This window comes from Schistocerca nitens, chromosome 3, assembly GCF_023898315.1.
Source record: "Schistocerca nitens isolate TAMUIC-IGC-003100 chromosome 3, iqSchNite1.1, whole genome shotgun sequence".
Lineage (NCBI taxonomy): Eukaryota > Metazoa > Arthropoda > Insecta > Orthoptera > Acrididae > Schistocerca > Schistocerca nitens.
In genome coordinates this window covers 493,653,911-494,230,626 of record NC_064616.1, presented here as the reverse complement: position 1 = coordinate 494,230,626, position 576,716 = coordinate 493,653,911, and the positions used below count along the sequence as shown (strand labels likewise).

Sequence of the window (576,716 nt, the reverse complement as noted above, 5' to 3'; positions counted from 1 at the left end):
GGAGCTCCATCGCAGTCTTTAACACTGGTAGCATACCGCGACAGCGTGGACGTGAACCGTATGTGCAGTTGACGGACTTTGAGCGAGGGCGTATAGTGGGCATGCGGGAGGCCGGGTGGACGCACCGCCGAATTGCTCAACACGTGGGGCGTGAGGTCTCCACAGTACATCGATGTTGTCGCCAGTGGTCGGCGGAAGGTGCACGTGCCCGTCGACCTGGGACCGGACCGCAGCGACGCACGGATGCACGCCAAGACCGTAGGATCCTACGCAGTGCCGTAGGGGACCGCACCGCCACTTCCCAGCAAATTAGGGACACTGTTGCTCCTGGGGTATCGGCGAGGACCATTCGCAACCGTCTCCATGAAGCTGGGCTACGGTCCCGCACACCGTTAGGCCGTCTTCCGCTCACGCCCCAACATCGTGCAGCCCGCCTCCAGTGGTGTCGCGACAGGCGTGAATGGAGGGACGAATGGAGACGTGTCGTCTTCAGCGATGAGAGTCGCTTCTGCCTTGGTGCCAATGATGGTCGTATGCGTGTTTGGCGCCGTGCAGGTGAGCGCCACAATCAGGACTGCATACGACCGAGGCACACAGGGCCAACACCCGGTATCATGGTGTGGGGAGCGATCTCCTACATTGGCCGTACACCACTGGTGATCGTCGAGGGGACACTGAATAGTGCACGGTACATCCAAACCGTCATCGAACCCATCGTTCTACCATTCCTAGACCGGCAAGGGAACTTGCTGTTCCAACAGGACAATGCACGTCCGCATGTATCCCGTGCCACCCAACGTGCTCTAGAAGGTGTAAGTCAACTACCCTGGCCAGCAAGATCTCCGGATCTGTCCCCCATTGAGCATGTTTGGGACTGGATGAAGCGTCGTCTCACGCGGTCTGCACGTCCAGCACGAACGCTGGTCCAACTGAGGCGCCAGGTGGAAATGGCATGGCAAGCCGTTCCACAGGACTACATCCAGCATCTCTACGATCGTCTCCATGGGAGAATAGCAGCCTGCATTGCTGCGAAAGGTGGATATACACTGTACTAGTGCCGACATTGTGCATGCTCTGTTGCCTGTGTGTATGTGCCTGTGGTTCTGTCAGTGTGATCATGTGATGTATCTGACCCCAGGAATGTGTCAATAAAGTTTCCCCTTCCTGGGACAATGAATTCACGGTGTTCTTATTTCAATTGCCAGGAGTGTAGTTGGTGGCTGAGAGTCATTTCAAATAAGTACCCCACTCACACAATTATAGTTGGTGGTGACTTCCATTTACCCTAGATGTGTTGGCGAAACAACATGTATAAAGTCGGTGGCAGGCATTAAACGTCATCCGAAATCGTACTGAATGTCTTCTCATAACATTATTTTGAATAAATGGTTCAGGAGCCCACACGAAGTGTAAATGGCTGCGAAAACATATTTGACATCTTAGCAACAAACAATCCTGACCAAATAGGAAGCTTCATGGCAGATTCAGGGATAAGTGACTACAAAGTTGTTGTAGCTAGACGGAATACCGTAACATCCAGGTTTTTGGTGGCAAAAACAAACGCAAAATACTTCTATATAGAAAGCAGATAAAGATCCTCATAACACCTTCCTAATAGACCGTATCCGTTCCTTCCAGTCTGAGCATAGAGTCGTAGATTACATGAGGTCTAAATTCAAATAAATAGTATCGACGGTAATTCAGAGATAAATATCCAATAATAAGAGATGGTACTGATTACCCATGGTACAGAACACGGGTCAGAACACTATTGAAGAGGAAACGAAAAATCATGCCAAATTTAAAAGAACGCAAAATTCCCAAGATTGGCGAAGTTTTACAGATGCTCGGAATTTAGTGTGAACGTCAATGCGAGATTCTTTTAATAGTTTCTACAACGACACTCTGTCTTAAAATCTGGCAGAAAACCCAAAGAGATTCTGATCGTATGTAAAGTACATCAGCAGCAATACGCAATCAATATCTTCACTGCTCGATAACAATGGTTATGTTGTTGATGACAACTTAACTAAATCCGAGTAACTAAAAACGGTTTTCCGAAATTCTTTCACGAAAGAAGGTGATGTAAATGCTCCAGAATTCGAAAGGAGAATAACTACCAACATGAGTAACTTAGAAGTAGATGTTCTCGGTGTAGGGAAGCGGCTTAAAACACTTAAGAAAGGCAACGCATCCAGTCTAGGTTGTGTACCAGCCAGGTTCCTTTCAGAATATGCTGAAACAGTAGCTCCATACTTAACAATCATATACAACCGCTTCCTCGTAGATGGATCTGTACCCAAGATTGGAAAGTTGCACAAGTCACACTAATATCCAAAAAAAGGAAAAAAGGAAAAAGGAAAAAAGGAAAAAAAGTAATCCTCTCAAATACAGACCCATATCACTAACGTCGATTTGCAGTGGGATTTTGGAGATTGTACTGTGCTCAGACATTATGAATCGCCTCAAAGAAAATGGTTTATTGAAAAATAGAGAACACTGATTCAGAAAATATCGTTCTTTTGAAACACAACTACCTCTTTATTCTCACGAAAAACTGAGATATCGACAGGGGACGTCAAATTGAGTCCGTATTTTAGATTTCCAGAAGGCTTTTGACACCGTTCCTCACAAGCGACTTCTAATTTAACTGCCTATCTATAGAATATCGTTTCAGTTGTGTGACTGAATTCGTGATATCCTTTCAGAAAGGTTAGAGTACGTAATAACTGTCATCGAGTAAAAAAGAAATAATATCTGTCGTTCCCCAAAGAAGTGTTAAAGGCCCTCTGTTGCTCCTGATCTACATGAACGATTTAGGAGACAGTCTGAGCAGCACTCTGAGATTGTTTGCAGATCATGCTGTAATTTATCACCATCTAATGTCTTTAAATGATAAAAATGAATTTTAAAATGATTTAGGCAAAAAGTGGATACTGACTCTGAATCATGAAAAATGTGAAGTCATCCACATCAGCACTGGAAAGAATCCGCTAAATTTCAGTTACAGGTCTACTAAAGAGACTGCTTACTCTCTGCATGTCCATCCTCTTTTGGAGTACTGCTGCGTGGTGTGAGATCCGCCTCAGATAGGATTGACGGAGGACATCGACAAATTTCAAAGGGGGACAGCTCGTTTTGTATTGTCGTGAAATGAGGGAGAGGGTGCCACGGACATGATACACAAATTAGGGTGGCAGTCACTAAAACAAAGGCATTTTTCACTGCGGCAGGACCTACTCCTGAAATTTCAATTACCAACTTTCTCCTCAGAATGTGAAAACTCTTTGTTGGCACCCACCTATATACGGAGAAATAATCATCATAATAAAATAAGAGAAATCAGAGCTCGCACAGAAAGATTTAAGTTTTCGTTTTCCCAGCGTGCTGATAGAGAATGGATAGGTAGGGAAGTAGCTTAAAGGTAGTTCGATGAACCATCTGCCAGGCACTTAATTATTAACTGCAGAATAAGCAAGTAGCTGTAGTTGTATATGTAGACTCTGCCATTATTATCCATGATGCTCTGAGTATGTTTGACGGCTTTCATCAAACCTTCAGACGTTACGTTCGTGACTACTTGACTTGTGATTTCTTCCATTCCAGAAAGAGTAAATTTATTGTTATTCGTACCAAAGTAACCTTTAATTTGGGATCAAATTAACTCTGTTGGGTTGAAATGACAGTGGTACGGAAGTAGCGTAACGACTGAATCCCCATGTTTTTTTGCCACTTCGTCAATTTTGCATTGGGGTAACCGTGACTCATGGAGAGATATTGTTTCATCAATTCCACCTTATTAAGGTCATCACCTACCTCGACATCATGACGCTGGAACCAATCAACCATTTCGTCTCTTCGGTTCGCCACGGTTGGTGGCTATTCAACAACAACTAAATACATTACTGGCCATTAAAATTGCTACACCAAGAAGAAATGCAGATGATAAACGGATATTCTTTGGACAAATACATTATACTAGAACTGACATGTGATTGCATTTTTACGCAATTTACGTGCATAGATCCTGAGAAATCAGTACCCAGAACAACCACCTGTGGCCGTAATAACGGCCTTGATACGCCTGGCCATTGAGTCAAACATAGCTTGGATGGCGTGTACAGGTACAGCTGCCCATACAGCTTTAACACGATACCACAGTTCATCAAGAGTAGTGACTGGCGTATTTTGACGAGCCACCATTGACCAGATGTTTTCAATTGGTGAGAGATCAGGAGAATGTGCTCGCCAGGGCAGCAGTCGAACATTTTCTGTATCCAGAAAGGCCCGTACAGGACCTGCAACATGCGGTTGTGCATTATCCTGGAAATGTAGGGCTTCGCAGGGATCGAATGACGGGTAGAGCCACGGGTCGTAACACATCTGAAATGTAGCGTCCACTGTTCAAAGTGCCGTCAATGCCAACAAAATGTGACCGAGACGTGTAACCAGTGGCACCCCATACCATCACGCCGGGTGATACGCCAGTATGGCGATGACGAATACACGCTTCCAATGTGCGTTCAGCTCGATGTCACCAAACACGGATGCGACCATGATGTTGGTGTAAACAGAACCTATATTGATCCGAAAAAAGATTTTGCCATTCGCGCACTCAGGTTCGTCGTTGAGTACACTATCGCAGGCGCTCCTGTCTGTGATGCAGCGTCAAGGGTAACCGCAGCCATGGTCACTGTGCTGATAGTCCATGCTGCTGCAAACGTCGTCGAACTGTTCGTGCAGATGGTTGTTGTCTTGCAAACGTCCCCATCTGTTGACTCAGGGATCGAGACGTTGCTGCACGATCCGTTACAACCATGTGGATAAGATGTTTGTCATCTCGACTGCTAGTGATACGAGGCCGTTGGGATCCAGCACGGCGTTCCGTATTACCCTCCTGAACCCACCGATTCCATATTCTGCAAACAGTCATTGAATCTCGACCAATACGAGCAGCAATGTCACGATACGATAAACCGCAATCGCGATAGGCTACAATCCGACATTTATCAAAGTCGGAAACGTGATGGTACGCATTTCTCCTCCTTACGCGGAGCATCACAAGAACGTTTCACCAGGCAACGCCGGTCAACTGCTGTTTGTGTATGAGAAATCGGTTGGAAACTTTCCTCATGTCAGCCCGTTGTAGTTGTCGCCACCGGCGCCAACCTTGTGTGAATGCTCTAAAAAGCTAATCATTTGCATATCACAGCATCTTCTTCCTGTCGGTTAAATTTCACGTCAGTAGCACGTCATCTTCGTGGTGTAGCAATTGTAATGGCCAGTAGTGTAGTAAGGAGTGTTATCTAGAACAAATGTTGACGGTTTTTCGGAATTTGGTATTAGTGAATCTTCAAACTACTTTGTAAATGTAACGTGATCCATTTCTTCGTGATAATCTGTTTTTCTTGATTGAAACAGCAGGAGACTGTCTGGGAGAAAACCTTGTGAGGTGCCTGCATGAAGAAGAATAAGCCTACCTTCTTTCCAGAATGCACTGCCATTGCTCCTTTAGCTGTATTATCTGTCCAGCCTTGATTAACAACGTGACCAGAATTGACCCAGTTTTCGTCAAACCACACCTCTTCGTCAATATTTATGCTACGGATATCCCTTAAAAATCGGTGTCTCCATGCAGCTATATCCTCCGTCTCCATCAACAATTCACGGCAACAGAAATTTCCCTAGTGAAAGCCTAGATTGTGTAAAACTATGGACATAGATATGCGACTGCATCGAAAAATGGATGGACGTTTACGGGTGAGGAGACAACCTCATGAATCCATGGACCCTGCATGTTAGCAGGGGACTATTCAAGCTTCTGGAGGCTCTGTAAAGGTGTGGGCGTGTGCAGTTGGATTGATACGTGACCCCTTGTACGTAAGCATCCTGTATGATCACCTGCATCCATTCATGTCCATTGTGCATTCCGAAGGACTTTGGAAATTCCAGCCAGACAATTCGACACACCACACGTCCAGAACTCCTGCAGAGTGGCTCCATTAACACTCCTCTGAGTTTAAACACTTCCGCTGGCCACCAAACTCTCCCGACACGAACATCATTGAGCATATCTGGGATACCTTGCAACGTGCTGTCCAGAAGAGATCCCCACCCCCTAGTACTCTTACGGATTTAGGGACAGCCCTGCAGGATTCATTGTGTGTATTCTCTCCAGCACTACTTCAGACGTTAATCGAGTCCATGCCACAATGTGTTGCGGCACTTCTTTGTGCTTGCGGGGCCCCTAAAGGTATTAGGCAAGTGTTCCAGTTTCTTTGGCTCTTCAGTGTGTATCTGACATGTGCATTCACTGGCAAAGCCACGGGTTGAAAGCTCATCCGAAATCTGTGGAATTATTTCAACCACATTTCCTACACATAATAGTTACATTCTGGAAAGAAATTCAGTTAGGGCAAGAACCAGCAGCCTTCTATTGTGGTGCGGATGATAACATGGAGAAAGCAGGGGGTAGAAACAGATGGACATACAGAGAGGGGAAAAGAGAAGAGGCACACATATGAGAGGAATGAGAAGATGGACAGAAAGAGAGGAGGCGGGAGTGGGAAGAGGAGGGGAACAGAGGGAGATGGACAGAGAGAGGGAGAGGAGGAGATGGGCAGGGAAATTAAAGAGGAGTACATGGACAGTGAGAGGAGGGAGAAGGAGATGAACAGCGAGAGGGGGAGGAGGAGGTAGACGGATAGGGGGAGAAGGTGATGGACAAGGAGAAGGGCAGGAAGAGACGTGAGTAGAGTGAGAGAGGAGGAGATGGACAATGAACAGAGGGAGGAAGAGCAGATGGACTGAGGAGGTGCAGGAACAGATGGACAGAGGAAGGGGCGGTAGAGGAAGTGGACAGAGTGACAGAGAGGTAGAGGGGCTTGGAGGCTATGGACAGAGACACAGGTTAAAAATATGATGACTGAAAATAATATTTAGTCACGCAAAGGTAGACGCGTGGAGTGGCAATTGCGCAGCTACCCAAAGACTAGAGACGAAAACGGCAAGCAATTAAACATTATTAGTACTACTTTTGTAATAAAATATCAAGGAAATTTTCAATATTTTTTGGCTTGTCAATTCTAGTTGTTCATTAAAAATGAAATTTGGATCCTTAGGATCATGTGAAAAACTTTTATCTATTCCATGAGTTCCTCGCATCTAGCTTTCCCTGCTTTACATGGAATCGTAACACTAGTTTGAGTTTTGGTTCTACATGCTTTTCATCCCTTAAATTCACAGCAACTGTCGATTGATTACTTTCATCTGTGCTACAATGTTCGTCACATCGTGCCCATATTTTTCTACAGGGTTGTCCAATGTAATACTTATTGCAATCGTTGTACTGTACTTTATATATGGCAGATCGGTGGTAATAGGATATCGCGTCAGATCTGTGTCCTACATCGGATTGCATTTTATTTCCAGTACTAAACCTAATGTCTACGTCGTATTACCGAATTATAATAACAACAACAATAACTAAACATAAATATGTCCCGTTACTGTTGAGGTATGCGCCTAATGCAATATAAATTTGTTCGCTTATGGCGACGAGCTCGTTCAAGTTTGTGTCAATTATAACACGTTCTGTGGTTGTGGATGTATGTATTAATTATAGCTGCCCAAGTTTGTATACAGAAACCAAACAAGTGTGTACTAAATTAATGTGTGTACTTACACCAATGGTATGACGTGCCACTGGGTACACGAAACGATTGTATCTGCTTCGCATATGTGGTATTTAGGATAGTAGGTGAGATGCTTCAGATGTATTTAGGTCGATGTTGTGTCCTGTATTCGAGTTCTCCATTATGAGATCTTTCAACAAGATAGTGCAAGACATCATGTTGTTTGCACTGTCCTAACCCACGTCGATTCAGAGCGTGTTTGACTGTTGCCTTCGCCATCACATTCTCCAGGTTCTTCACCAGCTGAAAATATTTGGTCATGGGTAACCGAGAGACTGGAAGGCCACAGTAGGGGATCAAAGAAATAGCGGGGTCAAATGTTGCTGACATATCTATCAGCATTCCCAGAACTGATGGCATCAGCATTTTCGGTACCAACAGCTTTATCATTCAGTGTTCCGGCAATTGTACTTGTTAAATTTCACTGGCGTCAGCATCAGAATTCCCAGAATCGATGACATCATTTCATCTGGACAATTGCATCAAGGAAATGACATCTTCATGTCGCTACCCTGTGAAGCCCGTCCAGCACACTCTCTAGTTGTGAGAGTGCTCGTTGACGTCTTTATGCGATCTGTCAGTGGTATGCAAGTTCAGCCTCCCACTCCTCTATATGAACGGAACTTTATAAACGGATGCCGGCCGCGGTGGTCTAGCGGTTCTGGCGCTGCAGTCCGGAACCGCGGGACTGCTACGGTCGCAGGTTCGAATCCTGCCTCGGGCATGGGTGTGTGTGATGTCCTTAGGTTAGTTAGGTTTAAGTAGTTCTAAGTTCTAGGGGACTTATGACCTAAGATGTTGAGTCCCATAGTGCTCAGAGCCATTTGAACCATTTTTATAAACGGATGTTTCTTGCTTGCCTTACTGCCGTGAACGATCATGATTCCGACATTTTCAACCAATACTTCAACCTATGGCTGCTTACCATTGATATTTACTGTAAATACTAATATCTTATATTTCCCACTATTGCCCTGTATTCTCCATACCCTGTGTTTAAAGCAACATGTAATAAATGAAGCTCCAGAACACTGTTAAATACTACACAGTAGCTGTTCTGTAAGTTATTCGTTAACTGATACTACAAGGAAGTGATCTCCACAGAGAACAGTAGAGCAAGTTCTGAATACTGTTAGTTGGTCTTTGGACAGATTCATACACACGATCCGTTCTATGAGATTGTATTTTTGGCGTAAACTTGTAGACATCCAATCGTTTTATATGACTACAGTTTTAATTATTTTAATGCTGCAATCGATCACACAAACTACGAAAACATCGATAACGACAGTTGTATTCTAGACAGTCTCTTGACGGGATTCTATGTTGTTCTGCTGGCTAACTGTCTATTCGTCGTAAGCAAATTTTATATCAAATTCACTATGGGATGTATATGTTGTAAAAGACGGTCGGTATTTTAACGAAGCATTTGTTAATGGCTGGAGCGAGTTGATGTCTGGCTATTCGCTGTGGAACTTCCGTGTACAACTTCACGTGGAAATCTATTTGCCAGCTACTGGGGTAGAATACATGCTATAGAGCCAGGACAGGGTATTATGATGATAACTGGAAACACGTTTATAATTTGCGGTTACTCTGATTGGTAAAATCATCTCCTTTACAGAGGTTTTGTTGGCAGGTATTAAGAATAGGGATAAAATCGAGCAAGAAGAGAGCGAAGAACAGTTATACATCTAAAGAGGTCTGACTGTTTTACTACCTAAAGGATTCATTGTCTTGGGCAGACTTAACGCGTTACCTGTTAAGGACTTACAAGCTGGTCACATGACCATGATGTTGCTTTTGGATGTATCAGCTTAGTGGTCCAATGCTACAGCAGACAACATTGTATGTGTAAATGTATTATAGTTTGACCACATTACGCTAATGTTGTTACGCAATTGTAAAATATCCGACGTTATCCCTCATACCTTGGGAACTCAGAGTAGAATTCATGGAGAGATGGCAGCGTTCATTATGTGGAATATTGTTGAGAAAACTTAGAGAACTGGCATTTGAAGCCGAACTATCATCTGTCGCCAACGTACATTTCGTGTAAGGACCACAAAGATAAGATATGAGAAATTAGGGCTTCTACGGAAGTATACAGAAAATCGTTTATCCCTCTTTCTATTTAGGAGTGGAACAGGAAACAAAATGGATAGTGATGGTACAACGTAACCTCCATCATGTACCATACTGGTTAGCGGAGCATGTATGTAGATCCAGATGTCATTTTCGATCCATAATTATTTATGTCCTGCATAACACGTTTTGGACTTTCGTGGTGCTTTATGTATAAAATATGGGATTAGTTCGTGAGGCTGGGACAATTACCAGATTGGATAAATAGGAGTGGAGTATAATTATCACGAGAAAATATGACGTAATCCTAGCTTTTTACTGCAGAGATAGTAAACCAGCCCAGTGTTTAAACATATGGATGTACAAACAACTATCAGACTGAAACACTAGCTAATTCTCAGCACATATCGCAGATTCTTTGTGTTTTATACAGATTGTGATGCAGCGCCATCATAACAGTTTACTAGTAACTACTATTCTGCACTTCACGTTAAGTAGTGCTGTTTATTGACTACTAGGCATATGTAGAATATCATGAAAAATGCTTGCTAGCCGAGCTGGCAGGCTGAGTAATTATGAACCCGGACTTACTTTAGAGCCTTACACTGGATGTACTATATTATAACTCATATCCTTAGTTACCTGTGCTCTGCGTACTGAAAGAATTAACGTACGAAATGGCTCTGAGCACTATGGGACTTAACAGCTATGGTTATCAGTCCCCTAGAACTTAGAACTACTTAAACCGAACTAACCTAGCACACAACACCCAGTCATCACGAGGCAGAGAAAATCCCTGACCCCGCCGGGAATCGAACCCGGGAACCCGGGCGATGGAAGCGAGAACGCTACCGCACGATCACGAGCTGCGGACATTAACGTACATTTACCCGCATTGGCTACATCAGTATTATACGCCTCGGTTCCCCTAATCTCGTCATTTATTTCAACCTCTTTACAATTTACATAATTACGGATCAAGATCACTGTGACACCTTAACCGTCCTCTCTATCAGCTTTTTCAATCTGATACCCTCGGAAGTTGAAGTTTTTATCTGGGGCTAGCCATGTTTCGCTAATGGCATATAATTTAATGGCATTACTTTGCACCAGGTTTAGTAGAACCGTTGCACTACTTCTTATGTACCTAGCGTTCAACAGCAATATATTCAGTACAATTTTGTTGTCTGTAGGTATCTCATTATCCCCGTCCGACAATCCACATTTTGGCTTCCGTGATTTTCCTAAATCGCTTAAGGCAAATGCTAGGATAGTTCCTTTGAAGGGGCACGGCCGACTTCCTTCCCCAATACGAAATTGTGCTGCGTCTGCAATGACCTCGCTGACGACGGGACGTTAAACACTAATCTTTCTTCCTTCGGTTCCATTATACTGCTGCAGGGTTTTTCTTCCTCGAGCAGCTCCCGGACGCTTATTGAATCAGTACAATCATCTATTCAATTTGCCCCACTATTTGTGTTCTACTAGTGCTTCTACAAAATTATTTGTTTTCTCGTTGCTATTGATTTTTGTTTTCTGACGACGGTTCAAGTTGACTCCAAATGCGCTACCGAGTAGCCCCCTCAGACCGAGCAAGTGTTCGTGTAGTGCGTTGTAATCAATTGAGTTGTGACTTAGCATAGGTTTCAATGTCACACATTGTGCACTGCCGCACGTGGCACCTGAGCGGTGTAATATGCGGCATTCCATCTGCATGAATGACGCGATGCGCTTATTTGCGCCTGCCCTAATGACTCGTCCACCGTCATCTGCATGTTGACAATGGGTTTCTTTTCCTGTGGCAGGGGAGGAAATTCTTTCTGAGTTACATCCGGGACAACGTACGACGTGTTTTTCAGTATTGGTGAGCAGTTCTGCTGACGTGTAATGATTACGGGGTAAGATGGTTTTTCAGTATCTCCAGCGCTTCCTTAAATAAAATGTTACTTCGTGCACCAAGTTCATGGTTTTTTTTCGTTCGATACACATACGGCATTCCTTGTCTGTTGCATGATGTGCACCGTTACAGCTGGCGCAAGTGACCCTTTCCAATTCGCAGTCTGACTTTCTGTGTTAAGCAACACATTCTCATAGGTCAGTCGTCACTTTGCTACGGCATTTTTTTTCGTGAGTGTCCAGAACGTAAACATTAATAGCATATATGCATGGGCAGCAGGTTTCCAGTGAACATCGATTCCCGTAAACGTACGATCGACAAAATAAAACTGTTCGTATGGAAAATGGCTAAATCCCACATCAGGCATTCCCGGCGTGTGCAGTCATGTCACAGATTGTGGCAACACTTTCACCTCGTGAATGCCCACGGTGTGTTACAGCGGCAAGTTATTATAACGCCAGCGAGACTTACTATACTCTACATTGGGAATTAATACCAACAAAACACTGTACACTGAAATATAGGATGGCGACAGCGATCGTGAAATATGTAGTGATTTTATCGGCGGCGCTACGTGCGGTCCTCACCAGGTTTCAGCGTCGGAGCGCAAGTAGCTCGCGGTCGAAGTGCCTGCTCCTAACTGTTTGAATCAGAATTCGGTTCAGCAACTTGACCAATATTTTTTGTGTCCTCATTGTGGTAGGTTTCAATGGCTTCGCTATTCTTGACGAGTACGGCGCTGGTGCATATTATGTGTAGTGTATAAGAGAACTATTAAAGCAACAACTAACAACAACTGTATCACAAAACATACAAAATTTCATACAGAATTCATCCAAATTATTTTAAGGGCATTTTCCTTATACAAGTGAGATAATATTATTATTATTCTGAAGAGTAAGTAATTTTAAAAATGGTTGAAATGGCTCTGAGAACTATGGAACTGAACATCTGAGGTCAGTAGTCCCCTAGAACTTAGAACTACTTAAACCTAACTAACCTAAGGACATTAGACACATCCGTGCCCGAGGCAGGATTCGAACCTGCGACCGTAGCGATCGCGCGGTTCCAGACTGAAGCGCCTAGAAACTTGTATTTCAAAGGTAGGAGAGAGTAATTGATCAAATAATTATTTAAATTTTTGACAGGAATGAAACTGACGATGATACACTTTTTATTCCAAATTAATCACTCAAATGTAAACGCCAAGATCAACAGCAATCCTATTGCCCTTTTGTTCGAGGACACTAAAATTTACTATCACTGGCAATACTGAAAACAGTGAAGTCCAAATTAAGATTACGAATAGAATGTTTTGTCTTTATGCATTAAACTATTCATAGAAGTAGCTGACAGAAGGGGAAAGCAGACGCAACAAAAAAAACTTTAAAATAAAATTGAGTAAGAAAGAATAAATGGTTAACGGTGAGCTCATAAATGGATACGGTTCGCGTATTGGTTGATATTAAGTGTTTCCTCGGACTCTCTCGTAGTAGGACACCATTTCTATTTCGATTCGTACAGACGTCGTTGTGCTTTTTCTAAATTTACATGTATTGAGTATTAAGTACCCCGAATTCAGTAAATGAAATTTAGAGTATAAAGATTTCCCGTAGATTCACAATTAACAGAGATACAGTTACATCAATTGTAATACACCGAAGAGTCAAAGAAACTGGTACACCTGCCTAATGTCATGTAGGGCCCCGCGAGAACGCAGAAGTACCGCAACACAACGTGGCATGGACTCGTCTAATGTCTGTAGTAGTGGCTATCCATAAATCCGTAAGAGCACGAGGGGGTGAAGATCTCCTCTGAACAGCACGTTCCACGGCATCCCAGATATGCTCAATAATGTTCATGTCTGTGGAGTCTGGTGGGCAGCGGAAGTGTTTAAACTCAGAAGAGTGTTCCTGTAGCCACTTTGTAGCAATTCTGGACGTACGGGGTGTCGCATTGTCCCGCTGGAATTGCCCAAGTCCGTCGAAATACACAATGGACAAATATGAAGGTAGTATCTGTTCCCGAAAGAGCAGATACCATTGATGACAGTACAGCTTCTCTAGAATGAAATGATAATTAAATCGACACCCTAGCTGCAAACAGGCGTTGATATACGTCGTTGGGTACATGTTGAAAATGTGTGCCCAGACCGGGACACGAGCCTCATAATAACCAACATATTTAATCATGTATTCTTACCCTATCCTATGAGAAAAATGTGTAAAAGTTCGTTATCTCTTATCCCTGTTGGTGTTGCAGTTACAGTGGCCAGCATCATTCCACTGAGTAACTCAGCCCCCTCCAGAGGAGGTGTCTTAGTCTCGCTACTGATGTTAAATACAGATGCTCAGACAGTTCCCCTACACATGCATCACACAGCCCACGTCTCTCCAGTGTTGTAGGCTAAATAGAACACTGAAAAGTTTAGCGAAGTCCAGTCCAAGTCCAAAGCCATAAATTGTCAACAGCCGAGATAGCATCAAGACATGAACACCTAGTAGAATAACCACCGGGCATGCATCAATCACCACTGGCGCTTCTGCGGCTTCGTACTCGGTATTGGATCATCGAAATGCAAGAAATAACTCATTACCAGGTGCACATAGTCTTACTTCCTTTGCTCTAATGTCTGTGCCAACGTTATCATAGCATTGCGTTGACAAGAAACACTAAATTTACGACACACAACTACGTCAAATTACTGTGATTTGTCAACGTCGCCCTCCAAATTTAATACAAATTTCTTTTTTCCTATTGATTGATGTAGGTTAGAGACATAATACCACTGCTCAATTCTGCTCACTATACTTCTGAACGACGGTTATAGACAAAGAGTACCATTAATCCTTAGAGTCACAACAAAATGAAACAAAATATGCAATTTTAAAATTTTCCACTAAATTAACCATTATTGTAACAGTAAGCAACGAATACAAGAATAAACTGGCAAAAACTAAACACTAAATTGTTTTAAGGAGGTGATTTCACTTCGGAATATAATTTCAAACTTTTTTCACAAAGTTATCCTTTACTATCAAAGTAAGCAATGAATACAGGAAGAAATTGGGAAAAAGTAAGCAATGAACTGTTTGAAGCTGGTGGTTTCACAGTGGAACCACTAAGAAATACAGTTTTTAACAACCCATCATGTCATGAGTAATATTTAAAAGAAAATTCTCTTTTTTCCTAGACACAACCCCACACCTCGAAACTTCCACGGACTCATAATGCCTAAAATTAATTATAGTTCTAAGCCAAAGCAAAACTGGGTCCACAATTTTATGAATTTTATATCAAAGCTACATACTGTCCCAGTGCTTTCATTGCGAAACAGCTCATAAAATTGCTTTCATTTCGAAACCGCTCTTAAAATCGGTAGTATAAGCTCAAATTTACTTTACAATAACATTAGATATACTTACTTCCACTGTCAATGATCTCCTCAACACATGTAGAAAACCAACGGCAACTACTTCACACTCTATTCTTATTTCATTGGCCAGAGAACAGGCACCAGCGTCAATGACGTGCATGAGGCCTGCTGAGATATTTCTACAGTCAGTTCCCAAGTAGGAATAAACCCTTAGATCAGCAACCAAAAGAAATTTCCAATATCCATGGGTAATCACTTTGTTCAATATAATGCAACTAATAAACCGACTGTATACACTCGGGACAAGTGGTGGGGTGGCTGACGAACAATCACACAATCACAATTAAATTTAGACAGTGGAAATTAGGAAAATCCAACATACTTTCAGGTTTTCAATCAGCACATCGTGATTCGTGATCTACACTTCAGGCAAGACGTTTAAGCTCTGTTGGAATCAAGGAGAGGGGGCACACACACCTAGATAGGGTGAAACCACATTCGCTGTCTCGAAGGAAACCATGCATAAGTGTTCGTCTGACTCTACCCATTTTAATTTCCCATTTGAACAATACAGAATTACTATAGCATCATATGAGGAGTCAAAAGGCAGACTGAGGACCAATTTTGCTCTGTCTCCAAGAAAATATAGAAATGTAAAACAGATAGGAATTTCTATTACGTGTTGTTATTTATTTGACTGTACACATTATAACCTTCCATTTGAACAGCACAGCACGTTTTTACTCTAGCAACCGAGATACCAATTGTAATAACTAGATAATGATTATTAGGTTTCGCAATGCAGTTTTTAATTGTAAATTACCTACAGTCTCACTTAATAAATTTAAATTCCACCATCGTCTCCTCACCACAGAATTTTCATATTTTCTGATTATGTGTGTCGCCGCATTGCACAGAGCAGAACACAGTTTCTTAAAAGTTGAAACATGATATCTTGAACTGCACTGCGCAAGATCTCTTCTTTCCTGTTCAGTTTGTTTGCTGTTGCGTTGCATTTTTTTGCACACCGCTCCGAACAGTAATCATCAATCAAGCTGCAGTTAGATTATTCAGAGTCAGCTTTGCTTTTTCAGAATTCATTACCGGTTCAGTTTAGGGAAAATTCAGTTCAGATTTCATTTCATATGCTGGCAATTTTATTTTTTACAGTGCTGTGTTACATTCGCGTGTGTACTATTATACTATTCAGTATTTGGAAATTTATTCAGTTATACTGCATACCTAAATTCACAGGGGATTTTAAATAAATATTTTGGTGATCCATTCTTTCCAAATTCAATTAGCAATTTTATGTAGCATTTTAATTCTGTTAGCTTGCATGTTGGAGTTGGAAGTCACGCATTGTGACGCCACGCATTATAGCACTGATCATTGTAGCGCGTTTTATGCGTGTTCACATACCTCTGTATTTGAATACGCATACCTACACCAGTTTCTTTGCTGGTTCAGTGCAGTTTCAGACAGTTTTGGTGACTCATTTTATCATATGGTGTTTCCACAGTTACACCACTTAACACAGATACCCGAGTATAAAGAACAGCAGTCCAGTCCAGGTTCAGTTCACAAGATTTCTTAAACATAGAAAAGTCACAGACAAGCAAAACTAGTGTGGCTAGTGTCATGAAACAGTCAACAAAATTCTCCACCTACTCGTTGAGGTTGAACTGTGTTGATGGTTTGTGGTCAGCATACTTCAGTTCTCTTCGTAGCCTACAGATGGGTGTGGTGGAGATTGGCCATACGGTGGTGTGTCGTGCACGCGAGTGTACTGCACAGGGCCTCAAGGATGGACGCCACGAACACACGTTCATTGTAACTGTTGTGACGTAACACTACGCCACACTGAGAAGGAAGCCGAAAGGCACGCGTACACACACGCCGACTGGCGTCAAGTCTGGAGCAGGATACGTTATGACTGCTATAAAGAAAATACGTATCTTTGGAATATACTTAACTTTTAATCAATCCTTGTGATACATCTCTCTTGACTATACAAATGAGACTCGAAAGATACATGCACTGTGACAATTGGCGCCTTGCTAAGTCGTAGCCATTAACTTAGCTGAAGGCTATTCTAACTGTCTCTCGGCAAATGAGAGCAAAGGCTTCGTCAGTATAGTCGCTAGCAACGTCGTCGTACAACTGGGGCGAGTTCTCGTATGTCTCTCGAGACCTGCCGTGTGGTGGCGCTCGGTCTGCGATCACACAGTGGCGACATGCGGGTCCGACATGTACTAATGGACCGCGGCCGATTTAAGCTACCACCTAGCAAGCGTGGTGTCTGGCAGTGACACCACAGTAACTTACTAGTTGTCCCTTGTCCTCTAAGAGGTCGTCTGCCACGTTTTTCCCTCGTTGTCCAAAACCGCCTTGTAAAGAGATTAACAAGTCTATACTATGAGTCCTCTTACCGTCAGCGCCAAAATCTCCAGGCAAGAGCAGGTAAATATCGGGAGTAAAAGAGACTCTCTTACGCAAAGGTCCAGTTGTACTCGACGTATGGTTTCTCTATCTCCCCTAACATTTTATCCCATTGTTGTGGTGAACTCTCTCGGCTATATATTTTATCGTTATTAAAATGGTTCAATGGCTCAAATCACTATGGGACTTAACATCTGAGGTCATCAGTCCCCTATACTTAGAACTACTTAAACCTAACTAACCTAAGGACATCACACACATCCATGCCGAGGCAGGATTCGAACCTGCGACCGTAGCAGCAGCGCGGTTCCGGACTGAAGCGCCTAGAACCGCTCGTCCACAAGGGCCGGCTATCGTTATTAGTAAATCACATCCGTTAATATGAAATTGCATCCAGCATCACTTACAGTAGCAACCGTTGCCACTAGTCACGTACAGGGTGTAGTCAATGAAGAAATCTGCAGGCTGCGCTTTGAGAATTTCCTCAACTGGACTCTTGCTAATAGACTGCGCAAGATATCGGCAAGGTTTTGTTCAGTCTATGAGCTGTTATAGTGACAGTCACGTCGAATCAAGACAATTTAGCGGCCGTCGGCCGCATGTACGGCGTGTGTTTAAGCTCGCAACAGGCAGTGCGTGGTAGCCGCGCGGTCTAGGGCGCCTTGTCACGGTTCGTGCGGCTTCCACCAGTTGGAGGTGCGAGTCCTCCCTTGTGTTGTCCTTAGCGTAAGTTAGTTTAAGTTGGATTAAGTAGTGTGTAAGCTTAGGGACCTATGAACTCAGCAGTTTGGTTCCATAGGATCTTACTGCAAATTTTCAAAAAAGCTAGCAAGAAAACGCCCAAAAGAAGTGCAGCTTGCTAAGTATAACTATTAAAAAGAAGAAACTTGGTAGGTGTGTTCTACATTTTAAAGATGACGTCTATTCAAATTTCGCACCAGTCGCATAAGAATGGCAATGAAAGCGCCACTCCCAGGAGGAAAATCAGCTTAGGTTGAGCGTTATTTAGCTTTGAGAATGGACGTGGTGAGTTTATGTCAGTCAAGAATGCCTTCAAGGGACAAAGTTTGGAAGCGGTTGTGTAATAGGACTCTGACGAGCTGGATGTTCCTTCTGCGACATTGCTGAAAGACTTGGCTAGACTGTAGCCACAGTACATGGTTGCTGGCAGCGATTTTCACAAGAATGTGCGGTCGCAATAAGTCCGGGCTCCGGATGGCCAAGTGGCACTATAGAGAGAGAAGACGATTTTGTTCGGCGTATGGCTTTGGCGCATCGTACTGCATCTGCAGCAGCAATTTGAGCAGATTTTGACACCAAAGTGACACAATGAACCGTTACAAATCGGTTATTTCAACGACAGCTCCGAACCGTAAGCCCTGTAGCGTACATTCCACTGACCCCAAGCTACAGCCATTTATGACTTCAGTGGTGTCCAGTGAGAGCTCATTGGAGGGCAGGGTGGTGGTCTGTTGTGTTTTCTGACGAAAGCTGATTCTGCCTCGGAGCAGCGATGGCCGTGTGTTAGTTAGGAGGACAGTTGAGGGCCAGCAAGCAACTTGTCTGCGTGCTAGACACAACTGGAGCTACGGTCTGGGGTGCGATTTCGTATGACAGCAGGAGCACTCTCACGGTTACCCACGTATGCTGACGGCAAATTTGTATGTCAGTCTGGTGATTCGAACCGCTGAGTTGCCATTCATAAGCAGCTTCCACAGTGCGTTTTCAAACAAGATAACGCTAGCCCATATACCGCTGTTATAACCCAACATGCTCTACAGAGTGTCGACACGTTGTCTTGGCCTGCTCGATCACCAGACCTGTCTGCAATTGAGCACATATGGGACATCATCGCACTCAGTTTCACCTTCGTCCACAACCAGCATTAACCGGCGATGTGCTGACCGACGAAGTAGAACAGGCATGGAACTACATCCCACAAACTGACATCCGGCACCGGTATAATACAATGCATACATGTTTGCATGCTTGCATTCAACATACTGGTGGTTGCACACGTTATTAATGTACAAGCATTTCATATTTGCAATGGCGTGTCTTGCACTTACGTTAACCTGTGATCTTCTAATCTTAATCATTTAAATATGTTACCTATACAAATGTATTCCAGAAATTGCAATTCTCCGCATTATTTATTTTCTGCTGTTGCGATTTTTTCCCCTCAGTATAGCTGAGGATAAAGGACAGTAATCTTTAACAGGTAACTGTACTCCCTGCTTTTATTACAAATATAGGTGTGGTTACGACGGTAATTCTTTCATCTCGTTAATTAGTAGCAAATAAAACTCTATATAAAGAACAAAGAATAAATGAGAGACAAATAAAAGGTTGCCTTAACAACTCGAAGTGTCAAAATGTTATATGGTGTACGCTGTCAGAAGATGCTCATGACTTGAATGAGTTCACGTTTTTTCCTCCCTTTCTCTGTCTTTAACCTACTGGCCTTTAAAAATTTGCACAAAACGTTAAAACTGACGAGAGCAAACGGCGGGTTTGGTCTTCATAGTCGCGCCCCGCTGACAAGTAGCAAAAATTTTCCTTGCTACTCTTTTATGGGCCGCAGGGCTTCCTCACAGGTGTCGAGGAAATCCTCGATTTTTGGACTGTAGAGCCCCAGCGTGAGGCTGGGCGGCTGTATGTGTGTAGCGACCTTTACTTAGCGCAAGTGCCCCTGAAGACGAGGCTCTGCGGTGACGTCAAAACACGGTGAGTCCCCGCTTCCTCTTAGCGGCTAACTGCCCGCGCAGGCTCGCTCTCAGCTCTCCTTGTTTGCTGTCGCTGTAGCAAGCGCGTTCACGTCATGCCTCGGACTAATGCTGTTACTGAGACTGATGTACTTGTTTTCCATAGATTTCGAGGTTCGTCAGCTGAAGGACTGTCACGGCCGGAACACCTGCCAAAAATTGGCAGCGATGGAGAAGGAATCCTTATGCAACGAGCGAAACCGCTTATGGAAGTCACGAAGAAAGAAAACATGGAACTGTTGAAAAAGGAGTGGCCGAGCGGTTCTAGGCGCTTCAGTCTGGAACCGCGCGACCGCTACGGTCGCAGGTTCGAATCCTGCCTCGGGCATGGATGTGTGTGTCGTTCTTAGGTTAGTTAGGTTTAAGTAGTTCTAAGTTCTAGGGGACTGATGACCTAAGATGTTAAGTCCCATAGTGCTCAGAGCCATTTGAACCATTTTTTTGAACTGTTGAAAAACAGGTCTCTCAGAATACCAGTATGAAAGACTAATGCCGTTAAACTTGAATTCCGAAATACAGGTCTTCAATGAGCAGCAACCTCTCGCCTTGTGTCTAGTTATGTATGTGCGAGCACGAGATCGTGCCTCCGAATGTGGATTGATGGGTCTACCGACTGTAATCCTAACAGAGTGAATTACTTTCCTGTTATAGGTGTTTGTGGTCTAAGCATTAATACTTAGTTATGTCCCTCTTACATTAACGTCTAAACGTCAAGCGTTATCAAGAAATGAGAAAATGGTTCCTTAACAAGATATCGGAAGTATTGCAGAAAAAGATTAAATTTCACCACAAGACATTTACCATTGAACAGTGTTCAATACAAGTAATTAGAACGGTTATAAAAGAGGACATATAATCTTTAGGGTTCTGTACCTCAACTCGTAAAAAAAAACCCTTACAGGATCACTTTGTTGCAAATCGATCTGTCTGTCCAGCTCTTAAGACACCTTTTTCTCAGGAACGGGTAGAGGTGTCGAGTTGAAATTTATGTCAGATACTAAGTCCACTGTCCGTTGACGGTGTGAAGCACATACGCTTCTATGAGGGTTGAATGAAAAGTAATGCCTCCACCTTCGTTAATTGGGTTTGGATGGGAATATATTAATAAATCAAACGCAGATATAATCCTTAGAATGTGATCTTTAATTACCAGTATTCACTCTTCCACATAATCACCAGCCAGGTGGATACATTTCTGCCAACGATGAACAAGTTTTCTGAAGCAGTCACGGAGGAAGTCGACACTCCTTTTCCGCAACTACAGTCCCACAGTTCTCTCAACGTCTTTATGAGAAGCATAATGATGTCCCCGCAAATCGTCTTTCATAATCGGGAACAGATGGAAGTCAGACGGTGCTAAATCTGGACTGTATGGAGGACGCCGTACGGTGGTGAGATTCAGTTCTGCTGTGGTGGCACATGAAGAGTGTGGTTTGGTATTGTCATTCTCCAGGAAAACACTTCCATTTTCCTTTCGGACCCTTGTTAGCCGTCGTTTCAGAGTTCGTAGCGTTGTGATGCAACGCTCTGAATTTATTATTGTTCCACGATCAAGGAAATCAACATGGATAACACCATCTGTGTCCCAGAACACTGTGGCCATGATTTTTCCAGCTGAGGGCTGCGTCTTGAATTTCTTTATCTGGGGCGAGTCTTTGTGTCGATACTCCATAGACTGACGTTTCGTCCCCGGGTCGTAATGGTGTACCCACGTTTCGTCTCCTGTCACAATTGAATGGAGAAAGGCGTCGCCTTCATTGTCGTAACGGATTGACCGACCGTCTGCGCAGGGTTGCATGCTTCAGACTGTAACAACACAACCGTCCATTGGTAAGTCTTCCCGCTAACTACAGCTGTAGAGAAGAGGCTACGGAATAGTCCAGTACCTGCCGCATACCAATGCTGCCAACTGTTGAAGAGTTACGAAGCTGGAGACATTACTTTTCATTCAACCCTTGTAATTCAATGCAGTCCAAACATACGTCCATTTACTTTCCATATTTATATACTCGTAACTCAGTCTTCAGAACCTATAGATGAACTATCTACATACGTAATACGCAACACTCAGAGCACGAGTCCTGCTCGTACACATAGGATATTTTTTTATTTTCTTAAGGAGTACCTAATCTGGAAAATCACTTCTACAACAATAGCATAGTTAATAAAGATATGTTACTCCTAGTTGCAAGTTATTCTCGGCAAGGCACGCTCTCAGTAAGGATGTTGAAGAGCTATCATGGCTGAAGATTCTATTCTCTTGAAAGTCTAGTGGTGATTATTGGAAGATAGAGTGAAAATCGTTTTCCAATGCATCCCTGACTTGCTCCACTAGACACAGAAGCGTAGAGATCGCCTGACAGTCCACATGATGGAAAACATCCCCTACGAGAAATTCATCTACCAGAACAGCTGATTACGGGCGGGCATTATTGTCCGTGGAGTAGCAGACAAGACCACTGCACCTCTGGAAAATTTCGCGAATAGCTGCAGTACTTCATCTCTGCATCTCCGAAAGTTAAAAGTATGTTTCCAGCTACCACCAAGATAAAATCCACCCTACACCCTTGAATATTATACCTATGCACACAAGAAAATCACCAAACGAAACTGGTCTCTTTCCACGACGTTCCTCTGACTACATTGGACTCTTCTTTACCTGGAGAAGAATCTGCGACCAGAAGCACGTCACTGCTCAGTGTTTGACATAGAAATCGATTGCTTGGAGTACCCGATGCACGGTTTGTCGGAAAATTATAACTTCTGAAGCGGGTAAAAATGATATATATAACACTCTCGCAGATGTTGTTGTATTATGTTGTACTGTTGAGCGAGAAATATCGTATGATTTTAAAGTCTCAATACAGCAAATACCGAATTCAAGAAAAGCGGTTAAGCACAACTTCAACAATGTAGGAAGACAATCCTGTTGAACGCCAAGCAGTTCTGTTGTTAAACCTCAGCAGTTTTCCTGTCTACAGTCCGTATAGACAGCTACACTATCTGATGAAAAGTATCCGGACACCTATTAGTGAACATTAATATGGGGTGTGTCCTCCCTTCACTTTTTCTCGGCTTGAACTCTTCTGGGACACTTTCAACGAGGTTTCTAAATGTCTGTGGATAAGTGGCAGTCCATTCTACCTCAAGAGCCGAAAAGAGGGAGGGTAGTGATGTTAGACACTAGGGTCTGGAGCAAGTCGAAGTTCCAACTCATCCCAAAAGTGTTCCATTGAGTTCACGTCGGGACCCTGGGCGGGATAATCCTTTTCAGGAATGTTATTGTCCACAAACCATTGCCTCATAGAGGCTGCTTTATGACAAAGTGAATTTTCATGTTCTAACAAACAATCATCGTCTCCGAACTGGTTCTCTACTATACGCAGTAGACAGTGCAGCAATATGTGTTCATGTCGTTCAGACCAGGGCTTCACACATACTCGTTTCCAGATATCCACCGTCCAGTGGCGTCTCTCTTTACACCATCTCAAGTGTCGCCTAGCACTCACTGCGGAAATAAGTGTCTCATGAGGAGCTGTTCACTATTGTACTTCATTTATTTTAGCTTCCCACCCACAGTCATTGTGCTAGCTTGACTTCTAGTAGTGGTTTGGAATTCACGAGTGGTTCCTTCCGCCGGTTTCATGCAATTTTTTGCAACCACCCTCTGCAATGCTCGACGGCCCCTGTCCAAAAGTACATGAGGTCTGCTTGGTCTTGGTTCATCTGTTGCTGTTTCTTCTCGTTTCCACTTCACAGTCACAATACCAACAGCCGACTTGATGGATGTGTTGCATCCAATGGCTAGCCTACATTCTCTTGACCGACTCAGTAAGCTGTTACTGCTTCTTTCCTGACAACAGCAACAGATTACTTTGTGTGTGTTAGTGTGTGTGTGTGTGGGGGGGGGGTATGTTTTCGCGGTTTATGGGGCTCGACAGTGAGGTTGTTCTGTATTCATTTATTTAACCCGATCTCGTTAGGTCCATCTGTCCCTCTCTCACATGGAACCAGGGCTTCACACATACGGTACCTTTCTTACATCATAGTTACCTAAGAAATATAATTTTAATAGGGCAAATAATATTAAAATGATTTGAGTGTCTATAGCGACAATGTGAGTAAGAAATACTGACTATGAACTAATATAGTTAATATTGGCGGTAGAAGTACTACTGCTGCTGTCACTAATAGTGATAATAATAATAATAATAATAATAATAACAATAACAATAACAATAATCCCTTATCATTTAGCTACAATATAGCAGGTCAGCAACTGGAAGCAGTTAATTTCATAAATTATCTGGGAGTACGCATTAGGAGTGATTTAAAATGGAATGATCATATAAAGTTGATCGTCGGTAAAGCACATGCCAGACTGAGATTCATTGGCAGAATCCTAAGGAAATGCAATCCGAAAACAAAGGAAGTAGGTTACAGTACACTTGTTCGCCTACTGCTTGAATACTGCTCACCAGTATGGGATCCGTACCAGATAGGGTTGATAGAAGAGAGAGAGAAGATCCAACGGAGAGCAGCGCGCTTCGTTACAGGATCATTTAGTAATCGCGCAAGCGCTACGTAGATGATAGATTAACTCCAGTGGTAGACTCTGCAGGAGAGACGCTCAGTAGCTCGGTACGGGCTTTTATTGAAGTTTCGAGAACATACCTTCACCGACGAGTCAAGCAGTATATCGCTCCCTCCTACGTATATCTCACGAATAGACCATGAGAATAAAATCAGAGAGATTAGAAACCACACAGAGGCATACCGACAATCCTTCTTTCCACGAACAATACGAGACTGGAATAGAAGGGAGAACCGATAGAGGTACCCTCCGGCACACGCCGTCAGGTGGCTTGCGGAGTATGGATGTAGATGTAGATATAGATGTAGATGTAGACAATAATAATGACGATTATAACAATAATTGTAGTGGTAGATATAAAAATATTTTATAGGTGTACAAAATAGATGTTTTCCGATATAGGGAGCTCTGGTTATCAGTGCACGTACGAAAATTAGTACTGTAAGGGTGCGCCTAGCACAATGACAGCCATTCTCTCCCAACCAAACTCACAGTCACCCTTATAATCACACTGACATCCCTTAAGATAACGTAAATCAGTGAAATGTTCTAAATTGGCAATTAAAAACGGTTAACATAAGAGGAAAGCTAAAATAATTCCCCAGGAAAATGTGACTGACTAATTACTTACAAAAGCATGTATAAGCCAGTCACCCTGTCAACACATCAAAAACTTCACCCAAAAATTTTAGGGTATAAGTCAGACATTTTCCAAAACCTTAAAAGTCGTACCAAATTCCTTTTGTAAGTAGGCTGTTTTTGTGTGTTTAGCTGATGTTGTTATGTTGTAGAATTTTTCTAATACCATGTTATTTACCTCGTAAATATGCTTAGACATTATTTATTCTGTTTTGTTTTAATGCTCATGTGTGAAGTTGTTGTTTCAAAATTTATTCTGATCTTTTATGTATCTACTTATCTCATAATTCCTGTAACATTGATGTATATGTTTATTTCTATTCTGTTGTAAAACCTGTACTACAAATGTTATCTGTATTGCTATGTTTTTAATGATGTTTTCTGTATCTTTGTAATTGTATTCTCATGTTATAAAATTGTAATTGACACCAGTTCATCATATTATTAACTTGTAAGTTACATTTCACTGCACACGTTTCTGTTGGTCATAGTATATGGACAATATGTGAGAAGTAGGGACTGTTAGTGTTTGCATGTGTGTTAATAATTCAGCAAGGGACTGGATAACAGCATTGCTGGTTCTAAGGACAATTAAAAAACTTTGTGAGTGCACAAGTGGTGGTTTATGGACTTGCTATATTGTCCGCAAGACTCTTCGATGGTGATTGTGCACCTTCACATTTGCAACAGATGGCTGCTGGCCATCTCTACAAGGACTACAGTGGGTCTGCGTCTTTGCTGACTCACCAGTACCATTATTTCTACAAGGACTGCAGTGGGTCTGCGCCTCTGGTGGCCCACCAATACCGTAATCTCTGCCAGGACTACAGTGGGTCTGCTCTGTGATGACCTACCAAACGATATTCTTCAAAACTTCGATTGACTCCGCTGTGGGTTTGCTCTGTTGTGGCCCATTACCTGTCAGCATGTCAAGAGTCAGCACTGTCTTTCCATTGGAAGGACAACACTACTTCTTCAAGAGTGCATGGAAATCCACTACTTGTGTGTGCAATTTCTTTTACAAATGAGACTTGAGTCAGCACTGTTTTTCCATTGGAAGGACAACACTACTTCTTCAAGACTGCATGGGAATCCACTACTTCTGTGTGCAATTTCTTTTACTAATGAGACTTTGTGAAAAAAAACTGTAATTACTATTATGATGAATGATCAGGACTATCTTTATGGACTGTGAGAAAATTTTAGCTTTTGACCAACATTGTATCAATAAGTGTGTGCATTTGATTTCTTTGTTATTGTAATTACGATTATGAAAAATTTTAACAAATATGTATTGCCCAGTGCCCAAAACAATTTGTAAATTTTTTTTTTGTGGGGAGCATGGGGGCTATGTAAGTAGGCTGTTTAGGTTTTTTTATTGGTAACGCCACCTCTGTATGAAAATCACTGGCTGTGCTGTGTGCAGTCTGTGGCTGCTTTGCATTGTTGTAATACTCGCCATTGTAGTGTTAGGCAGCTGGCTGTGGACAGCGCGTAGCGTTGCGCTGTTGGAGGTGAGCCGCCAGCAGAGGTGGATGTGGGGAGAGAGATGGCGGAGTTTTGAAATTTGTCATGAACTGCTATATATATTATGACTATTGAGGTAAATACATTGGTTGTTCTCTATCAAAATCTTTCATTTGCTAACTATGCCTATCAGTAGTTAGTGCCTTCAGTACTTTGAATCTTTTATTTAGCTGGCAGTAGTGGAGCTCGCTGTATTGCAGTAGTTTGAGTAGCGAAGATTTTTGTGAGGTAAGTGATTTGTGAAAGGTATAGTTTAATGTTAGTCAGGGCCCATTCTTTTGTAGGGATTTTTGAAAGTCAGATTGCGTTGCGCTAAAAAAATACTGTGTGTCAGTTTAAGCACAGTCGTGTATAAAATTTTCTAAAGGGGACGTTTCACTTTGATTATGAGTTGAAACAGAGAGCAAAGGAATCCTGCCCTCTTGTATGAATACAAAACACAGTCTACTAAAATCTAGAGCACCCTGATCTGTACCCCAGAAGCACCACACACTGGAGGGTCCTTTTGTCGGAACAAGAAGCCATGCGTTATAGGACTGTTTCCTATGTGAAGACAAATGTAATTAGCCTCATCCAGCCTGTGAAGCTGAGAGGTGGTACGTGGTGGCCGAGTTGTTGACTTTACCAGACGCAGTTTACTCTCTGCCACGTTCATCGACTTTTCTTCCCATCGATGCACGACTCTGTAACTTAACAACGAGGTCAAAGCGTATAAGGATGGCACACTGAACTATCTGAGTATCGCGCACGCCTCCTTAACTAGTACATCCGCCATTTCGTTTCTCCTAATACCCATGTAAACTAGCATCCAGGAAAAAGGTACCTCACTCCCCAGGTTTCGTAGATGGAAAAGGGAGTCCTGGATATCCTGTACTAATTTATCTGCTGGATACATATGTTGTAGAGAGTGAAGGACACTCAAGGAGTCGGATCAGACGAGAAATTTAGCCGCTGACATACAACTCATCTATTCCAGTACCGCACGATCGCATGCAATTCCGCATGTAGAATAGTGAACTCTTGAGGCAACTGACTCGAGAACACGATAAGGGATAACAACAGAGTAACCAATGGAGTCCCCCTGTTTAGATCCATCCACAAGTACAGCTATGCAGTTGTGGTGCACATTTAAAGTGTCATAAATATTGTATTAAATTAAATACACGATTGAAGCCTCTCTTGTTCTGCACTAAACCTAAAATTACTCTGGGTCTCAGCAGTAAGCAATGAAGCAGTTAGTTAAAAACCTGAATTTGGATTTGTACTTGCCCAATACCAAATGACTCCAGTATATTCTTCAGGCGGATCCCAAATGACCGAGATGCTAGTGGACGATTAGAGAGAAGGCTTTCGAAAGGTGCACGACTAACAGTATGGTATGCTGGTGAATTGGGAGCAGTGAGAAACTTATATGCCAGCAGCCTTGCCACAGCGGTAGTACTGGTTCCGGTCAGATCATCGAAGCTTTGCGCTGTAGCATTTGCCTAGCACTTGGATGGGGGACCGTTCAGATCTGCTGATCGCTGTTGGTGAGCGGGCGGCAATCAGCTCTTGTGAGGCCAGTTGAGGAGCCACTTGTTTGAGAAGTAATGCCTCTGGTTAGGAGAGCTGACAGTGGCCAGGAGAGCAGTGTGCTGGCCACATACACTCCATATCTGCATCCAGTGATAGCTAACAACTGAGGATGGGGCCTTCCCAAACCTGTTCTGATGGAGTATCGTTTTAGTTTAGAAGAACTTATATGCCTTATCCTCCATGAAGATTTGCTGCCAGATGATGAGTGGTGATGCCCCAGTCCCAAAGTAGAGACTCAGGATTGGGCAGGTCATGTAATCACCAATGGTCAACCTGATCCCTTATAGTGGATAGCGTCAATGATCTTCAGGTACGAAGGTCTCGCTAATCCGTGCAGCCTGCTCTCATAGTCTAGACATGGTCTCATGGAAAACCCTGTACAACTGGAGCAGACGCACCCTGTTTGCACAGGTTGAACTCTCCTGGGACACTTTCAGCGACGTTTCTAAATGTCTGTGGAAGAGTACCAGTCCATTCCACCTCAAGAGACGAAACAAGAGGAGGTAATGATGTTAGACGCAAGGGACTTGAGCAAGTCGACGTTCCAACTGATCCCAAAGGTGTTCCATTGGGTTCAGGTCGATACTCAGTGCAGGCTAGTACTTTTCATTCCCTCAAGAACGCTGCTTGGCAGTTAAGGCACGTTAAGATATTAAGCGTTCCTGGGTCCTTGCCTTCAGGTTCTTTAGTTGTGATAACCACGACAGTTTGGAACAAAAAATTAGGCCCATAATCCTCAGTGAGTCCTTAAAATGTAGAATGAATGTATGTATGTATTGAACTGGGGACCTAGAAACGACGGAGAGGCTTCGTCCCCACCGTATCACTCAGTGGTATACAACCTCACAACCGGCTACAGCAATTCACTCAACCCACCGCCACCCCACACCGAACCCAGGGTAATCGTGCGGTTCGGCCCCCAGTGGAACCCTCACCCCCTCCCCCTTCCCCCCCCCTCCCCTGGAATGTCTCATTCCAGACGAGTGCAACCCCAATGTTTGCGTGGTAGATTAATTATGGTGTACGCGTACGTGGAGGCAGTGTTTGCGCAGCACTCGCTGACATAGTGTAACTGAGGCGGAATAAGGGGAACCAGCCCGTATTCACCGAGGCAGATGGAAAACCGCCTTCAAAACCATCCACAGGCTGGCCGGCACACCAGACCTCAGCATTAATCCACCGGGCGGATTCGTGCCGGGGACCGGAACGCCCTCACGCTCGCGAAGCAGTGCGTCAGACCGCACGGCTGGCCGGGCAGGCCTAAAATGTAGAATGGTGTCCCTCATATGCAAGTCAGGGTAATTAAAAATAAGACAAGAACGATTAAAATTAACATGCATACAATTTTGTGCTTAAATTGCGATGCCTGTCTTTGCAGCTCATTCCTCCATCCTCTTCACTGTGAGCTGCAACTGACGAGTAGCAGCTACAGTGCTGAACAAAAAAAACTGATAAATCGTCCACAGATGGAACTTCTTCCCACAGACATTATACTGTTTGTGTTTGTGGCTAAAACGGTAACACCTAAAACACTTCCCTGTTGAATAAAATTCTCCTTGAAATATGTACGTGTCTTATTTAAGAACTTCTGTTTCTATTCCTGATTCTTTTTCATGTTTGATTTCTTATTATTCGGATCACGGTTTTTAACGTATGACATGGATTTTTGGAGATAACTATGATCCTTACTAGCAGTAGCCAAAGCCTTTCGATATACTAGTTCCACCGTGTGCTGTGTTATGTGAAGTTTCTATGAAAGTCTACGGATATTTAACCCAATGAATTATCTGAATTATTGAGACTTACAAGTAATGATCCAGGTCATTCGTTCGATTAAAAATTCATTATTCATACCTCAGACAGGACACTTTCCTTCAGTGATTCCAGATGGGATGCATGAAAACTTACGTAATGCACATGTGGGGAGGTGGATGGGGGAGGGGGGTTCGGGGAGTGAAGAGTGAATTATATTCCATGAAACAAACATTTCTTACCGAGTCAGAACTTGCCTCCCGACTCACACGTTGCATACCAAGGAACAACTGTACTTTAGGAGCGTGAGTGGATTTCTCCTAAGCATTCTTTACATTTAATGTCAGCAAGGGATTCTGCTTCAAAGGTAATAGTAGATAGATAGTCTAGGGAGCCCAGTGAGCTCTCAATAACGCAAAACACTACACTTGAAGCGCGTAAAAATATACACCAAACGAACGGTGTACTCGGCTTATTAGCAGCAGGAATTCGAAGTGCTCTCTCACTAACGGTCTACAGAGCTACACTAACGAAAACAAACAAAAGCCTGTACGATCCGAAGGTCGATAATAGGGTCGATAGCAACGGCGGTACGGTACGCTACACTGTTATTAAAATAAAAGCTTGTGCCTAGTAGGCGCGTCTCCCTCCCACACATTGACACTCTAACGTTTAGTTCCTCCTGACTTCCCTTGTAACATTTGCCCCTTCTTAGAGAGCCAATCCTAGCCTAGCCTCTTACGAGCAGTCATCCAATCACAAAAGACAATTCTCGTGGAGCATTCAGCCACTTTTCAGTAATTCTCCATAACTACTACGTCAGCCTTGGCTGACCCACGAAATACCCGCATTTTTAATTCCAGGGACCTACAGCTAAAGAAAGGGATGTTGTTTAAATTGCTCAGTGAATGGGCGTAACATTGTCCTTGCTTCTTGGTGAGGAGAAGTCCGTCACCATTGCTGTCGTTCCCAATTGCATCTCATCCATTAGTGACAGCTGACGTGGGCGTACTCAAGGCTCATTACTAAGGAGTCAGGTTCTCAGTATGACGTAGCATTAGCATACACATACGTTTTCTTCCTCTACTGACTTGCAGTACTATGGCTTAGTACATCCTGCATGTACTAGTGAACAACGTAGTTGTACAAAAAATTCATAAGGATAAGGTGCAGGAAAATACCTACGACATGTGCTATTGGAATGGGCTAACCGGATATGTTGTTTTATCCCGTAGTTCACGGTATGGCACGAAGCAATAGATTGACAGTGATTTTGGATTATGGATTATCGTAACTCCATCTCATGTGATGCAAGCTCATTTCGTTGCTTGACTGCTTGACTGCCTTTGAAAACCTTTATACTATATGACATCTGATATATCGTCAATGGTTATTTTCTTCCCATCTTATTCCTCCTTTTCGCTCTTACGTCAATGGCGTCATATTCATGTACCTAAGAAAATAAATTCAATAAAACATAACTTATCCTTTGTTTAAATTGGTTTACGTATATTTATAGCATAATCCACATTGTAGAGCCACTGTTTCTAGATGTCGTTGACATTACACATCTTCCGGCGTCCATGTGCTCCTAAACAAATATATAAAAAAGTTCCCAACTCCTTTTCTCCGGAATTCTTTTTTTTTATGCAGGACAGAAGCACTTTGGCCCATACTACGTGACTCTTCTTTCCTTTCCCATTTATATTCCGGTGCAAATGCTCCTCGGTGTCCCCATCTTAGTCTTTCCACTCTATTAATCTGTGTCCAAACGCAGCCTTGGCGTAGATCTTAATACCACAAACATCAATACTACATCCCTCCATTCTAAGAACTGCGGGGTCAGGGATTTTCTCTGCCTCGTGATGGCTGGGTGTTGTGTGATGTCCTTAGGTTAGTTAGGTTTAAGTAGTTCTAAGTTCTAGGGGACTGATGACCATAGATGTTAAGTCCCATAGTGCTCAGAGCCATTTGAACCATTTTCTAAGAACTGCCCTATATCATCAACCCCATAGTTTCTTTTAGTACTTTGAGTAGCAGAAACCTTTACCATGTTATATTCAATTATAGCAAAAATACCCCAGTCTTTCCCCTTTCTATTGCCCCTTACTTCCCTCTTCCTCACATTCATTGCGAAAACCCCATTTCTCTTTCACAAATAATAACATATTACTGACTTCATGCAGTAACGGTTCGCTTCTTTTACAATGCCTCGACACTTTTTACAATCTCACCATTCTTTTTAGTGGCAGTAACTACTTTAATTACTGCATGAACAGCAGCTACGATAGAAGAAAACATCACAAAAGTCTTAGTTAACAATCACTACTGTTCTGAATTACTAATCTGTCCTTTGACTCCGAAATAATTTATCCAACCAAATGTTTTCCACACCGGCTAAATGATACTAACAAAAGAAAATGTGGCATTGAATTTTGCTCCATTATGCAAGGCCAATTACGAGTACATCCAGCTTGCATTTAGATTTCGCATTTCTTTTTTTTTTTTTTTTTTTTTTTTTTTTTTTCACGCACAAACTCTTTATTCGGTGAAGAGCTTGACGTTGCTGACGTGGTGGACACCAATTGATTTTCCTGCTTTCATCCTATGCTCGCTTGATACTTTTGTGGGTTCACATCTTTGATCGAAATTTATTTATTTCCCACCTCTTCTGCTCTGACAGAGGTTTTTTCACTACCCTTTGTCCAGCCTGTGTTTCCGAATTCATCATACTCAAAATTTTCTTACTAGAGTCCTAAATATTATCCTCCATCTACGTCTTGTCCATCGTCTGGAATTTGCTCTCAATCTTTGTCATTCTCTACTCCCTCATTTTCCTCCGTCTCTAAACCAAGACTTGTAAATGCTTATTCTCTGATCCTCATACTATTTACAACTAATTCCTCTTCATTACTGCTCATATTGCGCATCTCTCCCATCATTTTCGTCTCTCCTTTGCTGCTCCCCCTCTGACATATTTACAGAATCTACAGCATCGTCCTGGTCTGCTCTGAGCTGTTCTGTGGATGTTCTAATGAGCGATCCTGCTTGTGACATTTGTCATTGTTGATTCTAATTTGCTGCATGACCTCTGTCGCGAGCATCTGGTGGCCTACGCTCTGTGATTTTTCGCTTGCTGCACACTTTTATTAGTCTGTGGCTATGTTGCTATAAATTGGAGGTGATTATTCGGTTGGAAATAGCTTCCTACCCCTCTGTTTAATGGGGACTTCTGGAATAGCCCACCTGTGTCTGGCAGTCTGTTCCTGTTGTTACCGAGCGAGGTGGCGCAGTGGTTAGCACACTGGACTCGCATTCGGGAGGACGACGGTTCAATCCCGTCTCCAGCCATCCTGATTTAGGTTTTCCGTGATTTCCCTAAATCGTTTCAGGCAAATGCCGGGATGGTTCCTTTGAAAGGTCACGGCCGATTTCCTTCCCAATCCTTCCCTAACCCGAGCTTGCGCTCCGTCTCTAATGACCTCGTTGTCGACGGGACGTTAAACACTAACCACCACCACCACCACCACCACCACCTGTTGTTTCTTCCGTTATTCTCCTATCGCGGCAGTCCACGAAAACTGCTAGAATTGTTCCTGTTGTTCTCCACTTCCTTCCGTCTTTCCTTCGCCTGATTCTCGTTGAAAGCAAACTAACTCCTGTAATATGTTTTTGAATGCTTCTGTGTTACCGCCACATCTGCCGGACAATGCTTGCTGATACCTGATAGGTAATTTCATGTAACGAAATCGTATGATTTCGCTCGCGCTATATGCCGTGTCCAAGAGCTGGTTGTTGCATAAAAGAATGCCAAAGAACTTCACTGGATTGCTCTCTTCTGATGATTCTAAATCTTTGTGCATTGCAGTTACTTGCTTAATGTGCTCTTAGGTTCCCTTTGACCAATATATCGCAAGTAAAACGTCTTTGAAGTCCTGATATGAGCTACACATATGTGTGATCTCACTTTAGGATTGCCTGATATCCTTCTAAACGTGCACACAAAAGTCTAGCTTATGTTACAATGGCCATGGTGGTGGTAATGGTAAACTGAACTAAGATAGCCACACGTTGGGATGAATAGATTCGTCTTAGTCCATATACGTTAGGAATTTCCGTACAGAACGGAAGTGCTTAAAATCAAATGCTTCTTCCTACCGAGCATACGTCCTATCAGCTGTTTGTGTTTCTGTGTAGCCGACCGGAGTGGCCGTGAGGTTTTAGGCGCTACAGTCTGGAGCCGAGCGACCGCTACGGTTGCAGGTTCGAATCCTGCCTCGGGCATGGATGTGAGTGATGTCCTTAGGTTAGTTAGGTTTAATTAGTTCTAAGTTCTAGGCGACTGATGACCTCAGAAGTTAAGTCGCATAGTGCTCAGAGCCATTTGAACCATTTTTTGTTTTTTGTTTCTGTGTATCCTGCTACAGGTCCACCGTAGATTGTTGGTTCACTACTTCTACATTCCATTGCGACAAATTCGTTCATGTCCGTTGTATGTGTCCTCATGAGTGTAACACAGTTATTTTATGGGTTGTCATCAATCTCTAGACGTAAACGTCGTGTGATCGGTTCACGAAAACCATTCTCGTTATTAATTCTTCTCTCCCGTGCTGTACTCGACTGGGCCAATGACGGATTTTCCTCATTTTCCCTTCTTGAAGGTTCTTTTCGAAATTTCCAGGATCCTCACGTCTCTTCTGTAATTCGTGTGAGAATTATTTCCCCTTTTGTGATTCTGGCAGTACTGTGACTAATGTAACTTCCTGTCATGAGCGCCGGCCGTTGGTGGCCGAGCGGTTCTAGGCGCTTCGGTCTGGAACCGCGCGACCGCTACGATTGCAGGTTCGAATCCTACCTCGGGCATGGATGTGTGTGATGTCCTTAGGTTAGTTAGGTTTAAGTAGTTCTAAGTTCTAGGGGACTGATGACCTGAGATGTTAAGTCCCATAGTGCTCAGAGCTATTTGAACCATTTTCAACCTGTCATGAGCATCAGTATTATCCAGTGTACTTGTGATTTCTACCATGCGTGTTTCTCGTTATTTCTGCCTGCTTTGTCCAGTTCCTTTTCCTGGACTGGAAGTAATAGTAATTCCGTATTTATTCCTTCCTGTGTTTTCTCTATGTCTTATGCCAACTGTTTAGCTGACTGCGCAACCTTCTTGACTTCCTTAGCGTCACCCTTTGCATACAGGTACATAAAACATTATTAAATCCATCCGAAATAATTTCGACGCTGTACCAACGCTGACAGATCAACAGGATTTGGAGCAACATTGACGAAAACCAGAGAAAGCTGGAATATCACATGTTGTTGTTGTTGTGGTCTTCAGTACTGAGACTGGTTTGATGCAGCTCTCCATGCTACTCTATCCTGTGCAAGCTTCTTCATAATCATACAGTAAAGCTGCATGCCCTCGGGAAAATTACAGCTGTAGTTTCCCGTTGCTTTCAGCCGTTCGCAGTACCAGAACAGCAAGGCCATTTTGGTTAGTGTTACAAGGCCAGATCAGTCAATCATCCAGACTGTTGCCCCTGCAACTACTGAAAAGGCTGCTGCCCTTCTTCAGGAACCACACGTTTGTCTGGCCTCTCAACAGATACCCCTCCGTTGTGGTTGCACCTACGGTACGGCTATCTGTATCGTCGAGGCACGCAAGCCTCCCCACCAACGGCAAGGTCCATGTTTCATGTGGGGGGGGGGGGGGCATATTTAATTCACGCCAGCAGAAGTTCTATGGTTAACGCAGATTTATGTCTCTAGAAATGTGATAACAAACCAATATAATTTTTACTGTCCAAAATTTTACTTCTCTCTTTGCTGTATAACAAATACTTTAGGCAAAATCTTTTAAAAATTTCCTGAAAATTTAAAGTTCAAGTTTTTATTCCTGACTACATCACAAAGCCTCCAACCATTGTCGCGATCCTGGCAGAATACACCAAAACTGATTAGCCTACCACCTACGCGTTTAGGTAATTATGTATATCGGTATTTAGATGCCCAATGAAGACTGTAAACTCATTTGTTGCGCAAGGACTTTTTATTAAAGCTAAATTATGGCCCAACAGACTTCAAAGGATGATGGAATAGTTACACTGTAGTTTAATTTTGTGACCAGGTGAAATACGAGTGCAATGAAAGTCAAAGTTAACGGAAGTTCTTTTGTTTATTATAAATCCTCACACAAAACGAGTGCAGTAGTTTAATGACACCCTGTTCACTGACGAATTATCCCAAGAACGTGAAACAATTAAAACGACTAAGGCTGGCGGAGATTCTAGACAAGGAACTTATAGGTAGGTTACTAGATATTAGCACACTGACCCGTTTCCGCGATCTGACGACTGTGATTGCCACATTTTGAGTTCGTAAAATTATGCAAGCCAGAAGGGCGTCTCCCTCCTACACATTAACACTCCAATGTTTACTGAGTTCATTGCGACCGATATGTGCCAAACCCAATAGTAGATCTAACCATTTCTTTTAACAGCATTGTTGCGTTGTCCGCCAGTGCTGCTCTTGGCGGCCACTGTGTAGGATGACTGCTGTGAAATCCAGAAAGTTATCTAATGCAAACTTTACATCATGTTAGTAGTAGGGCAATGGCGTCGTGGGCCCACTCCGCATTGTTGCCAAATTTATTCAAGATGGTGGAGCCTAGACGGTGGCCATAGATGTGACAATGTCACAGTGATGCCATGACTGAAAGTTGAAATTTTGGCAGGAAAGTAGGTCAATTAGGCTACCTCCACTAGCCTATCTCCAGCCCCCCTCCTCACTCCACCACTCCACCCCTTCCCTCCCCCTCTTTTCCTCCTTCCCCTCCTCCCACCGTCCTCTTCCCTCCTCAATCTGGGAATTGGTGTGAAAAGGACTCAGTCTCTACTGGCCTGTCACATACAGTGGACATAAATCTTTAGTTTTTATGCATTGTTTATTTACACAGTTTGAGTTGTCATAGGCAGTAGAACCATCCAGGGTGTGCACCATGAGGTCAGGAGTCCAAATAACCTAGTTCACAACACCACCACCAGATCTCACTGTCGGCCCACCCCCTCACACTTCCCATGATGTAATCAAAGATGGCAGTCTGGGGAAAAATGGTGGGAAAAGGACTCAAACTGTACTGGAGAAGAAGTAGTTTAATACATATATTAGCTGGAACCATGCAGCTGAGGACTGTGTCATAGCTACAGTCATGATGTTTGAAAAGCAATGATATTTGGTGAAGACTAACACATTTCATCATTAATGAAGATGCAGCAGGATGGGGCTAAGTTACACTTTGCAACCCATGCTGATAAATGTGTGTGCTGTAACTGTAGATCATTCGATAAAAGTCCACTCAGTCTTCCGACGCACAAGAGGCAAGGCTTTCGCCGCAGAGTCTCTGTGCTCAACTGGTAGAGAGGCCACAGGCCAGGCTCACAGCACCACCATGCGGTAGCTACTGGGGCGGCTGCATATTTCCTGTCACGTGGGGAATACCTACAGCCTTCCTCCTTCCCATCCCTAGCGCATGGATACCCTTTGTGACTGAATACAAACTGCTTCAGGAGTTATTAAATGTGGTGTTTAAGCAATGTGTGGAGTACTGTCACATACATAACTTGAAGATGTCTCAGGAACTAAATGTACCACTGTACAAAGATAGAGACAGAGAGAATTTTGCAGATGGTTCAAGAACATTTAAACAATTTGCAAGGTAAATACACATTTATTCCAAGCAATACCACCACCATCACACTTGAACACGCGCTCTAAAATAAAGATCGTAGCACACTTGTGAAACCACCCCTGATTAGTTTGCGTCAGTTTGGCGATGTATGCAGCCCCACGCTAACATGGACTCTAAGAAGATCGATGAACACTTGTGAAACCTCCCTAAGAAACTTCACACACTTTTGTGGGAAACAGATCCTGAAAGCGGTATCAGCTGCAGTATCGCCAAAACGATGGTATTTGGAAGTCGAGATAAATATCTCTGTACATCTAAACAAGACTTTTCGAGTTTTATCTGCTTGTTTGGAAACACTGCCAGAGTGAGAAAAATTTCTGAGTCTTACAGCTGCTGTGGTGTTCATCACTTTTCATCACTTTTCTGAAATGGTGGGTGGGATTAATATGTATTTGCTGCTGCTGAAGTCAGGGAGATTATTTTTTTCCCTTCCCGAAGCACACACTGATGCCTAAGCACAGATCGGAACATCAGAACAAATACACAAACGGAATTCGAAGCACTGTCCAGATGAGAAAAAAAATGGCTGGAAGTTTCGATGAATTTTCCATGTCCTTCAGCTCCTGGTCTGGAAATGCTCTAAAGCCACGATGGCGGATGAGGAAGATCAGACTGCCTGACAGAACCACAGGAAGATGATCTGCTTGGACTTCCTTCTGAACACTAACAAATAATAAATCACGTGACCCTCAGGCATCACAAAAATTTCCGTAGATACCTTGCATGTGTCTTGTTCGAACATGTATGTAGAGGCTCCTATGCCTTGCACAAAGGATGTCTTGCGACTCTCTGATGTCATGGAACTTCTTGTGAATGGAGCATTCTGATTGGTTCTTATTGAATTTACCTGCCAAACTGCTGCTGCTGCTGCAGGTGGTGGTGTGGGAGCACTGTCTGTCATTCTCTGCAGACGGACCAATTACGAGACTTTCAGCAGCAAAAGTATTTCGTACAGATCGAAAAAAACATACAGCAGTCATATTGCAGTGACAGTTAAACGCTGGAAAAGTGGTCTAGACGACAAGAAATATGGAAAAAAAGCCTAAAACATACTGAGTGTTAGTTCGCTATTTTGCCGCCTAGATGACATACTTAGGTCTGCTACATTCCTGTACCCCAGCCGGCCTCTAGTTCGTATGGCTCCTATAACAAGCCAGAAATGTCAATCGTTCCAGCCACAGGCCACTGCCGCCACGCACTCCGTACCCCAGCAGAATCGTTCTAGGAAACCAAACACACTTATTTGTTACATAGTTTAATTCTTAATTTTTTGCGTGTTTTTGGGTATTTGCATTGTTTAATTCATAAATTTCGGGCGTATCATAGTATTTGAGAGTTGCAACATCGCGTTTTAGTACCTGAATAGTATAAAATCGCGTAGTCTCCTTCTGCCGCCGAGCAGTGTGTCAGCAGTGCGCAAGTAGCAGCGTTACTGAATTTACTAGGCAATCTTGTATTTTAATAACCGTTTAAATTTTGTGTCGAATTGTTTGTGCTCGCTGTAGATTAGTTCAGACGTTCTTTGCACAACAGTATTTAGCATGCATAGGGACTGCGACTGTTGTGTTCGGATGTGGGCTGAGTTGGCATCCCTTCGCTCCATCTTCAGGCAGTGTTGGCTTCAGTCACATAGCTTGAGGATGTTGCCTGTGGGCATCACTGTGGGGTTCCAGATGGGGGTTTGCCGGGGACGGCCAGCTCGTCTCACGCATCCCCCGATCGGACTACGGCTGTGGCTGCCCGGGATACTGCCCACATTCAGGCTAACCCCTCACTGGTGGTACAGTGGTAGGTCGTCTCGAGGTGTGGCAGGGGGCGAAAGGCATTCCGGAGGGCTGAACGGAAGGCCTCTCCAGTTTGTCTGACGAACCGGTTTCAGGCTCTGTCTCCAGCTGATACTGATCTTCAGCCGGACATGGCTGCTTGACCTGTTCCAGAGGTTGCCCCTCAGTCTGCAAGATCCGGGCGGTCCCAGAGCGTGGACTTACTGGTAGTTGGGAGCTCCAACGTCAGGCGCGTAATGGGGCCCCTTAGGGATATGGCAGCAAGAGAGGGGAAGAAAACCAATGTGCACTCCCTGTGCATACCGAGTGGAGTCATTCCAGATGTGGAAAGGGTCCTTCCAGATGCCATGAAGGGTACATGGTGCACCCATCTGCAGGTGGTCGCTCATGTCAGCACCAATGATGTGTGTCGCTATGGATCAGAGGAAATCCTCTGCAGCATCGTCGACAGAACTGACTGCGAACCTTTGGTACAGAGCCGAGTGGAATGTCTGAATCAGAGGCTGAGACGGTTCTGCAACCGTGTGGGCTGCAGATTCCTCGACTTGCGCCATAGGGTGGTGGGGTTTCGGGTTCCGCTGGATAGGTCAGGAGTCAACTACACACAGCAGGCGGTTACACGGGTAGCAGGGGTTGTGTGGCGCTGACTGGGCAGTTTTTTTAAATTAGATGGCCTCGGGCAAGTACAGAAAGGGCAACAGCCTCAAAGGGTGCGGGGTAAAGTCAGGGCATGCGGGGACCAAGCAGCAATCGGTATTGTAATTGTAAACTGTTGAAGCTGCGTTGGTAAAGTACCGGAACTTCAAGCGCTGATAGAAAGCACCGCAGCTGAAATCCTTATAGGTACGGGAAGCTGGCTGAAGCCAGAGATGAATTCTGCCGAAATTTTTACGAAGGCACAGACGGTGTTTAGAAAGGATAGATTCCATGCAACCGTTGATGGCGTATTTGTCGCTGTTAGTAGTAGTTTATCAGGTAGTGAACTAGAAGAGGAAGGTTCCTGTGATTTATTATTGGTGGAGGTTACACTCAACAACCGAGCTAGGTTAGTAATTGGCTCCTTTTACCGACCTCCTGACTCAGCAGCATTAGTGGCAGAACAAATGAGAGGAAATCTGGAATACATTTCACATGAATTTTCTCAGCGTGTTATAGTCGTAGGTGGAGATTTCAATTTACCAGATATAGACTAGGACATTCGGATGTTTAGGGCGGATGTTAGGGACAGAGCATCGAGTGACATTATACTGAGTGCACTATCCGAAAATTACCTTGAGCAATTAAACAGAGAACCGACTCGTGGAGATAACATCTTGGATATACTGATAACAAACAGACCCGAACTTTCCGACTCTGTAAGTGCTGAACAGGGAATCAGTGATCATAAGGCCGTTGCAGCATACCTGAATATGGAAGTAAATAGGAATATAAAAAAAAGGGATGAAGGTTTATCTGTTTAGCAAGGGTAATAGAAGGCAGATTTCAGACTACCTAACAGATCAAAACGAAAATTTCTGTTCCGACACTGACAATGTTGAGTGTTTAGGGAAAAAGTTCAAGGCAATCGTAAATTGCGTTTTAGACAGGTACGTGCCGAGTAAAACTGTGAGGGACGGGAAAAACCCACCTTGGTTCAACAAGAAAGTTAGGAAACTACTGCGAAAGCAAAGAGAGCTTCACTACAAGTTTAAATGCAGCCAAAACCTCTCAGACAAACAGAAGCCAAACGATGTTAAAGTTAGCGTAAGGAGGGCTATGCGTGAAGCATTCAGTGAATTCGAAAGTAAAATTCTATTTACCGACTTGACAGAAAATCCTAGGAAGTTCTGGTCTTGCGTTAAATCAGTAAGTGGCTCGAAACAGCATATCCAGACACTCTGGGATGATGATGGCATTGAAACAGAGAATGACACGCGTAAAGTTGAAATACTAAACACTTTTTTCCAAAGCTGTTTCACAGAGGAAGACCGCACTGCAGTTCCTTCTCTAAATCCTCGCACAAACGAAAAAATGGCTGACATCGAAATAAGTGTCCAAGGAATAGAAAAACAACTGAAATCACTCAACAGAGGAAGGTCCACTGGACCTGACGGGATACCAATTCGATCCTACACAGAGTACGCGAATGAACTTGCCCCCCTTCTAACAGCCGTGTACCACAAGTCTCTAGAGGAACGGAAGGTTCCAAATGATTGGAAAAGAGCACAGGTAGTCCCAGTAGTCACGAAGGGTCGTCGAGCAGATGCGCAAAATTATACTTATATCTCTGACATCGATCTGTTGTAGAATTTTAGAACATGTTTTTTGCTTGCGTATCATGTCATTTCTGGAAACCCAGAATCTATTCTGTAGGAATCATCATGGATTACGAAAACAGCGATCGTGTGAGACCCAACTCGCTTTATTTGTTCATGAGACCTAGAAAATATTAGATACAGGCTCCCAGGTAGATGCCAATTTCCTTGACTTCCGGAAGGCGTTCGATACAGTTCCGCACTGTCGCCTGATAAACAAAGTAAGAGCTTACGGAATATCAGACCAGCTGTGTGGCTGGATTGAAGAGTTTTTAGCAAACAGAACACACCATGTTGTTCTCAATGGAGAGACGTCTACAGACGTTAAAGTAACCTCTGGCGCGCCACAGGGGAGTGTTATGGGATCATTACTTTTCACAGTATATGTGAATGACCTAGTAGATAGTGTCGGAAGTTCCATGCGGATTTCGCGGTTGATGCTGTAGTATACAGAGAAGTTGCAGCATTAGAAAATTGCAGCGAAATGCAGGAAGATCAGCAGCGGATACGCACTTGGTGCATGGAGTGGAAACTGACCCTTAACATAGACAAATCTAATGTATTGCGAATACATAGAATGAAGGATCCTTTATTGTATGATTATATGATAGCGGAACAAACACTGGTAGCAGTTACTTCTGTAAAATATCTGGGAGTATGCGCGCGGAACGATTTGAAGTGGAATGATCATATAAAATTAATTATTGGTAAGGTGGGTGCCAGGTTGAAATTCATTGGGAGAGTCCTTAGAAAATGTAGTCCATCAATAAAGGAGGTGGCTTACAAAACAGTCGTTCGACCTATACTTGAGTATTGCTCATCAGTGTGGGATCCGTACCAGGTCGGGTTGACAGAGGAGAGAGAGAAGATCCAAAGAGGAGCGGCGCGTTTCGTCACAGGGTTATTTGGTAAGCGTGATAGCGTTACGGAGATGTTTAGCAAACTCAAGTGGCAGACTCTGCAAGAGAGGCGCTCTGCACCGCTGTGTAGCTTGCTGTCCAGGTTTCGTGAGGGTGCGTTTCTGGATGAGGTACCGAATACGAGGGGCGTTCAGAAAGTAAGCTCCGATCGGTCGCGTAATGGAAACGACTATGAAAATCCGATAAAGCTTTGCACAGATGTGTTGGGTAGTGTCTCTAGTATAACCCCAGTTAGCATCACGTCGCTCGTCTCATTTCTGAGCTCGCAGTGAGTGCGTAAAGATGTCTAGAAAATAGTGTCTGCCGCCAAGTACGAGGGCCTGGTGAGAAATTTCGCCTGAAGCTATGCAGCTAACATTACATAACTGTCGTGCTGTTTCTTCTTCAAGACAATTCTCAGCCGCATTCTGCAGGGGCAATGAATATGCTCCTGCATCATTTTCAAATGTAATGTGAGATTACCCACAATACAGTCCGCAATTGTCTCCCCCTGAGTTTCATCTCTGGTCACATGAACCGCTGTTTTTGAAGACAACATTTTGACACAGACAACGAGGTGTAGGCCAGCGTGGAGAATTGGCGGAAAGCACTAGCGGCTGCCTTCTATGATGAGGCTATTGAAAAGTTGGTACAACGCTATGACAAAAGTCTAAGTCAGAACGGCGACTACGTAGAGAAGTAGCTGAAAGGTGTAGCTAATTGTTACAAGTAAAACATTTCTGATGTTCACTGTGGTTTCAATTTGGCAATCAATCGGAGCTTACTTTCTGAACAGGCCTCGTATATTGCTCCCTCTTACTTATAGCCGGCCGGAGTGGCCGTGCGGTGCTGGGCGCTACAGTCGACCGCTACGGTCGCAGGTTCGAATCCTGCCTCGGGCATGGATGTGTGTGATGTCCTTAGGTTAGTTAGGTTTAATTAGTTCTAAGTTCTAGGCGACTGATGACCTCAGAAGTTAAGTCGCATTTTTTTTTTTTTTTTTTTTTTGAACCTCCTACTTATACCTGCCGAGGAGATCACGAATGTATAACTAGAGAGATTCGAGCGCGCATGGAGGCTTTCCGGCGGTCGTTCTTCCCGCGAACCATACGCGACTGGAAGAGGAAAGGGAGGTAATGACAGTGGCACGTAAAGTGCCCTCCGCCACACACCGTTGGGTGGCTTGCGGAGTATAAATGCAGATGTAGATGTATCCCTGTACTCACAATTAAATATACCCCCCCCCCCTAACGACTGTGGTTCTGGAAATATGAAAATGTATATCCTCCTTATTGTAGGGTGTGTAATGAAGGCTATTCTATCTGCTCGGCAAATGAGCGAAAGGCTTCGTCAGTGTAGTCGCTAGCAAAGTCGTCGTACAACTGGGGCGAGTGCTAGTCAGTCTCTCGAGACCTGCCTTGTGGTGGCGCTCGGTCTGCGATCCTGACAGTGGCGACACGCGGGTCCGACATGTACTAATGGACCGCGGCCGATTTAAGCTACCACCTAGCAAGTGTGGTGTCTAGCGGTGACACCACATGTAATAATTACATTTATTAATTATGTTTTGTTTATGGTTGTTCAAAGCTGATATCTAGCAGAAAAAAAACATAAAGACATATTATAAGTTAAGTGAACGTTTTAGACACTTTGACCTATTGAGCCACGATATTCGGAAACGGTAGCAGTCGAACAAGGAAGGCCAGCATGTGTGTCGACATTGGTCACGTTTGTGCCCAATGTGAGAAGGCCGATCACCTGCGGAGTTTGCGCAGCGGCACTCAGCACTTCGACAGATCAACAACCGAGCAGACGGGCAATGCTTCCAAGGAGAACGACTAGCACAGTTCGCACATCAGCAGTCAATGCTCCAGGATCTGTCAGCTTACTGAACTCATGTGTGTGACATATCTGGCGATGCGGAGGAAGACGAAAGGACAATGCCCGACCACACCAGCATAGAAGTAAAACAATGGAAAGCCGACATGTGTGTCAAAATTGGTCAAGTTTCTGCCCAACTTGAGAAGCATAGATCAAGGTCCGAAGAGTCAGTCGAAGGGAGAAAGAAGACACGAAGAAATATCACCTGGATGGATGGACTGATGGTTAGTCAGCAGATGTCATACTTCGCTACAACGACTTAGCCACTACACTGCTCGACAGAAGATCTACATCTATATCGACATCCAGACTGTCGGTGTACCTCTGTGTGGGCTCTGATCTCTCTGATTTTATCCTCATCGTCTCTTCGCGAGATATACGTAGGAAGGAGCAATATACTGCTTGACTCCTCAGTGAAGGTATGTTCTCGAAACTTCAACAAAATGCCGTACCGAGCTACTGAGCGTCTCTCTTGCAGAGTCTTCCACTGGAGTTTATCTATCATCTCCGTAACGCTTTCGCGATTACTAAATGATCCTGTAACGAAGCGCGCTGCTCTCCGTTGGATCTTCTCTATCTCTTTTATCAACCCTATCTGGCACGGATCCCACACCGGTGAGCAGTATTCAAGCAGTGGGCGAACAAGTGTACTGTAACCTACTTCCTTTGTTTTCGGACTGCATTTCCTTAGGATTCTTCCAATGAATCTCAGTCTGGCATCTGCTTTACCGACGATTAATTTTATATGGTCATTCCATTTTAAATCACTCCTAATGCGTACTCCCAGATAATTTATGAAATTAACTGCTTCCAGTTGCTGACCTGCTATATTGTAGCTAAATGATAAAGGATCTTTCTTTCTATGTATTCGCAGCGCATTACACTTGTCTACATTGAGATTCAATTGCCATTCCCTGCACCATGAGTCAATTCGCTGCAAATCTTCCTGCATTTCAGTACAATTTTCCATTGTTACAACCTCTCGATACACCACAGCATCATCTGCAAAAAGCCTCAGTGAACTTCCGATGTCATCCACCAGGTCATTTATGTATATTGTGAATAGCAACGGTCCTATGACACTCCCCTGCGGCACACCTGAAATCACTCTTACTTCGGAAGACTTCTCTCCATTGAGAATGACATACTGCTTTCTGTTATCTAGGAACTCTTAAATCCAGTCACACAATTGGTCTGATAGTCCATATACTCTTACTTTGTTCATTAAACGACTGTGAGGAACTGTATCAAACGCCTTGAGGAAGTCAAGAAACACGGCATCTACCTGGGAACCCGTGTCTATGGCCCTCTGAGTCTCGTGGGCGAATAGCGTGAGCTGAGTTTCACACGATCGTCTTTTTCGAAACCCAAGCTGATTCCTACAGAGTAGATTTCTAGTCCCCAGAAAAGTCATTATACTCGAACATAATACGTGTTCCAAAATTCTACAACTGATCGACGTTAGAGATATAGGTCTATAGTTCTGCACATCTGTTCGACGTCCCTGAAAACGGGGATGACCAGTGTCCTTTTCCAATCTTTTGGAACGCTAGTTCTTCTAGAGACCTACGTACACCGCTGCAAGAAAGGGGCAAATTCCTATTCGTACTCTGTGTAAAATCGAACTGGTATCCCATTAGGTCCACCGGCCTTTCCTCTTTTGAGCGATTTTAATTGTTTTTCTATCCCTCTGTCATCTGTTTCGATATCTACGATTTTGTCATCTGTGCGACAGTCTAGAGAAGGAACTACAGTGCAGTCTTCCTCTGTGAAACTCGGTTGTTGCGCCACGGTGGCTATTTTCCATCTCTTACGATCTAGCTTGGCACATACACATCTAATGCATATTGTACGATGGTTCTGAAGTTTGTCCACTGATCCTCAACACTATCTGTACTCTGAAATCTGCTTTTTGTCACTTTTGCTAAACAGAAAAATCTTCCTACCTTTTTTAATATCTCTATTTACAGCTGAAATCACCGATGCTGTAACGGCTTCATGATCGCTGATTCCCTGTTCTGCGTTAACTGTTTCAAATAGTTCGGATCTGTTTGTGACCAGAAGGTCTAATATGGTATCGCTGCGTGTCGGTTCTCTGTTTAACTGCTCAAGGTGGTTTTCAGATAATGCACTTTAAAAAAATTCAGTGGATGCTTTGTCTCTGCCACCCGTTATGAACGTTTCAGTCTTCCAGTCTACATCGGGTAAATTAAAATCTCCACCCAAAACTATGACATGGTCGGGAAATCTACTCGAAATGTTTTCCAGATTTTCCTTCAGGTGTTCTGCCACTACAGCTACTGAGCCAGGGGGCGTATAGAGACATCCAATTACCCTGTCTGAGCCTGCTTTAACAGTGACCTTCACCCAAATTATTGCACATTTCGGATCTCCGTCAGTTTCCTTCGATACTATTTCACTTTTTATCGCTATAAACACGCCTCCTCCTTCACTGTCCAGCCTGTCTCTGCGGTATACATTACAATCTGAGTTTAGAATTTCATTACTGTTCACATCTGTTTTCAGCCAACTTTCCGTCCCTAGTATTATGAGGGCATTGTGACCGTTTATTAATGAGAGCAGTTCTGGGACCTTTCTATAGAAGCTCCTGCAGTTTACTATTACCATATTAATATTGTCATTCTCTGTTGCGTTTTGCCTATTGCTACCTTGTCGCATCTCAGGAGGCGTCTTGTCGGGCCTAGGGAGGGAATTCTCTAACCTAAAAAACCCACATGTTCACTCCACACGTACTCCGCTATCCTTGATGTCGGTACTGCGCCAATACATCAATGCAGAAGATGTCATCCCAGATGTTACCAGAAAGAAGTTCGTATGGTACTTACCCCGGTGGCTGGTGAGGACAAAGCGACTGTGACCTTACCAAATGGGTCACCTGTGAACCTAGAGGTTGATGAACTCAACCAGAAGACGCGAAACCTTAGGATTGCTGGTTCGATTACCGGACAGAACTCTCCATGAAATGCCGTAGCCGATTGTTAATTATGCAACAACCGATTTCTGAAGAAGGAAACGGTACCACCGTCACACTCTGTCAAGGGTACAATACTGAATGGAAGAATACACTCTGCTGCAACAAGAGCCGTCGCCGCAACAGCGTTCACTGGAACCTGCACGCTACAGTTCAGACACTCCGCTGCCATGAGAATTGCGCGAACTGAAACACATAGCATTACTCTGTTTGTTTAAAGAGTCCTATGTCCCAATAAATGGCTGTTAGTGGAACCACCAGTGTTCCTCTCACACCTCACCCACTGAGCGAAGGACAGAGCCCATTCCACCATCCACAAAGTGTCGCTTTCCTTTATGCCATCCCTAAAAAAATAATGACCTTTGCTCTACTCTGTCACCGACGCTTAATATCTGGTGTCAGTAAACCTCGACCCGCTACGTTATGACTGGACATAATTTTCCAGGTAAAAAAAGTGTTTCAATCCCCTTACAGCTATCATAGTTGTCTACATCAAATCCATACCTTCCTTATGACAGGGCAAAGCCATATTCTTTGCACATGTTGGATTGCTCACCACAGCACACATACTTTGTAAGACTTCTGATCATAACGAATCAAACACATATCCCCTAACAATTACTGAATGCATTATTGAGTGAAAGTCCACAATGGATAGACATGCATCATTAGTTTCTCTTGCAAGTGGTACCAGTGTGTCTTAGGAAGAGAGACATAATCGCCTCATAAGCTGCCAGCTATTAAAAAACATTGCAACTGCTGTGCTACTGTCACCCTGCATAAAAAATCTGTCTTGCTTCTACCAGCGCACATAAATACCATTAACAATATCCATGTTATGAACTATACAAGTTTATCAATCGAGATATGGTACTGCCTCCAAATGAAGTGGTCTTCTAGACAATACTGCAACTGAATACAAATGATTCATAGGGTGTGTATTGACAGACTGAAAGTGCGGGTCCTCGTCGTCAGCGATGTAAGCACGTAATAAAATCGCCGAATTTAGAAAGTTATTTGGCTAAGGAACGTGGTATTAAGCCAGTATTTGCAGCTTCCTCATGCCGCTGCTAGTTATTTCTCCAGTATTTGTAATGTATTGTATCTCCAACCCCTGTCACAGATTCAGCGATAAATCCACTGGGTTATAGGTGAGGGAGGATGATGGCTCTGCATCCTGTAACTGTTCCTCAGTCTCCCCCACTCATCCATTCAGCTTTGTACATGTGATCGTCGCAATTTGAGTCATAACTGAGCAGAAGTCAGAGAGCACAATATCTACCACCTTCTGCAAACCATGCAGAAAGAGGATGAGCTGAGTTAATGTGACAGGACCATGTTTTGACCATTTGGTGGTTAAAGGGAACATGTGGTCCTAGGTCTGCCAGTTGTGTACGATTTGTGAGGCCCAACAAAAAGCCCGGGTTCCCGGGTTCGATTCCCGGCGGGGTCAGGGATTTTCTCTGCCTCGTGATGGCTGGGTGTTGTGTGTTGTCCTTAGGTTAGTTAGGTTTAAGTAGTTCTAAGTTCTAGGGGACTTATGACCACAGCAGTTGAGTCCCATAGTGCTCAGAGCCATTTTGAACCCAACAAAAAATGCAGCTTTCCCCTGCAACAACATGAGGTGGTAGAGAAGACAGTACATGCAGTTACGGGAACTGGGAGAGTGACAAGGATTTTGCTACTGCATTGCAATGCGTTTCCAAATTACCTATAGATACTGCAGTCCAAAGGTTATCTGCGTCCCTCAGGATGCATTCAACGGAACCGCGCGACTGCTACCGTCGCAGGTTCGAATTCTGCCTCGGGCATGGATGTGTGTGATGTCCTTAGGTTAGTTAGGTTTAAGTAGTTCTAAGTTCTAGGGGACTGATGACCTCAGATGTTGAGTCCCATGGTGCTCAGAACCATTTGAAACATTTTGATGCATTCAAGTCTGTCATCCAAACATTCTCTCTACCATCGTTATTTTGTACCATCCAAGAGAGAAGAAAACTACAAACTATAAAAGCTTTGTTAAGAACTATATAAGAAACAAATATGGTTTGTGTGCTGGTATTGAGCATATATGGTGACCCTATTAAATATTCAGGTATTGATCCATTGGAGAAGGTGGCCATTGATCGAAGTCCCTGCACAAAGCAGTGTAAAGTTTCATCGCCTGTACTGTGGGCGGACCATATCAAAACTATCAGTCGCAAGAGAGGTCCCTGTTTTGTTGTTTGATACTTTCTTTTCTACTGTAACACGTTCGAACAGTGTATGACTACAGCTTTGTACAATGCCATTCATTTTGTTTTATTTTTTCACTATGACTTCAAGGTCTGTGTTAGGTTCTAAACTGCCATTAAAATATTTCGATCCTTTGGCTCTCACAGAAAACTGGACATCGTTCTGTTCCTTTACAAGAATTTATAGCATAGTTGATTTACATAAATGCTTCAAACTCCGTCCATCTGGAGCTCCATCATGCGTAAAAACCACACATTTCTTCGTCTTCTTCTTCTCCTTCTTCTTAACCATCTGTTATCACAACACTTTCATATCTACTATCTACTGATACGGGGTGCTATGCTCCTCAACATGTGCGCATCTGGAAAAATCTTGTGCCCTTGGATGGGTGCTGTGAGTAAGTTTGGTGCAGAATAGCAGATACAGACTCGGCTCACTCTGCTCCTTTACAAGACGTTGAATGCAGTGGTCTACTTCTGGTCAGCTGCAGATTAAATCTGTGACAGTGTTGCAGGGTTGGTCAAACACCATGCAAGGAGATCTTTCAATCTCTAACTTTATCCCAAGAATGTGAGAATGGTCTATGACTCCCATCTGTATAGGGCAAGATGGGCAATCATAAACGTAGATTATGCACTACGATCGAAGTGCTAGAAATATGTAGATCACTCTCGGCTATACTTTGGTATATATGTTACAGCACTAACAATGAAAGGACCTACCGCAGAGTCATCTATCTACATTGGCAATGGTAATAGCAAAGTAGTGGAAGGGTGGTTTAGCGATGATATGGAAACTGGGAAGCATGTTGCCATGAGACTGATCGACGCCGGAATTACGGAAAATAAACTGGTAAAATTGCTAAAATTGATCTTACTATCGACTGTGACATTTTTCCCATCCCATCTATCCACTGGTACACTGTTGATTACCACATGATGATTGACTGACATCACTTGTTTGAGATGGAGAAAGAGTCTCGGTGGAGGTGCAGCACCTTCCGAGGATGGCTAACACAGAAACGGTGATTGCATATATGACCGCAACATGAGGAATCAGTTTAAATGGAATACTAAGCCATCTGCTACCCTGTCGCTGTGAAGGATGAGTTTAAATGCAGAGATCATCGATCACCTTTGGACAACTGTTTGGAAGCACTCTACAATGCCACAAAAATATTCCAGTTTCCATATGTTGTGATGTCTTCCGCATTTTTGTCAGTAATAAACTTCGCCTATGTCTTTTAATCAATCATATTGTGTGTGTTGCGGGAGCTGCAGCGTAATTTATACTTTGCAAAGTCCAGTTTTCTGTGAGAGCCAATGGATCGAGACGTGTTAATGTCAGTTAAGAACCTAACACAGAAACTGAAGTCATGGTGAAAAAAAAAAATGAATAAGTAAATGCGTCTCATCCATGATATTTGCAGAGTATTGTCAAGGGATAGGAAAATAGCGGAACAGGAATGGAAGATTAGAGCCCTTAAGACCGAACTGGATAGTTCTAGGGGGAAACTGATGAGGTTAAGGGGGAGAAGGGTGAAGACAGGTGGGAAGTATTAGCAAAGAACAGGGCCACAGAAGAGAACAGTATCTGACAGTTTCATCACTGGCACAAACAACAGATTTGGCTTGCTACCCCATTCAACTAAGGAAGAGGCTAAAGTAGATATAAGCGTAGTCAGCACACAACAGACTTTCACTGGGAAACCAACTGTTTCAAGAAAAGTAGAAAGTAGGAGGAAAGGTCTGTTGTTAGGTAGGAGCCATTGAAGAGGTGTGGGCCAGCTTTTTCAGAAAAAAATTATGTGTCAGGTACCAGGTCACAATTATTTTCAAGCCCAGTGCATATTTTAGCCAAGTGATTGAGGATGTAGGATCATTGTACGAGGGATTTACAAAGCAGGATCATGTTGTGATAGTGGGTGGAGAGGGAAACAGTATTCATAGGGATCAGGGCTACAATATTGAGTGCGACCTGCTAAAAACAGCATCTGCAACGAACCATACAAATGATGGCTTGGTTCCTTGTTTCATGCCGTATGATCGGCCCTAGTTGAACAACTCTGTCAGCTGCTTCGGGCGGCTACTTTGCCAGGCATAGGTTTGGTTCCTGTAGATGGTATTAGTACGTGGGACATGACAAGACATGGCCTGCACCTCAGTAGGAATGTAAACTGGCTGGGATGACAGATAAATATTTAAAGGTTGGGGGGGGGGGGGGGGCTGAGACTCACGCGAGTACTTATTTTTTATTCTACGATCAGTGTCCAGTCATCCAACACCGACTGAAATTAATCTTAGTGAGAAGCTCAGACAGTCAGGTACTAGAGATCTTAAAATATCACAAGAGTCTCATAACAGTACAGTGAAAAATAATGTTAGTATATTGCATCAGAATATCAGGGGCTTAAAAAACAAAGTAGATGAGCTTCTTGTTTGTTTAGACGATTTAGAAGCTGAGGGGGGAACAGATGTACTATGCCTGTCTGAACATCATATAGGTGCAAGTACAGAAATGGTAAATGTAGGTGAACATAAGCTTTCAGCACATGTAGGTAGAGACACTATGGAGAGAGGAGGAGTTGTAATATGTGTTAAATTATACCATAGTGTGAAAAATTCAGAAAATAAAATTTTTTGTGTAGAAGCATGTGCATGTGTGCTTAAACTAAATAAAGACATTTTTATAATTGTAGCCGTGTATAGGTTCCAACTGGGAAATTTTCAACTATTTTTGAAAAACTTGGATCCTTTGTTGTGCTAACTTCCAGACAGAGGAAAGCAAATTATTGTTTGTGGGGATTTCAATGGAGATTTTCTGAAAGAATCCGATAGAAAGCTTAACTTTGAAGTATTACTTGGTTCTTTCAATTAGACGTCAGTTATTTATTTTCCTACTCGGGTGATACAGGAAAGCAGCACACTGATAGATAATGTTTTCACAGACCAAGATTAATTTAATCCAATAAAAATTTTTCCTGATAACAATGGTCTGTCTGATCATGATGCACAGCTAATTACACTATATGACATAGCTCCATACGGTAATGCAAAACAGGCCTCAAAAATAGTGCATTCAATTAACGATTTAACAACTGAAAATTTTAAGGAAAGTTTTCAACAGTTAAAGTGAGATGAGGTGTACAGGGAACATGATGCTAGTTTAAAATGTAACCTATTTCATGATACCTTTGCGAATATATTTGAAAACAGTTTCCCAAAGGAAACAGTGAAATATAATTGTAAGAAACCATGCAAAAAGCCATGGCTTACTAAAGGGATAAAAATATCTTGTAAACAGAAAAGGGAAATGTATCTTACAGGTAGGAGGAATAATGATCCGTAAACAGTGAAACATTAAAAATGCTACTGCACTGTATTAAGAAAAGTTATTAAAAAGTCCAGAAATCCGTGCACTGTGTCTGAGGTTAGCACATCTGATAATAAAATTAAAACAATTTGGAATATTGTCAAAATAGAAACAGGGCAACTGAAGACTGTATTTCTATCAAACTCAATGAAAAGTTTGTTAACACGAAGTCAGAAGCAGAAAACATCTTTAATAATGATATTTTAAGTGTTGTAGAGAAAATAGAATCCAGTTATTCATTAGAAAATGCAAGGCAGTATATGGAAGAGGCAATACCTATGCAATTTGATAAAACTGAAGTTCAACCCATCTCTCCTACTGAAATTAGGAAAAGAATACATTCACTCAAAAGTAAAAGAGCACATGGAATGGATGGCATTTCCAATGGAGTACTAAAAGCTTGTTCCCAACAAGTAAGTAGGATTTTCCGTCAAATATGTAGTAGATCACTGAAACAGGACTTTTTCCAGATAGACTGAAATACGCTATTGTTAAACCATTGCATAAAAAGGGGATAGTTCTGATGCTAACAACTACTGCCCAATCTCATTTCTGACAGCTTTATCAAAAATTCTTGATAAAGTAATGTATTCAGGAGTAGCAGAACATATTTGTAAAAATGAAGTACTAACAAAATGTCAGTTTAGTTTTCAGAAAGGCTTTTCAACAGAAAATGCTATATATGCTTTCACTGATCAAATATTAAATCCACTGAATAACCAAACATCACCCATTGGGGTATTTTGTGATATCTCAAATGCTTTTGATTGTGTGAATCATGAAATCCTTCTACATAAGCTTAAGTATTGTGGTATGACTGGAACAGTGCACAAATGGTTTAATTCATGTTTAAGTGTAAGACTGCAGAAGGTTGAAATTAAAAGTACAGATAGTTTGTAAAAATAAGCAGAGTCCTCTAACTGGAGAGGTATCAAGAATGGTGTCCCACAGGGTTCAGTCTTGGGTCCCTTATTGTCCTCAATGTACATTAATGACTGGTCACTTTATATTCGAGAAGATGCAAGGCTCGTTCTCTTTGCTGACGATACAAATATAATAATCACACTCAAAAAACAAGAATCAGCTGAGGAAATGGTAAATAATGTCTTTCAGAAAATTATTGTTTTCTGCAAAGGGACTCTCACTAAATTTTGAGAAAACACAGTTTATACAATTCTGCACAGTAAATGGCTTAACACCATTGATAAATATAGATTATGAACAGAAGTTTGTTGCTAAGTCCGAGTATTCGAAATTTCTACGTGTGTGTATGTTGATGAGAAAATGAATTGGAAGAAACGCATCGATGATCTGCTGAAACGGTTAGGTTCAGCTACTTATGCTATTATGGTTATTGGTAATTTTGGTGATAAACATAGCAGTAAATTAACCTGCTATGTCTATTTTCATTCAGTGCTTTCAAATGGCATCATATTCTGACACAACTCGTCATTAACAGAGAAAGTATTCATTGCACAAAAGCGTGTAATCAGAATAATAGCTGGAGCCCACCCAAGATCAACTTGTAGACACGTATTTAACGAACTCGGCATATTCACAGTACATTTTCAATACATTCATTCACTTATGAAATTTGTTATTAATAAGCTATCCCAGCTCAGAAATAACAGCGAAGTCCATTGCTACAACACCAGAAGAAAGGATGATCTTCACTATTCTGGATTAAATCTCACTTTGACACAGAAGGGGCTGAATTATGCTGCCACAGAAGTCTTTGGTCATTTGCCAAATAGCATTAAAGGTCTGACAGATAGCCAACCAACATTTAAAAGCAAATTCAAAGAATTTCTGAATGAAAACTCCTTCTACTCGATAGATAAATTTTTGCAAATGAAGTAGTAACTGTAAAAAATATTAATTACTTTGCGTAAAGAAAACCTAAGTTAAGGTAACACGTTCTGCATCATTAAGAAATGTCGTATTCATGATCTATGGAACAGGTATTAATGTATTATGTATTATTGGCCCCTGGTTTCTTGACGCAGAGGTGACATTTGGAAGCCTGCTGGATATGTTTCATTTCGTTCAGATCAACCAAATTTAGCGGCCAAGTGATAATCGTGAGTTTACTATCGTGCACCATACACATCTACATCCACATGTACATAGATACTCCTCAGGCCTCTGTAAGGCATGTGCCGGAGGGTATCCCGTACCACTGCTAGCCGTTTCCTTTCCTTTTCCACTCGCAAATATAGTAGCATGATTCTGGTCTTATGACAAGGACAATTATTCTGATGGAAGATTCCATCGACGTCTGGGAAGCGATCAAGTATGATGGGGTGCTGTTGGTCTATAATGATGTTCATCTAGTCTGCAGCTGTCATGATACTTCCGTTTAGTACCACAGGTCCCATGGGAGTGAATGTGAATCTCAACCACAATGTATGACTGCCTCTACCAGCCTTCTCCTGTGGCACAGTGTACCATTCCCGTCGTGTTCGCCTGGATGTTGGCATATCCGGACACAACTATCACCCTGGTGTAACAAGATACGGGATTCGTGCTACCAGGTGACACGCTGTCATTCTTCCACGGCCCAGTATCGATGTTCCTGTGACCACTACAATCGTAACTGATTCTGTCGTCGTGTCAACATTGGAACATGTAGGGGTCGTCTGTTACGCAAGGCCATATTCCACAATAAACGGTAAGCACGTGTGGCGGAGCCAGTCTTGTACTCTGGAGTCAGATAGGCCGCAGATCGTCGCCTATCCTTCTTTACAGAGGGGGTAAGCCTACGACCTCCAGATCATTCGACGAGGCGTGGACGTCCTACAGCTTGTCACTTGCTCGTGGTTCGCCCTCCCCAGAACATTTTCTATGTGCTCTTCCCAATTTAAGTTGTTTGTAATCGTAATTCCTAGGTACTTAGTTGAGTTTACAGCCTTTAGATTCGACTGAGTTATCGTATAACCAAAATTTAATGGATTACTTTCAGCACTTAAGCGGATGACCCCACACTTTGCATTATTTACGATCAACTGCCAATTTTAGCACCGTAAAGATATCGTTTCTAAACAGTTTTGCAATTGGCTTTGATTTGCTGATGACTTTACTAGTCGGAAAACGACAGCATCAACTGCAAACAAGCTAAGACGGCTGCTCAGATTGTCTCCTAAACCGTTTATGTAGATAAGGAACAGCAGAGGACCTATAAGACTTCCTTGGGGAACAAAAGAAATCACTTCTGTTTTACTCGGTGACTTTCAGTCAATTACTTATAACTGTGACCGCCCTGACAGCCAATCACGAATCTAGTCACATAACAGACGATATTCCATACGCACGATATTTGAGTACAAGCCGTTTGTGGGATACAGTGTGAAAATCCTTCTGGAAATCTACAAATAACAAATCGATTTGAAATCCGTCGTCAAGAACACACAACACTTCGTGTGAGTAAATAGCTATTAGTGTTTCACAAGAACGATGTTTTGAGATGCTAGTGCCTAGCAGCCAGGCCTAAACAATCTGCCTTTTGTCAAAGTCGCATTTCCCATTTACTGCCGGTATCGTCACTAGAATGATTCCCTATTCGTTTCTTCTCCGGTTACAGACTTTCCTTGCCGAGCCACATACTCGCAACGCCAACAGGCGGCATTTAATGTCGCGATGGACAGTGGTTACAATGTTTTGGGTAGTAAATGTGCATTTTACGTTATTGTAAGCTACTAAACTCACTGTATGTGGTAGATCGATGTGGGTTCAGCGAAACATGGACTCTTCCATTTCTGATTAGATTAGACTGGGTGTACTTTTCATTCCAATTGGTGCATAGTGAGGAGATCCTGCGGGATGTGGAATATTGTAGCCACGCATCATCAAATAAAAAAATAAAAAGAAATTACAGCACTTATTTATAATGATCGCATTTCTGTACAAAATTTTTACAGAAGTCAGATTGTACCCAACATTCGCATTATGTGAGATTATTGATAGCACACACGCATCAGTCGGTTCTGCTAAGAAATGCATCAGTGGAGTAGAAGGGGCTAACCACCAATAAATCCTTTAGACTCTTCTCAAAGTGAACTTTATTATTAGTTAAGCTTTTTGTGACTACTGTTATGTTATTAAAAATGTCTATTGCTGAATTGTCGACACCTATCAGAACCAAAGTAAAAGTTATTCTTACCTCTAGTACTGATTCCGTGAATTGAGCTGTTGGTTTGAAAAAAGATATATTTTTAACGGGAAATTTCGTTGGGAAACAGTAGTTAGTATCCCCAGTTCATGAAACAGTCCTCAGCAGGACGTTCTTGACGTCACACCACAAATAATTTGTATTGCATGTTATTGCGCACGGAAAACTTTAGCTTGGATTGATAATTTACCCAAGAAAATAATGCAGTACGAAATTCTGGAATTAAAGTATGTGTAGTACGCTAGCTTTTTTATTTTTATATCACATCTGTCTGACAACATTCGCACAGCAAATGAAGATCTGTGTAGGCGCTTCAGCAGTACTGTGATATGCTGCTCCTAGTAAAATTTATTATCAAACTGTTATCCCCAGAATTTAACACTATCAACTTCTTCCACCAGCTTGTCGTCATACGAAAGGTCACTAGTTGCTCTGATTATAAACATTGGATGAATATAGCATGGGTCATCTGCACTTCATTATAATCAAAAGCAAGTTTCTCACACATCTCAACGTTTATGACGTCATATTCCCGGAACTCTATGTTGTACAATGGTATTACTTTGCTGGCACATTCAGTGACATACTAGATACTGTCTGTAAATTGTGTTGTGAATAGCGCTATCAAAAGAATAGTAATAAATTAAAACGCCTTGCCTGATGTCGAAATTTCACTGCACGCTATTACAAGCAGAAGCTAGTTTTTCACGCTTTTAAATGTCTATGATGTCGTAGCTCCTTAACGATGTATCGTACAGTAACATAATTTTGCAGATACGCTCAGTGATGTATGTGGATACTGTGTGTTAACTGTGTTGCGAAGAGTATGGTAGTAAACAAGCAATAAATTAAAACGTCGGGTCTGACGCAGAAGTTTTACTGGGTCGACAGCGAAAATTTAGTAAGCGAAAAACTTTTTCCTCTTCATCATTTTGTGAACGATGTCAGCGACGAGATGTTTCGTGAACGTTTGAAATTGTCTTATTGCGTTGAACTTATAACATAAGGTCATACATTTTAATGACCAGATCTGATATGGTCAATAATTACAGGAATTATTGAAAATAAATTTTTGTAGCACCTGTAAGCCGTAAGATAGGCAACCTGAAACTGGTCCCGAGTTCCATTAAGTTCGCTTAGTAACGTACGACGGAGCACTGGAAAGTGATCCCTCCGTATTTCTTATGTGAAAATTTTTAACCTCTTTAAATAAAACAAATGTTATTAATATTTTACATCTTTATTCTTCACATCTACATATTTATAGCCTTCTGCTGCTAGAGGGCTCCGAATGTCAGACCACACACAAACGCTGCGACGTCTGTAACAGACTGACGCCTTGGGTTCACTGTCATCGCTCATGCTCTATACCCCGAATTAGCCCCATCAAATTGTCATCTGTTTCCATTATGTAAGGAACACCTTCAAGAACTTCTTCTTGATAATGATGAAGCGGTCCAAGCAGAGGTGAAGTTTTGACTCCGTCAACGAATTCAAACCTCCTACGGTGACAGTATTAACAAACTGTGAGGCCTTTATATAGCTCCTGTCTGGAGCCTGTGTATGCGTGCACGGTAACAGATGGTCTAAGGGGGGTTCAGTCGAGTACGTAGTTCTAGTTTTAATCCACCAGAATACAATAGCGGAGAGAGACATTCAAGAAACAGGTCAAGAGAATGTTTTTGTGAATTGTTCTGTTTATTTCTTGAAGAATTTTTTGTTTATTTATGTCTGTACCGTTTTGTATATGTTTTTAGTATTGTGAATGATGCGTGAATGTGGTCTAAAGTAAACATGTAGATCATTGTTATATTGACCAACGCTGTACGAACGAGCGTGAGAAATTTTTAAGACAGTGTGAATGCAGACGACGTGGAATTTTGTATCATAGTATGTTAAATAAGTTTATGGCAAAAGAAAAGCTAATTCGAGTGCAAATGAAAATAGTAACGTGAAGTATAAATAAAATATCAGAATGTTAAATATTTATTTTGGGAGAAAGTACAATTCGAAAGGGTGTTATTTGTTGATTGGTTCGTCATGAAAAGCGGGGACTATGGCGTGATAATAATATTTTTCTATTGTCCTTAAAGAATGGTTCAAATGGCTCTGAGCACTATGCGACTTAACTTCTGAGGTCATCAGTCGCCTAGAACTTAGAACTAATTAAACCTAACTAACCTAAGGACATCACACACATCCATGCCCGAGGCAGGATTCGAACCTGCGACCGGAGCGGTCTCTCGGTTCCAGACTGTAGCGCCTAGAACCGCAAGGCCACTCCGGCCGGCGACCTTAAAGAAAACTGACCAATCAGAACGGATTATTCTTCGCGAGTCTTTCCTCTTGGAAATATAGAATGCTTACAGCAGTCAAAGTAGTCGGAGCCAGCCTTTCAATGGCACGGTCGTGTGTATTATGAGCCTCGAAGGAAGTTACAGTTTGCCGGTTTTATTTTGCTACAGAGATTTTCCCGAGTTTTAGAAAAGTTACGTTGTACGCAGCCTGATGCGAGTAACAGTACGGTAGGTTTACACTCGGCTTTCCTACCGGCGATCAGCTGCGACGAGTTCACAGGTAGGCGCCGGTTTGAACCCAGAAAGGAACCTGTTCGCCGCAACTGGTCTCTCATTGGGAGAAATATGTTCATGGGCAGGATGACTATGTTCAGAAATAAGTATGAAAACATGAAGAATAAAGACGTAGGCTATAATGTTAATAACATCTGTTTCATTTAAAAACCGGTGAATGTTTTCACCAAAAAAAAATCGGATGCATTACTTTTCAACACACCCTCGTATATATGAGCACCGTGTTAGTGATACTTCCGCACTACGTCTACACCTGCATCTACATTTACATGGCTACTCTGCGAATCACACTTAAGTGCCTGGAAGAGGGTTCATTTGACCCACTTTTACAATAATTCTCTGTTATTCCACTCTCGAACACCGCAGGGATAAAACGAATGCCTATACCTTTCCGTGCGAGCCCTGATTTCCTTTCTTTTATTATCATGACTGTTTCTCCCTAGGTAGATCGGTAACAGCATAATACTTTCACAATCGGAGGAGAAAGTTAGTGATTAAAATTTCGTGAGAAGATCCCACCACAACGAGAAACGCATTTGTTACAATGATGTCCACACAAAATCCTGTATCATGTACGTGACATTCTCTCCACTATCTCCCGATAATACCAAACGTGCTGCCCTTCTTTGCACTTTACCGATGTACTCCGTTAATCCTATCTGGTAAAGATCCCACACTGTGCAGCTGTACTCCCAAAGACAACGGACAGCCGTAGAGTAGACAGTTTCTTTAGTAGATCTGTTGCATCTTCTAAGTGTCCTGCCAATAAAGCGCAGTCTTTGGTTCGCCTACCCCACAACATTTTCTGTGTGTTTTTCCAAATTTAAGTTGTTCGTAATTGTAATTCCTAGGTGTTTAGTTGAATTTATGACCTTTAGATTTAATTGACTTGCCAAAAAACCGAAGTTTAACGGATTCCTTTTACCACTCATGTGGATGAACTCCGACTTTTCATTATTTAGGGTCAAGTGCCAGTTTTCGCACCACACATATTTTTTCTAAATTAATTTATGATCTTCTGATGACTTTAATTGACGATAAACGGCAGCATCGTCTACAGACAAGCTAAGACGGCTGCTCAGATTGTTCCCTAAATCGTTTATGTACGAAATATTACCGTAAGAACGTGCAAAAATTTAACAGTACATTGAGGATGCTTCACTGAACAATTTGAAATGGGGACCTGGGGTCGGAGAAACCAGATTAAGATATCCCCATAGGTAATAATAAAGGGGATTCAGGGCAGGTGACCATGCAGGCCACGGAATAGGACCTCCAGTTCCTATCCAGCGACCAGGAAATACAGCAGTTGGATGATTTCCGACATCCGCACTGAAGTGAGGCGGTTCACCGTCATGTATCCACATCCCTTCACGAACAACCATGGGTACGTTCTTCAAAAACTCAAGTAGAACCCTTCACATGAACCACAAGTAGAGGTGGCTATCAGACGGCCAGGTAGACCTCCTAGTAAGCAGGCTTGTCCTCCTTGTTTACTTGCAGCAGATAAAGAATATACAAGTACGAGGGTATTTCGGAAAGTAAAGGTACACCGTACGCCAGAGGAACAGAAGTGTTTTGCCGAGCAAGTTGGCAACACTGGTGTTAACCTTGAACCGTTAGCTTTCTCCTCGCGGTCGTTCGGCAGTTGAACGTTGCTTCTGGTTGGAGTAGATCGTGTTTAAAATGGCTGCGCCGATTCCGAATCCCCTACAAATGCGACCTCATACGTTTTCTTCATGCAAAAGGTCAGCGACCAACGGATATTCACAAAGAAATTGTTTCTCTTTATGGGAACATTATGAATCGACAAAATGTAACGAAATGGTGTCGTCATTTCTCTGAAGGTAGGACCGATGTTCATGACAAACAAAGAACAGGTCGGCCATCTGTGATCTTTGATGCCCTTCTTCGGAGAACAGAGGAAGCAATTCTTGCGAATAGACGTCTCACATTGAAAGAATTGCATCACATCATACCAGACGTGTCAATGACAACTCTTTATGACGTTGTGACTGTCAAGTTAGGGTACAAGAAATTGTGTGCGCGCTGGGTTCCAAAACTGTTAACGGAAGAACACAAAAAGAAAAGGATGGGCTTTGCTTTGCACTCGACTTCCTCACACGCTATGCTGAAGCAGGTGATGAGTTCCTTGATCACATTGTGACAGGTGACGAGACGTGGGTTTATCACCATACATATGAATCCAAGCAACAATCAATGCAAAGGCGCCATTCGAATTCACCAAAAGCCAAGAAATGCAACACGTCGATTTCAGCGAAGAAAATCATGGCTTCTGTGTTTTGGGACAGACAAGGCATTCTTCGGTTGGAATTTATGCCTCCTGGAACGACAATTAATGCTGCTGCATATTGCCAGACTTTAAAACGTCTTCGAAGGGCAATTCAAAACAATCGCAGGGGAATGCTGACAAGTGGAGTCCGCTTACTTCATGACAACGCTCGGCCTCACACAGCGCTCGTAACCAAAGCACTACCCCAACAATTCAAATGGGACGTATTGGACCATCCGCCATACAGCCCGGACCTTGCGCCCACCGACTTCCATGTCTTCCGTTACCTGAAGTCACATCTTGGTGGAAAATCATTCCACGACGATGAAGAGATCAAAGATGAAGTTGAAATGTGGTTCCGACAACAGGCGGCAACCTTCTGTGACTGTGGGATACAAAAGCTTGTGCACCGACTTAACAAATGTTTGGATAACGGGGGTGATTATGTCGAAAAATAACAAATAATCCAGTTAATAAGATGTAACTGACGTTTTCTAAATAAGTATTCTATTTAAGGACTGCGAGCCACTGTATCTTTACTTCTCGAAATGCCCTCGTAAATAAACAGCACGTGTAAGCTTGTATGCATGTTTGTAGTAAATAAGCTGGAAAACAGTATGCTAGACAAAGCGGTAGACAAATTTACTTCCATACCTCCTTAAGCTGGCTTCTCTGACCCCAGGTTCCCTACATAAAATTGTTCAGTGGAGCATTCCCTATGTCCCGTTACATTTTTACACGCTCTTACGGAAACACCCCGTAGGTAAGGAACAGTAGAAGACCTATACCAGTACCTTGCGGAACGCCATAAATCACTTCAATTTTACTCGACGAATGTCTGTCAGCTACTGCGAACAGTGACCTCTCTGACAGGAAATCACGAATCTATCCACATAACTGAGATGTTATCCCATACGCAAGCAATTTGATTACAAGCGGCTTGTGAGGTAGAATAACAAAAGCCTTCTGGATGTCTAGCAATACGCAATCAATTTGAAATCCCTTGTCGATAGCACTCAACACTTCGTGTGAGTAAAGAGCTAGCTGTGTTTCACATGAACGATGTTTTCTGAACACGTGTTGAGTGTGTGTCAATAGACCGTCCATTTCGAGGTATTTCATAATGTTCGAATACAATATACATTCCAAAATCCTGCTGCATATCTACGTTAATTTAGTGAATTACTCCTATTGTCCTATTGCCTTTCTTGAATTTGGTGGGACTTGCGCAGCTTTCCAGTCTTTGGGTACGGATCTTTAGTCGAGCGAGAGGCTGTATATGATTGTTAAGTATGGAGCTATTGCATCAGCATACTCTGAAAGGAATCGGGACCGGTAGACTAGCTTTGATTAAGTGATTTAATTTGCTTCACTACTCCGAGGATGGTCAAAAAGGTTTCGGGTTTGCAGCCGGTCGTCGTAAACTTCATTGCACGATATTTCGGCTAGACAACTTGACCAGTTGATTCGCCGGGAAAATTTCAAATTTTACATACTCCGAGGATATCTATTTCTAAGTTACTCATATTGGCAGCTGTTCTCGATTCGAGTTCTGGAATATCTACTTCGTCTTCTTTGGTGAACTAATTCTGAAAGGCTGTGTTCAGTAACTGTGCTTTGGCAGCAACATCAGCGACAGTATTTCCATTGCTGTCGTGCAGGGATGGTATTGACTTGTCTTACCGCTAGCATACTTGACGTAAGACCAGAACGTCTTTGAATTTTCTGCCATGTTTCAAGACAAAATTTCATTTTGGAAACTACTAAAATCATCCTACATTGAAGTTCGCGCTAAATTTCGATCGTCTATAAAGATCGCCGATGTTAGAGGTTTAGCGTTCGTTTAAATTTGGCATGCTTTTTTCGTTCTTTCTTCAGCAGTGTTTTGACGTGTTTTGTGTACCATGGGGGCTAAGCTCCGTTGTTCGTTAATTTTTTTGTTATAAATCTCTCAGTTTCTGTCGATACTACTTCTTTGAATTCAAGCTTCATCTGGTCTGCACTTACATTGTTAATTTGGAAGGAGTTGAGGTTGTCTCTCATGAAGGCGTCATGTGGAATTTTATTTGCTTTTTTTGAATAGGTACATGTTTCGTTTATTTTTGGGGGATTTAGGAGTTGCGGTATTCAGTCTCTTAGCGACGACCCTGTGTTCAGTAATCCTTGTATCCGTTTTGATGCTCGTTATTAACTCAGGATTATTTGTTACTAAGAGTTCAAGTGTATTTTCACAGACTTTTACTATTCGAGTGGGTTCATGAACTAATTATTCGAAATAATTTTTAGAGACTGTGTTTAGCACAATTTCGCATGGTGATTTACGCCTACCTCCGGATTTAAGCATGTATTTTCGCAAATATATCGAGGGTAAACTGAAGTCACCACGAACTGTAAATTTATGCGTCGAGTACGTGTTTGAAAGTCTCAAGTTTTCTTTGAATCTTTCAGCAATTTTATCATCTGAGTTGGGCAGTCGGTAAAACGATCCAATTATTACGTTATTCGGGTTTCCCAGAATGACCTCTACCCATACTATCTCACAGGAACTATCTACTTCAATTTCGCTACAAGGTAAACTACTTCTAATAGTAATCACTACGGTTATTCATATATATGAAAGCGTGTGACAATATTTTAAAACTGTGGTAGCACATTTATGACCTTTAGATTTAATTGAATTGCCGGAAAACCGAAGTTTAACGGATTCCTTTTAGCACTCATGTGGATGAACTCCAACTTTTCATTATTTAGGGTCAAGAACCAGTTTTCGATCGGTGGTTTATTGCGAGAATTTCCAATGCTCCCTCAACGTTCAGTCATTAACGCGAAGAAAAAATGTCTCTGAGGTCGCATTTGTTTCCTGTTGTACTTTGTCTCAAACGGAAAATAACGTATGAGCAGTGAGTGAACTGTGGGGTCGCTAGACACGGTATACGCACGATGTAATTGGCCTCTGTAAGAAGGTCGCGCGTGTCGGTGCCAACACTTATAAATATTCAGTCGTCTGACAGGAAGAGAGGAAATCGCTGCTCTGAATGCCATAGATTTCCATCCGAAATGGCGGAAAGAACAATGCAGACCTCATCGGAAACAAGCCTGCGAAGAGGGAATGACATCTGCTAAGCGAATACACGTATCGCTGGAGTAACTGAGTGCAAATGAATTAACATCACCTCAACAAAAAATTATCACCAAGCAAGTAGAGACTTAATAGAGATAGTAAAACGTAAACAACGAAGTAGGCTGATATTGTAGTACGTCGTCGCTTGATGAGGCCCATTAGGCAATCAGAAGTCACGAGTGTCAGTCGTCAGTCCAGACAGGAGGCGAACTCTGTTACAAGTACACGTGAGGTGCCATACCACCAGTACTGATAGTGAGCACACGTAAAGACCACTACTCGGAGCACCTGAAAATAACTGTCTCAATCGTCATACCGCGCACAACATGCAACCGTCAACTCAACTGCAGATTCGAAAACATACCACCACTTCTGATACGATTTTAGAATTATTCCTCCCTCGCAACCTTGTTATTAAGTTTCCTTTGTGCACTATGGTCCAAACGTAACGTCCAGATCGAACAGTAATATTATCGTCAAGGTGGACAACATCCCACATCAAATGTTGCTACTGCTAGAGATGTCACCAATTCAATTTCTCCTCTCCTTATTGAATTCAGTTGCTGATACAGTTGTGTTGTTTAAAATATTCGCATGCAATAAATTTCGAGGTATTTGCATTCCATCCTCAGGCCCCTCCTACAAGCTGTCGATAATTTAACTCTCATGCACAGTACCAGTCAGGATCCCAGGGTTTCATGGATCACACCACCGTAGAACCATCTCCCTGACGCCGACCAACTTGTGAACTGCCCTAAATAGTAGGCTTTTGGTAGGTGGCTTTCACGGTCTCGTTTATTTTACTTCCATGATCTCTCACATCCTTCCATCACACACTTTTAGAATGATAGTTCCTCTCTGTGTGAGCTTAAACATACCAGACATTGGCGTAGTGATACATTTGGAGCAGCAGTGTCACGCAGCACCAAGGTGTATTTGGTTCATCTTTTTAGTGTGCTCACCAAATACTCGATCAATGATTCATTCTCTTCTGTTTCCTGGTAATTAAAATATTGTCCAACGTACAGAGTCATTGGGTCTGCTGAGCTAGTTAGTATCACGCAGAATACTAAGCTACTCTCTTCTGTAATTGGTTTCCAGTAGTCTCTGTCGGTCTGCAAAAAATGTATTCATTCGCACCGTAACATTACTCGAATGTAGGAGAGCTAATTGGCCACCTAGAATTTGTGCGAGATGAGGTGAGGTATGGTAGGGTAAGGTGAATTTGTTTGGGAAGGTATACCTGCAAAGCAATCAATACAGGCCATTCAGGTACTCAGAAATGGGGGAAATCTCGGTAGGGGGAATTTGAAAGACGGCTGGACGTTTAAGAGGGCAGGCAACGCACCATAAACGGTGGAGTGCCAGACAAGCTGAAACATGTCTTCTCACAGAGCTTAGAAATTCGTCAATAATTCACAGTCAAATAATAAAGCAAATCTAAATACATCGGCGATCTTACAAAAACAAGGCACACCCAATGACAACAGTATTTTCAATATCTTTAAAATAACAAAAGTTAATAATTTACAGTGACTAAATGTTTTCACAATGAACACCTGGATTCAAAAATTCTAAAAGCTTCACACAGCTTCAACAAACGATGTCTCAGATGACGACATTGCACTACAGCTATCGTCCTTGAAAGCTACATAACTGTATCTCTTCCATTTATAGATTTATTACGTTTTTTATACAATTTTCTTACGCAAATATTTGTCAGAACATCGTATTCTGCACTATAATACAGCAAAATTTCATTTGAAATGAATGTTGCATGAATACCTCAGCCGGCTGGAGTGGCCGTGCGGTTCTAGGCGCTACAGTCTGGAACCACGAGACCGCTGCGGTCGCAGGTTCGAATCCTGCCTCGGGCATGGATGTGTGTGATGTCCTTAGGTTAGTTAGGTTTAATGTCACAAAGCACAAATGCCGCTCCTACCAACACGCCAATACCCGCACAAGCGGCCGCTAACTCCACAACAGCACCTCAGGCTGCCACACACAACACCAACACACCACCTGGGGGATACTGGAAACACTATTCCCCCGACACACGACCGTTCAAATCCTTACCAAGGTGCTGTCGGCCGTCGCTACACTCATCACCCAGCTCATGAGCGCCGAACCCGGGCAATACTGGGCTGTCATACACACTGCCATCACAACAGTCTTTCACACTCTTACATGAATAATATGCCACACCCGGCCCATAACGCAGACCCGCACACACTATCACAGATCCTGTTCTGGAATGCAGACTCGATCCACAACAAAAGGGCAGAATTTGCCGCGTTCATGGAGCGCAAGGGAATCCTTGTCGCGCTACTGAGCGAGACTAAACTTAAACCGCACAAACAATTAAACTTTCCTGGCTATTGTGTCTATCGTACCGACCGACCAGGCGACGCCGTGGCAGGTGGAACTGCAATCGTCATACACAAAGACATTGAGCACACAAACATAGAGCTCCCTGAACTGGAAAAAATCGAGGCTACGGCCGTCAGGGTCAAGTTCAACGGAGCCTACACCACACTGATATCGGTATACAACAGCCCTGTAGGCATCTCAACACGCGATATCAGTACATTACTCAACATTTCACCGCGAGTAATAGTCGCTGGAGATCTGAACGCAAAACACCCAGAGTGGAATTCACGCATACGAAATCCCAACGGCAAAAAACTGTACGAACATTCGCTAGGCAGAAACTACATTATACTAGCGCCGACTGAACCGACGCACATTCCCTATCAGAGGGGACACAGGCCAGACGTGATAGACATGGCCCTCATCAAGGGCGTTACAGCGACACTCAACGTCGCCGTTGAAAACGATCTGCCCTCAAACCACCAACTATACATTGAGGAAACACTGCAGCACACGGAACAACGCAAGATGTTGGACTACGGGCGTGCGAATTGGACATTGTTCAAGCAAACGCTTGATAGCCACATCCCACCTATACACGAAATTAACGAAACAGCACAAATTGACGAGGCAGTAGAAACCCTCACCAACGCCGTCCAGGACGCAATGGCAGGCACCATACCTGATCGCACCTCACAACAACGCAGTGCGGCCCTGCCCCAGGAAATCCTGGGCCTAATCTCAATGAGGAGTCGCCTCAGGAGACAATGGCAGCGCACCAGGCGCCCGTAATTCAAACGGCACATTAACAGACTACAGGGCATCATACACGATAAAATACAAACACACAGAACACAACAGTGGAACCAAAAACTCGAAGGGCTGGACACCACACGACCTGGCGTGTGGCAACTAGCCCGACACTTCACCAGGGAGAAAATATACACCCCAACGCTTCAAGGGCCTGACGGACCTGCATACTCAGCGGAAGAGAAAGCAGAACTAATGGCCCGAACACTCGCAGCGTCATTCACACCGAACCTGGTACCATCAGATCCAGCGTTCACACTTGCTACTGACCAAGAGGTTACACGCATTCTAGCCCAACCATCGCGCGACGACATTCGACATGCTAGCACAGCCGAAGTCTCCTGGGCTATAATGCATTCCGCTGCTAGGAAAGCCCCTGGTCATGATGGCATTCAAAACCGTGTCCTCCAGGAGTTCACGGATAAAGCAACTGAGTACCTAACACACATAACGAATGCCATACTAAAACACCAACACTTCCCCGCCTTTTGGAAGACGGCCAAGGTCCTGATGTTCAGGAAGCCGGGGAAAGACCACAGCCTCCCACAAAATTACCGACCCATCAGCCTTCTTAGCTCGCTCAGTAAGGTTGTTGAGAAGGTGATTCTCAAACGCATCACTAGGCACTGCATAACAAATGACATCCTGAGACCGGAGCAATTCAGCTTCAGGAATCACCACTCCACAACACAACAACTCCTACGGGTCGTTGAACATATAACACATGGCTTCAACATAAACAAAGCTACAGGGGCAGTGTTCCTGGACATCGAAAAGGCTTTCGACCGTCTATGGCACAACGGCCTCATCCGCAAACTCAGCGACGCGGGGTTCCCCGACGGGCTGCTGCGTCTAATACACTCATACCTCACAGACAGGAGCTTCAACACTGACGTGCAGGGAAAACAATCAACACGACACGGTATACATGCGGGAGTACCCCAGGGAAGCATCCTAGGGCCCCTTCTGTTTAACCTCTACATAAACGATCTCCCAACCACACACAACACAATGATGGCAATCTACGCGGATGACACCGCCATCCTCGCGCAAGATTGGAAACCATCAAACATTACGTCACGCCTACAGACTGCACTCAGAGTGGCCGAGCCTTGGTTGGAGAAATGGCGTGTTAGAGTAAACGTCGACAAGTGCGAAGCCGTTCTGTTCACTAAAAGACCGAAGCAACTGCGCAAACACCGCTACTGCAGACCAATAACTCTACATGCACGTCCAATACGTTTCCGCGAGAAAGTCAAATACCTCGGTGTCTGGCTGGACCGGAAATTACTCTGGGGGGGACCACATACAACACATGACCAACCGAGCTAGCGCGAGGCTCAAACAGCTCTATCCTATGCTCAACAAGCGTAGCACACTGAACAGAAGGGTGTCGAGGTCCATGTACTTGACACTTATCCGACCCCTGATGACGTACGCAGCTCCCGTCTGGGGATACGCTGCGCCTACACGCCTGCGCCGTCTGCAGCTCATACAAAACAGAGTACTCAAAATCATAAGCAATGCTCCACGATACACACGCATCGCGGACCTTCACCGGGAATACCGACTTGAGACTCTCACGGAGGTAATCCACAAACTCACCACAAGACTATACAGAAACTCCAGACATTCGCAGAACCCGTTTATTCTGAATCTGGGGAACTACGACCACAACCATAGATGGAAACATAAAAGACCAAAAGACATACTTGCAAGGACATAACATCTATGGGCAAGCATACGCAAACATAACGGCACAGGCGAACTCCTGTTAATCAGACGCATTTACTGGATATCCAGCTGAAATACACTGCCGAATAACTGGCACCACACAGGGAAGCCGTACCGTACACTGCATGCAAACAAACTCCACACATCCCCCGCACAGTGAGATGATCTATGGCCGATCTCCCACTACTGTATAACGATCTTGATTGTTCCAGGAATGTAGCAGCTGCAGCAACTGGGACACATCGCCATCGCTTGTCACGGTAATGATGCATGATACCTATACTAACAAATCCAACCTTGCATGAGCTATCGCAGCTAGTAAGCCACTACTGCTCTTACTACCCATCCCACTGTCGCAGAGGTTTTTTTTCCTACGGCACGAGCCATGGCACTTTTTTCCCTCTGCTCTTCAAATCGCTACCCTCACCCGCGTTTCGTCCACTTTTTTTTCCTACGGCACGAGCCATGGCACTTTTTTCCCTCTGCTCTTCAAATCGCTACCCTCACTCGCGTTTCGTCCACTATCTATCACCTGATGGACCGTGTTAATGCGTAGCCTTACCCAGACGCACGAACAACATCACATCCCAGCATCCTGTGATCCACCTACTAGAAAACTAACATGTTTACGGAGGTGACAGTAGAACTTTTGGTTTGGTCACCACGTTGGTGCGGGCGTGGAGGGGCCCCATCTCTTTTTTTTTTTTTTTTTTAGTTCTAAGTTCTAGGGGACCGATGACCTCAGAAGTTGAGTCCCATAGTGCTCAGAGCCATTTGAACCATTTTGAATACCTCATATCTGTTCATACTTGTGAATTCATTTTATGAATTTTTACTGTTTTGCCAGTAACTTTATTTAAATATTAATTACATCTGCTAGTACAAAACCATTGTAATTAAAGAAGTGATCCCTCGCTTGCGTTGTCTGACACTGCTATTAAAAAAGAGTGCCAAAAGACGCTTCTGTCAAGCAAGTATACACAATTGTTTAAACAATATTTAACAACAATTCGTCATCATTTAACGCATTCGTAAGAATACTAGCTTATTTAATTGTGACAATCATTTACTTTTAGTTTATTGTAAATTATCTGAATGTGACTGCTTATAACTTTGCTTTCATTTAAATATTGTTGCAATATATTATTTTTATATTAAGACATATATTTGGCTCAAATATTATGAACTACCTCTAAGAGAACTATCTACTGACACACGGTCAATACGATTTAGACAACATAGTTAGCTCTTTACTCATTTTTAATGTTGAATGCTTTTAACAAGGGATTTCAAATTGGTTCCGTATGTCTAGATTTTTAAAAAGGCTTCTGATCCCTTACCTCAGAAGCAGCTTATAATCAAATTGCGTATGGAATATTTCGTGGTTGATGGGACTGGATTTGTGATATCCTCTCCGAGAGATCACAGTTCGTAGTTACTGACAAAGTCATCAAGTAAAACTGAAGTGATTTATGGAGTTCCCTGAGGTACTGGTACAGGCCCTCTTAAAAATGGCTCTAAGCACTATGGGACTTAACAGCTATGGTCATCAGTCCCCCAGAACTTAGAACTACTTAAATCTAACTAACCTAAGGGCATCACACAACACCCAGCCATCACGAGGCAGAGAAAATCCCTGACCTCGCCGGGAATCGAACCCGGGAACCCGGGCGTGGAAAGCGAGAACGCTACCGCACGACCACGAGATGCGGGCACAGGCCCTATGCGGTTCCTTATTTACAAAGGTTGCCCAGCAGGTAATGCACCACATTTCCTTCAACAATTTTTTGTTGAACATAATTAGAACAACGCACACGAAAGAATAGTGTTTTATCTACACATTCCATTTTTCCACGTAATCTCCATCCCGTTCTATGATCCTGCAGCGCGAAAAAAGGGCGTGTATGCCCTGTCGGTACCATTCCTTGTCCTGGTGGCGGAGCTAGAGCTTCACTGTGTGAATCACCAACTTATGGCCCTTAAAATGTCTTCCACGAATGTCCTCTTATTAAGTCCCAAACAAGGGGGAGAACAGGTATGATGGGCTATGTGAGGGCTGTCAGGTGTGACAGCCATGGATGGTCACCCCAACCGCTCCAAATAGTGGAGTTCCGCCGAACCGCCTTCTGATAACCTCACCCTCCAGCGACTACCTCTACTTCTGTCGACAGCAGATGCTTCATAGACTTTACACAAGGGTTTATGAATATTCCCCACAGTTTCCTTCTCTGCAGTGAGAAATACAATGACGACACGTTGCTTCTAACATACACTACTGGCCATTAAAATTGCTACACCAAGAAGAAATGCAGATGGTAAACGGGTATTCATTGGACAAATATATTATACTAGAACTGACATGGGATTACATTTTCACGCAGTTTGGGTGCATAGATCCTGAGAAATAAGTACCCAGAACAACCACCTCTGGCCGTAATAACGGCCTTGATACGCCTGGGCATTGAATCAAACACAGCTTGGATGGCGTGTACAGGTACAGCTGCCCATGCAGCTTCAACACGATACCACAGTTAATCAAGAATAGTGACTGGCGTATTGTGACGAGCCAGTTGCTCAGCCACCATTGACCAGACGTTTTCAATTTGTGAGAGCTGGATAATATGCTGGCCAGGGCAGCAATCGAACATTTTCTGTATCCAGAACGGCCCGTACAGGACCTGCAACATGCGGTCGTGCATTATCCTGCTGAAATGTAGGGTTTCGCAGGGATCGAATGAGGGGTAGAGCCACGGGTCGTCGTAACACATCTGAAATGTAACGTCCACTGTTCAAACCGCCGTCCATGCGAACGAGAGGTGACCCCGACGTGTAACCAATGGCACTCCATACCATCACGCCGGGTGATACGCCAGTATGGCGATGACGAATACACGCTTCCAATGTGCGTTCACCCCGATGTCACCAAACACGGATGCAACCATCATGATGCTGTAAAGAGAATCTGGATTCATCCGAAAAAATGACGTTTTGCCATTCGTGCACCCAGGTTCGTCGTTGAGTACACCATCGCAGGAGCTCCTGTCTGTGGTGCAGCGTCAAGGGTAACCGCAGCCATGGTCTCTGAGTTGATAGTCCATGCTGTTGCAAACGTCGTCGAACTGTTCGTGCAGATGGTTGTTGTCTTGCAAACGTCCCCATCTGTTGACTCAGGGATCGAGACGTGGCTGCACGATCCGTTACAGCCATGGGTATAAGATGGCTGTCATCTCGACTGCTAGTGATACGAGGCCGTTGGGATCCAGCACTCCGTTCCGTATTACCCTCCTTAACCCACCGATTCAATATTCTGCTAACAGTCGTTGGATCTCGACCAACGCGAGCAGCAATGTCGCGATACGATAAACCGCAATCGCGATAGGCTACAATCCGACCTTTATCAAAGTCGGAAATATGATGGTACGCATTTCTCCTCCTCACACGAGGCATCACAACAACGTTTCACCAGGCAACGCCGGTCAACTGCTGTTTGTGTATGAGAAATCGGTTGGAAACTTTCCTCATGTCAGCACGTTGTAAGTGTCGCCACCGGCGCCAACCTTGTGTGAATGCTCTGAAAAGCTAATCATTTACATATCACAGCATATTCTTCCTGTCGATTAAATTTCGCGTCTGTAGCACGTCATCTTTGTGGTTTAGCAATTTTAATGGCCAGTAGTGTACATCACCTACAGAAGCCATTTTGAAACTGCCCTGCAGCTATGCTATCTGTCAGAAGTGACGGAAGCTTGGAGCGCTCACTCAGGAGGCTTCAAACAATACACACGTAACGTTTCGTATTCGTAGCATTGTTTTCGGCTGAAAAAAGAAATGCGGTGCATTACTTTCTGGGCAACCCTGGTATATAAACGATTTAGAAGACAATCTGAGCAGACGCCTTACGTTGTTTGCGGATGATGCTGTTGTTTATCGTCTAGTAAAGTCATCAGAGGATCAAAATCAATTGCAAAACGATTTGGAAAATCTGTATGGTGGGAAAAATCGTAGTTGATTGCAAATAAGGAAAAGTGAGAGTTCATCTACATCAGTATTAAAAGGAATCCATGATACTATGGTTACACGATAAATCAAATCTAAAGGTCATAAATTCAACTAAACATCTAGGAATTACAATTACGAACAACTTAAATTTGAAAAAACGCATAGAAAATGTTGTATGCATTTTATTGACAGATCACTTAGAAGATGCAAGAGATGGACTAAAGAGACTGACTACATAACACTTGTCCCTCTTCTTGTGGAGTAGGCCTATTGTTGTACTGTTTGGGATCTTTATTTGATAGGATTGACAGCGTACATCGAGAAATTTCAAAGAAGGACAGCACGTTCTGTGTTATCGAGAACTAGGGGAAAGGGTGTCATGGATATGATACGGGACTTGAAGTGGACATCATTAAGACAAACGTTTTTTCGTTGTGGCGCCATCTTCTCCTCCAAATGCGAAAATATTTGGTTAACGCCATCATTTATAGGGGGAAACGGTCACGATAATAAAATAAGGGAAATCAGAGCTTGCACAGAAATATATAGGTGTTCGTTTCTCTTGCACGCTGTTCGAGAGTGAAGTAATAGAGAAACATTGTGAAGGTAGTTTGATAAACCCTCTGCCACGTGCTAAAGTGTGATTTGCAGGATATTCATATGGATTTATTCTGGGAAGTGCTCATGTTGTGCCACATAGTGTCTGTAGAGCTTAACCGCAATGTAGTTTTGGTGGGAGCAGCATTCAAACAATGGAAAAACAGACAGTAGAAACACAATGGGTATCAAGTGCAGGCTAAGACTTTACGAGGGAAGTGCTCAATGGAGCGATTCTGTACACTTTACGTTTCGTTCTGGTGGAGAGGAATTTATATTTCAAGAGGTATCAGAGTACTGTAGTGTAGGACTCTATCGTTTTCCACGTGCATTATCCAGCTGGGAACAGAGTATCATCTAGCAAGTGTTCATTTCGAAATCCTTGTGTTAAACTCTGAACTATTTTGAGCTGGTCAATGTTTCGTGTGTAGTGATCACGAAGTGGACTTAGTTTCTCGTATCTTCGATGACAATTAAGTTTGGGAATATCACTACCACTATCATAACACTCGATACGCAACATCACTGGGTGTTTTGCGTCTGTATTTTAACCGGATATCATAGAACAGTCTCCGTTTATTTGAGATGCCTTTTCTTGAATAAATAATATTCAACATAATCCTCGTTCCTCTACACCAGTTACACACGTTAGAATAGAACCGTTTTTATTAAGTTCATCTACCTTTTGTTTTATATTTCTATGTATTTTACTAATTCGCAATTCTAGCCAATGCAATAGACTATTTGACTGCAAGAGCATAGCTAGAGTTTATTAACTGCAGTGAGTTAGATGCTGGGCGTAAAAGCTGACGTCGGAAGCTCGACCCTATGACTTCAACGAGCTTCCCTTTTTTAAATATAGCCGTGCGTAGTCCAGTTACCTAAGGTACAAGCATCATCATGTAAAGTTACAAGTGGTTGGTTATTATGGACTGCTGGTTAGAGAGAGAAACTACTCAACAGAAATCCGTTGGATAATATCACAATACGATCTTGAATCTTCAAATGGTAATCGTAAACTAGGTGGATGGTGGATGGAGGGATGGAGAAAGAGAGAGAGAGAGAGAGAGAGAGAGAGAGAGAGAGAGACTGGGAGGGGGAGGGGGAGGAGACAGACTGACATACTGGGTGGGGGAGAGATAGACTGGGTGCGGGAGAGACAGACTGGGTGGAAGAGACAGGGGGAGTGTATGTAAAAAGTCTTGCAGTTTCTCGTCATTTCAGAAAAATTTTTATTTCAAAAATGGCTCTGAGCACTATGGGACTTAACATCTGTGGTCATCAGTCCTCTAGAACTTACAAGGGAACCTCCCCATCGCACCCCCCTCAGATTTAGTTATAAGTTGGCACAGTGGATAGGCCTTGAAAAACTGAACACAGATCAATCGAGAAAACCTGAAGAAGTTGTGTGGAACTATGAAAAAAATTAGTAAAATATACAAACTGAGTAGTCCATGCGAAGATAGGCAACATCAAGGACAATGGCTGTCACGGAGCGGCGTGGTCCCGTGGTTAGCGAGAGCAGCTATCGAACAAGAGGTCCTAGGTTCAAGTCTTCCCTCGAGCGAAAAGTTTAAATTTTTATTTTCACTTTATGTGACAAACTCTTATGTTTTCATAACTTTTTTCAGAGTGATTATCACATCCACAAGAAAACCTAAATCGGGCAAGGTAGAAGAATCTTTTTACCCATTCGCTAAGTGTACAAGTTAGGTGGGTCGACAACATATTCCTGTCATGTGACGCACATGCCGTCACCAGTGTCGTATAGAATATATCAGATGTTTTACTGTGGAGGAATCGGTTGAACTATGACCTTGCGATCAAATGTTTTCGGTTCCCATTGGAGAGGCACGTCCTTTCGTGTACTAATCGCACGGTTTTGCGGTGCGGTCGCAAAACACAGACACTAAACTTCTTACAGTGAACAGAGACGTCAATGAACGAACGGACAGATCATAACTTTGCGAAAATAAAGAAAGTAAAATTTTCAGTTGAGGCAAGACTTGAACCAAGGACCTCTCATTCCGCAGCTACTCACGCTAACCACGGGACCACGGCGCTCCTTTTGCTACTATCTCCTTGATGTTGCATATTTTGCGCATGGACTACTCAGTTTGTATATTTTACTAATTTTTTTCGTAGTTCCACACAACTTCTTTCTGTTTTCTCGATTGATCTGTGTCCAGTTTTTCAAGGCCTATCCACTGGGCCAACTTATAACTAAATCTGAGGGGGGTGCGATGGGGAGGTTCCCTTGTTAGAACTACTTAAACCTAACTAACCTAAGGACATCACACACATCCATGCCCGAGGCAGGATTCGAACCTGCGAGCGTAGCGGTCACGCGGTTCCAGACTGAAGCGCCTAGAACAGGACGGCCACACCGGCCGGCAATTTTTATTTCTTGTACTTTGACTTCACTTCAATAGTCATGCTGGGATTGATCTAGCCCCTTTTAATTATAAATTATATCATATTAGATTTCTTTTAGTGAAATGATGAAAATAATTGCCGGCCGCGGTGGTCCAGCGGTTATAGGCGCTCGGTCCGGAACCGCGCGACTGCTGCGGTCGCAGGTTCGAATCCTGCCTCGGGGATGGATGTGTGTGATGTCCTTAGGTTAGTTAGGTTTAACTAGTTCTAAGTTCTAGCGGACTGATGACCACAGATGTTAAGTCCCATAGTGCTCATAGCCATTTGAACTATTTGAAAATAATTGTCCTGAAACTAGCGACTTTGGCCAGCGGTGACCATCTTCAGATACGTTTGAAACATAACGTAATATAATGCAACCTGAGTTATATCGTCAAGTTATACAAACCAATTCAGACAGACCTCGTCCAACATAACGAAAAATAGGCCACTGCACACCACCATTTTAACGGGGCTGCTTTTCCCGAAAAGATTCATGTTGTTGTGAACAGTAGTCCCATTTACAGAAGACTGATGGCACTGCAATCTAGTTCAGACAATATTTTTAGTTATGTTCGATGAAGCCTACCTGATTTTGTTTGCAAATTTTGACGATTTGTCGAAGCTACTCTGGTTTTATTATGCTAGGAAATCTTTTAAACAGATATGAAGATTGTCACCACTAACTGAAGGTCACAGTCTTAGGACAAGTCTTTCCATCATAGGCTGTACTGCACCGTCCACTAATTCTTAGGTGCACTAGCTAACTGGATAATGTAAATGTAAAACTGAAGTACTGAACTGAACTGAACAAACGTCACTTGAAAATCAATGAGTAATAGATCATAGAAATAGTCCTGAGCCCCAGTGATACAATGCCATTTATCTGTTTATTAAAGTTTTAGTACCGCCGCATTTGCCCAAGTCATTCAACAGAACGGAGGCACGAATTTCCGTAATAAAGTTCGCAACTCACAAGGGTCTGAGGTTTATGAAATTGTTAGGTTTATTTTCCTCGTGACCCACAGCAACAAGTTGAATCAACTTCCATGGATGAATGCGAGAATGTAAATGACCAGGCAGTATCTCAGCTAGGTCCACACTCACGTCAAAGCCTCGAAAAATTCGAAGTCCAACTTGCATCAGTTTGAAGTTAAAGTTCTCAGACTAATTGGCAGAAATTACAAGTCCGAATCCACAGTCTTCATCGGCGGTAAAATTTCAGAGTTCCGAATCGTCCGCTGACGAAAAAATACTCTTATGTCCACAGCTCGAAAATATTACTAAATGTTCATTGGCTACACACGCGAAAATTTGTTAAGGCCACAACTTGGCATTTAGAAAACTCTCAATACTGTCAAGACATGACCAACTCACCGCCCATCCAACGCACACACACAGAGACTGCTGATGAGTACTGCCCAAAACAGCCTGCCTCTGCCAAGATGGCGTCCGAGTATTTATACTCTCGCTTAGGTCACAAGTGTCAAATCAAGTATATTTGCTTTCTGATCATGTAAAAATATAAATCTTTTGATATATATATATATATATATATATATATATATATATATATGTGTGTGTGTGTGTGTGTGTGTGTGTATTATATGTGAAATCAATTCTAAATTTTACCAGATTTTCAATGCTGAAGTTAAATTTTTTGTACACACACTGGTTTCCGCATAAATTACATTTTTAATGTGAAAAACGTTACTTTTGGTGATATTATTGTTAACAAATACAAATAATTTATTATGAACCAGTTTCTACATTCCTAACTATTATTTTTTAAGGCTGCCGCTACTTTTACGATATAAATTATTCTCGAGGCTAATTTGCCGATATTTCAGCATGGAATAAACATTCCAGCTACAGTTAAAAAATATTAATTTTTATTACAATATTAGTTTAATTCTCTGATAGTTCTCACTGAACTACAGATTTTTAAATTTCATACAGTTTATAAGTTCTTTAACACAGAACGACTTGAGAGATATTTATCGCACCGGAGGTGCAAATATGCCCTAGTAACTGCTGTCACTTTCCCTTTATTTCTATAGCACTGGCTTTCCATTATCTTCCTAGGTTCACATTTTATTAGAACTTACCAACTTCTTATCGTTAACAAGATCCTTTAGCTTGTCAAGGCGCTCCTTTCCACAATTTTTCTCCCCAGCGGCTTTCGAGCCCTGGAACTACCGGCCACATGCTTTCATTGTGAGTTAGCCGTCAACTAGCATCTTAATTTTCATACATAGGATCCGCTCCAATACCAGAACTGAAAGAGGGTCGACATCTAGCGGACGAACTAAAAAACTTGTTACCGCTGTGGCCGGCCACTAACAACCACCACGTGCCTTGCTACCAACTCCTTTTATCCGTCAAACTTAAGCTCGCGTGCCGGCAACTGTCGCACAGAGCATAACAAGCTCCGCGTTCTTGGCTGTGTCCTCTCCCAAAGTTTATAAGGTGCCGTCTTGGGGGCTGTATCGTCACAATAGACGGGAAAAAAGAAACAAATTTTACACTTTCTGCATCTCTCTCTTTATTCATGACTACGTCGCGGTTTGTGATAACTTTGCTCTGTGTAGTTTTTGAGTCAATAACTATATGACTGGATATTAAAAGGGTCAACAGATGGTACCATTCAGTTCTCAAATAGTGCATATGCACACTCAATTAAAAATATGGTCCATGCAAAAGCAAAAAAATGGAATTTACATGAATAGCCTTAGTATCACACGTGCCCTCTATTATGTCATGAGCTTTCCTGTCTCAAAGAAAAATGTATGAGAATGTGGATTGACCTATGATAGATGTTTTACAACCGTTCCTAGAAAAATGATAAAACTGTTGCGACTAGTACAAACTACCTTTGTCTGGCCACAACTGTGGGTTCTTTGATTGTTTAGGGGAGATGGCTTATCAATCTAGAACACATGAAATATTAGTCCACTTTATTACATAAACGAATAGACGATTTTCTTAACTTTGACAGTTCTCTGCTACAGGAGTAATGGATAATTTACAACTGTCATTGACAGGCAAAGCATCATTTGATGCAAGGCCGTAGCCAAAGCCCTACCCCCCCCCCCCCCCCCCTTTGGCTAAGGCCTTGCATCAAATGCAGAGGTCCGAACTCTCGTATAACCTAAATGAAATTACACACGACGTAGTGCCGTGTCCTGAAATTGAAACATACGAGGGCAGTTCAATAAGTAATGCAACACATTTTTTTCTGAAACAGGGGTTGTTTTATTCAGCATTGAAATACACCAGGTTATTCCCCAATCTTTTAGCTACACAACACTATTTTTCAACGTAATCTCCATTCAATGCTACGGCCTTACGCCAACTTGAAATGAGGGCCTGTATGCCTGCACGGTACCATTCCACTGGTCGATGTCGGAGCCAACGTCGTACTGCATCAATAACTTCTTCATCATCCGCGTAGTGCCTCCCACGGATTGCGTCCTTCATTGGGCCAAACATATGGAAATCCGACGGTGCGAGATCGGGGCTGTAGGGTGCATGAGGAAGAACAGTCCACTGAAGTTTTGTGAGCTCCTCTCGGGTGCGAAGACTTGTGTGAGGTCTTGCGTTGTCATGAAGAAGGAGAAGTTCTTTCAGTTTTTTGTGCCTAGGAACACGCTGAAGTCGTTTCTTCAATTTCTGAAGAGTAGCACAATACACTTCAGAGCTGATCGTTTGACCATGGGGAAGGACATCAAACAGAATAACCCCTTCAGCGTCCCAGAAGACTGTAACCATGACTTTACCGGCTGAGGGTATGGCTTTAAACTTTTTCTTGGTAGGGGAGTGGGTGTGACGCCACTCCATTGATTGCCGTTTTGTTTCAGGTTCGAAGTGATGAACCCATGTTTCATCGCCTGTAACAATCTTTGAAAAGAAATTGTCACCCTCAGCCACATGACGAGCAAGCAATTCCGCACAGATGGTTCTCCTTCGCTCTTTATGGTGTTCGGTTAGACAACGAGGGACCCAGCGGGAACAAACCTTTGAATATCCCAACTGGTGAACAATTGTGACAGCACTACCAACAGAGATGTCAAGTTGAGCACTGAGTTGTTTGATGGTGATCCGTCGATCATCTCGAACGAGTGTGTTCGCACGCTCCGCCATTGCAGGAGTCACAGCTGTGCACGGCCGGCCCGCACGCGGGAGATCAGACAGTCTTGCTTGACCTTGCGGCGAAGATGACACATGCTTTGCCCAACGACTCACCGTGCTTTTGTCCACTGCCAGATCACCGTAGACATTCTGCAAGCGCCTATGAATATCTGAGATGCCCTGGTTTTCCGCCAAAAGAAACTCGATCACTGCCCGTTGCTTGCAACGCACATCCGTTACAGACGCCATTTTAACAGCTCCGTACAGCGCTGCCACCTGTCGGAAGTCAATGAAACTATACGAGACGAAGCGGGAATGTTTGAAAATATTCCACAAGAAATTTCCGGTTTTTTCAACCAAAATTGGCCGAGAAAAAAAATGTGTTGCATTTCTTATTGAACTGCCCTCGTATTTTGATTGTGCCGAAAAAGGGATATGCACATCGATAGTCAGCGAGGCCAACGATAGATTTAACCTATCTGTATGTTCATAGTACTACCCATCCCTATTTTAGCTAAGACCAATTCTTGGCCTTGCTTGAGCTCAATCGGGGTTTTGTTAATCAGTTCAGTTCTTACTTCGAGTTCAATTTAATGCAAGTGCTACCATTAATTGTTTTTGTGCTGTGTGCTGTTGTGATAGTTTCTAATTATAGATAATTTTGTAACCAAAAAGCAACAGGAAACTCGATTTTGAGTCATCCACAAGCGTCATGGTATGTTAAAATATGTACGCACTATTATAAAAGCCAAATTACCTATCTATAACAGTTCAATGTTAGCACAGGATTCGTTATTTGGAAGCTTTTAGAGCCTTGGGTTTGCAATATTTGAATATTTCACAAGGCAGTGGACCGATAAATATCATTAAAAATAACATTAAATTAAAATCAGTGCATAAAAATACTTTTGGGTTTGTCTGTGTCGTTCAAAAATCACGTTGATCAACAAAAATATCGCCCAAACGGCGATGATTGCATTTAAAAAAAAAAATCCTACGTTAGTAGTCCAAATGGCAAAATATCGCTCAATGTGGTCACCTGGGCAGTTCTGAGTTATGAAAACTAATTCTGATAAGGAACTATGGGAAGGGGTTTGCGGAGAGCAGAAGGGGTACGGGATGACAGCACATTCCAAAATTAATTCGTTTCTAAAAGGTTTTTTCAGTATGTTGCTTGAATTCGTCCGAGCCTACTACGCTCTGCATCCCTCCCTCCCCCTTTCGTCCAAAATCTATTTGCGTTCTTGTAATACTATAATAAATGAACACAGCAATTTCGTGCACAGTTAAATTTTAAAATTTGATCAGATGAACAACCATCCACAATTAAAGGAAAAACGAGCAATGTCAGAATTCAGTCATTGTTGTGATGCATTTTATTTCATTTTATAACAATGTACAACAACCAGTTTTGCCATATTCTCAACAGACCTAGGGTGTCTCTGCCTGTTGGGCCGCTGAGCTAGCAACTCCTGTATTGGGCAGGCGAGGTGATTTGAATCCATCCGCCAGAAACATAAATGGTTTTCTATGGTTTCCCATTTTCAATTTAGGCAAATGTCATAGCTGACCACTTACTATATACCACAACCAATTCCTTCCGAATATCTGTCTTTCCCTGAAAGATTCCAATCCCCTTAAAGATGCAGCCCCTCTGCTGACATGAAAAGAGCTGTGTCGAAGGCGAGCCGAGCCTTCCTTTGGAGAATCATAGCACTAAAAGCCATATCATTAGTAAATCCTATTTCTCCTCTTTCAGCCTCATGTACTTATCTGCTAGGATATTCTTTAATGCAAACAGTGATTTTTCGTACATTGCAAGAAGTGAGAGATGCGTACTTAAATGAGAAAAGTTGGGGAAATTGTCAGGCTGAATAACTCCGAATACTTTGTATTTCCGCTACCACAGATTGTTCTAGTTTCTCTGTCGACCAGAGATCACTTTACTCGAAAAGCCTTGTCGCTAATAATCACGGTGACTCAAAAATTAGCACTCCTCCGTTCCTGATAACTTTCTCAGCTCAAATCCAGACTGAAAGAAGAAGAGTGTAAAATGACCTTGGAAGGTAAAGGGAGGATGGAGCATGTCTGCTTCTTAGTTGTTTTGCCAAAATACAGCATTACTAAGTAACAGGGTTATCTCTCCGTTTCGTGAAATCTAAGAGATCATAGTCGAATAATATGGCTCATTGTTCTTCATGGGAATTTTAAGAACAAATTAAAAACATAAGTCTTTTTAAGGTCCTCTTTAATAAATCGGACCTCTCCTTCCTCCTCCACCAATTGACAAAATCCTGGGTACGTCCTTTCTTGATGCACTACTTAACAAACTGTTTTCTTGGGATACATTGCTCAACATTAACAGCACTACAAGTTCATCTGTAATTTTAACTAGTTGTTCGTCCTAGACGACGATGTTGACTGGTGTAGCTGAGGTCTCGAAATAGGCCAGAGTTCTTGGATGCTCAGCACAATATTTTCCTTAGTGCGAGGGTACTGCTATTGCTGAGAGGTGTACCTCCCATACGTTGATGTAGATTGTAGTGAACCTTTGCTAATGTCTGAGGTATCGATTCGGGTTGCCAACTTTGATGTCGCTCCACGACCTCTGGATGATGCCGTAAAAAACTGCCTCTGTGGTCTTTTGCAAAATCTTGAAACTTGTACACTTTCAGTGTCAACTAAACATGGTGTCATTTAAAAAAAAATGAGTTACAGAACATAATCATAAAAAAAATTCATTAAGAAACGAAATTTTTTAGTACATCTTTGCTAGTGACTGACGGCATATAACTGTAAAATTTTATTGTCTAGTGAAACTAAACACATGAAAAGCATCTATAGAAAGAATCATTTACATTTTGCCGATATGGAAATGACTTTATTTTAAACTTAAGCTGTTGTAATCGATGCACTTAATGACTTTGTGTATCATCGTAACTTTACTTTTATAATGAATACATATGAAATTTTTTTTTTTAATTCTCATACTTTGTGATCTAAGCACCTTTGGAACAAAAACCAGAAACAGTTAATTGTTTTTCAAAGTTTTTGATTTTATACTTAAATTTTACACTAATTCACACATGTCTCATTCCCAATGTTTTGTATCTTACAGAAGACTGCATGCTTTCTTTCACGTCACACTCATACCATGTCCTTTGTTTCAATACTACCAAAATACTCAATAGATTCCTCTATAAGTGTATTCAAATAAAATTAACTTTACACCCTTGATTCTTTTCTTTTTCAATTGGATTATAGAAAACAAGGTGCCTTCAGTCACAGATAGGTAAAAAAATACAAAGCATTTATTCGATTCTCTTTTGACCAGTTCAAAAAAATGGTTCAAATGGCTCTGAGCACTATGGCACTTAACATCTATGGTCATCAGCCCCTAGAACTTAGAACTACTTAAACCTAACTAACCTAAGGACATCACACAACACCCAGTCATCACGAGGCAGAGAAAATCCCTGACCCCGCCGGGAATCGAACCCGGGAACCCGGGCGCGGGAAGCGAGAACGCTACCGCACGACCACGAGCTGCGGACTTTTGACCAGTCATTCCTGACCTATTTATTCGCTGTGTTAACTTTCGTAGTGTTCATCCATTGTCACCACTCCCTGAGCGTCATATATAACGTCCCATTAACGGCAGACATTTATTGTACAGGCCAACCTCCAATGAAACATTATAGTCTGAAACAACATACACTTCTAACAAACTAACTTTTATTCCTCTCAGTGTTCCTATTTATATCACTCTGCCGGATTCATAAACTTTGATTACGGACATATAGAATCTAATTTCTTTATAAACATTAACACTAAACCAGTTCCTACATATTTGATTCTACATATTTTTTAAACTGACTTCAAAATACACTGCCGACAAAAAATTGAAGCACCTATAAAACATGGCTGGATGACAGTGTGACTTCGCACAATTACATGTGATCGGCGGTTTGTAAATGAATAGCGTTATAGTTCTGCGTGACAGCTAGAACAACCACCAGAGTGGATTAGTATGGCTCATATTCAGTGTTGCTACAAGGCCTAGTAGGGTATATAAGCGGCGTGAACAGCATCAGAGGTTGAATAATACCTGTGAAGTAACAGAAATGCTACATACTGAGACAGTGTTATCACCAGCTGATAGAAAGAGACCTGCCTCAATGTGGTTCTGCATTTTGCTGGGTGCTCGAATGACTCTGTACCCAGGTTTCTGTGGTATTTGGTTGTGATAGTGGACCAATGTTGTACTGCATGGGAATGTGAGGGCAGGCATACTCGTCGTCAATTTTCCTGTCGGCCACATCTGAAAATCACAATGGAGGATCGCTATATTGAGCAACAAACACATTGTAATTCCTTCTCATTTTCGCCTGCCATCCTAGAACTAGTAACGGGCTACCCTCTACAGTCTTTGCCATACCATACAATCGGTGAGAGACTGACAGCCACCAGCTAGGGAATGTGTAGGCAGCAAATAGCTCCATAATACAAACGGGTGCGTTCGGAGTGGTACCATGATCGAGAAGCATGGACTGCTGATGAATGGTGTCTCAGAAATGAATCATAGTTCTGAACTATCTTAGATGACTATTGTCAGTGAGTATGGTGGTGATATGGGCAGTTATCTGTTTCTTCCAATGTTTTGGAGGGATACATTGGTGTTACTCCTAGCATCATAATGTGAATAGCAAAAAATGGTTCAAATGGTTCTGAGCACTATGGGACTTAACATCTGTGGTCATCAGTCCCCTAGAACTTAGAACTACTTAAACCTAACTAACCTAGGGACATCACACACATCCATGCCCGAGGCAGGATTCGAACCTGCGACCGTAGCAGTCGCGCGGTTCCGGACTGCGCGCCTAGAACCGCTAGACCACCGCGGCCGGCAATGTGAGTAGCAATCAGATATGATTTCAGGTTGTGGCTGGTAATGACAGAGGGTACTCTGATGGCACAATGGTATGCCACGTACACACTGTTTCACCATGTGTTACCTCTCACGTGAAAATATCATGATGCCTATGTCAACAAGACGATACTCGTCTACACATGGCACGTGTCTCTATGAACTGTCTGCATGATGTTGAGGTACTCCTGTGGCTAGCTAAATTGAGATGTATAAGGGGGCGACGCAGAGACAGTAATGGCGACATCAAGGCCAGTTACAACAGATGTAGGTCATATCGCCCCAGGAGAGGATATAACAGGTTTATGACATCCTTCCCAACTCGTTCAGTGCATCCATCCAGGCCAGAAGAGGTCAGAAACATATTGATAAGTGGGCTTATATTGCCAAGTTCTTTGAAAATTTGATCTGATTTTGTAGTCACTAGAATAATCACATACACTCTCAGTCATTAAAAGTGAATTTCATTTCCTGCTACTCTTCTCAACAGGGTCAGTGCGTGTGTCCAGGCCATAAGAAGTCAAAATCATATTGATAGTGGGCTCACGCTGCCAAGTTCTTTGTCAATTTGGCTTCACTTTGTAATCACTGACATAACACCACATACATTGTCGATCTGTGAAGTTGAATTTCATTTCCTCCTCACCTTCTGGGTGCATCGCCTTTTCTGTCAGGCAGTGTACGTTTGTATTAACTTATTCATTCAATATCACACCTACTCTAATTCACAAATTTCATTTTAAAATAGGAAATTAAGGTAGGAGACATGCAAATACAATTATCATAATTTGTGCTTATTTAAAAAGACTAAACTTATCTTAATCAAAAGTCCTCCTCTGATTAGGCGTCGGCCGCTGTGGCCGAGCGGTTCTAGGCGCTTCAGTGCGGAACCTCGCTACTGCTACGGTCGCAGCTTAGAATCCTGCCTCGGGCATCGATGTGTGTGGTGTCCTTAGTTTAGTTCTGTTTAAGTAGTTCTAAGTCTAGGGGATTGATGACCTCAGATGTTATGTCCGATAGTGCTTAGAGCCATTTGAACCATTTTTTGATTAGACTCTAAGTAAAAATCTTGCTCGTTTCTTGGGTATCATCTTTTATTTTTATCTTTTTCATTTGTGTGTGTATTTACTACATTTACTCTCTTTACTGTTTGTACTCTTGATATTGGCTTTAAGGCCACCACATTCCTCTGTCCATATTTCTTTTTAGGAACACAAGGGAAGACACATTTGAGTTTGGAGCATCTGTCACCTCAAAGAGTCCCTCATAAACATTAAAGAATTTAAAAATCTAAGAACGTATCTCCTTATATTTTCCATTCGTTTAACTAAGGCTAATGTCCCAATGTTCATTCTTGTATTTTAAATTTTTTGATAATGTCTTGTTTTCCTAGCTAAAACACACTTTAGCCACACTTCCCTTAGTTGTTCTAATTTACCTTACAGTTTCTTGCCAGTGTTTGGAGCGTAAGATATAACTTCCCGCATAAATTCTGAGGTCTCTGACCTATCATAATCTCATATAGGATAAACGTAGCGGTCTTAAGCTTATCACTGTTATGTAAATGTTCTACATTTTGTACAAAGTTTATCCCACAGGCTGTGAATCTTATCACAATAAATTCTGCATCAGTGTCTTAATTCATACATATACTTCACAAAGGAATTATTGGCCAGGCGATAAGGTGCAATATATATCAGTTTTACCCCAAGTGTTGGCATGTCTTCCTTCCAAGCGTCAAATACAAACTTTATCAGATAATATACTCTTTGGTTTCCATTTGTCTGCTCCACAAAATAATCACCCCTATTTTTTTGCAAATATTGCTCCATCAGTTGCTTTTTGCAATGACTATATCCTCACATACTGTGTGACAACCTAAGGCAGCTCAAATACAGAACAAAAATTTCTTTGAGATTTTCTCAAAAGCACATAAAGAAACACAGATGGTAACTGCACCACCTTGTTTTTAAATTCTAGTAATGCTACCTGCACCCCTTCTTTCAGCCTGTGCTGTCTACTTTTGTGTCCAGATCCATTTTTAAATCATAAATGCTTTGTTTGACTTTCTTCCAAGCCTTCCCATTTTTGTAGGATTCCATTTTAATGAAGTTTGTCCTGTTGTTGTATGCAGTCAAGCTGTTACCCGGTCTGGTTGAGGCCCGAATGCTCACCATTACGTAATCACACAATAAGACACAAAAATGGCAAAAATTTATCTCATCGAAAATAAGGCACACAAAACACATACAACGAAATCAAACAAAGTTCATAGGACACTTTCCACAAAATTGTGATTTAAATAACTACAGGTGTGTAACGCTGGTCCATAACGCCGGTTTACTTACAACACAGCAATATCACAGCCAATAAAAAGGCAGTAGTACTACAAAAAGAACAGAAACACATTCACTTTTACATTCGTGGCAGCACAACCACACTGAATTCACGTGTTCGCAGCTATACTAGATTGATTATAAATAATTGGAATAATACCATCTACGTAAGTGGAGGATAGTGGGAAAAAAATAATTCGACTGTAAGAGTTACCATGTGGGAGGCATGGGAGGCAACATAACTTTCCTTTATATAATTTTTGATATAGTAACTGTGAATGTGTTTCGATTAATTCAAGTGGTTAAATACTGACATAACAATGGTCCATGGTTCTGATTACAGTTCAGGATAGAGGACTCGTATTTTAGTCTGGGATAAATTATTCCATATAGACAAAAGGATAGCTAGGGTTTATTTAAAACTTTATAGTCTCAATTGCAATATCTGTTAAGTAAGTGGTGACAATCTACGAAATTAAGTGGGGACTCACTGAGGTACAGCCGCTCTTCAACATGTTACCGCAGCTGTTGACAAGTAGAAAGATGTTTCCAGCGCCTCCAGCTTCGCCTACATCTACAAGGCGTATAATAATCTATGGCGTAAACGCATGCAGATGAAAGCACACGATACTAGAAGCAAAAAATTCCAGAGTGCATTGTTTAAAATCCATGCTTTATGAGCTATGAGCACTCGTTCAGTAGAGGAGATGTTTAACAGAAGCAAAGATGAACAGGTGGTCATAGCTCTTAAGGTATGCACTTTAGAGCCCATTTTTATTGGACATATTTTTCTTCTTTTAGTCCATACTACCGCCTCTCAACATTTGGAAAACAAACATCTTTCAGAACAAGACATTCGCTTCACAGTGTCAAAGATGAAGTCGTACCTGTTACTCTTACGTTATGGAATTTAGGATCCATGTTTACCGGACGTTTTTCTTCTAGTATCGTATAATTCAACTGTAAGCTTTTATGGAATTAATTATAATAGACGCTGTGAATCTACATGACTACTCAGCAATCTACACTCACGTGCTTCTCAAGGGTTCATAGAAGCACTTTCCCACTATTTTTTGACCGTTCCACTGTCGAACAGAAAATGAACAAAATGAATATTTACATCTCACTGTGCGAGCTCTGATTTCACTTACTATATTACGATGGTCATCTCACCCTAGGTAGATGGGAGTCTGCTTAATAGGAGGACGTGCTGAAAAGTTCTGATATTTTTGTGTGAAAACTGTCAAACGTTTTTAATATTCTACATCTTTATTCTTTAAGTGTGCATATTTGCAGTCGACTGACGCTACAGGGCTCCGAATTTTAACGTGTATCATGCCAGTGTGTAACATAATACTGTATGTCGATGCGTGAGAAACAGCATGCTGTAATCGTTTTTCGAATTCGAAGATTTCGTCAACGTATGGAGCACATTCTCCTTCAGCACGACAAGACCAGATCACACACAGGCGCCGCGACATCTGTAACAATGCGACGCCTTGGGTTCGCATTGATCGATCATCCTCTGTTCATTCCCTACTTGGCCCCATCCAATTTTCAAGTTTCCAGAACTTAAAGAACACCTTTGAGGACATCACTTTGATAGTGGTGAAGCGGTGCAAGCAGAGGAGGTTGTAGCACTCTCATTTTTGCCATTACATACAATATATTTCCATCATGAGTGGGGTTCATAACTACCTGTTCTTGGTATATTTCAGAGAAGGCAACAATAATGATTGCCAGGATGTCTTATCATGCCAACCACTATCAGAATTGTAATTTTCTCAATTCATTATAGGATGATTAAATTCTCTGACAATGATTAAAGCGTGACTGGGGAACTTATGTCCGAGCGAACTGAGGTTTTCTCTAAGGTTTTCCGTTGTATCAGGAGATGAGTGTAGTGGACGGCAGAAGGATCCCATTACCGTCTTATGCGCCTCCCTGATACTAAGTCTTGCCTAAATAGCCTCACATGCAGATTTAATTTCTATTCCAGTGGATACATCACCTCCATTTCCCATTAGCCTATCCTTTCGATGCACACTTAAATTTTCCCCAAAAACGTCACTGCTATCAGTTTCATGTTCAACCAGCTTTCTGCACTTTGTATTATTAGAGCTTCACTGCTATCCAGGAGCATTTTGAACTCTGTCACTTTGTTACGAATCTTTCGACAATTAACCAGCAGAATTTTAAAACTCTCACCTGTAGAGATTGCATGCCCTGCAATTATAAATACTATGGTGAAAGATGTTTGTAATACACACACACTGTCATGCGCGAGCTAGGGTGGGCTCCGTTGTGTAGCGCTAGTTTTGGAAACTCACTCTGTGACTTTAACATTTGTCCGTGGTATCCTGGAATCAGAATTTGGATTGCTCTATACATTATGTATTTGTTCACTTACGGCGTTACTAGTCGAATTTGGTGTAATATTGAACCATCTTTGCCCACACTAAAACACTCGCAAGAAACAATTTATGGTCTTCTTTGCGGAAATAAGTTGTTTTGCTGAAAATAATTCACTTTGTGTCACCAGAAGTGCATTCTGCAACGACCCTGAATTTTGATAATTTTAATTACAGCCTAGGTAGCTAACGGGACCCATTTCAGGAATATGTGACGCCGATGTATAGTCACCCCTTGAAATTCAGAGAGCCATAGCTGATCACTGTGACCAAACACTGCTGCACTGACCTCTTATCAAGCTTCTCTTTTTTATTGTGCATTTGTCCTGCATCGGTGTAAGATCGGCATGGTCATTAACTGATTTGGTATGGTTAATGTAAGGGGTGGCCGAATGCCTTTCCTATCGCCATCCCATTACCACCCGGGGTGGAATATACGTACCCCAACCGTCTGCGTGTAGTGTTGTTCTTGTGAATGTGAGCAGCGACATTTTTTAAATGTTTGCAGATCGTGTAACAGAGGCGAGACTTGGGCACTAGCCCGGTATTCACGTAGTGGGGTGTGGAAAATCGCTTATAAACCACATTCAGGCTGGCCGGCACACCAAACCTCATCGTTAATCAGCCAGGTTGATTCGATCAGATTCCGGCGCACGTCGCCCGTCCCGGAAGCGGCGTTTCAACATGTATGCCTATCCAGACTGTTTACCTTTCAGCATTGTCTCAGACAGTTCGTTGTATTACAGTGCATACCATAGTATTAGCCGTCAAAACTGGAACACTAGCACAGGCCAAATCCAGTCTTCTTTTCATTTGTTTAAATATAACATTACAGAGACACCAGAGGTGAGTCATCAACTGATGGTAACGTCTGCTGTCCAAATTACCGGCTGCGCGAACCAGAAATGATCGTGTTGTGTACACAATTGCAGCCTCTGGGCCGGTACGACGATGAATATAATGCTAACACGTTCATTCCCCTTGTAGTCTCCACACACCGACACGTCCTTCGTGATACTGCACGCCAAACCGGGACTCGTCTGAAAAGTCGACGTGGTGCAAGTCTTGTGTCCAGTGTTGTTGTTGGGCACACCACTGACGGCGCATCTCTCTCTCTCTCTCTCTCCAGACGCCTCCAGAGAAGCCACAACGTTGGCCTCGGTGCTGACAATTCAACGTGCTCTTGGCGATGTCGCAGTGCCCTCGTGGGCACTCGTCTTGCTGGCAATGAGCCTGTTTCCTGACTCAAGGAAAATGAAGCGACTTTAAAATTATAAATAACCGAGAGTACAATACATCTGTTATCAGAGGTGGTAGTTGCCGGGGTCTGTCGAGATCCTGCACGGCGTTGAGTGTGGCGCTCCTCATCCTATCGATCCATACTCGCATGACAGTCCAACTCGAGCAGAAATATCGCGGAACAATATTCCGACAAGTGCTCGTAGACGTTTCTCTTTCTTACATGGGGCGTAACAACTTCTACTCACAAACAACCAACGTTCAAATGCGATTTCTGAGTAATAAAACCATAGCCTAATCTTCACATACGTACAGAAAGGCGACGGCGTTACTCCAACGTACTTTGCGCTGTTGCGCTGAAACGCTGCTCATTTGAATATCTAAGCACATTGCACACAACATGGTAGTCTGAAATTTTTTTACAAGCTGCTTTCATGGTGACGCAATTTTAACGGCCAGCAGCGTTTGCGTACCGTCGGTTGGCACCTCGAAAGTACCTACTTCAGTCTGTAGCGTAAAGGCGTTTACCGGTGCCAATATGCCTTAGGTAGTAGAGCCTCCGTCGAATCTTGTTGGCGGAGACAATTTACTGCTAATAATGTGGTCCACACCTGATTTGCAGTTCATACACTTTAATTGCCTCTAGATGTTGTTTAAACCACTGTTTATGGCCATATAGAGTTTCGTCTATTGAAATTTGTGCAATTTGCAGTTCATACACTTTAAATGCCTCTAGATGTTGTTTAAACCACTGTTTATGGCCAGATCGAGTTTCGTCTATTGTAATTTATGCACAGATAAACAGTAAGGCACATATTCGGTTGATATCCTGTAACGTGTTTGTTCAAGTGCAGTAACACAACAGTTTGCGTGTGACGGATATATAGTTAACAGAGTCACAGATTAAAGTTCTTAACATACTGACCTTCAGATCTAACAGTCAAATCAGTACGCACAACGATGTGCACGCTAAGTATAATTTGGAAATAACAAAGGTGACAGTCCTTTACTATTGTCACTGTGAATATTTTTTATACAATCCATAATAATAATTACATATTCACTGTCCAGTTAAACACTGAAAACAGTCGCTGAATTACATAATGATCTCCCAGATGTGAAATTTAAATAAAACTCGGCACATTTTATCTTTTGTAGTTTGTGCTAACTCTCCTGTGGTACACTTCCCCTTATCGGCGGACATAGATTTTATACATTCCAAAAACTTGCTTAGTTATTCGCTGGATTTTCAGAAATTACAATTAGAGAATTACATTTCTGAGCAAATGAATAGTAAATGAAGATTCTTCTAATGCGGTCTTTTAGATACAACAATAATCTCTATTGAATTGCACCGTCTAGTTTGCCAAAATATGGTATTCTAGTTCACTAACAATTTTTAGTTAAGATTGCTAATAACTCTTAAATCAAAAGTTGCTAACATATTTCCAACGTTGGCTCTAGGGATATAATAGTTATTTCAATATCTTTTTGATCTACTCAGTCAGGAAGTTAGTACTCAGGTGTACGTTTATATATGAACAATGGTAACGAAGTTTTATATTATTGGTATTTAAATGAAACAATAAGTTCACTGTTACCAGTCACCGTTTTATTTATTTCCACGACGCGTTTCGAAGGTTTAAACCTCCATCATCGGGTGGATTTACATTAGTAAGTATTACATTTGTGTGTGTGTTGTGTTACGATTTTTGGAGGAACTTGTGGCACTGCCTAGTAGAGAAACGAGACACTATTTTAGAATATGGTTTAGGATAACTTTTGACGAAAAATTAAACTGATATCTAATGGTAAACATTAAATAAGTAAACTACAGTACCTTCAGTGATCACAGGTTCCTTTTGCTGTCGTAACACATCACATGTATACTGCCACATTTGTAAACAAATATGGCGTCTGGAATCAGCTGGGTGCAAAGTTCGTATAACAGAAGTGAAGACATAATCGCAAAGTGCAAAGAATATACATCATAACAATATTATTACAGAATAATTGCTTTAGCAATTATTCTGTAATAATATTGTTATGATGTATATTCTTTGCACTTTGCGATTATGTCTTCACTTCTGTTATACGAACTTTGCACCCAGCTGATTCCAGACGCCATATTTGTTTACAAATGTGGCAGTATACATGTGATGTGTTACGACAGCAAAAGGAACCTGTGATCACTGAAGGTACTGTAGTTTACTTATTTAATGTTTACCATTAGATATCAGTTTAATTTTTCGTCAAAAGCTATCCTAAACCATATTCTGAAATAGTGTCTCGTTTCTCTACTAGGCAGTGCCACAAGTTCCTCCAAAAATCGTAACACAACACACACACAAATGTAATACTTACTAATGTAAATCCACCCGATGATGGAGGTTTAAACCTTCGAAACGCGTCGTGGAAATAAATAAAACGGTGACTGGTAACAGTGAACTTATTGTTTCATTTAATGTCAGTAACAGTCACGGTAAAGCCTAACCTAAAAATGTTCGCATTTAAAGTTATTGGTATTTGTAATAAGCATAGTTTTTAGGTAAATTACTCACACCAATGGATTCTAATTAACCAAATGAAGATAATAGATACTAATGTTAATTTGGATAGCCGGCCGCGGTGGTCTCGCGGTTAAGGCGCTCAGTCCGGAACCGCGCGACTGCTACGGTCGCAGGTTCGAATCCTGCCTTGGGCATGGATGTGTGTGATGTCCTTAGGTTTGTTAGGTTTAAGTAGTTCTGAGTTCTAGGGGACTGATGACCACAGATGTTAAGTCCCATAGTGCTCGGAGCCATTTGAACCATTTTTTTAAAATTTGGATAAGTCATGAATCAAAATTTGAGATTTTTGGTACTGTAAATATGCCATAAAAATGATCATATCGACGACATTTGTAAAAAAAAAAAGTTACGTTCAAAACATTTCCTGCATCCATGGAAAATGTGAGTCGAGGTCATGATTTGCAACTTTGTCCAATAAAATAAAATTAAAATTTCTTAACTACTGCAAGACGTCGCTCGGTCTAAGCGGACAGTCATCAGTCTGGATGACAGATTCGAACCAAAGTAAGGTTGGAGTGAAACGTCTCGTTAAGGAGGAGGACGTTAGAGATAGAGACGAAGAAGCGGTCGCTGCATCCCAGAACTCGGCTGAAGCGATTATGGAAACCACGGTAAACTTAAACCAAGGTTGTTGGACAGATATTCGAACCATGCTCGTTCGTAATTCGAGATCAGTGCTTTAACTGGTACCCTACCATGTTCTGCAGCTAATTCTGCTTGCAACCAAACGCGTTGCTCAGTCGGCAAATTTTATGTTCCTTGTGATTGACTCAAGAGAAATCGTTCGTTCCTTACTTGGCTCTCTTCGCATCCACTCAACGAGGCGGTACAGTGGCTAACATACTAATATGCGTTCGTGTGTAAGTCGGTTCAAAAACCCTACCGACCATCCTTAAACAAATGGCGTCGTGCACTACCGGAAAACCAGTTAGTTCACCCTTTTAGAGGTTTCAAATTCACTCAAGACGTATTGTTACAACAGTGCATATGGAGTACATGAAAAAAAATGGTTCAAATGGCTCTAAGCACTATGGGACTTAACAGCTGAGGTCATCAGTCCCCTAAACTTAGAACTACTTAAACCTAACTAACCTATGGACATCACACACATCCACGCCCGAGGCAGGATTCGAACCTGCGACCGTAGCAGCCGCATGGTTCCGGACTGAAGCGCCTAGAACCGCTTGGTCACCGCGGCCGGCGAGTACATGAAATGATTACATTTACAGATCAACAGCACAAGTGATTTTGAGGTACCAGGTATCGACCCATGCTGAAATGCCCATATAAGTACGTATTGTAGCCACCACGGGCGGAAATGCTGGCGCTGACACTGGCATCCAGTCAATCGCACAGACGGCGAAAACCGTCCTGTGATACGTTATGCCACGCATGCTCGACCTGTTCACGTAGTTCTATAAGGGCTGTTGGTTGACGAGTCGCAGGAGTCACTCCTCGTCTCATCACATCCCACGCATGCTCGATTCGAGACAAATCCTAGAGACCGTGCTGGCCAGGGAAGTTGCTGCACGTATTGCAGAGCACGTTGCTTTTCACGGGCAGGAGTGGAGAAGCATTCTCCTATTCGAACAAGAACTCACCTTACTGTCGCAATAACAGCAAAAGAACGGGTCTGACAACATTCTGCACGTACAGAGTGCTAGTTAGCATCTCCTCCAGAAACACCTGTGGTGAACGACAGCTGTGCCTTATCGCAGCCCAGACCATAGGGCCAGACGAGAGGCCAATGTGTCTCGTACGAGTGCACTCTACGAAACACCACTCAACAGATCTTCGTCGTATGTGCAAAAAACCTTCATTTGCATGCAGGCATAATCTGCTTTCATTGCTGAAGGCCACCGCGCTCCATTCCATCTTCTAAGTGATCTGACGACACCAGTCGAGCTGTGCACGTCGATGCTATTATGACATGAATGGAAGATGGGCTACAGATGTGCGTACCCGTAGTCCCACTGCTACTAACCGGTTCGGAACAGTTCGTGTTGACACGCCTAGGCTCACAAGCCCTCTTACCTGTGCTGTGCTAGCTATACGATATGCCACTGCTGCCCTTAAAATGCAACGATCCTGGCGGGCGTCTGTGCTGCGTGGACGTCCAGAACCTCGTCTGTGGGTGTGAGAACGTTCACGAGACCACTGATACCAGCATCGTTGCACAAGTGTCGCAGCACGTCCAACCTGTGCGGCAGTTTTGCGAAAGAATCATCTTGCCACCCGGAAGACCACAATTTGAGCCCTTTCAAGCTCGTCAGTTGGCTGTGGGAAGCTCGAGTGCGTCTCCGTGGCATGGCTGCTGCTTGCTTCACACGTTTGCAGCACACTGAGCCTTCTGGCTGTGAGCATTCCCTATTGAAGGGTAGACACAGATGGCGCTCTGGTAGCTATACTACAACGCTATCTGTTGGCAGACTACTTTGAAACAATTATCACTACATATACTACCCCCAGTTGACATATGCCGTCATCGGATCAATATCGACGTCGTCTTTGAAGATACAAAAAGTCTTGTAAATGTAGAGCAACACCACAATTTTTACACTGCCATGCGCTTTCACTTCGTTTTCCTTTCGAGCAGAACACAGCGCACCAGTTTGTGGCATTTTCCCACTCAGTTGTGTTTAACTGCATCCGGAAATGAGTCCATGTTTTTGGCTGAAGTCTCATAGGGGTGACACTCGCTGAAAGTTGCTCCTAAAGGCGATGTAGCAGGTTTTACTTGCACCCATCGAACTTGTTATACCAGTGCCTTCATACAGTGATCTACATCTACATCTACATTTATACTTCGCAAGCCAACCAACGGTGTGTGGCGGAGGGCACTTTACGTGCCACTGTCATTACCTCCCTTTCCTGTTCCAGTCGCGTATGGTTCGCGGGAAGAACGACTGTCTGAAAGCCTCAGTGCGCGCTCGAATCTCTCTAATTTTACATTCGTGATCTCCTCGGGAGGTATAAGTAGGGGGAAGCAATATATTCGATACCTCATCCAGAAACGCACCCTCTCGAAACCTGGCGAGCAAGCTACACCGCGATGCAGAGCGCCTCTCTTGCAGAGTCTGCCACCTGAGTTTATTAAACATCTCCGTAACGCTATCACGGTTACCAAATAACCCTGTGACGAAACGCGCCGATCTTCTTTGGATCTTCTCTACCTCCTCCGTCAACCCGATCTGGTACGGGTCCCACACTGATGAGCAATACTCAAGTATAGGTCGAACGAGTGTTTTGTAAGCCACCTCCTTTGATGATGGACTACATTTTCTAAGCACTCTCCCAATGAATCTCAACCTGGTACCCGCCTTACCAACAATTAATTTTATATGATCATTCCACTTCAAATCGTTCCGCACGCATGTGTCCTGTTGTGAGTTGAACTCATGATAGGATTTAAATGCTATGACAACTTGGTGCGACTACAGCTTGTCATTTGATGCGATAGGTTTACATCGGTTTCGATAGCTGGCTGGATGGTTCCTTTGGAACTGACACGTCCAAATATCTTCCACACACTTCCCCAATCCGAAATTTTGCCCTGTCTTAGACGACCTCATAGTTGACAGGTCGTTGAACTCTAACCTCCCTTCCCTCCCTGCGTCTGTTTACGTCGACAGTTGCAGCTGCAGGACGGCATGCTACGGGTGTTTGCAAAAGAGTGGTAACTTACTCCCGTTTCGATCTTTCGTAAGGTAATTATAACTTTTATACGAGAAGCTGTCTCATAATGATCTCTGGGTACTTGAGCTTCAGCAGTTAGAAATTATAAGCCTCCTTTCTTGGTATTTACATTTGTCAAGATATCAAAAAAATGTTCAAATGTGTGTGAAATCTTATGGGACTTAACTGCTAAGGTCATCAGTCCCTAAGCTTACACACTACTTAACCTAAATTATCCTACGGACAAAAACACACACCCATGCCCCAGGGAGGACTCGAACCTTTGCCGGGACCAACCGCACAGTCCTTGACTGCAGCGCCTCAGACCGCTCGGCTAATCCCGCGCGGCGTCAAGATATACAAATGATTCAAGGTCATTACATCCGATTGCAGTTAACATCGATGTGTGTGGGAACAGTGACTAGGAAAATTGAGACGATTTTTAAGCGATGCTAATGTTTGGCATCTACTTGACTCCCTGCATCAACCACACCGTGACGTTCCGTGACTCTACGTTATGGTCGTTTTACCGTCCTGTTCAACATATGAAGCGCTCCGTAGGTACAACCAGTACATCTACACCGATGAACCAAAACATTATGACCACCTGTTTGGTAGAGTGTTGTTAAAACACAGTGCAACAGAGATTCTGCTTGGAATGGGTTCTACAAGCCCTTCACAGGATTCCAGAAGTATGTGATACTATACCCCCGCCGGCGAAACATTGCACTTGACAGCTCGCTTTTTGTCTAGTTAGGTTGGCTATACTGTAATAGCGATGTTGCAACAGCAGCCTCTATACACACAGCAGACGATACAGTTTTCCGTCCCGTCTCGTAAATGCAAGCAATTGAGCAATTACAGTGTATATAAAAACTCGTTTTTAGTTGTACTACAATGACAGGAAGTAAACAACCGTATAATAATGCATGTAAAAGCATAACAATGCGCACCCTTTCGATAACGGAGCAAATAAATACAAAAAACAAGCATCTGACGACTGGTACTTTAAAATCAATAACGTACGTAGTTTACAAAATAAATAATAACCAAGATTGCAATAAATAACCAATATTAGTAACTTTTCACTCACCAATTTACAGCGATAATGGCGCAATTCCATCCAGCTCGCCATCGTCACTGTTGTCCGACTCATCGCCAAAACCGTCTTCATCGTCGTCATCAGCAAGACAAATCATTAATTGTTCATGGCCACTGATAATGCCTTCTATTGTCTGTTCTGCTCGTATAAGCTTCTCGACGTGCTCTACTTTTTTTCTCCATGAGGCTGCGTCCACAGTCACAAGAGCTTCACGCAACAGCTTTTCCACCTCTGTTATTGTAAAGGACTTGTTGTTGTTCCTTACATACATTTTTACATCACGCCATATTAACTCAATACGGTTGAAATGGCAGTGATATGGTGGCAGCCTTATTACAGTATGACCCTGCTCCTTGGCAATTTCGTCTACTACATATGTAGGTGCCGTAGGCTTATTTTCTTTAACAAGAGAATGTAACAGAACCTTTGTCATACTCATATCCGCTGCAATATTTCGAGCCTGTAACCACTGCACCATAACTTCATCCCGATCATTTGTGGTTGGGGATTTGTTCTGTATCACCGAATGATATGGAGCATTGTCCATTACAATTGTTGTAGGGACAGGAAATTGTTTTAAAAGGTTCCTGAACCACTCAACAAATCGTGTGTGATCCATATCTTCATGGTAATCACCAGTCTTTTTTGATCTAAAAACTAAAAGTGCGTCAGGGACGAAACCACTGGAGGAGCCTGCGTGGACCACAATTAATCTAGCTCCTCTTCCCGTCGGCTGATGGCCGCTACTGCTGGGTGTGTTATCCGTCCAACATTTACTGACAGCTTCCCCGGCATTAACCCACGTTTCGTCTAGCCAAATTATGGAATGAATGTCTCTGCCCACAAATTTGTGCAAGAAAATGCTACGAGCGGTAACAATATGTATCCTCTCTAACAGTACTTTGCGTCCGTCTAGCGTTTTGTAACGGAAACCCATATTTTTAGCACAAATTTTAGTGTTGTTTTACCACCCCTGAAGAGTTCACTTTCTTTTAAAGAGATTAATAACTTAGCTACAATCGGATACTCTTTTCTGCTGTAGTAAGCACAAACATGCCTACGAATTGCATCAGTCTGGAAAGAATCTGAATCTGTAATAGGACTAGGCCGCTTTTCCTTCTTTCCCGGGGTTGATAAAAATGTATTATTTGATCCAGACAGCTCGGAATCATTACGGCTCACTTCAGTATCTTCCAAGTTTTGTAGTAATACTCCCTTACTTACTACGGTTCTTGCGCTAATACCAAGAGTTTTCGACGTACGTTCCACCACTTTGTCGGCAGGAATTGATGGCTGCCCATGAATGCTTACGTGGTTTTTCTCCTGCTCGTAAAACTCACGAGTTCTGCGTAGTAACTCCAGTGCCTGGCTGTTTAACGGCACCCCTCGACGCAAAGGATTGTCACTAGGTGAACGAAGTCTTTTCGGTGGCATTTTCCAAGTATGTACACTCACAACGTAACAAAAGTCACAACGATATAGCACACAGTACAACGAAAACACGCGGTAAACAACATACAATTCACGTTGTATACACATTCACTAAATGAAGCCGGCAACGCGGGAACTTTGACGTCACAGCACGTGAGTAACAGCAGTTCTCACTGCGCTGTGATTGGCTGGCGCCCCACGCTGAACGCCTAGCGCCTAACGTTCTTCACTTGTTACTCTGTTACGCTGCCAACTTCATACGCAAACGTCAAGTGTAATGTTTCAGCGGCCCGGGTATAGATGTCTAAGCAGAGGACAAGCAATTCCCGCAAAATGCGGGATGGTGGCTTATGGGTACGTAGCTGGCGCCCGATATGTGTTCCAGTGGGTACAGATCATGCACATATGCTGCCCAAGACATAAATGTGAGTTTCCACTGTAGCACGATCCTGACCTTGCAATACGGACAATTGTCCTGCTAGAAGAGATTATCGTCGTACGGGGAGACTTCAAGCATGAAGCGTTGCAGGATGCCCGCAGTGATGTTCATGGAGTTCACTGCTGTCATGGTGCCTTCGACTGACACCACAGATCCCACGGAAGCCCAGCTCAATGCACCCCACAGCGTAAGTCTGCCCTCACCAGCCTGCATCCGTGGTGCGGTGGATGTTTCGCGCAGCCGTCCGCCTGGATGACGTGTAAGGGCGCAACCATCGACCTGGTGCAACAAGAAATACGATTCATTCGACAGGCGACACGTTTTTATTGATCCCCGGTGAAAACTCAGTGACGCTGTGCCACTGCGATAATAACTGATGATGTCGTTGGGTCAACGCAGGGACACATAGGGCTTGTTTGATGTGGAGCTCCGTGTTCAACATTGCCCTTTGAACGGTGTGTTCCGAAACCCTTGTTCCTGCACCATCATTGTACTCTGTCAACAGATTTGCCATGGATCGCTGCCTACATAGTGGGGGATCCTCCGACCTCTACCTCTTGTGATGAGACGTGGTCATCCAATACCATACGGCCTACTCGTTATTTCACCAGCCTTCAACCACTTTCCATAGGTACTCACGACAGTAGTACGCCAACAGGCGACAAGCTTCGCCGTTTCAGAGATTCTCCTTTCCAGCAGCAACTTCACAACAACGTGCCCCTTGTCAAACCCGCTTGTATCATTGGATTTCGAATTTGCGGCCCGTACCTTCGCTATAGTAACTGCCCATGCGTCTCTCTTCCGCTTACGTTCTTTCCTTACTGCGTCGCGTTCCCGCAACACCACCAGGAGGCATTCAAACGTACGACGGACAGTGATCATAATTTTATGGCTCATCAGTGTACCTTATGCTGATTCTTAATGTGGTGCACAACTAATCATCATACCAAACCCAATCTGAAGACGTTTTGACGCCAACATTCACAAATTTGAACGCCCCACAGCACCCGAAATTCAAACTGTCGAACAAGGGTTTACCCTTGGAAAATGACCAGTTTACCAGTTTGCCATCCCGTATAACACAGACCCTACGGGCATCTTCATTGACATTTGATACATATAACTGGTATATCAGCCATATGAAGCGTATGACGATTTAAGCAGCGTATAAAAAATACTGACGTCAGTTTTATCCAACTACAGCATCCTGTTATTGTATCGACCATCTAAGTCAATCATCGAAGCTGTAGAATACGTCATATAACATTTTGTTCGCACACGCATGAAGTTACTGATCATGCAGTAACAACTCAAGATGAATTCAACGCGTCAGTAATTAATGGGATGAAGCAAGCAATTAATAATGCCAATGATGAAGGAATTTATGTAAAATGATATAATACAAGTTTTTATAAAGATACTTCGGAACAGATTCTCAGATAAATGATTCAATAGCATAATATCCATGGCATCTAGGCAACAAACAACTCCAAAAGCTTCGAGTCTCTTAGTGAAAAGGGTGAATTAAGAGACCAAAAGGCTGGTGTAGCAACAGTGATATAAATGCTGAGCAGGGACGATTGCTGGATACATGTGTGTCCTGCAGCTAAAGCAATAAAAATATCAGGAACGGATAGCTCGAACTTTTTGTAGGACATGTGATGGATACGTCTGAGCCAGAGTTTCTTTCTTGTCCTACTTACGTTGGACCCAGTCCACCGGTGGAAGTTGACTGCAAGGCAAACTCCTGTAAAGCAATCGGGTTAAATAAGCGACAACGTCATATCCTTTTATTTAATTTTAAACATGTAAAAAGTAGTAATTCCTTGCAAGGAAACTCATATGCAGTAGGTGTGGCAAGGTGTTGTACGAATTACCTGAAATGCATTATACCTATAAGGAATAGCAAAGTTCTGTCACCGGACGTCTGTATTTGTTATGTTTTTTACATGCATTGTCTTATATTTATTGACATGTAATGAGAGTGTACATACATTAGGCCAAAAAAAATTCTATGCAATCCTTCCTGAAGTTTCTTACATTCGTCCAACGATGAAACTTTCCTGTAGACATCGTTAGCGAGCAATATGAAAGTAATTGTAACCGTATCTAATAAACAGATTATGCAAATTGGGAACATTGGTAGGTCAATTATGCTTCCGCAAGTACATCCAGTTTTCCTTTAGCTTTCTTAATTCACCATCCTGTGTAATGTACTGGATTCTTTTAGCCAAACATTCTTCGAGCGAGTCACACATCCGTGAAGATTCTTCGTTTCGTCCATTCTACGTAATTTGTCAGGCAGCCGCAGCCATCCGAGACAGACGCAGCCGTCAGAGATAGACGCAGCAACAGGGAAGTAACCAATTTTGTGACTTTTATGAGTGCCTAATCAGGAGTGAATCGTATAATTTTATCTATGTGCTTTGATAGTTTAGTTTTTTTAGTTTCTGCGTGTTAATTTAACATCTAATAGCCGTTGTTTTCGCTTGCACCGGAAAGTAAATCGATTTTGTGACATACTACTAGTTCCTAGTCAGGGGCTATTTATTTAGTTTCACCTGAGTGCTTCGGTAGTTATGTTTTCGAATCTCTGCTTATTAATCTAATTTATTAGACACAGTTCCTGCATTTTCGTCAGTGTCTACAGTACAGTTCCACAGCATGTGCTGATAGTCCGTTATCTTCGTAGTATGGTTTTCCACGGTCTTTAGTATGTATAGGGACTGTCACTGTTGCGTGCGGATGCGAGCCAAGTTGGTGACACTTCGCTCTCAGCTCCAGGCTGTGATGGCTTCGGTTACACAGCTTGAGGCTGCAGTGGATGGGCACCACAGTTGTTGGCTAGCTGTAAGGATCCAACGGCCGTCCAGCACGTCAGAGCCCTCCGAGCGGTCCTGACTGGTGGCCAGCCCAGCTACTGGTCGCATTCAGGCTGACCCCTCATCTGTGGCCGAGTGGGAGGTCGCTCCAGGGCGCAGCAGGTGTCGAAAGTCTTCCCAGGGAGCAGCATGTAAGGCCTCCCTGGTTAGTCTGACAAATAAGTTTCTAGGTGCTGTCTGTGTCTGACACTGTCACTCAGCCAGATGCCATCGTCTGCCCTGTTTCAGAGGAAATCTCTCAGCCTGCAAGATCCGGACAATCACAGAATGTGGGATTATTGATAGTTGGGAGCTCCAACGTAAGGTGTTTTGTGGGGCCCCTTAGGGACATGACCGCCAAGAAGGGCAAGAAAGCCAATGTGCACTCTGTGTGCGTACCGGGTGGAGTCATTCCAGATGTGGACTGGGTCCTTCCGGATGCCGTGAAGAGTACTGGGTACAGCCAACTGCAGTTGGTGCCTCACGTCGGTATCAATGATGTGTGTCAATTTGGATCGGAGGAGATTCTCTCTGGTTTCGAATGGCGAACAGAAGTGGTAAAGGCTGCCAGTCTTGCTTGCGAGATGAAAGCAGAGCTCATCATTTGCAGCATAGTCGACAGGAATGATTGCGGACCTCTGGTACGGAACCGAGTGGAGGGTCTGAATCAGAGGCTCAGACGTTCCTGCGACCGTGTAGGCTGCAGATTCCTCGAATTGCGCCATGGGGTGGTTGGGTTTTGGACTCCGCTGAATAGGAGTCCACTACACGCAGGAGGCGGCTGCACTGGTAGCAGGGGCTGTGTGGCGTAGACTGGGTGGTTTTATAGATCAGAGGGTCTCGGGAAAACAGAAAAAGGGCTTCAGTCACAAAGGGGGCAGGTAGAACACAGGAAGAACGATATAACAGTTATAAATTGTCGTAGCTTTGTTAGGAAAGTACCATAGCTCCAAGCGCTAATAGAAAGCAATGATGCTCAAATCGTTATAGGCACTGAAAGCTGGCTAAAGCCGGAGATAAGCTCAGCCGAAATTTTTGGGAAGAACCTAACGGTGTTCCGAAATGATAAGCTAAACACAGTTGGCGGTAGCGTGTTTGTTGCTGTTACAAGTAGTTGATCTTGTCCTGAAATTGAAGTAGATAGTTCCTGTGAGTTAGTATGGGCAGAGGCAACCGGAATAAAATAATAATTGGAGCCTTTTATCGACCTCCCAATTCAGATGATACAATTGCTGAAAGGTTCAAAGAAAACTTGACGTTATATTAAACACGTACCCGACTCATACAATTGTAGCTGTTAGTACTTTACCCTTGTTGTGCATGAATTTCACTGCAGTGGACAACTTATAATGTAATGGTCAATTCTCTGGCGTTTTCAATCTGTCATGAGGCTGCAAATGCATGCAGGACACAACACCAATAGGGAGTGCCCACTGCAGTGAACTGCGTGCATTTGCAGCCTCAGGACTGATTGAAAATGCCAAAGAAGCGTCCATTAAGAGCTGTCCACTGTAGTGGACGCTATGCGCTACAGGGTTAATTTACCCTCGATGTGTTGACGAAAATACATGTTTAATTGCGGAGATACGCATAAAACATCATCCGAAATTGTGGTAAACGCATTCTCTGAAAGTTATTTCGAGCAGTTAGTTCACGATTCCACGCGAATAGTAAACGGTTGTGAAAACACACTGGACCTCTTAGCAAGAAGTATCCTGTGTATATAATAAAGAGCATCAATACGGATACAGGGATTAGTGAACACAGGGTTGTCCTAGCGAGATTAAATATTGTAGCCCCCAAATCCTCCAAACGAAAAAAAAATATACCTATTCAAAAAAGCAGACAAAAATTCACTGGACGCCTCCCTGAGGGACAATCTCCACTCCTTCCAAATTGACAATGTAAGTGCAGACCAGATGTGACTTGAATTCAAAGAAGTAGTATCGGTAGAAATTGACGGATTTATACCAAATAAGTTAAGCTGATCCTCCTTGGTACACAAAACTGGTCAGAACACTGTTATAGAAACAATGGAAAACATGCCATATTTAAACAGACGCAATATCTCCAAGATTGTCATTTTTTACAGAAGCTCGAAATTTAGCGCGGACTTCAATGCGAGATGCTTATAACAATGTTCACAACGAAACTTTGTCTCGAAACCTGTCAGAAAATCCAAAGACGTTCAGGTCGTATGTGACGTATGCTAGCGGCAAGACACAATCAATGCCTTCTCTGCGCGATAGCAATGGAGATATTATCGAAGACAGTGCTGCCAAAACAAAGTTACTAAACACAGCCTTCCGGAATGCCTTCACAAAAGAATATGAAGCAAATATTCCAGAATTCGAATCACGAACAGCTGCCACGTGAGTAACGTAGAAGTAGATATCCTCGGAGTAGTGAAGCAACTTAAATCACTTAACAAAAGCATGTCTTCTGGTCCAGACTGTATACCATTAGGTTCCTTACAGAGTATACTGATGTAATAGCTCCATACTTAACAATATACACTCCTGGAAATTGAAATAAGAACACCGTGAATTCATTGTCCCAGGAAGGGGAAACTTTATTGACACATTCCTGGGGTCACATACATCACATGATCACACTGACAGAACCACAGGCACATAGACACAGGCAACAGAGCATGCACAATGTCGGCACTAGTACAGTGTATATCCACCTTTCGCAGCAATGCAGGCTGCTATTCTCCCATGGAGACGATCGTAGAGATGCTGGATGTAGTCCTGCGAAACGGCTTGCCATGCCATTTCCACCTGGCGCCTCAGTTGGACCAGCGTTCGTGCTGGACGTGCAGACCGCGTGAGACGACGCTTCATTCAGTCCCAAACATGCTCAATGGGGGACAGATCCGGAGATCTTGCTGGCCAGGGTAGTTGACTTACACCTTCTAGAGCACGTTGGGTGGCACGGGATACATGTGGACGTGCATTGTCCTGTTGGAACAGCAAGTTCCCTTGCCGGTCTAGGAATGGTAGAACGATGGGTTCGATGACGGTTTGGATGTACCGTGCACTATTCAGTGTCCCCTCGACGATCACCAGTGGTGTACGGCCAGTGTAGGAGATCGCTCCCCACACCATGATGCCGGGTGTTGGCCCTGTGTGCCTCGGTCGTATGCAGTGCTGATTGTGGCGCTCACCTGCACGGCGCCAAACACGCATACGACCATCATTGGCACCAAGGCAGAAGCGACTCTCATCGCTGAAGACGACACGTCTCCATTCGTCCCTCCATTCACGCCTGTCGCGACACCACTGGAGGCGGGCTGCACGATGTTGGGGCGTGAGCGGAAGACGGCCTAACGGTGTGTGGGACCGTAGCCCAGCTTCATGGAGACGGTTGCGAATGGTCCTCGCCGATACCCCAGGAGCAACAGTGTCCCTAATTTGCTGGGAAGTGGCGGTGCGGTCCCCTACGGCACTGCGTAGGATCCTACGGTCTTGGCGTGCATCCGTGCGTCGCTGCGGTCCGGTCCCAGGTCGACGGGCACGTGCACCTTCCGCCGACCACTGGCGACAACATCGATGTACTGTGGAGACCTCACGCCCCACGTGTTGAGCAATTCGGCGGTACGTCCACCCGGCCTCCCGCATGCCCACTATACGCCCTAGCTCAAAGTCCGTCAACTGCACATACGGTTCACGTCCACGCTGTCGCGGCATGCTACCAGTGTTAAAGACTGCGATGGAGCTCCGTATGCCACGGCAAACTGGCTGACACTGACGGCGGCGGTGCACAAATGCTGCGCAGCTAGCGCCATTCGACGGCCAACACCGCGGTTCCTGGTGTGTCCGCTGTGCCGTGCGTGTGATCATTGCTTGTACAGCCCTCTCGCAGTGTCCGGAGCAAGTATGGTGGGTCTGACACACCGGTGTCAATGTGTTCTTTTTTCCATTTCCAGGAGTGTATAAAACAATTCAAGAAATATAGTAGGAGTAAGCCACTAAATTACAGCCCCATATCATTAACATCGATATGCTGCAGGATTTTGAAATATATATTGTGTTCGAACACACAATATTACTTCGAAGAAAACGGTCTATTGACGCACAGTCAATAAGGATTTAGAAAACATCGTTCTTGTGAAGCGCAACTAGCTCTCTACTCGCACGAAATGTTGAGAGTCATCAACAAGGGACTGCAAATTGATTCCGTATTTCAGGATTTCCGGAAGGTTTTTGACACTGTACCACACAAGCGGCTTGTAGTGAAAGTGCGTGCCTGTTGAATACCGTCTCACTTATGTGACTGGATTCGTGCTTTCCTGTCACAGAGGTCACAGTTCGTAGTAACTGACGGAAAGTCATCGAGTAAAGCAGAAGTGATTTCTGGCATTCCCCAAGGTAGTGTTGCAGGCCCTTTGCTGTTCCTTATCTATATAAACGATTTGGGAGACAATTTGAGCCTGGAACTGCGCGAGCGCTACGGTCGCAGGTTCGAATCCTGCCTCCGGCATGGATGTGTGTGATGTCCTTAGGTTAGTTAGGTTTAAGTAGTTCTATTTTCTAGGGGACTCATGACCTTAGAAGTTATGTCTCATAGTGCTCAGAGCAATTTGAACCATTTCAAAAATTTGAGCAGCCGTCTTCGGTTGTTTGCAGATGACGGTGTCGATTATCGGCTAGTAAAGTAATCATAAGAGCAAAACAATTGCAAAAGATTTAGACATTTTTACATATGTGCTGCGAAAATTGGCAGTTGACCCTAAATAACGAAAAGTGTGAGGTTATCCACATGAGTGCTAAAAGGAATCAGCTAAGCTTCGTTTACACAATAAATCAGTCAAATCTAAAGGCCGTAAATTCAACTACATACCTAGGAATTACAACTACAAACAACTTGTATTGGGAGGAACACATAGAAAATGTTGTGGGGAAGGATAACCAAAGACAGTATTTTATTGTCAGGACACATAGGAAACGTAACAGATCTACTAAGGAAACTGCGTACACTACGCTTGTATGTCCTCTTTTAGAATACTGCTGCGCAGTGTGGGATCCTTACCAGCTAGGACTAACGGAGTACATCGAAAAAGTTGAAAGAAGGGCATCATGTTTCGTGTTATTGCGAAATAGGGGAGAGAGTGTCACTGAAATGATGCGGGATTTTGGATGGACATCATTAAAACAAAGGCGTTTTTCGTTGCGGAGGAATCTTCTCACGCAGTTACAATCACCAGCTTTCTCCTCCGAATGCGGAAATATAATATTTTACCGACCTATATAGGGAGAAATGATCACCATGATAAAATAAGGAAAATCAGAGATCGTACGGAACGATATAAGTGTTCGTTCTTTCCACGCGCTAGACGAGATTGGAATTATAAAGAATTGTGAAAGTGGTTCGATGAACCCTCTGCCAGGCACTTAAATGTGATTTGCAGAGTATCCATGTAGATGTAGTCTTTGTGGTGCTGTTCTAACGCATTTGTGAAATTCATTAAGACGGGATACCTTTTCACTTTCCTATGATAATTACAGCATATCGTGTGGGAGTAGAGAAATCTGTGTTGTATGGTATATATAAATTACCATCTCCGCTGGTCTTAATAAATACTTCATCTGTTTCTACCAGATATGTTCATCGGCCATCGTCAGGTGACCTGATTACCACGTCATTGAGACGTTCGCTAAGATTTGTAGCTATCGCTCTAAAATAAAATATTTGAAAATATTTCTTTACATTTGACTACACAGTTGTCTCAGAGACTACACTCTATCTGAAAGACTATAGTTTCAGTGAACATGTATCTCTATATATAGCCTCATTACGGAATACAGTCAAACACAAATACCATTGTAACATAATAATGAAAAGCCACATTGAAGAGCGCCGCCTAATTTACGCATATGTGTACAAGCAACCGACCAGGTTCATCTCGTTTACTCAACACACGTGTTCACATCTAGTATACGCACCGTGTGTGTACATAAGCAACCGATCAAGGGCACCTCATACTCATTGTACAAGGTCATTCGGAAAGTAAAGTCAGATCGGTCACGAAATCGACACCACGGTGAAAATCAATTATTTTTTATTTGCAACAATTAGCTACACCTTTCAGCTACTTCTCCATGTAGTCGCCGCTTCGACATAGACATGTGTCCTAACATTGTATCAACTTTCCTCGTCATAGAAGACACCTGCCTATGTTTTCCGCCACTTCTCTACGTTGGTCTACAGCTCGCTGTCTGTGCCAAAATGTTGTCTTCATAGCCAGCAGTTCATGTGAGCAGAGATGAAACTCAGGGGGCGCCATTTACGGCTGTATTGTGGGCGATCAAACACTTCCCATCGAAACGCTGCACGAGCATCTTCACTGCTTCTGCAGAGTGCGGCCGAGAATTGTCATGAAGAAGGAAATGCTTGGCAGTTTACACTATGTGGGCTGTTTAAAAATAGGCGAAATCTCTCAGCAGGCACTCATACTTGGTGAGAGAAACTGTTCTCTAGGCATGTTTACGTGCTAACTGTGCACTCAGAACTGAAAAGAGCGAGGTGACATGATCAACGGGCGTACTAGAGACACTGCCCAACACATTTGTACAAAGCCCCATCGAATTTCTACCGTGCTTTCCATTTAGCGCCCGGATCGGACCCTACTTCCAGAATTGCCCCCGTACAAGTACGTAACCAGTCGATTAATTGTTCCCCATATACTCATCGCAGATGTACACAAGCAGTTGATTGGCATGTGTGACTATGTAGCATCATACCCACTGATCTCACAGATAATTGTCTGTAGTGTAAAGACTACGGATCAAATGATAATGAGATGAACTCAGGACAACTGTCCGGCAAGAAGAGTAGCTGAAGAATTTACAGTAGGACTACACCACGAAAAGACTGTATGATTGTTCGACTGGCTCTGACGAATAGGCAGATAACAAGAGCTGAAATTCGGAGAGAAGAATACATTGTTCGAATCTGGCCTGGGATCTCGAATTACCACACATTGTTTTCCGCTGACACCACAAATTAGAGTGTTTAGACAGTATATAATTGTATGCGCAGGACCACAGCCAATTGGGACACTGTGTGGCATTCTGTGCTGTTTATTGATAAGTCTCCTCTCTGTCGGTGGTGGACAAACCAGCACCAATGCGTCCGTAGATGATCTAGTGAAAGTTCGCAAAAAGTAACTATTCTCAAGACCCACACACGTCACAGTCCTGAAATCATGGTATGGAGAACTATGGAATATGCCACCAGGACGTATTTGGTAATTGTTGAAAGGTGGCTGAATTTCTGCCAGTTTGTGGCGAGAATGGTGAACACTGACGTCATACCCTCCATGATGAGGGCACCAAATGGCATATTCCAAAAGGATATTGCAAAATCCTACACTGAATTTTACACTACAAACGCCTTGAAATACGTAAGGGTTCCTTACTGCGTCCTCGCTCTCTTGATTTGTCACCCATATATCATGTCTGGAATGCGATGGGAGGACGTATATTTCCATACCAACCTCCGATCAACAATCTTCATCAGATTACACAGAATGTGTTTCACGGAGAGCAAGAAATTCCTCACGATAACATTTGGAAGCTACAAGTGTGAATTCGTGCCTTTGGAGGTCATACATCATACTCATGCTGACCATGGATATCAGTCCCGAATGGAATGAAACTTTAATCATTTAATATAATTTATTCTGTGTACATAAATGATCTGGTGGATAGGTTAAGCAACAGTCTGCGACTGTTTCCCGATGTTGCTGTGATGTATTGAAAGGTGTCGTCGTTGAGTGACTGTAGGATGATACAAAATGACTTAGACAACATTTCTAGTTGGTGTGATGAATGACAGCTAGCCCTAAACGTAAAAAAATGTAAGTTCATGTAGATGAGTTGGAGAAACAAACCCATAATGTTCAAATACAGTGTTAGTAGTGTGCTGCTTGACACAGTCACATTGAGTAAATATCTAGAAGTAACGTTGCAAAGCAGTATTAAATTGAATGACCATGTGATGATTGTGGTAGAAATAGCGAATGATCGACTTCGGTTTATTGGGAGAATTTTAGGAAAGAGTGATTCACATGTAAAGTTTATCGCATGTAGGACACTAGTGTGACCCATTGTTGAGTACTGTTCGAATGTTTGGGATTCACTCCAGGTTGGATTAAAGGAAGACATCGAAGCAATTCAGAGGCGGCCTGCTAGATTTGTTACCGGTAGGTTCTAACAACACGCAAGTATTACGAAGGCGCTTCATGAACTCAAATGCGTATCACTACAGGGAAGACGAGGAGCTCTACTGAGAAAATTTAGAGAAGCGGTATTTAATGCTGACTGCCGAACGATTCTACCGCCGCCAACGTACATTTTGCGTAAGGACCATGAAGATAAGGTTAGAGAAATTACTGCTTGTATGTAGACACATAGACAGCCGTTTTTCGCTCACTCTATTTTCGAGTGGGACAGAAAAGGAAGTAACTAGTAGTGGTACAGTGTACCTACCCTCTGCCACACACCATGCCGTGGCTTGTAGAGTATGTACGCAGATATAGATGTAATATCTATTATGTCCTGAATAACTGCACGAAGTTTGATCATTATTGGAACAGTGCTTCATGGTGTGGCACTTTCAATTTCCCGTAGTGTAGCTACAAGAGTTGAATCATAGTCATTGTATATTGCACTGTTCATAGTTATTCTTCATTCTTTACGAATGCTTTTAATAACTCCTATTAATTTAGAGTACGTACTGATTAAAGAGAAAACCCTATATCAAACTACCTCTGGCAGTGCCTTTCACATTGACCATTAACGGACGAGGAGAGAGTGCGGCAGAGGCGTTGGGCGTGCAGGCCGCTGACTCACTCGGCCTTGACCCCGCTGACTTCATTCACAGCACCCGCCTACCCGCCACTACGCTGCTTCTGCTCGTATACGGAAAACGTGTCGTTGCTCGCGGCGGGGAGTCGCGTCAGCTTGTCTCAGCTCTGTGTATGTCTCCTGTATACATCAGTAGTACTGAAATCGTGCCATAGACGAAAGGGTGAGCTTTCCTGTCCTTTCTTTGGCGTCTTTATGTACACAGAATAAATTATATTAAATGATTAAAGTTTCATTCCATGCGGGACTGATATCCATGGTCAGCACGAATTCACACTTTTAGCTTCCAAATGTTATCGTGAGGAATTTCTTGCTCTCCGTGAAACACATTCTATGTAAGCTGATGAAGATTGTTGGTCAGAGGTTGGTATGGGAATATACGTCCTCCCATCGCAATCCAGACATGATATATGGGTCACAAATCAAGTATTGCTCATCAGTGTGGGATCCGTACCAGACCGGGTTGACGGAGGAGATAGAGAAGATCCAAAGAAGAGCGGCGCGTTTCGTCACAGGGTTATTTGGTAACCGTGATAGCGTTATGGAGATGTTTAGCAAACTCAAGTGGCAGACTCTGCAAGAGAGGCGCTCTGCATCGCGGTGTAGCTTGCTGTCCAGGTTTCGAGAGGGTGCATTTGTGGGTGAGGTATCGAATATATTGCTTCCCCCTACTTATACCTCTCGAGGAGATCACGAATGTAAAAGTAGAGAGATTCGAGCGCGCACGGAGGCTTTCAGACAGTCGTTCATCACGCGAACCATACGCGACTGGAACAGAAAAGGGAGGTAATGACAGTGGCACGTAAAGTGCCCTCCGCCACACACCGTTGGGTGGCTTGCGGAGTATAAATGTAGATGTAGATGTCTATCATCATTATTACAGGAAGCGATTCGAAGCGCTCTTCGTTGATTAGTGTGCACCCGGGAACTGAAGAGCGTTTAAGGTGTTGCAGTATGCTTACGGTATTTGCGTATACTTAGTGGACAAAATATGTGTAATGTTAAATAGAAAACAGTTCCCAGTGTTCCGCAAAATTATATTTATTTGTTCACAAACAGCCATTCGGCTTCTTAAGTCATCTTGATGTGACAACTGAATTTCGCAAACAAAGCTACAATGACGTGCGACTTACACAAAATATCACTTACACATAAAATACAAAATGATATGTATAGCGTTTCCACAGGAAAGTATAACATTTCCTGTCACGAAGAAATAATTATATTCTCGAAAACAGGAAACAAAGTTTTTGTAGAGGTACATGTAACAACTGATGAAAAATAATTTTGAATTTACGATTTCAGTTCATTGGTTGTAACTAAAACTTAACTTGAAAGAAGGGCAAGAGGTAATAGGGTTTGATCATTTAATACAGGGTGGTCTACTGAATGCATGGATTTGAGATGCGTAATAGAACCGGAATGGAGCGGTTAGTCACCCACAAGTGCTGTTATTCTGTAGATTAGAGCGTCCAGTTTCAGCAAAAATGGCGCAGTGGACCATTCAGCATAATGTTTTCACTGTTGAACATTATTTCAAAAGTAATGAATCTGCTGTCACCGCTCAACTTTTTGCTTTTCCGTTCACACTTTAGTGTTGAGCGTAATGATTCGATACCTGATAGTAACATAGTACTTCAATGGATTAACTCTTTTTGCGTAACTGAATCAGTTATGAGGGAAAAGTTGACTAGTCGTTCTCATACGCCGTGAACTACAGAAAATGTCGACAGAGTAAGAGCGTCTGTTCATTAAAATCCTCGCTGCTACACTAAAATAGGGGGCGTGCTCCGAGTTTGGCCATTTCTCGTCGCTCGCTACAGCGCATCCTGAACTGTGAGCCGGCCGCTGTGGCCAAGCGGTTCTAGGCGCTGCAGTCCGGAAACGCGCTGCTGCTACGGTCGCAGGTTCGAATCCAGCCTCGGGCATGGATGTGTGTGATGTCCTTAGGTTAGTTAGGTTTAAGTAGTTCTAAGTCTAGGGGACTGATGACCTCAAATTTTAAGTCCCATAGTGCTCAGAGCCAATTGAACCATTTTTTTCTGAACTGTTAGTTACAGATCCATTCGCATAAAATCACAACCGTACAGAACCTTGAGAAACGTGATTTTGACGAACGGTGACTGTTTTGTTAGAGACTGTTTGATGTTCTTCTACTGATGAGCGATGAAGCTCACTTTCACCTGGACGGTTTTGTAATAAGCAAAACTCTCTCTACTGGGCAGCAGATTAGCCAAAAGAACTGCATCGTAAACCAATGCAAGGTGCTAAAGTGACCGAGTAGTGTGGTGCTTCCAAAGTGGAGATCGTTAAGCCTTATTTTTCTATAGAAGGCGCCGCTAGTGTAACAGTAAATTCCGAACGTTACGTTGCAATGCTACACTGTCTTTTGCGGTCACAACTTGGGGCTTTGGGGACCATCATGGCATAAATGTGGTTCCAACAAGATAGAACCACAGCCCACATGGCTAAGTTATGCACGGCAGTTGTTCGATAAATGTTTCGTCAAAACTTGATCTTACGTTTCGTTGATCTCCACTGATATGCAAGCTCACCGATCTGTCGGTCTGTGACGCCTTCTTATGGGCTCATTTGGTATAAATACATTTTATACGTGGTCAATAAAAACCTAATCATGACAGTTTGAAATTCATCCGTTATTTTTGCTCCACCGTGTACTAAGTTAGCCTTCTGTGTCATATTTTTTTGATATCCAGTATTTCCAGCACGGTCATCTTTCTTCGCAGAATGCAAATTTTCAAATTTTACATCATATGAGTGGTTTCCTGTTACAAGATTATCGACAACGACTGAATATTCCTTTCTTGATCTCCAACTTCTTACAGGTTCCGATAAGCTAACTGCCACAGATCTACATGAGAAACCAATACATTGCTTGAATGTGATTTTATTTACACCACTCAGTTCTGAGGTTTGCAGTTCGTCCTTACTACTGAATAAAAATTTTGATATACTGTTGTCATTATGAAATGCTAGTTTTTGTTGCGATACTTCAACCTTTTATCGAGCTAATGTGAAATTTGCCCAGTAAATGTGATGATGCACACGTTTTTGTAACTACTAACTGGTAGCTGTTGGCTGACATACAGAAGTGATGTAATTTTACAGATTTTCTTTTTTGTGGTATATTTTCGATAGAGCTGTAGCCATTACTTGAAGCGATACGTACAATAATTTGTAGTTCTGTTTGAAAGGCAGCTTCAGATAATGGAACAGATATGAGGGGATACAGTATTGAATGGGGAGCTGCATGTTTGTGGTTGTGTGGGTGCTGGCAGCTTGCAGAGATTACTGCATCTGTAGCTATGGTATTTTTGTAAGTGGTAAATAAGTGTTTCTTTATTCTAATATCTATATGAAGATTGAATACATTTATAGAAAAGTCTCTCCAGGTGCATTGTGAACTGAATTTTGTTATATTCGGATTTTAAGCGTTGTAGTAATTTATTTAATTTTCTACTGGTGCCAGCCCACATACACATCACATCATCCATATTTCTTAATCAATACTTAATTTAGCAATTCTCTCTGTAGGAAATTTCGTTCGCAATTGTACATGAAATTTTCAGAAAATATAGGAAGATAATATAGACTTTAGCACAAAGAAACACTTGTTTAACACTTACAGAAAAACCATCGCTGCACATACAATAATCCCTGCAAGCTCCCAGCATCCCCACAGCTACAAAATTGCAGCTTTCCATTCAATGCTGCATCGCTTCATATTTCTTTCATTATCTGAATCTGTCTTTCAAATAGAACTACTAACCATCCAACGTATCGCTTCAAGTAATGGCTACAACGTGGCCCTTATTGATAATACACTACGAAAAAAAAATCCGTAAAATTACACCATCTGTGTATGTTAACCAACATAAACCACTCTACAGTTACAAATACTGGTGCACCATCCCACATACCCGCAGAATTTCAGATAATGTCGGTAGAAAGTTGAAGTTTCACAATTATATACCTGCGTTTTATAATATTCTATTTTCATGTTCATTTCTTTTGCTTCTGTCCCACATCGGCTAAGTAAGCATGGTTATTAACGGATTTGCATGGTTAGTTGCAAAGATGGCTGAATGCACTTCCTGTCTCGCCCTGTTACCCTTTGGGACGGAATATGTGTACAACAACTGCCTACGTGCAGTGTTAATCATGTGCAAGTGGGCGAAATTTTCTGCAGTTTGCGAATCATGTAACTAAAGTGGAACTTTGTAATATCCCGGTATTCGCTTAATGGAATGTGAGAAATCGCCTAAAAACCATATCCAGGCTGGCCAATACACCGACCCTCGTCCTTAATCCGCAGGGCGGATTCGATCCAGAGTCGACGCAGCCTCCTATTCCGGGAACGGCACTTTAACACATACAGCTGTCCAGGCGGGTAGACCCACATTTTTAATGCAACAGAATATCAAAATTTTTATCGTGTAGTAATAACGAACTACAAACCTTTGCTCTAAGTGGTGAACATAAAATCACATGTGAGCACTGTGGGAAAGCATATATTGTTATTCAGGCAGAGCTGTGACAATCAGCTTATCCAAACATGAGAAAAGCTGGAGACTAGGACAGAAAGATTCAACCTTTGCTGACAACCTTTCTTAACAGATTACTGTTCATATGTTGTAGAATGTGCAATTTCTGGAAAGAAAATTAGAAAGATGACCCTGCTGGAAACACTCGAAATAAACAGGCATTTGACACAGAATGCCATATTAGTATTGAGTGATCAAATTAAATTCCATTTTTCCCTTCTTTTAAATTATGTTTTAGTTACAAATAACAGATTTAAAATGTAAAATCAGATTTTCAAAATCACTTTGTTTCCTTTTTCAGTTAATGTAATTGTTTCTGCACGACAAAAATTTGTAATAATTTCCCCATGAATACACTCTAAATGTCATCATTTTTTTATCTTCTGTGTAAATGATATCTGTGTAAGTCGCTCGACATTGCATCTGTGTTTACGACATTCAGTTGACACCTGAGGATGGCCTAAGAAGCTGAAAGGTGGTTTGTGAATCAAATAAATATAATTTAGCAGAACATCAGAAAGTGTTTACTTTTTAATATTATAATCATGTCCTGCCACTTGAAAATAAGTGTAATCTCTGACGAAGATTAAATAAGACAAAGAAAGCATTGACGTAATGGCTGGGCATTAACGTCTTAAAAAATTTCTAAGATAAAATTTTCAGATTTCCATTTCACCACGTGACTGAGTTTTCAGACGATTTTATACATAAAGGAAACAAGTTCTTCCCATTCATAACGAGAGGTGATTTTAGACATTCCCTCTACTTGGATTAGCCACGTTGAACAAATTATAAACAAAACTGAAACGTTGAATAGCTGGTATGTGGTGGGGAACACATCTCACCACTCTTTTAAATTACGACTTGTTCCCGTATGAAAGTAGAAACAGACACTCAAAACCAGATGGATATCTATCACTATCTCTGTAAGTATGTCTCATAGCAACGCTTTTCGCCCCTGCAAACACCTGCTTAACAGAAGCGAATGATAAAGTACTATGGAATAGTAGACACACTAGTTTAAGGTTTTTATCGTGTCTGCAAGACAGAAAGAAGAGTGTATCAGTTTCATGTCCATCACATACCAATAAGTGCTCCGTATTTTAAGCGACAGGTGTCCGAAGGGGTATTTTCGTTCCGATGTATATAAATCTTCCACTTACATTGTCAGAACACATAACGTCTGTACTTTTTGGATATTTCACAATTTCAGGAAGAAAATAGTATCAGCACTCTTACTGAAAAGGAAACTAATGAAATGCCGGCCGGAGTGGCCGAGCGGTTCTAGGCGCTACAGTCTGGAACCGCGCGACCGCTACTGTCGCAGGTTCGAATCCTGCCTCGGGCATGGATGTGTGTGATGTTCTTAGGTTAGTTAGGTTTAAGTAGTTTTAAGTTCTAGGGGACTTATGACCTCAGAAGTTAAGTCCCATATGACTCAGAGTCATTTGAACCATTTGAAACTAATGAAATCATCAGCAGCTGGTTTTATGAAACGGATTATCATCAAATATTAGGTAACTTAGTACAGATAATGCAGAATTTATCACAGAAATCCACATTCTTTGAACAAATAGCACACAAGAAGTTGCTTGCGTTGAATAAAGGAGACTTTAACAAGTCTATTTGATGTAATCATCCATCAGAGAAAGGTATTCACAGCTATGTGTATCAAGAATGAAACACATGATAATGGAGAAGCATATGACTGCAAACAAGAGCATTAATATAATAGCAATGCAACAAAATAGCGAGAAGATGTATTACCTTATTGCATCTGCCAACATAGTGTACTGTATTTGCAAGAATTGTATGCCCTTGTTAAAATGTCTGTGCAGTTTCCTGCCACACTAGAAGTTGTTGATAGTTGTACTGAAAACATCTGTCTTTTTACTTCATTATTATTATTATTATTATTATTTGTGTTTGCTGTTATACTTAGGATTTTGTTATTACTACAGCGCTAACAGAACTACTGTTACCTGAAAGACCACAGCTGCAACAGTCTATGGTGTAATGGGCAACATGCATATGTTAACAGCAGCAGCCTTCTACATCGAGTTTATTTGAACTTCCAAGCAACCAGGAGAAGTATAGCATGAGAACGATTGGCTATAATTTTCGATTATAAACTGATGATGTATATGTAAATGAATATACCCTATAAAATTGTTTAATTTTCCTTTTTCAAACCTGTCAATCAATAACAGCACACACACATGCACGCACGTGCACACACACACACACACAAACACACACACACACACACACACACACACACACACATGCATTTTGTAAAGTGGTAGCTTTAATAGCTAGTTGATATCACTGCAGCAACTGTTTCACATTAATACAGGATATGTCCATTGTCGTACATATCAAGAACACAGACAGTAAGGTAAATGGACAGAATACACAAGCAATCGTTGCTGTCTCAATGAAATTGATATAAGAAACCTAGGCTGGTTAGAAGGGAGTAATTGTTATAACTGATTATTTTTTGTTATTATTCCAATTATGCGATGCTATAGTAAGGTTCAAATGGTTCAAATGGCTCTGAGCACTATGGGACTTAACATCTGTGGTCATTAGTCCCCTATAACTTAGAACTACTTAAACCTAACTAACCTAAGGACATCACACACATCCATGCCCGAGGCAGGATTCGAACCTGCGACCGTAGCAGTCGCGCGGTTTCGGACTGAGCGCCTAGAACCGCTAGACCACCGCGGCCGGCTGCTATAGTAAGAAGCAGAGTTAAAAACTTATGAGCTAAGATACTTTTACAGTATAAAATAATTATGTAATTCCGTAGCCTCCAAAATGTTTGTAACCGACACCAAATCCGGATATTGGTAAAACTGGTTGTATAACTGACGAACTGGTAGGATGCCAAACCCAGAAATTTTTTAAATTGGCTGTAAAATTTGCAAACTGGTAGGATTCCTGCTCTAGAAATTGAATAAGTTGGCTATAAAATTGGCAAATTGGTAGGACATAAATTGGTAACATTGGTAAGATAGACCGAAATGTAGATGTCCCAGCCAAAAGAGAATTGGTGGATTGTATATTCATCCACTCTGACAGATACACATTTACATTAAAATATTCGCGGGCCATACATTAATAACAGAGTGCACACACACACACACACACACACACACACACACACACATGCACACATGCATTTTGTACATTGGACTCACAGTAGCAGCTGCATCATGTCAATACAGGCTGTGTCCACCCTCATACATGTTAAATACACAAACAAAGCCATGATTTTGAAGTTTGTAAGGTAAGTGGACAGAATACACAAAAAATCGTTGCTGTTGCTACAGGTAGACCGAACAATTGGCATCCATATGTTGACTTTGTAAGATATTTGTTCTACACACATGTCAATTAGGCAGCTCTCATTTTTGTAAGTCACACACGCACACACACGCACACACACACACACACACACACACACGCACACACACACACACACACACACACACACACTGAGTCAGTGATTGCAAAAAGTACTAAGTACTTTTGCAGGACTCAGCTTGTCAGCACTTATTACAGATGAACATTCTTTCTAGTGCTGTTTGTGACCCAGTGCCTATGCCACTGCGAATGTGTTATTTTAAATCAGCAGCCGGAACACATTCTTTTTGCACGACCATACCATCAAACAAGGATATTACCAAAAATTATATTAATATATTCACATCATCCTCGTCAAGTGTGACCAGCCATAAATTGTGAGGAGTGTCTTTAACATGATTAGGGGCACTGCCTCCATTAGGAAGAAAGACAAACTTTTACTACTTACCAAAGAATCGATATGATGTACCAGTCCAATGCGAAACAGTACTATGTGAGTACTGAGAGTGCTTGATGTTCATGCATAAGAATACTGTAGCTGCTCTGGCCAGTTTAGTTTTGAACAGTGAGTGCTCATACAGCCAGAATATGTACACATGAACGGCGGCTTTTTACGCATAGTTTCAAAAGCATCACTATATCACACTGAATCTGTACAACACACTCCTGTAGCCCATCTACACTCTTCTGGCAGATTAATCGTGATTCAGCACTGAAAAACAGCTATCATGTGGTGTTTCTCATTAATTGACACACTTCTCGCTAGTAAACACAGCTTTGCCCCCTGCGAGATGTGAAGTGCGAAATCAGCACCACTTCACAGCACGCAAAAGCCACCGAGAATACTCTTAGACCGATAGAATGGAATGATTTCCTAAAAAATATTTAAGTACTTGAGCATACACTGGTGCCATGAATTAATGTAAGCATACACTCTGAATATTAAAAATGAGCACCGTATTTAGTATCAAAGATAATAACACCATTCATTATTCCTAAACCTATATTTTTATAGTTATCAATAAACTGTTCAATCAGTTCTGTGAGAACTCTCAAACAGTAAATGTTCGGAAATGAATAGTTGCAAGACTTGCAAATATTAGTACCAATGATGAATACAAGATGTTTTTGGTAAGATATAATTTTCTTAACTAATAATTTGTTGTTCTTTTTCCGCACAGACGAGACGCCGCCATTGCAGTAGCAGCAGTCGCCTAACGCAGAAATAATATTATATAAATATACCTATAGTTTAAACAAATGAGGTTGAGAGGTGGCATGAGCCCCCTCTCATATTTCTATCTTACGATTCTCCTCTCTAGTTGCATGCGGTGGAGGGTTGCTTTTCCTTAACACGCGTACTTCCCACGCAGCGTCTCTCGTCACCCGGGTGGGCCGGTGACAGGCAGGCTCTGTGGAACTGGAGAGAGTTAAGCCGACGTGTGTGAGGCAGTCGAGTGAATGCTTTTCAGACGCCGACATTGTCAAGAGACACGCCCGCTGGGGTGTGAAGTAGCGGCTGGGCTAGAGGTTCCGTTACTTCAGAGAAACTTTGCGAAAACACTTTCTGGCGGGCTACCAGCGAGGCGTGGGAATGACTTGTGTACCCACGCAGTTGTGGCGGGAAAATTCCCGCACTTTCTGCAAAATCAGCACAGAAATTGGCGCCAAGAATCTCCATTGGTGGAATGGTAGTGCTCCGGCAATGGAGTGGAATTTCCGCCGGTTTTCGAGTTGCTGATTGGAACGTAACCACGGCCACTGTCGTGGGGGCGGGAATGTTCGGTGTTCGGCCTGTGCGGGTGCTCTGGGTAGTCGGCAGTCGCCTTTCGGTCGAGGACGTCGGAGCAACCAGCCCTCGCCTGCGGTACGCCAGATCGTGTTCTGGGAGATAAGAAGACTGTTGGTAATGTACGTCCGCAGCACCGGCAGATAGGGATTTTCCTAGGTGATAATCAGAGCTCAGCAGAGCGCGCCTGTTCATCCTTTTCTAACTTTGTTCAGTTTCGAGTAGTAGCAATTACTATTGGGTTAGCTGTGTGTCTCTCTTGAGATTTGAGTGGAAAGGAATTGGCTCCACATACCACTTCGTCTTAAACCTCACGATCTAAGTTAGGGACAACTTCACCTTTACTGTGTTTGTATGAATCTCCAATTTTAGCCAATTTGATGTTTTATATTTCCTGTGTCTCTTTTACTATTCTGCGTTTAATCTTAATAAATCATATTGTTATTTTGGACAGAACTTTCTTTCTGTTAATCAATAGAGCAACCCTATCATTCCTCACTATGCTAATGAAACCTTTGTTTATTTAACTTATTTATCAAATTAAATTATTGCAGGTGCCAAACTCTCTTCTACTCCACTAGCAGGGTTGATTAGAGTCAGTTCGCGTATTTGTTTTATCCTTGTGCAACAGCAAAAGTCGGAGTTAGAATAGGGGGGGCTTAGAGCATGATTTACACATGTGGATTCTAGTAGAATTTAGTGATAAATACACTACTAGCCCCGGCACCTCGCATAATATGGCGACCCTTGGCCTCGGATCTTTCCTGTGAATCTCTGATAAACAAACAGGATTCTTAGTAGGAACATTCAATTTTTTTTCTCTCTATTTTTTTTAATGATTAATACCCAAGTTTTTTTTGGTAGTTCCGCGTTTAGTTTTAAGTAGCGGCGCATGACTACAGTTTTTGTTTTCAGTGTATATATTTTTTGTTCATTGTTTTTTTTGTGTTTCGCTGATGTGGTGTCTGTACCGCATCGCACTTTGTCGGATTTGTGTGCGGTTTCTGTACCACATCAAATTGTGTTTGTGATTACAGCGTTGGAACAGCGTTGTTGAAATTTTATGTTTATGTGTAAAAAATATATGGAGTAGATTAATTTTATTGTGCATTTTAGATGAATTTGTTTTTATGAATGATAACGAGAAGTAAGGCACGACTATTATCGGGCGAAGCTAAAACAAAAGAGGATAGCATAATGGATAAGGGGCAGTTTACTGACGGGAATAGGTTCGGAGATGAGATGGGCACATTTTTAGCAGGACAGGACGCCAGGGGCATTGATGAGGAAGGTGATTTGGACGCGATCTCAGAGCTGCGTTGCGGCCGTGATTATGATAGTGAAGTAGAGGATGAAACAGAGACAGGCACACAGGTCGAGACGGTAGCAGAAGTTTATAGTCAAACGAACGAGTGCAGACAGAGGCCAGCTCGGTCACGTCAGAGCTCTAGCGCCCAGGTGTCCAGAGTTACATCGCCCATGTTTGAAGAGGATCAAGAAGATGACGTAAACCCAATACTGAGCTTCCTACGATCAATGAAAGAAGAAGCTGACGAACAGCGTAAGAAGCAGGAAGAAGCTGACGAACAGCGTAAGAGGGAGAAGGAAGAAGAGGAGAAACAACGTAAGAAGGAGAAGGAAGAAGCTGACGAACAGCGTAAGAGGGAGAAGGAAGAAGAGGAGAAACAACGTAAGAAGGAGAAGGAAGAAGCTGACGAACAGCGTAAGAAGGAGAAGGAAGAAGAGGAGAAACAACGTAAGAAGGAGAAGGAAGAAGAGGAGAAACAACGTAAGAAGGAGAAGGAAGAAGCTGACGAACAGCGTAAGAAGGACACGGAGGCAATAATTTCGCATAGGGGAAATTCGTGGGGAATTATTAACAATAAAGAAAGAATGTGGAGAAGCAAAACAAATGTCAACGGTAGCACAAAAAGTAGCAGGCCTTGCCAAAACTGCAGCAACAGGGGCAATGAAAGTCGCGGAAGCAACTTCTAAACTCGCAGGGCGCTTGCGACGTACAACACAATCCCACTCAAAATCCCTAGCATTCTTAAAAACTCAAGGTAATATCGCGGTTGCGAACTCCACGAAACGAATGGAAGAAGTAGAGAGTCGGATAGCAAAACTAGAGCAAAACGGGCACACGAGCACTGCGCGTTCGGATACCCATGATGGAGTACACAGAATTGTGTCTCCGAGGAAAAGCCCGCCGTGCTCTAGCCCAGTGACAGAGTGCGGAACTAACAATGCACACGCAGAAACAGCAAGTAATAGCTCCAATAATTATAGCCCACTTAGGAGAGTGAATTCTGAGTGCCACTTCAACTGTGATACAGAGGTTGCACATCACAGTTATCAGCAAGATAGAACAGGACACTCAGCAGACGTGCAAGTATCGGAAACGAGTGACAACACCAGTGCGAGGATCAGACAGGATTTTGATCACAATCACTTCCTGTCGATACTGAAATTCCAGAAGTTCAAAGAAAATGGAGGGTCGATGCATCCGAAGAGCTGGGTGATGCAGTTTACAAATTCATTACCGGCATCATGGCCAACCCAGGCAAAATTAGAATTCATGTGTGGACACATCGAAGGCCAAGCCGCGGAAAAGATGCGGGGTGTGGCAGTGACGTGTCGGACTTATCAGGAATTTGTTGGTGCATTCCTGCGGACCTACTGGTCAAAGGAAACGCAAGATAGGATTAAAGAGGAAATAATATTTTGTCCTGAACTGGAAGTGTCCGGGCATAGGAGCGCAACCAAATTTCTTGATGATTTACTCAAGAAGAATCAATTTTTAGATAGTCCATATAGTAACGGAGAAATCATTAAATTTTGCTTTTCCAAATTGCCAGTTAGGTACCAACAGACACTTGTCGGCAAGTGTGGAGCTGACATAGAAGCATTCAAGATTCTATTGCGCGAACTCGAAGTAGTCTTTGATAAACAAGACGCAAAGGACAGGAAGAAGGGGCAAAGTAACAAATACCACCGGCCAGGAACAGAAGACGACAGCAGATTGCATAATCGCACTGGTCAGTTAGGAAACCAGGGTTACGGAAGTCAAGGTTACGCTATTCAAGGTTATGGAAACCAAAGACACGGAAACCAGAACGTCAGGGAGCAGGGTCAATCTAGACAAGGAATCTGGGATAGAAGGAATAACGAACGGCAAAGCGACCGTAATTGGAGAGAGCGAAACCAAGGACAACGGTGGAACCAGGAGATTGAAACCAGACCCGCAAATCCTAATGCACGTCAGAGGAGGGGGAGCCTAACTAGGGATTGACGCCAGACTAGTGCGAACACAGGCCGCCGGAATTTCGCACGTAATCTCGGACCTGGCCAACTACGGATGATACATTACGAAGATTTATCAGAAATCCTGCTCGAGGAACATAAAGCAACTCCTCGACATGATCGGCAGCCTCTTATCACAGTAGCAATAGCTGAAAAGAGTCTGAATGCGATAATAGATAGTGGAAGCTACATAACAGCAATATCTGAGGCAGCATACAAGAGGTGCTCTCAGGAGATGGACTGGCCTGTCCTATCGGTTAAGAAAACCAAAATAAAAGGGGCATTAGCGGGTAAATGTACGGAGGTCACCCAACAAACAAGACTGGAATTCTCCTGCCAAGGACACAAAATAGAGTCTAACTTCTGGATCGTGCCAAATCTGGCGATCGACATGATAATAGGAACGGACTTCCTAAATGAACATGAAGCGATAGTTGATCTAGGACGAGGTGAAGTGGTTTTGAGGAAAGGGAATCCCGTCCACATTAAGTTCGACGATCAGCTGATCCCAGCTCAACTACCGTCTAACTGTGTTCGGATAAACTATGCGTGTCTGAAAGACAGAAAGGAAGAACAGGACGACGTTGCGGATAGGGGAGAGGACACGGATGAGAATGAAGTCGGAATAATGGGAGAAATAAAGGAGAAAATAGGAGAAAAAGTGGAAGCAATAAAGAATATAAGGGGCGAACACCGCAAAGAACTTCATAAATTACTAGTAGAACATGCGGAGGTCTTCCTTCCCAAGACAGGATCAATAAAGAACTTCCAATATGAATTTCGTGTACGTCCGCACAACCAGTTTCGTGTGCCACCCTATCCAATCCCCTTGGCATATCGACAGAAAGTAGCAGCTGAAATTACGCGAATGCTGAGTGAAGGAATAATAGAACCTACGGCTTCAGCCTATAATAACCCGTTAAGAGTAGTCGAGAAGGCAGATGGTAGTATTCGTTTAGTCTTGGACTCGCGACAAATTAATACCATAATAGAACCCGAAACAGACAGACCGGAACGATTAGAGGAACTCTTACAAAACTTCCATGGAATATCAATCTTCTCATCAGTTGATCTAAAATCGAGTTTCTGGCAGATCGAGCTCCATCCAAATTGCAGACAGTACACAGCCTTTTTAGCATTTGGAAGATGTTACCGGTTTCGTCGTCTACCATTTGGTTTGAACGTTTCATCTGCCGCATTCATTCGGGGGCTGGACGGCATACTAAGCGATAATTTGAAACGTCATGTCACCAGCTATGTGGACGATTTGCTGATCGCGGAGAAATCTTGGGGAGAGCACAATGCGGTCCTCGGTGAACTCCTAGCGACATTCAAGGAATACGGTGTGACTATCAATATCGAAAAATCGAATTTTGGGACGTCCTCTGTGAAATTTCTAGGACATATCATCACGGGTGAGGGCATTGCGCCAAATCCCGAAAAGATCGAAGCGATTGAAAAGTTCCCCATTCCTACGACAAAGAAGCAGTTAAGGGGGTTCTTGGGGATCATAAATTTTTACAACCGCTTTATACATGTCAAAACTCAGAGCAGTCCTCGGTTGCATCAACTTACAGGAAAGAAGATTCCTTGGGAATGGGATGAGGCGGCCGAATCCGAATGGAAAACATTAAAATTCGCATTATTACAAGCACCCATCCTATCACACCCTAATTTAGCTGAAGAGCTTTGCATAGTAACGGACAGTTCATACTCCGGTCTGGGTGTCATGGTGTTCCAAGACTATGTACATGAAGGAAACAGGGTGTGGAAGACAATTGCGTTTGCTAGCAGAGTACTAGCCAAGAGCGAGAGGAATTACTCAGTAACCGAGTTAGAGGCGCTGGCTATTGTATGGGCGTTTGAAAAATTCAGATACCTTCTGTTTGGTCGCCAGACGAAAGTCTACACAGACCACAAGGCACTCGAGTTCTTGATGACTGCAAAGCTTAATCACAGGCGGCTCATTAGGTGGGCATCATATCTACAGCAGTACAACTTTTCGATAGAATATATCCCCGGCAGTCAGAACATTATTGCAGACGCCTTATCACGGTCACCGATCGGATTTGAGCACAACATGGAAGAAGATCTAGAGGAAAATCACTACTGCCTTTACTATATGCAGAAAGTAGCCTTTGAGAATTTTATTACCTGTAGTATGCAGGACATCAAGAAGGAGCAAGACAAGGACCCTGCCCTAGTGTTATTGAAGCAGAAATGGATAGACAGAAGACACGCCACCATCAGGCAGTTCTACCTCTTGCGTAAAGGCATAATTTTCCACCGAAATTATACCAATGACACTGAATGGGGGGTATGCATCCCTGAACACCTAATAAACAAGGTTATATGGCATACTCACCTTAGCTATGGACACTTCGGACCACGCAAGTGCAATCTCAAGCTAAGGACCATGTGTTACTTTCGAAACATGGAGCGTCGAATTCGGAGGGTACTGTCGGTGTGTAAAGACTGCCAAAAGGCGAAGCACACCACTGTGAGCATGCAGGCACCATTATACCCAATCGTACCGACCAAATTAAGACAATTAGCAGCAACAGATTTGATGGGACCTTTGCCAAGAACAAGAAGAGGATATACTTACGTATTAGTGTTTGTTGAACTAACGTCCAAATACGTTACCTTTACGCCACTGAAGAGGGCGACAGGACGAACTGTATCACGAGCCCTCATCCGGGATTTCCTACCACAGGTTGGTCATGTGAGTAGAATCATTTCTGATAACGGGCCACAGTTTAAGTCAAAAACATGGAAGGAGACGTTGCGTCGATGTAAAATTGATCCCATTTTTATATCTTCACACCATCCGAGCTCGAATGCTGCAGAACGGGTTATTAAAGAACTCGGAAACTTGTGCCGGTTGTACTGTAACAAACAGCACACGACATGGGACGTTTTCCTTAAAGACTTCCAGGAGGTGATCAATGAGGCACCCCATGGGATAACAAAATTGGCACCCATTACAGTACTAAAAAACTGGATTCCTAAGGACTTGATAACCAAGGTCGTAAACTTCCCACCAAGGGCGCGAACGCAGCACCAAGCCATAGTGGATTTGGCTCTCAAGAGGATACGGGCTGCAGCAGAGGTCAGGAAGAGACGTGCCGACAGGGGAGCTCGTCTACGACACTTCCAAGTTGGACAAAAGGTGCTCGTTAAGTCTTTCCGACTTTCGAACAAACAAAAAATGAAATGCCAAAAATTCTATTCTGTTTACAACGGCCCGTACCGTATAAGGAGAGCAGCTCACCACAATGCTTATGAATTGGAGACGCTGAAAGGAAAGAAGTCCATAGGACTCCACCACATATCTCACATAAAGGAGTTCGTAGAATAGTAGTAGTGTAAGAAATGTACATAGTAGAATAGGCAAATATATGAACCTTTGTTCGGGGAACAATAATCGTTACATTAATAGATTAAGATTGCTAAAGTATTAACACGCTGCGTTGTCTTGCATAAGAATTTACTGCTGCTATCCTCTTTTTGTTTATGTTTGCGATCTCCAATGTCGATGGAGTAGGAGACACTACCTTTTCATGAGCAATGTTTTTGTCCTTTCCTATCTGGTGTCCATGTTAAGGGATAAGGATGAGTGACGAGACGTCGCACAAACGGGCGCATACAAGAACGTGCTCTTAGAAGCGTTCTGAGAGGTCGTGATACGCTCCATAGCGGCCACAACCAGTTCGTGAGACGTTCATACCAATGCTTGCAGGCACGCGTCAGTGCACTGCACGATTGTGGTATATTGCGCGATTTCGAGGGTGAATATGGGCAGTATAGTTTTTGCAGAGCTGCGCCGGTATCGTTGTCTTGCAAGTCGGGGTGAACCTGTGAGCATTTGACTCTAATGGTGCCCTAGACGAGAGAAATGAGGGCATAAAAGCCTACCATGCTAATGTGCTGGTTGGGGATTTAGCGTGCTGCTCGTTTTTGTCACAGATGAATCACCAAGGAATTGTACTTGGATATTCGTGACATACTGTGTAGCTGGCGTGTGTTGGGTGTCTGAATCCTCAACAGGAACCAGTCCTGGCTTGGTCATATTACATTGCTTCTGGAAAGGTGTACTTCGATCGCGAAAACCGCTTCACATAGAGAAGGAAGTTGCAACTATAAATTTATTGTCGTGTATAGCCATGGCTAACCCAGTCTCTGGAGTTTCAGTGAGGCGTAATGAAAACTCGGAGGTCATGTCGTACGGCGCGCACATCACTGTCGTCAATAGCGGCGAGCAGCAAGACATCTCAGCGTAACAGGAACTATGTAAGGGTATTGTATAAGGTAAATAAAAAAAAATAAATAAATAAATAAATAAATAAACAAATAAAATAAAATAAATAAATAAATAAATAAAAGGGAAAGTACGATACTAGGATAAGTTAAACTGTAGGATTTAACAATAACTAGATTAATATTGTGGGGGTTTTCTACCACAAGTGTGGCGCGCGCCTGTTGAGTTGCTATTTTTCAGGTCACCAAACCACAGACCCGAGATGGAGGGACGACGGGCGAGCGAAAGTAGCGTAGTTGCATGTTCTTTATAGCACAGTAAAACTTAGACCTGCATAACAACATAATTTAATTAAAAAACGTAGAATGTAGATCGTTGGGATATGGTAGTTAATTCTTGAAGCATGTCTACTGTCGATCTATATAATTAATAGTAATATTAGTGCGGGCCCGCACATTTAGTTGTTCATCCATTACAAAGCATCAGTTATCACACACCATGTACTTACTGAGATCGGTCTCTACACGTATATCAAAATAAATTATTTCCATGTCTAGATTAGATGTTATAATGATTGCCATAGATTAATAACTATAAAAGTAAAATAAGAGTGTCTGAAATGACAGACCATCAATGTTTCATTAGGTAAATTTATTATAACATAGAAGGTCATGGGAAAAAGTTAGGCATAAGACTTTTGTAAGAATTGTACAGATGACGAGGAACGTGGCAATGCAGAGGCCAGCCAGCGCAAAAACAAGAGGTCTTCGGCTACCTGCTAGAGGGCGAGCGTCCCGTCCTACACGCTGACAGTCACCCGGCTGCCTACCTGAGGGATTACACGGGACCCTTGCCCCGCCACAAGCGAAAGTGGGGCTGGCCGTTGACCCTGACACGCGACAGCCTGCTAGCTCTCCGGACGCGGCAGCCGCTTGGAGGGATTCCCTGCGGCAGACCACGTTGTCGTGAGTACACGAAGAAGATCACATATCGTGTCAGAACCTGCGCCTCATGTGCCTCAGGACAGAAAGGGACGCTCTATACTCACCTGTTTGGGTTTTTACAACTCACTAGCATTGGCCGATCTGCATACACAAAGCAGTATCGTGCCACACTAACAAATGTATGGTCTCATGTCTTACTTCTCCTCTCTATTAGAGAGCAGTTTTTAACAATAGTCGCTCCTAGTTCGATCCTGTATGGATGACCTCACACACTTGTGGAGTCACTCCACGTGCCATCATCCCTCGTCGAACTGCAATATTGGGAAACATAAAGTTCTGTCCAGCGAGAGAAGAGACCTAGACTAGTGATGTATCCCAACGAGTAGACCTCAGAGACAATTAATCGACGTGAGGAGAGCCTATCACTGTGTCTTCCTACCGTACTGCCGTGATCATATGCGTGGGTCTGACTACAATCTCAACAGCGTACTGCAGACACTCCAGAACTCCCTATTGCTGTTGCCACAACGTAGCAACAACACCCGACGTTTAGCCTTATGTGATGTCAGTACTGTAGAATTTGTGAAGTGCTACGGATATTTCAAACAATGTGATTTAGTGCCTCATTCTCAGCACAGTCGTGAACTTTGTGCAATGTGCACGCACAATTTGATGCCCCATGAACCTTGTTTTTTTTGTTTTTCTTAAATTTCTTTCTCTTATGTTGTTTCTGTAATGTATGTTATACCTGGTATGCGTTTGTGTTTTACACTGTAATTCTTATTACAGATTACTGTATTGTTCTCCACATCATGTTTTTTTTGTATTTTGTGTTTATTGTTGTGTGTATGCTAACAGTGTGCCTGAAGTCCCCATAAACTGAAGCAGATACCACCACTGTCATTGTGAATGGACCATCAGTTCAGGGAACATTTTGTAAAGGTTATTCTTGCTGCAGGGAGACAGAATGAATCGGAGGTTGTAACTAGATTCTGAAAACTCACAAAGAGATTGTTAACTTAAATATTATCATGTGTGAGTGAGGTCAGGTTAGTTTAATGATTAAAATTGTTGTAACATCTTGGGCATTTAATTGCGGAGCACTCCAACTCTGATTGTAAAGAATAAACTGCTCCATATTTGGCTCAGATGCCCGGGCCATGTTTAGAGCGTGAATGTCTGCGTGAATCGGTGTTTGGAAGGGGCTCCCTGGGTATGGATGTGTGATGTGAGTGTTAGTGTTCCATATTAAGAAGGTGAAGTTGGCTACATCATAAATAATCCTCCCTCTATGAGCTGCATTTTTCAGTTGCAGTGATTTTCTTTATAGAGTGCGGCATGTGGAGTCACTTTGTAAGATTGTTCTTGGGCGATTGACTCACTACCTTGCTCCTAAGTGAGCCAACCGCTCACCAATTACAATCTAAAATGGCGTAGGGGCAATGAGAGGTGGCATGAGCCCCCTCTCATATTTCTATCTTACGATTCTCCTCTCTAGTTGCATGCGGTGGAGGGTTGCTTTTCCTTAACACGCGTACTTCCCACGCAGCGTCTCTCGTCACCCGGGTGGGCCGGTGACAGGCGGGCTCTGTGGAACTGGAGAGAGTTAAGCCGACGTGTGTGAGGCAGTCGAGTGAATGCTTTTCAGACGCCGACATTGTCAAGAGACACGCCCGCTGGGGTGTGAAGTAGCGGCTGGGCTAGAGGTTCCGTTACTTCAGAGAAACTTTGCGAAAACACTTTCTGGCGGGCTACCAGCGAGGCGTGGGAATGACTTGTGTACCCACGCAGTTGTGGCGGGAAAATTCCCGCACTTTCTGCAAAATCAGCACAGAAATTGGCGCCAAGAATCTCCATTGGTGGAATGGTAGTGCTCCGGCAATGGAGTGGAATTTCCGCCGGTTTTCGAGTTGCTGATTGGAACGTAACCACGGCCACTGTCGTGGGGGCGGGAATGTTCGGTGTTCGGCCTGTGCGGGTGCTCTGGGTAGTCGGCAGTCGCCTTTCGGTCGAGGACGTCGGAGCAACCAGCCCTCGCCTGCGGTACGCCAGATCGTGTTCTGGGAGATAAGAAGACTGTTGGTAATGTACGTCCGCAGCACCGGCAGATAGGGATTTTCCTAGGTGATAATCAGAGCTCAGCAGAGCGCGCCTGTTCATCCTTTTCTAACTTTGTTCAGTTTCGAGTAGTAGCAATTACTATTGGGTTAGCTGTGTGTCTCTCTTGAGATTTGAGTGGAAAGGAATTGGCTCCACATACCACTTCGTCTTAAACCTCACGATCTAAGTTAGGGACAACTTCACCTTTACTGTGTTTGTATGAATCTCCAATTTTAGCCAATTTGATGTTTTATATTTCCTGTGTCTCTTTTACTATTCTGCGTTTAATCTTAATAAATCATATTGTTATTTTGGACAGAACTTTCTTTCTGTTAATCAATAGAGCAACCCTATCATTCCTCACTATGCTAATGAAACCTTTGTTTATTTAACTTATTTATCAAATTAAATTATTGCAGGTGCCAAACTCTCTTCTACTCCACTAGCAGGGTTGATTAGAGTCAGTTCGCGTATTTGTTTTATCCTTGTGCAACAGCAAAAGTCGGAGTTAGAATAGGGGGGGCTTAGAGCATGATTTACACATGTGGATTCTAGTAGAATTTAGTGATAAATACACTACTAGCCCCGGCACCTCGCAAGGTACTAAATGTATCAGTGTGGGTACGAAGTTGGATCGTGAATTCTAAAAGGTGGTGATTTACGTCTGCCTCAATACTCCACCAGCCACCTGAAGGTGTTTGTCGAAGAATACTTCGGTTACCACTAACTGACCCCCCTCCTCTGTTCCACTCACGGATGGCGCTTGAGAAGAAAGATGTTGGTAAGCCTCTGCATTAGCTCTAATTGCTGGAATTTTCTCATAGTAGTATTGGAAAACTCATGACTTAATGATGACAAAATAAAATTATACCTGGATTGGTGGAATTGTCTATGTGGTGCTTCAATGTAGATTTCTGCTTTCTTACATGGAAATGCACACTCACCCTAAATGATGCTGGGCAAACATTCGGTTTCTTCAGGGGCTTCCTGCAAACAGTAAAAATATTTAATGACAGGTAGAGCACACATCTACAAGGTGGTTTTTAGGCGGTTTTCCACATCCCGCTAGGTGAATACCGGGCTGGTCCCCACGTTCCGCCTCAGTTACACGCGTCGCAGACATTTGAAACACGTTCGCACTATCTCACGATTTACACTAGATGCAGACAGCTAGGGTACACTGATTTCATCCCTGGGGGTACGGGGTGGCGGCAGGAAGGGCATCCGGCCATCCCTAAAACTAACCTTGCCAAATCTGTTCTAAGCACGCCAACCCTGCGGGACTCTGGCTTAAGCGAAAGACAGAAAGAAAGAAAGTGCACACCTCTACAGGAACACATGTTTAAAAATCCAATACTTCCAACTTACGCAGTAGAGCATGAGCTATACAGTGGACAAAGCTGGCAACTTGTTCTACAAGAAACTGTGCAGTGATCTGTTGCAAATGACATGCAAAACTGTTCGATGATCAGGAAGCACCATCGTTTAATGCTAAAATTCATACTGAGCATCGATTCAAGCGGAAATGTATGAGCAGCTGTTCCAGGATAGTCACAGATCTACAGTCTTACTTCAGTATTTTCATACAATTGGTTCAAATGGCTCTGAGCACTATGGGACTTAACTTCTGAGGTCATCAGTCCCATAGAACTTAGAAGTACTTAAACCTAACTAACCTAAGGACATCACACACATCCATGCCCGAGGCAGGATTCGAACCTGCGACTGTAGTGGTCGCGCGGTTCCAGACTGTAGGGTCTAGAATCGCTCGGCCATCTCGGCCGGCTATTTTCATTCACTCTGCTATATGTAAAACTTTATGAAATTTATACATGCTCTGACTGTCAGGCCATGTGCTTATGTTCTGTCACTATTAACACATCATAAGATGATTCGCTTGACACATATATATATATATATTGTGAAAAACCGAATTTCAACACTGACGTAACGGCACAAACACCAACAGCATAGACTGAAACCCAGCAACAAAAACCAGGCTGCGTTTATCGGCCAATGCCCAGTCAGCTCAGCAGCATCAGCAGAAATGGCTTCTGCAGCCAGTGCTTTTGCTTGAGGAATGTCACGTGGACCCCTGTCACATCATTGACCGATCTTCTGATTACGCCACACCAGGCCATCCACCTCACTCCAAATTTTTCGACACAGCGTCAATACAGGAGGCCTTCTGCAACCGTCAGCACGTGGAACGTCGTCCCACTGTCGCACTGCTAGCCTACAGCCTTCAGCCGCCATCCACCAGCATGCTGTGGTAGCTGAGCCACCGCTACCGTCCATGGGGCACGCCAGCCTTGGCATGCCCTTACCTCTGTGCTGGGACCTAAGGATCACCTCTCATCGTCTGCAGTCTGTCTATTTAAGATATCCTGAACCATGTATATTCACCAGTGAAGTGTTCTATCAACTGATTGGCTGACTTATTCACTTGCTCCAATTTCCCACTTCCAGCAGACATCCACTCGCCCACTCTTACTCTGCAGAAAAGTCCTGCTACACTAATATCAACTATTGCATGAAATTTTGCACAGCATTGGAAGAGTAATCTACCAGATAGTGTGCGGAAACAGTGACATCCCACCACTTGAGAAAGCAAAACTAAGCAGCGTATTCTTATTTGATAACATTGTAGTGGAAAACCGGGATCCAATAAGCTTATATTTTTGTTTTCGTCATCATATGAAAGCTAATGTCTTTCATTTGAGACAGACATATTACAGGATTCCAAAGCAGTTTGTAAGAGAATAATGCGAACCCTGTTATTTCATTCAAACAGCCGACAAATCAGGGACGAACTGTTGTACATGATTATGGACTTCTAAATTCAGTATTCAGTCATATTAAAATACAGCCGTCAGAAATTTTATGTAGTTGAAATTTAATGTAGTCGATTTGGTGCATGTTTAAAAAAGCAAAACAGCATTTGAAGGAGTACTACTTAACAAATTGGTGAACGGAGATATTCAGTTTCCGAATGCAATGTACAAACCTGAGAACTTACATCATACAGGACAGTGAAGGTGAAGAAACTGTCGTAACTTTTCACACAGAGGAATTACAGAAAATCTCAGAACCTCACATGTTTATTGTAGAGTGTTATAAAACATCGAGGGAATAAGCTTTTAGTTACATGGCTTGGCTACTCATGAAAGAACAACATCTGAATGAGCGTTCACAGTGTGGTATGTATACAGGACGCATCGACCTTAAGCTACGCAGTAGCGTGACATGAGTGCTAGTAGCTGGTGATATTCTTGACAAATTACCAGCTGAAATGCATATGCCTGAATGCAACTTGTGCACCTGGAACGATACTGAAAAAGCGTCAAGCTTGTGGCGATAAGGGAATTAATACACTAGATGACACTTGTGAGCAGCATGAAATTGTTTGCACTATAAGTAAATATCATCATGCTGTAGAGCGGATATTTGCTTATAAAGCCAAAGACACAGGCGAAAGAAAGGAAAAGGCAGATGACAACATATTACAGCAATTGTAGTTGATAAAGTAATGCTTGCCGAACTTAAATTAGGTGCTAGAATAAATTTCAAGCAAATTATAAAGGCAGCTCGTCATACAAGAAGGAAAAAACCAGTAGGATTTTTTAAAGAAACTGGATCCAGTCAGCGGTGTCAGTTGCTAAAAGTGCTTTGAAGGACAAAAAATAGGTAATAGTGTTAAATTGCTAAGGGTTTTACCAATACTTAAGATTTCTGGTCTCATCATTCCACTTATAATTCAAGCACTAGCCAGATTGTCACTGGCCAGAGTATTGGATCTTATAGCCTGAACAGTAAAGAACATATAAAATTCAGAGGAGCAACTACAGTAATATAAAAGGCCGTTGCTGTCAGTATAGGGTTACATTTAAAACCACGCAAGAAACGACTTGGACTGTTCACAGATAGAAGTCCTGTAAGTATAGTAATGGAGACGCCACTTACCAATACAGATTTGCTATAATTCGTCTAGAAACTCAAAATCCAACGATTTCGTGGAGCGTTTATGCACAACACACTGCCAAAGACGATGTGGGAATGCAAGGAATTTGGGATTGTTAGTTTAAATGTTGCAGGAGGACATGGCACTCACTGGGCTACGTATGTTTAAGAAAATCAAATATCTGCTGTTTAGAATCATGTCGTGAGTTGGGACCATCTCAAGAATCGTTCCCATACTTTACAGACCATAATCAGGTATTCTACAATTTTAGACGCTACCAAGGCTTCAATTCATATCTCTGGAGTCATCTATGTCTAATGTTTCTCCTGAAAAATGCATCGAAACAAGCAATATGCACATTACTACATCAGCTGACATTTAAATGTGATCTCATATTCGCGTACTTTAAAAGACCACTCGTTGATATTAAGAGTGAACTTCTCTTCCCCAATAGACCCAAGGAAGGGAGAATGGTGTATTCCATTGATCGGTCTGAAAATATGTAAAAAGATACTTAACATCACCGAGGTGAACAATAAACTACATTATAAAGTGATAGAGTTGTGGGAATACTCCTGGCTCATATGATATAATGATTTGAGTACATGTATAAAGGGATTTTTACAAGACTTTGAGCTACGTGCAAATGTTAATATGCTTAAAGCAGATATAAAAAATCTACGAAACAGAAAATAGACTTTAGGCAAATAGATTCAGTAGGATCATCAGTAGGGTTCTCGAGGAACCAAGTATTTCGGGATAATATTGATGAAATTTTCAAGTCGAATCAAGTGGCACTCTACCTGTTAGTCCGATCTGTGCTGAATACTGCAGTTTTTATTTGCAGAAAAATCACAGGAAAAGGATTAGGAAGTGGAAAGGGAAGTGGAATCTACAGCCTTTCTCCCATACGTGGGTAATGTTTCTTCTAAAATCGCTAGAATCTTGAAGAAACATAAAGTGGATGTGATATTCCACCCACCAGCTAAAACTGCAGCCTTGTTGGGATCCGTTAAGGATGATCTGCTCTTGCGAAAGGCTGGAGTTTATGAAATACCTTGTGAGTGTGGCAAACGTTACATAGGGCAAACCACGCGGACTGTACAGGAACGATGCGTCAAACACCAGCGTTACACACGTCTTCTTCAGTCCAACAAATCAGCAGTTGCCGAACATTGCATTTCTACTGGCCATGCCATGGATTATAAAGATGTTAAGATTTTAACTACTGCTTCATCTTTCTGGGACTCAGTTGTTAAGGAAGCTGTAGAAATACAACTAGCCGACAACCTGCTAAACCGTGACGAAGGATTTCATCTTGACAATGCTTGGAAACCGCTTATTTCACACCTTCGTTCGGAAAGAATTTCTGCATCTTCACTTCCGACAGATGTTACCATTTTTAAAGATTAATTATTTATTTACAAGCACGGTGGATTCGCAGCAGCACTATTTTGTTTGCACTCTGCGCTTATATGTTTATCTTGGCTATATACATCTTATCTATGACTAGCGCAGTAGTGGCGACTTTGATATCTTTGACGCATGCGCTTTCAATCCTCAGCAGCTTTGTATCACGTGACTCTCCGTATAAATAGGCACGTGCAAACGCTATGAACTCAGTCTCTGACTCGCCTTGAAGATGGCTGGGAGGTTTCTAGCCGAAATATCGCAAGAAGAATTGTCGCTGTCCCGAGTGCACGCCCGAAAGATGATGAAAATCTTCGGATTTTTTCTACCTTGTGCCCAGATTAAAGAATTGTGGAGTTGCCTAGCAATCTAATATACTAACCTGTGACTGTTCAGAGATTAGACCATCTCGAGCTGAGTATCATAAATCAGAACGGGAACCTAGTAGACATTTACAGTGAGAAAATTGTAGTACATCTTCATATAAGGCAGCAGAGTGGGTATTAAGTATAAATGTGACGCACATATCCATAAGAAGGCTACTTCATAGCGGAAGAAGAACGCGATAACACTTCAGTATGCGGACGATTTCTCAGGACGAATTCTCCCACAAACCTTTTGCTTCGAAGACTCTTATTACTGATCATGATATAAGATTTCTCATTTAACATCAGGATGCGTTAACACTTCCAAGCAACATTTACCAACATTTTTAAGGAAGATTTGTGACTACAAAGAAAACTGGAAGAACTCCCCCAACAACAACATTGTGGCATACACATAATACATTCGCCTTTCTCTTTCAAGGAATAAGTATAGAGCTTGACTGCAAAAGAAATGTTGAAATCATATAGACTCTCAAAACATACGTTAGACCTGAATGCCTTAGAAAATGCAGGATGCTTCACAGATGGATTGACAGATGGCTACTTTAGAGTCTTCATCCCGCTCAAAATGTTAATGGATTCCTTAGAGGACAACAAAGCCGTCGTTACGAATGCGAAACAGGAACTGATTCTAGTTCGGTACGCAACAGGTAATAATTCACACATTCTGAGTGGTGCTGGCTCGGCCTTCTACCGATTTCGGCCCTCGTTGACGATCTTTCTCTAGATAACTTTGAAGGTACGCTGGTGGGGCCATCGGTAGGAACAGAAGTCACGAAGCAGGATGGTTTTATGTACTGAGTATCATGTGAGCAGCGAGTCGGCCGGGGGCGCGACAGTACTGGATGGTATACGAGAGATCTAATCGGCTACTATGATGGCACCGAGCTTTGTTTTAGCTGTGGGTCATTACCTACCCTGCGAAGCGGTTTCCGTGGAAAACACACCAGCGCCTTCGAGTTTATTTGGCAGACTCGACGCTAGTGAAGGCGGTCTGGTATCTTGCAGGCTTAGGGCGTCGAAGGACAACAGCCATCCAGTCCAGGTTAAGTAAATTTCGTGTATGTCCTTACCTCTCACTCTCCCCCCCCCCCCCGCCCCCCTCACTTCCACTGATGGGTTAAGCAACCACCACTCAAAATTAATAACAGATGTTTAAAAATCATTTGCTTCTTATTCATTGACTGCTAATTGTTTTAAAAATTCTGTACTTTGTATGTGTAATGAATGAAAGTGGGTTCATAATGTATGGCATATGTTTATAAGTCTGTGGTATCAACGTTCGATACCACACTTGCTAGGGGTTGCAGTTATCGACCGCGATCCGTACTAGTATCGCTGGACCCGCGAGTCGAGACCAGCGCCGCTCCGCTGCTTGCAACCAGTCTCTAGCGTGCGCTCGGCCACTGTTGCTCGGGACGTCAAGTAGGAAAGTAGTATAGCCTTAAGCTGACAGGAAGCAATCTGTAACAAGGCGCTTAGTTAAAGTATGGCCTATGTGATTTATCTATAGCTCTTTGTTTGTAATTATATTCCTCCTGACTATGAAGACTCCTGTACCACCAGTTAAGTACAATATGTTATTTTTTACCAACGACTTCTATTTATTTTAGTCGTTGTAGACCCAGACCATGCAGCCAGCTGCTTACTGACTTCACTGACAAACCTGCTGTATATGCAAAGAAGAGATTTGTATGTTCCTATTTAGCACTGGCCACCACTCATTCACATTGGCGACGATTCATTCGTCGTCATCATAACAAAGTCATTTGCTTAAAATCTAATTAATGAATTTTGGCTAACTGTAGAAGCTTATTCAGTGACTGCTATCTACTTTTAAAATTCTGAATTTTGCTGTCTACTGAATGACAGTGGCTTCATAATTAGCAACAGCTGTATAAAAATCATTTGCTTAAAATATAAGGAAATTTTGGTTCATTGTAGGTAACTACTCAGTGACTGTTAATTGTTTTTAAAACTCTGTACCTTTGCTGTCTACTGACAAGGGAACCTCCCCATCGCACCCCCCTCAGATTTAGTTATAAGTTGGCACACTGGATAGGCCTTGAAAAACTGAACACAGATCAATCGAGAAAACAGGAAGAAGTTGTGTGGAACTATGAAAAAAAAAGCAAAATATACAAACTGAGTAGTCCATGTGCAAGATATGCAACATCAACGTTAGTGTGAGCTCAGGAGCGCCGTGGTCCCGTGGTTAGCGTGAGCAACTACGGAACGAGGGGTCCTAGGTTCAAGTCTGCCCTCAAGTGAGAAGTATACTTTTTTATTTTCGATAAGTTCTGTCCGTTCGTTCATTGACGTCTCTGTTCACTGAGATAAGTTTAGTGTCTGTGTTTTGCGACCGCACCGCAAAACCGTACGATTAGTAGACGAAAGGACGTGCCTCTCCAATGGGAACCGAAAAAATTTGATCGCAAGGTCATAGGTCAACCGATTCCTCCACAAGAAAACACGTCCGATATATTCTATACGAACTGGTGACGGCGTGTGCGTCACATGACAGGAATATGTTGTCGACCCACCTAACTTGTACACTTGACGAATGGGTAAAAACATTCTTCTACCTTGCCCGATTTAGGATTTCTTGTGGATGTGATAATCACTCCCAAAAAAGTGATGAAAACATAAGAGTTTGTCACATAAACTGAAAATAAAAAGTTAAACTTTTCACTCGAGGGAAGACGTGAACCAAGGACCTCTCGTTCCGCAGCTGCTCACACTAACCACGGGACCACGGTGCTCATGAGCACGCATTATCCTTGATGTTGCCTATATCGCACATGGACTACTCTGTTTGTATATTTTGCTTATTTTTTTGATAGTTCCACACAACTTCTTCCTGTTTTCTCGATTGATCTGTGTTCAGTTTTTCAAGGACTATCCACTGTGCCAACTTATAACTAAATCTGATGGGGGTGCGATGGGGAGGTTCCCTTGAGTGACAGTGGGTTCACAATTAATGGCAGCTGTTTAAAACTGCTCAGTTTCTTGTTTCTAAAATTCTGTACCTTTGAGATATAGTTAATGTTTTGCTTCTCATAATTTGCAGCACCTGTTTATAAGTAATTTTTCTTACGTCTGCTGAGTTAATGTTACTGTTTATTGTCTTTAAAACTCGTTTGAGTTTAATAAAGACAAATTATGTATTAAAGCTGATGAACGCTGAAGCAGTGATGTGGGGACCCGAGTCGTTTCATTACGGTGATCCAACCTCAAATCTTCTCACCCGAATTCCTAGTTATCAACTGGTAACCCAGACCGTGGTTATTTTCCTTTTGCCGGAAAGACAAAGACCCGGGGGGGGGGGGGGGAGTGGTCATTCAATCCGTTCTTGCAACAGCATTCTCAGTTATTACCTTACTCGTGTTAACTGTAAACTGTATTTGGTTAATTACGTACTGTTTTCCAGGTAGCATCTGTCATCGTGGAAGCCAGGCCGTGGCCAGTGATAGGCTACCTCAAGAAAAAACACCTTTTGTAAAATGTTACTAAATAGGCAGCAATAAGGATATAGTGCAGTGCCTGAATTGGCTCCTCGTTTGCGTGGCGCCGTGGGGAAAGCCTTCGACCTCGGCCTCGGCTCCATTGGTGAGGTAGGTGCTGTGCTCTGTGATGATTCACCGGCTCTGGCATGACAGCAGCAAAATGTGAACTACTTACGTGACAGACAGCCTATCCGCAAACGTGTGTATAGGATTCAGATGGAGGACACACATTGGGTTAATTGTCTTGGTGATTTAAAGCAGGCATCTCTGAGGTCCGACGAAAGTTCTGCTGTTCATAGAGTAATTAGTCAATTTATGGAGCTACAGGCAGAACTGAGTCTTCTCACGTTAGATGACCTAACTAGTGCAGGCAGGAGGGACAGTGTAGGTGATTGTGGTGTCACCGCCAGACACCACACTTGCTAGGTGGTAGCTTAAATCGGCCGCGGTCCATTAGTACATGTCGGACCCGCGTGTCGCCACTGTGTGATCGTAGACCGAGCGCCACCACACGACAGGTCGCGAGAGACGTATTAGGACTCGCCCCAGTTGTACGACGACGTTGCTAGGGACTACACTGACGAAGCCTTTCTCTCATTTGCCGAGAGACAGTTAGAATAGCCTTCAGCTAAGTTAATGGCTACGACCTAGCAAGGCGCCATTTGTACCATTGCATGTATCTCAAGATAGTCTCACTTCTATCATCAAGAATGCTGTATACCAAAGGACGATATAAAAGTTAGTAGCTACGTTCTTTTCTTTATCACATTCATTACGAATCCTGTTCCAGACTTCGCGCCAGTCGGCGTGTGTGTACGTGTGCCCTTTCGGCTACCCGTCTCTGTGGACTGGCTGCCTTGTCAGTCCACTACAGTGATAATGTGAGTGGGCAGGAAACTAAGGGACCAGTGTATTTGATCTCCTCTAATGCTTTTGCTAAGATGGCTAACCCCACTTTGCATTTTCTACAAGGGATTAACGAGCTTTCTATCGAACAGGTTGAACATGTCGACTTTGTGTTATGGTTAACGGTTTGGCTTGAATTTCATCCTGATCCATTGTGCAGGCCACATGCCATTGTTCTTCAGCTTTTTTATCCATTAACCCGGGGGGTTTCAAGCAAAATTTTCCCTGAAATTATGCAAAGTGAAGGAGCCCTTCCTGATTTGAAACAGCACGTTATTCAACTGAAATTGTCACCCTGGATCAGGCCTGAGCTGGAGTGCAAGTACTTTTGGAGTGTGAAATGCCAGCACGAGACCTTGCCTAAATACACTGATGAGATCTGCACTGCTTTGTTAGCTCAGGGGTTGCAAGTAGTTGAAGGTGATGTGGTTAAGACTAAATAAGAAGGCATGACCCTGAGGACTTGTTACATGCAGCTTTTTATAGGAAACCTGCCATCTTCATGGAATGAGATACCTCGGTTTCTGAAATGAAAGAGTTAAGATTTGCTGATAAGAAATGGGAGGCAGGTAGTTGCATGGCCGCGGGATTTGTGCCCGGTAAGGTTAAACCCAAGCTCTGTTTCAGGTGTGGTAGTAGTAGACATTTTGTGAAGTCATGTCTAGTGAAGTGGGTCCGGTGTCCAAACATCTGACGCCATAGGATACTGGTGGGAAGAGATACCTGTCTTCCTGTTAAGAACTGCTCCCACATTAGAGCAGTTGATGCTTCCTTATGTGTGTGCCCACTTGAATAATGAGGCTGTATGTACTGTTTGGATTCTAGGATCTTTGTTTCACTACTTGATTATAATTCGTACCTAGAATTTGGGAATTTATGTAGAATGCCTCCTCTGTGCTCCACATGTCAAACATGACGTGTGGTTAATGGACAAGAGTTGCCTCTGATACTCGAGTTTTGGGCAAGTTAGGCATACTGGATTTTATATGCCCTGTCAACTTTGTCGTTCCTAAGAATTTCAGTTAACTTGGTACTGGGCTGTGATTTCAGTCAGCATACCGGTCTAGTTCTTACTTATCAAGCTCGCCCCTTCTATTTCAAATTTCGCCCTACTGAAATGATAGCATTGTGTTCGCGTCGGCGCTCTCAACCGATTAGTAATGTGCAGCCAGGATCGTCTGAGTTTGCCACTGATCATTTGGAACCTGGCGAGGATAGGCCACTGCTGAACTTGTTATCCCGATTTCCCAATGTCCTCACTAATAAATTAGGTGTCACTAGGAAGATCCAATTCAATATTTGCTTGGTTGACGATATCCCCACCGAAGATGAAGCTTTTATGTGGAATAATTGGAAACATGCTCTGGGATGGTGCGATTAGACCTTAGAATTATCACTCTGATTCACTTATTTTTCTTGTTCCACAAAGACAGTGGCGATTATCAGCCTGTCCTCGATTATATTGCACTCACACAGAAAGTCGTCTTGGAATCAGTTCCGTTGTCCGACCTTCACAATTGCTTCACCTACTAGTTGGTTCTCTGCACTGGACCTCAATCACGCTTACCATCAGATACCCCTGACGAATGATTCAAAACCAGTTACTTGTCTTTTGCACTGATTGGAACGTTTACAAGTTTAAATGGATTCATTCCGGACTGTCTACTGGCCCAGCCGTATTGTCTCGTCTTTTGGACCATTTGCGAGATATGAAGTTCAGATCCGCTTATAACTGTCTTGATGATGCGATGGTTTACAGTGCCACTTTCGCGGAGCATTTGGACCTCCTCGAAGAGTTTTTGTTATTTCTTAGAGAGATCAGACTTACTGTCAAGCCTTCCAAGATTACGCTAGCTCGCCCTCATCCTTTATCTCCTAAGGTGTCAGCATTGACGCACTCATTCCTTGCGTGACTTACTCTGACAACCCCCTCCCCCCTCCCAAGAGCAAGAAAGTAGTCATCAAGTTTCCTTTGAGACAATTAAAGCCGCCGTTAGCAACGCTCCTGTGTTAGTTATCCTGGATTTCAGCAAGCCCTTTATTATGTAGACTAACATATCCAGTTCTGGAGTAATGGCGGTATTCCTGCACGAACATCAGGGGGAGTGGCGCTCTGACGTCTATGCATCGTGCTCCTTATCTCCCTCTGAATTAAAATATTCAGTGTTTGAGTGGGAAGCTTTAGCAGTTCTCTCCGCCTTAGAGAAGCTTAAGTTCTACCTAGAGCATAGGGAATTTGTGTTTGAGACTGATAATCGGGCTCTGAGTTTGGTATTGGCCTGCCCCAGAAAAACTGGTCGGGTTGTTCGTTGGGCAGTCCGCATTTAATTTTAAATTCATCATTCAGGGGTCCTGACAACAGCATGGCTGACACTTTACGTCGCATGTATGAAAATTGCGACTCCCCACAATATGCAGAGGGCGGAGGCCAACTTTCTTTGGGCGACTCTACGTTGACTAAAGTTCCTCAACTCTTTTTCGATCTCAAGGGGAGACAGGAAGAAGATACACCTATTTTCTAAATAAAAAATGGCTTTTAAATAGCGAGCACATAGACGGGTATGTTCTTAACAAAGGTATTTGTCAAAAAGTGAAATGTGATCTCACATTCACAATTTGTTTGCCTCAGGTATTAGTTACCAATGCTTTTAAGTATTTTCATAGCTCTGCGGTGGATAGTCATCTAGGTTTTCATAAGACCTTGGCGAAAATTAGACATTATGTTTGGCCGTCTGTATGTAAGGATATACTCCAGGTAGTTGGGAGCGTCAGTTATGCAAACAAGGGAAACCAAATTCTAATTCACACAAGGGTCTTCTCTAGTCTACTCGTGAGAGCAGACCCATGCACCATCTCGTCATGGACTATATAGGACTGATTCCACGTACATGGGGGGAGAGGGGGGGGGGAGAGGGAGTGGGACCAATACATCTTGGTGGTGGTGGTGGTGGATGGTTTTCCCATTTTAACTCGTTAATACCGATCTTTGGAGCCACTAGTGACGAATCTGGACAGTATCTTAACAATATCTTTCTGTCTTTAGGCCACCAATCACCCACGTTAGTGGTAATGCTTGGGCTATTATGTCTAGGGAATTCTGGAGATTTTGTTTTGGTCATGGTGTCAGATTAAAACTGTGTACCGGACCGAGACTCGAACTCGGGACCTTTGCCTTTCGCGGGCAAGTGCTCTACCAAATCAGCTACCCAAGCACGACTCACGCCCCGTCCTCACAGCTTTACTTCCACCAGTATCTCGTCTCCTACCTTCCAAACTTCACAGAAGCTCTCCTGCACACAGTTGTAATATGCCAGCAAGTTTCACATCAGCACACACTCCGCAGAGAGTGAAAATCTCATTCTGGAAACATCACCAAGGCTGTGGCTAAGCCATGTATCCGCAATATCCTTTCTTCCAGGAGTGCTTGTTATGCTAGGTTCGCAGGAGAGCTGTGAAGTTTTGAAGGTAGGAGACGAGGTACTGGTGGAAGTAAAGCTGTGAAGATGGAGCGTGAATCGTGCTTGGGTAGCTCGGATGGTAGAGCACTCGCCCGCGAAAGGCAAAAGTCCCGAGTTCGAGTCTAGGTCCGCCACACTGTTTTAATCTGCCAGCAAGTTTCATATCAGAGCACACTCCGCTGCAGAGTGAATATCTCATTCAGGAACGTCTTTATTTATTATTCTAGTGCTGCAAACAGACAGGAAAGGGAATGCAAAAGTGTATTCAAGTGTATTTGACAACTGGGTATTTTCTATTTGATAACATGCGGCCATACTGGGGCAATAATAATAATGTTTGTTTACTGTATAATATGAACATGAGGTTTCACTCTTCTTACTAGGAGAGCAATGAATTTAGCTGTATAGTCATTTCTAAGAAATTGAAAGGTTTAGCACCCAATAGAGGTGACTGACTGCTCAAAGCGAAGTGAAGCCACCAAAACCAGAACTGTAGTTGCACTTGCTGAATTTGAATCATCACAAAACTTGTGTACAGGCACCACGTATGCATTACTGCCACCTGATTGTATCATAAATTACTCACCTTTCACAGGAATCATACAATGTGTAGTTTAAATGCAGAGGTATTGCGCCACATGCACCTTATCTCAGTGACGTCTCAGAGTGCAAACATTATTGGCGATATAGATGTGTGTGGACAATTTGTCCTGAACGGACACGCAGTACTACTTCCATACATCTGTCAATAATGAATACACTGCAGAAACGCATATGCTGTCTCAGTATCATGAATGCCCTGAACGGATTCAGCTTCCAAAAATTATGCGTGTGTGTACCAGTGGCCAGCTGGTCTCTTCCGTACTGCGAAAAATGCCAAAAGCACATGTATTCATATTTCTCGCAGGACCAGCCTGTCAATACGTGCTTCCTAATACTCACGTCATGGTCCTGTATATATACCAAAACTTGAACGTTCACCTAGCTGTTAACCTTTCATGGCTTGCCGAGACACTTACGAAAAGCCATGATTCTTCAATGTCTTATAACACACTCTACAAGAGACAAGCGTGGTTCAGAGCTGTTCCACAATTCCTCTGTGTAAGAAGTTCTGACGACTTATTCACCTTCACTATCCTGTAAGATACCGTTCCCAACTGCTTGGACAACCTCCTCCCGACCATCTCGGCGAGAAGAGGTCCTTCTGACCAGGTTGCGGATTGGGCATTGCCGGTTTAGCCACCGCTACCTGCTCTCCGGTGACCCAGCCCCGCAGTGCCCTTGTGGTCATGCATTAACAGTGCGCCATGTTTTATTGTCGTGTCCCCGCTTTAGTCAATCTCGTGTTGTCCTGTCTCTGCCATCTACTTTACAGGATATTTTAGCTGACGACGCTCGAGCAGTTGCTCGTGTTCTTCGTTTCATTACTTTGACTGGCTTGTCCAAAGACATCTAACTCCTTCACTTATTTTATCTGCATATTTGTAAGAACTTTCTGGTGTCCCCCCCCCCCCCCCCCCCGCCCTTGAGTTTCACTAGATTCTATGTGCTCTAACAATTGTGACTGGGCGCTAATGACCTCAGTAGTTGAGCGCCCTTAAACCCAAAAAAAAAAAAAAAATAATAATAATAATAATAATATCCTGTAAGATGTAAGTTCTTGTGTTTGAGTATTGTACTTTGGAAACTGAATATCTCCGTTGACCATTTCAGCAGGTAAGACTTCTCTACGGTAGTTTCGTATTTTGAAACATTCACCAGATCCAAAACATTTAATTTCTAGCTGCAGGGGTCCACTATCGTACTACATCCGTGAACTGTATTTGGAACCCATTATCATATACATCAATGGGTATTTTTTAACCATACGATCCCTACTTCAACTTTACTGCTCAGCTATTTGTGGGAAAAAATCTAATCGTTGTATGACTCTCGACGATTAAATTTCATCCACATAAAGTTTTCTAATGTCCTCTTCATGTGTTCCATAATACTCGCTTTCACGAGGGAGAATGTGAAGTGGTGGTTTACTCCATAAAGTTCCACGACCAACATGAAGTATCTGTTGTAAAATCAATCTCCATACTCAGGCTGAAGATAGACAGGGCAATGATACGGCCCTATCTTCAAGGACTGCTTAAAGACCTTCACAACATTCTTCCCTGTCTTTGCACAGCTAAGGCTCAGGTGAAATTCGAATACATATGTGTGGCCATCAAAATATATTTGAAGCCTTCATTCAAACGTGAATACTGATTCATACCTACAGCGATACTTCTAAGTGGGAATGAAATATTAGTCCTGCAGGAAAAATAGAAAGGTAATTTAATACAGTTAGATTTTGTAGTGGGATACATCTTCGTTGTAGGCCACATTTATCCACTTATTCAAGAAAAACGTACGAAAATGACCTTCAAATGCGCCTCTAATCCCACACTCATCCCTCTCCAGTCAGGATCTGTAGTTTGTAATTAGTGACACTGTCTCATAACACTGTACAAAAATGTCCGAGCAAACAAACTACTCCTGATATTGGAGCTTTTTTGGTCTCTATTGATTGGGCTACTATGTAACCAGCATAATCGGTTATTTCGTTCATATTATTAATTTAACCATGCCCATTAGAGTAATGAAAGAAAAATGACTTTTGTAAATATTACAATATAACTAATTACACTGACAATTAGATCCAGACTTAACCTTTACAAGCATGGTACATCCGTAGTCCGAAGGTCTGAGAAACACAATGACGAAATTGTTTATTTTATGCTGTGAAATTCACAAAATTGTTAGGTAAAGTATACACACACATCAATTTTACATTTGCACAAAAGTCAGTTTTTCAGTCCGTAAGTGTTCGACTTGCCAATGGTGTAATAAGTCAATAGATGATAATTGCCTACCCGGTCAACACAAGGTGGGGCGATTGGCAGTTTTCCAACAGCTGAAAACTGCCAACCCGGCCCCCACAAGGCGTATATGTTCCTTACTGTACTCCGCTTTCCAGAATTCGAGTTCGCTTCCGGTGTTTTCGTCAGTTTTCTTGTATTCTACGGGAAAAATTTCACGTCGCCTTGGTTGCACAGATAGATATCCTGGATATGCTCACTAGAAACGACAGTGGGTGTGAATTATCTGATGATGCTAGCAGCGATGAATCTTCTATACAATCTCGAAGCTGTAGTCCTCAGCCCATTACATCAGAGGGGAGAGAAAGAATTAGTTTGCAGTTCTTCTGAATCCGAGGAATCAGAAAGTGACAGAGAAACGTTTCGCAAAAGAATGAGCTTAAGTGACACGTCTGACTGGAAAGAAACAGATTTCCAGCCATTAAACCATTACTTTGAAAACTCGACTTCACGACACAAATGTCAACTACATATTAGTAGTGGGGCAACCTATGTGTCACCCTACTCTCCATTGTTCCCAAATTTATTCAAGTTGGTGGCGATGACGTCATCCAAGATGGCGGCAGGTAGACTTGACAACAGCGCATGACGACATCCAAGAAGGCTGCTTTTGGCGGGAAAATAGGTCAATTGTGCTATGTCCACTAACCTAACCTACAGAAAAAATGGCAGGAAGTTTGAATTTTGGCGGTAAAATAGACCAATTGTGCTACGTCCACTAACCTAAGCCTAGAGAAGAAAAAATGGCGGGAACTTTGAATTCCAACAGGATCATGCATGCAAAACCGTACTTGTCATTATTATTATTCATTATTATTAATTATCATTTATTAACATTCATTTTCATTTATTATCATTTATTATTATTTATTATTATTGGCCTGCCTCCACTAGAAAATTCCCTCCAAATTCAAATTCCTACACGATAATGGCTGCAAAACTTTACTTTTGTTTATTATTATTCATTGTTATTAATTATCATTTATTAACACTCATTATCATTCATTGTTATTTATTATCATTCATCATCATTTATTATCATTTATTATTATAGGCCTACCTCCACTAGAAAATTGCGCCAAATTCAAATTTCAACACGATAATGTCTCGAAAACTGTACTTCTATTTATTATTATCATTTATTATTTACTCAAGATGTCCTATTTTCTCGGCGAGAAAGCCATGTTCCTTACATCCATAACAAAAATCTATCACAAGTTCAAATCCCTACACCATAATCGATCACACGTACCAACTCTCTCCGTCACTTATCTTTTTTCACTGGTAACCTATCAGAATTGCGTCAAATTATAAACTGCACTTATAGTAACCTTAGTCAAGTCCTTTGATTTTGCAGGGGGGAAGGGACTGAAGACTTTATTTCAAGCAGTACAGTCATCACTTGTTCTCCAACACAATCAGCACAGATCTTTGATATGGCAGTGCAGTCGCCACGACGTCCGCGCTCCAACTGAATTAGTACAAATCCTCGCCAACCCGTGGCCCCGCCGGCGAGCTCGCGGAGCCACTGCAGACGCCTGCCATGTGAGGCGGCCGCTCGCGGTGGACTGCCGGTACGCTGGCGTCGAGCCCAGTGATCGCTCCCACGTCGTAAACATCTTTTCGCTGGACACACTGGAACTTGCCGAGTTTGACGTCACAGCGGTCCCTTGTCCACTCACCATGTGTATTCCTCGCCTCTGTATGTTTCCCACCAAAATTGTTTGCCTTGAGGCTGAATCACACAACGGTCGACCATTCACTGCCACACTTTTGGTGCCAAAATTGCTTCCCTGGGCACGTTCAAACCTGTCGATGCTGACCGCTCACCATCCACCATGAGTCCTTGTGCGAGTGAGAACGCAGTGTTACACTGTTGGTGGCACAGTTTGCTCGACAGTGAAATCCGCCATAACTGTATAACAGTGCGTTTGGTCTGCACTAGAAAGCTCGCTAATTGACTCTCTCTCGCGCACGCGTTATAACTGGACAATCGCTGCGCCGCCACCCCACTTACATCAAACACCCTCCATACACGCGACGGACATAGTCTTCTGTAAATATGCTAACTCCCACATCGCTCATCTAACCTATCAATTACCTAAGTACTTAATTCCATTTCAGTTTTAATCATATTAAATAATTCAATTTACAATTTCATAAATGTATGCAAAGGTGTTCAACTACGTAGTTTCAACTAATTTTCGAGGACCAGACAGCCACCTCTTCCTAGGAACCAGCGCCGAGTTTGATTTCTGGCAGTAAAGAAAGGTCACTTCCGCTTTCTCTACCAACCTAACAAAATTGTTGGAAAGAAAGGGCACTTGTACTAACCTCAGCCACCCGACCGCCACTTCCTCCTAGGAACCAGCGCCAAGTTTGAAATCTGCCAGTAAACAAAGCTCACTTGCCCTTCCGCCACCAACCTAAGACAATTGTTGCAAACGAAGCTCATCACCACTAAACTAAGCCACCAGCACTCAACCTCTTCCTACACATTTCGGGTAAAAGGACTCACCCTGCACTAGGCCCATGGATGGAGGAACCAATTTACTTTATTTAGGAATGCAGTATATGTATCACACTAACATGTTCCACACCATACAGACCTGCAAAACACTCCCACATAACTAATTTATAATGCTCTAGACACACGCTTGCTAATTGTAAACAGTTAAAAATAACTCATAGCACAGCCTACAGACATGCGAACCACTCGTAAATAATGCAAAACATTTACGTCCAAATAGCCAAACAACTCCTAATTTTCGGAAATAATTTCAGTCCATAGGCTGATGGAAGGAGGAAGGAGTGTACTTTATTTATTTGGGACATATCTTTTTGAAACTTTTGCATCTCATAGGTTTCGATACGTAAGGCTGACATAAGCCAGGTTCTGAACTCCAGTAGTGCGCTACACGTGGCAACACAACCACACCCATCAAGATATTCATTCCAATCCAGACCTCTAACTCCTCTACAGATAAATATGTCCAGTTATTTGTTGACTCACTCACAGTCTGACCAGATTGCAGTTTTTGCGCAAAAACCGCTGACTGCGCTGTGCTGCTCGGGGAAGTAAGGAAGGACTGCACTCTATTTATTTGGAGCCCTTTTATTTAATCGAGGAGTATATTTGTCACAAAACACCCGCACTGATCCGACTGTGGTCATCTGACACAGGCCACAAACACATAAACAACTCCTAATTTCACCGCCCAATACCAAACAGCTCTTAAATAATGCAGTACACAATATCAGCAGACGAGCTCTGTACTCTTAAGCTCTCCAAATAAAGCACAGCACAGTGCACAGACATGCTCGCAAAATAGTGCAACAGACACGCCCAAACACCCCCAGCTGCCAAACCGACCAGAAGTCTCTGATTGGTCTCCCCCAAACATGACCTCAACACAGTTGCATTCGCGCCTAACACCGGAGAAATTGATATCGCCTATGCGCCTTAGATTACGCTCCAAGGCAGGCCGCGCACCCGTGCGGTCGGCGGGAGAGAGGGTTCCAGAGCCTCCACACAAATTCAGCTTCCGAGCGCTCGTGACTGCCGACAAGAAAGGGCACTCTCCTCTGACACCTGTTAAAGCTGCATTGTTCTTCTCATGTATACCGCCGGCGTCTCAGGTCTGGACCTGCCTTCACGTCGATTGTCAGAATAGCCCATAGCTCATTGAAACACACAATTAACGCGGCCGGGAAAACATTTACTACTCGAATGGAACCGAGATGGTGACGGAAAACCAATCACTCTGATTTGCACTGCAGGTGCGTGTAATGATTGAGAACACTATTTTTTCAAATAACTTATTTAACCATACAGTGTATCTATCACACTATCACAAAACACCCACTTAGATGTACCCTGGGCCATGTTGCACAGCCCACAGACACGCACCCTATCATAATTTCAGTACACACAATAGCAAACTGCTACTAAATAATTCTTCACACAGATGTGTAGATACGCTCAGTACTCGTAAACTATCCAAATGACACATAGCAGAGCCTGCAGATCCACTCGCAAAATACACTCCTGGAAATGGAAAAAAGAACACATTGACACCGGTGTGTCAGACCGACCATACTTGCTCCGGACACTGCGAGAGGGCTGTACAAGCAATGATCACACGCACGGCACAGCGGACACACCAGGAACCGCGGTGTTGGCCGTCGAATGGCGCTAGCTGCGCAGCATTTGTGCACCGCCGCCGTCAGTGTCAGCCAGTTTGCCGTGGCATACGGAGCTCCATCGCAGTCTTTAACACTGGTAGCATGCCGCGACAGCGTGGACGTGAACCGTATGTGCAGTTGACGGACTTTGAGCGAGGGCGTATAGTGGGCACGCGGGAGGCCGGGTGGACGTACCGCCGAATTGCTCAACACGTGGGGCGTGAGGTCTCCACAGTACATCGATGTTGTCGCCAGTGGTCGGCGGAAGGTGCACGTGCCCGTCGACCTGGGACCGGACCGCAGCGACGCACGGATGCACGCCAAGACCGTAGGATCCTACGCAGTGCCGTAGGGGACCGCACCGCCACTTCCCAGCAAATTAGGGACACTGTTGCTCCTGGGGTATCGGCGAGGACCATTCGCAACCGTCCCCATGAAGCTGGGCTACGGTCCCGCACACCGTTAGGCCGTCTTCCGCTCACGCCCCAACATCGTGCAGCCCGCCTCCAGTGGGGTCGCGACAGGCGTGAATGGAGGGACGAATGGAGACGTGTCGTCTTCAGCGATGAGAGTCGCTTCTGCCTTGGTGCCAATGATGGCCGTATGCGTGTTTGGCGCCGTGCAGGTGAGCGCCACAATCAGGACTGCATACGACCGAGGCACACAGGGCCAACACCCGGCATCATGGTGTGGGGAGCGATCTCCTACACTGGCCGTACACCACTGGTGATCGTCGAGGGGACACTGAATAGTGCACGGTACATCCAAACCGTCATCGAACCCATCGTTCTACCATTCCTAGACCGGCAAGGGAACTTGCTGTTCCAATAGGACAATGCACGTCCGCATGTATCCCGTGCCACCCAGCGTGCTCTAGAAGGTGTAAGTCAACTACCCTGGCCAGCAAGATCTCCGGATCTGTCCCCCATTGAGCATGTTTGGGACTGGATGAAGCGTCGTCTCACGCGGTCTGCAAGTCCAGCACGAACGCTGGTCCAACTGAGGCGCCAGGTGGAAATGGCATGGCAAGCCGTTCCACAGGACTACATCCAGCATCTCTACGATCGTCTCCATGGGAGAATAGCAGCCTGCATTGCTGCGAAAGGTGGATATACACTGTACTAGTGCCGACATTGTGCATGCTCTGTTGCCTGTGTCTATGTGCCTGTGGTTCTGTCAGTGTGATCATGTGATGTATCTGACCCCAGGAATGTGTCAATAAAGTTTCCCCTTCCTGGGACAATGAATTCACGGTGTTCTTATTTCAATTTCTAGGAGTGTAACTCAGCAGATGTGTGCAGGTATCCCCCTCCGCACCCTGTCCACAGGATCGTGAAGTCACGCATCCACCTGATATCAGACCTCGCACAGCCCCTGCTCGGCTTCCGCAGGCGTGGGTTGGCACGGTCGACGCGCTAGTCAGCTGTCAAAGCACACACAGACGTCCGTCCAGGACCGCGATCCGTCACAACCCCGAGCCACGGCCACCGAACGCGGGTGAAAGTCAACTTTATATCAACGTATCATAATTCCAAAGCGCAGCCTCCATACGCTACACACATCATAGCAGCACATGTCTTTACCTCCTATGACACAATAGCACACTGCGCATTGCTCCTGTCATGACATTACATGTCCCTTTAACTAAACATAACTACACATCCCTGCTCTCGCCTCATCACATGACCAGCCATCTAAAACCTTCTCAATATTATTACTTTACAACATTTTTTTAAAAATAAGATCTAATTTACTCTTCCCACCGCACCTAACCTCACACCCATCCCACCATCAACATACGCAAACGTCCTCAACCCTATCTTGACGCTCATATATCACCTAACACACTATGCCCATCAATCAATTTACCATTCTCATCCCCTCTTACAAACGTAGCCTCTGTCTAAACACCAATCAACTCATCTTTCTCGCACTTTCAACGGTAAAATTAATTTTATACACACCCTGAAATACCAAACGCAATTAAAGATTCAACCTTTTATACAGAGCATGAAGCACATACGACACTGACACCAATATTCAAAGCCTGGTCGATATTTACCACCTCCACATTGAATTAAATAGTATTACTATTTCTGCAACATTCTGCCAGCGCTCGATTTGGACCTTTTGTCCGCTCTTAACTGTTGTCACTAGTGGTTGAATATCACTATCTATAGATTGCATAAATTTCCACACAAAAAAATCTCGCGCCGCCATTTAGAGACTCCTATATCCGAACACATAGCATCATTCAACAACTATCACTTGCTCTTATCTAATAACTCATCCATCAGGTCTGGGGGCAAGGTCAAACCTTTCTTTCTTTCAGCCGTAGAGAGCAATTTTTTACAGTGGTAGCTAAATTACGACATCACTTAACATCAGCAATCGCGAAACATATCTGCAAATACGTAAACACTCTTAGTCAATTACACAGCGTTTCCGCTGAGGACATGACCTTCAATATTACAGTTCTTAATCCAATAACCACCAAAACAGGTACTAAATGCTCAAACTAATCCCACAGCACCTTACAAAGCGAGCGTCCGAGCGCCACCGGCGGCATGTCAAAGCCACATCTGTCCATCTAAACAGCCATCCACACAGCCCCAGGACCAGCATGCTGAAGTGGGCTCTCTCTGTACCTGCTATTGTCTAACGACATACAGTGCACAAATGGATTCCTGAATAGCGCAGATCTCTATCTGCCCCTTGCGTGTCCTAAAGGACATGTAAACAGTGTCTCCCCAAGCCAGCGAACCCGACGTCATTCACCCTTCGATGACAATTTCGACTCACAAATCTTAAACACTCGCATATATAAAACCATATTCACTCCTGCTAAAACTCACTTAATAATAAAAAAGCATTCTCCCTTTCTAAGTATAGATGAGTATGCATTTATCTTCACCCATCTGATCTCTGCAATTTAAGTCGGAGAAAGACATATCTATTACCTTCTGCAACCTGACTATAAACAGAACGATCTCAGTTACTACAACAGGATCTTGTTTTGACCATACGCCGGAAATGCGCGCAATGTTGTACACTCCAAACTAGTTACAAGTACAACAGATCCTCAACACCCTATCATCTTTGTCCTCTACCATCAAACAGTGAAAAAAAATTACCAGCTATAAAAGCGCATCATATTTACAAGTCACGAAGCCACCAATGCGATCCACCTCCAGCGTGGACAAACGGAATTCACAATACTCTCCCCGAATAACTCAGAGTGCGACCATCGAAGAATTCCTAACAGCTCGCAAAGTCAGACACCTCAAACTGCAGATGCCTATATGAACAAGGTCATATTAAATACACACACGCTGCAGAGACCACTTTAAAGTTTGATCACCCATACTCTAAGCGAATGAGAAGCTACCTCTCACCCTTGTTCAAACAGTGTTTTCCAACACGTTTTTGCACACTGCCAAACGTTTCGTCTTTCTGCTGCGACTTCGAAGTCCGTGTCTGATTCTAAACATACATTAACACGGACTGATGCGCGGCCTCTCACAGGAAACTATGCCTTGTACCTTGTAGATCATATTCTTACAGTCGATAGCATAAAATTTAATGATTTTAAATACAGGACACCAGATAGCATAAAATTCAATGATTTTAAATACAGGACACCCGCAACACAAGGAAACTAGAAGAGCCTGGTGGCGTTGTGGTGACTTCCCTCGAAAGTGATTGACCACCTCTACATTTAAACTCATATGTCGCCGTGACCGAATAGTTTATAACTGTGTTCCATTTCTAGTGTTTGGTCAATTTTGCATAGAAGTACGGGATCACCGTTTTCGGTGCTAGCAACCCCGGAAGTTGCGGCCCGTCAACCAAAATTTGTCCCCCAACTCAAACACGCATTGTCAGTCAATCATTATGTCGTACCCAATGCACAGATGAGATGGATAAGACACCACCGATCTATTGTAATATTATCCATCACAGCTGATATCGCGAAAAATTTTAGAGTAATTCCAACACTGACCAATCATGTGACAGCTTGTTTTCCTAATTTCAGTATCATAGCTAAACCATACTTCCTCTACTTTGCAAGTATCATTGCGAACATTCATAGATGACTGCTCAGCACGTCCACTCACACTTAATTCTCGAACACATAAAAACGATCAAAGTATACCACACAACGCTATACATATTTCTAAGACCTCGCGCAGTACTCGATCAATCTCTCTGCGTATGGCGGTCACAGAGCAATCTCGCCCTCTTACGTTAAAAGACCATCCTCACCTCGGCATTGACTAACCTACGTCGCAACATCGCTACCCAATTATTCCTCAACCGAGCAGACGAATACAGCTACACTCCACCTCTCTTGACTGAATAGAGCTTTCCTAGTCCTAATCCCTCCAAGTGCACCACATTTCTCGAAATGTAACCAAGTCTTAGAGCTTAGCACACCATATCGATCTATAGTAATAGATCCCAAAGTGCCTTAATTTAATAGCATGCAGTTAAGAAGAACAAGAACGGACCGATATTTATACACAACGTAGTTCGACAAATTTTTACGTAAATCATCCAATCTATCATATGTAAAGTATTGTTCTAAAGTCTAGGGTCGGTGCATCGAAGGTTCCGGTAAGAGAGAGAGAGAGAGAGAGAGAGAGAGAGAGAGAGAGAGAGAGAGAGAGAGAAACATAAACACATACACACTCCTAAGACTAGAACGTTGAGCACTTAAAAACGGGCGATAATCTTAGATCGCCTACTTTTCTGTCCTGTCAGACATACATCCCTATCGCCGGTTCCCCTACGCAGAGCTATCTCTCCCCCAATCGTAAAACTGTTTCTTTCTATGATACGAGCCCAATAGCCCTGTGGACACGTCTAGTGCCCACTGATCACATCCTTTTTTTTTTTTTTTTTTTTTTTTTATATAGAGTTGGAGCCCCTCCACGCCCACACCGGCATGATGGCCAACACAAAAGGTCTACTGCCATCTCTGCATAAGGGTTAGTATTCACTAAAGTGAGGTGTCGCAGGATGTGGGTACTGCGATGTTTGCGTACGTCTGGTTAAGATTAACCATTAATACGCGCTCATCTGGAGATAGATTGGTCGAAATCTGACGAAGGGTAGCGGTTTTAAGGGCAGAGGAAAAAAAGTGCCAAGGCAAGAGCCAAGGGAAAAAAACCTCTGCGATAGTTAGGTCGGGTGGTAAGAGCAGTAGCGTTTGTCTTGCTGCCTGCGATAGGTTGTGCAAGGATAGGCTTTGTTAGTAGTGGGTATCATGCATGTCGATACTTTGACGTTGTGCGTTTGTGCTGCTCGGCGGCTGGCGCTGGGTGCTGGTACAGAGTCCTCGTTCAGCGTCAGCAACCTGCAACAGTTAGGTTTGTTATCGATCTTGTGTCCGATAGGTCATATACCGGAAGCACAGTGTGAGGGAATGTTGGCAGATTGTTCGTGCGTCTGTGGGCGAGCTCGTCGGTGTCCCTGCTGTGGCCTGTTGGTCGGCTCTAATAGCAGCTGGTAGTTGCCAGTCAGTGTTGCTGATATGCAGGGGCTTACCGACGTTTGTCGCTGTTTGCGTATGTTAGTTTACCATAGGTGGCTATGCCCTAGCTAGCAGTGTCTTTGGCCGCTTGTGCTTCCACCTATGGTTGTGATCACATCCGATCACGAGTCAAATTATACTATTACTCCATATTACTCTATATAAAAATGATAGTAGCAGCCAATACTCCCGACAAGCAAACATATACGCATAACAGCAGCGTCCAACATGTGAAAATTACAAGTCATACCGTCACCAACTCTGTAACCACCCATCTGTCGGGTAAGTGTGTACACAATGATTACAGCCCTTCACAAATACCCACAGCTAACTTAGGTATGACGCTGAAGTCTCGATTTTACACCAAGCATGCGACAGGGTGGGGATCGCGTAAATCAAAGTGCGTTCAGAGGATTGTGTCAAGTTTCATCACACATGAGATGGAAGTCCTCTGATGACCGACGGGTTCACCGCTAACGAGCGCAGGTAGACAGAGCTTTAAACCACATACGGAACAAATGGTTCAAATGGCTCTGAGCACTATGGGAATTAACATCTATGGTCATCAGTCCCCTAGAACTTAGAACTACTTAAACCTAACTAACCTAAGGGAAGCACACAACACCCAGTCATCACGAGGCAGAGAAAATCCCTGACCCCGCCGGGAATCGAACCCGGGAACCCGGGCGTGGGAAGCGAGAACGCTACCGCACGACCACGAGCTGCGGACAGCTGCGTACAACTAGAACGCAGGCTATATAACGTGACTAAAGGATCCAAATAGAAAACTGGAAAAAAATCCACCTTCAGCGAATTTTTCTTCTCTAGAATAAATGAGTCAACGTTTAAATCGTACCTAGTTACAGCTCTGTCTCAATCGATCATCCCGTACACTCTGTCGGCCGCTAGTGGCCGAGCGGTTCTGGCGCTACAGTCTGGAACCGCGCGACCGCTACGGCCGCAGGTTCGAATCCTGCCTCGGGCATGGATGCGTGTGTTGTCCTTAGGTTAGTTAGGTTTAAGTAGTTCTAAGTTCTAGGGGACTTATGACCTCAGCAGTTAAGTCCCATAGTACTCAGAGCCATTTGAACCATTTTTGAACCTTATTCCGCTCGCTTCGATGTCATTGTTTTCCCACATTCCTCTTGTTGCAGCATATTTTACTCCATGTACAAATTCCTCCCTGAGAACCAGAAGGTAAGAAAGTATGTCCTCATTTTCACCGCTTTTCGGTGTATATTAAGTTAGTTTATACCGATGCGCTAATCAGTTTTCGCATTTCATTCAATTTTATGACACATTTATCCATGCGACCGCGACATAACCTATCGTTCTGTGTTCTAAAATTACCTGTTAATGTACCCCAGGCGTATCTAGTCACCTCCGCATTCGGAGAGCGCTTGCTCTTTTTTTTATGTCTGTGTACATGCTCGCCTCGCGGAAGGCACCCAGGACCGGCCGAGCAGAGACTTTTGGTCGGTTTGGCAGCTGGGGGTGTTTGGGCGTGTCTGTTGCACTATTTTGCGAGCATGTCTGTGCACTGTGCTGTGCTTTATTTGGAGAGCTTAAGAGTACAGAGCTCGTCTGCTGATATTGTGTACTGCATTATTTAAGAGCTGTTTGGTATTGGGCGGTGAAATTAGGAGTTGTTTATGTGTTTGTGGCCTGTGTCAGATGACCACAGTCGGATCAGTGCGGGTGTTTTGTGACAAATATACTCCTCGATTAAATAAAAGGGCTCCAAATAAATAGAGTGCAGTCCTTCCTTACTTCCCCGAGCAGCACAGCGCAGTCAGCGGTTTTTGCGCAAAAACTGCAATCTGGTCAGACTGTGAGTGAGTCAACAAATAACTGGACATATTTATCTGTAGAGGAGTTAGAGGTCTGGATTGGAATGAATATCTTGATGGGTGTGGTTGTGTTGCCACGTGTAGCGCACTACTGGAGTTCAGAACCTGGCTTATGTCAGCCTTACGTATCGAAACCTATGAGATGCAAAAGTTTCAAAAAGATATGTCCCAAATAAATAAAGTACACTCCTTCCTCCTTCCATCAGCCTATGGACTGAAATTATTTCCGAAAATTAGGAGTTGTTTGGCTATTTGGACGTAAATGTTTTGCATTATTTACGAGTGGTTCGCATGTCTGTAGGCTGTGCTATGAGTTATTTTTAACTGTTTACAATTAGCAAGCGTGTGTCTAGAGCATTATAAATTAGTTATGTGGGAGTGTTTTGCAGGTCTGTATGGTGTGGAACATGTTAGTGTGATACATATACTGCATTCCTAAATAAAGTAAATTGGTTCCTCCATCCATGGGCCTAGTGCAGGGTGAGTCCTTTTACCCGAAATGTGTAGGAAGAGGTTGAGTGCTGGTGGCTTAGTTTAGTGGTGATGAGCTTCGTTTGCAACAATTGTCTTAGGTTGGTGGCGGAAGGGCAAGTGAGCTTTGTTTACTGGCAGATTTCAAACTTGGCGCTGGTTCCTAGGAGGAAGTGGCGGTCGGGTGGCTGAGGTTAGTACAAGTGCCCTTTCTTTCCAACAATTTTGTTAGGTTGGTAGAGAAAGCGGAAGTGACCTTTCTTTACTGCCAGAAATCAAACTCGGCGCTGGTTCCTAGGAAGAGGTGGCTGTCTGGTCCTCGAAAATTAGTTGAAACTACGTAGTTGAACACCTTTGCATACATTTATGAAATTGTAAATTGAATTATTTAATATGATTAAAACTGAAATGGAATTAAGTACTTAGGTAATTGATAGGTTAGATGAGCGATGTGGGAGTTAGCATATTTACAGAAGACTATGTCCGTCGCGTGTATGGAGGGTGTTTGATGTAAGTGGGGTGGCGGCGCAGCGATTGTCCAGTTATAACGCGTGCGCGAGAGAGAGTCAATTAGCGAGCTTTCTAGTGCAGACCAAACGCACTGTTATACAGTTATGGCGGATTTCACTGTCGAGCAAACTGTGCCACCAACAGTGTAACACTGCGTTCTCACTCGCACAAGGACTCATGGTGGATGGTGAGCGGTCAGCATCGACAGGTTTGAACGTGCCCAGGGAAGCAATTTTGGCACCAAAAGTGTGGCAGTGAATGGTCGACCGTTGTGTGATTCAGCCTCAAGGCAAACAATTTTGGTGGGAAACATACAGAGGCGAGGAATACACATGGTGAGTGGACAAGGGACCGCTGTGACGTCAAACTCGGCAAGTTCCAGTGTGTCCAGCGAAAAGATGTTTACGACGTGGGAGCGATCACTGGGCTCGACGCCAGCGTACCGGCAGTCCACCGCGAGCTGCCGCCTCACATGGCAGGCGTCTGCAGTGGCTCCGCGAGCTCGCCGGCGGGGCCACGGGTTGGCGAGGATTTGTACTAATTCAGTTGAGCGCGGACGTCGTGGCGACTGCACTGCCATATCAAAGATCTGTGCTGATTGTGTTGGAGAACAAGTGATGACTGTACTGCTTGAAATAGTCTTCAGTCCCTTCCCCCCTGCAAAATCAAAGGACTTGACTAAGGTTACTATAAGTGCAGTTTATAATTTGACGCAATTCTGATAGGTTACCAGTGAAAAAAGATAAGTGACGGAGAGAGTTGGTACGTGTGATCGATTATGGTGTAGGGATTTGAACTTGTGATAGATTTTTGTTATGGATGTAAGGAACATGGCTTTCTCGCCGAGAAAATAGGACATCTTGAGTAAATAATAAATGATAATAATAAATAGAAGTACAGTTTTCGAGACATTATCGTGTTGAAATTTGAATTTGGCGCAATTTTCTAGTGGAGGTAGGCCTATAATAATAAATGATAATAAATGATGATGAATGATAATAAATAACAATGAATGATAATGAGTGTTAATAAATGATAATTAATAACAATGAATAATAATAAACAAAAGTAAGGTTTTGCAGCCATTATCGTGTAGGAATTTGAATTTGGAGGGAATTTTCTAGTGGAGGCAGGCCAATAATAATAAATAATAATAAATGATAATAAATGAAAATGAATGTTAATAAATGATAATTAATAATAATGAATAATAATAATGACAAGTACGGTTTTGCATGCATGATCCTGTTGGAATTCAAAGTTCCCGCCATTTTTTCTTCTGGAGTCTTAGGTAAGTGGACATAGCACAATTGGCCTATTTTCCCGCCAAAAGCCGCCATCTTGGATGTCATGCGCTGTTGCCAACTCTACATGCCACCATCTTGGATGAGTGGGGTGACACATAGGTTGCCCACTACTGATATTGACTCAAGAATTCTCTCAGTTTTTGTGATATTTATGTCTAAAGAACTGTTGCAATTTATTATAGATGGAACAAATCGTTTTTACGTTTACACCAGAGAAAATGCTACAGAATCTGTGAATTCTCAACTGTCAAAACGGAAAGACATTGGATTTGAGTAATTGTATTAGATTTATTAGATTTAAAAAATGAAAAACTAGATATTTTAGTGTTTATAACTTTTAGTTTAAAAATTCTGTACAATGAAACTCATTATGTTTATATCTTTTATTCCTTTACATTTTGGTTTCATATTTCCTTCAAAATAATTAAAATCATGTTCATTCATTCATTTACTATTTCAGCATGTTAAATCCATTAGTAAGCTACATTCAAATTTTTTCATCACATCTAATATTTACACTACTGACCATTAAAATTGCTACACCAAGAAGAAATGCAGATGATAAACGGGTAGTCATTGGACACATAAATTATACTAGAACAGACATGTGATTACATTTTCACACAATTTGGGTGCATAGATCCTGAGAAATTACTACCCAGAACAACCACCTCTGGCCGTAATAACGGCCTTGATACGCCTGGGCATTGATTCAAACAGAGCTTGGAAGGCGTTTACAGGTACAGCTACCCATGCAGCTTCAACACGATACCACAGTTCATCAAGAGTAATGACTGCCGTATTGTGACGAGCCAGTTGCTCGGCCAGCATTGACCAGACGTTTTCAATTGGTGAGAGATCTGGAGAATGTGCTGGCTAGGGCAGCAGTCAAACATTTTCTGTATCCAGAAAGGCCCTTACAGGACCTGTAACATGCGGCCGTGCATTATCCTGCTGAAATGTAGGGTTTCGCAGGGATCGAATGAAGGGTAGAGCCACGGGTCGTAACACATCTGAAATGTAACGTCCATTGTTCACAGTGCCGTCAATGGAACAATAGGTGACCCCGACGTGTAACCATTGGCACCCCATACCATCATGCCAGGTGATACACCAGTATGGTGATGACGAATACACGCTTCCAAAGTGCGTTCACCGGGATGTCGCCAAACACGGATGCGACCATCATGATGCTGTAAACAGAACCTGGATTCATCCGAAAGAATGCCGTTTTAGCATTCGTGCACCCAGGTTCATCGTTGAGTACACCATTGCAGGCGCTCTTGTCTGTGATGCAGCATCAAGGGTAACCCCAGCCATGGTCTCCGAGCTGATAGTATATGCTGCTGCAAACGTCTTCAAACTGTTCGTGCAGATGGTTGTTGTCTGCAAACGTCCCCATCTGTTGACTCAAGGATCGAGACGTGGCTGCACGATCCGTTACAGCCATGAGGATAAGATGCCTGTCATCTCGACTGCTAGTGATACGAGGCCGTTCGGATCCAGCACGGCGTTCCGTATTACCCTCCTGAACCCACCGATTCCATATTCTGCTAACAGTCATTGGATCTCGACCAACGCGAGCAGCAATGTCGCAATACGATAAACCGCAATCGCGATAGGCTACAATCCGACCTTTGGTTCAAATGGCTCTGAGCACTATGGGACTTAACATCTGAGGTCATCAGTCCCCTAGAACTTAGAACTACTTAAACCTAACTAACCTAAAGACATAACACACATCCATGCTCGAGGCAGGATTCAAACCTGCGACCGTAGCAGTCGCGTGGTTCCAGACTGTAGCGCCTAGAACCGCTCGGTCACCGCGGCCGGCTAATCAAACCTTTATCAAAGTCGGAAACGTGATGGTACGCAATTCTCCTCCTTACACGAGGCATCACAACAACGTTTCACCAGGCAACGCCGGTCAACTGCTGTTTGTGCATGAGAAATCGGTTGGAAACTTTCCTAGTGTCAGAATGTTGTAGGTGTCACCACCGGCGCCAACCTTGTGTAAATTCTCTGAAAAGATAATCATTTGCATATCACAGCATCTTCCTCCTGTCGGTTAAATATCGCGTCTGTAGCACGTCTTCTTCGTGGTATAGCAAATTTAATGGCCAGTAGTGTAAATATTCACAACCTGTGACTATATTAAAAAATCTAATTCTTACTCATTGATATTATCGAAATAATTACTGAGCCTCTGAAGAAATGAATCCATGTATATATGAAGAAATTTTTAAATATTTTCATCCCATTATTCTCAAAATTTTAAATCTTTTTGTACACTTGATTTTTTATTCAGTGAAAAATTTATATTTAACTGATTTTTCTATTATTGTCTTGTTTGGTTTAAAAATTTACACAAACTTATTATATTTGATTAAATTTGTAATCCTCCCAGTTTTTTATTTATCCCCTTAAGGCCAGTCAAGACGAACAAAGATCGAAAGTGTGAAGTAATTCATGCAGTCGTAGATTTTTGTGCAGTAGTAGGAGGGAGTGCCATGAGCAACATACTAGAAATCCTGACCAGTACATGCTGAGTGTGGGAATAAGTGTGAGGTTGAAGGTCACTATTAGACATCACGCGAAAACGCATCTGGAAAAAAATTTAACTACAGAAATTTCCTCTGCAGGACTAACAGTCTGTTTGTAGTGAGAGAGAATATGAAAATTTTGTGCATGATTTTTGAAGGCCAGATATAACATTGGGGCTGCATAAAATGGCAGCAGTAGTGGCAGCTGAATATGCATGTATACAGTCCACAGTATATGGTTACGAGAATTGTAATAAGATTTGGTACTTAACAAAGATTGCTGTGTAGCTCAGTCATTCAAGCTGCTCCTAATCAATAAGAGCCTGTTGACAGTAATGGATACCATAAAAATCATTGTCACACCATAAGCAACTCGTCGCAAAATATGGTCAAGTCAGTTATTTTCAAGTTGTGTACAAGGCTTTCAAGTGTAGTAGTTAATTTTTTTGAACATTAAAGTGTTTTTTAAACAAATCACAATCTTACAGACTCAAACAAATTCACCCAAGTGATTAACCATCAGCAGGGTCACATCCTTTCACCAAAACGTCCGAGAAAGTCACTAGTGTAAGCAATAATTAAGATACCTCCAATTACTTTTACAATTAACTTTTAAAATAATTATTCAAATCAGTGACAATAGTAACTACAGTTACTTATACAGTGTTGAAGTACTACTGCAGACAATCAGTCAAACCAAAAGTTATTCAAAATTAATTTCTAGTTCAGTGACACAGTTATGTTGTTGGTGCTGTAGCAAAAGTAATTTTGTGGTTTATACTGTGCTTTATAAATAATTTCGTGTGTTCACCTCCTCATAACATTGGCACTGCCAAATGGTTGATGCTATAAGTAAAACAATTTACAACCTTAATCGGACAAGTTTCCATTAAGAAACACTAATTATTTTTTTATGTTTTTGTTAATTTTGCAGAGAGCCATACCAAAAGTTATGTAATTCAGCACAGTTTCCTTAAAGTGTTGGTGGTCATTACCTACTATTGGTGTTCATAACTACACATAATGTCAGTGTATTGAAAATTAACATCATTCTGTACATGTTACACGTCTTTAATATCTAAGCTCATGAGAATGCATTTTGTTCAGTTGTTACATTATTATTCAGTCCCAGTTATTTATGTGATTTCAAAGTCACATCATGTTGTTGTTGTTGTGTTCTTCAGTCCTGAGACTAGTTTGATGCAGCTCTCCATGTTAATCTATCCTGTGCAAGCTCCTTCATCTCCTAGTACCTACTGCAACCTACTTCCTTCTGAATCTGCTTAGTGTATTCCTCTTGGTCTCCCTCTGCGATTTTTACCCTTCACGCTGCCCTCCAATGCTAAATTTGTGATCCCTTGATGCCTCAGAACATGTCCTACCAAACAGTCCCTTCTTCTAGTCAAGTTGTGCCACAAACTTCTCTTCTCCCCAATCCTATTCAATATCTCTTCATTGGTTACGTGATCTACCCACCTAATCTTCAACATTCTTCTGTAGCACCACATTTCGAAAGCTTCTATTCTCTTCTTGCCTAAACTATACTCCTGGAAATGGAAAAAGAACACATTGACACCGGTGTGTCAGACCCACCATACTTGCTCCGGACACTGCGAGAGGGCTGTACAAGTAATGATCACACGCACGGCACAGCGGACACACCAGGAACCGCGGTGTTGGCCGTCGAATGGCGCTAGCTGCGCAGCATTTGTGCACCGCCGCCGTCAGTGTCAGCCAGTTTGCCGTGGCATACGGAGCTCCATCGCAGTCTTTAACACTGGTAGCATGCCGCGACAGCGTGGACGTGAACCGTATGTGCAGTTGACGGACTTTGAGCGAGGGCGTATAGTGGGCATGCGGGAGGCCGGGTGGACGTACCGCCGAATTGCTCAACACGTGGGGCGTGAGGTCTCCACAGTACATCGATGTTGTCGCCAGTGGTCGGCGGAAGGTGCACGTGCCCGTCGACCTGGGACCGGACCGCAGCGACGCACGGATGCACGCCAAGACCGTAGGATCCTACGCAGTGCCGTAGGGGACCGCACCGCCACTTCCCAGCAAATTAGGGACACTGTTGCTCCTGGGGTATCGGCGAGGACCATTCGCAACCGTCTCCATGAAGCTGGGCTACGGTCCCGCACACCGTTAGGCCGTCTTCCGCTCACGCCCCAACATCGTGCAGCCCGCCTCCAGTGGTGTCGCGACAGGCGTGAATGGAGGACGAATGGAGACGTGTCGTCTTCAGCGATGAGAGTCTCTTCTGCCTTGGTGCCAATGATGGTCGTATGCGTGTTTGGCGCCGTGCAGGTGAGCGCCACAATCAGGACTGCATACGACCGAGGCACACAGGGCCAACACCCGGCATCATGGTGTGGGGAGCGATCTCCTACACTGGCCGTACACCACTGGTGATCGTCGAGGGGACACTGAATAGTGCACGGTACATCCAAACCGTCATCGAACCCATCGTTCTACCATTCCTAGACCGGCAAGGGAACTTGCTGTTCCAACAGGACAATGCACGTCCGCATGTATCCCGTGCCACCCAACGTGCTCTAGAAGGTGTAAGTCAACTACCCTGGCCAGCAAGATCTCCGGATCTGTCCCCCATTGAGCATGTTTGGGACTGGATGAAGCGTCGTCTCACGCGGTCTGCACGTCCAGCACGAACGCTGGTCCAACTGAGGCGCCAGGTGGAAATGGCATGGCAAGCCGTTCCACAGGACTACATCCAGCATCTCTACGATCGTCTCCATGGGAGAATAGCAGCCTGCATTGCTGCGAAAGGTGGATATACACTGTACTAGTGCCGACATTGTGCATGCTCTGTTGCCTGTGTCTATGTGCCTGTGGTTCTGTCAGTGTGATCATGTGATGTATCTGACCCCAGGAATGTGTCAATAAAGTTTCCCCTTCCTGGGACAATGAATTCACGGTGTTCTTATTTCAATTTCCAGGAGTGTATTTATTGTCCATGTTTCACTTCCATACATGGCTACACTCCATACAAATACACTTCTGGAAATGGAAAAAAGAACACATTGACACCGGTGTGTCAGACCCACCATACTTGCTCCGGACACTGCGAGAGGGCTGTACAAGCAATGATCACACGCACGGCACAGCGGACACACCAGGAACCGCAGTGTTGGCCGTCGAATGGCGCTAGCTGCACAGCATTTGTGCACCGCCGCCGTCAGTGTCAGCCAGTTTGCCGTGGCATACGGAGCTCCATCGCAGTCTTTAACACTGGTAGCATGCCACGACAGCGTGGACGTGAACCGTATGTGCAGTTGACGGACTTTGAGCGAGGGCGTATAGTGGGCATGCGGGAGGCCGGGTGGACGTACCGCCGAATTGCTCAACACGTGGGGCGTGAGGTCTCCACAGTACATCGATGTTGTCGCCAGTGGTCGGCGGAAGGTGCACGTGCCCGTCGACCTGGGACCGGACCGCAGCGACGCACGGATGCACGCCAAGACCGTAGGATCCTACGCAGTGCCGTAGGGGACCGCACCGCCACTTCCCAGCAAATTAGGGACACTGTTGCTCCTGGGGTATCGGCGAGGACCATTCGCAACCGTCTCCACGAAGCTGGGCTACGGTCCCGCACACCGTTAGGCCGTCTTCCGCTCACGCCCCAACATCGTGCAGCCCGCCTCCAGTGGTGTCGCGACAGGCGTGAATGGAGGGACGAATGGAGACGTGTCGTCTTCAGCGATGAGAGTCGCTTCTGCCTTGGTGCCAATGATGGTCGTATGCGTGTTTGGCGCCGTGCAGGTGAGCGCCACAATCAGGACTGCATACGACCGAGGCACACAGGGCCAACACCCGGCATCATGGTGTGGGGAGCGATCTCCTACACTGGCCGTACACCACTGGTGATCGTCGAGGGGACACTGAATAGTGCACGGTACATCCAAACCGTCATCGAACCCATCGTTCTACCATTCCTAGACCGGCAAGGGAACTTGCTGTTCCAACAGGACAATGCACGTCCGCATGTATCCCGTGCCACCCAACGTGCTCTAGAAGGTGTAAGTCAACTACCCTGGCCAGCAAGATCTCCGGATCTGTCCCCCATTGAGCATGTTTGGGACTGGATGAAGCGTCGTCTCACGCGGTCTGCACGTCCAGCACGAACGCTGGTCCAACTGAGGCGCCAGGTGGAAATGGCATGGCAAGCCGTTCCACAGGACTACATCCAGCATCTCTACAATCGTCTCCGTGGGAGAATAGCAGCCTGCATTGCTGCGAAAGGTGGATATACACTGTACTAGTGCCGACATTGTGCATGCTCTGTTGCCTGTGTCTATGTGCCTGTGGTTCTGTTAGTGTGATCATGTGATGGATCTGACCCCAGGAATGTGTCAATAAAGTTTCCCCTTCCTGGGACAATGAATTCAAGGTGTTCTTATTTCAATTTCCAGGAGTGTACTTTCAGAAACGACTTCCTCACACTTAAATCTATACTCGATGTTAACAAATTACTCTTCTTCAGAAACGCTTTCCTTCCCATTGCCAGTCTACATTTTATACCCTCTCTACTTCGACCATCATCAGTTATTTTGCTCCCTAAATAGCAAAACTTCTTTACTACTTTAAGTGTCTCATTTCCTAATCTAATTCCCTCAGCATCACCCGACTTAATTCGACTACATTCCATTATCCTTGTTTTGCTTTTGTTGATGTTCATCTTATATCCTCCTTTCAAGACACTGTCCATTCCATTCAACTGTTCTTCCAAGTCCTTTGCTGTCTCTGACAGAATTACAGTGTCATCGGCGAACCTTAAAGTTTTTGTTTCTTCTCGCTGGATTTTAATACCTACTCCAAATTTTTCTTTTGTTTCCTTTACTGCTTGCTCAATAATCAGATTGAATAACATCGGGGAGAGGCTACAACCCTGTCTCACTCCCTTCCCAACCACTGCTTCCCTTTCACGTCCCTCAACTCTTATAACTGCCATCTGGTTTCTGTAAAAATTGTAAATAGCCATTCGCTCCCTGTATTTTACCCCTGCCACCTTTAGAATTTGAAAGAGAGTATTCCAGTTAACATTGTCAAAAGCTTTCTCTAAGTCTACAAATGCTAGAAACGTAGGTTTGCCTTTCCTTAATCTTTCTTCTAAGATAAGTCGTAAGGTCAGTATTGCCTCACGTGTTCCAACATTTCTACGGAATCCAAACTGATCTTCCCCGAGGTCGTCTTCTACCAGTTTTTCCATTCGTCTGTAAATAATTCGTGTTAGTATTTTGCAGCTGTGACTTATTAAACTGATAGTTCGGTAATTTTCACATGTCAACACCTGCGTTCTTTGGGATTGGAATTATATTCTTCTTGAAGTCTAACGGTATTTCGCCTGTCTCATACATGTTACTCACCAGATGGTAGAGTTTTGTCAGGGCTGGCTCTCCCAAGGCTATAAGTAGTTCTACTAATGGAATATTGTCTACTCCCGGGGCCTTGTTTCGACTTCGGTCTTTCAGTGCTCTGTCAAGCTCTTCGCGCAATATCGTATCTCCCATTTCATCTTCATCTACATCATCTTCCATTTCCAAAATATTGTCCTCAAGTACATCGCCCTTGTATAGACCCTCTATATACTCCTTCCACCTTTCTGCTTTCCCATCTTTGCTTAGAACTGGGTTTCCATCTGAACTCTTGATATTCATACAAGTGGCTCTCTTTTCTCCAAAGGTCTCTTTAACTTTCCTGTAGGCTGTATCTATCTTACCCCTAGTGAGATAAGCCTCTACATCCTTACATTTGCCTTCTAGCCATCTCTGCTTAGCCATTTTGCATTTCCTGTCTATCTCATTTTTGAGATGTTTGTATTCCTTTTTGCCTGCTTCATTTACTGCATTTTTATATTTTCTCCTTTCATCAATTAAATTCAATATTTCTTCTGTTACCCAAGGATTTCTACTAGCCCTCGTCTTTTTACATACTTGATCCTCTGCTGCCTTCACTACTTCATCCCTCAGAGCTACCCATTCGTCTTCTACTGTATTTCTTTCCCCGATTCCTGTCAATTGTTCCCTTATGCTCTCCCTGAAACTCTGTACAACCTCTGGTTTAGTCAGTTTATCCAGGTCCCATGTCCTTAAATTCCCACCTTTTTGCAATTTCTTCAGTTTTAATCTACAAGTCACATCAGTCATTAACTAAATTAATTTTTTGCTTTTGACCTGACAATTGCAATTATTCTGCAGTGTAAATCAATTCAATTATTTTTCTATTCAAAATTATTGTTATCCACCGGGAATCAGTAACTTATTATCATTTCTAAATTTCGATCATGGTTGTGCTTAACAAAACAAGATCTGGTAGCTGTCAGAAAATAGATATCTTTATTCTTTGGTTAAATGTAATTCTTTGAAATGGATGCTTTGTTTCCAGCAACTCTGGAACATTAAGTACTTGAGTCACAAAACTTTTTACAGACTGGAGAATACAGGTACGTTATAAGTTAGTGAGATACACTGCATGTATACCACACACCACTGCTCAGTGCTTACTAGCAATGTGCCTCTGTCCATGACTGGTGGGCTACTGGGAGATGTTGTGTGACTTCCACATGGGACTGCAGTGACCCATTTGTGATTCTAAATAAAAGTCAATCAATTATGCTAATGTAATCTGGTTATAAGAGGACCTCCTCCTCAAAACTAGGCTGGCCAGTGCAGCCACAGTATCCTTACACACAAACATCCATTCTTAAAACACACATGGTGGTTGTCATGCATGTGGGAGGCTCATCATCCCGGTTCTTTGGTGAGTAGTAAGAGTTTGTCTTTCTTTCTAGTGGAGGTTGTGCCCCTAATTGTGTTAAAGGCGGCCACGACATTTACAGCTGATCACACTTGACAACTATGACATGTGGACATTCTAATGTCATTTTCGATAATTTCCTCATTTGACAATATAGTGGTGAAAAACTATGGTTCTCCTTCTGTTTTAAAATAACACCCCCGTAGTGTCACAGTCGCTGTTTTACACATGGCAGTAGACAAAGTGTATGTCTGCAACAAGTTCTCACAAGCTGAGGCTTACAAATGTACTCAATCAATACTTTTAGCAATCAGTGACTTAGTAGAAATTCGTTTGTGTTAGAAAGGGTCCAAGACTTCCAAAACTACATCAAAAGACCTTACAAAGTCAAACTCTAACATATGAGCACAAGTGGTTCAGTCTGTCTGTAACAACCATTAATGCAATAAAGTACTTGAACATTTTAAAGTAAATGCACATTGGCAAGAATGGATGGACTGACATATTTGGTAATTCTTTTTTTGGCTGGTACATCAGCATTTCGATCTACCTTACCAATTTTGTAAGCTTCAGATTTGGCGTCCTATCATCCTGCCAATTTTTCACAGCCAATTTTACCAATTTCCAGAACTAGAATGCTACCAGTTTATCAACTATACAACGAATCTGCCAATTTCCAGATTAGGTGTCCTATCAATTTGAAAATTTTGCAGCTGATTTTACCAGTTTACAAAAATAAAATGGTTCCACTCACCAATCATCTTGCAGACTATGCTATGTCATCATATTTTACATCATATTTTTTTAAACTCTGCTTCTCACTACAGCGGCACTTAACTGCAATGATAAGAAAAATTTCATACAAAACTACATGCACCCCAACCATCTGATGTTTCAGATTTTAATTTCATTAACACAGCAATGACTGTGTGTTTATTCTGTCCATTTACCTTACAATGTTCAAACTCATGGTGCCATATGTGTACTTGATTTGTATGTGGTGGACACATCTTATATTAACGTAGTACAGCTGCCAGTTACAAGACTCTGCTGTTGCACGTTCAGCTACCTATTACTGCGAAGTCTTTGTATGGTGGAAGCTTGCATGAATGTTAATTTCGCACCTTACAAGAGATTTTGTACGTCGTAACAAGTAGACAGTTATGTCGCCTGACATACTTCAGTGATAGTGAGCAAATTTGCCTATCAAAATGTACAGTAGGTAACGCCAAAAGGATTACACTTAATTCGATGGTATTAACACACCATGTCAATGAGCAAAATGTGAAAAAAGCTGCTGGAAGAAACGCTTTAGTTTGGGGACAGACGTAAGTTCAATCACGGCCTGCATGCAACAGGTGTCAGTGACCCGCAGCGAAAGTGACAATGAACGTGCCGGGCGATACATTAAGGGGAGCAGGTAGTGGCACAGCGCTGCCTGTGACAGAAATTTTTTAGAAAACTGCGTTACGGACTTTCCAGATGGATACAAACAGGCCAGAGATGCAGTTAAAAAGAGAGGTGCATTTACTGATCAGGTGAAAGGTCCGTGGTGCTCTCGTGATGTAAATGTGTAACTTTTTAGCGGTCAGGAATGGGCACAAAATGTCCGATTGGCTGAAATAAACTCGAAGGAGTAGAAGTGGCGATATTTCCACACAATTGAAGGTAAGCCTTTTGCGATTGCCAGGGGTAGTTTCCGCGAGGTGGAAGGAACGCTCCCATTGATTTGAAAACGCCGTGACGTGAAGGACACAGGTGGGGGACAGTTTACTACGTAAGACAGGATATCGTAGACTTCGAGGACTCTCCTCTCATCCAGCATCAAGTGTAGAACAGGGCGCATCATGCTCTGTATGACAACAAAAGAGGAATTTTGTATGAACACTGCGTTCACTTTGGATGACATTCAGCTGGAAATTAGCTGAAGAGCCGTTCAACTCCGACAGTGGAGAAACGAAACAGCTGATTAGCTTTTTATAGGATTTTCAGAAGGCGAGAGCAGCCATGCAGCCCACAACACATCGCAGCTAAAGGTAAAAGCAGTTGGCAGAGGTGTAAAATTGTTGGATCACTAGCTTGCATCCACTGTGAACATGAACAACATTGAGTAATCTTTCGCACATCTTGGCACAGAAACTAAACATCCTCCATAGACTAGATTGTTATCCTAAATAGTACTGAACTTAGAACAGGAATCGGATGATTTGACGTAATATTGGCCAACTCAGACAGTGCTTCACTGTCTAGATGTAATACGAATCTTGTAAACAACCTTCTATTTAAATTTGATATTGTTGTGTCCAGAGCTATTTCTGCTAATCAGGACATAATATATTATCTTGGCAACTGTCCGGAAATTCTCATGTCACAATCTATGTAAACCAGTTTGCTTCTTTGACAACAATATAGAAATTAAACAACTTTTGTACAGCTAAACACCGATGTGCTCTGTCGTAGAACAGGGGTCCACCCCTAAAACCAGTAAATTATCATAGTGATGCTAACGCATTAACAGGTTTTTTTTTTTTTTTTTCTGATATATGACGAAAGTGAAAAGGAATGGAGTTTCAGAACATTATACACTCCAAGTGTATGTGTGCTTTTATTGATTGATAAGGTTGAAAATGAATATAAAAGAGATTTTATTGGATATATATATATTTACATATACATCAGCAGTTTATGACTAATAGTTATTGAAATAATAGACAATCTTTCTCATGCTTCATTCCTCCTGATTGCTTGGCAGTCCAAAAAAACGTGATGTAGAAGACTGTTGCTCTGAATACCTCCGTGTTGCCCACTGTGCTGTCGACTATGGCCCGCTACATTCCCCAACTTTTTTGCTCAATGCAAGCATCTCATCAGTTGAGGACATGAAACCTACGGCTATATAAAGACAGCGAAACAAATAATGGCGCACACGCAATGCAATTATAAAAATTGACATTGCTCAAGGGTTGGGGCTGAGATTGTGCATTACCGCCCAGAACGTTAGTACTCCAGGACTCTCTGCAGTGATTGGCTGATAACATGATGACATTGCTTAATGCTACTAGCCATGGGTTGGTGGGAGAGGGGGATAGGAGGAAATCCCCAGAAATAGGAGTGGGAGACGATTCTGGGAGTGTCGATGTTGATATCAGCTATGTCAGCAATTCTGATGTTGACAGTAACTATTTGAGGCAGATCTGACAGTGTTACAGTACCCTAAGGATCTCAGTAATTCTGAGTTATGCCTTCTGTTCCAGAGGCCTTGAATCCAATACAGTTTTCCATCGATCTGTCAAATCCTTTTCGCCGTACCTCCCATTTCATCTTCATTTACTCCCCTTCACTTTCTATAATAGTCCCTTAAGTTTAATTTCCGTTCCACCTTTCAGCATATTCTTCTTTTCTTAGGACTGGTGGGCCATTTGAGCTCCTGATATTCATACTGGTACTTCTCTTTACCCTAAATACCCCTTCTCTTTTCCTATAAGCGACATCTACTTTCTACTTGTCAAGAATGTTTCTACAGTCTTGCACTAGTACCACCGCTACTTATCCATCTTGCGTTTGCTGTGAGCTTCATTTTTAGACATCTGTACTCCTGTTCACCTGCTTCTTTTACGGCATTTTTATATATTCTCCTTTCGCCAATTAAATTCGATATCTCTTCTGTTTTCCAAAGATACCTTCTAGGTCTTGTCTTTTATCTATTCGATCTTCTGCTTCCTACACTATCTCATCTCACACAGCGACTCATATGTTTCCTGTTATACAAGTATTTCTTTCTCCTCGTTCCATGAATCAGTACATAATGTTCCAAATAAAACTCTCAACAAATTCTGGTTCCTTCAATTTAGCCAGTTCCCATCTGCTTAGTTTCTCATCTTTTTGCCATTTTTTAAGTTTTAATGTGCCATCATAATCTATTAATTACTGCCAAAGACCTCATACTCTCCTGGACATGCCTTATGATTAAAAATCTGATATCAAAATCCCTACCTTACCAATACACTGAGGATACAAGAAAAGTACAGGTAGCGATATGATCGTAGTGTCGCGTACAAAAGGTATAAAAGGGCAGTGAACTGGCAAGGCTGTTATTTGTACTCTAATGATTCTTCTGAAAAGATGTCGGACGAGATTTTGGCCACACCACGGAAATTAACAGATTTTGAACGCGAAACAGTAGTTGGAGCTAGATGCATGGGTCATTCCGGTTCGGAAATCGTAAGTGCATTCAATATTCCTAAATCCACAGCGTCAAGAGTGTGTCGAGAATACGATACTTCAGGCACTACCTCTCATCACGGATAATGCAGTGGCTGATGACGACCTTCAGTTAACGACCGAGATCAGCAACAGAAATCAGTGACAGCAGATGACAGACGAGAGTGCCTTTGCTAACAACACGACATCGCGTGCAGCACCTCTCCTGGGGATCGCGACATCATCGGTTGGACCCTAGGCGACTGGAAACCCGTGATCTGTTCAGATGAGTCCACATTTCAGTTAGTAAGAGCTGATGGTAGGGTTCGGCTGTGGCGCAGATCCAACGAGGTCAGGGACTCAAGTTGTCAACAGGGCACTGTGGAAGCTAGTGGTGCCTCCATAATGATGTGGGCTGTGTTTAGATGGAGTGGACTGGGTACTGGTTATGTCCGGCTACTTGGAGACTATTTCCAGCCATTGATGGACTTCATGTGCCCAAATAACGATGAATTTTTTATGGATGAAAATGCCCCATCTCACTGCGCCATAATTGTTCGCGACTGGTTTGAAGAACATTCTGGAGCAAGTGATTTGATTTGCCCACACAGATCACCGTACATGAATCCCATCGAACATTTGTGAGGCATTTTTCATTTAATTTTATTTGTGTCTTTACTGTCACGTATTATCCAGCAGTAATACATTTAACAGGTTGTTGTAAAGAATGAAAGAATATCACAATTTAATGTGTATCTATGCTCCACAATGTAGGTTAGTAATGAATGATTTCTGAAACAATGTACTATATCTTTACACTATAATAATATTCGGTTGGTTTGTGTTATTGGTTCGTGTTCTGTGAGAAAAAATAAGTTAAAATGTATATCTATGACGAACCGCAGGGTTCTCTGTACTGGAACAGATTGTAAGTAACTCTGTCGCCGTTTAAGGTTTATAATCTTAGTGCCATATTACTCCAACAAGTGCCTGTTGTACGTATCTGTAGCAAAATGAGACCATGACGGACAACTGACTGCAGCGAGCTAGCAAGTATATATACAATATCATTGCTCCACCTGAAGATGAGAGTATAAACTAGCGAAACACGTCATGGGATGAAATAAAAACAGTGAATGCCGCAGATATTTGTTTTATTTGAACTTGTATAACTTGTATCGTCACAAACAGTCGCAGTTCCTTGCGACAATCCGACATGGACGATAAAAGGCAAAGTTAATGGTCATGTAGTATCGTATATTTCAAGATATTTAATCTTTATACTGTATTACACTTAAATCAAATGTAAATCTTTATCCTCTTCCTACATCCTGTAGGCTTCTCTAGGTGGAAGTGTTGGCATATGACTTACAAATTCATAGTTATTACAAAAATCCTAGTTACAGCACATACTAATCTGGGCAAGGGAATGATATGTTCGAGAAGAACCAGGACACTTTGACCTGCATGATGAACTTCGGCAAGAACACCGCGCAACAAAATTAAAGGAACACTTTCTCGAAGCACCGTAGCTGTATCCACGCCGACGGCCTTGCCGCATTGGTAACACCGGCTCCCGTCATATCACCGAAGTTAAGCACTGTCGGACTGGGGTAGCACTTGGATGGGTGACCATCCGGTCTGCCGAGCGCTGTTGGCAAGCTGGGTACAGTCAGCCCTTGGAGGAAACGTGAGGAGCTACTTGATTGAGAAGTAGCGGCTCCGGTCTCGGAAACTGACAAAGGGCCGGGAGAGCGGTGTGCTGACCCCACACCCCACCATATCCGCATCCGGTGACGCCTGTTGCTGAGGATGACACGGCGGCCGGTCGGAACCGTTGGGCCTTCATGACCTGTACGGGCGCAGTTTAGTTTTAGTAACTGTCTCCCATTGTGACGCATTAGTTTGAAATTTGGCTCAAGGGGGCAAACAACCTTTCTCAGTAATTGTTTAAAAGCGTGGCCTCCTGCGACGTCATCCTCGGGTTCGGCGACGCTTGAAACAGTGAGGTGTCGACACATTCGAAGAAAAGGTCACAGCTCAGTAGTTCATGCGGGATTTAGGCTGTATTAATGATGTCACACTGGCACCAAATTTCTCCATAATTCTACCCAACGCCATCGTGGACGTGTCACATGACGAGAAGTTCGTCACACCCTCTCTTACCCACACTTCACCCCTTCTTTTGACGCCACTGCAATGGAGTAAAGAACCGCGAGGACCAGCGTTTTAGTATCGATTGCAGAGTTTTCTTATCAGTGACCGAAGAAAATATTTCAGGCACACCGACGCTCGGAAACGACGCGAAAGGCTCCCAGGAGGTAACATAAGGGTGTCAATGAAACCATCCCTTCCCTTGGGGCGTTCATTTCCATACATTTCGCTATGGAAGACGACAGTTAGCAGTGCGATAAGCAACAGGACGACATACTTGACAATTTCAGACGCTGCTGACATCCCCCCTCCCCCCCTTATGATTCAGTCCTACTGTAAGAGCATAGTGGGGCTGCAGCGCCATTGAACGTAGCCTGCTATCTTTGGAGTGTAGTGCGACCGCAGTTTTTGTTCTGGCATACAGGGTGTAACCACTAGGGAGCGTTCAGAACCGTTCGGCGTGTCGCGGAGACCGAGGGTGACATCACAAGGCTCAATGCTTTTGCACCATTACAGAGTCGGTTTGAAGGCAACTTTGAGCCAGATTTCAGACTTATACATCGCAATGGAAGACAGTTATGGGGTTTCGAAAAAGTGATCCTTTAATTGTGTTGCGTAGTGTGTTTGCTGTACGTCTGAACTGTCACACATGGCTGGCCGCTGTGGCCGAGCGGTTCTAGGCGCTTCAGTCCGGAACCGCGCTGCTGCTACGGTCGCAGGTTCGAATCCTGTCTCGGGCATGGATGTGTGTGATGTCCTTAGGTTAGTTAGGTTTAAGTAGTTCTATGTCTAGGGGACTGATGACCTCAGATGTTAAGTCCCATAGTGCTTAGAGCCATCTGAACCATTTTGTCACACATATTTTCTGTAGAATGATCCGTGCTCTGAGACCCTCATCATGGTTTCCGAGCATATTACGATGCTAAACAGTCACTACTGATTCTTGGGAGCGTTACTATGCAGACTTCACTAACAGACTTCGTTCACAACGAAAGTGTAAACGTGACTGAGATGATATGTGTCTCATGAACTACTTTCCATCGTTTGGGTTCAAGCGACTCTTTGATGTAGGGAGCACTACATTCCTATGTGCTCAGCAGAAGTTTAGTTTGTAGGACTATCTAGACAGTTATTTACAATGGTTGTTAACTTTATTCTGTTTCCATTTTCTTTTTATTGATTAAGCTGAATTCTGGTCAGCAACGTGCATTAACAATTTGGTCAGATGTACTTACGTGATCACATTAGTAATCCAGGGACTGTTTTCGAAAGAAGGAACAAATTAATTACAGAACCGTATGGCTTCGTTAAGTGGGAACCTGTGTAGGTTTCGTTACGGCATACTTGCAGCTACTCACCTTGCGCAAACTGCCGCCTTTCATTTTCCATATATGAGTCAGTTGCCCTTAATATATTCCCCTGTTACTTTGATTTTTATGATCATACACTCTCACCAACAGATGACAAGAAATCTTGTTAACACAGTGATATTTTATAATTGCTTATATTACAGAATCTGAAGTACTTAAAGCTTAATATCAAGTTATTCAGAAACTTCTGAAATTAATAAGTGTGGGAATTTGTAAATCAGTTCTATGTTGATGTGAGGACTACTGGGAGACTATAAATAGATCATGATGGTACTTAGGTGTAGAGGTATTTTGCCCTGATTTTCGTGAGTCATTACGTAATTGCTGAAAAGTTACTAATTACCGCCAATACGGCGATCTCCATGTAAAAAAGTCCTTGAACGAACTTGGAACACTTTCATGCGCATGGATATACTTGCAAGGTGAAGTTGGCCGTTAGGAGAAGCCAGAGCCTAGTAACTTAACATTCCAAATTGATCCTTCCAGAACTGCTGCAAACACAGGTTCGCTATCAAAAGTAGTGCCATCTCTAACTATCGATCGTTTCTTCTGGCAGGCTTTCAATACTACCCAAAGTCAGCTTCGTCTCTCACTTTTTGGAGCACCGTGAAGAAATCAACACTCATTTCCGTGATAAATCCACTCACCTCCGCCGGCCGGTGTGGCCGTGCGGTTCTGGGCGCTTCAGTCTGGAACCGCGTGACCGCTACGGTCGCAGGTTCGAATCCTGCCTCGGGCATGGATGTGTGTGATGTCCTTAGGTTAGTTAGGTTTAAGTAGTTCTAAGTTCTAGGGGACTGAGGACCACAGATGTTAAGTCCCATAGTGCTCAGAGCCAGCCTCTCACCTCCAGGCTACATGGAGCAAAGTTACAGGTTCCACAGTGTTGTAGCAGTGATCTTGAGTGCTGAAGAGGTTATCGATGAGCAAACTTCATAAGCACGTTCTTGCTCACATCCGTTGCGACAGTGAAAGCACGAATGTACGAATGCAGCCGAGCCGTGGAGTCATCGATGCTGCCATTCAGGCACCGCTAGACATTCTACACTCATCGTGGTACCATTTGAGGGAACATTTCCCTGCACCCGTTACATTTTCTTGTGTATTTCTGTAATTAATGTGTGTAATTCTCTTCTGTTGACCGAACTGTGACAGTCAGTCATTTGGAAAAAGACTGAACAGTTTAAGCACACTTGTCCACTTATTGAAGTTCTATCGCATTAATTGATTGGCAAGCTTCTTGTATTTATATTCGAGAGTTTAGTTGAATATATCTCTTCAATTAAGCCAACCAATAACTATTATTCGTGTAGAGTTGCAATTTATCAACTTGCCCTTCATTTTTATGATTAGCTTGATCAGAATCACGGCATTTAAGCTACAAACCAAGGTTAATTACGCTATCATGTACGCCAGGAAGCTGATGCCTAGCTCATAGTCATAGCAGGATGTTGCAAGGCAGCTGCTCAATTAGCAAGAGGAAGCAGCGCCGGAGGAATATCCATAGTAACATATTCAAGTCACACGCTATTCTTTTCACAACTGCGCATGACGATTTTATCATCATCTACTTAAACAAAACTGTCTGGGTAACAATATAACTAAGGGGTTTTTGGCGCGCGATTTATAAACTTACAAGGGACTTTATGGTCTCGGAAATTCATTTCGGGATGAGACTTCACAGATTAGTAGTATACCTCCAGGGTGTCCCCTCACAAAGTTGTAATGCGCATTAGCCAGACGATTCTGAGAAAAAAAGCTCTAAGTTTTACGCTCAGCTCATCTACCGATAAATTTATACGCTCTGGCAGCAAAGCGTAATGTTTGCGCGAATGCTTCGATCCTAACTTTGGGTAACTTTTATTTTGCTTTTTTTTTGTTTTAAAAATTACAACTTTTAAATAAAGTTAGTGACCTATATTGTACGTTAAATCATAGTTATTATTTTATTCATTAAATGACTGCTACAGCTATTGAATGTGAATTGTAACTACCATTTTCTTTTTAAAATGTCGAATAATTTCAAATGCTTTCTTAATGGAGGTAAATTAAAGCTTTAATTACTGTTGTTATTAAACTGTTATTACAATTGGACGATATCATAAGCTATGGGAGAGGTTAAAATTACTTGTAAATCCGAGGAACCAGTTTCTACATAGAGAAGTAGAGTATAGCTATTGTCCTATCGTATATACAACTATGAAGATGGTTAGGAATTCTCAAGACCCTCGAGGAACTAATAGACCAATGTTCCTCACCTGCTGAAGTATATATACAATTATACCCACCCTTAATCCTCTAGAAACTCGAATTAACGTGGCAGTTTATTCTTGACTTCCGCAGAGATTGTAGCGTTCTGTACGTTTTGAAAACAGAAAAGAAAAAATATTAAGTTTATTGCATAGAAAAGAAGCAAAGACCAGAATGTACAAGCTACTCCTGCTGTACATAATATCATGACTTTGTTATCTCGTAAATTGTAATTGTGTATAAAAAAATCCCAATTTTGGAACGAAAACATCGAAGAGGAAGTGGGAGGTGTCGCTTGTTTTGAGAGTATCTGTTTTCCAAGTTTCACGTTTATCGAAACTCGACAGACAGCCGAAGTAAATTCACGGCTGAAAGCAATGTTGCAGAGTAGGACGGCACTGAGGAAGAAGTCGGTTCCCACTGAGGCAGAGATAGCAATCAAATCATGCAGTATGGTACGATGAGGAATGAGAAGAGTGGAAACGGGAACGCGAGCCTCGAGAACGGATCTTGTTCGACAGGAAAGATGCAGGGTTCTGGTGAGAAGCGCGGATTTTACTTTATTAAATATTAATGATTAAGTCACCTATTGGCATAACTCGTACTAGGAGAATCCTACAGGTCAACAGTGCTTCACTACAACAATAACGATGTGCAGTGAACCCGTAAATTCAAGTAGCAAATTAATATTGTTAACTTACCGAAAACATACGAAGGGCTACGAAGTGTTATGATGGAAGCAGGAGATTTCGGCCGCGCGCCAAGTTCACCAGTCGGTGATAGGACGTACTCTGAGCCCCTTCATATATGATAGTCAGTGATAGAATGTATCTGGGTACCGTTCATATATAATATTTAACTTTAACATGTTCTCGGGAATTACCGACCTTATGAAACGAATAGTTGTTGCTGTTTTACGGTGTTTGTAAGTAAACGCAACGTAATTACATCCCGGACGTATTTCATAGAACTAGCTATCCGCCCCACTGATTCGTATCACAGGTCGCTTGCTTGCATCTTCTGAAAAATCCAGTTCTCTACCAGATCTGCTTTTGGGGACACTTTCTATGGGAGCTTCACAGAGTACAGGTAAGATGACACCCTATGTACCGATTTACTAAGGTAATCCAAGAAAGGATAATAATCTTTACTAGTGCAGTTTCCAGTGAGAAGGTTGGACCATTATACCGCGTGTCACCGGAAAAAGCCTTCGACGGAATCGTGACTGAGCTGAGAAAGTTGTGTAGAGATTCAAATACGCGAATGGAGTTTGCAACCGTTTCGGAAGATCCGGCCCAAGTTACAACAGCCGAGGCATCAAATGTTGGGTCACATGTACTTCCAGCAGTGGGCAATACCTCAGATCTGTTTTAAGGTGTATCTGTGCGGTCGGTATTCAGCTTCACCTTCCTTGCAGAGATTCGTGACCCCCGCCACTGTTCGCATTCACAGTCAGATGAGTATCGACTGGCCAGGACGAACGAATCGAAATGTGCCGCGACGTCACTAGAAATACCAAAGTATTCTTCTCAGATGCGGTCAAAGTGAGACCGGGACAGTACAGCCACTCACACTTCCGCGAAGGTCCCTGGCGCCACTCACAAGGGCGAGATACATAACCAGACGCTGTCATCCCTTGCGGGTATTCCGTCAGTGTTCCACGCCAGATTCGCCTCTCGCGAGCAGCTGTGAAGCATCTAAGACCTAAGTGGTACGCATCGCTGAGCAAACTGCTGGTGTCAGCATTCCTGGGCGCAGATGTCGCAGGGTACCGGTCGCCAGCTGGTCGCGCCCAACGTTCCGTCCTCACCATATGCTGAAGAAGGGCACGGCTGCTGCATCGCTACAAGCGTAGTTAATGAGTTTTAATAAAATATTTTACTTTTGATTCTGTTTATCTGGGATACCACAGGCCTACACCCACGCCATGACCCACCACTGCAACAAAACCCTGAACACAAATGACGCTCCACTCCAGATACACTTCACTATGCTCGTCTTCACCAAACGGAATGTAGCACTAAAGTTATGTAGTCGCTAGATGGAATCTAAGTATAGCTGCTCTGCAGCTTCTACTTATTACTGAACATTAATGTCAAATTACACAAGGAAAATGCACTAAAAATCTCACTAAGACAGCAATAAAGGAATTTTAAGCTTTTTCCTTATTTCCTGATAGTACTGAGAGGCATGCACTCGTAACTTCCTGTTGTCTGATTTAATTGACTCATCAGATTACACTGTACTGATATAATTATTTTATTAGCTGAGCACCCAACGTTGCCTGCATATACAATTATTTCAATCTTCTGTTAGTTTAGCTCCTCCTCTGCTCTCACTTTCTGCCCATCTCCTCCTTCTCGCACTGTACGTTTCTTCCTCTGTACACTATCTCTGTCCAATTCCTCCTTCCCCTTCCCTCTGTCCATTTCAACTACCCTCTTCTCTGACCATATCCTCCTCTCTACATCTCTTCCACCCCTCTCTCTCTACATCTCCTTCTGCAACCTCCCTCTGATCATTTCTTTCTCCCACGTCTTCCTCACCCCTCTCTCAGTCGATCACACACTGCCCTCTCTGTGTCCATGTCCTACACCTCCCTCTCTATGTGCATATCCTCATGCTCCTGTCTCAGCACATTTCATCGTTCCTCATTTCTCTGTCCATCTTCTCCACCCCATCTCTCTCTCAGTGGCCTCCTCCTACCACCCTCTGTCCATGTCCTCATCCCCCTCTTTCTGACCATCTGCTCCACCCCATATATCTCTTCATTTCCTCCTCCCCCTCTCCCTGTCCGCCTCCTCCATTTAGTCTACCTTTCAACATCTTTAGCCCCCACCCTCCATACACATTCTCCTACCCTGCTGTCAGTCAATGCCTTCCGCCTCTCTCTCTGTCCTCCTCCTCCTCCCCACCTCTCTATCCATCCCTCCTACCACTCTCTCTGTACATCTCTATCTCCCTCCTACTCTGGCTATCTCCTCCCTCTCTCCCTCTCTGTCTATACTGTCCTCCCACCTACATCTATCACCTTCTGACCCATCAGTTTCTGTCTATCTCCTCCTCCTCTCCCTCTCCCTGTCCGTCTCCTACTCCCACTTCCATCTTTGCATATCCTCCTCCCCATTTCACTGTCCATCTCCTCCCCCCACTGTCTCTGTATATCTCCTCCTCACCCTCTCCTTCAGTCCATCTCCCGCTTCCAGCTCTATCTGTCCATCATCTCATATCTCTGTCCATCTCCTCCAACTCTCTTCATACATCTCCTCTTCCCCCGTGCTCCGTTCATATCATTCTCCTCCCATTCCCTGCCCCTGTCCTTCACCCTCCTCCCTCTCTCTACGTTCTCTCCCACTCTCTGCCACCGTCTCCTCCCATAGCTCTCTCTCCATGTCTTCCTCCCCATTTCACATCCTATTTCCTCCTCTCACTCTCTCTATATACCTGCTCTGCCCCCTCTCTTTCTATCCATCTCCTACTCTCATCTCTAACAGTGTATCTTCTTCTCAACCCTCTCTCTGCCCATCTCATTCTTCCCTCTCTGTCTGACCACACGGCTGCTACAGTCGCAGGTTCGAATCCTGCCTCGGGCATGGATGTGTGTGGTCCTTAGGTTAGTTAGGTTTAACTAGGGGACTGATGACTTCAGATGTTAAGTCCCATAGTGCTTAGAGCCATTTGAACCCCTCTGTCTGCTCATTTCCTTCTCACATATCTCTCAGTCCATGTCCTCCTGCCCTCTCTCTGTCAATGTCCTCCTCCTCCTCCCAGTCTACCACCTTCTCCCCATCTACCTGGGCATGTCCTGCAGCTACTTCTCTTTGTGTGTATCTCATTTCCATCCCTCTCTCCATCTACTTCTTTGCTCTTCTTTGTCTATCCCCCTTTCTCTCTACTCATTAACTTCTCGCATCTCCCTCTGGCCATGTCTTTCTCCCACATTCTCTGTCCTTCTCCTCCTCATCCCTTTGACTGTCATCTGATCCTCCTCCATTCACTATCCATCTCATCCACCCCTTCTCTCTGTCCAAGTCCTTCTCCCTCTCTCTTTGTGTGTTTCCTACTCCCACTTCTACCTGCCCATCTTCTCCTCATCTTGCCTCTGCCTATCTTCTCCTCACTCCTCTATGTCTGCTGATCGCCTCCTCTCTCCTCTCATTGTCGATCTCCTCCTACCTTCTGTACCTCTCTCCAGCTCCTCCTCTGCACACTCTGACTTCATGTATCTTCACTTCCCCTGTCTTTTTGACCATCTCCTCCTCTGAGTCTCTCTCTCTGTGTCTATGTCCTCCTGCACCATTTCCCCTGTCCATCTCCTCCTCCTCCCTCTATCTCAATGTCCTCCTCCCTCTTCCATTTTTCCACTTTCTGCTCCTACCTCTATCTGTTCATCTTCTCCTCTTCTGGATTTGTTTTTCCACCTAAACCTCCCACATCTCTTTGCACATTTCCAACCACCTCTATCTGTTCATCTTCTCCTCTTCTGGATTTGTTTGTCCATTTAAACCTCCCACATCTCTTTCCACATTTCCAACTCCCAGGTCATCTGTCGATATCCCACATCCCATTTCAATATCCATCTCCTCCTCCATCTTTCTGGCGATGCCTCCACACCACTCTCTCTGTCCATCTACTCTTCCCCACTCTTTCTGCCAATCTCTGCGTCCCCACTCTCTCTGTCCTTCTTCTTCATCTCCCTAACTCTATCTCCTGATACCATTTCTCTCCCTCTGTACTTCTCCTCCTCAGCTTCAGTGTCTGTCCATGTCCTCCACCCTCTTCTTTCTCCTCATCTCCCCTCCCCTTTTACTTATTCATGGCATTGTTTGTCTCTCTCTGACCACATTCTGGTCCCTCTCTGTCCAACACTTCCTCCCCCTCTGCCCATGTCCCCCTCTACTTACCCCCTTCTCTCCTTCTCTCTGGCCATCCTCGCCTCTCCCTCTCTCTGTACATTTTCTCATACGTTTCTCTTTGTCCACCCCATTCTACCCCTCTTGGTGACCATGAAATCTGCCCCCAATCTCTGTCCATGTCATCCTCCACCTATCACTGTCATTCTCCACCTACCACTCTGTCTGTCCATCTCCTCCACACCCTATGTCTGTCCATCGTTTCCTCACCTCACCCTCTCTCAGTACATCCTTTCCTCCCCATGTTCCTGTCCATTCCTTCCTTCCCCTCTCTCTGATCGTCTCCTCCTACTTCTCTCTATGGACATCCCCTTCTCCCCCTCTATTTGTACATCTCCACCTCCCTGTCTGTCTGTCCTCTCCTCCTACCTCCTCTCTCTCATAATCCATAATCTCTGAAACCATCTCCTTCCCCTTTCTCATTCTGTTCCTTCACACTGTCTCTCAGCCCATTTAATCTTCCCTTCTTTGTCCACATTGTCCTCTCCCTCTCTTTCTCTGTCCATCTCATCCTCCTACCTCTGTCTGTCCAGCCCATCATCACCTCTCTCTCTCTTTCCATCTCCTTGTCATGCATTTTGTAGTGCACTTCATCTTCACACTGCTCGCTAACCATCCCCTCTTCCTCATTTTCTCCGCTCAGCCATGTCCATTTTCACATACACCCCTGGAAGACGTTCTGATACTAACTGCACAATACACCAGTCATGTAGGGCTGCCTAGATGTCAGGGTTTACTAAAACATTTCATTCCCATTTCTATCCTTATGGGAGCTAGTTGGTTACTATCCCTGTAGTACCTCATCCCATATAATAAGCAGTATGTGTAGCACACTTGGTAGAAAGCGATCGAGTGATTTAGGAGGAGATGTTGAGCGCAACATTTATGTGGCTTTACATAATTTCTTTGAGAACATTCTGTCCCATCACCAGATGTGACTAGAACCACAAGTGGCTTAATCATAAATAACGTCCTGGTAGCATTTAAGACAGCACCATATCAAAACTCTGATGTACTCTTTGAATGCTGCCCAGACCTATAGACAGATTTCCATGGCAAACATACTGTATTTTCAACTTGTCTGTATAAACTGTCGGACATATAATGCGAAAGCATGTCCTAAAATCAATAATTTTAAGTAAGATAATGAAATCAATATAGTGTAAGCTGAGCATTCAATTACTTCACATAACAGCTCAATACGAAGCTAATTTCTTCCTGTTGGTAACGTCAATAACCCATTTTCCCCGTCCCCCAATTTCCTCACACTTCGTGTATGAGTGAAGTGAAATACTCTCACCCTCCTCCTTCAATCTAAGCCATAGCTCACCAACTGAGTCCATCCTATCAGCAGCATTGTCGATGCAAACGATATATCCTCAAGTCATCACCACTTATATGAAAGTATTTCGAAGCCTACAGTAATTACATTTGATGTGGTGCTTTTACACAATGGATACGTTTAAAATTACTAAATATTGGCTACCTGACCCAGAGAAAGATGTGTAACAGCGATAGAGAAAAGAGTGAGGAAAAAAGACGTAGACACAGAAAGAACATTGCTGTGGCTTAGTCTGAAGAACATTGAGCTATCCATTTAGAGAGACACTTTCTCTTGAAACCAATACTTCATTTTCGAATTGCGTAATACATAGATTTTATGTTTAACTGTCACAGGCGTGTTGAGCCACATCCCAAGACGTTGACCGTCTCAGTGCCAAAATACATTAGTTTAATTCTTGTCAGACGGTTTCTTTTTCTTCTTTTGATTCTTCGCTTGTTTCTGCTGGTTATACAGGGCCAGTAAAAAGCAACTTCCTCAATGACAAAGTCATTTTATTGACAAGTGACTGGACAGGTGGTTCATCATTGTACGAGTATACGAATTCAAACCAAATACACAGTATATCCTCCTCTGGTGGCAACACACGCATCTATTCTCACATGCAAATAATGATAAAAAGTGCCGATGGCGTCCTGTGATAGATGGCCCTAAGCAATTTGCACCTTTTGTTGCAATTCGGCGATGGTTATTGGAGGCTCTGAAGAACGAGTAAGTTCCCGCTTCATCATGTCCCATACGTTTTCAATTGACTGTGTATCTGATGATCTTACTGGCCAGGGCAGTTGCTTTAGACCAATAAGAGCACGCTGAGTCGCAGCAGTCGTACGTGGACATGCATTGTCCAGTTGAACGTCACCGCGAGATGTAACCGACGCGCCCCCCCCCCCCCGCCCCCCGCCCCCCTTATATCACAAAGCCTGGAATGGGACCTGTGTGTCATGGGCGAGTGCATTTCAGAATAGGGAGCTCACAAGGTGTACGCCATACACGTTTATGTCCGTCACTCGCAAACGGACAGAACCTACTCTCATCACTGAAAATAACAAAGTGCCGTTTCACTCTCCAGTCAACTCTGTCACGACATCAGAGTATACGTGACTGGCAGTGTAGTTGTGTCAGTGCTAGCCTGGCCGGAGTCACACGTAATCTTAATAATCCTGCTGGAAGCAGACGATTCCCATTGGTCCCTGATGACACCGTAGGTGCAACATGTGTCCGGATTTTGTCCCTGGACGATGTTTGGTCGACCACCGTTGTTTGCACAAAGCGTCAATCTTTACGTTCGTCTGTACTACGCGGAGGTCCATAGCCTAGTCTCCAGCGGTGGGAATGTTCCACAGACCACTGGTGAAAGTAGCGGCACACCACTGATATGTTACACCCGACAACTGCAGCAATCCGTCGATACGTCCATCCAGCTTCCTACAAGCTCACAACAAGACCTCTATTAAACGGCTCAAGCTGTTTGACAGGATTGTGTACTTCCTGGTGGGTAATGATGGTACCCTAGGTGAATGTTGCAAATACTGTTCACCTCTAAACTCAGCACAGTTACCGCCTCCAGAGTCAAAGCAGAGGGCGAACAGACAGGCCTCCTGAGCCCCAGCTGATCGCCTAAGACCGTGACAAAAGAATCACTAACATTGCGAACCGTCAGTATGTACGCATTTTCCCAGTGCCACCGGACACAGTCCTAGAGGTCTTTCATTTTCTTTGTGCCAGTGTATCTTAATTTCCCTGCCACTCGGTAACAAAGGGAATGTCGCATCCGCTGGTTTTTAAATGTTGTCATTTTAAATTACTGGAAACACATAATGAAATCATGAATACTCTGATGCATTGGAAATGCAGATAAACTGTCAATACGACGTCTTCGTACAAGACTTGAGGTTTATAATTACTACCTTCTTAATGCTTTAGAAACGTGGGTGTGAGAAGTGGACATTTTTGAGGTCTCGCAACCAGTATAGAGAGAGATACAACCTTTCCTGACAATTGTTGTGTGTCCATAATGTTGTCTTGGGTTTCATTTCAAGTGTTACTAATTGTGTTGAATAATGTGCGTTCTTAGAAAACCTTGCAGTGGATCCTCTGGACGTAGGTGTGAATCGTGCGAGAAAGTTTTAGGATAGTCTAGTGTCCCGTTGCAGCTCGGACACCGACTTCGCAGTGAACTTCTGAAAGATAATGAGGAACGTAAGGCTGTAAAATTAGACAGCTTTTGGGCAATCCAAATACGGCTTAATATTCGTGATTTGTGTTTTAGTTTTGACATTGCTGTATTTTTTTCTTTTTTTTTTTTTGTCAACTTGCGATGACTGAGATGTTCTTCTTAACACATTTAGCGTTGACTGCCTTGCAGAAATATCTCTACGATGTGTGTCAGTTTATAACGGAAATAGTGATATAGACAGCACTGGATCCCGCTACCACAAGTGACCGCTCAGCGAGGACCTGAATTTAAAATGTGTCATATCTCACGACAACAACTTGTAACAATCACAATTTCTCGTTGGAAATTTCATGAACATACACATATGTGGAAAGGAGATATTGCATTATAACAATGGCAATTAATACTCTGCTCTAAACCTATTTGCCGTTTACGAAACAGGCCCGACTTCAGATTTACAGAATGGTATTCACTTGACGACATTTCCCGGTCGCTTACACTCATCAGCCACAATATTATGGCCACCGACCTGCTATATAAACTCGTCCAGGCGATAGTCGCGTCACCTGGCGAGGAATGACTCCTAGTCAGAGGCACGCACGGTGCATGTAATATCAGTGAGCGTGCTGTCCGTGCGTGGAATACGCCAGGCACGCGATCTATATAAATTTGACCGAGGGCAGCTTGTGATGGACCGGTGGGTCGGCACGAGCATTTCGGAAATTGCACGACTTGTTGGATGTTCGAGGAGTGCGGTGGTAAGTGTTATATCCTAACCAGTAATGCCAACCGAGCCCGCTGCCAAAAAGGTTGGCAGCATCAAGTCCGGACGCCGTCCGCATAAGCAGCGCCAGCGATACAGGAAATCGCCGCAAGTCTGCGCGCGCCACCGCTGGCTTCTGGCTTCTTAAGCGCTGGAGTCGCGAGCGCTAGGACAGTTCTGGATTCGCCGCTCAGTTGTAGACTCGCCACCGAATTGTGTACCAGCTAGTCAGTTGTGTGTTCATCGCAGCAGAGTTGTTGTTTGTCGTCAGCCGACGCTGACCTAGCCGCACCGACTCGAACTAGACAGATTTCTGTAGACCATGTTCACCACTGTGTTCTGTATCGTCGTTAATAAAGATAAGTACCGACTTTCATTTAATCCGAGTGTTTGGGTTTTCATCTTTCTGTTCACTGTTCCAGCGGACCGGTCGGCCCGCTATTAAAAGTGTGGTGGTGACTTCGTAGGCCGTTTCTACAGCGAAGTGTTGTCGCTACGAAGGCCGCCACAAAACTGGCGACGAGGACTTCCGAACTCGTGTGCAGGGCTGGTTTACCTTGTTTCTTGAGATAGAATTTTGGGGGCTGGTTTAATTTGTGTTCACTATGTCTGCCGAATTACAACAGTTGATCTTGTTACAGAGTCAGCAAATACAAAGTCTGGTGGAAGCAATCGCCAAACAAGCGGCTAATCCACCACCACAAAAGGAACAAGCACAGGCAGCACCGCCTTTTCGTGCTTTTGAGGCATCACGAGAAGAATGGCAAGAATATTTCGCGCAGTTGCAGGCGCACATGTCAGTCTACAAAATCACAGGTAATGAGCGGCAGCTTTATTTCATTTCCACTGCAGGCGTGGAAGTCTATAGACTACTTTGTAAGTTGTTCCCGGAATCCAAGCCAGAAGCTTTAGACTATGACGTTGTTGTTAACAAGCTTGCTGAGTATTTCGAGTCGCGAGTTCATGTGGCAGCGGCCAGATTCAAGTTCTTCAGATTAAAGAAACTGCCACATCAATCTAATAAACAGTGGTTAACAGATTTACGGGGCCTCACCCGTCAGTGCCGATTTAATTGTGTGTGTGGAGCTTCCTACAGTGATGTCATGTTACGAGACGCTATTACTCAAAACATTGCAGATTCTCGTATTCGTGCTGCTATCTTAAAGTTGCCTGACCCGTCATTAGAGACTGTGATGAACATTATTGAAGCCCAAGATACTTTTGACTATGCTGAGTGTGAGTTAGATCGGCCATGTATTTCTCAAATTGCCTGTGCTAAGCAAGTTATGTCACGCCCGCGGCCCCACCGGCAGAGTCAGACTGTAAACACTAGCCGGCCGCGTCATGTTAAACACATTCGTCGGCCGCGTGTGCAAAATGATAGGCTTAAGTCTTGCCCTAAGTGTGTTCTTGCTCATCCTCGTGAACGTTGCCCGTTACGAAACGCGGTTTGTCACTTTTGTCAAAGGAAAGGACACATCCAGACTGTTTGTTTGCGTAAACGCAAGAACAATTCTAGTGCTGCCCAGCCCATGGATATTCATATTCTTCAAAGCCAGCCCGCCCAGAAGGTCGCGTTTAAAGACTCTTCCACGGTTCGTGTGGGTAATAAACTTGTTCGCAATAAGCCACCCACCCAGCCCTCTGCTATGCGACCCAAGCGTAATTCAAACGCTGTAAAAAGTAATGTACAGACTGCAAGTGAAGCGGGAGTTGTTGTTCCACCCGCCCAACCCACGAGTTGTCGCAAGCAGCGAACACGCGCTAACCGCGCTGATTTTGTGTCTTCCGCCTCCGCTGCACCGATCCAGAGACAGTGTAATAAACTATTTGTGAAGCTACGCATCCAGGATAAGACCTTCAATTTTCAATTAGACACTGGTGCGTCTGTGACTCTCATAAATAGTGCTACGTATGCGGCTATCGGCCGCCCTAAACTTTCAGCGGCAAAACATTCTTTGGCTACTTATAGTGGCGAACAAATTCCTGTGTTAGGTGTATGTAGCGTGCCAGCCACATTCCGTGGCAATACAAAAACAGTTTCCTTCACAGTGCTCCGCGCTACAGACAGTGTAAACATTTTCGTATTAGACTGTTTTGACTTATTTGGCCTGTCTATCCAAGACAATGTGTTGCAACTTAATTCTGTTGTTGTTCCTCAAGACAGCATAACCGATTTGTGTAACCGATACAGTGACATATTTAAAGACGAACTCGGTTGTGCTGCGAACTTTGCCGCTCATATTACGTTAAAAGATAATGCTCAGCCTCGATTTTTTCGTGCTCGTCCAGTGCCTCACGCCCTCCGGGCACCTGTAGAAGATGAACTTCGTCGTTGGCAAAACAACGGTGTTATTCAACCCGTTTCAGCGAGCCAGTGGGCTTCTCCCTTAGTTATTATAAAGAAACCGTCTGGCAAGTTACGTTTGTGTGCTGATTTTAAGTCGACAGTTAATCCTCAGACTGTCATTGATTCTTTTCCTTTACCTAGACCGGACGAGCTGATGGATAAGTTAGGGGAAGCTCGTTTCTTTTCCAAAATTGATCTCCGTGAAGCATATTTGCAATTGCCCCTCGACGAGCAATCACAACAGTATTTTGTCATAAACACGTCGTTGGGGTTGTTCCGTTTTCTGCGTTTGCCTTTTGGTTGTGCGTCAGCTCCAGCTGTTTTTCAGCGTTTTTTGTCCCAACTTTTGGCTAATGTTCCATCGTGTTGCAACTATTTAGACGATATTGTTGTGTCCGGTCGGACGCCTGCTGAACATTTCCGTAATTTGGAGTGTTTGTTTACAGTGTTGTCTCAGGCAGGCCTACGTTGCAACATCGATAAATGTTCATTTTTCCTTACGGAGTTGGAGTATCTGGGACATGTTATTAATGCTCAAGGCATTCATCCCTCCCAGTCACATTTAGCAGCTATTCGTGATTTGCCCGCCCCTCGCAATCTGCATGAATTGCAAGCAGTTCTTGGCAAATTGACATATTATATTAGGTTTATACCTAATGCATCACAGATTGCTGCACCGTTGCATCGTCTCCGCCGTAAGAATGTTCCGTTTGTGTGGTCAGCTGATTGCCAATCAGCCTTTCAGCAGCTAAAAGAGGCTTTATTGAATGATCGTTGTCTGGTCCATTACGACCCTAACAAGCCTCTGGTGTTAGCTTGTGATGCTTCTTCTTTCGGCCTCGGTGCTGTGTTGTCTCACCGAGTCGGTAACACCGAACGTCCTATTGCGTTCGCATCTAAATTGCTAAACAAAGCTCAGTGTAATTATAGCCAATTGGACAAGGAAGCGTTGGCTATTGTGTTCGGTGTCACAAAATTCCATCACTACCTCTATGGTAGACCATTCTATTTAGTCACAGATCACAAGCCCCTGACGTCGCTGTTTCATCCGTCTAAACCAGTTCCTCAGCGGACAGCTCAGAGACTACAACGTTGGGCTCTTTTGTTATCACAATACCAGTATGAGATACTGTATAGCCCTACAGCTCAGCATGCAAACGCTGACGCGCTTTCTAGATTGCCGATTGCTGCGGATGAGGTCTTCGATTCCTCTGACGACTCTTGCCATCAGATTGACGCCGATGAGCATCAATCCCTCTGGGATTTTCCGATTGATTATCGTCAGGTGGCACGTGAGACAGCTACGGATCCTCATCTGAGTTTACTATTACGTTTTGTTCAACGTGGTTGGCCGTCCAAGGCAAAGGACATATCGGATCCTGTGGTTCGTCGCTATTATCCGCAACGTCATCTGTTGTCTGTTTCGCACGGAGTTTTGCTGTTACGCACCGAGAATGACCAGCTTCGTGTAGTGGTTCCCCAAGTGCTCCAATCCAAGGTCCTCGACTTGTTGCATCAAGGTCATTGGGGAGTGGTCCGCACCAAGCAGCTTGCCCGCCGTCATTGTACATGGATCGGCATTGATCAGCAGATTGCGCAGATGTCTACAGATTGTTCGACGTGTGCCGAACACCAAGCTGCTCCGCCTCACCGCTATTTTGAGTGGGCACGCCCTGCCGGTCCCTGGCAGCGAGTACATATTGATTTCGCTGGTCCATATTGGAATTCTCGTTGGCTCATCGTGTTAGATGCATTTAGTAATTTTCCGTTTGTTGTGGCCATGCAGTCTACAACGTCTGCACAAACTATACAGGCGTTGACTTCAATTTTTTGTATTGAGGGTCTTCCAGAAGTTTTAGTGTCTGACAATGGTCCACAATTTACCTCTGCTGAATTTGAAGGTTTTTGTTCTGCCAATGGCATTCGCCATGTTCTTACTCCGCCGTTCCACCCTCAATCGAATGGTGCAGCGGAACGTTTTGTCCGCACATTCAAGGATCATATGGACCGCCTTCGTGCTACGCACTCTCGTCAGCAGGCCCTCATCACCTTCCTGTCGTCGTACGGGACCACGCCACGCGACGGCCCTTCGCCTGCGGAGCTTCTCCACGGCCGTCGTCATCGCACCCTACTACGGTTGTTGCACCCCCCGGATCGACCCGCCGCTTCTGAGCATCGCACGCGTTTTCAGCGCAACGACGCCGTTTTTTTCAGAGTTTATCACGGTCGCCGTCGTTGGGAACGTGGTACCGTGATAAGTGTCCAGGGTCGCGGTTTTTATACTGTTCAAGGTGCTACTGGGGTGCACAGGAGGCATCAGAACCAGTTGCGCCGCGCTGGCCGCCTGGATTCTGCCGCTCGTTCTTTGTCCACAGATTTGGTCCGCGGCGGGTTCCAGACGCGCCTTCCGACTTCGCTGCCGCCCCCAGGGCAGCAGCAGCAGCCGTCGCCGCTACCACGCCGACAGCCCGTCCCGTTGATGCCTCCCGCGCAGCTTCATCCGGGAGCGCCCTAGGTGGTCGCTCCGGCGCCTGCGGTCCCTCTTCAGTCGCCACCGCCTTCGGAGCTGATGGACGTCGACCCCTCAGCCGGGCCGCCTTCCCAAGCGGTGGCTGTGCAGCCTGTACTGCAGCCGCTTTCCTTGGGCACCCCCAAGGAGTCTGACACCGCAGCGCCTTGTCCGGCGCCCACTCAGCAGCCGTCGACGCAGCGTCAGGAGACGCTGCCTCTCTTCGTGGGTCCCGACGCCCCGTCGCGTCCAGTACCAGAAGCTGCGCCCGTGGTCACAGGCGTGCACCCTGACCTCGGTTTTCAGTCGGTGTTTCCCGAGGCCCCGCGCAGCCAATGCTGGGGTGCGGACCGGGGACTGCCACCGACAACAGTCTCCGCCCCGGTCTCTTCTGCTACGCCTGCGGCCAGACCCCTCCCCCGCCGTCGACGCTCGCCACGTCATTATTCAACGACGGTGCGGCGATTTGGGGGGGAGGAGTGTTATATCCTAGCCAGTAATGCCAACCGAGCCCGCTGCCAAAAAGGTTGGCAGCATCAAGTGCGGACGCCGTCCGCATAAGCAGCGCCAGCGATACAGGAAATCGCCGCAAGTCTGCGCGCGCCACCGCTGGCTTCTGGCTTCTTAAGCGCTGGAGTCGCGAGTGCTAGGACAGTTCTGGATTCGCCGCTCAGTTGTAGACTCGCCACCGAATTGTGTACCTGCTAGTCAGTTGTGTGTTCATCGCAGCAGAGTTGTTGTTTGTCGTCAGCCGACGCTGACCTAGCCGCACCGACTCGAACTAGACAGATTTCTGTAGACCATGTTCACCACTGTGTTCTGTATCGTCGTTAATAAAGATAAGTACCGACTTTCATTTAATCCGAGTGTTTGGGTTTTCATCTTTCTGTTCACTGTTCCAGCGGACCGGTCGGCCCGCTATTAAAAGTGTGGCGGTGACTTCGTAGGCCGTTTCTACAGCGAAGTGTTGTCGCTACGAAGGCCGCCACAAAAGTAAGTGTGTTGAATATGTGGCGGAACCAAGGTGAAACTTCGTCCAGACGTCATTGGGTTGAGCGGCGACCACTTATTATAGATGTCGGACGTCGTAGGCTGGAGAAACTGGTAAAACAGGACACGCAGCAAACTGTGGCAGAACTAACATCAGACTTTAACGCTGTGCAGAATACAAGTGTGTCTGAACACACAGTGTAACAAACACTGTTAACGATGGACCTCCGCAGCCGACGACCTACACTTGTGCCAATGTTACTGGTACAACTTTAAAAATAAAGTGCAGGGAGAAAATAAAATTAACTTTTGTTAAACTATAGCAGCTCCTGTACTTTTTTTACGGAAGTGAGGCCTGGACGGTTACTAAGCGACTGAGAAATTAGATTCAAGCATCTGAATAGAGATTACAAAGAGATGTAAAATGACACACAAAATTAGATAGAATCAAATGTGTACGTGTTATAAAAGACTTAAAAGCTGAAGCAATAGATGATGTGCTAGATGAATATAGAGTTAAGTGGAAGGGCCACGTAAGCAGATTGCCAGGGCACCGATTACCGGTACAAGACATGGAATATGTACTACATAGGAGAAGAAGTTTTGGAAGACCCAAGAGGAGATGGCATGAATAAAGCTGACCCACGAAGACAGAATAAGCTTCGCACCTAATTCCTAAAACTGAAGCTGATTGTGATCAAATAAGCAACTGGCTACAGCATTGTTAGTGGTGGAAGCTACTCGACCTTGTACGAAAATAGATGATAGATATTACTCTTGTTTATAATAACGCAGCCGTTCCCAACGGGCAGACGTAACAATTCACTTTCAGCCGGTTACGCGGGGTAGATAGGTGTCTTATCCACAAGGGAGTGATTCTTTGCTCTTGTAATTCGATAAATGTTCTAGATAATATTTAAGTGTTGTTAATCATTTCACTGGTAGTAGATGAAATCTCGACATAGTATGCTATTTTTGTCAACAGAGTTTCCACGTCCGTAACTGAGGAGTCTGTGTGGCTGGATGCCATCGAATTGGCCCGGGTTAGATTACCGGCCGAGTCTGGAGATTTTCTTTTCGGGCAGTAGGTATTGTGTTGTCCTCAGTGCTGTTTCTCTGGGAGAACGCTGGGAGATGCGTACCCCTGAACTGTTATGTCGACAAAGTAATTTTTTTTACGATGTTGAGAACTTGTAAGAGTGCCAAAGATTTATTTCACGGACATAATTTTTTTATTTCATTTTCTCGTGTTGGTAATTACAATGCGAACGATACCGGTGCAGTTTTTGGTGGGAAAAGCGATGTCATTGACTGTTTCAAGCATTTCGAATCTGGGGGAACCGTTCTCAACAACCGAATGGCTGGCAGCCAGTTCGACAAGCATGTAGTGCCCTCGCCCGTTAATACTGGGCGATGGTAATGCTAAACGGATATGCGTACGCTGTAACGCCAAGCTACCGATAGATGTCTCTATGATCCCGCTACCATAATCCTTCGCGATTCATTGCCATCTTTGTTTTGTTGTTCTTTATTCGTTTGCGTTTGCTGTTCCAGTTTTGTTGGTTGTGCGAAATTTTACAGTGTGTCCTGTCTTTCGTTGGAGGCGAGAGATGAGCAGAAAACTAACAAACTATTTTACTTGTTCTCCTGCATCTAAAAAACCAAAAACTGTCAATAATTTTGTGTGCGAGTGAAAAGCCAGGAATTTCAACATCAGTGGATGACGAAAGTGAAACTGTAAACCTGAGCACTTAACCTACGTTTGAAAATGCAGTGAACGAACATGTGCATGATAGAAAATTAAATGATCGTCCAGAATGTTTGACTTTGGAACAAGAAATCGCATTTTGTGAGAAAAATGACTGGTTGATCGTTTCAAACAAAAAACTTGGCTACATAATTTGCAAAGAAGTAGGAAGTTTAGGCATAGAAAGAAATAAACAAGGCATGAACATTGCACAGCCTTGAGCTACAGTATCTGTGTCATCTTCAGGTGGTTCCAGAAAAGAAAAAATTGTTTCTTTGCGTAAAAAAATATTTAAACATAAAGAAAGGTCCACTCATCAAGCTGCTGCCCAAATAATACTTCGTTCCAAACAGAAGACTATGGAAAATGACGTCATGGCTAAAAGCAGATGGGTTGTATCCCACGCTTCAGTTGTAATTTTCACTGCATTACATCCAATGTCGGAGTACCCTCAAACCTTTTTTTTTTAGAAAAAAAGCACTGGTTGTTCTCATTGTCATATCGTCATCACCGACCTGCAAATCCCCTAAATGACGTCAAGTAAAAAGACACACACCCAGTGGTGGAGGGCCGCCACACGGATAAAAAAAAAGAGTCAGTATTGTTTTAGCGTCACGACGTGTGAGATCGACTTTGAATGGCTGATACAGTTCTGTTCCACTGAATCCCTAAGTACGTTGATTCTGCACACGTGAGTAATGAGTATCGAATGTGATGTAAGTAAGATAATGGTGTATGTGTCACTCCACGTTTACGTAACTGATCTTATCGGGTGTGATGCTTTCCAATAACTGTTGATGAAGTATTTATCTTCTCAGAATCCAAGTTAGCCAATCGATATCATGTCATTGAAGAGCAGCAATATTTCACAAAAGGATTTTCTTTCAGAGCTAGGCTTAGCTCCGACTTCAATCTCACAAAAAAATTAGAAACATCAATATACATTTTCTTTCTTTCCTTTTCTTGCAGTTATCCCGTCCTGTACATGTCCGGTTTTTCTGGATTAGGCAAATTTTGTAACATTACTAGCTGAGAAACCCAATGTTCCATGAGTATTTATTTATTCCAGTCTTCTATTAATCCATTTCTTCCTCCCTCCCCTCTCGTCCATCTCGTCGCCCCTTTCTGTGTCCTCCTCTTCCTCCCACTCTCTCTGTCCATCTCCTTCCCCCCTCTCTCTGTACATTTTCTTCTCCCTTCTATCTGTTCATCTCGTTCCGCCCCTGAAAGTACAGAAATAAACGTATTACAGAAGATTCATCTCCTCCCTCCCCATTTCTGACAATCTCCCCATCCCCCCCCCCTCTTTCTCCACCTCCTCCTACCTCTTTCTCAGTCGCTCGTCACGCTTTCATCCCCATCCCCACCTTAATAGGTGGTTGACGGTTTTTCCTATATATTAAGTATCATGTGTACCAAGTTTGGATGAAATACATCCAGGGTCATAAGAGATGAAATTGAACGTATGAGTATGTGACATAGTATCTAAGAAAAAAAAAAAGAAGACGCACCACGAAGGAATTGTTGGAATGGGCCAGAAATCGGTAGGTGTAATTTACACATACAGATGTACAAACAAATGATTACAAAAAAAATGGTTCAAATGGATCTGAGCACTATGGGACTTAACTTCTGAGGTCATCAGTCCCCTAGAGCTTAGAACTACTTAAACCTAATTAACCTAAGGACATCACACACATCCATGCCCGAGGCAGGATTCGAACCTGCGACAGTAGCGGTCGCGCGGTTTCAGACTGTAGCGCCTAGAACCGCTCGGCCACTCTGGCCGGCCAAATGATTACAGCTTCACAAACATTCGATGATTTAGTCAAGAGAAAGCGCTTCACAAACTGAGGAAGTCAGTAACGCGTTGGTACACATGTGGTTCTTGTGCAAGCAGTTATTCAGCTTGGCATTGATTGACAGAGTTGTTGGATGTCCTCCTGAAGGATATTGTGCCAATTTTTGTCCAACTGGCGCATTAGACGGGCAAAATCCCGAAATGGTTGGAGGGCCTTGCCCAAAATGTTCGAAACGTTTGGTTTGGGGAGAAATCCGGCGACCTTGCTGACCAAAGTACGGTTTGGCAAGCACGAAAACAAGCAGTAGAAACTCTCACAGTGTGCAGGTGGGGATTATTTTGCTGAAATATACACCCAGGACAGCTTTCCATGAAAGGCGTGAAAGGCAACAAAACAGGGCGTCTACATACCGTTGTGCTGTAATTGTGCTGCGGATGACAACCAAAGGGGTCCTGCTGTGAAATGAAATGGCACCCAAGACCATTTCTCCTGGCTGTCAGGCGGTATCGCAGTCACTCTGGTATCGCACGGCTGTACAGAACGTCTTAAAACACGCCTTCGAAGTGGAATCCCATTGAATGATGAGTTCCACTTCGATCTGAGCCCCGATAACCAGCGATGACCAACCTGACTGCCGCCTGCCAAAAGGCCTGACAGTCAGAAGTAATTGTCTCCGGTGTCATTTCATTCTACAGCAGGCCCCCTTTATTTGTTATCCGAGCCACCCTTACAGCATTGCGGTACGTCGAAGATATTCTACTCCCTGTTCTGTTGCCCTTCTTAGTCTTGGGATTACATTTGAGCAAGATAATACGCACCCATACAAGGAGAGAATTTCTACAACTTTTCTTCGTGATTACCAAGCCCTGTCTTGGCCAACAAGGTCCCTGAAACTCTCCCCAACTGAGAACGCTTGGACCTTTGTGGACAGGGCCCTCCAACCATTTCGGAGCTGTGACGATCTAAAGCGCCAATTGAACAGAAAGTGGCACGATATCCCTCAGGAGAACATCCAACAACTCTCTCGATCAATGCCAAGCCGAATAACTGCTTGTATAAGGGTCACACGTGGACCAACGCGTTATTGACTTGTTCAACTTGTGAATCTATTACTCTTGAATACCTCATCCAATTTTTCTGAAACTGTAACTCTTTGGTTCTCTGTACATGTACAGCACTTCCGATTTCCGTCTTACTCCGATAATTCCTTTGTGGTGCCTTCGTTTATTCATTCTCGCGATCTGGGTGACAGCACAAATGAAGAAGAAATTGCGCTTCACACGTTTAAAAGTATTCTACGTCAACGAAATACATGAATGTTTTCGAACGTTTTTAGGTTACCTCTTCTTATCCAACCCCCCACCCTGGTGATAGTGGAGAATCTTAATCCTACAGTATAAGTCATGTACCTATCAGATTTGGTTGAAAATTCTCCAAATGTTACTGAGCTATTCTTCAATGTCACCCCCTTTTCACTGCGACCCCAACGGCAAGCATATGGTTCATTACTCCACAGTACTTCTCTCCAAATGGTAAGTAACCAGGAAAGCTCCGATTTTTTAAATATTTTAACTCCCGTGATTAAAACAGCTTAACAGTTCTGATTACTTTACAAATGAGTTAATGTTAAATATTTGACGTTCAGCATTAAGACAGAAAAGTTTTGAAAAAGTTTTAACTTATGATTCAGGTTTGTTGGAAGTCGCTAACTTCTCTCATTATCAAACGCTGAATGAATATACTCTTGGTGATTGCGCGTGATTGGTAACGCTTCTATTTCTCTCCCGTCCCAACCTTTTAGAGGTAGGTGATTCTTAATCCCACAATGCTTCTTTTCATATAGTAACTGATATTTATTCTAAGTTTGGTTGAAATGGATCCTGTGGTTTAGATGCAGATGTAAAAAATTCGTACATATTTCTAACATACAGAGACAACGATACAACTTAATGGCCGGATGTCTTTCTGACACCACAGTCGTCAAGGTAACCTAAGAGTTGGAAGTCGTGTGCGCCATCGTTCTGTTAATCGCGTCAGCTTTGTTGCGTATAGTACATTTTAACTGTATGTGTGTCGTATTCAACAAGGCTAAATGTGGGGACAAGCCGTGCATTTACCTGAACCTGGCTGGCCGCTATATCAGCCAAAGGTCGTAAATCCGGCGCACGGATTCGATCCGGGCTTGACTGACCTCCGTGACATGTAAGCTACCGTGCTACACCTTAGGTTATACGAGCAGGTCAAACGTGAAGTATTCACTCATGAACCAAAACATTATGACCACATGCTTAATAGCAGGTCTACCTTTTGAACGTAATTCAGCAGCGATTCTGTGTAGCACGTCTTCGACAAGGTCTTGGTAGGTTTCCGGAGACGCGTGGCACCAGACATCCACGCACAGGTAACGTAACCCATAAGTTACGGGCCGTTGCTATTTGGGCGCGGAGCAGGCTCCGGATAGCATCCGAGTTGAGTTCCATCGAGTACATATCAGACGAATTTGGTGGCCAAGACATCAACGTGAGTACACTATCATACGCCTCAAAGCGCCGAAGTAGGATTCTGGTCTTGTAATAGGGACAGAACTTCTGCTGGAAGGTGTCATCGCCGTCAGTGAAGACATCAAGAATGAAGGCAGACAGTAAATTTCACGTAGCCCATAGCTGTCATAATCCCTTCGATTACTACCGTAGGTCCTTGGAAGCACAGGAGAATATCACGTATGGGATAGTCCGCAACACGTGTCCATTTCACCACGGCCCAGTCTAGATGATGCCGTGCCCACTGCAGTTGTAACAGACGATGTCGTAAGATCAACATACGAAAACGTACGGGTCACGTGCTGCAGAGCTTCATGTTCAGCAATGAGCCGTGAACTTTGTGCTCCTCATCACTTGTGATTGCATCTGCCTTGTACTCTGTCTTCAAATCAGCCACACAGACCATCGCCTATAGCCGGCAAGCCTCCAAGCTGCAGGTTCTGTGATGAGGCACGAATGTCCATCATCTTCTCGCCTACTCGTGGTTCCGCCGTTCTTCAACCACTTTCCATTTAATTCTCGCGACAGCTGCATGCGAACAGCCGACTAGCCTTGCCGTTTCCGTTGAGCGTGTTCCCAGGCGTTGGGTGATATAAATCTGCCCTTGCCAAAGTTACTTGTGTTAGTGGCTTTTTCCATTGGCGGCTTGTATCGTGTCTAGGATAATTCTCCTGCTCTGTTTATATGCTGTTCTTGGTGCGTCAGGTTCCCTAACGCTTTAACGAGCCGCTACGGGGATTCAGGGAGACGAGCTCACTTCAGTTCGAATTCCCACATCCAGCTAGGTGAATACACACGTTAAGAAGGCATTTAGAAAACGCTATCGCACTTGAACGTGAGATTTACTCTAGATACAGACAGAAGAGATACATTAATTCCGTTTCGGTATAGTGGTGACATCAGGAAGGGCGTCCGGCCATCAATTGTCACCATCATTAACAAAAGCTATATAACAACGCCGATCCCGTAGGGGAAGAGGAAAAGACAAAGAAGAAGAAGAAGATGACTGTGTCACACGCCCGCAACGCCACCAAACGGCATTCAATCTCGTGAAGGGCAGCTGTCATTATCACAGTTACAACGTAGTTTCAGTCACCTTTCAGAATGCAAAACTACCAAAACTGACACGCTTAGAACGAGCAAGCCACCATCAGAATTGCTCTATAAGAATTTATAAAAGCCATAAAGATAAGAATAGGAATAAAAATATTAAAAATTCGTGGTCAACCACTTGCAACTGTATCTTCCTAAAACGTGTTTCACCGTCATTCGTCCAATCGGTAAACTGAACTAACATGAATAGGCGCATGCAGTCCGTTAACATAGGCTGTCACAGCACCTGTAAAACATCACTACCAAAGCGGAAACGTTACGGTGTTCAGTCATGAATCCTACAACAGCGGATATTTTGATACATAGTAACTCTTGTAATCCAATTAGCTGAACACCATCCGTCATTTGCTGTCTGGTAGGTAGAACGTTTGAAGCCCCTACGAGTGAACAGAATAGAATGACTAAGCTGAATATTATAAGACAGCTAGCCAAAGCTAAAGGATACCAAGAAAATACAGCGAATAAATTAATAAATAGGAAAAACCGCACGATGGGAAATGAGAGTGCCACGCCGAATACCACGATTCCGTATTTCGGCAATTTATCTCAGAAAGAAGCTAACATTTTCAAGCCGTTCAAAATCAATAACATGCTAAGATGTAGATTAAGAAATAATTTAAAACTGGAGGTTTACGGTTTGATAAAGCTGGTATCTATAAAATTCTTCGTAACAGTTGTAATGCGAGCTATAGCGGTCACACTGGTAGGTCATTCAACTTGAGATACAACGAACACAGGAGCGCTTTTGAGCTTAGTAACTTCGAAAAATCGGTCGTAGCCATACACATACATGACACTGGCAACCCTTTATTGGGAATTTTAAGAATTACTCACAAAATCGAAGAAATTGGATGATGGTGGAAATTGGATCTACTTGAACAGTTTGAGACTAAGATCAATAATGAGAAAAGTGATAGTACAGAAACAAACATCTACGGAAGATGCAAACAACTTTTCTAAGAATATCGGTGTGTGGTTAACTACCTTATTTACAGCAACACTGCTCATATTTAAGTGTGCGACGAGACTCGAACTCCTGGGCATATCCGTAGAGGTGTGCATTATCTTTGATTATTGGTGAATGAAAGGTTCATTTATTATGCATACGAAGTTCTCAGTCGAACAACTGACATTCTTTGTATTCGGATGTGTCTCTCCTGAAGCTATGCGTGCCGTACACAGGAATAGCAGATGCTGTGACACAGCTTATATTCACGGACTGCGTACACCGGTTCATATTGGTTTATCTTACCTACTGAACGAATGATGTTGAAGCATTTTTTAGGAAGACACGGTTGCAAGGGAAGTGGCCATGAATTTTTAATATTCTTATTTCTATTTTTATCTTTATCACTTTTATAAGACACCTATAGAATAAATTGGATTATGGAAGACTGCCCATTCCAGACGTGTCAGTTTTAGTGCTTTTGCATTGCGAAAAGTGTTGAGCCTATACTTTAACATGACCTCGAATCCATCATGAATAAAATTAAAGTGGTCGTAACGTTTTGGCTCATAAGTGTACCGCCCTAAACCTATTTTTGGTGGTAACATTTCGAAATCACTGACTACTGATTGCAGTCGGTTTTGTAGATACAGACGTCATTAAATACAGATGTCTTTACAAAATCATTCATAGTCTTTGCCAAAAAACGAAGAGCCAGTGCAGAGGAAATATTCGAAGATTTTTAATACGCTCAGTGACGTTTCTGAATGTGAAATTTCCGCCTACGTTACTTTTGGTGATTTCTGTTGTGTCCTTTCTCTTTCTGATTGCATTTGGAAGGATTTTGTTCGACAACAACAATTGCTGAACACGAATTTATAAAAATAAAAGGAAAAATAATAGTGTGTGTCAACTGGTTCGTGGTGGATGGAGGTGGGTGATTAGCAAGTTTTTCAGAGTTACCTTGAAAAATCGAAGTAAGGATTATGATACATGTACAGGATGATTATAATTAAAGTTTCAGTTTCAGAACGCTGTAAAGATTTTAAAAATACGTCAAATTTGAACGGAATATTATCGATGAAAATTTATTGGAGAAAAAGAACGAAATTTTTACCACTATATGGCACATAAGCGGCACGGTGTAGTTAGGTTCGGCTACAAATGACGGACGAATCGCAGTACGACGGCTGTGATATGAGTTGCACATTAAACCAACCATACTGTGCAATGTGCATTACAGCACAAGTTCTGCATTCAACAGTTGTGGCACTATTGGGTAAGCTCATCCGTTACAGCAAGTACTACATCGGATGGGAAAAATCGCTTAAAAGCCAACAATTAAATGTTTTTAAATGTTTTTTAAATGTCGTGAGGCTAGTACAAGACATGTTCAGTATGTTGTCCACCGCTTTTTACCACGAACTGAAACTGAGAAACAGCATGTTCGGAAAAAGATCGGAGTGTTTCAAAAGTCACGTTCAGAATGCATAGCGCAGTGCGTGCCTTCCATTGAGCTACGTTTGTAATCGGAGCACTGAATACAGTATCTTCCAGATAACACCGCAGTGATAAATCATATGGATTAAGATCAGGTGATATAAGCTGCAAGGCTGTAGGGAATTGACAGTTGATAATACTAGCATTTCCAAAAGGCCTCTGCAACAGCTGTTTCACAGGCTGTGTAATGTACAGGGGAGAGCCATCTTGCATAAAAATTCTCATAGCGATTAGCAATAACAGTACAGGCAATAGGATCCACACACTTGAGCATTTAGACATTGCTCAAAAGTACCTGAACACTCTTTCTTGTGCCGCATTTACAAGTTTATATGAAGTAGAAAATGGAGAAAGAAATTAAACGGATGGCTGTAAATTGGTGACTTCCAGCCGCATAGGGCACTGCGGTAATGTAATGGAGAAAGCTAAAAATTTTAGCCAAACCGGGCCACAAACACCGAAATACCACTTCTCAAGAGTGGTTTCTTTAACCGATTTGGCCACCCGGACACAGTCGCTAAGATAGTTAAATTTTCAACTTATTGCATACTGCAAAGCGATCTCCCTGGTCCATTGCCGCCTACTCGCAAATTACTGCTTCCCGTAAGAGTCAGAAGAAGTGTCTGCTGATATATATATTGGAGAGTTGTCTGTTTTGTCATGTCTGTCAGAATAGGCACCACTTGTGATGACATGGGTGGCGCATACACATACATGGGGAAAGAAAGGGACGGAATGGAATGGGTGGGAATTCGAGACTTCAAGCTACACAGGGCATTATGGTAATGGAATGGCGAAAGTTAAAAATTTGTCCAGGATTGAGACTCGAACCCGGCTTTATCGCTTCTCAGGAGCAGTTGCTTTGATGAATTCATTTTTCTGTACCAATGCCTACGGTTTTTTAATAATTATCTTTCTTTTCTTTAATTTTTTTAAGGAAACAGAGCAGTCATCTTCAGGCCGGTGGAGGCAGGGTGGGCAGGGGTCGAAACCCAAGGCCTGGCCACAATGCCCCTCCTTCCTGTCCCTGAACTGGGCCAAAGAACACATAAACTGATGGTAACTGACTAGGGCGTATAGTGCGGCCCGGTGAGCCAAGATATTGCCTTTAAGTGGCCATATCAGGCGTTTAACCCTCACTGTGTGGAGGACGTCGTCTAGGCCGGAGATGGTTCTCAGTTGTTTTTGGAGGGTTTTTCGTACCATAACTCGGGCCACTCCTCAGGTTACCGTGAACGTGAACCAGGATATTTATTTCAACATTCTCTGCCGCCAAGCGTTACATTTGCATGACGAGTATGTTGTGGACACAGTACTCTTCCAGGACGACAAAAGTCATAATTCCAGTGGTTTATGCATAATTTGCTGGTTTTATGAACACTCGGACGCCCTATAGCACCTCGGATGGGCCACTAAATCACCAGAGCTTCAAGCCTCGATGTATGGGACAATTTCGATCAATGGTTGATACTCAGTATTCCGCTGCCGGCCGGTGTAGCCGAGGGGTTCTAGGCGCTTCAGTCTGGAACCGCGCTACCGCTGCGGTAACAGGTTCAAATCCTGCCTCGGGCATGGATGTGTGTGGTTTTCTTAGGTTAGTTAGGTTTAAGTAGTTCTAAGTTCTAGGGGACTGATGACCTCCGATGTTAAGTCGCATAGTGCTCAGAGCCATTTGAACCATTTGAACCTAGGAACTTTGCATCGTAATTCAGGATAACACAGGCACTGCAGTATCGTATTTGTCAGTGACTGGCTTCAGCTGGATATGGCATACCTGGATAAACGTGTAGGCACTCTTCCTCCCACAGCTGAGACGGTGTTAAACAGTAATGTTTCAGGGGGAAGGGGGCACCTATTATTTGTCCGCTGAGCTTATGCAATTCAACACTCACAAGGAGCACTATAGATTCCAGGACCACAGGGACAAATACAGCTGTTATCTGGACACAGTATTTCTTTTAACTTCATGGGTCGTAGGAAAACTTGTCTTCTGTATTGTCTGTCCACGATCCTATGTATTTTACTGGATGTAGCACCATAGGAAGCAAACATCGTAATAGGCCCATCATCTCGTGACCGTTGAACATTTTCACATTTTTGTTGCTTGAAGAGCATTAACTTTATCGCCTGCTCTCCAAAACTGTTCTCGGAACCAGCGCTTTAGATTTTTAATTTCTAAATCCAAGAGTTCCTTCACGAAAACAGTCGTCTCTCTTTTTTCTAATTAAAATCGCTTTTCCTGCGCTGGGTGATGGATGATCTGTGTGCCCAGTGAGATACACGGTCCAGTCACGTTAATGTAACAAACGCCTATCTTCGACGTCAACGTACAATAACCACTCACAGACAGCAGGTGACAGCCCTAGCAGTGGAGGGCACGCAAAGCGTGCTGGGGGGCCGCAGAAAAGAGTGTAGCCGTTGTCCTAGTGTGGAAACGGAGCGATTTATCTGACGTCCAAAAGAGAATTATCGTTGGCTTTCTGGCCAAGAGCAGAAATATTTCCGAAACTGTTAGGTTTCTAAACTGTTCGCGTGCCGCAGTGGTTGAAGGCCAGCGTGCATGGTAAAATGACGCCATCCGAAAACGGCGCAGAGGCAACTGTGGTGCACCCCGGGGCACGGATGACAGGTGTGAACGACGGCTGTGGAGATGTGTACGGGCGAATAGATGTGCAAATTTAGAGCAACCGACCGCCCAGATGAACCAAGGGGCTGCCAACAGTCTCTCCTCAACGACCGTTCAGCGAACGTTACAGCGTACGGGCCTCCACAGCAGGAACCTGATTCATGTACCCATGCTGACTGCCATTCATCGGTGACAAAGACTGGAATTTGCACGCCAGTAGCACAACTGGACGTCCACTAAGTGGCAACAGATAGTCTTCTCAAATGAATCGCGTTTAATGCTCCATCGGACAGACGGACGTGGGAGTGTGTGGCGTCTGAAGACAAACATACTGTAACCAGGAGGGAACGTTATGGTCTAGGGAATGTTTTCGTGGCATTAACTGGATAATCTGGTCATTTTGGAAGCCACAGTTGCTTAACAAAAGTACGGATCTATCATTTGGGACTATGTCCACCGCTACATGCAGTTTGCTTTTCCTTGACACGAAGGCATCTACCAGAAGGACAGCGCAACGTGCCACACTTCTCACAGTGTACGTGTGTGGTTCTGATAGCACCAGGATGAGCTTATCGTACTCTACTGGTCACCAGACTCGCCAGATTTAAGCCCAATCTCGATCGAGCTGTTCGCATCATGGGTCCTTAGTCGAGAGAGCTAGCGCAGCTGGCCACGGTATCGCAGTCGACATGGCTCCACAGCGCTGTCGGTACATTCCACATCCTCAATGATTGTTTTCCAGCACGTCTCGCCCTGCGAAAGGCGGTTATTCAGGCTTTTGGCAGGTGGTCACATAAATGTGACTGACAGTGTCTAAATCAATGTGCGTCATCTAGCGGTATACAGAATACCTGAGCTATTCATCAAATTGACGTTGTTGTAATATCTTTTACTGCCTCCCACTCTCGATAGAGAACAAATAATTAGGGTGCATGGTACTCAGACGACCGAGAAACCGCTGAAGTGCTTAGACACCAACTAGAAATATCATAAACACGTCATTTACGTAACAATGGAGCGATGACGGATCGGAGAGACAACGATAGCTTTAGAGCGCTTTCCTTCGTCTCATTTTGACGAAAACCCAACTATGACGAAAAGACCATTACTTCCCTTCTGTACTCAATATTGACCAGCTTCGTGATAAAATCTCTTAAGTCTTGCGAAAAGACTTGCTATTTAAACTCATGTGTTATCACATCTTCGTTGATAACTCACTCTTGTGACACAGGCAAGAATTTCCTGGAATTGGTGCGACGTTATCACGGTGTCAAAAAATGAGGAAGTTTGCTCTTGCCAGCCTAAACCCATGCGGTTGATCGTATTAGGAATTCTCCAACATCTGGGATGTAGGTGGAATGCTAAACTCGACACTGAAAGCAAATTAGGACAAGCCCACAGAAAAACAGCTGCAGTGCCGAGTTTTTTCTGTTGTTCGGTGCAACTTTGCACACAGGGTATGAGAAATATCTTGCCCCCCCTTGTAGCAGTAGTTTCTCGTAGGTCGATGCAAACATGAAGTGCTCAGAGCGATTGAAAAATCGCCGTCTTCAAGGATCGAAGTCGAACACATGAACGTAGCCTACGTCGCTCACGTCAATCTGCTACAGAGTTAATGTACAAGTTTTACGCTCGCGTATTGTGGCCATTTTGCGGCCGGCCGAAGTGGCCGCGCGGTTCTGGCGCTGCAGTCTGGAACCACGAGACCGCTACGGTCGCAGGTTCGAATCCTGCCTCGGACATGGATGTGTGTGATGTCCTTAGGTTAGTTAGGTTTAACTAGTTCTAAGTTCTAGGGGACTAATGACCTCAGCAGTTGAGTCCCATAGAGCTCAGAGCCATTTGAACCATTTTTGGCCATTTTGCAGATCTAGTATGCAGAAATCAACAGTGATATTTTGAAATAAGGTTCGCTCTGATCGACCACAAACTCCAGACAGTAGTGTATAGTGGCATCTAGTGATCCTTAACTCCAGAAGGCGTTAGATGCTGTTCCGTACTGTCACCTAATGGACAAAATATATGTTTGTCGAATATCAGGAAATGTTTGTGAATGGATTCAAGAATTCCTAACAAACAGAATTGTTGCCTTGTAAAAAAAATACGAGCTTTTGGTATGTCGGAGAAGTCTGAGATTTGACTGAAGAATTCCTAGCAAATTAGAATTTACAGGTCGTTCTTAATGGGGAGAAATTGTCAGATATACCATAATGGAGTGTTATACACCAGTACTGTACCCATAACTGATCAGGTGGATAACCCCAGAAGGCCGGCCGGTGTGGCCGAGCGGTTTCAGGCGCTTCAGTCTGGAACCGCGCGACCGGTACGTTCGCAGGTTCGAATCCTGTCTCGGGCATGGATGTGTGTGATGTCCTTAGGTTAGATAGATTTAAGTAGTTCTAAGTTCTAGGGAACTGATGACCTCAGATGTTAAGTCTCATAGTGCTCAGAGCCATTTGAACAATTTTTTTGATAACCCCAGAAGCTCCATGAGGCTGTTTCCGGATGTTAATATTGTTTACACTTATATCGGGTCACCAGAAAATTGTAGTGCTGCACAGCAAGTCCTGCATAAGACGTTAAATTTAAGGCAGTCACTGCTAGTTGACCATCAAGTTAATCAAATGTGGCGTATTGAGTGCAAAAGTTGTCACGTCCACTGTTGTTCCATTACACAATTGGCGAACAATCACAACAAGGTTTGAAAACTATTAAGTAGCTAGGAGGTGTAGCTGAAAGTGGAGCGTCAATGTAAAACAACATGTAAGGTGCGTATTCTTTCTATGGCCATGTTCCTGATACGCTGAGCCTCCCATTGTGCATTAGCTAACCAAAACATCCGCTACATGGAATTAGTATCCAGTGAAAAGAGAAGGGGTTCCTAGTGTGTCAAGTGATCATGTCCTAAGTAGTCAGGTTGAGTGACTGGGCGTTGTATCCTGCTTTGTTCTTTCCTTGCAATCCCTTCTAGTTTTTGTCTGGTAAGTCTCCTTCGCTATGAATTTTTGTAAGATTTTTCCAAATGAAACATATCGCACTCTATTTAGTTTTTAATTCTCTTTCGAGTGATGCTGTCATGAATAGCGTATCGTTTACGGTTTTAAACTTGATACGATGTCTCTTTGGGGAAAATCTGCCATCAATGGTTCTACAACAAACTTTATTGTCCATCTAAGCTGCATATATTTTTAAGCTTTTTAACTGGTTTTAGCTGCATGAAACCGTCTTACGTCATAAAAAAGTAGCATGGAAATCTTTACAATAATTAGTTTACGATTGCACATTTCGTACATGTATCCACTAATAACGTATGAAAAAGTGCTGTTCTTGTAGTCCCTTTGGTGACATTACGTACCACGTAAGACCGTAAATGTAAAATTTTGTTATTCAAATCTACCTTCCAAGTAAGTTAATATACTTTCGATTTATGTTTTCTGTTGCTTAAGATCATAGAGTGATTTATGTAGTATGGCACATTGCCTCCATCCGAACTGCTCATACACTGGATATCCGTTAAACAACTTACCGTATTCAGTTGAGTTAATGAAAAACCTATCCAGTTGCTACTATTGTAAAAACATTACTGAGGACTTACTGAAGTTCATATCAGCAACTAAAGCGCTTTCACTTAACTGAACATTCAGTTTCGAAATCAGTACCCTCCAAACATAGAGAAACTAATACTCAATTTAAACAGGCTTATCTATAATCATTTTTAATCGTACATTGGATTTTCTGTAAAAGAGAAGGCGTTAACTTCTCAGCAGATGCAAAAATTCGATTGGTGTATTATTATTTATAAGGAAAAGAAATTCATTTGTGTCAAACCATGCATGCGATGACCCCAAGGTCTCGAGGCTGTCGCTCCAATCTAAGTGCCGGACAAACCGTCGGCTAACAAGTGATAACGAAGCTCTCTCTTGTGTTAGAAAGAAACAGTGTGTCAAATTTCATCTTGGGTCTAATGGAGAACCAATTTTTTTGCAAATTGTGTAGATAAGTATCTCCTTACTCATTTGCCCGAATGCGCCATTTATGTCTCAGCAGTGGCACGTTATGTCATTTCCGAAGCCACTCTTTTTCTATCGAACCTCAGAATTAACTGCTACCAACATATCACACTACATGGAATTTCCTAGACGCGTTGTCCTTCACCTCAAACTTCTGATCCTATGTGTGTCAATCTTGTTTGTTAATTTTGAAATATAGTGTTGCTTCATAGCGATGCATCGAATGATAAGTTCCTAACACAGTCGCCTAATAGACGAGCCTGAGCTTGGAGGGACAGCACCGTTAATGCTTTGTATTGCTACTTGTCCAATGCAAGTACCTTTGAATTCAGTGCCGTCTGTAATGACCTCGATGTCTACAGGACGTTAAACCCTAGTCTGCCTTATTTTGAATGGAATGATTGTATTGATCGTCTATTTGGAGCCAGGTTTCCGAACTTTCAGGTGTATTAGTTAATATGTCATGCCACGCAAACGACAGTAAAAACAGTTAATCTCTGTTCCAAGTAATACATACCCCCTCTCATGCGCAGAAAGGTAAATGAAAAAGAAATAAGAGTTAGTGAGACCTCTGACTACACCATAACATTGTTAACTAACTTCACGGAGATTAGAAAGAGTTGGACCTTTAGACTAATCTTTTTCTTCAGGTTCATTTGTGTACAATCTCAATTTGGCTTCAAAAGCAAATATGTTATTAATCATCTGCCCAGTTATCTTGTTTGATCCTTGGGATGTCAGATTAAGCTTTTTGAATATTTGTGCAATGTCAGGAAAACAGCCGTAAGTATCTACCATTCTAGATGCATATTATTATAATAGATGACTGGGAAACACAGGCCCCACGAATACTTGATTCGGACCGCGTGTGGCCCGCGGGCCACAGTTTGACGACCAGTGGTCTAGCGTCTGAAGGCCTATATGTCACTTATCGCTTTGGTATTGCCTCCGACGTACCACCGATAGCTCATAAGCCCGATGCACCAATCTGCACCCCAATGCATCAGTCTGTAACAAAGAAAACTTGTAGTTCTTTCTTTAACTACGGACAGAAAAAATACTTCTTTTCCAGTTCAGTTGTGATCCTAAAATAGGGTACATCGAGTAATCTTACAAATGAAACGGACTTAGCTCATAATTTGACTTCATAGTTTTCAGTATGATGTCTTTGTTACTCTTGAGTGAATTTCCCTGGTTTCCATAACTGAAGAAAAAATCGCAGAATAAAGGTAACTCAGGAAACAAGAAGTAATTGACTTGTAAACTTAGTATGGAAGCGATGCACGATACTAACAACTGCAAACCAATGGCGCTGCAGTCCACTAACGCTAGACATAGAAGGGGGACAATTTCGTGTTTGGGGGTGGGACTGCAGTTGGTGCTGTGACAGCATCTTGTATGAACTCTTCGGGAGCACGAAGCTGGGGGCTCATCTTATAAAACATACGCAGTTACCTATTCGCTGGTGTTTCCTGTATGTAGCATTTTCTTGTGCATTTATCTACTATGTACAAGCAGCTTCCTGCATGGGAATTCGTGATACTGAATTGGCATTTGCACACCTACCTGTAGCCTACAAGTAGATTTCGTAATTATATAAACTGATCAAATGAATCTACAGTTACAGCTGCTGACTGATTCCTTCTGAAACATTGCCTTTTGAGCTAAACGACGATAGAAGCGGTTTGTGGTCAGTGACTAATGGAATCTTAATCCACCGTTATAGATGTGGAATTTCTCTACAGAGAAAACTATAGCTAACTTCTTCTTTTCAGTTTAGGAGTAGTTCCTTTGAGATGCCGTTAATATTTTAGACTACTAATGTCTTTCCAGGTGTATATGCAACGCGGCATGACGCTGCACTTACCATTTTATTCTTTAATATTTGAAATGCTTTTTCACAAACCTCCTATCATACGGATGCCGCGTCCTTACGGTATAATAATTTCAATGGATGTATTATGCAAGAAGCTTCTGAAATTAATTTGGCGTAATATTTTATTTTCCGGAAATATCGTGTATCTCGGTTAGTTTCTACGGATGCACGGCAGCGTGTCGGTTTCTTGTGGGTTTCATTACCGTTCCACTAGGGATGTGTCCTACTGTAAGTATTCACCGTCTTCTTCTATGAAATTGGATTTTTCGAGTCGCGTTTCATCATGGCTCCAAGCGGAGCGCTGAATACCGTGCGAAAGTTCCTTCGGTGCTCTACTTTCGATGCTCCTGTGACAATGATGTTATAATAATCCACACATAACGGAATATCTGCAGTGAATTAGGAGCTTGCTATGCCTATTTTAAAGAACTGCTTTCCCACCAGCAATTCCCACTGCTAGCAATTTCTACGGCCCAGGAATGGGATAAGACTGTAACAGGCATTTCAATTGAACGTTGACTTAAAATCTCCATAACTGCGCAGTGCTCTCATCGTTTTTTTTCTTTTTTTTTCTTTTGCATACAACGTAAGTAGTCCAGTTGAGCACATTTTAAGGTCATAAGGTCAATAACATCGAGATTCTCGAGTCGCTCTAATTTCTCCATGATTTCTCTTCCAATCGATTATTGGCTCTAGCGTTGTTCTGCAAAATTTTGGGGTAGCTGTTGGCTTCACTGAGTTACCGTATTATAGTGTTTGCACATTGTTAAATTCTTCACAAAACCCCTATTACTCGAGGAATAATGGGGTTTGTACACTAAATTATGATGCCCGCATCTCGTGGTCGTGCGGTAGCGTTCTCGCTTCCCACGCCCGGGTTCCCGGGTTCGATTCCCGGCGGGGTCAGGGATTTTCTCTGCCTCGTGATGGCTGGGTGTTGTGTGATGTCCTTAGGTTAGTTAGGTTTAAGTAGTTCTAAGTTCTAGGGGACTGATGACCATAGATGTTAAGTCCCATAGTGCTCAGAGCCATTTGCACTAAATTATGATAATTTTGCGCAATGTGATCTGAAAGCGTCGCTCCCGAAAACATTCACCACCGCCTGTTCTGCCGACAACAAAATAGGAATTCTTTGCGTCTCTTGCATGTAAGTGGCTTCTGTTTTGAGTATCCCTTGATAGGTATTCTTTATTGCTGTATGATGTCATCTGGTGCCCAGCTTGTGATAACGGTAGGTCACCAATTCTGTAGTACGTTTCCATGTTGACTAACGTTACCTATCCCTCCTCCGATATGTTCCTGAAATGATACCAGGTGCTTGCTGATGTAAAGCGTCACTGACATTTCATGACGTGTACTGAATCGAAGATGACACCGGGTTTCTGATGCGTATACTTCCATGGCGACAGCTTTCCCACTTAAGCGTTAGCGTGCCATCTTTCTGTTACAGACACTCGCTAAGTGGCCCGATGTACTGCAGTACTGGCAGACCGCGTTACGAAAATGGCAGTGTTTGCGTTCGTACCTAATGAAGCAGTATGGAAAGGAAAGCAACGGCTGTGCAGAGAAGTTTATGTTTCCACAAATGACAAGGCATCTGGGCCAGCTGCTGTGGCCAGTTTACATAGCGTGTTAAAAGCATCTGCTCCAGACCAAGGAAAAAAAAAAACTTTTTGGCTAACCACCTCCATTATCTTAAGCTGCAAAATGCTGCCAGAGTCGTATGAGCAAGATTCTCAGCCCTCTGTTTTCTTTGAGCGACGTCAATGCCTTCGGCAACGTAGTGGACGACGGCAGTGCTGCGGAAGATATACAGGGTGTTACAAAAAGGTACGGCCAAACTTTCAGGAAACATTCCTCACACACAAATAAGGAAAATACATGTGTCCGAAAACGCTTAATTTCCATGTTAGAGCTCATTTTAGTTTAGTCAGTAAGTACTGTACTTCCTCGATTCATCGCCAGTTGGCCCAATTGAAGGAAGGTAATGGTGACTTCGGTGCCTGTGTTGACATGCGACTCATTGCTCTACAGTACTAGCATCGAGCACATCAGTACGTAGCATCAACAGGTTAGTGTTCATCACGAACGTGGTTTTGCAGTCAGTGCAATGTTTACAAATGCGGAGTTGGCAGATGCCCATTTGATGAATGGATTAGCACGGGGCAATAGCCGTGGCGCGGTACGTTTGTATCGAGACAGATTTCCAGAAAGAAGGTGTCCCGACAGGAAGACGTTCGAAGCAATTGATCGGCGTCTTAGGGAGCACGGAACATTCCAGCCTATGACTCGCGACTGGGGAAGACCTAGAACGACGAGGACACCTGCAATGGACGAGGCAATTCTTCGTGCAGTTGACGATAACCCTAATGTCAGCGTCAGAGAAGTTCTACATCTACATCTACATGACAACTCTGAAATTCACATTTAAGTGCTTGGCAGAGGGTTCATCGAACCACAATCATACTATCTCTCTACCATTCCACTCCCGAACAGCGCGCGGGAAAAACGAACACCTAAACCTTTCTGTTCGAGCTCTGATTTCTCTTATTTTATTTAGATGATCATTCCTACCTATGTAGGCTGGGCTCAACAAAATATTTTCGCATCCGGAAGAGAAAGTTGGTGACTGAAATTTCGTAATGACTTCCATCCCAATTCGCGTATCATATCTGCCACACTCTCTCCCCTACTACGTGATAATACAAAACGAGCTGCCCTTTTTTGCAGCGTTTCGATGTCCTCCGTCAATCCCACCTGGTAAGGATCCCACACCGCGCAGCAATATTCTAACAGACGACGAACGAGTGTAGTGTAAGCTGTCTCTTTAGTGGACTTGTTGCATCTTCTAAGTGTCCTGCCCATGAAACGCAACCTTTGGCTCGCCTTCCCCACAATATTATCTATATGGTCTTTCCAACTGAAGTTGTTCGTAATTTTAACACCCAGGTACTTAGTTGAATTGACAGCCTTGAGAATTGTACTATTTATCGAGTAATCGAATTCCAACGGATTTCTTTTGGAACTCATGTGGATCACCTCACACTTTTCGTTATTTAGCGTCAACTGCCACCTGCCACACCATACAGCAATCTTTTCTAAATCGCTTTGCAACTGATACTGGTCTTCGGATGACCTTACTAGACGGTAAATTACAGCATCATCTGCCAACAACCTAAGAGAACTGCTCAGATTGTCACCCAGGTCATTTATATATCACAGGAACAGCAGAGGTCCCAGGACGCTTCCCCGGGGAACATCTGATATCACTTCAGTTTTACTCGATGATTTGCCGTCTATTACTACGAACTGCGACCTTCCTGACAGGAAATCACGAATCCAGTCGCACAACTGAGACGATACCCCATAGGCCCGCAGCTTGATTAGAAGTCGCTTGTGAGGAACGGTGTCAAAAGCTTTCCGGAAATCTAGAAATACGGAATCAACTTGAGATCCCCTGTCGATAGCGGCCATTACTTCGTGCGAATAAAGAGCTAGCTGCGTTGCACAAGAACGATGTTTTCTGAAACCATGCTGATTACGTATCAATAGATCGTTCCCTTAGAGGTGATTCATAATGTCTGAATACAGTATATGCTCCAAAACCCTGCTGCAAACCGACGTCAATGATATAGGTCTGTAGTTAGATGGATTACTCCTACTACCCTTTTTAAACACTGGCGCGACCTGCACAATTTTCCAGTCTGTAGGTACAGATCTATCGGTGAGCGAGCGGTTGTATATGAGTGCTAAGTAGGGAGCTATTGTATCAGCGTAATCTGAAAGGAACCTAATCGGTATACAATCTGGACCTGAAGACTTGCCCGTATCAAGCGATTTGAGTTGCTTCGCAACCCCTAAGGTATCTACTTCTAAGAAACTCATGCTATCAGCTGTTCGTGTTTCAAATTCTAGAATATTCCATTCATCTTCCCTGGTGAAGGAATTTCGGAAAACTGCGTTCAATAACTCCGCTTTAGCGGCACAGTCGTCGGTAACAGTACCATCGGCACTGCGCAGCGAAGGTATTGACTGCGTCTTGCCGTTTGTGTACTTTACGTACGACCAGAATTTCTTCGGATTTTCTACCAAATTTCGAGACAATGTTTCGTTGTGGAACCAATTAAAGGCATCTCGCATTGAAGTCCGTGCCAAATTTAGCGCGTCTGTTAATTTTAGCCAATCTCCGGGATTTCGCGTTCTTCTGAACTTTGCATGCTTCTTCCGTTGCCTCTGCAACAGAGTTCGGACCTGTTTTGTGTACCACGGGGGATCAGTTCCATCTCTTACCAATTTATGAGGTATGAATCTCTCAATTGCTGTTGCTACTATATATTTGAATTTGAGCCACATCTTGTCTACATTTGCATAGTCAGTTCGGAAAGAATGGAGATTGTCTCTTAGGAAGGCTTCTAGTGACACTTTATCCGCTTTTTTAAATAAAATTATTTTGCGTTTGTTTCTGGTGGATTTGGAAGAAACGGTATTGAGCCTAGCTACAACGGCCTTGTGATCACTAATCCCTGTATCAGTCATGATGCTCTCTATCAGCTCTGGATTGTTTGTTGCGAAGAGATCAAGTGTGTTTTCGCAACCATTTACAATTCGCGTGGGTTCGTGGACTAACTACTCGAATAATTTTCGGAGAAAGCATTTAGGACAATCTCGGAAGATGTTTTCTGGCTACCACCGGTTTTGAACAAGTATTTTTGCCAACATATCGAGGGAAGGTTGAAGTCCCCTCCAACTATAACCGTATGTGTGGGGTATTTATTTGTTACGAGACTCAAATTTTCTCTGGACTGTTCAGCAACTTGTTGTTGCTGTACGAGGTAACGTTGACCACGTCACTGTATGGAGAGTGCTACGGGAGAACCGGTTGTTTCCGTACCATGTACAGCGTGTGCAGGCACTATCAGCAGCTTATTGGCCTCCACGGGTACACTTCTGCGAATGGTTCATCCAACAATGTGTCAATCCTCGTTCCAGTGCAAATGTTCTCTTTACGGATGAGGCTTCATTCCAACGTGATCAAATTGTAAATTTTCACAATCAACATATGTGGGCTGACGAGAATCGGCACGGAATTGTGCAATCACGTCATCAACACAGATTTTCTGTGAACGTTTGGGCAGGCATTGTTGGTGATGTCTTGTTTGGGCCCCATGTTCCTCCACCTACGCTCAATGGAGCACGTTATAATGATTTCATACGGGATACTCTACCTGTGCTGCAAGAACATGTGCCTTTACAAGTACGACACAACATGTGGTTCATGCAAGATGGAGCTCCTGCACATTTCAGTCGAAGTGTTCGTACGCTTCTCAACAACAGATTCGGTGACCGATGGATTGGTAGAGGCGGACCAATTCCATGGCCTCCACGCTCTCCTGACCTCAACCCTCTTCACTTTCATTTATGGGGACATTTGAAAGCTCTTGTCTAGGCAACCCCGGTACCAAATGTAGAGACTCTTCGTGCTCGTATTGTGGACGGCTGTGATACAATACGCCATTCTCCAGGGCTGCATCAGCGCATCATGGATTCCATGCGACGGAGGGTGGGTGCATGTATCCTCGCTAACGGAGGACATTTTGAACATTTCCTGTAACAAAGTGTGTGAAGTCACGCCTGTACGTTCTGTTGCTGTGTGTTTCCATTCCATGATTAATGTGATTTAAAGAGAAGTAATAAAATGAGCTCTAACATGGAAAGTAAGCGTTTCCGGACACATGTCCACATAACATATTTTCTTTCTTTGTGTGTGAGGAATGTTTCCTGAAAGTTTGGCCGTACCTTTTTGTAACACGCTGTATACCGTGTATGTAAGATGCAGTTCCAGAATTTCCACAGTTGCTCCAACTGTTAGCTTCGTTGTTTCTGTTGTTTCTGCTGCTGTTCATTTGGCTGATTCAACCATTCTTCCTGCACTGACACTGTTTTTGCCATGCCTTTGGAGAATCTGCATCCATTCCGTTGTTTGTTATTGACACATTTCGTTGCCAATAAAATATTGTTGCTGGGCTGGGGTTTATTTTACAGACACCAAATTCACTACAGGTGCAAACAGACACAACATGTAAAATGTCGGCATTTTAACAGGTCGAAGTGGCAGTTTATAAACTATTTGCAGCAAGTCAAAGATCGGTTCACACACTCACTTACCTCTCTTCTTACAAGTAGATCCGTGTAGTCTACAAATTAAAGCCCAGACGACAAGCGTTAATAAACTGACCGAATAATGTACGAGGGCGGTTCAGAAAGTAACCTCCGATTGGTCACATTGCGGGTTGTGGGGGGAGTAGCGACGCCATCTGTGCGTTCACGCACTCAACAGGTCAGTCGGCATCAAGCCGTGGTCGAGTGAACGTCGTACCTGCGCTAGTTTAGTTTTTGTGGCAGTTTGAAATGTGTGCTGCAATAGAAAACCCCGCCAAATGTGAAGTGCGTGCTGTCATAAGGTTTTTTATCGCCAAAGGATATTCTGCAGCAGCTATTCATCGTGAGCTTTGTGCCGTGTACGGACCAAGAGTTATGAGTGAAGGAGTTGTCCGTGAGTGGGTACGTTTATTTAAAAGTGGACGAGAAAACGTTCATGATGAAGAGAGGAGTGGTAGACCATCATTGGTGACTGACGAACTCGTTCAGACAGTTGATGCAAAAGTTCGTGAAAATCGACGTTTCTCAATGTCGGAGTTGTCTACTGGTTTTCCACAGATTTCTAAGACTCTCTTGTACGAGATAGTGACAGCAAGATTGGGTTACCGTAAGTTCTGTGCACGATGGGCGCCCAAAATTCTTACCGACCACCACAAAACTCAAAGAATGGCCTCTGCATTAGACTTTCTGTCACGTTATGAGGACGAAGGAGAACCATTGTTAAACAGAATCGTGACCGGTGACGAAACCTGGATTAAGTACGTGAACCCTGAGACAAAAGAACAATCAAAGATGTGAGCACATTCAAATTCGACTACCAAACCAAGAAAAGCCTCGCAAGATTTTTCTGCCAGAAAACTGATGGCAACGGTGTTTTGGGATGCCAAAGGGGTGTTGTTGGTTGAATTCATGGAACGTGGTACGACCATTAATCAAGACGTGTACTGTGAAACAATAAAAAAGTTACGACGGGCTATACAGAACAAACGCCGTGGTATGCTGACTTCCGGTATCGTTTTTTTGCACGATAACGCCCGTCCTCACTCTGCTCGCAGAACAACGGCCCTTCTTGAGTCCTTCAAGTGGGACGTTATCAACCATCCACCTTACAGCCCAGACCTGGCGCCAAGTAATTATCACCTCTTCATGCATTTGAAGAAATGGCTCGGGTCACAGCGGTTTGATGACGACGAAGAGCTCAAAGATGCGGTCACAGGCTGGCTCCAGGCACAAGCGGGTGATTTTTATGCAGAAGGAATTTCAAAGCTTGTGAAGAGATACGATAAGTGCCTCAATCGCTATGGAGACTATGTAGAAAAATAGTGCAAAGATGTAGTTGTAAGATGTATATATTAAAATATTTTTATTTAACTTGGTGTATTTTTTTAAATCAACCGGAGGTTACTTTCTGAACGGCCCTCGTAAATTACTCAGTAACAGTAAAGCTGTAAAAATTACTATTAATATATACTATTAATTACACCTGGATGCAGGTCCTGGAGTAGTAGTTTGATCGTATTGTGGCAGCTCTGATTGTACAAACTAATTATAAAATACCTAGCGAGCATAGGAGTCGTAACACTGTATAAAGCGTGTGATGCAGAAACGGACTACGGCTTTATATGCAATAACCTACAAGTTCAGCTGCATTAGTTTTCGTGTTACACCAGCATCTAAGTAGTCATGTTAGCATTAATCACAGGCTGAAACAGCGTTGGCAACGTGTGGGTCCGCCCAATTAGAGCCAAGATCGTTTCGAATACGCTGCAGAAGCTTTCTTGGGAAGCGCTTAAACATCCTCCACATCCTATCCTACCGGACACTGGGCCCAAAGATTAAAAGAAAAAGTCGCCTACTTGTAACAGGAATTTCTTTGACCAAGACTATTTGACAGCCAGCTGTCAGTCACTCAAGATGGCATACTCAGTGATGAAACGTAGCAGTAGGCTCTGCTAGAAATATCGACTCTTAGACAATGTGTATAATAGTATATTTTAAATACGGCAGTATTCCATCTTAGGCACTGTAAGCAATATAAATATGGGTTCTTATATGGTTATATCACTTGTTATGTATTTCACCGTTATTGTCTAATATGCTTTCAGAAAACACTTGATAGTGGCACTTTGAAGCCGAAATCATGATTGTGTAAGTGTAAATGTAACACTGTAAATAAACAACAGTCTAATGGCGATACTGACTTTAAAGAAATATATTCTGACTGTGGCCCCGCATTATGAAAAAATTATTTAAAAAATGAAAAAATTATTGAAAAAAAATTATCATGAAAAAATTTTAATAATTATCTTCCATAGAATCCCGATTACACTCTATGCGATTTCCATATTTTTGCACCCTGAAGAAAGACATTCGTGGATGTAGATTTGCTTCGGAGGAAGAGATGCACGCCTGGGTACACTTGGCTACAAACATGGTTCCTAGACAACCACAAACGCTATTTCATGAAGGCATTGGCCACCTTGTCTGACAGTGGGGTACATATAGTAACAATCATAGCGATTACATTTGAAATAATGAACAGTGGAGTTGCTTTTTCCCATCTGTTCCATTTTCATTTGACTGCCCCTTATACATAACTTGATTCTCGTTGGATAAGTTAGTCAGGTCTTTCATAAAGCGTAACCACCAATGGTCGAGGTAACACGAAGATTTTTCCGTAAAACTTGAGTAGAGACCACCTCCTTCTGTCCCCAAAAAGACTAGCGTGGTACGCAAACGACGAACTCCGACTCAGGTAAATGCCTTCGGTTAACTAACACCTGACTTTGGTTTGCTGCTCATTCACTATGACGCTCCTCACAGCACCACGTGCTTCTTGTCCAGTGTTATGGTATCCAGCTCAGGTTGTCGATTTACCTACAGCCTCTGGCCGGCATGTCACGTCGTCAATTGACGAATATCCAGACCCAATTTTACAATAAATCTTTCACCCTATAGCGGAGTGTGCGTTCTTATTAAGCTTCCAGCCACATCACAACTGTGTACCGTATGGCGGTCCGAAGTTGGGCTTTTGCCTTTCGCAAACAATGGTCATGCACAGTAAACTTGCCAAATAAGCTCTATGGCCGACCTAAGACTCCTGTCTGCATTGTCGTCTCTCCAAACAGGTTATCATGTACACTTTGTTGGGCAAGTACCCATGAAAATTTCGGTTCGAGTCGCTTGTCGGACCACAGTTTTAATCTGTCAGCAACTTTTATTGCTACTGAGAATGAAATATCTTTAGTGAAAGTAACTCGTAGTCTGAGCTATGCCAGTTTCTCCTGTGTTCGTTCTGCTTGAATCCCAAGACGAGCAAGGTAGCGAGGCGCTGCTGAAGACTTTGTAAAGTAGGATATAACCGCTGAAAGATTAATATTTTGAGTTACATTGCCAAGTATGCCTCAGTATCTCAGCTGGCAGGACAGTGTCCTCCAAAAAGCGTGGGGATGGCAGCGTATACACGTACTAAGAATAATTTCATGAAGACGATTCCACTTACTAAAAGCATTTTTAAAATCGTGTCTCTTCGGCATGATTGAAATTGTGACAGGTGTTATTTATTTGAACTTCTTGGCAAATTAGCTACCAAAGCTGTTAAAACAATACGTCTCAGAAATGAGGATCACTCATGCACGTCATTGTGGTGGTGACTTTGAAGGTCATTGAATGATGAATAACAAATTAGTTAGGGACATTTCAACTCTTCTAAAACTACGCAAGTCGACTGTTGTTGATGTGATTGCGCAGTGGAAACACAATGACACAACTACAACTAAACGAAGACCAGCCAGACCTCATAGAGTGACTGATAGGGACCTTCGAACTTTACGAAGGGTGACTGTAAAAAAATCGCCTGATATGGGCAGAAGGAATCACTCGTCAGTTCCAAAGTGCTACCGGCAGTCCAGACAGCACAGTGACTGGGCATAGGGAGTTACGAAGAATGGGTATAACGCTCGAAGAGCTTCTCATAAGCAACACATTTCTGTATTCAATGCTAAGCGACGCTTCACAGCGGATTTGTAGAAACGAGTGAGTTGGAATGATGAATCATTACATACCCTGTGGCAGTCAGGTGGAAGGAATCAGATTGGCGAACGCCAGAAAACGTTTCCTGGTATCATGTGTTGTGCGGACAGTGAAGTACAGCGGAGGTGGCGTTCCGCTATGAGAGTGTTTCTTGTGTTTAGGGTGTAGTCGAATTATTGCACTTAAGGGGACACGTCCCTGAACGGGCTGCATTTTTAGCATTATCTCCACCTCATAGTGCAACTGATCTATAAATGATAGATAGCTCAAAATTCTTACACACAATTAGGGTCATTAGTTACAGCATTTGCCAAAAAATCATTGAAATGTTTATTATATTTTGGTACTGACAACAATACTTATAATAGTATAAAAACGGAACACTATTTCACTGCGGTACCATTTTCTTTGGAACCACTGACTGCACAGCTTAGAAAAAGAGTCAGAGTACAGAAAACATTCACATAAGTGTTTTATGCCTCCAATTTCCTTCCCAGGTGCTGATCTGTGAAAAAGACAAGTAATTTATTTTACTACCAACAAAATTATTTAAAAATGTAGCTCAAATATCACCGACATCATCATCATGTTATAAATTTTTCAGGAAATAGTAGGCAACGGAGGTAGAGGAGATCATTCTAAATATCTTTACCAATTTTTGTGAGTTTAACTTCAGTCATTTAGGAGAAACGTGTACCTGAATGATGAAAAATCACGTTTTCGGTTAATCGCAAGAGAAGGTTTACAGATTTATTAACTGAACACTATGCTCGTTTAGAACATTCCAGCTGCATACTCCAGTTGTCCTCCACAAACTTTCTTTTCATTCTTTTCTTTACCCTTGACTCCTTGGTAGCAGCTTCTGCAGCTGTCTCTGCTTCGGTTACCCGCCGTTTATCAATAGCAGTTAGAGCTGAAGCCATATTCCTTCCTGTCTGGACCTTCAATTTCTTCATAACATTGATCCTTGAAATTGCACCATCATTGAATGTAATTATTGCAGCCATTACACCAACCTTCAGCACTGTCAGCCCAACAAATACAGTTTTGGATATTCTCTCCCATATACAGCTGTTGCAGCTTTCATTTGCATTCTGAGAGGGACCATGCTTACAATAAGTAGATTTTTATTTGCCAGATCCCTATATATAGGCCTAATTGCCTACATCACAGCAAGTGGTAAGGAATGCTTGTGGGTATATTGTATGCTTGTAACATTGCTCAACCAGTACTTGCACCACGAATCTTTCCCTTTTGGACACAAACCATGCTGAGGAAAATTGGAAATTTGTGGTAAGGTCTTATGGGACCAAACTGCTGAGGTCATCTGTCCCTAAGCTTACACACTACTTAATCTACCTTAAACTAACTTACGCTAAGGACCCTAAGGACGACCCACGCACCCATGCTCGAGGGAGGACTCCAGTCTCCAACGGGGAGAGCCGCGCTGGCAGTGACAAGACGCCTAGACCGCGCGGCTACCCCGCGCGGCCATGCTGTGGGGTTTCATCTGTTGACACTCTGTGAAACCATGTTGCCCAAACAGCTCGTCTCTTGTTCTCCAAATCTCCTACATTTCTTCTTATTGCTAGTTCATAATATTGAATCAAAGAATGAGATTCACTTTTTGTAAGACGACCTGGACAACCTATGTGTTTTCGTCTCTATTTTTTTCCACTGAAGTCTTTACATAATTTTCTCACTCGATCTCCAATTCTGTTTTGTACATGCCCAACAATTCATGCTTTTCTATCAGATTATCCCCATATAGTCTGTTATTAACAACAGTAGTGTGTCTTTACAATCAACATCCGCAAGGTAGCCTACATGCCTCGCACTACTACTGACCTCTGATCTTATAAAAATGTTTAGAACTCCTTTCGTTTCATTGTTTCCACTTTACACAAACATGTATGCCAATAAATTTACTTGATCCACCCTGACAGTGCTTTGTTAGACATTCATAATCTAGTATCTTATCAGTTTCAACAAATGTGGCAGTTACAGCCCCATTCGGAGAAATATGACCTCTCTTCTGCCAAGATCCATCAAATGCTGCTACAATGTCTGTATCCTCAAACAAGGCTGCTGCTTCGTTTCATTGAATGTTCACTTACACCTCATAAAGCATTATGTATTAATTTATTGTCTCTGTCAAACCTCAGTGGAGATGGAGGCAGATCCATCACTGCACAAAACGTCTGGGCAGCTCTCCTTCCACTTAAAATACATCGCACTGCATCAGCAAGCTGAATATTTACACTGTAATGTCGACCATCCGTTACTGGAGATGTCATAGTATCATTGTGCATCTTACACGAGTTACAGGCAATCACTAACCGACTTGAGAGACCCTTCCTTGCTGAAATGTCCTCAGAAACGTCAATATTTTCACAATTGCAGTACTTACATTTCGCAGCACTCTTCAAAAGTCTTGACAGCATATTTAGGTTCACAATAACATTTCCGTCGTTATTGCTGCTCGCAATACTACTAGGCTTGTCCTTATTACATTCACAAAGCGAAAGTTTACGTCTAGAAGCACTGCCTGTAGCTACAGTTTCTGCGGGCTACTTTTGAATCAACAGATGTGTATTATTCGATTGTGTTTGGAACTGGCTGCCGCGAAACTTTCGTTTGGGGCTAAATTTCTTTACTCTTGGCATTTGTAGCTCAGGAAACACACACACTAAAACAAAACAACACACAATAACTACAAAACCCCACACGTATGAAATACCGAAATCATATATTCTCAGATCTTTGTTTACATTCGAACCATAGTCTTCTAGACATGCCTGTACTTTGGTTCTGGGAGCCAGTGCCATCTAGAATACACCTATATTAACGACCCCTAACTAACGGCGGAAGAAAACGGAAGAACAAAATAATGCATCACGTATTCTGACGCACATCAAACTGACAGATGGGCGGGGCCCTGTGCAACATTACGTTCAACCTCAATTTTTGAACGAACGGAAAATGATAATGCCCACAAACTATACATGTTTGAAATGAGCGTGAAATGCTCTTTTCTATAGAAAAAGAATTTTTTTTTCAAATTTTTGGTCATTTTCACGAGCGTGTCCCCTTAAGAAAACACTAAATACGGATGGGTATGAAAACATTTTACAAAATGGTTCAAATGGCTATAAGCACTATGGGACTTAACATCTGAGGTCATCAGTTCCCTAGACTTAGAACTACTTAAACCTAACTAACCTAAGGACATCACACACATCCATGCCCGCGGCAGGATACGAACCTGCTATCGCAGCAGCAGCGCAGTTCCAGACTGAAGCGCCCAGAACCACTCGGCCACAGCGGGCGGCTAAACATTTTACATCTTTGTGTACTGTGTACAATAGGGGAACAGTTCAGAGACGTTGATTGTATCAGCATGACAGGGCACCCTCTCATAAAACAACATTTGTGAGACAACGGTTTGTGGACAACAATATTCCTGAAAATGACTGGCGTGTTCAGAGGCCCTGAAACGTCCCCTTAGAAAAATTAATGAATTACTGTGCTGATAAACCTCTTACATTATTTGATTTACAGACAGCTGAGGAGAACTGAACGTACTCAGACATTTCGCTCTTTATTAATTCTGATCAACACTAAACTGACACACTATATTTTTAGCGCAACGCAATCTGACTTTTAAAAATCCCTACAAAAGAATGGCCCTGACTAACAATAACCAATACTTTTCATAAATCACTTACCTCACAAAAATCTTCGTTACTCGAACTACTGCACTACAGCGAGCGCCACTACCGCCAGCTAAATAAAAGATTCTAACTACTGAAGGGACTAACTACTGATAGGCATAGTTAGCAAATGAAAGATTTTGATAAAGAACAAAACATGTATTTAGCTTAATAGTGTTTAAAAGTCATTATATATATATATATATATATATATATATATATATATATATATATATATATATATCAGTCCATGATATCCAATATTACGTGCATATTTACTCTTTCTGATGGACACACGTCCAGATCGTCCCCATCTCTCTCCCCACATCCACCACTGATGGCGGCTCACCTCCATCTGCGCAACGCTACGCGCTGTTCACATCCAGCTGCCCAACACTACAATAGCAAACAACAATGCAAACCAGCCACAGACTGCACACAGTACAGCCAGTGATTTTCATACAGAGCGCTACGTGGCGTTAGCAATATAAAAACCTAAACAGCCTACTTACATAGCCCCCATGCTCCCCACAAAAAATTTTACAAATTGTTTTGGACAGTGCCCAATGCAGATTTGAAAATTTTTTTCATAATTACAGTAACAAAGAAACCAAATGCACGCACTTATCGATACAATGTTGGTCAAAAGCTAAAATTTTCTCACAGTCCATAAAGATAGTCCTGATCATTCATCATAGTATTAATTACAATTTTATGCACGAAGTCTGAGCAGTAAAAGAAAATGCACACGGAAGTGGTGGACTTCAAAAAAATGGTTCAAATGGCTCTGAGCACTATGGGACTTAACTTCTGAGGTCATCAGTCCCCTAGAACTTAGAACTACTTAAACCTAACTAACCTAAGGAAATCACACACATCCATGCCCGAGGCAGGATTCGAACCTGCGACCGTAGCGGTCGCGCGGTTCCAGACTGAAGAGCCTAGAACCGCTCGGCCACACCGGCCGGCTAGTGGAAGAAGTAGTCTTGAAGAAGTAGTGTTGTCCTTCCAGCAAAAAGATAATGCTGACTCTTGACATGCAGACAGGTAATGGTCCACAACAGAGCAAACCCACAGCAGAGCCAGTCGAAGTTTTGAAGAATATTGGTAGGTAGGTCATCACAGAGCAGACCCACTGTAGTCCTGGTAGAGATTACGGTATTGGTGAGCCACCAGATGTGCAGACCCACTGCAGTCCTTGTAGAGGTAGCCAGTAGCCATCTGTTGCGACTGTGCAGGTGTACAATCACCATTGAAGAGTCTTGCGGATAATATAGCAAGTCCATAAACCACCACTTGTGTACTCACAAAGTTTTTGGAATTGTCCTTAGAACCAGCAATGCTGTTAACCAGTCCCTTGCTGAATTATCAACACACTTGCAAACACTAACAGTCCCAACTTCTCATCTATTGTGCATATACTATGACCAACAGAAACGTGTGCAGTGAAATGTAACTAAAGTTGAAGATCTGGTGTCTATACAATTATAAATTTACAACAAAAGAATACAATTACAAAGGTACCAAATACATCATTAAAGAACATAACAATACAGATAACATTTGTAGTAATAGGGGCTTTACAAAAGAACAGAAATAAACATATACATCAGTGTTACAGGAATTATGACATAAGTAAATACATAAAAGGTCTGAATAACTTTCGAAAGACCAACTTCACACGTGAGCATTAAAACAAAACAGAATAAATAACGTCTAAACATCTTTACAAAATAAATAACATATTATAAATGCAAATTATGTTTGAGGATAACAGTATTCCTCATCATAGTGAATGTAGCTGAGTATTAGAAAAATTCTACAACATAAGTCTTATCAGATAAACACATAAAGACAGGAAGAACACAAATACACAAGGTACACACACATAGTGGAATAACACAAAGGACAGGTCAGGGTTTGTTTTCAGTGTGACATTTGGTACTGCAGTCCAACCCAAAACTTCATTTCATAGACGTTTCCTCTTATTTCACCTGTTGTTATACCTTGTCAATGCATTACTTCCAATTCATCACAACTCATTCTCTTATATAGCCTACCCCATCTTAAGCTAACTTAAATCTACTGAGCTCAGACACTAAACTAAGGGACGAGGCAATGCAGCAGCACAAAACAATTAACACAAACAGCAATGACAAAAAATGCAAATTGGTAAAGCAAGCAGCAATATATATAAATTAGCAAAGCAATTGCAATATTACAACTAATATAAGGCAATGTGCAGCAAACAAGAAAAATCAGTAGTAAAACTGGCTTAACAGAGTAATACAAAGTGAAATTTAATAGCACTATGCCTGGCAAGCAGCAGCAGCAAATGCAATAACATACCTAAACATGATAAAGCTCAAGCAGAAAAAATACTAAAGTAAAAATGGCCATGTTTAATACCTATGTCACATCTTAACACTAGAGTGATATATCACGAGAACTTACTCTAGCAGACAAGTTACCAAATCGTAAAAAAATTATTTATGCAATTCCTATTAAGGGAAAAGTCTATTTATGTTCCCTCGTTTTCTTGGAAGTAGATCATAAAATTATTATTTACTAGATCTGTAGGCACAAAATAACTATATTAGCACATCTATTAAATTTTATTTTAACCAATTTATCTACTTTAAGATATAAGTGGTTGCAGATGACAAGCTGTGGAACAAAACTGTCACTCTAGAAACACAACACATCAGAAAAACCACACCATGTGGTAAAAAGATATGAATTCGTAATTTATGTGTTTTTTTCCAAATATCTGTAATTACGATTTAAAAACTAATAGCTACATGTATACAAACAGCAAAGAACACCCTTTATCTTTAACAGATGAAAAATAAAAGCCCACTGAAGATGCTGCAACTGCAGTGAAATATGTTTGGTTTAAAAAACAAAATTGTGTTTTGCTTAAAGGTGGGATCCTATCCAAAAACATACGTATTGATAAAGCAAACACGGAAGAAAAGAGCTTCAACCCCAAGATAATTATTACATAGTTCGATGTTGAGAGACAAGAGCAGATATTTTCAAGGCTCATTCATAAGCACAATCGACGAAAATTAGTCACCCTTGGAGGCATCGCATTAATACCGTCTGACAGTTCGTGTAACCTCGATGACCTCATTTCGTGAGAAGGCGAGTACACAACTTTCTTCAGGCAAGCCATATACAGCTGAAGCCACTCATTGATGATTAAATCCCATAGAGATATCCAACTGTGGATATATTTCACAGCCTTTTCAAAATAGTTTGTTCTAGATCCGGTGAGTTGAAGATCTGGTCATTTAGCGGGTCGAGCGGGGTGCGGTGGAGTGTCTCAGTGTCACTCAAACCATCAACGTATCCACGCACCCAGTGAACACAGCTGTTCCTATTATCATCTTGGAAGACCGGAGTGTACACAGAAAACTAACCATAAGAATTTTAGTACTTGCTCCCTGTGAATGCTGAAATAAACGTTTTGATTTATGTCCACGGTAACCCGAATAGCTATGGCCAAGGTGTGCTACGGAAAACACCCCATAATATCGCAGAATCACTTCCAGCCTGAATCACACCTTCCATACACTGTAGGTTGAACGCCTCATTGGATCGTCAGTGAACTCGACGCGCTGAATCATCTGAAAAGAGACAAAATCACGACTAGTTAGACCACATCACACGCCTCCATGAACTGCTGTCCAGAGTCTGCGTTGTATGACCCACTCAAGACATGCAGCTTCATGTGCCGCTGTGAGCAGAGGTCTTTGGCATTGTAGTCGACTCCAGAGGTCCATTGTTTGTAGTTTCGTTTGTAATGCTCTCTCGGGAACTGTTTTAGGTGGACCTGTATTCAGTGACAGCAGCAATTACTGTCGAGTTTGAAATCAAACGTTGCGTGACAGTGGTCTCCGGTTCATATCGGTTAGGCTCCTTTCGCGACCTCTGTTTTACACCATGTCACTTGTCTGCGAGCCGTACAAGAGTCAGAGTTGAGACAGACCTACGAACAAATGGAGCAACTCCATTTTCGGTGTGTTCATGGCCACGTCGAAACACGACAGCTCCTTTCTGCCATCCTGCCACATCTCCGCGTCGACCCAGCTTACTGTGCTGCCTCCATGCAACCAACTGATGCATATAGTACACTTCAGTGCCATGAATTACGTCAGCGACGGAGGGTCATGTGGTGGCGTCCGAAGAGCGAGATGCCAAAGCGAGGGTTGTATCTCGCAACACAACCACATGAGAAGACAGTCATTGCAAGCCCCATCGTCGAAACAGCGACACAGACGTGGCCACAACCGTAAGAGTTTCGCTGCGCCGTCACAGCCGCTCTTTTACTAAACGGCCGAGCACAGGACCACTCAGTCAGGTCCGCAATCGTCGAGTAAGACCTCAGCATCGTCTTCTAGTAGGCCAGGTGGGGTGATCAATGTATTAGTAAGAACCCTACGGGAAGTTTTTGTTAAATATATTCTGAGTAAGAGACTTGTCTTTTGTCCCTATCAAGTGATACATAAACGTTTAGAGGCAGTTAGAAATACCGATATACGCATGACATTTCTGTGGAAATTGACTGTACAAAGTTAAATAGGTCTTCTTATCTGTATTATCCCCCTTCCCTTTCCCCATGAACCATGGACCTCGCCGTCGATAGGGTGGCTTGCGGGACTCAGCGATACAGATAGTCGTACCGTAGGTGCAATCACAACGGAGGGGTATCTGTTAAGAGACCAGACAAACGTGTGGTTCCTGAAGAGGGACAGCAGCCTTTTCAGAAGTTGCAGGGGTAACAGTCTCGATGATTGACTGATCTGGCCTTATAACATCGACCAAAACGGCCTTGCTGTGCCGGTACTGTGAACGGCTGAAAGTAAGGAGAAATTTTCCCGAGGGCAAGCAGCTCTATTGTATGGTTAAATGATGATGGTGTCCTCTTGGGTAAAATATTCCGGAGGTGAAATAGTTCCGCATTCGGATCTCCGGGCAGTGACTCCTCAGAAGGATGTCATCATCAGGAGAAACAAAACTGGCATTCCAGGGATTTGAGCATGGTGCGTTAGATCCCTTAATCGGGCAGGTTGGTTAGAAAATTTAAAAAGGGAAATGGATAGGATGCAGTTAGATGTAGTGGTAATTAGTGAAGTTCGGTGGCAGGAGGAACAGGACTTCTGGTGAGGTAAGTACGGAGCTATAAACACAAAGTCAAACTTGGGGTAATGCAAGAATAGGTTTAATAATGAATAAGAAAATATATTGCGGATAAGTTACTATGAACAGGACCGTGAACTTATTATGATAGTCAAGATAGACACGAGGCCCACGCCTGCCACAGTAGTACAAGCTTATATGCCAACTTGCTCCGCAGATGACGAAGAGATTTAAGAAATGTATGATGAGATAAAACCAATTACTAAGATAGTTAAAGGAGACGAATATTTAATTTTGATGGGGGATTGAAATTCGTTAGTAGGAAAGGGAAGAGAAGGAAAAAATAGTAGGTGAATATAGACCGGAGGAACGGCATGAAAGAGGAAGCTGCCTGGTAGAATTTTGTACAGAGCATAATTAAATCATCGCTAGCACTTGGTTTATGAATCATAAAAGGATATATACGTAGAATAGTCCTGAAGACACAGAGGTTTTCATATTGATTATATCATGATTAGACACAGCTTTAGGAACCAGCTTTTAAATTATAAGGCATTTCCAGGGACAGATGTGGACTCTGACCCCAATTTATTGGTTATTAACTGTACACTAAAACCGAAGAAATTAAGGAAATGTAGGAAATTAAGGAATGGGACCTGCATAAGTTGAAAGAACCAGAAGTTTTTGAGAGTTTCAGAGGGGACATTAGGCAACAGTTGACTAGAATAGGGGAAATGAATACAGTAGAAGACGAATAGGTAGCTTTGAGAGATGAAACAGTGAAGGCATCACAGGATCAAATACGTAAAAAGACAAGACCTAGTACAAATTGTTGGATAATACTACAGATGTCTAATTTAATTGATTAGAGGAGAATATTTAAAAATGCAGTAAATGAAACAGGCGCAAGGGAATACAAAAGTTCAAAAAACGAGACTGGCAGGAAGTGAAGAATTTCTAAGCAGGAATGGCTAGAGGACAAACTTAAATATTTAGAAGCATATTTCACTAGGGGAAAGATGGATAACGCCTACAGGAAAATTAAAAAGGCGTTTGGGAAAAAAGGAAGCAGCTGTATGAATACCAAGGGCTAGGATGATAAGCCAGTCCTAGGCAAATAGGGAAAGCTGAAAGGTGGAAGGAGTACATAGAGGGGCTATACAAAGGAGAAGAATTTGAAAGCAATATTTAGAAATGGAAGTGGACGTGCATGAAGATGAGATGGAAGATATGATACTAAGAGAAGAATTTGACAATGCTCTCAAAGATATAAGTCGAAACAAAGCCCCCGGAGTAAACGACATTCCTTCAGAACCACTGATACCCTTTGGAGGGCCAACCATGACAAAAAACTTCCATCTGGTATGCAAGATGTGTGAGACAGACGAAATACCCTCAGACTTCAATAACAATGTAGTAATTAAAATTCCAAAGAAAGCAGGTGCTGGCAGGTGTGATATTTCCGAACCATCAGTTTGAAAAAGTCATGGTTGCAAAATATTAATGCAAATTCTTTACAGGAGACTGGAAAAACTGGTAGAAGCCGACCTCGGGGAAGATCAGTACCGATTTTGGGGAAATGAAGGCACACAAGAGGCAATACTGACCCTACGGCTTATCTTAGAAGATAGGTTAAGGAAAGGCAAACCTACATTTATACATTTATAGACTTAGAGAAACCTTTTGACAATGTTGATTACTCTCTTTCAAATTCTGAAGGTAGTAGGGGGAAAATACAGGAAGCGAAAGGCTATTTGCAACTTGTACAGAAACCACACTGCAGTTATAAGAGTCGAAGGGCGTGAAAGGGACGCATTTGTTGAGAAGGGAGTGTCACACGAATGCAGCTTATCCCAGATGTTATTCAACATGTACGCTGAACAAGCAGTAAAAAAAGACCAGAGGAAAATTTGGAGTTCATGGAAAGAAATAAAAACCTTGAGGTGTTGCCAAAGACATTCTATTTCTGTCCAAGATAGGAAAGTACTTGGAAGAGCAGATGAACGTAATGGACAGAGTCTTGAAAGAAGGATATAAGATTAACATCAACAACAGTAAAACAAGGCTCATGGAATGCAGTGGAATTAAGTAAGGTAAAGCTGGAAAACGATAATGATCATATGGCGTCAGGTGCCGCGAGTTTCCAGTCGGGAAGTTCGGCCGCCAAGTGCAAGTCTTATAGAGTGCGGCGCCACATTGGGGGACTTGCACGTCAACAATAGGAATGAAATGATGATGAGGACAGCACAACATCCAATCCCTGAGGGGAGAAAATCTCCCTCTCCAGCCAGGAATCGAACCCGGGCCCCCTTGCGTGGCATTCCAACGCGCTGACCATGCAGCTAATGGGACGGACAAGGTAATGCTAAGGGAATCAGACTAGGAAAAGAGACACTTAAAGTAGTAGCTGTGTTTTGCTATTTGGGCAGCAAAATAACTGATGATGGCCGGAGTAGAGAGGATATCAAATGTAAACTGGCAATGGCAGGAATAGCATTTCTGATGAAGAGAAATTTTTCCACATTGAATATGCGTTCAGGTATTAGGAAGTCTTTTCTGGAGGTATTTGTCTGGAGTGTAGCCATGTATGGACAATAAACAGTTCAGACAAAAGGAGAATCGAAGTTTTCGAAATGTGGTGCTACAAAAGGATACTGAAGACTAGATTGATCGATCACGTAACTAATGATGAAATACTGAATAGAAATGGGAAGACAAGAAATTTGTGGCACAACTTGACCAAAAGAAGGGATCGGTTGACAGAACACACTCTGAGACACGAAGAGATCACCAATTTAGCATTGGAGGGGAGCGTTGGGGGTTGAGGTTAAAATCGTAGAGGGAGAACAAGAGATAAATAAAGTAAGCAGATTTAGAAAGACGTATGTTGCAGTAGTGATTCGAAGTCTTTGACTGAATACCACAGGCAACACATGTTACAATAACGTGAACTAATATTTTACGTGTTATAGTATACATTCGATCTCCTCCCAGAGCAAAGTATGGAACCCACCATTGTACCGAAAAACTGTATTTACGTTCGGTACAAGAGGTCAGAGAACTGCCTGGAACCTGTCATACACTATCTATAGCGCTCTAATGCTACTAGCGTATCCTTTTAAGAGTGACTAGTATTTTGTCCATTGGGCTAATAAACACCCGACACAGGGGAGTACCTCTGTCAGGTGACTGAACGGAACCCTGATAAAAGCGGAATGCATGCGCTCATGTGGTTTTCGACGAACTCATACCCTGGTATCGGTGCACATCTACGTGTACCGCGATTCACCAGTCGTGGTGACCTTTTATCATGCTTTAAGCATCCTACGAGAGTGCTCCTGTGCACTTGCTAATCTCTGTGCCCAGTAGTTTGATGTCAGCAGTTGGGAGTGAAACAATAGCGAGGTGATGCCTTTGAACGGCGTAATTGCTCACCGGTTGATGTTGCGCAACATTAAACTGCTGAGTGATTTCCTGCAGTGCATCCCAACTGTTATCTGTTCCACTTCGCGGTAGTCGAGAGTGACTTCTTTTATTAACACGTAGGTGCCTATGATGGTTAACTCGGGCAGTGTCGGTTTTCCCTGATCAGAATGCCCAGGGTACCCGCGTCAGTCGAAGGTACAGTCACTATCAAAAGTCCTTCAATAAACACAGATTTCACTCTCTCTTTACTTCCGACTCTGCAGCGAGACATCTCAAGTAATACGTGTGCCTAGCACCAACAGCTACGTAAACGCAAGCAATGAATAACGGGTGAGAGTTCTTTACGAATCTTACTTTAGATATATGACGTAATTAGGAGCCTCATAGTCTGCGTGCCACGCAGTCGACCTGCAGCCGTACGTGTCTATTGACGGTCTTCTGTGAGTCAGATCGCCGCCGATTTAAATCTGACGCGTCAAGAAGCCATATTTTCCAAGACTGAATGGAGTCAAATTCTAGGCACAGGCTTTAGCACGCGATGGCAGACTCGCGGCCCTTTGTCTTCCGATGATTTGTGGCCACTCAGTGTAAGTAAAATTCTAGAGAGCGTGATGAATAAATGTCTGCAACATTCCAAACACACCGTCTTCTGTCTATTACAAGAAATGACCTAATTGATCTCAACTAATCGTAAGAGGACGAGTCTCTGAAGGTACATATTGCAGTGTCCGTAGGTGTAAGAGGGGGCATAGACACTACAGGCGTTCAGTAAATGAGTAAACTAGGAGCATATTTATTTGTACTACACAGGTTATTCAGTTGCCCCTAAAAAAGTCGTTTTATGTGATCCGAATGTTATACCTCACCTTAAAAAATCACCGTGCGAGATTTTCATACTCTCTCGCTCGCTATGCGCTGCAAGTCCTACAGAAATAATGAACAGGAACTTTTTGTAGGAAATTTAATGCATTTCAGTTTTGAACTGAGATACGTTTTCACCACAGGCCGTAATTTTCTTGTTATTCAAGAAAAAAGTACAAAAATTATATCCAAACGCACGTTATGTCGATCAATGAATAACAGTTTCTGTCACTGAATATCAACAGCGTCATGCCAGATCGTAGTTGTCTCACTGAGTCTTCCGAGATCCGAGCCGGAGCTCGGTGTGCGGCGTCTTAAAAAGACACCCGCACGGTTACATTTGCATGCAGCGAGTCGAAACGAAGACATCGTCCTCTGGTGGCGTCCGCAGCTCCAGCATAAGAGGGCGGCGAGCACTGGAGAGAGCGAGGCTCCCAGTGGCGTGCTGGCCGCCTGTTTAATTTTCTTCCATGGAGATACAAGAGGTGCACGGCAATCCATATGCGACTGACAAAGACATCGTTGACACAGCACATATCCACCTAGCAAGTTGAAACTTCCTGGCAGATTAAAACTGTGTGCCCGACCGAGACTCGAACTCGGGACCTCTGCCCTTAGCGGGCAAGTGCTCCACCAACAGAGCTACCGAAGCACGACTCACGCCCGGTACTTACAGCCTTACTTCTGCCAGTCCTCGTCTCCTACCTTCCAAACTTTACAGAAGCTCTCCTGCGAACCTTGCAGAACTAGCACTCCTGAAAGAAAGGATATTGCGGAGACATGGCTTAGCCACAGCCTGGGGGATGTTTCCAGAATGAAATTTTCACTCTGCAGCGGAGTGTGCGCTGTGAGTACCGGGCGTGAGTCGTGCTTCGGTAGGTCAGTTGGTGGAGCACTTGCCCGCGAAGGGCAGAGGTCCCGAGTTCGAGTCTCGGTCGGGCACACAGTTTTAATCTGCCAGGAAGTTTCATATCAGCGCACACTCCGCTGCAGAGTGAAAATCTCATTCTGGAAACATCCCCCAGGCTGTGGCTAAGCCATGTCTCCGCAATATCCTTTCTTTCAGGAGTGCTAGTTCTGCAAGGTTCGCAGGAGAGCTTCTGTAAAGTTTGGAAGGAAGGAGACGAGGTACTGGCAGAAGTAAGGCTGTGAGTACCGGGCGTGAGTCGTGCTTCGGTAGCTCAGTTGGTGGAGCACTTGCCCGCGAAGGGCAGAGGTCCCGAGTTCGAGTCTCGGTCGGGCACACAGTTTTAATCTGCCAGGAAGTTTCATATCAGCGCACACTCCGCTGCAGAGTGAAAATCTCATTCTGGAAACATCCCCCAGGCTGTGGCTAAGCCATGTCTCCGCAATATCCTTTCTTTCAGGAGTGCTAGTTCTGCAAGGTTCGCAGGAGAGCTTCTGTAAAGTTTGGAAGGAAGGAGACGAGGTACTGGCAGAAGTAAGGCTGTGAGTACCGGGCGTGAGTCGTGCTTCGGTAGCTCAGTTGGTGGAGCACTTGCCCGCGAAGGGCAGAGGTCCCGAGTTCGAGTCTCGGTCGGGCACACAGTTTTAATCTGCCAGGAAGTTTCATATCAGCGCACACTCCGCTGGAGAGTGAAAATCTCATTCTGCACCTAGCAAGTTGTTGTGCCCACTCCTCACAGTCAGAGACACGGTGAAACTTGTATATCCCACATTTTGAAAGATCCTTCTATGTGCTACGGTCATGCTTCTGTGCAGTAGTGTCTACACCTACATCTATATCTACATTTAAACTCCGCAAGCCATCCAACGGTGTGTGGTGGAGGGCACTTTACGTGCCACTGTCATTAACTCCCTTTCCTGTTCCAGTCGCGTATGGTTCGCGGGAAGAACGACAGCCGGAAACCCTCCGTGTGCGCTCGAATCTCTCTAATTTTACATTCGTGATCTCCTCGGGAGGTATAAGTAGAGGGAAGCAATATATTCGATGCCTCATCCAGAAATGCAGCCTCTCGAAACCTGGACAGCAACCTACACCGCGATGCAGAGCGCCTCTCTTGCAGAGTCTGCCACTTGAGTTTGCTAAACATCTCCGTAACGCTATCACGCTTACCAAATAACCCTGTGACGAAACGCGCCGCTCTTCTTTGGATCTTCTCTCTCCCCTCTGTCAACCCGACCTGGTACGGATCCCACACTGATGAGCAATACTCAAGTATAGGTCGAACGAGTGTTTTGTAAGCCACCTCCTTTGTAGATTGACTACATTTTCTAAGGACTCTCCCAATGAATCTCTCAACCTGGCACCCGCCTTACCAACAATTAATTTTATATGATCATTCCACTTCAAATCGTTCCGTACTCATACTCCCAGATATTTTACAAAGGTAACTGCTACCAGAGTTTGTTCCGCAATCATATAATCATACAATAAAGGATCCTTCTTTCTATGTATTCGCAATACATTACATTTGTCTATGTTAATGGTCAGTTGCCACTCCCTGCACCAAGTGCCTATCCACTGCAGATCTTCCTACATTTCGCTGCAATTTTCTAATGCTGCAACTTATCTGTATACTACAGCATCATCCGTGAAAAGCCGCATGGAACTTCCGACACTATCTAGTAGGTCATTTTTATATATATATATATATATATATATATATATATATATATATATATATATATATATATATATATATATATATTGTGAATGCAGAGTAATGTTAGTGAACTGAGAGAGGCAACTGGTGTATTAATGGTGCCGGACGACATTTGAGTTCCACTAAGTGCGTAGGTGGAGGCAACTTCTGCAGGCATGATAGCTGGTGCCACGCGAGGTTTCTATCATCATTGATAGTGACGGATGTCGTTGGTCATTCTCCTCATCAAAACACTGATTGATATCTAGTAATAGTTTTACTCCATATCTTTTTAACCAGGGCCTCTTTTAGAGCAAATGGAAAGGTCCCACAACAGGAAATGGAGTAAAATGTTTCATTTTGCACCTGCCGTTCATCAAAGCATCTCCCAAGGTGCTTTCTTACCTTCGATTGGTCAGATCAGGTTTTGACCCTCGCCAGCTTCATAATTTGTCACCTTGGGTGTCGCTCCATATTCCCAAGTTATATGTACACCCTTGTCAAAACAAACCTGAAAACGTACACTACTGGCCACTAAAATTGCTACACCAAGAAGAAATGCAGACAATAAACGGGTATTCATTGGACAAATATATTATACTAGAACTGACATGTGATTACATTTTCACGCAATTTGGGTGCATAGATCCTGAGAAATCAGTACCCAGAACAACCACCTCTGGCCGTAATAACGGCCTTGATACGCCTGGGCATTCAGTCAAACAGAGCTTGGATGGCGTGTACAGATACAGCTGCCCTTGCAGCTTCAACACGATACCACAGTTCATCAAGAGTAGTGACTGGCGTAATGTGACAAGCCTGTTGCTCGGCCACCATTGACCACACGTTTTCAATTGGTGAGAGATCTGGAGAATGTTCTGGCCAGGGCAACAGTCAAACATTTTCTGTGTCCAGAAAGGCCCGTACAAGACCTGCAACATACGGTCGTGCATTATCCTGTTGAAATGTAGGGTTTCGCAGGGATCGAATGGAGGATAGAACCACGGGTCGTAACACATCTGAAATGTAACGCCCACTGTTCAAAGCGCCGTCAATGAGAACAAGAGGTGTCCGAGACGTGTAACCAACGGCACCCCATACCACCACGCCGGGTATACGCCAGTATGGCGATGACGCATACACGCTTCCAATGTGCGTTCACCGCGATGTCGCCAAACACTGATTCGACCATCATGATGCTGTAACCAGAACCCAGATTCATCCGAAAAAATGACGTTTTGCCATTGGTGCACCCAGGTTCGTCGTTGAGTACACCATCGTAGGCGCTCCTTTCTGTGATGCAGCATCAAGGGTAACCGCAGCCTTTGTCTCCGAGCTGATAGTCCATGCTTGTGCAAACGTCGTCGAGCTGTTCGTGCAGATGGCTGTTGTCTTGCAAACGTCCCCATCCGTTGACTCAGGCATCGAGACGTGGCTGCACGATCCGTTGCAGCCATGCGGATAAGATGCCTGTCATCTCGACTGCTAGTGATACGAGGCCGTTGGGATCCAGCACGGCGTTCCGTATTACCCTCCTGAACCCACCAATTCCATATTCCGCTAACAGTAGTTGGATCTCGACCAACGCGAGCAGCAATGTCGCGATACGATAAACCGCAATCGCGATAGGCTTCAATCCGACCTTTATCAACGTCGGAAACGTGATGGTACGCATTTCTCCTCCTTACACGACGCATCACAACAACGTTTCACCAGGCAACGCCGGTCAACTTCTGTTTGTGTATGAGAAATCGGTCGGAAACTTCCCTGATGTCAGCACGTTGTAGGTGTCGCCACCGACGCCAACCTTGTGTGAATGCTTTGAAAAGCTAATCATTTGCATAGAATAGCATTTTCTTCCTGTCGGTTAAGTTTCGCGTCTGTAGCACGTCATCTTCGTGGTGTAGCAATTTTAATAGCCAGTAGTGCATTTCAGAGTAGCGATTAAATTCAGCAGCATCTCTTCCTGCAAATGTACTTTCGTAAAATTCCATATCCCTTAGATTAAAAGCGTTTTATGGCCCATAATGAAGCTCCAGCATATCAACTGTGCACAGCCTGCACCTCGTGACCAACTACAAACCTACCCATCCTGCTACAACAATAGAGCCTGGCGTGTCTCGTCTGACTAGACGCATCTTCCCATACTTTTGGGGCTTCTTCTAGTACAGACTTCTGACAAAATTTAAAATCTTTGACGCTTTATAGGAATTGTTTAACTACTGCAAATCACACAAAAGACGCCAAATATAATGCTAACATAGACGTCACTTTCAAGAAAGTTGTTGCGAAGTGACAAAAGTCGTGGGGTACCTCCTAACACCGTGTCGGACCTCCTTTTGCCCATCGTAGAGCTGTAACTCGACGCGGCATGGACTCAACAAGTCGTTGGAATCTCCCTGCAGAATACTGGGCCATGCTGCCTCTTTTTTTTTTCTCATCAGTCTTCTGTCTGGTTTGATGCAGCCCGCCACGAATTCCTCTCCTGTGCTAACCTCTTCATCTCAGAGTAGCACTTGCAACCTACGTACTCAGTTATTTGCTGAAAGTATTCCAATCTCTGTCTTCCTCTACAGTTTTTGCTCTCTACAGCTCCCTCTAGTACCATTGAAGTCATTCCCTGATGTCATAACAGATGTCCTATCACCCTGTCTTTTCTCCTTATCAGTGTTTTCCACATATTCCTTTCCTCTCCGATTCTGCACAGAACCTCCTCATTCCTTACATTATCATTCCACCTAATTTTCAACATTTGTCTGTAGCACCACATCTCAAATGTTTCGATTCTCTTCTGTTCCGGTTTTCCTACAGTCCATGTTTCACTGCCATACAATTCTGTACTCCAGACGTACATTCTCAGAAACTTCATCTTCAAATTAAGGCCGGTATTTGATATTAGTAGACTTCTCTTGGCCAGGAATGCCCCTTTTGCCATTGCTAGTCTGCTTTTGATGTTGTCCTTGCTCTGTCCTTCATTGGTTATTTTACTGCCTAGGTAGCAGAATTCCTTAACTTGATCTACTTCGTGACCATAAATCCTGATGTTACGTTTCTCGCTGTTCTCATTTCTACTACTTCTCATTACCTTCGTCTTTCTTCGATTTACTCTCAGTCCATCCTCTGCAATCATTAGACTTTTCATTCTGTTCAGCAGATCATGTTGTTCTTCATCACTTTCACTCAGGATAGCAATGTCATCAGCAAATCCTATCATTGATATCCTTTCACCTTAAATTTTAATTCCAGTCCTGAAACTTTCTTTCATTTCCTTCATTGCTTCCTTGATGTACAGACTGAACAATAGGGGCGAAAGGCTACATCCTTGTCTTACATCCTTTTATTACGTTGAATAGTCGTTCTCTTGTCACTTCCCCCAATGATTTTAGAAATTCTGATGGAATGTTATCTATACCGTCTTCCTTATTTGATCTTAAGTCCTCTAAAGCTCTTTAAAATTCTGATTCTAATACTGGATCCCCTATCTCTTCTAAATCGACTCCTGTTTCTTCTTCTATCACATCAGACAAATCTTCCCTCTCATAGAGGCTTTCAGTGTATTCTTTCCACCTACCCGCCCATTCTTCTGCATTTAACAGTGGAATTCCCGTTGCACACTTAATGTTATCACCCTTGCTTTTAATGTCACCGAAGGTAGTTTTGACTTTCCTGTATGCTGAGTCTGTCCTTCAGACAATCATTTCTTTTTCGATGTCTGCACATTTTTCCTGCAGCCAATTAGTCTTATCTTCCCTGCACTTTCTATTTATTTTATTCCTCAGCGACTTGTATTTCTGTATTCCTGAGTTTCCCGGAACATTTTTGTACTTCCTGCTTTCATCGATCAACTGAAATATTTCATCTGTTAGCCATGGTTTCTTCGCAGTTAACTTCTTTGTACCTACGTTTTCCTTCCCAACATCTGTGATGGCCCTTTTTAGAGATGTCCATTCCTCTTCAACTGTACTGCCTATTGAGCTTTTCCTTATCGCTGTATCTATAGCCGTAGAGAACTTCAACCGTATCTCGTCACTCCTTAGTACTTCTGTATCCCATTTATTTGTGTATTGATTCTTCATGACTAATGTCTTAAGCTTCAGCCTACTCTTCATCACTACTATATTGTCATCTGAGTCTATATCTGCTCCTGGGTACGCCTTACAATCCAGTATCTGATTCGGAATCTCTGTCTGACCATGAGGTAATCTAACTGAAATCTTCCCGTATCACGCAACCATTTCCAAGTATATCTCCTCCTCTTGTGATTCTTGAACAGAGTATTCGCTATTACTAGTTGAAACTTGTTACACAACTCAATTAGTCTTTCTCCTCTGTCATTCCTCGGCCCAAGCCCATATTCTCCCGTAATCTTTTCTTCTACTCCTTCCCCTACATCTGCATTCCAGTCCCCCATAACTATTAGATTTTCATCCCCCTTTATATACTATATTACCCCTTCAATATCCTCATACACTTTCTCTGCCTCTTCATATTCAGCCTGCGACGTCGGCATGTATACCTGAACTATCTTTGTCGGTGTTGGTTTGCTGTCGGTTCTGATAAGAACAACCCTGTCACTGAACTGTTCACAGTAACACACTCTCTGCCCTACCTTCCTATTCATAACGAACCCTACTCCAGCTATACCATTTTCTGCTGCCGTTGATATTACTCTATACTCATCTGACCAGAAATCCTTGTCTTCTTTCCACCTCACTTCACTGACCCCTAGTATATCTAGACTGAGCCTTTGCATTTCCCTTTTCAGATTTTCTAGTTTCCCTACCACGTTCAAGCTTCTGACATTTCACGCCCCGACTGATAGAACGTTATCCTTTCGTTGATTATTCAGTCTTTATCTCACAGTAACCGTCCCCTTGGCAGTCCCCTCCCGAAGATCTGAATGGAGGACTATTCCGGAATCTTTCGCCAATGGAGAGGTCATCACGACACTTCTTCAATTACAGGCCACATGTCCTGTGGATACACCTTACGTGTCTTTAACGCAGTTGTTTCCATTGCCTTCTGCATCCTCATGCCGTTGATCATCGCTGATTCTTCCGCCTTTAGGGGCAGTTTCCCACCCTATGACAAGAGAGTGTCCTGAGCCTCTGGTCGCTCCTCCGTCCTCTTTGACAAGGTCGTTGGCTGAATGAGGGCGACGTCTTATGCCGGAAGTCATCGGCCGCCAATGTTGATTATTAATAAAATTTATGCAGCAGCTGGATTGTAACCCGGGACCGAAGTCGTTTTGATCATAAATCAAAGAGGCTACCACTAGACCACGGGTATGCTGCCTCTACAGTTGTCCATAGCTGTGAAAGTGTTGCTGGTGCAGGATTTTGTGCACGAACGGACCTCTCGTTTATGTCCCAGAAATGTTCGATGGGACTTACACTATGTGATCAAAAGTATCTGGATACCCCCAAAAACATGCGTTTTTCATATTAGGTGCATTGTGCTGCCACCTACTGCCAGGTACTCCATGTCAGCGACCTCAGTAGTCATTAGACATCGTGAGAGAGCAAAATGGGGCACTCCGCGGAAGTCACGGACTTCGAACGTGGTCAAGTGATTGGGTGTCAGTTGTGTCATACGTCTGTACGTGACATTTACACACTCCTAAAAATCCCTTGATCCACTGTTTCCGATGTGATAGTGAATTGGAAACGCGAAGGGACAAGTACAGCACAAAAGCGTACCGGCCGATCGCGTCAGTTGGCTGACAGAAACCGCCGACAGTTGATGGGGGTCGTAATGTGTACTAGGCTGTCATTTATCCAGACCATCACACAGGAATTCCAGACTGCATCAGCATCCACTGCAAGTACTATGACAGTTAGGCGGGAGGTGAGAAAACTTGGGTTTCATGGTCGAGCGGCTGCTTATAAGCCACACATCACACCGGTAAATGCTTAACGACGCCTCACTCGGTGTAAGGGGTGTAAACATTAGACTACTGAACAGTGGAAAAAAGTTGTGTGGAGTGACGAATCACGGTATACAATATGGCGATCCGATGGCATGATGTGGGTATGGTGAATGCCCGGTGAACATCATCTGTCAGCGTGTGTAGTTTCAACAGTAAAATTCGGAGGCAATGGTGTGGTCGTGTTTTCCATGGAGGGGGCTTGCACCCCTTGTGGTTTTGCGTGGCACTATCACAGCACCGGCCTATATTGATGTTTTAAGCTCCTTCCTGCTTCCCACTGTTGAAGAGCCATTCGGGGATGGCGATTGCATCTTTCAACACGCTCGAGCACTTGTTCACAATGCACGGCCTGTGGCGGAGTGGTTAAACGACAATAACATCGCTGTAATGGACTGACCTGCACACAGTCCTGTCCTGAATCCCACAGAACAAATTTGGGATGGTTTGGAACGCCGAGTTCGTGCCAGGTCGACATCGATACCTCTCCTCGGTGATGCACTCCGTGACGATTTGGCTGCCATTCCCCAAGAAACGTTCTAGCACCTGATTGAACTTTTGCCTGCTATAGTGGAAGTTGTCATCAAGGCTAAGGGTGGGTCAACACGATATTGAATTCCAGCATTACCGATTGGAGACGCAACGAAGTTGTAAGTCATTATTAGCTAGGTGTCCGGGTACTTTTGACCACATAGTGTGTGTCGGGTGGCCTGGATGGCCAAATCATTCGCTACAATTTTCTTTTTCAGTCCAATCGCAAACTTCTGTGGCCCGTGGCCCGGCGACATGGCCCATTGATGTTCATAAATATTCAATCGTTTTTTGGAAACATGAAGTCCACGAATGGCTGCAAATGATCTCCAAGTAGCCGAACATAACCATTTCCAGTCCATGATCGGTTCTGTTGATCCAGACCATTCCATGCAAAAACAACCCGAGTATTATGTAGCCACTACCAGCTTGCACAGTGCCTTGACATTTTGGGTCCAGGGCTTTTTGGGGTCTGCGATATCCTTTGAACCTAACATAAGTTCTTACTAACTGCAATAGGGACTCATCTGATCATATCCGGCCTCTGTGGCCGAGCGGTTCTAGGCGCTTCAGTCCGGAACCGCGCTTCTGCTACGGTCGCAGGTTCGAATCCTGCCTCGGGCATGGATGTGTGTGGTGTCCTTAGGTTATTTAGGTTTAAGTAGTTCTAAGTCTAGGGGACTGATGACCTCAAATGTTAAGTCCCATAGTGCTTAAAGCCATTTGAACCATCATCTGACCGTACCACGGTTTTCCTGTCGTGTAGGATCCGACTGATACAGTCACGAGCCCAGGACGGCTGCTACAGGCAATGTCCTGCTGTAAGCGAACACAATCGCGTCGGTCGTCTGCTGCCATAACCCATTAACGCCAAATTTCGCCGCGCTGTCCTAACGAATACGTTGGTCATACGTCCCACGTTGATTTCTGTGTTCATTCGACGCAATGTTGCTTGTGTACTAGCACTGGTTTACCGAAACACCGCTTCTCTCGGTCGTCAAGTGAAGCCCGTAGGCCATTGCGTTGTCCGTGGTAAGAAGTAATGGCTGAGAATTGATATTCTAGGAAGACTCTTGACATTGGGGATCAGGGAATGTTGAATTCCCTAACGGTTCCGAAATGGATGTCCCATGCCTATAGCTCCTACCACCATTCCGCGTGCAGAGTCTGTTAATTCCCGTAGTGCCGCCACAATCACGTCAGAAGCCTTTTCACATGAATCACCTGAGTACAAATGACAGCTCCGCCTATGCGCTGCCCTTTTATACCTTGTGTACGCGATACTATTGCCATCTGTATATGTGAATATCGCTATACCATGACTTTCGTCACAATGCATAATGAGGCACTGTCTGAAAAAAAAAAAACTACATACATATTCACTTAGATCTTTATAAGAATTCGAAGTATTGAAAAGACTGTAAATGGGCGTTAAATGTTCACATGTGTGAAAAAATTCTCTTCACAAAAGTAAAACAACGTGGTATGCAATGACTACAATATCACCGAGTCACAATTGGAGACGACCAATTCATACGAATATCTGGATGTAACACTTCGCGGGGACATGAGATGGAAAGATCACGTATGCTCAGTCTTAGGTAAAGTAGTGTAGACTTCGGTTCGATTTGCTGTTAGGGTAGTAGGGAAATGCAATCAGTATACGTAAGAGGATGCATAGAAAACACTCGAGCGACCTATTCTAGAATACTGCTCAACTATGTGGGTTCCGTACCAAATAGGACTGACAGGGGATATTCAACGAAAAAGAGAAAGGCAGCACTAATGGTCAGAGGTTTGTTTGACCACTGGGAGATTGTGATGGAGATGCTGATGAATCTGAACTGGCAGTCGCTTGAAGATGGACCCAAACTGTTCCGAGAAAGCATAGTTAGTGTCAATGACCAGTTTTAAATTATGGATGTATACATATACTACAGCCCGCTACGTCTCGGTCCCGTAAGTATAGCGAGGACAGTTTAGACTAATTACAGTGCCCACTGAGGCGTTTAAGCTATCACTCCTTGTTCGCTCCATACGTGAATAGAATGGGAGGAAACTTTAATAATTGGTGCAGTGGGAAGCACCCTTTGCCATGCACTTCACACGGTTTTGCACAGTATGGACGTAGATGCAGAATTAATGTTTTATGGAAAATTGTTTTCATGTTTTATGTCACATGTAGAGGAAGCGCATACGTTGCTCTAGGGGTAGGAGAAGAAGCTACGTACAACTCCTGTCACCTGTAGAGGATGAACCGGCACCCAACCGACAAAATTTCAGAGTTTGTTCAGTGATATTTTCTGAGTATTTTGGTACAAAGACCCGTGGTCTCCGAGGGCGCCCATAACAGGCTTTGTTTGTCTATGGGAAAATACTTTCGTAACAGTGTAAAATGCTGTAATATGCAATCACCAAAATGTAATAACAAGAATGTATGAGGTTATTCTTGGTCGCCCATGTAAAGATGTAAAACTGCACTTACGGGTTTACAGTCGCTGAGGGAGCAGCTGAGCATATCAACGTAGTGCCGTTTTTCCACTGTGTTCAATGAATGCATAGACGAGATGCATATCGGCCAATTCTTCATAAGTCAACCTGTCCATATCGTTATATATCACTGTTAGCGCACTAATGTTTCTGGAAAAACTTACAAGAAATTGAACCGAGCAGGCTTTACTGTAACCGAGAGTAGGTAAGGCGAGTAAATGGAATAACGTTTTCTCCAGACAACACACAAATAGCATGCATTCAATAATGTCATTGTTGAGCAGATATTTTCAATGAAATACCGGTTCAAGGAAAAAAAGTGTTCAAATGTCTGTGAATTCCTAAGGGACCAAACTGCTGAGGTTATCGGTCCCTAGACTTACAGACTACTTTAACTAAATTATGCTAAGAACAACACACACCCATGCCCGAGGGAGGACTCAAACCTCCGGCATGAGGGGCCGCGCAATCCGTACATGGCGCCTCAAACCGCACGGCCACTCCGAGCGGCCGGTACAAGGGATAAGAAAACAATAGAAATGTAAGTACTGTGTAATGAATCACCGGAGACCACCATTCTACCAAAATAGTCGGAAAATATCCCTGAAAAACTTGCGAAATTTTGTCGGTGAAGTTCCGGTTCACCATGTATACATACAAAATAGCCTCTTCGTTAGAATCACATGCACATTACATGTACCATATGCTGATTCACGGAAATACATCGTATTTTATTTTAAAGTATGCTTTCTCGAGCAGAAGAGATACGATATTTCAAATCCGTGTTTCTAATTCGGGTTTAATTTTTTCCATTGTATTTTCTGAAGATCTGGTCGTATGTAAAACAAGAAGTATTATTATATCCGACAGAAAATAAAAAAGAGCTATTATCGTTTGTAATAATTTAAGCATTACGGTTCTTGTTCGAGCATCTCCAGTCCTCTTTGTCAGAATACCACATAAGCGCGAGCCGACGCGGGTCGTCTGCCCTCCTAACCGCCGGCCTTGTCGTGGAGTTGGGACAGGGAATTAGTGGACCCTTCGTCGACCTTTTCTGGGTGCAAATTTCGCTGGGTGCAATTTACAGGACGCCGTTTTCCTGACGTCTAGGGTCCAACCGAAATGGCAACGAGCCCAGGACAGGCGCTGCAGGCGATATCGCGCTGTTAACAACGTCACTCGAGAAGCTCGTCACTTACCATAGACCGTCAACGCCAGATTTCGCAGTTGACCTATGTCTTCCATACAATCTCTCAGTTTCTCCACAATACTCACACAACTAAACTAAGTTAAATAATACTTTTAAAGTAATTAAAAAAATTACGTCAGCAGCTATTGTAAGAGAAGCAAAGACATGTCTAAAAAAATAACTTCTATGAACTGAATCTTTATAGTTAAAGTTTCAGCTGAACTATAGATGAATACACTACAGTCCCTAGCTCAGTTTCGTAACACAAGAAAAATAATTATGTTTTTAGGTACGGTTCATATTTCGAGAACTATGTAAGATATTGAACTAAGATGTTTACAGTACAATTGTATTATAAATACAAATCTGTAAATGTAGTATGAGAAGGACGAATAAATTTTATTACTAATTCTTTAGATTCGTAAGGATTATGCATGGGCCGGCCGCTGTGGCAGAGCGGTTCTAGGCGCTTCAGTCTGGAACCGCGCGACCGCTACGGTAGCAGGTTCGAATCCTGCCTCGGACATGGATGTGTGTGGTGTCCTTAGGTTAGTTAGGTTTAAGTAGTTCTAAATTCTAGGGGACTGATGACCTCAGATGTTAAGTCCCATAGTGCTCAGAGCCATTTGAACCATTTTTTTGATTGTCATGACAGATCGTACCCACACGGTAGGCAAGCATCTTGCCCCAGCAGCCAGCGACCGCTGCGCTGATGTGAGAGCAAAAAAAACTGGTCTCCTCCCGGCTACATGACACGACATACTTCAAGGTCGGTTACTTCACTGCAAGGTGAAAAGACTCGCCAATTTACTACGTTACAACGTCCTCTAATTGGATAAATACACTGCTTCGGTTGGGAAGGGAGTCACAAAGCCTTTGTGTCCCCTCCTGAGGCAAGCTGACCTACAGCTGTTGTATCTGGTCCTTGATATCCTGTACATTGGCACTGGGACGCAGTTTTAGTACGAGCTGGTCCTACACATGTTCTATTGGGGACCGATCTGGGGATGCTGCTGGCCATGGGAGTTCGGATGACGGGCACGGATGTTCGAGGTATGCATATACCTTTTGCACAACACAGCAATCCCCCCTTGTGATGATCAGACGTGGTCGACCGGAACCTTGAGGACGCGTATACCTGCCCTCACGTGTAGTAAAACATCGGACCACTGTCACATCCAAATGTCCCACAAATATGGATATTACACGATTCCAATAGCTGTCCAAATGAAGAACCCACAATGAGACCCCTTTCAAACTTTTTCAAATGCTGATAATGCCGTCTCATACGATTACGCGGCTCCTCCGTGCCCTCCACAGTGGTCACTCAACATCTGATGGTATTCACGACTTCTATAAAACCTAAAAAGCCACAAACGACACTAATATCACAGAGGATTGTAGCTGTAGTCATTTACATAGAACGTACAGTGCAAGCTGTTACTGATTTGTTTGACATGGGGCCGCTAAGTGCTTACCACCTACTGCACTCCCTTGACTTAAGCCCTCGTAAGTTCAACTCGATTTCTAAACTGAAGGAAACACTTCACGGCATTTGTTTCAGAACTGCTACAAATTCGTCGGGCAACAGACCGCGCCGCTCGAACGGTCAACACAACTGGCACTGCTAAGAGTATCCTACTACTTCCACATCGCTGACAGCGGGTTATACACAATGCTGGTGACTACTTTGAAGGTCATGAAAACTTTGAAATATGTATCTGTTTTTTACGCGCTGTAAATAAATAGTTGCAACTGTTAAAGTTCCAACCCTCGTAATTTCAAATGTTAACGGACTTTATAGTCACCCTGTACTTATCTTACGGACTATCACTTTCTGTCAGTCTGGAAATAGAACCACAACGTTATAAGCAAGTGTATTTGTTTTCCTTGTGGTTTTTTGTATTACCCATGTAATTTGTTACATAAGTTTTAGCTATATGTTCTATTTAACGCGAATCCCGCAGGCTCTGCCACTCCTTCCTCTACACCCGTGACCGAGATACATTCTTCCGCCACTGGCAATTACAACGACACACCCGAAACCTCCTCACAGCGGTTAAAGGCGCTGCAGTCTGGAACCGCAAGACCGCTACGGTCGCAGGTTCGAATCCTGCCTCGGGCATGGATGTTTGTGATGTCCTTAGGCTAGTCAGGTTTAACTAGTTCTAAGTTCTAGGGGACTAATGACCTCAGCAGTTGAGTCCCATAGTGCTCAGAGCCATTTGAATCATTTGAACCTCCTCACAGCAAAGAAACGTCGGGACTGGCGCCAGACATGTACACACCTTAACCCAACCATCTCCGTCAACTCCTCCAAGAACTAGTCTGCTTTCCACCGTCTTACTGGTAGCCATCCTGCTCCGCATTACCCTCTTCTCCAGAACGACCTCCGATTCCCTGACAACCTCAGTAAGGCTAACCATTTTGCTTCCCACCTTTCCAAGGTCTTCTCCATTCCTAACGATCTCCATTTTGATTACTCCCTCTTCCCTACCATCCTTGAACGCACTGAAACCACTGTCCCATCACTCGCTGCCAGTTTCCAGTACTTGGGTCAGTTACTCCCTTCATACATAATCACTCCCATTACCACACATGACATCAAACTCATCCTCCACTCCAAACGCAACACTGCCCCTGGTCACGATGGTTTCACCTATTGCCACCTAAAGGAATCCCCCCATCCTTTCTGGCTGCCCTTGCTACCCTGTATAATGTACTCCTCTCAACCAGGTTTTACCCTGACCTATGGAAGACTTCCCGTGTCCTGCTCTTCCCTAAACCCAACAACCCCCCTCTCTGACACCTCGCCCAATCTCCCATCTGCCTCACCTCCGTGTTCAGTAAAGTCTTCGAGTCCATCCTCTCTCGTCATATTCATCACCACCTTAACCAGCAACGCCTCCTTCCCCTTACTCAGTGTGGCTTCTGGACCTCCTTCTCAGCTGACGACCAGCTCCTTAACCTTACCAACCTTCTTTCACTCCAACTTAACTCCCGTTGCTCTGCTATCTTTGTTTCCCTTGACCTCCAAAATGCTTATGCTGTGTCTGGCATCCCAGGCTCCTCTTTAATCTCCAGACCTATGCTCTCCCCATCAATTTCGTCCATTTTGTTGCTTCCTTCCTCTCCTATCCTCCCTCCTATGTCACTACCCACAATACCAACTGCCGCACTTTCTATCCCACTGCCGGCATGACCCAAGGCTCCATAGTTCCCCTCTCCTCTGTCTCTTGTATACTGCTGATATGCCCAAACCTCCCCCACTTGTTGACCTCCTCCAATTTGCTGATGACACTACCTTCCTGGTCCTTTACCATACCCTTCAACAGTGCCAATGTACCCTTCAAATCCACCTCAACCAGTTCACCAGCTGGTGCAACCAGTGGCTCCTTCACATCAACCCACCCAAGACCCAGGCAACCATCATAAGTTGTATCACCCGCTCCTTCCAGCTCCACGATTCTTACCTCACCGTTTATGGTTGTCCTACCCACTCTACCCCTACCCTGAAATACCTTGGCCTCACCCTCGAACGTCACCTGTCCTGGACTCCCCATCTCCTTACGATTCAACACAAAGCCCACAACAGACTCCACCTCCTGAAACTCTTGTCTGGAAGGACATGGGAACTGTATCCTTCCACCATCCTTCACAACTACAAATCCTTGATCCACCCAGTCCTTTGCTATGCCAGTGTCACTTGGATTTCTGCCCCTCCCAGATTCTATAACGCCCTCCAAATTCTAGAATGTCATGCACTCTGCCTTGCCTTCCATATCTGCCTTCCACCATCCAAGGGAATCCTCTACGGTCTTACCCCTTCCCCCATGTTCTTCTTTTCCTCGAACACATCTGCACCCTGTACATTGTCCATGGACTCTATCCTCCCCACCCACTGGTATCTCCTATCCTCTCCAACCCCAGCCCACTGCCACGCCTTTACCACTGTGTTCTGCCCTCTCTCCATCTCCACACCTTCCACTTCCTTTTCCAATGCAACTTCCGGCGCCTTCCCCTCCTGCATGATGAGCTTTGCCCTGATGTCTACCAACTCCAACCCCACCTTCCCCCGCCGGCCGCGGTGGTCTAGCGGTTCTAGGCGCTCAGTCCGGAGCCGCGCGACCGCTACAGTCGCAGGTTCGAATCCTGCCTCGGGCATGGATGTGTGTGATGTCCTTAGGTTAGTTAGGTTTAAGTAGTTCTAGGTTCTAGGGGACTAATGACCACAGATATTAAGTCCCATAGTGCTCAGAGCCATTTGAACCATTTGAACCCACCTTCCTCCTCCTCAGGGCTCTCTTTCTCCTCCCATTTCCCTCCCGTGAGCAGTTTTCCTCACTCCTGCACACCCCTCCCTTTTCCTTCTCCCCTCCCACCCTTTCTGTGTCTCTGCACTCCCTCCTGCCTTGCTTTCCCTCTTCATCTCCCACCCAACCCATCACCTGCCCCCCTTTTTTTCCTTCCTCCCACCTACTCCTGCCCTCCCTCACTGCACCTTCCTCCCCTCATTTTCCCTTCTCTCAGGCCTCCAGTCCCTCAGCAGGCCTCTACCAGCAGTTTTTATTTTTCGTGTGTGCTCCATACTTTCCCATGGTTGTTTAATTGTCTCTTGCTTTGTGTGTTTTTATACTGTGGCCGACTTTTAACTTGTGTGTGTGACTCCAGAGAATTTTAAGTCCCCCACAAATCGCCAACTGTGTTATTGTAAGTTTATGTCGACATTTTTAACTTTCCCCCAATGAAAGTCCCCTTGTTGGTGTATATTTTAACTTCCATTGTCTCCATTTACTGTGTTTTTATATCCCCCTTTTTCCGCCCTTTTTATCTCTAAGTTCTCATTTTAATTTTTTGTAATGCCACTTAGCTGAAGAGTGGTGGATTGCGCCACTGCCAGCCGCCCTCCCCTGCCCATGTGGGGCAGGTGCATAAAATTACAATAAAGGAGAAAAGAAGTTCTATTTAACTTGGTATCGCGTTCGCCAGTTTGTAAGGTGTGTTTGATTAATATTTTACTAATCAAACAATCGGTTTTTCTCAATTTCAGAGTCATAACAGGTCTACATAACAAAACATTCCATTACTTGGTGGTGATACGTTGTAGACCATGAGTTTCTTGTATCAGACCACTCATCAAACATTCCTGAACAACGGCTTAAGGTAGATAATGTCTCGTCTCAAACATGCTGTCGATGATGGGGTCATTAAAGACAGAGTATACCATCGGATTGGAAGTAGTAAGGAAGGAGGTCGGCTGTATTGCTTTCATAGCAGCTTACCCTGGTATATGCAAGGGAGAAATGATTACAGTATAAAGTTCGATCGACGACGAGACTAATTGACACGAAACATTTAGTCGGGTGTACGATAACGAGCTGTGTCAAACGAACCAGTCTGGCATTTGTCTTAGGTATTCATGCGAACCATTAACAAGCTATATATGGATGACTGGATGTGTATTTAAACCTTGTCCTCTTTAAAGTGAGTGTAGTATCTGTGGTATTCACTATAAAGGATTTAGGCAAACGACAGGAAACCTAAATCTGGATGATCAGAGGGCATTTGAATCTGCTCTTGAACGCAGACTTGTGCTGTTACCGTTGCGTCACTTCGCTGTATTATTAGGGACGTAGTCGAAGCTCATTTTGATGGGAACAAGGAAATACATTCGCGTGATCTTGTTGGAGACGTGACCCGTGTCAGAGAGCTCAGACGTTGATACTCCGTCATTTCTTGAAATACATGTAGTTGGTGTTATCATCTGGTGATTATAAGATTACGGATTTTAACTTCCCATTCAAAATTCCACTCGTTCCAGTCAGTTAAACTTTCACAAAAATCAATTTAATATGAATCGTTGATCCCCAGTGGCAAAGTCACTACTTTTACGCCAAAAGACGAGAGAAAATGTTTCAAAAATATCATTTTCATTGAATTTACCAGCGGTAAATGCTCCTAACCGAGCACAAAAACGGCGAATCTGCTCCAGTTTATGAAAAGACTCTGAGACAAAAGTGGGGTACCAGTTGCCTCATTCTACCTTCCTCAGCACCTTTAAAAATTTTCCCAAAAGTTTTGTCATACGATCATATTCGCTCTCTTTTTAACATACATCTCACAAGTCACTCAATCAAATAATGTAACTGTAACTCTCTCACACCGACTAGTCCATCGCAGTAAGGCGCTCAGACTCATAAACCCCCACGTGCCCCTTCTCACTTACTCATTCAGCTAAGTTCCTTGTCATTATCTCTTTGTTTCTCTGTAACAGTCACGGTTCCCAATTCAGAGCCACAGACTGCCTCCTTTTCGCTCTCTTTTACTGCTACTATTTCATTAATTCCTTCCCACTGCTGCTATCTCTTGTCACTGTCACTATCTCTCTCTTCCTCGTTGTCATTGTCATAGACTGTCTCTAATGATCACTGGCTCTCACCCACTTCCACTTTCTCCTTCTCTTTATTCCTCTCCCACTGGTACTGTTTCCTTCACTCATTTCCTAGCAATGTTTGTCTTTGTCAACAGTGTTCCTCTGTCACTGTGTTCGTCTCCTTCTGTACGTGCCGTTGTCTTCTTTGATCTTTCTGTATCACAACCACCGTCTACTATCTTCCAATATTTATCACTTTTCCGTCTTTCCCAATACCACTGTCTCCTTTTCTCTCAACATAAAAAAGGGCGAATATGTTTGCTTGCCAAACTTTTGGTGAAATTTTCAAACGTACTGAGGATATTAGAATGAGGCGACTGGCAGCCCACTTTTCAGAGTCTTTTAATAAACAGGAGAATGTTGTTGTTGTTGTTGTTGTGGTCTTCAGTCCTGAGACTGGTTTGATGCAGCTCTCCATGCTACTCTATCCTGTGCAAGCTTCTTCATCTCCCAGTACCTACTGCAACCTACATCCTTCTGAATCTGCTTAGTGTATTCAACTCTTGGTCTCCCTCTACGGTTTTTACCCTCCACGCTGCCCTCTAATGCTGAATTTGTGATCCCTTGATGCCTCAGAACATGTCCTACCAACCGATCCCTTCTTCTAGTCAAGTTGTGCCACAAACTTCTCTTCTTCCCAATCCTATTCAATACCTCCTCATTAGTTACGTGATCTACCCATCTTATCTTCAGCATTCTTCTGTAGCACCACATTTCGAAAGCTTCTATTCTCTTCTTGTCCAAACTAGTTATCGTCCATGTTTCACTTCCATACATGGCTAGACTCCATACAAATACCTTCAGAAACGACTTCCTGACACTTAAATCTATACTCGATGTTAACAAATTTCTCTTCTTCAGAAACGCTTTCCTTGCCATTGCCAGTCTACATTTTATATTCTCCCTACTTCGACCATCATCAGTTATTTTACTCCCTAAATAGCAAAACTCCTTTACTACTTTTAGTGTCTCATTTCCTAATCTAATTCCCTCAGCATCACCCGATTTAATTTGACTCCATTCCATTATCCTCGTTTTGCTTTTGTTGATGTTCATCTTATATCCTCCTTTCAAGACACTGTCCATTCCGTTCAACTGCTCTTCCAAGTCCTTTGCTGTCTCTGACAGAATTACAATGTCATCGGCGAACCTCAAAGTTTTTACTTCTTCTCCATGAATTTTAATGCCTACTCCGAATTTTTCTTTTGTTTCCTTTACTGCTTGCTCAATATACAGATTGAATAACATCGGGAGAATATTGGCCTTTTTTGCGCTCCGATAGGAGCATTTTTCCGCTGGTTCCCTTCTTTTCCCTGCTAGAACAGGGAATTTCGCTCGCATCAAAAGAGCTTTATGGGTCATAAGAAATTTTGATAATTTACTTATGTGAAACTGAAATTACGCAGAACTACATAATTTTACACCTCAGACCGGATTTTGCGTTCACTTTACGTGCATATGTTACATGTACTGTTAGAGTAACCATGGACCGCTGTATCAAAGAAACAGATAAGGATATCAAGAAAATTTTTAGATTTTTTCGAGATCGCGATCTTAGAAATATACTGAAAAAATTACAGCTATTTGCTGTTCACAGCCTTCTTGGAAACCGCGGTTCAGTTTTGGTACCCAAAATCCATGTTTTTCAGGTGGTTCTTGATAACGGATAGGTAATTTTGAAAACGGGAAATTCTTACTTCTAGATGCATGCCTAGAGAATATATCGTCATATTATGAGCAATTTTTTGCAGATACTTATTATTTACATTTCACCCCACACCAAATTTTACGTGGGTATCTTTCGTGTACGAGTACGGTAACTTTGAACCTCTGTATCTCGGGAACGGATACATATATAAACCAAATTTTCCAGACCGTTCGAGATCGGGATCTTAGGAGCATATTATAAAAATTTCAGCCATTTATTATGAGTAGCCATCTTGGAACCCTCTGTTTGGTTTTGGTACCAAAAAAAATCCGTGTTTCCTCATGAACCACCCATGAACTAAGTGGTACCTCCACACGCCCGTTAAGGTGCACCGTAGACTATACCTAATGCAAAAAGAACCAACCAATTTGCTCCATTTGTCTAAGTTTGAAGAAATGTGTGAGATTGAAACTTTGGCCCTGTAGTGTAGGACGATTAGAGTAAGACGATCCTTTTGTTAGGTATATAAATGGTCCCTAACCCAAGTGCTATCCAAAACACTTGAACCTATCTCTCTATCACCAATAGAAACCGTGGTACGACCTCCTGAAAAATCGTTTGTTATGCACGGCGCATTGGAACGTATTAGTTAGTGCCTCTGTCATATGTGTACCAATGAATGAAAAGTAGACTTTTATACCAAAATCCTGTTGTATTCAGCTTGCTAAAGATAACACTCTGAGCGAACACGTCAAAGTGAATTGACGGAATGCGAAGACACTATTCTCCAGCGTAAGCTGCACTGCCAGTGCTTAGAACGTGGGCGGGTATCAACGAGACGCCAGAGCATTTATTACAGTCCTCACAGCCGTTTCTCAGATCGACGGTTAACCTCTCGGTAATAACTTATAGCAGTAACGTCTTATTCCCCAAGAAGCTGACCTAGCGCACACACACAGCTGCGTTTTTTTTTTTTTTCGTAATGGAGACATCTTATTACGCGAGTGAACGGTATTTTAGATAACTTCGACATTTCTTCATTTTTTTAATTTTGGGTTGATCCAGTTTCGTATTTTTTTTCGACAAAGTTAATCGATTTTGCCCACTAGCTAAACAACTACAAGTAAGGAATTGATTTTCCATAGCGTACATTCTCGTTTGAAATTCTCCCTGAGCACAATCCAGATGTCTTCGAAAAATTCTTATTGTACGAGTAGTTTGAAATTCGCTTCTCTTTAGTTCACACAAGACCCATTTTAACTAAACTGCAAACATGATGTATTCATTAACCCGAACCTCTTAGTTAAAATAAAAAACTCACGAAACGCAAATTGCAACTCTAGTGTCTGACAAAAAACGTGAAACACCACGAAGCGGAGTAGAACGAAATTAAACTTCACGACATGAGAGAACACGTGATGCTACAGTGACTACAAAATCGATTCAAATTTTCAAAGAACTTGGCAGTATGAGCTCACTTATCTATATGACACTGCACCCACTGCATGCTCGAACTCGGTTGGGAAGAGAGTAATGAAATTGTTGTGTCATCCCGTGAGGCAACCGGGCAGCAGTAACTGTCCTGCCCTCAGAAGGCCGTGTCACAGTGCCGTGTTAAGGTGCGTTGCCCAAGGTGCGACAGCAGCTTGCGGCATCGACAGGCCTCCCAGCGACGAAAGGCGCTGCCTGCTCGGGCATACATAGTTTGAGTCTGGGCTGATGCGGGCCGCCGCAGCACTATACCAATGACCGACCAGTGCTGCGACAGAAGCTGTGCGACTGAGATATTCTACCTAGTGTTGCCGCTTGATGTCTGCCCAAAGAAAGCTGCAATGAGACATTCACAGAAAGTAATACTCTGTGGCTTTAACTCTCATCACCAGTGTCTTTAGATTTAAGGCATCATAGGTATAAATGTTCCTTTTTCCCAGCACTGTCGCAATTAGAAAACGGCCATTCGGTCGAAAATTCCTTTCTTGTTCGAAAAGTTTTTTCCAAAGAACTGGGGAATAAATAGGAGACAGTTCAAATGGTTCAAATGCCTCTGAGCACTATGGGACTTAACATCTGTGGTCATCAGTCCCCGATAACTTAGAACTACTTAAACCTAACCAACCTAAGGACATCACACACATCCATGCCTGAGGCAGGATTTGAACCTGCGACCGTAGCAGTCGCGCGGTTCCGGACTGAGCGCCTTAACCGCGAGACCACCGCGGCCGGCTAGGAGACAGTTTGTATACAAATGCGGACAGTAGTTCGTCTACAATTCTGCTGACATATACTCTGGAGATTCAGAAGAAAAATAATAAAGATTGGTAAGATTATCCTGTTTCTAAAAACAAGATTTAAGATAATTAAGCTAGTACGCTTTTTTAAATAAACCTCTATTTCATGATATGTTAAGTGATATTTTCAATAACATATGGAGAAACATTATGAACTCATGTCAGAGCAATAGAAGAAAAAGAATTCTTGTGACAGGATCAAAGGTCTCAACGAAACGAAAAAAAGGTCCTGTATGATCACTAGGTTTCCCTGGGTATTGTCCAACGCAAATGACAGTGAGTAAATTTCTTGCTTTTAAGCATACTGCTTTCAACTGCCAATAAGTTCCGCTTCTGTACCTTTGGGAAAAATAAATGTTGGCTGATACAGCGCTTGCAGAATTTTAAGCAAAAGTCTAAATTCCGTCGAATGTGTAGTTTCCATAAAGTAACAGCATTTCAGTCAGTGTTTTCAGTTATGTTATTAGACATCTTAATTACGTGTTATCAGTTAAAATTTCACTGTTGTAGTTCTTATACCTTGGAAGATGAAATGTTTTACCGTTTTGTGAACAAAGGTTAAAAAGTTTTGTCTTCCTGTCTAAAAGTTTCCTTTCTCGAAAACTGCTACTCCTACAGGTACGAAATTTGTTGTGCTGTTTTATTGCGACATAGATATCATGCGAATAGTAATACAATGTGGAAAAAAGTCCCTACTCATTTCGTCACCTTTAAAACAAAAAATTTTCCCCAATAAATTCGATGGCATAATTGGTCAGTTTCCTTCCACGTGCCAGGGATTGGCAACATTTAGACCTGTTTTGACTGCTGATCCATCACAAAGAAGACACTGAGAAACAACTCCTTAGTCGCCTAAGTGTTGCCAGTCGGCAGTTATGGCGGAACGAAACTGACCAGTGGTCTAATATAAAATTGCTTAGCGGATCTAAGGCTTCCATTCAGTCACTCGTTGACCAGTCTGGTTTGGCAGTAGAAGATAGCAAAAGGAAGGCCGAGATTTTAAATTCCACGTTTGAGAAATCGTTCACGCGGGACACTCATACAAATGTACCATCGTTTGACCATTGCACGAAGTACCATATGGATGAGATAGTAATAAGCATCGCTGGCATAGAGTAACAACTAAAAGTCGGCAAGAGTGACCGAGCGGTTCTAGGCGCTATAGTCTGGAACCGCGCGACCGCTACGGTCGCAGGTTCGAATCCTGCCTCGGGCATCGATGTGTGTGATGTCCTTAGGTTAGTTAGGTTTAAGTAGTTCTAAGTTCTAGGGGACTGATGATCTCAGAAGTTGTCCCATAGCGGTCAGAGCCATTTTTTGAACAACTGAAAGATATGAAAACAGATAAGCCGCCAGGTCCGGATGGAATCCCACTTCCGTTTAACAAAGAGTACTCTACTTCATTGGCCCCTTATTTAGTTTACTTTTATCGCGAATCTCTTGGCCAACGCAAAGCGCCAAGCGACTGGAAAAAGGCGCAGGCGACTTCTGTATATAAGAAGCGTAAAAGAATGGGCCCGAAAAATTACAGACCAATATCCTTCCTGCAGAATTCTAGAGCATATTCTGATTTAGAATATAATAAATTTCCTAGAGACCGAAAAGCTCATGTCAAAGAATCGGCACGGCTTTAGACAGCATCGCTCGTGCGAAACCCAGCCTCCTCTTTTCTCACATGATATACTGCGAGCTAAAGATGAAGGGCAACAGGTTGATTCCATATTTCTAGATTTCTGAAAAGCATTCGACATGGTACCCCACTGCCAACTGTGCATATGGAATAGGCTCCCAGATATGTGACTGGCTCGAAGACTTCTTAACTATTAAAACACAGAACGTTGTCTTCGACGGCGAGTGTTCAGCGGAGACAGGGATAACATCAGGAGTGCCCCAGGAAGTGTGATAGGACCGTTGCTAATTTCTGCATACACAAATGATCCGGTAGAAGGTGGGCAGCAATCTACTGTTGTTCGTTGATGAGGCTGTTGTGTACAGGTAGGTGTCAAAGATTGTAGAGTGATACAAGATGACCTAGATAAAATTTCTAGCTGGCGTGATGAATGGCAGCTTGCTTTTAATGTAGAAACATGTAAGTTAATGCAGATGAGTAGGAAAAACAAACCCGTAACGTTCTGGTATAGCATTAGTAGTGTTCTGCTTGACATATCGTTTAAATATCTGTGCGTAACATTGGGAAGCCATATGCAATGGAACGAGCATGTCAGGATTGTGGTAGGGAAGGTGAATGGTAGGCTTCAGTTTATTGGGAGAATGTTTGGAAAATGTGGTTCATTTGTAAAGGAGACTGCATATAGGGCGCTAGTGCGACCTATTCTGGAGCACTGCTCGAGCGTTCGGGATCCACACCAGGTCGAATTGAAGGAGACATCGAAGCAATTCAGAGGCAAGCTCCTAGATTTGTTACTGGTAGGTTCGATAAGCATACAAGTGTTACAGATATGCTTCTGGAGCTCTAGTGGGAATCACTGGAGGAAAGAAGACATTCATTTCGAAGAACACCACTGAGAAAGTTTAGAGAACCGGCATTTTAAGCTGACTGCAGAATGATCCTACTGCCACCAACATACATTTCGCGTAGGGACCACGAAGCTAAGATACGAGAAATTAGGGCTCATACGGAGGCATACAGACAGTCGTTTTATCCTTGCTCTATCTGGGTGTGGAACAGGAAAGTAAACGACCAGCTGTGGTACAGAGTACACTCCGCCACGCACCGTACGGTGGCTTGCGGAGTATGTATGTAGATGTAGATGTAGACAAATTTTGCCACCGAATTTACCCCTGAAAAATAAATATGTTTTCGAGGTAAGCAAATCAGTAGGAATTTTTTTCCCACGTTGCATTATCATTTTTGTGATTGCTGTGGAGTAATGAAGCAGTATTAAAAAAATTGTAGCTTTACAAATAGTATTTTTACAGAAAGAAAACATTTTGGTCGGAAAAACAGGATCTTTAACTCTGTTTTCAAAACGGATGTTAAATCTCGAAAAGTATTATAGCTAGAGCAGCGAAATTGTGCCTACAGACACATAATTCAGATCTCTGATGACATGACGTAAAACATTGACTTAATGTTGTTAGGTGGAGGAGTGATGTGGATGCAACGAAATTTAGACAGCAATGCATTGATACATTTAACGAACTAAAACAGGAAAATGTTTTTGCAAATCTGTCTCCAATATTTGACTCTTTCATTCGGAAGATAACATCGACATCATTGTTTCAAACATTGCGACTCTTCCAGGGACAATACAGAAGCAGTGTCCATATCACTAAATCTAAAAGAGACTGACATGAGGCATGGTTACAAGCTTGATTAAATATTTCTGATGAATTCACAACTAACGTACAGATACACGAAGATCCTAACACCATTGACGCAGATGTACGAAAGCATCCGCAGAAATGAAAACAAAATACCTAGAGGCGCCTACGAAGGGAGATGTAAACTTATTTCTACCAAGCTTGAGTATGGCTGTGAGAACACCCCACCCCACAATTTGAGTTGAGTGAAAAGGGCATATGGAATTTAAGAATTAAGGGGTCGACATAAAATTAAAAAATGAAAAGTTTAAGAGTGTGTCGGAACAGACTGCTATTATTTGAGACGTAATCTTAGGGCTATGATTATTTCCTTTTAATATAAAATGAAAGTGTTGTTTAACCTCTTGCTACATTTTGTAAGTTTCTTAAAAGCAGTTGGCCATTTTAATGGATACAGTTTATATTAAGTTCTTCCTCTCTTCGCTGCTGTAAGCCTGTCGGTGATGGGAATTAATAAGGACTTTTGTGACAGTGATTCAGTACTATGCAGAAGTTATTACCTAAATGATATGCAAAAGTGTTGACAAATAGCTATTTTCCAAACGTTTCACTGCCTTCACTTAAAGGAGAAATATGACGACATGTAAAGGCAGGAGATTAAATTACCATCTGAAAACATTCGCTCGTAATAAGAAATGAATTACTTAACGTTTCAAGATGTGAAAAACGTTAAGAGTTGTTAAACCATTAGAAATACGACAAAGAGAAAAAAGGTTAACGCAATAATTTTAGCCAAAAATCTGTGTGTTAGAGAAGAAAATTAACACCATTGTGAGTTTTTCAGCTGCACTGGTTGGTTTCTTGAACAGGTTGCACGTCTTTCTTCTGTAAGTTGCAAAATATGTGCAATCTAACTTACAATATGTCTGAATTCGGTGTCACCATTTAAAAGGTGCCTGTTAACAAAAATGTTATAATAACCGTTACTGCCATGTTCTGCAAAAATACTATAAATCTTCTTCTTCTTCTTCCTCTTGTTGAGGAACTACGATAATATTACCGTGTTATCCTCTTCTTCTTGTAGTAAAATACACTGAACCGTCAAAGAAACTGGTATAGGCATGCGTATTCAAATACACAGATACGTAAACAGGCAGGCTAATCTCATTTGAGATTAGCAGGATGTTAACATGCATATTGCGCTAACTTGTAAAAAATGGAGAGGTCCAACGACTTTGTGGGTGATTACATCGTTGTATCATCTAGCATGTTCTTCTTCAAGCCAAAAACGTTACCCGAAGTACCCTCATTCTGCCTCTCAAATGTGGGTATGTCCTGAAGTTTGATGGGGAAATCAATATCATCAAAGTTATAACACCCACGAATATTATCACCTACATGGTATTTTTTAGCACGCTCCGGATTTTGATTATAATTTCTTTCACAACCCAGAATCTACCACGCGAAACAGGCGTTGTCAATTTTATTCTGGACATTAGTATATTCCTTCTTGTCAGCTATATCTTTCTTTTAGCTTGATATAGCTAGACCCACCGTTTATTGGGTCATGGAGATGTGAGTGTATGTCGACATGTAGAACACGGTTGAGTGCTTTACCGGATCCTCACCAGCCATTTCTGAGAGCCTGGTCGTAATACCACCCAACGTCCATGCAACCACTCAGTAATCGAAGTGCTGTGCGATATCATACCGTTTTTCTCCCAAATAACAATACTTTTCTCTTGGAGAGCGCCTTCCTCTTTGGAAAGATGCACTAGTTTGCAGCGCAGTACAGCGCTACATTTCACCGAGGGATATCATGGATCATTTACGAATTTGATGAGCTCTCTCTCCATGACAGAGTGGCACGCCAAAAGGAAACTTGTAACATTCCTGTACCACCCTGCCAAATTGTCTGTCCTTGTAAACTAGATGCAGTCATCAAACGCATCCTCGATCACAATGTAGTCTAGTTCTGGGGTAGCGTTTCTAATCTGAAGTCCTGTGATAGGATGGGGATGGAGCAGCTACTAGCCATATCACGATCACTATCATTATTACTACTACTAGAAGTAACTGAAGGCGATGGTGACGACGGTGGTGCAGGATGTCGGTGCAGAGCACCAGCCCCTCACTTGGCCGCAATGAGCAGCGAAGTTGCGGAGACGCTAGCCATTGCTTCTGTGGGTTGCAGCGATGCTGTTTCTCTGGCCGGCGGCGCGTGGGCCAGGCCGTGACGGGTACAGCAGGCTTTTGTGCGGGCGACACGTGCGGCACCCGCACAGGGGTAAAGTGCAGAGGTAGACCACTACCAGGCACTGCCGGTTGACTAGCTGTACAGTGAATAAGTTCATTAATTAAACACATAGACCTGTCGGCTGTAGAGGGAGGAAGAAAAATATATTGATTAAGAAAACACAGATACTGCAAAGAGAGAAAACGTGTGAATATAATACTTTACATCAGTCAGCAGCGCCGCTAATGTAATCGTTCTGGTGCCAGGAAGTGATCATCTCCCCCAAATCATCAGGCACTGCATGGGACCATTCAGACAGCGGCAGCTCGAACCCTGATTCACCCTGGCTCTTGGGTAATCTCGACATTTCAGAGATAGAGTTACCCTGCTGTCCCTGGTCAGCTGTGCCAAAATCTGGGGCTGAACCAATATACCGATTTGTTAGAGAGAGACCTTCTCTCTCCTATACTATGGTCTCAAACGGAGTGTACTTTAGCCCTACAAACAATAGTTGCGGGTAATATACACTCCTGGAAATTGAAATAAGAACACCGTGAATTCATTGTCCCAGGAAGGGGAAACTTTATTGACACATTCCTGGGGTCAGATACATCACATGATCACACTGACAGAACCACAGGCACATAGACACAGGCAACAGAGCATGCACAATGTCGGCACTAGTACAGTGTATATCCACCTTTCGCAGCAATGCAGGCTGCTATTCTCCCATGGAGACGATCGTAGAGATGCTGGATGTAGTCCTGTGGAACGGCTTGCCATGCCATTTCCACCTGGCGCCTCAGTTGGACCAGCGTTCGTGCTGGACGTGCAGACCGCGTGAGACGACGCTTCATCCAGTCCCAAACATGCTCAATGGGGGACAGATCCGGAGATCTTGCTGGCCAGGGTAGTTGACTTACACCTTCTAGAGCACGTTGGGTGGCACGGGATACATGCGGACGTGCATTGTCCTGTTGGAACAGCAAGTTCCCTTGCCGGTCTAGGAATGGTAGAACGATGGGTTCGATGACGGTTTGGATGTACCGTGCACTATTCAGTGTCCCCTCGACGATCACCAGTGGTGTACGGCCAGTGTAGGAGATCGCTCCCCACACCATGATGCCGGGTGTTGGCCCTGTGTGCCTCGGTCGTATGCAGTCCTGATTGTGGCGCTCACCTGCACGGCGCCAAACACGCATACGACCATCATTGGCACCAAGGCAGAAGCGACTCTCATCGCTGAAGACGACACGTCTCCATTCGTCCCTCCATTCACGCCTGTCGCGACACCACTGGAGGCGGGCTGCACGATGTTGGGGCGTGAGCGGAAGACGGCCTAACGGTGTGCGGGACCGTAGCCCAGCTTCGTGGAGACGGTTGCGAATGGTCCTCGCCGATACCCCAGGAGCAACAGTGTCCCTAATTTGCTGGGAAGTGGCGGTGCGGTCCCCTACGGCACTGCGTAGGATCCTACGGTCTTGGCGTGCATCCGTGCGTCGCTGCGGTCCGGTCCCAGGTCGACGGGCACGTGCACCTTCCGCCGACCACTGGCGACAACATCGATGTACTGTGGAGACCTCACGCCCCACGTGTTGAGCAATTCGGCGGTACGTCCACCCGGCCTCCCGCATGCCCACTATGCGCCCTCGCTCAAAGTCCGTCAACTGCACATACGGTTCACGTCCACGCTGTCGCGGCATGCTACCAGTGTTAAAGACTGCGATGGAGCTCCGTATGCCACGGCAAACTGGCTGACACTGGCGGCGGCGGTGCACCAATGCTGCGCAGCTAGCGCCATTCGACGGCCAACACCGCGGTTCCTGGTGTGTCCGCTGTGCCGTGTGTGTGATCATTGCTTGTACAGCCCTCTCGCAGTGTCCGGAGCAAGTATGGTGGGTCTGACACACCGGTGTCAATGTGTTCTTTTTTCCATTTCCAGGAGTGTATATCGTAGAAAGTGGGCGTGACCATTGGGCCCGAAAAGCGATGGAAGAATACAGTCTCTCTCCCTTTCATAAAGAAAGCAACGGATCAGATTGGAAATATTTTAAGTAAACATGATATTAGACCTGTTTTTAGACCAACGAAGAAAATTTGTCATGTTCTCCGGTCTGTAAAAGATAAACGCGCTCCTCTATCAGCCAGTGGCGTATATAAAATTCCGTGTACATGTGGAAAAGTTTATATTGGAACAACAAAAAGAAGCGTAAATGCACGGTTAAAAGAACACAGAAGTCTTTGCCGATTAGGAAAAACAGATAAATCGGCTGTAGCAGAACACGCTTTTCAGTCAGGAAATCATCAAGTGAGGTTTTCCGAAACAAAAATTTTATCTACGACGACGAACTATTACCCACGGCTTTGTAGAGAAGCAATTGAAATATATAAACATAGGGATAATTTTAATCGGAAAGAAGATACCATGAAACTCAGTGATATTTGGACAGTAGCACTACAGAATTGCTAGACAGTTTTATCCGTGACGAGATTACGATCGATAGTTAAGTTTTATCTCTGACAAAGATTATCTCAGCATTCACGTGTAACTCTGGTCACGACCACTTTCTACGATATATAAGTCGCTCTCAGACGTCCGACCTGTAAGTCGGCAAGACTCATCGGAGGAGAAACACCCCTCTGAAGATGTCCAGCGCAGCTCTGGACGAAACATTAGGAGCCGAAGAGTTTCATGGACCACGACCTTACATCCAGGAAGGTTTACCAGAAGATATGTCATCTGGTCGTGAAAGCCTTCATACTATGAACAGCTTACATTGTTGCCAAACTTATCCAAGACGGGGGATCCAAGATAGAGTCTACAGGTGTGGCAATGTCTCATCGACGTCATGGCAGAAAATTCAAGTTTTGGTAGGAAATAGGGCAATTGGGTTTTGTCCATTAATCTAACTCCCCCCAACCCTCCCCCAATCCTATGATGTTACCCATACCCCACCACAACCCCATCCCTGCCAAAGTGGAAGGTTAGGTTAATGTACTCATTTATTTTTGGTGTGAAACTGAAGTAAAGATAGTTCCTAATTACACATCTACAAAGATAGTACAAAGATGAGTGCCTCAAATCGCAATATGGCTTAAAATTGTCGATGTCACACAACTGCTTTGATCCTGCTGGAAATATTCACAGTACTAGTTAACACTAGTAGCAGGTGGAATCAAAATGAATAGTAACTTTACATAGGATGCTCCCTTCACCTACAAGTCAATAGAAACCTCTGATTCACTTCTGAGTTGACAGGAAAAAGACTCAGCTTAAAACGATAACTGAATCAACCCTCTAAACTCGCATATGCAGTGAAATTACAGAGTATTAAGAAACGAGAAGTGCAGTGATGTTAAAAAAATCGGAATACACGTGCCTCCTACTGAAGTTAACACAGTGTTAAAACGGCTGTGAGAAGAGTAACACCACTTCATCTGTAAATTACAAGCATATGCTGCGGAATATAAGAACAATACACGAAAGCTTTGTAAATTACCAGATGTAAGTGCAGCGGAGCTTAAAAGTTACGACACTCGCCACTCGTAATCGTGTATTTAACTCATAGTGTGGCGCGGTGTGAGGCCCTGGGCTGCTGGGGAGTGATGTGTTATGTAGGAATTGTGTTGCTCACCCAACATCTTGCATGCGTCTGTGGCTTCTGCTGGGGTTGCCACACGTGCTGATGACACCAGACAGCTGCTGGTGGAACTATAGCTGTGGCCCGCAGTAAGTCACGCAGCATCCGAATAACAGGACCTTTACCTACAGCTATTGTCTGATGATGGCTCACTTTCTCCCCTTAGGCCACGTGTTTCAAAAGACAATGGAATTCGTAGCACAGTAGTAAAGATGAGAAACTTGCGAAATAAATAGAAATGATGGAGTGTTAAAAATCTAGAACTGCAATAATGTTAAGAAATCTGACTACACATTCCTCATACTGATAATCCTGTGCTAGAAACGACTGTTCAAAAAGTAGCACCACTTCGTCTGTCAATGACAGCCGGATAACGGCAGCAGCAGCACCTGCCTACACAAGCAGAGTTGGGTAGCAAGAAATTTGTCCATATGGCGACTGAGTAGCTGCACAGCTGCAGGCTTCAAGTGTACACCATCACAGCATGTGGCTGGCAGTAGCTGAGGTAGGCCAGTACGTTGTCCACCGTTTAGAAGGCACCAAGTCCACAGCATTAGACTCAGCGTGAACAGGAGGGTCGTACAGTAGCTAGCAGTGATAGTCCAGAGTTTGTATGGTTATCTATGTAGACTCATTGATCGTCGTTGCACCCCCCGTTGGAGCTGCTGGGTGGCAGACTGCAATGCCTCTGTCTAGAACTACTGTATATGGTCTGGGCCCGTTCATGTTTTGCTGAAACATTGGTTCCTATCCTGTAAGTCGCAAAAGACCCATGACTCAGACATGAAGCAATCAGATTACCCACACCACAGCGGCTCTGCCTTTCTGTTGCATCACTGCTATTCCCCTCTTGTTGCTCTGCTTGGCCGTGGCACGCGGGAACTGCCTCAACATCTCGGAGACAGTACTTGCCGTATCAGGAGGTAGTCACTAATGTAACTACGCCTGGCTAGTCTGAACTGAACTGTTTCCGCGGCCTCTTGCAATAGCTGTGGGCGGTTTCTCAAGTTTATCCATCTGTGCCAAGTAAATTAACTTCGATGCAACAATATAAATAACTTGGAATAAAACGTTTCTAGTTCTCTGTTTGCAGACAATAGGGTTTTGTATGGCGAACTGAGGTCGCTAAAGATTCTGTTCCAGAAACTGGTAGTTGGTTTCAAATAAATATAATCGTAAAGTATGCATGTTAGGTGATCGAAAAGACCTGATACATTTTACGAAAACTATCAACGATAAGTTACTAGAATCAAGTACAATATTTTTATGTGTCAGGAGAAACTTAAGACGGAACGGGCACATGGGCACTTTTCTTACTGCGAACAAGTCTATTTTCTGAATGTAGATACGTGACGTGGCAGTACGATCCAGAACGGCCAAGCGTACAATTTGACTGTACTCCGCGAGGCCTTTTTTCATCAAAAATTGTCATTTAACGTAACGTGGATGTATAATACTCCATGGCTAAACGATTGCCGCGCGGGATTAGCCGAGCGGTCTAAGGCGCTGGAGTCATGGACTGTTCGGCTGATCCGGGCGGAGGTTCGAGTCCTCCCTCGGGCATGGGTGTGTGTGTTTGTCCTTAGGATAATTTAGGTTAAGTAGTGTGTAAGCTTAGGGACTGATGACCTTAGCAGTTAAGTCCCATAAGATTTCAGACACATTTGAACATTTTTTGCTAAACGATTATTCGTTTTTACCCGAAAACAGGCAAGCCACACAAATATTTGCGTGTAAGAACGGGTGTATGTATGGTGTCATACAATTTCTATTACATGCTTGTAAGGGTTTTAGAAGGAGCTTAGTAGATGATTTTTTGGCAGGGGACCCACGTCTGGTAATGTACCGTTTGCATATAAAATAAGTTTGAAGATCGGATCACTTGCAGATCTCCCGCTTTATGGCACATTCACAAACTGAGAAGATGGCGCCGCCGTCAATCCATGTTTTAATTCTGACATGACATACTATTTTCATATAACTAGAGCAGTGGCTGCAAGAAACTTGTGCGTTCGCCAACAGGAGTATTGACTGTGCTGGCCACACTCTCTACCTTGAAGAAGGCGTCCATCGTCAAATAAAAGAGACCATAGAAGAGACCACAACGACTGGTACACGAGACATTGCGCATGCTATGGGCTCCCGTAGAGCAAACAGCTCAGAGCTTATTGTCTCTGATATGTGCATACCATGAAACGGAAGATTTGAAAGTTTTCCGACCTTCAAACTTATTTTACATCCAAGTGGAACATTTCCGGATATGGGTTTCTTAACACTTTATCTCCTAAGCCCCTCTGCAACCCCTAGAAGCTTGTACAATCAGTTGTGAAATACGCTATATGAAGTTGAATTATCACATACATTCAGTCATGGGCAAAATAAATGGCAAGCTTCGATTACCAACAGGACGACGAGAAATTTCACTTCATTTGTGAAAGATACTGCTTACAAACGCTTGTCTGTTCTATACTGCAAACTGAGCATATAGAAAGGAAGGCAGCATACGTGGTCACAATACTCTTTGACTGGTGAGAGACTGTAGTAGGAATGCTGTGAAACCTCACCTGAAACACTGTATTTTGAAAATCCACTGCAAAGAATCCAAAACGAAAGGCATCTACCGACAGGCGTTTGACAGTAATTTGCAGATTATACGTGTCTTCACATTAAACAGATGTCAACCTGTTACCGTCCAGCAGTTCATTGTGATCGGACGCCTTTATGGCTTCTGAGGATTACAGTTCAACGTTCAATCGACGTTGTGGTTATTAGGGACTGAACAAATATCTGATTTGGCAAGAATAATGAATGAAATCCTCTGTGTTCTTTTCAAAGGAGCCATCCCGGCAATCTGTTTCCCGATTAGCAATAGCCATGGAAAATTTAAATCTGGGTGGCTGGAAGTGAATATGAGTCGCCGTCGACCTGGATGCGTGTTCAGTGTGTTATCAGATCGCAGCCTCATTCGGTATGCAATGATGAATCCAAACTGGACCAGGTGCTAATATAATTGCTTAGGCTTCCGTGGCCAGTGTCAGTTGACATAAATCTTCTCTGAGCTCTGAGCATGGTACCGCGTCATAATGAAAAAAATTAAAAAAACAAAATAAAAATTAGTGGAGAATCCAATGCTTTTTTTGTGACGCGCTACCATACTCAGTAAAATTTTGTGTCAATTAAATCGGGGTGCTGATGTTCAAACGCAGAACAAAGTCGAAAGAAGCCGTGATTTTCAGTATTCATGGAAAATGTTACGTGGATCAGGAAGTCACAAGGATTTGATTTCAGCAACCTTTGAAGTATGTGAATGCAGAAGAGCCTTATTTTTGTCGGACCATTTCAGAACACTCATTACAAATAATACAAATAAAATGCTCTGGAAAACATAAAGCTTTCATGTCCTACAGGTTTGACACATCAGCTCCAGCCACTAGTCACAAAGTTATCAAAGCCTCCATGAAAGCCGGATGAAAGCGGTGTATTAAGTACTCCGGGGACATTTTGACACCAGCAGAAACGTATGTGAACAATCGAATTATTGTGGAAGTGTGTAATAGTGTAAAAATATATTATCGAGATTGATACCGTCGTCAACTCATTTAATAGATGTAGCACTTATTCTAAACCTAAAATTACTGTGAAGCTTATAAATGGGAGCATGTTGTATATGAGAGATTACGGTACTTGTCGCCCGAAGAAAAAATATTCTTTGTTATGAGCCAACAGTAGTGAAAACAACTGTAACTTGTAGGGGAAATGTACTGTTAAAATGATGTGATGAGACAGGCGCCTCTGTGGTTACCTTATGAGGTAACACCTGCTGTTATCCGAAATTATGTAAGATCATTACTTTACACTTTTAGCGCGTCCACGTGCCAAGTACTAATTTGAAAGTTAAGTAGCTTGCCAGACTGACGTATGTACGACCTATGCATCACACAAACGGTAACGGGGCTTCGGAAGAAAATTTAGTCATGTTCGACCGCTGCTCACGTTTCCTTGAGCTGACACAACGCAGGCTCCAGGCAACCAGTTACAGTGGAACTTGGATTACACAACTGAAACGCGCACTATGTGCAATGAGACACTGAATGTCAAGAGACGGCATTAAGTAATTAAGTTCAAATTTATGAAAACATGCCAAACTTTCTCAATTCTTGCACTAGGACTCATGTATACACAATCATTCACCTTAGGCCGTTCACTTCAGATATTTCCTGAATCTTTTTAGGTATCACAAATCTGTTTTCCTCCAATGAATTATGAAAAATTCCTCACTAAAAAAACTGTTTTGTGCTCACTTGTTGACGTTTCGGCTTTTTTCTCGTGATATCCGGGTGAAACAAATGGTAACCAAGCGTCGTCCGAAGTTACCGAAATAAATCCATCAGGAAATACGTCCTCTGAAAATGACTAATACTCTCTTTTCAAAGCAATATTAATTACAGATGTATCAGTATTACCTTCGCCTTTTCAAATGGAAATATAAGGATTTCTGCTCCTAGTAATGTAGTTCTAAATGAGACGTATTCAACTACGTTTCATTCCTGAGCTTCACAAGCAGCTAAAAGGCGCTGATTATCTATCCGTTTAGTACCTTAAAACCATAGTCATCATAACCATCAAACAACTAAGACGAGTAACTTTCACTCTTAGCATAACTGCTGGTTTGGAAAACAAACAAATCAAGACATAAGATATGATCAGACGAAATTTTTGCAAAGGACCTGAAGGTGTTCAGCGAGGATTGATTAAATTCAATTGGAGGTGGAGTGCATACTGCTGTTACAAGTGCACGGTTCGATCACACTAATTTGACCGCTGCCTATATTCGACGTCGCGCTGCAATAGACGCTTATCAGATGAAACGTGGCAGCACTAGTAGTGGCAGGTATACAAAGCATGTTGGGGGACGCGGAAAACAATGTAGACGTTGTCATAATACGGAAACGGTGCGATTTATCAGACGTCCAAAAGGGCATGATCATTGATTTGGACCAAGGGTGGAAGCATTTACGAAACGGCTAAGTTTTTAAACTGTATGGCAAAGTGGCCCTATCCAAAAGACTGACACTGAGGCAGCATTGGTGCACGTCAAGCCGTGGATGGCAGGTATGAACGACGGCTACGGAGATGAAGACAGGGGATGTACGTGCAAATGTTGAGCAGTGGACTGCCAAGATGAACCTAGGTGTTACCAATGGCCGTTCGGCGAACATTGCTGCGTCTGAGCCTCCGCATCAGGCGCCTCGTTCATACACCCACGCTTACTGCTGTTCATAGGCGATGGAGGCTTGGAATTTGGGCCCCAATACGCCAAATGTGCATCCACTATGTGGCGACAGGTGGCCTTTGCAGGTCATATGAATCAGGTCATATGCTCCATCGGACAGATGGTCATTGGCGCGTACGGCGTGAAATGTATGAAAGCAAACACCCTGCGTGCATTATGGTCTGGGGAATGTTATCGTTGCATTCCCTGAGTGATCTCGTCATTCTGAAAGGCACTATGGATCACCACAAGTATGCATCTATTCTTTGGGATCAATCCACCCCTACATGTAGTTTACCGTACTCTCCTGGTCACCAAAGTCCCCGGGTTTAAACTACACTACTGACCATTAAAATTGCTACACCACGAAGATGACGTGCTACAGACGCGAAATGTAACCGACAGGAAGAAGATGCTGTGATATGCAAATGATTAGCTTTTCAGAGCATTCACACAGGGCTCGCGACGGTGGCGACACCTACAACGTGCTGACATGAGGGAAGTTTCCAACCGATTTCTCATACACAAACAGCAGTTGACCGGCGTTGCCTGGTGAAACGTTGTTGTGATGCCTCGTGTAAGGAGGAGAAATGTGTTACCATCACGTTTCCGACTTTGACAAAGGTCGGATTGTAGCCTACCGTGATTGCGGTTTATCGTATCGCGACATTGCTGCTCATGTTGGTCGAGATCCAAATACTGTTAGCAGAATATGGAATCGGTGGGTTGAGGAGGGTAATACAGAACGCCGTGTTGGATCACAACGGCCTCGTATCACTAGCAGTCGAGATGACAGACATCTTATCCGCATGGCTGTAACGGATCGTGCAGCAACGTTTCGATCCCTGAGTCAACAGATGGGGACGTTTGCAAGACAACAACTACACTCCTGGAAATTGAAATAAGAACACCGTGAATTCATTGTCCCAGGAAGGGGAAACTTTATTGACACATTCCTGGGGTCAGAGACATCACATGATCACACTGACAGAACCACAGGCACATAGACACAGGCAACAGAGCATGCACAATGTCGGCACTAGTACAGTGTATATCCACCTTTCGCAGCAATGCAGGCTGCTATTCTCCCATGGAGACGATCGTAGAGATGCTGGATGTAGTCCTGTGGAACGGCTTGCCATGCCATTTCCACCTGGCGCCTCAGTTGGACCAGCGTTCGTGCTGGACGTGCAGACCGCGTGAGACGACGCTTCATCCAGTCCCAAACATGCTCAATGGGGGACAGATCCGGAGATCTTGCTGGCCAGGGTAGTTGACTTACAACTTCTAGAGCACGTTGGGTGGCACGGGATACATGCGGACGTGCATTGTCCTGTTGGAACAGCAAGTTCCCTTGCCGGTCTAGGAATGGTAGAACGATGGGTTCGATGACGGTTTGGATGTACCGTGCACTATTCAGTGTCCCCTCGACGATCACCAGTGGTGTACGGCCAGTGTAGGAGATCGCTCCCCACACCATGATGCCGGGCGTTGGCCCTGTGTGCCTCGGTCGTATGCAGTCCTGATTGTGGCGCTCACCTGCACGGTGCCAAACACGCATACGACCATCATTGGCACCAAGGCAGAAGCGACTCTCATCGCTGAAGACGTCCACCCGGCCTCCCGCATGCCCACTATACGCCCTCGCTCAAAGTCCGTCAACTGCACATACGGTTCACGTCCACGCTGTCGCGGCATGCTACCAGTGTTAAAGACTGCGATGGAGCTCCGTATGCCACGGCAAACTGGCTGACACTGACGGCGGCGGTGCACAAATGCTGCGCAGCTAGCGCCATTCGACGGCCAACACCGCGGTTCCTGGTGTGTCCGCTGTGCCGTGCGTGTGATCATTGCTTGTACAGCCCTCTCGCAGTGTCCGGAGCAAGTATGGTGGGTCTGACACACCGGTGTCAATGTGTTCTTTTTTCCATTTCCAGGAGTGTATCTGCACGAACGGTTCGACGACGTTTGCAGCAGCATGGACTATCAGCACAGTGACCATGGCTGCGGTTTACCCTTGACGCTGCATCACAGACAGGAGCGCCTACGATGGTGTACTCAACGACGAACCTGGGTGCACCAATGGCAAAACGAAATTTTTTCGGATGAATCCAGGTTCTCTTTACAGCATCATGATGGTCACATCCGTGTTTGGCGACATCGCGCTGAACGCACATTGGAAGCGTGTATTCGACAGCGCCATACTCGCGTATGACACGGCGTGATGGTATGGGGTGCCATTGGTTACAAGTCTCGGTCACCTCTTGTTCGCACTGACGGCACTTTCAGATGTGTTATGACCCGTGGCTCTACCCTTAATTCGATCCCTGCGAAACCCTACATTTCAGCAGGATAATGCACGACCGCATGTTGCAGGTCCTGTACGGGCCTTTCTGGATACAGAAAATGTACGACTGCTGCCCTGGCCAGCACATTCTCCAGATCTCTCACCAATTGAAAACGTCTGGTCAGTGGTGGACGAGCAACTGGCTCGTCACAATACGCCAGTCACTACTCTTGATGAACTGTGGTATCGTGTTGAAGCTGCATGGGCAGCTGTACCTGTACACCCCATCCAAGCTCTGTTTGACTCAATGCCGGGGCGTATCAAGGCCGTTATTGCGGCCAGAGGTGGTTGTTTTGAGTACTGATTTCTCAGGATGTCAGTTCTAGTATAATATATTTTTCCAATGAATACCCGTTTATCATCTGCATTTCCTCTTGGTGTAGCAATTTTAATGGTCAGTAGTGTAAATCGTGAAACTGTGAGACCACCTCGATCAAGTTGTTGGCACCATCCCGAGAAACCTAGCGCAGCTGGCCACGGCACTAGAGTCAGCATGGCTTCACATCCCTGTCGGTACCTTCCAGAATCTGTTTGACTCTTCTCCTGCACGTCTCGCAGCGGACTGCACTGCAAAAGGTGGTTATTCGGGCTTTTGAGAGGTGGTTTCATTGCAGTGAAATTGAAATAGTCCCTGTTAGTATGGGTGGGGACTGTAGTTGGCAACCAGAATAACTGAATTACAAATCCTTACATCTAACGTCGATTTACAGCAGAGTTTTGTAATATAATAATTATCTCGGAGAAAATGATTCATTGACAAATAGCCAACATGAACTAAGAAAATATCAGATTTCTGAAACACAAGTAGCTCTTTCCTCACTCGAAGTAATGAGTGACATCTGGCGTTCCCCAACGAAGTTTTATAAGCCCTCTGGGGTTCCTAATCTATACAAACGATTTAGTAGACAATCAGAGCAGGCCTCTTACATCGTTTGCAGATAATGCTCTGTTAAGTCATCAGATGGCAAAATGATTTATATAAAACATCTGTATGGAACGAAAAGTGGAATTGACTCTAATAATGAAAAGTGTGAAGTCATCCACATGAGTACTAAGAGGAATCTGCTAAATTTCCGTCACACGATCACTCTTAGAAATCAAAATGCTATTAATTCAACCGATACTTAGAAATTAAAATTACGAATAACTTAAATTGGAACGACGAAATAGCTAATGCTGTAAGGAAAACGAGTCAAAGACTGCGATTTACTGGTATAACACTTACAAGATGCAACAGGTGTACTGAAGAGACTGCCTAACTACGGTAGTCTGTCCTCTTCTGGAGTATTGCTGCGTAGAGTGGGATCTGCTTCAGATAGGATTGACAGAGGACCTCGAAAAAGTTCACAGAAGTGCAGCTCGTTTCCTCCTGTGGCGAAACAGGGGACAGAGTGCTACGGATATGATCCAAGAATTGGATTGATAATCAATGAAACATAGGCGTTTTTTGTTGCGGAAAGATCTATTCACGAATTTTCAATCACCATCTTTCTCTTCCGAACGCGAAAAATAATTTTTAGTGCCCAATTACATTGAGATAAATGACCATTGTAAAATAATAAGAAAAATCACAGCTGGCACAGAGAGATTTAAGAGCTGGTTTTTCCCGCACTCTGTTTTAGAGTGAAACCAGAGTCTAACACGTGAGTCACGGAACTCTCAGAGATTTTCTGCGACTTCGCTACTGCAGCGCCGCCAAGCTACTGGCCTGTATAAATATAACAAACTGCGAAACCATTATGTATCTGTATATGGATGCTAGAAACGCATTACAATGCGGTCGTATTTCAGCGCTTATTGTGGTGCTATAAACTATAGCACCAATCAAAAATATAACCCGAAAATATCTCATTTTCGATTTCCAAAGTATGTTGAGTCGTAAGTCAGCAATGATACGAATAACAAATGTTCATTTTAGGGATAGCTAGTTATACTTTTGGGCATGCGAGTAAATGTTTAACATTTCTGTTCATTCGTAGTGCCTTCAGAACTTCGGTTCTTAATGACAATCGTAAAATCTTAACCACTATTTTGTGATGTTACTATTGTAGAAAATGCCTGGACTCTTCCCGATTGCAGATAAGCTGTCGACAACGTTTTCAAAAGGGCCTACTAAGTTCGCACACCAGTTTCACAAAAATACTTATACTGGTATATTTTTGCTGTTGCCTACTAGATTGAGTAAGGAAATGTGTATTTGCAACTAATTACTGTGGTCGTGAACAAACAGCCAAGAAATTGTTAAAATTAATATGTCTTAAGAAGTTCATGAAAGCAAGGAAACGTTCTGGGTTGCATTAGGCTCCATCACGTCGGTATAAACGAAGAGAGAATTACCATACTTTACGGACTCTGTAAAATACACTCCTGGAAATTGAAATAAGAACACCGTGAATTCATTGTCCCAGGAAGGGGAAACTTTATTGACACATTCCTGGGGTCAGATACATCACATGATCACACTGACAGAACCACAGGCACATAGACACAGGCAACAGAGCATGCACAATGTCGGCACTAGTACAGTGTATATCCACCTTTCGCAGCAATGCAGGCGGCTATTCTCCCATGGAGACGATCGTAGAGATGCTGGATGTAGTCCTGTGGAACGGCTTGCCATGCCATTTCCACCTGGCGCCTCAGTTGGACCAGCGTTCGTGCTGGACGTGCAGACCGCGTGAGACGACGCTTCATCCAGTCCCAAACATGCTCAATGGGGGACAGATCCGGAGATCGTGCTGGCCAGGGTAGTTGACTTACACCTTCTAGAGCACGTTGGGTGGCACGGGATACATGCGGACGTGCATTGTCCTGTTGGAACAGCAAGTTCCCTTGCCGGTCTAGGAATGGTAGAACGATGGGTTCGATGACGGTTTGGATGTACCGTGCACTATTCAGTGTCCCCTCGACGATCACCAGTGGTGTACGGCCAGTGTAGGAGATCGCTCCCCACACCATGATGCCGGGTGTTGGCCCTGTGTGCCTCGGTCGTATGCAGTCCTGATTGTGGCGCTCACCTGCACGGCGCCAAACACGCATACGACCATCATTGGCACCAAGGCAGAAGCGACTCTCATCGCTGAAGACGACACGTCTCCATTCGTCCCTCCATTCACGCCTGTCGCGACACCACTGGAGGCGGGCTGCACGATGTTGGGGCGTGAGCGGAAGACGGCCTAACGGTGTGCGGGACCGTAGCCCAGCTTCATGGAGACGGTTGCGAATGGTCCTCGCCGATACCCCAGGAGCAACAGTGTGCCTAATTTGCTGGGAAGTGGCGGTGCGGTCCCCTACGGCACTGCGTAGGATCCTACGGTCTTGGCGTGCATCCGTGCGTCGCTGCGGTCCGGTCCCAGGTCGACGGGCACGTGCACCTTCCGCCGACCACTGGCGACAACATCGATGTACTGTGGAGACCTCACGCCCCACGTGTTGAGCAATTCGGCGGTACGTCCACCCGGCCTCCCGCATGCCCACTATACGCCCTCGCTCAAAGTCCGTCGACTGCACATACGGTTCACGTCCACGCTGTCGCGGCATGCTACCAGTGTTAAAGACTGCGATGGAGCTCCGTATGCCACGGCAAACTGGCTGACACTGACGGCGGCGGTGCACAAATGCTGCGCAGCTAGCGCCATTCGACGGCCAACACCGCGGTTCCTGGTGTGTCCGCTGTGCCGTGCGTGTGATCATTGCTTGTACAGCCCTCTCGCAGTGTCCGGAGCAAGTATGGTGGGTCTGACACACCGGTGTCATTGTGTTCTTTTTTCCATTTCCAGGAGTGTATTTTGTGGACCATTATGGGTTCTTTGTTGCTTATTTTTATGGAGTAATTTTTTATTTTCACTCCTTTGGAGCAAGAAGTGGCTTATAAATACGAGAAGGGCCGACCTTATGAAGAAGGTACTCTATGTACAAGAATATCAGGATTTGTGCTCTCCATTTTGAGGCATGCCAGTTCATGAATTCAGACAAGAAGAAATTATTGTAGAATATAGTGCCAACATTATTTGATTTTCCAAACCAATCCTATCTATATCGCTCAAACGTAAATTGCCGAACAGATGCTCTGTGCCAGCACAGAAAAAGCAAAAATCGTGTTCTGTGAACGCGACTGACAGAGGTGAATTAAGTGCACCAGTGAGTGCCCTGAAAGCAGACACCAATAAAGAGGCTGCGTTAGTTAATTCAAGTGTGCTACTCAGCTCATGCGAGGGAGGAATAATTAAATTACTTGGAACAATTGAAGTGGTTAGAGAGATATAGTCATAAGCCACCTGCACCTAGTTTCGAGATACAGCAACTTTAAAGTTCCATTGAAATTTTAAAATGTTTGATACAAAATAGGAACTTTCTCTCCACCTTCAGTGATATTTTAACATCTTACACAAAATACAGTAAAATACTCAGCTATTTTTATGCTGTGTAATATTAATTGTAGAGTCATTTTGATTAAGACGTTGTCAGTAGTGGCTTATGACTGTATCTCCCGAAAAATAATTTAGAACATAAAATATTAGTTTGTAAGGATTTCTTTTGAAGTTCAGCTAACGAGTGATTAGTACTTATAATTGTTACATATTTATATATTCGTAACATCACTTAACCCAGTAAATTAGTTCACAGTGAGATTGATACATAGAGGAAATTTCTCTGTCTTATCATTTTTCACGTTATTTCCAGTGCATAACCGAACGAAGTGTTGATCTGCTGTAGGTATATACACCATGAGTGACAGTACATCTTCAGTTTTTTTCTAGTTAATCGAAAGTGGCTTTCTTTATTTTTAATGGCAGCTGAAATGAATCTAGTTCAACTTGCCTTCCTCTTCTTATGATGTGAATTTCCACTAATGTGAGCGCTCCTGCGTCTGAAGAGCAGTGCTTCATACTTAGTTTGAAGTGAGGTGCATATTCAGACTTAAGTTGAATAGCTTCACTGAAATGAATCGGATTTCTGGATGTGAATAATGCTGGTATCGAGATTAATGTATTAAGGTTATCCAAATTTCTGAAATGCCTCTTTCCCTCTGTATCACAATGAAACTTTTTGGACTCGCAGATTTTAAAAGTACTGGTCATTCATCTGGTATGTATACTACTGGACGTATGTTTCTTGCATACACTCAGTGCAACCAAGTGTCTAATGTGACCAGCTACAGGGAAACAATGCTGGATACATTCAAATCTTCTGGCCGCAACAAGACATTTTTTCAAACCAATAAAAGCGCAGTTCTCTACCTGTTCCTTGCAGTTACCTATGATTATGCAGAAATGTTTTGTCTGAAGGTTAGTTATCTCGAAATACTTTATCAAGCAGCACCCAACTTCATCTGAACCCCTCCTCCAGGTTTCTCACCCAGGAAACATATATCCATTATTTGATCCACAGTCTTGATTACCGTAGTTATATATCTATAATATCCTATGGCAAAATGCTGGACCAACTGCTAGTATAGATGTGAACGTCCCTTGTTACTGCGTGGTACTCTTTCGGATTCTCTTCAGCCAGAGCAGGGCATATTTTGTTCACTGTCGCCTTCCTGAGATGCAGTTCATATTGTTGTTCCTTTCCTGCATATAATTCTGGGTTATTCATCGTCATTAGGAACTCATCACATTTTGAACAGTTGTTGCTTTTTGGCAGTGATAAGTTTATTTGAAATTCGGATACAAAAATTGAACTGAATTTGCTTTCAGATGCAGGGGGATCACGCTATTCTTTGCAGCATTCCTTGTATTTATCCTGAAACAAGGCTACAACTGTGAGATTGCTTTCCAGATACACTTTGTTGGGGTCCTGTTGCCTGCTGTTTCTTCTGTACTGCGCTGATAACTTCGCCGTTGAGGGCCCGTAAGCACCATCTTCTGTACTGTTCTTGTACATATTTTAGGTGACTCCCCCGGCCTTTGGGTGATCCTTGTGATAGTATTCCTTTTACATCTTAAAACCGAGATGAAACAGTGTTCCATCTGATTTTACGATACTCCATTCCAAGAGAACTTCGACATGACGCACAACCACTAAATCTAAAACAAGCGTAACTATGTAGCTGCTGCAAACAATTGGGAGAACTGATACACTAACCCGGAAGTTACTTCCTCCCACTGGGAATCCCAGCACTGCCAAACTGAGTGAATTATCATTGCTTCCACGTATGTTGCTTAACTTCCCGCATGGCGGATTTAGTTCTGCTTCACCAAGTATACTGTTAGCTGGCGCAGATACTTGAGATCTAGTACCCGATAAAATTTGCAGAGCTTTCTTTCCACTTAGTCGGTCAGATAAAAGACCGCTACTGCTTCTACACAGAATTCTCATTGGAGTCAGCTGCCTTGCAAGCGCTACTACCGGTCCTAAGCTCGGATAAAGGAGAAGGGTCGGACATTTGGCTAGCAACTAAATCCCATAAAAAACCTCTTTGTTACGAAACACAAGCGTGCCTCCGTCACGGGAGGACAAAAGTAGAAAGGAAAATTTTAATTTTGGATCTTTGAATGTTCAAAGCCTGTACACACCAGGAACAGTACAGACTATGATTTCAGAAATTAAACGGTATGAACTAGACTTGATGGCAGAACAAGAGGTAAACTGACTGGGTGAGGGTACTAAAAAAGAAGATGGATAAATGCTAATTTATGGTAGACGTGTAGATATGTATATAAATTTATTCTGTTACAGAATTCAAAGCTCTTAACGGAAGAATATCCCACATGGTACTCGGAAACCACACTTACAGGAAAGGGAAGGAAGATGAAGGAGTTGTGGCTGGATGGCACGGAGAATGATCAGAAAAGGGAACATTGTTTCAGCGTCAGAAGGGAGACGAAGCGAATCCTAAGAACAGAGAAGACAATACAACCAACCAGTTTGTTAGAACAAGTTGAGGTAGAAAGCTACATCAAGATTTCAAGACAATTTTTCCACTGCATCAAAAATCGGAAACGTGGATTTCAGACTCCAGTATTTATCAATAGAGGTAAGGAAGGCAACTTGATTAATGACAAGTGAATAACTGCCGAGGGATGTAAATAATACTTTGCAGAACTCTTGAATCGCCCAGACCCGAATGAGATGTTACCTGCAGACGCCATGGAGGAAATGAAAGATGAAGAAGAATGGGTTCAAATGGTTCAAATGGCTCTAAGCACTATGGGACTTAACATCTGAGGTCATTAGTCCCCTGGACTTAGAACTACTTAAACCTAACTAACCTAAGGACATCACACACATCCATGCCCGAGGCAGGATTCGAACCTGTGACCGTGCCAGCAGCACGCTTCAGGACTGAAAAGAAGAATGGGGAATGATGTGAAGATTGCTATCAGAAGACTCAGAAAAAGCAAAGCCCCAGAGGGAGGCCAGAATAACACTAGAATTAACCAAAGAAGGAGGTGAGAGCTTCCACTTGGAGATATATAAAATGAACCAGTCGATATGGAAGAATGAGACATTGCCAGAAGAATCTGAATAGACCATAATGTGCCCAATGTACAAGAAGAGATGCAAAATGGAATTTGGTAACTATAGAGATATCAGCTTACTGAATGAAACCTACAAAGTATTATCGAACATTACCCTGAGAAAATTAAAACCATTCATAGAGAACAACTTACAGGAATTCCAAGCTGGCTTTCGATCAAACCGGTCGACAATACAGTATATTTCCACTCTAAGACAGTTATTTGGAGAACACTGGTTTGTTCCTCGATTTTCAACATGCATACGACACCATCCGCAGGAATAGCTCACGCAATGCACTATGTGACTTCAGAATCCCTGAGAAGCTAATGAGAATGGTGCAAACTTGTATGTATGGGTCAAGGGCGGCAGTGCGTTTCCGGTGGTTCACATCATAAACGTTCGAGACTGAGACAGGTCTCAGACAAGGCGAAGCTCTCTCACGTGTTATATTCAATGTCATCTTACAGAAAGTAATAAGGCAGTGCAAGCAACAGGAGTGGCCTGGAGTGCTGATGGATATTAATTTAAATTGTCTGTCATATGCAGGTGATACAGTACTACCAAGTAAATCAAACCATGAGTTGGACTGGATGTACCAGAAAATGGACAACTTTTCCCAGAAGGGTGACTCAAGATAAAAAGATGTTCATGCAGTAAGGAAGAAGGCACGAGCAGAAAGAATTTCTTGAGATAAATAGCACGAGGTTCAAAAGACCTCACCAGTTCTATTTTGGATCTTTGTTTACCAGTGACCTTAGCATAACAATGGACATCACGGAAAGAATGGTAGGGGAAATTAAATGTATGTACTTCCTCCGGGAGGCGCTCATCTCAAAAATCAGTACTAGCGAACACTAACATGAGAATCCATAACGCAGTGATATACACAGCAGTCATGTAAGTTTCAGAAAGCTGGAGCATGACTGAACGAGAAATACAAAGACCATTAATATCTGAAAAAAGAGTACTAAGGAAGACATGGGGACAGATCTTGAAAGAAGAAGACTGGAAAGGAAGAACGAGGAAATGTATCCCTCGATGCAACAAGCAATAATCCTGCAGAAGCTGAAGAGCATAAGAATCCACTGGGCGGACCATATGTACGAAGAACTACAGGTGAAGAAGAGAATTTACGGGAAACAAAACACCAGACGCCCCATGGGATGACCAAGGCAGCACTGGATGGACGACATGGAAACAGACCTGATAGTCCTGGGGTCTGAAGATATATAGAGGAACCGAGCGCCAAACAGAAAGGAAAGGAGGCTGCTTGTGGAAGCATCGTGTGCTCTGCAGGGCTTGTGATCGCTGGATGCTGGATATGTATATCATTATCAGCCTAAGTCAACTACACTGAAGCGCCAAAGAAACTGGTATAGGCGCGCGTATTCAAATACAGAGATATGTAGTCAGGCAAAATACGGAGCTGCAGTCGGCAACGCCTATATAAGACTACAAGAGTCTGGCGCAGTTAATAGATAGGTTACTGCTGCTAAAATGGCTGGTTATCAAGATTTAAGTGAGTTCGAACGTGGTGTTACAGTCGACGCACGAGCGATGGGACACAGCATTTCCGAGGTAGCGATGAAGTGGGGATTCTCCAGTACGACCATTTCACGAGTGTACCGTGAATATCAGGAATCTGGTAAAACATCAAATCTCCGACATGACTGCGGCCGGAAAAAGATCCTGCAAGAATGGGGCTAACGACAACTGAAGAGAATCGATGCTGGCGTTCACTAAGTGTCAGCGTGCGAACCATTCAACGAAACATCATTGATATGGGCTTTCGGAACCGAAGGCCCACTCGTGTACCCTTGATGACTGCATGACACGAACCTCTACCCCTCGCCTGGGCCCGTCAACACTGACATTGGAGTTTGATGACTGGAAACATGTTGTCTGGTCGGAAGAGTCTCGTTTCAAATTGTATCGAGCGGATGGGAGTGTATGGGTATGGAGACAACTTCATCAATCCATGGTCCCTGCATGTCAGCAGGGGACTCTTCGAGCTGGTGGAGGGTCTGTAATGATGTGGGGCGTGTGCAGTTGGAGTAATATGGGACCCCTGATACGTCTAGATACCATTGTGACACATGACACGTACGTAAGCATCCTGTCTGATCAGCTGCATCCATTCATGTCCATTCTGCATTCCGAGGGACTTGGAAAATTCCAGCAGGACAATGCGATACCCCACACGTCCATAATTGCTACAGAGTGGCTCCAGGAACACTCTTCTGAGTTTAAATACTTCCGCTGACCACCAACTTCCTCAGAGACGAGCATTATTGAGCATATCTGTGATGCCTTGCAAAGTGCTGTTGAGATGTCTACCCCGTCGTACTTTTATGGACAGACCTGAAGGCTTCATGGTATCAGTTCCCTCCAGCACTTCTTCAGACATTAGTCGAATCCATGCCACATCGTGTTGCGGCACTTCTGCGGGCTCGCGGAGGCCCTACACGATATTAGGCAGGGCAGGTGTGCCAGTTTCTTTGGCTCTTCAGTGTTCATATTAATTTTTCGAAAGTTGACTACAAAACTCTTTATTCATTTTCTGTGTTTCTAAAATATACCATTAATCAGCTCACAGTAGTGTCTTGAAGTTTTCTTCTTCTACATCTTTCTATTGACCCTTCCCTTAAGTCGTCAAGTAACTGTGCAATCCTCAATTTCGGCTGGCACATTATATAAGCATTATCGTGAGAACGTTTGCAGCATTATGGGCAGGGGCCTCCAACCAGCTCTGGATCTTTAACATCTAACGCCCCAATTGGACAGAATTAGACATGATATCCGTCAGGAAGACATCCTAAATCTCTGTCAATCAGTAACAAGCCGAATAACTGTTTACATAAGGGCGAGAAGCGGAGCAATGCGTTTGTGATACTGTCTGCGAAATGTTTTGCGGATACAATTAGTAGTAAAGAAGTAATAAATTTAAATTGCATGCATGATGCGGCTGTTTTTCAAGCATCTCAGTATTCATGATGTCATATCTCTTGAACTATATCTCGCACAATGACATAGTAATATCTACAGATTCAATGGTATATATGAATACCGTCCACAAAATGTGTCATGAACACAAGTAATAGTAAAAGAGTAATAAATAAAAACGTCTTGCTTCATGTGGTGGTTTTATTATATGGGCAGCGTAAATAAAGTAAGCAATAAACTTCTTTGCATTCATCATTTTGTAGGAGTTGTCAGCGAGAAAACGTTTCATAAAGGTTTGAAATTATGTGTAAAGTTTGTTGTAAGTCTCTAAGTGCTCTCAGTTTCAAGTACTGGATGGCTAAGGTATGGTTATCCACGCGTAGTGCGCTACAATGATTTTTCACCCCAACCTCAGCTCTTGGTGGTTATTAACTCCAAAGCGATTCTTTCCAGACAGTAAATGATTTGTGTACCAATTTTGGTTGAAATAGCAACTGATGTGGCAGGAATGTAACCACTGTACTATACTGCTGGTAATGGTTGTCACAGCAATGTACGCTCGTAAGAAGAGTGGCCTCCAGACGGTCACGTAGCACTACCAAGAGGGAAGGCCATTGTGATCGGCGTATGGCTCTGACGCATCGTACTCCATCTGCAGCAACAATTTGAGCAGCAGTTGGCACCACAATGACCCAACGAACTGTTACAAAAAGATTACTTCAAGGACAACTATGAGCCAGATTCTGTGTAGCGTGCATTGTAATGACCCCAAACTACCCCCATTTCCGACTTGAGAAGTGTCAATCGAGGGCTCATTCTACATCTGCTTCTACATATATAGCCACCAAGCGGTGCGTGGCGGAGGGCACAATTCGCTCTAAAGTCATATTTTCCCCCCTCTGTTCCATTCGCGGATCGCGCTAGGGAAAAACGACTGTCTGAACGCCTCAGTACGAGCGTGAGTCCCACATCAAACTTTCTATGAAATTTGTGACGCTCTCGCGATGGCTAAATGTACCAGTCGCGAATCTTGCCGCTCTTCTTTGGACCATCTCACTCTCTTGAATCAGACCCAGCTGGTAAGGGTCCCATACAGACGAACAATACTCTAAGACTGGACGAAATAACCTCTTGTAAGCAATTTCCTTTGTTGAAGGACTGCATCGCCTCAGGATTCTACCAATAAACCGCAATCTAGAGTTCGCCTTGCCCGTTACTTGTGTAATCTGATCATTCCATTCGAGATCATTTCGAATAGTCACACCCAGATACTTGACGGATGTTGCCGCTTCCAAAGACTGGGCATTTATTTTGTACTCTTACATTAATGGGAATTTTCGCCTTGTTATACGCAGTAGGCTATACTTACTAATATTAAGGGATAACTGCCAGTCATTACACCACTCATTTATTTTCTGCAAATCCATATTGATTTGTTCACAACTTTCGTGTGATACTACTTTCCTGTAGACTACAGCATCATCGGCAAACAGTCTAATGCCGCTGTCAATACCATCAACCAGATTGTTTACGCAAATCGTAAAAAGCAGCGGGCCTACTACGCTGCCCAGGGGCACACCTGATCTACATCTACATGATTACTCTGCAATTCACATTTAAGTGCTTGGCAGAGGGTTCATCGAACCACAATCATACTATCTCTCTACCATTCCACTCCCGAACTGCGCGTGGGAAAAACGAACACCTAAACCTTTCTGTTCGAGCTCTGATTTCTCTTATTTTATTTTGATGATCATTCCTACCTATGTAGGTTGGGCTCAACAAAATATTTTCGCATTCGGAAGAGAAAGTTGGTGACTGAAATTTCGTAAATAGATCTCGCCGCGACGAAAAAAGTCTTTGCTTTAATGACTTCCATCCCAATTCGCGTATCACATCTGCCACACTCTCTCCCCTATTACGTGATAATACAAAACGAGCTGCCCTTTTTGGCACCCTTTCGATGTCCTCCGTCAATCCCACCTGGTAAGGATCCCACACCGCGCAGCAATATTCTAACAGAGGACGAACGAGTGTAGTGTAAGCTGTCTCTTTAGTGGACTTGTTGCTTCTTCTAAGTGTCCTGCCAATGAAACGCAACCTCTGGCTCGCCTTCCCCACAATACTATCTATGTGGTCTTTCAAACTGAAGTTGTTCGTAATTTTAACACCCAGGTACTTAGTTGAATTGACAGCCTTGAGAATTGTACTATTTATCGAGTAATCGAATTCCAATGGATTTCTTTTAGAATTCATGTGGATCACCTCACACTTTTCGTTATTTAGCGTCAACTGCCACCTGCCACACCATACAGAAATCTTTTCTAAATCGCTTTGCAACTGATACTGGTCTTCGGATGACCTTACTAGACGGTAAATTACAGCATCATCTGCAAACAACCTAAGAGAACTGCTCAGATTGTCACCCAGGTCATTTATATATCACAGGAACAGCAGAGGTCCCAGGACGCTTCCCTGGGGAACACCTGATATCACCAGTTTTACTCGATGATTTGCCGTCTATTACTACGAACTGCGACCTTCCTGACAGGAAATCACGAATCCAGTCGCACAACTGAGACGATACCCCATAGACCCGCAGCTTGATTAGAAGTCGCTTGTGAGGAACGGTGTCAAAAGCTTTCCGGAAATCTAGAAATACGGAATCAACTTGAGATCCCCTGTCGATAGCGGCCATTACTTCGTGCGAATAAAGAGCTAGCTGCGTTGCACAAGAACGATGTTTTCTGAAACCATGCTGATTACGTATCAATAGATCGTTCCCTTAGAGGTGATTCATAATGTTTGAATACAGTATATGCTCCAAAACCCTACTGCAAAACGACGTCAATGATATAGGTCTGTAGTTCGATGGATTACTCCTACTACCCTTCTTAAACACTGGTGCGACCTGCGCAATTTTCCAATCTGTAGGTACAGATCTATCGGTGAGCGAGCGGTTGTATATGTTTGCTAAGTAGGGAGCTATTGTATCAGCGTAATCTGAAAGGAACCTAATCGGTATACAATCTGGACCTGAAGACTTGCCCGTATCAAGCGATTTGAGTTGCTTCGCAACCCCTAAGGTATCTACTTCTAAGAAACTCATGCTAGCAGCTGTTCGTGTTTCAAATTCTGGAATATTCCATTCGTCTTCTCTGGTGAAGGAATTTCGGAAAACTGCGTTCAATAACTCCGCTTTAGCGGCACAGTCGTCGGTAACAGTGCCATCGGCATTGCGCAGCGAAGGTATTGACTGCGTCTTGACGCTTGTGTACTTTACATACGACCAGAATTTCTTCGGATTTTCTACCAAATTTCGAGACAATGTTTCGTTGTGGAACCTATTAAAGGCATCTCACATTGAAGTCCGTGCCAAATTTCGCGCGTCTGTAAATTTTAGCCAATCTTCGGGATTTCGCGTTCTTCTGAACTTCGCATGCTTTTTCCGTTGCCTCTGCAACAGCGTTCGGACCTGTTTTGTGTACCATGGTGAATCAGTTCCATCTCTTACCAGTTTATGAGGTATGAATCTCTCAATTGCTGTTGCTACTATGTCTTTGAATTTGAGCCACATCTCGTTTACATTTTCATAGTCAGTTCGGAAAGAATGGAGATTGTCTCTTAGGAAGGCTTCTAGTTACACATTATCCGCTTTTTTAAATAAAATTATTTTGCGTTTGTTTCTGGTGGATTTGGAAGAAACGGTATTGAGCCTAGCTACAACAACCTTGTGATCACTAACCCCTGTATCAGTCATGATGCTCTCTATTAGCTCTGGATTGTTTGTGGCTAAGAGGTCAAGTGTGTTTTCGCAACCATTTAAAATTTGCGTGGGTTCGTGGACTAACTGATCGAAATAATTTTCGGAGAAAGCATTTAGGACAATCTCGGAAGATGTTTTCTGGCTACCACCGGTTTTGAACAAGTATTTTTGCCAACATATCGAGGGAAGGTTGAAGTCCCCACCAACTATAACCGTATGAGTGGGGTACTTATTTGTTACGAGACTCAAATTTTCTCTGAACTGTTCAGCAGCCGGCCGAAGTGGCCGTGCGGTTAAAGGCGCTGCAGTCTGGAACCGCAGGACCGCTACGGTCGCAGGTTCGAATCCTGCCTCGGGCATGGATGTTTGTGATGTCCTTAGGTTAGTTAGGTTTAACTAGTTCTAAGTTCTAGGGGACTAATGACCTCAGCAGTTGAGTCCCATAGTGCTCAGAGCCATTTGAACCATTTTTGAACTGTTCAGCAACTATATCATCAGAGTCTGGGGGTCGATAGAAGGAGCCAATTATTAACTTAGTTCGGCTGTTAAGTGTAACCTCCACCCATACCAATTCGCACGGAGTATCTACTTCGACTTCACTACAAGATAAACCACTACTGATAGACACAAACACTCCACCATCAATTCTGCCTAATCTATCTTTCCTGAACACCGTCTGAGACTTCGTAAAATTTCTGCAGAACTTATTTCAGGCTTTAGGCAGCTTTCTGTACCTATAACGATTTCAGCTTCTGTGCTTGCTATTAGCGCTTGAAGCTCAGGGACTTTCCCAGCACAACTACAACAATTTACAACTACAATTCCGACTGTTCCTTGATCCAAGCACGTCCTATATTTGCCATGCACCCTTTGAGATTGCAGCCCACCCCGTACTTTCCCGAGGCCTTCTAACCTAAAAAACCGCCCAGTCCACGCCACACAGCCTGCGATACCCGTGTAGCCGCCAGCTGAGTGTAGTGAACTCCTGACCTATTCAGCGGAACCCGAAACCCCACCACCCTACGGCGCAAGTCAAGGAATCAGCAGCCAACACGGTCGCAAAACCGTCTGAGCCTCTGATTCAGACCCTCCACCCGGCTCTGCACCAAAGGTCCGCAGTCGGTTCTGTCAACGATGCTGCAGATGCTGAGCTCTGCCTTCATCTCGTAAGCAAGACCGGCAGCCTTCACCAAATCAGATAGCCGCTGGAATCCAGAGAGAATTTCCTCAGATCCAAAGCTACACACGTCATTAGTGCCGACATGTGCCACCACCTGCAGCTGGCTGCACCCTGTGCTCTTCATGGCATCCGAAAGGACCCTTTCCACATGAGGAATGACTCCACCCGGAATGCACACGGAGTGCACATTGGATTTCTTCCCATCCTTAGCCGCCATATCCCTAAGGGGCCCCATTACGCGCTTAACATTGGAGCTCCCAACTGCCAATAAGCCCACCCTCTGCGATTGCCCCGACCTTGAAAGCTGAGAATCATACTCTGAAACAGGGCAGGCAGCTGCATCTGGCTCAGACAGATGTTACGCTTGTTTCTATTGAAGTCACCCCATTCAAGACGACATACTGCTCTCTGTCTGTTAGAAAACTTTTTATCCAACCGCATATGTCATCAGATAGACCGTAAGCGCGCTATTTTTGGAGCAAGCGACTGTGCGGAACTGAGTCGAACGCCTTTCGAAAGTCGAGAAATATGGCATCAACCTGGGAGCCTGTATCTAGAGCCTGTTGGATATCATGCACAAAGACGGCCAGCTGTATCTCGCATGACCGCTGTTTCCTAAGACCGTGCTGGTTTCTGCATATGAGCTTCTCAGAGTCTAGTAAGGTCATTATGTCTGAACACAAAATATGTTCCATGATTCTACACCAAATCGATGTCAGTGAAATTGTCCGGTAATTATGTGCATCCGATTTTATACCCTTTTTATAAAGTGCTATGACTTGGGCGTTCTTCCAGTTCCCTGGAACTTCCCGCGGTTCCAATGATCTCTGATAGATGATGGATAAGAATGGTGCTATATTTGTAGCATAGTCAACACATAATCTTACGGGGATACCGTCTGGGCCAGATGCCTTCCTGGCGTCTAAGGATCTTAACTGTTTTACAGTCTCAGATACACTAAACACTATGTCAGCCATTCTTGCGTTTGTTCGATGATTGAAAGGGTGAATGGTGCTGCAGTCCTCTACCGTAAACGAGTTTTTGAAAGCTAGGTTTAGAATTTCGGCCTTCCGTTTATCATCATCCGTTACATTACCCGTACTGTTAGCAAGAGAAGCTACTGAATTATTTGTAGCGTTCATAGATTTTACGTACGACCAAAATTTTTTGGGGTTATTTTTAGTGTCTGCAGATAAAATATTGCTTTCAAATTCGTTAAAAGAATCTCTAATTGACCTTTTGACAACTGCTTTCATTTCGTATAATTTCTGTTTGTCAGTGGGGCAGTTACTACGTTTTAAACGACTGTGCAAAATTCTCTGCTTTCTCAGCAACTTCCTAATATGTTTGTTGTACCAAGGTGTATCCTTTCCCTCCCCTATATTTTTGCTAGGCACATACTTCTCTAGCACGTGGTGGACGATACCTTTAAATTCCGACCAAAGATGCTCAATATCCTTGTGTCCATCGGTGAATGCTTGGAGGTGACTATGAAGATATTCATTAATGACACTTTTATTTGCTTTCCCAAACAAGAAAGCTCTACTCTGTTTCTGTGGTTTTCTTGCAACTTCCACTGTCATAGAAGCCACAACGACATTATGGTCGCTAATTCCTTCTTCTAAATTAACTTCCTCAAAAATATCAGATCTGTTTGTTGCCAACCACTCGAGTTAGTTTTCTAACCAATTGCTCAAGGTTGCACGTTGAGAGCGCTCCTAGAATAACTTCACACGAGTCTTTGCTTCTGCCCCCTGTGATAGACGTGTAATTTTCCCAGTCAATGGATGCAAGACTAAAGTCTCCACCTATAACTAATGGATAATTTGGATATTTATTTCCTATGTACTCAAGACTTTCCTTGAAACGTTCTGCGATGTTTGTTGCGAATGCTGGTGGCCTATAAAAGCATCCTAATACAATGGCAAATCCTTGTCTGATTGACAGCTTTATCCAGACTATTTCACAGTCCAACCCGGTATCGATCTCAACTGCGTTTAAACAGCTTTTAACTGCAATGAACACACCACCCCCCATAGCATCAGTCTTATCCTTCCTAAACATTGCCCAGTCCGAGTTCAAAATTTCACTGCTGTTTATGTCTGGCTTCAACCAGCTTTCGGTACCTAATACAATATTGGCATTGCTACTGTTTATTTCGGAGACTAACTCGGAGGTCTTGCTACAGACATTTCCACAATTTACTTACATGAAATTTAGCATATTTAAATCCTTTGGAATGACCTGTTTAGGCGAACTAACAATTTTTACAGTTGGCACACCCACATCAGTGTCATGAACTGGTAATTTTTCAGACCAACGGTTTGTTTCCCATGAGGAGGAACCTAATCTAAAAAAAAACCATGTGCACCCCACTAGTACTGTGCTACCCATGTAGCTGCTTCCTGTGTGTAGTGCACCCCTGATCTATCGAGGGGCGTCCTACAACCTTCAACCTCGTAACATAGGTCGAGAAATCTACAACCATTTTCGTCACAGAGTCGGCGTAGCCTCTGGTTTAGATTTTCCACTCGTCTCCAAACGAGAGGACCCCGGTCCACCCTGGGTACGATGCTGCAGATCGTCAGCTTGGATTCCGTTCCTCGAGAGATAGAGGCCGCCTTCGCCAATTCAGCCAGCCGTCGGAAGGACCCAGGGATTTCCTCGGAACCCCGACGAAAGGCATCATTGGTGCCGACATGGGCAACAATCTGCAGCTGGCTGCATCCCGCACGCTCGATAGCCGCCGGAAGAGCCTCTTCCACATCCTGGACAAGGCCCCCCGGCAGGCACACCGAGTGAACGTTGGACTTCTTCCCCGCCCTAGCCGCTATGTTCCTGAGGGGCTCCCAATATGGATATCCCAATATGGAGGTTGGGTGGAGGTCTGTTGTGTTTTCTGATGAAAGCTGGTTCTGCGTCAGTGCCTATGATGGCCGCGTGTTGGTTAGAAGGAGGCCGGTTGATAGCCTGCAAGCAGCCTCTCTGCGTGCCAGACACACTGAACCTACACCTGGAGTTATGGACTGTGGTGCGATTTCGAATGATAGCAGGAGCACTCTAGTAGTTATCCCATGCACCCTGACTGCTAACTTGTACGTCAATCTTGTGATGCGACCTGCTGTGTTGCCATTCACGAAGGGCAATCCACGGGGTGTTTTCTAACTGGATAATGCTCGCCTGCATAAACGCTATTGTAACCCAACATGCTCTGCCGAATGTCTACATGTTGCCTTGGCCAATAGAGCACTTATGAGACTTCATCGGACGACAACTCCAGCGCCATCCACAACCACAAATAACTGTCCTTCTATTGACCGACCAAGTGCAACATGCATAGTCCTTCATCCCACAAACTGACATCCGACACCTGTACTACTCAGTGGATTCACGTTTTTATGCTTGCATTCAACATTCTGGCGTCACACTGGTTATTAATGTACCACAATTTCAAATTTGCAATGTCTTATCTCGCAATTACATTGACTTGTGATCTTGTAATGTTAATCACTTAAATATGTTACCTAGATAAATGTATTCCTAAAATTTCATTACTTACATTAATTACTTTTTGGTGGTACGATTTCGTTCATCCATTTTTGTAATATGTATCGATTCTGTAATTCCTAGGAAGAATTTAACTCCTGCTTAAAGGGGAGAAGTCCTGAAGAACGGTAATGCGATTTGATTTATTACTGTATATTCCCAGAAGGTGACAAATGTTGGAAATGGAAACCTTCTCATTTTCGTCAGGTGCTGCCAGTGAAGTAATATATTGAACGGAAATCAAACAATTTGAATATTCAGTATGTCATACGATTATTCAGTCCAATAGTACTTCCAAACTTTCACCTTCACCATTGGCGGAACAGCAACGAGTTCCCAGTTCCATCTGAACAAAGTGGTCGAAGGCCACCAGGATACGAACTTCGCACTCGAAGTCCTCCGGAACTGGTTCTCTGTTATGTAGCTTTAGCCTTACGTCTGCTGCAATTTCTGGACGCTACCACTTGTACAAAAATGGAAGCGAAAGTATGCAAGGTTAAAGGCAGGCATCCACAAAGTTGTTACGCTCGTTGATAAACCTGTCAAGGCGTGCCGACGTTGAAAGGCAGATAGTGACGGGCGAGCTGTGGAGAACTCTTTGTTCTTCTGTTCCTTGTTGTCGCGTTCTGAAACACTGTTGTCTTTTGTGAAGTGACACATTGCAGCTCCTATGGTACGAATGTGCTCGTCCTGCAAATACTGAAGATCAGATTTTCTCAAGTATATGCGTCAGATTCGTGAAAACAAACAAAAAAGTAGTTGTAAAATACATCGATATGCTATAATGTAACAGCAACAAATTTTCTGCGAAGAGAAGCCTGAATTCCCCTCTGCTCGTTAGGAGAACGTATCTTACAAGGAGATTTTTGGAAAGACTTATCAAATGTTCTATGGCAGACATTTCACGTAGGACATTCCAAAGATTGAAATTCTATTCTGTTTATCGTTGTCATTTGTCATTTCCCTTATGAAAAATTACAAATAACAGTCCAAGGAACGAGGACGAAAATGCTTCTAAAAACATTCCAAACGTATTGTCACTTGCTGATCTTTTAAGGCACGAAAAATTGCGAATACGTATTGGAAATTTAATCTTGTACGGATGTGTTCGATTCTGGTCTTCACAAATCCTTTGTCTAAATTAGATGCGTCATACCTCTGAAAGAATCTTACTACTCATTTGTGGAGTGTAGTATGTGCTGATTTTAGTGACGAGTTGCAAAAGTACGGTGGACCGGTTCGCAAGCCTTGATACCCGTGATTCGTGATCATTGTGGGGATTACACAGGGTGTGGGGAGGTGCAGGGAGAGTCGGGGAGGACTTGTGGTAAGTTATGGACAATGTCACGCGTTCTGATAGAGATACTGGTGCGGCATTTCACATGAAAACCACGGAAGAAAGTTCGAGCCCCTTTCCTCAACACGTTTTCAGCAGTTTTCAATGGTCTGAGCGTTCCTCTGCAGTGTATTCATGTCTGTAACCTCTTCCAGCAGATCATTAGTGACTTTTGTACTATATAACAATGATTTACTAAAATTTTATGGAAATGGCAGCACTCAAAAAACCTGTACGAATGAATCGAACTGCGGACGATGTGTGGAATGGTGTACCGGTTATACATAATTACCGTTGTGGAGACTGTATGCGTAGGCCCACCTACATTCACTCCTCTGTGGTCACTTATGCACCATCGATATGCAATGACAAATTATCAAACGGTTAATGAATGCAATGTGGCAGCAAGTTCGGTTAGAGAAATGAGATTGACGTAGTAAAAAAATTCGGCTCGTATCCGTGTGTGGAATCAGTAGCGGGAAAGGATCACATACAGTGAGGAGTGGAATGAAAGAGACATGTCACAATAAAGTGCGCATAAGGAGTCGCATTAGTACACTCTGTACGCCCCCAAACCCCACCTGCTGCAACGTAGGCCCGCATTCTCCATGCAAACGATCATAAAGGTGAAGAATGATTTTCCCAGGCATCTTGCACCTACTGTTGCAAATCTGCAATGTTTGTTGCAGACTCTGGAGAGAGAGTAAGTTCTTGCTTCATCACGTCCCATACGTGTTCAGTTGGTGAGAGGTGCGGTAATCTTGCTGTCCAGGGCAGTTATGCACCACGAAGAGCACGTTGCGTCGCAGCAGCCGTACGTGGACATGCATTGCCCTGCTGAAAAGTCACCTCACCTTCCTGTCGAAGAAATGGCAGTAGAAGAGGGATTACAACCTGTGCAATGTAGCGAGCACTGGTTACTTTACCCTGCAGAAACACCAAATGAGTTGTAACTGATGGCTCCCCGCACCATGAAACGGACGTGGGGCCTGTGTGTCGTGGGAAAATGTACTCCGGAACTGGCCGCTCATCAGGTCTATAGCGTATACGTATACGTCCATCATCAGCCAACAAACAGAACCTACTCTCATCACTGAACAAAACAGAGTACCATTCCCCTCTCCAGTCGAGTCTTTCACGATACCAAAGTAGCTGTGCTTGGCGCTACCGTGGTATTAGTGGTAGCCTGGTCAGAGACAGACGTGAACTTAGTTCTGCTGCAAGCAGTCTGCTTGATGACACATCAGGTCCAACACGTGCTCAGATTTCATGCCTGGATGATGTTCGTTCGGTCACTGCTCCTCGCAAAATGCGCCGTTCTTGACGTGCGCCTTACTACGCGGACGCCAGAAGGTGGTCTATGGAAGTGGCAACGTTCTACAGACCAATGCTGAAAGCAACAACACACCACTGATACACTGCACCCAACATGGGCACCAGTCCACCGGTACTTCCGTCCAGCTTCCCACAGACCGAAGTGCGACCCCATTCAACTAGCTGAAGGTGTTCAACAGGAGTACATACTCATTGACCGGCACGGTTTAGCCTAGAATGAGTGTTGCGAACACTTCTCACTTGTACTCTCAGAGAAATTGTTGCGTGCAGTGCCAAGACAGACTACACAGAGACAGGTCTCTTGAACGGCATCTGATCCCCGATGACTATGACAAATACAACCTCTCACTACGAACATATTAAACTATGGTGCCACTGAACACAGACCTTGAGGGCATCGCATTTTTTTCAGCAGCGTATACAGTTTTTTCCATATTTCGACATGTATACCGGCACTGGATAAGTCCACGTCGGAGGTTCCACACCGTCTGCTATGAAATAGATTAGAAGTACGCGAACCACTGGGTCATCTGATGGTGTTAACAAAAAAAAAAAAATGAAAGAAATACTTCAGTCCGCAGTGGCCATACGGATCCCGACGAATGCAGTCTGAGTATCAGAATATAGAGGTTTCCCACAGGTATCAATTCACTTTGTCCCTACTGTGATAGCTGCATGCATCTTAGATGCCAATTTGGCGACCATAATTGGAGAGTCTGCATTTTTAGCAGAAAAGTAAACAAACTCCAAATCTGATTATTTAGAACGCCAGTGGATAAAACTTGCAAACTCGTCTGCCCCGTATCGAGGAAAATCTTAACAGGAAGCAGAAAAATCTGCACCATACATTTCAGCACGACTATACCTAGCCAAATGTGACGATGAATGGGAAAGCTGCCGTTGAAGAACGACGACAGGCACAGCATCAATGACGTGTAGTCCTTGAAACAGTGTTTTTTTTGCCTAGCTGGTCGCCTACTTATTTATCACATACCTCTAGTGGCTATTGCTAGTACTTTGTGGGGATGCATACCTATGATTCCACGCTGCTGCATTTTAAGTCTCCAATTGCACCACTGATCGCAACTTGACACCGCACAAAATTTTCAGTGTCAAAAATTACTAACAGCTTCGTAATCTTATTATTTTATTTTTTAACAGGTACGTAAAAACTGAATATGAAGACATTCATAATTTAAATAAAAGTCGAGAAAGGATATTTCATATCACCAATTTATTTTCAGCTTTCCTAGATCCTTAAACTGGAAACAGGAAGAAGGAATTCGTCTTAATGGAACACGTATCAACCACCTTCGATTCGCAGTCGACACTGTACTGTTCAGCTCTAGTGCACATAAACTTCAACGACTGGAAGAAATTGATAGAGCAAGTTTAAAAAAGACTTGAAAATATATTACAAAAACACTAAGGTACTGAGTAACCAACACATCAGTAGGAAAATAGCACGAATTAACAAAGAAATAATAGAACCACTTGAACATTTTTTGGCGAAAGAGTCTGAATAAACTGTAAAAGAAATTAACTGAAGAGTAAAAATGGCCTTGACTGCTTTTTTAAACAAAAAATAGTTGTCAAAGCTAAGTTTCCGATTTGTCTGGAAAGGTAATTTTGTATTCAGTCCATTTTATCGAGTTAGGACAGTTAGAACTTCGACCGTCAATGCGAAAGCCATTCAAGAGCTTACTGTTGTTCAACGATAATGGAGACATACTTGTTTGGGATCATCAGCAGACACAGAAAAAGAAACAATTGGGTCAAAGATCAGACTAGAATAGAAGACTAAATTATGACTCAAATTAAAATGGAAAGGAGACTTATGGGTTACGTATCCAGGCAAAAAGATGATAAATGAAGAAAGTCAATTGCTGGATACCAAGAGATAAGAAAAATCGAGAAGGCGACTTAAGGAAAAACGGGTAGATGACACAAGAAAGATGCTGTAACAACACTGATGCGTGTAGCTACAGCTGTAAGATACGTAAAAGTATGGAAAAATTGGAAATCTGTGGTAAGGTCTTATGGGACCAAACTGCTGAAGTCATCGGTCCCTAAGCTTACACACTACTTAACCTAACTTAAAGTAACTTACGCTAAGGACGACACACACACCCATGCTCGACGGAGGACTGGAACCTCCGACGGAGGGAGCCGCGCCGTTAAAGTATGAATAGCACATTCATTCTGCAGCCCCTGTCAAGTGTCTGATGACGATAAAGATGCCGATGATAATGATAACGACATAAACAGGGCTGAAATTTTATTTCTGTCAAACTTATCTCTCTTGGCGTAGCAATTTTCACAAAAGTTAGTGTACTTATCACTATATTATGTGGCGGCAGCTCTTCGCCGAATTAATGATTATTCTGCAGCTCTTCCATCTAGCGTTACAATTCTAGATATGTAATGATGATCCTTCTCAGCCACACGTTTTTTTACCGTGTTATCAGTAGTGGATCTATTTGAATCGAGAAACTCACAATAGCCATTTGACCTGGGGTTTCGTGAAAGGCTCACTATTTGTAGGACTTGGCAGATGGTGTTCTCACTGATTGTCGACCTAACCGAACGCACGAAGGTTTCTTGTCTTACCCGTGCAGCGTGCGAATGATAATAAACATTATGGATATGTGCAAAGCCTACAGTACGTTTATAATTTGTTCAACTTTTGAAGTTCGGTACGGAGCGAATGCAGGGAGCGCAGTTGCCAGCGTGTGCTGAACGCGCCAGTAGGCAGCGATAACGCCACGCCTATCTTACGTCGCGGCCGTTAGTCGGCGGCCAGGAGAGTATTCTCTGGAGGTAAAGAAACAATACTGAACACAGCGGTTACATAAATATATCTTTTATACATGCTGTTACAACGTAGGTGGAACGACCCCAAGGGAAGAACCGTCAGTGTCAACTTAGCCCAGGGGCGGGCAAACATTGCACGCGGCTCATGAGCGCACAGCGCTGCACGTGTGCTGCTCGCGTGCAATCGTCGACCAGGTTGCAGCAGGGTAGTGCCAGGCTAAGCTGCGGACGTTGATGCGAAGCGACCACTACGTAGTGAACGTCGTATTTCAAGAACAGGAAAATGCAGAGTGAAACAAGGAAACGGAGAAGTGGAGATTTGCCATCTTTTAAAAAGTAATGGGAGAATCATTTTTTCTTTGTGCAAAAACGTGAAAATTCGAAACGTTTAATATGTGGCAGTATTCTCGCGGGTCGGCAGAAGTTTATTATTGAACGCCATTATAATAAATTTCATAAGGACGAGTTCAATTTACTGTCGGATTCTGAGCGTATGGGGAAATTGACTGAGCTTAACAAGAGCGATCTCATGATACTAGATGAATCTGACGTAAGTTGCTGTTATCATGAGAAATCTGCGACTTTCATTCGTCAAGTCTCTCATACAACTGAGTTAACATTTTATGGAGCACTGATTTCAGTTATTCAGGACGACAGCAATGAAAGCCCAACAGTATGTGCAAGTTATAAGGCTGTGCTTAATATAGCGAGAGTTGGAAAACCATTTGCTGAAGGTGAGTTTATAAAGGAGTGCATCAATGACGCTACTGATTTACTTTGCCCACTGAATGCAAATCAGTTTCGAGCTATCACTCTTTCTCGGCGGACTGTAAGTCGTCGTATAAGTGCCATGACAGGTGGCGTTTACCGTCAATTAAGAAGTGCAGTGCAGCAGCTTATTGCATTTTCCATCGCACTGGATGATTCCACATATATTTCAGATACTGCGCAATTATTCATTTATGTTAGCGGCGTGGACACTACTCTGCACATAACAAAGGATTTTTTTAGATATGATATATTTAAGAAGCACGACCACCGGCACGGACATGCTAAATGTCGTTGAAGAAGATGTCGATTCAGTTTTTTTTTTCTAAAATATATTGTGTGGTGTGGACTGAAGAGATCATCCTTGATGACGTATTCTTCTAGGATGGGATGTAAGGATAAAAGGAAAACACTTTATTTATTACACATTCAGTTAGGCTTGGGCACGCAATGGGTCCTTTAGCCTGCTGTCTTTGGTGATGTCTATCTCCTGTGGAGGGTGAAATGTGTCAAGGCTGTTATGTGTGACTGCTTCCTCGTGTTATGACAGATTGCTTATGGGGGGTGAAACGTTATTGACTTCGGTACTCGATACTTGTGCCATCTTGCAGGGTTTACCGTTCCTACCGATTCTAGTTGTCGAACTTCGTCCCTAAGGGCATCGATCTTGTCAAAAACTCGTAGAGCCTTGTCATGGACCTTCTCTTGTATAGTGGTCTCGTGGAGTGCGGTGCGGATGTCGACGTTTCGTGTCCACCATGGAGCTCCTGTGATCCATCGATAGCAAATGTTTTGCAGCGCTTGGAGGTTGTTGTAGTTGGAGACGCACGTAGTTCCCCACGAGGTAGAGCCATACAACATTGTGGGTTCCACTGTTGCCTTATACAATTGGAGTTTAGTCTTAGGGTTGAGATCCTTACTCTTCAGGAACGGAATCAATGACCTGGCCATCTTCTGGGCTGCCGTCTTCTTGTCGTCAATATGCTGCGTAAAGAGTAGTTTTTTGTCAAGGTAGACACCGAGATACTTCACTCCCGGCGACCATGGGATAAATTGGTCAGCTATTTCGAGTCTGTCGTTCAGAACTGGTTTCCTCCGTGTGAACAGAACGGCTGCCGTCTTCGTCGGGTTGATCGTTATCTTATTGTGCAGCGCCCAGTGTTCCATTACAGCAAGTTGCCGTTGCATCCTAGCGATTAGCTGGTCCAAGTGTCGTCCAGTTGTCAGAAAAGCCATATCGTCCGCATAAAAACTCGCCGTAACAAGGGGGACTGTTGGGATGTCATTTATATATAAGTTGAAAAGCAGAGGCGAAATGACAGAGCCCTGCGGAATTCCTGCGGAGATCAGTTTCATTTCGGAGTTTTTGTCGTCGACTCGGACATACAGTCTCCTGTCCTGCAGAAAGCTGTCTATGAGTCTAGTGTAACAACCCGCAATAGGGGTAGTGCGATGCAGTTTGACGATAAGGTTGGGCCGCCACACCTTATCGTAAGCTTTTTCGATGTCAAGGAAGACACCAATCGTGAAGTGCTGCTTGTTGTATCCTTCTTGTATCCGTTCGGTGATCCGTAAAAGTTGAAGTTCGGCAGATAACTTGTCCTTGAAATCGAATTGTTCGGGTCGTATAACATCATGCGCTGTAAGCGTGTCATGGAGCCTCTTCAACAGCACTCTCTCGAGCACCTTGCCAAGGGTCGGCAAGAGGCTAATTGGCCGGTAACTGTTGGGTTCTGCTGGGTTTTTACCTGGCTTGGGTACTGGGACTACTCGAGCCGTCTTCCATGCCGTAGGAAAATATCCCTGCAGAAGACAGCTGTTGAGAATTCGGGTAAGGAGCACAGTTGGCTTCCTGGGCAACTGTTTCAAATCGGTGTTGCTTATGGAGTCGTTGCCCGGCGCATTATTCCGAGTCTTCCGGATAATTTTACGGATCTCTGCCGGTGTGGTGAGTTGTGGGCGGCTCTGCACAGGCGCAGCACGAAAAGCAGTCCATTCTGCTGTAACGACGGCTTCCTGTTCTTGCAGGCGGACGTCGTTCACGGGGGTCGCTGGTGTAGACATCTGTTCTTGGTAATTCGTAGCATACAGCTCCGCCTGGGCGAGTTCGTCATAGAGGAGGCCATCTGGTCCTCTAATGGCTCGTTTAGGTGGCCGCTGGTGTCGTATTTTCTTGACTACCTGCCATTCGTTCTTGGTTCGAAGTAAGAACTCATCCATCTTATCTTCCCAGACCTGCTGTCGCCACTCGGCCACTCTCCTGTGCAGTTCTCGTGTTAAGACGTGTGTTTCTCGTCGATCGATCGGGTTTCTATAGCGGAGCCAACGTCGCCTACTCCTGTTTCTCTGTGTCTTCAGTTCTTGGAGTAGAGGCGGGAACTCATCGAAAGCTACTACAGGGTAGACCGTGTGAGTAGTTGCCCTCCGTTTGGCTGCCTTTATCTTCTGCGTCAAAGTTTGTACCGCGATGTCGATGGCTTCCGGTGTTGAAACTTCCTGCGTCGGGCAGATATTGTTGTCAAGATATGTCCGAAATTGACCCCAGTTCAGAGTTTGTGAGGTTGGAGGCGGAAGGTTGGCCGTTGCGTGTTCCACTATGTTGATAACAGGTCGGTGGTCAGACGAAAGATCGTCGACGGTGCGGAGCTGGAGGTTCGTCTCAATATTTTTGATGATAGCAATATCTAGGACGTCTGCTTCTTGCTGATCGACGAAAGGAATCCGTGTCGGCTCTCGTGGGCCATGGACTGTGATTCCCAGATCTTCTTCCATGGCAATCAAAGTTCGTCCACGAGGGTTCGTACGCCGGGAATTCCACGCGACGTGCTTGCTGTTGATGTCACCTCCGAGGAACATTTTGTCAAAATTGATGAAGATACTCCTTAGGTCGTCTGGCACCAGGTTTTTAACGGGGCTGTTGTACGCCGCAATGAAAATGATGTTGCCTGTCGCCGATCGAACCGTTACTGCTGTTGCCTCCAGATGATGGAGGTGTGGTAGTGTTTCATGATGGTGCCGCAGTTCCCTTTTAAGCAGAACTGCGGTCCCTCCACCTCGTTGGCCTTGTCTGTCCGTTCTATAGACGTACATGTTACGAAATCTGAGCTCAGTTGTTGGACGAAGGTGCGTCTCCGATACAAGTGCGATGTCGATTTTGTGACGTTGTAAAAATTCAGTGAATTCTGTTTGCTTGTGTTTCATTCCGTTGGCGTTCCATATACAGATTTTCAGGTTTCTCGTGGTCCCAGGGCGATCCATCTTAAGGTGTTCCAAAGGCCGTCAATACACTTTCGATTAAAGAAAGTATCCCCACTAGTTGTTGCTGCACGGCGGTGAGAAGTTTCGCGACATCAGAGAGCGCTGGAGCTAGAGATTTCATCAAATGAGCTGGTGAGACGTAGGTTTCCGGTTCCGGTCGGCGTGGTGATGCTGCGTGGGCGTATGAATAATGCTGGTGGTGCTGTCGAGGTGGAAGTGCTTCAGGAGGAGGCTGTGTTACTGGCTGCCGTGTCGCCGCCGGCTGTTCTTGTGGCGGTTGCTGACGATGGGGCGGAGGGTGTGGCGTCAGGTTGGAGTTCCGTATTACACGAGTCCTCCGTTGAGAGGGTGTAACAACAACAACTGTACATATAATAATTTTTTTCTTCTGATTTTTGATAAATTAGTGTAAGCAATGTTTTGATTTCATTTCTTTTTCTTTTCGTGTCATTATGTTAAAGAAGCTGTAAGCAACTTCCGATGTGAATATTAATATTTATGTCAAATTTCAAGCAATACTATGACAGAATTGAAGTGTAACCCATGTTGAATCCATTGTAACATGTTTAAAATTGTAATTGTGCGCCTGGTCCATACGTAGGCAATGTATTAGGATATGTGGAATGTAAAACCTTTGGTGAATACCCTGTCTGTAGGGGAGCGGTAAAAGGTGGATGGCAGGCGAGCGCGGGAAAATGCACACGGGCGCGGCACGGCATAACGGGCTCAGCAGATATAGTCGGAGTTGGGCATCGGTCTGAGAAACACGCTCTGGATCGAGGAGGCTCTCCTGGAAAACGAGATTTTATTGAGCCTCGGATGTGCCGTTTCCGACGACTACACAGCATGGCTATATTCCAGAGGCACTAAACGGAAAATGATTGCGACGCTAAGAAGAAGAAAAGTGCCGAAACACCAAGAGCCATAGCTGTGGTTGTATGTGTGCTTTGCGCCTCGCCATCTCGCCGCCCGCCAACCGCCGCATCGACACGAATAGGTTGAATCTTTAGAATTGTATTCGTGTGGACCAGTGTTAATTTTGTTCCTGACTGTTCAATAACAACTTAACTTTTACCAGAATTGTCCTATCAATTAATTATCCTCATCACTAACCTAGACAGGGTCCTTTCCACATGTTGTGCAATCCGAGTGTCCCGAAATGAAGATTTAAAGTTTATGTTAATAAGAATTACCTGCAGACCTATCTATGCTAGAAAGATGTTTAAGGAGCTTTATTGTTAATGAAAATATAAGCAAAGAACAAAGGTCTGACAAAGTTGGAAGATAATTTTGGAAGGTTTTTGATGTCGTAAATCTTGTAGTTTTCCTTTTGGGCTCACAACGTGACACAGTAAGCATCTTGAGGTCGTAATTCCTTCGTGTTGTCGTCTCGATTTTTAAACTGGTGGACGTTGATGACAGGAAAACCCTTCTCTATCAGTGCGTCTTTCAGTTCTTCCTCCGTAAATTCGGCAGGTAGACGTTTGACAACCACTTTGAGGTCCTTGTCCTCTGCGGCCTGATGTGTAAAAAAGTGGATGTCATTCGACACAAAGAAATTGATGGCCCGCCGTTGATCTTCATAGCAGTCAAAATGATATTTGATCCTGTCTCGTTGGTAGATGGCCTTAAGACTGCCGTCAATATTCGCTTTCAGCGCCTTGTTGAGTTCCATGTAGTTCTTCGTATGGTAAATAGTAACGGGCGGGACTTTGCGTAGTAAGTTACGGCCAGAGCCATCTGTCCCCTCTTTATCTGCTTCGAGATTGACGTCACTCGTCTGGTCCATACGTTCTGGAGCATCCGTAGTATCTTCCGTCGCAATAGTCGCATAACGGTTGGAAGTTTTCGGTTCTTCTGGACGTTGTCGCTTCCGAGAGTTGTTCTGCTTAGGAGAAGCGTTGAGTCGTTTTCTTTGGTGAACTAGTGTAAAATCGCCCTCTCCGTTGGTGGGCTGCATGGTCCAAACTTCTTCAGAGGAGACTCCCTCCATTTCGTCATCGTCTTCCGGTGGAGAAAATTGTTCCACGTCGTCTACTTGTTCTTCAGGCTGTGAAGTTGAAACTGTACTAGTCCGGTTGTCGTATACTTCCTGACTTTGCAGAATCATGTGCTGTATTTCACGTCTTAGTTCCCGTTGTTGCCGATCGTTCTGCGTTAGCTGATTTCTCTCGTCACAGGGGTTTGACGTACGGTGTCCTCCGCTCTGCATTCGCATATCGCTCGTCGTGGTCCTGTCCTCATTATCTTGCCTTTCAGAATCCGTTGTCGTTGCAGGGGTCGTCGCCGTTGTATCCGTCCTGTGGGGAGCGGGGCAGGCCCCACCGACCGGCCAGCGGCCGGCCCCGGCGCGACCCAGCCGGCTGGCTCGGACGCGCGCGTTCCGTTGTCCGCACTCTTCGGCATCGCGCGCTCAACTCTGTCGATTCAGCTGGCCTAAACTGGGAATGTTTGGTGTCAGTGACAACAGATGGAGCACCTGCAAACAAAGGGGAACAAATGGGTTTTGTTGGATTACTAACAAAAAGCTACAGCGTACAGGAGAATCATTGTACAGCATCCACTGCATTTTGCACCAAGAAGTATTCTGTGCAAAAGCAACAAAACTGGGGGACGTCATGCAAGTGGTTATTCGGACAGTTATTTATTTGAGATCCCACGGGCTTACACATAAACAGTTTCACACATATTTAACTGAAATTGGGGAAGAGTACGGTGACATACCATACCACAGTGAAGGCCGCTGGCTTAGCCGCAGTAATGTACTCAAAAGATTTTTTGAGCTGAGAATACCAATAAATCAGTTTTTAAAGGTCAAAGGAAGGTACAACCTCAAGTTAGAAGATCCAGAGTTGGTTGTCGACCTTGCATTTTTAGTGTACATTACCGGACACATGAATGCATGGAACACAAGTTTGCAAGGAGAAAATCAGCTAATTTGTGAAATGGCTGAAAAGGTGCAAGCTTTCATAAGCAAGCTTGAGCTGTGGGAACGACAGCTCTCGTCAGGAAATGCAGTGCATTTCCCTACTCTGTCTACAGTGCGAGAACAGAATTGCAAAGAATATGTTTCCATACTTAGTGCAATAAAAGAGGAATTTCTCAAGCGATTTGGGGACATATCATATTTATCCCAAGCTTTTGAATGGTTCTCGAGATCATTTGCTGTTTCTGTAGATGATATTCATCCCAATTTGCAAATGGAATTAATAGATCTACAGTGTAATTCTCATCTGAGAGATAAGTTCCTTTTGGCAAGACGTGTAATAGACTTTTATCACGACTTTCCGCAGCAAGAGTTTCCTCGTCTCCATCGCGAAGCTGCAAAGATGTCAATGTTTGGCTTGACATAGGTTTGTGAGAGATTTTTTCTGTTATGAAAATTAATAAGTCTCAGTTAACAGCAAATATCAGCGATGAAAATTTACATAACTGTTTGCGTTTGTGTGTAGATATTTTGTTCCAGACATTAAACGTATTGTAAACTCCACCTGTGATAATTAAATAAAACGTAGGTAATAGGTACTCTTTCAAACCATGATTTCTTTCATGCACTCCTACTAACTTATTCCATCATTCAATAAAGCAAGCTAGGAAACAAAACGAATTACAGAGAAAGGAGCGGAGAGACGTTATGGTGGGGAGGGAAGAGAAGGGGGTGGCCAGTTTGCCCCTGTGTGCACACAGAAGACCTGTTAACTGCACGCGTGCAAGTGCACTGCACACGTGCACGATTCCTGCCCGCCCCTGTCTTAGCCGGTCCAGGAACTGGTATTGCAACCGGCTGAACTCACCATCCCTTAAATCTCTTCTTCTGGTAGTCCTTCACGAATTCATATCTTCTCAAACCTTCTTGGTATGGCTCATAGCTCGAGAACAGTCCTGTAGGGTAACAGTTGCAAGATATTCTTTTGTTAGAATTTCAACCTCACTGAGAGTATACGTCTTTTTGTTTCTAGCCATATTACCTTTCACCTGGGTTCATATATTGTTAGCCCGCATCTCGTGGTCGTGCGGTAGCGTTCTCGCTTCCCACGCCCGGGTTCCCGGGTTCGATTCCCGGCGGGGTCAGGGATTTTCTCTGCCTCGTGATGGCTGGGTGTTGTGTGCTGTCCTTAGGTTAGTTAGATTTAAGTAGTTCTAAGTTCTAGGGGACTGATGACCATAGATGTTAAGTCCCATAGTGCTCAGAGCCATATATTGTTAATCGGACTCAAATGAACCTGATTCGGAGGAAGCCTGATTACACTACGTCCTTTAGCGCTAACCAGTTCGTCGACATGGTGGCGTGCAATTTTTCGCTTGTACAGTATTATGAGTTCTATGAACTCCGCCTTACTAACGTCAGGTTCAACTTTATCCGATGGAACATTTCTTTGCACACAGAGCAAAATATCCGTTTTCCTCCTCCACGCTGTTGGAGCTTTATCCATCTCAACACAGGGGTATGGCGTATTGTCCATTACTGTTGTCGAATTCGGTGGAATATTTTGCAGCAGAACATTCGAGAACCATTGTGTTTATTTCCTCAGGACAGTCTCCTTGTTTCCTGGGAAGGAACAGCAATAATCAGTTTGGAACGAAGCGGCGAGCAGAAACAGCATGAAGCACGATTATCCTGCCACCCTTGCCGCTGGTACTTAAGTCATTTCTTGTGGTGTGCTGTCCGTCGACCTTTTTGTCAACCTGTAACACCCATTAACCTACTTATTGTCCAGCCACACGATGTTTTCGAACGAAATGCTCCTCACGGAGCGAAGATATCGATATCTCCAGGCCGCTGTATCACCTCCCTCTGTGATAAATGTCAGAGGCGAATACTTTTCGTGTCGGAAACCAAGCTACAAGGCCAGCGCAGCAGATAACTAAACAAGGAGGCCCGGATTCGATCCCCGGCCGGGTCGAAGATGTTTCTCCGCTCGGAGCTGGGTGTTGTGTTGTCCTCACGTTCGTACCGTAATAAATGACATTCCACTGTTGAGATAGCTCTAGGGGCATGTTCCAACAGCCAATAAAACTTTTTAAAAAAACAAAGAAAAAGTCAAGGTCGTAAAGACAATTTCGAAGTGCGACCAACTCCCATTGTACAGCTCCGTTTCTTTGAGGCTGAAAAGAATTTTATTCACAGTAGACGAATTCTTTGCGTTGATAATAAGCATACACATGTCTGGTCATTGCATCCCGCTGGAATGGAACGATCTTGGTTCCCCGTCAGTCGTAGCTCCTATTCTTGGCCAGAATCTCTAGTAAAGAACGAGCTGGCGTTACTTCATCATTCGCGTCTTCTTTTCTTTCCTTCTCCTTACCAGTTCTCAGACCATAGATCGGTGAATGTTATGTGCAGTAGCTGTTCTGCCCAAAGTTGTATCATCTAAAATCGAACAGCCGCTATTCGACTTCAAAGAGAGTACAAATTCGCGACCCTGTCCAAGGACCCGAATTCCCCTTCCAACGCTGGATATCTTCGCAGCTGGTGAACATGTTCTTAGACGACACTTTTTAATGCAAGTCTCCTCTTTAGCGACGCTTCACTATTATTATTAACGTAACGTTCACCCAAAACACTCGTTCATAACACATGAAGACCGCAGAACACTTCTACGCCAAGGAATACCACTTCACTATGAGAGCTGACGAACATACACTGAAGTGATCAAAGTCACGGGATAGCCATATGCACATATAGAGATGGCGGTAGTGTCGCGTACACAAGGTACAAAAGGGCAGTGCATTGTCGGAGCTGTCGTTTGTACTCGGGCGCCTCATGTGAAAAGGTTTACAACGTGATCATGACTGCACGACGGGAATTAACAGACTTTCAGCGCAGAATGGTAGTTGGAGCTAGACGCATGGGACTTTCCATTTCGGAAATCTGTAGGGAACTCACTATTCCGAGATCCACAGTGTCAAAAGTATGGTAAGAATATCAAATTTCAGGTATTTTCTCTCACCACGGACAACGGATTGGCCAACGATCTTCACTTTCTTTTCAAGACATCGTCTGCTGTTAAAGCTTGAAATTAGTTTCCTGTGTTAAGGTCGTGATCAAACGACTGCAGCGAAGCGCTAATGATTTGCAAGCATTTTAGGATTTCGATCCAAGCGATAGGCGTTATTTTCCTTTCCAACTTACCCGTCATCGAAACTAGTCCGTATGCCTGATTACAACACTCTCCGTTTCCATCCATGTTATTAGATATGTCATGTATAACTTGCTTGATAGTGGCCAAACCACGTTCAGGTACCTTGATGTCATCTTCTCGGGCCAACCACATAATGTCCGACCATATTTAAAAATCGGAATTTTTGAACTAATTTCTTTCAGTGATTTCAAAAGAAGACCCTATCGATAGGAAGAAGTGGAAAAATATATAGAGGCTTTTAATGAAATTGAAAAAAAAGGGATGTTTCTCTACAGCATTCTGCAGCGCACTTGGCAACCAAATTTAATGAGTGCTCAACGCAGGGCTGTATTCTGCGTTTTAATTTTTCTTCTTAACTCGTGCTTTTAAGCCACTGTACTTCTGACTCTTGTTGCTGGCGCTGTCATAGCTTTAACCACGGCAATTTTTAATATTAATGTCATTCTGATTTATAAAATCTAGTAAGGTCTGAGCGAGCTGCTCAGCAGTATGGCCTTCCATGTCCAAGAATCTTACTGATCTTTCGACTGGTTCAGGTAAAGGACATATAGCGCTATCAAAGTCACTTCGTCTACATGCGATGTACACTTTAAGAAAAAAGAAGACATAGAAACAAATGATCGCAATTTCAGAAAAATTAGATGATTTATTCAAGAAAAAGTGCTTCACAAGTTGAGCAAGTCAGTAACGCATTAGTCCATCCCTGGCCCTTACGCAAACAGTTTATTGATTTTAACGATCCAACGCATCATCTGGACAGAATTTGGCAGAGTATCCCTCAAGAGGACGTCCAACAACTGTCAGTCAATACAGGACCGAGATCATATATGCAAGATAAATGGAATTTAAATTCCATTCTTCTTTCCTAGCAAGCAAATTTTATAACCATATTCACAAAGAAATGTTCCTTCTGCCTGAGTTTTACTAGTAGGCGTGCTTCAATTGAAATAATTCCGATATGAGACAGTCTCCCTTTTCCAGTGGAATTTAGATAGTAGCTTTTCATTCTCGTCATCGCCGAAAACGACCTTTCTTTAGAATATTGTCCATAGTTTCTATGTGACAGTAAATTTAAAACCTCAAATTTAGAATAATCTGAAATCCAAATACTAGATATTTTTACTTCTCAAAGGTTCTTCTACTTGAGACACGGTTTCTTGAAAACTTGTTTACAGTCGTCAGTAGAGCGGCTATGGAGTGGCAGGTTTCCTGGATCTTCACAGTCTAAAATACTACTTGCTTGGTTCTAGAGGATATTGTACAATTCATCGGTGAAGGTAAATATTTTGTCGAGTATGTTCAAGAGAAAAACAAATTTGTAATCCTCTAAAAGTGCCAATAAGCCATTAACTGACTATCAACTATCTGAATTAATTTCTTGAGGATGTTCTAGTATAACACTAAACGCATCAGAAAGTCTAGTTCCCTTCCTTCACACGGTGTTTACCAATCCTAATTCGATCGCGTTGAACAGACAAGGGGAAGACTACGTAGCAAAAAGGATCCAAAAAATTTAACACGTTTAGGAAACCTTGAGAAAAATGCTGCAAGTCCATCAAGTGAACTGATGAATATTTTCCCCTCTGGTATGTTTTTGGTGCTTTGAGACTAAACGAGGTTTAGCAGACGGGCGTAAATGTGAGAAAAATGTGACTTCAGGATGTGCGACTTTGATTAATGCTTGAAACCCATTGAGATTTCCCACCAGAGTCGCCGCACAGCCAAACGTTTGTGCAGTAAATTTTTCATTAATCTGAACTCTGTTATAAAGTGCTGGATAAATTCTGCAATAGCCTGGTCATGTTTGTCACTACTTGTATCACAGAACCCCAAGGAATCTCTCCTTCACGTAAACAACGCAGGACCACAGAAAAATGGTTCAAATGGCTCTGAGCGCTATGGGACTTAACATCTGAGGTTATCAGTCTCCTAGAACTTAGAACTACTTAAACCTAACTAATGTAAGAATATCACACACATCCATGCCCGAGGCAGGATTCGAACCTGCGACCATAGTGGTCACGCGGTTCCCGACTGAAGCACCTATAACCGTTCGGCCACACCGGCCGGCGGACCACAGAAAACTGTATTTTCTTTGTTACATCTGAAGTTTCGTCAGCCATAGCGGCTACAAAAGGAATATCCACAATTTCTCGCTTTATATCTCATAAAACAGTCGAACCTATGGCTTTTACTATATCAGTTTGAATTCTATTAGAAATTCCTTTAAAGGCTGTAGAGGTTTCTATGTGCTCTGCTGTAAGAGGATCATACACTGCAGTGTATTTCAACAATTCGACATAATTTCCCCCAGTAATTTCTTACTTAATCGCGTCCTCCAAAGACTATCTCCTGTTTTCAGAAAAACACACTGCATTAATAAGCTTTTTAAGGACGTCTCTCTTCCGTTTTACTTTTTGATTGAGTAGAGACATTTCATTTTTAAGCTGGTCATCATGCACATTTTTTATTTAGTTTCTCCCAAAGCAGCTACAACACAGACGATCGTAGATGGTTAACAGAAAGTTCGTGTTCGGTTATCGAATTCACTAAATTTCCCAAATGTGTGCGCTCAGGCTTCGTTCCAAACACCAGACAACATCAGCAAAACATCGCGTTTAGGTCACTGCTACCTGCTAATTACTCTCATTTGGTATACATAGAGTGACGGAAAAATAGTACTACCAAAAAATAATTAATGTAGAGTAATGAAATTTCAGTAACATAGCAAGATCACAGGTTAATTTTAGTGCGCGAGAAGCCATTGCAAATATGAACTGATGGTACATTATTAACTGGTGTAACCGCCAGAGGGTTAAATGTGCTTGCATTGTGTTGTACAGGTGCCCGATGTCAGTTTGTGAAATGAAGTTCCATGTCTTTTGCACTTGGTCTGTCAATACAGGGACGGTTAACGTTGGTTGTGGATGAACTGGAGTTGTCGTCCGATGATGTCCTTTATGTGCTCGGTTAGAGACAGATCTGGTGATCGATCAGGCCAAGGCAACATGTCGATACTTTGCAGAGAATTTTGGATTACAAGAGGGGTATGTGGGCGAGTGTTATCCTATTGGAAAACACCCCCTGGAATGCTCTTCATAAACGCCAGCACAACGGGTCGAATCACCAGACTGAGGTACAAATTTGCAGCCAGAATGCGTGAGATGGCCACGAGAGTGCTCCTGCTATCATACGAAATCGCACCCTAGACTACAGCTCCAGGTGTAGGTCCAGTGTGTCTAGCACGCAGACAGGTTGGTTGCAGGCCCCCAACTGGCCATCTGCTAATCTACTCACGACCTTCACTGGTACCGAGGCAGAATCAGCTTGCATCAGGAAACACAACAGATCTCCAGCTTGCCCTCCAATGAGCTCTCGCTTGGCACCACTTAACTCCATAATGGAATACCTGGTTTGCATCCTCATAGTCGCGGTACTGCCGGCCACCCTTATGCGGCTGGCGCGAAATTTGAGTAGACATCAGCTTTCAGGTGTAGAAACATGCCTACTAACCTTCGTTTATGTCGCACAGCTTCTTCTTGGTGCTGCCATTTTTATCCGTCAATGTATTACACGGAAAACATTAGTGACTTTACTGGTCTTCTAAACCAAGTTGAGTAGTTGTAGTGTTGAGTTTTTTCTCAGAAATAATGCTTAGAAAACAGCTCGGACACAAGCTTTTTTATCCATACATATTATACAGCTAGAGGTATGCATATATATATGTACATGTGCATGTTCCAACTCTCCTCATAAACAAATGGATCGATTATACCAAACCTGGTACACTTATTACTTACTGTCTGGAAAGAATCGCTGTGGGGGGAAAACCATTAACCTATCAAAATGTTCAAATGTGTGTGAATTCCTATGGGACCAAACAGCTGAGGTCGTCGGTCCCTAGACTTACACACTACTTAAACTAACTTATGCTAAGAACAACACACACACCCATGCCCGAGGGAGGACTCGAACCTCCGGCGGTAGGATTTACCTATCAATGGAGCGGGTGCGAAAAAGAAGCGAAGCCCACGATACGCGAATACACAGTCTTTATTCGTCCAAGATTTGAGAATTAGAGCACTTATTGAATTGAAACAAACTTTCCACATGCTTTAAAAGCTCTATGAATTTTTTCTCGCTGACGACCTCCACAAAATCGTTAAAGGAAAAAAATGTATCGCTTGCTACTACATTTCTGCTGTACATGCAGTAAAACTGCCTCATCAGGTATGACATTCTGATTTATTACTTCTTTACAACTAACTGCATTCACGACACCTTTTGCAGACAGTATTCATATCTACCACTAAATTTTCCTGCAACATTATATGATTTTAGACACATTGTTCAGGAGATATAACGTCATAATGATTGAGTTGCATGAAAACTAAACTGCAGAGCGAAATATGTTTACAAATATGTGTGAAATACGTCACACATATGTGAAATATATGTGACATGTGGGTACTCTAGCAAAGCCATGTAGAAATATCTCCTTCTAAACATCTGGATCGATTTAAGCCAGACTTGGTACGTATATAGCTTACCATGTAGAAAGAAATACTTTCGTGGTAAGAACCACAAGCCTGCTGTTGGGGTGAGGTGGTAACTTGGCACCAGAGACAGAATGTGGGGAGGAGGAGATGGACAGAGAGGGGGAAGAAGGAGATGGACACGGATAGAGGGGAGGAGGAGGTGGATAGAGAGAGTAAAGGACAGAGAAAGGGCAGAGGATGAAATGGACGTAGAGAGGGTGGACGAGGATATGGACAGTGAGAGGGGAGATGAACAGAGAGAGGGACACAGAAGGAAAGGGAGGAAGAGATGGGCAAAGAGAGGAAGAGGAGGAGATTGACTTAGAGAGGGTGAGGAGACGAACTTCGAGGGGGAAAAGGAGATGGTGTTAGAGGGGGAAGCATGTGATGGACAGAGAGAGTGGGAGGAGCAGATGCAGAGAGAGACGGGGGAAGAGAAGATTTACAGAGAGAAGAGTAGGAGGTGACGGACAGAGGGGAAAGGAGTAACAGAAGATTGGAATAAATACATGCCAGGGCAATAACGGGTACTCAGTACATTTAGATATAGTCCAACATTATATTAATTGTTACTAACAGGCAATTCACAAATTTTCATACACATTCGACAACTGAGCAATACAATTCAATGCTATTATTGATACACTCCGTCTCTTTATTTTATGCCCACCCCTAGCAGAAAACCACGCACACGGACCGTGACCAGCAGAGGTGCGCGCACAAATCCCTCGGTGCTGACTTAAACTACACGGAAATTACGGTATATTGATAATTTTCACTTATGTACCGTCTGACAGCAACTGAATAAAACACAATTTTAGTGCCATACGCGTTTCGCGTACACACACACACACACACACACACACACACACACACAAATGCATACACGAACAGACCACAGATACTTCAATAGTTACACTCATAAGTTTGGCAGTAATATTCGATCTTTGGCAAAAACATTTGACAGTCGGCAACAGAAACCAAAACATTGCATTAAAACAAGCGTTCAGTGCATAGTGCTGTGGAATGTGGAAAAAATAGCAAATTGGCGCTCATAGGAAGAAGAACAACACCAAAAATGCAACAGGAGCGTAATATGTAAGAAACTGTCTACGCAACCTGTAAGTACAGTTCAAAACATTACTACTTAATAGGAAATACCAACCACCAGAACTGTTTATAACCCATAGGCACAGTGACAAAAATGTAAATAAAATAGCTAACATGTACATATTCCAGGCCACTGATGATGCCTTGCAGAAAATAAAGGCGAAACGCGTATGGCACTAAAATTGTGTTTTATTCAGTTGCTGTCAGACGGTACATAAGTGAAAATTATCAATATACCGTAGTATTACGCGCAACTGAGGAGGACAGGACCACAAAAGTTGTACACGGAAATTGTTTCGGCTCGACTCACAATGCTCAATCAGCCTAATGAACGTATTAGTTATGCGTGTTTCGAAGAAATGTGACGGCTTTATCTAGATATTGTTGAATAACCTCGTGATTATACACAACCCAGTCATATTAATGTTACCACCGCGTATATTCGACGTCAACTTGCAGTAACCACTCACATGTGGCAAGTGGCACTACTAGCTGTAGAGAGTATTTATAAAGCGTATCGGGGGGCTGTGGAAAACATTGTAGCCTGTCATTATGCGGAAACGGGGCGATTTATCTGAAGTCCAAAAGGTCATGATCATTGAATTTTAGTACAACGGTGGAATCATTTCCGAAACAGCTAAGTTCGTAAGCTGTCAGCGTGCCGCCGTATACTGAGCATGTCAAAATGGCGCTATCCAAAACGGGCGCCGAAGCAACTGCGCTGCACCTCAGGCCATGGATGACAGGGGTGAACGACCGCTGTGAAAATGTATACAGAAGAACAGACGAGCAACTGTTGAGCAACTGACCGCCTATATTAACCAAGGGGCTACTAACAGTATCTCCTCAACGATGGTTCAGCGAACGTTGCTGTTTATGGACCTCCGCAGCTGGTGCCTGGTTCATGCTGACTGCTACTCATCGGCGACGAAGGCTGGAATTTGCACGTCCGTACTGTAACTGGACGTCCACTGAGTGGTGACAGGAAGCCTTTTGCAAATAATCACGTTTTATGCACCAATGGACAGAAAGCCGTTGATGCATATAGCGCTAAACGTCTGAAAAAAAAAGAAAAACACCCCGCAGCAATCGTCGAAGGGCTCCAGGCTGGATGGCATTACATGCGTGATCTCGTCATTCTGCAAGGCACAATGGATCAACAGAAGTATGCGTCTATCCTTGGGGACCATATCCACCTCTACATGCAGTGTGTTTTTCCTCGAATCTACCAGCAGGACAATGCAACATGTCAAAGAGGTTCGTAGTCAATTTTGTATCCCGCCTGGATAGGCGGCGCGTGGGTCTGCTCCTGTGAACTGCTTCTGTAATAGAGGCCGAGAGTGAGTGAAGGAAGCGAGTAGGAGCAGGAGAGGTGAAGCACTTCGGTACTGCACGTAACTTTAACACTTTTAATAGAGTCAAAAACACAAGTAAATGCCGGCCGAAGTGGCCGAGCGTTTCTAGGCGCTACAGTCTGGAACCGTGTGACCGCTACGTTCGCAGGTTCGAATCCTGCCTCGGGCATGGATGTGTGTGATGTCCTTAGGTTAGTTAGGTTTAAGTAGTTCTAAGTTCTAGGGGACTGATGACATCAGATGTTAAGTCCCATAGTGCTCAGAGCCATTTGAACCATTTGCACCACAAGTAAATATCAAATGCATACATAACTTTGGCTTGAGTGAGCACGTAGGTGTGAAGCCGTAGTCAATGTCTAATCCTGTGAAGTTAGGATGACTGTTCTGCATAATCTCATAGCTAACAAATACTCGTTGCCGCCCAAACTTCAACTGAACGTAACTAATTCAAAGTCTCAATAGCAAGCTAGCCCACTCGGTAGTAGAAGCGATACTTCCAGGCCGTCTGCTCTTTACGAAAAATGATTTTATGTGGCACAACAAGACCTCGAAAACATCCTTAATTCCACAGATACTGCCGTTGTCTCGCTGTACACCGGCAGTAACGTTACGGAACAATTAGAATGCATCACCAGCGGAAGAGGACAAAGTCCAGAACCAGTCAAACGTTTACGCAATGACACGTGCTCGCAGAGTCTTACGCCCATTCATTTCGAGCCGGCAGTGCACTGCGACGAAACCACCCGAAATTCCATTCTTTCAACAGTCCCTGCAAAGAAAGCAGTTATGCCCAGTCACTGCCAGGTACAAATGCCAACAAAATTCTCGACAAGAGAACAAAGCACTTGAAGGTAAGAGACCAAGTGTCAATTACTTTTTTAAAAAATCGAAGGGAAAAGCTTTCAAAATCTATTTTTTTTATGCGTGATAATAAAATTTACTCATTCCTTGTGACAGAGTGATGTCTATGTTGACATGTATCCAAATAAATGTATCATACATAAAACTTAGTGAAACATCTGTTTACATTTCACATCTTACCAAAATCACAATTTCTGTCGTTTGAAGCCGCGAATAAAAAATTGTAAACTGGTGACTTTTGGGTTAACTACATAAGATAAACTTGTACTATCACTTACATGTATTTAAGATATAAATTCTACTATCACAAAATTTTGATGTAAGTGTTAGGTTTTAGCCAGCATATTGTTAAATAGTGCACAGGCGGTCACATTTTACACAAATTCATTCATTTACATCGACACAGCTTATTCGCTGTGCTTCGTAAGGTACTAAACTGTATGCTACTTGTAGAGCTGAAAAAGATCTACGTAACAGTCTGTGCCATATTGTACGCATCACGCACAATCACAGTTTATCTACTCGGCAGTTATGTGACCCACCTCGTGTGTAACGCGCGTGTCGAAGAACGTTACGACCTTGAAACTTCACACACATCCAAAGAAGTTTCACTTCAAAAAGTGACCAAAGCTGTAGGGTCGTAAACTGCAAGTCGTGGAATCAGTCTCATTAGTGTGATAATTTTTTAAATAATATTAATCTAAATAACTGTGGTATTTGTTTTTTTTCACTAAATTTGCTTTTAAGTATAATTACTTTTTATTTCATTTCAAATTCATGCCCACATAGTTATAATCATCGTATTAAGATTTTTATCTTGCTCTAACGTTTTTATCGTTTTATTCTGTTTTCGTTTGAAATCATTGCTTATGTTTTTATAATTACGGCATTTGTGTTAATCTATCATAACATGTATTTTTCTTAAATTACCAGTCAATTGACTGAACAAAGCAGATGAAACATTCAGTTTTCAGTATGTAAAAGTTTATGGTAAACCATGCCCAGAAGGGTATGAGGGGAGGGGAAAAGGCGTACAGAAACTTCTGTAGAGTGATGGGCACTTGGGGGGCGGGGTGAGGGAAGCAGTTGCATCAGGTCTGACCATCTACGTTTCGTCATGATCATCTGCCGTGGTAGTAATGTCATAAGGACGTTACAAAGTTTCATGAAAGCTCATTTTAAAGACGTTCACGTTCACATGTGGTACTTATTTGTAGTAATGAATATGAAGTTAGTCTGAACATGGCTACACTTCAATTACGCAAAGACTGGTAGCAGTGAGAGGTAGGACAACGTCTATCAGATTTTTCCGACATCTAGCGAACGGAACTAGGAAGGCTAAGCTCAATAAAAGGCTTACAGACTGATTATTTGTCATGCATCCGTCCCAAAACGATATGTACATTTTCTTGGATGGTTATCGTCATACAGATATTTAAAAAGATGTTCAAATGTGTGTGAAATCTTATGGGACTTAACTGCTAAGGTCATCAGTCCCTAAGCTTACACACTGCTTAACCTAAATTATCCTAAGGACACACACACACACACACACACACACACACACCCATGCCCGCGGGAGGACTCGAACCTCCCCCGGGACCAGCCGCACAGTCCATTACTGCAGCGCCTAGACCGCTCGGCTAATCCCGCGCGGGCCGGCCGGTGTGGCCGTGCGGTTCCAGGCGCTTCAGTCTGGAACCGCGTGACCGCTACGGTCGCAGGTTCGAATCCTGCCTCGGGCATGGATGTGTGTGATGTCCTTAGGTTAGTTATGTTTAAGTAGTTCTAAGTTCTAGGGAACTGCTGACCTCAGATGTTAAGTCCCATAGCGCTCAGAAAAAAAAAAATAATAATAATAATCCCGCGCTGCTACAGATATTTAAAACCTATATTATTTTTGCACCATGAGAAAATACAAACGACGCCTTACTGCAATCAAATATTTTGCTCATATTCACTTCATTAAATTTATACAAAAGGATCAGAAACTAAATTTAATTAATTAAAGTCAGGATCACTCTCATTTTGATAAGGATTTTAAAAAAAAGTTACCGTTCGGTAAGCTTCGAACATGTGCCTTCAGCTTACAAGTCCAAAGCCTTAGCCATTATGCTACGGAGCTACTGGGTAAGTTCATGTTATTATTAATAGTTTAGAGCGTATGATAAATTAGTTTTGTCACATTTTCACATATGAGAGTCCACCAGGGTAGATGGCTGAACTTTGTGAAACCTGTCACCTAGTTCAACACCACTGTATTGGTGGTTTCGAAAATTCAGTCCCACCCTGGTGTCTTAGTGACAAATAAATCTTTACTGTATTCGGAAATAAATTAATTATAACGATAACATTTTAATATTAGATCAAACACGGATAACTGATACGTACATTATTACATGCCTTACACACAGAACATACTCTGCTTTTTTAGCTTGGTATCGTTTATAAACGAAACAAATATGCTTACTTTGTTCGTCAGTGCTTGTCGTTATCTTGTCGACAAATTTCGCAACAACAAGACAATTTTATTCACTCTCTTAAAATCTTCTGCTGTTGTTAAATAGTAGTATTGTATACTATTGGTGCTATGCAAGGAAATAACAACACAAAATAAAATCAGCAGCCGCGAAACCACAACACGTTATACAACCATAGTGCACCTCGTCCACCAACAAGAAAGCAACCTTCACTCCAAACGGCTCGTATCAAAAGTAAGTAGATTGTAGAAGGAATGAACGACTGTAATAGTAGACTTACAAAAGTAAATACTGTATCCATTAATTACTTTCTTACTGGTAATCAATAGAACCCAATTCTAATAGATCAGCAGGTGTTACGATTAGCTCGGGCAAAAGTGGGAATTCCCCTGTAAGTTTTTCTGTGTTGTCAGCTTACGGCACATATTAAATGCTGTAGCCAGCTCACTTTTAGAAATGAGCTAAAAGAGTTACTACTTATTGCAGATGTAGACACCACCATCATTCCATTGGGGTGGAATATGATTCATACCTAACTCGACAGACTTTTTACACCCAGGCGCGTGGCCCCCTAATGTGCGGCCGGTGGCATTTGTGCTGACACCTGCAACGTGGCTAGTCCCGCGATGTCCACAACAAGGAATTTAGGAGAAGTGAGTCCGTAAAGTTGCTGAAAACGTCGTTGTTTTGTAACTTAAGTTTCTAATAGTTTCATGAAGAATGTGCAAAGATTGTCTGAAATGGTGTAAAAGAATTTCTACACAGAAACTCCAAAGAAACTAGTATAGTAGATACGTAAACGGGCAGAATATGGCGATGCGGTCCGCAACTCCTATACAAGACAACAAGTGTCTGGCGCAGTTGTCAGGTCGGTTACTGCTGCTACAATGGCAGGTTATCAAGACGTAAGAGAGTCTGGACGTGGTGTTGTAGTCGGCGCAGGAGCGATGAGAGACAGCATCTCCGAGGTAGCGATGAAGTGGGGATTTTCCGGTACGACCATTTCACTAGTATACCGTGAATATCAGGAATCCGGTAAAACATCAAATCTCCAACATTGCCGAGGCCAGGAAACGATCCTGCAAGAACGGGACCAACGACGACTGCAGAGAATCTTTCAACGTGACAGAAGTGCAGCTTTCCGCAAATTGCTGCAGATTTCAGTGCTGGACGATGAACAAGTGTCAGCGTGCAAACCATTCAACAAAACATCATCGATATGGGCTTTCAAAACCGAAGTCCCATTCGTGGATCCTTGATGACTGCACGACACGAAGCTTTACACCTCGCCTGGGCCCGTGAACACTGACATTGGAGTTTGATGACTGGAAACATGTTGCCAGGTCGGAAGAGTTTCGTTTCAAATTATATCGGGCGGATGGAAGTGTACGGGTATGGAGACAACCTCATGAATCCGTGGACCCTGCATAACAGTAGGGGACTGTTGAAGCTATTGGAAGCTCTGCAGTCCGCAGCTCGTGGTCTCGCGGTAGCGTTCTCGCTTCCCGAGCACGGGGTCCCGGGTTCGATTCCCGGCGGGGTCAGGGATTTTCTCTGCCTCGTGCTGACTGGGTGTTGTGTGTTGACCTTAGGCTAGTTAGGTTTAAGTAGTTCTAAGTTCTAGGGGACTGATGACCATAGCTAAGTCACATAGTGCTCAGAGCCATTTGAACCATTTTTTTGGAAGCTCTGTAATGGTTTGGGTTGTGTGCAGTTGCAGTGATATGGGACGTCTGATAGATCTAGATACGACTCTGACAGGTAACACGTATATAAGCATCCTGTCTGATCAACAAATTCCATTCATGTGCATTGTGCATTCCGAGGGACTTGGCATTACGCCACCCCACACGTCCAAAATTGCTACAGAGTGGCTCCAGGAACACTCTTCTGAGTTTAAACACTTCCGCTGGGTACCAAACTCCCCAGACATGAATGCTATTGAGCATATATGAGACGCCTTGGAACGAGCTGTTCAGAAGAGATCTCCTGCCCGTCGTACTTCTACGGATTTATGGACAGCCCTGCAGGATTCATGGTGTCAGTTCCCTCCATCACTACTTCAGACATTAGTGGAGTCCATGCCACGTCGTGTTGCGGCACTTCCACGTGCTCGCGGGGTCCCTACACGATATTAGGCAGGTGTATTAGTTTCTTTGGTTCTTCAGTGTAGCTTTGCCATCGAACTGGCCACTTATTAACAAATTTGTTTGCGTGGCCGTCATCCGCAGCAACCACAGAAATATTCTTTTTATAAATGAAAACCGCCATTTCTAGCTGCAGTGTGTTTTATTTCTTCCAAATACTTTTCATCTTTTACTTTAAGGTATCATCAGTGGAGTGCGTTTTTGGTTTGCATCTGCATTTCCTCTCATCTAGTCACCTGCTGGAGGTGGCTCTATAACTTCACTTCCGAAACACAAAAATAAAAAAAACATAAAAATAAAAAGATAATCTGCTCTAAAAGCATCATTGTGTTTTAAAGTATCTTGCAGTCGGATTTGTGTAAGAGCAATAGAGCTTTAACCCTTATATTGTGTGTTAGCTGTCCCCGCAACTTGTGTTTGGTGAAGAGGGCGAGGGGAATATGAGTTTTCTGGAAGAGGCAGCCACACGTGGCGCAAAAGCAGTGGTGTAGCGCAGCGCCTCGCTTTCCCACGTGCCGTACGCGGCGTCGGCGGCCGCGGCACCAAGGCCACACGGCCTGGGTCATTGTCACCACACTTCCGCTCGCTCCCGCACTGCACGCGCCTTCCAACGCTCGCTCCTCACTTGCTCAGGTTTCGGATTCCTGCTGACGGCGAGTGTTTCCGCCGTCTAACCAGGGCTCCACGCAGTTGGCCGCCCTATACGAGGTATAGGAGGTGATTAAAAAGTTTCCTTTTGAGAACGTTGCTTGAGGAAGATGCAACCTAGCGCGACTCCTGTACGGGTATATAAGCACCGACGTGTAGGCAAGGGATTGGTGTGACATTCTTGTTTTTCCGACGTCCGTGCAGTAAATAGTAAAATTCGAACATTGTGACGTTATTACCAAACGCGTTCAAACAGGACCAACGAGATTTTATTCTTTTCTTGGCTGCCGAAGGACAAACGCGGGTTGTCCATTGGACAGTGAAGAATGTTGGTGGGGTATAAATGTCATCCATCTCCCTTCATCCCAAAAAGTTCAAGATCCAGCCATCGGCTAGAAATGTGATGCACTTGCCCCCCTTCTAACAGCCGTGTACCGCAAGTCTCTAGAGGAACGGAAGGTTCCAAATGATTGAAAAGAGCACAGGCGGTCACAGTCTTCAAGAATGGTCGTCGAGCAGATGCGCAAAACTATAGACCTATATCTCTGACGTCGATCTGTTGTAGAATTTTAGAACATGTTTTTTGCTCGAATATCATGTCGTTTTTGGAAACCCAGAATCTACTCTGTAGGAATCAACATGGATTCCGGAAACAGCGATCGTGTGAGACCCAACTCGCTTTATTTATTCATGAGACCCAGAAAATATTAGATACAGGCTCCCAGGTAGATGCTATTTTCCTTGACTTCCGGAAGGCGTTCGATACAGTTCCGCACTGTCGCCTGATAAACAAAGTAAGAGCTTACGGAATATCAGACCAGCTGTGTGGCTGGATTGAAGAGTTTTTAGCAAACAGAACACAGCATGTTGTTATCAATGGAGAGACGTCTACAGACGTTAAAGTAACCTCTGGCGTGCCACAGGGGAGTGTTATGGGACCATTGCTTTTCACAATATATATAAATGACCTAGTAGATAGTGTCGGAAGTTCCATGCGGCTTTTCGCGGATGATGCTGTAGTATACAGGGAAGTTGCAGCATTAGAAAATTGTAGCGAAATGCAGGAAGATCTGCAGCGGATAGGCACTTGGTGCAGGGAGTGGCAACTGACCCTTAACATAGACAAATGTAATGTATTGCGAATACATAGAAAGAAGGATCCTTTATTGTATGATTATATGATAGCGGAACAAACACTGGTAGCAGTTACTTCTGTAAAATATCTGGGAGTATGCGTGCGGAACGATTTGAAGTGGAATGATCATATAAAATTAATTGTTGGTAAGGCGGGTACCAGGTTGAGATTCATTGGGAGAGTCCTTAGAAAATGTAGTCCATCAACAAAGGAGGTGGCTTACAAAACACTCGTTCGACCTATACTTGAGTATTGCTCATCAGTGTGGGATCCGTACCAGATCGCGTTGACGGAGGAGATAGAGAAGATCCAAAGAAGAGCGGCGCGTTTCGTCACAGGGTTATTTGGTAACCGTGATAGCGTTACGGAGATGTTTAGCAAACTCAAGTGGCAGACTCTACAAGAGAGGCGCTCTGCATCGCGGTGTAGCTTGCTCGCCATGTTTCGAGAGGGTACGTTTCTGGATGAGGTATCGAATATATTGCTTCCTCCTACTTATACCTCCCGAGGAGATCACGAATGTAAAATTAGAGAGATTCGAGCGCGCATGGAGGCTTTCAGACAGTCGTTCTTCCCGCGAACTATACGCGACTGGAACAGAAAAGGGAGGTAATGACAGTGGCACGTAAAGTGCCCTCCGCCACACACCGTTGGGTGGCTTGCGGAGTATAAATGTAGATGTAGATGTATACATTGTTCTTTGATTACGAGGACCCTTTACTTATTGATTTCAATGAATCTGGTGTCACCATAACTGGGGAACTGTATCTATGCGATAATGACGTATACGGTCCCTTAAAAAAGGCCGTGAGGGGTCGATCATTCCAATCGGACGAGGATGTGCAGCAAGCAGTAACGAACTTCTTCACACAGCGGCACACTGTTTTTACTAAACGAGTATCTTCAACCTCATGTGTCTTTGGGATGATTTCCCAACAGCTCACGGCGATTTTTCCCGCTTTCTATTACGATTCTGAACCTGTACGATCTTAGAGCTGAAACTGTTTGATCAGCCCTTATATATGGCGCTCTAAAAACTCCTTCCGGTACTCAGTCCTACTAACTAGCCCCCTCCAGCACATAGAACTATAAATAGGAATATTATCTTGTATGTATGGATAATAGACCACTTACAACACACCGAATGCTGGTAGTAAGAATTTTAAATATTTAATTATAAAATAGACATTTTAATTTTGAAATTCACATTTCTTTTACAGATTCAGGAAAAACTTCCGATCGAGTTGACTGAAATAAATCATGGGCAATGATGGCTCACTGGGGCTACACACAACACTTCAAAAGGGGAATGAAAAACTTATATTATGACAAACAGTATAGGGAAGGAGAAATGGGGTGAAAATTAACCACTGACTATTTTTGTTACGTTTCCTTAAAAATTGGAAATCGGATAATTATCGAGGATTAAGTTCAATAAACACATTACACTAAGTCACTGTTATCTACGTATCACAAATTAATTGTACAAGAGACTCGGATTTCCGTTCGCATTAACACGTTGTTTATGGGATTCAGAGAGACAACCTGCAGGGCTGTGCATAAATCCGTAAAAGTACGAGGGGACGAAAATCTCTTCTGAACAGCATGTTGCAAGGCATACCAGATATGCTCAATAATGTTCATATCTGTGGAGTTTGGTGGCCAGCGGAAGTGTTTAAACTCAAAAGAGTGTTCCTGGACTTGTGGGGTACAGCAATGTCCTGCTGGAATTTCCCAAGTCTCTCGGAATGCACAATGGGCAAGAACAGATGCAGGTGATGAGACAGGATGCTTAAGTACGTGTCACGTGTCAGAGTTGTATCTAGACGTATCAGGGGTCCCATAGCACTCCAACTGCACGCCATTACAAAGCCTCCATCACCTTCAACAGTCTTCTGTTGACATGCAGGGTCCATGGATTCATGAGGTTGTCTTCATATCCGTACACGGCCATCCGCTCGATACAGTTTGAAACGAGACTTGTCCGATCAGCCAACATGTTTCCAGTCACCAACAGCCCAATGTCGGTGTGACGGGCCCAGGCGAGGCGTAAAGCTTTGTGTCGCGCAGTCATCAAGAGTATACGAGTGGACCTTCGGTTCCGAAAGCCCATATCGATGATGTTTCGTCGAATGTTTCGCACGTTGACATTTGTTGATGGCCCGCATTGAAATCTGCAGTAATCTGCGGAAGGGTTGCACTTCTGTCACGTTGAATGAGTCGTCGTTGGTCTCGTTCTTGCTGGATCTTTTCCCGGCCGCAGCGACGTTGGAGATCTCATGTCTTACCGGATTCCTGATATTCACGGTACATTCGTGAAATGGTCGTACTGGATTATCCCCACTTCATCGTTATCTCGGAGATGTTGTGTCCCATCGCTCGTGCGCCAACCATAACACCACGTTCAAACTCACTTAAATCTTGATAACCAGCCATTGCAGCAGCAGTAACTGATCTAACAACCGCGCCAGGCACTTGTTGTCTTACTTAGGCGTTTCTGACCGCAGCACCGTATTCTGCCTGTCTACATACCTCTCTATTTGAATTCGCATGGCCATACCAGTTTCTTTGGCGGCTTCAGTGTACAAAACAATTAACGTGCAAACCCTGGGAAGATACAGGATAAAGACCAGGATAAATATAATCTTAAAATTTCGTAATATAAAACCAAATTTATGGCTTTCCAAGGCAAATATCGAACACGGTCGAAAATAGTAATTAACAACAAAATAATCAGTTGTCACATTTTAAAAGGTTTTGCTGCGACGTGTTATGATTATCATAATGACACACAGGGTATCTCAAACCTTTTGGGTCAAATTGAAACAGATGACAGTGCATCAAAATCTGATTATATTGAGATAGGGTACCAATGATCGGAAATGCATATTTACTGTGTTATGGGCATACACAGCCTACACCGCATAGCAACAACGTAGCTCATAGTAATTGTTCAAAGCGACGACCGCCAGTCTCGGTGCATGTATTACAGCTGCAGCTGCAGCTCTGCCGCAAAGATTTCGGGTGTCTGTTTTACACTGAAGCAGGTAGCGAGGGATAAACAGCGTACACCCTTTACCACCAAACAGACATACTGCACACAATCCAACCCGTAACACGTGTGTCATACATCGCACCCCGCCGCACTGCACGCACACCACTATCCCCGGTGCCAGTTGTCCATTGCATCAGGCAGCTTGTGATGTGTCCATGATGAAGTGTGTTACTGTGTACAGTGCATGACCCGTACTCAAAGATGGAGTGTTACTCGGCACGAGAGTTGGCAGACATGCATTTAATGTACGGTGCGGTAGGATGTAGGGCCCGGAAAGCAGCGCGAATGTACAGAGAATGCTTTCCCGACAGGCTTCGTCCTAATTAGAAGATATTTATCTTCGTGGATACCAGCTCACCAGAGACAGGGTCGTTCACGCTACAGAGAACCGGCCAAGGTCCCGCCAAAGACATGTCCGAACACCACACTTTTAGGAGGTGATGTTGGATCGTGTTGCCGATCACCCAGCAATAAGCGCTCGTCAACTCGCCGTGAAACCCGTACGTTTGAAGGGTACAGTGCGTAGAGTACTGGTGGAAGAGTTATTGCACACCTATCACAAAGAACGTGTGAAACCACTGGGACCAACGGATTCTGAGTCCTGCGGTCACTTCCGTCAATCGATTATCCGCCTCAGTGCTGTGGTGCCGAACTGCGAACAGTTTGTATGTTTACGGATGAGGCCTCGGTCACCAAGGATGGTGTTCTCAAGAGCCGCAACTGCCATGTCTAGAGTGAGATCAATCCCCACGCCACCCACATCGGTAGTCAGCAGCTACGATTCTCTGTTAACGTATAGGTGGGTATTGTCCAAGGTCACCTCATAGGACCTGATTTTCTGCCTCCCCATTTGACTGTTGCACGTTACCTGGTGTTCGTGAGAGATGTACTGCCACTTCTTGGGGACTGTAGCACTTGCTGTCCGCGAAACGACGTGGTTTCAACACGACCGTGCACCAGCCCATTTCGAAGTTAATATCCGCGAGCACCCCGACAACCCTCAGCGTTGGACTGGAATGAGAGATCTTCTCCCATAGCTTGAGCGATCGCTAGAACTCACACCTCTGGTCTTTTTCCTCTTGGGTGAGATCAAGACGTCGATGTGTGAAACTCCCGTGGGAACGGATGAAAACCTACTTGCTAGAGTCGAAGCTGCCTGTCTTCTAGTACAATGGACACTAGGGAATTTTGAGAGAGTGCGGCAGAACTTCATGCGCCGTTGCCATGCATCCATGAGACTGGTGGTCGTCACTTTGAACAATTACTATGAGCTACGTTTTTTTGCGATGTACGCTTTGCATGTACATAACATAATAAATATGCATTTTCGATAATTGGTTTTCTATATCAATGTAATCTATTGTGGACCAACTATCACCCGTCAAAATTTGACCCAAAAGATATGAGACACCCTGTAGATTAAAAGATGAACAAATTTCGAGCAGTAAGTGGAATAATAAAAGAACACTTAACTTAAATACCCGAAAAGTTACAAAAATTATTTTTAAATGAAACTATAGCGATTCCATATCTGTTATGTGAAAGCGAAATTGAATAAGTAAAAAGCAAGAGAACAGCAAAATACAATTTCATGCAGATGAGCAGAAAAAACAATCGTCTAATGTTAGAATACAGTATTATTGTTGTCTAGTTGTAACATTGCAAAGCAATATGAAATGGAACGAGCGTGTAAGAACGGTGGTAGAAAGACGAATGGTCGATTTCGGTTTACTGGGATAGATTTAGAAAAGTGCATCTCATCTATAAAGGGGAAAGTGTATGAAACAGTTGTGCGATCCACCATTGTGTACTGCTTGAGTGACTGGGATCCTTAGAAGGACATATTAAAGGAAAACATGGAAGCAATGCAGAAGTGTGCTGATAGAGTCGTTACCGGTAGCTTCTATCAACACGCGAGCGTTACGGAGACGCTTCGTGAACTCAAATAGTAATCTTAGGAAGAAAGACCACGTTCTTTTCGTGAAACACTGTTGAGAAAGTTTAGAGAACAGGCATTTGTACCTGACTGTAGAATGATTTTAATGTTGCCAATGTACATTTCGCGAAGACAAGATTAGAGAAATTAGGGTCCATACGAAGGCATACCGACAGTGGTTTTTCCCTCGCTTCATTCGCGAGTGGAATGGGAAAGCTAATGAGTAGTAGTGGTGCAGGATGCCCACCGGTAGGCGCTATAGGTAGGCTTGCAGAGTATAAATGTAGATTTAGATGTAGGTACGCGAACCGCTCTCCATCGGATTCAGCACGACTAACAACAACAATAATGTCCACATAACACGCTTATAATCCCTAATCAGTCTTAAAACAACTAACGACTAGTTATTGTAATTCAACGGGTTTTGAGATATAAATCAAACAATTTAAGTATTTTCATTAGTTACATATTTTCAATATTAATTTGTTATTTTTGGATGTTATAACGGAAACACTCTTGTGGCTAACTAGTAGAACGAAGACTTTTGGAGATAGAACCTCAGTCACCACTCCAGTTCATCTTTGCTACTTTTATTGTTGTGCTGGTGAAATCTCTTTTATCTGGTCTCATGACAAGGAGACACTGTAAAAATTCATTGTTCACATGGACAGCATACGTGCCAACACAAAGTTTACAGTGGAAACTGGGAGGGAAGGAGAGCTGCCCATCACATATTTTATAGTTGTATGGAAGGCAGACGGTCTACGACGCAATTATACGTATTGTGAGGCGACCCACACTGGTAGAGGCCTCAAGGTGCATAGTCTCCACCACCCAAAGAGATCCCTGTTATCATTGTTAATATGTGTAGTTGTATGTAACTTAAGACTTAAGCTAAAGGGAAGGACCGAGATGATAGTAAGTAGTTATCATAATATGCAGTTACATTCTGTTACTAAAGTGTATTATAATAATCACCAAAGAATTCGTTGGAAAATGTTGTTTCTCTGAAAATTTTGATCAAACAACATTATCATGTATTGCTTCACACAAATGATTTAAAGTTATGGTATGTTGCAGTTTGCAGGTGTCAGATCCATATGTATAACAGGAATAAATAGATGAAAAACAATAAAAAAATTGCTGGACATTCTGACACACGAATCTAAAAGCTTACCAGATGAAAAATATCTCGACGCTGAAATAAACAATCTAACGTGTTCAGGCACTATGGCAAAGGTGCACATGAAATCAGGCCAGCACTGTATGAAGAACATCCGATCCATCAACACAAAAATATCAGCAAACGGCATTCCTTACGTTATGTGGGATATCGTCGATTATAATTTGGCGAATCGAGAACTAGTTCTAAAATAGGCATGTGTGAATTAGTAATGGACAAATTATGCTAATTGTATGTGGTGCTAGGCGTGTTGGTTTGTCTACAGTGCAGTCGTTTGCAGCTAATCGGATGACACTAGAAACGATAACCTTAATTTTCCTACCACCTCAGTATTTCGTAGTTATAAGTGACCTCGACGTATTTTTTGGACATGTAATTTAAATTTTCGGTTGTACTGGATATTTCTTCTAGCATGTAGGACCTCCCATGTGATATGTACACTAAATGAGCGGAGGCAATAGCACACTACTTTTAAGAGTAAAATTCAGATTTCTGGTTTACGTTGTAAATCAGGAATGACATGTTATGGGATGAATCATTGTTAAAGGGCATGGCTCATTTCCTTTGATTTATTCGTAACAATCTTGTCATTGTTTAGACTCTAAACATATTTTCTTTTAAATGACACGTGGTCAGAATAGGACAGTGATTATATCTGGGGCCGCCAAAGTGAATTCCTTGATCAGCAATCTTGATTTTGTTATTGGTCTCCCTGAAGCACTGCAGGGACAAATCCATTGTACATTTCAGAAACTATTCTTTTCAGTATAAGCTTATGGCCAGTTTTTAATGAGTGTACTGTTTAGAGGGGAAAATCTCAGTATAACATGACAGCAAGATTCATATGTTTTGGAAGATGTTATTGCTTGAAAACTCACATAAGGAATGTTTTCTAACTCGTGATTGCTTAGCCTATAGAAGAAGAATCTTGTAAGAGATTATATGGAAAGTTAGGGATACTTTGGGTCGCAGATGTCTGCAGAACATATAGGAGATCACTTCATTTAGCTGGATTAAGGAACCCGTGGTTCCAAATTTCATCTCTATTTGTTCTTTCTGTAGTCTCGCATAAGAAATTTTCTATTTAAATTCCCATATGTTATCACTCTCCCACAATACTGGTTTCACTGAATTATCACCAGAGATGAAATTCTCTATTATTTTGGTAAATAAGTGAGTCTGTAAGTTGTAATATAGCCATTGTACGCTGCTGGTGTCCAGTCAATCTTCTAGACATTTTCCTAATTATCATTAACCATACTGTGTGTATTCACTACCTTGTAGCTGGTTCTGTTAGATACTGAATTTTTTATCATACATAAAACTATTACTATCTGTAAGAAATCTCAACATTCGCTTTTAACACATAACATTATAAAAGTTACTTTTCTAGATATGTGAATCTAAACAGAACACAAGCTTACTGTATCTTAGATCAGATTTGTGACTTGTTGCAGGATTTTCTAACAGACAGAACTCAACACAGTGATCATCACAGAGCAAAATCCATGAATGTAAATTTAATTTTAGTGGTACCCCAAGGGAATAATAGTTACATTGGATTTGATTTATATAATTAGCAATCTAGTGGATAAAGTTAACTCTGTGAAGTTATACACTGATGATGCTGTTGTCTTTAGAAATTTTGCAGTGACACATGGCTAGTGAAATGCAGGAATATCTGCAGAGAATTCGTGCAGGGACTGGCAGTTGCCATTGACCATGAATAAATGTAACATGCTTCATACGAATAGGTTGAGACATATGTTATCAGTTAAATATATTAGTAGTGAATCACTGGAAACAGTAACCTCTTTAGAATACTTCGGAGTAACCACCTGGAGCGACATAAAGTGGATGATCACATTAAACTAATTGTAGGAAAAGGAGATGGCAGACAGTCATTCATTGAAAAATGTAATCCATGGAATCTGTGCCTGACAGACCACCTGTAAGACCAGTTAGTATTGGTCATCAACGGGTTCTTAATAGATTGGATTAACGCGGGGGGGGGGGGGCTTGGGGAAAGGGAGATAACATAATCCAACAAACAGGTTAGTGACACGTTCTGTCGTTCTGTTACAGGATTGTTTTGTGAAGGCTCAACAAACTCCAATGTGAGATACTACAAAAGATGTATTGCATAAGACAGATTTACTGTTGAATGTTCCAAAAAGAATGGGGCAACATTGTACTTTTTTTCACACATATCTCGAGAAGTGATCGTAACGAAAAAAATATGTTGAATCCCGTACGTAGGCTTACCGACAGTCATTCTTCCCACACACCATTCATGAATGGAAGAAGGTCGAGGGAGGGGGGGGGATGGGGGAGTAGTTGTACCAAATGTACACTTTGCCACTCACATCGGAGGGTGTCTCAACGGAAATGGAGTCAGATGCCACACAGATCGCCGATGCAAGCTCGTCAGCTTGGTGGGATTGTTCCAGTACACAGTGTCTTTCAATATGCCCCGCAGAAAGCAGTTACAATAAGTCAGGTCGGGCGAATATGGAGGCCAATCTATCCCTGCACCAGTAAACTTGCGATAATCCGACGCAATGAGTTTATTCCCAAAGTATTCACGAAGAACTCGGCACCCGGCCGATCCTCCAATGTTAGCTGTGTGGCGACAAATTGTTCCTAAATTGGAACGTAACGTACACCAGGAATCGTTTCTCCCATGAAAAATGGGCCTGTGATGCCACTGCTGCATGCCGTAGGCCAAACAGTAGTTTTGAGAGAAAGCAATGGTTTCGCTTCACACAAATGGGGATTTTCGAAACACAGAAATCGCCAGTTTTGTTTTATCACAATTCCATTCAGGTAGAAGTGTGTCTCATCTGTGAACAACATGCAGCCAACATCAAATCCTTCACTGTTAATGATTGTGAGACTCTCTTTTGCAAAGTTACCCTCTGTCACACAGCTCGTACAAGTATGGTCTGCTGGCTTTGGATTTTGAATGAATACATGTATAGGTTCACTTTCAGTAATTTGTGCGTGCTGGAAGGCTTCAAACCAGGTTCTGCTGCAATTCTTCAGACGAATTTCTTTGGATTTGTGTGAATAGAAACCATGTCGATATTTACAGCAGTAATTACAGTCTGCCAGGGACCAACATTTCCCACTACATCATCAGCTACGCTGCCTATCCGTTACAGTCTGACGAAGAGGCTCCGAATGATTTCCGTATCGGGTCCTCTTGGAACATTAAACCGTGTTTGAAAACTGCGACTTCTTGCCATAGGACTGTGATTTAACCTGTGGTATTCCAGTGCAGAAAATCCCTTGTGAACTGGAATACAAGATTCCAAAGTAAAAGTAGTGTGCTACTGCATCAGCTCAGAAATAATATTTCTATGAAAATCTTGATTAAACAATATTATCAAGTAACGCTTAATACAAATGATTTAAAGTTATGGTATGTTGCAGTTTCCAAGAGATTTCAACCTCTTCCTTCGGTGCACTAACCTCCTTTCAGGTTCCAGCGGTGGAACCGATAGCTCTGACATGCCCTGTACTATTTATAGGCATTATGTTCTGCCATTACAGTGCCATCTGTTTGCAGCTGAAAACTATTTCGAAATTTCTGTATAAAATTCTTACAGCTTTGGAAATAAACATATTGTTTGTTGCTCTTGTTTCTCAATCTTAGTTATCTAGATATTTAATTTTAAAATCAGAGACTCCTTCACTGGACACCCTGTATGGTGTGTGAATGTGATATTAACTACGTGGAACATTTAGCTGGAACCATTTTCCACAGCGATACCGAGTAACAGAGATACGGACAAGCACCCAGCAATTCATGGAAGCGGCCACTTGATACCGGGCGATTAAACAGGAGTGTGTATCGAATAAAACATCGTGACACGAATATTGACGCTGTGGATGACGTACGATCTCATGAAGTACCTCTTGTCTCAAGTGGCACCATCATATCAGTTACGCCAGTGGAATTCTACCACTTATTCGACAGTAAACTGCAATCCTCGTGAATTGTCAACGGAGGCTACTGACGAAAGCTCGGAATTTTATTCAGATTTAGCGTAATTAATTATACAAGAACTTTTTAAATGCACACTTACCGACAAAAAATCGCAACACCAAAAATTAATTAATGTAGAGCAATGAAACTATGGGAATATATGAGGTGCGACAGTAAAGTAATGAGACTGATGTGAAAAAAAGTGTTGCTTACCGTTTTAGTCAAGTCGTGTCTTTCAAAGTAGTTCCCTTCTGATTGCACACACTTTTTCCAGCGCTTCTGCCATTGACGATAACATTTCTGGAGCTCATCTTCTGTAATATCCTCCAATACCCTCGTCACAGCTTTTTGAACAGCTTGCGTTGTTTGAAAATGGTGTCCCTTGACCGCCGTTTTGACTCTTGGAAATAGAAAAAAGTCGCACGGAGTGATATCTGGTGAATAAGGCGACTGTGGTAGTACTGAAATTTGTTTTGAGGTTAAAAATGCTGTACTGACAGAGCAGTATGGGATGGCTCACTGTCGTCATGAATTATCAGCCATGTTGGCACGGACACTAAGAACTCTTTTACGAAGTCTTTCTAAAATTTCTTTGTAGTAATACTGACTAACTGTTTGTGCAGGAGGCACCCACTCCTTATGAACAATTCCCTTGGAATCAAAGAAGCACACAAGCATGCATTTCACTTTTGACTTTGACACACGAGCTTTTTTTTGTCTGGGTGATCCCTTTGAGCACCATTGTGAACTTTGGCGTTTTGTCTCTGGATCGTACTGAAAAAAACAACTTTCATCACCAGTGGTAACACAGCTCATCAATTCTGGATTTATTTCCGTTTACTCTAACAGATCGGCTGCCACATTTTTCCCTGTTTCTCGATGTGGTGTGAGATTTTTGGGGACCATTTTTGCATACATCTTTTTCATACCAAAATCTTAAGTTATTATTCGATGAACCGTTTCTCGATTGATTTTCAGTTCTTTTGCAATCATTTTCACAGATAATCTTCGATCAGATCGTACGAGTTCACGCAGCCTGGGCAAATTGACATCCGTCCGTGAGGTTGATGGTCGTCCACTGTGGTCTTCATCTTCAACATTCGTTCTGCCTTCACCAAACATTTTATGCCAATGAAAAACTTGAGCTCTTGACATAACCTCCTCTCCAAAAGCCTTCTGAAGCTTAGCGTAAGTTATCGTCGCGTTTTCACCCAATTTAACGCAAAAAGAAATGGCATACTGTTGCACAATGTTACGCGGTTCCATTTCCGTGACGAGAGACACAAACACTTGTTAACTTATTACAGCACAACTCACGACTGGTCAGTTGCATCGATGTGCCGCTTGGGTTAGAAGCAGCTTAGAGACCAAGGTCAAAGATATTGTGCCTACGCAAGCCTGCAGAGTTGCCACATCTTGCAAAGAAAATCAGTCTCATTACCTCGTACATGTCTCTGTAAAATATTCAAATGATTAACACTGCAAGATCACAGGTTAATGTATGCGAGAGATCAGCCATTCCAAATGTAAAATGCTGGTACATTTATAGCCGGTGTAACCTCCAGAATGTTGAATGCAAGTATGCAAAGGATGGTGCATTATGTTGTACTGGTGCCAGGTGTCAGTTTGTGGGATGGAGTTCCTGGCCTGGTCGGTCAATCAGGGACGACGCTGGAGTTATCGTCCGATGCTGTCCCATAGAGACTCGAAATGAGACAGATCGTGTCATCGATGAGATCAAGGCAACATTCTGACACTCTGGAGAGCATTTTCCGTTACAACAGCGCTATGTGGATGAGTGTTATCCTGTTGGGAAACACCACCTGGGGCGCTAATCATGAGCGGCAGCTCAACAGATCAAATCAGCGGATTGACGTATGAATTTGCGGTCAAAATGTGTGGGATAACCACGAGAATGCTCCTTCTGTCGTACGAAACTTCACCCCAGACCATAAATCCAGGTATAGGTCCAGTGTGTCTAACACGCATACTGGTTGGTGGCAGGCCCTCAATTCGCCTCCTTCTAACGAACACACGGCTACCACTGGCGCCGAGAAAACACAACAGACTTCCACCCTGGCCTCCATTGGGCTCCCACTTGACACCACTGGAGTCGCAAATGGCGGTAGTTTGGAGTCAGTGGAATGCACGCTACTGGGATTATGGCTCAGAGCTGTTCTTGAACTAACCGATTTGTAACTGTTCGTTGTGTCACTGTGGTGCCAACTAATGCTTAGATTGCTCCTGCAGATGCGGAACGATGAGCCAAAGCTATACGCTGAACACGGTGATCTTTTTTCTCGGTAGTTCTACGTGGCCCTCGTGACCACAGCTGTCAGTAATCATCTGTAGTAGCTACATTCCCGCCAAGTCTTTCTGCAATATCGCAGAAGGAACACCCACCTCCTCGTAGATCTATTACACAGCCTCGTTCTAACTCAGTGAGGTGTTGATAAAGACGTCTTTGTCACCTTAAACCATTCTTGACTAACATCAACTCACCACCTCCAATCTTAAAAGTAACTAATGCTCACGGTCGTCACAGCATGTATTTAAAGCAAACCTGTTTTGTATCCTCTTCGTGGTGCTACTAGCGTCACTCTTACGCGACTGTCGAGAAATATGAATAGACATCATCTTCCAGATGTAAGCACACTCCTACCAACTTACGTTTATACCACACAACTCATCGTTGGTGTTAGATATTTTTCCGTCTGTGTATGTAATGACAAGTCTGGCCTCTAGAAGATGTTGCCTAGAACTTCCAATGACCATGGGCCACCCTAAAATAGTATTTACTGTTGTGTATTCGAATAAATGAAAACGGGATTCTATCGCAATAACGGTTTGACATCTCTGTAGCCGCTGCAAGAGTACCTCACCGAGAACCGTATTTTGTATCTACGAAAAGCTGTAAGCAACTTGTGTTCCTCTCACTGTTTGTCACAGCATGTACACTCGACTACAGTTCAATCGCTGATGTTTCTTTTCGCGGATGATCCCGACTTAGCTTGCTAAGCGAGAGCAGACTACTTTTCCTTTACTAAGAAATCAGAACCTTATATGAATGATCAAAAATGTATACTGATGAGCCAAAACACTATGACCACCTCTTTAATAGCGTGTTCTTCCACTTTTCAAACTCAGTACAACAGAGCTACAGCTTGGCACTGATTCTACGAGCCCTTGACAGTGTTCAAGGAGTATGTGGCACCAGATGTCTACGCTCAGTTCAAGAAGTTCCCGCAAATTACGGAATGATTTATTTTATTTATTTAGCTTATGGCATATAACACATCATATAGAAAAGACATAAAAATCATAAGACACAGAAATAAAGAGTAGTCACAGTGTGTAACATATAGTTGTAGATATAAAAGTGTTTAACAATAGTGTATATAACAAACAAAAGTTCACAAACAAACATCCAGATTTGTGACATAGTCTATTGCACTTTCAGTCGCGGTCAGAAACTCATTGGGGTCTCCTGCAAAACGTCTCAGAGGGCAATCTTCCACAATGTGACGAATCGTATGCCGGTCCGCACCGCAGTCACATCTCGGGGTGGTGATTTTACCCCACCTGTGGAGGCTGTCTGCACATCTGCCGTTATTTGTCCGAATTCGATTCAGGGTCGTCCAAGTTTTCCTTGGCAAATTGAATCCTGGTGGTTGGACATTGATGCATGGCATATTCTGCAGGTTTTGGGGCACAGATTCTCTCCACCGCATTTTCCAGAGGTTGCCATAATCCGGGTTGAGAGGATGCGTATTTTTTTTTTAAAGAGGGGTGTCTTGAGCGCAATCTGTTCATCTCCAGGGCAGGAACATCCTTATGTTCCTGCACTGGAGATGAACAGATTGCGCTCAAGACACCGCAATGATGGTTTACGGTCACGCAGCTGGCTTCCGATATGTTCTCCAATAGGTACGTATCAAGCACATTTTCTGGGCGATACACCAATGTAAATTCATTCTAATGCCGTTTAAACCACTGTACTATGATTCTGACCCTGCAACACGGACAGTTATCCTGCTGGAAGATGTCATCGCTGTAGGGGAAGACTTCAAGCATGAAGAGATGCAGGTGGTCCGCAAAAATGTTCACGTAGTTCTTCTGCTGTCATGATGCCTTCAATCAACACCACAGTTCCCATGGAAGCCCAACTCAATGTACCCTGTAGCATAAGTCTGCCCTCGACGGCCTGCATCTGTGGCGCAGTGCATGTTTCGTGCAGCCATTCGCCTGGATACCTGCGTGCAAGGACCCAACTATCGACCTGACGTCACAAGAAATGCGATTCATTCGAGGGGCGACAAGTTTCTATTGATCCGCAGTGAAAACTAACTGATGTGGCGCCCACTTCGTGTGATGTGGTGCTCCATGCTCAACAGTGGCCTTTGAACGGTGTGCACCACAACACTTGTGCTTGCACCACCATTATAAACTGTACTCAGATCCGCTACAGATTGTTGCCTATCCTAGATTGCAAAGTTGGGGATTCTCCGTCCTCTACATTTTGTGATGAGAAGTGGTCGTCCAATATCATAAGATCTATTCGTTGTTTCACCATCCTTCAACCACTTTCCATAGGTGCTCACGGTGGCAGTACGTCTACAGGCGACCAGCTTCGCCATTTCAGAGATTCTGGTTTCCAGCCGCAGCGCCACAACAATGTGCCCTTTGTCAGACATCAGCGATTGAACTTTAGTCGAGTGTACATGCTGTGGTACCTAGCATATGTCCCCTCCTGTGACAAACAGTGAGAGGAACACAAGTTGCTGACAGCTTTTCGTAGATACAAAATACGGTTCTGCATTTGCAGCCCGTCTCTTCGCTATAATGACTGCCCATTCGTCTCTCCTCAGCTTACATTCTTTGTTTACTACGTCAGGTGTCTGCAACACCACCAGGTGACATTCAACCTCTCGGTGTGCAGTGGTCATCATAATATCTTGTCTCTTCAGTGCGTTTAAGGGATTCCTTTGGACGAAAAAGGGTGAGCGAGAGAGAGAGAGCGAGAGAGAGGGTCTCTGTGTAGAGGAGAGAGTGTGTCTAAGTTGATGCCAAGCCTCCAGGTCTTTCCTCATGGAGCTTTGGCTTCGCAAGTCAGAAGAGGTTTCAAGCTTGATGGTTACCAACGTCCGAACGCAAGTCCAGTATGTGATGACTTCATTCTAACAGTTTATAGTCTTATATTACACAATGATTGTCTCGTAAGTAATATCTTCGTGTGATTTCTCACTGTTTCTGTTTACAGTTGCAAACAGACCCTTAGTGCCCGCCGCATACCATTGTCTGAGAGTCTGAGCCCCAACTGTGATTTCACACAGGTGCAGTAACACAGGGAATGCAACTGTGAGTGACAGAAATTCGAAAAGAAATGTTAAGCATGCAAGATTACAGTTGATGTCTAGGCGACACTTAGATCATTAAGTCTGGCTAAGATGAAAGGTGGAATCGGATATTGAATCCCGCTCCTACCGAATGTTAGTCTATTATATTTACCACTGCACTACCTCACTTGGAGAAAAGAAAATTCTCATTAAATTAGTTTAAGATGGATTCGATAGTGTTCCTGATTACGTTTCACTTCATTCATACTCTCTGAATTCGCAATTAACATAATAACAAAGTTATGTTACTTAAAGGCCATCAAGAATTTTTGTTTTTATTCCAGTCAAGAACAAGTCACTGCTGATCTCAACGTACGAGACTTTGCGGTAATTCATCATTGAAGTTAACTGCCGAAACAAAGGTAGTCACGAAGTATTGGAGACTTACTAGCCTTCTAGACGACTGAAAGTTACTCAGCAATTTACGCTTAGTAGCTGTCAAGGCGCTTTCAATAAAACTGTGTACTTCTCATTCGTGTGATAGAAGATGAAGGAGAGTTTGTGGGGTTCTAAAGAATTTCCGTTACGAGCAAGTAGAATCTTTGACTGAGATGTATATAGATACAGCTATTCTCTTGTATCGTATCGTCAGGTTTAGATTTTCCCTGATTCCATGGAGAATGGGCTAGTGACATCCTTATTATCCAAGATCATATTTCTCGTTGCTGTAAACCTCAACACACGTATGCCACGATGACCTTCAGAAACATTTAAATACACTACTGGCCATTAAAATTGCAACACCAAGAAGAAATGCAGATGATAAATGGGTATTCATTGGACAAATATAATGTACAAGAACTGACATGTGATTACTTTTTCACGCAATTTGGGTGCATAGATCCTGAGAAATCAGTACCCTGAACAACCACCTCTAGCCGTAATAACGGCCTTGATACGCCTGGGCATTGAGTCAAACAGAGCTTGGATGGCGTATGCAGGTACAGCTGCCCATGCACCTTCAACACGGTACCACAGTTCATCAAGAGTAGTGACTGGCGGATTTTTACGAGCCAGTTGCTCGTCCACCATTGACCAGAAGTTTTCAGTTGGTGAGAGATCTGGAGAATGTGCTGGCCAGGGCAGCAGTCGAACATTTTCTGTACCCGAAAAGGCCCGTACAGGACCTGCAACATGTGCTCGTGCATTATCCTGCTGAAATGTAGGATTTCGCAGGGATCGAATGAAGGGTAGAGCCACGGGTCGTAAAACATCTGAAATGCAACTTCCACTGTTCAAAGTGCCGTCAGTGCGGACAAGAGGTGACCGAGACGTGTAACCAATGGCACCCCATACCATCATGCCGGGTGATATGCCAGCATGGCGATGACGAATACACGCTTCTAATGTGCGTTCACCGCGATGTCGCCAAGCACGTATGCGACCATCATGATGCTGTAAACAGAACCTGGATTCATCCGAAAAAATTTCGTTTTGCCATTCGTGCACCCAGGTTCGTCGTTGAGTACACCACCGCAAGCGCTCCTGTCTGTGATGTAGCGTAAAGGGTAACCGCAGCCATGGTCTCCGAGCTGATAGTCCACGCTGCTGCAAACGTCGTCGAACTGTTCGTGCAGATGGTTGTTGTCTTGAAAACGTCCCCATCTGTTGACTCGGGGATCGAGACGTGGCTGCACGATCCGTTACAGCCATGTTGATAAAATGCCTGTCATCTCGACTGCTAGTGATACGAGGCCGTTAGGATCCAGCACGGCGTTCCGTATTACCCTCCTAAACCCACCGATTCCATATTCTGCTAACAGTCATTATATCTCGACCAACGCGAGCAGCAATGTCGCGATATGATAAACCACAATTGCGATAGGCTACAATCCGACCTTAATCAAAGTTGGAAACGTGATGGGACGCATTTCTCCTCCTTACACGAGGCATCATAACAACGTTTCACCAGGCAATGGCGATTAACTGCTGTTTGTGTATGAGAAATCGGTTGGAATCTTTCCTCATGTCAGCACGTTGTAGGTGTCGCCACCGGCGCCAACCTTGTGTGAATGCTCTGAAAAGCTAATCATTTGCATATCACAGCATCTTCTTCCTGCCGGTAAAATTTCGCGTCTGTAGCACGTCATCTTCGTGGTGTAGCAATTTTAATGGCCAGTAGTGTATGTAGATGTACAAAAATACCGCCTACAAACTAAATAAAGTTTACGAAGATATTGCAGAACTCGTGGAATATCAGATACGGTACAGAGGCAACTTGATAGGTCTGTGTAACATTTATCATAAAAATGGTTGAACTCTAGTGACTCCTTCTTGACGAGCATATCCAGTATAAGCCATAACGAACTGCATCATATATACCGAGCAATCTGATAGTGTTATTAATACACTGCGGTCGTCATCATTCACATTAAAGTTTACGCAGTCTCTCTAAATCGATTTCCTTCTCCTCCTTATCTTGTCGGACCTCGTGTTTCGTCTCTACTGACCTCGTTTTCATCGGTACGTTAAACTCTGACCATCGTTCAGAGCTAAGAAAGTTTACGTCAAAGCACAGATCAACGGGCACGTGAGCATTTGTTACGGCACTTCATTCAGTAAAAATCCTTTTTACAACGAGATCGATTTCAGTTAAAGAGATCAGAAAGTTTCATCAATGCAGAGAACATTTGCTGATACGTTACACAAGAGCGTTATTGTATCAAACTCGTCTTACAACCAGCATAGGGGCTGCAGAACCGTCTGAAACAATCTATTGTTCCGAAACGAGCGACATACAATATGTATTATCAGCATATGAAAGATATCTACGAGTCAAGGTTTTCTTTTCACAATTTCAACGAGAGCATAGAGAGAAGATGTGTATTGAATTATAGCTCGACCCTGCAGCTAGGGCCAGCAACACGTGTTACATCTACACCTACAGCCATAAGCCGCAAACCATTTGAGCACTTGACGGAGGGCCTTTTCCATTACACTCTTATCAGCCAGAACATTATGAGCACCGACTTACTACCGATATAACCCCGTCCAGACGATAGCAACGTCACCTAGTGAGGAACGACTGCTAGACAGACTCGAGCACGCACTGCGCATGTACTATCAATGAGCGTTCTGTCCATGTGTAGAATGGGGAAGGCGGGCGATCGTTCTGAGTTTGACCCAGGACAAACTCTGATGGCCCTGAGGCACAGCACGAGCGTTTCGGAAACTGTACGACTTGTCGGGTGTTCGAGGAGTGCTGTGGTGCGTTTATTAAACACGTGGCAAAACCAAGGCGAAACAACGTCCAGAAGTCGTGGGGTTGGGCGGCCATCCCTCATTGCAGATGCCGGACGTCGTAGGCTGAGCTGAGTTGTAAAACAGAACAAGTGGCGAACTGCAGTAGAACTAATATCAGACTTTAAGACTGGGTGGAGAACAATCGTGTCTGAACACACAGTGCACCGAACAACTCTAATGATGGGCCTCCACGGCCGACGACCCATGTATGCGCCAATATTAACACCACGACATCGGCACTACGTCTGAAAGGGGCACGCGACCATCGCCACGGGAAGTTGGCGCAGTGGCAGAGCGTTACATGACCTGATGAATCCCGATTTCATCATGCCTATGGAAGGGCACGAATCCGTTGTCTTCCAGGGACACAGCTCCTTGACACCTGTACTGTGGGACGGAGACAAGCTGGCGGCGGCTCCATTATGCTCTAGGGAACATTCATGTGGGCTTCCATGGGTCCAGTGGAACACGTGCAAGGCACCATGTCGAGCAGAAGTGGATGAGTTACAGATCTGAATTGAAACCGTCGTAGAACGGAAACCGTACGTTTCCGGACAAGGGTACCTATTCAAAATATTATCTACTCACTCCCCTCTACAATTCCTTGAAAATTTTAATGGGAATTGCCGAACAACCTGTAGATGGTGTGAAGTTCAGTAAATGGAGCTGCCACCTCTAGCAGAGATAATGACTCTAACCCGACTGGACAGCGGGTCGAACTGAGCTTGCATGGCAGATGCTGGTACTTAATTCTATATTGCTTCAAATTTATGCCAGAATTTTTCAGTCGTTGTGCCTGGCGAGTGGTGGCGTAGACCCATGAACAAATGTTGAAACAAACGTCAGAAATGTGGTGGCTGCTGTCCAGATTACAGACGAGTAATATTGTCAGTTGGTGCACACTTTTGGTGCGCCACTCTCAGCTGCTGCGTCAAGTGAAGCCACTACAGTGGTCGCCTTTCTGAGATACCGTGCTGCGCCTGACATATCTTGCTGCAAACAAGACCATTTCCTGACTGATTGTCTGTGACATGTCTGCACGATCTTGCATGCCTGTGTGTGTGTGTGTGTGTGTGTGTGTGTGTGTGTGTGTCGTATATACGACGTAAAAAGTGTGAGTGGATATGGAAGAGCATGAGCCATTTATCGTACTGCATGTAAGTGTAGTATATAGCTGTGAGTGCATGTGTGTGTGTGAGTGTGTGTGTGTGTGTGTGTGTGTCAGAGAGAGAGTGAGTGAGTACAGTGTTTTCTCCACACCTAGTGTGTGAATGACAGTGTATTTTGCACACTATGTCTGTGAGTTACATTGATTTTTAGAATGAAATTTTCACTCTGCAGTGGAGTGTGCGCTGATATGAAACTCCCTGCCAGATTAAAACTGTGTGCCGGACCGAACCTCGAACTCCGGACCTTTGGAAGGTAGGAAACGAGATACTGGCAGAACTGAAGCTGTGAGGAGGGGGCCTGAGTCATGCTTGGGTAGCTCAATCGGTAGAACACTTGCCAGAGAAAAGCAAAGGTCCCGAGTTCGAGTCTCGGTCCGGCACACAGTTTCAATCTGCCAAGAAGTTTCATACTGGTTTTTGTTAGACTGTTTTGCATAACATGTGTGTATCTACATCTACATCTACATTAATACTCCGCAAGCCACCCAACGGTGTGTGGCGGAGGGCACTTTACGTACTACTGTCATTACTCCCTTTCCTGTTCCAATCGCGTATGGTTCGCGGGAAGAACGACTGCCGGAAAGCCTCCGTGCGCGCTCGAATCTCTCTAATTTTACATTCGTGATCTCCTCGGGAGATATAAGTAGGGGGAAGCAATTGTTTGTATAGTAGGTAAAGTTTGACTGCTGCTCGCTGTGTGTTCCGAACAAGAGACAGCCTGGCGCAAAGATGGGAGCTGGTGCCAGTGCCATAGAGACACGCCACTTGCACGAGTTTCAGGGTGAAGATATCGACTTCACCTTGGCCAATTGCCAGCCGAGTACAATCCGCCAATGACCGAACGACAACGGACAGAAGCATACTCGGACGACAGAACAGGAGTTCTCTCCCGCTTCATTATAGATCATCGTGCAGCGCTGACTTAGACACGGAACGTCCTTTAGTGAACTCTTAGAAGTGAACAGACAGTTGTTGTATTTTGTCTTTGCTATGCACTGTGAAGTTTACCTAAGATTATTTGCACTTAGCCATTGAGGGCCTTTTTTATTTTATATTACAAGCAGTGTTTCAGATTTCAATGTCGACAAGTCAAGAAGATCAGTAAACCTTTTAATTCATTTGTGTGACTTTCTTACTAATTTGTCGGAGTGTTGTAGAATCTTCGTTTTCCTATCATGTTACCTAATCCTGGGACATAGCTGGGTAAGAGTGGCAGTGAGAAATCGGCTTAGCGGTGTACTGCACCAGAAGCCATTTTACGAACTCACAAACTCGGCCTCCACAGCATTAGCGACGAGGTCTTTACAAAACTGGCGACGGTTCTAGGCGCTACAGGCTGGAACCGCGCGACCGCTACGGTCGCAGGTTCGAACCCTGCCTCGGGCATAGATGTGTGTGATGTTCTTAGGTTAGTTAGGTTTAAGTAGTTCTAAGTTCTAGGAGACTGATGACCTTAGAAGTTAAGTCCCATAGTGCTCAGAGCGATTGTTTGAAAACTGGAGACGGGGGTTTACAAACTGCTGGCCATATCAGAAGAGATCATGTTTCAGTTTAGCGTTATGTCTCATACAAGAACTGCAAATATTTATTCCACGTCAAGTGCACAGAATGTATTGGTCCATCAATTGTTTTAAACTGTGCTGTGACTATTCCAAGATGTTGGAAGAATAAAAGAGCATTACCCTTTCTATAACGACATACACACTTACACTTCACTAAAAGTACATTGAAATATGAACACCTACGTCGAAACGTCAGATGGACTTAGCGCTAGCTCTGCATCCAAGCTGGCAGTGGCTGTGTTGATGTTACGGAGCACACAGCCCAGTGGTGGTGACTAGCGGTCTGGCAATGTTTCCTGGCCCAGAGCAGGGTGGCAGGAGTGGTTGGCAAAATGTAAACAGCTGTCTAAATGATGATGTCAGAAAGAAAAACCCTGGAATTCCATAAGTGATCTGACTGCTGTAAATAGCTATACACATCAGAGTGAATAACAGCTTCGGGAAAACATGTTAAGTAGTTCAGCAGATCAGTTACTTCCCCTTGTCGTGGCATCTTGGATTCTGACGGCATAGGTACTTTGCCAGCACCCAGGCGATTTTATACTTTGCGTAAGAGAACTATCCCCCCCATGAACCATAGACCTTGCCGTTGGTGGGGAGGCTTGCGTGCCTCAACGATACAGATAGCCGTACAGTAGGTGCAACCACAACGGAGGGGTATCTGTTGAGAGGCCAGACAAACGTGTGGTTCCTGAAGAGGGGCAGCAGCCTTTTCAGTAGTTGCAGGGGCAACAGTCTGGATGATTGACTAATCTGGCCTTGTAACATTAACCAAAACGGAATTGCTGTGCTGGTACTGCGAACGGCTGAAAGCAAGGAGAAACTACAGCCGTAATTTTTCCCGAGGGCATGCAGCTTTACTGTATGGTTAAATGATGATGGCATCTTCTTGGATAAAATATTCCGGAGTTAAAATAGTCCCCCATTCGGATCTCCGGGCGGGGACTACTCAAGAGGATGTCGTTATCAGGAGAAAGAAAACCGGCGTTCTACGTATCGGAGCGTGGAATGTCAGATCCCTTAATCGGGCAGGTAGGTTAGAAAATTTAAAAAGGGAAATGGATAGGTTAAAGTTAGATATAGTGGGAATTAGTGAAGTTCGGTGGTAGGAGGAACAAGACTTCTGGTCAGGTGAATACAGGGTTATAAATACAAAATCAAATAGGGGTAATGCAGGAGTAGGTTTAATAATGAATAGAAAAATAGGAGTGCGGATAAGCTACTACAAACAGCATAGTGAACTATTATAGTGGCCAAGATAGACACGAAGCCCACGCCTACTACAGTAGTGCAAGTTTATATGCCAACTAGCTCTGCAGATGACGAATAAATTGAAGAAATGTGTGATGAAATAAAAGAAATTATTCAGGTAGTGAAGGGAGACGAAAATTTAATAGTCATGGGTGACTGGAATTCGATAGTAGGAAAAGGGAGACAAGGAAACATAGTAGGTGAATATGGATTGGGGCTAAGAAATGAAAGAGGAAGCCGTCTGTTAGAATTTTGCACAGAGCATAACTTAATTATAGCTAACACTTGTTTCAAGAATCATAAAAGAAGGTTGTATACATGGAAGAATCCTGGAGATACTAAAAGGTATCAGACAGATTATATAATGGTAAGACAGAGATTTAGGAACCAGGTTTTAAATTGTAGGACATTTCCAGGGGCAGATGTGGACTCTGACCACAATCTACTGGTTATGAACTGTAGATTAAAACTGAAGAAATTGCAAAAAGGTGGGAATTTAAGGAGATGGGACCTGGATAAACTGAAAGAACCAGAGGTTGTACAGAGTTTCAGGGAGAGCATAAGGGAACAATTGACAGGAATGGTGGAAAGAAATACAGTAGAAGAAGAATGGGTAGCTTTGAGGAATGAAATAGTGAAGGCAGCAGTGGATCAAGTAGGTAAAAAGACGAGGGCTAGTAGAAATCCTTGGGTAACAGAAGAAATATTCAATTTAATTGATGAAAGGAGAAAATATAAAAATGCAATTAATGAAGCAGGCAAAAAGGAATAAAAACGTCTCAAAAATGAGATCGACAGGAAGTGCAAAATGGCTAATCAGAGATGGCTAGAGGGCAAATGTAAGGATGTAGAGGCTTATCTCACTAGGGGTAAGATAGATACAGCCTACAGGAAAGTTAAAGAGACCTTTGGAGAAAAGAGAGCCACTTGTATGAATATCAAGAGCTCAGATGGAAACCCAGTTCTAAGCAAAGAGAGGAAAGCAGAAAGGTTGGAGGAGTATATAGAGGGTCTATACAAGGGCGATGTACTTGACGACAATATTATGGAAATGGAAGAGGATGTAGATGAAGATGAAATGGGAGATACGATCCTGCGTGAAGAGTTTGACAGAGCTCTGAAAGACCTGAGTCGAAAGAAGGCCCCGGGAGTAGACAACATTCCATTAGAACTACTGACGGCCTTGGAAGAGCCAGTTCTGACAAAACTCTACCATCTGGTGAGCAAGATGTACGAGACAGGCGAAATACCCCCAGACTTCAAGAAGAATATAATAATTCCAATCCCAAAGAAAGCAGGTGTTGACAGATGTGAAAATTACCGAACTATCAGTTTAATAAGTCACAGCTGCAAAATACTAACACGAATTATTTACAGACGAATGGAAAAACTGGTAGAAGCCAACCTCGGGGAAGATCAGTTTGGACTCCGTAGATATGTTGGAACACGTGAGGCAATACTGACCTTACGACTTACCTTACAAGAAAGATTAAGGAAAGGCAAACCTACGTTTCCAGTATTTGTACACCTAGAGAAAGCATTTGACAAAGTTGACTGGAATACTCTCTGTCAAATTCTAAAGGTGGCAGGGGTAAAATACAGGGAGCGAAAGGCTATTTACAATTTGTACAGAAACCAGATGGCAGTTATAAGAATCGAAGGGCATGAAAGGGAAGCAGTGGTTGGAAAGGGAGTGAGACAGGGTTGTAGCATCTCCCCGATGTTATTCAATCTGATTATTGAGCAAGCAGTGAAGGAAACAAAAGAATAATTTGGAGTAGGTATTAAAATCCAGGGAGAAGAAATAAAAACTCTGAGGTTCGCCGATGACATTGTAATTCTGTCAGAGACAGCAAAGGACTTGGAAGAGCAGTTGAACGGAATGGACAGTGTCTTGAAAGGAGGCTATAAGATGAGCATCAACAAAAGCAAAACAACGATAATGGAATGTAGTCGAATTAAGTCGGGTGATGCTGAGGGAATTAGATTAGCAAATGAGACACTTAAAGTAGTAAAGTAGTTTTGCTATTTGGGGAGCAAAATAACTGATGATGGTCGAAGTAGAGAGGGTATAAAATGTAGACTGGCAATGGCAAGGAAAGCGTTTCTGAAGAAGAGAAATTTGTTAACATCGAGTATAGATTTAAGTGTCAGGAAGTCGTTTCTGAAAGTATTTGTATGGAGTGTAGCCATGTATGGAAGTGAAACATGGACAATAAATAGTTTGGACAAGAAGAGAAAAGAAGCTTTCGAAATGTGGTGCTACAGAAGAATGTTGAAGATTAGGTGGGTAGATCACGTAACTAATGAGGAGGTACTGAATAGGATTGGGGAGAAGAGAAGTTTGTGGCACAACTTGACTAGAAGAAGGGATCGGTTGGTAGGACATGTCCTGAGGCATCAAGGGATCACAAATTTAGCATTGGAGGGCAGCGTGGAGGGTAAAAATTGTAGAGGGAGACCAAGAGATGAATACACTAGGCAGATTCAGAAGGATGTAGGTTGCAGTAGGTACTGGGAGATGAAGGAGCTTGCACAGGATAGATTAGCATGGAGAACTGCATCAAACCAGTCTCAGGACTGAAGACCACAACAACAACAAGAGAACTATTTCCACAGCGATGTCATTGGAAAATCCAATGGCCATCTTGAATCCTATATTTAGCACAAGTGACCTCTTCCACCAGCATGACAATGCACTTTGTTGAATTTTTCAATTTCCAACCAATTTATACACACAAGAACAGCCCTAATTCCTCTGTGATATCATAGGACTGATGGAGAAACCTTGAAAAATGATTGCGATGTTTTTCAATTTCACACCAAATTTTGAATTTCCCACCAATTTCTGAATTTCCTGCCATTTTATACACAGGGCAATTGGTCTATTAGGAGAAATCTGACAACACTCCATGACATCATCAGTGACATAACAGGGATGATGGGGAGGCGGCAGATCTAGGAGCAAAGCACTTTGAGTCTGAATACCCATTTTCTACCTACTGATGGTCAAAGATCGAAATCGGTCGGAATAAATACGAAAATACAATACAGCACTCCGTCATGTCTTTTTCATGGCTTAATCACTTTGATATCAAAGTATACAGTATGTTCAAGCCAATTTGATGATTGTTGCAAGCTATCTTCATCATGTCGCAATATTAGTCGCCAGAAGTGTAATAAGATTTCTGTCCGTTTAAGAGGAAAGGCATAATAACTTTATCTTAAAATCTAATGAAATCTTAATAATCAGTTTTATTCAAAAGTCGTGTACGTAGTTAATTAGTCTGAAAGCAGTTGGTACAAATATATGCATACTTAATCATTTTTCATCCTGTGTGTATATGTGGGCTACATTGTTAGATGTATCTTCATCGCACGTTGCGTAAGTATAATGTCTAATCTCCTGTAAAACAAAAGAAATATTTGTGATGTTCTTCTAACTGCAACTGTAATGGCTTACAGTAAGGTGTTAGGTGGGCAACAAAGTCTGGTGAACAAGATACTCTTTTTACAAAAGAAAAAACTGCTATAACCATTTTTCATTAAAACACTGTTTCACTCCTTGAGAAGTCCAAGAGAAATTCGATATCTCAGTTCGTGCTTATCTCACCATTGTTTCCTTTTCTTAAAAAAATAGTAAAAATATTTTTTTCAACTAATAGGGCTACCTTCGAAAATGTTGTTGCACATTCTAAGTTTTGTACATGATTCCCCATTACACAAGCAAATTTATTTATTATTTTCTTTGTTTATTGCTGTTATGACTTATTCTGCGCTCTTTTGATTGTATGCTTTCCATGTTTTCTTTCAAATTGCCATTGAATATCATCAAACACCTACGGCTGTTTATACAACTATGTGAACACACAAATATAGAAATTAAAGAAAGTATGCAGAGTGAAGTAGAAGCAAAAGGAAAACCCGCCACTACAGGACGCCCTTTCCCACTTCTTTTGCAGTACTAGTAATCAAGGTTGCTGATCGTGCAGTTTTCTACATCTAAACTGATCAGCTAGATCATTATGACCACCGACCTAATATCGATATAAATTTGTCCAGGCGGTAGCAGCGTCACCTGTCGAGGAATGACTGCTAATCAAAACACAAGCACGGTACGTGTTGTATCAGTGAGCCTGAGGTATGTAGAATAGATACGGCGCACGATATACGTGAGTCTGACCAAGGGCAGTTTGTGATGGCCCTGAGGCTCAGCACGAGCATTTCGGAAATTGCACGACTTGTCGGGATCTTGAAGAGTGCTGTGACCCGTGTCTTCAACACTTGGCGAAACCACGTACAGACGTTGTGAGGATGGGTCGCCATCCCTCATTAGAGATGTCGGACATCGTAGGCTGAACAAACTGATAAAACAGGACAGGCGGCGAATTTCGGTGGAACTAACATCAGACCTCTGAGCTGGGCAGAGCGCATGTGTGTGTAAACACACAGGGCACCGAAATTCCTAGCGATGAGCTTCGCAGCCATCAACCCATACAAGTGCCAATGTTAACACCACGGCATCGGCAACTACGACTGAAATGGCATGTGATCATCGGCACTGGACGTTGGCGCAATGACAGAGCGCTGTATGGTCTGATGAATTCCGATACCTTCTTCATCATGCCGATGAGAGGATGTGAAACCGTCGTCTTCCAGTGCAATAGCTCCTTGACACCTGTAGTGCCGGACAGAGACATGCTGGCGGCGGCTCCATTATGCTCTGGGGAACATTCACGTGGGCATCCATGGGTCCAGTGGAGCTGGTGCAAGGCACCATGTCGGTCGAGGAGTATCGTAGACCGGTTGCAAACCACGTACACCTCTTCATGACGATCATGTTTCCCAATGGCAGTAACATTTTTCAACACGATAGCGATCCTTGTCACAAGGCCAGGAGTGTGATGGAGTGATTCCAAGAACGCAGCGGCGAGTTCCAGTTGATATGCTGGCCCCCCAACTCGTCAGATCGGAACCCGATCGAACACTTGTGGGATGTGACTGAATGTGCGTCAGTGCTCATCGCACCCCTCCCCGGAATCTGTGGGAATTAGGTGCCGTGTGTGTGCAGATGTGGTGCCATGTCCCTCCAGCGATCTACCGAGGACTTGTTCCTTCCATGCCACGACGGGTCGCCGCTGTTATCCGTAACAAAGGTGGACTTACCGGCTGTTAGGTAGGTGGTCATAATGTTCTGGCTGATTAATGTATGTTTACAGCTACACTAGATTACTGCCAAAGGATCCTTCGTGTCGTCTCTTAGCAGCACTCAATCCATAACATTACGATTTGGAAGAATGTCCAAAATTTTGTTAATGTACTATTCATTCAACGTATACGTTCAAATGCCTCATTTTGTTCTTTATCTGAAATACAGTATACTGAAAACGCGCTTTAGAATATTGCACTTAAAACAACACATTTCTTAATCACTACAATAATTTTATCGCTGAATCACTACACATTAAATCTTGAGATGAAAACATTATAGCGATAAATAATGTAGTGTGACTAGGGCCTTCCGTCTGGTAGACCGTTCGCCGGGTGCAAGTCTTTCAATTTGACGCCACTTCGGCGACTTGCGCGTCGATGAGGATGAAATGATTATAGCAATAATTAGCCTACTCGTCATTAGTATCCTTTTCTGACTCATCATATTCGCTTCTGTCCGAAAACGAAGAGTCCACTGAGTTTCCTTTCTCATTGTTTTATTTGGTGATTCTGCTGTTGCTCCTGCTGTTCTTCCTGTACGAGTACGCTCCGTACGTTTTTAATCTTTCTGCATTTGGTTATTTATTTGCTGTTTTTTAGTCTGTTATCTATATGAAAGAACAGCTCGAACGTTGCACATGAACTGGCATGAATATAGCACATAATTTTAACATAATTTGAAATATGTTAGTAATAATGAAGCGTTATGCTGTTTAAAGGAAAAAATCTATATAGAAGACCTACATAAAAAGAGAAGTAATAATAACAAGTAAAAAATCTACAAACTACCATTTGGTTACATGGTGCACACGTATCTGTTCATCCGGAATGCAGGAGGCACACGCTGCTGGTCTGTTACTCTATGCGGCATTGGTAGATCATAGGTTTTATAATTCTGGGCTACGCTACTACAACACAACACTACACAGCACTACATTACGCAACACTACGTTACACTGCTGTATGTGCTATAAGAACCTGAATAGTCTGGATGGTTAGCCTCCAGCGTCCTGAGGAGCAAATCAGGATTCACATGGGCTGCGCTGCTGTGCCATCCAAGGTGTGGAGACACGTAGATGACTTCAAAGCCTCAGAAAATCCTTCCTGGTCCTCTCCGAGGCTCATCTCCTCACAGCTTTCAGAAGGTTGTTGTAGATGGATTCTGCCTTGGCGCGCCTCATTATCATGATGTATGGTCTTTTTCTGGTTGTCATACGCCGATATTTTAGCTGTCAGTGAGTTCAGACTATATCACATTTCCTCATTCCTTATTATATTAAAGACTGTTGCATTACCAAATGCGTTCCTGTCCTGGTCTGCGACGTCTTGCACATATCCACCATGCGTAGCAATAATATGGCGTAGTCTCTGAATGAAATTACCCGAAACCTTTGATAACGTGTCTGGCGGAATGGCTTCACATGCAGATGAGATGTACTGCTTCAGCTGTTCAATTGTTTCTGGATTCTGGCGGTACACCTGGTCTTTCAAGTGTCCCCACAGAAAGAAGTCACAGGGGTTCATGTCTGGCGAATAGGGAGGCCAATCCACGCCGCCTCCTGTATGTTTCGGATAGCCCAAAGCAATCACACGATCATCGAAATATTCATTCAGGAAATTAAAGACGTCGGCCGTGCGATGTGGCCGGGCACCATCTTGCATAAACCACGAGGTGTTCGCAGTGTCGTCTAAGGCAGTTTGTACCGCCACAAATTCACGAAGAATGTCCAGATAGCGTGATGCAGTAATCGTTTCGGATCTGAAAAATGGGCCAATGATTCCTTTGGAAGAAATGGCGGCCCAGACCAGTACTTTCTGAGGATGCAGGGACGATGGGACTGCAACATGGGGCTTTTCGGTTCCCCATATGCGCCAGTTCTGTTTATTGACGAAGCCGTCCAGGTAAAAATAAGCTTCGTCAGTAAACCAAATGCTGCCCACATGCATATCGCCGTCATCAATCCTGTGCACTATATCGTTAGCGAATGTCTCTCGTGCAGCAATGGTAGCGGCGCTGAGGGGTTGCCGCGTTTGAATTTTGTATGGATAGAGGTGTAAACTCTGGCGCATGAGACGATACGTGGACGTTGGCGTCATTTGGACCGCAGCTGCAACACGGCGAACGGAAACCCGAGGCCGCTGTTGGATCACCTGCTGCACTAGCTGCGCGTTGCCCTCTGTGGTTGCCGTACGCGGTCGCCCTACCTTTCCAGCACGTTCATCCGTCACGTTCCCAGTCCGTTGAAATTTTTCAAACAGATCCTTTATTGTATCGCTTTTCGGTCCTTTGGTTACATTAAACCTCCGTTGAAAACGTAGTCTTGTTGCAACAACACTGTATTCTAGGCGGTGGAATTCCAACACCAGAAAAATCCTCTGTTCTAAGGAATAAACCATGTTGTCTACAGCAAACTTGCACGTTGTGAACAGCACACGCTTACAGCAGAAAGAAGACGTACAGAATGGCGCACCCACAGACTGCGTTGTCTTCTATATCTTTCACATCACTTGCAGCGCCATCTGTTGTTGAAAATTGTAACTACTGTAATTTCGAAAGTTTGTCCGCCTGAAAATGTACTGTTGTCCCAAGCATATTGCAACAAACGGTGTATTTATATCGCTGCTCGTTTAGTTTTTATTGCCGTTTCAAATATACCGGTCATTTTTGAAACACCCTGTATCACATTACTTTCTTCGGCCTACAAGCTGAAGGGAAACTTACGAATTTGTTTTCGCATACTTGATCAACATTTTTAAAGAGAATCTGGATATGACCATCGCAGCAGTTGCGTTTTAAGGCCAGAAATTGATGGTGGAAGAACCCATGAAGGAGCCACCAGACCTCTTTACTGTGCACTATACTATAGTTGGATTGCAAACAAGCGTATAAGCAAACAGAAATTTCCCTTCTTATAGACTATTATGATCTCCAGCGCAGTATAGTACAATATGCAGCAGCGATTACTGGTCGCTGCGTCACTCGCTCTTTAATCCGGTACTGCGGGGCAGTGAGTTGTCCCTTAGTAGTTTCCCGCGACGAATCGCGCTTATTGCGTGCTCTGCTTCTGCCTTCAAGTGTTCGCCATCGGAATCCGGCCGGAAGCTCGACCTCTGCTGACCTGATTCTACACACGACACGAACGATTCGCGGATTTCTGCGGAGAAGCGCCTCTTGGCAGTAAGTTTCGTATTGCGAACTAGTAGCACGAACAAGGAGGAGAGGCTAGACGTTGACATCTCGCTCCCATCGATATAATTACAAGAAGGAAAAATAAAACTGAGCGGTTAACCTTCATTCGACGGCGAAGTCATGGGAGATGGAGCACAAGCTCAGACGGAGGAGAAATTGGCAACGTCTTCTATTATTTTAAGTTCGTTATTGGAAAATGCGTATTTCATAGGTCTGAAAAGAAATTATGGTATAAAATGCATGTAAAACTGGAATTTACCTTTCTTCCTTGCACCGAGAAAAACGGCGCATCTGTCGAATCCCAGTCCGGCTATTCAAATTTAAGATTTTCCCTGACTTCCCTATGTAGCTTAAATGTTGAAGGGCAAGGCAAATTTCCTTTCTCAGCCGTCTCCAACTCGAGCTTGTTTTCCAACTCTAAAAACTTGGACGTCGACGGGACGTTAAACACTAATCTTTGATCCTTTCTTATGTTAATGGCACATTGCTCGGCCGTGCACGCTGTTCTCGAAGAAAATGTGCGTCAGCTTGGTGTCAGTTACTTGATCAATTGTGTGTTACATATTGAGGAATTTGACTGAAATTCAGTGGAACTACTGTTTACATAGCTTTTGATGAGGTATGCAAAAATTCCTTTATACTACGGTCTCCGTAAAATACTTTCGAAATGGAAAATATTGTAATTTTCATTCAGTCACTGCGTGTGACTCTTTCATAATTTTCGTTGTGTAGTCAAAATCGCTCTTATAAAGGTTCATACAAAATGCGAAGAACCCCTGCTAAAGGAAATTACAATTGTTTGCCTTTTTATGTAATTATATTCCCAGTTTTGCTTTGCTATTTGAATTTCTGGGTATACTTATAACATGATGATTAAGACTTTGTGGTAAAACATCAACATTTTCTTGCCAAATGACTATTATTGTTCTCTGCGTTCTTTGGTCATTAAATTCCTCTTGAGCTACAAATTCGTACTACAGCATTAGGTATGTATCATGTTTAGTCGACAAACTGTCTGCAATATCCGTTGTAATGTATTCCCGCCCACTGAGTCACGTAAAGCTGCACTTTATTTTATGCTAAGTGCTGTGATATTGTGTTCTTCCTGCTGTGTGTACATGCCTTTATAATGTCGTGTACGTTCTGTCGATGCCATATGCTTTAATTAAATAACGTCAAAACTTGAAAATAACTCTTATGATCAAAACTGGTCGATCGTGATTTGGAACAGAGTATTTCATTTCAGCAACTGATAGTGAATGTATAAACATAACATCTTTAAATGTCTACACTCAACTAATCTTACATTTGTTAATCTCATATCAAACAGGCTGACGTCTGCACCTGTCTCACTCATTTTATAAAACACACACTTTTGAGTTTCGGTAACGGATATTATCAAATGGCTTGGTTCAAACGGCTCTGAGCACTATGCGACTTAACTTCTGAAGTCATCAGTCGCCTAGAACTTAGAACTAATTAAACCTAACTAACCTAAGGACCTCACACACATCCATGCCCGAGGCAGGATTCGAACCTGCGACCGGAGCGGTCGCTCGGTTCGAGACTGCAGCGCCTAGAACCGCACGGCCACTCCAGGCCGGCGATATTATCAATATTTTGTTTGGCATGACGCATTTCGGCGACATGCTGCGATCGTCCGATACCCATCTAATAATTACACGCTGTTTTGTGTGACTACTTTTGCTTTAATGCGATGTTTTTGTTGGTGTTACGTGTGCCAGAGAGGTTAGATTATGAACTTTCATTGTTTGGCCGATGGAATGTGCATTCGAGTTTCTAACAAGCAGCGCATTAAAAGAAATCAAAAACATCGCTTAAATGCCCAAAATGCGATATTCCAACTTTCCTGCTTTCCTTTCACATAAATTGTTATAAAATGTTTTGCAGCACCTACATATCCGCGAAAGCGTGCGGATTAACAATCAATGGAAGCAGGCATTGAAGGAATATGCAGTATGAAAAACAAAAACACAACAAAATTTATCTACGAAATAAAAACAAAACCATAATCAAAATAAATGCAGTCTGCTCAAAAGTATACATCTTCGAAGTGAAAATCTACTGTTAGGAAAAACTGAGTACTGTGTTACTCCAACAGTCAGATTCCAAATTCTCGGATTTCCGAAAACACTTGACACTGTGCCCCACGGTAGACCGGTAACGAAGGTGCGAGCGTACTGAATGGGTTCCTAGGTATGTGAGTGCCTCGAAGACTTCTTAAGTAACAGAACGCAGTACGCTATCCTCGATGGTGAGTATGAGTCAGAGACGAGGGTATCGTCAGGAATGCCCCAGGGATATGTGATAGGACTGCTGTTATTTTCTATATACATAAATCGTCTGGCGGTCTGGTTGAGCAGCAATCTGCGGCTGTTTACTGATGATGCTGTGGTGTACGGGAAGGAGTCGTCGGTAAGATGAATGGCAGACAACTCTAAATGTAGAGAAGTGTAAGATAATGTAGATATGTAGGAAAAACAGCCCCGTAATGTTCCAATTCAGCATTAGTAGTGTCTTGCTTGACGCAGTCACGTCGTTTTAACATCTGGGTAGAACGTTGCAAAGCGATATGAAATGGAACGAGCATGTGAGGATTGTAGTAGGAAAGGCGAATCATCGACTTATGTTTATTGGAAGACTTTTAGGATAACGTGGTTCATCTGTAAAGGAGGCCGCATATAGGACACTAGTGCAACCCATTTTTGAGTATTACTCGAGTGTTTGGGCTCCGCACCAGGTCGGACTTAAGAAATACATGGAGGCAATCAGAGATGGGTTGATAGATTTGTTATCGGTAGGTTCGAACAAAACGCAAATACAACGGGGACGCTTCGAGAACTCAAATGGGAATCCCTGGAGGGAAGGATTTTCTTTTCGAGGAACACTATTGAGAAAACGTAGAAAATTGGCATTTCAAGCTGACTGCACAACAATTCTGCTGCCGACAATGTACATTTAGCGTAAGGACCACATTGATTAGATAAGAGACATTAGGGCTTGACAGTTGTTTTCCCCTCGCAGGTGTAACAGGGAAGGAAACGACAAGTACTGGTACAGGATACCCTCCGCCAGTCACTGCACGGTTGTTTTCGGAGTATGCCGATGTAGGTGTAGGTGTGGACATAGATGTAGATATTATACATTGTAGCACCCTTGAATTCTCCTTCGCATGCTGTCGATACGTTGTGGAGAGCGTTCTTGCGACGACGCACTGTAACATTCAACTTTTCCCAAACATGCTCAACCGGCTTCTTGTTAGTAGGTATTGTAGGCCATTCCAGTCAGTCGATTCCTGCCTAAGGAGTAAACGAGATGGGCTCGGTGTGCTAGTGCAGTACGAACTTAAAAGAAGAATCCATTGCTATAATGTCGCCTGCAGTACTGTAAAGTACGTTGGAGTACGCTGTCTCGATACTGCAATTCCCTAAAATTACACTCAATAACAATGAGAGGCGTCCGAAACCTGTGCGCATACAGGCCCAAAACATGAATGACCATCTCTCTCCTGAATCCATGGGACTACATACTCGCCGGCCGGGGTGGCCAAGCGGTTAAAGGCGCTGCAGTCTGGAACCGCGTGACCGCTACGGTCGCAGATTCGAATCCTGCCTCGGGCATGGATGTGTGTGATGTCCTTAGGTTAGTTAGGTTTAAGTAGTTCTAAGTTCTAGGGGACTGATGACCTTAGCAGTTAAGTCCCATAGTGCTCAGAGCCATTTGAACCATTTTTGAACTGCATGACTGAGGCGTGTCTGGCACCTGACCAGTCCCAGACTCTTCTACGACGGCTGTCAGGTGCCAGACAAATTCGAAACTGGACCGTGAAGAGAACCTGATGCTATTAATATAGGTTCTATTCGAGGTGTTACCTGTGCACCTTCTTCGCACTTCACGGAGCTCGGGTGTTCGTACTGTTGTTTGTAATGGTGGCCTAGAGGGCAAATCGATCGTGTTGAGTGCTGTTTGGGTCAAAATGGCTCTGACAGTACACTCATAAAATTCAGATACAAACCGTATGTTGTAGATAACGATCATGTGCTGGTTTTGTTAATAGAAGAGGATTGCGATGCCGATCTTCAGTGTTTTCTGTCCGATGACAGCAGCTGAATGTTTGGATGACTTCATTTGGTGCCGGCCGATGTGACCGAGCGGTTCTAGGCGCTTCAGTGTGGAACCGCGCGACCGCTACGGTCGCAGGTTCGAATCCTGCCTCGGGCATGGATGTGTGTGATGTCCTTAGGTTAGTTAGGTTTAGGTAGTTCTAAGTTCTAGGGGACTGATGACCTAAGATGTTAAGTCCCATAGCGCTCAGAGCCATTTGAACCATTTGAACTTCGTTTGGTATATGCCGATTTGTGGGCAACTTCCTGTACTGATACTCCATCTTGTCTTGATGTGACAATACGTGCACTGTCTAAGTTTCAAATGACAGACTGAATAGCGTATACAAGTCGCATTGCACTGTTCAAAATTACCGTCACAGTGCGCTCTACTGAATTGCCCTGCTGCCGTGCTGAAAAGTAAGTCCTAAAATGGTTCAAATGGCTCTGAGCACTATGGGACTTAACATCTATGGTCATCAGTCCCCTAGAACTTAGAACTACTTAAACCTAACTAACCTAAGGACAGCACACAACACCCAGCCATCACGAGGCAGAGAAAATCCCTGACCCCGCCGGGAATCGAACCCGGGAACCCGGGTGTGGGAAGCGAAAACGCTACCGCACGACCACGAGATGCGGGCAAAGTAAGTCCTCCGAACTTCAATTTTGTTCTCAATATCGGTTGAAGTATTACATGTCATGGATATTAGTTTGTCGATTTTTCCCCTTCGCTGACGTATGTTGCAACCCTCTGACATAAGAGGGCTGCGAATTGCAGCGTATAACATGGCGATGTGTAACGGAACTGCTCATATGTAAGTGCGTGAAAAACAGTATACTGTAATCTAATGTCTAATCGCAGAAAACCTGCCTCCAGTTAATATCTATCAATGAGCTCCTTGCCGGGCCGTGAAGGCCCAAGGGATGTGTACCGGGCCCCGTGTCATCCTCTGCCCTGCGTCGTCATGAGGCCGCAATATGGAGAGGCATGTGTCCAGCACACCACTCTTCCAGCCGTTCCGCAGATTTTCCAGACCGTAAAGCCGCTACTACTCGAGCAAGTATCTCCTCACTTCACATCACGAGGCTGAGTGCACCCCATACAAGTCCTGCCACGAAGATAAAACCCTTGTCAGTACCGGAAATCGAACCGGGGTATTCAGCATGGTGGCCATCTACGCTGATCACTCATATGTGGAGGCGGACAACTGAAATCGATACACGAATGTGCGACGTTGGGTTGTTGGTGCACGTAATGAAGGAAACGGTGATGCTAATCTCACCGTGTGTGACACAGCTCGGAATGGGGAGACCGGGTGCGGCAGTCGACGAGAAACATCGAAATCGGGTTGATGAACTCACCAAAGGAAATCGTCGTGTAATACAGACATAGATCACAGGTAAATGCGGCATATCACGAAAGTATGTACAGGCCACCATTGCAGGACTGTGTTAGAGAGAACGGTGTACACCGTGGATGCCTCGAATGCTCACTCCTGATACGAAACAGAGGAGACTGGACATCAGTCAACAATTTCTTTTACGTTTTGAGCGTGAGGGTGACGGGTTCCTTAACAACATTGTGGCAGGCGATAAAAGACGTGTCCACCATTTCGGCCCCGAAAACGAGAGATCATCTGTTTCCAAAACTTAAAGAATACCTTCACGGGCTTCACTTCGATAGTGATGAAGCGGTACAAACAGAAATGAGGCTGCAACTCTGTTTCAGAGTCAAACTTTCTGCAGTGACGGAGTCAACAAACTGGTCTCCCGTTGGGAGAGATATGTTCGTATCCAGGGTGACTATGTTGAGAAGTAAACAATTTTTCAAATGGCTCTGAGCACTATGGGACTTAACTTCTGTGGTCATTAGTCCCCTAGAACTTAGAACTACTTAAACCTAACTAACGTAACTAACCTAAGGACATCACACACAGCCATGCCCGAGGCAGGATTCGAACCTGCGACCGTGGCGGTCGTGCGGTTCCAGACTGTAGCGCCTAGAACCGCTCGGCCACTCTGGCCGGCTGAGAAGTAAATATGCAGACAAGGTGAATGAAGATGTATAATGTTAATATAGTTTATATCATTCAAAAACCCTAATCTTAGCTTCTTTACGAACGCGGCTGCACTTAGCGATCGCCTGTGCTCACAGGAGCATTTAGAAAGAGTTTTAGAATCAAACAACAGATGATGATGAAAACCTTTGTTTGAGCAGTTTATTTTGAAGCGACTCAGTGTAGTAAATTGAGTAAACTGAAGTTCCTGTACTCCATCCAGAGAGTAGCATCATAGAAGGTGTCTCGGATCACATTTTTGCCTCCCGTGTAGACCTTTTATTGTCTGTTCCCGCCATTCGCGTTCTAGATAAACAGTGGGCCCACCGATACGGTGGACTATAAAGTTTTTCTACCTATCATCCACAAGATACTTGATGATTGCAGAAGTGGCTGAATACAAGAGATTTATCACGAGGTTTATGGAATGAAAAATTATCAGCTTGTCCGAGCATACAGCTGTACCTGGACAATCCCTTCAGTTAATATCGAATTCCTACTATCCGCCTTCCTCAGTCACGTCAAACCCCTTCCATTACAGCATTGCGTGAGCACACAAATATATACGAAAACGTAGGCCATCACTAACAGCTAACATCAAATTACTGTTTTGTCATATGATGAAAACTAGTAGTTTCGTTTTCACGAGACATCCGTGAACAAGAGACCGCGTTGATGGCCATCGAGACCACTCTCCCAGTTTACAACCAGTTTCTGTTCTTCTGTTATTACGAAGTCTAGTAGTTGTATCCTTGCAAAAGCTGGTTGACGAAGCAGCTATACCAGTTTGATCAGGAATCCGAGTGTAAGAGGCCGTGACTGAGGCTTCCTGGGATCGCGTGAGATCCATGCACACTGCAAAAGCTTAAGGGCAGCCTTCAGGTGAAATCAAGTGACATCGCTGTAAATTTACCGTTCATCCGTAGCTTTCATATCCGAAGATTTTTTTCTTTTGTTGAAGCTGCATGACCTTTTGTCGTACACAAGTTGCTTACGGAAGAGGAAATAACTGATTTTTGCCCCTATATAGGAGTGGGAAATACTGGCAAACTGAAACCTTTATTCGGATCTTGGGGCATGCCTAGATAGTTCATATGTTAAGAACATTATCTCCGATAGGCTCCATTTGAGGATACCAGTCGTCATCCAGAAACAGCTTTAACCTATCAGAGACTTCATATATTTGCTCGTTTAACATGATTTCTCCGGTTTTTACATTACTTGCAGTAATCATATACATCGTGTGAAAATAAGATTTCGAAATCTACAGGAAGTTGTAATTGTTTTCTTAACTTTATGTTTTTGTCGTTATCTCTGACAACTTCATGTAATAAAAATAAGAAATCTCTGTAAATACTTGGCGAAAAGTATGTTCTTTCTCACGATCGTCTATGTGAAGCCGACCCGCGGAAAAAAGTTGGAGTGCAGAGCCTCTAATTTGATACTCTTTGGTTGTAGTCTCTCTTGACTTTCGAGTTATCTGGGCAGCGTTGCAGCGAACTAACTTATATTATGGACTCTGACACGTTGGTCGACAATCCTGTGCATAAGCTAGAATTGTTCGGGACAGGAGTGTCGTGAGTTTGGTCAAGCTGTCTCTGATTTATAAGCTCATCGCACAAAGCATTAGTCACCCACTTAGAGGAGTACTCTGCTTGATATGGAGCGCTGTAAAAGGCGGGGAACAGTTACGGTCACGTGACGCTCCATTCCTAGCTTACGTCGTGGTAGTGGTGTGTATGTACCAGCCGTCGTATAAGATCAGCATGGTTTAGATTAGATTAGATTAGATTAGATTAGTTTTTCGTTCCATAGATCCGTGCTGAGGAGATCCTCGTGGATGTGGAATATGTCAAATTTTTTTAAAATAAAAAGCTGAAATAACAATATTAATAGTATGAATATATACACAATACATCATTTGTTTCTATTAAAAAATTCGTCAATGGAGTAGAAGGAGTTGGCCACTAGTAAGTCTTTCAGGCTCTTTTTAAACTGATCTTTATTTGTTACTAAATTTTTTATGTTTGCTGGCAAATTATTGAAGATGAGTGTTCCTGAGCAGTGGACCCCTTTTTGAACTAAAGTAAGTGCTTTTAAGTCCTTATGGAGATAATTATTGTTCCTGATATTGTATGTATGAACTGAGAAAAAGAGATATATTATTTAGAACAAATTTCATTAAGGAGTAAATATACTGAGAGGCAGTAGTTAGTATACCCAGTTCTTTGAAGAGGTTTCTACAGGACGTCCGTGAATTTACTCCACAAATAGTACGTATTACACGCCTTTGGACTCTGAAAACTTTTGTTTGACTTGAAGAGTTACCCCAAAATATTATACCATATGACATTATGGAATGAAAGTAGGCAAAGTATGCAAGCTTTTTCATTTTTATGTCGCCCATGTCTGCTAACACTCGAATTGCAAATACAGATTTGTTAAGGCGTTTCAGCAGTTCTGTGGTGTGCTCCTCCCAATTGAATTTATTATCAAGTTGTAATCCGAGGAATTTAAGACTGTCAACCTCTTCTATCTGCTCTTCTTCATACTTTATGCATATGCTGGGTGGAAACCTCTTACAGTTTCTGAATTGCATATAGTGAGTCTTTTCGAAGTTTAATGTCAGTGAGTTGGCTTTAAACCATTTATTAATATCCATGAAAATATCATTAGCAGATATTTCTAGAACTACACTCAACATACTGCAATACTTGTGTCATCTGCAAACAAAATGAACTCTGCTTCTGCCAGTGTAACTGATAACAGATCATTAATGTACACAAGAAAAAGCAATGGCCCTAAGATGGATCCTTGTGGGACACCACATGTAATTTCTTCCCATTCTGATGATGACTGATGACTTAATTCACTAGTCCCTTGCACTGACACCCTTTGTTTCCTGTTAGCAAGATATGACTTGAAACATTTTGCAGCACAGCCCATGACACCATAGAATTCTAATTTATTTAAAAGGATGTTGTGGTTCACACAATCGAATGCCTTTGACAAACCACAGAAAATACCTGCTGCTTGTAACTTGTTATTTAATGAATTAAGAACATTTTCACTGTAGGTGTAAATAGCCTTCTCGATATCAGAACCCTTCAGAAATCCAAACTGTGTTCTTGATAATATGTTATTTGTGGTCAGATGGTTGAGAAGCTGGCTGTACATTACTTTTTCTAAATTTTTTAAGAATGCTGGCAAAAGTGAAGTCGGTCTGTAATTTGATGGCATCTCTTTATCCCCTTTCTTGAATAGAGGCTTAACATCTGCATATTTTAGCCAGTCAGGAAATGTCCCAAATTGACTGGCTACACAAGTAACTCAGAAGTATACTAAATTCACAAGAACATGCCTTAATTAACTTTGTTGATATTTCATCGTAACCACTAGAATGCTTTGTTTTCAAAAATTTTACTATGGAAGTTATTTCTTTTGGTGAAGTGAGCGACATATTCATGTACCTGAAGCTATTTGTAAAGGCTAGTTTCAGATATTTAAGGTCATTATTTACTTATCCTGACAATCCCATTCTATCAGTGACGGATATAAAGTAATTGTTAAATAGATTTACCACACTATGCCCATCGGTTACTAATGTGTCATCTACCCTTAATGCTACTTGCTCCTGTTCCTTTCTGGTTCTACCAGTCTCCTATTTCACTATATCCTATATTGTTTTTATTTTGTTCCCCGACTTTGCTATCTTCTTCTCGTAGTGCATTTGCTTAGATGTCTGAATTACTTTTTTTAATATTTTACAGTATTCCTTGTTTTAGCTAAATCATCAGCATTGGAGCTATTCTTGGTCGACACATACATTTTCCTTTTTGTCTTACAGGAAATCTTTATTCCTTGTGTAATCCATGGTTTTATTATAGACTTCTGTTTAATTTGAGTAACTTTTAGAGGAAAACAGTTTTCAAACACGGTACTGACATTGTTCATGAATGTGTTATATTTTTCATTCATGTCATGAGCACTATAAACATCTTTCCAGTTCATATCTTTGAGCAGTTTTCTAAAACACTCTATTTTTGGTTGATTGACTACTCCCCTGTACTCAGATTTAGCAGTCTTGATAATCTGCTTGGAATTTACATCTAAAGCAAGGAGCTGCATGTCATGATCTGATAGTCCATTTATAACAGGTTTTATGATATGATTTTGTTCCTTTGATTTGTCTATAAAAATATTATCAATGGCTGTCCGTGAGGATTTAGTGATCCTAGTTGGAAAGTTTACAGTGTGAGTTAGATTGAAAGACAACATTACTAACTGCAGTAAATGTTTACTGGAAGATTGCATTAGAAAATCTGTATTAAAGTCACCAGCAATCAAAATTTCTTTGTTTCTTCCTGTTAAATAACCCAAAAGAGCTTCTAGATGATTTATGAATACATTATAATTTCCTGCAGGTGCTCGGTAAATAGTTACTATTCTATAGGATCTGTTATGGAACTCTACTTCTGTTGCACATGCTTCTAGATGCTGCTGTAAACAGAATTTATTAATGTCAATGTTCTTGAATTTATGGCAGTTTTTAATAAATGTAGCAACTCCTCCTCCATCCATATCTACTCTGCAGAAGTAGGAAGCTAGCTTAAATCCTGAAATGTCTAACATATCTATACCAGTGGTCACTTGATGTTCAGAGAGGCAGATTATATCAATTTGGTTAGATGAATTCATTTCATCAATACAAATGAGTAGTTCATCAACTTTATTTCTGAATCCCGGAATGTTCTGGTGTAATAAAGCTAGCTGATAGCTCATACTAATGGGATTAAAACTACTTTGGCTAAGATGAACTGACAGTTTCCGATTACTTTCTGTTAAATATTGTTTAAATGGAGGCTGTATGCTAAAATCTGACTCTTGTTCATCTGTTTTCTCAAACTGAGTGTGTCTGCCAATCTCTCTTAAAACTCGTTTTCTTTCGCCCTTCCCTATCCTAAAAAAGACATCCCTCTGACACCTGTGACCACTGGTATTTTACCACTTGTGACAGTGTCCCCCCTTAAGTTTTCTGCAATCTACCAAGACAGTTTTTCCTTCCCTTTCCTATTGAGGTGAAGGCCATGCCTAGTGTAGTCCCACCTATCGATAGCATCCACAGGAATCAAACCAATATGGGACCCTATATCCGTCCAAAGCAGCCACTTCAACTCCCTACGGAAGAGTTCAAATGAGGCCTATCATGGCGTCTCGACACAGACACAAATCCCACACTCTTCACCAGGAATGGAATATTCAGAGTCTTTGTCAATGTTATTTCCCGGACCACCCACTATAACCCCGGCAGCCTCCTTTGTGAGCTCCTTCTCATAAAGAACCTACTTACTCTGTTACCTGACCCAGATCTGCACTGGGCTTGAAAAAGTTTGTGACCTGGTAATCTGGACCTAGATTTTCCTGCAGTAGTTGGCCAACACCTCTACCATGGGAACTACCTAACAACAGAACTTTCTTTCTCTTTACAAATTTCCCTACCTTTTTCAAGTCCTGGAAAGCGTGTTGTGCCCTTTCTACAGCTTCTGATACATGAGGGTCATCCGATTCTGACTGAGGCAACAGGTCAAATCTATTTTCAAGATTTATGACAAAGCTGTCTGATGCTCTCCTTTGCCTGTTCCCCCTATTACCTGTTGCCACTTCCCACCTCTGTTCACCCTTTTCCCTCTTCAACCTGTCCAGATCCTCCCTTGCCTTGTCTAGGTCAGCTTGAAGAGCTGCAATTTTCCCTTCCTCTTCCAGTATTTTCCTATCTCTACTGCAGATCCTACAATACCACTGGTGAGCCTCATTTATGTCCCCATTTCCCACACCACTACATTCGCCCCAATGAAAGAAATTACAGCACCCATCACACCATACCCCGGCACTAACGATCCTACGGCATGTCACACACTTCTCACTCATGGTAAAAACAGAAATCGTATAAACTGATTTAAGTACTGACTAAAACGTAAACAATGGACCCTATAAACTATTCAGGCAGATAGAAATAAATTGAAAGAGTACTGAATAAAAGAACTGGTGATCACATGTAAGTTTAAGTCACTGTTTACTTACGATACGATGGTAAGACGTAACAGAGTAGTAGAAACGAGTTATCGTGTTTCGAGATTCCCATGATCACATCATGATTCAAAATGCCCGATTTGTTGATGTATTATCGTGAACAGTCCAACGGTCTACAATGAACGGTGCAGCACTCGCTGTCATTTAGCACGGTGTAAGAACATGGTAGTAGTAAGATTCTAACCGGCAAGGACTGGAGATGAGTGGTAAAGACAATCGATTTCAGACCCGACAGGAACGGCTCCCTTCAGTGAATGCAGCACGATGTAAACCAGATTCTGAACATTGCGAAGGAAACTGCACGCAATGGACATCTGGAGTCGAACACCTCGAGAAAGGTCATTTCTCACTACATTACATAGAGATGACCATCTTCACTGGATAAAAAAAAAATAAAAATAAAAAAACAGGGACACTAACTACCAATCGTCCTCTGCTTCAGCCTGTGACCGTAAATGTCGTAACTGGGCTGCATGGTAAGCTCTGTAAGTAAGGAAGTACAACTCTCTTCCCAGTATTTACTCAGTTGACCTTACTGGTGTTAATTTAATTCGGTCATTTACGTGGTACTGCCAAGGAGACATACCTGGCGAAATCAATTATGAAACCGCATTCCACTCAATCAGTCATCTCCTGCAGTTGTTGAGGTGAGGGTCAATAGGCCAACTCTGAGCTTACAAAGACCACATATTATGTGACAGTTTGTTTTTTTGGTCCCTGGGTGGAAGTAAGAAAGAATTATATTGAGTAACCCTGCAGAAATTCAGTATTTGACCATTTCCAATTATGGCGTCGCCTTCCTACCACAATTCTTCATTTACGGTCATTCACTATCCGTCTGACGCTTTCATATAAGATATCCGAGCCAGAAGTCAAACTGTATACATTTCAGTGCTCTCAGTGTCCCATGCAGCTCGACTTTCCCTTAAGTTGGCTCTTCGCTAGTCTTTTATACAGCTTGCACATCTTTGCACGTGCTTATCAAATATAATATTTACCATTCCACGTTGTTACTACATTTAATTGTATCATACACTCATCTGTCTCTCACAAATGCATACATTACCAGATCAATTAACTTTTTAACCAGATGAAAAATGTTCAATTAGATGTTGTTTAGCTCCCAGTGAAACATTAATCAGCATGACTGCCTTTCTTTTAATTTCGTTTGTTAAGAAGATATGTACAGAAACCCCTTATATTGTTTGTGCTATAATCCACTTCCTCTCCTCGAGACGTGTTCAAAGACGTATCACGTACTAACATAAACACGACGTTCAGCTCAATAAAAAAGATGAACTGGTTCTTTAGTAGAATTTTGCAGCACTGTAACCTAGTGTGGGCACAAACAGGTGTAGAACATTCAAAAGTGCTGGCCATAAGCAATGTACAATGGCCACCCGTTGGATGAGAGAATTCATGGCTGCTTCCAGACCTTCCAGCTGAAGTTAATTAAAAGTAAGCACGATACGTTCTTGCATGTTCCCTAGAGTTCTTTGATTATTGCGATAAACAATTTCTTTTGTACATTCCCAACGAAAAAGGTCCGGAGGAGTTAGATCAGGTGGCCGAGCACGCTAATCCACTGTTCCGCCACAATCGATCCATCTGGCATAATACCTTCAGTTCAAACACGATCTTCATCCACGGTTCATCTCACAATGATATAGCATTTTTCATCCTAATACAAAGAAAATTAAGAGCTTCAATATACATATACTCAGAACATACAGCGGTGTACCTCCTAAGAGTCGTCACGCGTATTTTCTCTGGTGTTTCGACAGATGTATGGAATTTTAGTTTTGCAACGCATATTTGAAGTCAGCCCAAACAAATACTGCCAATCACAAGTTTCATGCAACTCCTAGTGCCAACGCAAAGGGTTAGTTTGTTTTTCGTTACAAATTAAATTTGTTTTAAAGAGGAAATTTGCGCGCGCATTCGATATTACTCTATTGTGATATTTGTTTTCTCGAAATTCATTGGCAGGGGCAGCAAATCGGTAAGAATAACCAGTACTCCGGCAGCATCAACATTATCCTGGCCCCCACCGACTGTTACCACCTCGCAGCAGCGCTACTCAGTCGCTGACGGAGCACTGGTTATTTTTCCCGTTTTACTATCCCTGTTAATACATGTCGCTAATATAAATACCACATCAGATCAATTTTGGACCGCGGTATCGAATGGGCACGCAAAATTTTGCTTTAAAAATAATTTTGAATTTAACAGAAAAAAGGTCGACGTTTTCCACTGACACTGGGCACCGTATGAAATACGTGACGACCAGTATTTGTTTGGGACGATATGATTTACATATTGCAAAAATGAAACTGCAAATATCTGCCCAAACACAAAAAATGTGCCTGATGACTAGTAGGGGAGACCTTCCTATACAAGTATGTTTTATAAGAACGGAACACGTGGTCGGCCGTGGCCTTGCTAAGGGGACCACCCCGGCATTTGCTGAAAACCTAAAGCAGGATAGACTTACGGAGCGAATTCCATCCTCATAAATATTAAGTCAGTACCTTAGCAACTGCACTGTCTCGTTCAGATGGGCACTGTTGTGCAACGTTCTTTTTATCATACACAATTGGCACCAATTATCTGTTAACAAAAAACATAGTTTTGCGGTGCACCGTAGCACGCTGTGGACGCCCGCTGGTAACTAAAGATCCACCAACACGCGTGTCTCCACGAGCTCCCTTCAGACTGGCTGGAAAACTGAGTCAGCATCTCCACTGATGAGTGAGATATTGACCTCAGGAGAATGAGAAGCCATTATTGTAATGCGCTATAGACCTTAGCACATTTGCTGATAAGAACATTACATTGTGATTATGTATTGCGATACAGGGTAGGGCAAATTAAAGTGGAGTGTGGAACAGAGTTCCATGATACAAGGAAACACAGCAGAACAAAGGAAATACGGTACCAACCTGACTATAGCAGATGTTGAAAGTGACCACCATTCATTTGTTGGCACTTCTGGGCCCTCGTCAGCTAGTTGCCGAAGGCGGATCGCACCTGTACTGCTGGAACTGCTACAATTTCATCCGAAATGTTCTGCTGCAGTTCTTGAAGATTATCATGGTTGTTACGATACACCTTAGACTTGAGGGCTCCCCACACAAAGTAATCGCACACTGACAGATCAGGTGGCCTGGATGGCCAACTAGGGCCGGGCCCAGCCTGACCTTCGCTAACAACTCTGTCACGCCTGAACACTGTGTAAACGTGTTCCACGGTTCGGCCGGCTGTAGGGGCAGTTGATCCGTCCTGTTGGAAGTACTGCATATCTTTACAACAAGCCAGATGGCTACATTTAGTTACTATTCTTGTGACTTAACCCCGGATACCAGCCGCGAGTGGTAACTGCGTGGTCTAGGGCGTCTTGCACGGTTCGCGCGGCTCCTTCCGTCAGAGATTCGAGTCCTCCCTCGGGCATGGGTGTGTATGTTGTCCTTAGCGTAAGTTAGTTTAAGTTAGATTAAGTAGTAGTTAAACTTATGGACGGATGACCTCAGCAGTCTGATCCCATAAGATCTTACCAGAAATTTCCAATTTTTTACCAGATACCATTTCTCTTTCACAAGATGACTTTCTGTAAGTTACTACGAACTGTGAACTTTCTGACAGGAAATCACGAATTCATTCGCACACAGTTTGATTAGAAGCTGCATGTGAAGCACGGTGTGAAAAGCCTTCTGGATATCCAGAAATATGAAATCAATTTCAGACGCCCTGTGATAACACTCATTACATCTTGTGAAAAAACAGCCAGTGTACTGCCTGCGTCCACCACTGTAAAATATAGGTAAAACCAAATTTCTTATGCGTTTTGATTCTACGTCATTTTCGTGTCTGAGTAGTCAAATTATCAAACTGACAGACGTGGAGCCCACATGGTCCAGCAATAGGTCGTCTAGTAACGCTTTGTGACAAACACGCAACTGCTGGTCGATAGCTTCGTGTATCCTGTTGGAGCTCGTTGTGGTGTTATGTTGATTTCATAGCCATACCATAAACCTCGTGAAACGTATCGTCTCATGAAAGTTTTGCGCGATTTGCGGCGTACCACAGCACATGCGAGTCGTTTTTGAGTGCCAGAAGGCTTCTCAGTCGTCCGCAGCTCGTGGTCCCGCGGTCGCGTTCTCGCTTCCCGAGCATGGGGCCCGGGTTAGTTTCCCGGCGGGGTAGGGATTTTTACATGCCTCGAGATGACCGGGTGTTTGTGTTGTCCTCATCATTTCATCATCATTCATGGAAGTGATGAGTCTGGACTGGGCAAAGGTCGAGAATTTGTACGGGCGCTGATAACCGCGCAGTTGAGCGCCCCACAAACGAAACATCATCATCAGCTAATCATCCGAGTAAACTGAATTTTTAGGGTGCCTAGAAAGAAGATGTACATTGAAAATATGCATAGGTGTTACGGACTATAGTGGGCCAAGGAGCACGTGGGTAAAAATATGGTTTCCTTTGCTAAATTTCTGTATACAGATGCGATTGAATTGTATATATTGTCCTGTGATGGTAGAATCCGACTGTGGAGAAGAGACCGTACACGGTGCAGTAAAGAACAGAGGTAGTGGCGAGATATTATGTGGTGTCCACATGTGCTGAAGGGCGCTTGTCTCCATATTCGGGAAATGGCACCTGGCGAAAATGTAGTGAGAGCTTGGGAGTCGTGGAAGATTTCTACTTCAAGCAAAACTCAATAATGCAAAGCATGCGGAAGGAAACATGCGTCAGTGGTTACAGTAACATCACAGGTTCATAGTCCTCATATGTCAGTTAGAACGAACACTTGTGAGGTGATTTAAAAAGCATGGGAAAAGGCACCACACTGTTAGTCAAGAACGACCGAAGCAAATTTGTCAAGAATTGTACGTAGCAACACAACGATGTAGGAAATTCGAGAAGGAACTATAAACTTTTAATTATCACTCGAAAAAGTAAAATTACATAATTAAGTTATTCTTTATTTGCAGGTACATGTCTGTAATCCTGGAACGCACTGACATTCCGTGGCACAGTACCATAGCACACCACTGCAGAGACCAGAACAATATGATGCAGTCCATCTCCACTTCCTCAGTGGACTACGCCAAAGAGTATAAACAACTAAAAGCATCTCATAAGCACCACCTTATTTGTATTTTGTACTATATTCATCTAGAGTCTTATTTCTGGTGGAATATTTTCCTTGGTATGTACATTGACGTAACAAGTAATGGGATAGCGATATGCACATATAGAGATGGCAGTGGTATCGCGTAGACAAGGTATAAAAGGCCAGTGTATTGGCAGAGCTATCATTTGTACTCAGATGATTCATGAAAAGATTTACACCGTTATTATGGCCGCACGACGCTAATTAACAGAATTTCAACGCGGAATGATAGTTCGTGCTAGACGCATAGGACATTCCATTTCAGAAATCGTAAAGTATTTCAATACTCCGAGATTCACAGAGTCAAGAGTGTGTCGAGAATAGCACATTTCGGCCATTACCTCTCATCACTGACAAAACAGTGACCGACAGCCTTCACTTAACAACCGAGAGCAGCGGCGTTTGCGTAGAGTTATCAGTGCTAACAGACAAGAAACACTGAGTGAAATAACCGTACAAATCAATGTGGGAAATATAATGAAAGTAGCCGTTAGGACAGTGCGGCGAAATTTGGCGTTATTGGGCTATGGCAGCATACGACCGACGCGAATGCCTTTGCTAACAGCACGACATAGCCTGCAGCGCCTCTCCTGGGCCCGTGACCACATCGGTTGAACCCTAGGCGACTGGAAAACCGTGGCGTGGTCAAATAGGTCCCGATATCGGTTGGTAAAAGCTGATGGTAGGGTTCGAGTGTGGTGCAGACCCCACGAACCCCTGGATCCAAGTTGTTAACAACACACTGTGCAAGATGGTGGTGGGCGTATTTACATGAAATAGTCTGAGTCCTCTCGTCCACCTGAAACTATAATTAACTGGAAATAGCTATTTTCAGCTACTTAGAGCCCATTTTCAGGCATTTATGGGCTTCATGCTCCCAAACTCTGTGAAGTTTTATGGATGACAATGCGCCATGTCATAGGGCTGCAGTTGTTCGCTATTGGTTTGAAGAACGTTCAGGATGTTTCGAGCGAATTGTTTGGCCACCCAGATTACCCGTCACGAATCCCATCGAACATTTATGGGACATAATCGAAAGATCAGTTCGTGCACAAAACCCAGCTTCAGTAACAATTTCGCAACTATGGACGACTGTAGAGGCAGCGTGGCTCAATATTTCTGCTGGGAACTTTCAACGACTTGTTGAGCCCATGACACGTCGACTTGCTGCACAGCTTCGGGTAAAATGAGGTCCGACACGATATTAGGAGGTAGTCCACGACTTTTGTCACCTCAGTGTATGTCTGATTCCCTTGTTGAATACATTATGTGACACAAGCAACTAGACTTTTAGAAGTATATCACTGTCTACGTAATTCTTTTCACGCATGTGTACGATACCGTGTCAGTGTGCTGTATTATAGGTTGGAAATAAAATTCATCTTATGTCCTCTGTGATGCTCCGCTAAAATGCAGTGCGTTCATATTATCTTCTACGGGAAGTACATCTTTTCTTGGCAGGATATAAAGAAATATATAAGAGATGTCTACTTACTTCTCAAACCGCTGGGTGGTGTTCATCTTATAGTGTCAGTTTCCCTTGATTATCCGATAGTATTCGCCTTCACTGCGTACATCTGCAACCGTGCCGCAACAGAAATATTCAGCAAATGCGGAAGGCTGTATGGTATGTAACCTTGTTCACTGAAAGTTGCCTCAACTCACATGTGGAACTGTCCGTCGAAGTTGGATTACAGCCGAGGGAATGCGTAGGAATGCCACTACTCCTTGTCAGCCTTTCCTAGACTAACGATCAGAGAAGGTGCAATTATTTTTTACCGGAGAGAAGCACGTCATTTCATTACAGCAAAATTAATATCTATATTCAGGATTATTTTCGATTGAAATACAGTGGCAAGAAATGCTATACGCCAATAAAAGTGATCCTTTCACCATAAATTCGGCTTCGATCATAAATACGCCAAGTAGAAATATTTTCCTCTGTCCAATGTTTTCATTACGTTGCTAATATGTCAGTGTCTTATCTCAGACCAGAATAGGTTTTCAACTGTCCTCCACAAGCCGCAGTACAGTATATAACTGACAATGCGTGATGTTGTAAGATCGTTTTCCTCCTTCCTACTTTATTCGTGAATGGTACACGTTCAGAACAGTTGCTTCCATATACTCCAGATTTCCTTTAATTTTGCTGTCAGGGTCATAACGCAGGCTCTACATGAAAGGAAGCAATATCTTTCTAGAGTCGTCTCGAAATACGTCGTCTCGGATTTTTAAGAAAAAAAAATGGCTCTGAGCACTATGGGACTTAATATCTGAGGTCATCAGTCCCATAGAACTTAGAACTACTTAAACCTAACGAACCTAAGGACATCACACACATCCATGCCCGAGGCAGGGTTCGAAACTGCGACCGTAGCGGTCGCGCGGTTCCAGATTGAAGCGCCTAGAATCGCTCGTCCACAGCGGCCGGCGGATTTTTAAGAGTGAGCCTTTCAGTGCCGCTCAACGACTATCTAAAAAGTGTATCCAACAAAAACGAAAAAAAACGTGTTCCTGCTACTCTCCCGTTTACTGAATAAAAACAGTGACGAAGCACGTTATTTACTGAATCTTCTCTTTTTCTTTCATTAATTCGATTTCAGGGCCGAATGCCAAGCACAGTTCAAGAACGGGTCAGATGAAACTTTTGTTAGTGTCCTCCGTCGTGTACACGTTGAAGTTCCGTAGTTCTCGACTAAATCGCAGGATGCAGTCTTTATATCCGGCAAATACACTCCTGGAAATTGAAATAAGAACACCGTGAATTCATTGTCCCAGGAAGGGGAAACTTTATTGACACATTCCTGGGGTCAGATACATCACATGATCACACTGACAGAACCACAGGCACATAGACACAGGCAACAGAGCATGCACAATGTCGGCACTAGTACAGTGTATATCCACCTTTCGCAGCAATGCAGGCTGCTATTCTCCCATGGAGACGATCGTAGAGATGCTGGATGTAGTCCTGTGGAACGGCTTGCCATGCCATTTCCACCTGGCGCCTCAGTTGGACCAGCGTTCGTGCTGGACGTGCAGACCGCGTGAGACGACGCTTCATCCAGTCCCAAACATGCTCACTGGGGGACAGATCCGGAGATCTTGCTGGCCAGGGTAGTTGACTTACACCTTCTAGAGCACGTTGGGTGGCACGGGATACATGCGGACGTGCATTGTCCTGTTGGAACAGCAAGTTCCCTTGCCGGTCTAGGAATGGTAGAACGATGGGTTCGATGACGGTTTGGATGTACCGTGCACTATTCAGTGTCCCCTCGACGATCACCAGTGGTGTACGGCCAGTGTAGGAGATCGCTCCCCACACCATGATGCCGGGTGTTGGCCCTGTGTGCCTCGGTCGTATGCAGTCCTGATTGTGGCGCTCACCTGCACGGCGCCAAACACGCATACGACCATCATTGGCACCAAGGCAGAAGCGACTCTCATCGCTGAAGACGACACGTCTCCATTCGTCCCTCCATTCACGCCTGTCGCGACGCCACTGGAGGCGGGCTGCACGATGTTGGGGCGTGAGCGGAAGACGGCCTAACGGTGTGCGGGACCGTAGCCCAGCTTCATGGAGACGGTTGCGAATGGTCCTCGCCGATACCCCAGGAGCAACAGTGTCCCTAATTTGCTGGGAAGTGGCGGTGCGGTCCCCTATGGCACTGTGTAGGATCCTACGGTCTTGGCGTGCATCCGTGCGTCGCTGCGGTCCGGTCCCAGGTCGACGGGCACGTGCACCTTCCGCCGACCACTGGCGACCACATCGATGTACTGTGGAGACCTCACGCCCCACGTGTTGAGCAATTCGGCGGTACGTCCACCCGGCCTCCCGCATGCCCACTATACGCCCTCGCTCAAAGTCCGTCAACTGCACATACGGTTCACGTCCACGCTGTCGCGGCATGCTACCAGTGTTAAAGATTGCGATGGAGCTCCGTATGCCACGGCAAACTGGCTGACACTGACGGCGGCGGTGCAAAAATGCTGCGCAGCTAGCGCCATTCGACGGCCAACACCGCGGTTCCTGGTGTGTCCGCTGTGCCGTGCGTGTGATCATTGCTTGTACAGCCCTCTCGCAGTGTCCGGAGCAAGTATGGTGGGTCTGACACACCGGTGTCAATGTGTTCTTTTTTCCATTTCCAGGAGTGTACATCTAAGCAGAGTGACTGTTCGACGCATGTGGAAACGTCATCCTCAGATGGTACAAGCGATATGCCGAATAAAATTCCTCTTCCATTTGTTTGTTTGGTCAGTGGTTTAGTCAAGAATTAGCGTCAACGAATTTTGTCTGTAGGAATGACTTTGTAAATCACGAGTATAACATTCCACTCACACTTCACCTAAGGCTACTATGTGCACAAGTGGGAACTTATCTGTCGTACTGCTTTCTCACCTATTCAAATGATATTACGTATACACAAGAGGTATTAAACTTCTATTCGCTGCATCAATACTGCCTTCCTGCTCTTAAAGGCACATGTTAATTAGATGGTAAATTTGTTTTTGAGGATGTGAATAACGTAGTAATTATTACTTTCAAGGTTATCTGTCAGATCTCTATCGGTGTATTAGTACTTGACAACATTAATTTTATACCATCAAACCACTTTTTTTATATTTCTCGTAACAGTATACTCTCCCTACAACTTCTTTACAGTGGTGTAGTCATTAAATCCGAACGCATTTCCACAAATAACATTCATAAACTTTCAACATCACTATCACAATAAACTGCGTCACAATTTCCATCTAATCTGTCCTATCGTCATCATGAAAATACATCAAAAATTCTACTATCATATCCCTAAATTTCATCAAATTTCGAAATCCTCTCGATACTATCGACTTCACCATTACTTCTTCATCGAAAATGAATAATATATAAAGTAGAGACAATCCTCTAAATTATTCAAGCAAGTACTACACCATAATCCTGAATCTTGCTCTACACTGACAACAGGTACACATTGTTATTTTTTAACGTCAGCATATAGTAATTCCGTTTAAGTTCCACCAACAACTTGCAACAGTATATTATATATGAGTCATACAAGGTTTTCATAAAACATTTATAACATTCATTTGTTTTTTGTCTCATATTGATAAATTATGTAACTTGTTTGTATATATCTTTACAGGTTTGTTTCCATCAGGAACAGAGTGCTCCATTACCGTATTAATGACATACAGGATAGGAGGAAGGGCACCATGGATAGTAAAATTTTAATCTGTTTATTGCACAGCAATTTCAGCTACTGTATAATTACCTTCACTGCACTATATCCAAGCCATGATAACTGATGGTAAATACAATAGAACATTACAGATAACAGACATCACTTAAACTGAGCTCAGTGTAATTGGTATTTGTTATTTGTAATGTCAAGTGGTACCAAGTGCTATTATATTTATGATGAGTCACCATGATTTGGATATACAGATATTAGACATCACTTAAACTGAGCTCAGTGTAATTGGTGTTTGTTATTTGTAATGTCAAGTGGTATCAAGTGCTATTATATTTATGATGAGTCACCATGACTTGGATATAACACAGTGAAGATAGCTACACGGTAACTCAAATCGATCTACAATAAACAGATTAAAAATGTACGCCCGATGCTGCCCTTCCTCCTATCTTGGATCTTACGTGTATATGTTTTGTACTGGCTGTAATCACTTAGGAAAATAATATGTGTTAATAGCAAGACGGTAAATGTTGCAGTATACAAGTATATCATGCGTCAAGAAATTTTTGCTTATTACAGAATTTCCCAGGAATTGACCATTTTCCTCATAGCAGTCATATTATTAACCACAGAAAACATTACAGCTCCCTCGCATTAGCAAAACGTTTCATACACTGTCATGTGTAAGTATCATCACGAAGCATTTCAGCATATACTTTTAGTGCGTGTTCAAAGGCAAAAGTGAAAGAAAAATAAATGTATTACTCCAAAATATTGTCTCAGAACAAGCCATAGATCTTCATCACAACCTACCATACCTCATCTTATGGCACCCTATATATCGTCATTACAAAATTTTTAAAATATCAAGAAGTCATCTATACATTATCATCAACAAAAACTTCGAAAATAACTCCATCAGCTTACATTTCATTATTATCATTCTCCTAATCTGTCATAATGTATGAGGCAAAACAGAGACTGAAGGTAAAATTCCTGAAATTGTTCAAAAGTCTAACAATATTTTAGCAACAGAAATAGTTCCCTGCTGAAAATCGAGTAATGCCATGAATATGAATATTAACTGCAAAAACTGACCTGATGATGCAGTCAAATATAAACAGTGGCAAATGACATTCTTTGTTGAGATGAATAGGTTATCAAAGTCGATTCTGGATGAGGTAATGATCTTGTTACATCCACTGTTCACTTACACGCCCAATGTCAGATTACACACTAGGGCCCCTTGGTGATTCGCACTCCGCTGTCCCCTGTGGAATCACTGGGAACTGATTAATGTCACCCCAGGGAATGCTGCCACATCTTATGGTATTTATGGTATTGTTGAATATTGGACACATGACATAAAATTGGTGGGAAACCCATTCCTATCTCTCTCAGCCAATGGGAGCACACAACAGGAATTGAGCTCCTCTTATCATCCTTTGTAACCATCTCAGCTGTGTATAGGCCTCTTTATTTAAGGTCAGAGCATCAAACGGCGAGGTTCAGATTTGTTACAAAAATTAGTAACTTATGTGACTGTACGCGTTGTATGAGAATGTGCATGTGGTGTGAATTACGAAATAAAATACAGTCTGTCTCATCAACTCGCCTAAAATCAGAGTTCTAAACTGTTCACAAGTTTCATAATAGCTCGGAGTCACCACGTGCTATTCCACGAAAGGATTAACCCACACATTACACAGCACAAACACTTCAATGGGCCTCATAAATGTGGTTGGACTTACAAGTTTCGCTACATTTCGTCTATGGGTTGCCAGCTCACATTCGTTGCAATGTACCCAGTGTTCCACAAGAGTATTTTGGCAATGCAAAAATTACGTATTTTTTAAAGTTCCACAAATTCGAATTTATTTTCAATAAGAACACAGAAAAATCGAAAGTTACAGTTCACAATAAATTAATTTCAGAGAGTGGCCAAGTTTCTTAAGATATCAGAGGCAGATAAATAAACCACCATTAATTGCATGCGTTATATTTAGATAACCGTTAAAGTTCCACAGTATATCAAACTATACCTTCATAATGGCTACACACTGAAACCCTATAAGTGCGACTTGTATCACACGCAACCCAAAAAGTAACAAGTTCATCAGATGCAAAAAAAATCTTTATCTGAAAGTAGGAACTCTGAATAATGCACACATAGCGACAATTTCACCGCTCATCATATGACACTTTCTCATAACACAGTCTAAAACAGGCTAACCGCTTGCAGTGGCATCCAATCTAGACTCTCCCCAGAATGTCGCTGTTCAATCAGGAAACCTCGATTAAGCACCACTGAAATCAGTTAAACTACTACACATCAAAACTGCTGAAATGCTTAATTTTAGCCTTTTATACGCATATGTTACATCAGATAATATGGTAATTTTCCAGTAAATATTATTCTGTTGTCAGTTTTCTTTTATCTGCCATAGTTATTTATAAACAATAATTTCTATGGTTTTCCTCTGCTTCCAGATTTATAGTGTAACTATTAACAAGCGATTTAAATTATAAATTAAATAATTTGACAATATTGCCAGTACTTTCAATGTTTCTCTACTCATTTAGTAAAAAAATTTGTTTTTAATTGCGCGAAATCCACTTTTCGGCCTTTCATTTAACTAAGCGAATAATTTCAGTGAAACGACTATCACAGTTGTATACAGTTCTGCGAGATGTTCGTAGACACCCCATTTGTTGCAATCGTATAATGCATTGCCGAGATATTCACTTTAATAGTTTAGGAATTCACAACATTTAACTTAGAATAACTTATAAACTACTGTGCATATCGAAGGCTCGTCTTTACGTGCATAATCGACCATCTTTTCCGCTTCAAATGAGCCAACTGATTCTTCAGTGACACATATGGCTTAATCTTTATTAATTTTGGGGTAAGATTTAATTTTGCACTGGACGCGGAAAGTGTCCATGACAAACGAGCAGGAATAGTGCTGCCCAACGAAAGGGCTTTCCCAGTCACGTGGTCACCTTAGCGGCCAGTAGAAGTCTTTCTACGTGCTCCTGCCAGCTGATTTTAGCCTGTGTGTCCGCGGTCGCGTGTGATAGAATAAAGTGTTTCCTCCCTTTACAATAGGCTATTGGGCAACAATTATCAACAAAAATCCTCTTGTCTGAGCCTAATTAACTGTACTCTGAAGTGAAAGGGTTTAGTGAAAGGGTTCGGCGATAATGGCTCTAACATAAAAATTAACTTATGGTTTATTTAAAATTTTTAATTTTTTCTTAACAGTTTTATTTCATTTGCAAAGTTTTTTAATGACATATATCATGATGATTTTTCCACAAAGTTGTTTTTTCATACATAAAATACTTTGTGAAGCTGATTTTTTGCAGTTTTTTTGATGATGTATTAACACAACTGTGTTTTGCTTACTATATGCAATGGTTTTATTTGCAAGGTTATTTTTTATGACTTTGTACTATCAGATACCTTTATTTACATAAAGCTAGAGAAAATACACTTTGTTTCCCATACTACTATTACCTTCAATTTATCCAGTATTTACATTTCTTTCAGTGCCCACTGCAAACCGAAACATCATGACACTGCCTACCACTACACTCGATGCCACTTGGTGATGTTGCAGGCACATGATGCTGCAACAAATGTATGTAAGCAGAGCATACATGGATGGGGGACCACCCTAGCGAAGGTATGGACTGCAAATCGGGAAATCCATTGAGATAAGAGACTCTGACAAGGGGCAGAGTATTATTACACAGAGCTTGTGAATGAGTATCTCGAAAACGGTGAAGCTGCTCAAATGTTCAAGTGCTACTGTCATGAGAGGTAGAAGGAGAGTAAAGCTACAAGTAGGCGCTAAGTGGTTAGACGTTAACGACTTTTCTCAGAACTTGGGTTTAGAGGTTTGTCTGCTCTATAAAGTAGAGCAGATGGTGATCTGTGACATTTCAATTGGGCTGAAAGTATGCAGGACATGCGTTTGATCCACATGTAGCGCTGCTTGCCGCCCTCATAGAAAATAGCAACAGATTTATGCTCTGGGGGCACTGACTGGGTGTTTTTGAAAAGTAGATGCGTCCAACTACTTTATGTTTGGGTTCTATGTTCGTCTTCATCTTCTGGCTTATCAGTGTCCATGATGTATACATGAATTTAATAATTAGGGTTCCCCCTCCCAAATTTTTGTGGGTTATTGAGTTTTATGGGGAATATGATGCCTTCAAAATTATAATGCCTATGAACATAAGATGTTTGATATTTACTTGTTTGATCAGAATGGACACTGTAATTTCTCCTGCTAGCCAAAAGTGACCACTTGAAGCGATATACATCCCTCTGATTTAGATTATGGTCGTTAATATATGCCTGTTTAACGGAAATATCTTTAGGAATAGGAATAAAACTGGACCCCCTCCCATTCAGTTGTTCTTAGACATGTGAGTACACATCAATATGGAGTACAGGGCTGAGTCCCCTACCTGACCCTCTTTCCTGCATGTTGGAAGAATGGCGAATTATGACATTCTTGACAAACATTCCAAAACAGTCTGCGATTGAATAGCCCTGTGATATCACGCCAGCTCTCTCCAAATTTGGACGATATTCCCCTCGCCAGCACCAGTGCCCACTGTTGGGGGATGTGTGACCTCACATTATACAGCAGGTCGTTGACAATTTCAGGGAGCACCCTTTCCAAAACATCTCGACAGGCATCCCAAAAAAGGAAAGCTCTTGGTATCCCATACTCGAGTTATCGATGCCAGCTTGTGAGAGCCTATCCCTATCCCCAAAACGAGACAGCAACCACAGAGCAGCTGAGGGACTTATTTTGTTATCAGTTCAAATGGCTCTGAGCACTATGGGACTTAACATCTGAGATCATTAGTCCCCTAGAACTTAGAACTACTTAAACCTAACAAACATAAGGGCATCACACACATCTGTGCCCGAGGCAGGATTCGAACCTGCGACCGTAGCAGCCGCGCGGTTCCAGACTGAAGCGCCTAGAGCCGCTCGGCCACACCAGCCGGCTTGTTATCAGTAACAGAGAGATCAGGGTTACTGCTATTCCTGCTTAAGTCCCGAGTGGCCTTGAAGTGATATACAGTGCCGTGTAGATCCTTGGTGACTATTGCAAGATGGTCCTGGGCACAGCTGTTTTGGCAAACAAGTTGGTTTTATCATCCCATACCACACTGACGATGAAGATGATGGACATGGTGGCAACGGTGTTAACAGGCACAGAGAATATAATGGCGACAAACTGGGCTGGAGTGACAAACGCACTATAGTCATGTGGTTCAGTGGTAGCTGCAGGTGCAAGACAACGTCTGCATATGGCGTCCATCTCATTTGCAAAGAAAGAAAAAAATTAAAGTATCGTGCATACTAAAAAACTGATATATGAAAGCATGTATAATAGTTTACTTACTTTCTCAATTAGCGGCGTCCAAATATGCCCACAACCCCCTCGCCACATTGTAGTTTGTGGTGATGTCTTGTAATGTCATATCTTGCTGATTCATCATAATATCATTAATGAGTGAGTCTACAAACGAAGGGCTATGTTGACTGCATTATGGTCCAGGGTACGTATGTACTGGCAAATGAGCAGGTGTCATCTATCCATACCAAAGAGGTACTTGTTGGCATGGGAAATACACCATAGATGAATTCAGCTCGGGTGATGAATACATCATGATCTTGTCAGGTCATGGAGTACTTGTTGTTGCAGGTGCATTTTTGAGTCTGCACATCACATCAAATCTGTAACAGAAGAAGAAGATGAAAAAGAAGAAAAAATTAATCATCAGAATGCAGCTATAACAAGCACACACAAACATGAAAACAGAACAAAAACTAATTTTAAATACACACCTGTAGGAGCAGTTGGGTCAAATTGGAGTCGCTTATTAGCTCCTGATGAACCATCATTTCCATTATAGACTTTAACCTCTGTTGATTCTATTAGCACTGTTGATGTTGCAGCTAGCAAGTCAAGTCTGAGACTTGAATGACTTCTCGCACCGAAACGACTCATATTTATAGCCGAAAACCACATATCTTTACTTATTTAGACCAGTGGGAGATGGGCAATTATACAAACACCAAAAAAAGTTTTGCATCACCCCAGTTCCCAGAACTCCTGAAGGTAGACATTGACTGTGGATATTGTATCATACATACAATCCCTTTGACTGTTGAGAGATGTCACTAAACCCGCCCAAACAAGTAAACAACCATGTATGAGCACCGCCTATTTGACGGAGGGGGTCAGGCAGATGATCAGTTCCAGTCATTCCACCAGGAAGGAGGTACACGGCTCGTGTTGTCTGTAGTTCAACCATGCCAAGACGGCCAATACCGCGGTTCGATCGCGTCCGCATTGTTACTTTGTGCCACGACGGGCTCTCAGCAAGGGAAGTGTCCAGTCGTCTCGGAGTGAACGCCTTAGACACACTGTCCAGCGAGTGCAGCAAGGAGGAGGTTCCGTGCTGTTTTGGGGTGGCATTATTTGGACCGAAGTACACCTCTGGTGGTCATGGAAGGCGCCGTAACGTCTCTACGATACGTGAATGCCATCCTCCAACCGACAGTACAACCATATCGGCAGCATACTGGCGAGGCATTCGTCTTCATGGACGAGAATTCGCACCCCCCATCGTGCACATCTTGTGAATGACAACTTTCAGGATAACGACATCACTCGACTAGTGTGGCCAGCATGTTCTCTAGACATGAACCCTATCGAACATGCCTAGGATAGATTGAAAATGACTGTTTATGGACGCCGAATTGCCGTCGAGGAGTGGGACACTCTAGACCAACAGTGCCTTGATGAACTTGTGGATAGTATGTCATGACGAATACAGGCGTGCATCAATGCAAGAGGACGTGCTATTGGGTATTAGAGGTACCGGTGTGTACAACAATCTGGATCTCCACCTCTGAAGGTCTTGCTGTATGGTAGTACAACATGCAATGTGTGGTTTTCATGAGCAATAAAAAGGGCGGAAATGATATTTATGTTAATCTCTATTCCTGTTTTCTGTACAGGTTCCAGAACTCTCGGAACCAAGGCTATACAAAACTTTTTTTGATGTGTGTATGTCTAGTACAAGTTTCATTGAGCTATGTTGTTTGGTAATAACACATGATGTGCAAGTTACTTTCGTCCTTAAGTTTTGCACGCCACAGTATTCAGGGTGAATCACTAACTATTGCCGTCTAGAATAACGTCGAAAGTATGATAGTAGCTGAAAATTTTATGGAACAAATGTTGCATGGGACAACGGGGGCCATAATATGACAGTTTTTTGTTGGTAGGTGGGGTCGCTTCAGAGATATGAAGGTCAACTTGGTTTTTTAAATGTGATGCTATAGATTGGTACTTATTTTCTGACAGCGGGTATCGACACGAATCCAATTATGTGTAGCAGTAAGGTCTTTGAACGTCAACGAAAGTCAAAATGGTGGCATGAACGTCCATTTACAGAACGTGTTCGAAGTGATGACCATTGTTATCGATAGTGTGCTGCAATCTCCTTATCATGCATTGAGTGGTATTCCTTATCACTTTGGCACTTATCGAAGCATATGGGCTGACAACTCTTTCTCGTATACCGTTCAGACATTAAATATTCACCGAATTCATCGTATCCATCTAAAGTGCCATTGACATGTAAACACCATTCACCGGTTTCGCAATACAACACTAATAGGGACAGTAAGACTAGTATCGTCGAATCAAGCGAAGTGAATGATGAATGCCTTCGAAGAAAAAGTCGATACGCTTCTCATTTACGGGGAATGCCAACGAAATTCAGTGAGAGCTAGAGATTCATAATCTGAAAGATATCCTCAACGTACTCACCCTACACGTCGTACATTTAAATATGTGTATGATAATTTGAGAACAACTGGATCTTTAACGCATCGGAAACATATTCGGCAAAGGAAAGTTACTAACGAGCAAACGGAAATTGGTACTTTTGCCACTTTGGTTCGAGGTCGCAAGGGAATCTGGCATGAGCCAGAGTAGTGTTGTTCGTGTTCTGCATCGCAATAAATATCATCCTTATCATATCAGTCTCCACCAAGAATTAAATGGTACGGATTGTATGCGTCGCACTGAGTTCTGCCGATGGGCTCAACTTCAGACTCAGAGGGATGACATATTTATTAATTTGATTTTATTTACTGAAGAGGTTGCATTCATGAACCTTGGAAATGTTCATTTGGATACCATGCATTGCTGGGCAACTGAAAATCCATGTTGGCTGCCGCAAGTCGCACACCAAAACCCGTGGGTGGTGAATGTATGGTGTGGGATTCTGAAGGACATTATAGGTCTCAGTTTCATCGAAAGAAATCTTAATGGTAGGAAGTACACCACATTCCTGCAAGAAACATTAGGTCTGTTATTGGAAGAAATACCTTTAGGAACAAGGAACAGATGGGGTATCAACACGATGGGCGTCCGCCACATTTTTAGCTGATGGCTAGAAATGAGTTGCAGAGATAATTCCCAAATCGTTGCATTGGACGCGGAGGAGATATGTAGTGGCCGGTTCGTTCGCCAGACTTGACGCCTCTGGACTTTTTTACGTGGGGATTCGTAGAAGACATTGTTTATAATGACGTTCCAACTACACCTGAAGATAGTCTAGAGAGAGAATTGTCAGGGCATGTGCTTCGATAAGTGCCGATGTGATAAGGAATACCACTCAGTCCATGATTAGAATATTGCAGCACTGCATTGATACCAATGGTCATCACTTCCAACACCTTCTGTAAACGGACATTCATGCCACCTTTGTTGACTTTCAAATACCTTACTCTTAAGTATCATTGGATTCGTCTCTATAGCCGCTATCAGAAAATAAGTACCAAACTATAGCATCCCATTAAAAAAAAAAAACAAAGTTGACCTTCATATCTCTGAAGCGACCCCACCTAACAACAAAAAACCAACGTCATGTTATGGCCCCCGTTGTCCCATGCAATTTTTTCTCCACAAACGTTTCAGGTCCTATCATACCTTTACAGTTCAAAAATGGTTCAAATGGCTCTGAGCACTATGGGACTTAACTGCTGTGGTCATCAATCCCCTAGAACTTAGAACTACTTAAACCTAACTAACCTAAGGACAGCACACACATCCATGCCCGAGGCAGGATTCGAACCTGCGACTGGAGCGGTCACGCGGTTCCAGACTGAAGCGCCTAGACCGCACGGCCACACCGGCCGGCACCTTTACAGTTATTCTTGGCGGCAATAGATAGTGACTCACCCTGTATATGCTCTACGGTTCATATAATCATCACCACATGCAAACACATTGAGTACTGAATCCAAACTGAAGAGTAAATTGTTGTAATAGATGTCCCACAATCACAGCTGCACTCTAGGATAACATAGTCACAATCACAACCTGCTGCAGTGGGAAAGGATGCATATCAGGAGTGGGAGACATCAAGTGCAAACTGTGTGTGCTCATTTGTTCCTTAGCATCGACATTGTTTCAACATTAATTAACTGGTTACAAACATACTGATTACCACAGTAATTACCACTGCCATTCACCTATTAGTAACGCAGGTGTGGAGTTCATTATTTTACATGATTTCTCTTGCACCTCAGAAAATGTATTTTCCCAATCACAATGTCTCAAAATGGTTATAAGGAATGGTTAAAACACTTTGCATAAATCTTATTTCAAATTTCAGCTTGTCCTCCGGGACCTGAAAAACAAAGTCTTCTACATTTTTCGCTGCACAGCACCTAACACTTATACGTTTGACTGGTCACTTTCCAGATGAGATTATTACTATCGTAAGATGTTACAGAAGATAAACAGATCTGTATACAATTTATTTACAAATTAATGTTCTAATTTAGCGATCAGACGATAGTTCTTGGTGTCAATTTCATGAAAGTGTTTCATATCACCTTTGAATACATGGAGTAGATAGATTTCAACAATATATCAAGTTGTCTGTTTCTCAGCACTACAGTCACAAATAGGACTTTCACAATAACCCCATCAATGTGTTGAGCCGGGACACGACAAAAGAGCGACAGTGTAGGTAAAATACTGCGAGTAAATAGCTGATTACATACTGTAACGCTCATCCTCCACCAGCTTCGCAACATGGACGAGCAACTTCGACATAACGCAAAGGGATGCAGTTAATGAGTGAAGCTAATAATTTGAAAGCGACAATGTGACAGTTACTATGTATCAGGACTTCGAGCTTATCGAATACACAATTTTATCATAATTAATGTGGTGCAGAATTAATGATTTTCAGGAACTTTAGAATTTGTTCAAAAAGACACAACATTCTTCAGTCAGCAGATACTGAGAGCACGAAGTGAACATCATTTTGAGTTTCTGTTTCAGGGAGACCAGCAGCTGTACCTTGCAATAACTTCATTGCTGTCTGTTTGTTCCTTTGTCGCTGCAGTAAGACAGGTACACTGCGAGCCGAGAATGAGCCGCTGAAAATGCTGCGCCGCCAACGGCGAAGATCTCCACCGCGCCCTATCTCACCGCTTCCGGTAGTAAAAATGCTCATTTCTCCAACCTCTTCCAGAAATATTTTTGTACTTAAAACGCCGATAAACAGCAGGAACAAAATGCGATGTCTCCACATTATTTAAACTTTCCTTTCATTTTCTTTCACCCCATTATATGCCTTCCCAAGACCAGAGACGGTGGACAGTGATGTCTGCAGAAAGTAGTTAGCAAAAACGTTGCCTCACATCTACTGCACAAGAGTAGCAGATGACTTGTACAAGTGTCACACATTCGTACAGGTGGCCGAATTGGTCAAATCTAGAAGAAAAATTCCTGTAATGACACGTCGGGAAAACAATACCAGTTGAAATATGGACCAATCTGTCCTCTCATTCCCATCTGACTGTTACGCAGAAGTAGACACTACAGGCAGAGTTGCGTGTGGTTACCACACATCTTGACAAATCCTTCAGCCCTTCTTCGCAGCCCTTCTTTCAAATACACATGGCTGCATTCAGATTGCATCACACGCATTGGACTCTTGCTCCTGTAATGTCTGGTCGTTGTCAGTCGGTTGGGTATAGGCTAATGCTTTTAAATGTCTCCATATCCAGAAAGTCAACGCATTCAGTTGCGGTGAACGATGAGGTCATGCTACTGGATCTTCTAGACCAATCCTTCGCACAGGAAACGTTGTGGTGTGGTTCGGTAGCATGATCGGCAGGAAATCGAGTGGTGCCCAGTCGCATATGAACCTCAGTCACTGTCTTTCTCCAACAGCGTCGGTAATTCATCGCGCAGAAATCGCTGATATATAGCACCAGATAATCCGCTTGGTAAAGAGTATGGTCCTTTAAGTCCGTCACCGAGCATTACTGCCCAAACATGCACCATGAAGCGATCCTGATGCCTCACCTGAGCCGGCCCACACGAGCATGTCGTGGTACTATCTGTGCCATCTCCTGTGAACAGTAACTCCAAACCACTTTAGTCGTCACAAGTAAAATGGCGCGCATGTTAACAGGTCTTTGTTTCCGGACATATAACTATAGGAACTCTTCTTCCGATCCTGACCGATACTATTTCCTGTAGGGCTATGTGATATCCATTTTAAGTACCCTGTAGACGGTATCCTGTCAAGGGGGGAGGGGGGGTGTGTGAATCATTATGAATGTAAATTTTTGTTGAAAACTTTTACTTTCTGATCAGGAAGACTACTACGACGACCACTCTACCAAGGGTCGGACATGATAGAATGGTGGTCATAAAAAAAAGTAAAATAAAGAACTGGAGACACGCAATGAAAAATATAAAACTCGCAGTGACGATATGGAAGGGAAGCAAAGGTTATTAGAGAAAGAGTACTGTCTCACCTCACAAAAAATAGATGACGATAGCGGCAGTGGTCATTTATGAAAAACAGGCTCCACACTCGCTTGAGGTCGGTTACGGATACCCAAGGACACGTAAGGGTCAACGGATGGACGCGAAATTTAAGAGTGCTCCTCCAGAATACGACTCCAGTGTCATTGTGTCCCCTAGCGTTATACGAAAAGAGAGACTATCGTATGGCAGATTACCAGTGTAGACGTTAAGGAGATACACTTTTCAACTGTTCCGTTGGAGATCACACTGAGATGGCCCAAGGCTGAGTACGAATGTGACGGTAGTTTACCGAACAAAATATTAGTATTCCCTTCGAATGAGCTCACTGGCCATTTTGGAGCGCTGTAGACTGTGTAGAACTGGTAGAACTGGAGCCAGGTGGCCATATTACTCTCCACCGCTGACATAAGTCATGGCAGTGTACATTGTGCGAGTCGGCTGTAGGGAATTAGCGCAGGGAGGTGGTTCGACATGGAGACATGACACAGTGGTAGAAAAGAGCTATTGTGTTTAGACGAGCCTGTAGCCATACCGTGATTTAACTTGTTGGACACGTTCAAATGGTTCAAATGGCTCTGAGCACTATGGGACTTAACATCTGTGGTCATCAGTCCCCTAGAACTTAGAACTACTTAAAGCTAACTAACCTAAGGACATCACACACATCCATGCCCGAGGCAGGATTCGAACCTGCGACCGTAGCAGTCGCGCGGTTCCGGACTGCGCACCTAGAACCGCGAGACCACCGCGGCCGGCTGGATACGTTCAGGTGTCAACGCGGATTGTCCAGTGTGTCTACCAGGTATGGTGTACCATATGCAGCCATGAAACACGACGTAAGAACTTCGGTCCTAATAAAAACATCGCCGACACAGACGAGGGACATCTGTCGTGACTTATGAATGACAGTCAGTTCCAAACCTAACAGGAACCGCTCATGGCAGTGAATACTGGTCTATCCTAACCAGGCAACTGCATTCAGTGGAGATTTCGAATAAGGTAACTCGCCTAATATTTTGTTGGCGCCCACCTACACAGGGAGAAATTAACCTCGTAATAAAGCACGAAAGGCGTTCAAAAAGTAATGCAACATTTTTTTCTCGGCCAGTTTCGGTTGAAAAATGCGGAATTTGCTGTGGGACGTCGTGGAATATTCCTGCTTCAGCCCCATAGTTTCACAAAGTTCCGATAGGTAGCGGCGCTATATGTCACCTTCAAAATGGCGACTGTAACGGAGGTGCGTTCCAAACACTGAGTTTCTTTTGGCGGAAAACCAGAGCATCACAGATATTCGTAGGTGCCTGCAGAATGTCTACGCAGGCCTGGCGGTGAACAAAAGCACAGTGACTCGTCGGATGAGGCGCCTGTCATCATCGCAACAAGGTCGCGCAAACCTGTCCGACCTTCAGCGTTCCGGCTGGCCGCACACAGCTGTGACTCCTGTAATGTTGAAACGTGCGGACAGTCTCATTCGAGTTGGCCGACGGATCACAATCACACACTTCACTGCTCAACTAAGCGTCTCTGTTGGCAGTGCTGCCACACTCATCCACCAGTTGCGGTATTCAAAAGCGTGTGCCAGGTGGGTTCCTCCCACCTAAAAGAAGACCATAAAAATCAACGAAGGACCATCTGTGGGGAATTGCTTGCAACTTACGAGGCTGATCGTGAAAACTGTTTGTCGAACATCGTCTAGGATCATGAAACATGTGTTCGTCACTTCGAACCGGAAACAAAACGCCAGTCCATAGAGGAAAAAATTCAGAGCCGTACCCTCAGTCAGTAAAGCCATGGCAACGGTCTTCTGAGACTCTGAAGGGGTTATTCTGTTTACTGTCTTCCATTATGGTGCAACGATCAACTCCGAAGTGTACTGTGGAACCTTCACGAAATTGAAGAAAAGACCTTAGCATGTTCTTCGCCACAAAAGTGCCAACGAAATTCTCCTTCTACATGTCGACGAAAGGCCTCACACAAGTATGCGCATCCTAGGGGAGAGCACAAAACCTCAATGGACTGTTCTCCCTCATCCACCCTACAGCCTGGATCTCGCACCTTCCGATTCACATCTGTTTGGCCTGGTAATCCGCGGGAAGCAATATGTGGATGAAAGGAAGGTTACTGATGTAGGAAGTGATACCATGCGGGTATACAGGTCCTCCCACTAAGGTGGCATAAAGCCATCGCATTGAACGGAAATTATATTTAAAAATACGGTTTTGTAGACAAAAGTATGGGGAATAATATGGTGTATTGAAATCCTGAATAAAACCAACCTGCTTTGAGAAAAAATTATTACATTACTTATCGAGGTTGCCGTAATTCAATATTCTCGGCGACCATGTGTTGCTGATGTGGCATTGTCCAGAGATAGCAGTGCCACACCAAAGTCGGCAAAGCGAATCGATACCACAGGCGTTAGAGAGGGGACTGTAATCCGTGACAACCAGTAGGAGGCGCTCCTTTAGATCACGCGTCCCTCTCAGCTTAGCAGCACCCTCACACTGAGGTAAATATAGAGTTGAGCATACAAGAGCTCATTTCATTTCGTGGCCTTAGGTACAGCAGTCAGCATCATAGTGTAGGACCAACGAATTGTTCAAGTTTCTGATGAACTTGTACTTTAGTAAAGGTTGAGCATTGTACCTCAAGAGAACAGTTTCTTAATTAGTGTTTTGCTAGCCAATGACAGTTGTAAATGATCCAGGACTCCTGTGACAAAGAAGTGTGTCAATGTTAATTTAATCTTTTATTCGTTTATGTAATAAAGTGAACTAATTTTTTATGTGTTGTAGTGCGATCAGCCTTCTCCCAGAGCAATCAAAGAACGCACAGTTATTGTTGGACGAAAGAGTTTGGTCCGATCGCAACAGCCCTTTCTTCTACTCTTCAAGATGGACACTTCCAAGATGACTATAGCCGTGTTTACAGTGCTGCAGCCGGCCGGTGTAGCCAAGCGGTTCTAGGCGCTACAGTCTGGAACTGCGCGACCGCTACGGTCGCAGGTTCGAATCCTGCCTCGGGAATGGATGTGTGTGATGTCCTTAAGTTAGTTAGGTTTAAGTAGTTGTAAGTTCTAGGGGGCTGATGACCTCAGAAGTTAAGTCCCATAGTGCTCCGAGCCATTCGAACCATTTTTTACAGTGCAGCACGCAAACACTTCTGGACTAAAGAGCACTCAGACACCCTATTGCATCTCGGATGGGGCGCTAAATCACCTGATCCTAATTCAACGGGGATTGTCTGGTACTATTTGGAACTGTGGGTGAAACATAGTAATAAACAGCGTCGCAGTTTGTATGCTCCATGGGAACTAATAATGAATGACTTGCTTCAACTGAATGTGGCATACCTGAACAAACTTGTGGACACTTTTCCGCGCCCAACTGAGGCCATTGTCAAGGGTAGAGGTGAAGTTACACGGTATTAACGTGAAATCTTCTGGTGGTGACTAATTTTGTATCCGGTGTGCTTAGCACCTAATCAAGACCCCGTGCGTAGCAGGGCGTTACGCCTGAGGCTGCACAGTAGAAGATCTGATCGAGTACCTTCGTTGATGTGATAACATTCACGACAGTGGCGGTGGAAGTCAGCATAGGATCACCATCATAGAACCATGTGATATTGGAAACGATAATCTGTGACTATGATCCACACTTCATGTTACATGAAATCGGTTCACGGTTTATTATGCCAGTATTATTCGCGATCACTTGCATCCCCTCGTTGATAATTACTTAGAAACCACATCTAAGCAACATTTAGCAACTGCTTCGCCTGTGGCTCGGCAATTGGCTATCTTCCTCCATCCACAAACTACGCACTTGTAAAATCTCTATCTTTTACATCTACATCTCTGCTGTGCGTGACACAGTCCAGCGCGTTGCAGAGGGTACGGAGCAACAATAACGTTTCCTCCCTGCCCTGTTCCATTAACGAATGGTGTGCAGGAAGAAAGGTCGAGTCTGCCCTCAGCGTATACTTTAATTTTGCCCTCGCAGTCTGTATTCAAGTCGTAAGAACAAATACACTACTGGCCATTAAAATTGCTACACCACGAAGATGACGTGCTACAGACGCGAAATTTAACCGACAGGAAGAAAATGCTGTGATATGCAAATGATTAGCTTTTCAGAGCATTCACACAAGGTTGGCGCCGGTGCTGACACCTACAACGTGCTGACATGAGGAAAGTTTCCAAACGATTTTCTCATATACAAACAGTAGTTGACCGGCGTTACCATCTTATCCGCATGGCTGTAACGGATCGTGCAGCCACGTCTCGATCCCTGAGTTAACAGATGGGGACGTTTGCAAGACAGCAAACATCTGCACGAACAGTTCGACGACGTTTGCAGCAGCATGGACTATCAGCTCGGAGACCATGGCTCCGCTTACCCTTGACGCCTGCGATGGTGTACTCAACGACGAACCTGGGTGCACGAGTGGCAAAACGTCATTTTTTTTTTCGGATGAATCCAGGTTCTGTTTACAGCATCATGATGGTCGCACCATGTTTGGCGACATCGCGGTGAACGCACATTGGAAGCGTGTATTCGTCATCGCCATACTGGCGTATCACCCGACGTGATGGTATGGGGTGCCATTGGTTACACGTCTCGGTCACCTCTTTTTCGCACTGACGGCACTTTGAACAGTGGACGTTACATTTCAGATGTGTTACGACCCGTGGCTCTACCCTTCATTCGATCCCTGCGAAATCCTACATTTCAGCAGGATAATGCACAACCGTCTGTTGCAGGTCCTGTACAGGCCTTTCTGGATACAGAAAATGTTCGACTGATGCCCTGGCCAGCACATTCTCCAGATCTCTCACCAATTGAAAACGTCTGGTCAATGGTAGCCGAGTAACTGGCTCGTCACAATACGCCAGTCACTACTCTTGATGAACTGTGGTATCGTGTTGAAGCTGCATTGGCAGCTGTACCTGTACACGCCATCCAAGCTCTGTTTGACTCAATTCCCAGGCGTATCAAGGCCGTTATTACAGCCAGAGGTGGTTGTTCTGGGTACTGATTTCTCAGGATCTATGCACCCAAATTGCGTGAAAATGTAATCACATATCAGTTCTAGTATAATATATTTGTCCAATGAATACCCGTTTATCATCTGTATTTCTTCTTGGTGTAGCAATTTTAATGGCTAGTAGTGTATGTAATATTTTTCTTGCCTCGCAGCTCTTGTAATGTTTAGAGTAAAGCTGTCTGTTATCCACAGTAATATGTGCGTCACAGTGGTTTGCTGAATACTTATGATAGCATTCTCTATGGTTACATCCGCGAAGTAGTGCCACCTCTGAGTCTTCTTTGTCTCTTCCGTTAACCCCACTTGGCGATCAAAACTCGAGCACAGGTAGGATGAGTGCTTTGTAAACGGCGTTCTGTGTGATTAAGTAACACTTTCTTTGGACCGTGGCATTTGCAGCAGGTCTGTGTGCTAAATGAGAACCACCCATTGAGCAAAAATGCACATAAACCTGGAAAATTTTTAAAAAGGAGTGAGTCATGATCTTCGTTGTGAAGCTGTCTACAAGCTATGAATCAGTAGCCTATGTGGGAAATAAATTCGCCCAGTAACAGGTAAACATTTCAGTGTGGCCATTGATGTGCTCAAAGGGAAAATACTGCTAGAATTTATCAAGGAAGGACTTTTTAATTTTAAATATCGGTCACTGCAACAGGAGTCTTTCACTGGAAACATTGTTTCTCATCTGACTGAAACAGGAGAACAGGGATTAACTTGTGGTAGTCGAATTCATTAAAGAATTTAGGGAACAGCAACTGTAGTGGCGTTCGTATTTGCACGTATAGGTTAGCGCGCAGCGTGCTAGGCTAATCAGACAGGGAAATGAGTCGGACCAGGAGCGATTTCACGCGCTGATTAACGGACATTGGGCTGGCACAACGGCCAGCTAGAGTGTGGTTTTCAGGCTGTTTCCGACGCTCGTTTAGGCAATCGCACTCACAGAAAACACAATTGACAAACGTTTAAAATAAGGTAACATACAGGATCAAGTTTACACCATTCACTTAGAGATGATGCACGAGACTTTTCTCCCTTAGGTTAAATGACAACTAAAGTGCATTCAGCCACAGAGTTAAAATAAGTAAATGGCCAAATACAAAAATAGTGGACCCTACCAAATAAAAGTGAATCCCACGATCACGTAAAAACCGCTAGGAAGAAAAAAAGAAGAACAGATATAATGGTTTTCAACCACCACGACACTGACGACGCACAATTGCACCACTTCGCATAAAAAAAAGTAGGGCGATGCACAACTCATTCAGTTTAAGAATTACAGCGTAATCTTACTAATATAAGGAAGCTGTGGTGCGCTGAAAGCTTCATTCATTCGATTTTCCTCGATAGCATTACCTTCAGAAAAAAAAACTGCAGATATGACATCGATGAAATGAAAACCAGGTGTCTTTCGTTGCCTACTAGTAGGTACACAAACTCAAATGTAAAATACGTTTTGAACCCTTTTCAATTATGAGTTCGTTATGTTAAATTTCTACGACTAAATTGTAGGAAACGTATTTCAGAAACGTATGAAATAATTTATAAAGCATTGTTCGTTGTTCGCGTCAGTATAGTGCATCCACCCTGTTCCTGCTACCCACTTTATTATTAATTTTACTAGTAGTTAGCAAACCAATTAGCAGCTTCTGTCTGCACAGTCACTTAATCTTTTTTACGTGAAATTGTTTGAATTCGCTTGTATATTGAAACATGCAGGGCCTTAGCGAGCGGTTGCTGTTAGTATAAAAACAGTCTTAGTTAAGGAAAGGGAAGACTAGTGATGGAGGCTGTTCTACACACATCAGAATCTACTGAAAGACTCTGTATCATAGCACTGGATTGACGTGAGCGCTGTGCACAGTGCTCGCCCTGCAGCTGCGACACAGCTGCAACACTGGCAAGGCCGGAGGCACGCACATGGTGGAATTCAAGAGTCTAGTTTCGCTCCTTTCCCGTTTCCGAGGTTACGTTACGTCCACGACGCTCTTCACCCGCATTCCGTGTGAGGTTAGCTGCTGCCTGCCAGTATCATAGTAGGTAGTATTTTCGCTATAGGTATCTCGGCACCATGGCAGAATACAGGACGCACTTTTATTTGTTTTGTTTATTTTTTTATCAGGTTCCGTGGGACTAGGCGAGCTAAAGGTACTAGATCATGCATGATTCGAGCCAAAACATAATTTACAGAACGCTAATTAGAAAATTTATAAATAGAACCATTAAAAACATTAATAAAACACTAAAAAAGTGATGGAGTATATGAATAAATAACACTTCACAGAGAAAAGTTCTCAGCTGCTGGAAGGAACTGCTGAACATAATAGAAATGTGTGCCACAAAGAAAGCTTTCAACTTTAGTTTGAATACCTGTGTCTTATTACCCAATTTTTTCAGTTATTCTGAAAGTCTATTTAAAATTAAACATTCTGAATTTTGCAACACCTACCCTCACCATGCTTAAGAAAGTGTTATCCAACTATACAGGGCGAGTAGGAAGCGTTTCCCCAACTATAAAATTTTATTTACGAGGATCTATGCTATATACAGCTGTGCAGTCTGTTGAAAATAGTAGCTTACCTCATAAAGGTTTCTGTAGATATACTTCCACATGTGCTCTGACAACACCGGATTTCTTTTTTCTCTCTCTTGTTACAGGTAACGTAATTTAAGAGTGTGCTGGCACAAGGACGTTTATGCAAGGGAAAACGAAATATGTTTTGTGGCATCATGAAACTCGGTCACCTATTTAAGTCCAATGACAGTCCCGAAGTGTCTATGGTCGAGGTCAGTGAGACGGGAAGTGCAAGAAAGGACGATACGAAAACCTTAAAGAAATGTTGGTGACGAAGCAAGAAGCGGCAGCTCTGGAGCAGTTGTACCGTTTTAAGACGATATAATGATCTCCACTCGAAGTCACTAATAAGGACTCCCAGCATCAGGTTACACACTTGAGCGACATATAATCAAGGTCTCCATACATTCCCTTCCTCTCAGGGAATAACCAACAACTGGTCAAGGTCATCCAGGGGCAGCCACACCTTTCCCTTCCCCTCTACCCAGCACCACCACCCCCATTCCTTCCCCAAGGACCAATGAGTTTCAGCCTCCTGCTCCTCATCATTATTTCTTACGAATGGCTTTACGCGGGAGCTGGGCAGTGTAGGGATCAGGCTGTGTCTATTTATTCGTAACAAAAAAATGGTTCAAATGGCTCTGAGCACTATGCGACTTAACTTCTGAGGTCATCAGTCGCCTAGAACTTAGAACTAATTAAACCTAACTAACCTAAGGACATCACACACATCCATGCCCGAGGCAGGATTCGAACCTGCGACCGTAGCGGTCGCTCAGCTCCAGACTGTAGCGCCTAGAACCGCACGGCCACTCCGGCCGGCTTATTCGTAACAAATTACTGTAATTATGTTAAGTTGTGTCACTTGAGATCTAGATGTTAACAACTAATTAATATTACAGGATTTTCGTCATTCAAGACAGCAGCAGAGACCACATCTAAGCAGATATGTGAGGACACACATTCTTCCCCAGTCTTCTGTATTCTTTCTTTTTAAGTATTTTCTTTTTAATATATATATATATATATATATATATATATACATATATATATATATATATATATATATATATATATATATATATACACTCCTGGAAATTGAAATAAGAACACCGTGAATTCATTGTCCCAGGAAGGGGAAACTTTATTGACACATTCCTGGGGTCAGATACATCACATGATCACACTGACAGAATCACAGGCACATAGACACAGGCAACAGAGCATGCACAATGTCGGCACTAGTACAGTGTATATCCACCTTTCGCAGCAATGCAGGCTGCTATTCTCCCATGGAGACGATCGTAGAGATGCTGGATGTAGTCCTGTGGAACGGCTTGCCATGCCATTTCCACCTGGCGCCTCAGTTGGACCAGCGTTCGTGCTGGACGTGCAGACCGCGTGAGACGACGCTTCATCCAGTCCCAAACATGCTCACTGGGGGACAGATCCGGAGATCTTGCTGGCCAGGGTAGTTGACTTACACCTTCTAGAGCACGTTGGGTGGCACGGGATACATGCGGACGTGCATTGTCCTGTTGGAACAGCAAGTTCCCTTGCCGGTCTAGGAATGGTAGAACGATGGGTTCGATGACGGTTTGGATGTACCGTGCACTATTCAGTGTCCCCTCGACAATCACCAGTGGTGTACGGCCGGTGTAGGAGATCGCTCCCCACACCATGATGCCGGGTGTTGGCCCTGTGTGCCTCGGTCGTATGCAGTCCTGATTGTGGCGCTCACCTGCACGGCGCCAAACACGCATACGACCATCATTGGCACCAAGGCAGAAGCGACTCTCATCGCTGAAGACGACACGTCTCCATTCGTCCCTCCATTCACGCCTGTCGCGACACCACTGGAGGCGGGCTGCACGATGTTGGGGCGTGAGCGGAAGACGGCCTAACGGTGTGCGGGACCGTAGCCCAGCTTCATGGAGACGGTTGCGAATGGTCCTCGCCGATACCCCAGGAGCAACAGTGTCCCTAATTTGCTGGGAAGTGGCGGTGCGGTCCCCTACGGCACTACGTAGGATCCTACGGTCTTGGCGTGCATCCGTGCGTCGCTGCGGTCCGGTCCCAGGTCGACGGGCACGTGCACCTTCCGCCGACCACTGGCGACAACATCGATTTACTGTGGAGATCTCACGCCCCACGTGTTGAGCAATTCGGCGGTACGTCCACCCGGCCTCCCGCATGCCCACTATACGCCCTCGCTCAAAGTCCGTCAACTGCACATACGGTTCACGTCCACGCTGTCGCGGCATGCTAGCAGTGTTAAAGACTGCGATGGAGCTCCGTATGCCACGGCAAACTGGCTGACACTGACGGCGGCGGTGCACAAATGCTGCGCAGCTAACGCCATTCGACGGCCAACACCGCGGTTCCTGGTGTGTCCGCTGTGCCGTGCGTGTGATCATTGCTTGTACAGCCCTCTCGCAGTGTCCGGAGCAAGTATGGTGGGTCTGACACACCGGTGTCAATGTGTTCTTTTTTCCATTTCCAGGAGTGTATAAGTGCAAGGCATCGCTTTTAATGTAAGCCGAGGACACTCACTACAACGTGGTTTCATTCCATTTAATTTTCAGAACGCCGCAATTGTATTGGCAGACTTTTTAGCGTTTTAACCTCACGAGTTAAGTTTTACAACCTGATGATGACGGCACTGTCTCTCAAAACGTGTGTAGGATAAAAATAACAGTTGAATACTACTACGTAATTATTACGGTAATGACATCTGAGTATATGCAGAAATATAGCATCTTTACCCTTGGATATTACGTGACTTGTTTCAATAGCGTTTACAAATGTGCTGCTGGTCGGAAAATGTGTATATGTATATACACTCCTGGAAATGGAAAAAAGAACACATTGACACCGGTGTGTCAGACCCACCATACTTGCTCCGGACACTGCGAGAGGGCTGTACAAGCAGTGATCACACGCACGGCACAGCGGACACACCAGGAACCGCGGTGTTGGCCGTCGAATGGCGCTACCTGCGCAGCATTTGTGCACCGCCGCCGTCAGTGTCAGCCAGTTTGCCGTGGCATACGGAGCTCCATCGCAGTCTTTAACACTGGTAGCATGCCGCGACAGCGTGGACGTGAACCGTATGCGCAGTTGACGGACTTTGAGCGAGGGCGTATAGTGGGCATGCGGGAGGCCGGGTGGACGTACCGCCGAATTGCTCAACACGTGGGGCGTGAGGTCTCCACAGTACATCGATGTTGTCGCCAGTGGTCGGCGGAAGGTGCACGTGCCCGTCGACCTGGGACCGGACCGCAGCGACGCACGGATGCACGCCAAGACCGTAGGATCCTACGCAGTGCCGTAGGGGACCGCACCGCCACTTCCCAGCAAATTAGGGACACTGTTGCTCCTGGGGTATCGGCGAGGACCATTCGCAACCGTCTCCATGAAGCTGGGCTACGGTCCCGCACACCGTTAGGCCGTCTTCCGCTCACGCCCCAACATCGTGCAGCCCGCCTCCAGTGGTGTCGCGACAGGCGTGAATGGAGGGACGAATGGAGACGTGTCGTCTTCAGCGATGAGAGTCGCTTCTGCCTTGGTGCCAATGATGGTCGTATGCGTGTTTGGCGCCGTGCAGGTGAGCGCCACAATCAGGACTGCATACGACCGAGGCACACAGGGCCAACACCCGGCATCATGGTGTGGGGAGCGATCTCCTACACTGGCCGTACACCACTGGTGATCGTCGAGGGGACACTGAATAGTGCACGGTACATCCAAACCGTCATCGAACCCATCGTTCTACCATTCCTAGACCGGCAAGGGAACTTGCTGTTCCAACAGGACAATGCACGTCCGCATGTATCCCGTGCCACCCAACGTGCTCTAGAAGGTGTAAGTCAACTACCCTGGCCAGCAAGATCTCCGGATCTGTCCCCCATTGAGCATGTTTGGGACTGGGTGAAGCGTCGCCTCACGCGGTCTGCACGTCCAGCACGAACGCTGGTCCAACTGAGGCGCCAGGTGGAAATGGCATGGCAAGCCGTTCCACAGGACTACATCCAGCATCTCTACGATCGTCTCCATGGGAGAATAGCAGCCTGCATTGCTGCGAAAGGTGGATATACACTGTACTAGTGCCGACATTGTGCATGCTCTGTTGCCTGTGTCTATGTGCCTGTGATTCTGTCAGTGTGATCATGTGATGTATCTGACCCCAGGAATGTGTCAATAAAGTTTCCCCTTCCTGGGACAATGAATTCACGGTGTTCTTATTTCAATTTCCAGGAGTGTACATGCATCTACTCATACTACACTTAAAATCCATGTACCTATTATTGGAAACAATAAGTAATTTTTGGATTTTTTTAGTTTTGTAAAAACTGTAGTCACAACATACCACTTTGAAATATACCTGTGTGCTCTTAACTGGAGCCGGCCGCAGTGACCGAGTGGTTCTAGGCGCTTCAGTCCGGAACCGCGCTGCTACTACGATCGCAGGTTCGAATCCTGCCTCGGGCATGGATGTGTGTGATGTCTTTAGGTTAGTTAGGTTTATGTAGTTCTAAGTCTAGGGGACTGATGACCTCAGATGTTAAGTCCCATAGCGCTTAGAGCAATTTGAACCATTTTCTTAACTGGGCCAAGAGTAAACTACACTCGAAAAACAATGTAGAATGATAAAGCATCCGAAGGTGACACGCTTCGTGCATGGAAATAAAATAACGATTTCTGACTGAATTCGGTTTGTTTTTTGTTTCTACGAGAGTAATATAGTCACGGAGGCAACACTGACAGCAATGGAGGAAATTAACTAACTAACTCCGTCTACAGGCCGCAAGCGACCCATCGGGACCATCCGACCGCCGTATCATCCTCAGGTGAGGATGCGGATAGGAGGGGCATGGGGTCAGCACACCGCTCTCCCGGTCGTTATGACGGTTTTCTTTGACCGGAGCCGCTACTATTCGGTCGAGTAGCTCCTCAATTGGCATCACGAGGCTGAGTGCACCCCGAAAAATGGCAACAGCACGTGGCGGCGGGATGGTGACCCATCCAAGCGCCGGCCACGCCCGACAGCGCTTAACTTCGGTGATCTCACGGGAACCGGTGTATCCACTGTGGCAAGGCCGTTGCCCAATGGAGGAAATTAAGTTAATAAAATATGTATGTACATTTCAATACGATGAGGCAACTTTTCACATCTCCGGAAAAGTAAACAGGAATGATGTCCGGATCTGGGAGTCTGAGAATCCATATATCGTGAGACAGCAGATAACAGACTGCTCGAAATTAAATATGCAGTGTGGCTTAATGCATTACACAGTTACTGGACCGATGTTTTTAACGGAGCCTACATTCACGGCTAAAGTTTATCTGGACACATGGTTCAGATGGCTCTGAGCACTATGGGACTTAACTGCTGAAGTCATCAGTCCCCTAGAACTTAGAACTAGTTAAACCTAACTAACCTAAGGACATAACACACATCCATGCCTGAGGCAGGATTCGAACCTGCGATCGTAGCGGTCGCGCGTTTCTAGACTGAAGCGCCTAGAACCGCTCGGCCACCCCGGCCGGGGAGTATCACCTACACCGAGCATACAGTATGTGCAAGTGTATCCATAACAAAACTTTTATGGGTTAAGGTACCATTTATAACAAACCGAATAGCTGTACCTAACACAGTTCCTTAAAAATAAATTTTATGATCTTTGAAAGGCTTCATGCTTATCCTGTACGCCTTTTTTTTTCGTCGACAAGACCTATTACGGACACAAAGCGGAGTGGAGGGTCTGAATCAGAAGCTCAGACGATTTTGTGACCGTGTAAGCGGCTGATTACTTGACTTGCGCCACTGGGTGGCGGGGTTTCGGGTTCTGCTTAAAAGGTCATGATCCATTACACACAGGAAGCAGTCACAACGGTAGCGGGGACCGTATGGAGTGGACTGGGCAGGTTTTTAAGTTAGAGGTTCTCAGGAAAGTACAAAAATGGTTTCAGTCCCAAAGAAACCAGGTCAATAAGGAACGAGAGTAGACCTAGGAACCACAGGTATTACGTGGTAAATTATCGTAGCTGTGTTGGGAAACAACCAGAACTCCAAGAGTTAACAAAAATCATTTAAGCTCAAACCGCTGTATGTATTGAATGCCTGCTAAGTCCAGGTTTAAGTTCAGTCGAAATTTTTACGAAGGACTCAACGGTGTTCAGAAAGGATGGATTAAATACAAATGATATGGGCGTGTTTGATGCTCTTAGTAGTTTATCTTGTAGTGAAATTGAACCAGATAGTTGGTGTACATGGTTGCGAAAATATATTTGACATCTCAGCAATAAATAATCACGAGACAATAGGGAACATCATGATAGACACAGGGGCTCGTGACCACAAGGTCGCTGTAGCGTGAGTGAATATCGTAAAATCCAAATCCACCAAAAATAAACGTAAAATATTTCTGTTCTAAAAAGCAGATCAAATTCGCTTGACACCTTTCTGAGACAGAGTCTCCACTCCTTCCAAACTAACTAGGCGTAGAGTGGACGTCACTTAAATTCAAAGAAATGGTATCGACTACAGTTGAGATATTTGTACCAAATAAATTATTATGAGACGGAACTAATTCGCCGTGGTACAAAAGCGGGTCCGAACACAGCTGCGAAAGCAACAAAATAAAGCATGTCAGAATGCAGAATTCCAAGACTGGCGATCAAACAGTCGGTGGACGATATTTGAAGTGGTCACTGTAGCAAGTAGGTATATACTAATACCAGTACTGCTGGCCCCTACTTCGATTACAAGAGAAATAGATTATTCCTACACGTCGGTCAGGAGCCTGAAGATGGCGTAATAAGGCGCCGAAACTAGTTGCCTAGTAAAATAAGGTTGAAAATTGACGGCTGAAAGGTGTTTCATTTAACATCATCAATGTGAAATGGTTTTAATAGTTTCCACAATGAAATTCTTTCTCAGTATCTGTCAGAGTATCGAAAGAGATTCTGATTGTATGAACAGGGCACCTGTGGCAAGACACAATCAATACCTTCACTGTATAATAGCGATGGTTAGCTTGCCGGTAACAGAGCCACTAAGCCGGAGTTTACTAAACACGGTTTTCCGAAAACCCTTCCGCAAGAAGATGAAGTAAATATTCTAGGATTCGAATCATAAACAGCTGCCAACATTAGTTACTTGGAAGAACACATCCTCTCAATAAAGACAATTCTTCTGGTGCAGATTGCATACTAATGAAGTTCCTTTAGAAATAAGCTGATATAACTCCGTACATAACAATCATATACAACTGCTCGCTCGACGAAAAATCCGTACCTAAAGATTGGAAAGTTGCACGGGTCACTACAATTCTCAAAACACGAACCGAGAGTAATCCGCCGATTTACATACCCATATCACGGACGTCGATTTGCAACACGATTTCGGGACATATACTGAATTCGAACAGACTGAATTACCTCGACGAAAACGATCTACTGACACATAGTCAGCACTGATTCAGAAAATAGCGTTCTTGTGGAAAACTCATCGCTGCAGTAATGTCACTGGTCTCCTGACTGAAGCCCATTGGCGTTGAACGCATCACGTCATCTCTTTCACATATCAAGACCTTTTTCCTTGAATACAGATATGTGCATGCTGACTTCCTCAGCACCAAGCACCAACGGCGAGTGACATATGTGATCTAATGATGAGGAACCATGCCCGTAATGTGACTGAAAGTCGTCTTCCCACGGCTCTATGGTCCGTGGTGTGGGGCGCCATCCACAGTCGCTACCTTGGTAGCCTCCTGGTATCTTGTCGTTCATGACAAAACGAGATGCGTATTCGACTAAATAGTATCGGCATGACTGACTCCCCCTCTGCTTGCTGTGTCACCTGATGGATACGGACGATTATCGTCTAGTGCGTTGGCCCTCATCAGACGTGTGGCTGCTAGTATGGATGATCCTCACCCTTTATCTTCGAATTTCCCCACACGCGTTCGAGCCATGGATGTTACTCTGCCCGGAAGGTACGTATTTTTCATCTATGAAGGATCATGCTCTGACGTGGATCAAAGAACTACCAGGTTACTATCTCTTCTGAGACGGTACAAAGGAGGTGCTCGACTATTGTGCATTCTTGCAGGAACTACATGACTCTCTGATGAAACTTTATCCATCTCGCATTAGCGGTATATCGGGCAGGAGGAGATGACATGATACCGCTCTTGATATGGACACTGACATGGAACAAGGAACTACGAATATACCGCCGAGATGTCGTACCCCTTCATGCGCCAGCCGTGCACCTGGGATTTACTACGCGTTTATTATTTTCATTGTACTGTGGTCCCCAAAAAGTTTTGCTTTTGCTTGAGGAGAATTTCCGTTTCTTTCTGTTTGCAGACATCTAAAAATAAAATTATATGAAATAATTAAAAAAAATAAAAAAAATTGTTATGGTACATCTCAGTGGCCTGATTATTTAAATTTGGTTTTCTTCTTCTTACTTGTAGTGTGCGTAATATACAGGGTGTTACAAAAAGGTACGGCCAAACTTTCAGGAAACATTCCTCACACACAAAGAAAGAAAATATGTTATGTGGACATGTGTCCGGAAACGCTTACTTTCCATGTTAGAGCTCATTTTATTACTTCTCTTCAAATCACATTAATCATGGAATGGAAACACACAGCAACAGAACGTACCAGCGTGACTTCAAACACTTTGTTACAGGAAATGTTCAAAATGTCCTCCGTTAGCGAGGATACATGCATCCCGCCTCTGTCGCATGGAATCCCTGATGCGCTGATGCAGCCCTGGAGAATGGCGTATTGTACCACAGCCGTCCACAATACGAGCGCAAAGAGTCTCTACATTTGGTACCGGGGTTGCGTAGGCAAGAGCTTTCAAATGCCCCCATAAATGAAAGTCAAGAGGGTTGAGGTCAGGAGCGAGTGGAGGCCATGGAATTGGTCCGCCTCTACCAATCCATCGGTCACCGAATCTGTTGTTGAGAAGCGTACGAACACTTCGACTGAAATGTGCAGGAGCTCCATCGTGCATGAACCACATGTTGTGTCGTACTTGTAAATGCACATGTTCTAGCAGCACAGGTAGAGTATCCCGTATGAAATCATGATAACATGCTCCATTGAACGTAGGTGGAAGAACATGGGGCCCAATCAAGACATCACCAACAACGCCTGCCCAAACGTTCACAGAAAATCTGTGTTGATGATGTGATTGCACAATTGCGTGCGGATTCTCGTCAGCCCACACATGTTGATTGTGAAAATTTACAATTTGATCACGTTGGAATGAAGCCTCATCCGTAAATAGAACATTTGCACTGAAATGAGGATTGACACATTGTTGGATGAACCATTCGCAGAAGTGTACCCGTGGAGGCCAATCAGCTGCTGATAGTGCCTGCACACGCTGTACATGGTACGGAAACAACTGGTTCTCCCGTAGCACTCTCCATACAGTGACGTGGTCAACGTTAACTTGTACAGCAGCAACTTCTCTGACGCTGACATTAGGTTCAAATCGTTCAAATGGCTCTGAGCACTATGGGACTTAACATCTATGGTCATCAGTCCCCTAGAACTTAGAACTACTTAAACCTAACTAACCTAAGGACATCAAACAACACCCGGTCATCACGAGGCAGAGAAAATCCCTGACACCGCCGGGAATCGAACCCGGAAACCCGGGCGTGGGAAGCGAGAACGCTACCGCACGACCACGAGTTTCGGACACTGACATTAGGGTTATCGTCAACTGCACGAAGAATTGCCTCTTCCATTGCAGGTGTTCTCGTCGATCTAGGTCTTCCCCAGTCGCGAGTCATAGGCTGGAATGTTCCGTGCTCCCTAAGACGCCGATCAATTGCTTCGAACGTCTTCCTGTCGGGACACCTTCGTTCTGGAAATCTGTCTCGATACAAACGTACCGCGCCACGGCTATTGCCCCGTGCTAATCCATACATCAAATGGGCATCTGCCAACTCCGCATTTGTAAACATTGCACTGACTGCAATTCCACGTTCGTGATGAACACTAACCTGTTGATTCTACGTATTGATGTTCTTGATGCTAGTACTGTAGAGCAATGAGTCGCATGTCAACACAAGCACCGAAGTGAATATTACCTTCCTTCAGTTGGGCCAACTGGCGGTGAATCGAGGAAGTACAGTACATACTGACGAAACTCAAATGAGCTCTAACATGGAAATTAAGAGTTTCCGGACAGATGTCCACATAACATCTTTTCTTTATTTGTGTGTGAGGAATGTTTCCTGAAAGTTTGGCCGTACCTTTTTGTAACACCCTGTATAGTTGATTATTAAAAATAAACTCAACTCCGCTCGAACAGGCCATGAAGGTCCAACGGTACTGACCAGCCGCCGTGTCATCCTCAGCCCACAGGCGTCACTGGATGCGGAGACGGAGGGGCATGTGGTCAGCACACCGCTCTCCCGGCCGTGTGTCAGTTTACGAGATCGGAGCCGCTCTTCTCAGTCAAGTAGCTCCTCAGTTCATCTCACAAGGGCTGAGTGCACCCCGCTTTCCAACAGGGCTCGGCAGATCGGATGGTCACCCCTCCAAGTGCTAGCCCAGCCCGATAGCACTTAACTTCAATGATATGACAAGAACCGGTGTTACCACTGCGGCAAGACCAAGGGCAGTTGATTATTACAGAGGTGCATTAAATACATGTATTTTCTAACTGGTTTTCATGTACAATGGCAATGGCTGTTACACAAGCTATGATGTAAAAGACTTCCAATAAAATAAAATAAATAAATATTAAAATAGTGATAAAATCAACGGCTCATGAAACAGAATTCCGCAAAAAGCGGTTAAAGCAGCCGTTAATGAGAATCTATAAATAACTCCTTTCGAACAGGCCTCAGAAAGCCTAACGGTACCGACCGACCGCCGTGTCACCCCTGCCGATGGGCATAACTGGACCCGTATATAGAGGGACATGTGCTTGCCACATCACTCTCCATGGCGTTGTCAATTTTTGTGACCGGAGCCGCTACTTCTCAGTAAGTAGCTCCTCAATTGGTCTCATAAGGGCTGAGTGTACCCCGCTTGCCAACAGCGCTCGGTAGACCCAAATGGTCACCCGTTTAAGTGCTATCCAAGTCCGACAGCTCTTAACGTCGGTGATCTGATGGGAACCGGTGTTACTACTGCGGCATGGCCATTGGCTAGAAGCAGTAGATTTGGGTTCGAAAAAAAGCGATTAAGGCGACAGCTCATGTAAAGCGGGTAATCCGGGTTCGAATGCAGGTCCGGCACAAATTTTCACTGTCGTCATTCCATTATACAGCTGGAGGCGGTTCATATTCGCAGCTGCGAATACATTTCATGGGATAGACGGAGGACGTTGAGAAAGTTTAGAAATGGATAGCTCGTTTTGTACTATCGCGAAATATGTGAGAGTGTTGTGGATGTGATGCGAGAGTTGCCGCAGCAAAAATTACTATAAGATGTGTGTTTCGTTGCGGTGAGATCTTATTATGAAATTTTAATCACCAACTTTCAACTCGAAATGCGAAAATATTTTATTGGCCCCCACGTACGTAGGAAGAAATGATCATCATAATAAAATAAGAGGAATCATAGCATCATCATAATAAAATAAGAGGAATCATAGCTCACATGGAAAAATACAAGTGTTCGTTTTTCCTGCACGTTAGTCGAGAGTGGAACAGTAGAGAAACAGTCTGAAGAATGTTCGATGAACCCTCTGCCAGATTGTGAATTGCAGAGTAGTCAGTAGATGTTGATGTCAAAAGAAGTATAAATGTCTTCTGTAGTTTTTTGTTTTTTACTTTTTTTGCAGAGATGAGAAATTTCCATTATTGTTATTATTATTATTGTTATGATTATTATTATTGTTGTTGTTATTATTATAATCATTCTTACTAGGTTGGTGCATAAGTTCGTAGCGTTTTTCCATAAATTTAATAAATAAAATAATTACACATAACACCGAGCGAGGTGGCGCAGTGGTTAGACACTGGACTCGCATTCGGAAGGACGACGGTTCAATCCCGCGTCCGGCCATCCTGATTTAGGTTTCCCGTGATTTCCCTAAATCACTCCAGGCAAATGCCGGGATGGTTCCTCTGAAAGGGCACGGCCGACTTCCTTCCCCATCCTTCCCTAATCCGATGAGACCGATGACCAAGCTGTCTGGTCTTCCCCAAACCAATCATCAATTACACATAACAGAGACTTTAGTCATCAATAATACACCCTCCTTCATTATTTACAACAGTCTGCCAACGATGGGGTATTTTTCGATTCCACGACTGCAAAAATCACGTGGGTAGCATAGAGACACCATTTCTCGTCACCAGGAACGATACAGGGTAGGAACGGTCGGTGTTGTTCACGAGCCAATCGATGACGAACTAGCAGAGGTTTAAATATTTGTGATTTTGGCGTACAGTATGCGGTACCCATACATCGGATTTTCTAAACTTCCCCATCAGATGCGAATGTCACACGATGGTGAAATGACCACAGTTCACCGCATTTGTCAGTTCTCGTGTACACTGACGTGGATCATTGTGGTTTAATGTGTTTCAACAATCTTCATCAAACCCCAAAAAATCTTCCTGAATGTGGACAGTCACCATTTCTAAACGACCCTCCTTAAAACGATAAAACACTTTCCATCCCGTGGTCTGTCCATTGGCACTGACCCCTACACAGCGCAAATGTTTCTGTCTGACTCCGCTGCTGCCACCCGTCTACTGAACTCACAGAAGAATATTTCGGAAACGTTCCGATATCTCCTTTTGGCACTTCATTCTCTACCGTTCACAGCTCCACTAACTCCAAAGGACCAACTGACCATATCTAAACTCAAATAACAACAATGAACTATAAATAAAAAATGACACACAAAAAATAAACCCATAGCCACCGGAATACCAACATACAAAACAAAAGAGCTACGAACTTATGCACCAATCTAATATTATTATTAAATGAAATAGTTTTAAGCTAAACCAATAAAATAAATTTGCAGCTAATAAACAAACCAATGGAATTCATACAGATGTGAATACCATGTGTCCTAATACGGAACAGGCAAAGGTAAAGGTTCTCAGTGCACGAAAATTTTAGAATTTCCTCAATGAAGACTGAATATCATTAAATCTGGCTATCAGTAAAATTTTAATAAGCCTAACATTGTACAATACATAAGGTAGCGACATATGATCATGTAATAGATAGTAACCGAACTATAGAAAATATAAGTCGAAGTCACCTGCCAGAGATTAATCATTACAACTCTAGTATAATTGAGAAGATCGTATAGCCAAACTACGTCTCATGGAGTAAACCACGCAAAGACAGATGGATTTCTTGCTGTTATTTCCACTTAAGGCTAAACAGAAGAGAAGAAACACATTCCGTAATAGTTTTCCTTTTGTAATTAATTCATGTTTGGGATCTATAGCCGGCCGGAGTGGCCGTGCGGTACTAGGCGCTACAGTCTGGAACCGCGTGACCGCTACGGCCGCAGGTTCGAATCCTGCCTCGGGCATGGATGTGTGTGGTGTCCTTAGGTTAGTTAGGTTTAATTAGTTCTAAGTTCTAGGCGACTGATGACCTCAGAAGTTAAGTCTTATAGTCCTCAGAGCCATTTTTTTGTATCTATATCCAAACATCGAATTACAAAGTTTTTCTTAATTAGTTACCTTCATACTTAATGTCCTTGTCTTTTTCAAAATGGCTCTGAGCACTATGGGACTTAACATCTAAGGTCATCAGTCCCCTAGAAGATAGAACTACTTAAACCTAACTAACCTAAGGACATCACACACATGCATGCCCGAGGCAGGGTTAGAACCTGCGACCGTAGCGGTCGCGCGGTTCCAGACTGAAGCGCCTAGAACCGCTCGGCCACCCCGGCCGGCCTGTCTTTTTCGGTTAGGAGATTGGTATGATGCAGTTTTACCCGCTAGTCTATCCCGTACTAGCATACTTCTGTTGTTCTATTTTTCCGCGCCTGATGAACCCGTTCCTGTTTTTTTTTTCACTTGTTTTTCCTCTTCTTCACCGAAAATCACAGCAAACAGCATGAGAAAGTCGTCCGAGAATTTCACCAACCCGGCCGCTCAGGTGCATTGCCGTACGCAGGAAGAGACCCTGACCACTGTGAATAAGCGTCACTGTTGTATCACGGCCGGTCACGGCATTGTCGTTTCACCAACGCGTGTGAAGAGAGGGGCCTTAAACCCGCCGAGCCCGCCAGCGCCCGACCGCTCTGTTCTCTTGCCCGCACCGTACGGTTGAGCTCAGGACAGCGTGCGCGAGCCGCGATGCGCCGAAGAGGTCGGCGGGTACTCAGCCGAGCCCGGGAGTCAACACGGCTCGGTGCAACAGGGAAACTGAGAGAGCTGGAAACGGGATTATGCAGCCCTACGAAGACATTTCAACTCAAGGTTCAGCGCAAGACACTGGATTGATAAGATCGTAAGCAATTCGCAACTGTTTCGGTTTCCTTAATAGAGCTTTTGGGTTGTCGTACATTATTAGTAGAAAATGTGAGGAAGAAAAAAAGAGAAGTTTCCTTGAAATTCGAGGAGGAGCATACACTGTTTGGAAGAAATTAGGAGATACCATGGTATGGTAAAATTGTACAAGGATTGTAGATAATGAAAATAAATCTGTAGGTTTTGCAGAGTGCAGTGACTCTCGTAAGTTATTAGCTTTCTGTAATGTCAATACGAGTATCCTGTTGTGATAACTGAAAAGCTTCTAATAGGGGTATCAAATATCAATAGTATCAACTTCCCGGCGTCAGAAGAATCTATTGTGCTGGAGACGTGTGTAAGAAGGTATGCTACAGATCTGTGGTCTCAGCGCAGTTGCAGGAAATGGCGTTCAGCGTATTGCAGAGACACAGCTAGAAATAAGAGCATAGTACGCCACTGCAAGTGCAAGAGGGGTGCTTTATCACCCACCAGCAATTTCTCGAAATGTAAAAGAAAAAGCTGCAGACGAATACGGTGTGGCTGTGGTCCCCCAAGTGCAGCAAGATATAGAGGATCGTGAGTTCGCATGTACAAAGGACATGTGGACAGGCACGTGGGCTAAGACGCATTATTTAACTCATACTACGCATTCAGTCTCGAGAGAATTGCAGAGGAAAAATCGGGTCATATTTGTTGCAGAGTTCCCGTTAAATATGGAGAAAAGTGCTACAGACATACGGGCGAGGTGGCGCAGCCGCCATCCTGGTTTAGGTTTTCCGTGATTTCCCTAAATAGCTTCAGGCAAATGCCAGGACGGTTCTTTTGAAAGGCCACGGCCGATTTCCTTCCCTAATCCGATGGGACCGATGACCTCACTGTTTGGTCCTTCCCCCAAATCAGCCAACCAACCAAAAAGCCATCTGTCGAGGGTTACGTTGCTGTTGAGGGAACAAATGTGAAAAAGATACTTAAGATCTACTGTGGCCTTCCAGTCCCTTAGCACTGTTCTACGCCATGCCTTTGAGGATAAGTGGTTATAGGAGTATTGTCCTAATGTTTACGCATCGTTGGAAACAACGAACAATGTCGTACCTTATTTTAAAAGGAGAAGCCTTATGAGAAACGGTTCAAATGGCTCTAAGCACTATGGGACTTAATATCTGAGGTCATCAGTCCCCTAGACTTAGAACTAGTTACACCTAACTAACCTCAGGACATCACACACATACATGCCCGAGGCAGGATTCGAACCCGCGACCGTAGCAGTCACGCAGTTCCGGACTGAAGTGCCTAGAACCGCACGGCCACCGTAGCCGGCAGAAAAGTTAAAGATAGTTCCAATTTACTTATGGCGAGAAGTTTGTTTCTGTATTAATTTTTTGTGTAAGTGTAACTATGTTCAGGACACTGTTAATAAAGTTGTTATCGCTTCTCCGTGACAAAGATTTATAACGTTTTTGTAACTCAAAGTCACTGAATGTTTCCAGAAACTTCTCGTTTTAAATTAGGATTCATATGGATTCCAAATTTGTCTCTTCAAAGATATTGTGAGAACTATTGTTGACACTAAACAGTTCTTCCAAGTCGCTTCAAATGTTCTTTAATTAAGTTCTTGGCACAGAAAGATGAATTTCTACTATAAAATCGTGAAGGGTACCGAAGCAGTCAGTTAGACTGCAATTTAAACGCATTTCCCAAACTGTAAGATTTTTAAAACCTGACGTAATAAATTTAAACTTTCGATTTTTAAGGAAATGTGTGTCTAATAAGCCAAAGGCTCAAGCGAGATGTTGTCTTGGGGAAATCGTAGCTAGTTGGAAGAAGACACACTTGATGCAACATGAGAACGGCTCTGCCGCGAGATCATCACCTAACTTCCGCCTGTGTTAATAAAAACCTTTACATACTAGCCATTTCCTCATACGGTATTGCGAAAATTCGGTAATTATTAGGACGACCTTTAATAAAAGTAACTAGTTTCACAGCATCGTAAAGTACGGAGAGTTTTTCCACATATACTTAACAATACATTGATTTACCAATTACAAGCGACAGAGGAAATTTGTGGAATCATCTCTCTCCTGATGATACAGCCATCAGTTAATTTAATGCAAGTACTGTGCCGATACAGTACTGTGCAATTTGCAGACCGGCCACAGAGATTTCGTTCTGCAGCAACCACGTAATGCCTGGCGTGGGCGCCACTTGACGAGCAGCGGAGTCAAAAGGACGCCCACGCAGACGGCGGGCCTCGGCGCGGCTCCGCCACGCGTCGAAGCTCCGGCGGTAGTCATGGTTACGGGACCGGGCGCGCCGCGCCGCGCCGCGCAGGCTCAATGCGCACTTCCTGCCCACAAAGGCTTACACGGCAAGCACAATGATGTTGTTTGCCACAGTAGAGCTTCACGTTATGAAACCAGCACAACAGTTAAAAAATAAGAAGACAGCAGCCATAGATGAGGCTCCTGTCCCAGCTCTGAAGGCGAGCATAGACCCGTACAAGCCCCATTAACAAACATAATAAATAGGTCCTTTAGTTCAAGTGTTTTCGCAGAGTACCTAAACCACACAGCACGAGTGATGTCCTTACTAAAGAAAGGTAATACGGTAACTACCGAAAATTAAAGACCAACTTCACTGCTTTCTTCAGTCTCAAAAATAATTGACGAATTAACTGAGAGACTGATGCGTTACATGGATAAGTAAAACATCTTTAACGAAGCATAGTTTTGTTTCAGAAGTGTAAGAAGCACCATATAGGCATTTTCAGAGTTCACAAAAGTGATACTTGAAGCTCTCGATAGGGATGATTATGTTATAGTCATTTTCTTACACTTGCCCAAGGCTTTTGACATCGTTGACTTTAAAGTACTATTGAGCAAGCTAGAAGCTCGAGGTACCAGAGGAACAGCGAGTGAGTAGATTCGCTCTTGCGTGGAAAATAGGGTGCAAAATGTGGAAATAGTTCATACGCCTGCTGATAGTAATTTTCTAGTAAAGCAGTTGTCAGACAAGAAACGTGTAGTATAGGTGTTCCTCAGCGTGATATATTGCGTCCAATTCTGTTCTTGATCTATACAGCGAGTAACAAAAATGTTCGGCACAAACTGCAGGACACATTCCTCACTCGTAGATGAAGATAGATAATGTCTACAGGAAAACTGCTAGCGACTACACGTACGAAGCCTTTCTCTCAATTGCCGAGAGACAGTTAGAATAGCCTTCAGCTAAGTCCATGGCTACGACCTAGCAAGGCGCCATTAACCATATCTGGAGAGAGTCTCACTTGTATTATCAAGAGATATGTACCACAAGGAAATTCAAGTTAAGTAAACCTAAGCTCCGTTCTTTTCTTTATAGCATTCATAAGTATCCTGTTTCAGACCTCACGCAAGACGGCGTGAGTTGACGCGTGCCCTTTCGGCTACTTCAGTGTGGCGTAGCTAGCTTGTTACGCCACAACAAAAACTAAAGAGACCTTTGGAGGAAAAAAGAACCACTTGCATGAATATAAAGAACTCAGATGGAAACCCAGTTCTAAGCAAAGAAGGGAAAGCAGAAAGGTGGAAGGCGTATATAGGGGGTCTATACAAGGGCGATATTCTTGAAGACAATATTATGGAATTGGAAGAGGAGGTAGAAGAAGATGAAATGGGAGATATGATACTGCGTGAAGAGTTCGAAAGGGCACTAAAAGACCTAAGTCGAAACAAGGCCCGTGATGACTGGGTGTTGTGTGCTGTCCTTAGGTTAGTTAGGTTTAAGTAGTTCTAAGTTCTAGGGGACTGATGACCATAGATGTTAAGTCCCATAGTGCTCAGAGCCAGCCCGAAACAAGGCCCCGGTAGTAGACAACATTCCCTTAAAACTACTGATAGCCTTGGGAGAGCCAGCCCTGACAAAACTCTACCATCTGGTAAGTAAGATGTATGAGACAGGCGAAATACCCTCAGACTTCAAGAAGAATATAATAATTCCAATCCCAAAGAAAGCAGGAGCTGACAGATGTGAAAATTACCGAACTATCAGTTTAATAAGCCACGGCTGCAAAATACTAACACGAATTCTTTACAGACGAATGGAAAAACTGGTAGAAGCCGACCACGGGGAAGATCAGTTTGGATTCCGTAGAAATATTGGAACACGTTTCTTGTTCTCTGGTTCTATTTGTGTTATCTCATATACAGTGTGTCGTATATTATTAGGTCATCTCCTGAGAGAAAGAGTGCCGTGCGGTATGCTGGCGCCTTCTGTTCGTGTGTGTTTCGCACCATTAATGAGTTGGAGAACTGGTTCAAATGGCTCGGAGCACTATGGGACTTAACATCTGAGGTCATCAGTCCCCTATAACTTAGAACTACTTAAACCTAACTAACCTAAGGACATCACTCACACCCATGCCAGAGGCGGGATTCGAACCTGCGACCGTAGCTGTCGCGCGGTACCAGACTGAAGCGCCTAGAACGGGCCGGCGAGTTGGAGTAAATGAGCTGTAAAGTGCGAACAAAGCGTTTCCGGATCCATGTTCATATAACATGATTTCTTCGTCTGCGTGTGAGCAATGTGTCCTGCAATTTCTGTCGTACGTTTTTGTTACACCCTATATAAATGACTTTCCAGGCAGTATAAGAAATGTAGAAAAACTTTTCTTTGCCGATGACAACAACATAAAGAAAACAACCAGTGTGTACTTCAGCACAAAGAGGGATAGCAGCTCTCTCACTTTAAGTTGTTGTTGTTGTTGTGGTCTTCAGTCCTGAGACTGGTTTGATGCAGCTCTCCATGCTACTCTATCCTGTGCAAGCTTCTTCATCTCCCAGTACCTACTGCAACCTACATCCTTCTGAATCTGCTTAGTGTATTCATCTCTTGGTCTCCCCCTACGATTTTTACCCTCCACGCTGCCCTCCAATACTAAATTGGTGATCCCTTGATGCCTCAGAACATGTCCTACCAACCGATCCCTTCTTCTGGTCAATTTCGAAAGCTTCTATTCTCTTCTTGTCCAAACTATTTACCGTCCATGTTTCACTTCCATACATGGCTACACTCCATACAAATACTTTCAGAAATGACTTCCTGACACTTAAATCTATACTCGATGTTAACAAATTTATCTTCTTCAGAAACGCTTTCCTTGCCATTGCCAGTCTACATTTTATATCCTCTCTACTTCGACCATCATCAGTTATTTTGCTCCCCAAATAGCAAAACTCCTTTACTACTTTAAGTATCTCATTTCCTAATCTAATACCCTCAACATCACCCGACTTAATTCGACTACATTCCATTATCCTCGTTTTGCTTTTGTTGGTGTTCATCTTATATCCTCCCTTCAAGACACCATCCATTCCGTTCAACTGCTCTTCCAAGTCCTTTGCTGTCTCTGACAGAATTACAATTTCATCGGCGAACCTAAAAGTTTTTATTTCTTCTCCATGGATTTTAATACCTACTCCGAATTTTTCTTTTGTTTCCTTTACTGCTTGCTCAATATACAGATTGAATAACATCAGGGAGAGGCTACAACCCTGTCTTACTCCCTTCCCTACCACTGCTTCCCTTTCATGTCCCTCGACTCTTATAACTGCCATCTGGTTTCTGTACAAATTGTAAATAGCCTTTCGCTCCCTGTATTTTACCCCTGCCACCTTTAGAATTTGAAAGAGAGTATTCCAGTCAACATTGTCAAAAGCTTTCTCTAAGTCCACAAATGCTAGAAACGTAGGTTTGCCTTTCCTTAATCTTTCTTCTAAGGTAAGTCGTAAGGTCAGTATTGCCTCACGTGTTCCAATATTTCTACGGAATCCAAACTGATGTTCCCCGAGGTCGGCTTCTACCAGTTTTTCTGTAAATAATTCGTGTTAGTATTTTGCAGATGTGACTTATTAAACTGATAGTTCGGTAATTTTCACATCTGTCAACACCTGCTTTCGTTGGGATTGGAATTATATTCTTCTTGAAGTCTAACGGTATTTCGCCTGTCTCATACATCTTACTCACCAGATGGTAGAGTTTTGTCAGGGCTGGCTCTCCCAAGGCTATCAGTAGTTCTACTAATGGAATGTTGTCTACTCCCGAGGCCTTGTTTCGACTTAGGTCTTTCAGTGCTCTGTCAAACTCTTCACGCAGTATCATATCTCCCATTTCATCTTCATCTACACCCTCTTCCATTTCCATAATATTGGCCTCAAGTACATCACCCTTGTATAGACCCTCTATATACTCCTTCCACCTCTCTGCTTTCCCCTCTTTACTTAGAACTCTGTTTCCATCTGAGCTCTTTACACTCATACATGTGGCTCTCTTTACTCCAAAGGTCTCTTTAATTTTCCTGTAGGCTGTATCTATCTTACCCCTAGTGAGATAAGACTCTACATCCTTACTTTTGTCCGCTAGCCATCCCTGCTTAGCCATTTTGCACTTCCTGTCAATCTCATTTTTGGGACGTCTGTATTCCTTTTTGCCTGCTTCATTTACTGCATTTTTATATTTTCTCCTTTCATCAATTAAATTCAATATTTCTTCAGTTACCCAAGGGGTTCTGCTAGCCCTCATCTTCTTACCTACTTGATCCTTTGCTGCCTTCACTACATCTCTCAGAGCTACCCATTCTTCTTCTACTGTATTTCTTTCCCCCATTCCTGTCAATTGTTCCCTTATACTCTCCCTGAAACTCTGTACAACCTCTGGTTCTTTCAGTTTATCCAGGTCCCATCTCCTTAAATTCCCACCTTTTTGCAGTTTCTTCAGTTTTAATCTACAGGTCATAACCAATAGATTGTGGTCCGAGTCCACATCTGCCCCTGGAAATGTCTTACAATTTAAAACCTGGTTCCTAAATCTCTGTCTTACCATTATATAATCTATCTGATACCTTTTAGTATCTCCAGGGTTCTTCCATGTATACAACCTTCTATCATGATTCTTAAACCATGTGTTAGCTATGATTAAGTTGTGCTCTGTGCAAAATTCTACCAGGCGGCTTCCTCTTTCATTTCTTAGCCCCAATCCATATTCACCTACTACGTTTCCTTCTCTCCCTTTTCCTACACTCGAATTCCAGTCACCCATGACTATTAAATTTTCGTCTCCCTTCACTATCTGAATAATTTCTTTTATTTCCTCATACATTTCTTCAATTTCTTCGTCATCTGCAGAGCTAATTGGCATATAAACTTGTACTACTGTAGTAGGTGTGGGCTTCGTATCTACCTTGGCCACAATAATGCGTTCACTATGCTGTTTGTAGTAGCTTACCCGCATTCCTATTTTCCTATTCATTATTAAACCTACTCCTGCATTACCCCTATTTGACTTTGTGTTTATAACCCTGTAGTCACCTGACCAGAAGTCTTGTTCCTCCTGCCACCGAACTTCACTAATTCCCACTATATCTAACTTTAACCTATCCATTTCCCTTTTCAAATTTTCTAACCTACCTGCCCGATTAAGGGACCTGACATTCCACGCTCCGATCCGTAGAACGCCAGTTTTCTTTCTCCTGATAACGACATCCTCTTGAGTAGTCCCCGCCCGGAGATCCGAATGGGGGACTATTTTACCTCCGGAATATTTTACCCAAGAGGACGCCATCATCATTTAATCATACAGTAAAGCTGCATGCCCTCGGGAAAAATTACGGCCGTAGTTTCCCCTTGCTTTCAGCCGTCCGCAGTACCAGCACAGCAAGGCCGTTTTGGTTATCGTTACAAGGCCGGATCAGTCAATCATCCAGACTGTTGCCCTTGCAACTACTGAAAAGGCTGCTGCCCCTCTTCAGGAACCACACGTTTGTCCGGCCTCTCAACAGATACCCCTCCGTTGTGGTTGTACCCACGGTACAGCTATCTGTATCGCTGAGGCCCGCAAGCCTCCCCACCAACGGCAAGGTCCATGGTTCATGGGGGGGTCACTTTAAGTATAGATGATAAATCTACAGACTGAATAGCAAACATAAAGTTTTTTGGATGAACATTGTTTGTCAGCTTACATGGAATGAACATACAAAGGTATTGGCAAAAAGAATGTCATCAGCACGTTATGCTCTTCGGATTTTAGCATCAGTTAGTAAAAGCCAGTGTCTTGTGGTGAAATACTATGCCTGCATAAACCCACTTCTTAGTTATGGGGTTCTTCTCTGGGGTTCGAAGACACAAAATATGGAAATGGTTCTGCAGCTTAAGCTGCAGAAAAGTACCGTAAGAATAATAACTGGAGGTACTAGTGGGGCACATTGTAAAGAGCTATTTAAGAAACTCGGCGTCCTTACTGCGTCTGGAGAGTACACCAGCCAGTCTGTGGTGCATATCAGGAAAAATAATAACAATACTGCAGTAACAGTTTAGTCATAATCGTGGAACAAGAGCCAGTTTGGAGTTACGTTTATCCAGGAAAAACCAACAAAAAAACTCAAAACATCATTTAATTTCAGGGGATAAAATTGTATAATAAATTGCCAAAGGAAATGAAGAAGTTTACTAAAACACATCTTTTTACATAGGTAACTTAGACTTTCGTTACAAGTTATACACATTACACAGGTAAAAATTGGTCAGATGACTCAGAGTAGGAGATAAGTACAGCGGCTTGTCGCATTTCAAAACATGATTAAGGTTAAAATATTTCACAAGGAAGTCATGTGTAAAGATTTTAAATGCATGATAGTAATGTCCACTGGTTTAGTTTTCCATGAGGACAGTGGCACATACACTCCTGGAAATGGAAATAAGAACACCGTGAATTCATTGTCCCAGGAAGGGGAAACTTTATTGACACATTCCTGGGGTCAGATACATCACATGATCACACTGACAGAACCACAGGCACATAGACACAGGCAACAGAGCATGCACAATGTCGGCACTAGTACAGTGTATATCCACCTTTCGCAGCAATGCAGGCTGCTATTCTCCCATGGAGACGATCGTAGAGATGCTGGATGTAGTCCTGTGGAACGGCTTGCCATGCCATTTCCACCTGGCGCCTCAGTTGGACCAGCGTTCGTGCTGGACGTGCAGACCGCGTGAGACGACGCTTCATCCAGTCCCAAACATGCTCAATGGGGGACAGATCCGGAGATCTTGCTGGCCAGGGTAGTTGACTTACACCTTCTAGAGCACGTTGGGTGGCACGGGATACATGCGGACGTGCATTGTCCTGTTGGAACAGCAAGTTCCCTTGCCGGTCTAGGAATGGTAGAACGATGGGTTCGATGACGGTTTGGATGTACCGTGCACTATTCAGTGTCCCCTCGACGATCACCAGTGGTGTACGGCCGGTGTAGGAGATCGCTCCCCACACCATGATGCCGGGTGTTGGCCCTGTGTGCCTCGGTCGTATGCGGTCCTGATTGTGGCGCTCACCTGCACGGCGCCAAACACGCATACGACCATCATTGGCACCAAGGCAGAAGCGACTCTCATCGCTGAAGACGACACGTCTCCATTCGTCCCTCCATTCACGCCTGTCGCGACACCACTGGAGGCGGGCTGCACGATGTTGGGGCGTGAGCGGAAGACGGCCTAACGGTGTGCGGGACCGTAGCCCAGCTTCATGGAGACGGTTGCGAATGGTCCTCGCCGATACCCCAGGAGCAACAGTGTCCCTAATTTGCTGGGAAGTGGCGGTGCGGTCCCCTACGGCACTGCGTAGGATCCTACGGTCTTGGCGTGCATCCGTGCGTCGCTGCGGTCCGGTCCCAGGTCGACGGGCACGTGCACCTTCCGCCGACCACTGGCGACAACATCGATGTACTGTGGAGACCTCACGCCCCACGTGTTGAGCAATTCGGCGGTACGTCCACCCGGCCTCCCGCATGCCCACTATACGCCCTCGCTCAAAGTCCGTCAACTGCACATAAGGTTCACGTCCACGCTGTCGCGGCATGCTACCAGTGTTAAAGACTGCGATGGAGCTCCGTATGCCACGGCAAACTGGCTGACACTGACGGCGGCGGTGCACAAATGCTGCGCAGCTAGCGCCATTCGACGGCCAACACCGCGGTTCCTGGTGTGTCCGCTGTGCCGTGCGTGTGATCATTGCTTGTACAGCCCTCTCGCAGTGTCCGGAGCAAGTATGGTGGGTCTGACACACCGGTGTCAATGTGTTCTTTTTTCCATTTCCAGGAGTGTAGTTGAATATGAAAGTATGGAGTTGATGCGAGAGGCACAGCAGTATTCCCAGTCCAGGAGTCATCGGTGGGTATCTTAGTGTGTTTGTCAATGAAGAGCGGAAATATTTCTTTCAATGCAGATATCTTGGAATAATCCATGAGCAATCAGCGGGTATCCTCAGTGTGTGTGGCAATGAAGAACGAAACTATGTTTTATACTGCAAGTTGTCGAAAGAAAATTGTGTGTAAATCAAGAAACATTAGAGACCTACCGAATGAGGCAATGCAGCTGTTAGAACACTGACCTTATATTCGGGAAGATGGAGTTGCTCTGTCCGATCATCCTCATTTATGTTTCCAGTGGTTTTCCTAGATAGTTAACGGAAATGCCGGGATGGTTCCTTAATCAAGGCTACGGTCGACCATCTGCTCTATCCCCATAGGCTACTTGTCCTACTCCCATATAGTGTGTAATGTATGCTGTGTGTTGTATATTTTGGCCTATTGATTTGCACTGTATACATTGGCAAAACCTATAACATTGTGAGTCGATCCTTGGATGAATAAAGATAAACAAATAAAATAAACAAATCCAAACAGATCTTCCCAAGTTGGGCTTCTACTAGTTTTTTCCATTTTTCTGTAAATAATTCGTGTCAGTATTATGCAACAGTAACTTATTGAACTGCTAGGTAATATTCACATGGGTCAACACTTCCCTTTATTTATCACTGGAATTTGGAAGTTTGGAAGGTAGGACACGAAGTACTGGCGGAATTAAAGCAGTGAGGACGGGGCGTGAGTCGTGCTTGGGTAGCTCAGTCAGTAGAGCACTTGCCCGCGAAAGGAAAAGGTCCCGAGTTCGAGTCTCGGTCCGGCACACAGTTTTAATCTACAAGGAAGTTTCATATCACTGGAATTATTACATTCTTCTTGGAGTCTGTCGGTATTTCGTCACTTTCATATCTCCTGTACACCAGGTGGAATAGTTACGTCATGGCAGGCTCTCCCAAGGATCTGAATAATTCTGAGGATAAATTGTCTACTCCATTGGCCTTGTTCCGACTTAGGTCTTCAGTTCTGTATCGAATCCTTCTCGCAGTATCACATCTCAACTAAATTTTCTTCCTCTTCCCTTCGTATAAAATTGTCTCGAATTTAATTTCCCTATTATCAACATATATATTCCTTCCATCTTTTAACTTTCCCTTATTTGTTTAATGCTGGCTTGGCATCTAAGCTCTGAAATGAATTGAGCGTGTCTCATCCTTGGTCGGGAGTCCCCCTCTGAGGAGATCGGCCGCTTGGTGCATGCCTTTTTACGATGGTAGTCCTATAAGTAATGCAACAATTTTTTCTGCAAGCAGTTTGGTTTTCTTCAGGATTCCAATACACCATAGTATTCCCCCACTCTTTTGTCTGCAGAACCTCACTTTCCAACATAACCTCCGTTGAACGCGACGGCCTTAGGCCCTTACGGGGAGGGCCTGTATACCCGCATGGTCCCACTCTGCTGGCCGACGTCGGGGCCACCGTCCTGGTGATCAGTAACCTCCCCGTCATTCACGTACTGCTTCCCGCAGAGTGTATCCTTCATTGCGCCAAGAGTCGGAAGGTAAGAGATCCGGGCTGTAGTATTGATGAGAAAGAACAGCCCATGAAGTTTTGCGAGCTCTTCTCGGTGCGAAACCTTGTGTGAGGCCTTGCGTTGTCATGTAGAAGACGTTCGTTTGCATTTTTGTGGCGACGAACACGCTGAAGTCGTTTCTTTAATTTCCTGAGGGTAACACACTACACTTCAGACTTGATCGTTGCACCACGAGAGAGGACATACAACAGAATAGCGCCGTTAGAGTCTCAGAAGACGGTCGCCATGACTTTGCCGGCTGAAGGTGCGGTTTTGAACTTTTCCTTCGGAGGAGTGATGGTCTGGTGCCACGCCGTGAATTGCCGTTTTGTTACCGGTTTGAAATGATGAACCCATGTTTAATCGCAACAGATGATGATCGACAATCATTTGTGGTAACGTGCAAGCAATTCCGCACAGGTGCTCCTTCGTTGTTCTTAATGGTCTCCTGTTAGGCGGCGAGGAACCAAGCGAGCACAAGCCTTTGAGTACCCCAAATGGTGGAAGAGTGTAACAGCACTACCAACAGAGACGTCCAGCTGAGCAGTGAAGTGTTTGAGTGTGATCCGTCGGTCAATGCGAATGAGATTGTCCGCATTCACAACTGTGTACTGCCGACCGGCAAGCAGGAGATCGGACAGGTTTGTGCGACCTTCATGTGATGATGACTGACGCTTCGCCCAAAGGCTGAACTTGCTTTTGTTCACTGACAAGTCTCCGTGGACACTCTGCAAGCGCCTATAAATATCTGCGATGCTCTGGTATTCCGCCAAAAGAAACTCAGTGACAACACTCTGCTTGGAAAGCACCTCTGTTACAGACGCCATTTTGAAGGCTACGTGTAGTGCCGCCACCCATCGGAATTTCATGAAACTTTAGGGGGCTGAAGTGGAAATATTCCACGATGTTCCACAACAAATTTCGCATTTTTTCAACCGAAACCGACCTAGGAAAAAATTACCTCGTATTTGACACCACTTCGGCGACATGCGAGTCGATGATGATGAGGACAACACACACACACAGTGCCAAACGGAGACAATCCCCGACCCAGTAGAGAATCGAACCCCGGGATCGGGATCGAGAGGCAGCAACGCCAACCACAGGGCTACGAGCTGCTAACATCTAAGCTCGATCTCACTAAGATGTTTCCCTTTTCTCCAGAGCTGTCTTTAATTTCCCTATAGGCTGCTTCTATATTTCTCCTAGTCATGAATGAGTGTAAAACCTTGTATTTGTCCTCTAGCCATACCAATCATTTGCAACTTTTTGTCAATCTAATCTTTTTGTCTGTACTGTCTGCCTTACTTGCCGCATTTTTATATCTTTTATTTCGCCTGTTACCTCCAACATCTTGTGCTTCGTCTATTTAATCATCCGATTCCCTCACCACTTCATCTCTCAAAGCCATTTATTCGTCTTCAATTGTATTTATTTCACCTGCTTCTGTCAATTTTTGTCTGATGATCCATTTGAAACTTCCAATAACCTTTCGTTCTTTCAACTTATCGAGTTGTAATCTCCTTAATTTCCTCCCTTTCTCTGATTTGTTTTAATCTGCAGTTCATAAGCATTAATTATGGTAAGCGCTCACATATGCCCCTGTAAACGTTTTACTGATAAAAATATGGTTAATAACTGTCTGTCTTACCCTCATATAGTCTATCTGAAAACTTCCGGTGTCTCTGGAATCCTTACACGTGTACAGCCTTCATTCGTGAATCTTAAACCAAGTGTCCGTTACTATTAAATTATGTTCTGTGCAAAATTCTACGAAGCTGCTTCCTCTTTCATTCCTTTCCCTCAGCCCATGTTCTTCACTATTTATCCCATACTTCCTTTTCCTAATATCGTATATCAGTACCCGGCACAATTAAATTTTGTCTCCCGTGCCGGCCGCGGAGGCCGTGCGGTTCTGGCGCTGCAGTCCGGAACCGCGGGACTGCTACGGTCGCAGGTTCGAATCCTGCCTCGGGCATGGGTGTGTGTGATGTCCTTAGGTTAGTTAGGTTTAAGTAGTTCTAAGTTCTAGGGGACTTACGACCTAAGATGTTGAGTCCCATAGTGCTCAGAGCCATTTGAACCTTTTTTTTTGTCTCCCGTAACTACCTCTATAATTTCTTTTGTATTAACGTATATTATTCCAACCTCTTCGCAATCTGCGGAGCTAGCAGGCGTGTAAACGTTTACTTGCCCTACGGTACGGCTTTTTTTTATCTCTGAGACACACAACCAACCCTATCGCTGAAGGTCAATGTTAGATAGTGAGAGTAGTTGACACGAAATACTTAGGTCCTAAAATTTTAAATACATGCGTCAGAGATAGTCGCTCTAACACACGAAGTACGCAGCGTACAGGACCTAAAGCAGTTACAGACAGATATTGATTTTAAAGCGAGAGCAAACAGCAAGTGGCCACGGCGCCGTAATACCCCGCAGGCAATTTGTTCGCGCATACGTGTCAGGTAAGGGAAGCGTACGACTACATTGACGTCACAGATAGAGGCTGCTAAACAAATTAGAGGGACGCTTGTTGACTCACCTCTGATGGCCGGTGCTTGTTAAGCCTCACGGTAGCCGCGGTACAATCTGACAACCCTCACTCGTAGTCGTTCATAGCGACCCACGTGCGTGCACTGTTTTCATACTCAGTGACCAGTTCGTTGCGCTCTTAGCTACTCCTACTATATGACATACTTATATTTCAAGTTATGGTTCCTGGTGATACGTGAACTGTATTGCACGAAAGAAGCATTGAGGATATCGAATGTTTTGAGAAATATAAGGTTCTAACTGTTGTGTAAAGCGTATTAAACTTACAGCAACGTGCCATTTTCTAGTTAAGTACTTATGCAGATCGGTATTATGATATTCGAATAAGAAAATAATTAAAATTTCTTTCTATCGTATCAAGATCCTGAAACTTAGTTGGAGTGTGGCAAAAGTATGTACGGTCAACATGTCAGAGACAAATTTCACAAACTCGTAACAAAGTCATAGAACCAGCTGGCAAATGGCGCCATCCCAAAACGCTCTCACCAGCCTGTCACTCCCTTAGTTACTCCATCAGCTCCAAAGTACATCAGATTTTTTGTCTGGATACTGCACACCGAGTGGTGTAAACTCGTAAGAACAAAACAGATACAGCTGTCATGTTCATACTATTACGCGATCTTTGATGAAGGGAAGGAAAGGAATCTGGAGAAGGAAATTATCTGTGGCCTTGACGAAGAAATTATCCTGATATTCGTTTTAAATTTTTTAAGAAAACAACGAAAACGTAAGTTACACTAGTTAGATGGGCTTCTGAACCCCGTTACTATCTGATACCAAAGGAAGTAAGATTAGAGTTTAACGGCAAGTCCACAACGTGTTCATTAGAGAGGGTTTCCAACACGAATCCAGTGTCATAACCATTGCGCCACCTGGCTCCGTTCGTCTCTTTTGAATTCAATAACAGCGTTTGAGTTTGGAGACACGCAGCTTACGTGTTCCTGAAATATAGCATTTTATGTGCACTTATCTAGGAGACTTTTAGTCGCACTTACTACATGTTCAAATAGTAAGACTATTACATTTGTACGCCACACTTTATCGTATGGCTGTACAAAGCTTCCGCTACAGTGGCCTTCCAGGGAGTGTTTCTGTAATTGAGACATCTTAAAACGTTAATTTAACACCTATCTAAGTATTTTAAAAATGTAAATACAACATTTGTTTTATATCGCTTCAACCGCAGCAGAAGTTCTATCGTATGAAATCTCAAAATCTGCGGTTCTGATTTTTTTTTCTTTTTTTTTCGTTTGAGGTACCTGTATGGCGTACCGTCACAAATCAAGCACTGGTCCAATACATTTACAAATAATTCAAAATTAGTACATGCCAACATTCAAACACAGCTCTCCAGGGTAAAATAACACAAATGACAACACCTACATACGGATATCAAGGAATTTTATGTATTTTGTCACACCATTTGTTGTTATCAGAAAATCTGCGAAAGGACCCTTATAGGCACATGCGGCACGTTTTGATACTACACGAGAAACTGTCTTTCGGGACCACAGTCACACGATAGTTCACCTCACTTGTGGAGAGTGTCCGCACATCTTCCGTGGCCCGTTCGGGTGCTGTTCAGGATAGTCCAACTTGCCCGAGGCTGGTCAAATACAAGGGGTTTCTTTACTAGTAATTATTGGGTTACTACATTCCATTCTGTATTCTCAGTGTCAGAATCCTGCATGTTATGAAGCAGTATTCTGAGAAACTGATGTACTAACTCTGTTTGCATCTCATTTCTTCTACGGATATTAAATAATCTGATTTGAAATTACAATTATTTAGTTAAGATTGTATTATTCAATAACTATCAACGATGAGTCGCTGGACTTTCCTCGCACAGTCTCATTCTGACGAGGATTTTTTCAAATTTGGTTTCACATACATAAACTTTTATTCAAAAGCCTAATCAAAATCCGATCAATTGTACGAGGGAGTTCGTGTAAATGTTCCTGTATTTTACCCACACTTCTCTTGTTCTCTGCCGGCCGCGGTGGCCGTGCGGTTCTAGGCGCTCCAGTCCGGAGCCGCGCTGCTGCTACGGTCGCAGGTTCGAATCCTGCCTCGGGCATGGGTGTGTGTGATGTCCTTAGGTTAGTTAGGTTTAAGTAGTTCTAAGTTCTAGGGACTAATGACCACAGCAGTTGAGTCTCATAGTGCTCAGAGCCATTTGAACCATTTTTTTTTCCTTGTTCTCTGGTTCTATTTGTGTTATCTCATATACAGTGTGTCGCAAATTATTAGGTCAAAATTATACACACGCTAGATGATCCTAAAGCGTGTAATCTTATACAAGGGAGTAACGGTCGGAAGTGAGTCTTAAGCTTTTTATAGACATAAACAAACTAAGCCTTACAGTATCAACTTAAACCCGTAACAACTGTTCAACTCGTGTGTTGCAACATTATTTATTAACATAACTGAAGTCTGAGTTCAGAATTAGTTGACCTATTTGCCTGCATACGTTCTTTATGATAAAGATATAATTTCTGCTCTAGCACTAATCGTCGCACTGATGTCTTTGTAGCTTGTATTTCAAGGACAAGTTGATGGGAACTTACTGATGATACGCCTCCTACACGGTCCCACCCTATCTGCTGAAATTCTACTGTGTAAACGCTTAACTTGATTAGCCGTGTAGCTTAGTTATGTCTCTTTGATTCGAAACAGCCATTTCCCCAAAAGTTTCCATCCTTATCGATAAATTACTTACAACTTAGTTTACGCTTGTTGCGCAAATTTTCTCAGTACCTTCCTCTGTCTCTCCGTGCACTAGAACGTTATGCGGCATATGCAGTATTACATGTATGTCTCCAAGTTACTGTAACGAGTAGTGTACAAACTTCGGAAATCATTCGTAACTGTAAATAGCCGTAAATTCCACCGTAGACACGTCACAGACGATTGTGTATTGTTGTTCCATTTAATGCCACTAACGTCGGTATGGCAAGCACTTGTTTGCTATGAAACAAAATCAGTTTAACATGCTTTACTCATTCAACATTTCGCGATGCCTGAGATCTTTCTTAACTCAAAATACTCATTTTATGATCCTCTACTATCTACATGATTTTGACCTTGAAGGTTAGGAACACTATGTATACAGGTTCAATTGGTGTTTCCACCGAAAATATTTCTGAGGTTGTTCAAGGATATTTTCTCTGTATTTTGGGGCAAGGTAACTATGGACTCCGATCGATCTTTACAGAGTAATTGCATTTGGTTTGACAATAATGGAATGGTAGTGGTGGTTCTGTTCCATGGGCAGCTCAACATGCGCGGATCCACTGCTAGGTTCTGGAAGGAGGTGTGAGGGATTGGTTGGTTCACAGTATTTTACTGTCACCGCCCTTCCCAAATATAAATTATCGTCACACACACGTGTAACGTGCCACAGATGCATATGATTTAATATTAATAAAAGTAAATGATACAAAATATTTTAACCAAATCATAATAATTTGTGTACACCAGTGGCTTTTGCCTTTTCTAGGGGTGATATGGTCACCACTCCTGCCACCCTTCCCCTGAATAAGCGTCTGCAACTCGGTCGACAGACATGACACCGTCGCCATGTGAAGAGCCTATCTTACGAGTCCGCGGTGCTCACATGGGTGGGCGTGGTTAACAGACTTGTCACAGTCGCAGAAGTTGCGTCGGTGTACACACTGCCGTGATCATGATGATCGACATTTTGTACAGTATCTCTAAGGAAACAGTTGGGAATTTTGTATGGACAGTAGTGTATACTGCTAGAATAGACTGACAGTTGACGTATCACTGTTTTTTGTGACGTACGCTTTGGTGGTTACTTTTTACAGGATCTCCACTGCTAAGCAGCAATTTTCACAGGAACATAGGTAGCTGGGGTAACAAACCGAATAAACCACAATAACATTACAATGAGGTGACAAAAGTCGTGGGATGCTTCCCAAGAGCCGGCCGGCGTGGCCGAGCGGTTCTAGGCGCTTCAGTCTGGAACCGCGCGACCGCAACGGTCGCAGGTTCGAATCCTGCCTCGGACATGGATTTGTGTGATGTCCTTAGGTTAGTTAGGTTTAAGTAGTTCTAAGTTCTAGGGGACTGAAGTGCTCAGAGCCATTTGAACCATTTGATTTGCTTCCTAATACAGTACCGGACCTCCTTTTACCCGGTATAGCGAAGCAACTCGACGTGACATAAGCTCAACAAGTCGTTGGAAGTCCCCTGCAGAAATATTGAGTCATGCTGCCTCTATAGCAGTCCATAATTGCGAAAGTTTTGCTAGTGCAGGATTTTGTGCACAAACTGACCTCTCGATTATGTCCAATAAATGTTCGATGGGATTCATGTACGGCAATTTGGGATGGCAAATCATTCGTTCGAATTATCCAGAGTGTTTTTCAAACCGATCCCGAACAATTGTGGCTCGGTAACTTGACGCATTCTTATCCATAAAAATTCCATCGTTGTTTGGCAAATGACGTCCATGAGTGGCTGCAAATGGTCTCCAAGCAGCCGAATATAACCACCTCTCGTCAGTGAACCATGTAAACACAACCTACACCATTATGGAGCCACCACCAACTTGCAACTTGTTCCCAAGTTGGGTCCAAGGGTTCGCGAGGTCTGCACCACACTCAGAACCTACCATCAGCTGCTGCCAACTGAAATTGGGACTCATCTGGCGAGATCACGGTTTTCCGGTCACGAGCCCAGCAGAGGCGGTGTAAGAGATATCGTGCTCTTAGCAAAGGCACTCACGTCGGTCTTCTGCTGCCAAAGCCCATTAACGCCAAATTTTGCATCACTGTCATAACAGATATGTTTGTCGTAAGTCCCACATTGTTTTCTGCGGTTATTTCATGCAGTGTTGCTTGCCTGTTAGCATTGACGCCTCTAAGCAAATTCCGCTGGTCTCGGTCGTTAAGTGAAGCCCATCTGCCATTGCGATGATCGTGGTGAGAGCTAATACATGAAATGTGGTATTCTCAGCACACTCTTGACGCAGTAGATCTCGGAATATTGAATTCTCTAACGATTTCCGAAATGGAATGTGCCATGCTTCTTCCTCTAACTACTACTTCGCATTCAAAATCTGTGAATTCCCGTCGTGTAATCACGTCGGCAACCGTTTCACATGAATCACTTGAGTACAAATGATAGCTCCACAAATGCACTACCCATTTATAATTTGTGTACATGATACGACCGGCATCTATATATGTGCATATCGCTATCCGATGACTTTGTGTATTATTCTGAAAGGAGCCAGCGGAAGTTCAAATGGTTTAAATGTATCTGAGCACTATGGCACTTAACTTCTAAGGTCATCAGTCGCCTAGAACTTGGAACTACTTAAACCTAACTAACCTAAGAACATCACACACACCCATGCCCGAGGCAGGATTCGAACCTGCGACCGTAGCGGTCGCGCGGTTCCAGACTGTAGCGCCTAGAACCGCTCGGCCACACAGACTGGCGCCAGCGGAGGTAATGGAGTCCCTTATCCCAAAATACTCATAAAGTACGCGTGAACATTTTCGGATGGAGTTCGAGTTCACTCAGTATGAGAAAGCAGTGTGGCTGTTAAGTACTGCGCAGTGGATTAAGCTTCCCGTTAGGTTAGGCGAATGACGACCTATATCATCTATTTTTACGGACTAACAGATATTACTGTGGTGTCACCGCCAGACACCACACTTGCTAGGTGGTAGCTTTAAATCGGCCACGGTCCATTAGTACATGTCGGACCCGCGTGTCGCCACTGTGTGATCGCAGACCGAGCGCCACCACATGGCAGGTCTCGAGAGACTGACTAGCACTCGCCCAGTTGTACGACGACGTTGCTAGCGACTACACTGACGAAGCCTTTCTCTCATTTGCCGAGAGACAGTTAGAATAGCCTTCAGCTAAGTCAATGGCTACGACCTAGCAAGGCGCCATTGGTACCATTGCATGTATCTCAAGATAGTCTCACTTGTATCATCAAGAATGCTGTATACCAAAGGACGATATAAAAGTTAAGTGTTCTAGTAGCTACGTTCTTTTCTTTATCACATTCATTACGAATCCTGTTCCAGACTTCGCGCCAGTCGGCGTGTGTGTACGTGTGCCCTTTCGGCTACCCGTCACTGTGGACTGGCTGCCTTGTCAGCCCACTACATTGGCGACGAGTCTAAAAAGGGACTTTAGCGTTCGTATTGCACTAATTTGCATGGGGTCCTCCCCACGGCAGGCGGAAGCCTTATCACACGACCGTTCGCCGATTTGCGGGGGAGGAATGTGGTGTCACCGCCAGAAACCACACTTGCTAGGTGGTAGCTTTAAATCGGCCGCAGTCCATTAGTACATGTCGGACCCGCGTGTCGCCACTGTGTGATCGCAGACCGAGCGCCACCACATGGCAGGTCTCGAGAGACTGACTAGCACTCGCCCAGTTGTACGACGACGTTGCTAGCGACTACACTGACGAAGCCTTTCTCTCATGTGTGTACGTATGCCCTTTCGGCTACCCGTCACTGTGGACTGGCTGCCTTGTCAGCCCACTACATTGGCGACGAGTCTAAAAATGGACTTTAGCGTTCGTCTTGCACTAATTTGCTTGAATCATGGCTTCGCCACATTCTCCAGATGTACTGTCCGAATTTTATCGCTTGCAGAATCAGCAGACGCAGGCCTTATTGGATGCCCTTGGACAGTTCGTCCAGGGTCAACGTGCACTGCCACCCGATGCGGCCGCCGCCGCTTCGCCGCTACCACAGCCACAACATGCAGTTGCACCCCCATTTCGTAGCTTTGATGCAGCCATTGAGTCTTGGACAGAATGGTCCCGACAATTTGGATTTCATCTCGCCGCCTACAGAATTCAAGGTAATGAGCGGCAGCCGTTTTTGCTTTCGTGTGTAGGTGTGTCCACCTACCGTGTGATAGTGAAATTGTTTCCCCGACGCGATGTAGCAACTCTGTCATACGAAGAAATTTTGTCTGCTTTAGATGCCTATTTCAAGGAAACAGTAAATGTCGTTGCAAAAAGGTATGCGTTCTTTCGTACAAAACGTACGGCCGGTCAGACTAATAGGGAGTGGGTTGCAACATTGCAAGGACTTACTAGGGATTGTGCATTTGAATGTGACTGTGGACTCCCTTATTTAGATACTATGGTGCGTGATGCAATGGCACAGAACGTTTCTGATGTTCGCATACGGGAACAGATTTTGAAACTACACTCCTGGAAATGGAAAAAAGAACACATTGACACCGGTGTGTCAGACCCACCATACTTGCTCCGGACACTGCGAGAGGGCTGTACAAGCAATGATCACACGCACGGCACAGCGGACACACCAGGAACTGTGGTGTTGGCCGTCGAATGGCGCTGGCTGCGCAGCATTTGTGCACCGCCGCCGTCAGTGTCAGCCAGTTTGCCGTGGCATACGGAGCTCCATCGCAGTCTTTAACACTGGTAGCATGCCGCGACGGCGTGGACGTGAACCGTATGTGCAGTTGACGGACTTTGAGCGAGGGCGTATAGTGGGCATGCGGGAGGCCGGGTGGACGTACCGCCGAATTGCTCAACACGTGGGGCGTGAGGTCTCCACAGTACATCGATGTTGTCGCCAGTGGTCGGCGGAAGGTGCACGTGCCCGTCGACCTGGGACCGGACCGCAGCGACGCACGGATGCACGCCAAGACCGTAGGATCCTGCGCAGTGCCGTAGGGGACTGCACCGCCACTTCCCAGCAAATTAGGGACACTGTTGCTCCTGGGGTATCGGCGAGGACCATTCACAACCGTCTCCATGAAGCTGGGCTACGGTCCCGCACACCGTTAGGCCGTCTTCCGCTCACGCCCCAACATCGTGCAGCCCGCCTCCAGTGGTGTCGCGACAGGCGTGAATGGAGGGACGAATGGAGACGTGTCGTCTTCAGCGATGAGAGTCGCTTCTGCCTTGGTGCCAATGATGGTCGTATGCGTGTTTGGCGCCGTGCAGGTGAGCGCCACAATCAGGACTGCATACGACCGAGGCACACAGGGCCAACACCCGGCATCATGGTGTGGGGAGCGATCTCCTACACCGGCCGTACACCACTGGTGATCGTCGAGGGGACACTGAATAGTGCACGGTACATCCAAACCGTCATCGAACCCATCGTTCTACCATTCCTAGACCGGCAAGGGAACTTGCTGTTCCAACAGGACAATGCACGTCCGCATGTATCCCGTGCCACCCAACGTGCTCTAGAAGGTGTAAGTCAACTACCCTGGCCAGCAAGATCTCCGGATCTGTCCCCCATTGAGCATGTTTGGGACTGGATGAAGCGTCGTCTCACGCAGTCTGCACGTCCAGCACGAACGCTGGTCCAACTGAGGCGCCAGGTGGAAATGGCATGACCAGCCGTTCCACAGGACTACATCCAGCATCTCTACGATCGTCTCCATGGGAGAATAGCAGCCTGCATTGCTGCGAAAGGTGGATATGCACTGTACTAGTGCCGACATTGTGCATGCTCTGTTGCCTGTGTCTATGTGCCTGTGGTTCTGTCAGTGTGATCATGTGATGTATCTGCCCCCAGGAATGTGTCAATAAAGTTTCCCCTTCCTGGGACAATGAATTCACGGTGTTCTTATTTCAATTTCCAGGAGTGTAGTTAATCCCTCCCTTCAACAAGTGATAGACATATTGGATAGGCAAGACACACTTGACTTTGCTCAGGAATCATTTGCAACTTCGCCAGCCGTGTGGCACATTAACCGGCCTGCCGGGCGCACTGCGCGGACCTGTAAACAGCCTTCGCGCACGTCCGCACCGCCACGTGTCCCGCGAAAGCAAGCAAATGCAGTGAAATCATGCCCGCGGTGTGCAACTAGACATTCGCGTGAGAATTGCCCGTCACGCCAAGCTATTTGCTTTTTCTGTAATCAGAAAGGAGATGTTCAAAGTGTTTGCCAGAAAAAGCTCAAATCACAACCATTCCAGGCCCTTTGCTTCGCGCCGGAATCGAACCAAGGACGCTCAGGCTCGTGAACCTTTGCCCATGGACATTCATGTCGTTCATGCCACTCCGCCTAGTGTTCCTCTCGCTAACAGTGACTGTGTTCGTCCCACAAAAAGTGTGCGTCGACGTCGCCGCAAATCCCGTCACGTCGCACTTGATTCTGTACCAGTGTCTGTTCACGTTGCACAAAACAGTCGCTCTTGTCGTCAGCAGGACAATAAACTTTTTGTAGATTTGGACTTTGCCGGACAAGTGATACCGTTCCAGCTCGATACCGGAGCTGTAGTTTCATTGCTCCATCACGCCACGTACAAACAACTGGGCGCACCTCCGTTGCGTGCCGCAAGTGTTCAGTTAAATAGTTATTCCGGACAAGCTATCCCTGTGTTAGGACAGTGCACTCTTCTTGCTACATACAAGGAACAAACAAAGCTCGTGTCATTTTACGTTCTTCGTTCTTCTACTGCAGTGAACTTGTTTGGGTTAGATTTATTTCAGTTGTTTCACATGTCTATAGTCAATCAGGTCCTATCAGTGAACGAGACTGTGCCTTCAGACAGTGTTTCTAGTCTATGTGAAGACTTTGCAGACAATTTTTCACAGGGCCTTGGTTGCGCTAAGAACTATGAAGCACATTTGGAACTGAAAGTACACGCGCAACCGAAATTTTTCAGAGCGCTCAATGTTCCCCACGCATTGCGTGATGAGGTCGCTAGAGCATTCGATTCTTCCGAACTTGCTTGTATGTTTATTGATTCGGAAACCGATGATGTGGTCGACTCGTTTCCGATTGATTTTCGTCGTGTAGCTACTGCCACAGCTGCTGACCCTGTCCTTGCTACTGTTTTGCGTTTTGTTGCTACGCAATGGCCCTTGTCGAAGTCACGGATCGAGGATCCGTTGGTTCGCCGATTTTTTGCTCACAAGGAGAGACTTTTTGTACGACGTGGTGTTTTGTTGTTGCGTTCTGATAATGATCAGTCTAGGGTCGTGGTCCCACGTTCGTTACAGTCCTCTGTCTTAAAGCTTCTCCACCAAGGACATTGGGGTATAGTGCGTACGAAACAACTTGCTCGTCGGCACTGTACTTGGTTCGGCATCGATGCTGCGATTACGAATATGTGCTCTTCTTGCATGGCGTGTGCCGAACAACAATCCGCACCACCGCGGAAATTCTTTGCATGGCCGAACGCCACTTCCCCTTGGCAACGCTTACATATCGATTTTGCTGGTCCCTTCTGGAATGCTCGATGGTTGGTTGTTGTTGATTCCTTCAGTAATTTTCCATTTGTTGTCCGGATGTCTTCCACGACGTCATCTGCCACCATCCAAGCGTTGTCCGCTATCTTTTGCATTGAAGGTCTTCCACAGACTATTGTTTCCGACAATGGTCCACAATTCATGTCTGCCGAATTTCAGTCATTCTGCAAGGCCAATGGTATTCAACATCTGACATCCGCGCCGTTTTCGCCTCAGTCGAACGGTGCCGCTGAACGATTGGTCCGGACTTTCAAGTCCCAGATGTTGAAGTTGAAAGCGTCGCATTCTCGGGAGGACGCGTTGTTGCTCTTTTTGTCTTCGTATCGCTCTCAGCCACGCGATGGTCGCTCGCCGGCTGAGTTGCTCCACGGTCGTCCTCATCGAACCTTGATGTCTTTGCTGCATCCGCCGCATCAGGTTCCTGTGCAGCGGCAGACTCCTGCTTTTGCTCCTGGCGACGTTGTCTTCTATCGCAACTATCGAGGTTCACGGCGTTGGCTCGCAGGGCGCATTCTTCGCTGCCTCGGCCGCGCGATGTATTTGGTTTTGGGGGCCTCCGGTGAGGTGCGTCGGCATCTCAATCAGCTGCGCCTCTGTCGTCGCACGGGTTCTGCCGCTCCCCGTCTGCTTTCAGCGACGGTGCCGTCCGGTCAGCGCCCTGGGGACCCATTTACTGGCTCGCCTCATCCCCAGGTGTTACCGACGATGCCTTCCATTTTACCCCATGGCGACGCGCCGCTGCCGCCGCCGCCGCCGCCGCCGCCGCCGCCTGTTCTCCCGCCGGCGCCGCCCGCAGTGGACGCTTCGCTGCAGCCGCCCAGCGCCTCCCTGGGTCACGCGCCGCCGATCGCTTCCCGTGACCAGCTGTCCTCCGCCATGGAACTCTTGCCCGCTCCGGCTCAGATGTCGTCATCGCGCGTCGGATCCCCCGACGCAATGGAGGTCGACCCTTCGGCCCCTCCTGTCTCATTACGGGCGCATACACCGCATGTTGACGTGCACCCTGGACTAGGTTTTCAGGCGTTTCCTAGCTCCCCTCGGACCGAATGGCAGGGTGCGGGTGGCACGGCCTCGCCTGTTGTTAGGCTCCCCACCCCATCGCATACGTCAACATGGGGTCCTCCCCACGGCAGGCGGAAGCCTTATCACACGACCGTTCGCCGATTTGCGGGGGAGGAATGTGGTGTCACCGCCAGACACCACACTTGCTAGGTGGTAGCTTTAAATCGGCCGCGGTCCATTAGTACATGTCGGACCCGCGTGTCGCCACTGTGTGATCGCAGACCGAGCGCCACCACATGGCAGGTCTCGAGAGACTGACTAGCACTCGCCCAGTTGTACGACGACGTTGCTAGCGACTACACTGACGAAGCCTTTCTCTCATTTGCCGGGAGAGTTAGAATAGCCTTCAGCTAAGTCAATGGCTACGACCTAGCAAGGCGCCATTTGTACCATTGCATGTATCTCAAGATAGTCTCACTTGTATCATCAAGAATGCTGTATACCAAAGGACGATATACAAGTTAAGTGTTCTAGTAGCTACGTTCTTTTCTTTATCACATTCATTACGAATCCTGTTCCAGACTTCGCGCCAGTCGGCGTGTGTGTACGTGTGCCCTTTCGGCTACCCGTCACTGTGGACTGGCTGCCTTGTCAGCCCACTACAATTACACATATTAGATGTAACACCTTGTAGAAAAATACGTAATTCGACGACGAAGGACGAAACTACCACTTCAGGATTGCCTGAGTTTAAGAGTGTCATTATTCACAGAAGGTAAAAGGCAGAATAGAAATTTGCTACGGAGCTCGTATAGCTTGTGAAATTCCAGTCGGCGAGTGAAGGTAATATTTACTTTAAGGCGAGAAGAAAGAGTAGCCGTGGAACGACTTTATCGTTTGACGCCACACATCTGCCAACAACTTGCTGACGTACTGCCTTGGGATTACGTCATGTAAACACGCATCGGCTACGGATGTTTAGCAAGCAGCGTACTGTGATAGACATAAGATATCAATATTTCAATATTGCCGTCATACGCGTTACTGAATCTTTATATACATCGCAAGTATAAATTCTGTGTGGGTGGGTGGGGGAGTGTGTTCTGACAAGGTGACACAAATAAAGTTCAAAAAATCAGTTGAACTCTGGGTATCATTACGGGAAGACTGTAACGCCAGTAAGGATAGCGTTCCAGTATATAAGAAGATCACATAAATTAATTTTTAGATTGTTTGAGGGTATACCATCAACAATTGCTCTAATTCTGTTGGGCATAGACACGAACTCCATTTGTTGATGATGAATGCAGTCTGGGAACGTTGATTCCTCTTGGAGCCTCCACACACGGAATGTACATCGAGATGCAGCACGCAGAACCAAGACAGACTCGTCAATCAATGCTGCTTCATGTCGATGCCGTAGTTCATCAATCGTAGTGGGTGGCGAGTGATGGCTTGACATTTTCTCGGTAAACCATGACCATACCTCTTTCCATAGAGGAGAGATCAGGAGAATGTACGGCCAATACAACAGTCGAATATCCACCACTGTATTGAGGTAGCTCAGGACACCACGGGCAACATGTGGTCTTTCGTTACCTTGCCGAAAGATAACAACACGGAAACGGCACGACCACCGGCCTTAGCACGTCAGCAATGTAACTACTGCTCTCCAAATTACCGGCACTCAGAACCAGAGATGAGTGTGGTTTTGTACCCAGTGTCATTCCATACAATCACGCCAGATGCGGGTTGCGTATGACGACGTTGAACGCTATCTGGGAACGTTCGTTCCTCTCGGATCCAGGGTACTTATATCACGATGCTGTATTCACAACCGAGACACGTCCGAAAATACAGCATCATGGCAGTCTTGTGTTGTCGTTGGGCGCAACGCATAAGGCGGTCCTCTTTCTGCTGCCATGTCAGCGGTAGCGGCAATAACGGTTGCCGTGCTGGTAGTCAGTATTGCTCCGGACCGTCTTCACTTTATCCGTGTGGATATTTCTCTTGCTGCAAACAAGCCCATTTCTTGAGTCAAGGTACATGACGTGGCTGTACGATCCTGCACGGCCAAAAAGACTATATGCCTGTCTTCTCGGGCACTAGTCTCCTGGGACCGTTGAGAGCTGTGTGGCGTTACATATAGACCTCCTGAACCAACCGGTCTGATATTCGCATGACATCGTTCGATCACCACCAACACGAGCAGCAATGTCGAGGATTGATGAACTGCAGTCTCAAATAGCTACAACCCTGCCCCTGTGGAATTTGGACAGCTGGTAGACGTTTCTCCTTACTCGGAGTATAACACGAGCTTCTCACAAGAAACTAATATTCGCACGTCATTTATGAATGAGAAACTAGCTGTGTAGCCTTCCCTTAGATGACAAATGCAGGTGGCGTTACTCCTTCCTACTTTCTGCGGTTGCTCTGAAATGCCAATGGTCTGCATATCTAAGGATATGAAGGGAAATCCACGGCTGTACAACTATACTGTTGATGACAGATTGCAGGAAATAGTAACCCCCGGAAAGGAACTAGAAGTATCTGTCCGAAGCGACAAGTGAAATGATCACATAAAACAAACAGTAGGCAAAACAGACGCCTGGCTGAGATTCATACGGAGAATCTTAAGGAAATGTAATTCATCCCCTAAGCAAGTGGCATACAAGGCGCTCGTTCAACCGATTCTTGAGTATAGTTCATGACTATGGGACAACTACCAGGTATGGCTGACAGAATAAATAGAGAAGAACAAACGAAGAGCGGCACGTTTCGTCATTGGACAGTTTATTCCGCATGAGTGCATTACAGAAATTCTCAACGAACTCCAGTGGCAGACGCTACAGAACAGGCGTTCTGCATCACGGAGTGGTTTACTATTGAAATTTCGAGAGAGTACTTTCCGGGAAGAGTCGGACAATATATTACTTCCTCACAATACTTCTCGCGAAATGACCACAACGAGAAAATTCGGGAAATTGGAGCTAATACAGAGGCCTATGCACCACACAGCGATAGGTGGCTTGCGGAGTACTGATGCAGATGCAGATGTAGATGTAGATGCACAATAAAGTAGAAGACTTCATGCCAATTCGACGTTTGCTGCATGCCACCTTCATAGTGTTGCAATTTTCATTGACCAGCAGTGTAAACATCACACGCATTTGAATCTTAATTTACTCTGTATCAATTCATCTGGCAAACTGATGTGTCTATATCATTTGTTATTGTCAGCAAATGTGTGAGAGGGAAAGTTTTTATACTAGAGCTTAAAGTCTTTTCATCGTCGCCTTAAGGCAGAGAACGTATAAAGTATGGTAAGGATGAATAATAAGGTGGACTGGCGTGTTTAATGATCTGTCTGAAAATTCATCTGAATAGGTTTAATGAATTCATGGGAACCTATGTTAGGTTGCAGCATGGAGGAGATTTTGAAGCCCACGTCTTTCGAAATCGACTTCGTTTTTCCTGAGCCTTTGTCCCGCATCGGCGCAGAGTCGGCATGGTTATTGGCGGATTTTGTACGGTTTATTTAAGGGGTGCCCGCATGCCTTTCCTGTCACCACTCATTCCACCTCCCTCCCCACCCCGTCCCCACATCTGTCCTTCCCCACTGCACCGGGATGAAATATGTGCACCCCAACTGTCTGCGTGTAGTGTTATGTATGTGAAAGTGAGCGGAAGTTTTCTAAATGTTTGTGAATGGTGTAACTGAGGCGAGACATTGGTATCAGCACGGTATTCACCTAATGGGTTGTGGGAAACCGTCTGAAAACCACATTCAGATTGGCCGGCACATCGACATTCGTCGATAATCGACCGGACGGACATGATCCGGCACATTTCCTCATTCCGGATGCACCGCTTTTAACATTCACGACTACCTGTAGTTTCGAAAACAATTGCCGCGCCTTAATCACTATAGCGCATCGTTTGATATGTGATCCCAAAAGGCACAATGAGAGGCTTCTTGGTTCTATGCAAGGAAATATCTAAATTTTTAAGCAGGTCTGACGTGCAGGTTTACGGTGGCGAGCTTCAACGACGAGATGGTGTTGCAGATACAGCCGCTTCACGTCCAAACAGCTGGGAGAACTTCTCCCAGCGTGACCGTACAATGGCGTTCGCACTTTAGACTCTAGAGGAAACTGATACATCAGGCACCTACCTAAACTTGACGGCACACTTTTGTACTTTGTGAGAGGATTAGGCTACTGTGTATTAACACATGATATCAGCCATTCCCTCATCATAATCATCACCACTGTCAGCAACAACAACAACAACGACGCCGACGACGACAACGACAGCCGCGCGGGGTAGCCGCGTGGTCCAGGGCGCCTAGTCACGGTCCGCTCGGCTGCCCCCGTCGGAGATTCGAGTCCTGCCTCGGGCATGGGTGTGTGTGTTGTCCTTAGCGTAAGTTAGTTTGAATTAGATTCAGTTGTGTGTAAGCTTAGGGACTGATAACCTGACAGGTTGGTCCCATAAGATCTTACCACTAATTAATTAATAATTAACAACAACAACGCAAATACAACACTACACTATCGGCGAACTCATCACACTCACCCTACAAAGCAGCTATAGTTAAGAGAGGTGACACTTAACCCGGTGGAGCAGCATCAATTAGAACAGTTTATACCAGGCTGTGAACTAAGCACGTAAACTACTGCTCGACAAAATGCTCCGTAGACCTGGCTGTAGCGGTAACTTCCTTGGTCACGTGACAAGGTACAGCCCCCTTCGAGATACTAGGATCGTTACTGGTCGGTAGAACCCCACGAAAGTGTCTGCCGGTGTTGCTGCGCGGTTCTAGGCGCTTCAGTCTGGAACCGCGTGACCGCTACGGTCGCAGGTTCGAATCCTGCCTCGGGCGTGGATGTGTGTGATGTCCTTAGGTTAGTTAGGTATAAGTAGTTCTACGTTCTAGGGGACTGATGACCTCAGATGTTAAGTCCCATAGTGCTCAGAGCCATTTGAACCAACCACGAAAGTGAAACAGGATGCTCGGTGAACATAACTTACAATGCTTAGTTAACGCTAAACTTTTTGGTTGAATTTAGAGATGCAGTATTCAAAGAATACTGTGCGACCATTGTGGTGCTACCATCGTATATATTGCGTATGTGTCATGAGAAGAACATAAGAGACATTAGATAACCTACGGAGGGATATAAATAGTCGTTGTGCCCACGCTCAGTATGTATATGGAATAGTACAGATAATCAGATTAATTCCCTGTATCCTCCACTAGGCACTGCTCAATGCCTTTCGAAGTATGTACACTATGAGACCAAAAGTAACAGGACACCTGGCTGAATATGACTTACAAGCTCGTGGCGCCCTCCAACGGTAATGCTGGAAATCAGTATGGTCTTGGCCCACCCATAGGCTTGATGACAGCTTCCGCTCTCGCAGGCATACGTTCAATTAGGTGCAGGAAGGTTTCTTGGGGAATGGCAGCCCATTCTTCACGGACTGCACTGAGGAGAAGTATCGATGTCGGTTGGCGAGGCCTGGCACGAACACCCAAAGGTGTTCTATAGGATTCAGGTCAGGACTCTGTGCAGGCCAGTCCATTACAGGGAGTGTAACCACTCCGCCACAGGCCATGCATTATGAACAGGTGCTCGATCGTGTTGAAAGATGCAACGTCATCCCCGAACTGCTCAACAGTGGGAAGAAAGAAGGTGCTGTGCTGTGATAGTGCCACGCAAAACAACAAGGGGTACAAGATCCCTCCATGAAAAACACGACCACACCATCACACTACCGCCTCCGAATTTTACTGTTGGCACTACACACGCTGGCACATGATGTCCACCGGGCATTCGCCATACCAACACCCTGCCATCGGATCGCCACATTGTGTACCGTGACTCGCCACTTCACGCAACGTTTTTCCATTGTTCAATCGTTCAATGTTTACGCTCCTTACACCAAGAGAGGCGTCGTTTAGCATTTACCGGCGTGATGTGTAGCTTATGAGCAGCCGCTCGACCATGAAATCCAAGTTTTCTCACCTCTCGCCTAACTGTCATAGTACTTGCAGTGGATCCTGATGCAGTTTGGAATTCCTGCGTGATGGACTGGGTAGATGTTTGCCTACTACTCATTACGAACCTCTCCAATTGTCGGCGGTCTCTGTCGGTCAACAGACGACGTCGGCCTGTACGCTTTTGTGCTGTATGTGTCCCTTCACGTTTCCAGTTCACTATCACATCGGAAACAGTGAACCTAGGGATGTTTAGGAGTGTGGAAATCTCGCGTACAGACGTTGACACAAGTGACACCCAATCACCTGACCACGTTCGAAGTCCGTGAGTTCCGCGGAGCACCCCATTCTGCTCTCTCACGATGTCTAATGACTACTGAGATCGCTGATATGGGGTACCTGGCAGTAGGTGGCAGCACAATGCACCTGTTATGAAAAACGTATGTTTTTGGGGATGTCCGGATACTTTTGATCACATAGTGCATGTAGATGTAGTTTAAAATAGTGTGCGTTATCACTTCTCTGCGTAAATATGAAATTGGTCGCTGTAAATGCCATTGTGGTCAGCCGCGAAGATTTGCTGCTAGTGTTTTTAAATTTATTGATGAAGGGAAAGAGAAAGGAATGACAGTACTTACGAAAGTGATAGAACTTGACAACAAAAAGTTAAAGTTGTGTAAGTTTGTGTTGTGCAGATTACAATTGGAGGGAACGATACTGAGCGGAGTGGCATTCAAGTATCTAGAATCAAAGTGCACATAATAAATGTCACACTGACAATTTGGATAAACATTTTATTAAGCAGTATTTTCTGTGACATTATGAACAAGACAAAGAAATGCCAACTTTTTGAAAGGATCACACGGGGTGACCGAGCGGTTCTAGGCGCTACAGTCTGGAACTGCGTGACCGCTACAGTCGCAGGTTCCAATCCTGCCTCGGGCATGGAAGTGTGTGATGTCCTTAGGTTAGTTAGGTTTAAGTAGTTCTAAGTTCTATGGGACTGATGACCTTAGAAGTTAAGTTCCATAGTGATCAGAGCCATTTGAATCATTTGAAAGGATCACAGCTTTTGTTGCACAAAATGTTACTTCAAGACTAGCAAAGAAATTCTGAATAACATTATTCTCCCAATGAAATTTGGTTGTAAAAGGTGCCAGAATGAGCGAGGCGTCACATGCGAACGAGATGATATAATTTCAAAAATGGCACACTGCATTAAATGTTTCCGAAAAATCAAGCATCAAAGCGCTGAAACTGAAGTAGCCTCAGCTTTGTTCAGGCGAAAGTTCGATTCATACACATTATACTCTGAGTAAATGTTGTCAAAGTGTGCGAGTACTGTTATAAAACAAAAATGTCAATCAACGTTTGATTATTGTGCTACGCAGAGCGATAGCTCTACCTTTAGCGTGTCACAGCAATCCACATGTAAGAATAGTGAAGTGTACGCTATTACTGTCTCCGCTCCCTCTTTCCCTGGCGTTAACACGGTGGTCTTGCTACCCTGGCCTGTCATCCCTTCGCTTTGCTGGTTAATTCTTATCCAGTGATAAATTTCCACGATGTGTGTAAAGTAAATAACACAATTGAACGTATAATTAGCAGATTATTACTTGATATTGTACGAAGTCTCTCAAAACTCGGGTTGAAGAAATGAATTATGTGCACCCGGTGCTGTTTTGTGTTAGTTTATCAGTGTACTCGCCTATTCATGGAATGCTCTGATGTCGTGACGGACAAAATAATACAACTCTTCTAATGGAAGTTTAGTGCCAACTACGTATCTGCACCTGCAGTTTTATGACCCTACGGTTCATTGCAGGTCATTATAAATAAACACAGAAGGGGACAAGATATTTGTCCACGCAGAAAGTTAAAGATTTGCCCGAGGTTCAATTCTAGGTGGACACGAAACAGTAGTTTCTGTGCATGATCAAGGCGGTGCACGTATGATATTCACACGCGTTGATATTTCGTACAAAGGGGTGTGATGAGTAATTAGACCATCCTCAAGACGTGACTTGAAAAAATTCAACATGTATAGCTACCGACACTGATCGATCACCCGAGACGTTAGGAATTTGGAAAATAGTCTCTTGTATCCAGTGGAAATAGTGGGGATTGTATGCCAAACGTCAATTCGATGGACAAAGCTTAGTATTTATTTAGTGTAAGCGTATAGATACACGACTACCGCATCAGGATGACAGAGAACCGTTACATAGCTATGCAAACTCTATCGCATCAGATAATAGTATGCGCGCCTAGAACCGCGAGACCACCGCGGCCGGCCAAGTCAGAGCAATGCAGCGCTTTCCATTGATAGAATTGTTGCCTATGGCGTTATTAACATTCAAACAAAACGGCTCGCCTCCGCACATTTGTATGAACTGTCCAGCAACTGTTCGCTTGGTAACTGCCACCCGCGTCAAAACTCGATTTTGTCTGTCCCTCTTCCGCCACCCATCCCCCAACCCCCACACAAGGTCCGACCTTTTCCAGTTTTTTGTTTAATCCTTACACAACCCCTCCTCCCAACCACCAGTATTTTTATGTTTGGATACGTTAACAAAGGAAAATCTAAACGTACGAGTTTTTCATTAACTGTCGAGCGCTTTATTTTTTTAATCTATTGGCTTGCGGACGGTGACCATACAGCCATCTCAGCACTGGAAGTGTTATAATACAGTTTGTTTTGACAATTCAGAGTACACATTAGTTTAATTCGTACTCTGGTACAAAGTTACATAGGCTTAACAAAGGACAGATTCCGACATAAAACGAATTTTGCATCCACAGACCATTGAAACAAAATCAGTTTTTAAATTAAATCTATATCATGTTTTAACACAATGATTTTGCAGTGAAAATTCAAACTTTTACAAAAAAAATCATTTGTTCTGCTGCATGGTAATTCTGTATTTTTTAACATAAAATCCCGTGACATCTTATTGAATCTTAACTATGTTCCTTTACTATAGATAGCTGTAATCTCAAGGAAACTATGTTGGTCTTTCAAATCGATAAAAATTATGTAATTTTTTATATGTTTCCGTGTTGCCCCTATCCCTCCCTTTTGTTCCAAACTTCAGTCCGCACATTTTCCCCATGACACACTTTCCTACGTTTTGTTTTCTTTCTGTCGTTGTGGTAACGGATCCCCTACATTATACCAAGAATCTAGTAATAATAAAACAGCGTTGATGGCTGCATAAAATCAGTCTTTGGACTGAAGATCACAACAGTATCAATAAAATAAATTTGTGACATCGACTCACTTCCAAAACCTCAGCTAGAAACTGCTATATTTTAAACCAACTTCCAAGTTAGTACAAAATTAATTATTCAATCTTTCTGGAAGTTAACAGAGAAAACATTTTACAAGTATTTATATTAATTTGTATGTTATGGCTGATGAAACTACTGATTCACTACACATGTTCCCAGTTGTCACAATGCTTAGGTATAGCACACAGATGGATATCTTGACGAAAGATTGTCGTTTGCATAACCTATGAAAAATTTTGAAACATAGATATAAAATGACAGAACAAAATAATGAGAGATTCCATCGGTTAAGTGCAAGCTAAAGTGAGGGAGGCGTATTCTAACGCACATTTCATCCACTGTTCTGCTGATCAATTAAATTCGATCATGGTTCGATGAACCCTCTGCCAGGCACTTGAATGTGATTTGCAGAGTATCCATGTAGGTTTGGATGTAGATGGAAAAAGTTTATAGATAAAGTACGAACATTCGAAAATTCTTTTCCTATCTGCCTTCCACTCCGACATATTTATATATTTATTTTTCTCGTTCTCTACACGAAGTTTCAGATTTGTGTGTTGTTATCAGGAATGCTAGTCGTGGCTCAACTAATTGGAATTTCCAATGAAGAACCATGAATATTTTTTAAGAGAAACTGTTAACATGATAGAAATGTTTTAAATTTTCAGAGTCAAATACTGCAAACGCTGCATCTATGAATGAAGCGTCTGTCTTTTGGGGCCAGCATTTAAGATCTCAAGTTACGTTTAGTTATAACTCATTTGTATGTCCTCTACAGTCATGTAGAGGTGTGACATTGATACTCACACACCGAAAGTTCAGAGACATTTGTGGGATTTTACTTTAAATGGCTGTACATGAAGAAAAAACTTGAGTTTAAACCCAGTCACTCACATTAAATGTGACCACTGCCTATGTTCGACGTCAACGTGCAAGAACCACTCACAGACGAGAGGTGGCAGCACTAGCAGTGGAGGATGTATGAAGCGTGTCGGGAGGACGTGGAAACAATGCAGTCATCGTCGTAACGCAGGAAAGGAGCGATTTATCTGACGTCCAAAAGAGCAGCATCATACGCTTCCGTGCCAAGAGTGGGAGCATTTCCGAAACTGCTAAGCTCGTAAACTGTTCCCGTGCCGCCCTGGTTAAAATATGCCGTGCATGTCATATTGGCGCTACCCAGAACTGGCGAAGAGGAAACTGTGGTGCGCTACGGGCTGTAGATGTCAGGGGTGAACGACGGCTGTGGAGATGTGTACAGGCGAGTAGACGTGCAGTTGTTGCGCAACTGACCGTCCAGATGAGCCAAGCGGCTACCAACAGGGTGTCCTCAATGACCGTTCAGCGAACGTTGAGTGTTAAGGTAATAATGTTAAGTTAAGGAAAATATGTATACGATGTTATTCATTTATTTATCGTGTCCCTTAAAAGAGAACCTTCGGAGATATGAAACGAGTTAAGGTATATATTAACATAAAAAGTAGACATCATTAATCTGCAGCAAGCGTCTGGTTCATTCACCCATGCTGCTTCCCGTTCATCGGCGACGAAGGCTGGAACTTGCACGCCAGTATCACAACCGGATGTTCACTGAGTGGCGATAGGTCGCCTTTTCAGGTGACTCACGTTTTATGCTCCATCGGACAGATGGCTGTTGGCGTGAACAGCTCTGCAACCATCGTCGGAAAGGCCCAGGGAGCGTTATGGTCTGGGGAATGTTTTCGTAACTTCCGGTGGGTTATCCCGTCAACTGGAAGTCACAATGGATCAACACAAGTATGCATATATCCCAGGGGATCATCTCCACCCCTACACGCAGTTTGGGTTTCCTTGGCACGGTGGCATCTACCAGCAGGACAACGCAACGTGCCATTAAGCTTTCTGTGTAAGGTTCGAAGAGCACCAGGATGAGTTAACCGTACTCCCCTTGCCACTAAACTCTCCAGATTTAAACACAATCGAGTATCTATAAGTCTGCTCATTCCATGGATCATCAGCCGAGAAAAATAGCGTTTCTGGCCACGGCACTGAAGTCGGCAAGGCTTCACATCCCTGTCGGTCATTGACACTCTTCCTGCACGTCTCGCACAGCAAAAGATGGTTATTCAGGCTGTTGTAAGATGGTCACGTTAATGTAACTGGGAAGTGTATGGAATAGAAGCAGAAAATGGAAACGTGTGAAAACCGACTGAACAATGCGATTGCTTAATAACTGCAGATAATGGTGTACGCGATGTTATTCATTCATTTATCGTGTTCCTTAGAAAGAGAACCTTCGGAGGTATGAAACGCGTTAAGGCATACATTAACATAAAAAAGCAGACATCGTTAATCTGTTTTCAACAATAAACTAACACTATAGTGCTTGATTCTACGATTATTATGCTATTTAACTGTAATAGAGTAAATTCTACACCTACATCTACGTGATTGCTCTGCTATTCACAATAAAGTGCCTGGCAGAGGGTTCAATGAACCACCTTCAAGCTGTCTCTCTACCGTTCCACTCTCGAACGGCACGCGGGAAAAACGAGCATTTAATTATCCTGTGAGAGCCCTGATTTCTCTTATTTTATCGTGATGATCATTTCTCCCTATGTGGGTGGGTGTCAACAGAATGTTTTCGCAATCGGAGGAGAAAGCTAGTGATTGAAATTTCATGAGAAGATCCCGTCGCAACGAAAAACTCCTTTGTTTTAATGACTGCCACTCCAATTCACGTATCATGTCTGCGACACTATCTCCCCTATTTCGCGATAATACAAAACGAGCTGCCCTTCTTTGTACTTTTTCGATGTCATCCGTCAGTCCCACCTGATGCGGATCCCACACCACACAGCAATACTCCAGAATAGGGCGGACAACTGTGGTGTAAACACTCTCTTTAGTAGACTTGTTGCACCTTCTAAGCGTTCTGCCAATGAATCGCAGTCTTTGGTTTGCTCTACCCACAATATTAGCTATGTGATTGTTCCAGTTTAGGTTATTTGTAATTGTGATCCCTAAGTATTTAGTTGAATTTACAGCCTTCAGATTTGTGACTTATCGCGTAATTGTAGCTGAATTCTTTTAGTACTCGTGTGAATAACTTCACACTTTTCCTTATTCAGGGTCAATTGCCACATTTCGCACCATACTGATATCTTATCTAAATCATTTTGCAAGTCGTTTTGATCATCTGATGACTTTACAAAACGGTAAATGACAGCATCATCGGCAAACAATCTAAGACGGCTACTCAAATTCTCTCCTATGTCGTTTATATAGACCAGGTATAATGGATGGCCTATAACACTTCCTTGGGGAACACCGGATATTACTTCTGTTTTACTCGATGACTTTCCGTCTGTTACTACGAACTGTGACCTTTCTGAAAGGAATTCACGAATCCAGTCGCACAACTGAGGCGATACTCCGTAGGCACGAAGCAGCTACTTTAACAAAAACAGCTGCCTCCTCAGTTTTGCTCTACAGCTGTTGTTTATCTACTATTAGTGGTTTAATATTTACTTGATCACAATGCTATTTTTCAGAGAAAATTATTTAATGAAAACAGAGGTCATTTAGAACAATTTTAAACCAAAATATAAGTCGACATAGTCTTAACACTCTCTTTCTTTTCGTGGAAGGCATTGCTCACTGCGAATTTCGTAAGTTCGTTTACATTATGTACTACCAATAATACCACGTCAATTCAAAAAATTTGGATACTGGATTAATAAAAAATAGAAACAACTTATGATTCTGGTTTAATGCTACAGGTGTTGTACGTAGCCTCAGAGAATATGCGTACAACAACGTGAATGTGTCAGAAAAATCCTTCTTTGGGATGTTGTTCAGCTCGTGGTTCACACTGGCTTGAACTTCGGTTACTTTATCACACCGTTGGCTTTTCATGTGAATTTCAGCACTTTATTGTTTTGTGGTACGTTCTTATTCATAACACCAAAACTCATCGGCGTTTTATATTTCAATCAAGTCGTGTCAGACGTGCATGCGTCCTTGTTTTTGTTCGGTAGCCAAGGTGCGCGGGATGAATTTTGCACACATTTTTCTCTTCTTCAAAACATTCTGGAGAATGTCTTGAATGATTCAGAGATGATACACCATTGTGACATGTGACACAACGAAGTCTACACACTACGACAGCACATCTACTATTTAACAAAAAATAATGGCTCTGAGCGCTATGGGACTTAGCTTCTGAGGTCATCAGTCCCCCAGAACTTAGAACTACTTAAACCTAACTAATCTAAGGACATCACACACATCCATGCCCGAGGCAGGATTCGAAACTGCGACCGTAGCGGTCGCGCGGGGCCAGACTGTAGCGCCTAGAACCGCTCGGTCACTTCGGCTGGCTACTATTTAAAACCTCATGCTCACAACTGACTGGTGGAATTCATATCTGTCTTTTAAAGTTGTTAGTTTAAGCTGCGACCGTAGTCATTGCGCTAACGTCGCTCATACGCCAGGAAAAAAATCAGTCTCGGAACATCTTGGACGTTCAGTGTTTGCATCTAAGTGGGTGTACCAAGAATGTGCCTTTTAGTTTCAATCAGTTAGTCAAAATACACGCATTTAGAATTCTATTTGTCGCAGAGCTACCCACACTAGAGACATATCATACTATGAAAGTACAATATGAAAAAATAAGTATTCACTTGAATTATAGTAATAGTGTCATCCAGGAAGAACGACTCTAATGGATCCAAGCTCAGAGGATTACAAAGATATTACTTGCATATACGTTCAACAGCGCCCTGTCTGTGTTGATGCTCATGTCTGTGTTACAGCAAAAGGGAACTCGCAAAATGAAGCAAGAGGCAGCAGTATCAGCATTTCATGAGTTCGTAAACTGTGGAATATTCGACCAACAAAAAAATCTGGTTGTCATACCATAACATTTCCGCTAGTACACAACACGCAGCGCATGACTTCCTAGAGACAGGGTAACTAAAATCTGTAGGCGCAACGCCAGAGAATACAGTGCTCGTGTGGGAAAAGGTACCCTGCAGTTAGTAAAGTAGTTGCGCCCACTTTTCGAAGCATGCATTCAATTACACACTAAGATCTGTTGGGTAAGTTTGAAGTTATCTATCGTTACAGTAAACTTCTTTATTTTTGACTAGCACGTGAGTAGCAAGGCAGTGCCGGTGGGGCCCCACTCTGCGTTGTAGCCAAATGTATTGAAGATGGCGGTTACAAATGTGGCAATGTCGCAGTGATGTCATGGTGGGCAGTTCAAATTTTGGAGCTAAAATAGGTCGATTGGGCTACCTCCACTAACCTAACACCACACCCCAACCCCCCTCCCCCCTTCCTCTCCTACCCCCTCCCCTCACCCACCTTCCCACCCCTCTCCCATCTGAAAATTGGAGGAAAAAGGATGCAGTCTGTGTTGGGCTGCCAGATAGGAAATGGTTCAAATGGCTCTGAGCACTATGGGACCTAACTTCTGAGGTCATCAGTCCCCTAGAACTTAGTACTACTTAAACATAACTAACCTAAGGACATCACACACATCCATGCCCGAGTCAGGATTCGAACCTGCGACCGTAGCGGTCGCGCGGTTCCAGACTGAAGCGCCTAGAACCGCTCAGCCACTTCGGCCGGCGCCAGATAGGATGGACATAAGTATGCGCTGTTTATTTAAACAATTTGAGTTGTCAAAGGCAGTAGCTCAATCCAGTGTGTTCACCATGAGGTTCGGGGTCCAACTGACCTAGTTCACAACACCGCTACCAGAGGGCGATGTCGGCCCTCCCCTCCCATGATGTAATCCAAGGTGGGCGGTTTGGAGAAAAATTGTGGGAAAAGGACTGTCTGTGTCTAGCTGCTGGACTGGGTGTACAGATGTAATTGTTTACAGTGTTCAATGGATGAGATGTCCGCGCTGGAGAAGGAAGAGTTTAACAGGTATATTAGCTGTAACCATGCAGCTGAGGATTGTGCTGATAGCAATGATATTTGGTGAAGACGAATACACTTCATGAAATAATGAAGATGCAGCAGGATGAGTCTAAGTTATACTGTGCAGCCGGCCGAAGTGGCCGTGCAGTTAAAGGCGCTGCAGTCTGGAACCGCAAGACCGCTACGGTCGCAGGTTCGAATCCTGCCTCGGGCATGGATGTTTGTGATGTCCTTAGGTTAGTTAGGTTTAACTGGTTCTAAGTTCTGGGGGACTAATGACCTCAGCAGTTGAGTCCCATAGTGCTCAGAGCCATTTGAACCATTTTTACACTGTGCAACTCATGCTGATACGTGCATGTGGTGTAACTGTAGTTCATTCGATAAATATCCAGTCAGCCTTCTGAAGTGCAACAGGCAAGACGTTCACGCTGGCACATGGCCTCTTCCAACAAGTGGAGAGATTCGGGGAGGGAGTGCGCCAGCTCCCTGCTCCAAGAGCCTCCGCGCCTGCTAGAAGCGGACATGCGGTAGCTGCAGGCCGACCACGCACAGTAAGCAAAAAATACCCGCAGCCTTCATCCTTCCCAACTACGGCGCAAGGACACCCTTTGCCGTTGAACATTAAATGCTTCAGGAGTCAGTACATCTGGTAATTAAGCAACATACAGAACACTGTCACATATATAACTTGTAGATGTTACAGGAACTAAATATAACACTGCACAAAGAGAGAGAGTGAGAGAGAGAGCTTTGCAGATGATGCAAGAATATTTAAACAATTACACGTTTTACTACGAGAAATAACACCACCGCTACACTTGAACACAGACTCTAAAATAAAAGATCGCGGCATGCTTGTGAAACCACCCCTGAGACACTTCGCTCGCTTTTGTGGGAAATACCCTTGTCTTTGATCATGAGCTGCTTCAGGAGTTATTAAATCCAATTCAATATGTCTCTAAATACACTTTCAAAAAGATCGTTGCACTGTGGTTTGCGTCAATCTTGCAATGTATACCGCCACACTCGAATATGGACTCTAAAAGGATCATAACACACTTGTGAAACCTTCCTGAGACACTTCATACGCTTTCATGGAAAACAGATCCCGAACCGATATCAGCTACAATATCTGATTGCGCAAACCAAAACTATATAGGGAAGTCGATATAAACATCTCTGTAACTCTAAACAGGACGCTCGCCACTTTTCGAGTCTTAGCTCCTTGTTTGAACGCACTGCCAGAGAGAGGGATATTTCTGTGTCCTACAGCTGCTGTGCACTTTTCTGAAACGGTGAGTGGCCTTAGTTTATATTTGTTGCTGCTGGAGTCAGAGACATTATTTTCCTCACTTCTCGAAGCACACGCTGGTGTCAAAGCACAGACAGTAAAATCAGAAAAATTCAAAGCACTCTCCTACAGACCAAAAACTCGCTGTAATTTTCGGTGTCCTACAGCTGCTGGTTTGGAGATACTCTAAAGCCACAACGGCGGATGAGGGACAGCATCCCGCCAGAGGGGGTGGTTTACTTGGACGTGCCTCTGAACACTCGACAAAGAAGATATGTTACTCTCAGACATCATAGAACTTTCTGTAGATACTTTTCCCCCGTCTTGTTCAAACCAGTCTGTACAGGCTCCTATGACCCTCACAGTGGATATCTTGTGAATGGAGCATTCTGAGTGGCTCTTACTGAATTTACCTACCAAACTGCTGCTGCTGCTGGTATGGGAGCACTGTCCGCCATTTTCTGCAGACAGACAAATTACAAGACTTTCAGTGGCAAAACTATTTTGTACAGATTGAAAAAAATCATGTACCTACTGCACTGACAGTTAAACCCTACAAAATTTGTCTACAGATCATGAAATACGGAAACTATCACCAAAGGCACTTCCTCAGTTAGACTGCTCTTCTAGTGTTGAGGAAAGCTTGACTTTCCGGTGTGAAACCGATCTTCAACTAGGCTATATCACCACAAACGATTGTACCAACATGACATATCGATGTAGTAAACACAATTCGTATCCTGCACCATACAAAATTTTCACTTCTGCATACTGCAAATAGCTATCGACCACCAGACACTCATACATATACTGCAAAGACAGACAGATCCAAAAGAAACATAAGCACGTACACAGTATATAGTCACAGCACTAGATATATCCTGCGAAGTCAGTTCCTCATCCACCATGACCAAAAGTCCCGAGTTAACTGTCCCTGCACACATTGGACTGATGTGTGATCGGAGCACCCTCCACAGACAGCAGCTGTCACTCTCCAAACTGGTGTACAAAGGCTGGGCTGGCTCCCCTCGTCACAAAAGTATTACTGTTTCCAGCTCAGACGTGCTTGCTCACTTTCTGCCATGCTTTCTATAGCCGTCTCCAGACTCTGAGTTTACAAGAAGATACGTATTTTCAAGTATTTTGTTAGAATGTCATACCATTTACGCGATAGTTCTCGATATCAAGCACATAGCAGTATACTACCGACCGCTTGCACAGTATAATTCCAAAGATAAAGAATGGAGATTATATTTCTAGAAACCCGAAAATTTAGAGAGGTGCAGCGAGGTAGGATGTGCTGAAACCACTGAGTAACTAGAAACTTATCTCGTCTGTGAAGATCTTCACATGAGAACTCGAAAGTAGAGGAAACTGGTTGTTCCACACTCATTTTTTTTAACGAATACCGATTTTAATGAGCTAACAGATTCCAAATCATCCGTCTACTTCTCTAGTTGTTTCTCATGTGTAGAGAACCATCAAACGTCTCTTCCAGCTGTTTTCACCATCTAGAGGCACACGACACACACCACAACCAATTTTCTCTCAACCAAATAAAGATAGGAAGTGTGCAGAAGCAGTCAAGCGGACAGTTTACATGGGAGAGAGAAACTTTCCAGTGCAAACACATGCCCATTTTCAAATTTATATGGAGAACACAAGCGATCACGAAAGCTGCCCAACACATGCTGAGTTTTACTTTGCTATTCATCCGTCTAGAGGGCAACACAGTTAGGTCAGCTACATTCCTGTACCAAAGCTGACCTCTCCATTCAGACCGCTCTCGCCATAAGCCAAAAAGTCAATCGTTCCGGTCACAGACCACCATAGCCATGTACACTCCTGGAAATGGAAAAAAGAACACATTGACACCGGTGTGTCAGACCCACCATACTTGCTCCGGACACTGCGAGAGGGCTGTACAAGCAATGATCACACGCACGGCACAGCGGACACACCAGGAACCGCGGTGTTGGCCGTCGAATGGCGCTAGCTGCGCAGCATTTGTGCACCGCCGCCGTCAGTGTCAGCCAGTTTGCCGTGGCATACGGAGCTCCATCGTAGTCTTTAACACTGGTAGCATGCCGCGACAGCATGGACGTGAACCGTATGTGCAGTTGACGGACTTTGAGCGAGGGCGTATAGTGGGCATGCGGGAGGCCGGGTGGACGTACCGCCGAATTGCTCAACACGTGGGGCGTGAGGTCTCCACAGTACATCGATGTTGTCGCCAGTGGTCGGCGGAAGGTGCACGTGCCCGTCGACCTGGGACCGGACCGCAGCGACGCACGGATGCACGCCAAGACCGTAGGATCCTACGCAGTGCCGTAGGGGACCGCACCGCCACTTCCCAGCAAATTAGGGACACTGTTGCTCCTGGGGTATCGGCGAGGACCATTCGCAACCGTCTCCATGAAGCTGGGCTACGGTCCCGCACACCGTTAGGCCGTCTTCCGCTCACGCCCCAACATCGTGCAGCCCGCCTCCAGTGGTGTCGCGACAGGCGTGAATGGAGGGACGAATGGAGACGTGTCGTCTTCAGCGATGAGAGTCGCTTCTGCCTTGGTGCCAATGATGGTCGTATGCGTGTTTGGCGCCGTGCAGGCGAGCGCCACAATCAGGACTGCATACGACCGAGGCACACAGGGCCAACACCCGGCATCATGGTGTGGGGAGCGATCTCCTACACTGGCCGTACACCACTGGTGATCGTCGAGGGGACACTGAATAGTGCACGGTACATCCAAACCGTCATCGAACCCATCGTTCTACCATTCCTAGACCGGCAAGGGAACTTGCTGTTCCAACAGGACAATGCACGTCCGCATGTATCCCGTGCCACCCAACGTGCTCTAGAAGGTGTAAGTCAACTACCCTGGCCAGCAAGATCTCCGGATCTGTCCCCCATTGAGCATGTTTGGGACTGGATGAAGCGTCGTCTCACGCGGTCTCCACGTCCAGCACGAACGCTGGTCCAACTGAGGCGCCAGGTGGAAATGGCATGGCAAGCCGTTCCACAGGACTACATCCAGCATCTCTACGATCGTCTCCATGGGAGAATAGCAGCCTGCATTGCTGCGAAAGGTGGATATACACTGTACTAGTACCGACATTGTGCATGCTCTGTTGCCTGTGTCTATGTGCCTGTGGTTCTGTCAGTGTGATCATGTGATGTATCTGACCCCAGGAATGTGTCAATAAAGTTTCCCCTTCCTGGGACAATGAATTCACGGTGTTCTTATTTCAATTTCCAGGAGTGTATCCTGTACACACCAGGCAGAATCGTCCTAGGAAAGAAGCCACATGTATTTTATCACTGTTCTTACAATTAAATATTATGATTGCAGCCTCAGTCTGATGAAATTCGACAATAAGTGAAGTACTCTCTGTTGATGGCGCTGCAGATATAAATATCTGTACCATTCTTATGACTGGACATAATTTTCCACGTAAGAAAAATCTTTCATTCCTCTTACGGTTATCGCAGTTTTCCACGTAAGATCCATACCTCCCGTACGACAGGTCATAGTCATCTTTTTTTACACATCTTAAAATACACATACTTTATAAGTCTCTTGATCACAGCGAATCTATCATACATATCCTACTAAGAGTAATACTCCTCCAATAACTGAATGCTGGTGACACCAAAATCATTGAGCGAAAACCCGTGTTGGATGGATATTTCTTATTTGTTTTTTCTTGTGAGTGGTACCAGTGTGTCTTAGGAAGACAGACGTAATCTCATCACAAGCCACCAGATGTTAAAAGCTCAATCTGAACGACTATGTTACTGTCACAAGTGGTCTTGGTTCTACCAGTGCACACGAGTATCACTAACGATATCCATGTTAAAAGCTATACAAGCTTCGTAAATCGAGGTATGGTATTGCTTCCAAATGAAGTGGTTTCCCACACAAATACCGCGAAACTGAATAAAGACGATGACCATGTGGTGTGCATTAACAGACTGAAAGTGCAGATACACGTCACTGGCGGTTTAAGCTCATAATAAAATCACCAAATGTAGAATGTGACTCAGACAAGGAACGTGGTATGAAGCTGGTATTTGTAACTTCCTCATAGCACTGCTAAATATTTCTCCAGTATTTCGATGCCATGTCAGAGGTTCTGTGATATAGCCAGTGGGTTAGACGCGCTGATTGATTGAGAGAGATCACGTACAGTAGACGGTGTGCTATGCGATGAATCACTTTAAAAGAAATGCAACGCTATATTGAGGTCATAGGAAATGTACACTGGGTTTTCAGATCTATAGTGTTATGCTTTCTGGTAGAAATGCTGTCTGTGATTTGGAATCAAGTCTTTCAATTCAACCACATACCTACGTTGGATTCTATGGAGATGCCTTTTAATGATTACAGCCACTCGTAAGTCATATTCGTGGCACTCTCATATCTGGAAACAAGTTAACGTTTTGAAGCTATCTGCTACAGTAAAACTCCAACGTGTTTTTTGTAGACAGTCCCTATGGGTCCTGTAACTGTTCCTCAGTCTCTGCCCCACCATCCCTGCAGCTTTGCGCATGTGATCGTTCTAATTTAAGTCAGAACTGAGCAGAAGTCAGAGAGTGCTATATCTACTATCTTCTGAGTTTTAGAAACAGGGTGATCTGAGTTAATGTGACAGGACTATCTTTTTTTTTAGCACTTGTTGGAAACGGGAACATGTCATAGCTCCGCCAAAACATGTACGGTGCGTAAGGTCAGCGCCAAATGAAGCTTTCTCCTGCGAAACGAGCCAGTATGGGAACTGGGAGAAAGACGAGGATATTGCTGCTGCAGTGCAGTGTCTGCATTTCCAAGCTACATACAGGTACTGCAGTCTGAAGGGGATCTGCGTTCCTCAGGGTGCATTCACATTTGTCACCCAAACATTCTTTCTGTCATGTACCATATAAATGAGAATAAGAAACTACGAACTATAAAAACTCCACTAACGTTATCCAGTAGAGCACTTGATTGAAAACAATTACCGCTGCGTGCTGCCATTGAGCATATGCACTGAACCACATTAAATACACAAGTGTTAATCCACTCACTGATCAAAGTCACCTGCACTGACCAGTGTAAAGTTTCACCACCTGTACTCTAAGAGGACCAATCCCACACACTATCAGATACAAGAGAAACACCGTGTGTTGTTGTTAAATACATTATATTTTCTGGTGTAACTCTTCAAGCAGTGTATGACACAGCTTCGTATTCCCCCCCATGACTTCACGGTCTGGGTCAGGTTCTAAAATGACATTAACACGTTTCGATACATTGGTTCTGACTGAAAACAGGACACTGCGCGGTGTAACTTATGCTGCTGCTTCCACAACACACACACACACACAGGGTGATTTTAAGTAAAGGACAGTCACAACATATGGAAACTGGAATAGTTTTGTGGCTTCGTGGAATGTTTCCGAACACCTGTCTGAAGATGATTGATGACCTCTGCATTTAAAATCATCTTTCACAGTGATGGGGTAGCAGATGCCTCACTGTTCCATTTCAATTGATTCCTCATATTGCAGTCATACATGCGATCACTGTTTCAGTGCTAGCCATTCCCAGAATATGTTGCCCATCCACCAAGACTCTTTCTTCATCTCAAGCAAGTGATGTCAGTCAATCATTATGTGGTAACCAACAGTGTACCAGTGGTTGCACGGGATGGAAAAGACACCATCGATGTACTGAAATAATAAGCATCACAGTTGAAAGTGCGATCAGTTTTAATAATTTTCCAGTTTTTAAATGCCTACAGTGACACGACAGTGTGCTTCCCAATTTATGTATCATCACTAAGAGCAACCCTCCTGTACTTCGCGGATACCATTGCAAATGTAAATCGATAATGTGCACTACGTCCACTCATTGTTAATTCTCAAACAGATAAAAACAAAAGTATACAAGGCAGCATTCTACATGTTTCTAGCACTTCGATCATAGTGCATAATTTACAATTACGATTGCCCATTATTTCCAGTATGAATGGGGGTCACAGAGCATTCTCACATTCTCAGGATAACGTTAGAGACTGAAAGATCTCTAAGCATTATCTTTGACCAACGCTCCCTGCAACACTGTTATCAACTGAATTTGCAGCTGACCAGAAGTGGACTGGTACATTCCACATTTTGTGAAGGTACAGAGCAAACTAATTATGTAACTGCTGTGGGAAGAAATATGTCCATCCTGTTTCGACACACTCCTCTAGATGAACAAAGATTCACTCCATTTCCCAACCGCATCTTGGGCATAAAATCGAGTCTTCAGTTTCATAACTATAGTGATTCTAAGTTAGCAACAGATGTTTGTGAGGTATTGCAATCGCCATGTATACATCTGCTTGAGGGGAGTCCTGTTTATGGAGTTAGTAGTACATGGCTGCTGCTATGCATTTGTCTGTTTCCTTGTAAGAGGCGTTCTCCGTTACTAATGATCATTTTTTTACAGGACTGACCCGAGCATAGTATAATTTCTGAACCGTGATCAGATGTGAATAGCGGGCGCTATGCACCTATGGGGAGCTATATTGCGCATGTATCACAAATAATAGATGTTTCCTTTGGTGTGCAAGGTAGTAGTATTTTTTTTTTTCATTTTACACTTTGTCATCGTAGTTTATGATGGAGAAACCTGCAAGGAGACTGTATGTCATGCACTGGAAATATATATTGTACACTGGAATATTAACAGCGTTGCATTCCACGTAACTAATAGGTCGGAAACTGCTCCACTCTAATTTTATAGCATGTTTTAAGTGCAGAACTGTGTAGCCTTAGAAGTGCATGTGTTTATGTTCTCTCTTAGCAATATCTTCTTGATACTGACCACACTCACTAGAACAATACTTTAGAATTGACAGTACAGTTCATTTATGTAAACTGCTTCAAACTGCATCTGTCTGGAGCTCCATCATGCATAAAAGCCACACGTTTATTCTTCTTAACCATCTGTTACATCACCACAACACCTTCATATCTACTATACACTGATAAGGGGTCCTAACTTCCTTGATATGTGCACACTGTGCGACGTTCTCCTTTCAGTCAGATCCAATGGATAGAAATGTGTTAATGTCAGTTTAGAACCTGACACAGACCTTGAAGTCATGGTAGAGAAAACAAAAGCGTATCTTCACCAAATATCATTGATATCAACACAGTTCTCAGAGGCATGGTTACAGCTAATATACCCATGAAACTCCTCCTTCTCCAGCGCAGAACATCTTATCCACTGAACACAGGAAATAATTATGTCTGTTTTCCCAGTCCAGCAATTAGACACAGACTGAGTCCTTTTGCTGCCATTTTTCACCAGGCCGCCATCTTGGATTACATTACAAGAGAGGAGAGGGGGAGGGCTGACAGCACTCTCTGGTGGCAGTGTTGTGAACTAGGTCAGTTGTATTCCGGACTTCATGGTGAACACACTGGGTGGAGCTATTACCCATGACAACTCAAATCGATTAAGTAAACAATGCATGCTTATGTCCATCCTATCCTGCAGCCCAGCACAGACTGCGTCCTTTTCCTGCCAATCTCCAGATGGGCGAGGCGAGGGGAAGGGGTGTAGGGGAGGGGGAGGGGAGGGGGGAGGGAAGGTGTGTTAGGTTAATGGAGGTAGCCTAACGGACCTATTTTCTAGCCAAAATTTGAACTTCCCAAAATGACATCACTTTGTTGTTGCCATATCTATGGCCGCCATCTTGGATCCACCATCTTGAATGAATTTGGCAGCAATGCAGAATGGAGCCATACCAGATTTGCCATACTACTAATGTGGCCCTTCGCCAACTGTTCCCTTTCCATCTGTATAGCTTTGCTGCCATCGGTAAACAAGTCGTTTGCTCTTGACTTCTGTTTCATATATTTTCATCGACATTACGTGCATTCAGTTTCCAGTTTGTAACACATGTTTATGCATTGTTCTTTCGTACTACAATCTGTATCGCCACACCACCATGCTCGATTAACAGCAGGCATACCTGCTTCAGCACAAACGAATTCCATGGTAATCCACGAAATGTCTCACCATATACATACGCATGAACTGAGTTTCAGCGTACGTCGCTCTATTCATCAAACACTTTACTCACATCTGTCATTTCGCTGTTTATCAAACAGAAAAATAACTTCGCGGTTATTCTACACATCTACATGACCTGGCCGGCCGGTGTGGCCTATCGGTTCTAGGCGCTTCAGTCTGGAGCCGCGCGACCGCTACGCTCGCAGGTTCGAATCCTGCCTCGGCCATGGATGTGTGTGATGTCTTTAGGTTAGTTAGGTTTAAGTATTTCTAAGTTCTAGGGGACTGATGACCTCAGATGTTAAGTCCCATGGTGCTCAGAGCCATATGAACCATCTACATGACCTGCATCTACACATTCTACATGAGCTGCATCACAACAGATTCACTGGAGAAAGAGTGGAGAGTTCTCAAGCACAAACGTAACTCTGTGGATCAAGTTTCGACAATACTTACTAAAAATTAAATGTTTAACTTGTAGCATTTCGCTGACACTGCTAGTACTACTTCTCTGTAGCACAGTTCCTAATTTTTTTCTTTTTTTCTAATTTATTGGCTTTTGAGAGATGCCCATACAACCAGCTCAACTATGAAATGTCATTTACGACAATACGAATTCAAGGACAAGAAACACTCACTTCCCGATCCGATAAAATCTCCGACCCTGCCGTGAACCGAACCCGCGTGCGTTCGCTTAGTAGTCCGTCCAGCTGATCGTGTAGCCACCAAGACAGACTTGCACAATTTAGCTGTAAAAAAAAAAAGTCAAGAATTTATTGCCTGATGCCGGAAGGTAAGAATATTTCGTCACTGCTTAAAAGTTTATGATTGTATTATCTTATTCCTCCGTATCGCAATCCGATAAAGATATTGCAAAAGTAACTCTGTTATGATTTTCTCATCCAGACTCTTATCTTCAGGCTACAAGCAACTTTTTATTGTTTACAGTAATTTACGTCATTTCATTCTTCTCCTCCCATAAAGGGTAATAAGGATTTGTTGTTTATGTTACGCGTTCTCTTGAAACTCCTTTCACGCCAGTATTATCGTTGTCGTTATCTGCATAACATGTCACGTTTATCGCTTCCCACTCATTAAAACAGTTGCATGTAACGTAATTTGAAAGTCTCTCAAAAAATGTTAACGGTTTACGAGCTCCCCGCGTTAACTACTTCCTTTCCCTTGTGAGGTATCAGGTTGATACGCAAGATGCCCTTTATCAAGAGGCAGATACCATAAACGTAATCTACGAAACATAAATGTTCGTTGACGTCTGCAGTTTTGCCCGTTAGAAACAACACTCTGACACGACACAAGTAGCTGATAACCTCGCCGTTGAGCGCCCATAAGCTCCTTCCGAACGACATAAGTCTTTCGAAGAAACATCATTGTCGACGGGACGTTAAACACTAATCTTCTCCTCCTCCTCCTCCTCCTCCTCCTCGAAGATACACGATGCGAGCTTTCGCGTTGGCTAACACACTGGATTCAAATTCTGAAGGAACGAGCTTTCAAACTCCGTTTGGTCATCGAGATTTAAATTTGCCGCCGTTTAAGAAAATCGATTAAAGCGTAGGATCAGCCTGAATCACTTTCTCATACTTACCCCTTCCAAGAAGGTGTTCCGTGTCGAATGGCCTCTTCAGTGACGCAACGCTAAAACCTAATCTTCCATTTCTAAGAAACTGATCCGATTAAGAAGACAACAGGATTCCTCAACTTATCAGTGAACGCTCGTGTGAGTCAGGAAGGTAGAATCAGTTCTGAGAACCGTGAACACGACATCACATTTGCACTGCAATACTACTCATTCTTTCATAATGAAATAGAATTGGAAATACCTGCCTCCATAGCCTAGGCCGCTACTGGTCGGTTCTCGACATGGAAGTAGCTGCTTTGTGTCTTTGTGTTTGGGGCAGGGGTTGGGGTAAGACGTTATCATTTTCAGTTTTTGGACATCAAGGGGATACGATGTGTCGGAAGAGACCCAACTGGTGGTACATGCTTTCTTCTCGTCATGCCGTGCGCCAGTGTTAAATCTCAGTTCTGTTGTCAGTGGTTCGTTGAGTGATAGCATGTGACACTGTTGATGGTGATCCGTTCATAGGATTCGGACGCTACGTGGTGGCACTATGTTTCACCGTCTCCTTTGGCATTCAAGTATGTTAAGTCATTTCATCCATTACACAACATTCACACTTAGCAAGGAAAAGCTAATCAAACAGCCCTAATTGAAGACACATTCATGGCGTGGTAACCGAGCCTTATTGGGCATAACAAAGGAAAATTTCTTATGATCAGATTCTTCAGTTTCTTCCAGCGTATTAATTGATCTAAAAGTCCATGCCGGTTCATAGGGTGCAGCAGCTGCAGTATTTGGGCCATCAGACATGTCGACATCGTTAGGTGAACGGACGGACTGACCTGGGGGCCACTGGCGAACTTACACGACATGACTAAAAGTCATGGGATAGCGGTATGCACATATAGCGATTACGGTAGTATCACGTACACAAGGTATAAAAGGGCAGTGCATTGGTAGAGCAGTCATTCGCACTCAGGCGTCTCATGTGAAAAGGTTTCCGACGTGATTGTGGCGGTACGACAGGAATTTTCAGACTTTGAAAGCCGAATTGCAGTTGGAGCTAGACGCATAAGACATTCCATTTCGGAAATCGCTAGGGAAATCAATATTCCGAGATCCACAGTGTCAAGAGTGTGCCCAGAATACCAGTTATCAGACATTACCTCTCACCACGGACAGTACCCAACGGCCTTTACTTAACGACTCAGAGCAGCGGCGTTTGCGCAGCCTTGTCAGTGAAAGCACACAAGCTACACTGCGTGAAAAAGCGCAGGAAACAATGTGGGAAGTACGACGAATGTATTCGTTAGGGCAGTGCGGCAAAATTTGGGTTAATGGGCTATGGCAGCAGACTTTGCTAAGAGCATGACATCACCTGCGGCGCCTCTCCCAGGTTCGTGACCACATTTGTTGGACCTTAGACAACTGGAAAACTGTGGCCTGGTCAGATGAGTCCCAATTTCATTTGATAAGAGCTGTTGGTAGGGTTCGCCCGCCGTGGTGGTCTCGCGGTTCTAGGCGCGCAGTCCGGAACCGTGCGACTGCTACTGTCGCAGGTTCGAATCCTGCCTCGGGCATGGATGTGTGTGATGTCCTTAGGTTAGTTAGGTTTAAGTAGTTCTAAGTTCTAGGGGACTGATGACCACAGCAGTTGAGTCCCATAGTGCTCAGAGCCATTTGAACCATTTTTTTTGTTGGTAGGGTTCAAGTGTGGCGCAGACCTTCCGAAGCCATTGACCCAGTTTCTTAACGAGGCGCTGTGTAGACTGGTGGTGGCCTCATAGTGATGCGGGCTGTGTTTACATGGAATGAACAGGGTCCTCTGGCACAACTGAGCGGATTATTGACCCGATATTGTTATGTTCGGCTACTTGGAGACCATTTGCAGACATTAATGGACTTCACGATCTCAAACAACGATGAAATTTTTACGGATGACAATGCGCCATGTCACCTGGCCACAGTTCTTCACGATTGGTTTGAAGGACATTCTGAACGATTCGAGCGAATGATTTAGCCACCCAGATCGCCCGAAATGAATCCCATCAAATTTTTATGGGACATAATGGAGAGGTCAATTCGTGCACGAACTCCAGCACCGGCAACACTTTCGGTATTATGGACGGCTATAGAAGCCTCATGACTCAATATTTGTCCAGGGGAGTTCCAACGACTTGTTGAGTGCATGCCAAGTCGAATTGCTACACTACGACAGGCAAAAGGAGGTCCGACACGATATTAGGAGGTACTCCGCGCCGCTGGTCAAAGGGGTGATTGCGTCCGCTCCTGTTGCCCGTGGCGCCCAGTGGAACGTCCTGTTGCTGTAGCGATGATGCAAGAACAGTACTCCTTCTTCCCTGGCCGCGAGCGTGTGCCGATTGCTGTGTGGCACCAATAACGTCATTGCTCTGTTATTTCGACGAGTGTGCAAAAATCCTGGTGCTTTCTTATTCCGTCGCACGAGTCTCGGGTAAAGAGTGGTCTGTGACCGTTGACGTGTTATGATACAGTAGTCAAAAGTGTTGCTGGTGTCACCAGCTACGATTTTCGATTTTTGGTCCAGCATATGTCTTACGATATTTGCATTTTTACTGTAAAACGGATAATACTTAAAACTTCCTGGCAGATTAAAACTGTGTGCCCGACGAGACTCGAATTCGGGACCTCTGCCTTTCGCGGGCAAGTGCTCTACCATCTGAGCTACCGATTCACGACTCACGCCCGGTCCTCACAGCTTTACTTCTGCCAGTATCTCGTCTCCTACCTTCCAAACTTTACAGAAGCTCTCCTGCGAACTATGCAGAACTAGCACTCCTGAAAGAAAGGATACTGCGGAGCCTGGAAACATCCTCCAGGCTGTGGCTAAGCCATGTCTCCGCAGTATCCTTTCTTTCAGGAGTGCTAGTTCTGCATGGTTCGCAGGAGAGCTTCTGTAAAGTTTGGAAGGTAGGAGACGAGATACTGGCAGAAGTAAAGCTGTGAGGACCGGGCGCGAGTCGTGCTTCGGTAGCTCAGATGGTAGAGCACTTGCCCGCGAAAGGCAAAGGTCCCGAGTTCGAGTCTCGGTCGGGCACACAGTTTTAATCTGCCAGGAAGTTTCACATCAGCGCACACTCCGCTGCAGAGTGAAAATTTCATTCGGATAATACTTGTATATCTTTTTCTAGTGAAAGGAAACGTGGATGCGCGTCTCTATACAGGGCTCATGACCATATCGGCTGGACCCTAGACGACTGGAGAACTGTGGCCTGGTCAGATGACTTCCGGTTTCAGCTGGTAATAGTTGATGGTAGGGTTCGAGTTTGGCGCATACCGCACGAAGCCATGGACTCAAGTTGTCAACAAGGCACTGTGCAAGCTAGTGGTGGCTCCATAATGATGTGGGCTATGTTTACATGGAATGGACTGGGTCTTCTGGATGCTCGGCTACATGGATGCCATTTTCAGCTATTCATGGGCGACACGTTCCCAAACAACGATGGAATTTGTATAGATGACAGTGTGCCATGTCACCGGATCACATTTGTTCGCGATTGGTTTGAAGAACATAACGGACAATTCGGGAGAATGGTTTGGCTACCCGGGTCACCCTACGTGAATCCTCATCGAACATTTATGGGACATAATCGAGTGGTCAACTCGTGCACAAAATCCTGCACTGGCAACAGTTTCAAAATTATAGATGGCTGTAAAGGCAGTATGACTCAGTATTTATATGGGGGACTTCCAACAATTTGTTGAGTGGATGCGACGGCGAGCTGCTGCAGTACGCCAGGCAAAGGTGGTCCGACGCGATGTTAGACGGTATCCTGTGACTTTTGTCAGCTCGGTGTATATCCAACCCGTGGTCCGTAGTCTTTTTCTCCGTGTTCTGAAAGCACTTCGCTACATGCTAGCATTAGGGAGATATGAGACATAGACGTCCCAACGCTCAAAACTGCGTATTACTTAAGTGGGACATATGTATCCTACCAATCAGGAAAGTGTTAAAAATATACAGCGGCCAATCCAATTCACAGGCAGTGAGGTGATGTGAATCCAGCAGCCCCTGGTGGCGTGCATATGTTGCACACTCTCCATCCCACCACCCTCCCGCCTCGGAGACAGCGAACGATGAAAGAGGGAGCTCCTCGATTGCGCACTGACTGCGGGATTGAATGTGGCGTAGCTGTGTGTGAGGCGCGGCGTGCAGGTCCGGTTGATGAAAACGCAGTCGATACTTGGCTTTTTAATTGGATTTTTTGAAACGCTACGACAGCAAAGAAGGAAGGAGGGACGATTAAGGTTTAGTGTCGAATAGACGAGGAGGCTATTACAGACAGAGCACAAACTCGGATGGGACAGGGATAGGGAAGAAGACCGCCGTGTCCAGGTATTTACCTCAAGAGATTTAAGGAAATCTTGGAAAACCTAAATCGGGATGCGCGGACGGTGATTGGATCTACTGTCGTCCCAAATTCTTGTCCAGTGTCACGGCAAAGAGTTATAAATTTTTGTGTTAGTGGCTGCATATCTAAATTACAAAGATACTTTTAGACATTTTTCTGTTCCTGAAAAAGGAATGTAATGTTATTTGTTTCCAAGAAACAACCTGACTGCAGTTATGGAACATAATAGATCTAAATGTTATATAACCGAACGGTTTCTTACTCTGAGAAAAACAGCGTAGTTGTTACGATGTGGCACTCGCATCCGGAAGGATCATGGTTCAGACTAACCTTAGGCCATAGTGATAAATGTCTCCATCATTTCTCTGATGGTTTCTTAAACAGGCCAAGGCTCCTTCGTTCCCATCGCCATCTCTAACTGAGAACTGTATTTTGTTGCTGTTGTCGAAGTAATGATGAGTATAGTCTTCGTTCCATTCAAAGTTCCTTTCATGAAAAGCATATTTCATTGAACAATGGTAAAGAAGTGTTGTATGTGTAAGCCTATGTTGTGCTAACTAAAATTGCTTTGAATGTATTCAGTTACACAGCCAGTTAGACCATTATACGAAAGAGCAGTGCTTTTAAAAGATAACCAGAATGGAACCAGCACTTGCGACACTTGTTAGGCTGTGTGGCACGTGCGATCGTCCGTAGAGAATTTTCGAGAAGGAACTGTGACTCACAAAGAGTTATGTTTCGTTTTATGTGAAGAGTCGGAGGGCCCAGGTGCTGGATTTCACTGTGGACTGGCAAAGCAGAGAGCAGCCTGGCCGTTGGTGAGATTTCAGGTGGCGCTTGAGGGAGCCGACGGGAGGGGGAGAATTCAGCCGCCGGCCGGGTGCCTTCAGCGAGCGCAGATGTTATCAGCAGCCGACAGCAGCAGGTGCAGGCCGCTGAGCCGTTGCTAGGTAACGCAACGATACACCAACGCGGCGTTTGAGGAGAGTGAGTTTGCGACGCATCATAAAGACTAAGTGTGGGCGTGTGCTCGGATCCTGCTTCTGCCATCCCAGCAGTGCCTCCCTGTGCATTTATCTGTGCCGTGTAAACACGTGTTCATGAACCCACGATATTTCTTTTTCTTATTTGTGTTATTTTTTTCTCTTTCTCTTTGCAGCGAATTGAATTTTTTAATCTATGTCTTGTTCATGTTTTTGTTGGTGTAACAGGTGGAACTGGACAAAGTTTATTAACTTGTAGTTTCGTTGTCATACACAAAAACCCTTTGTCACTTGATTACTTGTTTTATTTGGACTGTTTGGCTTAATTAAATAATAAAATTTGCGGTGAATAATTTTGAGAAGTATGGTTCTGTGTATTTTTATTTCAGCATGAACTTTCATATTTCATGAATTTTGAAATAGACTGAGACGTTATGTACTTGTAATTATCAATGTGATTCTGTAGTGTGAAGAATTTTGAAAAATGTGTTTCTCTGTAATTTTCTTTCTGCATGGACTCTAATAATTCGTAAATTTTGAAATGAGTGGAAACGAAATGTAATTGTAACCTTCAATTTGATACTGAGGTGTGAAAAATTTGGAGATATGTTTAAAAATGAATATAGACAGTCTCGATCGCAAAAAAAATATTTATTTTGTGGTAACCGGTTTCGGTCAGTTTTCGACTATCTTCAGAGCCTCATACTGAAATATCAACATAGACTGGATTTAGAGGAATGTCTGAAAACGGTAGTGGCATATAAAAGACACTGTATACAACAAAAATTAAAGGAAGAAATTATACCCATGATGGTAGGCGGTGGCAGTAAACAGAGCGCGAGTTATAACTCCACGAACGTCAACTGCTGAAGAGAGCAGTGCAGCTGTTGCTTAAATACGCGATGCTCCACCCATTGCATACCGAATTACGTCAGCGATAACCAATCACGCATACATTACGTAAAACACTTATTACAATAATATATCTACAGAATGGTTACACGAAAGCTACTAACAAATGGAGAAATAGGTGCAATACATTGCATGAAGTAACTGCTATAAACAACATTTCATCAGTCTGTGATAAAAATATATATAAAAGGGATTACCAATCATAATCGGTTGTGAGGACACCGATAGCCATCCGTGGGGATGTATCGAAAACGTATATTGTGTGGCTGCAAGGATAGTGGTTAAGCGACGCTAATTGTTCCCATGGAGACAGCGTGGTCAAATCGATATGCGCTGTCATTTTTAAAGTTTTTCTGGCAGACACGAGGAATGAACTCGAAAATTACTTGTAGAGATGTATTGCTATGCACTTTTTTTCAGTAAGAAACTTTTGTATATGGTGCTAGAGGGAGCTGTAGAGGTCAAAAGCTGTAGATGATGACAGAGATTGGAATACATCCAGCAAATACACTACTGGCCATTAAAATTGCTACATCACGAAGTTGACGTGCTATAGACGCGAAATTTAACCGACAGGAAGAAGATACTATGATATGCAAATCATTTGCTTCTCAGGACATTCACACAAGGTTGGCGCCGGTGGCGACACCTACAACGTCTGACATGAGGAACGTTTCCAACCGATCTCTCATACACGAACAGCAGTTGCGCGGCGTTGCCTGGTGAAACGTTGTTGTGATGCCTCGTGTAAGGAGGAGAAATGCGTACCATCACGTTTCCGACTTTGATAAAGGTCGGATTGTAGCCTATCGCGATTGCGGTTTATCGTATCGCGACATTGCTGCTCGCGTTGGTCGAGATCCAATGACTGTTAGCAGAATATGGAATCGGTGGGTTCAGGAGGGTAATACGGAACGCCGTGCTGGATCCCAACGGCCTCGTATCACTAGCAGTCGAGATGACAGGCATCTTATCCGCATGGCTGTAACGGATCGTGCAGCCACGTCTCGATCCCTGTTTGTTGTCTTACAAACGTCCCCATCTGTTAACTCAGGGATCGAGACGTGGCTGCACGATCCGTTACAGCCATGCGGATAAGATGCCTGTCATCTCGACTGCTAGTGATACGAGGCCGTTGGGATCCAGCACGGCGTTCCGTATTACCCTCCTGAACCCACCGATTCCATATTCTGCTAACAGTCATTGGATCTCGACCAACGCGAGCAGCAATGTCGCGATACGATAAACCGCAATCGCGATAGGCTACAATCCGACCTTTATCAAAGTCGGAAACGTGATGGTACGCATTTCTCCTCCTTACACGAGGCATCACAACAACGTTTCACCAGGCAACGTCGGTCAACTGCTGTTTGTGTATGAGAAATCGGTTGGAAACTTTCCCCATGTCCGGCGTTGAAGGTGTCGCCACCGGCGCCAACCTTGCGTGAATGCTCTGAAAAGCTAATCATTTGCATATCACAGCATCTTCTTCCTGTGGTTTAAATTTCGCGTCTGTAGCACGTCATCTTCGTGGTGTATCAATTTTAATGGCCAGTAGTGTATTCGACTTTTAACTCGAGTGCGCCAAACAGTGGAATCTTCTACCTTTATGCGCGATCGCGAGAAGCGCAGGCACTCGAGATCAGCCCTGTGAGCATGCTCAGGCTCCACTGACTCAGTCCTTCGCACCAACGATTTGCAGGCGCCATTCTCTCCCTGCTATGGGGAATCCCCGTCAGCAATGCCTCCACGCTGTAGCAAAGGAGCGTAGCGGTAGATTCGATCCTTCCAGTTTACGATCGCTATCTGTAGCCTTACACCCCAACCTAATTATTTTGAAAATCCGAGTGATAAAAGGATATCGGAAAAAATAAAGAAATCCCCTCGGTTACTGAGGAAAAAAGGAATTCCCCACTAACGTAATTGAAATTCTCAATGGTCCCCCAACAGTTTGACAACACAGTCTTTACTTTTCTTTACTCCAAATTTATGCATCACACATACAACATCCATTCTTACAATTTACTGACATTTGCAAAAATGTATTCAATTTCGTAACGTATAGACTTATTTAAACTGTATAAGATCGTGTTGAAGAATACAATGAAGTCCATTTCAAATTATTTTGTGTAAAATAAATCCCATTTCTGTAAGATAAATACATAGCAAAACATATAAAAAAAAGTTGCTCCACAAGAGCAAATCTAAAATAGTAATTTCATTGCGTTTCAGTCAATTTCTATTTTTTTATTTTTTATTTTATTTTTTTTATTTTTTTTTTTTTTCGAATGAAGGGGAGAGCCACAGGTCGTAACACAGCTGACGTGTAACGTCCACTGTTCAAAATGCCGTCAGTGCGAACAAGAAGTGACCGAGAAGTGTAACCAATGGCACCCTATACCATCACACCGGGTGATAAGCCAGTATGGCGATGACGAATACACGCTTCCAATGTGCGTTCACCGCGATGTCGCCAAATACCGATGCGACCATCGTGATGCTGTAAACAGAACCTGGATTCATCCGAAAAAATGACGTTTTGCCATTCGTGCACCAAGGTTCGTCGTTGAGTACACCATCGCAGGCGCTCCTATCTGCGATGCAGCGTCAAGGGTAACCGCAGCCATGGTCTCCGAGCTGATAGTCCATGCTGCTGCAAACGTCGTCGAACTGTTCGTGCAGATGGTTGTTGTCTTGTAAACATCCCCATCTGTTGACTCAGGGATGGTCGCATCGGTATTTGGTGACATCGCGGTGAACGCACATTGGAAGTGTGTATTCGTCATTGCCATACTGGCGTATCACCCGGCGTGATAGTATGGCGTGCCATTGGTTACACGTCTCGGTCACCTCTTGTTCACATTGGCGGCACTTTGAACAGTGGACGTTACATTTCAGATGTGTTACGACTCGTGGCTCTACCCTTCATTCGATCCCTGCGAAACCCTACATTTCAGCAGGATAATGCACGACCGCATGTTGCAGGTCCTGTACGGGCCTTTCTGGATACAGGAAATGTTCGCCTGCTGCCCTGGCCAGCACATTATTCAGATCTCTGACCAATTGAAAACGTCTGGTCAATGGTGGCCGAGCAACTGGCTCGTCACAATACGTCAGTCACTACTGGCAACTGTGGTATCGTGTTGAAGCTGCATGGGCAGCTATACCTGTACACGCCATCCAATCTCTGTTTGACTCAATGCCCAGGCGTATCAAGGCCGTTATTACGGCCAGAGGTGGTTGTTCTGGGTATTGATTTCTCAGGATCTATGCACCCAAATTGTGTGAAAATGTAATCACATGTCAGTTCTAGTATAATATATTTGTCCAATGAATACCCGTTTATCATCTGCATTTCTTCTTGGCGTAGCAATTTTAATGGCCAGTAGTGTATAATGCGGGCGCCCGCGCCCGCGCGCGTGTCTGTGTGTGTGTGTGTGACAAAAGTGGTGCTTTTGAAACTCAGAATTGTATTACGAGGATTTTTACGTAATGAAAAGGCGATCGCACAATAACGAACCGACAATCGTAAACTCCTACAAGCGCGTGATTAATGAGTGAGTACAATTGTAGTGTGAATGCAATTCCAATCAGAAGGGACGTGTTACTTGAATTGGAGGTGGAATAAAATAACTGTTTCGTACAAAAGTGTTCACATGTTAAATTCTCTTCATCATCAATAGGATATTTCGGAAAACAGAATCCTAGAACAGTGTAGGAGAAAAGATAGGCATGCGTCGTAGGTTCACGGTCGAACTTTAGTTATCTTCGCATGTATCTTCGGAGTAAGTTCGCCCACTATAACCGGCTACTTATTAATGTCCGGTCCCTAATTTTACTAACCAGACAGACTACATCAAGTACTAATCATCTACATTCAACGAACAGCAATAAAATAGTAGGAGGGGGAGGGCTTAGAAACTTACTCATTTACCTCACTGAACTCCTCAGAACCACGGCCTGCTCTGAAAGCCGGTCGATGTGGCCGAGCGGTTCTAGGCGCTTCAGTCTGGAACCGCGCTGCTGCTACGGTCGCAGGTTCAAATTTTGCCTCGGGCATAGATGTGTGTGATGTCCTTAGGTTAGTTAGGTTTTAGTATTTCTAAGTCTAAGGGACTGAAGGCCTCAGATGTTAAGTAGCGCTTAGAGCCATCTGAACCATTTTGAATCTGCTCTGAAGTGATATATAATGTGGTACAACATGCAAAAGCTGTGTAAAAGGCAGGCTGCGTTATACATGACACCCGGGTGCATAAAATCTACTGTCTCATAACCGAAAAGAGGGCGCACTTTATCAGATCCGACTAGAGCGTCTAAAGAAAACGTTTTTAGTGAAAACAGGGGTAGTCAATCATTTTCACTTACCGCCCACTTTATATCTGTGTTCGTAATAAAATTTTCTAACTGGCCTCCAGTTCCGCAGTAATGTTGATTTATAAGTAGAAAAGTCATTTCACTTTACAAAATTTATGAATTAGAGTTGCAGCAAAATAAAACCTATAATAATAATTAATTACCGTATATATTATGCCAAAATTTTACGAAAACCTAATGTAAATGGTTTTAAAACCCCTACCGCCTACCGCCCACTATGAAAGCTGGAACTCCAACTACGGGCCGTAGGGACCTGGTTGACTACTGCGGCGCTGTAACAGCCACGCTGGACTACCACTTCAGTAATAAATTTGCTGCGACTATGTCTGCCCTAACACACTGTTTCTGGCGTAAAAGTAAATACAAGTACTTGATCAAAATTGTGTATTTTTCTGTTTTTTCACACTGCACATCCTCTTACTAATAGCCACCACAAGCATAGAACTCGTGCCCGCCTTTCCAGAGAACCGCAGTTATAATTAGTCAATAAAAAGTTTGGAAAGTCCACACGATGTTCAGAGCGCCCAAAGCCAGTTCCGTCTCTGGAGATTTCTCTTCTTGGAAGACAATGTATTAGGTTTTGTTTGAAATAAATATTGAATCCATTCGCATACCTAATCTAATACTCAATAGACTTAAATTTTGTTTATTATATAGGGTGATCAAAAAGTTTCCATTTAAAGGTCAGTCCAGAGTCGGTATGCCTATCTGGCAAAATCGCCGTAAGCATTGAGGCAAGCATCCCACCGACGCAACAGACTGTAGATACCCGTTTGGTAAAACACGGTGTCCTGCTGCGTGAAGAAGTCCGCAACTACCTGCTGCACGTCCTCGTCCGACAGCAATCGTCGACCTTTCAATGCATTTTGTAAGGAACCGAAGCCGTGAAATCGCATGGGGACAGATCGCACTATAGTACAAGTGATCGAGCGTCTCCGACTTGAGTTGCCGTAACTTGTGCGTTACGGGATTTGTGAGACACCATTCCACATATACAGGGCTATTACAAATGATTGAAGCGATTTCATAAACTCACTGTAGCTCCATTCATTGACATATGGTCACGACACACTACAGATACGTAGCAAAACTCATAAAGTTTTGTTCGGCTGAAGCCGCACTTCAGGTTTCTGCCGCCAGAGCGCTCGAGAGCGCAGTGAGACAAAATGGCGACAGGAGCCGAGAAAGCGTATGTCGTGCTTGAAATGCACTCACATCAGTCAGTCATAACAGTGCAATGACACTTCAGGACGAAATTCAACAAAGATCCACCAACTGCTAACTCCATTCGGCGGTGATATGCGCTGTTTAAAGCTTCTGGATGCCTCTGTAAGGGGAAATCAACGGGTCGGCCTGCAGTGAGCGAAGAAACGGTTGAACGCGTGCGGGCAAGTTTCACGCGTAGCCCGCGGAAGTCGACGAATAAAGCAAGCAGGGAGCTAAACGTACCATAGCCGACGGTTTGGAAAATCTTACGGAAAAGGCTAAAGCAGAAGCCCTACCGTTTACAAATTGCTACAAGCCCTGACACCCGATGACAAAGTCAAACGCTCTGAATTATCGGCGCGGTTGCAACAGCTCATGGAAGAGGATGCGTTGAGTGCGAAACTTGTTTTCAGTGATGAAGCAACATTTTTTCTTAATGGTGAAGTGAACAGACACAATGTGCGAATCTGGGCGGTAGAGAATCCTCACGCATTCGTGCAGCAAATTCGAAATCCACCAAAAGTTAACGTGTTTTGTGCAATCTCACGGTTTAAAGTTTATGGCCCCTTTTTCTTCTGCGAAAAAAACGTTACAGGACACGTGTATCTGGACATGCTGGAAAATTGGCTCATGCCACAACTGGAGACCGACAGCGCCGACTTCATCTTTCAACAGGATGGTGCTCCACCGCACTTCCATCATGATGTTCGGCATTTCATAAACAGGAGATTGGAAAACCGATGGATCGGTCGTGGTGCAGATCGTGATCAGTAATTCATGTCATGGCCTCCACGCTCTCCCGACTTAACACCATGCGATTTCTTTCTGTGGCGTTATGTGAAAGACTCGGTGTTTAAACCTCCTCTACCAAGAAACGTGCCAGAACTGCGAGCTCGCATCAACGATGCTTTCGAACTCATTGATGGGGACATGCTGCGCCGAGTGTGGGAGGAACTTGATTATCGGCTTGATGTCTGCCGAATCACTAAAGGGGCACATATCGAACATTTGTGAATGCCTAAAAAAACTTTTTGAGTTTTTGTATGTGTGTACAAAGCATTGTGAAAATATCTCAGATAATAAAGTTATTGTAGAGCTGTGAAATCGCTTCAATCATTTGTAATAACCCTGTACATGCTGGCGCACACACACTCCTCCTTTCCGACGGATGTTTACCTGTGTCTGTCCTTCGGCGCCAGCAAAAGCATAACAGCACGTTCATCCTTTATGGACGCATTTGGTAATAAAGTCGTCATAGTCAAGTTTCCTTATTTACCGCACGCACATCGGAAAGACACGAATGCACCACTAATCCCTTGCCTAAATGTCGGAGTCGCTCTACATTGCTGATACCTGTAGAAATGCCTTGAAATGGAAACTTTTTGATCGCCTCTTATAGAAGGAAACGAGGGACATTATCTAGTCCCTTGCAGAAGTCAAGGAACTCGAACAATTATAACACGGCCTACACTGCAACTTGACTTTTATCAGATTCACAAAGCATTTGTCGTGGATGAATATTATGTTAAGCGCCAATAAGTAAATAAATAATATTTCCGACCAAGTAATGAGACTTCGACCATTCGGATGCACCTCCTTACCATTACTCTTACAGAGTGAGCAAAATAAAACTGGCCTGTAAAATATTTCGTGCACCTTAAGAGTGGCAACCGTACCTTATTTTACCTGCCATTTGGACTACGAGGCTATATCATGGTAATAACAAAATGGTTCAAATGGCTCTGAGCACTATGGGACTTAACTGCTGTGGTCATCAGTCCTCTAGAACTTAGAACTACTTAAAGCTAACTAACCTAAGGACATCACACGCATCCATGCCCGAGGCAGGATTCGAACCTGCGACCGTAGCGGTCACGCGGTTCCAGACTGTAGCGCCTAGAACCGCTCGCCCACTCTGGCCGGCTGGTAATAACAAGTGACAAGATAGTCCACCTGCTAGAGGTAGGGCAGACACGAACGGTGAAAAAAATATGTTTGAAATGCCAGTAGATAAAATCACACCTAACGCTTCACTCGGATGTGTAGAAACTGCCTAATGAAAGGTGGTCATACACAGGTGGCCGGACATTTGTTTGCTGGTAGTTTCAGAATGAGTGGAAATTTCATGTTACATGAGTCGCATGTGACATCTGTGGAACAGTCGACTTATTCCAGTGGCAGTAGTGTCTCTGAACTTTTGTATCTTTGGCTCAGTTGTAGAGCGGAGCGTAGTATAGTGTTGGACATGAAGTAAGCTGGCAGAACTTTTAGTGTAAAGCATATTAGAGGGAATGTTGTTGAAGAACATTTTGACTCATTATTAGTCTGATGAAATGACTTACAGACACAGCATTCATGGAACAGAGTAAATGAATTTGTATTATGCATATGTTTTTAAGATAATAATTTTTGCTGGCTCTTACTAATAGTGTCAGCTATTCTTGCAACAGTACAGTCCACCTCCCCTCTCGGTTTCGGTCTACATCTACAAACATACTCCGCAATCCACCATACGGTGCGTGGCGGAGGGTACCTCGTACCACAACTAGCATCTTCTCTCCCTGTTCTACTCCCAAACAGAACGACGGAAAAATGACTGCCTATATGCCTCTGTACTAGCCCTAATCTCTCTTATCTTATCTTTGTGGTCTTTCCGCGAAATGTAAGTTGGCGGCAGTAAAATTGTACTGCAGTCAGCCTCAAATACTGGTTCTCTAAATTTCCTCAGTAGCGATTCACGAAAAGAACGCCTCTTTTCCTCTAGAGACTCCCACCCGAGTTCCTGAAGCATTTCCGTAACATTCGCGTGATGATCAAACCTACCAGTAACAAATCTAGCAGCCCGCCTCTGAATTGCTTCTACGTCCTCCCTCAATCCGACCTGATAGGGATCCCAAACGCTCGAGCAGTACTCAAGAATAGGTCGTATTAGTGTTTTATAAGCCGTCTCCTTTACAGATGAACCACATCTTCCCAAAATTCTATCAATGAACCGAAGACGACTATCCGCCTTCCCCACAACTGCCATTACATGCTTGTCCCACTTCATATCGCTCTGCAGTGTTACGCCCAAATATTTAATCGACGTGACTGTGTCAAGCGCTACACTACTAATGGAGTATTCAAACATTACAGGATTCTTTTTCCTATTCATCTGCATTAATTTACATTTATCTATATTTAGAGTTAGTTGCCATTCTTTACACCAATCACAAATCCTGTCCAAGTCATCTTGTACCCTCCTACAGTCACTCAACGACGACACCTTCCTGTACAACACAGCATCATCAGCAAACAGCCGCACATTGCTATCCACCCTATCCAAAAGATCATTTATGTAGATAGAAAACAACAGCGGACCTACCACACTTCCCTGGGGCACTCCAGATGATACCCTCATCTCCGATGAACACTCACCATCGAGGACAACGTACTGGGTTCTATTACTTAAGAAGTCTTCGAGCCACTCACATACTTGGGAACCAATCCCATATGCTCGTACCTTAGTTAGGAGTCTGCAGTGTGGCACCGAGTCCAACGCTTTCCGGAAGTCAAGGAATACGGCATCCGTCTGATACCTTTCATCCATGGTTCGCAAGATATTATGTTTCAGTTTAATTCGTGTCAGTTTTCATAATCGTAAAAGCATTGCCTTGTAAGACTTTTTTAAAGAAAGTAAAGTTTTTGGTTTTGTGTGAGTCTTAGGTGCTTGTGAAATAAGAATTTAAAATGCAGCATTGTCATTATAATGAACCGATTAGTATTTTATTTCAAGTAAGAAGTTTTTTTAGTATGAGAAAATCATCCCAATCTTTCTCCCAATAGTTTAGTTTTACTTTAGCATATTTTAGCTGGCGTGATTTCTTCATGCTGCGCTGTTGCTGCTGATTATGCTGTAATTTCTCTGGTGAAATTCTTTTCATATTTTGTTGGTTCTTTCGTTTCTCGTCTCACGTTTCTATCGCGGAAATTCTAAACATATTCTTTATAATTCAGATTTTTAATATGTGTGTTTCATAGTGTTGCTGTTTAATTTCGGTGTTTCAGTTTTCTTGGACAGTGCTCAACGTGATCTGAGTTGCAGTTATGATTTAATTTCCTGCACAGTAAATGTCAGTTAGTTTTGTCTTTATGTAAATGTGTGCACTGAGACGTGCTGTTCGCTATAGTAATTTCAGTTCAACATTTTTATAACAGAGGACACTACATTCAGTTTTGAATAAAAAAATGCAAACATTTCACTGCTCATGAACGAACGAACGATCGTGTCAGAGCAAATAACTTTCACTATCACATAATTTGCATCTAATCTGGTGGTCGCACTATAGGTAACAGTTGACTCCTAGTGTCACCGAAGTAAAGATATAATTGTGGTGTCACCGCCAGACACCACACTTGCTAGGTGGTAGCCTTTAAATCGGCCGCGGTCCGTTAGTACACGTCGGACCCGCGTGTCGCCACTTTCAGTGATTGCAGACCGAGCGCCGCCACACGTCAGGTCTAGAGAGACTTCCTAGCACTCGCCCCAGTTGTACAGCCGACTTTGCTAGCGATGGATCACTGACAAATTACGCTCTCATTTGCCGAGACGATAGTTAGCATAGCCTTCAGCTACATCATTTGCTACGACCTAGCAAGGCGCCATTATCATTTGCTATTTATCTTGTGATGCATGTACCGTCAGACCGATGTTTACCAATTATGGATTAAAGTTAAGTATTCCAGAAGCTACGTACCTTTTTTGCTAGTATAATTACTTTACCTGTTCCAGATCTCACGCCAGCCTGCGTGAGCTTAAACGCGTGCCTTTCGGCTATCTCCTAGTGGCTTGGCTGTCTTGCCAAGTCACAACAATAATCATTATAAAAATTCATATCACCTCGGTCCATGAATAAGATGAAACCCACTGTGTTTCCTCCATTCTACTTAACTGCTGTTACTGAAATTATAAAAATTCATAAAAGAAAGCTGATTACTCCTACGGTGATCGGTTTATTTACTCGTATGAGATAACATGCAGCATTCTTCTTCTGGCAGACTTGTCGGCTCACATTACACTGTCTCTGTGGATGCTGGTTGCACAAATGAAGAAGAAAGGAAGGAAGATTAAGGTCCGACAGGACAGTCATATCTCATATGCAGGGTGATTTTTTTCCACCGTGTAGAAACTCTAGATGTAGAAGTAACTTCGGGTGTATCCCAGGGAAATGTGTTGGCACCATTGCTGTTCGTGTTGTATATTAATGACATTGCACATAATATTAACAGTAAAATCAGGCTTTTTGCAGATGACATCGTTATATACAATAATGTACTGTCTGAAAGAAGCTGCATAAATATTTAGTCAGATCTTGGTAAGATTTCAAAATGGTGCAAAGTTTGGGAACTTGCTTTAATTGTTCAAAAGTGTAAAATTGTACACTTAAAAAGAACATAGTATCCTATGATTATAATATCAATGAGTCGCCGGCCGCTGTGGACGAGCGGTTCTAGGCGCTACAGTCTGGAACCGCGCGACCGCTACGGTCGCAGGTTCAAATCCTGCCTCGGGCATGGATGTTTGTGATGTCCTTAGGTTAGTTAGGTTTAAGTAGTTCTAATTTCTAGGGGGCTGATGACCTCAGAAGTTAAGTCCCATAGTGCTCAGAGCCATTTGAACCATTTTGAACCTACGAAGGGACACTGAGAAGCCACAGAGTATATATTATACACCCTTCTACACTGCTGTCAGGGGCACCGCTAATAGTTCTCTTACACGACAGCAGGTGCCAGCCCGTTGCTTACTGAAGTTTCCTGTTAGTGTGTCTTTGTGGTCAAGCCGAGCGGGCTGAGGCAGTCCTGACGCCATCGACGTGAGCTTGCAGTTTATTTTCGCGAGTTCGCGTCATTGGAGCTGCGTTGGCAGCCGCCGAGCCGAGAGGACGGTCAGCAGCAGCAGCACTTGCCTGATAAACAGGAAAATAATTTTGTTTTTCTTTTTTTTTCACGTGCCTCTGCAGTGAACTATACGTGTGTATTTTACTATGTAGACTAGTGGTTAGAAAATTAATCGTAGTTTTTGTTTTTGCGTAAGTCTTGTGAATATCTTCCTTAAGTAGAGCAACACCCTAGTGTAAATTTTCCCGTCGCCAGGAACTCCGCCACGCCAATATGTTTCAATTTTGTGGTAGTAGACAGCATACAGTTTATGTCAGTGCATTATAGATTCAATATTTTTTTAGTGCAGTAACTTTTCGGTAAACAGGATTTCTAATAACAAGTATCTGTAAATACATCATCTTCAGAGAGAAATTTATTTCTGTTTAATAGCTTGTGGTCTCAGAGTACAGTGAGAAATCTGCACACCAACTTTTAGTGTTACTTTATTCTCCTTCGGTATATTTTTTATACATTTCAAACTCAGTAGCGCCATTTGAGACCTTACATCTATTTTAGACACAGTACGATATGGTTGGGGACTATGCCTGTTGTGAGCGGACACAAGGAGAGTTGGCTGCAGTCAGTAAACAGCTGGAAGCTGCGTTGGCTACCGTTGACAAGCTTCTAACTAACGCTCAAAGTTGCGGTGACGTCGGGGCGCCAGTAACGCGACCTGCGACACCTTTGGTGCCACTGGAATCCCCTGGTAACCCGGACGTGGCTGCGGCTTCTGATACGCAACATCTGACCGCTCCGTCCTCATTCCAGTGTGGGTGGCAGACAGTGGTGGGTTCACATGTCACTGGGTGGAAGGCGAAAGAAGGAGCAGGCCGTGCGGCTGGCTCCCTACGTCTTAGCAACAGGTACAAGGTGCTACCCAGTGTTGATGATAACTCTGAGCCAGCACAGGATGCCTCTCCTGTAGCGCCAGCGGTCGATTTTCCTGCCCAGTCCGGACAAGTGCATTGTCATTGGGAGCTCCAACGTTAGGCAGGTGATCGAGCCCCTCAGGAAAATGCAGGCAAGGCAGGAAAAAAATCCAGTGTGCATTCGGTATGTTTGCCGGGAGGTCTCATCCGTGATTTGGAGGAGGCCTTGTCGGCGGCTATCGAGCGCACTGGGTGCATCCGGCTGCATGTAGTGGCACATGCGGCACGAATGACGCCTGTCGCTTGCGTTCTGAGACCATCCTCGGCACCTTTCGGCGGCTGGCTTTGGTGAAGACAAATAGCAACGGACGCAGGGACAAGATAAACTGTCTATTTGTAGCATCGTATCCAGAGTTGATCGCGGGTCCCTGGTTTGGAGCATAGTGGAAGGTCTAAACCAGAGGCTCAGACGACTCTGCGACGGTATCAGATGCGAATACTCGACCTCTGCTAGCGGGTGCAGAATTTTAGGGTTCCCCTTCATAGGTCAGACGTGCACTCCACGCAGGAAGCGGCTGCTAGGGTATCGGAGTATGTGCGGAGTGCACATGGGGCTTTTTTAGGTTAGAGAACCCCTCCCTTGGGATCAAAGAGAATTTGCCTGTTAAGTCAACCACAGTGACCTCAGAGAATCTTGGTCCTCGCAGATCAGAGATAGAAAAGATTAATAAGATTTTAGTAAACTTCAGGTACATCCAAGGTAAGGTCCCAGAATTAGTATGGCTTGCAGAAGGCTATAATGGACAGATAGTATTGGGAACAGAAAGCTGGTTGAAACCAGACGTCAATGACAACGAAATCCTAAGTTCAGAGTGGAATGTTTATCGTAATGATATATCAGTCACCAAAGGTGGCGGGGTGTTTATTGCAGTAAATATTCGATAAAATCTAGCGAAGTTATCACGGATTCCGAATGTGAATTAATCTGGACGAAAGTGAGCATCAAAGAACAGTCAAAATGGTGATCGGATGCTTTTACAGAGCGCCTGGACCAGGATTTGTAGTTGTAGAGCTCTTCACACTGAACTTGTAGAATATCATTAGTAATTTTCGTGATTATGCCGTTGTAATAGGGGGTGACTACAACTTGTCAGGTATAGATTGGGAGTGTTATGCCATCAAAACTGGTGCCAGAGACCGGGATTCGTGTGCGCGTTGTTCTGGATGTCTTGTCCGAAAATTACCTTGAACAGATAGTTAGAGAAACAACTCGTGAGAGTAACGTCTTAGACCTCCTGGCAACAAACAGACCTGAACTTATCGAATCAGTTAATGTAGAGAAAGGTATTAGTGATCATAAGGCTGTGACAGCATCTATGACGACGGGTCCTACACGAAATGTCAAGAAAGGTAGGACGATATATTTGCTCAGCAAGGGTGACAGGATGGAAATTTCTGAATATCTCAGCAGTCAGCAATAAGTATTCGGTAATGAGGACGAAGATATGGAGAACAAATGGAAAAAATTCAAAGGCATCGTTCAATATTTAAGGGAAGCGAAGGATTGGCATCACGTTCTCTTCATCGATGAGTGTCGCATATGCCTTCAACCAGACAATCGTCGGAGACGTGTGTGGAGGCAACCCGGTCAGGCTGAACGCCTTAGACACATTGTCCAGCGAGTGCAGCAAGGTGGAGGTACCCTGCTGTTTTGGGGTGGCATTACGTGTGGCCGAGGTACGCCGCTGGGGGTCACGGACGGCGCCGTAACGGCTGTACGATACGTGAATGCCATCCTCCGACCGACTGTGTAACCATATCGGCAGCGTATTGGCGAGGCACTCGTCTTCATGGACGACAATTCGCGCCCCCGTCGTGCACATCATGTGAATGACTTCCTTCAGGATAACGACATCGCTCGACTAGAGTGGCCAGCATGTTCTCCATGAACCCTATCGACATGCCTGGGATAGATTGAAAAGGGCTGTTTGTGGACGACGTCACCCACCAGCCACTCTGAGGGATCTACTCCGAATCGCCGTTGAGGAGTGAGAAAATCTGGACCAAGAGTGCCATGATGGACTTGTGGATAGTATACCACGACGAATACAGGCATGCATCAATGCAAGAGGACGTGCTACTGGGTAATAGAGGTACCGGTGTGTACAGCAATCTGGACCACCAACTCTGAAGGTCTCACTGTATGGTGCTACAACATGCAATGTGTGGTTTTCATGAGCACCAAAAAGGGCGGAAATGATGTTTATGTTGATCTCTATTCCAATTTTCTGTACAGGTTCCGGAACTCTCGGAACCGAGGTGATGCAAAACTTTTTTGACGTGTGTATATATATGATCTAGTAGAAAGTGTAGGATGCTCTTAAAGACTATTCGCAGATGATGCAGTTGTCTATACCAAAGTAGCTACACCAGAAGATGAAAAGAACTTGTAGAACGACCTGCAGAGAATTGATGAATGTTGTAGGCTCTGTCAGTTGACTCTGAACGTAGCCGTTCGCTGTGGCCTAGCGGTTCTAGGCGCTTCAGTCTGGAACCGCGCGACCGCTACGGTCGCAGGTTCGAATCCTGCCTCGGGCATGGATGTGTGTGATGTCCTTATGTTAGTTAGGTTTAAGTAGTTCTAAGTTCTAGGGGCCTGATGAACTCAGACGGTAAGTCTCATAGTGCTCAGAGCCATTTGAACCATCTTTGAAAGTAAATAAATGTAAAATATTGCGCATACATAGGAAACAAGATCCACTACTGTACAGCTACACTGTTGATGACAAACAGCTTTAGACAGCTAATATGGCTACGAAGCCTTTCGCGACGTATTTCTTGAGTAAAAATCTCTCGGTGTACATGCCGCGTCAAATCAGGATAAAACTCCAAGCTTTCGACCACTACCTCCATGGTCGTCCTCAGGGCTAAAACTGACTGTCGTGAACTAGCGAGGTTCCCACTTTTATATGCAAAGGACGGCTTCTGATTGGCTGGAATACGTCAGCGATATGGCGCGTAGTGAAGTGGTGCCCTCTGCTTCCATAGATGTAGTTGCTATCTCGCACTTTACCTCCTGATTCAAGGGATGGCGCTGTAAGCAACGCGGGATAGCAACTACATCTATGGAAGTTGAGGGCACCACTTCACTACGCGCCATATCGCTGACGTATTCCAGCCAATCAGAAGCCGTCCTTTGCATATAAAAGTGGGAACCTCGCTAGTTTACGACAGTCAGTTTTAGCCCTGACGACGACCATGGAGGTAGTGGTCGAAAGCTTGGAGTTTTATCCTGATTTGACGCGGCATGTACACCGAGAGATTTTTACTCAGCTTTAGACAGCGTCTGCCGTAAAATATCTAGATGTAACTATCCAGAGCCACGCGGAGTGGCCGCGCGGTTAGAGGCGCCATGTCACGGATTGCCCGGCGCCTCCCGCCGAGTCCTCTCTCGGACATGGGTGTGTGTGTTGTTGTTAGCATAAGTTAGTTCAAGTTAGTTTAAGTAGTGTGTAAGTCTAGGGACCGATGACCTCAGCAGTTTGGTCCCTTAGGAATTTACACACACAAATACAACTACCCAGAGTGACCTTAAGTAGAATGACCACATAAGTGGGAAAAGCAGACTCCAGACTCAGATTCTTTGGATGAATCTTAAGGAAATGTAGCTTATCCACGAAAGAAGTAGCTTATAAGGCGCTTGTTCGTCCTATTCTCGAGTAATGTTCAACTATCTGGGATCCCTATCAGGTAGGACTAATAGAGGAAATGGAGAAGATCCAACGAGGAGTGGCGCGTTTCGTCACGGGATCGTTTAGCTGGCGAGAGAGCGTTGCGGAGATGTTAAAGAAACTCCACCGACAGATGTTACAAGAGAAGCTCTGTGGATCACGGAACGATTTACTATAGAAATTTCGAGACAGCACTTTTCAGGAGGAGTCGGACAACATATCCTCCCACATACATATTGCGTATTGACCACGAGAAGAAAATTCGAGAAATTAGAGCCAGTGCAGAGGTTTACCGACAATCATTCTTGCCACGCACTATTCGCGGGGGGGGGGGGGGGGGGGGTGACAGAGTAGGAGGGATCAGATAGTGATACCGAAAAGTACCCTCCACCACACACCATTAGGTGACTTGTGGAGTATGATGCAGATGTAGATGTAAGCGACGTGGCCTCACGGAGGCCGATATTCTCTACTACCTGGAGAACGTTTCAGCGACGCAATAGACTGATGACTCCAGTAGTGAGACGAACGAGGAGGAGGACGACGATTTTGTTCTAGTGGAAACTGCTGACTCAAGTGATTCATAAGCATCAAATGAAAAGCAAGCAGAACCTGATCCACCTGACGATGATCTACCTCTTACACAACAACCTATGAGCGCTCAGTCCACTTCTTTCTTCGATTCTTTAGGTGTCGGACTTACAGATTCTACCCCAGGGCGTCGACATACCTCCCAACGACGAGCCAAACGTGTGTGCAATGCAGGATGGGGCCTTAAACAAGGACAAGGACTGCGTGGAGGAGGAGATATCGGTCAGCTACCTGACGGAGTCGGTAAGTCACTGAAAAATAAATTTTTATTCAAAATTCAAACCCATCATCTAACTCAAACGGATCATCTAATGTAAACGCGTACGTCAAATTGCATCATGGCCGGTCTTTTGCCATCATATCTATCTCTCACCAATTATAAAGAATTTTGACACACGGTTCAATTTGCAGCTGATAATGGCGACGATGTAAAAGTTGTGTTTGACTCACAAGATGATGACGGCGCGGCGGTCGGTGCAGTTGACTGAGCGCCGTGGCGTTGATATGGTCGCGGTACATTAGGTGCCAGATGTAGTGCAGCAGCTCATCGTGGACGAGGAGGAGGAAGTGCCGTGTGGCATCCACTCCCTGGCGAGGAAGTGGAGAGTTGCAGCGGCATCAAGTGGACACGGACTGAGCCAGGTGACACAGCAGGTAGGCGCAGCGTCCAGAATGTGTTGCAGGGGATACCTGGGCCGACGGCACACGCCGAACGACGTGTTGTAGACGACTAGCCACTCTGCGTTGCAGCTATATGTCAGCTACCCGATCGTGAAACTGATAAAAAAGTACACTGAAACAAAGGCTCACAGTACAGCAGGTAATAATGAGTGATCCCTAAGTCCGGAAGAACTACATTGGGTCCAAAATTAAAGCAGCAAACGGAAATTTTGCAACCTTGCGTTTATTTAGCCACAAAACAGTACGAAAAGTTGATAGCAAAATAGAAACAATATAAAGAATACAGAACGTAAACAACTGCAATAAGTAGAACAGTAGACGAAAATGTTCGTTATTTCCAACTTAGCAAATTTGCACACACATTTCGACAACTGGTTAATGTGCGCACTGTGGGGTGTAACCACCTCTGGTAGCAATAGAGGCCTGACAACGAAGGAGTATGCTGTGAATAATGTCATAAGAGTCATGTTGAGGCAATAATTCCCATTATTCCTTCGGAGCTGCTGGCAGGTCTTGGAGAGTGGTCGGTGGATCTTGACGTGATGCAGCCCGTCTCCCTTGTGTATCCCAGACAAGCTTTATGGTATTCAAATCGGGAGAGCGAGCAGGCCACGTTTTCTTCCGTCTCCAAGAAAACATCAGCTACTCGTGCTCTATGAGCACATTATCTATCAATACGAAGTCTGCACCCACAGTACCTCGCAACAACTGCCCATGAGGTCTCAAGATCTCGTCACGGTACCTGACAGCAGTTAAACCTTGCCGATACACCCGTACAGTTTCATGAAGAGCTGTTCGAATGATCGACATAATACCTGCCAACACCATTAGAGTCTTCTTCGATATCGGTCTCTTTCCACAATGTTAGGGTCTCGAAACCGTGTTCCACATTGCCTTCAGATGCGAATCCGTCGAGAACCACTCACCAGACAAAATAGGGACTCATTTGTGAAAAGAACATTGGCCTACTCTTCGACTGTCATGGTGCCATGTTGACGACTCCATTCTAGACGTTCCGTTCTGTGAAGACGCGCCAGAAGCATTCGTACAGTAGGTCTCTGGCAATAAAGGCCACTCTGTGGAAGCCTTCTCGACACCGTTTGCCTCAATACATGTCCAGTAGATTCTGCGAGGTCCGACGCCAGTTGCTACGCAGTACTAAGGCGGTACCATCGTGTCCTTACAGCCAAATAATGGCGCTCTTTCTGATTTCACACATGATCAGCCCTGCCCTGGTCTTTAGGACACAGTTTCGGTCTCTTAAAACTGTCGCCACATCCGAGAAACAAAAGAACGATTCACGTTAAGCCATCTCTCCTGCTTCCATTCTTCCTTTGGCCATCCACCGCAGAGAGTCTGGTATGCGTCTTCTCTGTGCCATACTGCACAGTCTGTGACTGTGTACACAGCGATGATGAATGCAGGATTACCCGACAAGCCGGCTGGAGTGGCCGAGCGGTTCTAGGCGCTACAGTCCGGAACCTCGCGACCGCTACGGTCGCAGGTTCGAATCCTGCCTCGGGCATGGATGTGTGTGATGTCCTTAGGTTAGTTAGGTTTAAGTAGTTCTAAGTTCTAGGGGACTGATGACCTCAGAAGTTAAGTCCCATAGTGCTCAGAGTCATTTGAACCATTTTTGAACTACCCTACAAACAGTACTTCGTTTCATAGGTGCCCTGACATCATTGTTAGCGTGAATTTCCATTGACTGAAATGGCATCTTCCCTGGAGAACACGATCGTATGGACATCTGTTGACACTTTGTGTGATTAGATCGTGAATTAAACACAGGATGACGAAACAGCTGTTTGTTGCTTTAATTTTGGACATCAGTGTAGATGCTTTCATTAACTTACTCTAAGCTCATGGAGCATATGGGGCTCCGAGTATTTCATACAAACAATTATGGAAGAAGTGGGGACCTCCTTCCTTTCAAATCACCATGTCAACGAACAGATTTGCGGGAAAATGCTGTCATCTTAGATTTGTTTCTATGTCATCAAGAAGACAACGTAAGGAAACTGATAAATTTTGCCTTGCTTCAGAAATATGGAATCTGTTTACTGTCAATTGCATTTCCTGCTACAAGCCTAGCGAGAATATGACTGTCGACGAGCAACTGTATCCTTGCAAGTGCAGATACTTATTCATACAATACGTGCCGAGTAAACCTGATAATATGGGATAAAATACTGGATTTTGTGTGATGCTGTTAATCCTGAATGGATTCCCTTATCACGGCCAACATGAAGTTCGTGATCGAAGCAAAGGTCTCGGTCACCATGTCGTTGTGAAGTTGGCACAGCCATTCCTCAACTGTGGTCGTAATATCACGACTGACAACTTCTTCACCTCTTTGAAACTAGCGGATGATCAGAAACAAAAAGTGACAAGTTTACTTGGCACTCTTCGGAGATCACTCAAAGAGATCCCTCTTGCGGCACGAAGTGGAGGTGACACATTGTATGAAACACACACGCACAAGTCAGGCAACAACTTTCTCACTGTATACCAAGGGGGAAAAAGTATATTCTGGGTAACATTCATACTGGATGTCAGGTGAATAAGAATACTGAGAAGAAACTTCCAGAAACTGCGAAGTTTTATAATGAAACTAAGGGTGGAGTCGATATAGCTGACCAAATGGCTAGACAATACAGTGTTCGAGCTGGCACCCACAGATGGCCTGTGCATGTCTTTTATAATATTCTTGACCTTGCCATGATCAGTGCTCCACAGTCCTTAAGTTAATTACTTCTAAGAAGATTTAACGCCGAGACTTTATCCTCAGAGTAGCAGATCAGCTTGCTGCCCTCAACAAACCGCAGAGAGTGGCCAATCTCCCCTTGCAAGCATTTGATGCCGGCGTTGGCCAATATGGAAAAAGAGGGCGTTGTCAAATTCAGGTTTCCTGCAAACAACAAAAGGGGAATAAAACATCAAATGTTTGCCTCAAATGCAAAAGTGCAAAGGCTGCAAAGGAAAACTTTTGTCGAATGTCTGAACTGTGGGCCCATCCCAATTTAGATAATTCTAACAACTCTTTGTACCTAAATATATACAAATATTTATAATTATAGACTGAAGGTGTTTGTTCTTATGTTTTAGTTCAAAGATTGCAATAACACATAGAGCATTTAAAATCACAGGCTGCGTTTTAGAATCTTTCACAAATACTCGGTACTTACCTTATTTGTATGTATAAATACTATTAGTACTTACATAAAAAATATGTACTGACTCTTTCTCAATCTTTTTATAAATAAAAACATTGTAACATTGTTTTACTTACTTGTTTTACCATGACTGATGAAATATTGTGGAATTTCTTCTGTAAAATTTAAAATAAAAACTTTTATATCGGAAAATTTCTGTTGCACAGTGTACTATACATGTTAGACACCAAATTATTCTTTAGTTACGCCTTAGAGTCTTCCTGAACGTACTATCAAGATGGCGACATTAAAACATCACCCAAATATGAATAAAACGGTGGTTTCCTATTGTGGGTCAAAAATGACACGCGGTACTACTAGAGGTGCCACGAAGTCCTGTACTTCTAGTGTTAAATAACATTCTATAGTCGTTAGGTTATGTTAAAAGTAATAGGATTTGTCAATGTCAATTACAAGTAAAGCATACATTCATTTCTTAAAAGTAAGAAAGTAGTGAATCGGAATCGCCACGCTAAAATTTAAAAATGACGTCTACGATCTGAGCGTAAAGCCATTTATATTAAAAAATAATCTATAAAAATAATGAAAAGCACTTGTCACGTTAAACATTCACATTTACTTCATATATTAGGCACACAGTCATTTCATAACAATTAACCTGTAAAAAATAAAATGGACAGTTGTTTTGATAAAACATTCTAACGTATAGCTATAACATTATACAAGGCAGAGCTTAACGTAAATTTACCTCTACATCTACTTCTACTGCTGGGTATGAAGGGATATATTTAACATCTTTTTATTTTCTTAAATTGAGGATATAAAACGTAATGACTTCATATTAAAATACATAGCAAGGCATTAACATATTAACACACAAAGCTTTGGTACTACCTCAATCTCGCGGCTGTTGTGTTTACTACTGGCGTTGACGCTGCAACCATGACCACATCTGCCGGGGCTCATGGCCGATGCACATGCGATGGATGATAGGCAAGCAGCCTGCGACACTCACCACACTGCTACGCTAGTAATTCTTGGAAAATTTCAAAGGACCCCGCTGCAGTTCCTTTTCTGCCGTGAACTAAGATTTCTATTTCTTCTATTATGTCTAGGGTGTAGCTTTTAGACGACGTGTATAAAATCTCTAAATTATCTTGCATATTACATATTTTATATTTATCAATGTTCATGTCATTACCGAGGGCACTCTTCTTTTGATCATATGTGTGCTCGGTAAATCTAACTGTTAAGTTCCCGCCAGTTTGGCCAACGTAAAATATACTCTGAAGCTCCAAAGGAACTGGTATAGGCATGCGTATTCAAATAGAGAGATATGTAAACAGGCAGAATACGGCTCTGCGGTCGGCAAGGCCTATATAAGACGACAAGTGTTTGGCGCAGTTGTTAGATCGGTTACTGCTGCTACAATGGTGGATTATCAAGATTTAAGTGAGTTTTAACGTCGTGTTATAGTCGGCGCACGAGCGATGGGACACAGCATCTCCGAGGTAGCGACAAAGTGAAGATTTTCCCATACGACCGTTTCACGAGCGTACCGTGAATATCGGGAATCCGGTAAAACATAAAATCTCCGACAATCTCGTGGCCGGAAGAAAATCCTATAGGAACAGGACCAACGACGACTGAAGAGAATCGTTCAACGTAACAAAAGTGCAACCCTTCCGCAAATTGCTGCTGATTTCGGTTCTGGGCCATCAACAAGTTCATATGGTTCAAATGGCTCTGAGCACTATGGGACTTATCATCTGTGGTCTTCAGTCCCCTAGAACTTAGAACTACTTAAACCTAACTAACCTAAGGACATCACACACATCCATGCCCGAGGCAGGATTCGAACCTGCGACCGTAGCAGTCGCGCGGTTCCGGACTGAAAGCCTTAACCGCGAGACCACCGCGGCCGGCCCAACAACAAGTGTCAGCGTGTAAACCATTCAACGAAACATTCACTTTCGGGGCCGAAGGCCCGCTCGTGTACCCTTGGTGACTGCACGACGCAAAGCTTTACGCCTCACATGGGCCTGTCAACACCGGCATTGGACTGTTGATGACTGGAAACATGTTGCCTGGTCAGATGAGTCTCGTTTCAGATTGTATCGAGCGGATGGACGTGACGGCTATGGAAACAACCTCATGAATCCATGGACCCTGCATGCCAGATGGGGACTGTTCAAGCTGGTTGAGGCTCTGTAATGGTGTGGGGCGTGTGCAGTTGGAGTGATACTGGACGCTTGATACTTCTAGATACGACCTGACAGGTGACACGTACGTAAGCACCCTGTCTGATCATTGTGCTTTCCGATGGACTTCGCCAATTCCAGCAGGACAATGTGACACCCTACACGTCCAGAATGGCTACAGAGTATCTCCAGGAACACTTTCCTGAGTTTAAACACTTCCACTGGCCACCAAACTCCTAAGATATGAACATTATTCAGCATATCTGGGATGCCTTGCAACGTGCTGTTCAGCAGAGATCTCCACCCCCTCGTACTCCTACTTATTTATGGACAGCCCTGCAGGATTCATGGTGTCAGTTCCCTCCAGCACTACTTCAGACATTAGTCGAGTCCATGCCACGTCGTGTTGCGGCACTTCTGCATGCTGACGGGATCCGTACGCGATATTTTGGAGGTGTAGTAGGTTTTTTCGGCTCTTCAGTGTATTACAGTCATGTTAGTTTATTTTATAAACATCATAATCTATGAATTTATTTTGCTTCCTATCGATTCTATGGCTTAGCCTTGCTCCAAAGGCCCCTTTGATGCGGAAAACTACCTTCACTTTAGCTTTTTTAAAGCAATGTGCAGTTCGCTCAGAATGTGCACTACTGTACGTCTTTGCTATATACTTTTTATCGCGAACATCCTTTTTCCAGTCATTAGTTTCCCTTTTTTTCCTCAACTTGTTGTATATTTTCTTATCGTCATTCTGTATTATAGACATATGTCGACTGTGGTGTCACTGCCAGACACCACACTTGCTAGGTGGTAGCTTAAATCGGCCGCGGTCCATTAGTACACGTCGGACCCGCGTGTCGCCACTGTGTGATCGTAGACCGAGCGCCACCACACGGCAGGTCTCGAGAGACGTACGAGAACTCGCACCAGTTGTACGACGACGTTGCTAGCGACTATACTGACGAAGCCTTTGCTCTCATTTGCCGAGAGACAGTTAGAATAGCCTTCAGCTAAGTTAATGGCTACGACTTAGCAAGGCGCCAGTTGTCACAGTGCATGTATCTAACGAGTCTCATTTGTATAGTCAAGAGAGATGTACCAAAGGAAGCATTAAAAGTTAAGTATATTCCAAAGCTACGCATTTTCTTTATAGCAGTCATAACGTATCCTGTTCCAGACTTGACGCCAGTCGGCGTGTGTGTACGCGTGCCTTTCGGCTTCCTCCTCAGTGTGGCGTGACTAGCTTGTTACGCCACAACATCGACAACATCATATTGCTCTGTAAAGGTGATCGGGACGAGGTGCGCAGTACAGCCTAAAACATTATTGCAATTCATAAAGAAATCACCATCGAAAAAGAGGGTAGTATAAGTTTTCTGGACCTAACAATCACACAAAAGATGGCAAACATTTATGTTCAAATGTGTGTGAAATCTTATGGGACCTAAGTGCTAAGGTCATCAGTCACTAAGCTTACACACTACTTAACCTAAATTATCCTAAGGACAAACACACACATCCATGCCCGAGGGAGGACTCGAACCTCCGCCAGGATCAGCCGCACAGTACATGACTGCAGCGCCTGAGACCGCTCGGCTAATCCCGCGCGGCGCAAACATTTATTTGGAATATAGCTGACGAGATACAGTGTATCGATTTTTTTGAACGTAATGTCTTCATTATGTTTCATACAATGTATTATTGCAATTATTGTGGAAATATTACTTCTCATTTGTTCTGTTCATCTGACATATTCTGATCATAGTAGTAGCCGAAAGACGTATTTAAAAAGAAAAGAATAATTTGGTATTATAGGTGTCGGGACTGACAACTACATTCACTATTGATAATGATCGCGGACTCGTATAATGGTTTTATGTCATTTATAGCCGAAATCCATCAGGGACATTTCAATCCTTCTAAAGCTGCGCAAGTGGACTGTTGACGATGTCATTGTGAACTGGAAACACGAATTAACAACCACAGCTAAATCGAGACCAGGCAGACCTCATATACTGACGGGAAGGGACCATTGAGCATTGCGAGGAGTGGCTGAAAAATATCTCATGGAATCAGCGGGAGGAATCACTTGTATTCTAAAGTGCTACCAGCAGTCCAGGTAGCACATTGACTGTGGGTAGGGAATTAAAAACAATGGGGAACAATGGTAGAGCAGCTCCTCATAACCCACACATTTCTGTACTCAGTGCTAAGCGATGGCGTCGGTGGTACAAGGAGCGACCTCACTAGACAGTGGATGAATGGAAACGAGCGACTTGGGGTAACGAATCACGCTATACCCTGTAGTTATCTGATGGAAGGGTTTAGGTTTGGCAAACGCCTGGAGAACCTAACACCATCTCCTATGTACTTCACCGAAGACGGAAGACGTGATGTTACGGCATCGGGCTGATTTTCGTGGTTGCAGTGTGATCCCTTTATCTGGCTTAAAATAACGCTTAATAGGAAAGGAAATGAATACATTTTATAGCATAGCGTACTGGGTACAGTAGAGGAACACTTCGGAGACTATGCATGTTTGTATAAACATGACAACGCACTCTGTCATAAAGCGGCATCTGTGAGGCAATGGTTTGTGGATAGTAACATTCCTGAAATAGACTGGCATGCCATGAGTCGCGACATGAACCCAATGTCGCACCTTTTGGATGAGCTAGAACGTCAAAGTCGTTCCAGACTCCACCATCCAACATCACTAACGTCTTTGGTTTCGGCTCTTGAGGAAGAATGGTCTGCAATTCCTCCACAGACATTCAGTCACTTAACTGAAGGCGTCCTCAGCAGAGTTTAAGCTGTCGTAAAGGCGAAGGGTGGGCAGACCCCTTATTAATGTCCACTAATATGTGTCTATATACTTTTGATGAAATAGTGTACGTCAACAACATAATCCTTATTAGCGCTGACTGTATCGCAACACTTCATGAAAGCAAATAAGGACACGTTCTCGGTCAGTCAGACATAATCCTCCATTATAGTAACAATACCGTGTTTTAACGGAGCCAGTCTCAGATTTCCCTTCTCTTAGGGAAATTTGTAAATGTAATGGAACAGTAGGTATTGCTTCCGTATATATCATGGACGTCACAGATGAATGATGAAAAGCGACCGTGCCACAAATAAGCACGTGATGGCGTATTCTACTGGAGAAACCAGAATCGGTTATTCAGTCAGGTACAATAGCAAATTTCGTAAATGCCAACACCGCATAGTAGGATAAGTTACAGCTTCATTTGCTGCTTCCATTGTGTTCCCTCAGACACATTAATTCTAAACTTCTTCCAGGGACGCAACAACCTGAGAAATGCCCCACTATGAAGCAGAAAATGCTCCTTTTTATGACAGCCGTGGTACGCGAAGTACACTACGCCAAACACCGTAAACAGACTTTCTGAGTACGAATACGGACATAACTGAAGGGGAAAACAGAAGTTATGTATTGTTCTCTGGCTTCCTTGCTAGATGACAACTGTTCCGTGCAGTACATCGCCGCCCGGGCGGACAGAGGTCTGGGCAGGCTCTGTCTGATGTGAAGGACAGATGGTCCTGGGAACTGCAACTTATTTACCATATTTATGCAAATGATTTACTAATGTCAACATAAATATCACTTCTCATCGAAGATGACCTCATCTCTCGAGAAGTGGCTGGCGTCACTGAAGCGCCACTTCGAGTAATGACTTGCAACTAGAATTTAAGGCGCCATATGTAAGCAAATGTTAGTGTAACTATTTGACAAGGGTCCTAGAAACCTGTATCGCAGTGAAGCAAGTCGCAATTATTCGACAAAATAAACTAAAATGATTCCTCGTATGTCCGGCATCGTGCGTAGCCAGCACGATTTTTTTTTCAGTCAACGTCTGTCACATCCTTTGAAGTGCAGACGTAACAGTCAGTACGCACTTAATTTTTACATATTCTTATATCCGAATGCTGCATTTCTTGTTATTTCCACTTCATTCACTTTATTCACAAACCCATCCGGCCGGATTCAAATTAAAAAGAAGTTTGCACGTTTCAAAATAGTAACGACACCTGTTGTGTCATTTAAATACATACTCGTAATACAGAGTAATTCGTCCCTAAAAACGTTAACGCCAACGGACCACTAAAATTCTACGGATTCCTATTTTCTGGAACAGCAGTGTGCACCTTGCCAGTCTTCAGATATGTACGGGGAGCACACTGAGTGCTGATGCTTGAACGAAACTAATTGTCATGTTTAATCATTTTTCATACATTTATTTACGAATCTTGGGCTATCCACAAGCCTGATCGTCATTTATCAATATCAGAAACGTAGATACACTTTAGGCGGACAGGCGGTTTGAGAAATTAATTACCCTTGTCCGTTGGCAGTCAGTACGATAATCACTGTTTCTCGATGTCTCGGTAGACAGGTTGCAGAACATTTACAAAAATAGAAAAATTGAAGTTAATCAAAAATTTTAAACTCCATAAATTATTTCTGAAATTTCAATTGACCTGCTGATATAGAGTAACGCGCAGCGCACTGGATTACGGCAGAGGAAGGTTCGCCTGACCCGGTTCGAATCCTCACGGTAGGTCAGCGACTGTGGGTTGATATTCCGGCCAGCCTGTGTGTAGTTTCGAGGCGATTTCCCACATTCGTTTATGCAAATACTGGGCTGATCGCCATCCTCCTTCTAAGAGAACACAAAATGGAAACAATTGAAATATGATAACACAGAGAACAACGTCTTCGTTATTCTCAGACATATAGTGCACATGACTTCCGTCATTCAGGTTACCTTGATGACTGTGGTGTTGGGAAGGGCAGCGGCGCCGGTTAGCCACGCGGTCTTAGGCGTCCTGTCACGGTTCGTGCGACTCCCACCGTTGGTGGTTCGAGTCCTCCCTCGGGCATGGGCGTGTGTGTTGTCCTTAATGTAAGTTTAAGTTAGATTAAGTAGTGTTTAAGCTTAGGGACCGATGGCCTCAGCAGTTTGGTCCTATAAGATCTTACCACAAATTTCCAAATTTCAGGAAGGACAGCCGGCCGGAGTGACCGAGCGGTTCTAGGAGCTCAAGTCCGGAACCGCGATGCTGCTACGGTCGCAGGTTCGAATCCTGCCTCGGGCATGGATGTGTGTGATGTCCTTAGGTTAGTTAGGTTTAAGTAGTTCTAAGTTTTAGGGGACTGATGACCACAGATGTTAAGTCCCATAGTGCTCAGAGCCATTTTTTTTTCAGGAAGGACATCTGTCCACAAAGTTAAATAATAAAGGTAAAATTTTCCAAATCCTGAAAAAGCAGATCCATACGACACGCAATAAACGCTAGAAAAATGAGAAGAAGAAGGATCATTTTTGAACTTTCATTGACAAGAAGTACTTTTGAAAAATTGTTAGAGATGGATAAAAACATGATTATTAATGTGTAAAGAGATACATTAAAAACATAGTTTACTTCAGATATTTTTTAGCTCTGTAATATGAACGGAAGCATACAAAGGTTGCAAAAAAAGTTCAAATGTGTGTGAATTCCTTAAGGACCAAACTGCTGAGGTCATCGGTCCCTAGACTTACACACTACTTTAACTAGCTTATGCTAAGAACAACACACACACCCATGGCCGAGGGACGACTTAAACCTCCGGCGGGAGGGGGCGCGCAATCCATGACATGGCGCCTCTAATCGAGCAGCCACTCCGCGTGGCCAAGGGTTGTTCAAAAATAAGGAAACACCACGAAAAATTCGTGATTGAACATAATTGCAAATGATAACGAAGCCTGGAGATTGCGATGTTGTATTTGGCTTACGAATGACACCTCTACAATGTCCTTAATACGTTGCAAGTGTCAGCTGTGGTCAGAACAGTGCTCTGTGGAGTTTTGAGTGCATGATGTCGGAGTTAAGTGAATTCGAACGACGGCAAAATGTTGATACTCGTGTGGTTGGTGTTTCCACAACCAACGGACCGAAGCGTTTGGTATTTTAAGATACAACGTATCGTAGATTTATACCGCATACAGGGAAAGCGGAAAAACATTATTTTCAAAGTCACAATGTGGACGAAAGTGTTTGTTGTGTGACAGTGAGATAGCGTCATTGAAGAGGATTCTGAAAAATGAGAAGAGGACGACAGCTGTAAAAGTCATTGCAGAACTGAATCTCGCATTCGCGAATCCTGTCAGCACCGAAATAACACGAAGGGATCTCGATAAGCATGTAACTGTATGGTGAGCTGGAATTCCAAAACCACTCATGAGCGAGGCAAATGCCCGAACAGGATACAGGATAACGTAGTTCCTAAGTCATAAAACGTAGACCGTGGAGCAATAGAAGAAAGTAATTTGGTCGCATGACTTTGTTTTACTCTGTTTCCGGTTTCTGCCCGAGTTTACTCAAAAGACTAAAACATGCCAGGGCATCGGTGAAGATTTGGAGGGGGGGGGGGGGGGGGGGACGTTCCATGGGCTCCATACTTACTCTCCAAGGCCGCCTTATTTGCAAGGATTTGTGACCATTTTAGCTAATCAGGTACAGCTCACGTTTGTTCGTCAATTATGAAATCTGTATTTCAAGACGACAGAGTTCGTGTTCACACAACTCGCATGGCCCAAGCCTGGTTTTGTGAGCATGAATTTGAACTGTCGCACCTCTCTTTGAACGTCTACCACTCCAGTCTGTTCCCTGAACCTTCTGATTGTTTTCCTGTCTCTCCTAGTAATTCCCAGCACACAGCTCCCCATTAATCGCCGATCAATCCTTGGGTTTTGATTGCTCATCGTAATCCAAGGTCATGGCAAACTACCAGCGGTCTAAACTGTCAACACGAGCTTAATGCCGACTTCCGTTTCAGCCATGTCGAAAACTTAGCTCTGAAAATTCTAGTCACTTTATCGGAAACACTCCAGCCTGTTCTCACTCTCCTGTTTATTCCTTTTACTCTCCATCCAGCCGTTGTCCTCGACTATCTCTACCAGTTTTATGTTGATTTATTGAATTTGTTCTTGTGTATACTGACATTGGTTGAATCAATACAAAAATGGTTCAAATGGCTCTGAGCACTATGGGACTTAACATCTTAGGTCATCAGTCCCCTAGAACCTAGAACTACTTAAACCTAACTAACCTAAGGACATCACACACATCCATGCCCGAGGCAGGATTCGATCCTGCGACCGTAGCAGTCCCGCGGTTCCGGACTGCAGCGCCTAGAACCGCACGGCCACCGCGGCAGGCTGGTTGAATCAATACCTTGCATGTCAAGGGTTGTTAGTAAACATGAATATTGAAGGAGCCAGCCATGTTTTAATTTGCTGTAATTATCCATAACTTGAATAACATTGCTAGCATTACTGACAGAATGTGCCATGTCTCCCCCAATTTCAAATTTCAAAAGAAACATCTGCATCTGAGATTCATTTTTCTAGATGGTTTTAATGTCCTTAACATTCCATAGCAACTTTTGTCTGCGACATGTGAGCATTTTTCCATAATTATGCATCAATTATGTCCGAATCACATTGCTTCACGGGGCACATTTTTATTTTAGTGCCCTCTAAAGAAGAAATCTAGTGGGCCTTGACACACACACACACACACACACACACACACACACACACACACACACACATACATACACATGTCAATCAAAACCTCTAGTATGCATGAATTCGTGGCCTTGCAGTGGCTTCCAGCCGTGTCAAGGAATTGTATGAGGGTTATTTGGAAAGTAAAGAACGTTTTCTTCTACAGAAATTTTTGTTTGATATAATTAAACGAAACTGTATTTTCCATACAATTTGATACCCAAGCTACTTTTGTACGTAGCCACCGTTCAAATTTAGGCATTTGTACTGTTCCACCAGCTTTTCTATGCTTTCTGCATACTCAACTGCAGCCAAGTTGTTGAACCACTGATTAACGGCTTCTTTTATCCATAGCTACTTCCGTAGCCCTGTCCACTCAAAAAATCTTTCAATTTGGGCAATAAGTGACAATGACTTGGGGATAAGTCCGGACTGTATGGCGGATGTTGAAACATTTCCCACTGAAACCGCTGAAGCAAGTCCTGTGTCATTCCCACGGCATGCGGACGTTTATTATCGTGATAGTTAGCATTCCGCACCGCTTGTTTTTAATGGCGTGGCAAAGTCGTTGAAGCGTCTAACAGTAGGTCGCTGTTGTCCACCAATTGCAAAACACCAGTCTTCTCGGATTTTTGTTTCAGTCCTTTCTTTGAGTCCGTCAGTCACCACTTAGAGTTGGACCGAACGATCTTCGTCGTGAACATTCTTCCATCCGCCATTAAACACGATACACCACTTCCGAACTGACACCTCGTTCATTATATTACCGTGAACCTCAGTTATCTCTCTATATATTTCAATGGGTCGGACTTCTTGCGCGTTTAAAAAGCGGGTGGCAGTGCGTACCCCACACTTGTCGGGATCATCACTTTTGTCACACACTCTGAAGTTACACAGCTAAGCAATAATCAACCGTAATGGATAGTAGCTGCCGCCAAAGTGAAGCGGATGAGTGCCGAGGTCAGTGGTTGCTCGGTGGTGGTGGTTGGGGGACGCGGTCACGTGTCAAAACAAAACGTTCTCTTCTTTCCCAATGAGCCTCGTACATCCACGTGGCGTGACTCGAATCCCGGCAGGACTTTGTTCAAAACTTCTAGAACTCCCGATAACCCGAAAACAAAAAACTGTATAGAGTCATGTGCATTATACACTCGTGAGCCAAAACATTATGACTACTGCCCAGCTAGAAACTGAACGGCGCCTGGTGGTATTCTGGGGATGTGAGCCGGTAAGAAATGTACGTGCGTTGAGCAGAAACGAATGGGGAATTATTCTAGCGACAACACACATCGCAAATAGTGGAAATCTGCTCCAAAATCAGCATTAAAAAGGGCAAATCATTACGGCCCACCTCCTGAAAACGACCATCGGCTCTTCCGAGCTACTGCCCTGAGCATCCATGGAAAGAGGATGCAGGACGGAGAAAGAAAGTGTACAAGGTGTTGTATGTGCACGCTGCACCACAGAACGTGGAGTCGGAGGCTTGCCCGCTCTGTAAAGAGGGATAGGCGGTGATCTGTTGCAGATGTGACGATAGAGAGCAATACCGCTGCAGGCGTTAGTATTTCATAGAACCTCGTTCAGCGCTAAATGTTGAACACGGACTCCACAGCCGAAGACCCCTGTGTGTTTCCATCATGGGGTAGCGTCGCCGTGAGTTACAATTTCAGTGGACACGAGATCATCCACACTGAACCGTGCCGGCCGAAGTGGCCGTGCGGTTAAAGGCGCTGCAGTCTGGAACCGCAAGACCGCTACGGTCGCAGGTTCGAATCCTGCCTCGGGCATGGATGTTTGTGATGTCCTTAGGTTAGTTAGGTTTAACTAGTTCTAAGTTCTAGGGGACTAATGACCTCAGCAGTTGAGTCCCATAGTGCTCAGAGCCATTTGAACACTGAACCGTGGATCAATGGGAACATGTCACCTGGTCGAATGGGTCACGTTTCTTGTTATGCCATGTCGATAGTCGTGTCCAGTTATGTCATCATCCACAAGAATGGCTTTCCAGCACTTGCACTGCGCTATGGACGCAGGCCGATGGAAGTAGTATTACGCACTGACCGACAGTCACCTGGCCTTACATGGGACCTGTGTAAGTAATCGATGGCACCATTAGAGCGGTCTACTTCGTGAACATTATTGTGGTCCACCTGCATCGCTTGCCATTTGATGGCGTCTACCAGCAGGATAACTGTCGGTTTCACAAGGCCAGAATCGTACTACAGTGATTTAAGGAACATGATAGCGGATTCGTGTTGATGTTTTAGCCGCCGAATTCGCCTTATCGGAAGTAATGCAACAAATCTGAGAAGCTATCGTGGGCCATCCCAGCGTCCTCAAACCACCGGCCCGTAATTCGTGGGAATTGCCCAACTTGTGCGTTGAAATCTGTAGCCTCATATCTCCGGAAACCTACCAAGTGCTTGCCGAAACCATGCCACGCAGTATCGTTGCTGTATTGCATTCCAAATGAGGACCAAAACGCAGTTAATCAGATGGTTGTCATGTTTTGGCTCATCAGTGCATTACTGAAGTATTAACATATTATCCTTTATAAAATTCGAAATTTCTGCTCGAGAAGCTCTGTAAGGAAAATTTTGGGTATTGATGAGATCAGTTATATGGAAAGTGATACAATCTCACTATTTGTTTTCACTAATGGTAGTTGGCTTTGGTTCCATCACTGCTAGCATAGATTTAGGTAACTCCAGGGGAATTTTTTAATACATCGTGAGGACATCGCATTTTCATTATGTCGACAGTTTACATCATCACTACGGGCTATGCCGATTGACACGTCTAACGCAATAATGGTCCGCCGTCGTTAGAGAACTACTTAGCTTGCATTCAGAAATAGCGGATACGCTTTGTGATAACAGGTAGAAACGCCAACTTCTGCAAAAACTTGATCCGTTAATTTCTCTAGTTCAGAAGAAGTGTGATGGATAGTCAGAGTTTACTAAACACAAGGGTAGGGCAGGAAATCCAACAAGTCCTTTTGAAAGGAAATGTGTCGATGTTTTGTTTCATCAATTTAGCAAAATAATAACTCCCCCCCCCCCCCCCGTACCACGGCGAGAGGGCTTAGTTCAGAAATGACAAGCGAAACAAGAAACTCAATAAATTAATCATAGGCGAACTCGTTTTGTCTTACCTTGGATGAGAACTTCTAGAAGGCAGAAGCTGTGGCGATGTAGTGCTCCGAATGTTAACAAGATACGCGCGATCGCTGCTAGCAATTTTTCCGTATTACTTTCCACATAGTCCTATGCACGACATCCATTGTACGTTAAACACATCGACTGCTGACTGAAGGCTCCGTATACACTCGAGCACAATTGCCTCTTTCAAGTCACGCGTCAGTACAGTTCGTTGTCCCCGCAGTCGTTATACTGTGGTAGCAATCGCATTGTCACGCTTAACCGTGGGTACGTGTGTGGCGCAGACCCCGCCGACGCCGTGGTCCCAGGTTGTCAACAAGGCACTCTGCAAGCTGGTGATAACTCCATAATGGTGTGAGCTTTGTTTACATGGAATGGACTGGTGCAACTGAACTGGTTATGTTCGGCTGCTTGGAGACCATTTACATCCATAAATGGACTTAATGTTCCCAAACAACGATAGAATTTTTATGGATGACATTGCGCCTTGTTACCGATCCACAACTGTTCGTGATTGGTTTGAAGAACATTCTGAACCATTGAACGAATGATTTGACCACCCAGATCGACCGACATGGACCCCATCACACATTTATGGGACACAGTCGAGAAGTCAGTTGGTGCACAAAATCCTGCAGCGGCAACTCTTTCTCAATCATGAACGGCTATGGAGGCAGTAGGCCTCAATATTTCCGCAGATACTTCCAGCGACTTGTTGAGTCCATGCCACGTCGAGTTGCTGCATTATGCCGGGCAAAAGGAGGTCCGACACGATATTAGGAGGCATCCCATTACTTTTGTCACATCACCACTCACAGTGTCAGTGTACCCATGCAGTGAATTAATGGAGTTCTTTGTTCCCACCGCTACACATAGAATGGCTCTGAGCACTATGGGACTTAACATCTGAGGTCATCAGTCCCCTAGAACTTAGAACTACTTAAACCTAACTAACCTAAGGACATCACACACATCCATGCCCGAGGCAGGATTCGAACCTGCGACCGTAGCAGTCGCGCGGTTCCGGACTGAGCGCCTAGAACCGCTCGGCCACCGCGGCCGGCTCTACACATACAAGTTGCACTGGTTTACCTACCCTATAGAGTTTGCAACTATGTATCTAATGCATCAGTTTATCAAGTCGTACAAACAACAATGCAGAAACGACGATGATGTGAATGAAGCTGCCCGGTTTCTTGGTTTATAAACGCATATTGTCCAGTTCGCCTACAAGAAATGGCGAAGCCCTCGCGGCTATGGAACACGACGTAAGAACAGTCGTACCAAAAGGAACATAAATGACAGAGGCCGGAGACGAGTGTCACATTTTCTCAATGACAGTCCGTTTCAAACGCGATAGGAATTGTTGGTGTCAGCAATCACAGGTAAATTAGTGTCCCAGTGAAATTTCCGAAAAGAAAGTACAATTTATGGACACTAGGAGTCAGGTTCCTCACAAATTGCCATTGATTACAGCGGTACATAAGGCTGTCCGTCTTCAGTTGGCCAAATTACACAGAATCTGGACAGTCGCTGACTGCGCAAGTTGCCGAATGCACCGATGGCGTAATGAGGCGTTCAACCCAGAGCGATTGGCGGGTATAGTTCGAGCCGCAGGTGGTTGTCTAACGTTTTGAGTACTGTTTTCAGTACCATGACCGGGTCTACTAACTCAGGTCAGTAAGAACATAAACCTGGATGTTTCTTGAACATTCTCGGAGACCTAATGTAGCCCTTTCAAGTGCATCTTGATGATTACTACACTGTGAACACTCCACTCTTCCAAGATGATGACAGCCATGTTCACAGAGTTGCATACATACGTTCTTGGCTTGAAGAACACTCGGCTGCGCTACACGACTGACCCTGTAAATCATCCGATCTTAAAACCATATAAAATATCTGAGCCTGCTTGAAAGAGCGGGTGAAATATAGCATTCAGCATCCACGAAATGCGGTAGCTCTGTGCGAGATAATAATTAGTATTTGACTTCAGCTTGATTTAGCATAATTGCAGAAACTTGTGGACTCTCTTCGTCCCCGAACTGCGGCCATTACCAAGGTAGAGGCGGTGACATATACTATTAGCATGATGTCCTCTGGCCGGCGACAAACTTTTTGTCCGGTGTGACACTCGACGAGAAACATAGGTTATTCTTAAGTAGATGAAGCGAAAAATGTAAATATGGATGGATACGAAGACGAGGTCCTGTTAACAATAAATAAAATGTATTGCGCACTTCAATTTGAGTTATCATTTGAAATTGGCAAACACGCTGAAATCGCGCATGTGAAATACTATAAATCCAGTAACAGTCGAACAGGAAATTGTTCTCGTTTCTGAAATACTATAGTTCGTGTACTCAAGTTAGCAGAAAATGATAGAAAATTTTTTTCGTAGTTTCTTGTACTCTGCTGTCAGACTTATCCCACAACATATTTTGGTTCGTAGCTTACAACTCAGTCGCCTACGAAGTAGTGTGTCTTGCCACAAACTGATATTTTTCCTATCAGCCCTACAAATTTGTATCATCGCCGTAGAACAGCTTCTGACTGTCACGCAGAATAAGTGTGTTACTGATCTAGTCGCAATTTAATGTATTTATTCTAAGCCAGTTGGGACGGGTTGCCGGGGTTATACGTATTTCAGTCTGGAGAGTAATTTTACGTGCATTTTTAGCGGTGCAACAGACTATTGTAATCAATGAGACAGGCGTGAACATCAGAGGGATTTTCGGAAGACTCTCCAGTCCACACATGCTCCACCTGTCGTCAACTTTGAGGAATGGGATGGACTTCCTATTAATCCAGGTTCTCAACGCTCGATGAATACTTTTCTGGAATTTCAGGGCTATCATTTGGCCCCACTAGTATTCATACGGTTTCCCGTGACGTCATGGGAACTTTTGAAGTCATTAGTTGCCAACACCAGGTTAAGAGTGGCACCGTCTCCATGGTTGTTAGTTCTTGTTGAGGGGGCTGAGCTGAGAATAGCCGTCGGCGAAAAACAATCTAGTCGATTTGTAATCACATTGATGATTTTGGCTTATAGGCCCACAACGATCAAAAATTTAGAGACGTAATCTGTCCTCGAGAAATGGCGAAGTGGATCGTGGACCCATCTGTAAGGAGGAAGCAGACGTGGGGGAATCAGCACATTGAGTGGAGTATTATCGTCTGTTTCGTGTTTCGTACACGAGCGTGTTAGTTTAGCTCAGGTGCTTGCGATTTCACGATGGCATCTTGCTGTAGTGATAAATGATTGGCATTTTTACTTTTCAAAGTCGAGTGTACGGCCGTTTATTCGAAGGTGTTACTATTCGAAGGCAACTTTCCATTACACCAGGTAGCTACTAGCTGGAAGAGATGTTGGACTGGAAAAGAGATTTTTTACGATTATTTTAATGGGATATCCTATCTTTCCGTGGCATCTGAAATTATTCAGCTCGGGAGTGTCTTTCTGATCCATATATTTTTGATCTATTATGATTAGTCTGTTCCTTTATTGAGATTACAGAGGTCGTTGCAAGGAGTCAACTGCAGGTTAAATCGATACAGTCAATATTTTATGGGTCCGAGTGCAATCAGACTGTTACGGAAGAATTATCAACGGTGATATACCTGTGAGTTTCTAGCCTTGTCCCAAGGGTCAAAACAAGGCTGGCCCTCCTTATCAAAGGCCGTACCATTAACATAGTAGTGCAGATATGATCCAGGTCAGTCGATTAACAGTTCTTCACCGATAATAATTCAATTACGTCTCGTAGTGGTATTTCCTGCGCTGCAAAAGACAGGAGCGGGTGACTGCAACATAGCTGTGCTTTCGCGATTTCGTGCATGGTGAGAATCCAGGCTTTACGGGAATTCATTTGAAGTTCAAAATTTCAGTTCACTTAAGGTCCTTTACAAAACAACTAAACAGACATTCCGCTGAAGAGGTCTTTTCTATGTCATCCTACTTAGAAGTCCTTCTACGTTAAAAATTTCCATATTTATTCTGTAGGGAAACAAAATCTTTCGTAATACTATATAATTTTTTCTCATAATTAACGCGTGCACAGTAATATTTTTCTTAATAATATCATTAAGAAATATATGTACTGAAATACTTGAAAAATCTATAAGGGGCAGTCAAATGAAAATGAAACATGTGGTAAAAGCTAGGTAAACTGCTTATTACTTCAAAAGCAAGCGCCTAATCTGTTGACACATTTATCCCACTGTGAGACAAGCCGATCGATGTCTTAATTGAAAGATGTTTGCGGTCGCTGGCGGATCCATGAGTGTACCCAGGCGTGCACCTCTTCGTCCGAAACAAATCGACGCCAACGAATGTCCTTCTTCAGCTCCCCAAAAACATGGAAATCGCATGGTGAGAGATCGGGCCTGTATGGAGGATGTGTAACGGCTTCCAAGCGAAACTTCTGCAGTGTAGTCGAAACGACCTTGGAACATTTTTAGGGATGGACTGTGGCGAAGAGGGGGTGGGGGTGTCGGGTGGGGGGAAGGAGGGGTGGAGTGGCATTATCTTGCAGGGAAATGGTTCTGCCTCGTGATGATTTGGTGTTGAGTGATGTCCTTAGGTTAGTTAGGTTTAAGCAGTTCTAAGTTCTAGGGGACTGATTACCATAGATGTTAAGTCCCAAAGTGCTCAGAGCCGAGCCGAGCCGAAATGGTTCTGCCCCTCAATATACCTGGGCGTTTGAAACTCATGGTGCTCTTCAATATGTTCAAAGTATCCACGTACCTCTGTGCGGTAATTGTGGAACCGTGTGGCAGAAAGTCAATGAGCCGCGGACGCTTGCAGTTAAAGGAAAAGCTCGTTATGACTTTCCCGGACTTGACATTCTTGTTGTTTCGATTACGCTGCAGAAGTTTCGTGGGAAACCCTTACCCTTCCTCATACAGTCCCTATCTCTCCCTATCCGAGCCGGCCGAAGTGGCCGTGCGGTTAAAGGCGCTGCAGTCTGGAACCGCAAGACCGCTACGGTCGCAGGTTCGAATCCTGCCTCGGGCATGGATGTTTGTGATGTCCTTAGGTTAGTTAGGTTTAACTAGTTCTAAGTTCTAGGGGACTAATGACCTCAGCAGTTGAGTCCCATAGTGCTCAGAGCCATTTGAACCATTTTTTCTCCCTATCCGATTTCAATAGTTTTGGAACACTGGAGAAAGATATTCGTCGCCGCCGATTTGTTTAGGACGAGAGGTACACGCCTGTGTTCTGTGGCAACCGCAAACATTTTTGTATGAACGTACTTACCAACTTGTCTCATAGAAGAAAAAAAATTATTAACAGATATGGCGATTTCTTGTATTTAAAATTGCCCGTATATAGGAGTGAATAACTTTGGAACATGACTGCACAATGTTTTCCGACAGAAATAGTGGTCAGACGCTCTTGATTTTTGAGAAGGTAAGTGCAACAACCGCCATGCTAATTGAGAACTGCTTAAGCGCAGAACAATGCTATCAGCTGAATAAAGATGCGCATAAGCTTACTTCACACAAACACATTTGTGCCTTCGCCGTACACAACGGAAGTATGACGTCTCAATCACAATGTGATACAAAAGGTTAATTCAGACGTAATATGATGTCGGAACAAACTACTGAGTCCCCGTTTAGAAAGAACATTACTTCACCATTAAATTATTCTGCCCTTTCTGCGTTCATGTCCCCTACCTCCAGTGATCTGAATTCGATAGGGGACTTCAAGGTCCCAACACAATCTCGTAATAAGCATTCGTTGTTGGCACGACTAAACGATGAATTCTGTAACTTCACAATCTCTCGAAAAATTCAAAGTAAATCAGTCTTGCAGTTTTCGCAGAAGACTAAAAGCATGTAATAGCTTCTAGCGAAATCACGCACGAGAGATGTTGCTGCTTGCGCTGTGACGGAGAACTCTCATAAACACGAGGAAATTTGGCGAAGGGGCACACGAAAGAGCCTGAGACTGGCTACCTGTATAATTGTACGGTAGACATGATTGATATCTGATACACTAACGCACACTCCAGAGAAACAGGGTTGCTCTCTAATCGGTTATCTTTATCTACCCAGCCATGATTATCCGCATTTTCTCAAACGGCTGCCGTAATAGCTCCTTTGACAAGGCAATAACCTTTTTTTTTTCTTCTTTCTCCTAAAATCAGATGTAGTGGCACGGCTCCAACTTTATTGAGTCCATCACTGGGAGAACTTCATTAGAAAACAGTCTTTCTGACGGTATACTTGATCTAACTCCTGCTTAATTGCCGCCTGCAATATTGACGTAACCAATTTATTAACTACTTTGTTCCTTGCCTCAAATCTCTAACTGATGACGCTACACGTCACATCGAATCACTTCATTAACTACTGGCACTCTTGTTGGAATTTAACAAACAATGAGTATTGCTCGTCGATCTGGAATTATTTCCTGATAGAATTAATAGAGAATATAATACTGACTCAAAGAAGAGTTGCGTGTTTCGTCACGAATTCGTTTAGTCAGTGCAAGTGATTCTCAGAGAAGACCATCTAACTTCAGTGGGTAGATTATAAGATAGTTCGTGTACATCACAGTTAAGAATATTATCAAAATTCCGAAATTCACAATCCATAAAGAGTAAACTAACATATTTCTTCCTCCGAGATACGTATGGCCAGACGTTCATTTCCGTAAATTAAGAGAAATTTCAGCTTATACAGTGAATTAACGACAGTTGATCTTCCTGCATACCACTCGCAAATGGAACAGCATGAATCCGTTAGGAGTCTTTGTTTACTCTTCATTTATTCTTCACTATTTCAGCCTATTACCTGAAAAGCTAAAATAGTCATGTAGATCATATTTTCTTGCATAATAATAAATTTATATGTTAGCTATTTCTTTCTGATGCTTAATTTTTTAAATACCACAACCAAATTTTAATACTACTACAAAACTACAATAAAATACTTAACCAGTTACCCAACTATGTACAAACAGAAGTACAGATTCAAACAGCTAAGATCGGTATTGTACATCATATGCAATAAATGCTGTACAATAGCGATCTTGGCTGTCTGAAGTTGTACTGCTGTTTCTAACCTGAAGATGGTTGCATCTGCTATTTTATCTGCCCTCATACTGCCACTGTCAACAGCCATTGTGTGCTATATTCCTTAGGAGTCGGGCAGCACGTCAGCAGCATTTCCAGTCTAACAATCAATTCCACTAACTGCTTCATTCGGTGGTCCCCGACCTCATTTGTCTTCTCTCCATCTACACAGTATGTTGTCTAATAGGGATGGCAACATATTGGTGTGTGGTTGAATGCATTGTGAAGTCTTCCTTGGCCTTCCTGGATACTGCGGCTGTATTGTCGTCCAAGATGTGTCAGGTCGACTCGCTCCTTAGTGCTGCTTTAGAATGCAATATCCTTAATGCCTGACGGCCACTACCTGCCGCATGTTCGTAGAGCGCGCAGTCCCACAATGTGTGGGCTCTGGAGTGCCCACACTGCCGCTGGCGCAGCTGTCATTCATCTGTCTTTCGATTTGGCATAGATACGTAACATACGGCCTATGGCCAGTCAGGTAAGGTATCAGTCCACTTGACGGGTTAAGAAATCTTATTTTTAGTGTCTCCCTGATGTTATGGAGAAATTCGTATGTTCCCCCGCCTGTGCCTGAAGTGTCCCATTCATTTTTGCACAACTGTAATATGTGATCTTTTATTAACTTCTTCGTATTGCCCTCAGCTCCAAAACATCCTTCATACTTCCACTTGACAGTCTTTCTTTACCCAATAAAGAACTCCTCTTTTCCTAATATCTGGGTCCAGTGGACACATTCCTAGAATTATTAACAAAGTACCATTGGGGGCAGTGCAGTAGCCGCCTGTTAATCTTAGTAGCACTCCTCGTTGAACTCTTCTCACTAATGAGGCTGCCTTCACTAGCTGCAATCTATGAGGCCAAACGCTCGCACCACATCCTACGACTGATGCTAATATAGATTAGTGATATGCTCTCGTTGTTTTCAAGGGAAGCCGAAATTGCCTATTTGCAGAAGTTATAATTTAGTTCATGACGTTTGTAGCTTTCTGCCTTCTTCCTCTAAATGACGTGCAAAGTTGCGACGTTCGTCGAGAAATACCCTTGGATATCTCGTCACTGCGCTTGTTCCAGTCGTTACAACATTTAATTTTATTCTGTAGAATCTTGCTAGCTTCCCTTTCAGGGGGGCGTATGTTGTTTCGTGAGATGCTAGAGACAATTTAACAGTTCGATACTAGCCCTAAAGTTCGTGGAGTGTCGCACTACATTTGTCTTCTATAATTCTTCTGAAGTCACCAACTACAACGAACAGCAAGTCATCTGCAAATGCTACCAGTCCGCTTATGTTATCACTGTCCTGTAACTTCTGTAGTGTGGTCTCCGGTGGTACACCCTAAAACCACGCTCGGATCCTTGGGGACAATCTTTTATTAGTGTCTTCATTATTTTCTTTCCTGGGCATATTAAAGAAGCATATATCGTGTGATAATAATCTCTTAGGCAGTTTTACAGTATGTCTGCATAGTCCACCTCCCGAAGTCGACCACAGAAAGACGGCCACCATAGGTTATCGAAAGCGCCAGCAGTATCGATTGTCAACGTTAGAGCGTACGTAGAAAGAGTATCTGTCGCTAGCGAAGTCGCTTTATTACTTGCGTCTTCAACTGAATTGCCTATTCTAAACCTGTACTGGCGAGGGCTCATCCCGTGCCCGCATCTCGTGGTCGTGCGGTAGCGTTCTCGCTTCCCACGCCCGGGTTCCCGGGTTCGATTCCCGGCGGGGTCAGGGATTTTCTCTGCCTCGTGATGGCTGGGTGTTGTGTGCTGGCCTTAGGTTAGTTAGGTTTAAGTAGTTCTAAGTTCTAGGGGGCTGATGACCTCAGATGTTAAGTCCCATAGTACTCAGAGCCATTTGAACCATTTTTGCTGTCGTCCAATCATTCCTTTTGAGCGTGGATAAGACAGTTGGCAAGCACCAATCGGTATTGTAATTGTCAACTGTCGAAGCTGCGTTGGTAAAGTACCGGAACTTCAAGCGCTGATAGAAAGCACCGAAGCTGAAATCGTTATAGGTACAGAAAGCTGGCTGAAGCCAGAGATAAATTCTGCCGAAATTTTTACAAAGGTACAGACGGTGTTTAGAAAGGATAGATTGCATGCAACCGGTGGTGGAGTGTTCGTCGCTGTTAGTCGTAGTTTATCCTGTAGTGAAGTAGAAGTGGATAGTTCCTGTGAATTATTATGGGTGGAGGTTACACTCAACAACCGAGCTAGGTTAATAATTGGCTCCTTTTACCGACCTCCCGACTCAGCAGCATTAGTGGCAGAACAACTGAGAGAAAATTTGGAATACATTTCACATAAATTTTCTCAGCATGTTATAGTCTTAGGTGGAGATTTCAATTTACCAGATATAGACTGGGACACTCAGATGTTTAGGACGGGTGGTAGGGACAGAGCATCGAGTGACATTATACTGAGTGCAAAATCCGAAAATTACCTCGAGCAATTAAACAGAGAACCGACTCGTGGAGATAACATCTTGGACCTACTGATAACAAACAGACCCGAACTTTTCGACTCTGTATGTGCAGAACAGGGAATCAGTGATCATAAGGCCGTTGCAGTATCCCTGAATATGGAAGTTAATAGGAATATAAAAAAAGGAAGGAAGGTTTATCTGTTTAGCAAGAGTAATTGAAGGCAGATTTCAGACTGCCTAACAGATCAAAACGAAAATTTCTGTTCCGACACTGACAATGTTGAGTGTTTATGGAAAAAGTTCAAGGCAATCGTAAAATGCGTTTTAGACAGGTATGTGCCGAGTAAAACTGTGAGGGACGGGAAAAACCCACCGTGGTACAACAACGAAGTTAGGAAACTACTGCGAAAGCAAAGAGAGCTTCACTCCAAGTTTAAACGCAGCCAAAACCTCTCAGACAAACAGAAGCTAAACGATGTCAAAGTTAGCGTAAGGTGGGCTATGCGTGAAGCGTTCGGTGAATTCGAAAGTAAAATTCTATGTACTTCCTAGGAAGTTCTGGTCTTACGTTAAATCAGTAAGTGGCTCGAAACAGCATATCCAGACACTCCGGGATGATGATGGCATTGAAACAGAGGATGACACGCGTAAAGCTGAAATACTAAACACCTTTTTCCAAAGCTGTTTCACAGAGGAAGACCGCACTGCAGTTCCTTCTCTAAATCCTCGCACAAACGAAAAAATGGCTGACATCGAAATAAGTGTCCAAGGAATAGAAAAGCAACTGGAATCACTCAACAGAGGAAAGTCCACTGGACCTGACGGGATACCAGTTCGTTTCTACACAGAGTACGTATGATTATATGATAGCGGAACAAACACTGGTAGCAGTTACTTCTGTAAAATATCTGGGAGTATGCGTGCGGAACGATTTGAAGTGGAATGATCATATAAAATTAATTGATGGTAAGGCGGGTACCAGGTTGAGATTCATTGGGAGAGTACTTAGAAAATGTAGTCCATCAACAAAGGAGGTGGCTTACAAAACACTCGTTCGACCTATACTTGAGTATTGCTCATCAGTGTGGGATCCGTACCAGATCGGGTTGACGGAGGAGGTAGAGAAGATCCAAAGAAGAGCGGCGCGTTTCGTCACAGGGTTATTTGGTAACCGTGATAGCGTTACGGAGATGTTTAATAAACTCAAGTGGCAGACTCTGAAAGAGAGGCGCTCTGCATCGCGGTGTAGCTTGCTCGCCAGGTTTCGAGAGGGTACGTTTCTGGATGAGGTATCGAATATATTGCTTCCCCCTACTTATACCTCCCGAGGAGATCACGAATGTAAAATTAGAGAGATTAGAGCGCGCACGGAGGCTTTCAGACAGTCGTTCTTCCCGCGAACCATACGCGACTGGAACAGGAAAGGGAGGTAATGACAGTGGCACGTAAAGTGCCCTCCGCCACACACCGTTGGGTGGCTTGCGGAGTATAAATTTAGATGTAGATGTAGATGTAGATTTATGTCAGATGCAAGGTAATCCTCTGGAGTGACCTCTCCTGACAGGTACCGATGCCTCCATTGCTCTGTGTTTAGCCATTGTCAGATCTTGCGCTTTAACACCTACGTTTTCAAGCAGCGATGGACTTCCCGTATACTGAAACATCCTTCTTAGTTCTTCCCAGTTAGCCTCCTTGGTGTTGTACACTGTAGAGCCAAAGAAACTGGTACATCTCCCTAATATCGTGTAGGGTCCCCGCGAGCACGCAGAAAAGCCGCGACACGACGTGGCATAGACTCGATTAATGCCTGAAGTAGTGTTGGAGGGAACTGACACCACGAATCCTGCAGGGCTGTCCATAAATCCGTAAGAGTACGACGGGGTAGAGATCTCTTCTAAACACTACATCGCAAGGTATCCCAGATATGCACAATAATATTAATGTCTGAGGAGTTTGGTGGCCAGTGGAAGTGTTTAAACTCAGAACAGTGTTCCTGGAGCCAGGTCGTGTGCGGGTCGGATTTTCCTGCTGGTATTGCCCAAGTTCGTCGGAATGCACAATGGACATGAATGGATTCAGGTAAGTAGATAAGGTGCTTACGTACGTGTTATCTGTCAGAGCCGTATCTAGACGTATCAGGGGCCCCATACCATCCAACTGCACACACCCCACGCCATTACAGAGCCTCCGCCAGCTTTAACAGACCCCTGTCGACAGGTAGGGTCCATGGATTCATGACATTGTCTGCATACCCGTTCACGTCCATCCGTTTGATCAATTTGAAACGAGACTCGTCCTACCACGCAACATGTTTCCAGTCATCAGCAGTCCAATGTCGGTGTTGGTGGAGCCAGGCGAGGCGAAAAGCCACGCTGACACTTACTGATGGCCCAACATTGAAATCTGCAGGATTTTTGTGGAAGGGTTGCACTTCTGTTACGTTAACAATTCTCTTCAGTCGACATTGGCCCCGTTCTCGCAGAATCTTTTTCCGGCCACAGCGATGTTGGAGATGATGTTTTACCGGATTACTGATATCCACAGTACACTGCCGGCCGGTGTGGCCGTGAGGTTCTAGGCGCGTCAGTCTGGAACCGCGTGACCGCTACGGTCGCAGGTTCGAATCCTGCTTCGGGCATGGATGTGTGTGATGTCCTTAGGTTAGTTATGTTTAATTAGTTCTAAATTCTAGGCGACTGATGACCTCAGAAGTTAAGTCGCATAGTGCTCAGAGCCATTTGAACCATTTGAACCACTGTACACTAGTGAAATGGTCGTACGGGAAAATCCCCACTTCATTGCCAGCTCAGAGATGCTGTGTCCCATCGCTCGTGCGCCAACTATAACACCACTCACTTAAATCTTCATAACCTGCCATTTTAGCAACATTAACCGATCTAACAACTGAACCAGACACTTGTTGCCTTATCTAGGCGCTGCCGACAGCAACGCCGTATTCTGCCTGTTTACATATTTCTGTATTTGAATACGCATGTCTGTACCAGTTCCTCTGGTGCTTCAGTGTATTTGGGCCTTACGCCCACCTTTTCTGTGGCGTCTTGGATATCCCTTACAGTGATGGTATAGTTCAAATGGCTCTGAGCACTATGGGACTTAACTTCTGAGGTCATCAGTCTCCTAGAACTTAGAACTACTTAAACATAACTAACCTAAGAACTTCACACACATCCATGCCCGAGGCAGGATCCGAACCTGCGACCTGCAGCGCCTAGAACCGCCCGGCCACCCCGGCCGGCGATGGTATAGTGTATGATATAGTGATCACTTGATATCACTCCACTCTCAGCCTTCCAGCCTTTCACACGGCGCTAAACCGACGTCAGTATTTGATGTTGTTCCGACCCTCACTTCGTAGATTGGCGGATTGCGAGGTGCGTCCAATGCCCGCAGGCTGAGTTTCATAATAATTTCCTGCCGGCCGAAGTGGCCGTGCGGTTAAAGGCGCTGCAGTCTGGAACCGCAAGACCGCTACGGTCGCAGGTTCGAATCCTGCCTCGGGCATGGTTGTTTGTGATGTCCTTAGGTTAGTTAGGTTTAACTAGTTCTAAGTTCTAGGGGACTAATGACCTCAGCAGTTGAGTCCCATAGTGCTCAGAGCCAGCCATAATAATTTCCTCTTGTTGTCTTCTATGGTCATCAGTCGGACGCATGCGCCACAAGGCCGACTTCGCATTTGCATCAGTGAAACACGCAAGAGGCTTATTTCGTCCTACGTGACTGATATGTTTTAGTTTTAGCGGACACTCGTCGATATGATCACTAAATTGAAAATACTGGAAATAAGGATGCGATTCTCCCTTCCGATTAACATTTCCACACAGATTACGTGTTCTGAAAAATACTGTGATATCTTTGTCAGTGTTATGGCCTTGTTAAATAATATTATTGTTGCCATAGGACATTGCCCTTGGGTGGCTATCTGGGCCGTTATTTGCGTACTAGGACATTTCCTCCTTTAGTATACTGTTCTTGAAGCACAACACATATAACTGCAAGTATTCTGCCGATTTTCTAGTCTCAAACAATACGCTGTCACTTTTCGTGACATTAAGATGACCTATTTTCATCTCCACTAGGTGATGGGTATATATTCGGCAGTCGTGCCCTTCTCATCCGTAAGCCCGTGCTATACGACCCTGCATCATCACAAGGTGCTTGTACAACGCATTTAAGGAGAATGATTCATTTCCTCCTGTTTAAATAACTTCTCCAGCTTCTTTACTTCTGCTGGCGGATTGTTCACTTTGAGATAGATTCTGTTCACAAAATCAGGTACAGTAAAAGTAATACAATCTCCTCCTCAACGCATATTCCTTACCAGATGCCTTCACCCTGTAGCAAGCGTTATCGATTCGTCTAACCTAGTGAGTTGCATCCCGTTCTCTGTGCTTTCATAAATCTGTTCAGGTATGTGTTTTATTGTTTGATTCTCTGTTGTAGGTGTTTATCTCTTAAACGAACTGGCTCTGAGTCTCGCACAATGTTTATTGCAAATTCATATCCTGCATTGGTGTATCTTCTTTTACTTCTGTAAGTAGCGCAGTATTTTCTTCAGGTTGGATGATGTCGCATTCTACGTACAACTGCCCAGTTTGTGTCACCCAGTTTGTCCATATCATATGTCACTCCTACATTCACCTTTGATCCTGCTTCCCTGTTATACCACATAGTCCTGAATTTTCGCCAAAAGCTTCTTTCATGCGTTTCGTAGGTACATGATGCTCTTCTTCGGTATGTGTTACACGCTGTTTTCTATGGTACTTACCGCTTATTTTTCGCCATTTCTCCCTCTTTCGGCGCCCCTCCTCGTCCTCGGTGGTGATTTATGTTCCTTACCTATACGGCACTTGATGGTGTCATTAGAGTTCACATAGCTTTCTAGTGTTATGAGACGCCTATCTATAATCCATTCTTAAACTCTGCCTTCTTATGAGTGTTTGATACGTGTGACATTCCTCTATGTTCCCTATGTACGTTTTACTCCTGCCGCTTATTTAATTTTATTGCAGTCTTTTCTGATAGGGCCTTCTTCCCCACATTGTCCACGAATTACTACTTGTTTATCACTGTGGCTTGCTAATGGCCAAGGTTTTGGCGTTGAACGCATCACCTCACTACTATATAGTTATTCACTGAAACCGAACTAAATCCAAGGTTTGTATTACATCCGCTACAGTGCAACACACTCTTTACTACACAGAAAATACAGATATAGTGTAATCACTTTATAGTTCACAATTCAATCCGTGACAGGCCGCCGTAGACAGTAGAACACACTAAAAGAATAATTCAGACAATCCATGATTGAGCATATTCGTCAATAATCGGCAGAACAGCAATCCAAAACATAGTACAGTTGTAATTCAGTAAACATACTTTAGTGCAGTAGGATTCTAAGTGCCTTGGAGTGACCTTGCGGACGGGTTTCATCTCCGGTTTGATATCAGTGACTAGGCCCATATGAGAGCCTGTTGGTGCCTCTTACCAGCCGCTGGAGGAGTCGTCGGTAGTGGACACTGCAGGGTATCGGCCTTGCTGTTGCATGACAGAGATAAAGCATCCCTCCCCCTTTCATCGAGGCACAAGTCCAGAAATTTCTCTGTAATTATCATGATCTCCGTACTGGTAGGGTGTGTGGATGGAAGAACAAGGCAGCTAAAGGTTCACTGCCTATCTCGACATCTGGCGCATCTGTGTCTTCTGCTTTTGGCAGGCGTGTGGTGCTTATGCTGGAGTCTGCTGAAGCTGGTGTTCCACGCCAGTAATCAGCGATGCTGAAGGTAGAAAATGGTCCCATTCCATAGGGGACCAGTTCTGACGGCGTTGAACCTGGGGATGTAGGTCAGCCAGGCATTGAAAGCTGTAACGAGCCAGATCCAAGGGTTGTGGTAATTTTCTTAAGGTGGAAGCTGCTAAGAGTGGGCATAGCTGGTAACTGTGTCGTACGAGGATGGCACCATTGGCGTCGACTATGAACTCTTGGCGTCCCCAGACGACTTTGATGACATCTGGTATCCATCCTGGAACCCTCCCGAAGGTGCGAGCCCAAGCCTCCATACCTAGTGACGGCTGGGCTGACGTGGACATGTTGTAGGTCTCAGATGGTCCCAAACGATTAGGCGTCGGCGGTCATGTAGCAGCTCCGCCAGAGTGCGCCCATGTATCAGTGTGGTCCTGTAGGAGCCCAGGAATTGGCTCAAGACATCGGCCTAGTGTGTCTTCGCCTTCAGCATCTTAAAGTTGAGGACGAACCGTTTGGCTTCAATGTTGGATGCTGGATGGAACTGCGCCATTTTCAGGCGATTATTGCTGCCCCAAAAGCAGGAGTCCTGAAATATATTGGATGAATGTTGAGGGTCATTGTCCAAAAAGGTCTTTTTGGGGCCACTTCAAAGGTGTGAGTATTCTGCAAGGCGCTTACTGTCTCTCTTGAAGTGGTATTCGACAGTCGAACTACATAAGGAAACTTGAAGAATCATTCTATGGAGATTAGCCACATCCCTCTGAAGAAGGGGCCAGCAAAGACAACATGGATGCCCTCCCATGGGCACTGCAGCGTTTGCTAGGTGTGGACCACTGTGGGATGCTGACTAGTTTGACTCACTAGTCTCACAGTAGCAGATTGTTCTCTGGACATCCTGCCTGATGCTGGGCCATTAGGCACACCACCTTGCGACCGCCTTCATGCAGATCATCTCCCAGTGGTGAGCGTTCAGGAGGTTTTCGATAAACTGACACAGTGGTGAGCGGATGAACACTTGGCAGTTGTTGTCGTCTGATGTCAGCGTCAGTACCCCCTGAACTATGTGGATCTTGTTTCAGGGGAGGAAATATGTGCAAACTTCTGGAAAGGAGTGAAGTGGGAGGTGTTCTTACCAACTTTGGTGAATCTATTCCATAATTTGTTTGGAGATAGGGCCTTCAGTGGCATTCTTCGCAATTATAAACGCAGAGAAAGGAAACTCTTGTAGGTGTCGTCTGTTTGGAAGCACAGTGTTTGATGCGACTCAGATGTGGCAATTGGTCTTATATGTAGTCTGGACAGGGCACCAGGGTTAGCATGTTCTATTGTCCTCTCTTAGTGAATTGAATAACTGTATTTGCTGAGAAAGAGGGCCCAGCGTTGTAGACATTGTGCCATTTTTTTATGGAAGGCGATTCTTAGGACCACACAAGGACACTAATGGTTTATGGTCCTTTATGACGTAAAATTTTCTAGTGTGAAGAAATGTATGGAATTTTTGGATGCCAAATATGATAGCCAGTACTTCTTTTTCAATTTATATTAATTTATCTGGACTGAAGTGAGCGTTAAGACGCGTATGTGATGGTTTGTTCATGCCCCTCATCACTTTTGTGAGAAAGAATGGCGCCGACGCCGTATTGAGATGCCTCAGTATATGATATTTTGGTTTGTCATAGTGCCAGACACTGATGTGACCATCTATTTTTTGCACATTTCTTGTGTAGATTCTTAAGTGGTCTGGTGATCTGGGTGGCTTTTCATATAAATTTTGCATACTGATTTATTTCACCGAGAAATGGTTGAAAGTCTTTTAAACTCTTAGGCACTTGGGTTTTTTCCATGGCTTCCACTTGCTGCTGAGTCGGTTGAAGTGCCTAGGGTCTTAAGTCCATTTTGTTGCAGTGTTTGGAACAGATGTAGCTTCATTGCATATTGCTCTCTTGTAGCGCCACTTACTAATACAACGTTAAGATAATTCACTGTGTCAGGGATATTTTGAAACAAAATACGTCGGAAAATTGCTGGTTTACTATCAGTTCCGAAAGCAGCCTGTTGTATCTATACAATCCGAATGGAATGTTGATAAACGTAAGTTAGCAAGACACTAAGTCTAGAGACAGTTATAAATAAGCTTCGGATACATCAGTCTAAGAGAAGTGCTGTGGTGTCACCGCCAGACACCACACTTGCTAGGTGGTAGCTTTAAATCGGCCGCGGTCCATTAGTACATGTCGGACCCGCGTGTCGCTACTGTCAGGATCGCAGACCGAGCGCCACCACAAGGCAGGTCTCGAGAGACTGACTAGCACTCGCCCCAGTTGTACGACGACTTTGCTAGCGACTACACTGACGAAGCCTTTCTCTCATTTGCCGAGAGACAGTTAGAATAGCCTTCAGCTAAGTCCATGGCTACGACCTAGCAAGGCGCCGTTTGTACCATTGCATGTATCTCAAGATAGTCTCACTTGTATCATCAAGAATGCTGTATACCAAAGGACGATATAAAAGTTAAGTGTTCTAGTAGCTACGTTCTTTTCTTTATCACATTCATCACGTATCCTGTTCCAGACTTCGCGCCAGTCGGCGTGTGTGTACGTGTGCCCTTTCGGCTACCCGTCTCTGTGGACTGGCTGCCTTGTCAGTCCACTACAAGTGCTGTCCACCTTATAATCTTGATATGAGCTCCTCTCGCCATGGAATGGGATAGACGTCAATGTCAATGCATTTACTAACCAGAAATACGTAGGAAGGCATTTTATTGCACCATACGATATAATTCGGACTTGAGATCATCTCACAATGCTGCTGGCACTGGTCTTACTGTAAAGTAAGATCAGTAAAAGCCTAGTGAAAGTAAGTCTGAAAATTCGGCACGTAGCGAGTGAAGATAATGTCATCTACTCTTTTAAAACCCAAAGACTAAAAAGCCTCCATCCCAAAAACTTTTGTGCTTGACATGACGGCACAACTGAGAAAGTAATCTTAAATCAAAATGTCGTATTTCGTTACTCGTTTTAAGGAATAACGAATACACTGACGGAAAAAAATCGCAATTACAAAAAATAATTAATGCATAGCAATGAAATTTTTGGAATACATTTTTCTAGGTAACACATTTAAGCGATTAACATTGCAATATCACAGATTCATATAAGCGCGAGATAAGCCATTGCAAATGTGAAATGGTCGTACATTACAATAATAACAGGTGTAACTGCCAGACTGTTGGATGCATGCATGAAACTTGGCGCCTAGCGCCCCGATTGGCTGTGGAATTTCCCTGTTACTGTTCGTCGGTTGACGGACAGTGCTGTGGTTGTCGGTTCACACATACAAACGTTCCTCGCTCCGTCACTGCCCCTACGTGATACGCAGACGTGTCGCATAGGTCTTGCTGTTTGTCTCCACCTCATGTCAGGGGCATCCACACGCAAGCTTCGCTTCGGAGCACACATACGTCACCTGCGATTTAGTCATACAGTAAGCATGGCGGCACAGTGTTCGTTTGAGGAACAACGAGATATGGTTTTTGTTTATGGACTAGCCGACGGTAATGCGCGTGAAGCTCGACAGTTGTGTGAGCAACGGTACCCAGCAAGACACCACCCACACCGGCAAACGTTTGCAGCAATTCACCGACGACTTGGCTAAACAGGCTTGTTAGCGGGATATCATGTGATGCTGGAAGACCTCGAACACGACAGGATGCTACATTTGAAGAGACCTCGAGTGCTTCGAGGAAGCACCTACGAAAGTACTCGGGCGGTTGGACACGACATGGTGGTCACTCATCGGTTAATGTGGGATGTTTTGAGGGACGACTGCCAGCATCCATTTAGTTTCCACCCTGTCGAAGACCTAAATCCTGTGGCGGACTGTGAACAAAGGCTAGGGTTTTGCCGGTGGCTTCTGTGACGTATTGCACGAGATTCCGACTTCCCCGCAATTGTGTTGTTTGCTGACGAGTGCACCTTCCATCGGGATGGCCTTTACAACACTCAAAATGTCCATTACTGGGCAAGGGTAAATACTCACGTCACGTACGTCCACGGACACCATGAACGATTTTAGCTCAACATTTGGCCAGGCATTGTGGGTGACCATTTGACTGAGCTGGTCCGTCTAGCTTCTCGATTTACTGGAGCAAATTACCTTCACTTTTTACAAGAAACTCTATCCGGCCTACTGGTAGATGTTCCCCTGGACATACGGCTACGTATGTGGTTGCAGCACGATGGGGCGCCAGCACATAACAGTCGCGCTGTGCGCGGATATTTAAATGAACTCTTCGACGGCCGGGTAATTGGCAGAGGTGCTCGTAGGACATGGCCCCCGCGATCACCAGACCTCCCGCCACCGGACGTTTTCCTCTGAGGATTCTTCAAAGTTCTGTTTCACCCACCCGGACGCGAACCACCTAGAAACGAAGAGGAATTAATGCATCGCATCACATAAGGGCGATGCCAGGAATCTTTGAAAGATTTCTGCAAAACACCATTCGATGCTACCAAGCCTGTGTCGCGTCAGAGGATCGATAGTTCGAGCACCTGCTTTAAGTAAACAATGTCCTAGCTACAAAAAAAAAAAAAAAAAAAAAAAAAAAGGCCCATTTCAGGGCCGACACAATTTGTAAAAGACTCGCTGTACGCGAACTAACAACTGTTGACGGGTTTGTTCCTGGTACATCTTATCATGAAACTACAATGGATGTCTCGGGATCCCGGCGGATTCTCCCTCAGGCCCCCAGAGTGGAAAGCTGGCGAGCTACCACCGAGCCTGCGGGCCGTCTTGGATACATCGCGATCTCCGGCAGGCAAAGCATTCGCGGTCACGCGTTGTCCAGGGCATCCGGTAACAGGGGAATTCCACGGACAATCGGAGTGCGTGGCTCCAAGTTACCGTAGTTTAAAAGTTATGCCTTGTCGACCTACACAACATTAGTAATTTTGGTTCCCATTGACATCAGCTATCCAGGGTTAAAATTTCGTGACACAATTTGTATATAACTATTACAGTTGAATTGAATTCCAGGAATGAGTTTGAATAAAAATACTTTCTGTAATAACTGAAAGTAGGTGTTCAAAGACAAGATGAAGCAGACCATCCATCTCTGGTGGGGATGCCGTCACTCATCCACCACTGTGGCATTAGGACATCTCCAGACCAGTAGCTGTAGCATACTGAAAATTCCCGCCATTTTTCTCTTCTGTAAGACAGTGCTTCGAATTTTGTCTGTGTAATTGTTCTGCTTATCCCTCCCCCCCTTTCCCATCTGCACTTAGACAGTGCTCTCTTTCCAAACAACAAGAATGCTTTTATGATTAACGGTGTTTCCGCAAGTTTGCACAGACATGATGAAGGCTTTTAGCACAGAGAGCATTTACCGTTTCTGAGGCATATGTTGACAGCAGGATGAACAGTTCACAGCGATGCGGGCAGGTAGCGTGCAGGGCTAGACGCAGCTTGCATAGTTCAAATGGCTCTGAGCACTATGGGACTTAACTGCTGAGGTCATCAGTCCCCTATAACTTAGAACTACTTAAATCTAACTAACCTAAGGACATCACACACATCCATGCCCAAGGCAGGATTCGAACCTGTGACCGGAGCGGTCGCGCGGTTCCAGACTGTAGCGCCCAGAACCGCTCGGCCACTCTGACCGGCGCAGCTTGCATGTCCCGTTAGGATCGATAGGTACAATGCACCCTGTGCTATTCTGGGAAGCACTGAACAGATTTCTATACTGCGACCTGTGCCATTAATATCCACAGGTTCAGTGCACATGGCTAGACACGTCTCACATGTCTCGTTAGGATCGCTAGGAAGAAAGCAGTTTATGTTATTCTGGAACAGATTCCCATATCGCTATCTGTGATGTCAGTATCCACAGGTAGAGAGAGGTTTCATGCGTGCAACGGTAAACGTGCATACGCGTGGCCCCAAGGGTGACTTGGCGCTTATTTAGATAGACAAGTGATATCAGTATAACACTCGAAGAACTCTAACTGTGCACGGACGCCAGCTGGCGTCGGCATTAAGAGGGAGAGCTGCAGCTACCGTCCAATGCGTTAGTCTATCCAGCGGAGGCTCGCAGTGGTTTCGGTGCGTGTGTGCGTTGGAGCTTTTTTTACGAGTTGTTTGCGTGCCTGTTGAATTATTTGGCGAGCAGGTCTGTAGGCTGTGCTGTGCATTATTTGAACAGTTTACAAGTAGTGAGTGTGTCTGCAGAGCATTTTAAATGCGTTATTTTGATAATATACGAGTTGTTTTCGTGTCTGCACTTTGGTGTACTGCATTATTTGGGTGATTTACGAGTGTTTTGCAGGTCTTTAAACTGTGTACTGCGTTATTTCGGCAATTCACGAGTTGATTTCGAGTCTGTACATCAGTGTAGTGCATTATTTCGATAATTTACGAGTAGTTTGCATGTCTGTGTGGTGTGTAGGGCGGCCCTAAGCACATCAGAGCGAGTGTTTTGTATCAGTGTATTCAACATACTATTACAAATCGATCCCTAAATAAATTGTTCCAAAACAAATAAAGTGCAGTCGTTTCTATCCAGCAGCCCAGAAGAGACTGAGTCCTTTTCCCGCCATTCCCCCCCCCCCTCAGACCGCCATCTTGAATTATGTCATGGGAGGGACGACGGTGCACTCTGGTGGTGATACTGTGTACTAGGTCAGTTGGACTCCGCACCTCGCGGTGGACACTCTTGACGGCGGTACTGCCTCTAATTGTTTCAATAAAGACTGAAAATAAAGACTTATGTCCATCCTATCCACCACAGGCTGAGTCCTTTACCCACCAATTCCTAGGAGGAGGTGGCGGTCGGATGACTTAGGTTAGTGGAGGTAATCCAAGTGCTCTTTTCTCCCGCCATTTTCTTAGGTTAGTGGAGGTAGCCATGGTGTGTTGCATTGTCCTGATGGAATTTTAACTTCCCACTGTTTCCTGGGGGAGTGGTGGGGAGGGGAAAGGGGGAGGGGAGGGGGTTACTTTAGTGGAGGTAGTCCAGTTCACATATTTTCCCGCCAAAATTTGAACTTCCTGCCATGATGTCATCGTGATGTTGCCATATCTATCGCCGCCATCTTGGGTCCACCATCTTGAATAAATTTGACAACAATGGAGAGTGGGGCCACACCCCTGTTGTGCCCCTACTGATGGTATGCAACACGTCAAATTGATGTGGAGTGTACTGTATGCTTTGGTATGCAAATGATAATCATTTCAGAGCAACCAAGTAAGTAGATATAAAGAAGATTACACGGTGGATTTCTCATTCAGAAATCGCAGCTGAATGTTGCTTGCTCGTGAGATTGTGTTATATCTAGTATGAGAAGAAGGAACATCTACCAGCACACATAGGAATTCGACAATGGCAGGTCTGTAGCCTATCGAATTGTCGTTTATCGTTTCACGATATTACTGTTCGCGCCAATCGGAATCCAGTGACTGTCATGCAGATATCGAATAGACGGTTTCAGGGGGGCCATACGCAACCCCATGAAGAATCAGTACAGCTCCAAACAACAAGTGCCTGAGAGGACAGATAAAATGTTCGCTCGGGTGTGTTGGATCATATGGCAATTTCACGTAACTCGAATCAGGAAATGAGCCTGTTAGCAGCAAGATAAGTATTCATATGGACAGTGCGATTATGTCTGGAGCACCATGGACTGTCAGCACAGTGACCATTGGTGTGGTTTCCCTGTGAGCGAAAGCGGAGAAAAGCACACTAACAGTCATGTGCCACCGACAACGCTAGACACACCAGTGGCAAACTGCCTTCTTTTTTGAGACGAGTCATTATTCTGCATACAGCATCACGACTGACGTATTCAATTGAGCAGGCTCTTGGAGAACGATTGTTGGCAGACCTCCTTCGTAGCCGTCATAAGGACCTAACATTTTTAGTTTTGCTATGGTGTGGTATTGGTTACACAACACGATCAGCCCTAGTTCACACAGCCGGCCGCGGTGGTCTCGCGGTTCTAGGCGCGCAGTCCGGAACCGTGCGACTGCTACGGTCGCAGGTTCGAATCCTGCCTCGGTCATGGATGTGTGTGATGTCCTTAGGTTAGTTCGGTTTAAGTAGTTCTAAGTTCTAGGGGACTGATGGCCACAGCAGTTGAGTCCCATAGTGCTCAGAGCCATTTGAACCTAGTTCACACAGGCGGTAATTTGGATAGTAACTGTTAAAATAAGGCCGTAGACTGTGCTTTACCTCCTAAGTCACTGTGTCGTTATCTTTCAACATAGTATATAAGATCACATGTTGTCCATGCAACCTCGATACAGAGGCAGTTCGATTGTTCAACTCATTCTCCAGATCCATCACTTACTGAAAGAAATCTGGTCATGGATTGCTGAGAGACTGGCATGCCAACACTGGCCATCTATTATGACTAATGAACTCTGGCACAGATCTGAAGGAGCATGCAACGACGTACTCTTGTGTGTCATCCAAGCTCAGTTAGAGATGATGCTCAGCTATTGTTACTGCCAGAGCTTACAGCTTTGTGTACTCACTTTCACGTCGTTTGTACCGCGAAATCACCTACACGCTGTCCACAAATACATCTACATCTACGTGATTACTCTGCTATTCACAAATAAAGTGCTTGGCAGAGGGTTCAATGAACCACCTTCAAGCTGTCTCTCTACCGTTCCACTCTAGAACGGCGCGCGGGAAAAACGAGCACTTACATTTTTCTGTGCGAGTCTTGATTTCTCTTATTTTATCGTGGTGATCATTTCTACCTATGCAGGTGGGTGCCAACAGAATGTTTTCGCAATCGGAGGAGAAAACTGGTGATTGAAATTTCATGAGAAGATCCCATCGCAACGAAAAACGCCTTTGTTTTAATGATTGCCACTCCAATTCACGTATCATGTCTGTGACACTACCTCCCTATTTCGCGATAATACAAAACGAGCTGAACTTCTTTGTACTTTTTAGATGTCATCCGTCATTCCCACCTAATGCGGATCCCACACCGCACAGCAATACTCCAGAATAGGGTGGACAAGCGTGTCTCTTTAGTAGACCTGTTGCACCTTCTAAGTGTTCTGCCAATGAATCGCAGTCTTTGGTTTGCTCAACCCACAACATTATCTATGTGATCGTTCCAATTTAGGTTACTTGTAATTGTAATCCGTGAGTATTTAGTTGAATTTGAGAGGCACCCACATGCCTTGCTCATACTGTGGCATCAAGCAGTCAGGCCTGCAAGATGAGTGGTCTGCCAAGCGAGTGGATTCATTCTTATTTATCGAGTAACATGAACTCTAGTACTCACACTTAAGTTACAAGTTATCCTCCTATATGATTAATACGCAACGGAAACACGCATCTGACTATCAGTAATTTACAGAAGTCTGACTGTACACTACGCACTGGCAATACCACATTTTCTTTTTGTCTTTTATTTAACGGCTTTTGTCAACACGTGGCCACCGCACTGAATATGAATGGCGCACACATTATAAATTCGGGACATTATGACAACATACAATTCAAAGGAAAAGTCCACCAATCTTTTTCTTTTCACTATCTTATTTATTCCGATAAATTCTCTAACCTAAACACACAAATTCTATAATCTACAACAATAACACATGAGAAATTCCGCCCAGTGGGCATGGCTTTACATTGGTGAATCTCTATATTATGGTCTCGTAATTATTTAACGCTACAGTGCACTTTCTGGATAGGATGGTGGATCTTTTATTACACTCCTGGAAATGGAAAAAAGAACACATTGACACCGGTGTGTCAGACCCATCATACTTGCTCCGGACACTGCGAGAGGGCTGTACAAGCAATGATCACACGCACGCACAGCGGACACTCCAGGAACCGCGGTGTTGGCCGTCGAATGGCGCTAGCTGCGCAGCATTTGTGCACCGCCGCCGTCAGTGTCAGCCAGTTTGCCGTGGCATACGGAGCTCCATCGCAGTCTTTAACACTGGTAGCATGCCGCGACAGCGTGGACGTGAACCGTATGTGCAGTTGACGGACTTTGAGCGAGGGCGTATAGTGGGCATGCGGGAGGCCGGGTGGACGTACCGCCGAATTGCTCAACACGTGGGGCGTGAGGTCTCCACAGTACATCGATGTTGTCGCCAGTGGTCGGCGGAAGGTGCACGTGCCCGTCGACCTGGGACCGGACCGCAGCGACGCACGGATGCACGCCAAGACCGTAGGATCCTACGCAGTGCCGTAGGGGACCGCACCGCCACTTCCCAGCAAATTAGGGACACTGTTGCTCCTGGGGTATCGGCGAGGACCATTCGCAACCGTCTCCATGAAGCTGGGCTACGGTCCCGCACACCGTTAGGCCGTCTTCCGCTCACGCCCCAACATCGTGCAGCCCGCCTCCAGTGGTGTCGCGACAGGCGTGAATGGAGGGACGAATGGAGACGTGTCGTCTTCAGCGATGAGAGTCGCTTCTGCCTTGGTGCCAATGATGGTCGTATGCGTGTTTGGCGCCGTGCAGGTGAGCGCCACAATCAGGACTGCATACGACCGAGGCACACAGGGCCAACACCCGGCATCTTGGTGTGGGGAGCGATCTCCTACACCGGCCGTACACCACTAGTGATCGTCGAGGGGACACTGAATAGTGCACGGTACATCCAAACCGTCATCGAACCCATCGTTCTACCATTCCTAGACCGGCAAGGGAACTTGCTGTTCCAACAGGACAATGCACGTCCGCATGTATCCCGTGCCACCCAACGTGCTCTAGAAGGTGTAAGTCAACTACCCTGGCCAGCAAGATCTCCGGATCTGTCCCCCATTGAGCATGTTTGGGACTGGATGAAGCGTCGTCTCACGCGGTCTGCACGTCCAGCACGAACGCTGGTCCAACTGAGGCGCCAGGTGGAAATGGCATGGCAAGCCGTTCCACAGGACTACATCCAGCATCTCTACGATCGTCTCCATGGGAGAATAGCAGCCTGCAATGCTGCGAAAGGTGGATATACACTGTACTAGTGCCGTCATTGTGCATGCTCTGTTGCCTGTGTCTATGTGCCTGTGGTTCTGTCAGTGTGATCATGTGACGTATCTGACCCCAGGAATGTGTCAATAAAGTTTCCCCTTCCTGGGACAATGAATTCACGGTGTTCTTATTTCAATTTCCAGGAGTGTATTTCTCACACTTCGACTCTCACAATCCTCTCACAATCATCATCACGGAACTATCCTCCAGACCGAGCAGTACAGAAGGAACAAGCATAACCCACTAATCTTTTGAAACTACCTTGCTACTCTCCCATGCAAACCACATATACCCAAATTACATGACATACATCACACTACAATATGAAATACAAAACACTAAATAGTCACAACACTATCACTTTCAGCTTTCCCACTTCAATTAATTTTTATCCCAGTTTCACACGACACTGCCCCACTTCGTAATTCTATTTTCCTACTATGAACTCTGGAGATATATGCACGTCTTCCTGTGCAATGCAAGCCAAGTGGCGTTGCTGGATAGACGGCCGACTCACCTTGCTTCTCTCTCAGAGTTTGTATCTAGCGTCACACGGAATCATATCACGCAAATTAATATTAAGTACGTATTCATCACACACGCGAGTCCTCAACTGATACCATGGACAAGTACTTCTCTTTATCTTTTGTCTAATACACAGTTTGAGACTCACACAGTACTCACCACGTGGAAGTACTCGTCTCTAATTTCAAGTCCTGCACACGCCATTTCTTAAATAGTTCAACTTATGGTACACACGCTATTTCTTAAATGTTTCAACTTATTGTACACACGCTAGTAATTCAGCTTAACTTAAGCACACGGAAGTATTTCAACTTATTGCTACACGTGGTTTCATTGTGACCGTTGGTCACTTCCGAAGATTACTACAATCCCATTAATATTACCTGCCTGACACTTAATTCTCCCCACAAAAGTTCCTGAAATAGAGAAATTATTATTTCAAACTACTCTTAAAATATTCCACATGCATACCATGTCTCCAATATTTTGTCATTACGGAGCACAACAAAAAAGGTCTTAACAGCTCAAGATCCAGCGGCAGAGTGCTGAAACATGGCCGTTCTTTAGGTCATCTCGCACCTCTGTCGTGGTGGGGGAAGACCATGCTACCGTATTGGTCAGCCACATTTCAGGCGCTCAAAGCTCTGGTAAATTTCATCTCTTTGGTCCCACCAAAGGTGGACAAAGGATCGTCTCAAAGATGATCATATATTCACATTCACTATCTGCGGTTAGCAGACGACCATTCATTCATTCATTTCACAGATCTCACCAAACTGGATGTAGGGATTTACTTTGTTGGAGTGCACATGTGATCAATTAAATAAATAAATTGTCATTCTTTCCTACACTGGTATCTGGTTTCGCTGTATTAATTGAAATTGAGTTATTTTACAAAAAAAATGTGTTGTTCTGACAAAAATAATGAAGTATGTTGTACCTATTTTCAATGTCGGGCAGTACTGTACCCTTTCAAATTTACAGCCTTTAGATTTGTGTGACTTACTGCGTAATAGAAATGTAGTGGATTACTGTTAGTACTCATGTGAATAACCTTATACTTTTCTTTATTCAGGGTCAATTGTCACATTTCACACCATACAGATATCTTATCTAAATCATTTTGCAATTCATTTTGGTCATCTGATGACTTTACAAGACGGTAATCTACTGCATCATCTGTAAACAATCTAAGACGGCTGCTCAGATTGTCTCTTGGATCAGGACCAATAGAGGGCCAATAACACTTCCTTGGGGAGCGTCGGATATTACTACTGTTTTACTCGATGACTTACCGTCTGTTACTACGAACTGTGACCTTTCTGAGAGGAAATCACGAATCCAGCCGCACAACTGAGGCGATATTCCATAGGTACGCATTTTGGTTAGAAGACGTTTGTGATGAACGATGTCAAAAGCATTCTGGAAATCTAAAAATATGGAATTAATTTGACATCCCCTGTCGATAGCACTCATTACCTCAGGAGTATAAAGAGCTAATTGTGTTTCGCAAGAACGATATTTTCTGAATCCGTGCTGACTATGTGTCAATAAATCGTTTTCTTCGAGGTACTTCATGATGTTCGAATACAGTATATGTTCCAAAACTCTACTGCAAATCGACGTTAGTGATATGGGCCTGTAATTCAGCGGATTACTTCTACTTCCCTTTTTGGGTATTGGTGTGACTCGAGCAATTTTACGGTCTTTAGGTACGGATCTTTCTGTGAGCGAGCGGTTGTACATAATTGATAAATATGGAGCTACGCGGAGAGGAACCTGACCGGTATACAATCTGCCCCCGGAGGCCTTGGCTTCATTAAGTGATTTAAATTGCTTTGTTACACCAAGCCTATCTACTTCTATATTTCTCATCTTGATAGTTGTTCTTGATTGGAATTCAGGAATATTTACTTCGTCTTATTTGGGGAAGGAGTTTCGGAAAACCGTGTTTAATAACTTTGCTTCAGTGGCACTGTCATCAGTGACTTCACCGTTGTTATCGCGCAGTGAAGGTATTGATTGCGTCTTGCCACTACTCTGCTTTATGTATGACCAGAATCTCTTTGGGTTTTCTGCCAGATTTCGAGACAGAATTTCGTTGTGGAAATTATTAAAAACATCTCGCATTGAAGTACCTTCACAGCTGAGAGGTCAGTGTGGTAGAATGCGACGCGAGGGCCCCTTGTTCGATTCAAGGCCGGATCGGAGATTTTTTCCGCTCGGGGACTAAATCTTGTATTGTCTTCATCAACATTTCCTCCTCATCGACACGCAAGCCGCCAATGTGGCATCAACGAAAAAGACTTGCACCAGGCGACCGGTCTACCCGGCAGGAGGTCCTAGCCACAGGCACATACACATACATAGATACATACATATCTAAAGATTCAATCACGTATAGTCCTACTACACTGTGATCGTGGTAACCAGGCAGACCCGATTATCCAGCACTCATCAGTAATTTTCCCTTAGTTTTAGCTCGACACAGTTGGTAGTACATTCGGACGCCATCAAAAGCCGTCGGAACCGCTCGGCGCTGCGTCTCGTTGCCTGCCACAATGAGCGATTACATTCTCGCTAATATAAGCTGCTTCATTGTTAACTTTGTACTGGTATCGACGACTCTTAGTTCTGCAAATTGAAGGTAGAGGGGGCATAAAGAAAGGAAAGGGGAGGTATTATTGATGCCAGCTGCATCAGGACTTTATATGGAATCAGCAGCGACGAGTGAAAACGTGTGTGCCGGACCGGGACTCGAACCCAGTATCTCCTGCATTCTGGGCTGCTGCGTCAACCAATGCGCTATCCGGACACAGTGTTTATCACCACTTCGTGGACTATCTCGGCACTCTTACCGGCAGACCCACACTCCCACCAAGAGCAAGAGCCACTTATTCGCAGTCCTTGTCCATCTCCTCCATGTTCGCTAGCTTGAGATTCTCACAGGAGTTAGAACCCAATTTTTCAAACATGTCCGATAGAACAGACACCGCACATTCATGTTACATGATTCTTCTTTCATCACTCCTGAATTATTTGCTTTCGAATCAGTGCTGTGAGGTTTTATTTATTAATTATTTAACAGGGCCTGGAGGAATCTATTGCGTATACTGATGGAAGAAGCTGAAACAGAAAACGATGTAAATGATGATGAGTCGACAACTGATTGCTCTGAAATTGTATGAGTGATAAATTCTGCATCCGCTAATGAAATGAGTGCGTTTTCAGCTGAAGAAGTGAACGCATAGATCGACAATAAGAGAAATTTAGCTGTCGAAGAAGATCTGAAAAAAACGTGTGTGAAATCTTATGGGACTTAACTGCTAAGGTCAGCAGTCCCTAAGCTTACACACTACTTAACCTAAATTATCCATGCCCGAGAGAGGACTCGAATCTCCGCCGGGACCAGCCGCATAGTCCATGACTGCAGCGCCTCAGACCGCTCGGCTAATCCCGCGCGGCGAAGAAGATCTGATTGACGATGTGATATTACAAAGGTTTTCAACCCACAGGAGGTACCAGATACTGATAGTTACGTAGAAGAAACACCTATAACTCATATTTCTCGTGCTGACGCTTCAGAAGCCTTGTACACTTTTTGTGTTGTCAAAAATGAACTCGATTCAAGAAAGAAGTTTTCATTTCTGCAATGTTCCGGAGGGCTCAGAAGAAAATTTCAGCAAAATCATCTGTGGTGGATACTAGTCCGACTTACTCTAGTCTACACCCTAGACAACTTCACATATCTGTGGTATTCCTAAAGAAAGTGATTCCGTTTAATCTGCACCAAATTCTTGGCAACAATTTTTATTAATTAACTTATTCTTGACCTTTTCGAATCAATAGTGCTTATTTTTATTTCATAACAGATTTACAAATGTTATTTGAACTTTTCCAAAACTTTAAGCCTTAAATTGATTTAATAGATCAGTACAGTATTTGACTTTTAATTCACTTTTGTGTTTACAGAAAAGTAATACATACTTTTAGTGTTTTTATACTGCTGTTCTCCCCTGTTGCGTTTAATAAATAACATATACTTGTTTTTTTTTGCCAAAAAACCTATAGTTAATACTACAGGTTTTGCTGATATCCCTTTTTTTAAATCAAGTTCTTAAAAATGTACTTGATAATCCAGCGTTGACAGATCCCCGAACATACCGGATTATGAGAGGCCTGCTGTATTTTGTATACGCACAATAAATGAAGTTTAGTTGTTTGTTATCTTTTTCGGTGTTGAAATTTTGGTAGCCATCAGTGTTGTTGTACAATGAATGTGTTTGCGATTCTGTTCTGCGCAGGTACACCACCATGCTGCAATGTGTTTATCTATCGATGATATAATGTAAGTAGGATAGCTACGAATCGGTAATTACTCTGATCTATGGTCAAGTTATATCAGAAGTTAACGCTCCCTCTTCATAATAATGTATTCAAAGAAATTCATGGTTATACTCAGACCTTCAGTTTCAGTCAAAGTGACAAACCATATTCAAGCATGTGTAGTCAGAAGCTGAAGGCTCAAAGTAATCACGTACACACCTATTTCGACAGTGCGGTAATTGATGGTTCTCACACCCAATCTCACAAAAATTTGAAACTAATTTAATGCATCTGAAAATACGATTGAAATTGTTACCAAGGTGGGCAAAGCTCGTAGCATGAGATGGACTTGCACACAAGATTGCTGTTGGTCAAATACCCCGGGGTATTTCATCAGGACTACGCAGTTCGTAAAAGATGATCACAAGAAAACGCAGTGAATTGCAAGATTTACTCAAGTCAGTGTATTTGTACAATATTTTGAACAACCTAGCAATCACAGGAAGAAACAGTACAAACGAGAACAAAGAATGTCACAGTACAACTGCGAGCATTACTTATTACCGTCGCCATGTGCAAAGTATAGGACATTTCGGCACTAAGTATTGCAAGGGAACATGGGCGATGACTTTGAAATAAGCTTTACTGACTTTTATCATCTCGCAAAATAGTTCATTAGAGAAACCTACATAATAAAAGCATATACACCATGACGTGACGTGGGTCTGAAAACCATAAATTGCTAGAATTATACAAAATCAATTTGCGGTAAAGGAAATAAAATCAACTCAAGTACAAAATGAGATGAATTCTGTTCGAACAGTTATTTAACTGAATCTGATTGACGAAGTTTACCAGTCCTGCGATCACGCGTTGCCGACTGCATACACCCGGCCGAAGTGGCCGTGCGGTTAAAGGCACTGCAGTCTGGAACCGCAAGACCGCTACGGTCGCAGGTTCGAATCCTGCCTCGGGCATGGATGTTTGTGATGTCCTTAGGTTAGTTAGGTTTAACTAGTTCTAAGTTCTAGGGGACTAATAACCTCAGCAGTTGAGTCCCATACTGCTCAGAGCCATTTTTTTGACTGCATACACCTGCCTGCGACTGGCTTCGATGGAAATTAACGCTAGAACCTCTCGGAAGGATGTTGTCCATTCAACCTGGTACGCAGAGGGGAATTCCTCTGACGTCACACTACGGGACACACAACAAATCAAAGAAATTCTCCCACAATGTTTGGCGTAACCAACACTCCCACTCTTCCGACGAAGGACGCACCTAAGCTTTGCAGAAACAGGGAGAGTGATATAACCATAGACAGAGGTATGATCAGCGAAAGTCAGCTGCAGAAAGGCAGAGAGGTACGCCTGTGTGTACAGCGAGTCACTTGAATTCTATTAACACTGTGGCAGATAGAGTTTCTGCAGTGCTGATTCATCGTGCGTGCACAGGCCTGTACGTCTGGACAAAAATGCGTTTATCTGGGGTTCTTTGACTGAGTGAAAGGTGTATTGTCTGTAATTTAAGTTTTGTCTAGATCCATGAAATACACTCCCTTTGAAGCATAAGCTGATATCCCAGCCAGTACTTCTGCAATATTCTGCTCTCACTGATCTGAATAATTCTTAGCTGCCTAATGTTTTTGTCCTTCTAGGTAGTGTAGCATTTGTGATGGCTGATGGAAGAACACTGATTTACTGTACAATTTATGCAATAAAATTGTTCCACCAGTAATGATACACACCGAAATTTCTCGCTATTTCAGTTTTGACGGCCTTTTTTTGGCATTTTAGACATGGTGAAATCAGTATTTACGATGACTTACAGTAGAAAGCTGTATACAAAGCCTAGTGCGTTAGAAGAGATATACACAACATTAAAGTGCCGGGATATGTGACACGTGAAAATTCGGAAATTAGTTTGCATGCTTGAATTAGATGCACCGGTAAATCTTGTGTGTCACAAATACTAACGCCATGAACTGAAGCGTACCACGAGAAAAATAATTACTGAATAATGTAGTTTCAAGACGTATGGTTGTAGGTCAATCGGTAGGAAATACTTTTGAGGTCAGTAATTTACACTGTCCACGTTCAACAAAAAAGATAAATGTGCAATAAATAATCTTTATCCCTAAAATTCCTCATTTCATGTGAAAGCAAACCTGTGTAATTTTATATGTTAGTAAATCATGATAAGTGTGCGGAAAACACGTTTCTGCGTACCTACATATACTTTAATATCGCACTAAAAGGCTAAAAGAAGAGTCATAAAAAACAATAATTCCTTCGGTCCTTTCAGTGTACGATTACTCTGAAATATGGCTTATACGTGTAGTTATTTTAGCTGCTATCTACTCACAAGATGCAGATCTATGGGACTGTGCAACTCTTCCTCAAGGTCGGAACTTGGAATGCGTTGCAACCAGACTAACGGATGGAGGAATTCGCAGTGTGTTATCCGACCAGATTCTGCAGCTGGTCTTGGACCTTGTTGCCCGTTGAAACTAGTCCACCATTACCTGTTTCCGCCACAAAGACAAAGTTCGAAGTTCAGGATTTGAGCAAGCGAAAGCAGAGGCGTGACGTAATTGAGAGCAGCGTCCTTGCGGCCTCTCGCACACACACACACACACACACACACACACACACACACGCACAAAACACGCACGCATGCGCACACGCACGCACGCAGGGAAACAAGCAAACGTAGCAGGTTGGAGGCCTCTCTCCTGCCCACATGGTTATATCGACACTATCACACCTACTCTCTGCCGGCCGGAGTGGCTGAGCGGTTCTAGGCGCAATAGTCTGGAGCCGCGAGACCGCTACAGTCGCTGGTTCGAACCTGCCTCGGACATGGATGTGTGTGATGTCCTTAGGTTAGTTAGGTTTAAGTAGTTCTAAGTTCTAGGGGACTGATGACCTCAGAAGTTAAGCCCCATAGTGCTCAGAGCCATTTTGAACACCTACTCTCTCATTATGATTACATAGCAACCATGGTTTGCAGCAAATAGTCTACACTGTCTGAAACGTATCTGTAGCTTCTAAGCTATAAGCCAAAATGGTCATATTTCCTATAACTGATGTGAAAGTAACAATCAAAACATGTATAAACAACATATCGAATTCAGTGCAGAACATGTAGGCTTTATTTATTTATTTATTTTTTCAGCTGTATCTTCTGTCCCTTATAAGCGGTAACGGAAGAAGGAAATTTCATATTTTAATGAAGTTCAGTATGTCATCGGCTATCGTGTTGTCGCGTAAGTTCGAAGCGTTTTTGTTTTGCATGTTGGTATTACGGTTGTTATGAGTTTTTTATCGAATGTCATTTTTTATTTATAGTTCACTGTTGCTGTCTGAGTTTACATATTGTCTTTTGTCACCTGGACTTAATGAGTGGAGCGGTGGACGCTAGAAAATTGAGTGCCAAGTGGAGAAATCGGAACATTTCTGACACGTTCTTCTGCCTGAGTTCAGTAGAGGGGTTACGCAGAGGACGCAGCCAGAAACATTTCACCGTATATGGGAATTATGCCACTGGACAGCCTACGGCAGGAAAATGGTTTTGTCGTTTTAAGGCGGTTCGTTCTCACACAGGAAGACCTTTAGAGTTGGAGGAAGATCGTTTGTACGCATTAGGCCTAATCCACAACGATTCACGTCAGCGTACTCGAGAACTGGTAAATGTGGTAAACTGCGATCATTCCACCATCGTGCGACATTTACATATAATAGAGAAGGTCAAAAATGGATACCGCATGCTGTAAGTCAAAATCACAAATACCAGTGGGTGGCCATATTTGCACCTCTGCTTGACTTTGGACAGTTATCAGTGGCTTGAACTACGGAGTTTCTCCTATGTTTCTACGCTCGACGAGCCGGCCGAAGTGGCCGCGCGGTTCTGGCGCTGCAGTCTGGAACCGCGAGACCGCTACGGTCGCAGGTTCGAATCCTGCCTCGGGCATGGATGTGTGTGATGTCCTTAGGTTAGTTAGGTTTAACTAGTTCTAAGTTCTAGGGGACTAATGACCTCAGCAGTTGAGTCCCATAGTGCTCAGAGCCATTTGAACCATTTCTACGCTCGACGATATATTGCTTCCAATTAGGATGACGCCCGTTGCCAAATTTTTGTCTATACATTCATTCGACTTTATGAGAGGTACATCCTACTTCACCACACGTTAAATGCACGTCTCCAAGTTTCTGTAACGAGCATTGGTTCAAATGGCTCTAAGCACTACAGGACTTAACATCTGAGGTCATCAGTCCCCTAGACTTAGAACTACGTAAACCTAACTAACCCAAGGACAGCACACACAACCATGCTCGAGGCAGGATTCGAACCTGCGACCGTAGCAGCAGCGCGGTTCCGCACTGAAGCGCCTACAACCGCTCTGTCACAGCGGCCGGCTGTAACGAGTAATACAGCATCATCGACAAGCAGCTATGAACCGTGTATAATGTTAAATCCGTCTTGGACACGTAAAACAATTACTCTTTTTAAGGTAGTTTCACAAACGTCGATCCGGCAGGCAGTTTTTGCTGTGAACCGTAAGTGTTCAAATGTGTGTGAAATCTTATGTAACTTAACTGCTAAGGTCATCAGTCCCTAAGCTTACACTCTACTTAACCTAAATTATCCTAAGGACAAACACACACACCCATGCCCGAGGGAGGAATCGAACCTCCGCCGGGATCAGCCGCACAGTCCATGACTGCAGCGCCTAAGACCGCTCGGCTAATCCCGCGTGGCTGAACCATAAGCAGTTTATAAACCTGTGTCCCACACACTTTGCTCATTCAAGACCTCGTACTGCCCGAAATATTCATTTTCAACTATTAATTCCTTATATCGAAGTTTTCCGTTTAGGATCCCCTGTATACTGCGTGCTAGTTTGTGTTGTGCAAGTACCGTCATCTCTGCATAACTACTGCAACCAACATCCACATGGACCTATTTACTTACTATAGTCACCTCTGGCTCTTTGACAATTTCAACCATTTCTCTCCATTATCAATTTAACTGTTCCTTAATGCACAAGCATGTGTCCTCCCAAATTTTCCCTTCTTTCAATCAAGTTGTGACACAAATTTCTTTTCTCCCCGATTCTGTTCAGTACCGCTTCATTAGTTATCCTCTCTACTCATCTACCCTTTAGCATTTTTCTGTAGCAACACGTTTCAAAAGCTTCTATACACTTCTTTTCCGTGCTTTTCATAGTCATTTCACTTGCAGTTAAGGCTACGATCCAGGATAACATATTCAGGAAAGATTTCCTAACACTTAAATTTATATTCTAAGGTAACAAATTTCTCTTTTTTCATAATCGCTTTTCTTGCTATTGGCTGTCCGAATTTTAAACTACCTCTACTTCAACCATCGTCATTTATTTTGCTGTCCAAAAAGCAAAACATATCTATTAATTTTTGTGTCAAACTCTCTAATCTATTTTACTCAGCATCGCATTACTTCATTTCACTACACTCCATTATCCTTGTCTGACTTCATTTGATATACATTTTATAGTCTCTCTTCAATACACAAGCCATCCACTTCAGGCAACCTTCCAAATAACTTGCCGTTTCTGACAGAATTACATGGCATTGTCAAATCTTGAAGTTTTCGATTCCTGTTGATTCTACTGTGAGTCCTTGGTGAAACACTATAATATGAAAAAACACACTTATTTCCCACTTGTTTCACTAAGGGGAAGCAACAGCGATTATAAATAACGTTAGTCAGGCACTCTCACTGTGTTGTACGAAAGACTTCTAGTCAAAAATTTGAAAGCATGTCAGCATATATGGTGCTATTATGATTAGTGAGAAAACCGAAACTTACGTGAGTTTTTCCTTCAAATTTCTCATTTCTCCCTCTAATTATTTAACTCTCTTTTCAAACTTCTCCATGGTTTTCTTTACTGACTGCTCTGAGTACAGACTGAGTAACATGGGGGGAGATGCTACATCACTATCTCACCCCATCTCAATTACTGTTTCCCTTTCATGACCGCCGGCCGGGGTGGCCGAGCGGTTCTAGGCGCTTCAATCCGGAACCGCGCGACTGCTACGGTCTCAGGTTCGAATCCTGCCTCGGGCGTGGATGTGTATGATGTCCTTAGGTTAGTTAGGTTTAAGTAGTTCTAAGTTCTAGGGGACTGATGACCTCAGATGTTAAGTCCCATAGTGCTCAGAACCATTTGAACCTTTCGTGACCGTCGATTCTTAGAATTGCAGTCTGGTTTGTGAAAACGTTCCAGATAACCTCTCGTTACCTGTCTTTTATCCTCGTTATCTTCAGAGTTTCAAAGAGTGAACTCTATTTGAGATAACAAAATGCCTCATCTAAATCTACAAGTTCTATAAATGTAAGTTCTTCTTTCTTTAGTCCGTCTTCTAAGATCAGTCGTAGGGTCATTATTATCTCGCTTGTTCATAGATTTCACCGAAGCACAAATTGATTTTCTCCCACTTTTTTACCAGTATCTGATAGTTTTGCTGTTTGGGCCTAAATATAACTGTCTATGACCGAAGTAGAGATGATATAAAACGTAGACCAGCAATTCTCAGAAAAAAAGAAGACAAGTTTGTTAACATCGATTATAAATTTCAGTGTTAGGAATACTTTTCTGAGGTATTTGTTTGGAGTGTAGCCTTGTACGAAAATGAAGCGTGAACGATAAGTAGTTCAGGTAAAAAGAGGACAGAAGCCTTTGAAATGTGGTGCTACAGAAGGATGGTGAAAATCGGATGGGTATATCGCGCAATTAATGAGGAGGTACTGAAAAGAATTGGGAGGAAATATATTTATTTGTGCCACAGATTGACTAAAATAAGGGATTGGATGATAGGACACATTCTGAGACATCAAGGAATCATTAATATTGTATTAGATGAAAGTTTGGGAGATAAAAATTGTAGAGCGAGACCAAGAAACGATTACAGTAAACAGGTTGAAATACATTTGGGGTATAGTAGTTATTAGAAGATGAAGTGGCTTGCACAGGGTAGAGTAGCGCTGACAGTTCCATCAAACCAGTCTTTGGTCAGAACGCAACAACAACAACACCAACAGTCGTTCTGTTCTTCACCACCTTATCCCATACATGGTGAGAGGTGAATTTGTCTGGGGAGAGCGGAATAATATCTTGGCATTTAAAAACGTTCGCACTATTGCATGGCTTACACTAGACGCAGACAGCTGGGGTACACTACTTCCGTCCTGGGGGGGGGGGGGGGGAGGGGGGTTTCGGGGTGGTGGCGGGAAGGGCATCTGGCCGCTCTCTGCATCTAACATTGCCAAATCAGTAGTAACACGGGCAACCCCGCGTGAAGCGGGACCAAGACCCCAAGAAAGAAAGAAAAAGCGGAAGAATATCTTGGAGTGTTTATTTGCTAAGGCGAAAAGTGTGTGTGCCTGTACTGCCTGCTAGAAAATCAAATCGCGAATGTAACTCCAATGTGGGCTATGACTACTGTGATTCCAGGTTCCTGGTACACGGCAGTGCTCGCCATCCTCCCGCTGATGCAAAGGAAGAATTAACTCTTGTTACTAAACACACCCATGCGCCAGTCATCCCTCTAGCTGCATTTTCGCAGCACCATCAGAGACAGGCTACACTGTGAAGACACGTGAAATGGATTTTAGCGACCAGCACCGTTGCTGGCAGTCCAACTTGTGAGGTAACGGGCGAATTGTGGCGCCCTGAAAATATTCTGAGTTCGGAGTTGGCATGGTCGCACGGGCCGTTCGTGGGGCGCGGGCCGCTCGGCATGCCGACCACGTGGTGCCAGACGTTGGCCGAAGCAAGAGGGGTGCAGCCCGATCGCGTGGCTGGAAATTCCATGTTGACGCTGTGACGAGGACGGTGCTTTGTGTCGGTGAAGGAGATGTCTATGCCGGGAGTGCCAAAGATGGCGGACTTCGTGAAACCATTATAGCAGACATTTCACAGTTCGTATAGAAATTAATAGTAGCCAGGTGAATGATGATACCTCAAAAAGAAACATGTAGATTACCATTATTTGCACGACGATTCTGATGGTGCAATCAGATTTTCAATATCTTTACTAGTTTAAAGTTTAGTATCTGACAGTAAATTATTCAAGTAACACCCAACAACGACTTTCCAAAATCTAAACTCTTCATCCGATTTTCTCGATCGACGTGTCTTTAGAAAGCTATTAGTGTAAACCTAAATTGGTATAAATTACAGGCATTGAAGTTGAATAGTACATGAGTTATTGGAGGTCAAAGTGACCGATTACTATCGATCGCGTCAGGCCATAAGTACTCCACAGTTACACGAAAAAACGGTAGCAGCATGCTTATAAAGATATTTATTCGTCTATGTCTTTGTTTATATCTGATATATACTATTCATGAAGAAATTGGTCAAATATTTACTGTGTTTTAAAAAGTACAGAGACATTAGGCTACTGGCCTACTTTTGCTTGCTATTCCTTTGATATATGTTTATTTAATTTGTTTATGTATTTAATAATGTATGTTAGAGCGTGTTTATGGTCCAGCCGCAGGAATATTTATTTAATTTCAAGTTATTTAAATATAAATCCAGTATTTCAGAAGTGTTTTATGTTTGTGAGTGTGTATTGGCTTGAAGACATGGCAGGAGCGCTCTAGCCAATCACAGCACTCATGAACGCGTAGTCCGTGAGAGAACGGTACAGGACACGGGAGGGCTGGACAGTATGGCGACGGACGCAGAGTCGCGGTAGAGGGACTTGGAGAGTGTGGAGCAGTTTGTGAGTGGTCACGGCACATAGAAATATTTCGTAGTGCTGACTTGTGTACTTGTGAGATTTCCGTGGCTTCTACAGTGAAGACGTAGTGTGCGTTTAGAAGTGAATCCATTGCAAGCTATGTTGTTGTTCACAACTAATTACGTGCAGTAGCAATCTATTGTTTCCTTGTTATTCAAATTATATTTTATTTAATTGCTGGACCATCGACACCAATAAGTGTTTTGCAGAAATATATCACATTCTCAAAAGTACTTCTACAATCGTACTCATCATTTACAGTCGTTAAGATAGTACCTGCAGATTTTATTTAATTGTAAGCTTTCGTTTATAAATTTCTACGCTACATTCGCAATTGCAGAGTGATAGGAACCTTTGACCATTCGTTCCATGTGTATGTTAATATTGGATACTGTAGACTCAACAGTATTTGGCTTGTAATGCAGCAACTACGTATCCCAGCTCCTAGACAACGAAACCAGCCAAAACTTTTAATATTTCAACTCTGAGTCTGAGGGTACGTAGTTGAGGGCCACCTAACCATGACCATTTCATTTTCACCCATGAAAGCCCGCAAACTTCAAACCAATGGACCCCGAAAGTCCTAGTTGACGTTCTGGTACTACATAAGCCCCACAGTATAGTTCAGTTGCCGTGCATACAGAAGTTACTGCCCATCGATGCCGAAGACCATACGTGAATTTTGTGTGCCACTGCCTTTCGGGACGAGCATGTCTATCCTATCAGAACAGCGCGTCTATCACGTCCAGCGTGCTGGTCAATCTTTCAGAAGGGTTGCGCTGACTCACAATACGACCTCGATTAGAGCCAATAATTGCACAAGTTATATTAATCGGCTATGTTTTAGTATGTCTGCTATGTTTGATACTTCAGCATAATGCTTGAAACAACTGATCACTCTTTCAACATCAGAAACAGTTGTTACGGCACCAGCTTTTTCACGGGTATTATGTGTATCCCATTGTGTCACAACACTGCACTTACAATCATTAATTGCGCGGAGTGGCCGCGCGGTTAGAGGCGCCATACACGGATTGCGCGGCCCCTCCAGACGGAGGTTCGAGTCCTCCCTCGGGCATGGGCATGTGTGTGTGTGTGTGTGTGTGTGTGTGTTTTGTTCTCAGCATAAGTTAGTTTATGCAGTGTGTAAGTCTAGGGATCGATGACCTCAGCAGTCTGGTCCCTTAGGAATTCAAACACATTTGAACATTTTTACAATCATTACTTTAAATGCATTCTTCCGAGGTAATACTGAATTTGTTCGTCGCACCTTTAAATGTGTTCACTTATCATTTTCCATTAGTATTCTTTGCAATGGGAAATCTACCATACACAGAAGTCTATGAATTTAAATATTTTGGCATGATATTCGGGGATAATATGTCATGTGCAACGGACATCGATATGAGGAGCGAAGCCGGAAACCACAGTTGCTACAGTCTGAACCAATAACTGAAATCACGAGTCTAAACTGCAGTTGTGTGAAACACTGATCCAACCAGTAGTACTGTATTAATGTGAAACATGGATCAAAAAAAGAAAACTAGGTTATAACCTGCCTACACAATTCTGAACGAAAGGAGTTTAGGAAAATCTTTGGCCCAATATAAAGCTTGGCTACAGAATGGTGGGTGTGGCATACTCACGATCTAGGAGAATTAAAAAGCACTCCGTCGTCAGGCCACGAATGGCCTACCGGGACCACCCGACCGCCGTGTCATCCTACGAGGAAGATGCGAATAGGAGGGGCGTGGGGTCAGCACACCGCTCTCCCGGTCGTTATGATGGTATTCTTGACCGAAGCCGCTACTGTTCGGTCGAGTAGCTCCTCAATTGGCATCACGACGCTGAGTGCACCCCGAAAAATGACAACAGCGCATGGTGGCTGAATGGTCACCCATCCAAGTGCCGGCCACGCCCAACAGCGCTTCACTTCGGTGATCTCACGGGAACCGGTGTATCCACTGCGGCAAGGCCGTTGCCTGGGAGAATTATATTAAAAACAAAATATCGTAGGTATAATGAGGAATAAATGTCATGGATAGTTCATTTTGGTTCATTTGGCTCTGAGCACTATGGGAATCAACATCTTAGGTCATAAGTCCCCTAGAACTTAGAACTACTTAAACCTAACTAACCTAAGGACATCACAAACACCCATGCCCGAGGCAGGATTCGAACCTGCGACCGTAGCAGTCTCACGGTTCCGGACTGCAGCGCCAGAACCGCACGGCCACCGCGGCCGGCAATGTCATGGATAGGCAGGTGGTGTAGACTGAATTAATGCCCTGAGTTATCCACTAAATGACTTTGATTTCATACTGTATGGAAGGAGACAACCTGGCAGACCAAGAGAGAGATGGAGTGATGGTATCCTCGAAGGTCTGAGGTATTGGAGCTCATAGAAATCAGAGGTGAGCCGCCTTCTTGCTGTTTGTGATCCTTTGGGCCTGATGCCAGATTGGTGATGATGATGATGATGATGATATGGTTCTTGCACTGTTGTCGTGCATTAAATTCACGGGTTCAGCGTATGAAATTATTGTAGATTTGTTTTTCAGGCATAAAATCGGATTATAAGCAACAGCATGTTTCACTGACGGAAATGCAAAATGTTGCAACATCTTGACTGAATGCTGCCAAACTGAGCTCTAGTATTTCCATGCACGTTGGATATGGTGATTAAAATTTCAACCATATGAAAACTTACTTACAGTATTTCCAGTACAGAGAAAAACCATTTTTACAGGCGAAGATTTGCCTGAGTGCATTATGGCTATTGGGTGTGTCTAGCCCTAAGACGGCAACAGAGAATGGCCAGAGGACGTGCACGTGCAGCTTACCGCCATCTTTCGAACTTTTAGAAAGAAAGAACAGTTGGATTAGGAAGATGGGAGCATCATACTGACAGACAGCGCAGACAGTTGGCTCTAGCCCACTGGCTTCTGAACGAGTAACGACGAAATAAACTCAGATAATCAGTGTGACAAGAGGAGAAGGTACAGATTCTTTCAGAAGGACTTCGCCTCGACAAGATCTTAGGATTTTTCGACTTGCTCTCACGAAATGATGTATGATAACAGATGTAATCAGGACACAGGTTACAGGCACAGTGTCACAACAAGCCGCCACCAACACATTACTGGAAGCCGGATTGATACCTCAGGTTGCCATGCGTCATTTTACGACCGACATCGTAGCACATTTAACAGAGATTTGCACGGTATAGAGGACTCCTCTTCATTTGCAGGCAGTGCACGGTATGGAGCAAGTCTCAACTGGGACATTGCGTGGTATTCAGCGTTGAGTCCCGCTTCTGTCTGTACGCCAACAACGTGTCCGTAATCGACATCGTGAAAGGTCACAGGAAGCAGAGAGTCTCGTCGGCTCATATCTCTTAAACACATGGAGTCGGAATGTAAGGAGCTATTGGATATTACAATGGGACTGATTTGGTAATCGTTGAAGGGAGGCTCGATTTTTGCTAGTATCTGACAAAATTGTAAAACCTGTTGTCACACCTGTCATGACCAGACACTTTCCTCTTCTTCAAAATATTATGGAGAATATCTTGAACACTTGGTATAGAGACATTGCTCCACTGAGGTTTGAGACAGAACGACTGCACACCCACTACTTAACACTGTCTGCTCACAACGGATGGTCGAATGTAGATCTGCTGTTTACAGTTGTTAGTGGAAGATACCACCGCAGCTACCACGCCGACGTCGTCTATACGCCAGGAATAAAACTAGTGTCGGAGCTTTTTGGACGGACAGTGTATGTAACCGCCTATGGCCTATAACTTTATTCCACTGACGCCCTAATATGGTGGATATTTCTCTGCTATAATAGATCAGCATGCAAGGAAAGTATCTACCTAGCACTGTACTTACGTAAATCCTAGGTCCCTGACCCGTTGTCAATGCCAAGACTCTCTCTCCAATTCTGTATGACTGCACAAGCGGCTCCTGTCGTACATCAGTGGTTTGTTATACGATTTCTGTGTATGACGCAGCATGCTGTGACTCAATGAGCACTGTTTCAGACTGGTAGTCGGCCATTCAATGCTTGCAACTTTTGCAGTGAGCCTTGTTCAACCCAAGTTGGTACACTTGTGAGTTTGCAGCTGGTGGAGCGCCACAACGTTAACAATATCCTTGTCGGTACAATTACCTGGAGATTTCAATGATCCATATCGATCCCCAGAGTTCTGCGCACTTCCTTTACACTGCTTGCCATTAAAATTGCAACACCGGGAAGGGTAGAAAATAACTAAATTTTACTTTTTCTTCATATACAAATAGTAGGAAGACTACATTATTAAATTTGTTGTTGCATTGGGGGTACACAGGATGTGAAATTCAGTACACAGTGGTGCCACCTCCGGCAACAAAAGCGGCTCCAGTCCAGATGGGCATCGAGTTGAACTGAACTTAGGTGACAGATGTGGATGGGTTTTTCATTACATGCTGCTTCAACTCTGTGCCAGAATTCATCAGCCGTAGCGACTGATGAATGGCGGTATGTCATTCTCTCAGCAGCCCATGATCAGGTATTTCCAGTTGGTGAAAGATTTGATGAACGTGCTGACCATGGAAACAGTCGAACCCTCTCTGTATCGAGGTAGGTCATGATACAACTTGAAATATTCGAACTTAACATAACGTCACGGAGACTTTGAAGATATGGAACAGTGACTGGTCTTAATACGTCATAAATGTTACAACTGGTGTCTAAGTTAGTGGCTATACGAACAAGAGGAGATCATGTTGTGTATACAATTGCACCCCATACCATTATTACAGGTACTGGACCAATATTACGATAACGAATGCTATATGCCAACGTTCATTCTCTTCGGAGACTCCACACGGAGGCTACATTCCGCGAAATGGAGTACACAGAACCAGGAATTGTTTGAAAAGACAACATGGTGCCACACCTACGTTCAGTGTTTTTATTGAACGTGTCACTGAAGGCGTGCCGATCTTTGTTGCCGCGTCAAGAGAAGCCACTACGATGGTGGCCGTGCCGACATTTCATGGTGCTCCATTCGCTGTCGCATTGTGAGTGTGAACTCTTACATTACTGCAAACAATCCGAGTACCTCAATGGCGGTACGTGGCTGTACGATCCTGCACGGCCGAGCAAATAATTTGCCTGTCCTCTCGGGCCGTAGTCGCTTGGGGTCGTTGATGTCACTTAAGGCGTTGATTATGGCCCTCTTGAACATACTGGTTCCATATTCGCATGGTAGTTGTGTGATCCCTAGCACTGCGAACAGCAACATGGCGGGACGATAAAGTGCGAAACGTCTCAATGCGAACCGTTCCCTTGGCTCTATTGAGCTGACTTCGGTCTTTCTATACTTCTTAACACCTCTATTTATCGGTGCACCTGTGTTTTTGATTCTAGGGAGAAGGATGAACAGCAGAGTGTTTCATTAGACAGTCACAGCGGCGCTTCAATACTCAGGTATTGTAATTTCTCAACTTATATTTTACGTTTTACACATATATTGGTGTACTAAGTATATATGCGTTCGTCTAACCGTATATATTACATATCCATGCTACATTTCTGTGTCACATGCTATATTTCTGTGTTCCTTTTCCCACTCTTTATCTTGCCCCATAGAGAGTGTGTGTGAGTGTGGGTCATACATGCATGTACTTTTGTTCACAGGCATGAGTTCTGGGATGGCACTGGCAGTTTAGCCAGCTCGTGTGTAGAGCTTAAGTAGTCTTCTGTAGGGCCAAAGACACATTAGGGGACACTGGTCAGCAACTATTCTATAAGGTGGTACAGGTAGCTGGGACGTATTTTCTCTGACCATTTCTGTTGCTATCTGTGGACCTCAGTCTAGTAGCAGGGAACAGCACTATAATCTGGGTCTTTAGTAAGTGAGGATGTCTGTTCAGGTCACTTCTAGTAATGTAAGTTAGAAGTTGTAATGTGCTTGCCCACATCTCGTGGTCGTGCGGTAGTGTTCTCGCTTCCCACGCCCGGGTTCCCGGGTTCGATTCCCGGCGGGGTCAGGGATTTTCTCTGCCTCGTGATGGCTGGGTGTTGTTTGCTGTCCTTAGGTTAGTTAGGTTTAAGTAGTTCCAAGTTCTAGGGGACTTATAACCACAGCAGTTGAGTCCCATAGTGCTCAGAGCCATTTTTTTTGTAATGTGTAAGATTATGGTATAGTTTGATATGCTAATCCGTTCTTCAAGTGTAGCCATGGTAAATCATATCGCAGAATTATTTTCAATTAGAGTGTGCCTTCATGTTTATCAATATTTCATTTTTTTTTAAATTCGATTCCTTGTCGTGCCGCAACTTAGCGATGGGAGAGTACTGTATCTCGCTTCAATTACTGTGAATCTCTTACTTGTCGTTGTGTGGTGTATTTCTGCATGTTTGAGTTACAGTTCTTTTTCTGTAGTTTGATCTGATTTCATTTCGCTAGTTTCGTGCTTCTTGTAGCGTGCGAACTGGTAATAGCAAACACGTGCGTCTCATGTGGTAATGTGGACCTTCAGTTCCAGTAATAACATTATTATTTTATTGTAACTTCTTTTAATAACATTCCGGGTGAGTGTAATTTCATTTTATTCGAATATCTTTCGTGAATACTGTGTTGTACAGTGTGCTGTTATCTGAAATAGACCACTTGCATTCCCACCATGAGGTGAGTCCTCGGCGTTACTACTTACTCATGTTTGTTGTTTGACCTGAATATCAAATCATTTGCAAATTTGTTTTCATTCAAAATGTTTCCGTATTTTTGTATTTCTGACGTGGAGTCTTTCTATGCGAGTTGCTTACCACGTGATTGACCAGTAAAGCTAGTTGCTCTCTGGCCCATCCTTCTTAAGTATGGTGCACGGAATTATCCTTATAGTTTCTTTTTTCTGTTTGTGGATTATTGGTATGAATGTGCGTGTTCGTGTAATATGACGAATCCTACCTCTTTACTTATCCTATATTCTTCCCACGTATTGAGATATTGTTTATGAAGTGAGTATCAAGCATTCCTTTGCGATTATGATTTTTAATCGGTGCATTCTGTAATTCAGTCCGTAAATAAATGTTCAATGGTTTCTAAATTTTGTTTAGAACGTTACTCTTAGTGCAATCCATCTATCTGCTTCTGAAGAGCCATCCGATTATAAATGTATATTTGGGATCTTAATATTTTATTTGATGTGTTAATATGACAGTTTTCTTTAATTTACACAACTGCTAATCAAGGAGATAAATTTCTAGTGGTTCAGCTTAATCTTGGTTAATTTAATCATTCATCAAGCGACAAACTGAACTAATGGAGACTTACTCCGCGTAAAAGAGCGCTATCCTCGCTTTCAGTCTGCGCATTGAGAAGGAAGTACTAGTTGAAAACAGGTAGGAATCATTCAATTGAATTCTCGTGAAGCCATGACCCTGTAGCCATCAAATGTCGACACATGCTGGTAGACGTTTCTCCTTCCTACACGAAGCGTGACACGATCTTCTCTGAAGCAGCCAACATTAAAATGTGAATTATGAATGTCGCGTAATCTTTTCTTACATGTAGACGGCGTTACTGTCACCAACTTCGTACGGTTGCGCTGAAACGCAAATCATTTGTATATCTAAGCATCTTCTACACTTCGAACCAGTTTGATATTTGTTTGCTGTAATATTAGTGGCCAACGGTGTATTTTTCATCCAGTGTCGCGCATACATTGTTTTGTGGTCTACTGAGTGTCGTCGCTCCCTGCCAGCTGCTAGTCATTACATACAAACCCCTAAAAGAATTCTAATTACATGGTGCTACGGGAGCAGTTCATATAGGAGGAAAGACTGTTCTGAAATTTCAAAAACAATTTTTAGCGGGATTGTTCGACGTGTTTCCTCCGGAATTTGATAGTACTCAAAATGTTTAACCTGTTCGTGTGGCGTTCTATAACGGGCATTGGAATGCTGCTTAATCCGACTGGGTGTCCAGTGGCGAGGAGCTGCGGCACTCCGCTCATGCAGAACCTGTTCTGACATCAGAGCCAACGCCGCGGACAACAGGTGAAACTGAATATCCAGATCTCCTTCCAATACGTACTCAACCGAGAAACCGAGTTCCCATGGAAGTCGCTGACCTCGGCCGGACTGGACGCGCGTGACGCAGATCCATAGGCGGGCCAGCCTATACAGCCACTAGAATGGATGAATGGTTTATTTATTCCACACAGCTGATACCCAAGTCCAAATCTAACTCTCGATCTCCGTCAACATCCGGCGATCCACATTCAGGCTAGTGACGAAACTCATCTTCCACCAAGTTAAGTAACCTTCGGCTGCCTTCTCTGAATTGTCCGGGACATTCTATTTTATCGAACTAACTTATTCAATGACAGAGCGTAGTAGAGTACCGCCCAGAATTCTATAGTGAAAGTGATTAGACATAAACTGGGAAGATGGCACAGTGTAACGCTCTGGAGTCGTATTGGGGAGGATGTGGATTGAAATCCCGGTCCAGCCACCCACATTTAAATTTTCATTGAATACCGTAAATCGTTTAAGACAAATGACGGAATGATACCCTTTAAAATGGAATGTGGATTTCCTTCCGTAGCCTTCCACAATCCTAGCCTATGCTCTTGTTCCAATTACCTCATCGTCGACGGGACGTTAAACCTAATCTTCCTGCTTTTCGTGATTTGAGATAGTCGTCCTCCGACCAGTGGATGTTATCTCACTTGTGCAACCGTATTACTTTGATGATTTTGATGAATTCGTTTGACATGTTTGTATTGTTATGAATGAATATGGAAATTAAAATGCGAAAGTGCGTAAGTCCAGGCCGCCAAACAGTCTGTTCTTCGCTAGAACCACCAACAGATCACTGGCTTTAACGTTTGCCAATATCTACAGTCTTTGAGTGATGACGATACCCTGTAAAGCAGCAGTAGCCTGATCGAGACCTGCCTAGGGCAAGAGTGTAGCTTAAAAATGTGCCGTTACAGGTAGTGCTTTCTAAATGCATCACAATTAAATTCTAAGAACGCATGGAACTCGGACTTCATTTGTGGAACACTGGTTGAGTAGATGATATCCGGAAAACATTGAAAAACGAAATCCATGCATAATTTATGTGTGGTGTCCCTGTCCGAGAGACGAAAAAACACCAACAGATGTCATGCGTTTCCTTCAAGAGTGTCAAGAGTAGGCATTATTTATGAACTTCAAAAATTCAAACTTCTTCACCTCGTTGTTAATTGAGCTTATTTCAGATATTTCTATAGACCTATGAGATAAACAGACAACTTTAGTTTCAAATTACAGATAGTATATTCAGATACTCCTATACGTAAAAAAAAAGAAAAAAAAGCTGTGTAAGGGATAAGCGCATGAAACAGTGCAGATGGACTTGTTATTTAAAAAATCAATTATAACGTTTTTCCACTAGAAACTGTAAGTAGCTACACTCCCGCCATCGAAATTGCAACACCAGGAACGACATAAAATAACGAAACTTTACTTGTTATGCGTTTACGGTATATAATAAAACATAAATGATTAAATTTTTAGTTCATTTCGGGAACACAAAGCGTGAAATTTAGCATATAGAGCTGTCACCTATCGTAGCTACGATGGCTGTAACTATGCAGGGTGTCTAATGGAATCGGACTTGAATGACAGGTTATAACACTCCCGTCTGCTACTGTTATACCCTAACCTTAAAGTTGGAAGCAGGTCGTGAAATAACACTATCTTGTTAAAGCAACTATGGTATAAAGCGACAGAGCAGTGCTACCCTCTGAGAGGAATTTTGTTATGTTGACCGTGTTGCACCTAACGGAGGTGGCTTATCGGAAATGAAAATCAGAATTACGTAAATATTTGAACAGTAACAAACAAAATTTTGCCTATCTGCACAGTTCAACGGATAAAGAAAACGGTCGCCAGCCTAACTAGGCAAGAGAATGATTAACATTCTTGTTCAAGAAAATAGTTATTAGTAACTTTAATGGATAAACACAACCTATACTTGGCCACACGCGAGTGCAATGAACTCTGACACATACATATGTTTACGTTAAGATTGAAGCTAACAACTGGAGCAGCACAAACTATTTGCAAAATTATAAGAGATACCGAAACACACTATTACTTTCAGGGCTTAAAGAAATTATGGTTTTTATAATTAGTGGTCTTTCCGTTACTTGTTACCGAGCTTCAACACAATAGACAAACTGTGGATCCTTTTATACTACACTCCTGGAAATGGAAAAAAGAACACATTGACACCGGTGTGTCAGACCCACCATACTTGCTCCGGACACTGCGAGAGGGCTGTACAAGAAATGATCACACGCACGGCACAGCGGACACACCAGGAACCGCGGTGTTGGCCGTCGAATGGCGCTAGCTGCGCAGCATTTGTGCACCGCCGCCGTCAGTGTCAGCCAGTTTGCCGTGGCATACGGAGCTCCATCGCAGTCTTTAACACTGGTAGCATGCCGCGACAGCGTGGACGTGAACCGTATGTGCAGTTGACGGACTTTGAGCGAGGGCGTATAGTGGGCATGCGGGAGGCCGGGTGGACGTACCGCCGAATTGCTCAACACGTGGGGCGTGAGGTCTCCACAGTACATCGATGTTGTCGCCAGTGGTCGGCGGAAGGTGCACGTGCCCGTCGACCTGGGACCGGACCGCAGCGACGCACGGATGCACGCCAAGACCGTAGGATCCTACGCAGTGCCGTAGGGGACCGCACCGCCACTTCCCAGCAAATTAGGGACACTGTTGCTCCTGGGGTATCGGCGAGGACCATTCGCAACCGTCTCCATGAAGCTGGGCTACGGTCCCGCACACCGTTAGGCCGTCTTCCGCTCACGCCCCAACATCGTGCAGCCCGCCTCCAGTGGTGTCGCGACAGGCGTGAATGGAGGGACGAATGGAGACGTGTCGTCTTCAGCGATGAGAGTCGCTTCTGCCTTGGTGCCAATGATGGTCGTATGCGTGTTTGGCGCCGTGCAGGTGAGCGCCACAATCAGGACTGCATACGACCGAGGCACACAGGGCCAACACCCGGCATCATGGTGTGGGGAGCGATCTCCTACACTGGCCGTACACCACTGGTGATCGTCGAGGGGACACTGAATAGTGCACGGTACATCCAAACCGTCATCGAACCCATCGTTCTACCATTCCTAGACCGGCAAGGGAATTTGCTGTTCCAACAGGACAATGCACGTCCGCATGTATCCCGTGCCACCCAACGTGCTCTAGAAGGTGTAAGTCAACTACCCTGGCCAGCAAGATCTCCGGATCTGTCCCCCATTGAGCATGTTTGGGACTGGATGAAGCGTCGTCTCACGCGGTCTGCACGTCCAGCACGAACGCTGGTCCAACTGAGGCGCCAGGTGGAAATGGCATGGCAAGCCGTTCCACAGGACTACATCCAGCATCTCTACGATCGTCTCCATGGGAGAATAGCAGCCTGCATTGCTGCGAAAGGTGGATATACACTGTACTAGTGCCGACATTGTGCATGCTCTGTTGCCTGTGTCTATGTGCCTGTGGTTCTGTCAGTGTGATCATGTGATGTATCTGACTCCAGGAATGTGTCAATAAAGTTTCCCCTTCCTGGGACAATGAATTCACGGTGTTCTTATTTCAATTTCCAGGAGTGTATTAATATGCACTTCTAATACACAAGAGAGACAAACACTTAGCAAACGTGAGTATATAACGTTTCACAACTGCAGCTTTCCACTTTTACTACAGTGAGACACAAAATTAACATATATGTAAGATACTGACTCACTTTCTGCGATTTACAACAGGCAGTAATGTGATCATTTACTAAGCAAAAGCCGGCCGCGGTGGTCTAGCGGTTCTCGGCGCTCAGTCAGGAACCGCGCGACTGCTACGGTCGCAGGTTCGAATCCTGCCTCGGGCATGGATGTGTGTGATGTCCTTAGGTTAGTTAGGTTTAAGTAGTTCTAAGTTCTAGGGGACTTATGACCACAGATGTTGAGTCCCATAGTGCTCAGAGCCATTTTACTAAGCAAAACTTTATAAGCTTCAGTCTTAAGAACTTTTAATTTGAAGTTGACAACAACACATTAATAAGCAGTTTTACTAGGAAAATTATTTTCAGCAAGCATCATTAACTTTAACTCACTCTCTTGCCACATTAAATTTAACTTTCTCTTTACTATGTTCAAGAGGCATTAATTAGAAAACTGGGTTGTAATGTACTTTCAGTTAGGACACTCGATAATCACTTTAGTTCAAACGGAGAGGAACCTGGGAGGTGTTATGATGAGGAGAAAAATCAAGGTAGGTACATAAATTCAGATATAAATTACCTTATATTTGAGCACACTAACACATCTATTAAGCTGATCCTTCACTGTACATCATTGTAGTATTCCGATGTAATGATTGCGCAATGTGGTGGCAACTGCATGTTGTTAGGTGGAATTGCAGGTAGAATTGCTGGACTCTGTCATTTCTTGGTGGCGATGATTGATACCAATCCCAGAATATTTCCAGCTATTTATCCATTCTTCCGAGGCATTGGAAAGCGGCAGGAAAAGCCTCTCTCGGAACCAGCACTATGCAACTTTTATATGCCAGTGCACAGACTCGTAGCTTGTGCCCGACTCGTAGCTTGTCCCCGACTCTTAGCTCGTCCCCAACTGACTATCAGTTTCACCTTTCCTACCTAGGCCAACCACAATTTGCGCGCGCTACACAGTTCCGTTCCCGAGGGGAACCACTACACCTTTTACATACAAACTAACTAAGAACCCTAAGTGAGGATCAGCAGTTTACATAACAGCAACCAAATACATTAATTAAAACAGAACATTTGCACATATTGACATTTCTACCAAAAATTATTCACACAAAATTACAATCATATACAGTAAGTTTTGTTCCCTCCAAATGGGACAAAGCATTTAAACGACAGATATACTACATCGCATAGAATCAGACCATGACTCAAAGTTTTTACAAAGAAAGGAGTATACAGTTTTGTGTTATCTATTCAAACAAACACATTTACAGAAGCACAGCAATGTAACATTAAATGAAACAAAAGCAAAATAAATCAGTACAGTATTAGAGCTATGGTGTTACAAGGTACAGGCACGTCAATCTATTCTGCTTCAGCTCGATGTCAGAGTTCATCAATCGTACTGAATGATGAGTTGTGGCATGCCAGTCTCTGGGCAACCCTTGACCAGATGTTTTCAAATGGTTCAAATGGCTCTAAGCACTATGGGACTTAACATCTGAGGTCGTCAGTCCCCTAGACTTAAATGTGTGAAATCTTATGGGACTTAACTGCTAAGGTCATCAGTCCCTAAGCTTACACACTACTTAACCTAAATTATCCTAAGGACAAACACACACACCCATGCCAGAGGGAGGACTCGAACCTCCGCCGGGATCAGCCGCACAGTCCATGACTGCAGCGCCTAAGACCGCTCGGCTAATCCCGCGCGGCCCCTAGACTTAGAACTACTTAAACCTAACCAACCTAAGGACATCACACACATCCATGCCCGATGCAGGATTCGAACCTGCGACCGTAGCAGCGGCGTGGTTCCATACTGAAGCGCCTAGAACCGCTCGCTCGCAATGGTCGGCAGATATTTTCATTAGGTTTGAGATCCTGAGAATGTGTTGGCTAAGAAACAGTCGGAAAACTTCTGTTTCATTTATCTCAGGACAGCACTAGCAGCATGTAGCCTTGTGTTATCTTGTTGAAAGACAACACCATGGAGACCTCGAAGATAGGGCACAGCCACTGACCTTAATACGTCAGTGTTCTAAGGTCTGCTGTCAAAATTAAAGGCAGTGCGTATCAGAGGTGATTGTATTGCGTACCGAGCGGCGCTCCATGCCCTCACAACAGACGCTGGAGCCGTACGACGACAATGAATGCAAACTTCCAAGGTGCATTCTCCTCGGAGCTTCCACAGGCAGGTACATCTATCGTGATGCTGTACGCAGAACAGAATCTCATCTGCAGCAACGTTGTGGTGTTACTCCTACGTGCAGTGTTGTCGCTGTGCGCACTATTGTTGGCGCGCCTCTCTCCGCTATCACGTCAAGGTAAGCTGCAACAATGATCGCAATATTGACAGTCTGTGGAGCTCAAGACACCGTCTTTTATGATACAAGGTAGGTGAAGTGATTTAAAATTCTACACGGTCGAGAGTACAATATGTTTATCCTCTCTAACGCTGGTTGCGTGGAGCCACGGTGATCCTGCATGGCGCTGAATATGGACTTACTCAACCGATAGACTCCATATTCACTTGACAGTGGTGGCATCACGACCAATGCAATCAGTATTTTCGCGAAATGATAAACCAAGTTATTGATAGGCCACGATCGTGTCGCTGTCGATTTCGACACGTGCTGGTAAACGTCTCTCCGCCTTAAACGAGGCATGCATAACACGATCTTCTCACAATGAAACAACAATAAAACATGGTTTCTGTATGAGAAACCTGCCACGTGTTCTTTCCTTACATACAAAACTTAGATAGCGTTACCCCTACCTATTTTTGCGCATAAATTCCAATCATTTGCATATCCGACATTGTTGTACACTTCTGGCCATTTGATCATTGTTGCCATCTTCACTGCGTCGTAAACCTAATGGTCAGCAGAGTATTCCTCTCCTTTTGCAGATACTTCCTGGTGGCGAATAATTCCTCCCGTAACAGAATTGCACCCGGCTACCTCCGTATTTGAACGTCTCCGTAATAGAAAAGACAAAATCGATATTTCGCATGAGTAATTCTGGTACAAATAATATATCTAAGCTGCTAACTAATATTTTACAATTACGTCACAACAGTAATCGGATATCTTCTCATATTGTGTCGGACTTTATTTGGCCCGGTGTACTGCAGCAACGCGATATGGCATCGACCGGGCAAGTTGTTGAAAACTCCTGCAAAAACAGTGAGCCATGATGCCTCTATAGACGTCCATAATTGCGAAAGTGTCGTTGGAGCAGGATTTTGTGCACTAAGTGACCTGTCGGGCGATCTGGGCGGCCAAATCATTCGATCGAAATGTCCAGAATGTTCTTCAGTCTAATTTCCAACAGTTCTGGCCAGGTGACATGATGCACAGTCAATCTTAAATATTTCATCGTTGTTTGGGAACATGGAGTTCATTAATGGCTGAAAATGGTCTCCAAGTAGTCGAACACAACCGTTTCTACTCAATTACCGGTTCAGCTCTACCAGAGTACCCAGCCCATTCCATGTAAACAAAGCCCACACCATTACAGAGCCAACACCAGCCCACAAAGTGCCTTGTTGACGACCTGGGTCCATTGCTTCGTAGGGTCTGCGCCACACACGTACCATACCGTCAACTCCTACCAACTGAAATCCGGACTCATCTGAGCAGGCCACGGTTTTGCAGTCGTCTAAGGTCCAATCAGTATGGTCAAAAACCCAGGAGAAATGCTGCATGCGATGACGTGCTGTTAGCAAAGGCTCTCGCGTCGGTCGTCTGCTGCCATAGCTCACTAACGCCATATTTCACCACGCTGTCCTAACGAATATTTTCGTCGTATGTCCCACATTGATTTATACGGTTATTTCAAGTGATGTTGGTTGTCTGTTTGCACTGACGACTATACGAAAATGTCGCTGCTCTCGGTCGTTAAGGAAGGCCGTCGGCCACTGCATTGTCAGTGATGAGAGATCATGTTTGAAATTTGGTATTCTCGGCACACTCTTAGCACTGTGGATCTCGGAATACTGAATTCCCTAACGATTCCACAAATGGAATCACCTGAGTGCAAATGATAGCTCTAACAACGCACTTGCTGTTTATGCTTCGTTTATACAATAGTCTGCCATCTGTATATGTTCATCGCTATCCCATGACTTTTGTCACCTCAGTGTAAATTCGTTACTATCAAAGAATTCGTCCTTTATGAAGCAACATTTGAATATTATACAAATTGCTACTGTCAAGATATAAATTTAGGAAAGCGTCTGAAATTTTCTATACTTTTACTTGCAAAGTTAGTAGAAAATATTTTGGCAACTTTTTACATCGAAGCTGAGAAAAACCGTGCTGCCATTGACGTGCATCAATAGTAGCCAGTTTCTTTCAAGGAAATTTAGGAGAAAGCGCCCTTAACCCGGCTGACCTTCAGTCATCTCCCATATTACGTTATATTGCATCAAATCGAACTGAAGTTCTGCAACACTTCATCGACCGTATAAATAACACAGCTAGGAGAAACTGAGTTGTTGCTTTGTAGTGAGAGCGCTCCTCTCGCCACGGTAAATGGAATTGTGTGATATGCCCGCATCTCGTGGTCGTGCGGTAGCGTTCTCGCTTCCCACGCCCGGGTTCCCGGGTTCGATTCCCGGCGGGGTCAGGGATTTTCTCTGCCTCGTGATGGCTGGGTGTTGTGTGATGTCCTTAGGTTAGTTAGGTTTAAGTAGTTCTCAGTTCTAGGGGACTGATGACCATAGATGTTAAGTCCCATAGTACTCAGAGCCAATTGTGTGATATGATTGCCGTGACGTAAGACCTTGTGCTTGTCAAATGATAGGCAAGAACGGTGAATTTAGAACATTTCTTTGCTTACAGATAGTGGAGAGCTGATGGATGAGGTAGTCCGCCGGCACTGGGATTTTCACGTTCCATTGTCTATGAAATTGTACAACGAGTATTGATTTGGAGGAAACCGCTGCTGTCAGAGAGAATCTTATGTTGATGACAGGGGTCACCGTTGACCATCACACAATGCAGCAGCGAACAAACATACTGACGTGCAGAAAATCCGTAGGAAGTCCAATGCCGGGCAACTACAACCAGTGAACAGACATCTCATTCAGAATCAACCCCCGTACCTCTTCATTCGTGAGAAAAGAGGCAATCAACCAACACCACTGCTCATCACTTCACACAGCATAGAAATTAGCATGGCAACAGGAAAACCGTCGCAGGACACGTAGATCTAGAAATATGACTGGCTAGACTGATGAGCCGAGGGACCCGTCAGCACACGTCGTTGGCAAGATATGTCTGTTTCTAAAATCTCTTGAGACAATACTTCCCGCTTGCCAACAGAGCAGAGTTCTAGTAGGCAGTGGCCTCTGAAATGACTTCCATAGTCTCGATACAGGAACCTACTGTACGAGCATCTGAATCCGTTGTTCGTCTTCAGCAACGGTCAGGCGAACTGAACCTTCAGCAAGGCAAATCACTCGAATTGGGCAACACCATGAACATCACGGTGCCCATGTAGCCCTCCAGATCACTTGACCTCAGTACTAACAACAATGTCTAGCATACAATCGAGATTAATGGGCGCGCGTTGTACCATACTCTGGAAAAACTCTGTAGCTTGTTGTAGGCGGCTGAGATGTCATGTATCAGGTAGACTCCATCACTTTGTTTTGACCTCTATATGCAACAGATCCCAGACGCTGTAAACGAAACTCTGGGACCGTGCGACCGCTACGGTCTCAGGTTCGAATCCTGCCTCGGGTATAGATGTGTGTGATGTCCTTAGGTTGGTTAAGTTGTGCTTGCACAACCTGAACCGCTAATACATCTCTTGATTCCTCGCTGTTTCTGCATATAATTGCATGTCCTGTTTGTTGTGCTGTATGAGCTTGATGGAGTCTCAGATGAGTCCTTACAGAAGGAAGGGGCAGTGGCCACTGCTGGACAGACAACCCCTGGAGGCCCCTAGGGAGAATACACAGCTTCTTATTTTATTTATTTTTTATTTTATTTATTTATTTATTGTTCCGTGGGACCACATTTAGGAGAAGTCTCCATGGTCATGGAACGAGTCAATACATGAAATTATAACACGATTGTAGAAACAGAATGAAATGAAATATAAGAAACATATTCAGGCGACAAGTCGTTAGTTTAAATAAAGAAAATCAAGAATGTAACACTGGAATTTGCTTAATTTTTTAGCTCTTCCAGGAGCTCCTCGACAGAATAGAAGGAGTGAGCCATGAGGAAACTCTTCAGTTTAGACTTAAAAGTGTTAGGGCTACTGCTAAGGTTTTTGAGTTCTTGTGGTAGCTTATTGAAAATGGATGCAGCAGAATACTGCACTCCTTTCTGCACAAGAGTCAAGGAAGTGCATTCCACATGCAGATTTGATTTCTGCCTAGTATTAACTGAGTGAAAGCTGCTAACTCTTGGGAATAAGCTAATATTGCTAACAACAAACGACATTAAAGAAAATACATACTGTGAGGGCAATGTCAAAATTCCCAGACTATTGAATAGGGGTCGACAAGAGGTTTTCGAACTTACACCACACATAGCTCGAACAGCCCGTTTTTGAGCCAAAAATACCCTTTTTGAATCAGAAGAATTACCCCAAAAAATAATACCATATGACATTAGCGTATGAAAATATGCGAAGTAGACTACTTTTCGTGTTGAAATGTCACTTATTTCAGATACTGTTCTAATGGTAAATAAAGCGGCATTTAGTTTCTGAACAAGATCCTGAACATGGGCTTTCCACAACAGCTTACTATCTATCCATACGCCTAGGAACTTGAACTGTTCCGTCTCGCTTATAACATGCCCATTCTGTCTGATTAAAATGTCAGTTCTTGTTGAATTGTGAGTTAGAAACTGTAAAAACTGAGTCTTACTGTGATTTAGCATCAAATTATTTTCCACAAGCCACGAACTTATATCATGAACTACATTATTTGATAATGTTTCAATATTACACACAAGATCCTTCACTACCAAGGTGGTGTCATCAGCAAACAGAAATATTTTTGAATCACCTGTAATACTAGAAGGCATATCATTTATATAAATAAGAAACAGCAGTGGCCCCAGCACCGACCCTTGGGGAACGCCCCATTTAACAGTGCCCCATTGGGACTGAACATCATTACCACTCTCAATATTGCGGAGGATTACCTTCTGCTTTCTGTTCTTAAAGTAGGAGGCGAACCAATTGTAAGCTACTCCCCTTACTCCATAATGTTCCAACTTCTGCAGTAATATTTTGTGGTCAACACAGTCAAAAGCCTTCGTTAAATCAAAGAAAACACCTAACGTTCGCAACCTTTTATTTAATCCTTCCAAAACCTCACAGAGAAAAGAGACTATAGCATTTTCAGTTGTTAAGCCATTTCTAAAACCAAACTGTACATTTGACAGCAAATTATGTGAATTTAAATGCTGCAGTAACCTTGTATATACAACCTTCTCGATAACTTTAGCAAACACCGATGGCATAGAAATAGGTCTATAATTGTCAACATTATCCCTGTCTCCCTTTTTATAAAGTGGCTTCACTACCGAGTACTTTAATCGGTCAGGAAACCGACCACTCCTAAAGGAAAAGTTACAGATATGGCTAAGTACTGAGCTAACATACGTGGAACAATACTTCAGTATTCTGCTAGATACCCCGTCATATCCATGAGAGTTCTTGGTCTTTAGTGATTTAATTATTAACTCAATCTCCCTCTTGTCAGTATCATGGAGGAGCATTTCAGGTAACAGTCTCGGAACACTTTTTTCTAAGAGTGCTATATGATTCCCTGTTGGGGCTAGGTTTCTATTTAGTTCACCTGCTATATTCAGAAAGTGATTATTAAGTACTGTACATATATGCGACTTATCAGTAACACGGACATCCCCACTACGCACTGATTCTATATTCTCGACCTGTCTCTGCAGACCAGCCACTTCCTTTACGACTGACCATATGGTTTTAATTTTATCCTGAGACTTAGCTATTCTATCTGCATACCACATACTTTTTGCCTTCCTAATAACATTTTTAAGCACCTTACAATACTGTTTGTAATGGGCTGCTGCATTTAGATTGTGACTGTTTCTAACGTTTTGATATAATTGCCACTTTGTTCTACAAGATATTCTTATCCCTTTAGTCAGCCACCCAGGCTGCCTGTTTGTGCTAGTACCCTGTTTTGAACGTTCTAACGGAAAGCAACTTTCAAAGAGCACGAGAAAAGTCTTGAGGAAAGCATTATATTTATCGTCTACTGTATCAGCACCATAAACATCTTGCCACTCTTGTTCCTTGATAAGGTTTACAAAAGTCTCTACAGCAACTGGATCAGCTTTCCTAAAAAGTTGGTAACTATATTTAGCACGTGTTGCAGCACAAAAATCTTTTAGACTTAAAATTTGTGTATCATGATCTGAAAGGCCATTCACCTTTTTGCTAACAGAATGCCCTTCTAATAATGACGAATGAACAAAAATATTGTCTATGGTTGTTCTACTGTTCCCTTGCACTCTCGTTGGAAAGAATACGGTTTGCATAAGATTATATGAATTAAGGAGGTCCACCAGCATCCTTTTCCTTGCACAATCACTTATACAATTAATATTGAAGTCACCACATATAACTAACTTTTTGTATTTCCTATAAAGTGAACCAAGAACCTCCTCTAGCTTTAGCAAAAATGTTGTGAAATCGGAGTCTGGGGATCTATAAACAACAACAGTAAGAAGTTTAGCTCCACTAAATTTAACCACACCTGCACAACATTCAAACACCTTTTCAGTGCAGTACTTTGAAACATCAATTGACTCAAATGGGATACCGTTTTTCACATACATGGCTACTCCCCCACACCGCAAAGAGCTCCTAGAAAAGCTGCCAGCCAACCTGTATCCTGGTAAAGGAAGCCTCTGAATTATCTCCTTATTTAAGAAGTGTTCAGATATACCAATAATTTCAGAGTCAACATCTATAAGCAGTTCACTAACTTTATCTCTAATACCTTGTATATTTTGATGAAATATACTAATTCCCACATTAATCGGATACCCAAGCTTTGTAGAAAGTGATTTCTTTGTTAGAGAGACTTCCCTTAAGCAGGAATACCTATCAGCTGACTTCAATCTAAAAAAGGTACAGCTCTAACACCCACAACTACCGGAATTTTCCCATGAGTGATCCCACCACCCCCACCTATGCTGTCACCTATAAGTTTTGCCAACCTCCCCTTCCCATACCTGTTGAGGTGTAGGCCATGTCTAGTGAAACCCGTCCTGCCGATAGACTCCACCGACACCACTGAAATGTGACTCATGCCTTCCGTCATCAGCGCACCCCCAAGTCTCATGTTATTACGCCTGATGGCTGTATTAAGATGAGGCCGATCGTGACGCTGAAACAGTTCCACGAAATGCACATTCGTGTTGCCAGTCTGAGTGGCTATCTTTTCCAGGTCACCATCTATGTCATACTCCCCATCCCTATCAATACTATTACCAGCCCCACCCACAATCACTACCTGATCCTCTTTAGTAAAATCCCTACATAACCCCCCTATGTTAAAAGTCACCTGAGCCAATCCTGCATTAGGCTTCACAATGCTGGTGACCTGGTACTCACTCCCCAAAACTTCCTGCAACTGCTGGCCTACACCTCTACCATGAGAACTACCTAACAGCAGAACCTTCTTCTTTCTCTTAGACTTTACAACTGTCCTAGCCACCGTAACTGCTGAGGTCTGCTGCATACTTCCTACATCTACAGCTACTGAACTGGACCACTGGGCGTGGGGGGAATAACTCAAAAACTGGACGTCACGTATGCAACTGTAGGACCCTGTATTGTCGGGACCAGTGCTGGCATGATGCAAGTGATCAAGATTGGATCAGCAACTGCCACGCACTATGGGGTGCTCGGGTCTGTCTAAAGAGAGGCGGTATAGTGAAGAGTGTCTCGTGTCTGACCAGTGAAGAATGAACTATTTTTACAGATCGGTTTCTCTGATCAAAGAACAACAACAACAACACCGACCAAACAGGCCTTGAAGGTGCAACGGTACCGACCGGCCGCCGTGTCATCCTCATCCCAGAGGCGTCACCGATGAGGATACGGAAGGCATGTGGTCAGCACACTGCTCTCCCTGCCGTTGTCAGTTTTTGTCCCCGGTGCCACTACTTCTCAATCAAGAAGCTTTTCAATTACCCTCACAAGAGCTTAGCGATCAAAGAACACCTGGATAGAATGTTGCTCTTCACTGGTAATGGTTATCGTAAAACTGGGTGTGCCAGGATGGTTGGGAGATTTTCAGATTTCCTTTCCCGTGGGAAGCTCAGTGGCTATTGTTAACGTTTTCCCATCTTCCTTTGTGGGGGCTGGGGGGGGGGGGGGGGATATGCGATGGCCTAATGGCACTCCACATGGAGTACATACTTCTCTATCTTGCAAGGCACAAAGAAAAATTATTGCCTATTCTAAAAAAATATCTGTAAGTGGGGGTTCAGAATAGCGTTCTCCAGAAACTTTGAACAAAGGAATACAACCTACTGTGTGACGTAAAAACGTATGTGAGAAGTGGGAATTTGGAGGTAGGATTTCTCAGAATTGTGTGTGCCGGAAGGAAGCCCATTGTATATAATATAAAACAGTTGTTAGGTGGGACATTGGATCGCAGTTTCAAAAAAAATCTCAGTCACCAATGTTTAACAGAGTCTTCTAACTGGTGGCTTATTCTTTTGTGAGTGTTTTGTGCAGATCAGAGAGGAAAGCTAGGAATTTTGGACTCTGGAGGAGAATACTCTGGATGAAGATGCAGAAGCAGATGCTCAGAACCTGGAGACGTGGAGAAGCGCATCTTCTGACTTCGGAGGTCGGCCGGTGTGGCCGAGCGGTTCTAGGCGCGTCAGTCTGGAACCGCGCGACCGCTACGGTCGCAGGTTGGAATCCTGCCTTGGGCATGGAGGTGTGTGATGTCCTTAGGCTAGTTAGGTTTAAGTAGTTCTAAGTTCTAGGGGACTGATGACCTCAGATGTTAAGTCCCATAGTGCTCAGAGCCATTTGAACCATTTGATTTCTGACTTCGGAGTCACGGCAGAGGTTACACTTGTATTTCTGAGGTCATGTCCACACATCGGTAGAATGACTAGTGGCTGGAAGGAGACACCGCCATATGCAGAACTTGACGCTCTGATTCATCAACTATGGTGAGATTATCTGGTGCCACAGGCTAACCAGGAAGGAAAGCAGTTAAGCGTTTTCTTGGTCCGTTGCCTCTAAACTTGATTAGGTTCTGTGATTTAACAACTGGTCAGAGATTTGAGAGTTCATCCATGATTCTGTCTTTTGCATGCGGATTTCCTGTGACTTTCTGGCACGATCGGGCTAATCACTGCACACTAGTCCTCGGTTATGTATTTTCGAGAATGACCTATTGAGACAATGCTCATTCTCGACTCACCTCTTCCTTGAAGACTTTGTCAAAACAGTCTACCTCATATTTAAGTGCGTTGCTATGTTTGGAATTGGTTGTCCCTCTCACTTTGTTATTTATTACCTACTATAAAGTGTAATTATTGCCTTCTTGATTACATATGTGCTTATGAGCAATTATTGTAATAATTTGAGGTTAAATTCGGCCAAGACCTTTAACACAGAAGTTACCTGAAACTCTCTTTTTGTTATTAAACCTTCAATGCTTTTTGTAGGAACCAATACACAGTACTCACTCATAAGAGCCATTGTATTTATATCTCTCAACCAGTTGCATGACAAAATCATTTACGTATCTGAGTTCATGGGGAACAATCTGAAACTTCCTGGCAGATTAAAACTGTGTGCCGGACCGAGACTCGAACTCGCGAAAGGGAAAGGTCCCGAGTTCGAGTCTCGATCCGGCACACAGTTTTAATCTGCCAGGAAGTTTCATATCAGCGCACACTCCGCTGCAGAGTGAAAATCGCATTCTGGAGAACAATCTGTTTCGCGGTCAGTTCAGCCGGTGCAAATCTTTGCAGCCAAAAGGCTTACTAGCACTGTTAGTGACGTACACTCTCTTGCCTCTAGTAGACCGTTGGCGGTATTTCCTCATGTAAATAGAGTACAAGCACAGTGGTCTTGTGGGACATGTGGATATGGATTGTGAAAAATTTAAGTGTTTCCTCTTGTTCAAGTTGTAATAGAGTAATCGGCCTCCACCAGGACTAAAGTTAAGAACCCACCATGGTATCGACGAATATTATTTCGTCCAGTACAACTCCAGTAGTACGACAAGTCGCAGTTTCGACAAACAAAAAAATTTTCCAAATAGTGCACTAAAGACTAATACTTTGTTCAGCGCTGTCCTGATATAATATTCGAACAAGGCAGTGCTCGACTATTTAGTGACTAAAATGTTCCATCCTTCTTAGAAATCAAACCAAAAAGAATTTAAACAGTATTACTTTGCTTCCCAGTATATAAGCATGTCAGTCCGTGTGTCATTCCTCATTTTCACGTTTTAATGTCAATGACCTGTAAGGCCTAAACTAAACTTCCTAACAGATAATACCTGAGTACTACATCAGACATCCTTTTTTGTACATTGTCATAATGCAGAAAAAATTTTATTTCAATATAGGTTCACTATTTATGATTTTTCGATTAGTTTTGTTCCAGATGGCCTACAAACGGGGTATCCTTCTTTCTTTTCTTCATTTTCGCCAGCCGGCCGAAGTGGCCGTGCGGTTAAAGGCGCTGCAGTCTGGAACCGCAGGACCGCTACGGTCGCAGGTTCGAATCCTGCCTCGGGCATGGATGTTTGTGATGTCCTTAGGTTAGTTAGGTTTAACTAGTTCTAAGTTCTAGGGGACTAATGACCTCAGCAGTTGAGTCCCATAGTGCTCAGAGCCATTTTTTTTTCATTTTCGCCTAGCCTATTATGCAGCTCGTTATTGATGAACTATTACCCACGCACGATTTGAAAACTATTTTTTCTTTTTGTTGCGTGGACGGCTGACTTTTCAATTGTCATGAACATCAGCATTCCCACTGAGGAAAAGAATTGTATTCCGCAATATTTGTCTGCGGACCACGTAAACTTCGTTCTGTCTGGACTCGTATTTTAATTTTTATCTTGTTGTGTTTCCCATACTGAAACCACCAACCAACCCAACATTTGAAACTTCCTGGCAGATTAAAACTGTGTGCCCGACCGAGACTCGAACTCGGGACCTTTGCCTTTCGCGGGCAAGTGCTCTACCAACTGAGCTACCGAAGCACGATTCACGCCAGGTACTCACAGCTTTACTGCTGCCAGTACCTCGTCTCCTACCTTCCAAACTTTACAGAAGCTCTCCTGCGAACCTTGCAGAACTAGCACTCCTGAAAGAAAGGATATTGCGGAGACATGGCTTAGCCACAGCCTGGGGGATGTTTCCAGAATGAGATTTTCACTCTGCAGCGGAGTGTGCGCTGATATGAAACTTCCTGGCAGATTAAAACTGTGTGCCCGACATTTGTCTGCACAAGTGTGTGGATCACCTAAAATGTGCACTGAGAATGGCCTGCGGTACATCGTTATCTCAGTGTGCGAACTCGGTCAGCGTTTGGCTGTCTCGGAAGTGAAAGCTATCATTCCACAAAAATCACCATTGGCCACATGCTGAATCATTTTCATATTCACCAGATGATACCCTCGCTCTCTACTTCCTTTCTTTTTCATCTTTAAGTAAACAGTTCAAAGAAAGCATTACGCCATCTAAATATTTGCGGACGTGTGTGGTCTTAGATTCAAGGGTGCAGGGGATAAAAAAATAAGCGTTATGAAGCTTAAAAAAACTTTACTGTGAAATAAAAGTCATAAAAAAAACAAGCAATAGCCGATTGCTCGAAGCTGCGCGTAGAATACCATGTTGCTCCATATCGTGCACTGAAACACGCTTGACTCCTCCTTCCCATGTTACCCTCAGTGTGGTCGAGATATTTCATTCATCGATAGCGACGCTCCTTTAGATCTTCAAATGTGTGAAGAAGGTACCTGCGACAACGCAATGCAAGTTTCATTTGGTCTCAAGCGTTCTTCTTCCAGTTCTTGACAGCAGATACCGCAGGCCATTCTATGTAGCTGATTACCGCGTTCTGGAGGAAAGTGTTCGCGAGGTGGGCACTCTGTTGTACCTGTCCGATACGGCACGGTTTACACATTCCACTAGATAAAGAGGAGAGGCGTCCGACATCTGTATAAAACACCACATGAAAATATGACTGACCCAGCCCTATGTATACCTGACACGTGCGATGGTACCTGGCCGCCTCCACACGCTTCTGTCACGACTATCAAGCGTCAGAAGTTGCTGAAGACAACCCGCCATCATTGATCCATGTTCCACTCCAGGCAGTCTCTCGCTAAATTGGTAGCCTGGGGATGGCACGAACTATCAACGTGATACAGAGTTCCCAGTTGCCTCCTGCTGTGCTTGCCGTCTGATACGGTACTCAGCTATATACACTGAGGGCCTCTCACGCCAGGTCAATCTCTGATGTAGCGCCACATAGTTTTGAACGTTTGCTACAGAGGGGCGCACGTAATAGGATACTTATTATGCTTCCGTCACACGACAAAGGACTATAGTAACTTTCGCATGAAGTGTCACTGCCAAGTAACATAGCTCGATGAAACTTTGACCATATATAGAAAGAACTGCTACTGTACAGTACAGTACAATACAGAAGGTAACTGAAAGAAATACGCAGTGAGGCGTACAGAAATCAAAATTTTATTCAAAAACAATAATTTAACTGAAGACATTATGATTTATGACAGTTCCCTGAAGATTACAAAAGGCAGGACATGATTCATAATAGGGGCAGAAGTGTGTTCCATGCAACGTGCTCCCATTCTGGCCACAAGGTTAATAAGACGTTATTGTCGCAGTGCGTTTTGTTCCTCCACCAACGAGGTTGACAACTGCTGGATAGTCACTGGTGCATGTGCCTGTGTTGCAACACAACATTATGCTTCCCACACCATTACACCTGGACCACCAAAACGATCATGTTAGTTAATTTTTCTGGATGCATTACGTATTCCCGCCTCTCACCATCCGAGACTACATGCGGAATCACGACTCAGACTGAATCTGCTCTCATCCGAGAGCACACGACCCCACTCTTTATTGGGCCAGTCGCTATACTCTTGGTACCATCACAAACGGTGCCACCGATATACGGGTGTCAATGGAATACAACGTACTGGTCGTCAGGCAAAGCCGTCAACCCCATGGAGTCGCTGTACCGCTGTGGAGAGTGAGTTTACGTGCCTTGAAGCTTTGTTAAATGTGGTTGTAGTTGCATCTACTGCTCGTTGTGAATCCCTTCTCGCCTGTTATACAATGTAGTGGTCATCTGATTCTGTAGTTGACCATAATCAACCAATTCCTCTCCTTCAGGCAGCAGTACCTGTAGATCGCAACGCTCTCCATGCACGTGAAACAATACTGTGAGAAATATCAGCCTCCTGACGCTTCTTCTTTCTTCCAGTTTCCCGTTCGTTCTTGCCAGTCTGAAGTCATCCAAATGTTGTCTCCAGGCCATGTTGCAATGAAGAATACCACCACAGTGGGCCGTAACTGCTTTCTGATCGATACAACTGTCTTTACAGGTTCCTTTAATTGCCTCGTGTTGCGAGTCCAGCTTCATTTGGCGCTATAGCCACGGCGTCCTCATGTCTTCCGAAGTCCGGCTTTCTGTGCATCACTGAGAGGCCTCCAGTAACATTTTCCCGCACTTACATTCATTTCCACACAGTAGTTCGTATGTCCTCTACCTATCTCGTCCTTAATTTTGACAGAGGAGTTTCCACTATTGGCCATTAAAATTGCTACACCACGAAGCTGACGTGCTACAGACGCGAAATTTAACCGACAGGAAGAAGATGCTGTGATATGGAAATGATTAGCTTTTCAGAGCATTCACACAAGGGTGGCGCCGGTGGCGTCACCTTCAACGTGCTAACATGAGGAAGGTTTCCAACCGATTTCTCATACACAAACAGCAGTTGAGCGGCGTTGCCTGGTGATACGTTGTTGTGATGCCTCGTGTAAGGAGGAGAAATGCGTACCATCACGTTTCCGACTTTGATAAAGGTCGGATTGAAGCCTATCGCGATTGTGGTTTATCGTATCGCGACATTCCTGCTCGCGTTGGTCGAGATCCAATGACTGTTAGCAGAATATGGAATCGGTGGCTTTAGGAGGGTAATACTGAACGCCGTGCTGGATCCCAACGGCCTCGTATCACTAGCAGTCGAGATGACAGGCATCTTATCCGCATGGCTGTAACGGATCGTGCAGCCACGTCTCGATCCCTGAGTCAAGAGATGGGGAACGTTTGCAAGACAACAACCATCTGCACGAACAGTTCGACGACGTTTGCAGCAGCATGGACTATCATCTCGGAGACCATGGCTGCGGTTACACTAGACGCTGAATCACAGACAGGAGCGCCTGCGATGGCGTACTCAACGACGAACCTGGGTGCATGAATGGCAAAACGTCATTTTTTTTTTGATGAATCCAGGTTCTGTTTACAGCATCATGATGGTCGCATCGGTATTTGGTGACATCGCGGTGAACGCACATTGGAAGCGTGTATTCGTCATCGCCATACTGGCGTATCACCCGGCGTGATAGTATGGGGTGCCATTGGTTACACGTCTCGGTCACGTCTTGTTCGCATTGACGGTACTTTGAGCAGTGGACGTTACATTTCAGGTGTGTTACGACCCGTGGCTCTACCTATCATTCGATCCCTGCGAAACCCTAC

At 43.8% G+C, this 576,716-nt stretch overlaps 2 pseudogenes; both read right to left on the bottom strand.

Annotated features, from left to right (window-relative positions):
* Positions 1-413,354: 413,354 nt before the first annotated feature.
* Positions 413,355-413,473, bottom strand: LOC126250400 (5S ribosomal RNA; annotated as a pseudogene).
* Positions 413,474-549,994: 136,521 nt separating this feature from the next.
* Positions 549,995-550,111, bottom strand: LOC126249907 (5S ribosomal RNA; annotated as a pseudogene).
* Positions 550,112-576,716: the final 26,605 nt, after the last annotated feature.